The sequence below is a fragment of the Pogoniulus pusillus genome, chromosome 5, assembly GCF_015220805.1.
Source record: "Pogoniulus pusillus isolate bPogPus1 chromosome 5, bPogPus1.pri, whole genome shotgun sequence".
NCBI lineage: Eukaryota > Metazoa > Chordata > Aves > Piciformes > Lybiidae > Pogoniulus > Pogoniulus pusillus.
The window spans coordinates 40738612-41297572 of NC_087268.1; the positions used below are offsets into that span (position 1 = coordinate 40738612).

Sequence of the window (558961 nt, forward strand, 5' to 3'; positions counted from 1 at the left end):
GGCTGGGTGCTAGGTTGGACTGGCTGATCTTGGAGGTCTCTTCCACCCTGGTTGATTCTGCGATTCTATCTCACTCAAAAATCTCCTGTCTTCATAACCACACACACACACAAAATGTAATAGGTAATATTTTATTGAAGAAATTTGTTGTTATTATTATACAAAAGTTTGTTACTGCAGGTGAAAAGTAGAAAATCTCTCTTGCAGGGAATCAAGAAACTGGATTTGGTAAGGAACAGATGGATTTTGGCAGCTGTGCTCTTTCACTAAGTAGTTGCCTCAGGGGAGCAGTTTATGGTTTTACATTATTGTGCTAGTTTGAAGCTAGCTAGAATGTTTTGGTGAGAAAGATTAGATCACAGGCTGTGAAAGAGAAACAAAGGTGATGTCTACTTCACTCATAGGCTTGCTGAGTTGCATAAGAACAAGAGTATAAACATAGGTAAGGTATTTGACTTCAGGCACTGCCTGAGCTCTGGGCTGCATTTTTTTTTCTCTCTAACCTCAGCTGCCATTTCTCTGATTAATCCACTTGCTTGCTAACCCCCCTGGCTGACCTCCATTCTTCCTTGGGGCACAAGGCAACGTCTGGAGTAAGGCAGGGGAGTGGGAGAAGGTGGAAGGGTGGTTGGGAGCCCCTCCTGGGGACTCAGGTTTCTGGGAGGGGAGTTGTGTTTCTGTATTACCTTTTACCTTGTCTATTTCTGTCTATAACTGTATCTACTGTAAATATCTGCTTGTATATTGTGCTAGCTGTAAATAATAAGCTTCATTCAATTTCCAGAGCTGGCTGAGTCTAGTCTGGGTGATTTCCAAAGTGTGTGTGTGTGTGGAGGGGGAGGTAACACCCAAACCACCACAATTTTATACAAATTTTCCCTTTTCTTGCATGAACTAAAGATGCTGGAATATAGAGAGATGACCTTTATTCTGGGACCCTCTTACTTAATCACTTTGGAGGGCTTTGGAGAAATTGAAAGCTGTTCCATTGGTTTAGCAAAGCTTAAACCACACTGCTAGCTTCAACTGCACAGTAAGTCCTCCTCATTGCTTTCTTTCTGAGCTCCATGAAATGAATTGTCTCTCAAGCACAAGTTTCCATCCTAAACCTTTCTGCTCCCAGGAAGATGACATAGATGTCCTGGAGGTACTAGGGGGTGAAATGCCATTCAAAGCAACTTCCAAACAAGACTTTCAAAGGAACAGTAAACTATATCACTGCTGAACTCCTCTTCCTCCTGTTATTTGCATAGCCCTTTCTGATACACAACGTACTGACAGCATTTCTGATTCTCAGAGAATAATGAAGGGGGGTGGGGGGATTGGGGTCACCAGCAGAACTGCTGCCTTGGACTTCTGGAGGGCATATTTTGTCCTATTTAGAAGGCTGGTTGACAGATATGCTCCTGAAGGGCAAAGGAATGGAGGAAGGCTGGGTGCCCTTCAAGAAGGAAACTCTGGAAGTTGCAGGAGCAAGCTGTCCTAGACTGACCTGGCTGAACAGAGTGCTTTGCCTGGAATTCAGGGGGGAAAAAAGAGTTTATGAACGTTGGAAGAAGGAGAAACTCAGAAAGACTACAACGATGTTGTAGGATGTTGTGAGGTTATGCAGGAAGAAAATCAGAAGGGCCAAAGCCCAGATAGAACTTAATCTGACTACTGCCATGAGAGACAATAACAATGGATTATATAAATACATTAGGGGGTAAAAAAGGGGCTAAGGAGAATCTCCATCCTCTATTGGATGTGGGGGAAACAATGACAAAGGCTGAGGAAAAGGCTGAGGTACTTAATGCCCTCTTTACCTCAGTCTTTAGTAGTAAGACTAGTTGTTCTCGAGATCTCCAACCCCTGAGCTGGAAGGCAGAGATGGGGAGCAGAATGAAGCCTTCATAATTGAAGGGGAAATGGTTACTGACCTGCTGTACCACTTAGACACACACAAATCTGTGGGGCTAAATGAGATCCCTCTAAGGATACTGTGGGAGCTGGCTCAATAAGTCACTTTCCATCATCTCTCAGCAATCCTGCCTAACTGGGGAGGTACCAGTGGACTGATCACAGCTAGTAAATGTGATGCCCGACTACAAGAAGGGTGAGAATGAGAATCTAGGGAACTACAGGTCTGTCAGCCTGACTCTGGTACTGGAAAAGGTTATGAAGCAGATCATCTTGAGTATCATCACACAGTGCATACAGGACAACCAGCTGATCAGGCCCAGACAGCATTGACTGTTTTGATCTCCTTCTATCACAAGGTCACCAGCTTGATGAGGCATAGTCTGCATATGATGCTTACACTTTAGCCAAAACAACCCCAAGCAGCTCTACAGGCTGGGGACAGAGTGGCTGGAGAGCAGCCAGGAAGAAAGAGACCTGGGGGTACTGGTAGATAGCAGCTGAAGATGAGCCAGCAGTGTGCCCAGGTGGCCAAGAGAGCCAATGGCATCCTGGCCTGTATCAGGAACAGTGTGGCCAGTAGGACAAGGGAGGTTATTCTGCCCCTGTACTCAGCACTGGTCAGGGCACCATCACGATGGTCCAGCATAATCCACCTCCTTGGGATGGGATATTTTTTTCCTTTAAAACACTTTGGAGTGGGACATGTGAGACATCAAACTTGGTATTTTGCTTTCTCAGATTTTGCACAAATCCTCCAGGCACAGATAATACTGATGGCATTTTTAGGAGAGAAGGGCAAGGCCCAGCTTCAGGTTATTTAGGATGACAAAATTTTCCATACAATCCAGATTATGCAGTGAGCTCACCCTTACTATATTACAGTATCACAGTATCACAAAGTATCATCAGGGTTGGAAGAGACCTCACAGATCATCAAGTCCAACCCTTTACCACAGAGCTCAAGGCCAGACCATGGCACCAAGTGCCACGTCCAATCCTGCCTTGAACAGCTCCAGGGACAGCGACTCCACCACCTCCCCGAGCAGCCCATTCCAGTGTCCAATGACTCTCTCAGTGAAGAACTTTCTCCTCACCTCCAGCCTAAATCTCCCCTGGCGTAGCTTGAGGCTGTGTCCTCTTGTTCTGGTGCTGGCCACCTGAGAGAAGAGAGCAACCTCCTCCTGGCTACAACCACCCCTCAGGTAGGTGTAGACAGCAATAAGGTCACCCCTGAGCCTCCTCTTCTCCAGGCTAACCAATCCCAGCTCCCTCAGCCTCTCCTCGTAGGGCTGTGCTCAAGGCCTCTCCCCAGCCTCGTCGTCCTTCTCTGGACATGCTCAAGCATCTCAACGTCCCTTCTAAACTGGGGGGCCCAGAACTGAACACAATATTCACTAGTGCATTGGGCAATGGGCTAGAAAGCATACCCTCTAAGCATGCAGATGACGAGTGAGAGGAGTTCTGGCATGCTGGCAGACAGCATCAGATTCAAGGCAATTTATAGGAATTGGAGAAATGGTCTGAAAAACAAAAAAGAAGGCAGGATGCAATACAATGAGCACAAATGCAAAATTTATGCTTGGAGGGAAGTAGCCAAAGCTGCACAATTCGGAACTCTCTGCTTAGGCAGCAGCACCGCAGTAAAAGAATCGAAGGGCTGTGCAGGTCACCAGCCAAACATCAGTCAAATGCATTGTGCTGTTGTGAAAAGGGCAAACAGCAGAACGGGACGTAGAAAGCAGAGCACAGACTGCCAGGCAGCATGAGTAACCCTTCTGCTTTAGCAATGTGTCTCCTGGGGTGGCATGTCTGGTCTGACACTGCGCTTCAAGAAGGAAGGCGACATACTGGACAGGGAGCAGAGCAGGGGTTCAATAAAAAAGGCAAAATCAGAGAAGATAGGTTTCTGGGAGTAACTTGTTCATTCTAGGAGAATCATAGAATCAAGCAGGTTGGAAGAGGCCTCCAAGATCATCCAGTCCAACCTAGCACCCAGCCCTATCCAGTCAACTAGACCATGGCACTAAGTGCCTCAGCCAGGCTTTTCTTGAACACCTCCAGGGATGGTGACTCCACCTCCTCTCTGGGCAGCCCATTCCAATGCCAATCACTCTCTTGAGAAGCATCACTGAAAAAGAAAGAATATGGCAACTTTCACACATGCTGACTTACACTCAAAAAAGCAGAATGACCATGGCTGTGACTGGATTGGAAAGATGTCAGACTTGAGTCTATGCCTACTGTGAGCACAGGAAAAGAGAAAAGTAGTTTGGTAGACAGAAGATTTTAGAAGACGTTGGAAAAGTGTCTGCTGGGACTGCCAAGGTTATGGCCCTCTCTAGGGCTGCAGATGGACTGCATATTCTGAGGAGTTTCCTTCTACTCACCTCTTGCAATGCTGTGGACAAACCCCCTTTAAATGGGGACAGAGGATTTCAGGAGAGACAAGCATCATGTGCACCGAGATAATCTTCAGAGAGGCATTATTGCACTTCGATTGTTACAGAGGCTCTACCACAAAAAACAATGTATTAGTACTCTGCTGTGTCCAGTCCTGGGTTCCTCAATTCAAGAGAGATGTTGAGGTGCTGGAACGTGTCCAGAGAAGGGCAACAAAGCTGGTGAGGGGCCTGGAACACAAACCCTATGAGGAGAGGCTGAGGGAGCTGGGGGTGTTTAGCCTGGAGAAGAGGAGGCTCAGGGGTGACCTCATTGCTATCTACAACTACCTGAAGGGAGGCTGTAGCCAGGTGGGAATTGGCCTCTTCTCCCAGGCAGCCAGCAACAGAACAAGGGGACACAGTCTCAAGTTGTGCCAGGGGAGGTCTAGGCTGGATGTTAGGAGGAAGTTCTTGCCAGAGAGAGTGATTGGAATGGGCTGCCCAGGGAGGTGGTGGAGTCACCGTCCCTGGAGGTGTTCAAGCAAAGCCTGGCTGAGGCACTTAGTGCCATGGTCTAGTTGACTGGCTAGGGCTGGGTGCTAGGTTGGACTGGATGATCTTGGAGGTCTTTTCCAACCTGGTTGATTCTATGATTAACTTGGCTCCAAATCCAGTGGAAATGCACCAGTTTATGCCTCCTTAAATAAGATGTACAAGATCTGGAGCAAATGCCTGGTTAGCAATTGCCTCCTCAGTTTCCAGTAGACCATCAATTACACCAGTTTGCAGTAGGAGATTCATAGGTTGACAAAATGCACAGTAGTAATTAAAATAGCTTGACCCCAAACAGCTTGAAGATGCAGGGCATTGTATTTTCTATATCCTTTCACCTAGTGTCTTATTTAGTTTTATCACCAACTTTTAAACTCTTCCCTTATTAAAAACCCCAAAAGCCAGGATCAAGCACACAGAACTTCTTCTAACTCTCTTTTCATGATGAATGTAATCTCCTGTCCCAAGGAGATGTGATTTCTTCCCTGTTTCCTACTTCTGTAAGCTTTGACAAATACTACTATTCTATTTAGAATAGGCAGTGCCAGCTCTCCTCTACTACTGGGTTTACAGAGCATTTGCTTGGGAAGGTAGCCAAGTTAACTGCTTTCTTCTAGCTCTCTGCTTGGGTAGAAAGGGCAAAAGGCACAATGTTAGTCTCTGCAGTATGTGTCTCTCATTCTCCAATAGTCCACAGTTTTTGCTTTTGGATTATTCAAACTATATCACTGCACTGCTCTGCCTCCAGACTGGCAGAATAACACTAATTTAACTAACTGTTCCCTGAAAGCAGATTGGAGCAAGGAGAGGGCAGCCTCCTCTCCCTGGTGGCAAGCAACAGGACTAGAGGCAATGGATGCAAGCTCTGTCAGAGGAGGTTTAGGCTGAGTATTAGGAAATGTATTAGGTGATCAATCTACTCAGGGCAGTGGTGGAGTCACCATCCCTGGAGGTGTTTAAATGGTGTGTGGACATGGCTCAGTGTCAGACCTACAGTGCTGAGTCAAAGCTTAGAGTAGATGATCTTGAAGGACTCTTCCAACCAAATATATTCTGCAATTCTGTTTTTGCTGGAGCTTGTGCCCTTATGGAGGCAAACATGATATATCAGCTTAGAGCCTGATACTGTGGTAGTTCAAATCCTGCAAAGCTTAGAGGGTGATCTGACCGCAGCCCAGGAGTGGCCCTGAAGCTCTTGCTGCATAGAAGGGCAACACAAAAGAAAGCTTCTGCAGATAAAAGCATCTCCCTTTCATATTATTGGTTTAGATGAGTACAAAACAGCCAGAAGAAAAAGGTTAATTAGAAAAAAAACACCGAAGTATGAATTCCACAGGCTCAGTTTGCATGAATTATCTCTTTGAAAGCTATTCCAACAATCTGTGTCTCCACCCTGTCTGAATAGTTGGAGAGCTATTTAATTGCCTGAGGATAATAATACTCAGCATTTAAGCATCATTTAAAGAGCATGAGACTTCCAAATGCAGGGAAGCTGCATGAATCTGGGAGCGAGGCCAGCAGAGCAAGCAGGGGAGCAGAGGAAGCAGCCTTCACACTCCCAGGCAGGTAGAGAGATTTCTCTGTGTGGAGAGATGGAATAGGAAGGGTTTGGGACAGGGAGCTTGAATGTCTTCTCTATTTGCACAGTTCCTCTGCATGAGAGTAAGGGAGAGTGCTCTGAAAAATACAAGATGCTTGACAATTTGCAGAGCCTCTCGTTTTCAGCTTTCAGTTCTATTTGTCAATGTGGTCAAGCAACCTCCTAATTTCATTTTGAGAATTATTTCTGCTTATTGCTTTATAATAGTAAAATTCCACTTCATACTTACCTTCCCTTATCAGAAATGATCATTGATAATGCAAACAACATGTCTTACTTTAGTGATTGTGTGGAGGAAAGAACTAAAAGATATAAGCTTGGGAGGGAAATGATGCTTTTAAGGTATAAAGCCTATCCTACACATCTCATCTCCCTTCCTTGTGCTCCTCGTGGCACTGGTCCCACTGGGAAAGGAACATTTCCAAAACACAGGAGGAATTTTAGCAGGTGGGAGCTGGGCCCAGAAGAAAGCCAGTGTTTATCCAGAAACCTTAGAATCATAGAGTCAACCAGGTTGGAAGAGACCTCCAAGAGCAGCCAGTCCAACCTGTCACTCAGCCCTTTCCAATCAACTAGACTATGGCACTAAGTGCCTCAGCCAGGCTTTGCTTGAACACCTCCAGGGATGGTGACTCCACCACCTCTCTGGGCAGCCCATTCCAATGCCAATCGCTCTCTCTGTGAAGAACTTCCTCCTAATATCAAGCATATAAGTCCTATGTGAATTATTCTGAGTGCAAATCAGCAGAAGCAAATGCTTCTACCTCTCATTTTACCATGACTATAATAATGCAGCTGTAGTAGACCTCTGTTCAGCATTGTATCATTTCACTCTCTCTGGGAAGAACTTCCTCCTAACATCCAGCCTAGACCTCCCCTGCCACAACTTCAGACTGTGTCCCCTAGTAATGAAGTCATGTAGTAATGAAGCAACCCAGAGTCCCTCTGCCAAGAGCCAGGCGTTAGCTAAAGGCTTGTGTTAGCTGAGGGAATGTATCTGGCCAATAGAAAGCTCATCTTTGTCTGTGTGTATTAAACGCGTGCGTGGACGGCTGTGATGGTACAAGTCACTTCCTAAAGACAAAGCTTTATTAAAGTGGCCTAAGGCAAAGGGCAGATTTTCCTTCTTGTGCTGCAGCATCCTGCAAACAAATTACAAGAGCAGCAGCACCAAGACATATTTTCAATGACTAAAAACTATATGTTAGAGGCCACATTAACAGCAGCCTATATATGTCTACGTATGTTAGGGGGAAATTCTTCCCAAAGAGATTGCCATTGGAATGGGCTGCCCAGGGAGGTGGTGGAGTCGCTGTCCCTGGAGGTGTTCAGGAAGAGACTGGATGAGGCACTTAGTGCCATGGTCTAGTTGACTGGATAGGGCTGGGTGCTAGGTTGGACTGGATGATCTTGGAGGTCACTTCCAACCTGGTTGATTCTGTGGTTCTATGATTGTTTAATCCTGTGCTGATGCATTACTGGAAGCTAAGGATGTAAATCTCACCTCACAGGCGTTTAGAGGCTGCACTGGTTAGACCACACCTTGAGTCCTGTGTTCAGTTCTGGGCCTCCCAGTTTAGGAGGGACATTGAGATGCTTGAGCATGTCCAGAGAAGGGCGACGAGGCTGGTGAGAGGCCTTGAGCACAGCCCTACGAGGAGAGGCTGAGGGAGCTGGGGTTGGTTAGCCTGGAGAAGAGGAGGCTCAGGGGTGACCTTATTGCTGTCTACAACTACCTGAGGGGTGGTTGTGGCCGGGGGGGGTTGCTCTCTTCTCTCAGGTGGCCAGCACCAGAACGAGAGGACACAGCCTCAGGCTGCGCCAGGGGAGATTTAGGCTTGAGGTGAGGAGAAAGTTCTTCACTGAGAGAGTCATTGGACACTGGAATGGGCTGCCCGGGGAGGTGGTGGAGTCGCCGTCCCTGGAGCTGTTCAAGGCAGGATTGGAGGTGGCACTTGGTGCCATGGTCTGGCCTTGAGCTCTGTGGTAAAGGATTGGACTTGATGATCTATGAGGTCTCTTCCAACCTTGGTGATACTGTGATACTGTGAATTTAGGAAAACCCAATATAACAAGGCAGCAAACTGGTCCTCTCCATTTTCAGACTGACTAAGCTGGGTCATTCTCAGGAAATGCCCCATTACCTGAAACAATTACAACTGTTGTCACATCTCCAATGAGGTTAGTTTGGCTTTTAGTGTCTGCCGGGAAAACTTTTAACTGCCACAGCTGCTGCATTTAAGGCCACTTCATAGCTGGGTAATCCTGCAGTGGTTTTTTATTCATCAGCTTATGGTCTTGCCTGTGCTATACCAAGGTACCTGAGAACACACTGGCTCTCAGCAGGCAAACTGCCCCATTGTCTTTCCTCTGCCCTCTCCCCATGGGGCAGCTCACCTTCTACAAGTTCAGTGATCATCTAAGGGCTGCAGTGGATTTTATCTTCTATGGCCTGTAGTTGATGAGCACCAGTTCACTTCGAGGATTATTACTGCCATAAAATAGTGCCTCAGATCCACACAGACCTATTTTTGGAACTGAATCGAACTACTTCTGCTCAGCTGAGGTAGCAGCAGCACTGCTTATATTCCAGATTATGTATGCAATTTTCCTAAAGTGAAATATTCTTTTCCAGAAGTTTTCATTAACAGTCTCTATTACCTACATAGCTGTATGGCAGCATTTAACTGTGATCAATTTAAAGCTACTGTGCATTTAGGGACTTAAAACCCGCTGCCCTTACCAGTCTGTCTCAGGGGAGAAATACGAAGGGAGAGCTGGAGCTGATTTCTTTACGTGATGAAGACACAAGCTATCATTCTCACCAGAACGGAGCATCTCCTGACGGTGGCCTGATAACAACTGTAATTAGGTATTTAATCACACCCAGGGTAAGATCAGCCAGACAAATGTATGTCTGCTAAGGGAAATAGCCCATGGAAAGATTATGTGTTTGCTGAACCAAAAGTAAAATGTATAATGAAAGCTCTTAACGCTTTGGAGCCTAGCCCTTGCCCAACAAACTGCCTGGGTTTTCTGCATCATTGTTGATCAGAGCTAACTTTGCCATTTCTGCTGCACCACACTGGGTGCTGTCATAGCCAGAGGGCTGACTTTGAAAGGAGTCTTTCATTCAAACTCATCAAGTTTGTGGATGACACCAAGATGTGTGGCACAGTTGACTTGCTAGAGGGCAGGAATGGCATTCAGAGGGACCTGGACAGGCTGGAGTGGTGTGCCCAGACCTTCCTTATGAAATTCAACAAGGCCAAGTGCAAGGTCCTGCACCTGGGTCGGTGCAATTCCAAGCACAAATACAGGTTGGGTGGGGAATGGCTGAGAGCAGCCCTGAGGAAAAGGACCTGGGAGTCTGGGTTGATGAAAAGCTCAACATAAGCTGGCAGTGTGCACATGTAGCCCAGACAGCAACCATGTCCTGGGCTGCATCAAGAGAAGTGTGGCCAGCAGGGCAAAGGAGAGGATTCAGGGGTGACCTTATTGCTGTCTATAACTACCTGAGGGGTGGTTGTGGCCAGGAGGAGGTTGCTCTCTTCTCTCAGGTGGCCAGCACCAGAACAAGAGGACACAGCCTCAGGCTGCACCAGGGGAAATTTAGGCTGGAGGTGAGGAGAAAGTTCTTCACTGAGAGAGTCATTGGACACTGGAATGGGCTGCCCAGGGAGGTGGTGGAGTCGCCATCCCTGGAGCTGTTCAAGGCAGGATTGGACGTGGCACTTGGTGCCATGGTCTAGCCTTGAGCCCTGTGGTAAAGGGTTGGACTTGATGATCTGTGAGGTCTCTTCCAACCCTGATGATACTGTGATACTGTGATTCTCCCCCTTTACTCTGATCCTGTGAGATCCCACCTGGAGTACTGTGTACAGTTCTGGAGCCCCCAACGCAAGAAGGACATCAAATTGGAGTGAGTCTAGAAGAGGGCCATGAAGATAATCAGAGGGCTGGAGCACCTCTGCTATGAGGATAGGCTATGAGAGTTGGGGCTCTTCAGCTTGGAGAAGACAAGGCTTTGAGGAAATCTTGTAGTAGCCTTCCAGTATCTGAAGGAGGCCTACAGGAGGTTTGGGGAGGGACTATTTACAAGGTCTTATAATGACAGGATGAGGGGTAATAGGTTTAAACTGGCAGAGGGGAGTTTTAAACCAGATGTTAGGAGTAAGTTCTTTACAGTGAGGGTGGCAAAACACTGGAATAGGTTGCCCAGGGAGGTTGTGGATGCTCCCTCCCTGGTGGTATTCAAGGCCAGGTTAGATGAGGCCTTGAGCAACTGTAATGGAGGGGTAATAAATTGATGGGAGATATTATTTTCAAAAATTAATATTGTTTATTAATTTTCAATATTCAGAACTCTTGCCACCCCAACCACTGTTTTTTCATAATAATGAGGTTATTCTGCAATGGTCATGCAAACATTATACATATATCCATGTATCAGTTGGGATCTAGGACAAATAACTAGCAATAATATAGCATTAACTGAACTGGAAGAGAAGGTTCTTGCAGTCAATACACCGCTTGCCGTTAATTGTACTGCTTGTCCACTAGATGGACTCAAAGAGCTTCTTTCTGCTTATGGCAGAAGGCAATGGTGAATTACAAGAGGCTTTAATTAGTTACTCACAAAAATTATCTCCCAATTCACGGGGCTAATTACAGCTTCAAACTACCCAAACACTTGCAGAGGGTTCTGTTGGTGTCTTAGCTGCTGAGGCTTCATAGAATCAATCAGGTTGGAAGAGACCTCCAAAATCATCCAGTCCAATGCTGAGAAAAGGAGGCAGACTATCCCTGATCTGGTCCTGGTTTCTCTGGATGATCTGTGTATCTCCAGGACTTCCCATCTTGGCAGGGGACTGTCAAGTGTAGGCAGGATGTCTCGCCATGTGCAGTCTTAGCACAGTGTCACGCTGGTTATGCAGGCTGATTGAGTGGAGGCATTTAAAACCTGTTCCTGGTAAACTTGAGGCAGTGTAGTTTGCAGGCAAATAAACCTCAACTATCAGGGTTTGTTACTTTGTGGCAGAGCTCGCTTATAGCTTAGCAAAGCATAATGCTGCAGCAGGCAATGGCAGAATCAGTGCCAGAAGCAGAGAGCAATAGCAGCAGGCAGTGACAGGCATGCAAGCATGAATTCAATGGCAGAGCACACTGTGTTACCTGCTCATCTCTTTTTACCAATACAGCCTGAGACTAATGGCCCTTTGGACACGGAATAGCCAATCAGAATGGCAGTTAGCTGAGCTTGACCACATTAAGCTTGCTTTACCCAAATTTGGGAAAAATGTAGACCTTGCATGAGGTGGGCACCAGCCAAGTGTATGTACCTTGTTCACCACAGGATGTAAACAGGAGCAAAACAAGTCTGGGTGAGCCAGAGTCCTTAGACTCAGTGGCTTCAGGTTCTATGTCTTCTCTCCCACAGTTGTTTCTCCCCATAGCAGAAGGAGGCAGAGCAGAAAAACAAGCCAGGACATGTATAAGCCTATTTTGGCCTATTTAGGCCTACCATGATGGCTACCTGTTCTGGTGGGAGGTGTCCCTGCCTATGGTGGGGGGTTGGAACTAGATGATGTTTGAGGTTCCTTCCAACCTAAACCATCCTATGATTCTATGATTCATGCCCATAGGTTTTAGATGAGCTTTCATGAGATGAGAATGGCCTTTACACCTCAGAAGCAGAGGAGTTTATGTGCCCTCATGCCTAAGAGTCCAATGGGATGGTGTCCAACAGCTCCAAGTGCAGGGTGCTGCACTTTGGCCACAACAACCCCATGCAGAGATACAGGCTGGGGTCGGAGTGGCTGGAGAGCAGCCAAACAGAGAGGGATCTGGGAGTGCTGATTGATACCTGCCTGAACATGAGCCAGCAGTGTGCCCAGGTGGCCAAGAGAGCCAGTGGCATCCTGGCCTGCATCAGGAATGGTGTGGCCAGCAGGAGCAGGGAGGTCATTCTGCCCCTGTACTCTGCACTGGTTAGACCACAACTTGAGTCCTGTGTTCAGTTCTGGGACCCCCAGTTTAGGAAGGACATTGAGATGCTTGAGCGTGTCCAGAGAAGGGCAACGAGGCTGGGGAGAGGCCTTGAGCACAGCCCTACGAGGAGAGGCTGAGGGAGCTGGGATTGGTTAGCCTGGAGAAGAGGAGGCTCAGGGGTGACCTTGTTGCTGTCTACAACTACCTGAGGGGTGGTTGTGGCCAGGAGGAGGTTGCTCTCTTCTCTCAGGTGGCCAGCACCAGAACGAGAGGACACAGCCTCAGGCTGCACCAGGGGAAATTTAGGCTGGAGGTGAGGAGAAAGTTCTTCACTGAGAGAGTCATTGGACACTGGAATGGGCTGCCCGGGGAGGTGGTGGAGTCGCCGTCCCTGGAGCAGTTCAAGGCAGGACTGGACATGGCACTTGGTGCCATGGTCTGGGCTTGAGCTCTGTGGTAAAGGGTTGGACTTGATGATCTGTGAGGTCTCTTCCAATCCTAATAATACTGTGATACTGTGACACTGTAATTACAGTCAGATTCAGCTGCGGTGCTGTGATGCTGAGACTCCACAAACAGCCCTGCTATGACCTTTTCTGCTCCATTGCCCAAAAAGCTAACTGCCAGCCCCTTCAGAGGAGAGACATTGTTTGCCAACAGCCACAAAGTGAAATACAAACACTGGGCTTTGCTCTCCACTTCTGTATGTTAGACTTAAACGGACATGAGGTGGAGAAATTAGTGGTAAAAAGAAAGGGCTCACAGAGTGAAAAGCTTAAAGTCACAGTGCAAGGTAAGCTTTCATTCACAGAGAACCTACATGTGCCGGGGAGAGTATAGGCTGGATGTTAGGAGGAATTTCTTCACAGAGAGAGTGATTGGCATTGGAATGGGCTGCCCAGGGAGGTGGTGGAGGCACCGTCCCTGGGGGTGTTCAAGAAAAGACTGGATGAGACACTTAGTGCCATGGTCTAGTTGACAGGCTAGGGCTGGCTGCTAGGTTGGACTGGCTGCTCTTGTAGGTCTCTTCCAACCTGGTTGACTCTATGATTCTATGCCAGGGAAGCAATTTGAATCAAACATTCACAACTGGCCCTTGTTAGTGTAGCCATAAATTCCCCAAATCCCTGAGCAAGTTGGCAACCAACGCCAACTTTTCTGGAGGTCCTTGTGCAGTGAGGAGTTGCTGAAGCCCAGATGATGTGTGCACAGAGGGTGGAAGGTCACAGGAGCCACATGGTCTTGACAGCTGATGATGAGACAAGATTTGGGTAAGCTAAAGAGCATAGCTTGGCCTCCATGCAGAACAGCTCTGCATGAACAACCTCCTTTTAGTCACGCTTTCTTGAAACGGGTCTGAAACTGGGTAGTTTATTTTCTTCTCCTGCCTAGAGTTTGATACTCAGGGATGACCCCTGTGCTTTCTCAAGACCCCAGTGCCCCAAATCCTGGGCAGTTCTGGGTCGTGGTGCTGGGAAAGCCCATCTCTGCTTTACATAGGACTGCCACTGCCAAGGAAGGATAAATACTAGGCACTGCAGCACAGGTTTTCTGTTCTTGCTGATATAATGGATTAAGTAGTGGATGCATTAAATGATCCCTAACTATAATTAGCTCCCCTTGTGCTTATAACACTACAGCCTCATACAAATGGTTTCTAATGACACATGCAGTGTCTGGGAGCAGGGTAATAGCTCTCTGAACAGTTGCTGAGCCCTGAGCTGGCACACGACAGCATATTTTACAATTATTGAGAAACTTCAGGCATTTTTTCAAAGGGCTGTGGGCATTGACCTGGAGAAAAGTTTGGTCAGATGAGAACAGAGATGATGCCCTTCCCTTAATGGTAACAGATAGATAATGTTGTAATTATCAGACATTACTGCTGCCCTAGTCTTGATTTTACCCTTTACCACTCGTTCCCTGCAGTATGATTAGCAAAACAGCCTTCTCCCAACTCATGCCTGTGGTACAGGCACTCAAGGAGAGTCAAGACAGGCTACCAAAATATATTCCTGTCTGTGTGGTTCTCAGTAACTACACTAACAGACCTAACATTCAGAAATGCAGTCTTGGATGAATTCATTTAATACTGGATCATAAGCCTCAGCAGCAAGTAGAGCCTATAAACTGTACCAAGGCCAAAAGGCTACCAGCCACACAGGGCAGCTGTGGCCTCTTTGCATGGACTAGGTTACAGTCTCAGGCTTTGAAGCCTGCAGTTTGAAAATTCAAGCTGCTATGACTTATTTTCTTTTAAAACAATAATCTCTTTTGATCTTGCTCCTCGAGCTAAAGATGATAATGAGATTTTTATTCAAGAGCAGTCTTTTGGTTCAGGAAGCATGGAAAATTGCAGCTCTCGTGAATCACGAAGCCCAAAAGCAAAGGCTCAGAAGAAAACAAGTTTGCACCTTCAGCTACCCCAGTAATAACCAGCCAACACTAATTGCAGACACTTCTGTCACCCAAAATAAGCACAGAGGTATGCCACAGCTCTGAAAATCACAGTGTGCCAAAAGAAAAATGACATTGTCTTTTTACAGGAGATGAAAATTGTACTTCATTTGAAACTTGGCCTTAAGGAAGACAGCATGACAGTAGGGCAAGGGAGGTTATTCTGCCCCTGTACTCAATGCTGGTCAGGTCACACCTTGAGACCTGTGTCAAGTTCTGGGCTCCTCAATTCAAGAGAGATGTTGAGGTGCTGGAAAGTGTCCAGAGAAAGGCAACAAAGCTGGTGAGGGGCCTGGAACACAAACCCTGTGAGGAGAGGCTGAGGGAGCTGGGGGTGTGCAGCCTGGAGAAGAGGAGGCTCAGGGGGGACCTCATTGCTGTCTACAAATACCTGAAGGGAGATTGTAGCCAGGTGGGGGTTGGTCTCTTCTCCCAGGCAACCAGCAACAGAACAAGGGGACACAGTCTCAAGTTGTGCCAGGGAAAGTATAGGCTGGATGTTAGGAGGAAGTTGTTGGCAGAGAGAGTGATTGGCATTGGAATGGGCTGCCCAGGGAGGTGGTGGAGTCACAATGCCTGGAGGTGTTGAAGAAAAGCCTGTCTGAGGCACTTAGTGCCATAGTCTAGTTGAGTGGCTAGGGCTGGGTGCTAGGTTGGACTGGCTGATCTTGGAGGTCTCTTCCAACCTGGTTGATTCTATGATTCTATGACATAACATTTTTCACCTGACCTTGAGACACTTTATTCACCTTGCTGATCAGGTTTCACTTCTGGGGAAGTGGAGAATGAGTTTAATTTTCTCTTTCATGAAGACATGCGTGCGCGCACACACGCTAATTTAAATGGGATCTGCTGCAATTTGAATGCTAGAAGTCTGCCTTGGCACACAGCAAAGCACAGTCTGCCCACTGAATACAAGACAGCGTGACAGAGGGCAGGGAAGATCTCATCCAGCCACCCAGGTCTGAGAGCAGATACCTGAGGCAGTGACCGAGGTTTTTTAACCAAACTGATTTATGACCACGTGGAGTTGCGGTCTGCCAGGCAGTGAATATAGATGTTCACCAAGCCAAACTAAAGTCTGCTTCACTCTAAGGAAGACATAAATACATTTCATTTGCAGTGCTCTTTGCTCAAAGCAATATTGGAGGGAGAAGCAGAATTGCAAGTTTTCAGGTAAGCACAATTTCTCCATTTTCAATTTGGAGGGTTCAAGATTGCAGTGAAGAACTGATCGGCAGTGCAGGAAAACTAAACTGAGGATGAACCAAATATTCTGTAGAACTGTATACAACTTTACTTAAGATATACCAGTGAGAGGCATGAATGCAGGTGACAGTGGTATCACTGAGCAGCAGAAAAGAAAGGAAACTTGTATATCTCTAGGCTTTTTTTTCTCAACCGTAGAATCAGTCAGGGTTGGAAGGGACCACAAGGATTTAGAGAAGGGCAATGAAGCTGGTAAGGGGCCTGGAACACAAACCATATGAGGAGAGACTGAGGGATCTGGGGGTGTGCAGCCTGGAGAAGAGGAGGCTCAGGGGGACCTCATTGCTGCCTACAACTACCTGAAGGGAGGCTGTAGCCAGGTGGGGGTTGGCCTCTTCTCCCAGGCAACCAGCAATAGAACAAGAGGACACAGTCTCAAGTTGTGTCGGGGAAAGTATAGGCTGGATGTTAGGAGGAAGTTGTTGGCAGAGAGAGTGATTGGCATTGGAATGGGCTGCCCAGGGAGGTGGTGGAGTCACCATCCTTGGAGGTGTTCAAGATAAGCCTGGATGAGGCACTTAGTGCCATGGGGAGGTGGTGGAGTCGCCGTCCCTGGGGCACTTTAAGGCAAGGTTGGACGTGGCACTTGGTGCCATGGTCTAGCCTTGAGCTCTGTGGTGGAGGGTTGGACTCGATGATCTGTGAGGTCTCTTCCAACCCTGATGATACTATGATACTATGATGGTCTGGTTGGTTGGCTAGGGCTGGGTGCTAGGTTGGACTGGCTGATCTTGGAGGTCACTTCCAGCCTGGTTGATTCTATGATCCAGTTCCAACCCCCCTGCTCCTAGATCAGGCTGGCCAGAGCCTCATCCAGCCTGGCCTTAAACACCTGGATATATCTGGATTTGTTTAAAACAAGCTTCATAGCCCTTACCTAATGCATCTTCAACTGCAAAGCTGTTATATCAGAGCTACCATTCATGTGGAAAAGCATTAGAAGCATTAGCCTTTTAACTAAATTATGGGGAGACTGCTCAAATTTCTCTCTGATGGTGCTCCTGAGTAGAAAAGTGATAGCCATCTTTCTGACTGCCTGTGATTAAATAATTCCTTTTGTGTCCCAGCTTTAATGACTAGCTTTGTCATAGAAAATTTGAAATATTCTACCAGTTATTGAGATAATGCAGAAACATCCATGCAAGGTAACATGCCAAATCCTGAATCCCATAAAAACCTACTTCTTTAGGTAAAATTTCCAAAACTCCAATAATATACAATAACTTCATCCGGGATGTTCAGTGTAACACTGATGTAGTTTAAAGACTGTTTCTGGAGCAAGAGAGAGAAATCTGAGCTTTCATTTATTAAGTCACTTATGAATAATTTTTCAGGTGGACTAAGTTAGGATATGGTGGAGTGGTGCTCCCCTGAAATGCTGAAAACCCAGAGCGGTATCACAGAATCACAGAATCAGTCAGGGTTGGAAGGAACCACAAGGAGCAGCCAGTTGCAACTCCCCTTGCCATGGGCAGGGACACCCTACCCTAGATCAGGCTGGTTACAGCCTCATCCAGCCTGCCCTTAAACACCTCCAGGCATGGGGCCTCAACCACCTCCCTGGACAACCCATTCCAGCCTCTCACCACTCTCATACTCAACAACTTCCTCCTCACGTCCAGCCTGAACCTCCCCACCTCCAGCTTTGCTCCATTCCCCCTAGTCCTGTCACTCCCTGATATGCTGAAAAGTCCCTCCTCAGCTTATTTGTAGGCCCCCTTCAGATGCTGGAAGGCCACAAGAAGGTCACCTGGGAGCCTCTTCTGCAGACTGAACAGCCTTGACTCTTTCAGTCTGTCCTCATAGCAGAGCTGCTCCAGCCCTCTGAGCATCCTCATGGCCCTTCTCTGGACACACTCCAGCATCTCCACATCTCTTTTGTGACCTCTTCAAATTAGATATCCAGGTCTGAACTAGTCACCTTAGTCTGCCTTTGCCATCAATGGAAAGAAATAGGTACACCAAAAGAGTAAATAATTTACCTTATAAACCTCACTTATAGGAAGATATATTATGCTGTGGAGGAACCTACATCCCTCCCTTGATGATAAAAGGGGACTTAGAAAAAGTGGCTTCACTTTAAGCACCTAATTGTCTGATACCAGACATTAGATGAGATGATTTTTATCCTGGGTTACCATTCTTTTGGTATCAACAAAGGTTATGTCTTGAACTCACTGTGTAAAGATCAACATTTCCTCTAGCAGACAAGAAACCATTTCAGACACCAGCCTGCCTAGCTCCAATTCACACAAAATGAGAAGCAAGATCAGTGCCTCCACTCAATAATCTGTGCTCTCCATCTTACCTCTGCACTTTGAGAAACAGCCTTTAATAACTTAAATTAGTTTTATGCCACTGTGAACCTCAATTAAAAAAAAAAAGGCATTTATACTAGTTTTACACTTTGATGACTCCAATAGAATCATACCAGGAAAAAAGCCATGATTGTAAGATCATGGAAACATTAGGCCCTGAGATCTCTATCTGAGCTTCACATCTTTAGGTTCTCATGAAACCAGAGCAGCATCTTTGGTTTCGTGAGCACAAAACACTGATTAGCTCACGTCATGCACGTAAGATATGGGTGTGGTTCTATTTTCTGAAAGGGTAATGCTAGCCCACAGTGTTGCAAAATCTAAGTGCAGATTCTTTCTGTGTGCTTCCTAATCCTGAAGCAGACAAGAGTGATATTAATCATTATAAAAGTTAACCATAGAGAAAGGTGAAAGGTGAAATTAAACATAAAGAAAGGGAAAGGTGAAAACAGATATTTGAGTAGGGTTACAAACTGGGTAGCAGTTAGCAAATCCCTATTCCCTGCCTCAGCTCTGTTTGAGTCCTGTGTCCAGTTCTGGGTCCCTCAACTCAAGAGAGACGTTGAGGTGCTGGAACGTGTCCAGAGAAGGGCAACAAAGCTGGTGAGGGGCCTGGAACACAAACCCTATGAGGAGAGGCTGAGGGAGCTGGGGGTGTTTAGCCTGGAGAAGAGGAGGCTCAGGGGGACCTCATTGCTGTCTACAACTAACTGAAGGGAGGTTGTAGCCAGGTGGGGTTGGTCTCTTCTCCCAGACAACCAGCAATAGAACAAGGGGGGACAGTCTCAAGTTGTGCCAGGGCAGGTCTAGGCTGGATGTTAGGAGGAAGTTGTTGGCAGAGAGAGTGATTGGCATTGGAATGGGCTGTCCAGGGAGGTGGTGGAGGCACTGTCCCTGGAGGTGTTCAAGAAAAGCCTGGCTGAGGCACTTAGTGCCATGGTCTAGTTGAGTGGACAGGGCTGGGTGCTAGGTTGGACTGGCTGATCTTGGAGGTCTCTTCTGACCTGGTTGATTCCATGATTCTGTGCCTTGCCAAACATACAACATTTGCTCCAGTGACAAAAACAAATGCAACTGAATGCCTTTTCCCCAACATATAAATTAAAACTAAACATCTCTTTTTTTTTTTTCTTTTTTAAAGCCTTAAGAAGATTTCTGCAACCATGGCATCTGAATGCACCAGCAATTTTACTACTCTGCCAGGCTGTGCAGACCCATTGACAAAATGCAAAGCTAAAGATTTCTTACAGGTGCAACTGTATTCCTCTGTCCTTTACGGCCTCATCTTCCTGCTGTGCTTCCCAGGGAACATAGTGACAATTTTCGTTTACTTTGTCAAGATGAGGCCCTGGAAAAGCAGCACCATAATTATGTTAAACCTGTCTGTCACTGACCTGTTATATGTAGCCACCCTCCCTTTCTTTATACACTACTCTGCCAATGGAAATAACTGGGTTTTTGGAGACTTCATGTGCAAGTTCATTCACTTCTGTTTCTACTTCAACATGTACAGCGGCATTATCTTTCTCAGCTGCTTCAGCATCTTCCGCTTCTTCGTAGTGGTCTACCCAATTAAATTCCTCTTCTTTCAAAAGCGGACATGGGTAGTGGTGACTTGCGTGGTAGTTTGGGCCATTTCCCTGGTGGCCATCAGTCCCTTGGCCATCTTGATTGCCACCAAGCATAAGCAGAACAGGACAATCTGCCTGGATCTGGCTTCTGCTGATGACCTTGTCACCAGTCGCTGGTACAACTGGCTGCTGACTGTCTTGGCCTTCTTCTTGCCCTTGCTGACAGTGACTCTGTGCTATGTGCTCATTATTCACACCTTGGCCACGGGGCCCCACACACAGGCTTGCTACAAACAAAAGGCTCGCAGACTCGCTCTTGTCCTCTTGGTGGTCTTCTATGTGTGCTTCCTTCCCTTCCACATCTTGCGAGGGATGTTCTTGGAGTTCCGGGCACGGGCGGTTAGCTGCCAGGTGAGGAACACAACCCGTTTGCTGTTGATCATAGCGAAACCTTTAGCAGCACTCAATACTTTTGGAAACTTACTGCTCTACGTAGTGACAGGAGACAACTTCCAGCAGGCAATCCTCTCACTCCTCAAGCTTCAGACAAATAAGAACTTGCAGTAGAAGAGGTTGGTGACATCACAGAATTACAGAGGAAAGGGTCCAAACTTGTTGCCAATCAGTCAGGCACACTCTCCCTAATAGCAATACTCAGGTTAATCTTGCCAATGCCATAGGAGAGTGTCTGTGTTTTGGAGTTACTAACATTGAAAGAGAAAACGTAGAATTTAAAAGAAAAAGCTTTAAATAAAATCATGTTTAAAATCGATGTGAAAATTCTCAGATATGTTTTCTGTATTTACTTCCTGAATTCTTGATACCTCTTTTGGAGAATGATCTAGCATCTAGAAAAAAATTAGTTGCTTATTAGTGGCATATATAGATTCAGGATGGAGCAGTTCACTACACCTGTCTTAGACCTGTAGGAGTTCATTTTTTCTCCCTGGAGACATTAACAATGTATGTGTATGCATATATGCTAATCTCTCTGTCCTTCCTTTATAATTCCCTATTATTATAGAGAGAAATAAGCAGTTCTAGAGTGTGATTAACCCAGTTATTCATTTGGACATGATGAATCATGACCTAGAAGTGCCTGTTTATGTTCACTAGTCATAAAAGCTAAGTAGATCAGACATAGACCCAAATGTTCATGCTTGCTGTTATACAGCCAAGGCCCAGTTCTAGCACAGAATGGAACATATCACTCTCCAGAAGTGGCTAAGAAGGAGGCTTACACAATAAGGCCCTGTTCAGTGACTTCCTAAGGATTAATGGTGAAATAATGCAAGACCACTCCTGCAAGGATTTTACATACTGCTAACTGTGATTTCTGTATTATAGTCAAGAAGTGAGAAGTTAATAAATGCATAAGGGTGCCAGATCCATAGAATGATTTGAGTTGGAAGGGACTTTTAAAGGTCCTGCCTCACACTGCAATTGTCAGGGGCATCAACTGGACCAGGTTTCTCAGAGTCCTGTCCTAACCTTGAATATTTCCAGCATCTACCATCACTCCTGTCACTTGTGATGGTTTGGGTGTTCCCTGCCAGCCCACACTTTAGAAATACCCAGACTAGTCTCAGCCAGCTCTGGGAATAGAAATGAACCTATTTATTTACAGCTAGCACAATGTACAAGCAGATATTTACAGCATATGCAGTTATAGACAGAAATAGACAAGGTAAAAGGTAATACAGAAACACAACTCCCTTCCCAGAAACCTGAGTCCCCAGGAGGGGCTCTCAACCACCCCTGCACCTTCCCCCTGCCCCTCTCAACCTTACCCCAGTCCCAAGGAAGAATGGAGGTTCAGCCAAGAGGTTATGAAGCAAAGGTGGGTTAGGCCAAATGGAAGGTGAGGTGAGGGAGTAAGATGTTGCTCAGCCAGCAGCCAGAGCAAGAGTGAGTGAAAATGGCGAGAGTGTTATCTAATGTTTTCATTTCTTCTTCCCGAACTCCTTTGCGAGGCTCTGAGGGAAGCAGACATCACCATTGTTGTCCTTTCACAGCCTGTAATCTAGTTCTTCTCACCAAAACATTCTAGCTAGCTTCTAGCACAGCACTGTATTCCAATATTTCACCATCATTGTGAAAAATGTCTTGTATCTACTCCAAAGGCACTTTCTTCCCTACTTTTATGGCCCTATTAAAAGGCATCTTTTTAATAAGCCGCTTTTAAGTATTGAAAGAACACAAATAGGTCTCCCCAATAACTCCTCCAGACTAAACAACTCTAACTCTCTCAGCTTTTCCTCATAGGTGAGGTCTTCCATCCCCCTGGAGGATTAACCCTCCCTGGGGGAGTGATCTTAAACCTGACCAGGTGGTCTTGACTCCTCCCCAAGGGTGTGTCTGAGCACTAGCAGGTGATGGTGGTTAGCCCACTCTCCCTTCCTGTCTAAGAGCCATAAAAGCAGGGGGAGTTCCTGTTTGTTTTCTCTCTCCCTGCCTCTCCTGCTTGCCAGCAATGCGCCACCATCCTGTTTCCTGCTGCTCTGTTGCTTCACCACGTGGCCATCACCCACGAGGCGGATAGAATCGACTGCCATCAAATCTGGTTGTATGTTTACATGTTTTGTATCTTGTTTTCCCTTCTCTATATTTTCATAACTTCCCTATCTCACAGACCTTTTATTTATTGTGGAACTTTTCTTCTTTTAACTTCCAAATTGCAGTGAGATTATTTATTTGGGTCTGTATGCCTTTCCTCTCTCTCCACCTAATTCTTTTTCTTTTGGGAAAGGAGGGGGAAGAGGGAAGGGCATCCTATAAATTGTTATTGGTTCTGTCAACTATATTTGAGTCTCTGGGAAATTTAAATTAGAACCAAGATAATTAATTTGGAAGTCCCCTTGCTTTTATGGGTCTTAGACAGGAAAGGGGAGTGGGCTAACCACCATCACCTGGTGGTGTCCAGACCCACCACTGGGGAGGGGTCAAGACCACCTGGGATCAGGTTCATGATCACTCCCCCAGGAGGGTTAACCCCATACAGATATTTTTTTGTGGCCCTCCTGAGACTTGGTCCAACAGGTCAACATCTTCCTGTCCTGAGAACTCCAGAGCTGAATATGGTACTCTAGGTGGGGTCTCACCAAAGTGGAGTAGAGGGACAGAATCACCTCTCTTGACCTGCTGGTCACACTTTTTTTATGCAGCCCAGGAGATGAATTACTTTCTGGGCTGCTAGAGTTCATGTTGCTGTCTTATGTCAGTTACTCATTCATTGGTACAATAAGTCATTCTCTGCAATCCATAGAAGTAATTTTGCCCATTTCTTTATTCATGGAAGCTTTGTTTGGTCACAGTAGGTGAGGAACAGCCTTGACAGATAATATGGAATGTCACACAAGAGGAAAAAAAAATCCCACAGGAAAATGTGACCCTAGTACTTGCAGATTCCATCTAGAGAAGTCCCAGGACCAGCTGAGGTACTGCAGCTGAGACAAAAGTACTAGCAACACAACATTCAGAGCCTGAAAGTACGACTACAGAGTGGATCCTCTAATGCATTCTTTTTGTAACAGCCTTATTCCATGTTTCATTACTCTTGCTCTCCACTCCAGAACTTCCATTAACCATTGGCAACACATGCTCCTGCAAGGTTTTCATGCAGCCCTTCCCCTTGATTAAATCTCTCTATGCATGGCTTAGTCTTCTAGTGACCACCAGACCACCGTTCCCATGAAGCACATGTCTGAGTAACCAGCAGATAGTGAGTCCTCAGTGAATGGGCTTTCCAGGACACAGCCTCTCTGAGGCCCAGCTTGTGGAAAGCAGCAAGCAACAGGCATCTGGAAGGAATGAAAAGACATAAAACCCCATCCCACTCATAGAAAGGAGCAAAAGAAGGAAAAGAACAGCATTTGCTGTGAATTACAGAATCACAGAATCATAGAACTTTAGAGGTTGAAAGGAACCTCCAGACATCATCAAGTCCAACTCCCCTGCCAAGGCAAGATCACCCATGGTAGTTTGCACAGGAATGCATCCAGGTGGGTTTTGAAAGTCTCCAGAGAAGGAGACTCCATAACCTCTCTGGGCAGCCTGTTCCACTTCTTTCTCACCCTCACTGTAAAGAAGTTTCTCCTTATGTTGAAGTGAAACCTTCCGAGTTCCAATTTGTAGCCATTGCTCCTTGTCTTGTTGTTGCTGACCAGAAAAAACAGATTGGCCCCAGCCTCTTGACACTCACCCCTCAGATATTTGTACACAATGATCAGATCTCCTCTCAGTCTTCTCTTCTCCAGACTAAACAGACCCAGGTTTCTCAGTCTCTCTTTGTAGGGAAGATGCTCAAGTGAAGGGAAACCTCTGGCAGAGATCAGAGGAGAAAGACATTTTCCTACAGAAAAAGCCAATCTGATTTTCATCCACCCTTAAGTATTCATCAAGGAAACTTTAAAAACTTAGGTAGAATGCAGCATGATCTCCCTTGTGACTGCTATTCATCCTTGCATTGTGGATGAGCTCTGCAGGTGATGAGAGAAGCTCTCCTAGTGCAGTCCTAGTGGAGAGATATTGCATGTTGCCATTGGAATGGGCTGCCCAGGGAGGTGGTGGGGTCACTGTCCCTGGGGGTCTTCAAGAAAAGCCTGGATGAGGCACTTAGTGCCATGGTCTAGTTGACTGGATAGGGCTGGGTGCTAGGTTGGACTGGATGAGCTTGGAGGTCTCTTCCAACCTGGTTGATTCTATGATTCTATACATAGTTTGGATGGAAGAACAAATGGGTGTGCTGAGTAATGTATCCAGACAATGTCAAGTAGAGCTGAAAGAGGATTAACATAGAGCTTTATTTAAAGTTGAAAGCAAACCCAGCTCCTATACTGTTTGAAACCAGAGGCAATTCCTTTTCTATCTCAACCACCAGAAGGGCCAGACTCCACAATATAGATATTAAAGCACAATCACTCTTTCTGTACTCCTTTTGAAATGCAAGATGTCTGGAACATCTTCTGTATAGCATCATTGCCTGGAATAATATGGGCAGATATGGCAGACCAAAACTTCTCAACCATTGAAACGGAAGATTTAAAACTCGAAGCCATAGTTTGAGGGTCAAGCCACTCAGGGACAGGAAAGGCAAGGCTCACTGGTCCACAAACAAAGCCCTTAACCAATGAAACATCTCAGTCAAGAGAAGTGGGACGGGGAGAAGTTAGTCTGGTGCTGGGGATTGAGCAGAACTGAACAGTCTGAAAAATAAGGAGAATAGGCAGGGTAAGGCTAAGGTCACTCTGATGAGAAGCACAGCTGGAGGGAGGTGGCCTTGGGGAGGCTAGAAGAGAAGCTGAGCTGTGTGAGGGGGGCAGGCTGGTCAGCCCTGGGAACAAGCAAAATATTTTTGTAAGAGAGCTTACCAAGATTACATACATATGTTCCAAATCCACTCTGTAAGCATCACTCTTAGCTTCAATAAATGGATTGACCACCTATGTATTGCATTGGTATCAGCTTGCGTCTTTCCAGTCTCCTGCATGGCCTTTGAGCAACCCAGCAGTCTGGAGGAGGCTCAGGAACACAGGACACAGCAAAGTGTAATATTGTTATTCAATCCCATAATTCTGCTATCTCTTTATAAGGTAAGGGTGACGAAGCTGGTGAGAGGCCTGGAACACAGCCCTATGAGGAGAGGCTGAGGGAGCTGGGGGTGTGCAGCCTGGAGAAGAGGAGGCTCAGGGAGGGACCTCATTGCTGTCTACAACTACCTGAAGTGAGGCTGGAACCAGGTGGGGGTTGTTCTCTTCTGCCGGGCAACCAGCAACAGAACAAGGGGACACAGTCTCAAACTGTGCTGGGGGAGGTCTAGGCTGGATGTTAGGAGGAAATTCTTGCCAGAGAGGGTGATTTGCAATTGGAGTGAGCTGCCCAGGGAGGTGGTGGAGTTGTCATTCCTGGAGGTGTTGACATAAAACCTGTCTGAGGCACTTAGTGACATGGTCTGGTTGCTTGGCCAGGGCTGGGTGCTGGTTGGATTGGACGATCTTGGAGGTCTCTTCCAACGTGATTCTATGATTGTCAGTGCTCTCTACAACTGCCTGAAAGGAGATTGTAGTTAGGCAGGGGCTATTGGAGAGGAAATGGCCTGAAATTGTGCCAGGGGAAGTTTAGATGGGATATTAGAAAAAATATTTAATGAAAGTGTGGTCAGGTGTTGGAATAAATTGCCCAGTGACATGGTGGAGACACCATCCATGGAGGTGTTCAAGAAACGTGGAAATGTCACTTCAGGACACAGTTTAATGGCCATGGTGGTATTACATTGACATTTGGACTCACTGATCTTAGAGGTCTTTTTAAACTGAGTCAGTTCTATGATTCTGAGCTTCCAGACCAATGGGCCATCTAAGATCACAGATCAGATTCGACTAGGGTATAAATGGAGCCCTTTGTGCCAGTTCTTCTCAGAGCAGTAGACCTGCAGTCAGGCACTCTCCCCTTGGGCTAGGAAAAAATGATAAAACCTTTTACACAAACAGTGGCAGATTATCAGGCATTGCCTGTTAGTGACTTGGAACTAGAACTTGGGGACTTAGCAAATGTGCCAGTGAAGAGGGGAATGAGGCTAGTTTTGCCAGGTGTGCAACATATACACTTGATTTGATCTCCTCTAAAAAGACAGGACTATCTATTTCTAGAAGGTTAAGGACCTTAGCAGATAGTCCAATCCTATCTAAACAAATAGCCTGAACTTGCTATGGACCTGTATGTCTGCCATGAGTGGGAGTGCCTAAGGGACAAATGGGGAAGGGAGGAAAACCCATCTCAACTTTGATGATACTCTTATCTTCTCTGAATGAATATGACACAGCCTACATACACATACTCCACCACATTTTGCTTGTTTAATATTGTGGGTTTTTTTTCTTTCTGGCAACCTCTGCTCTAGCACTCCTCTGCAGATCCCACAAAGAGCAGGATATGGGTCCACATGCCCAGCACAACGGTGGGAAGGGAAGGCACTGCACACAAAACCAAGTCAGCTGCTTACATTTGGTTTGGGAAGTGTAGCTACACTAAGATGGACATACAAAATGCTCTTTGGTCTTGCAGCAGCAGTGGAGAAGCATCATCTGACAATTTATCAACTGTGTCCATTCCCAAGGGTTAAACCTGAACCTCAGTTAAACATACCATTATTTAAGCACTGTATTTAACAAGTATGACTGCCAGTAACCTTTCTTTTTGAATATGTAAAAATCCAATGCAAACAGCCATCTATAATTTCCCCACAGATCCATCAGCAGATTTTCACTTTATAAAACCACCTACCTAAACATTAACTTCAGTGGCTGCTCATGGGTTTGCATATGTAAACCTTGAGGAAAGGAGACAAGGGTGGCTTAACTTGCAAAAAAGCACTAGGCTGAGAGCATGAAACAGGGGGGTAGAGGGGTGGCATTAGCCAAAAATATGTTCAAATTTTGAATGTGTTCCAGGGAGGTGGTGGAGTTGCCATCCCTGGAGGTGTTGAAGAAATGCCTGGCTGAGGCATTTAGTGATATGGTCTAGTTGACTGGCTAGGGCTGGGTGCTAGGTTGGATTGGATGATCTTGGAGGTCTCTTCCAACCTGGTTGATTCTATGCCTTTTCAAACTCCTGTGGCATCTTGGGCCAACATCACAGGGATAGTGGCAACACCAAAATAAATCATGGGTATGTGCAATAGGAGGAAATTAGGATTTTTAGGGGTTTCTGCATTTTATGTGCATTCATCAGTGGAGGTACAGTGGACAATCACATCACTGTGCAGCTTTTATTGTCATTGTCCTTCACAGAGAGAGTGATTTGCCATTGGAATGGGCTGCCCAGGGAGGGGGTGGAGTCACCGTCCCTGGAGGTGTTCAAGAAAAGGCTGGCTGAGGCACTTAGTGCCATGGTCTAGTTGATTGGATAGGGCTGGGGGATAGGTTGGACTGGCTGCTCTTGGAGGTCTCTTCCAACCTGGTTGATTCTATGATTATACTATAACTACCACAAAAGGCATAGTTCCTACTGCTCTTCAAAGGTGACTTGAGGAGGCTTAAGGAAGCAGTCCATTTAACTTTCTCTCCTGGTCAGTTGGGCAACTCCTCACCAGAGATACTGAAACTTGGGAGTAACAGAAAAGGTATTTGTTTTTTATCTCCACTATGCACAGAGGTACTGAAGTGAGCACATCAGCAGTGGTGGTCTGGCTCATCCCAAAACCAGTAGAAAAATTCTGCACGATTCATCAGTGCAAGCAAAGCCTCCTTGTCCTTAGCAAAAGCATGTGTCTGATTTTCAGTCTAGCACCTAGAGCACCTTAGCTTCCGAGAGGGCTGAGGGTTTAGAGCTATCCCTGTGCCTCCCATTTCATGTCACCTCCATCCAATTCTCAAAATGATCTTTCTTCCCTTGGCCAATTATGGTAACATGTTGGAGGTGAAGGCTTGGACTTAAGGCACAGAGATACTTGCATTTTGAGAAAGTGTTGCAGAAGGTTGACACTCAGAGCTGGGAGAGATGGCACATGATGTTTCCAAGGAGCCCTTACTGTAGCAGTCCAGTATCTGAAAGGGGCCTACAAGAGAGCTGGTGAGGGGCTCTTTAGGCTGTTGGGTAGTGGTAGGACTAGGGAGAACAGATCCAAGCTAGAGGAGGGTACATTTAGATTAGATGTTGGAAGAAGTTCTTCACCGTAATGGTGGTGCGACACTGGAACACACTGCCCAAAGAGATGGTAGAAGCCCCATCCCTGGAAGTTTTTAAGGCCAGGCTGGATGGGGCTCTGATCAATGTGATCTAGCAGAAAGCATCCCTGCCCATGGCAGGAAGGTTGGAAGTAGATGATCCTTAAGATCCCTACCGGCCCTGACAATTTATGTGCCAGACCTCATCACTCCTTGGATGTTTCCAGTAGGCGACAGTGTCCCCATGGGGACAGACTTAGGGGTTTGAGATCTTTGTACCTGCCCTTCCCTTTGTATGTGATTGAGAAACAAGCCTGTAGCAGGGAAACATCTTCTTTCCCCCTCCTGCCTCAAAAAGAAGTCTGACAACAGCAAATCTTTGCCTTACTTGACTCTTGGGTAGAATTCCTAGCAAGAATGCATGCAGACAACCAGTGCTGATTTATGCCATGGAGGGGTCTTCTCTAGGAGGAGATCACTGTGCAGCTCAACCAACTACCTGAAGGGTGGTTGTGGCCAGGAGGAGGTTGCTCTCTTCTCTCAGGTGGCCAGCACCAGAACAAGAGGACACAGCCTCAGGCTGCACCAGGGGAAATTTAGGCTGGAGGTGAGGAGAAAGTTCTTCACTGAGAGAGTCATTGGACACTGGAATGGGCTGCTCGGGGAGGTGGTGGAGTCGCCGTCCCTGGAGCTGTTCAAGGCAAGGTTGGATGTGGCACTTGGTGCCATGGTCTAGCCTTGAGCTCTGTGGTAAAGGGTTGGACTTGATGATCTATGAGGTCTCTTCCAACCTTGGTGATACTGTGACATTCTGCCACCCACCAGCACAAAAGGAATGGATAATTTGGCTGTGAGCCCAGTATAAAGCTGGATTGGTGCTGGTGATTCACCAATAAATCAATGTACTGGGCAAGCACAAATGCTTGTTCTGGTCCTGGAACTGACTGACCCTCCTATCAAACCAGAGTCTCTCTATCTCCACCTAATTAATTCCTCTGCCACATTTTATCCGCTTAGTGTTACAAGCTCTTTGGGGCAGATGTCTTAGCGAGTATTTGCACAGCAGGACCTGAATCCTGAGTGGATCCTCCTGGCATTATGAAAATCCAATCAAGGGCTTCAGCCATAAAAATGTAAATGATGTGGCTACTTATCATCTGTGCATATAAGAGAGACAGATAAACACTTGTATGCAGACCCACATCCATGGGGAAGCAGCACCCAATGCAAAGAGAGAACTCTTTAAAAATAACACTGCTATGTTGTATTTAAGGCTCTTCCTTTGGAGATGTGTGTGTGTATATATATATATATTTCACTTGTTCATTTTCTTTCCTGTAGATAAAAATAGTCTGACACTGGGGACAGAAGCTGGCTGCACAGAAATCTTTTTTCAAGACAGAAAAGCAATTGCTACAAAAGTGATTGCAGCAGTGTGCAAAGCTCCTGAAGCCACTTTCAAAAGCCTACCATAGAATCAACCAGGTTGGAAGAGACCTCCAAGGTCATCCAGTCCAACCTAGCACCCAGCCCTATCCAGTCAACTAGACCATGGCACTAAGTGCCTCAACCAGGCTTTTCTTGAACACCTCCAGGGAGGGTGACTCCACCACCTCCCTGGGCAGCCCATTCCAATGCCAATCACTCTCTCTGGGAAGAACTTCCTCCTAACATCCAGCCTAGACCTCCCCCGGCACAACTTGAGACTGTGTCCCCTTGTTCTGTTGCTGCTTGCCTGGCAGAAGAGACCAACCCCCATTTGACTCCAGCCTCCCTTCAGGTAGTTGTAGACAGCAATGAGGTCTGCCCTTGAGACTCCTCTTCTCCAGGCTGCACACCCCCAGCTCCCTCAGCCTCTCCTCACAGGGCTGTGCTCCAGGCCTCTCACCAGCTTCATCACCCTTCTCTGAACACATCCCAGTATCTCAACAAGCCTGGTATTGCTCAGATGTAATTTTCTGCTATATATAAACGAATAAGGTTTTACTCCTGATTTCAAGACCATTATCTAAGCATGCTGCTCTATTCATACCTAATCTCAGTAGCACCTGACTACTCAGTGTCTTTTTCTCTTTTTGTGTGCCGTGGAAACAAGCTGTTATTTGCTTGTTTGAGAAGTGATAATATCCTGTACTAAAGTGGATTTTGGATGTTTATTCAAGGATGGGCTATTCAAGTCTAGCACATTTGCTTGTGTAAATTTTGATGTAAATTCTGCTGTGAAGATGTTGATATTTCAAGACAATCATGTGGCTCACTTCTGCAGAGCAAAATTGAATGTGTCTCACTGTCCCAGAGTTTATGGTTACTCACATACTTAGAATACAAAGAACACTCTGCTCTGACCTATTTTAAATAGGTTTCCTATGATTGCATTGAGCTGTATCATCCTCTTAAGGTGATTATTTTTGCCCCATGTACTATAAAAGAAATGATGTGGAGTTTTTTTTTAATCTTTGGAAAAAAAAAAACCCAAACCAAAACCAGAAGTGCCTTTCTGCCACCTCTTTTTGTTTAATTTCAATATTTTTTTTCCTTAGCAATCATACTGAGTAAAATTTCCTCAGCAGCTTCAGGTAACATATAGGCCTAGCTCAGAGATACATATCTAGAGTGTTTTTATAGTTAGCAGGGAGAAAAGGGAACTTAGAGGGTCAAATTATTCCCCCCCCCCCAGGTGGGTCAGATGAACTGATGTGCATTCACCAGTGGAGGTACAGTGGACAATCACACCACTGTGCAGCTTTTATTGTCATTGTTCTTGCCAGAGAGAGTGATTGGCATTGGAATGGGCTGCCCAGGGAGGTGGTGGAGGCACCGTCCCTGGAGGTGTTCAAGCAAAGCCTGGCTGAGGCACTTAGTGCCATGGTCTAGTTGATTGGACAGGGCTGGGTGCTTGGTTGGTCTGGCTGATCTTGAAGGTCTCTTCCAACCTGGTTGATTCTATGAACTGTGCCTTAGAAATGCTTGTAGAGGTATTCGATGGCATCTGCACTTTTTACTTGCATGCCAAGGCTTTGGCATGATGGATCTGGCACACTGTATCCCACCTGTAGATTGCTGTTTCTGTATGAAACCTTTGGGGGGGTGGAAAAAAAAAGGGAGGTGTTAATTTTGATATTATGACAATTGTAAAAATTGTATCTGCAAGGCACCTCTGTGGATTTTTAGAGTGTCCTCCAGATTGTCATTATCTTCAGGCACCTTAGTTTAAGAAGTCTGGATTATAGTCATGTGCCTTGCTAAATGAGAGGCTATGTATGCCTGTAGAATATCCTGTATGTCTCCTCTATGTGTATTCTACATGTTGCAAGTATCTACAAAAGTACAGATAAGAGAAGACATGGAACTATGAAGGAATAAAAATAACTGTAGAACTCTTTAAGGATAAGACCTACCCAGATGAAATGTATGGAACATGAGATTGAGGTGCCCCAAGCTCTGCCCTCTCCCATCCTCAATCTTCAGGGTGCATCCTGCTTTCCTTGTACAAACCCACAAGTGGAATACACTCCATTTAAAGGGTTGATTCACTTGTGCAAGCCAGTTGCTGAAGTTCTGAATACTGGGAGCAGTGCAGGTCAAGCCATGGTAGCAGACTGTGCTATAATGTGGCTTTGGGCATCAGAAAGTAGCAAGAACCTGGAACACAAGGCTTGTGAGGAGAGGCTGAGGGAGCTGGGGGTGTGCAGCCTGGAGAAGAGGAGGCTCGGGGGGGACCTCATTGCTGTCTATAACTACCTGAAGGGAGGCTGTAGCCAGGTGGGGATTGGTCTCTCCTCCCAGACAACCAGCAACAGAACAAGGGGACACAGTGTTAAGTTGTGCCGGGGGAGGTCTAGGCTGGATGTTAGGAGGAAGTTGTTGGCAGAGAGAGTGATTGGCATTGGAATGGGCTGCCCAGGGAGGTGGTGGAGTCTCCATCCCTGGAGGTATTGAAGCAAAGCCTGGCTGAGGCACTTAGTGCCATGGTCTAGTTGATTGGGCAGGGCTGGGTGCTAGGTTGGACTGGATGATCTTGGAGGTCTCTTCCATTCTTGCTGATCTATGATTTTAAGGAAAATGTGAAGGATGATAGAAACCCTCTCTAGAGCTAAAAAGAAAGAATCAGGTGAACTATAAGAAAAAATGAATTCAATAAAATAAATTAGCTTTCACTATTTGAAGAAAAATATGAAAAGTTATGAGCAATAAGTAAAAAAAAACAGGTAGGGAGACACAAGAAGGGAAAAAGAGAAAGACTCCAGTGTGCCAACACAGGTGCATGCATACACATGGACACACAGGGCAGAGAGCTCTGAGGTGACCTTTTGTGGCCTTCCAGCATCTGAAGAGGGCCTACAAAAAAGCTGGGGAGGGACTTTTCAGGCTATCAGGGAGTGACAGGACTAGGGGGAATGGAGCAAAGCTGGAGGTGGGGAGGTTCTGGCTGGACGTGAGGAGGAAGTTGTTGAGCATGAGAGTGGTGAGAGGCTGGAATGGGTTGCCCAGGGAGGTGGTTGAGGCTCCATTGCTGGAGGTGTTTAAGGGCAGGCTGGATGAGGCTCTGGCCTACCTGGTCTGGTGTAGGGTGTCTCTGTCCATGGCAGGGATCTGGAACTGGCTGCTCCTTGTGGTCCCTTCCAACCCTGACTGATTCTGTGATTCCATGATTAAAAAGCTGTTCAGGGGAATTGATCATGCCCAAGTCCTGTTAGCACGCATTTGAAGTGTCACTTCTGTGTACCTCTCCAAACTTTCTGAGTTTGCTGGAAAACTTTTCTGAATGGCTCTCAGAGGAGCTTGTCCAAAAAAGGATTTCTCATTAGACCCCTTTAATTCACCATAGCTCTGAGATGGGACATGCTGTGACCGACCTAGAAGTGAGGTGTTGAAAAACGTTAAGGAAATCCAGAAGTATGATTTATGGGAGATTCCTCCCTCTTACATAGCAAAACTATTCCATTTCTTCACGAAACTTCTGAAGCACATCATTTTCAGCAGCAAAATTGAGGGACTGCCAAATGCCTGAGAAATATAGGTGGCAGCGAGATTAAAGTGAGTGGCAGCTCACAAGACGACAGCAGCTGAAGGGATATCTTCACCACCTCCTGAATCAACAGGCATTAATGCTCATTTCTAATAGTAAGTAATTTCTAAGCTAGATGTGCAACTAAAAACTGATGTGGCTTAAAATTTGTCTCAGGCAATGGCCACATCAAAGGCTACAATACAAAGATACCCCCCACTTTGCACAAGGATAGTGCAATGTAATGTCTTAAACACTGCAAGATGAACAGAGAGGAGAGAGCTGTAGAGGCATATATGTGATGTACTCCTCATGTCATGAAGTGTTTACCATGTCTTGTTGATCCAGCTGTTTTTACCCTGTCCATTCAGCACTGCCTCTGCCCTTTAACATTTACAGGGACGTACCTGCCAACCAATGCAACGAATTAGGAGGAGGTTAGAGAGACCTTTCTGCCCTCACAAGATCAGTTTTCAAATAGCTCTTTGTAATATAACTTTATTCACAGAATTACAGAATCATTGAGGCTGGACAAGACCTCTGAGGTCATCAAGTCCAGTCTATAACCTAACACCACAACATCAGCTAAACCATGACACCAAATGCAACAGCCAATCTTTTCTTAAAGACCTCCAGGGATGGTGACTCCACCACCTCCCTGGGCAGCCCATTCCAGTGCCTAGCCACCTTTTCTGTGAAGAAGTGCTTCCTTATATCCAACCCAATCCTCCCCTGGCACAGCTTCAGACTATGCCCTCTTGTTCTGTCACCAGCTGCCTGGGAGAAGAACCCAACCCCCCACCTTACTACAACTTCCTTTTAGGTCACCATAGAGAGGGATAAGGTCCCCTCTAAGTCTTCTCTTCTCCAAGCTGAACAGCCCCAGCTCTCTCAGCCTCTCCTCATCAGACTCTCCCTCCAGCCCCTTCACCAGTTGTTGCTCTCCTCTGGACCTCAATATCCTTCTTGCAATGAGGGTCCCAGCACTGCACACAGTTCTTGAGGTGAGGCCTCACCAGTGCTGAGTACAGGGGCAGAATTACGTCCCTAGTCCTGCTGGCCACACTGTTCTTGACACAGGCCAAGATGCCATTGGCCTTCTGTTCCATCTGGCTCATTTTCAGCTGCCACCCAGCACTCCCAGGTCCCTCTCTGCCTGGCTGCTCTCCAGCCACTCAACTCCCAGTCTGTATCACTGCATGGAGCTATTGTGGCCAAAGTGTAGGACACTGCTCTTGGTCCTGTTGAATCTCATACCACTGGCCTCAGCCCATTGACCCAGCCTGTTAGGGTCCCTCTGCAGCATCTTCTTACCCTCCAGGAGATTGGTTTTCTCTTCCAGCTTGGTGGCATCCACAAATTTACTGACAGTAGACCTGATCCCCCTCATCCAGCTCATCAGTGAAGATGTTGAATAGGTCTGGGCCCAGTACTGATCCCTGGGGGACACCAACTAGTGTCACAAACACTTTCTATGCCTGCTCATCCAACCTAATGGGCTCACAAGCCCATTGGTTAGCCTGGAGAAGAGGAGGCTCAGGGGTGATCTTATTGCTGTCTACAACTACCTGAGGGGTGGTTGTGGCCAGGAGGAGGTTGCTCTCTTCTCTGGCTGGCTCTGGCCAGCACCAGAACAAGAGGACACAGCCTCAAGCTACACAAGGGCAAATTTAGGCTGGAGGTGAGGAGAAAGTTCTTCAGTGAGAGAGTCATTGGACACTGGAATGGGCTGCCCGGGGAGGTGGTGGAGTCGCCATCCCTGGAGCTGTTCAAGGCAGGATTGGACGTGGCACTTGGTGCCATGGTCTGGCCTTGAGCTCTGTGGTAAAGGGTTGGACTTGATGATCTGTGAGGTCTCTTCCAACCTTGGTGATACTGTGATACAAGTACAGGTCATTCTGATGAATTTTCCCATCTTACTTTCAGTCTTGTCTCCTTAAGAGAATTGTGTTTTCCTCCACTCTAGGGACTCCTGTGCAGACCCCTCTGCAATTCAGCCACTCAGACGGTCTTGAACTCAGCCCATCAGATGGGATTGCAGCGAACCCTGCAGGGTTCATTGCAATCACACACAGAAATCCATTTCTTCAGGGTAGAACATAATGTGGGCCTACAGCTCAGAGGGGGGGAAATCAGTGGCCAAAATGTTAATTCCCCCTAGGTTCCTTTGAATGTTGGAGGAGGACAGGTCCTATCTTTATCCATCCACAACTTTGACCCATGGTCTGAGCTCAGCTGTTGGGTCTTGCCTACAGTTATAGGAGGCAGCAAGCATATCCAAAAGGATTTGCTTCCTCCTAAGCCAGCTAGTTTGAATCACCCATGGAATCTCATTTCCAGGCACCTGGGCATCCACAGGTTACACATTGGCACACTGATAACACCAGGGACTCACAGAATGGTTTGAGTAGGAAGGCACCTTCAAAGATGAATTCGCCTAACAGCTTTCAACAGATCAGCTTGATCAAAACCCTACACGAGCTGGCTTTGAACACTTCCAGGGAGAGGGCATCCACAACTTCTCTGGGCAACCAGTTCCAGTGTATTATGCACGTAGGGCAGCTACGCTGCAGGTGGCTGCATCACCCTCAAAAAACACACTGAAAAACCCAGACCTTGGGTTCAGTCTGATGAGACCAAGGGCATTTCAGCTGCAGTATCCCTCCTAACTTATCTGGCTCACAGTTCATGCAAGGAGACAAGGTCTGCAATGTCATCCTGCCATTCCCAGCTCCTGTGAACCAGCCAGCTCCCTGTCAGCTTCCTCATCTCCCCTTTTCCTCCCAAAAACTGTCTACCAGAAACCTCTTATTTTTCCCTGGATTACCTTATTTTCAGGTTTGCCTTCATTGTTCACTTGTGATCTATTTTACTTCTATCTTAAGATGAAGATTTACTTATTATTCAGCTTTCATTTCTGAAGCAGTGGTCATTTGTCACCAGCTATGTCTCTCTATAAATATTACTGTGTGATTGTCACACTCACTTGCCCAGTAGAGGATTTTCTGGCACAGACTGATGACACTGAGGCTGTCTAGTGCCACTGCTGACAGCTCTTGCCTCACTACTTAGACAGCATTTTTGAGTATAACTACTGACTCAGTGGCAAGGTCAATGGAAAAGGGACTAGTGCAGTGGTGAATACCAATCCAGGACAGCTCCCAGCTTGGAGCAAACATCTTCTTTCATCCCTTTAAACAGCTTCACCAACAACTTGTTCCTCGTACATGCTTTGCAATTGCCTGCAGCACTGGTTATCAGCAAATGTGCTTCTCAGGTGTGTGTGGAAAGTACCATGCAAAAAGCACTCCTCAGAGCAAGAGAGTTTATTTACTGTATTCTAGGCAAAGAAATGTTTGGTTAAATCTGTCTGCAGCTGTCACAGGATAAGTCATATACATATCTTCTATCCATGACTATTATTTGAATGAGCACCTGTGTTTGCCTCTAAGATTGCACATCAGTTATATAGATTTGTTATCAAGAAGTGAAATGAATCCTGTCTTCAAATTCATGACTCATATGCTGCCCTAGAAAACCAAAATGCTGAGTTTAATTAGGTCCTGAATTAATTGTTTAGTTCTGCTATTTAAAAAAATAATACAACCTCTAAGCCATTCCTAGGTGAGCATTCAGGTGACTGCTTCTCATCTGTAAGGTACTAATGAGCAGCCAGCAAAAGATGGAAGTCCACAGCAGGTCTGGTGTCTGAGCATACAGCCTCCCTCCTGCACAGCTCTAAAGGACCATGACCTCACACTCACTTCAATGGGCAGATCAGCTCTTACTGTGTCCAGTTCTGGGCTCCTCAATTCAAGAGAGATGTTGAGATACTGGAACGTGCCCAGAGAAGGGCAGCAAAGATGGTGAGGGGCCTGGAACACAAACCCTATGAGGAGAGGCTGAGGGAGCTGGGGGTGTGCAGCCTGGAGAAGAGGAGGTTCAGGGGTGACCTCATTGCTGTCTACAGCTACCTGAAGGGAGGCTGTAGCCAGGTGGGGGTTGGTCTCTTCTGCCAGGCAACCAGCAACAGAACAAGGGGACACAGTCTCAAGTTGTGCTGGGGGAAGTCTAGGCTGGATGTTAGGAGGAAGTTGTTGGCAGAGAGAGTGATTGGCATTGGAATGGGCTGCCCAGGGAGGTGGTGGAGTCGCCACCCCTGGAGGTGTTCAAGACGGGATGTGGCATTACTGCCATGGTCTAGTTGACTGACTAGGGCTGGGTGCTAGGTTGGACTGGATGATCTTGGAGGTCTTTTCCAACCTGGTTGATTCTGTGATTCAATACAGTTTTGGTAAGCATCTGAACTTGGAGGCTGGCCAGAAGAATCACAGTAAACATAACAGGAGAAACTGATACTGGGTTCATTGGTATGGACTCAAACACTCTGCTAAGTGTGAGTGAGCAGCACAATACTGCCCAAACAAGAAAATCTATGGTGTAAAGAGAGGCTACAGCTACACTGGTGGAAATATGGAAGACAGCTCATTTTTAAACCTGGGTTTAGTCTCACTGTCAGAGATATTCATTTAATCATTTGACAGGATTGGGATTTAGGTGAATACCTCTATGTATATTCCATAGGTGTGAATTTTAACATAGAACTTTTTCAGTCTGTAGTGCTTTTCATATTGATAATTCTGATAAAAAGAAACTATTAAATAATGACTGACAGTACATTTGTTGAATGCTTTCTCATATCAGTCCTAACAGGAGCAGAGAGCTGTCAGGGCTTAGTAAGCCTGAACATTCAAGCAGTCGGAAGAAAGAGGGAGACCAGAATCATGCCTTCAGTGATTAATATCTAAGTGTACTGCAAGAGGTCATATTTATCTGTTTTTAAAAAGAAAAAATAATATTTAATTAGTAATTCACAGAATCACAGATTTGCAGAATTGCTTAGATTGGAAAAGATATTCAGGATCACTGAGTCAAATCATTAGTTTCACTGACAAGTCCTTGACTAAACCAAATCCCTCAGCACAACATCTCATCACTATGAATCTTTATGGTTAGAAAGGACCACCAGGATCATCCAGTCCAATCTTCATCCCAGCATCCTTCATCACTAGACCATAGCCTCGAGTGCCACATCCATTCTCCTTTTAAACACCTCCAGGGATGATGACTCCACCACCTCCCTGGGCAGCCTGTTCCAGTGCCTGACCACCTGCTCAGTAAAGAACATCCAACCTAAACATCCCCCGATGCAACTCCCCCTCTTGTCTTATCATTAGTAATTCGGGAGAAGAGACCAGCTCCAGCCTCATTACAACCTCCTTTTAGCTAGTTTAATATTCTGCATACTCATTAAATGGAGTCTTAATCACTACAGGTCCTCCACATAGTTTTACCCTTCAGGCTTGAACCTTTGGACTGAAACTTGTGCTGTGTCTCCCCCTGCAGTGGCTAGAGGGCAACTTCCCCCAACCTCTCAAAATTCACCTGACTCCAGGAGCTGGGGCTGAGAAGCTACCAGCTAACCTTTGGTTCCCACCTGTGCAAAGTTTAAGGTAATCTACTGTTGATTGACTTAATCCAGACTAGTTCCTATTGGTCTCACATAAGCGTTGCCAGCAGAGATGCACAAAGCCTCAGAGCAAGACAGGAAGCATAAGCAGTCTCAGGAGCATATTTCTTGCAGCCTGTAACATACATTAACATCAAGGGCAGTCAGTGAATTCATGTATCTACTGGAAAAGCCTGCTCTCACACTTAGCTTGCTTTACTGGGAGCACCTTTTGTCAGGTAATAAACATCCCTCTGATTAAAGGCTGTGGTCCCAGTCCTGAGCTGCACCTTGTGCACCCCAACACTGCTGAGGGCTGCAAATTTCAGCTTGCACATGTAACCACCAGGTAGGTGTTTATTTGCTGTATAGTCATACAACCTGCACATTGCTATCAAAACTCTAGCATTTAAAACAGGAAAATTATTTCAAGGTCCCCTTCCAAAGCAAGCAGGACCACAAAGCAAAGCAGAGGAAAATACAAGCAGAGCTAGACTGTGCTACTCAGTGTGCAAGGAATACTGAATTTACACAAGGTGAGTTGGAGCATTTTTATCCTTGGGGTGTTCAGCTACAGAATGGGCTCTGCCAGTTGAGAATAGTCTTTACCTCTCAGCTCTTTGGGCCTCTGGAAATTACTTAGCCTCTAACCTAGTGTCATGGGTTTTTAGCTGGAGGTGAAATCTTTGTCTGAAAGATGAGGAATATCCCCTGGAAATTACTGGAACAGTGAAGAAGTAAACAACAAAATACCCCCTGCCCCAGCTCCTTCTGCTAGTCAGAACAGTGTGGCCAGTAGGACAAGGGAGGTTATTCTGCCCCTGTACTCAGCATTGGTCAGACCACACCTTGAGTGCTGTGTCCAGTTCTGGGCCCCTCAATTCAAGAAGGATGTTGAGGTGCTGGAACATGTCCAGAGAAGGGCAACAAAGCTGGTGAGGGGCCTGGAGCACAAATCCTATGAGGAGAGGTTGAGGGAGCTGGGGGTGTGCAGCCTGGAGAAGAGGAGGCTCAGAGGGGACCTTATTACTGTCTACAACTACCTGAAGGGACATTGTAGCCAGGTGGGGGGTGGCCTCTTCTCCCAGGTAACCAGCAATAGAACAAGGGGACAGTCTCAAGTTGTGCCAGGGTAGGTATAGGCTGGATATTAGGAGGAAGTTCTTCACAGAGAGAGTGATTGGCATTGGAATGGGCTGCCCAGGGAGGTGGTGGAGGCACCGTCCCTGGGGGTCTTCAAGAAAAGCCTGGCTGAGGCACTTAGTGCCATGGTCTGGTTGATTGGATATGGTTGGGTGGTAGGTTGGACTGGATGATCTTGGAGGTCTCTTCCAACCTGGTTGATTCTATGATTCTATGATTCTATTCCTTGCTGTTGTTCCCATTCTTTCTCTGTGCTCTTTTGTCTCTTGTCACAAATACTTTGAACATTTATTTAGCCCAAATACCGAGGAAATGGAGCATAACAACATAAGCAGAAACACCACTATTTTTCTGGTCACTAATTCAATTCTTTGGATCAGTAGGATAAACTACACAGCCTTGGAGAGTATTCATTCCCTTGGGAATTGGATTACAGCCTCATATAACAGCACAGTGCTCCTATTATCACCTAAATAAAGCTGCCGTCATTCTGGAACAAATAGGTGGAAGTAGTCAGTCACTGTTGAAAAGAAGAATGATAAACTGACACACAGTTCTTATGGAATTCTTCACAAGGAGGCAGAATTAGTGCCCTGAAAGCTGGGCTTTTACACATACAAAAACATACACTCATCTTTTTTATCACTGCCTTATCTGAGGAGTCTCTACAGACAGGGTCCAGGTGCAATGCTTTCTGAATAGATGATGATGACAACACATCCACCATCTTATTCTCCCTCACAAGAGGATGCCAGAGAAGCTTCTTAGCATTTATAAGCTAGAAAATGAGCTGGGTTTGTTGCAGCTGCCCAAGATGGTTCAATACAGAATCCTGGCTGATTTAAAAAACATCTCACTGCAGATTTGTGCAGCTTGTGGTGGAAAAAACAGCTGGTGAAAGGAAAGTTCTTTCAGTGGCTGCTGGACCCTCTTCTGCCTTCACTGCTGAGCCACTGAACAAATTAGTTTAGCTTCTTTGTGTGTGTATGGAAGGAGACAGGCTCGTCTTTGCAAACTATTTTGTGGCAAGTTCCTGTAGAGAGTGAGTTATAAGTGTGATGCACTGTCACTGCTTTTCCTTCTGTGGGTATGGGAATGAAACTGTGCACCGTGTATTTGCCATGTGGGATGAGATGCATTTGCAAAATAAGGATGCATGGCCCATTTGAAAGGGCTTTTGATGAAAGACTGACTCCTTTTCTTTTCTAGCAGCCCTCACACAGCTGTTTCACAAGGATTGTCAAGTAAGACCTATCTTCATGACAATATCACTGTGGAAAAATCATATCAATTGAGGTTTAGCATCCCTGCTCACAAGCTCACATCTCCAGCACATAAGAGCTTGGGAAGAGGCAGACTTCACAGTATCACAGTATCACCAAGGTTGGAAGAGACCTCATGGATCATCACGTCCAATCCTTTACCACAGAGCTCAAGGCCAGACCATGGCACCAAGTGCCACGTCCAGTCCTGCCTTGAACAGCCCCAGGGATGGTGACTCCACCACCTCCCCGGGCAGCCCATTCCAGTGTCCAATGACTCTCTCAGTGAAGAACTTTCTCCTCACCTCAAGCCTAGTTCTTGCTGCAGCTGATTTGAAGCCTTTTATGCAAAATTGTCATCTTCTCCCCTTGCAAGTGCTCTCACCAGGCAGCCTTCCTGAAGAAGCACAGCAAGAACTAGATTGTTCAGGTGTACAACAAATTGGGAGAAAATGGAGTAGGAGCGTGGAAGCGTTTCTTGCTGACAGAGGACATGATTTGATGAACATGAGCAACCTGTGCTGCAAGGAGTGTCTTGAGCCCACCGCAGAGGCAGGAGCTAAGGTGATGAAACCAACAGGATCTGCTGGCTGCAGGAGGCTGACCCTGCAATTGTTTTCTTTAAGCCTTAACCTATCTGTGCCTTACATGTAGCCTTAAACCTATCTATGCCTTCCATATGTATCACAGTATCACCAAGGCTGGAAGAGACCTCACAGATCATCAAGTCCAACCCTTTACCACAGTGCCCAAGGCTAGACCATGGCACCAAGTGCCACGTCCAGTCCTGCCTTGAACAGCTCCAGGGACGGCGACTCCACCACCTCCCCGGGCAGCCCATTCCAGTGTCCAATGACTCTCTCAGTGAAGAACTTTCTCCTCACCTCCAGCCTAAATTTCCCCTGGCATAGCTTGAGGCTGTGTCCTCTCGTTCTGGTGCTGGCCACCTGAGAGAAGAGAGCAACCTCCTCCTGGCCACAACCACCCCTCAGGTAGTTGTAGACAGCAATAAGGTCTCCCCTGAGCCTCCTCTTCTCCAGGCTAACCAATCCCAGCTCCCTCAGCCTCTCCTCGTAGGGCTGTGCTCAAGGCCTCTCCCCAGCCTCGTCGCCCTTCTCTGGACACGCTCAAGCATCTCAATGTCCCTCCTAAACTGGGGGGCCCAGAACTGAACACAGGACTCAAGGTGTGGTCTAACCAGTGCAGAGTACAGGGGCAGAATGACCTCCCTGCTCCTGCTGACCACACCATTGCTGATGCAGGCCAGGATGCCACTGGCTCTCTTGGCCACCTGGGCACACTGCTGGCTCATGTTCAGGCGGGTATCAATCAGCACCCCCAGATCCCTTTCTGTTTGGCTGCTCTCCAGCCACTCCGACCCCAGCCTAATTAGCTGAATATGTCTCTTCTAAGTCTGGCATGAAAGATGCTGTATCACCACAATAAAGGGAGCACAACTTTAACCACGTTGGTGTCTGCATCAAGACTCTGGCCATGATTTTTCACCAGCATAGGAGCAACAGGCAGCTGCTCTCCATCTCACATCAGACTAAGGACCTGGCTTTCAAGGAGGCTAAAAAAGCTTTTTCCTGGAACTGACATAATAATTCTGGAGTCACATCAGCCTTAGCATATGGTCTTTGGCTTTTACATGCATTTCATTACAGGACAGATACTGGTGGTTGATGTCATTTTACAAAGGACTGGAAAAGAACCCGAAGGTAAAGCTTTCATTTTAAACAGAAGTCCTTCATTTTGGTGCAAAGCCCTCTGTGGTAGTCTAGTTGGACTATGGAGTCTAGTTGGAGGCCTCTGCCCCGTGGAGTCCTTCAGAGTTCAGTACTGGGACCAGTGCTGTTCAATGTATTCATCAATGATCTGAATGAAGGCACAGATGCACTGTCAGCAGGTTTGCTGATGCCACCAAGCTGAGAGCAGCAGCTGAGACGCCAGAAGGCTGTGCTGCAATTCGGTCAGACTGAGACAGGCTGAGAGATGAGCGTTGAGCAGGGAGAAATTGAATGAAATCCAACAAGGGCAAGTGTAGAGTCTTGCACCTGGGAAAGGGAAACCCCATGGATCAGCACAGGTTGGGGACTGACCTGTTGGAAGGCAGTGAAGGGGAAAAGGACCTGGGAGTCCTAGTGGGTAGGAGGTTGACCATGAACCAGAAATGTGCTCTTGTGGCCAGAGGGGACAGTGCCATTCTGGGGTGTACTAAAATAGCTGTGGATAGTAGGTAGAGAGAGGTTCTCCTGCCCTTCTACTCTGCCCTAGTGAGGCTGCATCTGGAGTACTGTGTCCAGTTCTGAGCCCCCCAGTTCAAGAGGGACATAGAACTGCTTGAGAGAGTCCAGCACAGAGCCACAAAGATGATTAAGGGAATGGAACATCTCTCTTATGAGGAGAGACTGAGGGAGCTGGGGCTCTCTAGCTTGGAGAAGAGGAGACTGAGAGGTGACCTCATCAGTGTCTGTAAGTATGTAAAGAGTGAGTGCCAGGAGGATGGAGCCAGGCTCTGCTGGGTGATGCCCGATGACAGGACAAGAAGCAGTGGGTGGAAGTTGAGGCATAGGGAGTTCCATGTAAACATGAGGAGGATTTTTTTCCCTGTGAGGGTGACAGAACACTGGAACAGGCTGCCCAGGGAGTTTGTGGAGTCTCCCTCTCTGGAGATATTAAAAACCTGTCTGGATGTGTTCCTGTGTAATCTGGTTTAGGGGATCCTGCTCTGTCAGGGAGGTTGGGCTGGATGATCCTTCAAAGCCCCTTCCAGCCTCTGACATTCTGTGACTCTGCGAATCTTTCTGTTTGGGTGCCCCTGGCTGCAGGAGATTGTGATGCTCCACGAGCAGCTCTTGATGCCTCTGTCTCAGCAGCAGGCACCTCTGACAAGCCAGAAGACAAAGTGAATTGTCAAGGGGTGGGTACAGCTTCTGCCATCTGATTTAATCTGCAATTACAGAACTGTCAGCTGCTAATCTCAATTTAGGCAGACCAACTCCCACCTTTAATAGGAGGAGGTGAGGAAGGACTTCTTAAACCACCTCTCATCTATGACTGGCTATGAGCACTTTTAGCCCATTTTAGCACTGAAAAGTGAGATATTGATGGTGATTTATGCTAACATCTTGGATATTGCACGGAGAAAGCCCAGGATCAGTGGTTAGGTGGCTACCACAGAAAGATGGATGGTTTAAGAGGCTGTCCCAGTTCAGGTGTGAAACTCCTTCTCCCATCAGTGTTCCCTTCTATTTCAGCACAACAACAACAAAACTTGTTCATTTAAACTCCGTGAGTGTGGCCAACAGAGGAGCCTTTGCACAATTAGACATGGCTCAGAGAAGGTTTAAGTACTTTAGTGCCTCTTTGCCATTAGTGGCTGTCTCCCAGCTGAGATACGGGGTCTGACTGCCTGTTAATTTGGATACAGCAATTAGAGGCTGAGAGCTCTGTTGGGCCACATCCCAGCCCTGATGTGTGATGTAGACAAAGCTGTGGGTGTGTGTTTCTGGCATTTGTGGATAAAAAAAAAAGGGGACATTTTCCACTGAGAACACCAGGTTAAATTTTATACACTTTATTTCTGTCAAGACTCTTGGTAATGGATAACATTTGCCCAGATGAGAGTGCTTGGTGCTCCTCCAAATCTGAGGAGACCTGCATTTGAGATGAAATTAAAAGCTAGTGACTGTAATGGTTGGGTCATTTCTGAAATAGCATTAAAAGAGAAAAAAAAAGAGAGTCAGTGTCAGGAGAACTGTGAGAACAACTTGGGAGAACAAGTCATGGAATAAAAGGTACATTATGATACTTACAATGCCAGCCAGGTCAACTTAAATGAGGGCATGATTTGGGGCTTAGTCTGCTCACCATCATAGAATCAGTCAGGGTTGGAAGGAACCACAAGGATCATCTAGTTCCAACCTCCCCTGCCATGGGCAGGGACACCCTACCCTAGGTCAAGCTAGCTGCACATTGGTTGGGTGTGGGCACAAATCTGAATTCCAGGAGGGGGAGTGAAAAGGAGGAAGGCTCATGATGCCGTTTTGCTTGGCATAAATCTGTGGGCAAGGCACTGAGTGTTGCAGGGCCCAGCAACAATACAGTGCTTGGGTAGGCAGGGGACTGGGGAGCAGGGACCTTTAAGCCCTCCTCCCCCTAGCTGGGCAGTGAGTGGCTGGAGAGCAGCCCTGAGGAGAGGGACTTGGTGGTGCTGGTGGACGAGAATCTCAACATGAGCCAGCAGTGTGCACTTGCAGCCTGGAGGGCCAACCAGAGCCTGGGCTGCATCAGGAGAAGTGAGGCCAGCAGGGCGAGGGAGGTGATTCTCCCCCTCTATTCTGCTCTGCTGAGACCCCACCTGGAGTACTGCATCCAGCTCTGGAGCCCCCATTACAAGAAGAATGTGGAGGTGCTGCAGCACATCCAGAGAAGGGCCACTGGGATGCTCAGAGGGCTGGAGCAGCTCTCCTATGAGGACAGACTGAAAGAGTTGGGGCTGTTCAGTCTGGAGAAGAGGAGGCTCCCAGGTGACCTTCTTGTGGCCTTCCAGGATCTGAAGGGGGCCTACAAAAAAGCTGGGGAGGGACTTCTTAGAATATCAGGGAGCGACAGGACTAGGGGGAATGGGTAGGTTCAGGCTGGACATGAGGAGGAAGTTGTTGAGCATGAGAGTGGTGAGAGCCTGGACTGGGTTACCCAGGGAGGTGGTTGAGGCCCCGTCCCTGGAGGTGTCTAAAGCCAGGCAGCATGAGGTTGTGGCCAGCCTGGTCTAGGGTAGGGTTTCTCTGTGCATGGCAGGGGTCTGGAACTAGATGATCCTTGTGGTCCCTTCCAACTCTGACTGATTCTATGATGTCTCACCCCTTCACCCACCAGCTGCATGTGACTTTTCCCTTTCCAGCTTCTAGCCAGCCCCCCCCTAAGGATATAAGGGCTTGTTGTTCCTTCCTTCCTTCCTTCCTTCCTTCCTTCCTTCCTTCCTTCCTTCCTTCCTTCCTTCCTTCCTTCCTTCCTTCCTTCCTTCCTTCCTTCCTTCCTTCCTTCCTTCCTTCCTTCCTTCCTTCCTTCCTTCCTTCCTTCCTTCCTTCCTTCCTTCCTTCCTTCCTTCCTTCCTTCCTTCCTTCCTTCCTTCTTTTTTTTTCCATTTAACCCAGCTATTGCTAAGAAGAGGTATCTGAGGCATGCATACACTGTTCTTTAATCCTTTACCTCCCACACTTCCCTCTTTTCTCAAACCAAGCTGTTAATAAGAATACAGATTACTGTACCCAGAGTTTATAGCAATATTTTATTGCATCCAAATACATTTTTTTAAAGTGTCAGCAGCATGATCAAACAACAGCTCTGCCCTTAAACCTTTCTACAGCACATAGTTCCTACAGTTTGCCTATCACAGCTTACAGCCACAGACAGTTTCAACTGTCCAGTTCTGGGCTCCTCAATTCAAGAGAGATGTTGGGATACTGGAAGGTGTCCAGAGAAGGGCAAAGAAGTTGGTGAGAGGTCTGGAGCACAGCCCTGTGAGGAGAGACTGAGGGAGCTGGGGGTGTTTAGCCTGGAGAAGAGGAGGCTCAGGGGTGACCTCATTGCTGTCTATAACTACCTGAAGGGAGGCTGTAGCCAGGTGGGGGTTGGTCTCTTCTGCCAGGCAACCAGCAACAGAACAAGGGGACACAGTCTCAAGTTGTGGTGGGGGAGGTCTGAGCTGGATGTTAGGAGGAAGTTGTTGTCAGAGAGAGTGATTGGCATTGGAATGGGCTGCCCAGGGAGGTGGTGGAGTGGCTGTCCCTGGAGGTGTTCAAGCAAAGCTTGGCTGAGGCCTTAAGTGCCATGGTCTAGTTGATTGTCTAGGGCTGGGTGCTAGGTTGGCCTGGCTGATCTCGGAGGTCTCTTCCAACCTGGTTGACTCTATGATTCTATGAACTGTAAATGAGTTGGCCCATATTTAAGAATTTCCTGTGTTACAGCCATGAGTGACAGCTTTTTATATCTCACTGTCTTTACCTCAGCAGCAGCTGTGAGGTTGCAATGTGATTATCACATGGAAATGGCAAGGAAAGGGGGAAAAAAAAAAAGAAAGAAAGGTGAGTCACCTCATGAGTCCTTCTGAAAAAGGAGAATGCAAGCCCCCTACAGCTGCAGTACTGGGGGAGGAATTGAGCAACCAGATGCAAGCCCCCTACAGCTGCAGTACTGGGGGAGGAATTGAGCAACCAGATGCAAGCCCCCTACAGCTGCAGTATTGGGGGAGGAATTGAGCAACCAGATGCAAGCCCCCTACAGCTGCAGTATTGGGGGAGGAATTGAGCAACCAGATGCAAGCCCCCTACAGCTGCAGTATTGGGGGAGGAATTGAGCAACCAGATGCAAGCCCCCTACAGCTGCAGTATTGGGGGAGGAATTGAGCAACCAGATGCTCCCCCCACCTAAGATGGCAAGCACAAAACAGAAAGGCAGAAAAAGTACCTTCATCAAGACAAAAAATTTTGATCCAAGTTTGAAGGGCACATTCTGATTGCCCCTGCTTGCCTTGTAGGGTCACAGCACCCTAGCTTCTTGCTGTGGTCGTAGGCTGGGATGCCAGGGAGCAGCAAGCTGCCTAAGAAGCAGAAGGACAGAAACGGGGTCAGCTTTGTGTGTGCATACAGTAGAGGCACCAAGCACTGCAGACAGCATGAGCCCACATCATCTTTAGGACATGAGGTTAGCATCAGGGCTGCTAACCTCATAAAGTGTGTAAACGTAAGGTGATTTGATTGAGACCTTACTGCTTGGTAGGAGAGGGCTGATCAGTCCTTTTCCTGGTCAAGCTGATCCTCATGGAAAGGAATGGCCATGTTTTTCCTGCCATTTTGGAGACATATCTGACTGGTGCACCACTTTGCTAGTGCTTAATGCACACTCTTGGAGAGCTAAGAGAGGGATCTCTGAAATGGTACTGAAGTGAGGGAGCCACATACTGAACACAGACTTTGAAATGGCAGCTTGCGTGTGAGAAAACCTTTCTCTTTGGGCTGGATAATTTATGGTAACTTGAAAGCAAACTAAGATTAAAAGATCTCTGTAGCAGAAAAGAAGATGAGGTCAGAAGCAAAGACACTCTCCACTGAAGAGGACAATCTAAATAAATGCACAGACCTCAGCTAACCACTCTCACTAGGAAACACAGGTACTCAACCATCTTTGTTGAGATGAGCATCTAAGAGTTTATGATCTTCTTTACAGACTCACAGCTCAGCTGAGCTAGGTGGGGGTTGATCTCTTCTCCCAGGCAACCAGCAACAGTGCAAGAGGACACAGTCTCAAGTTGTGCTGAAGGAGGTCTAGGCTGGATGTTAGGAGGAAGTTCTTCCCAGAGAGAGTGATTGGCATTGGAATGGGCTGCCCAGGGGTTGGTGGAGTTGCTGTCCCTGGAAGTGTTCAAGCAAAGCCTGGATGAGGCCCTTAGAAAAGCCTGTCTGAGGCACTTAGTGCCATGGTGTAGTTGATTGGACAGGGCTGGGTGCTAGGTTGGACTGGATGATCTTGGAGGTCTCTTCCAACCTGGTTGATTCTATGATTCTATGAAACGGACCTAAGGACTTGCCAAGCTTGCAGACTTGTGGGCATGAACTATGCCAGAGTGGGACTGCAAGAACAGGGGACTGTCCAAAAGTGGGGATGGTGCAGTACAGGAGCTGTGCAAAGGTGGGAGCCATCCAAAGGCAGGGATTGTCCAAAATGGGAACTCTCCAAGTGGGAACTCTGTAAAGGTAGGAACTCTGTCAAGGAAGGATTTCCACACTTTTTCCCTCGCTCTATTAATGCTTTTCTAGACAAAGTGGGCACTTGCCATTTATACTGGGTGCAAAGAATCCAGCCAACCACCAGGCAATTCCTGTGCAGGCTTCCACACAAGTCAGCACCCATGTGGAAAAGATGCCTTTTGCTGTTCCCTCCTTCAGGCCCACTGCAGGGTAGGGAAGCAGTTTTTTTGTGTCTTCTTATTCCCCTTTCCAAACTTCCAGAGACAGAAGAGTGGGGGGAAGAAGGAAGTGACCCACAGCACTGCATTTATACATTTTAATCTCAATTCCTTCTCCTGTCACACTTGTAAAGAAGAGAGGTACAGGTCAATCAGATGCACGAGCACCTGTTCGGCACCAGAGAACAGTGAGTGATGCACCCCAGTTTGGAAGAGAGGTCTCATTTGGGCTAGGTAGATGCTGGATGCTAAGGCACAGGAAAGGCAGAGGCTTTCCTGAGAGATGCTGCTCTCTCTTTGGCTTTTCAGACTGATTCTTTCAGGGCTTAATGTGATGGGTCCCACTGGAACCCTCTGTGCACCCCACCAACCCCTAACTTGGAGCTGTAAGTGCCACTGCAGGAGCAGTGGCAACTTCTAGGCATGTCAGTGTGAGCATCACAGAACCTGGTGTGTCAGTGGCTGGAAGTTGCAGAAATAGTCTGCATTTGATGTGATGTACTGCCTTGGCATTGGCTCTTCCATCAGTGGTCTATTCCTCTGTGTTTAGGGTACAAAAGTCTACAGAGACACCAGTGACTCATCTCACAGCCACACAACCATGGCCATTAAGACTCCTACAAGAGAAATACTGATTTTAATCTCATTTACAGCTGAGTTTTTATTCAAAAACAAAAGGCAGAAGAAAGACTAAAGAATCCTGTGAAGCTTATTGCAAATGAAGACATCTTGCAAATGCTTTCATCTTGCTTCATTTGTCACACAATCCAGAAGTAGGACTTACCATCCCTAGGAGGATGTATCCATCTCTCAGAAGCATGAGAAGGAATAACCAGGGTGATTTCTCTTGAGCCTACTGTCAGTAAAAGTCTGGAGGACTTAGAGGAACCAAGCAGCCTCTGGCTGCTCACAGCTGGCACTGCCATCACCTGCACAGCAGACATCCAGTTGTCAGCAGCCACACTGGGAGGGATCTGCCAGGGGTTACAGCAGTCCTTGTGGTCCTCTCTCTGCTCTTCCCTGCAAAAAAAAAAAAAGGAAATTCTTCTGATGCTATGAGTTTTCTCATAACCTTTTGTTGATGTGGTCATGATGACACCCAGGCAGCTTTCTCTGTGCCAGGTTAATTTGCCTTCCGTGCGAGATATTGAGCCAGTGAGCCACCCAAACCACTCTCAACTGTTCATAAGGGGATGATATCCCATAGAATCAACCAGGTTGGAAGAGACCTCCAAGATCATCCAGTCCAACCTAGCACCCAGCCCTATCCAATCAACTAGACCATGGCACTAAGTGCCTCATCCAGTCTTTTCTTGAAGACCCTCAGGGACGGTGCCTCCACCACCTCCCTGGGCAGCCCATTCCAATGGGAAATCACTCTCTCTGTGAAGAACTTCTTCCTAATATCCAGCCTGTACCTACCCTGGCACAACTTGAGACTGTGTCCCCTTGTTCTGTTGCTGCTTGTCTGGGAGAAGAGGCCACCCCCCACCTGGCTACAATGCCCCTTCAGGTAGTTGTAGACAGTAATAAGATCACCATGTGCAGTGTCTCACTAGATCATGGCATGGCAAAGGGGCTGTTGATGGCTAAGTCTCCTCTGCCTACACAGCTACAAAATACTCAAACAGAAATGATAAACTGTGTAAGTTTGCCAAAGGCTTTAACAATTAATAAGCTAAATTTCTTTCCCTCCTCACTGAGATCCTCGTGTTGTCAGAAGGGCTTCAAGGATTTCTCTTTGTTTATTGGAATTAATTTACTTCTTCCCCCAAATGACAGCTGCAGCTTGGTTAAAGCAGTCAGTCTCACACTAATTTATTTGTTCAGTGAGTACCATTCAGCTCCCCATAGAAGATATCAAATTAAAAAATGTCAGTTTCTGCAATGGCCTGATCTTTTCAAGCTGAAAAAGTTCAGAGTCTGGCCCGCTGGGTCTGAAAGGAAAGCTGCCAAGAGTAGCTACCCACACTGGAGCATCAAAGTAAATGTTCCAACAGGTAAATAATCACCTGGAGAGCCTGAGAAAATATCTTGCAAGTTGAGAAAGAAGACAAGGTGTCATGTGTAGAGTAAATTAAAAAGGACATAGGGCTTTAGTGATGCATCCTAGGGAAAAGACAGAGCTCATGTATCTGCCTCATCCAACCCAAACACTGGAATTTAATACATTTCCATATCCTGAATTGAAAAAAAGGGGAATAACCTAAACTCCAAGCTTGCTTGAACAGAGGCTATTAACCCTCTCTTGCCTGCTTTTCCTTCTTAATCAGTGTTCTTATTCACCAATTATCTTCAGCAAACTTAGGCTTCAGTAACATTCAGCGCATTTGCAGCACTGTCAACACAAATGCACCCTTGGATACCAGCAAGGTTTGTGCTTGCTGCAGTCTCACTACAAGATACTGCTGGAAGAGATACCCCCAACCTTCCCTCACCCCTTGTTTCCTGGTTTCAGGCACTGCAGAGGGCGTAGGGGTTAGTTTGAGTCCCTTCTCTAGGTCTTCCCGTGTTTGCCATCTGCTTGGTGGCCACATGATTGCAGCTTCGATGTGAGAGAGGTCAGGGTGTGCAAGCAGGGGAGAGCAAACTTGGCCTCTTCTTTGTTAGAGAATCATAGAATCCTAGAATCAACCAGGTTGGAGGAGACCTCCAAGAGCAGCCAGTCCAACCTGTCACCCAGCCCCATACAATCAACTAGACCATGGCACTGAGTGCCTCATGCAGTCTTCTCTTGAACACCACCAGGGACGGCGACTCCACCACCTCCCTGGGCAGCCCATTCCAATGCCAATCACTCTCTCTGCCAACAACTTCCTCCTGACATCCAGCCTAGACCTCCCCCGGCACAGCTTGAGACTGTGTCCCCTTGTTCTGTTGCTGATTGCCTGGGAGAAGAGACCAACCCCACCTGGCTACAGCCTCCCTTCAGGTAGTTGTAGACAGCAATGAGTGGATCAAGCGTAATATAAAGACATACCTTTGTGCTTCAGTCCTGTTCCACCTTTCCCAGTGCTAGAGCTAGGTCATGCAGCTGCTTGTGAGTCAGGCAAGATTAAGGATGGGGTTTTAGCTAAGCACAGATGCAGTAAATTAATGCAGGGAAGGACAGGGAGCAGATAAAGCAGTGTGTTAGGATGCAGACCTTGGAGTGTTTGCTGTCACTTGCTGTAATGTGGATTTGCTGGAAGGGTCTGAGATTTTGTTTTTCTGTTTGTTTGCAATCCTTGGAAGCACCAAGTGGGACTCCTGCAACTCCCACAAACAGATGACTTCTGATGTAAATTTACTGACACACTGCAGTGTATAATTTGTTAATGGTCTTCCCACTAATGATGCAGATTAAAAACAACAGCTGACAAATCTTTGTCCAGAGAAAAGATTATGCCCTGCCAGCTTGTGAGAGCTGTAAAGAGCAAATCTGAGGGAGGAATTCACGCAACGTTTGTGTTTCCCGTTTAGCTGCAGCAGTGATGGGGTTAATGCACACAGCTCCTTGGGATTTATCTCACATCTTTGATGAGCTGAGAGAAAGAGGTGGCATCTCTCTTGCCTGTTTAAGTCCCTGATAAGTTTCTCAGGGACTAAAGATTTTCTTCTGGCCTTCCTGGCATGAAAGTTACCACAGAGTTTAAATAGCAGTTGCTCCATGGGATGCTCTCTGCATTGACAGAGCAGCTTTGGTCCCTTGGGTTTTGCTTTTTAATCAGAGATTTAGTCGTTTCACTAATAGCTAGAACAAAAAGTTGAAAGCTACATGACCACAAGCTCTAATTATACCATTTCTGGTAACAATAGGGGTCTTTACAGGTTTAAGTATTTGAACAAAGATTTTGGGAGGGGTTAACAATTTTTGCTAGAAAAGGGAGGGTGCTGAGAAGAGAGGATCAGCAGAGAGCTTACTAGCTAATTGCAGCCTAGAAAACGCTATTTGTGGTCCCTGAGATTACTCTGTTTTGATTACTGCACTTCAAGACCACATCACTGGCTCTACAGACCTCTTTAAAGACATTTTTGCAGTAGAATTAAAAAGTCAATAATTGATATCACCAGGCCTCCAGCAACTCCTGCTGCCTACCTGGTTTTAGTCTTGGAAGCTCTGAGCTTATTTAGCTTTTGCTTGCTGTGACTGCTTTCTTCATGCCAGTGGCATCCTGGTCTGAATCAGGAGCAGTGTGGCCAGTAGGACAAGGGAGGTTATTCTGTCCCTGTACTCAGCACTGGTCAGGCCACACCTTGAGTACTGTGTCCAGTTCTGGGCCCCTCAATTCAAGAGAGATGTTGAGGTGCTGGAATGTGTCCAGAGAAGGACAACAAAGCTGGTGAGGGGCCTGGAACACAAACCCTGTGAGGAGAGGCTGAGGGAGCTGGGGTTGTTTAGCCTGGAGAAGAGGAGACTCAGGGGTGACCTCATTGCTGTCTACAACTACCTGAAGGGAGGCTGTAGCCAGGTGGGGGTTGGCCTCTTCTCCCAGGCAACCAGCAAGAGAACAAGGGGACACAGTCTCAAGTTGTGCCAGGGTAGGTACAGGCTGGATGTTAGGAGGAAGTTGTTGTCAGAGAGAGTGATTGGCATTGGAATGGGCTGCCCAGGGAGGTGGTGGAGTCACCGTCCCTGGAGGTGTTCAAGCAAAGCCTGGCTGAGGCACTTAGTGCCATGGTCTAGTTGAGTGGATAGAGCTTGGTGCTAGGTTGGACTGGATGATCTTGGAGGTCTCTTCCAACCTGCTTGATTCTATGATTCTATGATTCTCTGATTTTGCCTGCCTCCTACATATCTGCAGATGTCCCACAAGCCCCTCTCAGCTTTCCTCTTCTCTGCTATGTGTGATTGCATCTCCCTCCTGAAGAATGGGTCCAGAACCCTTCTTCCCCTTCACTGCAATTGGTCCAGAACCCTTCCTTCCCCTTCACTGTGATGAACTGTAAAGTCAAACTAGAAAGTAGATGACTGTCAAGGAGGTCCATTGCAATTTTGTGCCTAAAGAAGTTTCTATCATGCAGAAAAGACAGAAAGTCATCCCCTGAAGCCTTTCTCTGCACCAATAAAGCTACATGAGGGTAGATGTTGACTGAGGTGGTCTCAGGAAGGTTTTTCAGTGATACATTGGATTATACTTCAAAAATCTCAAAGGGACTCCCTTGATGGGTGGTCCATAGGCACAATATCTGTCGTTTTTTGATGCTGATCCTTCACCTGCTGCACTGAGACCTCCCCATCATAGAATCAACCAGCTTGGAAGAGACCTCCAAGATCATCCAGTCCAACCTGGCACCTAGCCTTAGCCAATCAACTAGACCATGGCACTGCCTCGTCGAGAAGGTGCTCGAGGTTTCAGGCAGGTTGTCTTGCACAGCGCTAATTAAGAGTCATGAATTAACTCTCCACTGAGAAGCTAAGTCAGACCTGTCTTTGCAGGCCTTAAAACATCTGCCAGTTTGAGGAGCCTTATGTGGGGTTTTCATAAGAGACAACGCAGCACACTAGATACAAGAAGCAACCAGAACTCAAACTCTCCACTGGGCAGACTCCTGACCCTCCAACTCCATTCCAGAGTCACCCCATGCCCATGGGCAGGCACTTTTCCTTCCCTCTTTAAGAGAGAGTGTATCAATATTCACTACATATTTACAGCCTTGGCCTAGAAATGCATCTCCTGCATTATTTATAGGCTGGGCTAAACACTGGGATATTGAAGTGAGGCTAGGAGACATTCTCAGTTTCAGAAGCAGCTCATAAATAAGAAGTTAAGTCTTATATTTTAAGAAGAAATGTTAAAATTCTTGTCCTTGAGCCTTGCAGGGGAAAAACTGAAAAAAAAGAGGCACTCCACAATGCTGCCAAAATCTATTAACCTGATTCTTCCCCAGCTCAGTTCTGCTATAAACCAGCTTGATCCTGGGGCTGTCCTGCCAGCACAGGGGAACCAGATGGCTGCTGCCTCTGCAGTGATAAGGGCAAAGCAGGAGGGATGGTTTTGCTCCAGTCATCTCCTGTTCACTCTCCAGTGACTGGCCATGAGGACAAAAATGGCCACCTCATTTTCAGCTGCTTCTTTTCTCCCTCTAGTCTGGGATTTCTGTGGATTGGGCCTTTGAAACTGGCTTTTGCTCTCAATGAAGGTTGGCTTACTTCCAACAAGTAAGGAATTGGGGTTATTTGCCTCAGCACCTTTGGGCTTTGAGGATGAGGGAGGTTATTCCGCCCCTGTACTCAACACTGGTCAGGCCATACCTTGAGTGCTGTGTCCAGTTCTGGGCTCCTCAATTCAAGAGAGAGGTTGAGGTGCTGGAACGTGTCCAGAGAAGGGCAACAAAGCTGGTGAGGGGCCTGGAACACAAACCCTATGAGGAGAGGCTGAGGGAGCTGGGGGTGTGCAGCCTGGAGAAGAGGAGGCTCAGGGGGGACCTCATTGCTGTCTGCAACTAGCTGAAGGGAGGCTGGAGCCAGGTGGGGGTTGGTCTCTTCTCCCAGGCAACCAGCAATAGAACAAGGGGACACAGTCTCAAGTTGTGCCAGGGGAGATCTAGACTGGATGTTAGGAGGAAGTTGTTGGCAGAGAGAGTGACTGGCATTGGAATGGGCTGCCCAGGGAGGTGGTGGAGTCGATGTCCCTAGAGATGTTAAAGAAAAGCCTGGATGAGGCACTTAGTGCCATGGTCTAGTTGAGTGGACAGGGCTGGGTGCTAGGTTGGACTGGATGACCTTGGAGGTCTCTTCCAAGCTATTTGATCTGATTCTATTCTATTCTATTCTATTCTATTCTATTCTATTCTATTCTATTCTATTCTATTCTATTCTATTCTAATTTCTAAATGCAGTTGGAGCAAAGGAAATGAGAGGAGGAAGGTTACAGCACTTCACATTTTTCCATGTACGGTTTCATGCTGTGCTATACACAGTGTTGATCACATTCCCCCATACCTTATTTGCTGTGAGATATCTGAAATTCTTTGTCCCATCTGATCTAGGATTTAAGGTTCTGACCTTTCCAGCTTTCTGTAATTTCCCTGCCAGCTCCACCAGTGTGCCTTCAGTTATATCCTTACAGCAGAGGGACCAAGAGAAGAGGAGAATCTGCCGATGGGCTGGACAGAAAGAAATTTCTGTTTGATGAAATTTCCCTGTGAAAGAGGGAATCAGCAATGTAATTTCAAACGATTTTAAAGAGCCTGGCAGCACAGATGAGAAAGGAGCTTAAACACCTGCCCGTACGACTTCCTCCTAAAGGAAGGAACCAAAAAAGCAATAACTTTCTGTTAATGGTAACCTGTGTGAAAAGCAATTTCAACACTAATAAAAGCAGGATTTTCAGCTGCATGGTGAGAGCAGCAGAATGGCAGCATACATCTCAGTGCTCTCATCAGAATGCCTGAAAAGGCAAATGAAGCCCTTTATATCTGCTACTGGGATGTTATGTCAGCTTGCTTCAAGTTCTGCTTCCCCACTGCCTGTGGGAGGTTGCAGAATGAGCTCTGGGGACACTAATCTGTGCTGGAGAATTGCTGCTAAATTATTCAGGGTACTAAAGACAAGGGCTGAGTGTACACTGCAGAAGACCCTGATGTCAGAGCGTGATGGCAAAAAAAAATGACAGATGTAATTCAGCTCTACACAAATGTAAAGTGAGGCATATGGGGGGGATAAAACCCAATTTTAACACTGTGCTGAGTTCTGAGTTGCCTGTTACTGCTTGGAAATGAGATCTTGCCATTAGAATAGATAATTTTATGGAAACGTCAGATTTGTGCTCAGAACTGGTCCAAAAAATCCAAACCTGAATGCTAGGAAAGGGGGAACTTCTTTACTGTAAGGGTCACAGGGCACTGGAACAGGCTCCCCAGAGAGGTTGTGGAGTCTCCTTCTCTGGAGACTTTCAAGGCCTGTGGATGTGTTCCTCTGTGATCTGTGCTAGATTGTATTGTCCTGCTCTGGTTGGGGTGGGGGGGGTTGGACTCGATGATCTCCTTGGGTCCCTTCCAGCCCCTAACATCCTGTGAGCCTGTGACACGTTATGAAAGCAACAGGAAATCACATGGGAAACAGCACTCGTATTCACCACACAAATCTTGGTGTGCATTTGGCACTCCAGGCAGCCCTTGCCCTCCCAGCTCCAAAGAAATGTCTAGCAGCATAAGAAATGATGAAGGCAAGGTCAACCAGGATAATCAAAGACATGGATGCTTACTGAATAGTCTTACACTCTTCTCTTTGATACAGACACATAGGAGAGAATCATAGAATCAACCAGGTTGGAAGAGACCTCCAAGATCACCCAGTCCTATCCAATCAACTAGACCATGGCACTAAGTGCCTCATCCAGTCTTTTCTTGAACACCCCCAGGGATGGTGCCTCCACCACCTCCCCAGGCAGCCCATTCCAATGCCAATCACTCTCTCTGCTAACAACTTCCTCCTAACATCCAGCCTAGACTTCCCCCAGCACAACTTGAGACTGTGTCTCCTTGTTCTGTTGCTGGCTGCCTGGCAGAAGAGACCAACCCCCACCTGGCTACAGCCTCCCTTCAGGTAGTTGTAGACAGCAATGAGGTCACCCCTGAGCCTCCTCTTCTCCAGGCTAAACACCCCCAGCTCCCTCAGCTTCTCCTCAGAGGGCTGTGCTCCAGGCCCCTCACCAGCCTTGTTGCCCTTCTCTGGACATGTTCCAGCACCTCAACATCTCTCTTGAATTGAGGAGCCCAGAACTGGGCACAGGACTCAAGGTGTGGCCTGACCAGTGCTGAGTACAGGGGCAGAATAACCTCCCTTGTCCTACTGGCCACACTGTTCCTGATGCAGCCCAGGATACCATTGGCTCTCTTGGCCACCTGGGCACACTGCTGGCTCATCTTCAGCTACTGTCTACCAGTACCCCCAGGACCTTTTCTTCCTGGCTGCTCTGCAACCATTCTCTCCCCAGCCTGTAGCATTGCTTGGGGTTGTTGTGGCCAAAGTGCAGAACCCTGCACTTGGCCTTGTTAAATCTCATCCCATTGGCCTCTGCCCACTTATCCAGCCTGTCTAGGTCCCTTTCAGGGCTCTCCTACCTTCCAACAGATCAACACCTGCTCCTAGCTTGGTGTCATCTGCACCAAGAGAGGTAAAAACCATAGAGAACCATGAAGAGAAGCAGGGATTTGTTGTCCAGTATCTGTTCCAATGTATGAACTAGGCATGATTAAATGAAACTAAAAGGTGTCCAACTTGACACAAGCAAAAAGACGTAGTTTCCTGACGTGTTTGTAGGTTCTAGGGGTAATATTTAAGTTCAAGAAGTAACTGGGTAGATTCAAAGAAGGAAGAAAACCTCACAAAAAGCCCTGCTCAGTTCAGAGATGCTACATTCAGTCAAGAAGTCCTTGACTTGAAAATGATTGGCAGCCAGGAGACAACTGATCATATGCATATACTTTCCTGCTCTTAGAAGCTACTTGGTCCACTATCAGAGAGAGGATGCAGGTCAGTTTGCCCTACTTTAGCACTTTCAAAAAGCTATTTTTAATGGCATTTTTATAGAACAGTTTTACCAGAGGAGGACAAGCCAGGGAGATTTCTCATGCCCAAAAACTGTGGGCATGGCATCACAGCAGATCAATTCCAGCTCACACATAAAATTAATCTGCTTTGAATTACTTCAGTTCATCTCCCTTTGTAGTAAAAGGGAAAGGCAGATTAGTAAAGAAAAAGGCAGATTGAGAAAGAAAAAGGCAGATTAACATGTCCTAATTTAGGTAGGTGTTTCAGGAGGTGAATCATGCTCTACTAGCACCTACATTTCCCAAGCCCAGGACCCTTATGACTCAACAAGAGGGCTTATTTTGCCCAGGAGCACTAGAAATATGTATTTCTTACAGATTCATTCCTTTGGATACTTATTCCATTCTTTTATTTAAACAGCTTTAAATGTGGTGTAAACAATATTGACTGATAAATCCTGCTTGGGGTTTATAAAGAAAGATCATAGAATCAGTCAGGGTTGGAAGGGAGTATGGAGGAGCATGGATAGACCTCAGTAAAAGAGGAAATAATGACCTCTTACAGAGTAACTAAAGTGCTCCATTAGGTCTGCTTCTTCAAAGAGTAGTCCAGGCTCCTGTTCCATGACTATTTAACCTGACCAAAACTTTCTATCATTTCTTGATTTTTCCCCAAAACAAGCCTTGAAGATATCTCATGTCATACTCCTCCATACTCCTACCCCTGTCTTGGTTCACTGTATTAATGCACTTCTATGAAACAGTATGGTTGAATAAGCAGTCAGCTCCTCCCAATGTCCACACACCCTTAGAAGACATAAGGACATGTGTATGAGGTGAACAGAGCAGCAACACACTGCAGCTTCTCATCCTTCTCCAAAGCAGCTCATGAGATTACACCCATAGTTTGGACTTCTCTTTTGTGTTACTGGAGTTAGGAATGAAGTCCCATGAAGTCGCTACCACTATTTGCATACTCAAGTCTTAATTCAATCCAAGTATGGAAATTCTAGCACTGGAGTCACTTGAATTAGTGCTGGTGACTGTTCAAGCCTCGACTGTCCTGTCTTAATTAATGCTGAGATAAATCCCACCAAAGTCAATTGGAATCAAAGGATTTAGTATCATCCCCTACATAATTCAATACTAAGTTCTATCAACCTGCTTTTTCTCTATGTACATTCTGTTTCAAAAATGTCTATATAGTCACAGTGGATCTTTACTAATGCTTGGAGCTGGCCTGAGAGAAGCATTTTTAGCCCTTCTGTATGGCTGTGCAAGTAAGATGGAGCCTTTAGTGTTTCAAAAACGCAAACAATGTTTATTTGTTGCTCATAAGTAATTCATGGACCCAACAATATTCCATAAACCTTCCTCATTTTCAACAGGTTTCTTAATGAGTAGCATTTTACAGAAAACCACCAACAAATATGTGAAAACAGCTGCTTTTGACATCACAGTGGAGTAACACATTAAATAATTCATTAAGTTGTGCTTTACATCAATGGAAATCCCTAGGTCTACAAACTATCTTGTAAATAGGAATAAAATTAGACATGGTTACTCACAATACAATCTCTTAGTAGCAGAGTTCACACACATTATTGCACATAAACAGAAGGAAAATTCCTAAGGAATAAAGTAATTTACAGCCTATTAATTAATCCTTCCATCTTAAATACAGCAACTGATGAGAACTCTTATTTTCTTTTCACTTCCAACATTTATTTGAAATCACAGAGCTAGTGACATGGCCAAAAAAGAAAGCCAAGGACATTGCAGGTTATGGAAACCATTTCCCTCCACAAAATGTCAGCACAGAAAGTATCAGAAAGAAGTGTTTCAGTGCAACCTGGGTACCTTTTCTGAGTATGCCTTGGCCACCTGTAGGGAGGATACAGCAATCTGCTGCAGTAGAAGGAATCTATTGTACTTGTTCAGATTGTACAGGGTAGTCTCCACCAGCTTGGATATAAGATATCCCTTATGCAGATCAAGAAAAAAAGAGTAATTGCACATGTATCAGGGGAACAACAATGGAGAGGGGAAAAGTGTCAGCAAAAGAAGTCTTATAACATAAGTGCTCATAACTGATGCAAGAGGGCAGGTGGGAAACAAGAACCCACTAGTGCAGAAGGAAGCATGTGTTGACGAGAAGCCAGGCTGAGAAGACTCCCTGTTTAGCAGGGGACAACAAATCTGAGATGCAAAGGTGATACAACCTGACATTTGGTTTGGTTGAACAGATACCTTGCAGTTAGGAAGCCTGGCTCTGGATCTGACTTACAGCACTTTGATGTGCTGTGCTTTTGCTTTCAGTGAACTGCAAGTAACTACTGCATGCACGGTAGAGTAGCTAGCAAGGATCACAGTATCACCAAGGTTGGAAGAGACCTCATAGATCATCAAGTCCAACCCTTTACCACAGAGCTCAATATTGCAGTCTCGCTATTAACAAAACTCCAGTAAAGAATGCCCAATTTCAGAAATGGGTTTTGGTTTCCACATGGTGAAAGTTCTCTGTTGTTGGCACTGAGGAGCAGGGAAGAAAGGACAAATTTTCATTCCTCAATAAAGTAGGGCCCATAGGCAAAAGGCTAAGTTCTTACACTAGACATCAAATTACCAGGAACAACTTTTAATGACCCAGGATGTTTCTCTGCTCTCAGCCTACAGTGAACTATCACTGGAAAAGGCAGCTAGTGCTGAGGATGTGATGGGAGAGATTAGCAAGTACATCTCCATCACAAAAGAATGAGATTTGTTTCAGCACCGCAGTAGCAGAAGCCAAATTGTCTTGTTTAAGCAACAAAATAATACTAGGAAGATGGACAGGAATCCTATAGCGCTGTTGCTCACAAAGGTTTTGAAAGAAACATGCTGTGCTCTGATCTTACATGAGCCAGTGTAATTACAGTGAAGCCCGTGCTGTCAGAGCAGTGAAAACCTGGAACAACAGAGATACGAACCAGAGCCTTCATTTTGCTTTTGTGTTACATTGGTTTGGGCGCAGTGCCCAAAAGGGAAAAAGCTCCAAGCCTGTGTCTTAGAAGTTAACCTGAAACTGCTTCCAAATTGCTTTATTTGCCATGTGCCAGGAAATTCAGCTAAGAAAAAAACGTATTGTGGATGCAGTGAGTTTACTGCTGCAGCTTGAGAAGGAGGTGCAGAGTCCTTCAGCCCCAGGGGCTATGGGGAAGATCTTAGTGGCAGCTACTGCTGCACAACCATGGCTGTCTGCTACTCGACCTCCAGGGGAAAAAACCCAAACAACAGACCAACTTCAACTTTAACTAAACCCAAAGTGTTAAGGCAAATCCCTTTACCACGGATGCTACAGCACATTAACTGCTCCTCAGGACCCTAATCTTGTCTCCTGGGAAAGGACTGACAAAAAGGTTAGGCATTGCATGAAGGTATTGCCAAACTAATAAAAGCTAATGTAAACTGCCCAAAGACTGCTTTGATTTTCCTCGTTAGGCTCTGCTTTGTGTCAGGCAGAAGAGAAATAGTCTGGAGAACGGTTGGTGTGCTTAGACAGCCGAAACTGATACTTACAGTCACTGCTGAGGCTCCAGGGAACAATTTCTTAGTTCTGCCTCCTCTCCCCCAAAAAGATAACACTTCATTTCCTACATGAAAAATGAGGCCCCCTTTGCCATGAGTGGCATGAAGACGTGGCCTGCTGGGGAAAAGGCAGGGATGTGACAAAGGAGACTTGTTTTTGTACTTAGGAAGAAAAAGAAGAGATGCTTTACTACAAAAGATGGACTGGGACTGACTCTACTTCCTTGCTTATCCTCTTTAATGTGAATTTGGCCTTGCATCTTTCCTGCAACCTACCTGTCTTCTCTCCTGTGCAATTCTGCCAAGCCTCTGCACCCTGCCTACCACCTTTGCCTCTCCCATCGCTCATCAGTGATGAGACCTGCCTCACTGCTCACCTTGCCTCTGCTAGGGAGCCCTTTGTGGTTCCCACAGCACCCCTAGCCATCTGTGTTCATGGAAACAAGGAACAGACTTGCAAATCCTAGACATAAAGAATCAGATGCCAAAGGCATCCTTCTTTTCTGTTCTTGCAAGGTCTGAAACAAGATGCAGCAACAGGCCAAGGATCGAGAAGATGCCACAGCTCCCTGCCCTCCCTGCATCAGCAACCAGAAAACTCCTTCCCTCCAGAGGACTAGGGCCAGCCCAGCCTGAAAGCCCAGTGCCAGTGGGTAGGCATCAGATCACAGAACTTTAGAGGCTGGAAGGGACCTCTAGAGATCAAGTCCAACCTCCCTGCCAAAGCAGGATCCCCTAGGGTAGTTTGCACAGGAACATATCCAGGAGAGTTCTGAAAGTCTTCAGAGAAGGTGACTCCACAACCTCTCAGGGCAGCCTGTTCCAGTGCTCTGTCACTCTTACTATAGAGAAGTTTCTGCTCATGTTGAGGTGAAACCTTCTGTGTTCTGGTTTGTAGCCATTGCTCCTTCTCTCATTGCCATTGACCACCGAAAAGAGATTAGCCCCAGCCACTTGACACCCACCCCTCAGATATTTGTATACATTGATCAGATCCCATCTCAGTCTTCTCTTCTCTAGACTAAACAGCCCCAGGTTTCTCAATCTCTCTTCATAAGGGATATGTTCAAATCCCCCAGTCATCCTCATGGCTCTCCACTGGACTCTCTCCAGCAGGTTCCTGTCTCACTTAAACTGGGGAGTCCAAAACCGGACACAGTATTCCAGGTGTGTTCTCACCAAGGGAGAGTAGAGGGGGAGAAGAACCTCCCTAGACTTGCTGGCCACACTTTTCCTGATGCACTCCAGAATGGCATTGGCTTTCTTGGCCACAAGGGCACATTGCTGTCCCATGCAGAACTTGTTGTCCACCAGCACACCAAGGTCTTTCTCCACGGAGCTGCTTTCCAGCAGGGCAGCCCCCAACCTGTACTGTGAGTTACCTGCAGCATGCTAAAGATGCAATAATACCAGTCAGGCTTAGCTCTTTGTGACCTTACCATCCTGCAGCAAAGACATCAAAAGTGATCTTCAGTCCTAGACCATCAACATTTCAATTTAAACCTCTGGAGGCAGGCAGCTATACAGGATCAAGGTGTCTGAACATCTCTTCCAGGAAATCCATTAAGTTCTGTCCAGGGAGTCTAGAGAGCATCTCACTCTTCTCTAAGGCAGGCAGGAGAACAACAATCTGCAGTCCTGTGTTTTCCCTTTTGAACACAGAGATGGGAGGAGGAGATACACATGATTCTTCAGTGGAACAGGTATTAGAGCCCAAACCCCACTGCTCTGCACTCCAAAAGTAGCACACTGACCAACAGTCATAAAGCAGCATACTGCTAGTAAACTAGACTAGTAATGAAGCATGGCCCCAGTAACCCTCTTCACTTCTTCACAGCTGCTAAGATATTCCAAGTTTAATGTATTGTTGTATGCATTAACTGTCAACAGGGTCATCAGATCCCACACCTGATATGGCACATAAGAAAGCAGAATAAAAGAAGGTGCTGTATGCACTTAAAAAGAAAAAATCATCAACAACTTGGAAATGAAAGGACAACTTTTCAAATTTGGCCAGTTTTTTTCTTCCCTGTAGCATTATTTTTATGGCTGCCTGGGAATCTTGGTGAACAACAGGATGACCATGAGTCAGCAATCTGCCCTTGCAGTCTCTCTCTCTCTCTACTCTGCCCTGGTTGGGGTCTTACCTTGAGTGCTGTGTTCAAGTCTGAGCTCCCTGGTTCGAGAAAGACAGGGAACTTCTTAAGAGGGTAGAACAAAGGGCTACAGAGATGATTAGGGACCTAGCACTTCTCTCTTCTAAAGAATGGCTGAGGGCCTTGGAGAATTTTAGCCTTGAGAAAGGAAGACTTAAGCATATAAATACTTCAAGGGTGTGTGTCAGGAGGATGGGGCTGTTTTTTTTTAGTGGTGTCCAGTAACAGGGCAAGAGGTAACGGGCACAAACTTGACCACAGGAAATTGCATCTAAACATGAGGAGAAACTTGCTTGCTTTGAGGATAGTGGAGCACTGGAAGAGGCTGCCCACGAGATGGTGAAGTCTCCAACCCTTCCAGACACAGTCCTGTGCAACTTGCTCCAGGTAAATCTGCTATGGTGGGGGCACTGTCAGGAGGAGGTTGCTCTCTTCTCTCATGTGGCCAGCACCAGAATGAGGGGACACAGCCTCAAGCTACACCAGGGGAAATTTAGGCTTGAGGTGAGGGGAAAGTTCTTCACTGAGAGAGTCATTGGACACTGGAATGGGCTGCCCGGGGAGGTGGTGGAGTCGCCATCCCTGGGGCTGTTCAAGGCAGGATTGGACGTGGCACTTGGTGCCATGGTCTAGCCTTGAGCTCTGTGGTAAAGGGTTGGACTTGATGATCTGTGAGGTCTCTTCCAACCCTGATGATACTGTGATGATTCTGTGATTATGGATAAAAACTTCAAAATTTGAAAACAAATGAGAAATGTGCATCCACATCAGGTACTCCAATATTTCTAATTAGCAAATCTGTAAGGTAAAAGCCATTCATGCATGCAAGAATATACTTTCAGCATCTCGATTTAGCAGCCACATTGAGGCACTTAGAGAAATCTCCTCCTAATGCTTTACATTTATGCTAGAAAGGGAAAAAAACTCTCTCTCAAAAGATCGATGGTGCATGGGCTCTCTTTTTAAAATTACACTATTACAAATGGAACAACATAAAATCTTGGGATAAATAGAATGCAGTTTAGCCACAAGAATGTAATGGTGGAAGAACCCACCGAATGTTTTTCTAGACAAGGAAGAAAAGCAGATACAGGTATCTCATCATGAAAGCAATAAATTTACAAATCATCTTCATACAGAGTAATAAATATCAAGAGTTTCCACATATCCATTTCGTATCCTATAAAAATGAAAGCTGACTTTTTTTCCCTACCCACTACTGTAGTTGAAGAGAAAACCAATTTAAATTGTATTCACTTGCATCAATGTATTTTAACAGACAGTATCATAAACCTGCCTACCTTCACAGACAATGTTATCTCCTCCAGGCTTTCACAGCAAATCTGGAAAATGTCACACTAACATTTAAGCTCTTCCTGCTCTCTCTTTCCTCGGTCCTGTAGTTTGCTTGGTCCCTCTTCACCTTTTGTGAAAGCTAAGGCCAATTCCAGTGCCTCCAGCCAGGTAATCTCTGTGACGTGTGCCCAGCTGCCACATGGACCTCATTTTTCAAGCCTGACTAGCTTTGGTACTCTCTGCATCTATGGAGAAAGAAGCTAACCCCTCCATCACTTCAGTTATAAATCATCTCTGATTGCTTGCTAACAGAACAGAACAAGCAATGCCTCAATCCCACATTTTCCTAGGTTTTAAAATCACCTCAGCAAATTCTTCCCTTAATCAAAACATGGCATATAGAAGTTAGAAGGGCAACGCAGTTTCCTCCATTGCATTCACTAGAAAGCTGTGCACTACAGCTGCAAGGGACAGCAGAAGTAAACTGGCTTTCATGTCATAGAGGGACCAAACTATGTTTATTGTCAGTACAAGTTTTGGCAGCTCACATTGTCTAGGGCACACCTGTTAACAGAAAGGCTATAGTTCTCTCTTCAACACATCCTCATAGCTCAGGGCTTTGAAGGAAGTCTTTCTGGAGAGGAATCTATTTGACTGCCATTTAAAAACATTACTCAATGCCTATTGGGAAAACAAAAAGTCTCCTCATTGGCAGAAACCAAGAAAGATTGAGACAAGGAGGGGTAGCTGTCAAGTTACAGTCTCATTTACCAAAGCAGTAGGCCTTCCTTGGCTAATTCCCAGGTAGCCAAGTTGCACAAACTCTCTGATCTTCTCACTGCTTGGTCAAGGTGGACGAGCATCACCACCTTGCGACCTGACTATTATAATCTTCAGTAACAGCTACTTCTACTGCCTCTTCCCTCGGCCATTGGTGGGCTCTCTGCTCTCGCAGCAGCCGTCGCTCCTCTCGCCTCTTTAGCCGGTTTTGTTGATGCTCCTCTTGCTTGGAGTACTGGAAGCGCTGCAGGAACAGATCCTTTGCGTATTCGTACAGCTGCACGTCCAAGAAATTTAGCTCCTCTATCCGCTGCCGCACGTCCTCGCCGATGTCCACGTTGGAAGCTCGTGTAACGTTGAACTGGGTGAAAGGGGCAATGAATTTCAGGCTGAATGTCCTCTCAAAGAGATACTGCGTTTTCCTCTGAAACTCCGTGAGCCCAAAGAAGGCCATGTTTTTCAGATTGTTCTTGGCGCTTTGGAGAAGAATCGCGTTTCTTTCGCTCTCATTCATAAAAGTCAAGTTGTAGCATCCCACCAGGCTGAGGTCTGCCAGCATGCGCACCTGGCGGTTGTTGGCCAAGTTGTAGCTGCAGTCCATGAAGTCCTGTAAGCTGACTCCAGACCAGTCGTCGCCTTCGTAACAGGTAGGCAGCTCGTCTGGCGTTGGGCTTCTTCCGTCGCACATGTGAAGGGAAGTTTTCCACGTTGCACCCCTCTGGACGTGCTTCCATTCACTCAAGTAGCGCGAGACTGGATCCCTCAGCATCGTGATGTAATAGAAGTTCCTGAAACATAGCGTTAAACACAGTGTTGAGATTTGGTGGATTGCACTTTGCAAATCTCCAGTAAAATGATTATTGGCCACTGCCACCACCACGCTCACTTTTTCCAGGAGGCACTTTAAGGGGCTACTTCTGAGACAGTAAAAAGCTTAACGTTTCATACATACCGTGAATAAAATACAAGGTAAATTGGGAGAAAGAGAGAGTACCATAGAATCAACCAGGTTGGAAGAGACCTCCAAGATCATCCAGTCCAACCTAGCACCCAGCCCTATCCAGTCAACTAGACCATGGCACTAAGTGCCTCTGCCGCTCTTTTCTTGAACATCTCCAGAGATGGTGACTCCACCACCTCCCTGGGGAGCCCATTCCAATGGCAAATCACCCTCTCTGAGAAGAACTTCCTACTAACATCCAGAGATAGGAACAAAAAAATAAGAAAGGAAACTTTGCAATTAGAGAAATGGAAATGCTTTGGCCTGTCAGCTGTTCAGTGGTAGTTACTCAGGTAGAAGCTGTTCAGTGGTAGTTACTCATGTAGAAGCCAGCCAATTAATTGTAGTGTACTCCCCTCTACTTCAAAATGTCAACTCTCAATAATATCAGAACAAGGTTGCTCTCTTCTCTCAGGTGGCCAGCACCAGAACAAGAGGACACAGCCTCAAGCTACACCAGGGGAAATTTAGGCTTGAGGCGAGGAAAAAGTTCTTCACTGAGAGAGTCATTGGACACTGGAATGGGCTGCCTGGGGAGGTGGTGGAGTCGCCGTCCCTGGAGCTGTTCAAGGCAGGATTGGATGTGGCACTTGGTGCCATGGTCTAGCCTTGAGCTCTGTGGTAAAGGGTTGGACTTGATGATCTATGAGGTCTCTTCTAACCTTGGTGATACTGTGAGAAAAAGAGATTTATATAAACTTGCCATTTCTCTTCTGGTCTGAGACTTGCATGTATCATAGTATCATAGTACACAAGAAGCACAGGATGAGAATCCATATAGTGTTTGGTCAGAATATAAGAGAAGTATGAGCAATTTTACGTGGGTGTTGCAAGTGCTAAAAATAACACTATGTGGAAGACTGGCATGAGCCAACTACTTAAGAAGAACCCCATTATTAAATGGGTTGGTGGGAAGATAATGAGACACCCCAAATCCATTCACCTGACTTAATTTTAGACCAGTGCTTGATTGAAATTAGTTACACCCATGCAGTACAAAAGCATTTGTTGATACAAAAATTATAATTCTTCAGCCTCACCTGTCAAGAATACAAAAGAGGCAGCAAAAATGACTGATTTTAAATGGAGCAAATAACTCCAGAATGCACATTGTCAGCTCATCCTTTAGCTCGTGAACTCGGTTTGTACATCTATTTACAGCAATCTGAAATGGACTGCAACTGAGGACTCCTCAAGTAGAATTTCACAGGTTGAGTTTTCTTACTGAGACATGGTTTATTGAATAACGACTCACCTGAATTGCAGAGTGATAGCATAAAGACAATGGAAAATCAACATAGTTATATATTTCTGACAGCTAGAATAAGCAGCAGAAGATGCATGACTAAAATTAACACACGGCCTGGTATAAAAATAGGCTTGTGAGTTTGCATGACTCATCTGACTGCAGACAATGCATTAATAAATCATGAGTCATAAGATTTTTTAATAAAAGTCTGCTCTCAGTCCTCTTTCTTCAGCCTAGAGAAAGATGAAGCAAGTAAACAGGAGGCAAGCTTGCTGAAAACAAGTTACTCTGTAAACAAATCAACACTTTGTGAGGCCCAGCTCCTACAAGAACTAACTCCAGTTAAATGAAAAAGCTCAGAATTGGGAACAATCTCCAACACAATTACCTTTATTTTCCAGATAAGACTCATTTTCAGCTCCTAAAGATTCCCCATAACTTCTCCATAAACCTCATGTTGTTGCAAAAATAGGTCTTTCTCCACATATTCCTAAAAGCATGGATGCCATCCTCAGCGCAGACAAAGCAAAAGGAAAGAGGGCTGAATGCTTCATCCTTACTCAGTCCGAGTTCCTCACCTACAGGATCTATAACATATTTCCTGGAATAAGGTTATGAGGTGAAAGTACACACTATGTTCTCCTGGCAGGGTCAGTTCTTGAACTGATGTAATCAGCTGTTTCAAGAATTCTTTCACAGCAGAAAGGTTACAGATAGAAGGGTATAAAATAGGATGCATCATGATGCATTTTCATTATTCATAGAATCAACCAGTTTGGAAGAGACCTCCAAGAGCAGCCAGGCCAACCTATCCCCCAGCCCTATCCAGTCAACTAGACCATGGCACTAAGTGCCTCAGCCAGGCTTTTCTTGAACACCTCCAGGGACGGTGCCTCCACCACCTCCCTGGGCAGCCCATTCCAATGGGAAATCACTCTCTCTGGGAACTTCTTCCTAACTTGCATTGGAAGCCGTGATTTCTGTTAGAATGAGATGACACTTGAAAGGATGATATTTCTGAAACCATTTGGCACTTGGGTATTCTGGCTGCTGCCAGATGATCAAACTGCTTTACAGCTACTTTGATCCACTTCAGTTACTTACACTGGAATGGGCTGCCCGGAGAGGTGGTGGAGTCGCCGTCCCTGGAGCTGTTCAAGGCAGGATTGGACGTGGCACTTGGTGCCATGGTCTAGCCTTGAGCTCTGTGGTAAAGGGTTGGACTTGATGATCTGTGAGGTCTCTTCCAACCTTGGTGATACTGTGATACTGTGATTGCGCAACCATCTATAGATAGATCTTTCTAAAATCCTTCTTTGCTAATCCTGGAGAGCAGGAAGGACCAGAAATCCTCCTGTGTGCTCTGCAGCACACCTCCACTGTGAAATGCACTGTCTTTAAGCACAGCCTTCTCAGACTTGACATTCATCTCCTCTTAGCTCTACCCTGCATGTATGAGAGCATATTAAGAACTGCATTCCAACTAACAGGATGAAAAGTGGACACCTTTCACTAATGTCATGCAGATAAAGCAGCCCAAGCTCTCACTCATTAGTTCTGAGTGTTAACATACTGTTCTTGCAGCATCCAGCAGGCACTGATGGTTTGTGACAGAAAAAAATGATTGAAGTTCCAAGGAAGGGGAAATCAAAATAAACAAAGATTCAAAGGCAGTTACCAACATTTACATTGACAGAGCTGCGGTACTGACTTAGTCCTTGTATTGCTGCGCCTCCCCTCTTTGGATAACTTTGGATGTTGATATGTGGTAACAGATAGGTTTGAAAGTTGCTCTTGACAATTATTGATATGTCTAATAACAGTTCTGTCTTCCCTCACCCACTTCTAGCAGTGCCAGTCAGCTATGACTCACAGCAACAACAATTAATAAAAACACCTCCTTTGCATCAATCATTTCCGCTCCATGCCTGGCTCTGTAAATGTGTTTGATGTGCAATAAGCAGGAGTGTGAAGCAAACGCAGGGAGATGAGAACAGCACATCTCTGCACAACATCTGCAGCTTCCCTTATGCAGACTGGGGGAGAAACTTTCTGCCACTCTGTTGCTGCTCCTCCATGTGACTTCTGCATCTGTTTCCATTATCCTGATTAATTTGCTTCTGGTTTGTGCATCTTTCAGAGCGTCGCTTTCCTGCGTTATCCACTGAATGGCTTCTTCATCTGGCAGACAACCTTTAGCAGCAGCCTGATACACATTTAGTTCCTGAGACACTAAGAACTAAGAGCTCAACCATCCCCGCTGTGCCCACAATTTACAACCTCCTGTTTAAACTTCTGTGCATGACTCTCCATCTCCCTTTTAACTAGTCTGGCTTTGGAAGACCTTAAGCTTTCTTCCATTTGATTCTGGGCATTGTGCAAACGACACTGTTACAACACTACACAGGGGACTGGGGGATGCTGCACAGCAGTCGTGGCACAAATTATTCTCTGAGGGAAAAGAATGTCATGTCTCTAGAATAATAATCTTGGTGAAAATCCATTTGTTTCAGCTGGAAAATATTAAAAGTATTGTTTTCAGATGTTGACATTTATGGATTAAACACAGTAGCACTTTAGAGCTCTCAGTGCCTAACACATGGTGTTCAATCACACTATGAATGGTTGAGGAGTCAGCTCATAATAAGACAAGAAGCAGTTCATAAAAATATAAAGTTGGGGGTGGCCTTCAGTGTTCCTTTCCTTCACTGTTCAGTAAAAGAGTATTAGGATGGCTCTATATTGAACATGCCTGAGCCACTCTGAGAGCGGGCATGCACTTGTTCTTGTCCATGTAAATGACACCCTTGTGTCACTCATGCATGTGCTTACATGGCTACGTTAAACTCCCTTGCTACCCACTGTGGGGAATAGTCAGTAAGGAATTAAGTAATAGCTTCTGTTACCCTGTCTGACAAAGCAAACTCATCACAGACTTATTGGTTTCATTTCAATGGACTCCCATCATCGATTACTCAAACTGCTGTCACAGACAATCTCGGTGCTTAAAGGCTAGCCAAGCAGAATACACTGGTATGGCAGTGAGGAGATGTTTTACACAAAACATTCCAAACCAATAAAAAACATACCAATTAGATCTAATCTGTATCTATACCCAAATCACTATCATCTGTGTCTATAGCAGCATGCATGTGTACAAGTTTACACTGTAATCTGTAGTTGCCAGTGAAAGAAAAATCATAGCAAAAGCATGGTGTGTATTTGCCAATGTATCTTGTGACTCTCCATACAAACTCACAGGCATGTACAAACACTTTAGACTACATTTCAAACACCAGCCTACTGGTCATGGTATTAGCTCCTCCTGAAAGGAAAATTCATGCAACTTCCCCAGAATAACAACCAAATTCCAAGGGTGCTCAGAGTAAGGGCTTGGGATGGCTCATGCTGAACTCTACACTATCATCTCGTCTCCATCATCATCGAGGATGTGTAGGGGGCTGGAGGGCATGGCTTGAGGAGAGGCTGAGAGACTTGGGACTTTGTAGTCTGGAAAAAAGAAGACTTAGAGGACATTTGATAAACGTTTGTAAGTATCTGAGGGCTGGCCAAGAGTGGGAGACAGGCTCTGCTCACTTGCTCCCTGGGATAGGATAAGGAGCAACGGGTGTAAGTCGCAGCACAAGAGGTTCCATCTCAACACAAGGGGGAACTTTTTTACTGTAAGGGTCACAGAGCACTGAAAGAGGCTCCCCAGAGAGGTTGTGGAGTCTCTTTCCCTGGAGACTTTCAAGGCCTGTCTGGATGTGTTCCTCTGTGATCTGTGTTAGATAGTATTGTCTTGCTCTGGCAAGGGGGACTGGACTCAATGATCTCCTTGGGGCCCTTTCAACCCCCAAGATTCTGTGATGCTATGATTGAATAATCTTTTGAACATAATGCACTGATATTAATGGGTTACTGAAGTTGCCATTATGGGACAGATGATCTTTTGGACAGATACTAAGTGCTCTGATGGTCAGGACTAGGGTCTGATGATTTATGAAAGGGCCCAGACAAACAGCACTGTGAAGTGTAGGCTGCACACTACTGTTAACAGTAGAATTACAAAGCACTTGTGAATTCAGAAGGCTCTACCCCCACTCACATGCAGTCCTGTCTCTTCATATACATTAGGCAAAGAAAAGCCTTAATTAATAGAAAGCTAAAATGAGCTTGTGGTTATAACCTATGAACATGTATTTATTTCACATTACAAGGTATTTTAATATAAATACTCTAATCTTATGTTAATCCTTCAGTAGCATTGCTCTGCTTTAGAAATTAATTTGAGAGGAGCAGACTGCGCTGTTAGCAGAGGAGATCCCAAACCAGGGTATTCTGCCTCCTCTATCACCATGGAACAGATACCCCAACTGAGGCAGAGTTAGCAGAGGAGATCCCAAACCAGGGTATTCTGCCTCCTCTATCACCATGGAACAGATACCCCAACTGAGGCAGAGTTAGCAGAGGTGATCCCTAACCAGGGTATTCTGCCTCTTCTATCACCATGGAACAGATACCCCAACTGAGGCAGAGTTAGCAGAGGAGATCCCAAACCAGGGTATTCTGCCTCCTCTATCACCATGGAACAGATACCCCAACTGAGGCAGAGTTAGCAGAGGTGATCCCTAACCAGGGTATTCTGCCTCTTCTATCACCATGGAACAGATACCCCAACTGAGGCAGAGTTAGCAGAGGTGATCCCTAACCAGGGTATTCTGCCTCTTCTATCACCATGGAACAGATACCCCAACTGAGGCAGTTTTACTAAATATGCAAAGGATAACTGTACATCAGGAACAAAAACTGTAGGGCCTCCTGGGCCAGAAGGATGAATGGCAGCTTTTCTGTTGCTCCCATTCTCATACAGAGAGCTCACTGCAGCACTCAGAAGGTCAGAGAGGAGGAAAAATAAGCTATTGCCTCTTCCTTCAAAACATTAGGCAGGACCTTATGTGCAGAGAGAGATGAGCTTCATAAAAAGGAGAGCAGCGCACTCAGAGAAGCTGATGCAAAGATGGAAGAATATTTGAGGTGGAGAAGAATCACTGCAGAATATTTTGGAAGACACTAATAGGCAGAGGAAAGAAGAACCAAAACAACTGACAAAGCCAGGGGTATCATAAGCCCATCCACATTCTGGTTCTTCCTGGCAGCAGGGAAGACAAAAGCCCTGGTTGAGTTTATGATTTAAGTTGAGACAAGAAGTTAGCAGCTTTGATCCTGGAAGTGAGCATGCTCCTGAGGAAAGGTCTGAAATACCAAGTAAAAGAAAGATGGGCAGCACACTTCTGCAAACAACAGAGGCTGTGGAAAGACAAAAGCTAGGAAGGATCTGCATTACATGAACTGAAGCCTTATGCTTCCCAGTTCTATCCTGAAGTCCAAGCTTTCAGAGGCAGTAACAGCATGAGAGTGCACCGAGCTGAGTGATGCAGTTGAGACACCTGAGGGCTGGGATGCCATCTGGAGGAAAATGGATAAGCTTGAGAAGTGGACCTGTGTGAGACTCCTGAGGTTTAACAAGGTCAAGTGCAAGCTCCTGCATCTGGGTTGGGGCAGCCCTGGTATCAATACAGGCTGGAGGAATGAAGAGATTGGGAGCAATCCTGCAGAGAAGGAATCGGAGGCACACAGTTGGTCAGGGAGTCAGCTAGGCAAGGCACCCTGCTGGACCTGCTCTTTGCGAACAGAGGACTTGTGAGTGATTCAACAGTTGAGACCTATCTTGGGCACAGAGATCACAAAATGATAGATTCTCAGTTGTTGGAGGAGTGAAGAAAAGGGTCAGCACAACTGCCACCTTGGACTTCTGTCAGGTGGACTTTAATCTGTTTTGGAGACTGGTCAGCAGAGTCCCTTGGGAGGCAGTCCTGAAGGCCTAGGAAGTCCAAGAAGGTTGGACACTAAGGAGGAAGCCTTAAGGGTGCAGGGCTTTTGGAGTTAGAACCTGTGATTTTGTACTCTTAAAATACAATTACTAACTGTTAAAACAATAATCACATTTTCTATCTATCACCTATTCACATGCCCTTCAAAGTCATTAGTGAGCCTCATGACCTACTGCTGCAGAAGGAATCTAGGAGCACTGAGACTTCTTCTCTTGGCATAGGAGAACATTAACGTGTGAGGATGTAGATTTTAAGGAATAATTTCCAATATCTAAGATGTTAGGTGGGGATTAAGGAGCAATGGGTCAGTGAGGCAATGGTTTAGTGAATTAGAAGGAATAGGTGATAGGTTGGACTCGATGATCCTAGAGGTCATTTCCAACCTGGCATATTCTGTGAAAAGATATTTCCAGGTATTCAAAATGATTTAAAATTTAGAAGTAACAGAGAGATCCCCCCTGCCCCAGATGACCAAGAGGGGCTAACAGCCACTTCCTTCTCCCAGCAGAGAGAAAACCAGGCTCCAGCTGTTGTCTACTGAGCCAAGGTTAGCGTAGCCATGCAAGATCAGCCAACATGGGGACAAGAAGAGGAGGAGGCAGGAAGCGGCAGAGGAAGAAGAACAGTTAGTGCCACAGATCAAATGCTAGACCAGCAAATGAATGAAATTATAGAGACTTATCTATTGCTTTTCTTCTATAACCAATCCTCTATTTTATTTAATTCCTATTAAAAAAAAACACCCAGAAAGTTCCTATTTCTTTTTTACAATTCAGGATGCTTAGAGTGTTAGCTCTAAACTACCACGCCTCCAGAATGAGCTGTTTCATCTCCTTCCCAGGGTTGGAGGTGAGGCTGACTGGCCCATGATTTCCTGGGGCCTCCTGCTTGCCTTTCTGAAGACTGGAGTAACATTGGCTTTCATCTGATCAGACACCACTCCTGTTCTCCATCAGCTTTCAACAACTGCCCATCCTTGGAGGTTTTTGAAAACTCAACAGAGCCTTGAGCAATCCCATCTGTGCTTAGTGGTGACCCTGCTCTGAGCAGGGACTTGGTCTAGAGACCTCCCGAGGTCCCTAAAGCCTCAGAGGCTCTGTGATTCTGCATGACAGTGCACAGTCTGTCATCACCAATTCACAGAACACATCTGGTTAGAAGAGACCTCCAAGATCATCCAGTCCAACCCTCAACCCAGCACTGAAGGATCGACACTAAACCATGTCCCCAAGTGCCAGGTCCACAGGCTGATTAAACACCTCCAGGGATGTTTACTCCAGCACTGCTCTGGGCAGACCATCCCAACATTTGGTAACCCTCTCTGTGAAGAAATGTTTCTTAATATCCAGCCTAAGCCTCCCTTGGCACAGCTTGAAAACATTTCCTCTAGTCCTGTAGCTTGACACCAAAGAATCATAGAATCAACCATGTTGGGAAAGACCTCCAAGATTATCCAGTCCAACCTAGCACCCAGCCCTATCCAATCAAAGGGAAAAGGATGCTCCCCTCCTTGCTCCAACCTCCCTTCAGGTAATTATAGAGAGTGATGAGGTCTCCCCTCAGCCTCCTCCTCTCCAGACTGATCCACCTCAGCTTCTTCCGATGCTCTTCACAGCCCATGTGCTCCAGGCTCATCACAAGCCTTGTTGCACTTCTCTGGACACGTTCCAGCACTTCAATGTCCTTCTTGTAGTGAGGTGCCCAGAACTGAACACAGTATTCGAGGTTAGGTATGGCCTCACCAGTGCTGAGTACAGAGGCACGATCACCTCTCTACAAATCTACATTCCTTTGCCAAAACAGATCAAACCAGAGCCAGCTGGCCAATGAGACCATCTCTCTTCTCCCTTGTTCTTTCCTGGCTGCCCTCAGGCATTGTACAGGGAATGTGCTTTGCCTGTCATGAGACTGGGGTCTTTTGTACATAATTTTAACTGGGGCTATAACACTCTGAATTAGCACACCCTGAATTATTGAGCAACCTCATGAATATTTATTTCAGTGCTACTTTATTCAATATACTCTCTAGAAATTGGAGAGGACAGTGCAGGAACTACATGTCCCTGAAGAAATTAATTCTATTCACAGGTACCAAGTCTAGATCTTGAACAGCTACTAGGCCAATGAAAGGCTGTAGCCATCCATGGTTTTAATCCCAGTATTTTAGGAAATGGACACAAGTGGCATATGAATATGTGTGTGCTTTTAGAGCTGAAGTTTGTTTCTCCCATTTGTTGCATTTCAGATTTAGGCAAAACTTTTCAAACATGGGCATTTAATCTCATATTTAAGCCTATAGACAAACTCAGACTCAATGCCAGTGAAGAAAATAAATAGTAGTGGGAGTTAAGGATGCTTGGCTATCCAGAAAACACTGTGTGATGATTTATTTAACAAAAGGAGGCTCTCAGAGCCTTGAAAGTGCTCTTCCCTGCCAGCATAGAAAACAGCACTCTATTAAGCCCTTCATAAAGCAGCCTACATAGCCCCTTCTGAAATATCCTTCTCATAGAATCAACCAGATTGGAAGAGACCTCCAAGATCATCCAGTCCAAACTAGCACCCAGCCCTATCCAGTCAACTAGACCATGGCACTGAGTGCCTCAGCCAGGCTTTGCTTGAACACCTCCAGGCTCAGTGACTCCACCACCTCCCTGGGCAGCCCATTCTTATGCTACTGCTCCGTTGGAAAGAGTTTGTGAAGGTTGCTTCTTATGGTTAAGAACATGGGCTGCAGTCCCAGAATAAACCTGTTCCTGGTGTACTTACACCCAGCTGTTCTGAAGTTAAGCACTGCAAATACATCCAGAGGATTTATAAATGGAACATCAGACAAGAAGAAATGGCACATAAGTCAGAGATCACTCACACTGGCTTTCATTTTACACAGCTGAGCTAGTGGCTACTGTCTTTTCTGATAAGACAAGCCAGAAGCAACCATGCTGCAGCTCCCCAACCCCTTTTGGCCATGCTTAGATCACTTTACTAAGAACCACACCGAGTCTTCCAACAGCTGCTAACTTTTGATAGGAGTCTCACTGAGACATGCTGAAGGCTGCTGAGATTGGTTCTGGTATTTCACTATCCAAGTAGTCCTTCCTGGCATTTGAGCTTGCACAACCTCACATTGCACTGTATGTGATTAGAACTGGGCAAATTTCATATGGGGCCCCACAAGTGCCCTGTACTTCCTGATGTCTGCTGGCAGGGCAAGTTCTGGCATAGCCTCACATCACATTCCTTTTTCAACGGGGCTGTGCAACTCTGGAAACTCATATTCACTGTATTACTGGCAAATAGGTAGAGGCCTTTCTGCTCCTGCTTCAGCTGACAAGCATTCAGCTGATAGAGGACATCTGTTTCTGCAGGCCTCCAATGCTTGATCTTGCACTCTGCACTACCAAACTTCATTCCACGTCTTCTACTGAAATCCTCAAGGTCGTGAAGCAAATTCCATTAACATACTTCAGCTTTCTGTGCCAACATCACTAATGAAAATGTGAAATAGAATCAGAGCTAAGACCAGTCCTGAGGAAATACATTAATAAGTTTGGAGGGTTGACCCTGGCTGGATGCCAGGTACCCACCAAAGCTGCTCTGTCACTCCCCTTCTCAGCTGGACAGGAGAGAAAAAAAAGTCACAAAGAATAGCTCGTGGGTTGAGGTAAGGGCAGGCAGAGATCACTCAGCAATTAACATCATGGGTAAACCAGATCTGACTTGGGGAAATTAGTTTAATATATTACCAATCAAATCAGATTAGGATAATGAGAAATAAAATAAGATCTTGAAACACCTTCATCCCACCCCTCCCTCTCTCTCAGGCTTAATTTTACTCCTAAATTCTCTACCTCATCCCTGCAAGCAGCACAGGGGAATGGAGGTTGAGGTCAAACCAGGGCTCCTCTCTCTCCATGGGTCCACAGATCCAGCCTGGATCCTGCTCCAGTGCAGGCTTCCATAGGGTCACAGCCTTCTTTGGGTTTATCTGCTTGCTCTGGCATGGGGTCCTTGGGCTCACCATGCCTCATTATGTTCTTCACCATCAGGTGCAGGGCAATCTCTCTGGTGCTCGGAGCACTGCCTCCCACTCCTTCACTGACCTTGGTCTCAGCAGGGTTTTCTTTCACGTATTTTCAATTCTCTCTCCAGCTGAAGTTTCCATTGTGCCTTTGTTCCCATTCTTCTTAAATACGTTACCATGGAGGCACATCATCACCAGGCATGGGCTCAGCCTTCACCAGCCATGCATTCATCTTGGAGTCAGCTGATATTGACTCAGGGTAAGCTTCCAGTGGCTTCTCACAGAAGCCACCTCTGTAGCCCTCCTGCTACCAAAACCCTGCCATGCAAACTCTTCCCTTGGAATGAAATTTCTCTTTCAGCATATCCCATTTTTGTACCAGCTTCTTGTTCACCAGATAATTCTTATGCTGAGCCTCATGTTTTCTGCCCTGGGTAACTTTGCAGATGCTACTACATAAAATACTTTATTGAAGGTGAATTCCCCTTCTCCTACCAGAGGCAGATGTTGTGTATATACATATCTCAGCCTAAAGGCTGACAACAGTGGCCCCAGCTTTGTCATGTGTGAGAACCCAGGGAACAGCTGAGATGGGGAAATGACAATTTATCTGAGAGCAAAGAGGTCTGGAATAGAAATGTTCAGATTCAGAGATCTGATAGAAAAATCAAATCTGCCACTTTCCATCAGACAACCTGGATAAAAAATTTTAAATCATTTATTGATGAAACACAAATCTAAAAGTTCCCTCCAGAGGCTTCTGTTTCTTGCCTAAATTACATCAAACTCAGTTGTTCTAAATGGTCTTTAAATTGCTGAAAGGAGTGAAGTAGCAAGAGCCTTGCTGAAAGAAATCTAAATAAAACCTGCAATAATAAATCAAAGAATAAGAATTTGCTCGTCCTGTCAAGCACACACATGATGAAAACATTGCACCGTGTCATGAATGGTGTGTGAACATGCATTGGTGCTTATTGCCTGGACAACTGAGCACTCCTCCAACTCTCATGCAAAGAGATGGGGATGCACAACTCCTGCCTATTCAGTAAGCTGAGCAACATAAGGCCTTTGTCATGGTTACAAAGAAAAAACCCTACATGCTGTCATGCAGAATTCTGAGAGGTCTGTTATCACCAGAGCCCTGGATGCCTGTAAGAATACACCTGATTGAAGTGGAACTTTACCCATCAAAGGGTCCTTAACAGACAAATAAAAGGTAGCCAGACTCTTAAATCTTCTGACATTTATATTTCTTTAGTCAGATTTTACTAGGTCTGAAACAGAGCAAAAATACTTATGCTAAATTCAGCTGCAATGTTTATTTCATTGTTTTTGAAGGAGCTGTTGCTATTCTCTTTGATGCTCTGTCTAGGTAAGGCAAGCAGTATAGGCATCAGCAGTGCTCTTCAACAGCTGGCTTCTCTGGAAACCAGTTTGTCCCACAAGTGGTTTGTCCCAAGGTTCCCTCCCTAACCAAGCTGTCTCTGATTTCCAGTAGCTCATCTGCAGACACACTCTTCCAAATTTTGGATGAACCTTCTATGGGCTTCTTCACTGCAATGCAGTTTGAATCAGTACAGTAATTCCTCTCAATTAATAAAGTAATTAACAATAAAAAGGCCCAGTAATTGAAATCCCTTTGAAAGCACATCAATTTACTCTCTCTGAGCTTTGCCTCAAGTCTTTATTAATTCTGACATCAAGCATAATGGCCATAAATTATAAATGATCATCACAAAACCTAGGCGGCGCAACCATTCTCTTGTCCTGCATGCTGAGTTCCCAAGGCACCTAGCTTTGCTCTTAACTTTTGAGATCTGCCTCCTGTAAGGTAAGCAATATGGTAATATGGATATCACAGGATCACAGGATGTCAGGGCTTGGAAGGGACCCAAGGACATCATCCAGTCCAACCCCCCTGCCAGAGCAGGACAATGCTATCTAACACAGATCACAGAGGAACACATCCAGACAGGCCTTGAAAGTCTCCAGAGAAGGAAACTCCACAACCTCTCTGGGGAGCCTGTGCCAGTACCCTGTGACCCTTACAGTAAAGAAGTTCCCCCTTGTGTTGAGGCAGAACCTCCTGTGCTGCAACTTACACTCATTGCTCCTTGTCCTATCCCAGGGAGCAAGTGAGAAGAAGAATTTCAGGTGATTCCACTAACAAAAACATTGTAAGAGTGGTCCTCCCTATTTATTCCTTGGAACACTTCACAAAAGCTAAGGAAAATGGGCTGACCAGGGAGGTGGTTGAGACCCCACCCCTGGAGGTATTTAAGGCCAGGCTGGATGAAGCTCTGACTAGCTTGATCTAAGTTAGGGTGTCCCTGCCCGTGGCAGGGGGGTTGGAACTAGATGATCCTCGTGGTCCCTTCCAACTCTGATTGATTCTGTGATTCTATGAAACTGTTCAGCTGTAAGAAAAAAAATGCTAACTTTGTTTCTCCAAACATTCTTCCTCTTGTGAAGTAACCATACAGTTTTTCCTATAAGACATTAAGTAGCAGATGATGGGATATTTCAGTTGTATCACAGAACCGTTTCAGCTGAAGGAGACCTCTAAGGTCATTCAGTTCAGCCAACAACCTATGACCATCACAGCCATGAAACCACATCCCTAAGTGCCACGTCCACACATTTGTTGACCACCTCCAGGGACAGTGACTCCATCATCTTTCTGAGCAGCCTGTTCCAACGCTTGACCACTCTTTCAGTAAAGAATTTTTTTCCCCAATATCCAATTTAAACCTCCCCTGAATACCTCTAAGACAGATGACTGACTTCCCACTTTACACTGCACATTTCATTTCCACTAAAATTCTTGACAGGATCTCAGCAAGCCCTGAAATCTTTGCTATGTGAATAATAAAGTCAAAGGTACAAGCAAAATTGCTGACTGCCCTGTCTACTGACCCAATATTTCTTTCCATGTCCATTTAGAATACACATGTGAATATATTCTCCTTCCCCTCTACTCTGCCCTGGTGAGGCCATATATTTTTTTTGTGCAAAAATAAAAACATGATTCTTATTAAGGCTTCTTAAAGGCAAATCATATATAAATCACTTTTATATAAATCATATATAAAAAATGTTTTATTTTGGTTATTATATATGGAATACTGTGTTCAGTTCTGGGCCTTTCAGTTCAAGAAGGACAGGAAATTGCTTGAAAGAGTTCAGTGCACAGCCACAAAGATGATCAAGGGAGTGGAACATCTCCTTTATAAGGACAAGCTGAGGGAGCTGGGACTCTTTAACCTGGAGAAGAGGAGGCTCTGCTGGCTACAATTACCTGTAGGGAGGCTGTAGCCAGGTGGGGGCTGGTCTCTTCTGCCAGGCAACCGCATCATCCCTGGAGGTGTTCAAGAAAAGACTGGATAAGGCACTCGGTGCCATGGTCTAGTTGACTGGATAGGTCTGGGTGATAGGTTGGACTGGATGATCTTGGAGGTCTCTTCCAACCTGGTTGATTCTATGATTCTATGGGGACACAGTCTCAAGTTGTGCCAGGGGAGGTCTAGGCTGGATGTTAGGAGGAAGTTCTTCCCAGAGAGAGTGATTGGCATTGGAATGGGCTGCCCAGGGAGGTGATGGAGTCACTGTCCTTGGAGGTGTTCAAGAAAAGCCTGGCTGAGGCACTTAGTGCCATGGTCTAGTTGACTGGCTAGGGCTGGGTGATATTTTGGACTGGCTGATCTTGGAGGTCTCTTCCAACCTGGTTGATTCTATAGATTGAAGGCAACTGAAGGGTGACCTCATTAATGTTATATAAATATGTGAGGAGCAAATGTCAGGAGGATGGAGCCAGGCTCTTTGCAGCGATGCCCAAAGATAGGAAAAGGGGCAATGAGTACAAGCTGGAGCATGGGCAGTTCCATCTAAACATTAGGAAAAAAACTTTTCCACTGTGAGGCTGAAAGGGCACTGGAACAGGTTGCCCTGAGAGGTTGTGGAGTCTTCATCTCTGGACATATTCAAAACCCACCTGGATGTGTTTCTGTATGACCTACTCTAGGCGATGCTGCTCAGGCGGGGGAGGTTGGACTAGGTGATCTTTCGAGGTGCCTTCCAACCCCTAACATTCAGTAATACTGTGACATTATCTATATATAAACATAACCTCCACAAGGGGGCCCTCTTATCCTCCTCAAATCTTACGAAAGCTTAATGAGCTTCCCAAAAGTCTGTTGTAAAGTTTTCGGTGTCAGACACCATGGTGCTTTAGGAAAAAAAAAAAAGTTGTTTGCCTTCTAGAATTTATTTTATGATAGAATTTTGTACAAGGAAACCTGTAATTTGAAAGGGATTTTTTTTTTTTTTTTAAAAAAGTCTAATTTCCATTACATAGGTGGACAGGGCTGGGTGCTAGGTTGGACTGGATGATCTTGGAGGTCTCTTCCAACCTGCGCGATTCTATGATTCTATGTCTGGCACACAGAGGACTTGGATAGATGTTCCCCCTCCCCCAAGTTTATGTACTTGCAACAACCAGACAAAATGAGATCTTTTACACACAGAGAGAGATCTCAGTATCACAGTATCACCAAGGTTGGAAGAGACCTCACAGATCATCAAGTCCAACCCTTTACCACAGAGCTCAAGGCTAGACCATGGCACCAAGTGCCATGTCCAATCCTGCCTTGAACAGCTCCAGGGACGGCGACTCCACCACCTCCCCGGGCAGCCCATTCCAGTGTCCAATGACTCTCTCAGTGAAGAACTTTCTCCTCACCTCCAGCCTAAATCTCCCCTGGTGCAGCCTGAGGCTGTGTCCTCTCGTTCTGGTGCTGGCCACCTGAGAGAAGAGAGCAACCTCCTCCTGGCCACAACCACCCCTCAGGTAGTTGTAGACAGCAATAAGGTCACCCCTGAGCCTCCTCTTCTCCAGGCTAACCAATCCCAGCTCCCTCAGCCTCTCCTCGTAGGGCTGTGCTCAAGGCCTCTCCCCAGCCTCGTTGCCCTTCTCTGGACACGCTCAAGCATCTCAATGTCCCTCCTAAACTGGGGGGCCCAGAACTGAACACAGTACTCAAGGTGTGGTCTAACCAGTGCAGAGTACAGGGGCAGAATGACCTCCCTGCTCCTGCTGGCCACACCATTCCTGATGCAGGCCAGGATGCCACTGGCTCTCTTGGCCACCTGGGCACACTGCTGGCTCATGTTCAGGTGGGTATCAATCAGCACCCCCAGATCCCTCTCTGTTTGGCTGCTCTCCAGCCACTCTGACCCCAGCCTGTATCTCTGCATGGGGTTGTTGTGGCCAAAGTGCAGCACCTGGCACTTGGAGCTATTACTTCTAATTGACTAAATCATGGCACTAAGTGCCTCACCCAGCCTCCTTTTAAACACCTCCAGGAATGATGGCTCCACCACCTCCCCAGGCAGCCTATTCCAATGGCAATCACTCTTTCCATGAAGAATTTCTCTCTAATGTCCAGCCTAAACCTGCCCTGGTGCAGTCTGAGATTGTGTCTTCTTGTTCTGTCACTGGGTGTCTGGCTACAACCTCCTTTCAGGTAGTTGTAGAGAGCAAGAAGGTCTTGTCTGAGCCTCCTCTTCTCCAGACTGAACACCCCCAGCTCCCTCAGCCTCTCCTCATAGGGTTTGTGTTCCAGCCCCCTCACCAGTTTCATCACCTTTCTCTGGATACATTCCAGTACCTCAACATCTCTCTTGATCTGAGGGGTCCAGATCTAGTCTGTTATTTACCATCCTTTTGATCTTGGAATACCTGACACAAGTTGGACCATCTTCTTCTGATCTCAAACCTTAATGAAGCAAGTCTGTGTTGCACATGCTAGTTTCTACACTGCACTGTACCAGTGTCAGCTGTAGATGCTGTTCTCTGAGAAAGAAGGCAGTAAGTTGAAATAAGAAGCCTAGGCTTCTAGGCTCCAGCTTTTATGAGGGATTCTTCACCTTTCTGGAAAAAGCAAGTGATTATGTGAATTCAGCTTTGCTGATTCAGCACAACCCCACCAATCTGCTACCTCATTCCAGCAAGTCTCTGCACCTTGATCTGCAGTGCAAACTTTAAGCAAAGTTTTCATGATCACTCAGCATGGCTGCCAGGTGATGTGGTCATGTTTACCTGATGTCAGGTAAAATAAAATGTCCAAGGTGCTGATGGGACTCTGTACAAATTACTGGCTGCAGTGAGTCACAGAATCATAGAATCGGTCAAGGTTGGAAGGGACCACAAGGATCAGCTATTTCCAACCCCCCTGCCATGGGCAGGGACACCCTACCCTAGAGCAGGCTGCCCACAGCCTCATCCAGCCTGGTCTTAAACACCTCCAGGGATGGGGCCTCAACCACCTCCCTGGGCAACCCATTCCAGCCTCTCACCACTCTCATGCTGAACAACTTCCTCCTCATGTCCAGTCTGAACCTCCCCACCTCCAGCTTTGCTCCATTCCCCCCAGTCCTGTCATTCCCTGATGGCCTAAAAAGTCCCTCCCCAGCTTTTTTGCAGGCCCCCTTCAGATACTGGAAAGCCACAATAAGGTCAGCTCAGAGCCTCCTCTTCTCCATTGGGAACGCCTTTGGCTCTGCAACCCTCCTCCAGAATGCACAAATCCTAATCAATGAAGCATATCTGTAACAGTAGAGGAAAACCACTTTCCAATCCCTTCAGGCTATGAACTGACTACTTGAAGCATGACATTTGATTAGCCTTATTATCTCAACTCATTTATATATAAATGCTGTTAGGGGCCACGAAGCCATCCAGCCCTTATTAAAACCTAGCCACAGACTCTGAGCTGATGGATCCTCTTTTCTTCCTTTTTTTCCTCCCTTGCAAAATCAAGAAGAATTTCTCTTATTGAATTCCAGGCTATCACTGCTGCACTTTTATTATTGCAAAACAACCTTTCTGCTCTTAGCTTCGTGCAGCTGCCTGCTGCCGCACACCCTCACATACGCAAACAGGTCAAGCTTTCCAGTCTTTCCCCACAGAGCTATTTGACATTGAGACTCGACATGATCTAGCATCTTTCTGAACTAAAGGCCAGGGGAACAGTGTGCAGGATACATTTTCAAATGCACCTCTCATGGAAACTAACAAACACCTGTGCAGACACTGAACGGGAACTCAAGCAGCAGAGACAAAACCCCTCTGAAAATGAGCCTGAGCTCTAGGGAAAGCAGCAAGAAACTTTGTCTTTGCAAGTGTGATGGTTTAGGTGTTCCCTGCCCCCCCACTTTAGAAATCAGCCAGACTAGGCTCAGCCAGCTCTGGGAATATAAATGAAGCTATTTACTTACAGCTAGCACAATATACAAGCAGATATTTACACTATATACAGTAATATACAAGGTAAAAGGTAATACAGAAACCCAACAGCACTCCCAGAAACCTGAGTCCCCAGGAGGGGCTCTCAACCACACTTCCACCTTCTTCCCACCTCTCTACCTTACCCCAGACTTTGCCTTACGTTCAAGGTGAGTTTGGAGGATTGGCCAGGGGGGTTAGGAAGCAGATGGATTAGCCAGGTAGACTGCCCCTCTCAACCTTACCCCAGCCCTAAGGAAGAATAGAGGTTCAGCCAAGAGGTTAAGAAGAAAAGGTGAGCAGAGGGTGTGTTAGAGAGGTGCAGCTCAGTCAGCAGCCCAGCCAGAGAGTGAGAGAAAATGGCAAGAGTGTTATCTAAAGTTTTCATTTCTTGTTCAGCAAGACTCTGAGGGACAGTAGACACCACCATTGCATTCCTTTCACAGCCTATGATCTAGTTCTTCTCACCAAAACATTCTAGCTAGCCTCAAACTAGCACAGCAAGCTGAGGTTTCTTCCTTTCCTTTCAAAGAGCACTTTCCAGGTCACAAAGTTATCTCACTCTACAGGAAATGGGATGATAACAGTGCTGCAGAAGATATTTCTGCATTAACAAGGAGCAAAGTTGCTGATGTGTATCCTAAGCAACACAAACATTTGAATAAGAAACATTCATCAAGGTTCCTGTGTAGACTCTACAAATAGCTGTCATTTTCAAACAGAATATTACTGTCAACACAATCCAGCAGTGATGCAAGCAGGAAAGCAAAATAAAGGTTAAAGTGTCATTTCATTAACATTTTTTCTATGTATTCCAATGTCTTGGACTAAGTTCTAATTTAAATTTCCCAGAGACTCATATTTAGTTGATAGAACCAATAACAATTTATAGGATGCCCTTCCCCCTTCTTTCCCCAAAGAAAAATAATTAGATGGAGAGAAAGGAAAGGCATGCAGACCCAAATAAGTGATCTCACTGCGATTTGGACGTTAAAAGAAGAGAAGATTAACAATAAAAACAAGGTATACAAGGTAGGGAAGTTGTAAAAAAATAGGGAAGGGAAAAAACAAGGTACAAAATATGTAAACATACAACCAGATTTGATGGCAAGGGGATTTCATCCACCTCGTGGGGATGATGGCCACATGGAAAGACAAAGAGCAGCAGAAAAACAGGAATAGTGATTCTGGCAGGCAGGGAAAGCACCAAACAGCAATTTCCCCCTGCTTTTATGGCTCTTAGACAGGAAGGGGGAATGGGCTAAACCACCATCACCTGGTAGTGCTCAGACCCACCCCTGGGGAGGGGTAAAGACCACCTGAGTTGAGGTTCAAGATCACTCCCCTCAGGAGGGTTAACCCTGTGCAGTCTTCTATCTAATGGAGTAAACTCCTTGGTCTGGGTTAACCTTTTTGATACATGCACTGAATAGTGCAGAATTTTACATAAGTTAATACCTGGGAATTAAAAAAAGAAATCTTATCCTAACTGTCTGAGCAACTGAAGATGAGATCACGCTGAGTGGTGCTGGCAATACACCAGAGAGACAAGCTGGAGAGGTGGGCCCAGGTGAACCTCATGAGATTCAACAAGAGTTAAGAGCAGGATTCTGCAGCTGGGCCAGAACAATCCTCACCATCAATGCAGACTGGGGGATGAGATGACAGAAAGCAGTCCTGTGGAAAAGGACTTGAGGGCACTGATGGATGTGAAGCTGGACATGAGCAGACAGTGTGTGCTTGCAGCCCAGAAGGCAAAGCACATCCTGGGCTGCATTAAAAGATGTGTGACCAGCAGATCCAGAGAAGTGATTCTGCCACTTTGCTCTGGTGAGGCCTCATCTGGAGTACTGTGTACAGCTGTGGAACCCTCATTATAGGAAGGACATAGACATGATGGAGAGGGTCCAGAGGAGGGCCACAAAAATGATTGGGGGTTGGAGTACCTCTGCTACAGGGACAGGCTGAAGGAGCTGGGGTTGTTCAGCCTGGAGAAGAGAAGGCTCCAGGGAGACCTAACAGCAGTCTTCTGGTACCTGAAGGGGGCCTACAAGAAGGATGCAGGGAGACTATTCACAAAGGCCTGTGGTGATAGGATGAGAGTAAATGGCTACAAACTTGAGAAGGGCAGATTTAGATTGGATGTTATGAACAAATTCTTTACTATGAGGTTGGTAGAACACTGGAACAAGTTGCCTAGGGAGGTGGCTGGGCCCCCATCCCTAGAGACATTCAAAGGCTTGACAAGGCTTTGGACAGCCTGATCTGATTGAGGATGTCCCTGCTTACTGCAGAGGCAGTTGGATTAGATGACCTTTGGAAGTCTCTTCCAACCCAGACCATTTTATGATTCTATGTGCTACCTGCCTAGTAAAAACAGCCACCAAAAAATATGGAAAGATGCAAACTAATCTGTTCCTGCATTTTGCTTTGAAGATGTTTCTTTTAACTGGGCTTTCTCTAGGGCAATGCTTTTGTTTATAAGTGCAACTTTTTCCATACACTACAAAATTATATATCCCAATAGTCTCACCAAGAGCTGTTTGGCACTTGAATCTTCACTCTCCATCTTGAGACAGCATCTGCTGATGGTCAGGCTAAAACTACAGCTCTGCCTAGATGGAATGGAAGATTTCACACACATAGACCTTTAGAACCATAGAGTCAACCAGGTTGAAAGAGACTTCCAAGATTATCCAGTCCAACCTAGCACCCAGACCTGTCCAATCAACTAGACCATGGCACTAAGTGCCTCAGCCAGGCTTTTCTTGAACACTTCCAGGAATGGTGACTCCACCACCTCCCTGAGCAGCCCATTCCAATGCCAATCACTCTCTCTGGCAACAACTTCCTCCTAACATCCAGCCTATACTTCCCCCAGCACAACTTGAGACTGTGTCCCCTTGTTCTGTTGCTGGTTGCCTGGCAGAAGAGACCAACCTCCACCTGGCTACAGCCTCCCTTCAGGTAGTTGTAGACAGCAATGAGGTCACCCCTGAGCCTCCTCTTCTCCAGGCTAAACACCCCCAGTTCCCTCAGACTCTCCTCACAGGGCTGTGTTCCAGGCCCCTCACCAGCTTTGTTGCCCTTCTCTGCACATGTTCCAGGATCTCAACATCTCTCTTGAACTGAAGAGCCCAGAACTGGACACAGGACTTGAGGTGTGGCCTGACCAGTGTTGAGTATAAGGGAAGAATAACCTCCCTTGTCCTACTGGCCACACAGTTCCTGAAACAGACCAGGATGCCATTGTTACTTGCAAGACTTTAATTTGCTCCATGGCCTTAACAAATACACCAGCATGAAACATTCTCATGCAAACCATAGCTCTGAAAATGACTCACTTCAGACTTTCAGATGTTGTTCCACATTGTTTCCAGCAGCACCACTCTCACTGCTAGGAACAGCGACTAGCACAGGCAGAAATCTATTACCAAAAAATCACACTCAGAAAAGCAGCAGGGATCCTCAGAGGTTTTGCAGGGGACTAGCCAAAGGGTCACATTACTATTCCCTAAACACTAATAGATAAAGCTAAGCAGTGCAGCTGGGCCACTGCAGGCAGAGGGGTAAGCTGGCATGGACAACTTTCCTCATTCATAGAATCAACCAGGTTGGAAGAGACCTCCAAGAGCATCCAGTCCAACCTATCCCCCAGCCCTGTCCAATCAACTAGACCATGGCACATGCCTCAGCCAGGCTTTTCTTCAACACCTCCAGGGACGGTGCCTCCACCATAGTCCCAGCATCCAACAGCACAGCCTGTAGGTGAGGGCTGGTGGCAGTGTCCACCAAGCTGCACAGTGCCCCCAGAGTCCCCTGGCGATTTGTTGCTCAGAGACCAGAAATCCACTTCCCCAGGTCCAGCATTCCTCCCCAGACCAAAGTCTTCACTGACAAACACCCCAGTCTGCCTTACTGTGGAGCTGGTAGGTACAGGCTCTCCTTCTCCTTAACTTCATAAAGACAGTCATAACTCCGCCCTAAGTGAATTGCTTGAATGTGTCCCAATATTCTTGAGAGAGCAGGAAATGCTGTGCTGCCAGTAACAAACAAGGCAATGAGAAAATGCACAGGTTTCTCAACAGAGTTTTTCACTCTTAAATGCAAGCCTCCTATGTGATCCCAAACCACACCTGCATTTATTGTCAAAAGGCTGCTAAGCTGAATACAAACCAGCAGCACACAAACACACACAACCCTGAGACTCAACCTTGAATTAAAAAAAACCCTGAATGCATTATTTTAATGAAAACTCCAAGCCAAATGCCTTGAGGCAAAGGGTCTGGGGATAAAATTCTTAAGATTGGTGAGCCTTGAGCACAATCTCAAAGCTGAAATTGGGAAGACAATGTTGTGATTCATCAGAGCTATGAGAACTGCTGTGTTTCTCACTTACTGCATGTGCATTTTCCATCCACCTTCTCTCTCGTTCTTTGGCACCATGTTTATTTTGTTCATTCTCATCTCTATTTCTTTCCTTCTTTTTCCAGTCATTATTTGTGTTCTCACAGAGCAGTAGCATAACTTTGTGCATTAGCATAACTTTATGCTTGGAGGAGCTGCAGAAGGAACAGAGCCTTTTCATGTGCAAGGGACTGTTAGACTGATAGGGAAGAAAACTAACTTTATCCTAGCCAGGGTTAAGTCCACTTGCTCCTGCACCATGTTTCTCTGCACATTGAGCTGGCTGCAGAGGAAAACTGAGTGGGAGTGGGATGGTGTCACTCAAAACCCTTGCCAGCTGCAGAGCTGTGCCTGTCACTTGTTAGGCCTGCAGATGGGTCTGTGCAGTTGACTTACGAATATAGGCTGAGGATGGGCAGGTGGAGGGCACCTCCCACTCAGAGATGCATTGATTTAGGTACGTGACTGCTTTCCCACAGGCTATTTTTAGAGTGCTGCCCTCATTTGTGCTATTCCCTGTGACAGTTTGAGCCTAGCTGGGATATTTTAGTGAGAGGAATTGGATTATAAGCTGTGAAAAGGAAACAGTGGTGATGTCTACTGCATTCACAGGCTTGCTGAGATGTATAAAAACAAGAACATAAACATAGATAACAGAGTTGCTCTCTCTGACTCTGGCTGCCTCCCTTCTCTCTCTAACCTGCTGTGTGACTAATTTTTCTGCTTCCTAACCTCCCATGCCAATTCTCCCAACTCACCTTGAACATAAAGCAAAGTCTGGGATAAGATAGAGGGGTAGAAAGACGGTGGAAGGGTGGTTGGAAGCCCCTCCTGGGGACTCCGGTTTCTGGGAGGGGAGTTGTGTTTCTGTATTACCTTTTCCCTTGTATATTTGTCTCTAGCTGTATATATTGTAAACACCTGCTTGTATGTTGTGCTAAACTGTAAATATAAAGCTTCATTCTAATTTCCAGCTCTGCTGAGTCTAGTCTGGATGATTTCTTAAGTGTGGGGGGCAGGCAACACCCAAACCATCACACTCCCTTGGCAAGCTACTGGGCTAAGGACTTCTGTTTAAGCAGGATTTTTTAATCCTTGAAACTGGATCAGTTCCATTTTTACATCCCAGAGACACGGACACTAAAACAGCTCAGTTTAGATTAGGTACATTACTGTCAGTTTAGGCTTTCTTAACAAATCTGAGAGGCAGAAATGATTTTTGAAAATCCCAGTGTAACTTTCAATGCTGGACATTATAGCAGTTACAACACTAAAGCATTGCTATTGGATTTTGTTCTGTTAAACCCAGTCAAAAAGGCTTTAGAAGGATTAAAAATGTTGTATTTAAAAGGAGCTCAAGAAGCTACTCAACCGGTTTGTGGAAGAGAAACCCACCAAGAGCTATTAAATAGAGAGGTATCTCCACTAAGACAGAATTTTCAAGCCTTGAATTTTTTGACCAAGTGAGTATATTGCTAGGTTGGATGAGGCCTTGAGTGACCTGTTCGGGTGGGAGGCGTCCCTACCTACGGTGGAGGCATTGGAAATAGATGATCTTTGAATCATAGAATCAACCAGGTTGGAAGAGACCTCCAAGATCATCCAGTTCAACCTATCCCCCAGCCCTATCCAGTCAACCAGACCACGGCACTAAGTGTCTCATCCAGGCTTTTCTTCAACACCTCCAGAGATGGTGACTCCACCACCTCCCTGGGCAGCCCTTCCAACCTAAACCATTCTATGAGTCTATGCTCAGGAGTATCCCATTACATGTTTGCCTTGTTCTTGTCCTCCCTGAACACCTCCACTGCTGAAGACAAGGAATTAGGCTAGAAGGACCTTTGGTCTGACTCATTTTAGCCATCTGTGTGCTACTTTAATCCATCCACATCCTCATACTTCTTTTCCTTAACATTGATGAGAGATGCTGCTTAGTTAAACAAGTAAACAAACAAACCAGAAAAACCCAAGAAGAACAACAACCAAAACCCAACAACAGCAAAGCAACAAAAAGCCACCAAAAAGGACAAAAGATCTCTACAGTTTGAGTCTTAAGTGTAAAGAAGAACTTGGACACCATGCTTGTCATAGAAAATGTTCCCTCAACTTCAGTAAGAAATCTGTGTTCTGTTTTCTTTAAAGTGGATCTTGCAGCATGGGTGTTACAAACAGCAGTTCTTTCTCTTCTGCTCATATAAATGAACATCTTCTATTAATTTACAAAAGGACTAGCAGAAAATATATTATTACCAGCGGTTGGTAGGAGGCAACATCAAACAGCAGGTCAGCTATGAAAGAGAAATGAACCATGGAAAGAGACTAAAAGCAGCAACCAACTGCCGAGGACCATCATGCAGGAGAGGAGCATCCCATAGAGCCCATGACGCAGAGAAAGCAGCTCAGGAGATCTTCAGGTAGGCTGAAAAATGGCTCATCGCCTCCTGACAGCTCCACTGCCATTCATTACCAGGTCTGCAAGGGGTTAGGTGGCCTGGCAACGCAAATATGACTCATGGCAAACATTGGCAACACAAATTAGCTAGGGTACATGATATGGTGCCTGTGAGGGTTTTAACTGTTCACATGTGCCAGAAGTGAGAGGGAAGATGATATCAGATGGGGCACAAAGCGATGCCAAGCAAACCCACGTATTCCGGCACCAAGTCTTGTGGAAAAACCCAGTTTACTGATTCCTGAACAGATTGAATAGGCACAGGGAGAATATGCCAGAGTAGCAATTTGTATCATTTGCTCACCCAGCTTTTGTGAAAGTACTAGGAGATCTAATGCAAGTACTAGGAGATCTAAAGCCTAAAGATCAGGCTCTTCTCACTTGCTCCCTGTTATATGACAAGGAGCAAGAGGTGCAAGTTACAGCACAAGAGGCTCCACCTTAACACAAGGGGGAACTTCTTTACTGTAAGGGTCACAGAGCACTGGAACAGGCTCCCCAGAGAGGTAGTGGAGTCTCCTTCCCTGGAGACTTTCAAGGCCTGTCTGGATGTATTCCTCTGTGATCTGTGTTAGATTGTGTGTTCCTGCTCCGGCAGGAGGGTTGGACTCGATGATCTCCTTGGTCCCTTCCAACCCCTAACACCCTGTGATCCTGTGTAAAGCCACTTGGACTGTATTATCAAACTACATTCTTGGTGCCTAAGCTGTTACAAATCCAAAGTACCTCCTACAGAGTTACTGGTACACAGTCACACAATCATAGAATCAACCAGGATGGAAGAGACCTCCAAGATCATCCAGACCAACCTATCACCCAGCCCTGTTCAATCAACTAGACCATGGCACTAAGAGCCTCAGCCAGGCTTTTCCTGAACACCTCCAGGGACGGCAACTCCACCACCTCCCTGGGCAGCCCTGACATCACTGGAAATCAAGCCACTCCTTTTCAATTCCTGCTGGAATCCTGAACTTGAGCAACAGGATTTTAAAATATCAGCATCTTGAAGACTTAGTAATTTATCTGCCCTAGAGTTGCGCTGTCTGTATTGACCGCCAGCACACATGGCACATGGTTAGTGCTATGAAACCACAACCTATTCTGTCTCTCACTTTTTGTTTGGAAGTGGCTGTCTCTTATATTTCATTGCATCATTCAGGCAGCACAAATCTTAATAAAGAAGTGACTGACATTCATAAGGCAGCAATGTGTTTTTGGAGCCACCACTTAGTGGCAGACACCAGGAATAACTAAGACTCAAGTAATGTATAATTAAAAGAAAGATGTTCACACCACATGGTTTATTTTTGTCCATCTATTTTTCATCAGGAAACAAATTTCTTGAGTGCAAGAACTATCTCAAATTAGTTGATAGGGGGAAAAAGAAATCTAATCACAGAATCAGTCAGGGTTGGAGGGGACCACAAAGATCATTTAGTTCCAAACCCCCTGCTATGGGCAGGGACACCCTACTCTAGAGCAGGCTGGCCAGAGCCACAGTAAAAGAAAAGGAATATCTGATACACCCATAGATAATGCAAACCTTCCTACATTTTTTAATCCAAAGGACATTGCTGTCTACAACTACCTGAAGGGAGGTTGTAGGCAGGTGGGGGTTGGTCTCTTCTCCCAGACAAGCAGCAACAAAACGAGGGGACACAGTCTCAAGTTGTGCTGGGGGAAGTATAGGCTGGATGTTAGGAGGAAGTTGTTGGCAGGGAGAGTAATTTGCCATTGGAATGGGCTGCCCCGGGAGGTGGTGGAGTTGCTGTCCCTGGAGGTGTTCAAGCAAAGGCCCTTAGTGCCATGGTCTAGTTGATTGGACAGGGCTGGGTGCTAGGTTGGACTGGATGATCTTGGAGTCCTCTTCCAACCTGGCTGATTCTATGACATATGGGTGCAGTATGTTGTCAGCCAATCAATGAGCAACATTAACATTCCTTAAAAAGAGGTATATCTGGGCTACATAGAAAAAGTGATTTTAAAACCAGCTTCCTACTTTATACTTGGAGGCAAATAACAGCTCGATGCGAAGCTACAGGGGGCCAGCTGGCTATCTCGTTGCCATTATTACCTTGTGCAAAGTTAAAGAAGGGCCTGTGCACTTTGCTGAATAAAGACAGGCTTTAAGCACCTTGCTGAACCAGGACTTCAATTATTTGTGGACATTACAAAAGTTATTATCTAATTCATTATGCAGAGAGACAGTTGTGAGCACAGTAAATTAACTGGATGATGAGTGGACTGTACATGCTCTGAATTAAAGTAATCACAGCTTTATTTTCCCTGACAGGGGATTTATTCAGTCAAAGAGCAAATAAATAATGTAAGTATGGCTAAGCAAATAATTAATGTAATATTTCCTCATTTCTGGAGATGTTTTGAACTCATTTGTGTTTGAAACATGAGTGCTTGAGATCTTGAGAGTCTGTGAGAATGAGACACCAGAGCTGACAGGACTAGAGAAGCAAAGGCTATATGGGAGCCAGGTAGGGGGGTGGCCTCTTCTGCCAGGCAACCAGCAATAGAACAAGGGGACACAGTCTCGAGTTGTGCCAGGGTAGGTCTAGGCTGGATGTTAGGAGGAAATTGTTGCCAGAGAGAGTGATTGGCATTGGAATGGGCTGCCCAGGGAGGTGGTGGAGTCACTGTCCCTGGGGGTGTTGAAGAAAAGCCTGGCTGAGGCACTTAGTGCCATGTTCTAGTTGACTGGATAGGGCTGGGTGATAGGTTGGACTGGATGATCTTGGAGGTCTCTTCCAACCTGGTTGATTCTATGATTCTATCCAAAGAGCTGCAAGAGCCCAGGTTGAAATGCAGAGATGAAAGGCTGGGTAAACTCAAGGAGAATCTGTGCCCTTGACTTCTCAAGCAACACCACCATGCAAGGGTAAGCCAGGAGAGGGGAAAGTGGCATGCTTCAAAGTAGAATCTTTCAGTTATTTTTTCAGATAAAATGCATATTTCCTATCTTTGAAATATTGAAATATACCCAAAATACAATCATGTAATTCTGTGGAATATAAGAACAATGATTATGAATGAGACCTTGTAGTGGCCTTCCAGTATCTGAGGGGACCTAGAGGAGGGCTGAGGAGGGACTATTTATAAGATCTTGTAGTGACAGGACAAGGGGTAATGGGTTTAACCTGGAAGAGGGGAGATTCAGACTAGATGTTAGTAAGAGGTTCTTTACAGTGAGGGTGGTGAGACACTGGCGCAGGTTACCCAGGGAGGTTGTGGATGCTCTCTCCCTGGAGGTGTTCAAGGCCAGGTTGGATGAGGCCTTGAGAAACCTGTTCTAGTGGGAGGTGTCCCTGCCTATCGCAGGGGGTTGGAACTAGATAACAGAATCATAGAATCAACCAGGTTGGAAGAGACCTCCAAGATCAGCCAGGCCAATCCAGCCCTATCCAGTCAACTAGACCATGGCACTAAGTGCCTCATCCAGGCTCTTCTTGAACACCTCCAGGGACGGTGCCTCCACCACTTCCCTGGGCAGCCCATTCCAATGCCAATCACTCTCTCTGGCAAGAACTTCCTCCTAACATCCAGCCTAGACCTCCTCAGGCACAACTTGGTCTTTGAGGTCCCTTCCAACCTAAACCATTCTATGATTCCATGATTATATCTGATGGTTGATTTCTGCTTTTACAATGACTGGAGATAACAGTCAGAGCTTTGGAGATTCTTTGGAGACAGTAATTCTGTAAAATCTTTTCTTTCTAATATTTTATGTGGTCTTTGAAACCTGTAGGACACTACTGAACTCTTGAATCTCTCTCTCTTTTTTTTTTCTTTTTTTTCATTGAAATTGGATTAGAAGCTCATTGCTTCAATCTGTAGACTCTGATGGTCAAATTTACTCTCACTCTTCCCATTTGTGATCTCAGAACTGCTGTGTGTGTGCGTTCTGTTGGGAAGCACTGAAATAATTGGTCTCTGTAAATTGGTTTTGGCTTAATTGTCCTCACCCTGTGTGGTGGAGGGCCACACAGGCCCAAATAGGCTTGTTTACAAGCCTGTGCTTGCCTGGACATGTTTCCCCACCGAAAGGTGTTTTTCTGTCTAAACCAGGGTGTGATGGTTTAGGCTCTTACCTGCCCCCCCACACTTTTGTAATTGCCCCAGCTAACTCAGAAGGGACTCCAGGAATATAAATGAAGCTATTAATTTTACAGCAGCAAATATACAAGCAGCTATTTACAGTATATACAGTTATACACAGAAGTATACAAAGGATAAACAATACAGAAGCACAACTCCCCTCCCAGAAACCTGAGTCCCCAGGAGGGGATCTCAAACCACCCCTGCACCTTCCCCGGCCCCTCTCAACCTTACCCCAGTTCCCAGGAAGAAGAGAGGTGCAGCCAAGAGGTTAAGAAGGAAGGTTAGTGGCAGTGGGGTTAAGGAGATGTGGCTAGGTCTGAAGACAAAGGCAGAATGAAAAGACAAAATGGAGAATGTTATCAAATGTTTTCTTTCTTCTTCCCAGAACTCTCAGTGTGACTGTGAGAGGAGTAGACACAACCATGTTTACCTTTAATAGCCTATTATCTAGTTCTCCTTACCAAAACATTCTAGCTTGCTTCAAACTAGCACACAGGGGAAAACAAATGAAGCAGACAAAGGAGCACAACAAGCCTGGCATCTCCAAGTCTGGCCTGCCCTGGTTATATAAGGTTGATGCCAACAGGCTGCATAAGCTCACGTGCTTAGTGTGTGGCCCACCTGTGCCCTCCTCCATGTTTGGGGGTACAGGACCTGTGGACTCTACCTTATTTGGCATGTTTTGGCCTGCTGCCATAGAACTATAGAATCATAGAATCAACCAGGTTGGAAGAGACCTCCAAGATCATCCAGTCCAACCTAGCACCCAGCCCTAACCAATCAACTAGACCATGGCAGTAAGTGCCTCATCCAGTCTTTTCCTGAAGACAGACGCTCATTGGACAGCATTGTGGCCAAGGGAGCATCAATCATCTCATAAATAGGGCAGTTCAGTGTTCTTGCCACCCTCCTCCGCCCACCTCTCCTAGCCTCTTTGTCGCCTGGGCCACTACTGCTGTTTATGACCCCATCCCATGGTACATGGCACAGATCCAGTGGGCTATCAACCAAGGTGCTCCTGGCCGGCCGCCACTCCCAGCCCAACACTGCTCCAGCTCACCGCTGCTCCCAGCCCAATCGTGCCCGTGGAGCCTCCTCAGGCAGCGCACCCCAATATCCAAACTGAACTACTCAGCTCCACCAGGACCAGCAGCGTGGCTTTCGCTATGCATATTTGGGGCCACAGAGACTGTGACTGCAATCAGTGAGTAACTGAACAATCTTGATTTGAGCAGCTACGAATTCCAGTGACTTCACCCATGGCACTTCATGCCACGAGACTCTATCCAAAACCTTTCCAAACCTCTACCAAATTCCTGAATCCTGCTGTAAATAGACACTCTGTGAAATGATTTCACAACCGCATACAAAGAACTTGTGTGGGTCAACTGTAAATAAGTTTGGGAGGGGGAAATTCTCTTTGTATATATTATTAAACTATTTAAAACCTTTCAAAATTCAGCCTCATATCTTACCCCAAAATGCAGACAAAACCCCTTCACAACACTCTGAAGCCTTGGGATTGCACTCTGCCAGTTCCCCATAGAGCAGCACAGATTTCCATGGTTTGAGAACAGCTGTACCTGGTCTTCCTCAGCCTTTTGACATTTTATTTTAATTTAATTATGTGGATAAAAACCTTCCCCTGGAGGGTTTGGCACTGGGAATGGGAACATCTATCCAAGCGAGAAAATACATAACTTACAGGTGTTTCAAGCGCAGATTTTCTTCTGAGCTACCTCTTAAATGCTAGCCTCTCCCATCTAGCTTTTTGGATGAAAAAGTTTAGTGTAAGCACATTCAAAGTATCACAGTATCACCAAGGTTGGAAGAGACCTCACAGATCATCAAGTCCAACCCTTTACCACAGAGCTCAAGGCCAGACCATGGCACCAAGTGCCACGTCCAATCCTGCCTTGAACAGCTCCAGGGACGGCGACTCCACCACCTCCCCGGGCAGCCCATTCCAGTGTCCAATGACTCTCTCAGTGAAGAACTTTCTCCTCACCTCCAGCCTAAATCTCCCCTGGTGCAGCTTGAGGCTGTGTCCTCTTGTTCTGGTGCTGGCCACCTGAGAGAAGAGAGCAACCTCCTCCTGGCCACAACCACCCCTCAGGTAGTTGTAGACAGCAATAAGGTCACCCCTGAGCCTCCTCTTCTCCAGGCTAACCAATCCCAGCTCCCTCAGCCTCTCCTCGTAGGGCTGTGCTCGAGACCTCTCCCCAGCCTCGTCGCCCTTCTCTGGACATGCTCAAGCATCTCAGTGTCCTTCCTAAACTGGGGGGCCCAGAACTGAACACAGTACTCAAGGTGTGGTCTAACCAGTTTAACACAGTACCTTTTGACTTCTGATATGTGCTTTTAGGGTTAAGACCTTATGTCACCTGCTGTCACCTAATGTTAAATGCCTAGTCTCAGTTAGACCTTTTGGTTCCATCTGCAGCCAGGAGAAGAAGGTGTGTACCTCCACAGATTATTTATCCCCTCCTAAGTGCTGTCTGCAAGGCATGGAATGAGTTTCGCTCTGAAGGTGTGCTCGAGCTGAGCTCTACACTGTTGTATTCACTTTCGCTGTGCAACAGCCACCATCAGCCCATTCTTGATGGCAATGAGGTTAGACCAAATAAAACTCAATGACACTCAGTACTTAATTATTAGTAAATGCTCCTTTCTTTTTAGCAACTGGTGAGCAACTTAGCAATCAGTGATGATCTTTGATGACCAGCTATCAGAGACATTTCCCCCCAGTTATGTGCATTACATTACTGGAAAAAAAAAATCACTCCTTGCACAAAACACTGACTTTTAAAAGACTTAAATGCCAAAAGAGGATAACAGAAGTTGCTACTCATCCCCTTTCACTGTTGTGCTGAGTTCTCCAGCTTTCTAAGTGTGGCTGCTCAGTGATCCATTGAGTCATTGGTTTACTGCCATATCATTCAAAATAAATGATGGCCCAATTAATTTCTTAAATTTCTCTCGTGTCAGAGCCTTTGCCAAAGACCCATTCACTGCTGTCACCTGGCAGAGGAAATTAGGATGTTGTTTGGTGCATGCATGGTAAGTGTGGGGTTATTCTGTCCCTTCTGCTTCTGATAAGAAACAAAACCATTGAGGAATTCCAGTGAGGGATGCGGTGGTTGGTTGCCTGAGCCAAGAGCTTGGTAAGTGACATCAATTTTGCCCATAAATTGTACACTCAGACACCAACAGTTTTAGGAACAAGGGATAAAAATTAAGCTTCTGAACCTGCATCTATATTCAAGTACAAGAAGATTTCAATCAGCACAGTTCAGGTATTGCAGGAGTGCAATCAGTGTCCACGGAAGAACCAAAAACATTGAGGAATTCCAGCGAGGGATGCAGTGGTTGGTTGCCTGAGCCAAGAGCTTGGTAAATGACATCAATTTTGCCCATAAATTGTACACTCAGACACCAACAGTTTTAGAAACAAGGGGTGAAAATTAAGCTGCTGAACATGCATCTAGATTCAAGTGCAAGAAGATTTCAATCAGCACAGTTCAGGTATTACAGGAGTGCAATCAATGTCCATGAATCATAGAATCATAGAATCAAGCAGGTTGGAAGAGACCTCCAAGATCAGCCAGGCCAACCTAGCACCCAGCCCTATCCAGTCAACCAGACTATGGCACTAAGTGCCTCATGCAGGCTTTGCTTGAACACCTCCAGGGACGGTGCCTCCACCACCTCCCTGGGCAGCTCATTCCAATGCCAATCACTCTCTCTGGGAACAACTTCCTCCTAACATCCAGCCTAGACCTATCCTGGCACAACTTGAGACTGTGTCCCCTTGTTCTGTTGCTGGTTGTCTGGGAGAAGAGGCCACCCCCCACCTGGCTACAGCCTCCCTTCAGGTAGTTGTAGACAATAAGATCACCCCTGAGCCTCCTCTTCTCCAGGCTAAACAACCCCAGCTCCCTCAGCCTCTCCTCACAGGATTTGTGTTCCAGGCCCCTCACCAGCTTTGTTGCCCTTCTCTGGACATGCTCCAGCACCTCAGCATCTTTATTGGATTGAGGAGCCCAGAACTGGGCACAGGACTCAAGGTGTGGCCTGACCAGTGCTGAGTACAGGGGAAGAATAACCTCCCTTGTCCTACTGGCCACACTGTTCCTGATGCAGGCCAGGATGCCATTGGCTCTCTTGGCCACCTGGGCACACTGCTGGCTCATCTTCAGCTTACTATCTATCAGTACCCCCAGGTCCCATTCCTCCTGGCTGCTCTCCAGTCACTCAGTCCACAGCCTGTAGTGCTGCTTGGAGTTGTTGTGGCCAAAGTGCAGAATCCTGCACTTGGCCTTGTTAAATCTCATCCCATTGGCCTCTGCCCACCCATCCAGCCTGTCCAGGTCCCTCTGCAGGGCTCTCCTACCTTCCAACAGATCAACAGATGAACTGCTGCAAAATTCAATATTGTCTTATAAATGTATGAAAAAAATTGCTATCTTTCCTCAGCTGCTGACAGAGTCCTATAGGCTGGTAATTAAGTGATGGGGAATTAAAAGAAATTAATGTCAAGCCTAGAAATACTGCAAGGAGGAACTTATAATGGGTGCTACTTTGATCAGTGTTAATGAATGAAATGTTATCTAGTGTAATATACTATAATCATGTTAGAAGAAAATATATCAAGTGCACTAATTAATTGTAACAGTGACGTTCACTTGGAAGGTGTCATAGAATCAACCAAGATCATCCAGTCCAACCCAGCACCCAGGCCTGTCCAATCAACTAGACCATGGCACTAAGTGCCTCAGCCAGTCTTCTCTTCAACACCTCCAGGGAGAGTGACTCCACCACCTCCCTGGGCAGCCCATTCCAATGCCAATCACTCTCTCTGGCAACAACTTCCTCCTAACATCCAGCCTAGACTTTCCCCGCCACAACCTCAGACTGTGTCCCCTTGTTCTGTTGCTGGTTGTCTGGCAGAAGAGACCAACTCCCACCTGGCTACAACCTCCCTTCAGGTAACTGTAGACAGCAATGAGGTCACCCCTAAGCCTCTTCTTCTCCATGCTAAACAACCTGTTAAGATAGGTACACGTGGAAAGCACAGATAGGCTTAAGGCTATGTACAAGGTACAGATAGGTTAAACTTACATAAACAATTTGTAGGGTCAGCCTCCTGCAGCCAGCAGAGCCTGCCTCCTGCAGCTGGGCGTGGAGCTTAGTTCCTGCCTCCAGGATGGACTCACGGACACTCTGCAGCACGGGTTGCTCATGGTTATCCATTCATGTCCTCTGTTAGCAAGAAATCCATCCACAGTGTAGGCACCATTTCCCCTGATAACTGATGCCAAGTGTACTTGCTTAAGCTACTTGGGAGCTGTATTAAGAGTATCCAGAGCTAAGCACCGGAAACAAACACTGGCAGTGGCAGAGGGAAAAACAACGTTGGAAAGTGCAATACATCTCCTCTGTTTTTAACTTCCAGGAACATGTGTTGTTTCTTTTCTGAATGCTAGCAGATGTCAGTGCCCTGCAGACTGGTTTCTCAGGGGAGGAAAAATCAGAGCAGATATACTCTAAAGGCAAATTGAGTAATTTACATTTAGACTCTCATCCTGGAGCAGAGATTGTCATAAATAACACGCAGGCGATCCTTCTTTCAAAGACACTTCAGCCAAACCCCAATGCCCTGTTCCCAGGGAGCAACTTTAATCAAAGATATCGGTCGAAAGCAAACTCTCTGGCCTCTCACACAGCGATGGCCTCATCAGAAAGGTGTATTAAAATGTCAGCAGGAAAGAGATGCCAATCTCGAAGTTTCCTAGCGCACAATGACATTTGGAAAGCAGTGCCACCTGGTGACACCTGCCAAACAACACTCGGCTGCTCAGCAGAGCGTACACTGCCTCCGTAATGCCTCAGAGTTGGATACAGAATTGAGTGAAACCACACACACACACAAAAAGAAAATAAAAGAAAAAGATTAAAAAGTGGATTTCCCCCCACCCTGTATTTCCTTTTATTATTCCTTGCCAAATCTGCACGTGCAAAATTATTTGTTCCTGTGTTTTGGGTTATTTTTTTAATCCCTGGATAGTGATGAGAGCAGGTGATGAGTTTAACCACTGGCATCAGTTCCTGGCTGCTGGCATTATAACTTATCTCAGCAGAGTGCAACCCTCCCCTATGATGAGCTTGCTGTGATACCAGGCAGTATGAATCCTTTTGCCAGCAGTGAGGCTGACCCATAACCGACAGCACCAAGCTAGTACAAAGCAGGTTTCAAAGCACAGTTAACCTGATGCAGGAGTGATCACACAACTTTCCATTGCTGCAAGCACCCAAACACTGCCTGAAGCAGTCTTGTGATGCTGGCCACTGCAATAGTGAGGCTTCTGCATCAGGAACAGACCCTAGACAAACCTGCACATTGGGGAAGAGCAGGTCAGCACTCTTCTGATTCAGATGCTACTCTGTCTGAGGAAATCTCACCCTCATTCATTAGCATTCATCACTCTTCCTAAAACAGTTTTCTTTTTTCCCCATTCAGTTTCACATCAAACTATAAACTGTAAGTATAAGGAAGCCAACAACCTGCAGGCTGAGAGGCAAGCCAAAGCAATACCTTCTCCATGAGCATTTAAAACCTGGCAAGGCTGTTACAGAAAGCAAAAAGCTATTGCTTTAAACTGCCATATCCTTCAGCTGCTGTAAAAGTGATCTTTTATCCATCCCCTGGATCTATTTTTACCTGCCTACTCACAAGTATCAACATTCAGCCAGCAGAGAGAAATCTGCTGCTGCTGAAGTTCTGTGCAACTGGAATTCCCCTTAGGCCCCATAGAGGCCACCCTCTCTGTCCCCTGAATGACTGACATTAATTACTTCAATCACAGCATGGACACTAGCTCTGATGAAAGGGAAAGGGATTAAAGCAGGAGCACATAGAGGAAACTGTCTTTGAGGGGATGCAACACCTCCAGACTGAACAGCAGCTTCTGCTGGGGCACTGTATGCTGCTAAAATTGATAATCATGTTAGACCTATCTGGACATCTGTATGCATCCTGCCACCACACTATTTCAAGCCCAAGGAATGGATATATTATCTTATCCAAGAAGGAGTACATTATCACCCTTGCCTTTTGATAGAGAGAGATTGAGCAATCTCAAAATCACACAAAGAGCCTGTGGGAGAGAGAAAAAACTGCATCCAGCTTCCCTATGTCTCTGGTCACTCCTGATCCATCAATGCATCCTTCTAATGCCAAAGCATCAACTACCCACAGACAGAAAAGCCACTTTAACTTCATAACATCCAGACTAAAGAGGAGACAGTAGATGACAAGGGAGGTTATTCTTCCCCTGTACTCAACACTGGTCAAGCCACACCTCGAGTGCTGTGTCCAGTTCTGGGCTTCTCAGTTCAAGACAGATGTTGAGATACTGGAACATGTCCAGAGAAGGGCAATGAAGCTGGTGAGAGGCCTGGAGCACAGCCCTGTGAGAAGCTGAGGGAGCTGGGGGTGTTTAGCCTGGAGAAGAGGAGGCTCAGGGGCAACCTCATTGCTGTCTACAACTACCTGAAGGGAGGCTGTAGCCAGGTGGGGTTGGTCTCCTCTCCCAGACAACCAGCAACAGAACAAGGGGACACAGTCTCAAGTTGTGCCAGGGGAGGTCTAGGCTGGATGTTAGGAGGAAATTCTTCATAGAGAGAGTGACTCTTATCTCCAGTCATTGTAAAAGCAGAAATCAACCATCAGATATAATCATGGAATCATAGAATGGTTTAAGTTGGAAGGGACCTCAAAGATCAAGTTGTGCCTGAGGAGGTCTAGGCTGGATGTTAGGAGGAAGTTCTTCACAGAGAGAGTGATTGGCATTGGAATGGGCTGCCCAGGGAGGTGGTGGAGGCACCGTCCCTGGAGGTGTTCAAGAGAAGACTGGCTGAGGCACTTAGTGCCATGGTCTAGTTGACTGGACAGGGCTGGGTGCTAGGCTGGACTGACTGATCTTGGAGGTCTCTTCCAACCTGGTTGGTTCTATGAAAAAGCAAGCATTAACACTGAAAATATCTGGATATGTAATATTCCACCACGAGTGTCTGGCAAATCACTGAGTTCATCACCATTTACCCTGCGAGATAATTAAGTTGAAAAGTCACACCAGATGTAAAACAAGACATAAAGAAAGAGTCCAAAAGCTACACGCTCACATTTTCTTTGCACTGTTTTCTGAATCACCTTCTTGCAATTTGTCACTTATGCAGCCATAGTGAGATGATTTGAAAAATGTAAAGAGAAAAATCAAACACATTAACTTTTAATAATATTTTATGAGACTCGTAATTCTTTGGGATATAATAACCTCTTATCCTGATGCAATTAGTCACTTGGATCCATCATCTTGGTCCCCTGGTACTTGAGACAATCTAAATTGTGAGTAACACTGGAAAAAGTAATAGAGATGCAAAATTAACGAAGCCCTTTGTGCTTGTAATGTTATCCATAATGAAAGCTTTAAAAAAAAAAGATATCTATATATATATAAAAATTTACAACTGAGCAAGTGAGCAAATTGTGAAGAGTCAGAAGAGGACATAATTTGCCCGAGACTACACTGTGATGGGACCCTGGTACAAGGATTTAATTATTATCTGGACTAATCACCCTTCTAATGATGGCTGCCTGACACAACGCTAGGCAGTCAAACTCCCTACTGTCAAAGCCAGCAGCAAGAAGCAGGAAGACAGCAAATCCCCATTCAACTTGACAGAGTGCAGGGAAATCTCATGTTCATATTAGGAGCCCATAGCTCACCAAACTCACCATGATAGGCTGTGGGTGTATCTCTCAGACACAGACTGCATTCTTCTCGTCGACACTGTTTGGAGTCATCTTTATCAGTTTAATACCTTGCCTAATTTGACCCCAGAATAACATATGTCTACATAAATCTATTCTCTGTGGCAAAACAGCTAAGGCTTGAGTGTTTCCAATGTTACCCTATTAATGGGAGACAGGATTGTGAGAACAGACGTCCTATAGAAAATTACCTCACTCTCCAATCGCTTCTGTTAGTCCTACTTGTCACTAAGTGGTGATTAACACCCTGCTGGCTGCAGCTGTACTTCTCAATATAGCTTCTCTGAGTAGGAGGATGCACAGAGAGTACCTCATTACTATGTCTTTAAAGCTGTAAAGCAAGGAATAATGTAAAATAAACCCTTTAAACTAAAGGTCACAGACCAGAATATGTCAGCACAAACACCTGCTCACATTTTTTTCCCTGATAAAATCACAAAGGTAAGTGATTTATCTGCTTTTATTCCATTCCCTTTGATTGCAGGTATGCAGAGGCCACACAACTGGATGTCAATAATTCTCAGCCATAGCAGTATGTTCTCATGCAATGCCAGAAGAAAAGCTCAGGACCTCAGCTAACAGGCTGCTTCACTGGCTCAGCTATTTCCCCTCCTTGCCCCAAGCTTTTTGTTCACCACACTCGGGGGGAACCAACCAATCATCTCCTTCCTTCCATGCTTTTGACACTGAAAGGTTTGCTCCAATCCAAGTCCTTTTTTGGTGTGCACATTCAATCCATAAACTGACAGGTGAAACCTGTCTGTATTGCTAAGCTATAAAACCCAATAACCATGGAATTACACGACAGAAAATTACTGCCCGACAATGCAAAGAAGTTCACACGGTCACCACTTCAATAGATTCTGCTCTCCCTGTGGATAATGCTTCTCACCACAGAGGAAGCTGGTGGCTAGCCTCAATTTCTACCTCTTGTGGTCTCTCACACAAGCTCAGAAGCTGTGTGGTTTTATAGACAAGGGCTGACAACAACACTGCACAGCAGCACTCTGGTGTGGTCCTATCAGCTCCCTGTCCAGCTGCAGAGAAACCATTTGCCTTTTGCCAGGTTCAGTGCTATCTCTGCTAGTTTGAGCCTAGCTGGGATATTTTAGTGCGAAGAATTAGATTATAGGCTGTGAAAAGGAAACAATGGTGATGTCTGCTTCACTCATAGGCTTGCTGAGATGTGTAAAAAACAAGAACACAAATATAGATAACAGAGTTGCTCTTTAGCTTTGGCTGCCTTCCTTTTCTCTCCCTAACCTGCTGTGTGTGTGACTAATCTTTCTGCTTCCTAACCCCCCATGCTGATTCTCCAAACTCACCTTGAATGTAAGGCAAAGTCTGGGACAAGGTAGAGAGGTGGAAAGGAGGTGGAAGGGTGGTTGGGAGCTCCTCCTGGGAACTCTGGTTTCTGGGAGGGCTGCTGTGTTTCTGTATTACCTTTTAAACTTGTATCTAGCTGTATGTATTGTAAATACCTGCTTGTACATTGTGCTAAGTTGTAAATATAAAGCTTTGTTCTAATTTCCAGCTCAGCTGAGTCTAGTTAGGGTGATTTCTTAAGTGTGTGGGGGCAGGTAACACCCAAATCATCACACTACCCTACAGCCCTGGGCACTGCTGGGTGCTGCAGAAATCCAGCCTCAGCATGAGGGGTGACATAGCCAGTAAGAGAGCAGGCACTCGCTTCTTTTCCAAAGCACCCAGCACCCTCTGGAAAATGTAGTCCCACAGAGGAGCAGTGAAGGTATCTAAAAGTACACCCAGAAATGAGCAAGGCACAGTCTTCTTGTCCTAGCTCCTGCTGCAGACACATTGGAATAGATGCAACTTCCACCACTCCATCTGCCACAGAGGTGGAAGACAGTCAGCCTTGGGAAGCCACTGACAAATAACAGCAAAAAAGAAAACCTGACTGTTGTTGATGAAAGCAGTAGACTCTGATATAGAAGTACTTGGACAGGAAAGATTTTTACTCAACTGAGCCACTGTGAGCAAAGCAAAGTGGTCACATCTCCTGCTGCTACAGGAACTGAGCACAGCATCCCTTGTCCGACTGACACGCAGACTGAGCTGCCGTCAGAAGACATCACCTCTCCCTGCACAGAATTACCCTTCCCGGTGCAGAAATCACCTGTGTCCAGCCTGGCTGAGCATCCTGCTGAGAAATCTGTCAGAAGGAGAATCAGGAAAACATCCACGTTTTGGTGACTGAAAGAAAGAGCACAAAGGAAACAGAGCAACAGCTCTGAGAGTTCTGTAGATCTGTGAGGTGATGTTTTAAGTCCTGGCTGGAGCATTGCAACATTTAGGGCAGACTTCCTGCAGTTCCTTGCTCACCTTGCTGCTCAAGCAAACACATGTGAATGATATTAGTCCCAATAAGTTCTGTGACCAGCCACTACCTACCTTCTACCATAAACTACTTTGTAGCATTGTAATTACTTCAGAAATTAATATGCTTCTGTAAAACTGAACATGTAACTTGTGCCTTCTGCTTCTGAAAGGGTTTGTTCCAAAAGCAGGTGCAGGGGGTCCTGCTTGGGGCTAGGGATTATTCTTTGTCAGCTCTCAGGCTGAAAACTTTCACTGAAATGAAAGATCTTCTCTCCACAGCAAAGGAAAATAAAGGAAAACACATTCTGCTGGACTTCTGAAAGAGTGGCTTCTGCGGTGTCCCACAGTGGTCTCTGTTGGTGCTGCCTGAAGAACAGCTAACAAAAGCCAAATTAGAGTAGAATTGAAGTATAGACTAAATAAAAATAGGCATTGCTCTCAAGAATTCAAAACTCTGTGGAGGTTTGAGGCCACACGGAAGGAACTGCTCCTTAATTTATTTACTGGCAGGCCCTGGGACCCTCAAGAAACTGCAGAAGTTAAGCATATGGAATATCACTGGAGAGTGACAGGCAGCCCTCCTTGCCTATGCTACCTCTAGGCCACGTCAGCATGAGTCTTCTGTAGGTAAGAAGCTCTGCTTTCCCCTCACCTGAAACTGGGCAGCCTGGAGTAGACACGAGATGAAAATGTTCAGAGATGATAGAATCATAGAACCAACCAGGTTGGAAGAGACCACCAATATCGTTCAACCCAACCTAGCACTCAGCCCTAACCAATCAACCAGACCATGGCACTAAGTGCCTCAGCCAGGCTTTGCTTCAACACCTCCAGGGACGGTGCCTCCACCACCTCCCTGGGCAGCCCATTCCAATGCCAATCACTCTCTCTGCCAACAACTTCCTCCTAACATCCAGCCTAGACCTCCTCTGGCACAACTTGAGACTGTGTCCCTTGTTCTGTTGCTGGTTGCCTGGGGGAAGAGACCAACCCCACCTGGCTACAATCTCCACTTAGGCATGTATTCTGCCCCAGCAAGCCATTCAGTGTGTAGCGTGATGCAGCTTCTTGAGCTGATACTTCAGATTTGCATATCCCTGCAATGCACATGGGATTATGCCTGGATACCTGACAAGTCATCTCACACACCACAATCACATCTGCCCATTGCAATAATTAAACTCCCACCTAATGGGGGGAAGCTTATGAATGCAGAGGACAAACCTGAAGTAAAAGCCAAATCAGGAGTACTGAACATTTTATTTATCTACTTACTTTTTACTTCTTACTTCTTCCCATGGCAGGGGGGCTGGAACTAGATGATCCTTGTGGTCCCTTCCAGCCCTGACTGATTCTATGATTTTTGTCAGAGTTAAAAATAGTCACAAAGCACATGTGATAAACTGTGAAAATACAGCACACCTTTTCCTCAACCTGCCATCTACAGGGCAATGAAGCTGGTGAGAGACTTGGAACACAGCCCTGTGAGGAGAGGCTGAGGGAGTTTGGGGTATGTAGCCTGGAGAAGAGGAGGCTCAGGACAGACCTCATTGCTGTCTACAACTACCTGAAGGGAGGCTGTAGCCAGGTGGGGGTTGGTCTCTTCTCCCAGACAAGCAGCAACAGAAGAAGGGGACACAGTCTCAAGTTGTACCAGGGAAGGTCTAGGCTGGATGTTAGGAGGAAGTTCTTGCCAGAGAGAGTGACTGGCATTGGAATGGGCTGCCCAGGGAGGTGATGGAGTTGCTGTCTCTGGAGGCGTTCAAGCAAAGCCTGGCTGAGGCACTTAGTGCCATGGTCTAGTTGTTTGGCTAGGGCTGGGTGATAGGCTGGACTGGATGATCTTGGAGGTCTCTTCCAACCTGGCTGAGTCTATGACTATTTGTTTATCCATGCTACCGAAACACAAAACCTGCCCTAATAAAAGGAATGCACTGTTCAGACATAATTATGGCTTGCAAAGTTTAAAACATTCTTTAATCTGATTTTATTTCAATGCATTAACATTTTAAATGGATGCTTGCAATCTCTTTGACAAATCTTGTGTAGTACTGGATGCCATTCTTGCTCAGGATTGCCTTCAGGAACAGACCTGCTACCTTTTCATCATGAAAAGAGGGGACCAGCATGACATAGAGAATCAGGCCTGATCAATCCAGGTACAGCTGTAATCCTAAAGCTTGTTTCACAGTATGTCCTTTGTGAGAACCAGTATAAACAGAAGTCATCATTTCCAAGCAATTTAATTATGTAAGAGGGGCAATTTGCTTTCTACTACTTTCTGACTAAATTCCAGCAGCTTTACTCAGTCACTCCAGCAGATTAATCAGTCCTGCAAGAGATGTAAGAAAACAAAGGAAGTTGTGTAAAAGCAAAGTTCAGCAGAAGCCTGCTGCTGGGCCAGTGCAGCAAGCAGGCTTTTGGTGAAGAACCTGAAGGAAGAGGGAAGCACTCAGTAGCAGCTTGGTGCTGTGCAATTTATCACTGTACAGCCATGGGCTACGACGTCTGGTGCTCTCAGTGAAGCACCTGAAGGCAGCTTGGTAAGGCTCTATGAAGATGAATGATGCACCAAAGAATACCATTAAAAGACACATTCATCTTCCCCTAATCAATATACAGCCTTAAAATGATCTCCGTGACACACTACTCTTACAAGTGTTGCTGCTGGGCTTCTTCAGCTCGCTTGTCATCCTCTGGCTCAGGTCTTATTACTGGCAACTACTTCACAACTCTCCTTAGTGGAGGAATTTGGCTTCCCCTGAAACTTAATAGACAGAACAAGGAAATATAAAAGTGACATCAAGTTCAATGAAGATACTGAAGTGTGTCCAATCCCTTCAATAACCTCTGATTCAAACAGTGCACGTGGCAAGTGGGTTTTTTGGTCTCTCTTATGAGACCAAAACAGTCTACTCTTACATCCTGTTCACAGATTTCAGCAAGGGGACTCAGAACTAATGAAAGCATCTTCAGATCAGAACAAAAAGCAATTAAAGAGAAAGAAGCAGCAGACCAAAAATGTAAAGCTCAATTTATCTTTTTTGCATGGGTGAAGCATTTCCTCTATTCACATGGATTCTTGCCCTCCTGGAATGAACTTTATCCTCCTTGTGGACTGTCATGGGATGGTCCTGATGCAGGGATGCATTGAAACAGCATCTCGAGGTTGACAAGAGTCCTATATGTTTCTTCTTCAGCCTGGCTTATGTCCAGCCTCCTGCGTGAATGAGAACTCCTAGTGGCCTGTGTCCTTGCATGTCTGCTGTTGTCAGGATTCTTGCTAGTGAGCACCCTACAACATCCTGGACTGCGACATGAAAGGTCTATCCTGCGGTGAGGGGAGCACAGAGACTGCCAGTACCTGCTGTCAGACCTTCACTTTTTGGGAAGGTCAACAGGCAATTTCTTCTTCCACACACTGATATCACTGCAGCAGGTCAGATGACTGGTTCCTCAACCCAGGAACCTCTGATCAGGTGTGATGGTTTGGGTGTTCCCCATCCCCCCACACTTTGGAAATCACCCAGACTAGACTCAGCCAGCTCTGGAAATTTGGATGAAGCTTATATTGACAGCTTAGCTCAGTATACAAGCAGATAGTTACAGTATATATACAGTTATATGCAGAAATAGACAAGGTAAAAGGTAATACAGAAGCACAACAGCCCTCCCAGAAACCTGAGTCCCCAGGGGGGGCTCTCAACCACCCTTCCACCTTCTCCCACCCCTCTCTACCTTACCCCAGACGTTGCCTTGTGCCTGAGGAAGACTGGAAGGTTGGCCAGGGAGATTTGGAAGCAGGTGGATTAGTCAAAGACAGCAGGTTAGGTTAGAGAGAGAGAAATGCAGCTCAAAGCCCAGGCAGTGACCAAATGTCTTATCTATATTTACATTCTTATTCTTATACATGTCAGCAAGCCTATGAGTGAAGTAGACATCACCCTTGTTTCTCTTTCACAGCCTGTAATCTAGTTCTCACCAAAACATTTTAGCTAGCTTCAAACTAACACACCAGGAAATGATCTTTCCATGCAAATCAGTGTTCATCCCTTGAAAAAAACACAAATACTATGGTTTTACTTTGGCTGAGATGAAAGCAAGACACTGCTCTTGGCAGAGGCAAGGAGGCTGAGACATGATCTGTGAGGTCTCTTCCAACCCTGATGATACTATGATACTATGAGTTAACACATTCTAGATCAAGCCCTTTTATTGGTGTTGATCTTTCCCATTGGCTTAACCAAACTGCTAAATCAAGTATCTTGAGCACTTATGTCAGAGTGACATTGTTCATCTGTCTTGTGATTGGTGAACATTGTTGAGCAGAATGTACCATTACAATATTAAGGGCAGAAAGTCAGAAGCCATATAGAAAAGGCCTCTCACAGCCAACATCTACCAGTAACTTTAAGAAACCTCCTGCACCTATGACCCAATTGTCCCTCAGCTCACCACAACTGATTTATTGATCTTCAGTGAACATGAATAGAAAATCCTTTGCTTTACTACCTAGCTGGAGTTCAGTTCTGCTTCATTAAAAACTTCACTCTAGCTAAATGAATGAGATTTTATTAGGATCCCCACAGACACTCATTTGGTAGGGGTCATAATCACAGTATTACTACATAACTGTTTTTCCTGCACCTAAAACACAGTTGCACCCAAGGTACAAAGGTTCAGATCTGAACCCATTGTGATAGAAAATTCAAAACCTAAGCATATATTTCAATTCAGAATTATGCTTGAGAAGCATACTGAATGGACTCAGCTGAGAGGCTACACCTCTAGAGCATCCAAAATTAGTAGCTTTGCAACAGAGCCTGTCATAGAATCAGTCAGGGTTGGAAGGGACCACAAGGACCATCTAGTTCCAACCCCCTTGCCATAGGCAGGGACACCCTACCCTAGGTCAGGCTGGCCAGAGCCTTTGCCTGAGATGATTCTTCCACCTGACACTGAAGCTTGCAACTGTGAAAAGGGTTTTATATATATATATGTAAGAAACAATTAGAGCTAGTGATGCAGAAATTATCCCCACGCCAAAATTATGTCAGAGATTAGGAGAAAACATAATTCAATTTTGATTATAACTAGGTTTCCTGTGGCTAGTTAAATGTTTTCTCATTTACCCTATCATTCTACCACCCTAAGCAGTCACCTGGTTCTTTATGAACTATGCATCATGGTGGACAGGCAAAACTGGCTGGAGACAGTCTCAGGACCAGCTTCTGCAAATGAGATGCCCCAGGCAGCAAATAGGCATGGGGCAAACAGATATTAAAAAAAAAATAAAAGGAAAAAAAAAAAAAAAAAGTAGTAATTAAAGTGCAAAGCTTAGCTCCACTTTATTGCTTAACAGTAATGCAATTATTATACTGAGCAACAGGACTTCTAGTTTCTAATTACTGTATTTGTGCTAGTTTGAAGCTAGCTAGAATGTTTTGGTGAGAAGGATTAGACCACAGGCTGTGAAACAGTGCTGATGTCTACTTCACTCATAGGCTTGCTGAGATGGATAAGAACAAGAACCCAAACATACATAAGGTACTTCTTCTTGGGACATTGCCTGAGCTGCTCTTCTCCCTCTAGCCTTTCTGCTGTCTCTCTGATTAATCCATTTGCTCCCTAACCCGCTGGCCGAACCTCCATTCTTCCTTGGGACTGGGGTAAGGTTGAGAGGGGTAGGGGGAAGGTGGAAGGGCAGTTGGAAGCCCCTCCTGGAGACTCAGGTTTCAGGGAGGGGAGTTGTGTTTCTGTATTACCTTTTACCTTGTATAAAGGGTTGGACTTGATGATCTGTGAGGTCTCTTCCAACCCTGATGATACTGTGATACTGTAAATATCTGCTTGTATGTTGTGCTAAGCTGTAAATATAAGCTTCATTCAATTTCCAGAGCCAGCTGAGTCTAGTCTGGGTGATTTCTAAAATGTGGGGGGGGGCAACACTCAAACCACTACAGTGTCTATTTTTCCTGAACAGATTTCAAAGTTGGTGTAAGAAGCTGGATAACTTGTTTCAAATGAGTGATTAAATACTAAGACTAAAAAAATAATATTCATTGGATAATTATGTTTAACTATGTAATCATTTAGGGAAAAAAATTAATAGTTTACATCTTCGAGCAGGTGAGAAAGAAATAATTGTTGGAATTTCTTATTAGAAGCAGAAGGATTTTGCATACCATGGAAAATTCAGACTTGAACTAGTTTCAGAAACCTTCTTGCAAACCAGATCCTTATTTGCAACAAATATAAACACTCTAAAGAACATTTTTCCTGCTTAAACTAGTTTTGAGTATAAGATTCCTTGGTGAGATTCCTTGGTTCTGGGCCTGGAGCACAGCCCTGTGAGGAGAAGCTGAGGGAGCTGGGGGTGTGCAGCCTGCAGCAGAGGAGGCTCAGGACAGAGCTCATTGCTGTCTACAACTCTCTAAAGGGAGGCTGTAGCCAGGTGGGGGTTGGTCTCTTCTCACAGACAACCAGCAACAGAACAAGGGGACACAGTCTCAAGTTGTGCCAGGGGAAGTATAGGCTGGATGTTAGGAGGAAGTTGTTGGCAGAGAGAGTGATTGGCATTGGAATGGGCTGCCCAGGGAGGTGGTGGAGTCGCCGTCTCTGGAGATGTCCAAGCAAAGCCTGGCTGAGGCACTTAGTGCCATGGTCTGGTTGACTGGCTAGGGCTGGGTGCTAGGTTGGACTGTATAAGCTTGGAGGTCTCTTCCAACCTGGTTGATTCTATGTTCTATGATTTTATGTTCCTTTAAAGTGAAAGGCAAATTGGCAAGGGAAGCTGACACAACTTCTCCAAATCTTTCTGCATTTGGTTCCATTCCATTGCAGCTTCTCTACTTTGCAGGACATTGCAATAAAATATGTTTACATCTTTAAAGCAACACAAAATAATGGAGTAATTCCAGCAAGTATCCCATTTCCTACCAGCAGGTATATTGAGTCATTGGAGTATGTGTTTTGTGTAGGCTCTCAATGAAGCTCAGCAGCAGCTCATTAACACTGCTCTAATTTCAAAACTCCTATCTGCATAGAATGGTTTAGGTTGGAAGTGACCTCAAAGATCATCTAGTTCCAACCCCCCACCATAGGCAGGAACACTTCCCACTATAACAGGTTGCTCAAGGCCTCATCCAACCTGGCCTTGAATATCTCCAGGGAGGGAACATCCACAACATCCCTGGGCAACCTGTGCCAGTGTCTCACCATCCTCACTGTAAATAACTTCTTCCTAACATCTAGTCTAAATCTCCCCTCTTCCAGTCTAAACCCATTACTCCTTGTCCTGTCACTACAAGACCTTGTCAATAGTCCCTCCCCAGCCTTCCTGTAGGCCCCCTTCAGATACTGGTCTCTTTGAAGTCTTCTCTTCTCCAGGCTGAAGAGACACAACTGTTGTAACCTGTCCTTGTAGGAGACATGTTCCATCCCTCTGATCATCTTCGTGACCCTCCTCTGGACTTGCTCCAACAGTTCCATGTCCTTCTTGTGTTGGGGGCTCTGGAACTATACACACTTGTACTGCAGACATGTGGCTTGGGCTGTTGTGGGGTTGTTTTTTTTCCTACAAGTTGTTGCAAAGATTTGGATTTCATGTGAGCAATTAAATATTAAGACTAAGTACACTATATTCATTGGATAATTACCTTGAACTATGTAATTATTTAGGGAAATAAAAAATTAATCAGTGTGGGTGGGAGTGCATCTACTCTCTACTGCTGTTGTGGTTAACATTTTCCAGTGCAGCTTTAAGCACTTATGCTGTTCATTACTTTGAGCACCCCAATAGCATTTTAACCTGAAGCATTTGCTTGATCAAGACATTGCTCTTTCATTGTGTCTTAGCCTTTTGAGACTGCAAACAACTGAAACCTTCTTTTTAACCTTTACTTGTTAGCTGGCATGAAGGCAGCAGCATAAAGTCATGCCAACGACTCCCCAGATAGCTCTGTATATTTGAGCATCCACATGTGTTCATTTCAATATATTATCAGTATTAACCAGGTGTTCTCTTTACTAAGTACAGGGAATACAAACTAACCTCCAAATGTTGATGTTGTCACATCTAATTGCCCCATACAAATCTGACAATCTTATAGAGACAGGCACTGCAGGTATCACTACCTATGCTCACTGAGGGATGTCCAGAATTGCTTAGATTGGAAAAGGTCTTCAAAATCATCGAGTCCAATCATGAGTTTCACACTGACAAGTCCTTGACTAAGCCAAATCCCTCAGCATATCTAATCACTACGAATCGCTATGGTTGGAAAGCACCACCAGGATCATCCAGTCCAACCTTCATCCCAGCATCCTTCATCACTAGACCAGAGCCTCAAGTGCCACATCCACTCTCCTTTTAAACACCCCCATGGATGGCAACTCCATCACCTTCCTGGGCAGCCTGTTCCAGTGCCTGACCACACGTTCAGTAAAGAACTTCCTCTGAACATCCAACCTAAACCTCCCCGACGCAATTTGAGGCCATTTCCTCTTGTTCTATTGTTAGTAATTCAGGAGAAGAGACCAGCTCCAGCCTCACTACAACTTCCTTTTAGGTAGTTGTAGAGGGCAATAAGGTCCTCTCTCAGCCTCCTCTTCTCCAGACTAAACAACCCCAGTTCCCTCAGCCACTCCTCATAGGCCATGCTTGCCAGACCTCTCCTCAGCCTCATCGCCCTTCTCTGCACCCGCTCCAGCACCTCAGTGTCCCTCCTATACTGTGGTGACCAAAACTGGACACAGTACTCAAGGTGTGGTTTCACGAGTGCTGAGTACAGTGGCATGAGCAAGTCCCTACTCCTGCAGGTCACACCATTTCGGTGTGATGCTGTTGGCCTTCTTGGCCACCTGAGCACACTGCTGGCTCATGTTCAGCCTGCTGTCCACCAACACCCCAGGAAATAGTCAAATATAGTCAAAACAGCTTAGAATACCACAGTTTCCACCCAGGCTTTAAATACTGCAGACTGTATCAAAACTGCTGATTGCAAAAGCTTCAGCCTTACAGACACTCCTCTCTCTTGGCTGTGCGTGGAGTTGTGGCTCCTTATGAGCACAGCTGAGCCACTGGCCTGGTATCTGCAATTATGCTTCATGAGTTAAAAAAAAGCAGTATCTTATAGGAAGAGAAAATTTTATCTAGGAAGCATACATGACTGTGCTAGTTTGAAGCAGGGTAGAATGTTTTGGTGAGAAGAACTAGATCACAGGCTGTGAAAGGGAAGCAATGGTGATGACAGCTCCCCTCAGAGTCTTGCTGAAGGAGAAATGAAAACATTAGATAACACTCTCACCATTTTGTCTCACTCTCTGGCTGGGCTCTGGCTGAGCTGCATCTCCCTAACCTCACCTTCCACTCACCTTTGCTTCTTAACCTCTTGGCTGAACCTCTATTCTTCTTTAGGACTGGGGTAAAGTTGAGAGGGGCAGGGGGAAGGTGCAGGGGTGGTTGAGAGCCCCTCCTGGGGACTCAGGTTTCTGGGAGGGCTGTTGTGTTTCTGTATTACCTTTTACCTTGTCTATTTCTGTCTATTACTGTATATACTGTAAATATCTGCTTGTATATTGTGCCAGCTGTAAATAAATAGCTTCATTTATATTCCCAGAGCTGACTGAGACTAGTCTGGGTGATTTCTGAAGTGTGTGTGTGGGGGGTGGGAATCACCCAAACCATCACAATGACAAAGCCACTCATCCTCTAGAAATTCAGACTTGCTTTACAACTAACTGTTTAGCCTGGAGGAGGCTCAGGGGTGATCTCATTGCTATGTACAACTACTTGAAGGGACATTGTAGCCAGGTGGGGGTTGGTCTCTTCTCCCAGGCAACCAGCAACAGAACAAGTGAACACAGTCTCAAGTTGTGCCAGGGGAAGTATAGGCTGGATGTTAGGAGGAAGTTCTTCACAGAGAGAGTGATTGGCATTGGAATGGGCTGCCCAGGGAGGTGGTGGAGTCACCATCCCTGGATATGTTCAAGAAAAGACTGGCTGAGGCACTTAGTGCCATGGTCTAGTTGACTGGATAGGACTGGATGATCTTGGGGGTCTCTTCCAACCTGGTTGATTCTATGCTTCTGGGGAAAGGAAGCAAATTTCAGAGCTAGAAACCTATGAGCACCAACAGCCCCAGACAGTTTATAATTCTGTACCATAAATAGCTGGCCCATAATTCAATGATGGAGAGATAATGAGAATATTTGTAACTAATACCCATCAGAAAGATAAAGGATGGTATAATGTGGTTTATACTTTCCTACAATACATTTCAAGGACAGCAGGGAAAGCTCCCTGACAGCAAAAAACAACAAGAAATATTGCACTGACCTACCAATTTCCTACATTCCCATCAAAGTAATCCATGTGTAGAGACATTAAAGAACAATTTGTCCCAACTGACAGTTTCCAAATAACTGGATGCCTTTTAATTGCTGGCATCATTAACCTTAATAGTATAATTGTGTAGCTCCAAATAATAATAATAGTTATATAATTTCCCCTCACTTCCAAATCATTCAGCAAAACTAGGCATAAAAAAAGAAGTTACACTCAGAGTAAATTCTAAGAAGGAAGAGAAATGGGGGAAAGTTCCTTACAGATAAGAACAGGAATTTTATCAGTTTTACCTGCTGCAGCTCGCAACCTTTAAGGAGTAAGCTCCTGCATGTAAACTCCTTTAGATAAGTAATAAATATTAATAATTGCCAACTACCTGTAGGTTTAAGTGACCTTTTCAAACTACATGTCAGCTCTCAACGTTCTGAGGACATACTGTGTGAAACAAGCCCTGTGAGGAGGGGCTGAGGGAGCTGGGGGTGTTTAGCCTGGAGAAGAGGATGCTCAGGGGGGACCTCATTGCTGTCTACAACTACCTGAAGGGAGGTTGTAGCCAGGTGGGGGTTGGTCTCTTCTCCCAGGCAACCAGGAACAGAACAAGGGGACACAGTCTCAAGTTGTGCTGGGGGAGGTCTAGGCTGGATGTTAGGAGGAAGTTCTTGCCAGAGAGAGTGATTGGCATTGGAATGGGCTGCCCAGGGAGGTGGTGGAGTCACTGTCCCTGGAGGTGTTCAAGAAAAGCCTGGCTGAGGCACTTAGTGCCATGATGTAGTTGATTGGAACAGGGCTGGGTGCTAGGTTGGACTGGATGATCTTGGAGGTCTCTTCCAACCTGGTTGATTCTGTGACATTGTATAAAACCAACATTATCGTGAATGATTCATTTCTGTGCATGTCCAGGGTTCAGTGATGCTACTTGCTAGAGTAACCTCTACTGAAGACACGTTGGCAATACTCTTTTACTGATAAGTGTAACCACACATACACTAAAAAGGAGGTATGTTCCCTCTCACCGAATGGCCAAAAACACCTTTCCCACCTAGTCTGGAGTTCCTGAGACACACAAGGTTGGGTACTGGTCAACACAAGTTGCCTCTGCGCTCAAGAGGGAAAGAAAGTAATCTCTAAAAGGCAATTTAGATGCAATGATCAATGATCTGGCTTAGTCTGTACCCAGTTCATTATGAAACGCATTTGGATTAGAAACCTCTACCTTCTTTTAAACAGAATAGCATACGTGAAGGGAAAGGCAATATCTGACTCAATAATTGCCATTGGTATAAATAACCAAACTATTGTTCTGTTACAGACCACCCAACCAGGAAGAAGAGGTTGATTTATTACTCTTTAAGCAACTGGAGGCTGCCTCAAGATCACCTGCCCTTGTTCTGGTGGGCGACTTTAACCTACCAGACATCTGCTGGGACTTAAACACTGCAGAGAAGAAGCAGTCTAGAAGGTTTCTGCAATGTGTGGAAGACAACTTCCTATCCCAGCTGTTACGTGAGCCTACCAGGGGGGCAGCCCTGCTTGACCTGCTGCTCACAAATAGAGAGGGGCTGGTAGGGGATGTGGTGGTTGGAGGCTGCCTGGGGTCCAGTGACCATGAAATTATAGAGTTTTCAATACGTGGAGAAACCAGGAGGGGCATCAACAGAACCTCCACACTGGACTTCCGAAGGGCAGACTTCAGCCTATTTAAGGAACTAATTCAGAAAGTTCCTTGGGAAATAGCCCTTAGAAACAAAGGGGTCCAGGAAGGTTGGACCTGCTTCAAGAAAGAACTCCTGAAGGCACAGGAGCAGGCAGTGCCACTGAGCCGGAAGATGAGCCGACGAGGGAGGCAGCCAGGCTGGATGGGCAGGGAGCTGCTGAAGGAATTAAAGATTAAAAAGAGAGTGTATCACCTTTGGAAAAGAGGGGAGGTGTCCCAGGAGAAGTTCAAGGAGGTTGCTAGGTCTTGTAGAGGAAAAACTAGAGAGGCAAAAGCCCACTTGGAGCTCAGGCTGGCCACAGCTGCCAAGGAAAATAAAAAGTGTTTCTTTAAATATATGAATAGCAAGAGAAGGGCCAAGGACAACCTCCAGTCCTTGTTAGATAGAGAGGGGAATAGAGTGACAAAGGATGAGGAAAAGGCAGAGGTGCTTAACACCTTCTTTGCCTCAATCTTCACTAGTGGGACAGGTTGTCTCCAGGACAGCTGGACTCCTGAAGTGGTGGATGGAGTCAGGGACCAGTACAGTCCCCCTCTAATCCATGAGGAAGCAGTAAGGGATCTGCTAAGTCACTTGGATCCTCACAAGTCCATGGGACCGGATGGGATCCACCCTAGGGTGCTGAGAGAGCTGGCAGCTGAGCTGGCCAAGCCACTCTCCATCATTTATCAGCAGTCCTGGCTCACTGGAGAGGTCCCTGAAGACTGGAAGCTGGCCAATGTGATTCCCATACACAAGAAGGGTCATAAGGAGGAGCCAGAAAACTACAGACCTGTGAGCCTGACCTCAGTGCCAGGCAAGGTCATGGAACAGGTCATCTTGGGTGCCATCACAAAGCACCTACAGGATAGCCAAGGGATCAGGCCCAGCCAGCATGGGTTTAGGAAGGGCAGGTCCTGCCTCACCAACCTGATCTCCTTTTATGATCAGGTTACCCGCCTGGTGAATGTGGGGAAGGCTGTGGATGTAGTCTACTTGGACTTCAGCAAAGCCTTTGACACTGTCTGCCACAAGAAGCTCCTAGCCAAGCTGGCAGCTCATGGTTTGGACAGATTCACTCTGTGCTGGATCAAGAACTGGCTGGATGGCAGAGCTCAGAGAGTGGTGGTGAATGGTGCCACGTCCAGTTGGCAGCCAGTCACAAGTGGTGTTCCCCAAGGATCAGTGCTGGGCCCAGTCCTGTTCAATATCTTTATTGATGATCTGGACGAGGGCATTGAGTCCAGCATCAGTAAGTTTGCAGATGACACCAAGCTAGGAGCAGGTGTTGATCTGTTGGAAGGTAGGAGAGCCCTGCAGAGGGACCTGGACAGGCTGGATGGGTGGGCAGAGGCCAATGAGATGAGATTTAACAAGGCCAAGTGCAGGGTTCTGCACTTTGGCCACAATAACCCCAAGCAGCGCTATAGGCTGGGGACTGAGTGGCTGGAGAGCAGCCAGGAGGAAAGGGACCTGGGGGTACTGATAGATAGTAGCTGAAGATGAGCCAGCAGTGTGCCCAGGTGGCCAAGAGAGCCAATGGCATCCTGGCCTGCATCAGGAACAGTGTGGCCAGCAGGACAAGGGAGGTTATTCTTCCCCTGTACTCAGCACTGGTCAGGCCACACCTTGAGTACTGTGTCCAGTTCTGGGCCCCTCAATTCAAGAAAGATGTTGAGGTACTGGAACATGTCCAGAGAAGGGCAACAAAGCTGGTGAGGGGGCTGGAACACAAATCCTATGAGGAGAGGTTGAGAGAACTGGGCCTGTTTAGCCTGGAGAAGAGGAGGCTCAGGGGTGATCTTATTACTGTCTACAACTACCTGAAGGGACATTGTAGCCAGGTGGGGGTTGGCCTCTTCTCCCAGTTAACCAGCAATAGAACAAGGGGACACAGTCTCAAGTTGTGCCAGGGTAGGTATAGGCTGGATGTTAGGAAGAAGTTTTTCACAGAGAGAGTGATTTCCCATTGGAATGGGCTGCCTAGGGAGGTGGTGGAGGCACCGTCCCTGGGGGTCTTCAAGAAAAGACTGGATGAGGCACTCAGTGCCATGGTCTAGTTGACTGGCTAGGGCTGGGTGATAGGTTGGACTGGATGATCTTTGAGGTCTCTTCCAACCTGGTTGATTCTATGATTCTATGATTCTATGATTCTATGATTGTAGTGGTTTTGCCAGAGTCATCCTCATGGAAAAAGTCAATTGATCATTTTCTTTGCACTAGAAAGTATAATGCAGCAAATGTTTGATTCAGTCTGTAAACATCTGGGCAAAGATGAGTGGCCTTCAGGGACCCAGTTGCCCAAGGTTTAAATACATGCCTAAGTGCTGTATTAAATATAAAAGTCAAGCTATGCAGTCAGTGAAAAACACAGAACTAAACAATACAACCTGAATATTGATCTTCTGGAGAAAAGCTTATTAGAAAACAATAACTGAGGAAGAATGGCCTCTTGGATAATGCACAAGGCTGAACTTCAGCTCTATTCCTATTTTGGCCATTGTTATACTCTTCCAGTTGTCCTTTACCAGTCTATTCATTATTTCTTGACTCTTTGCTCACTGAAAATCCAGAGCTAATGATTCTTAGCTCTTTTAGGTAGTGCTTTGAGAGCCACTAGTAAAAAGCTAATCACCACAATGAAGTTTTCTACAGTAGCTGTAATTGCAATTGTCCTGAAAGGCAGAGGATAGTCCTTAAGCTCTGAACTGTAAAATATGCTTCTCAAAAATAATTATTTAATGCAAATATATTTTCTTAAATGCTAAAAATCCAAAACAGGAAGCCTGCACAATCTCTGATTTACATGCCTCCTATCATTCATCTTTTAATGAGAAGTCCCATCCAGCAGCAGTGAATATCTTCTTATCATAGAATCAACCAGGTTGGAAGAGATCTCCAAGATCATCCAGTCCAACCTAGCACCCAGCCCTATCCAGTCAACTAGACCATGGCACTAAGTGCCTCATTCATTTTTTTCTTGAACACCTCCAGGGGTGGTGACTCCACCATCTCCCTGGGCAGCCCATTCTTCTGAAACTATTCTTTGATGAGCTATACTCTTCCCTCTACCTCTCTTTCCAGTGAAGACTCCAAGTTTATTTTGCTTGAAGCTCTCTTTGACACCTATAATATCCTTACATGGCTGGTTTTTTAGTTTGGTTTGGCCCATGCTGTGGCTTCTGCATCTACCCCATTCTGCTAACTACAACAGGCAATAGCTACTCTCCACAAACCTCTCCTCTCTGAATCAGAGGATCACAGTCACAGCAGGCTATAATGTGAGCAGGGAGAACTAAAGACACACTGGCGCACCTTCCTGTGTGCTATTCTAATTCTTGAGACAAGGGCACTAAGGTTCCAAGTTAGTCACAGACATGCTTAATGCCCTGCTTGGAAAGTTACACCTGGTATAGAATCATAGAATCAACCAGGTTGGAAGAGACCTCCAAGATCATTCAGTCCAACCTAGCACCCAGCCCTATCCACTCAACTAGACCATGGCACTAAGTGCCTCATCCAGGCTTTGCTTGAACACCTCCAGGGACGGTGCCTCCACCACCTCCCTGGGCAGCCCATTCCAATGCCAATCACTCTCTCTGACAAGAACTTCCTCCTAACATCCAGACTATACTTCCCCTGGCACAACTTGAGACTGTATCCCCTTGTTCTGTTCCTGGTTGCCTGGGAGAAGAGACCAACCCCCACCTGGCTACAGCCTCCCTTCAGGTAGTTGTAGACAGCAATGAGGTCCCCCCTGAGCATCCTCTTCTCCAGGCTAAACAACCCCAGCTCCCTCAGCCTCTCCTCACAGGATTTGTGTTCCAGGCCTCTCACCAGCTTTGTTGCCCTTCTCTTGACACATTCCAGCACCTCAACATCTCTCTTGAATTGAGGAGCCCAGAACTGGACACAGGACTCAAGGTGTGACCAGACCAGTGCTGAGTACAGGGACAGAATAACCTCCCTTGTCCTACTGGCCACACTGCTCCTGATGCAGGCCAGGATGCCATTGGCTCTCTTGGCCACCTGGGCACACTGCTGGCTCATCTTCAGCTACTATCTATCAGTACCCCCAGGTCCTTTTCTTTCTGGCTGCTCTCCAGCCACTCTGTGCCCAGCCTGTAGCACTGCTTGAGGTTGTTGTGGCTGAAGTGCAGAACCCTGCACTTGGCCCTGTTAAAACTCATGGCATTTGACTGTGCCCATCTGTCCAGCCTGTCCAGGTCCCTCTGCAGGGCTCTCCTACCCTCCAACAGATCCACACCTGCTCCTAGCTTGGTGTCATCTGCAAACTTACTGATGCTGGACTGGAAGCAGAGAGCATGTTTACCAACGCTGTTCAAGTTCTTGAGCAATGTAAGGCTGATATTGCACCACTGATGGCTTCCCTTATTGGTGTGCCTTTCTGCCTGAATTCAGTGATGCAGTAGAATTGCAATATGGTTTGAATAAGGCTTGATTTTGGCCATGAAACCTGAGCCTGTGTGAAGACAGCACTTTTACTGAATATCACATTTTCCTCCCCCCTCTCTGTACTCAGAGCTGATGCTCACAGAGGTTTATCAGAGTGCAGGACAGATTTGTCAAAGACCAAACATTGTTTTGTTTCTTTGCCACGGTATATAAATACTTTGGTTTTTAAATTAAACCAACCCAGCCCAAAAGTTAAGCAACAGATGTTTCTGTAAAGACTCATCTCTAGTGATCTGCAGTGCACCATGAATATTCTTGTTAAAAGAGACATTTAAACACAATACCTCTCTAGGTAGCAGTGGTGCTATGCATAGAATTCCCAGCAGAAAAGTTGACAGCTTGAGACATCTCATGGACAACTGGTAGCAGCCACATCATCAATCATCTCCAAATTTTATCCAATAAGCTCTCATAAACTGTTACTTAATATGGCTTTGCCTGGAGAGAGCTCCTAGGAGAACTGCTTCTTCTGAACAAGAGAAGAAAAAAAACCTGATCTGTTGTTAAACTGTCAACACTAAGAAAACAAGGTTGAACTAACAAAATACAATTAGTAAATCTCTTCAGTGCAGTGAAATCCAGCCAAGGCTGCTGCTTTAAAACTTTCTGTGATGGGTTAGTGTTCTGGCAGGCTAATAGGCCTATTAGATGTCCTGGCTTGCCCCACACTTCTGCTGATGGGGGGAAGCAAGAGTGGGAGGAAAACAAAGGCTTGGGCCATTATGTCCCCTCCCAAAGTGATAAAACAGGTACCCACAGGTGTTCTTGGTGTCTTGCCCAAATAAGGGTGAGCAAGCCCTGGGGTCACCTAATATGGCCAGTTTTGCAAATGCCATTTTGATTGGTGAATCTCTGTGGCCAAAGGAGCCACTGCACTCAGGCAAGTAATACACACTGAGCTAACCTGCAAGCAGTTGAGCTGCTTCTGCCTTGGTGCCTCTCCCTCACTGCTCTTGAACAATGTGTTCTGCTCTGCCTCATGCTTCAGACCAGATTAGCCCTGTTATTTTAGGCTTGAACTACCTGAAAACTTAGGTGCCTCAAGTTTCCCAGGAGAAGGCATTTAAGTGCCTCATGACATGGCAAGAAGCACCACCAACACGGTGCTCTCTGCACATCTGCAAGAGATCCTGCCTGTGCCTCTGCAAACCTCCATGCCAAGAGGAACCAGGACCAGGTCAGAGATCATCTGTCTCTTTCCCAGCACCCTGGGAAGATCTGGAAGCCTCTCAACAGCTGAGCAGTTCCAACACTGCCACAAAGGAGCCAGGGACTATCTTGAAATTTCAACTCCACTGCAGTGAGCAGCACAAACCTTCCCTAGGGCTCCAGGCTGCCTATGTGTGAGTGAGGCAAAGCCATTTTGTGGCTAAACATCTCTGATTCTTCTAACTGAATGAATTGCCCATAAGCATCCTCGTGAAGATTTTCCTGACCAAATTAGAACCCAAATGTAACTAATTAGTATGCAGTTGTGGGGGGAGCTTTCCAGAAATAAAATTAACTACATATTTTATAATTCCTGCCTCATTAATTGCCACAACTAAATCAGTTAGGAACTTTTCTTCCCCCCACCTGCACTATTGAAACTCACCAGACTATCTCAGGTGGCTTGGAAGTAAGATGAAGCTATATCTACAGCAAAGCTAAATTTACAAGCACACATACACAATATATTTACAGTTATTTACAATTACATACAAATTAGACACTATACAGAAATCCAAACTCCCTCCCAGACAAAGAAACTGCCCAGAAGGGGCTCAAAGCTACCCCTTCTTTCTCCCTGTACTTTCACAGACAGGCAAACAACAACCAGTGAAGCTTATGCTGTTATTTGTTAGTGGAGAGATTAGAGAGGGGTGAAGGAGAAGCGAATAGGAGCAGCATGGCAGAACAGAGTGGGACAAACTGCTTTCTTTTTGGCTTTTTACCCCTCTCAGCAAAGCAATGAATGATATAGACTTGTTCATTGTTTTCTTTTTACAACCAATGATCTAATTTCTCTCATTAAAATATTCCAGTTAGCCTCAAACCAGCACACCTTCCGCATTTCCATTAAGGGAATTTTTGTCTTTCTCTTGCATTTGTGTAAATTCCAAATTGGAGTTTTTTTTGCTACATAGTTTAGGTATTCCACTAGGCTAACTGGACAAAGGCATGCAGATGTACCTCTGTGAAACCCCCTGGAAAGGCAAGGCAGATTGCATATTTGCCTTGCCAAGAAAAACCTCTTTGTCTTAATCTTCTCTGCAGACACCCTTAGGGCTACAATAAGAAAATCATCAAAAAGAAACATGCAAGTTGTCTTTTATAAAATGCTGACATCAGCAGAGCACAGCCTCCCTGTACATGGAGGTGATATTTTCATCCACTAATACTGCAAGTGAGTATAATTGCTTTTTGTCACCTATAAAAGTTCTGTCTCGTTTTTAGGCTGCAGACGACAAGTTATGTATTGGGAGGTAGCTGTATTCACTGTGTGTGCTGCATGCTGCATAGCAAACGAGTTGGCTTTTCTTGGGAACAAGTCACCACAGCCACAGAGCTCTTTATTACATTTGATATTCAGGGACACTGTTCATTAGATTGTGACAGCTGTTGCCAAGGTTTGCTTCAGAATGCACCATAAGAACAGCAAGATCAAAGGTAAGCCTTATTAAAAAATAACTGCTGTAGAAGATTTTGAAGGGGACAAAGTCTGGGTACTGAAAAATCACATAAGACTCCAGGACCAGATAATTGAGCCTCATCTTAAACAAGCTCATCTCCCCCAAATGAAAATGGATTGGACTTTTTGGGACCTCTCGAGTTAAAAAGATTCTTAGCACTGTGCACGATCACAAAAAAGAAACAAATCTGCAGGGATAATTCACAGATTGCATTGGGCTGGAAGGGAGTCTCAAAGTTCATCTTGTCCACCCTCCCTGCACTGAGCAGGGACACATCCAAATAGATCAAGCTGCCCAAGGCAACATCAAGTCTGATTCTGCATGTCTGTGGAGATGGAGACTCAACCACATTCCTGGGCATCAGTTTCAGTATTTCACCTCTCTCATTGTAAAGAACTTGTTCCTTTCCTCCAACCTAAATCTATCCTGCTCCAGTTTAAAACAACTGCCTCTCATTCTGAAGAACTTGCTCCTTTCCTCCAACCTAAATCTATCCTGCTCCAGTTTAAAACAACTGCCTCTCATTCTAAAGAACTTGTTCCTTTCCTCCAACCTAAATCTATCCTGCTCCAGTTTAAAACAACTGCCTCTCATTCTAAAGAACTTGTTCCTTATGTCCAACCTAAATCTATCCTGCTCCAGTTTAAAACAGCTGCCCCTTGGCCTATTGCTGCAAGCACTTCTAAACAGTCCTTCCATAACCTTCCTGCAGGTCCCCTTCAGATATTGATATGTAGTTATAGGGTCTCATCAGAGCCTTCCCTTCTCCAGGCCAAACATTCTTAATTCTTTCAGTCTGTCATCAAAGAAGAGGTGCTCCAGCCCCCTGATCATCTTGGTGGCCCTCCCATGGACTCGCTCCAGCACATCCATGTCTCTCTTGTCTTGGGGGTCCCCGAGTTGGACACAGTACACCAGATAAGGTGTCACCAGAGCAGTGTAAACTAGCAGAATCACTTCTCTCAACCTGTTGGCCATGCTTCTTTTGATACAGCCCAGGATGGGATTTGCCTTCTGCAGTGCAAGTGCACGTTGTGGGCTCATGTCCAGCTTCTTGTCCACCAGTAACCCCAAGTCCTTTTCTGTAGGTTTACTCTCAATTTCATTATCAGTCTGTATTGATATTGAGAGCCACCCTGACCTAGGTGCAGGACCTTGCACTTTGCCTTATTGAACCGCGTGAGATTCTCCTTGGCCCACCTCTCCAGCCTTTCCAGGTCTCTCTGGATGTTATCCTATCCTCCAGTCTTACCAACTGCACCACTTAGCTTGATATCACCTGCAAATTTGCTGAGGGTGCACTCAATCTTACTGTCTATATCACTGATGAAGACATCGAACAGTACTTGTCCCAGCACAGACCCCTGAGGGACACCACTTGTCACCCATCTCCATTTGGACCTCAAACCATTGACTGCTACCCTTTGTATGCGATCATCCAACCAGTTCCTTATCCACTGGACAGCCCACCCATCAAATCCATATCTCTCCACCTTAGAGAGAAGGATACTGTTTGGGATGGTGTCATAAACATGACCAAAGGTACATGCTCTGTGTAAAACACATATTTCTGACAGTTACTATGAATTTTAACAATGTGCTTGAAGAAGCTACTAAGAGTAAGCTTTTAAAAGGGAGGTTACACACAGGATTAAAGATCTAGAAAAAAAACCCAACTCTGCACTCCAAGGAGTTCTTGCTTAATGGATAACAGCTCAAGAGCAGTTTCTCTCCTAACCATAACAACAGACGATTTGATTAGGGCAAGAGAAATCCTGAGGGTCATATCTCCTGCCTTTGGGCCTTCTGTTTGCTTATCAAAGCTAGGAAGGGTTATTCCACATAACTCTTCAGGCAGGCCTAAAGAATCCTGTCTTTCTATAAAGCTCTTTATCAGGAAACAACTGCAATTCATGAGACTGAGTCACATATAGTAGTTCAATTGGTGTGTTATTGACTGACACTTTTCTTGACTTTGGTTTCCCAAAAGACAGATTAACCAGTTGTGTTCAGCTTACTGTAATCAGCTAAAAGCTTATTATATTTGGCTCACAGGCTCCTTTCCCCTCTTTCAACAAAACATGACTACTTCCCCTAAGGTGTTTCAAACCCAACAAGCTCTTTGCAACAAAAAAACCTCAATATTGCTTCAAACCCAGCCCCATCAAAACCAGTCAGCTCTCAGAATCATTCACGGTGAATCAAATGCAATTAACACCAAGGAATCTATGAGTTCCTCAGCGATGCTATGCAAGGTCTCTTCTAAGAAGCAGCAGGTCACAAGCATAACAAATTCTAGTGCTGAACAAGAATTAATTGCACTGGAAACTGTCTCAAGGAGCAGCCAGGTTCCTTAATTAAAACTTAAACAGCATGTGTGAAATGCTGTCTGTCCAACACACAAAGGTTTCCCATAAAGAGATCTGCCAGCCTTTGGACCTTGGATCATACAGAGAAAGTAAGGAGAATTAAGTGAACCTCTTCTTTGAAAATTTACTTTACACACTCTGATCTTCTGCTCCTTCTGCCATGTTTTCAGCTAGGAACTATATCTGAGCCACAAGGGAAGAATTCAACTGTTAGGGGCCAGTGCGATCCAGTCTGGTTTAAGAGACTCTAATCTGTGAAAGGCACAGCAACAAAACACACACAGTGTGGTTCCTGTTTACTTAATGCACCATTTCCCCTGGAATCCTGGTACTGTCATAAATATCATTTCTTGCTGTTATTGCTTCAGAGATGTTTCCCTTTTTCAATAATTCTAATAGAACTATATTGTTTATATAAATTTTGCCTCCTTTCCACTAACGTTCCCAATCAAGCCAATACAATAGGAAGCAGCACCAATGCTTTTATGAGTATTGTTCCTCTTATAACTCAGCACAGGCAGCACTTTGGTCTTTTGAAATAGGCAAAAATATTAGACTGCACAGGGAAGAAATAGCTAGCACTTATGAATACCAGGCACAAACACTTTTCCTTTTTATGGCTTCTGTCAGCCTAGTGAATGGAGCTGAGGGCCAGCCACCTCCTGTGCAACTCTTCACACTGTGGGGGTCCGTAGGATCCCCTTGCCACCAAACTGCAGTGGAGGGAAAGGGGCTTGCTTAAGATGCACAGATCATAGAAACACAGAATCAACCAGGTTGGAAGAGACCTCCAAGATCAGCCAGTCCAACCTAGCACCCAGCCCTAGCCAATCAACTAGACCATGGCACTAAGTGCCTCAGCCAGGCTTTTCCTGAACACCTCCAGGGACGGTGCCTCCACCACCTCCCTGGGCAGCCCATTCCAATGCCAATCACTCTCTCTGGGAAGAACTTCCTCCTAACATCCAGCCTATACTTTCCCCGCACAACTTGAGACTGTGTCCCCTTGTTCTATTGGTGATTGCCTGAGAGAAGAGACGAACCCCCACCTGGCTACAGCCTCCCTTCAGGTTGATGAGACAGTGCAGGGGTTTTGGAAGCCAAACCTCTTTCTGAGATCTATTGCTCTCTGTGAAGCTAACTCTCCATCTGGTCTTCTGTTAGATGTGAATCCTGGATTACCTTGTCCACTGCCTTTTTGGAGGTAACCTTGTCTCAGGTAGTCCAAGACATGACCACAAATGTCGACCTATACCTTAAGTCTCCAGTAGAGTCTTGAAATTTGATCCTTCTGACCATTCAATGAGAAAGGAACAAGGCCTAGCTTTTCCCTTGGGTCAAGCACATCAACTCAATTAAGTTCAGCTATGCAAGGAAATGCCTATTTCAATAGTGCATACCAGGATGTTACAGCTTGGCAGCAGCTGCTACATAAATGCTCCCACCACCACAAAGGAATAAAGGAAGGGTGACCAGCTGTAGCATATGAATGATGGCTTAGCACCACTGAGGAACTGCATCAAAACTACTGGGATGAAATCCAGGTACACCTAACAGAAATTTAGTAAGCATCACAAGACTACAGTTCTTTCTTCATTTGGAGAGCAAAGAAGACAGCAAGAAACTTCTTAGGAGGAAGTTCTTCACAGAGAGAGTGATTTCCCACTGGAATGGGCTGACCAGGAAGGTGGTGGAGTCACCGTCCCTGGAGGCGTTCAAGAAAAGCCTGGCTGAGGCACTTAGTGCCATGGTCTAGTTGACTGGATAGGGCTGGGGGATAGTTTGGACTGGATGATCTTGGAGGTCCCTTCCAACCTGGTTGCTTCTATGATTCTATGAAATAACAATCACAGAGTGACTTTTTCCATCTGTCCAGAAGTCACATTCGCTGCTCCTAACTTTTAGACAAAGCATTGCATCATGTCTGAGATCTGCATGAGAGTTCCTGTTTACTGTGATGAAAATCTGAAAAAAGAAACTCTTATTGAATGATAATGGCATTTTTTAGTCACCTTTCTCTAGGCAGAAAAACAGTTAATGTTTCTTCAAGATACTTATACAGCTTTCCATATTCCTATCATTTCTACATTCCTATCATGTATCAGTGTGTTCACATCTAGGCATAATTAAGGTTACTCTACAGCTATGTGGTGGTTTGGGTGTTACCTGCCTTCCCCCCTCCCCCTACTCTTATGAAATCACCCAGACTAGAGTCAGCTGAGCTGGAAATTAAGGAATGAAGCTATATTTACAGCTTAGCACAATATACAGGCATATATACATAAATATATACAGTTATATACAAAAATAGACAAGTTAAAAAACTAATATAGAAACACAACAGCCCTCCCAGAAACCTGAGTCCCCAGGAGGGGCTCCCAACCACCCTTCCACCTCCTTTCCACCCCTCTACTTATCCCAGACTTTGCCTTACGTTCAAGTTGAGTTTGGAGAATCAGCCACGAGGGTTAGAATGCAGAAGGATTAGCCACAGAGACAGCAGTTAGGGAGAAAAGTGCAGGCAGCTAGAGACACACAACTGTTATCTGTGTTTGCGTTCTTGTTCTTATACATCTCAGCAAGCCTATGAGTGAAGCAGACATCACCATTGTTTCCTTTTCACAGCCTATCGTCTAATTCTTCTCACCAAAATATTCCAGCTAGCTTCAAACTAGCACAAGCTATATGGTGTCTTACATAAGTTGTTTGCTCCTAAGTATTAGATACACTTCTTACAACAGGTAGAAGTTCTTAAGGCTTTACTCACTCCATAACATTTTTAGTAGCACTTCAGAAACTTGTTCTCATTGATTTCATCACCACAGACTTGTGGTTTTTTTTTCTGACTTCCTTATTTCCAAAAAAAAATATGGGAATTAACATCCTACTTTGGATGGGGCAGAAGAGGACTGGAGACAAAAAAGGTTCCTCCAAAAAGAGTTTAATGGCCCCAAAGAGCGCACAAGGAGAAATGGCTTTTCCTCCAGCTCACAGGTTGAAATACTACCACCAAAGCTGTGTGAACACAGAGCTTGAAATTCTCATTTAGTTCCCTACATGAAGTCTCCTTATCCTTGACTTGAGAAGAGCAAGATTAATTTCACTGATGGAGAATTTCAGGACAGTGCTTGATGCATACTGGCTTTGTAATTAAAAATATACAACTGAAGAAACGGTGGTCATAAAATGTTGCCTGAGGCTCTATCTAATACATGATGTTGTTTTAGTTTCCTGCTTACATTATATTTTTATCAGCAACCCAGGGAGTTCATTAAATCTGTAAAACTGTTGGAAGTTATCTGACAGAGGATTGTATTACTAGAGAGAACTATTGATCCAGGCCACTCCATCGCATTACAACACAATTCCATACCGCTTGCAAGTGTCTGTTGCTTCTCCACTGACTATAGTTATTTCTCATGGATGGAATAATGAAATGCTTTCTGATGTATAATCATGACAGATTTTATGTGGAATGAGCAAAACAAGTAAAAGTCAGCCATAAAATATGGCATGGCTGGAATCAGAGGAAGCAAACTCCTCTGCTCTTCCATCAGCTTGACAAATAACCAACGCATCGTGCGGCTCCTTGTAGATGACATTAAATCTCAATCAGTTCTTTTCCTACTGTGAGATTAAAATTGAATTATTTATCTGGAATATCAAAAAGGGCACAGCATTGTGAACTCTAAACTTCTTGTTTTGATACAGTATCTTTCCCAATGAAGACTAAACAACATCAGATGGACTCTCTCATCACTGCAGATGCAACATAAGAAACAGTCACCAGGGTAGAAAAGTACCACTGGAATCTTAAGATCAATTTCCCTATTAAACAGGGCTTATGTAATACATAATTCATATAACTGTGTGCCAGTTTCATAGAAACAACCAGGTTGGAAGAGACCTCCAAGATCATCCAGTCCAACCTAGCACCCAGCCCCGTCCAATCAACTACACCATGGCACTAAGTGCCTCATGCAGTCTTTTCTTGAACACCTCTAGGGATGGTGATCCCACCACCTCCCTGGGCAGCCCACTCCAGTGGCAAATCTGAGGCTAATTGGAATATTTTGATGAGAGAAACTAGATCATTGGTTGTGAAAAGAAAATAATGAAGTCTATATCATTCATTGGTTTGCTGAGAGGCATAAAAAGCAAAAATGCCAACAATTTCTCCCACACTGGTCTACAATGCTGCTCCCTTTTGCTTCTCCGTTGATCTGCCCTAATATCTCTCCTCTAATCTTGGCTAACACATGACAAAGCAAGCTTTGGTGGTTGTCTTGTTTGTCTGTTTGGGAAAGTAGAAGGAAAACAAGCCCTACGAGGAGAGGCTGAGGGAGCTGGGATTGTTTAGCCTGGAGAAGAGGAGGCTCAGGGGAGACCTTATTGCTGTCTACAACTACCTGAGGGGTGGTTGTGGCCAGGAGGAGGTTGCTCTCTTCTCTCAGGTGGCCAGCACCAGAACGAGAGGACACAGCCTCAAGCTACACCAGGGGAAATTTAGGCTGGAGGTGAGGAGAAAGTTCTTCACTGAGAGAGTCATTGGACACTGGAATGGGCTGCCCGGGGAGGTGGTGGAGTCGCCGTCCCTGGAGCTGTTCAAGGCAGGACTGGACGTGGCACTTGGTGCCATGGTCTGGCCTTGAGCTCTGTGGTAAAGGGTTGGACTTGATGATCTGTGAGGTCTCTTCCAACCCTGATGATACTGTGAAAAGAGGAGGTAGCTTTGAGCCTTCTATGGGCAGTTCCCTTTGTCTGGGAGAGAGTTTGGGTTTCTGTATTACTTGTAATTTGCATATAACTGTATCTACTAGTAAATATATTGTGTGTATATGCTTGCAAATTTAGATTTGCTGTAAATATAGCTTCATCTTACTTCCAAGCTGTCTGAGCTAGTCTGGTAAATTTCAATAGTCTGTCAGTGGGAAGCTTCCAACCCACTGCAAACTGGAATTCACTGGCCTGAAATTCATAAGGAACTCAACTCACTCTAAGCTGTAACACAAAGGATTGTGATGGAGGGTATTAATGATGCAAGATAAGATTTTAAGTGTTTCAAAATTAATATTGCTTATTAATTTTGATATTCAAGACTCTCACCACCCACTCAATTTTTTTTTAAATAATAATTGGTTCTTTGCACAGTCATGAAAACATTATACAAAGGAATAAGACCATCTAGAACACTTAAGAAATAACTAGCAATAATACAACGTTAAACCATTAGAGCTGGAAAGAGGTTCTTGTGGTTGGTTATAAACCTTGCCCACTAGAGGGACTCGAGAAGATCCTTTCTGCTTTAGGCAGAGGCACTTGCACTCAGAGCTTTACAGAGTTTTGCTGAAGAGGGTTTTGAGCATTCACTCACAAAAATTGTCTCCAGACTCCCAGGACTAACTACAGTTCCCAGACAGTACCCAAACACTCGCAGGGAGTTCTGCTGGTGTCTTAGCTGTTGAGGCTTCTAATTCTTCTCAGGCTCTTAACAGGGGTGCTGGGAGAGAAGCAGATGATATCTGACCTGATCCTAGTTCCTGGACTTCAGATTTGGCACAGAGCTTTGCAGAGGGGCAGGCAGGATGTCTTGCAGATGCGGAGATGGGCACAATGTCACATTGGCTAAGCAATCCCATCATGTGAAGGCACTTAATGCCTAATCCCCTGGTAAACTGAGACAGTTTCCAGGTAGACAATCCCAAAGCATCAGGGCTTGCTACTATGTAGCAGAAGTGGCTTATATTTTAGCAGACATAATACTGCAGAGCATGGCAGGATGCAACAGCAGGAAGGCAGAGCAGTGGCAGAGTACTGCCAGAAACAGAGAGCACATTACAGCAAAAGCAATGGCAGAACCATAATGTCTTTACCTGCTCATTTCTTTTTATCAATACGTCCTGAGACTAATGGCCCTTTGGCCACAAATCAGCCAGTCAGAATGGCACTTTGTCAAGCTTAACCGTATCAGGTAAAGTCAGGGCTAACTTTTACCTTTTTAGGGCAGAACACAAACGAATGTATAAACACATGCAGGTACCCTGTAAACAAGTTTGAAGAGACGTGGTGGCACCAGGCCCTTTGCCTTCGTTTCTTGCAGTTGTTTCCCTCAACAGCAGAAGGAGGGTGAGCAGAAAAAACATGTCTGGGCAAGCCAGGATGTGCTTAGGTCTAATTTAGCTTATTTTGTCCTTCCACAACAGGGACTCAGTGGGACTCTTTCAGCAGGTTTTACATAATACAATACCAAATTATATGTACCAGTTTACGTTGCTATACTGACAGCTGGCAGAATTATATCCTATTAAAGCAGAGATATACTTTCATATGATAATTTCAGTACTCACAATTTAATCAAATTTTAATATTTGAGCCTGAGATTTTCAAACACTACTACATGCAGAAAGTTTTCTTCTCCTTGAACAGTCAGCATTAGAGGGGAAAAAAATGAAAATAATTAAAACAAAAATCTCTTCTCCCTACTATCCAATTCATGTATAAGAATTTATAATTCATTTTATAGAAATGATGATGCTTTGGAGAAACAGCACACACTCAGATGCTACCCTAGTATGAGGGGCACAGTGTGATAGTTTGAGCCTAGATGGGATATTCTAGTGAGAGGAATTAGATTATAGGCTGTGAAAAGGAAACAATGGTGATGTCTACTGCACTCATAGGCTTGCTGAGAGGTATAAAAACAAGAACATAAATATAGATAACACAGTTTGCTCTCTGGCTCTGAGCTGCACTTCTTTCTCTCTAACCTGCTGTCCATGTGACTAATCCTTCTGCTTCCTAACTCTCCTGGACAATTCTCCAAACTCACGTTGCATGTAAGGCAAAGTCTGGGATAAGGTAGAGGGGTGGAAAGGAGGTGGAAGGGTGGTTGGGAGCCCCTCCTGGGGACTCAGGTTTCTAGGCGAGGTGTTGTGTTTCTGTATTACTTTTTAGCTTGTATATTTCTGTATATAGCTGTATGTACTGTAAATATCTGCTTGTATATTGTGCTAAGCTGTGAGTATAGCTTCATTCTTTAATTTCCAGCTCAGCTGAGTCTAGTCTGGGTGATAAGTGGGGGGAGCGGGTAACACCGAAACCATCACACATGCATGTTGAAGTGTTACCCAAATTTGGCCATGCTATACCTCTTCTGTAAAACAGTTCATGTATTTGGATACACACAGGCTTTGGGGAAGAGCAGCGGCAGAAAAAGGACAAGGAAAGACTGAGAGCACAATTCCAAACAGAATTTAAAAGTCTGGGACTTCTCAGAAATTCTCAGCTGGCAGGTAGGAGATTCAGGTACAAGGGAACCTCACAGTTCTTCAGTCTGGCCACTGGGCTACTTGTTAGCAAAGTTGTTTGCTGCTTCATGAACTGAGAAGGTCTGGTTCCTCTTGCGGATGCAAAGGCATCTTCAGCACTTGATTTGCATGAGAGACCTGCATCAGGTGCTGTAATTTGGCACCTTGTCCCACCTTCTCCCTGCATTAAAAACACTAAGATGGCACAGTACAACTAGTGAATGAAGAATTCTTTATGCAAGAGGTCATCTACTTCAACTCAGACTTGGTCCTTGTGCATTATTTCATTATAATCACAAAAGAAGGTCAAGCCAAGGTGAATATACATAGTAAGCACCTGTCAGTAACATGTGGATTATAAATCATAGACATGAAAAAAAAATAAAACAAACCAGCATGAAACAGTCTTGCTTTTAGCATTTTTTGACTTCCATATGCTTTATCTGACATTGGAACACTCTTCAGAAAGCCTTCTTTGTTTCTGCATGCATGTATGTTGCACTAGTTTGAGCCTAGCTGGAATATCTTAGTGAGAGGAATTAGATCATAGGCTGTGAAAAGGAAATAATGGTGATGTCTGCTGCACTCATAGGCTTGCTGAGATGGATAAAAACAAGAACACAAATATAGATAACAGAGTTGCTCTCTGGCTCTGGCTGCATTCCTTCTCTGTCTAACCTGCCGTCTGTGCAACTAATCTTCCTAAGCCCCTGGCCAACTCTCCAAACTCACCTTGATCATAAAGCAAAGTCTGTGATAAGGTAGAGGTGTGGAAAGGAGGTGAAAGGGTGGTTGGGAGCCCCTCCTGGGGACTCTGGGTTCTGGGAGGGCTGTTGTGTTTCTGTATTACTTTTTAACTTGTATATTTCTGTCCATAGCTGTATGTATTGTAAATACCTGCTTGTATATTGTGCTAAGTTGTCACTATAAATCTTGATTTCCAGATCGTCTGAATCTAGTCTGGGTGATTTTCTTAAGTGCAGGGGAGCAGGTAACACCCAAACCATCACACATGTCTACCTCTTACAAAGCAAAACGAACTTTTATTGCATCCTATAAGGATCTGGTTAGTATTGCAGAACTGCTTAGAAAGGAGCATGACAGAATGTCATTCAATTCAGGAAAGGAGGCCTTGTAGGTGTGTATTGTACGAAAGGAATCAAAATGCATCAGAAGATGCCCCATATGAGCTTGTGGAATCAACAAGCACAAACAGAAGTTGTGCATCTGGGCAACGGCTTGAGCTCCAGTTGCATCCATTTCTCGTGTTTGGAACACGGAAAACCTTTCCCCTGGGTGTTTGCAGAGGGAGCCCACGGTTCTTTATGAAACACATACACATGATAATCACAGAATATATATGATCATAGAATCATAGAATCAACCAGGTTGGAAGAGACCTCCAAGATCATCCAGTCCAACCTAGCACCCAGCCCTAACCAATCAACCAGACCATGGCACTGAGTGCCTCATCCAGTCTTTTCTTGAAGACCCCCAGGGACGGTGCCTCCACCACCTCCCTGGGCAGCCCATTCCAATGCCAATCACTCTCTCTGTGAAGAACTTCTTCCTAACATCCAGCCTAGACCTACCCTGGCACAACTTGAGACTGTGTCCCCTTGTTCTATTGCTGGTTGCCTGGGAGAAGAGGCCACCCCCCACCTGGCTACAATGTCCCTTCAGGTAGTTGTAGACAGTAATAAGATCACCCCTGAGCCTCCTCTTCTCCAGGCTAAACAGGCCCAGCTCCCTCAACCTCTCCTCATAGGATTTGTGCTCCAGGCCCCTCACCAGCTTTGTTGCCCTTCTCTGGACATGCTCCAGCACCTCAGCATCTTTCTTGAATTGAGGGGCCCAGAACTGGACACAGTACTCAAGGTGTGGCAACCTTTTCATCCTTATAAAAATTTCCCAGCAGACTGAGGAAAACCACACAAACACAGCACAATCCTCCAACCTGGAAACAGCTTTGATAAAGTGCTGTTGAGAGCTGAACAGACCAGAACTAGCAAACAGTAACCCAAATGCTACAATTCGACAAGCAAAAGACAAGCACATTTGACACAACGGACAACTGGCTGCAGAGAGCTCACACATGGCCTGTTCTATAATTAGAGAAGCATAAAAACCTCCCCAGGTGTTACCAAATCGTTTCACAAATGGCTTCTTGACGCTTTTGCACAGGGTGCTTTCAGAGACCACTATATCAGTGATCACTATATCAAAGCTTTATTTCTGAAACTTGACCACAAGCTCAGTGGCTGCTCCCCACTGGGCTTAAGAATTAGCTGAAGATGAAGCAGAAATAATTCTAGCAGGTCTCCTACTGGCAATAAAGCAAAAGCACACAACACAGCACATCTTTTCTTGCCATTAGAAGTGCCCATTCTGCTGTAATCTCTGCACTGCCATGTTACGTTTTCATTTTCTTCTTTGGAATGTAGTTTCTTTGTGTCTTAGAGACTAAAAGAGAGGAAAGAAAAGAGGAACTCTCCCCTTCCCTAACAGTTGGTAGTGTGGTGTCTCTTTTCCCTCAAAAATTGGCAATAAAGTTGGACTGAGTGAAAATGTATCATAGTAGTAGTATAGTATCACAGTATCATCAGGGTTGGAAGAGACCTCACAGATCATCAAGTCCAACCCTTTACCACAGAGCTCAAGGCCAGACCATGGCACCAAGTGCCACGTCCAATCCTGCCTTGAACAGCTCCAGGGAGGGCGACTCCACCACCTCCCCGGGCAGCCCATTCCAGTGTCCAATGACTCTCTCAGTGAAGAACTTTCTCCTCACCTCCAGCCTAAATCTCCCCTGGCACAGCCTGAGGCTGTGTCCTCTCGTTCTGGTGCTGGCCACCTGAGAGAAGAGAGCAACCTCCTCCTGGCCACAACCACCCCTCAGGTAGTTGTAGACAGCAATGCAGACAATGCAGCAAAGATAGGAAATGTAACTCTGGGATGGGAAAATGGAGCAACAATTAGGAGATAGATAAGTTTACCTCTAAATAGTAAATTAATGGGAGCAATAATCAGAATATCACACAGAATTACAGAGTCAGCCAGGTTGGAAGAGACCTCCAAGATCATCCAGCCCAACCTAGCCCCCAGCCCTAGCCAGTCAACTAGACCATGGCACCAAGTGCCTCGTCCAATCATGTAGCATTCTGTCATTTTCCTTTTAAAGGAATAAAACACTGGAGAACCTATGTAACCTATGGAAAAGTGCTTATAGAGAGGGCTCAAAGAAGTTACAACTGTTTAGCTTTTCAAAGGGAGGCCAAGAAGGGATTTGATTACAGCAAAGCTGTACCTTTTTGGGGAGAAAATGCCAATATTAAAGGCCCATTTAACCTAACGAGAAATGACATAACAAGAACCAATGACTAGAAGCTGCAGCTAGATAAATTTAAATGAGAATTAATGTCTCTGCTTCTAGCAGAGAGGGTGATTAACCTTTGAAACAAACCAGCAAAGGAAGTGCTAGATACTCCACTTATTGAAATTTCAGATAAAGACTGTGTGACTTTCTGGAAAATATCCTTTAGTCAAACACTTCAGTGGAGTTGGAAGAGACCTCCAAGATCATCCAGGCCAACCTAGCACCCAGCCCTATCCAGTCAACTAGACCATGGCACTAAGTGCCTCAGCCAGGCTTTGCTTGAGCACCTCCAGGGATGGTGACTCCACCACCTCCCTGGGCAGCCCATTCCAATGCCAATCACTCTCTCTGGCAGGAATTTCCTCCTAACATCCAGCCCACATGCTACGTTTTTCTGTGACTTCCTTAAGGGTGGAGTCAAATTCACTTCTTGAATGACAGCACTACAGCCTTACACACTGATACCTTCATTGTTATAAAGCATCATCTCCCTCCAGAGTAAGGGAAGTTTCAGTAGGTTTTACAAAGAACCCAAGACTAAATTGCTCTTCCTTTCTCTCTCCATACTGAAAGCTCAGTATTTTCATTTGGAGGGGACACTGTTGGACTCTCAACAAAACGAGCTTGTGTACTTGGTGGTGAGCTGGGAGGCTTGATGGGGCAAATATGGCCTTCTCCATGCCCAGACATGTTCCCCTGCCTCCCCCTACTTCTGTGCTGGGGAGGAGGCCTCAAAAAGTGTGCTCTCCTCCACAGGTGAAGGGCTGCCAGTGTTTCAGGAATAACAGCTATGACGCTGGTGCAACACCTCACTCCTCCAACCTGCCACAAGGGCCAGAGCAGCAGCTCAGTCCTATGTTTATAAAAGTGTTTCATTTAACAAGGTGCAGAGGATTTCAGTCTTGATTTAGCACTGTATCATATGGCGTGAAATTGTAATAAATTTATGCACATTTCTTCAAGGATGATTTGGTTTTCTCTATTAGAAAACGGTGGCATCTTAATTTAGGTGCAAATTATATCACACTGCCATCATGGCATCAATGAGAATAATGCCTCTACATTTTATCAGGTAATGCATATGCAAACAAGGTACAAAATGTGGCAGTCACCCCACTGGGAATTGCAGCACCTTTCCATCTGACCCATCCTGATCTTTTTACTTCTGTCTTCCAATGTTCCAGAGTACAGAAAAGCTTTTCCCACTTCTTTCTTCTGCTCTTTACCACCCTAGAGTCACCTTGTCCACACCTACAGAAGTTTGCTCTCTGAAGAAGTTCATGTGCTGGATGACACAGTGTTGGCTGTCCTTGCAATCTGCTGGTTCTAACTCTAGTTTCCTCAGTCATTCTGCACTAAGACCTGTGCTCTAGACCCTTCACCAGCTTCACTGCTCTTCTTTTGACATGCTCCAGTCTTGAACTAAAGGCCCCAAAATGAACACACTACTCTAGATGTGGCCTCACCAGTGCAGAGTACAGGGGCATGATCACTTTTCTGGCTCTGTTAGCCATACTATTTCTGATATTGGCCAGGATGCTGCTGGCCTTCTTGGACACCTGAGCACACTGCTGGCTCGTGTTCAGATAGCTGTCAACCAGCACCCTCAGGTCATTCTCTGCATAGCAGCTTTCCAGCCACTCTGCCCTCAGCATTGCATGGGGCTGTTGTGACCTAAGTGCAGCCATGTTGAAATTCTCATAAGAGTGTCTAGAGATAGGGCAAGAGGAAATGGTTTATGCCGAGGGAGAGTAGTTTTACCCTAGATCTTAGGAAGAAGTCCTTCAGTATCAGGGTGATGAAATTCTAGAATAGGTTGCACAGGGTGGCTGTGGATGCCTCCTTCCTGAAGGTGCTCAAGGCCAGGTTGGATAAGATGCTGAGAAACTGAGACTAATTGAGACATGTCCCTGCCCATGGCAGGGAGGTTGGAGCAGATGATCTCTAAGGTCCCTTCCAACCCAAGCCATTCTATGATTCCAATATCATTTGTCTTGGGCCATTCTTCCAACCTATCCAGATCCCTCTGCAGAACCTGCCTACCCCTGAGCAGATGAAAACACCCTCCTAAGTTGATGTCTTCTGCAAACTTACTAAGGGTGCACCCAATTCCCTTGTTCAGATTATCAATAAAGAAGTTAAATAGAACTGGCCCCAATACTGAGCCCTGAGGAGCACCTCTTGTGACCAGCTGCCAAACTGGATTTAGCTCCATCAACACAACACTTTGGGTCTGCTCATTCAGTTAATTTTATACCCAGTGAAAAGTGGAGCTGTTCAAGCCACGAGCAGCAGGAAATGGTTTCAAAAGCTTTACCACAGTCTAGGATGACAACATCCACAGCCTTTTTCCTCATCCACTACAGAAGTCACCTTGCCACAGTAAGAGTCATAAAATCAACCAGGTTGGAAGAGACCTCCAAGATCATCCAGTCCAACCTGGCACCCAGCCCCATCCAGTCAACTAGAACATGGCACTATGTGCCTCAGCCAGGCTTTGCTTGAACACCTCCAGAGAAAGTGACTCCACCACCTCCCTGGGCAGCCCATTCCAATGCCAATCACTCTCTCTGCCAACAACTTCCTCCTAACATCCAGCCTGAACCTCCCCTGGCACAACTTGAGACTGTGTCCCCTTGTTCTGTTGCTGGTTGCCTGGCAGAAGCGACCAACTCCTGCCTGACTACAGCCTCCTTTCAGGCAGTTGTAGACAGCAATGAGGTCACCCCTGAGCCTCCTCTTCTCCAGGTTAAACACCCCCAGCTCCCTCAGCCTCTCCTCACAGGGCTGTGTTCCAGGCCCCTCATCAGCTTTGTTGCCCTTCTCTGGACACATTCCAGCATCTCAACATCTCTCTTGAATTGAGGAGCCCAGAACTGGGCACAGGACTCAAGATGTGGCCTGACCAGTGCTGAGTACAGGGGCAGAATAACCTCCCTCATCCTTTGTCAGTACAAAAGCACCTCCTAGGAACAAAACCCATCACGACTTAGAGGAAGCACGGATAAATAAATCGTAACCTGGCACTACCATTTTTAGGCTGCATGGTTCTTTTATTAAAATCAGCCTCCCAGCACTAAAATGAGAAATCTCAGGGAATGAGACCTTTGTTTCTGCTGCACTGCAATGGCTCTGGGAAGGCAGAGCGCTCGCTAATGTACAGCGCTGACATTGCCAATTCCACCAACTGATGACTACCTACAGGCTCTGCCGCTGGTTGGAAATGGCGCTGAACTCCAGCCAGCGCAGGGGTTTGATTATGGAGGCAATCTCTTCTTGTCCTATCCATTATGCTGATAAAACAGCAGCTAGCACTTCACATTAGGCACAACTCCTGCTTTAATTACAGCACTTTCACTAAAGCCTGTCTTTTTGGTGACACTTCAGGAAATGTGGAGCCTGCACATGTAACATAAAAACAACTAATTGATTCTGTATCACTGCTGCTTGCATTAGATGATGGTTCCTGGTATTTCAGCACTCTGTATGAAGAAAGGCCTGTTGCTGGATGGCAAAGCAAGCAGAGAATCAAGTTCTTTTCACTTTATCAATTTTGTATTCAATATACAGAAGTTTGATTTGAAGAATATTTAGAAAAGTGTTTTTCTACAGATGATGGCAGATTAGTCAAGACTGAAAATGGAGTCAAATGTTGAATTTAATCAATAAATTATCACGGTGGCAGTCGGATTCATAAACATCATTAAGTACAAACTTGGTAGGAATAAATCATAGAATCAGTCAGGGTTGGAAGGGACCACAAGGATCACAGAATCATAAAATCAACCAGGTTGGAAGAGACCTCCAAGATCATCCAGTCCAACCTAGCACTCAGCCCTATCCAGTCAACTAGACCATGGCACTAAGTGCCTCAGCCAGGCTTTGCTTCAACACCTCCAGGGACGGTGCCTCCACCACCTCCCTGGGCAGCCCATTCCAATGCCAATCACTCTCTCTGCCAACAACTTCCTCCTAACATTCAGCCTGTACTTCCCCTGGCACAACTTGAGACTGTGTCCCCTTCTTCTGTTGCTGGTTGCCTGGGAGAGAGAGCAATCCTCACCTGGCTGCAGCCTCCCTTCAGGTAGTTGTAGACAGCAATGAGGTCTGCCCTGAGCCTCCTCTTCTCCAGGCTGCACACCCCCAGCTCCCTCAGCCTCTCCTCACAGGGTTTATGTTCCAGGCCCCTCACCAGCTTTGTTGTCCTTCTCTGGACACTTTCCATCATTTCAACATCTATCTTGAATTGAGGGGCCCAGAACTGGGCACAGTACTCAAGGGTCATCTATTTCCAACCCCCCTGCCATGGGCAGAGACATCCTATCCTAGATCAACCTGGCCAGAGCCTCATCCAGCCTGGCCTTAAACACCTCCAGCCATGGGGCCTCAACCACCTCCCTGGGCAACCCATTCCAGGCTCTCACCACTCTCATGATGAACAACTTCCTCCTCACATCCAGCCAGAACCTCCCCACCTCCAGCTTTGCTCCATTGCCCCTAGTCCTGTCACTCTCTAATATTCTAAAAAGTCCCTCCCCAACTTTTTTGTAGGGCCTCTTCAGATAGTGGACCACAATAAGGACACCTAACTGGGAACAAGTGGTACCTCACATGAGTGCTGAGGTACCCAATATTTCTAGTAGGAAAAACCAGTCTGTTCCAGAAAATTACTAAGCATACTTTCTCTACATTAACAGTTCTGTTTCTATAAGTGACCTGCTAGCCAAAACTTAAATGCAGATACTGAATGCCCTGATGCCAACAGCAACTCTCAGCACTAGCCTATAAATAAATGAGGTCCAATACAATCTTGCTGCAGAAGCATGGCCCAGGTCTGCCCAGCTGCCACCAAGAACAAAGCTGCAGTTTTCCATGATGTTTTATGCAGAATGGCTTGTTTGTAGAGGGGATAGTAAGTGTCCAAGGAAGAAGAAAGGAAGAAGAAAGGAAGAAGAAAGGAAGAAGAAAGGAAGAAGAAAGGAAGAAGAAAGGAAGAAGAAAGGAAGAAGAAAGGAAGAAGAAAGGAAGAAGAAAGGAAGAAGAAAGGAAGAAGAAAGGAAGAAGAAAGGAAGAAGAAAGGAAGAAGAAAGGAAGAAGAAAGGAAGAAGAAAGGAAGAAGAAAGGAAGAAGAAAGGAAGAAGAAAGGAAGAAGAAAGGAAGAAGAAAGGAAGAAGAAAGGAAGAAGAAAGGAAGAAGAAAGGAAGAAGAAAGGAAGAAGAAAGGAAGAAGAAAGGAAGAAGAAAGGAAGAAGAAAGGAAGAAGAAAGGAAGAAGAAAGGAAGAAGAAAGGAAGAAGAAAGGAAGAAGAAAGGAAGAAGAAAGGAAGAAGAAAGGAAGAAGAAAGGAAGAAGAAAGGAAGAAGAAAGGAAGAAGAAAGGAAGAAGAAAGGAAGAAGAAAGGAAGAAGAAAGGAAGAAGAAAGGAAGAAGAAAGGAAGAAGAAAGGAAGAAGAAAGGAAGAAGAAAGGAAGAAGAAAGGAAGAAGAAAGGAAGAAGAAAGGAAGAAGAAAGGAAGAAGAAAGGAAGAAGAAAGGAAGAAAAAAAATCTTCCTTTTTTTTGGCAACCTTTTCTTCATGAATAGAATCAAAAGGTGAAAGACTACATACAGACTTAAGAGCAGCACATAACCTTCCCTTACTAAGCAACCCCCCGGCTTGTCCCATGCTTCAGTGGGCCCAGTGGTGGCTGCTGCATCACCAGCATGCTGCATGCTGGATCATCACTTGAATATGACTTGAGTGGGAGCCAGCCAGCCATGGCAAGGATAGACTCATGGGCACTAAACAGCAAAACAAAAGTCAATTTGGAGGTAATTACGTGTTGAGTGTCCTTCTTAACCTGCAGCTGTTGGGGGCATTCAGCACATATGGCTAAGGCTGATGAAATTTTTGAAGTCAGTGAAATTTATAAGGTTACCTTGGCAGGTCACTCGACTTGTCTGTTGGAGTGTTTTTCTTGCAAGTGCACAGAAACAGCCGAGAGCAAAACTACACTGTTTGCTGACTGCAAATGGGGAGTGCAGTCGTGCTGCATCAGGAACTGCTCAAGGACCAAAACCGAATCAAACCTTCTCAGGTGCTCCAGGGCAAATGACTGAGGGAGAATGAGAAGACAGACAGGAACAATTATCGTCTCCTTTACAGCCCTGCACCACTGTCCTGGCTCTATCCACCCCTTTCTCTCAGCTTGAAAAGAGACAGAAGCATTTGTAAAGATACTGCTTCCCCCTCCAGATGCTTCATGCCCTTGGACGTAGGTAGCTCCTGCAGTGAGGAGGGAAACTCCTTGTGGCCCTCAGACTAGTTTTTTTTAGTTCATTAAAGAGTTTTGACCATTTTCTTGGATGGGAAATTTCTTGAGAAAGATGACTTTTCTTTCTTTTATTTTTCAAAGAAACACATAGATGGGAAGGTTTTCACTCTCAGACTCTTGACCACTCGCTGTTCCCCTTAGATGCCTGTCACAGTATCACAGTATTATCAGGGTTGGAAGAGACCTCATAGATCATCAAGTCCAACCCTTTACCACAGAGCTCAAGGCCAGACCATGGCACCAAGTGCCACGTCCAATCCTGCCTTGAACAGCCCCAGGGACGGCGACTCCACCACCTCCCCGGGCAGCCCATTCCAGTGTCCAATGACTCTCTCAGTGAAGAACTTTCTCCTCACCTCCAGCCTAAATCTCCCCTGGCGCAGCCTGAGGCTGTGTCCTCTTGTTCTGGTGCTGGCCACCTGAGAGAAGAGAGCAACCTCCTCCTGGCCACAACCACCCCTCAGGTAGTTGCAGACAGCAATAAGATCACCCCTGAGCCTCCTCTTCTCCAGGCTAAACAATCCCAGCTCCCTCAGCCTCTCCTCGTAGGGCTGTGCTCAAGGCCTCTCACCAGCCTCATCGCCCTTCTCTGGACACACTCAAGCATCTCAATGTCCCTCCTAAACTGGGGGGCCCAGAACTGGACACACCGCGTGACACCAGGTGTGTGGCTTCAGCTATAGCTGAAATGAGTATCTTTGATAAAGACATTATTACCTAAAACAAACCCAATTCAGTCAGGGTTCTTATTTCTAGTCAGCTCTTTGTGCTATGCCCACCACCACAGAGCTGAACACTTGACTGTAAGAGAAGCCAATTGCTGAAGAGCTGTCAAAATCCAGTAAGCCTTAGTGGTCTTGATGGTGCCAAAATTCCCTTCCCTTACTTACCCATCCCTTTTCTGCTCCCCTCTGACAACTGAGGGGCCTCAACCATAGCCTGCAATGAAAGCAGCCATGACCCTGCTCTCTAAAGAGAAAATAAGTCCTACCAATTATTTTGCTTTTTCTTTCTAAGTTGTTAAAACAGTGCCTGTTCTGTGCCTATAAACAGGTCTTACAAAGAGACCAACAGTAGCTGCACTGTGAGTAAAGCACAAAGTGAGAAGTCATCTGACTCAGAGGACCTGAAATGATCTTCCCCAAAATGATGTGGCCCCTTTGCATTCATCACTCTGTAGGAAGGCTGCAGCGTTCAGCCCTGAACAACACAAGTTCAGTGCTATTACAGAGCATTTCCATGCAAGTCATGGTGGAATTGTGTCAGCAGTTTCAGAGAACTAATCATGATAAGTGTGTTGCAAGCTTCTTTACAGTTTCTTAATCAGTAAAAGTGTAGAGCTGAGTGATTTATAGAAGATGCAAGTTTTGGATGTACAGAGGTCATATTACAAGAAAGCAGTAGGGCTACCTTTCTGAGTCCTTGTCATTTCATAGAATCAGTCAGGGATGGAAGGGACCACAAGGATCATCTACTTCCAACCCCCTTGCCATAGGCAGGGACACCCTACCCTAGATTAGGCTGCCCACAGCCTCATCCAGCCTGGCCTTAAACAGCTCCAGCCATGGGGCCTCAACCACCTCCCTTGGCAACCCAGTCCAGGCTCTCACCACTCTCATGCTTAAAAACTTCCTCCGCACCTCCAGGCTGAATCTGCCTGCTTCAGCTTTGCTCCACTCCCCCTAGTCCTGTCACTCCCTGACAGCCTAAAAAGTCCCTCCCCAGCTTTTTGGCAGGCCCCCTTCAGATACTGGAAGGCCACAAGAAGGTCACCTGGGAGCCTCCTCTTCTCCAAGACTGAACAGCCTCAACTCTTTCAGTCTGTCCTCATAGCAGAGCTGCTCCAGCCCTCTGAGCATCCTCATGGCCCTTCTCTGGACATGCTCCAGCATCTCCACATCCCTCTTGTAATAGGGGCTCCAGAACTGATGCAGTACTCCAGGTGGGGTGTCAGCAGAGCAGAGTAGAGGGGGAGAGTTACTTCCACTGACCTGCTGGCCACACTTCTACTGGTGCAGCCCAGGCTCTGGTTGGCTTTCTGGGCTGCAAGTGCACACTGCTGGCTCATGCTGAGCTTCTTGTCCAGCAGCACCCCCAAGTCCCTCTTCTCAGGGCTGCTCTCCAGCCACTCACTGCCCAGCCTGGATTTGTGCTTGGGTTTGCCTCAACCCAGATGCAGGATCTTGTGCTTGGTCTTGTTGAACCTCATGAGGTTTAGTTGTGCCCACCTCTCCAGCCTGTCCAGGTCCCTCTGGAGGGCATCTCTGCCCTTCAGTGTGTCTGCTGCACCACACAGCTTGGTGTCATCAGCAAACCTGCTAGGGTGCACTTAATGCCACTGTCCATGGCACCAACAAAGATATTGAACAAGACTGGTCCCAGGACTAATCCCTGATCCCATGATCCACATGATGTGGTACAAGAAGACATAAATAGGTGTGCTCTATGGAAATCTTACCCATTTTGTATTGAAATCAGCTGCAAATCCTTCATTAGGTACACTCATGAGGTACAGTGGTGAAAACAGTAAGTTACAAGCAGTCTACACTTACAAAATCTGTCAAAGTACATAAAAACGTTAACTAAAAGCCACTATTGTTGAAAGGGTTCAAGGTAAAAGGAGACTATGCACATGGATAGCACTGATATTGAGGAGTACTTACAGAAGACTTAAATTAATCTTTACACACAGCTGGTCACATTGCACAGTTTCATGTCGTTGCAGACACTTAAATAGTCACACGCTGGTTAGATGATTGGTGAAAGCAGGTGAGTAAAGTACAATTAAATTGATAGGTATGCTCTGAGTTGCTCAATAGGCTGTGCAGGAGATGGGAAAGATGCAAGCTTATACCAATATGATACACAGAAGGTCTATCTGTTTATTGAAGCTAAGAATCATAGAATTAACCAGGTTAGAAGAGACCTCCAAGATCATCTAGTCCAACCTAGCACCCAGCCCCATCCAGTCAACTAGACCATGGCACTAAGTGCCTCAGCCAGTCTCTTCTTGAACACCTCCAGGGACGACGACTCCACCACCTCCCTGGGCAGCCCATTCCAATGCCAATCACTCTCTCTGGGAACAACTTCCTCCTAACATCCAGCCTGTACTTTCCCTGGCACAACTTGAGTCTGTGTCCCCTTGTTCTATTGCTGGTTGTCTGGGAGAAGAGACCAACCCCTACCTGGCCACAGCCTCCCTTCAGGTAGTTGTAGCCAGCAATAGCAGATCAGATACACACACATGTAATCCTGACATGTTTCGTTAGCCATAACATTCACTTGTTCCCAGGGCTGACCAGCCTGCCCCCCTACAAGGGCCCCTCACCCAGCTCAGTTTACAGACAGCAGTTAGACTTTCCCAACTTCTACCCAAGGCCACTTCCCTGCAGCTGCACTTTTTATCAGTTCTCAGACTGTTCACTTAGCCCTGTTCAAACCCCCAGCAGTACGCACACTGTCATCTCAACAACCTGTGTATGTTGACATAACATAGCACCTGAAAGAATTAAGTGAAGCTCTAAACACAGCAAGTGAAAAACTACCAACGTAAGCATCCCTTTTGGAAAACCAAACTAACCTGTAGCGCTAATGAGTCTTGCAGTAGAGGAAGACCAAAAGCCAGCAATAATAGGTAAAGGCAGTCAAGCATCTCAGCCACCCGAAAGGTGGTAAAAAGATCTCCAGCCTTAGGAGCTGAGTTACTAATTCCACATACAGAAAACTTCATGTTAAGTGTAGGCAATATGCATGGGATAACGAGTTACTAAGTATTACACAGAAAGTGTGACTAAGTATTAACCAGAATGATCTTATGTTACTTCACATATAACTACTATCAGAAGCCATTCATTCCATACTCAGACTGTGGGAATTGATATGGTTGAACTCTTGTTGCTTCTGTTCCACAGAGACAGACAACTGATAAAGAGGACAAAGAGCAGATTGTGAGCAATGGACCAAGGCAGTAGAAAGTCACTCAATTAGGGAGGATTTGTTCCTTATCACCTTAGTGTTTGCTCTAACATGGCTCCAGCCTCGTGGAGAGGAATGTCAGCTATCTCTTAGATTGAGGGAGGATACTTTCTGTTTATGCCAATTATAACTCTAAAGCTGTCTCTATTTTCCCATCTACATGCTGTGCAGGGCCAGCCCCCTGCTGTGCATGCTGGTGGGGTGAGGCATTGGGAAAGGGGGCCCAACTGGTGCCTTTGCTATGCTGGCATCTTTCTCTGGGGACTACCTTCATATACACTCTTTTATTTATGTATATGAACTGCTGTCTCAGGCAATAAAGCTGATTTTGCCACTAAGCCACAGGGTCTGTGACTTCAATGCCACAAGTTAAAAACTCCACATAAGGAAAACTTTATGATAAGTGCAGGTAAACTGCACGGGATAACAAAGCACTAAGCTTTAACCAGAAAGTGAATGGGAATCATCTTATGTTACTTCTGTCCCTGCAGGGTAGAAATCCTGCCAGACTGGTTTTGGCCACTGCTCTTTCCCCCCCATGTCAGGGTCCAGGAGTCAAGTTGATGAACAGACTAAACAATGGGGACTGGCTCCAGCAAAGCCACCCTGAGAGCTAGCAGCCAGCACCACGTGTCAGGTGTCTTGTGCAGCCCCTCCACATGCCAGTGTAGTCACACGAGGCACAAACTTTGAATTCTTTGGCCAAAACAAGTGATGCATCACCAGTTTGATTTTCAAAAGGCATATTTAACTGGGGAGACACGATTTGTGTTTGACTTTCCCACTGCACCTGTCCAGCCCTGCTGAGCCCCATTAGTGGATCGTTTAACTGGGTCCTGCCTGCAGAACGCATTGTTGCCAGTGACCACATGTTTGCAGCTTGCAGCAACTCAGTTCTTCTTTTCTTCCCTCTGCCTGGAATATATTTTGTATTTTTACCCTTGGGATCATAATTGCAGTTTGTCAAAGCAGCTTTGTACAGGAAACTTACTCAGGGATCAATGTGTTGTGAGTACATACACTAAGGCTCCATAAGCATAGTTAGAACTCTCCTGTTTTCATGTTCTGACTGTTTAAATTGTTTAATTCCATGTCTATAAATACCCTGTGTGCAACTACTCATTGTCAACTGAAAATCCAGACGAATCTAACAGGATTTTCCTGATTATTAATATTAATAATACTTTTATATTCATACACAAATCTGATATTCATAATTAATATGCAATGTTCATTTTGTAACAACTCACCAATTACATATTATTAGAAGCCACTCATTCCATACCCAGACTATTTAAGAAAGCAGTGATTTTGAAAAGGAAGGCAAATTCCAGGTGTATAAACTGACTGATGGAAGTTAGCCACTCTGCTTATTCTGCTGTAGAGAACTTTATTGCAGGTCTGTACCCTCAGAAAGAAGAGTGCAGAAAGCCACTATGTGAGACAAGGTCACAGATTGGCTTAAAAAAACCCTTCTGTCCTGATAGGGCATAAATCCTGTCAGGCTGATTTAACCCTTGCTCTCCTCCTACTGCTGTGGGCTCTGGGAGTGAGTCAGATGAACAAACAATAACAGTTCGGCCCCAGCAAAGCCTTGAGAATCAGGGGGCTTAGCACCACGTGTCAGGTGTCTTGTGCTGCCCTCCTCCTTAGTCAAAAGGAGGCATGAAGCTGTGAATTCCTTGGCCAGAACAATGGTGCTAGTGCCCATTGGCCAGTTTGCTTTTCAAACTGAAGTATTTAAAGGGGGATGATTTAGAAAGCACACCTTTCTGCATCCAGCCTTCCTGCCTCTCATTGTTTGCAGCTTGTTAAAGGCAGCCACATCTATGCAGCTCATACCCACCAGTTTAGCAGCTCAGCAGCATCTCCTTCCTCTGCCTGGGATCATTATTGCGAGTTTGAAAGTGTCTTTGATACAGGAGACTTACTCAGGGACCAAAAGCATCATGAGAACATCTGCTGGAGTGAATGCTCAGACTCCATAAGAATAGTTACAGTTTTTCCTCTTTTCACATTACTGTTTTCCAAGTTCTGATTGTTTAAACTGTTTAATTCATAGAATCATAGAATCAACCAGGTTGGAAGAGACCTCCAACATCATCCAGTCCAACCTAGCACCCAGCCTTAGCCAGTCAACTAGACCATAGCATTAAATGCCTCATCCAGGCTTTTCTCCAACACCTCCCGGGACGGTGACTCCACCACCTCCCTGGGCAGCCCAATCCAATGGCAAATCACTCTCTGTGTAAAGAACTTCCTCCTAACATCCAGCCTATACTTCCCCTGGCACAATTCCGTGCAATTACTTCCTGCTGACCAAAAATCCAAAGCACCTCAGGGAATTTTCCTGTTTTTTAAAATATTAATAGTAAAAAAATTCTATTCATACAGAAATTAATATTCCTAATTCATAACAATTATTAATTTCCAATACACCTTCCAAGGTAAAGCTCTCTTAAAGAACTTTCTTCCACAAGAGCTTGAAGAGTTGACTATATTACTACACAAGAACAGTGACAATATTCACCAGCCATATCCTGATTCACAATGAGACACAAATCAGAGTGTACAACACGAACAGTCCATCGGAGGCTGTGGGAAATAGAGAGCAGAGTACTGACTACTGATGTCTCATCACTACTGCGTATGACTACCAGCACTCCAAAATTCAACCAACTATACTGACAAGTGTTCTGGTTTAGAGCTTCCCAGAGACTCAAAGCCCCCAGAACCAAATTAAAACATAGGATGCTTCCCCTCTCCCCACGTTAAGGAAAAATATATTAGGTAGAGAGAGTGAAAAGGGGTAAAACACCCCAAGAAAACAGTCTAGCACGGATTTTGGCAGTTCAAACGAAAAGACTTTCACAGTACCACCGTATTATTAGGATTGGAAGAGACCTCACAGATCATCAAGTCCAACCCTTTACCACAGAGCTCAAGGCCAGACCATGGCACCAAGTGCCACCTCCAATCCTGCCTTGAACAGCTCCAGGGACGGCGACTCCACCACCTCCCCGGGCAGCCCATTCCAGTGTCCAATGACTCTCTCAGTGAAGAACTTTCTCCTCACCTCCAGCCTAAATTTCCCCTGGTGCAGCCTGAGGCTGTGTCCTCTCATTCTGGTGCTGGCCACCTGAGAGAAGAGAGCAACCTCCTCCTGACCACAACCACCCCTCAGGTAGTTGTAGACAGCAATAAGGTCACCCCTGAGCCTCCTCTTCTCCAGGCTAACCAATCCCAGCTCCCTCAGCCTCTCCTCGTAGGGCTGTGCTCAAGGCCTCTCCCCAGCCTCGTCGCCCTTCTCTGGACACGCTCAAGCATCTCAATGTCCCTCCTAAACTGGGGGGCCCAGAACTGAACACAGTACTCAAGATGTGGTCTAACCAGTGCAGAGTACAGGGGCAGAATGACCTCCCTGCTCCTGCTGACCACACCATTCCTGATGCAGGCCAGGATGCCACTGGCTCTCTTGGCCACCTGGGCACACTGCTGGCTCATGTTCAGGCGGGTATCAATCAGCACCCCCAGATCCCTCTCTGTCTGGCTGCTCTCCAGCCACTCCGACCCCAGCCTGTATCTCTGCAGCTAAAGAGTATTTCAGGTAAGGGAATTTACAGAGGTATAAAAGAAGGAAAGGCAGATACAAAAGTACATACAGAACCAGACTGAGAACAATGGATTGCCTGGATGGAGGTGGATGCAGGATGCACTTGGCTGGTCAGCCAAGTGGTTAGCTGGCCATGTGGTGCAGCTGGAGCAGCGAGGGTGTCGCTCCTCAGGTGAGACAGGCGGCAGAGAGAGGAAGAACAGAAAGTTCATTCACCTCTTACAGGGTTGCAGACTGTGTGAGTGGGGTCACCTTTTACCTGGAGAGACCTCCTACTAGGAAGGGCCAGGAGCACCTGGGGTCAGGTTCCAGACCATCCCCCAGTCCCCTAGAAGGTTAATCTGTAGCAACAAGCTTCATGCAGGAAAAATCACAGATTTCTTAACTCAAATGCTACAAATAATTCTGAGGGACCTGTTCCAGTACCTGAAGCTAATGCAGGTCTCCTGACTGGAGGAGGTAGTAGACAGTCTTGTTGCTCCAAACTCTGAGAGTGGATTTGAGATTTATGTTGCTATGACTTGCTGACCCAACAGATGGGAAGAAAATGAGCCTTTCCTACTCTGTAACCTCCAGGACAGCACTTACTTTATTGTAGCATGCCTTACAGTATCTCTGATTTTGGAGGGGAAAAAGGAGCTGAGCTGAACTGAAGAGCCCTCTCCGCTCTCCTGACTATCTGTGGCTGAAAGCAACATGTCCATGAAGAGAAAAAGTTAATATGGGTAGGTTAGCATGAATGATCAAGGGCAACAAAGCTGGTGAGGGGCCTGGAGCACAAATCCTATGAGGAGAGGTTGAGGGAGCTGGGTCTGTTTAGCCTGGAGAAGAGGAGGCTCAGGGGTGATCTTATCACTGTCTACAACTACCTGAAGGGGCATTGTAGCCAGATGGGGGGTGGCCTCTTCTCCCAGGTAACCAGCAATAGAACAAGGGGACACAGTCTCAAGTTGTGCCAGGGGAGGTATAGGCTGGATATTAGGAAGAAGTTCTTCACAGAGAGAGTGATTGGCATTGGAATGGGCTGCCCAGGGAGGTGGTGGAGGCACCGTCCCTGGAGGTCCTCAAGAAAAGGCAGGATGAGGCACTTAGTGCCATGGTCTAGTTGACTGGTTAGGGCTGGGTGCTAGGTTGGACTGGATGATCTTGGAGGTCTCTTCCAACCTGGTTGATACTATGATCTTCCCCTGAAAAAATGAACCATTTTGTGAGTGCCAGAAGATTGGAGAATTCCTCCCAAGTCAGTCTGGAAACTGGAGGGAGCATTTACCAGAAAGCCTTGCTGGAAAAGGGAGATGATGATGTTATCAGTGAGTAATGCAGCGGGTTTGGAAGTAGCTAGCCAACGATTCTGTCTAAAAAAGGATCACCTCAAGAGGATCAAAGACAGAATTGGTAGAAACTGGGATGTCAAGAGTAAGCTTTGTGTGTAAAGCCTGTGTGACTTCTGTAGTGCCAACACTCAAGATACTGCGCCCTTTTGTCCCAAATGCTCTGTTCAATATTCAGCATCCTCCTGATCCACAGAAAAATCAGACTGCAGTGAGTACTGATTTCTGCAAAGGAAACAGTTAACAGTAAAGCACAACTAGTTTTAGTTAAAGTTCCCCTGCTATCTACAGGAGCTAATGGCAATCACAGAACTTCCTTTTCCAAGGCGCTAGCAATAGGTAATGGAAACATTTGTCATAATTATCCTTTCTGAAGAAGCGTAAATCATATAAAATCACCACAACACTGGCTGTCCTGAAAAGGTATCAAGATGATCTGTTTATAAATGTTGTGATATAGCTGGAGATGAAGATGAAGTATTGCTGGTGCTCACAATATAGTCCTGTTCACTAATCACACCAGGACATCACAGGATCACAGGATGCTAGGAGTTAGAAGGGACCCAAGGAGATCACGGAGTCCAACCCCCCTGCCAGAGCAGGACCATACTATCTAACACAGATCACAGAAGAACACATCCACACAGGCCTTGAAAGTCTCCAGAGAAGGAGACTCCACAATCTCTCTGGGGAGCCTGTTCCAGTGCTCCTTACAGTAAAGAAGTTCCCCCTTGTATTGAGGCAGAACCTCTTTTGCTGCAACTTACACCCATTGCTCCTTGTCCTATCACAGGGAGCAAGTGAGAAGAACTTTGAAGAACTGGGCAGAAGGGAAAAAAAACCCCAGACTAAAAGGAAGGCTTTTCTGGAACACCCTCCCCGTGGTGATCTCATGAAGGAAGGCTATATTTATGTCCTGTGTGAGGTGGAAAATCTCTATGTTGTTCCTATTCCTTTAAATGTCCTTTAAGTGTTTTGACTCTATTGCTAATGTGGGAAGCGTGTGAGGGACACACACTATTTCCAGTAATGATGCAAATGAATGACATCCTATTCTAACAGCTTAGACAGCAGTGGTGAAAACAAAAGATCACACTAGAAAAGAAAGGAGAGTGTTGGGTGTAGCATGTATGTCAAAAAATTACCTGTAGCTTGAATGATGGAGGAATAATTTAAAAGGTGCTACTAAAGCAGCAGAATTCAAATGAATGTCAGGCAAGTTTGAGGATAACATGTTCATAATTCCTTTGATCACAATGTTTCAGAGTATTTAGCATGCGATGGAGAGCTTTCACTTATTTATGGTATGAAAAGTAGGGTACAAATTATTAATAACTCCTCTCATTCAGCAAGTGCTAAATGGTAGCAGGAGGTAGTGCAATGGTGGCTCCAGGGTGATCTCATTGCTGTCTACAACTACCTGAAGGGAGGCTGTAGCCAGGTGGGGTTGGTCTCTTCTGCCAGGCAAGCAGCAACAGAACAAGGGGACACAGTCTCAAGTTATGCCAGGGGAGGTCTAGGCTGGATGTGAAGAGGAAGTTGTTGCCAGAGAGAGTGATTGGCATTGGAATGGGCTGCCCAGGGAGGTGGTGGAGTTGACATCCCTGGAGGTGGTGAAGAAAAGCCTGGCTGAGACATTTAGTGCCATGGTCTGGTTGATTGGCTAGGGCTGAGTGCTAGGTTGGACTGGATGATCTTGGAGGTCTCTTCCAACTTGGTTGATTCTATGAAAGCTCTCCTGCTTAGGAGGTTTTAAAGGCAGATCACATACAGCCCAATTTGCTAAAACGCTTTTAAAAGACAATACAAATTAGTGATGCTAATTCAGGGCATTCTCCTAGAAATCATCCAGTGATGCAGAAAGAACAAGGCCAGCATCCCAGCCAGTGCTCTTCCATTTCACTGCTTGTCAGTAGCACCCCAGATCTCCAATACAACACAAATAATCTCTCCAATTTGACTCCCAGAGTAAACCAATCAGAAGAATGATCTGCTTTTGCTGGACTAGACCAAAAACTAGCAGAGATGTGAGGCTGACAGAAATAAGAAACCAACTGGGAAATAAAGCCAAACCAACCAAACAAAACAACTGAGGAAAACCAACCAAGTCCAAACAAAACCACAACAAGGTAAAACTTGCTGTATCCTATGAGTTCCCTGGGAAGCCTAAACATTGGACTAGAAAATGACAACTATTTCCTTTGCAGCTGTCTCAAATCCCATGATTCTAAGTCTCTAGAATCAGATCGACACCATCCACCTGTTTGCTGTCTGAGGTGCTGATTAGAGAGCCTGTTAGGAATTGGTTAGAATTGGATGCGAGTTCTGGTGGAGATACCTTAGTCATTCACTGCATCCTTGCATACTTACACTACCCCTGACAGATATCTGTCCAACCTACATCCTACAAAGCTCTACAAGCTCTATCGATTTCTTCATTATCCCTAGTGTTGCTAAGTTTGCCTAACAGAACCTGCACCTGGCACAAAATACCAATTCTTTCCCCTGAACAGAGTCAAAACCTGTTGAAAAACTCCACAGGTGCACTTGGATATCTGTGTTTAGTTGTACTTTTAGAAGCATGCCTACTGCTAGGTGTGTACAAACTAAAATATGCAATAAGCTAACCATGACTTAGATTTGAAGACTCTAAATAACAATTGTGCTAGTTTGGAGCAGGCTAGAATGTTTTGGTGAGAAGAACTAGACTACAGGCTGTGAAAGGAAAACAATGGTGATGTCTGCTTCACTCACAGGCTTGCTGAGATGTATAGGAACAAGAAATAAAAACATCTGATAATCACTCTCGCTTGAGCTGCTGGCTGAGCTGCATCTCTCTAACCTAAAACCTCCATTTTGGGCTAACCCACTTTGCTTCTTTACCTCTGGCCAAACCTCCATTCTTCCTTGGGACTGGGGTAAGGTTGAGAGGGGTAGGGGGAAGGTGCAGGGGTGGTTGGGAGCCCCCCCTGGGGACTCAGGTTTCTGGGAGGGGAGTTGTGTTTCTGTATTACCTTTTACCTTATATACTTCTGTATATAACTGTAAATACCTGTTTCTATATTGTGCTAGCTGTAAATATAAGCTTCATGCATATTTCCAGACCCATCTGAGTCTAGTCTGGGTGATTTCTAAAGTGGGGGGGAGAGGGGGGGAACACCCAAACTATCACAACAATTCAGAGTGCCAAAGAACCTCAACTTGCACTTGAACTAATGATACAGAAAAATCACTTCATCTACAAGCAATAAGAAGACACCACTAAGGTAAAGCACACCATCTGCTTAACAGAACTCCATGACACTACACAACAGGTTATGATAAAAGTGAGGTGCCAAGAGGAAAGCAAACTGACTTAAAAAAAAAATCTGTACCTATTACTCAACAGTTCCCTGTGTGTAATTCTAGTAACATCTGCTTTCCTCAGTGTATAGCATCTACTTTTTCCTCCTTGTAGCTCTGCCTAACCAAGAGAATTATGGCAGTGAAAGCACCAGCCCTGGCCAGCACATCATCAACACTACTGTTAATTAAATTCCAAGGTCAAATTGCAACCTTGCTGTTGCAGTATAATGAAACACATAACCTTTGGAACGTGACAAAACTGAGATGAAAGCAATGGAAGCATAAAATAACTCTTTTTATATCTCCCTCTTTTTTTAGTGGATGAAAATGATCTTGTGAAATCTGTGCTACAGCCTCAGTTTCAGAAGAATTTAAGTTTGGGCAATGGAGGCTGCAATTTTCAGCAGAAACATGCAGACCAACATATAGAATCATAGAATCAACCAGGTTGGAAGAGACCTCCAAGACCAACCTAGCACCCAGCCCTATCCAGTCAACCAGACCATGGCACTAAGTGCCCCATCCAGGCTTTTCTTCAACACCTCCAGAGAAAGTGACTCCACCACCTCCCTGGGCAGCCCATTCCAATGCCAATCACTCTCTCTGGCAACAACTTCCTCCTGAGATCCATCTTAGACCTCCCCCAGCACAACTCAAGACTGTGTCCCCTTGTTCTGTTTCTGGTTGCCTGGCAGAAGAGACCAACCCCCACCTGGCTACAGCCTCCCTTCAGGTAGTTATAGACAGCAATGAGGTCACCCCTGAGTCTCCTCTTCTCTAGGCTGCACACCCCCAGCTCCCTCAGCCTCTCCTCATAGGCTTTGTGTTGCATGAATTTGTATGAGAGGCCTCAGTAATCTGTTTTGGGAAGCTGAACCAAACCAGCTTTAGTTTGATCAAAGTTGTATCAGTAAAACACACTTTGTATGGATACTCCTCTGTCCACATCCAGCCTTTTCTTGAAGAATGAAAAACAAACTGTGCAAGCTAGTTTTGTAGAAACTAGCCATCATATTCTAAATCCATACTGACTCAAACATAGCCATACATGAAATAGCTATATTGATACAAAAATGTCTCCTTATACTCTGATGTGTAAGAAGATGCTTTTTTTTCAGCCCCCCACACCACTGACACTTTGTAATTCTTAGAAATCAGCACAGTTCTAGCACAGAAGATTGAGAAAAAGCCATGAATCAATTCTACAGTACTCTGGACTTTGCAAGGGTCTCATTCATAGTATAGGACATAGCCTAAGCCTTCTCCATTATGTTTACACTGCTATCATTCTAAGCTAGATCAACAAGCCCTCCCAGCTTGAGCTGTACTAATTTGTGAGACCAGCTGAGAGCTTGTACATGCAGGAAGGGGATTAATCTTTAGACAAAGAGATTGTTCATCTAGCACTTGCAAGAATCAAGCTGCTACATCAAAGAGTTTACTGTGCACTGAAAGAGCTTCATCATGGAAAGAAGTGCTCTGGGACAGGCAGTGGGCTGGGGACTTAGATACTCTCCTGCCATGTGGAAGAAGATCTGACTAATGAATTCATGCACTTACCCAATGAGGGCATTAGGGATGATGTTATTGCACACACCATGGATTTTCTCTCCTCTTTTGATCTAAACTGTCTTAGTAAGTTTTTACTGGAACTGCTATTTTCACTTAAAAACACTCCTTTTTCTGTGAGTGAGTATTTTATGACAAGACATTTCCCAGCATATTCTGGGTCTTGTTTTAGATGGATAAGATCATGTTCAGAACAGCCATTAAGCTTCCCAAACACTTTCAGATACTTGCCCATCTAAATGCTAACTAGAGGTGACAATGCCTACTTAGAAAAGTCAAATGAAGTCATAGTCCACATTGCTATAACAGCAATAAAAGGGTGAGAAAATGAGGAGCTGTGCTATTAACTATGATGAAAACAATAAATGTTTTAGAGCTTGCAAATGGCTGAGATTTAACAAGGCCAAGTGCAGGGTTCTGCACTTTGCCCACAACAACCCCAAGCAGCACTACAGGCTGGGGACAGAGTGGCTGGAGAGCATCCAGGCAAAAAGGGACCTGGGGGTACTGGTAGACAGTAGGCTGAAGATGAGGCAGCAGTGTGCCCAGGTGGCCAAGAGAGCCAATGGCATCCTGGTCTGAATCAGGAACAGTGTGGCCTGTAGGACAAGGGAGGTTATTCTGTCCCTGTACTCAGCACTGGTCAGGCCACACCTTGAGTCCTGTGTCCAGTTCTGGGATCCTCAAGAGAGATGCTGAGATACTGGAAGGGTGATGAAGCTGATGAGGGGCCTGGAACACAAACCCTATGAGGAGAGGCTAAGGGAGCTGGGGGTGTACAGCCTTGAGAAGAGGAGGCTCAGGACAGAGCTCATTGCTGTCTACAACTACCTGAAGGGAGGCTGTAGCCAGGTGCGGATTGGTCTCTTCTGCCAGGCAACCAGCAACAGAACAAGGGGACACAGTCTCAAGTTGTGCCAGGGGAGGTCTAGGCTGGATGTTAGGAGGAAGTTGTTGGCAGAGAGAGTGATTTGCCATTGGAATGGGCTGCCCAGGGAGGTGGTGGAGGCACCGTCCCTGGAGGCGTGCAAGCAAAGCCTGGCTGAGGCACTTAGTGCCATGGTGTAGTTGACTGGATAGGGCTGGGGAATAGGTTGGACTGGCTGCTCTTGGAGGTCTCTTCCAATCTGGTTGTTTCCATGATTCTATGAACTTTTAAAAAATAAATGTTAAAACTTGCTTTTTTTCCTTCTTGGGAATTTGTACCTCTTTTTCTAAAAGCGAGAAGAAGGAAATCCCCTCAGTTTTAATACTGACCTTGCTTAGGTACATCCTTGCAGCTTAGATTTACCTTCTCACAACAGAGTGCTAACTGGTGCCAGGTTTATCAAGTATTGTTTACATCCTGGCCTTGCTGTGAGTTACACTGAGCTAATCCACTTAGTGCACAGCTATCCATCTGCTGGCCTCAACCTGCCCCTTCATCTTTTCCTCAAAAGAGGAGATGCAAACTCATTACACTTACTCAGGCTAATCCAACATTAATCATGGGGGCTTTGGTAGGTTGGATGTTACTTTCTTCCTTACACCTTAAAAATGTGCAATGATACAAATGGGAAATAATGAGTTCCTGAAGGTGAGCAGATATAACTCTTCTCTGATAACAGTCTCAGACTTTCACAGTAGGGACCAGTATCACAGTATCGTCAGGGTTGGAAGAGACCTCACAGATCATCAAGTCCAACCCTTTACCACAGAGCTCAAGGCCAGACCATGGCACCAAGTGCCACGTCCAATCCTGCCTTGAACAGCTCCAGGGACGGCGACTCCACCACCTCCCCGGGCAGCCCATTCCAGTAGCCAATGACTCTCTCAGTGAAGAACTTTCTCCTCACCTCCAGCCTAAATTTATCCTGGCACAGCCTGAGGCTGTGTCCTCTTGTTCTGGTGCTGGCCACCTGAGAGAAGACAGCAACCTCCCCCTGGCCACAACCACCCTTCAGGTAGTTGTAGACAGCAATAAGGTCACCCCTGACCCTCCTCTTCTCCAGGTCCAAGGACCACACCTTGAGCAGATGAAATACCTCCTGCAGAGGCAGTTCATTCCTTGGCTGGAGGAAAAGACCATCCAAGACGCAAAATAAAGGCCACATTTTTATCCATTTAAGTAACATGGAAAAGAAAAAACTCCATCTGCTGAGCTGCAATGGTACAAGCTTTTATGCAGACAAGCCTCAACACTGTTATGGTCAACAGAGGAGAGGAGGAGCCACCTACACTGAAAATAACCATTAGCTGCTCTCTCCAGTTTTCCTGTTACTTTGAACTAATTCACTCAGGAACCAAAGTCATCCATCTTGTCATGGCAGACTTTAAATTAGCTTACACATATACAGCCACTTGAATATTTCAGTGTAGACAAGCAATGCAGCCAAGATAAAGCCAACCGATGCAAGCCACTGGATTTTCTTCAGAAGCAAGCCAAAGGCTGTGATACACTCCAGGAAGACCCACAAATGAACACAGCCCACAGCGCTCAGGAGTGCAGCACTCATCACTGACACTGCCCTCAGCAGCAGGCACACAAAGCTGCAGCAGACTGAATTATTAAAGAAAACCAATCCACAGCAGGCTTTGGTTTTTTTCCTCCAAGAAAGGGATGGTGGGAAAAGTAAGATACAGACAGCTCAGCACACCCTGGGAAATAGCAAGGTACTGCAATTCAGATGCCATACCTTTGAAACACTGGAACTTTAGCAAAGGAAAAGACAACTCAGTTTGTACAGCACTTTCCTTTTAATTTACCCTTCATGCAATGGCTACTTTATTCTAGAGTTGTGATTTTATGATTATAGCTTCAAATCTGGCTTCCCAGTCTTCACTCCCTTCTAACACATACACACTCCCTGTTTTTCTGTCAGCTACATCAGCTTTCAAGAAAAACTACATTGCTTCCTACTAACACAACTGGTTTATTTCTTCTTCCATGAATTTGATGACCAGTGTCTTTACAGTCATTCTCCCCACAGTCATTCACATTAATGGAGTCTGTCTTCACTCCCCACTCCTCTTAACATCATTCTTACCTCCTGGATCGTGTTCGCTTTTCAGTTCCCACAACTCTGCTTTCGTATTGAAAGTTTAAATGCTTGGTGCTGTGCTAGTTTGAATCAAGCTAGAATGTTTTGGTGAGAAGAGCTAGATCACAGGCTGTGAAAGGAAAACAATGGTGATGTCTGCTGCCCTCAGAAGCCTCACTGAGAAGTTTGGGAAGAAGAAATGTAAACGTTAGATAACACTCTTGCCATTTTCTCTCACTCTCGCTTGGGCTGCTGGCTGAGCTGCATCTCTCTAACACACCCTCCACTCACCTTTGCTTCTTAACCTCTTGCCTGAACCTCCATTCTTCCTTAAGACTGGGGTAAGGTTGAGAGGGGCAGGGGGAAGGTGCAGGGGTGGTTGAGAGCCCCTCCTGGGGACTCAGGTTTCTGGGAGAGGAGTTGTGTTTCTGTATTACCTTTTACCTTGTCTATTTCTGTCTATAACTGTATATGCTGTAAATATCTGCTTGTATATTGTGCCAGCTGTAAATAAATAGCTTCATTTATATTCCCAGAGCCAGCTGAGTCTAGTCTGGGTGATTTCTAAAGTGGGGGGGGGGGGGGGGCGGGGAACACCCAAACCATCACAGGTGCAAAACCAAAATACTTTCTTTTGTTGTTGAAGACAACAGAAGCCCTTCTTTTGGCTTTCTGCAGAGGTAAGGCTGAGTGGGTAGATGCTCTGAAGCAGTGTGTTTCGAGACCACAGAGCTTTGCACGTTGTCGCTCTGAAATTTAACAGCCATCTTGCCTCGTGGCATCTTTGGACCTCTTCACCTCAACCTCTTCACTTATTTTAACTGAAAGAAGCTTCACTTCCTATTAGCTTTGATCCACTTCATAACAAATCAGAATTAACGTAGGCTAAGGAAGCCAGAAGAAATCAGAAATGAATTTCCAGCATCCCGACATGTAGCCTCTAGGGAATTATTAGGCTTGGTCTCCAGTACCAAGCTGCTAAGATTTCAGTGGACAAAACTGTTGTGACCGTAACTAAAAGGAAACAACTGCAAGCACGTGAACACTCTGCTGTGATTTAGGTTTAAACAAGGACATCAACATTAGGAAAGGATTTGATTTGTGGCAAACACCAAAAGAAATAAAGCCAAGTATGTGTGTTGCTATTTCACAACCCACTGTGCAAACATTGCTGCAGGCACTCTGGGTTTTATTGCTCATTAGTAAATAATCAAGTTAAAAATAAGATGGTTGGGAAGCTGCTGATTGATGAGGGTGAAAATAATATGACACAAACATCTGTCTCCCAGTCTAATATGTGTTAGTAGAAGACATTGCTAAGGCACTTGAATGCTCAATGCACTGATGTGATAGCGATTACACTGGGAACAGTGTAAAGCAACTACAGCTGTCATTCCCTTTCCCACAAGGGGAACATTACAGAAATGCAGGTCCTCATTGTTTACTTCCATAATGCCTTTAATCACCAAAGACTTCCACATGAAACAAACTTTCTTTCCACAGAAAACTGCTTCAAAACTCCAGAGCTCTCAAGCTCTTGCTTTCAGAATGAAAGCCCTCCTTTACTGGCAAGAACTTCCCCAGCTACAGGCAGCTATAGCCAGCTCTACTGGCTTTCATTCTGGCTATCCAGATCTACTTTGTCAGACACACAGACAGACCTGAGTAACAAGGAGCTTGCAAAGCTTCAGCATTAAGATATCTGACACAGGTATCTGTACTTCACTAAGATACTTCCCTGGTAGAGAAAAACACACAAGCTTTTCCCTTAAGGCACCTCATTCAGTGGTTTCCTCTGCTGAGCTCCACCCCTAGAGAATTAAAATCACCACAAATGTTACTACTGAACCCAGCAGCTCACTCATTCTTCCCCTGTACTCAGGGGGAAGCCACACCTTGACTGCTATGTCCAGTTCTGGGCCCCTCAATCCAATAGAGATGCTGAGATACTGGAACGTGTCCAGAGAAGGGCAACAAAGCAGGTGAGAGTGCTGGAACACAAATCCTATGGGGAGAGGCTGAGGGAGCTGGGGGTGTGCAGCCTGGAGAAGAGGAGGCTCAGGGGTGACCTCATTGCTGTCTACAACTACCTGAAGGGAGGCTGTAGCCAGGTGGGGGGTGGTCTCTTCTCTCAGACAACCAGCAACAGAACAAGGGGACACAGTCTCGAGTTGTGCTGGGAGAGGTCTAGGCTGGATGTTAGGAGGAAGTTGTTGGCAGAGAGAGTGATTGGCATTGGAATGGGCTGCCCAGGGAGGTGGTGGAGTCCCTTTCTCTGGAGGTGGTGAAGAAAAGCCTGGATGGGCACTTAGAGACAAGTCTAGTTGACTGGACAGGGCTGGGTGACAGGTTGGAGTGGATGGTCTTGGAGGTCTCTTCCAACCTGATTGATTCTATGATACTGAAGTGAATTCCTCCAAAGACAACACAAATACTATCCCTCCCAGATGCCAACTGCACCTTGCTGCTTTGGCCTATCTTCACATAAAGAAGAAAGGCTACCTTCACAATGACCATCTCTCTGTATTATTAAAAACATAACAATCGCATGCAAATATAAAACAACCTCACTCTCTTCCCCAGCTTAAGATCAAACACTGAGCCAGTATCCAGCATTGCCAAACTGCCTGCCTTCTGTGTTCACACAACGGTCTGTTTGCCATACTTCAAGAAATAGATATGAATTAAACTGAAAAAAAAAAAAATCCATCCTGTAGCAGACACCAAAAAAAGGTAAGATATTAGCATTTACCTCAGATTACAATAAATATATTCAGACCTTTAACAAGTTGATTGTAGACAGAGTTAGGAGAAGATACTTTCATATTTAAAGTATCCACACCATTAAAAAGGAAAGGATTGATGCAAGAGATCAAGAAAGGATGTTAGTTACTAGCAGAAATACTAAAACTTGGCTGAAAAACAAGAACCTTGATTTGATAGAGAAGCAGTAAGGGAATGGAAGAGGCAGTATCTTCACTATTTAGTCAGAGTATAACACCATAGAATCATAGAATCAACCAGGTTGGAAGAGAAACCTCCATCTGAAACATGAATGTACACACAGTGAAATTCTTTTAAAAGAATATAAATGCACATTGCTAACAGTCAAGTGAAACCAGTAAGAAACCAGGGCAAATAGATTCCAGAATGGTACTGACATCTTGGATTTATGCAGCACCCTCACAACTTCAAACCAACAAACAATATACTTAATTTCTAATTTGTCATATTCAGCTGCAAGTAGGAAGCAGCTAGACTGGGGAAGTTAAAAGAACAGGCAGAAAACAATACCAAGGCACAAGAGACAAACCCTATGAGGAGAGGCTGAGGGAGCTGGGGTTGTTTAGCCTGGAGAAGAGGATGCTCAGGGGGGACCTCATTGCTGTCTACAGCTACCTGAAGGGACATTGTAGCCAGGTGGGGGGTGGCCTCTTCTGCCAGGCAACCAGCAATAGAACAAGGGGACACAGTCTCAAGTTGTGCTGGGCAAAGTATAGGCTGGATGTTAGGAGGAAGTTGTTGCCAGAGAGAGTGATTGGCATTGGAATGGGCTGCCCAGGGAGGTGGTGGAGGCACTGTCCCTGGAGGTCTTCAAGAGGAGACTGGATGAGGCACTTAGTGCCATGGTCTAAGTTGACTGGATAGGGCTGGGTGATAGCTTGGACCTAGCCTTATTAACCAGTTCTACCTTTTTTCTCCTTCATACCTACCAGATTTTACCCTTCCAAACTGAACTGCTGTTCTCACAGCCCTGTAAATCTCCTTTTTTAATTCCACCATCTCCCATCATCTCATTGCAGATAACTAAAATTTAATATTCTCCTGACCTTCCCTTGCTTTCCCATGAGCTGAATGCACCAAGACTGATGAACCATCAAGTAGCCTCTGTGAGCAGTAGCTGTACCTTAAGATACAAGGTGGGAAGTGTATTCCCTTGGTTCCATTCAGTCCACTCCTGAACACACAGCAGTATTCACAGCCTTCAGCTGGGGACCAGACAGTACTACACAGTGCATCCCACACATGTATGAGGAGTACACAGACCTGTGCTGAATGCTGCTGCAGACACTGCTCTTTGCTATTCCACTTTGGCCTGATTTTCTACTCTACAGAGAAGTTGTGAAGCTCCAGAAGACATCTAAGAATTAAAACAGATTAGGTAACACAGGCATCCACTCATGCCTTGAGCAATTCTACACTACTTTCCCGTCACACTGGGCAACTATTAACTTGAAAGTGTTGGGAACTGAGAAGACTTCATAAGGTAGACATCCCAGTACACTAGTAACAACTCCCCAAAGGTCACACAGAGGAGGCAGGGACAGAGCACTAATCCTCCTGAGCAGACTCTGAAAAATGGTCCCCTCACCTACATGGTTTCCATGCACTAGTAGTCATCTCATGTTCCAGAATGCAGTGATAGAGTCCAAACAGTTCCAGCTCACTGCCAGGCCCAGAGCCTTGGCTGTCTGTGGAAAACACAAACACATTGGCAAGGACTGGCAGAAACACTGTCTTGAAAAACAGCAAGATTGAGACAGCATCATTTTGATCAAAGGGTTCCTTCAAGCACACCTGCTGCAGGTGTAAGGTTTTGTCACTACAGTGTCTTGCAGTGCATGCGTGGAAGTGATGAGTTTGGTCAAGCAAGTACCATGATATAATTGAGAAACAAAATGAGATGTAATGAAGGCTTTAGGTCCATGGCCATATGTGAGCAATAGTGGCACAAGAATTGCCAGAAGCACTTCATCATGCTCGGGTCATCAGCATTAGACAGACAAAAGGGCTTGGTGGTTTGTCTCAGGGAGGGTCAAAGGGCTTCACAGAACAGTCCTTCCTCAGAAGGCTCTCTACTACACTTGTAGTGGAGATGTCCATCCAAACAGATCAAACTATACTTAAAGTAACCTCCCCAAAGATATATAATGAAGGTAGGATAAGTAATATGTTAACACAGTTGATGAAAACACCATCAACTACATCATTTAAATGACTTAAGTATATTTGCTGGGAAGGAATGTTGCATAAAGAGGGAAACTGAAGTGATGATCCAAAAAGTTTCTTTGCCAGTTCTTGCCAGTCAATAGACAAAGCATTTCACAAGCTGACTGAGACCTCTGCTGCAGCTAAGCAATTCTGGAGGGAAAATACATATCAGTACATCCAAGCAGCTAAAATCTATAGGGTATTCAACTAAAAGACATGTTAATGATACCTTCTCTGTACAACCTGCTGGCTCAAGATGGAATCTACTCAGCAACACCTCAGGAATCTATTGTAACTTGAGAGTTACAAGACCTCAAAGTCTTCAAGAGCCACAGATGGGAGATGTTTTTCTGCTCCCACTGCAACCATGGAAGTTCTTCTCTCAGCTTTCCCACTAGTAAGTTTCTACACCTTTTAACTTTTCTTATAGGTATGAAGAAGCTTTGCCCACATTTACCAAAAGGTGCTATATTTTGTGGAGTCAAAAGATGTAAAGGCATCCTGGTTGTACTACGTAGGGTCTTGCAATGGTACTCTTTCATGATTCACTACTTCTGCACTTTGCATTACTGCATTTTGTTGTTACAGTTGACACTGTTCAACTTTCTGATGTGCTGAGAATTAGATTGCTTTTTCTCCCATTGCACACTGTACCATACAAAGGAAATCTATTGCTGCCTATATTGAGATTATCTTCTCAAGGTCAGTTTTCCCAGCTTCTCCTGTTGTCAGTCAGCCTGGGACACACTTATGTGCAATACTTAAAGCTAAGCATAATAATCACCCCACTGCACAGTAATTTCCATAATGAACTCAGAGCAAAAACTCTCTCACCAGCTGCCTCAAAATTAAGATATGTGGAAGTTTTCAAGTCAACTGCCCAAGTTCATACATTCATTACTATTCTCTTTAAAAGTCTGTATTTACTGAAGCAAAATTACTGCAGTCTTTGGAACCCTGTTGTTGGCATCCTTTCCTTCTGAGGTTGTGTGCTAGTTTGAAGCTAGCTAGAATGTTTTGTGGAGAAGGAATAACAGTGATGATGTCTACTTCACTCATAGGCTTGCTGAGAGGTATAAGAACAAGAATCCAAACATAGATAAGGGAGTTGTTCTTCTGCATGGATGCTCTGAGCTGCACTTCTCTCTAGCCTGTCTGCCATCTCTCTGATTAATCCACTTTGCTTCCCAACCCCCTGGCCAAACCTCCATTCTTCCTTGGCACTTGGGTAAGGTTGAGAGGGGTGGGAGAAGGTGTGAGGGTGGTTGGGAGCCCCTCATGGGGACTCAGGTTTCTGGGAAGGCTGTTGTGTTTCTGTATTACCTTTTACCTTGTCTATTTCTGTATATACTGTAAATATCTGCTTGTATATTTTGCTAAGCTGTAAATATAAGCTTAATTTCCATTTTCCAGAGCCATTTGAGTCTAGTCTGGGCGATTTCCAAAGTATGTGGGGGCAAGCAACACCCAAACCATCACAGGTTGTTGTTTCCCTCTAGTGAATGAAGTCAAACCACCAGAAACTGAACAGAGTTGTACACATACTTCACATTAATAGAATCAGTTGCCCCAAGGAATTAGCCATCTATATTCATGAACTAAATGAAAAAGCAGTTGTTGAGGAGTTAATGACAGCAGAGCTGCAGAACAGGTCAGTTCTTGTATTTAGGAAAATGTCTTTGCTTTCTGTTACAAATGAACAATATTCTCTACGGGTTCGATACTGTTCTACCCAACCCTTTTCTCCATTCACCAGTGACTTAGTCATCTTCTCAGCATAACTGAGACTTCAGCATCACTAGATTGAAGTATGTCTCTTGATGATACAAAAAAGTATCATCAAGAAACATTTAGGAAACACGCATGAGTCACTAGCAAAGCAAAACGCAAATATCAGGTAGCTTTTGAAGATATATTAGATGCCTTTCATATCTTAAATCTCATCTTCATGCTGTCTATAACTACCTGAAGGGAGGTTGTAGCCAGGTGAGGATTGGTCTCTTCTCCCAGGCAACCAGCAACAGAACAAGGGGACACAGTCTCAAGTTGTGCCAGGGGAGGTCTAGGCTGGATGTTAGGAGGAAGTTGTTGCCGGAGAGAGTGATTTGCATTGGAATGGGCTGCCCAGGGAGGTGGTGGAGTCACCATCCCTGGAGGTGTTCAAGCAAAGCCTGGATGAGGCACTTATTGCCATGGTCTAGTTGACTGGATAGGGCTGGGTGATAGGTTGGACTGGATGACCTTGGAGGTTTCTTCCAACCTGGTTGATTCTATGATTCTTTGGTCTAGTTGACTGGCCAGGGCTGGGTGATAGGTTGGACTGGATGATGTTGGAGGTCTCTTCCAACCTGGTTGATTCTATGATTCAAGCCAGCCTACTGTACCATGATTACATTGTCAACACACAGTTCAGCAGTTGTTGGCCTCTATGATACAAGTTTCAATGCCCATTTGTGTATCACTTTGAATACAGTGAAGAGATAAACAACAGTGGATGTATACAGAAATGATCAGGGAGAACAAAGGAAGCAAAATAGGGTCAGATGTTAAGTGCAGTTTTTAGTTAGGTGTTAACACCCACTTTTACCTTTGCACTATACTTTTCTCCCTTTTAATGACTTGACTGTGACACATGGTTAAGAGCTTCTAGTGTGAAAGGGATTCAAAAGTTACCTTCACTTTATTCTGCACACTCACTTCAGGAGGAAAACCTCATGAGAAATTGGAGACCAAAGGCACAAGAAGAACAGATCTTTCACTTCCAGTATGCAGACATACAGTCATCAGATGTCACAGTCACGTATGCAGCCTTGACAGATGCACTTCATCTGAATGTATTCATGTAGCAGTTTGCTGTGCCAGTGGGCTCAGGAGATTTCTTTGGTCTGGATAAGCTCTAGGATTTTGTCTTCCTCTGCTTCCTCTGCTTTACCTCTTGGGAGCAGGCTCCCATTATATGATTACTCTGCAAGAAAACGAATCCATGCCATACCCAGTCTGCACCTTCAGCACTCAGTCTGTTCTCCTTTGCCTTCTTACCCACAATTCTGATAAGCACACTTCTCTCCTTGAAGGTGAACATCTTTGTCTCTCACGATTAACAGTGTAATGCCTGCAGTGCTCTACGAAATTCACTGTCAGCACAGACTTGTGGCATATATCACTCTCATACTTCCCTTACCATTTGGGAGCATTTCACCAACAGATGGGAGCTCCTCCTCCAAGTCATGAATCATAGAATCAACCAGGTTGGAAGAGACCTCCAAGATCAGCCAGGCCAACCTAGCACCCAGCCCTATCCAGTCAACTAGACCATGGCACTAAATGCCACATCCAGAATGGTCCCACCTTTTGGTCAGGATATCACCCTCTTCTATATCCCTTCTCCTCAAAGCTGCCCAGGGAAAACACACTCATGGTCAAATCTTCTATGAGTTCTCTGCAAATCTTTTGGGGTTGTATTCCCAGAGCAGCATCTCTCCTCTTGTTCTGCAACTAGACACTTGCACTTTTCCCAGTGCCCTTCTTTGATAATGCTCTTGCTGCTTAGTCATCATTAACATCATTAAGCTTAACATCTCATCAATATTCTTCATCTGCTAGTACATGCAGAAGAACTGGCAGGCAATTCACATAGATCAAGGTACTCTGTGAAAAAAGCAATTTCCAGGATTTGAGTATTTTCTACAGCTGGTATCTCACTGGTCACGGTTGTGAATGCACAGAGGGTACAACATGATACAAAATATCTGTGCCATTACTTCAAGAAATACCAAAGCCATCTCTGGCCCTTCAGCCCACAGAGACAGTTTGTTCTAGTTCCACATCACACTGTTTACTATTTCTCTGAAGACAATTAACTTTCTCTCTTTTCTTTGTTTCTTCCTTCCTCCCTCTCTTCCACTCTCCTTCCCTTCCTCCCTCTCTTCCCCTCTTCTTCCCTTCCTCCCTCTCTCTCCCTCTTCTTCCCTTCCTCCCTCCCTCCCTCTCTTCCTCCCTCCCTCCCTCTCTTCCCCTCTTCCTCCCTCCCTCCCTCTTACAGGGTATCAGCCCAGCACCATACACACACTAACAGAGAAATTAAACATTTGCTGAGTAGTTTCATGTCAGTTTATAAAACAGGAAAATTAAGTAAGCAAGCTTATCTCCAGAAAATTACTCTTAGGATCTTTTCAACCTTAGCACTAACATTTTAAGATAAATAGAGTACAATGAAATCCTCTGGCAGGGACTGTGCCTGCCAGGTAGTTATGCAACCTAGCAGGAGAGAGACTGTTTATAAAGGCCTGCAGTGATAGGGCAAGGGGTAATGGCTTCCAACTAGAGAAGAGTAGATGTAGATTGGATATTAGGAACAGGTTCTTTACTATGAGGGTGGTAGAACTCTGGAACAGGTAGCACAGGGAAGTGGTTGAGGCTCCATTCCTGGAGATACTCAACATGAGGCTCAACAGGGCTCTGGGCAACCTGATCTAGTTGAGAATGTCCTTACTGACTGCAGAGGAGGGTGGACTAGGTGACCTTCAGAGGTTCTTTCCAACCCAGACCATTCTATGATTCTTTTCACCCAAGATCCAACTAACTTCACTGTGCTAGTTTGAAGCAGGCTAGAATGTTTTGGTGAGAAGAACTAGATCACAGGCTGTGGAAAGAAAACAATGGTGATGTCTATTTCCCTCATAGGCTTGCTGAGATGCATAGGGATAAGAAATAAAAACATTAGATAACCACTCTCACTTGGGCTGCTGGCTGAGCTGCTTCTTACTCTCTAACCTCACCCTCCAATTTGGACTAATCCACTTTGCTTCCTAACCCCCTGGCCAAAACTCCATTCTTGGGAGTCCCTTACCCCATTGGGACTGGGGGAAGGTTGAGAGGGGCAGGGGGAAGGTGCAGGGGTGGTTGAGAGCCCCTCCTGGGAACTCAGGTTTCTGGGAGGGGAGTTGTGTTTCTGTATTACCTTTTACCTTGTATATTTCTGTATCTAGATGTATATACTGTAAATATCTGCTTGTATATTGTGCTAGCTGTAAATAAATAGCTTCATTCACATTTCCAGAGCCAGCTGAGTCTAGTCTGGGTGATTTCTAAAGTGTGGGGGGGGTGGGGAACACCCAACCATCACACTTCACTCTCATTTAAAGTTTCTCATTTGATACTTGGAGAACTTGACAACATTATTCATTATTAAGGCTGGATCCAAACCAGTAACCTTAAGATAAGATGTTATATACCCCATTTGTTACTCAGCTCTCTAGATAAGCACTTCTGCCTCAAAATCGTGCATCAGTTCTGAACATGACAACAGGGAGAAACTGCTCATTGAAGTGTTGCTGATGCACTCCTGAGTGACTAATTACAGACAATCAACTGATTCTCTAACATCAGGATGCTGAATGTTGCCTTAAATCACTTGTACTTGATGGGAAACTTTCCATCGCCTGAAGAGGTGAAAACAGTCGAGGTAGTAATGAAAATCAGATCCAACATTTTGAGAGCAATCTCTTGAAGGGCAGCTACAAAGAAATGAAGGCCTTTAACACTGTTCCCATCCTGTCACTGAGAAAATAACCTCAAGTAGTGGTTTTTCTTTTCAATAAAACAACAACCAAACCCAACCAAATGAAGATATTAAAACTAAGTGTGTGCAGTAAGAGTAGAGAAAAAAACTCTTACACAGCTACATTTGTAGAGCAGTACACTGTCTAGAAAAGAGTGTTTCTGCTTGTTTCTTGGAGGAACACAATTCCACACAAAACTCCATGTGCTACAGAACAGAATCAGCCTTCTGCAGATAATCCACTAGGACCACAACCTAAAAATCAGCTGTTATGTACACTCCAGATTCAACTAATTTTGCTTTTATTTAGAGTTCCCTGTTTGATATCTGAATTAGCTACAATACTGTTGGTCAAGACACCTTGAAATGCCAGCCACAGCTAACAGAGCACTCTGGTACAGGAAGACTGCTTCAGGGTTTGGAAAGTGCCACAGATCACAGTATCACAGTATCATCAAGGCTGGAAGAGACCTCATAGATCATCATAGAATCAACCAGGTTGGAGGAGATCTCCAAGATCATCCAATCCAACCTAGTACCCAGCCCTAGCCAGTCAACTAGACCATGGCACCAAGTGCCTCAACCAGGCTTTTCTGCAACACCTCCAGGGACGGTGCCTCCACCACCTCCCTGGGCAGCCCATTCCAGTGCCAATCACTCTCTCTGCCAACAACTTCCTCCTAACATCCAGCCTATACCTACCCTGGCACAACTTGAGACTGTGTCCCCCTGTTCTGTTGCTGGTTGCCTGGCAGAAGAGACCAACCCCCACCTGGCTACAGCCTCCCTTCAGGTAGTTGTAGACAGCAATGAGGTCACCCCTGAACCTCCTCTTCTCCAGGCTAAACAAGTCCAACCCTTTACCACAGAGCTCAAGGCTAGACCATGGCACCAAGTGCCATGTCCAACAGCTCCAGGGACGGTGACTCCACCACCTCCCCGGGCAGCCCATCCCAGTAGCCAATGACTCTCTCAGTGAAGAACAATAGATACAGAAATGTCACAATGAAAAGGCTGAAGAGTACAGTAGCTGATAGACTTAAGATTGATTGATACCATGCTTCCTAAAACAGACTGCACTATCAACTCCACTTCATCTTACAGGCTGAAAGTAAAACTGTAGGCATTACAAGCCTACATAACTAGCAAGTTAACCTGTATTTGTCTTTACAGTCTCCCAATGTCTAATGTGAAAAAAACATGGAAAAGGGAAACATACACAGCATGTGAATTCCTCCCTCAATGTCCTAAAATACCCAAACCATATCAGTGCACTCCCTGGCTCTGCTATCAAGACTCCTGGTTGTACTCCCTGGTGTAAGCCTCATAAAAGGATTTAGACATCTATAATGGCACTTTCAAGTAGGTCACAGTAAGGCAATGACCTCAGTTAAGGAACTTACATGCTGCAGTTCAGGCTGAGTCAGGTCCTCAAAACACCCATGTCTTCATGTTCTGTGCTGTCAATCCAAAACACCCTGCTTGAATTCTGGCATCATACCCCAGAATTCTACTCTGTTTTTCAGAGTTACGACTATGTGGCCAGTAGGACAAGGGAGGTTATTCTTCCCCTGTACTCAGCACTGCTCAGGCCACACCTTGAGTGCTGTGTCCAGTTCTGGGCCCCTCAATTCAAGAGAGATGTTGAGGTGCTGGAACATGTCCAGAGAAGGTCAACAAGGCTGGTGGAAGGCCTGGAGCACAAATCCTATGAGGAGAGGCTGAGGGAGCTGGGGGTGTTTAGCCTGGAGAAGAGAAGGCTCAGGGGGGACCTCATTGCTGTCTGCAACTACCTGAAGGGAGGTTGTAGCCAGCTGGGGGTTGGTCTCTTCTGCCAGGCAACCAGCAACGGAACAGGGGGACACAGTCTCAAGTTGTGCCAGGGGAAGTACAGGCTGGATGTTAGGAGGCAGTTGTTGCCAGAGAGAGTGATTGGCATTGGAATGGGCTGCCCAGGGAGGTGGTGGAGTCACTATCCCTGGAGGTGCTCAAGAAAAGACTGGATGAGGCACTTAGTGCCATGGTCTAGTTGACTGGACAGGTCTGGGTGCTATGCTGGACTGGATGCTCTTGGAGGTCTCTTCCAACCTGGTTGATTCTATGATTCACTCATTTGTGCTCAACATCTCTATTTAGCAACATTCTTATATAGCAATATCCCTATTTATACATCCTTATTTAGCAACACTTCACTTAATAATCCAAGTAAGTAAAGAGAATAATGAACCCTTAAAGCCAGACATGCCAATTCCCCATCACTTTGGGCTAAATTCAAGACTGTACCATTTATCTGTTCACAAAGAACATTACCAGTACTTCTGGAGGATCTTTCAATGACTCAAAGCTGGCAATTGAGTCCAGAAAGGGTCTGAATTCAAGACACAGCCTGAACTGCAGCATGTAAGTTCTTAACTTAGGGCATTGCCTTACGTTGTGGATGTCTTCTGCATGGAATTCTCCCAACATCTCATGAAATGTTGGGCAGCAAGGTACTGATGGTATTCTCAGGGCCTGGAAATACTGAGCATCACCCAGAACAAATGCTTCACAGGTACAATGCACATGGCATCATCCATCCATTGATAGATGGATGGATTGAGGGAGGTGGTGGAGTCTCCATCCTTGGAGGTGTTCAAGAAAAGCCTGGCTGAGGCACTCAGTGCCATGGTCTGGTTGATTGGACAGGGTTGGGTGATAGGTTGGACTGGATGATCTCGGAGTTCTCTTCCAACCTGGTTGATTCTATGGTAAAAGCAGCAAAAAGGCTCCCCAGACATCTACTGACAGGCTGTCACCTCAGTTGAAGGGAGAAGTAAGTAAACCTAAATCAGCCCTAGAAGATAAAACTTGTTAATGGTAGCTCTGCATTGCTCTAAATGAAAATTCATCAACATCTCTGCATTTTAAAAGCCAAATCTTTCACTTTATTTGTTCTCTCCTTTTCCCTTTTCCTTCTTTTTTTCTCCAAATTAACATTTGAAACACTTGAGAATGCTAATTGAGTTTCACTTCATTCAGATAGGAAATAATGACCTCAAGCTAATAAGACAAGTTAATAGTCCCCTGCAGGTAAATTAACACAAGAACAAATGCTTGAAGACCTTGAGGATCACAACTGTTAAACTTAAGTATGCATTCAAAGCAACTCTGAGCATCTAACAAAGCAGGTCACAGACCACAAATCCGAGCTATTGAAAAAAAAAAACCAACAACTCTTCAAAAAACCCAAAGGAACTGCAGAACACATGAAGTTAACTTTCTTTCACCTACAATAACAGCCAACTGAAAGAGGGTTTTAAGTAAATAAAAGATCCACACCTGAATACTCAATGTGTATAGAAAGGAGAGTTCAATGAAGATACTAACTCGTTCAAAAAACCAAACAGCTATGTTTCAGTACAACATCTATCAGAGACAGCTGCCTTTCCATTGCAACAAGACTGCACTTTCTTCTTGTAACCACTTTATAGGCTTCAAAATACAGATTTGATTATATTATACCCACGAAGACAAAATGCTTACAGAAAACACAGTGCTGTTTAAAGTCACAAACCAAACACTGCACAGGCTGCAAACTGAAAAGTGCTGTTAATAAAAATCATAGAATTGTAGAATCAACCAGGTTGGAAGAGACCTCCAAGATCAGCCAGTGTAATCTATTACCCAGCCCTATCCAGTCAACTAGACCATGGCACTAAGTGCCTCAGCCAGGCTTTGCTTCAACACCTCCAGGGACGGTGACTCCACCACCTCCCTGGCCAGCCCATTCCAATGCCAATCACTCTCTCTAGCAACAACTTCCTCCTAACATCCAGCCTAGACCTCCCCCGGCACAACTTGAGTCTGTGTCCCCTTCTTATGTTGCTGCTTGCCTGGCAAAAGAGACCAAACCCCATCTGGCTACAACCTCCCTTCAGGTAGTTGTAGACAGCAATGAGGTCCCCCCTGAGCCTCCTCTTCTCCAGGCTAAACACCCCCAGCTACCTCAGCCTCTCCTAATAGGGTTTGTGCTCCAGGCCTTTCACCAGCCTCTCAACACATCCCAGCACCTCAACATCTCTCTTGAATTGAGGAGTCCAGAACTGGACACAGTACTCAAGGTGTGGCCTGACCAGTGTTGAGTACATGGGAAGAATAACCTCCCTTGTCCTACTGGCCACACTGTTCCTGATGCAAGCCAGGAGGCAATTGGCTCTCTTGGACACCTGGGCACACTGCTGCCTCATCTTCAGCTACTATCTACCCAAAGCATAACAGTCACTCTGCTAATCACCCTCATGTTGGGATGGACAAAAATGTATGACCTAAAAAAACCTCATAGAAAAATACCCTCTCTCCTTGAGACATAGATGCTGGTAAATGCATGGATAATTCTGACAAACTCTTCAAGTTTAAACTCACAGCCCTCTGTTAAAGTAATTCAAATGTGTTTTAAATGTTAACATACATTGTTGAATCATGTACAAATTAATAAATCATACAATTACGAGGAATACAAAGTTTGGGTGTTCAGTAAAGTTTCACACATATCACTGCATCTTATACTCTCATTTAATGTGCTAAATTAACTTAGTGTTTAGAATGAAGAAAAGCTCTTATTTACAATTTCCTAGTTTTTATTTGAAGCTTTTTCCTTTATTACTTTCACTTTCAGCACAAGCTGCAGGTGTCAAGAGCTTATTTTCTTTGATTGCACAAGTTCATCACAAGTTAAGGCACCAACTCTGAATTGAAAGACTGAAAAGCTTGTTTTTCTCTCTCAGCACCTGAATACAAATGACATCATAAGAAGGGAGACCTTGTAAACACAAAAAACCCAAAAGGACATGTACAAGTATTTGTGAGTCTGCAGTGGTACAGGTAGGCAACTGGGAGATAGACCTTTCAGATGTATCTCAAAGGGCTCCGAGTTGTAAAGCAATGCTCTGGTTTGCTTGGTGCTTCCTAGCAGGACAGGCTCAAGAGAACAGAGCTTGAGAAGGCTGTTGCAGGAAGAGGCTGAACTCTGTCTTCTAACCAGTTTTATTAGCCCTCCTGATAACAGTAACATCATGAGAACATCAGCACATTGGAGGGTCATGAGCATAACCTTGACATTTCACTGGCTGGGACACTGTCCCAGGTTAGGGTGGATGGCTCCTCCAGTAGAATAAACTCACCACAACACAGATTTTTTTGGAAAGCCAGGGAGAAATGAAATTGTATTTCTTGTAGTTTAAATATAACAGTATAAGGAGAAAATAAACTACTAGAGAAATATAATAACCTTAATGAGGATGGGAAAGGAGTCAAGTGGTAGTGAAGCAACAAAAGCAGCAGCAGCCAAAAAAGCAGTGGAGGAAGATAGCAGCAGGTGCAGCTGAGGCAGCAGAAGCAGCAAGGGGAAAGTCCAAGCTGTGCTTCTAGACATAAAGCTCTTGATGCTCCAATGAAATGATATTAACTTAGCCATTGTTGCCATGATAGAATCAGTTAGGGTTGGAAGGGACCACAAGCATCATCTAGTTCCAACCCCCCTGCCATGCCCAGGGACACCTACCCTAGAGCAGGCTGCCCACAGCCTCATCCAGCCTGGCCTTAAACACCTCCAGCCATGGGGCCCCAACCACCTCCCTGGGCAACCCAGTCCAGGCTCTCGCCACTCTCATGCTCAACAACTTCCTCCTCACAGCCAGTCTGAATCTCCCCACCTCCAGCTTTGCTCCATTCCCCCTAGTCCTGTCACTCCCTGACAGCCTAAAAAGTCCCTCCCCAGCTTTTTTGTAGCCCCTCTTCAGATACTGGAAGGCCACAAGAAGGTCACCTCGCAGCCTCCTCCTCTGCAGACTGAACAGCCCCAACTCTTTCAGTCTGTCCTCATAGCAGAGCTGCTGCAGCCCTCTGAGCATCCCAGTGGCCTTCTCTGGACACACTCCAGCATCTCCACATCCCTCTTGTAATAGAGGCTCCAGAACTGGATGCAGTACTCCAGGTAGGGTCTCAGCAGAATGGAGTAGAGGGGGAGAATCACCTCCACTGACCTGCTGGCCACACTTCTCCTGATGCAGCCCAGGATCTGGTTGGCCCTCCAGGCTATCCCTAGAATGTTCACCTCTCCCCTCAGAGCTTTTACTTCTAAGTTTTTCTGTTCTGAAGATTCTTCTGTCTGAGCCAGAAATCTAGCTCAAACAGCCACAGACACGCTGTTGAAATGTCTACACTGACAGCAGCAGAGACATCCAGAAAACTCAGCCCAACAGCCACTAGAAACAGTGCTGAATCTGAGTAAATTTGTCCCCTCGAAGTGAAAACCAGACATTTTCAGAACCACAGTAAAAAAGATGTAAAAAATGTCATCACTAAAAATGTTATTTAAAATTCTGTTGTTGTTTTTAAGAACACATTTCCATCCGAATGGGAAGGGCATAAACCATGATTGAAATAATAAGCAAGTATGAAATATATCAAGCATTGGTTTTCTGCATAATAAAAATTAAATAGAATCATTTGCTTTGAGCTTGCTAATGATTAAACTGCCTGAATTAATGTTCTGCATAAACAGTACTCTGGGCTTGCAAAGAGAGAACTCAAAATTGGGTGTGAAAATTTGTTTCTGTTAGAAAGAACTAGATATGAGTGATTACAGATTGCCCTGTTCTTTGCTCTCCTGGAAATAAAGAGAAGAGAAAAACAAACTACTTATAAGATACTTGCTTATTTCATCATTGTTATTACATTACAATATGTAAAGGGTTAACTCTCCTGGCAGAGTGATTTGACCCTGACCCCAGGTCCTCCTGACTCCTCACTGGGGGTGGGTTCAAGCCTTACTGCAGGTGTAGTGGTTAGCCCACTGCCTGTCCAGCTCCCTATAAAAACAGAGGAACTTCTTGTTTTGTGCTCTCTTGCCCTGCCTCCCTGCCTACCAGAATCACCTTCCTGCTCCTCTTTGTTTTACCACATGGCCACCAGTCCACGAGGGTGGACAAAATCCACTGACATCAATCTAGTTGCACATACATATATATATACACACAGTACCTTGTTTTCCCTTCCCTATATCATAGAATCAATCAGGTTGGAAGAGACCTCCAAGATCATCCAGTCCAACCTAGCACCCAGCCCTATCCAGTCAACTAGACCATGGCACTTAATGCCTCATCCAGTCCTTTCTTGACCACTTCCCTGGGCAGCCCATTCCAATGGGAAATCACTATACCTCTTTGTAACTCCCCTACCTCAAAACCCATTTTATTTATTGTTAAAGTTCTCTCTTTTAACTTCCAAATTGAAGTGAGGCTATTTTTTTGTGTGTGTTTTACCTTTTCCTCTCTACAGCTGATTCCTCTTCTTTGAAAAAAAGGGGAAGAGGGAAAGATATCCTATAAATTGTTATTAGTTCTACTGACTACATTTGAGTCTCTGGGAAATTTAAACTGGAACTGAGACAAACTATCACTGAAGACTTAAAATCTTTTCTGTTTAAGTCAGCTCACTTCTCTCATTTCTGTGCTGTTTCCTGCATGGCTCAGTTCTGTTTTGCAATGATTTCAGTTTGGGTCCCTTCTGAACACTATGAAAATCACCTGCTGCAGAAGGTTAGACAGTGTTCAGTCTGTAGTGTTTACATAGGTTGTAGCAGTACTTTCCAACAAGAAGTGCTGATATCATTATCTGCACAAAGCTTTTCAATCAAAGGGCAGCATCAGGTTTCTGAGGAACCCGAAATGGTTTTCCAAAGGCTTCATGTAAATACTTATGAGTCACAGTTACAGTGACTGGCTGAAAGTAATGCCATGGTCTAGTTGACTGGATAGGGCTGGGTGCTAGGCTGGACTGGATGACCTTGGAGGTCTCTTCCAACCTGGCTGATTCTATGAAAAAGGTGCTCTGGAAAAGATCTAATACTCATCCTAAGATTTTGCTGACTGAACATAAGAAAACACCCAAAATGCACTCCACAACACTGGAGTGCACTGGTCCATCCATCATTCCAACTCCAAATAGGTAACTTGCCTTCTCCTCCATCATTTCATTCTCATTTTCCATAAAAATAGTTCCCCAGAGTCCTGTTCAGTATCTCACTGATCTGTTGCTTTGAAACCAATTACAGGAGAGATGTGGAGATACTGGAGCATGCCAAGAGAAGGGCCACGAGGATGCTCAGAGGGCTGCAGCAGCTCTGCTATGAGGGCAGACTGAAAGAGTTGGGGCTGTTGAGTGTGGAGAAGAGGAGGCTCCCAGGTGACCTTCTTGTGGCCTTCCAGTATCTGAAGGGGGCCTGTAAAAAAGCTGGGGAGGGACTTTTTAGGCTCTCAGGGAGTGACAGGACTAGGGGGAATGGAGTAAAGCTGGAGATAGGGAGATTCAGACCGGATGCGAGGAGGAAGTTGTTGAGCATGAGATTGGTGAGAGGCTGGACTGGGTTGCCACCCAGGGAGGCCCCATCCCTGGAGGTGTTTATGGCCAGGCTGATCCAGAGTAGGGCGTCCCTGCCTACAGCAGGGGGGGTGGAACTAGATGATGCTTGTGGTCCCTTCCAACCCTGACTGATTCTATAATGATTTCAGAAATTTCACAAGAAGTACTGACACTAGTTTTTAGTACCAGCAGGTGTGAAAGTCCATGCTGGCCTAAGGACAATAAAGCATTTGGACCATTTTAGTAATGATACAGAGCACCCTAATTAGTTCTTTTTTCTATCAAACCAAATAGATACACCCATTACCTTTCAATTGCATTAATAAAGTTATTTTAGTACTTAGAGTGGGTCTCACTCTCCTCACAAAAGAAAGGCCAGCATCATCCCTAAATCCTTACCAAAATAGTCTGGAAAGTGCAAGGCTACTTAACACCACCTTGTTCCCTGAAGCTGAATGACAGAAAAGATCTGTGCAGTATTTATCATGTTGATTCTATGTTATGCTGTCAGACACAGCACACTTTGTTCATAAATGGAGCACACCAGAAAACCTCAGTTTCATTAGTACGCAATTCAGTTTCAGATGTGGCATTCAAATGAGTCTTACTTATTTTCACCCTGAGGTATCACAGCCAGAGTTGTTCTGATATACTGATTTGTGGCAAGGAAGCACAGGTGCTGCAGTTCCTTGTTTAAGGGAGAGAGAAGAGAAAACAGCCTGGCATTTCTATATGAAGTTCTGAAGGAATTATGCATGACTCAACTGAAATTTAATACAGGCTCATATTGTCCTCCTTTAGATGCACATATGTAGGAGCCCAGTTTAGTCATATCAGAGATCTGCTTACAGAATCTCAAGGCTCAATGGGCTCAGTCATATTTAAAAAGTCATAAAGCTGTGGGAAAATATTAGGCACTGTTACAACTGAAATCTTACATGACAATGACTGAAATGAGGTAGTGGAAAAGACAGTTAATTTTAGTATTTCTTCATACAGTTTGTCAGCTCATCTTTCACTGTTATAAATATTCACAGGAAAGCACAACAACAACAAGAAGGTAAAAGGATTTTGCTTGCTAAATAAAAGAAAAAACAATCTGACTGTTCTTCTTACTTTGAGCTTTCACTCTATGATTCTATTCCTACTACTGGCAGCTTTGGCTATGCATTTACAAGCTTCTTTTTTAAGCCTTCTGCTGACTTGTCTTTATTCTTCTTTGGCTTGGGGAGAACTCAGTGGCAGCAAGACTTAGGCTGGAGGGCTGGGCAAGCAGAAATTAAACCAAATTCAACAAGGGCAAGTGTAGAGTCTTGCATCTGGGAAAGAAGAGTATCAGTATAGGTTAGGGGCTGACCTGTTGGAAGGCAGCAAAGGGGAAAAGGATCTGGGGGTCCTAGTGGATGGAAGGTTGGCCATGAGCCAGCAATGTCATCTTGTGGCCAGGAGAGCCAATGCCATTCTGGGGTGTATCAAAAGGGTTGTGGTTAGTAGGTCAAGAGAGGTTCTCCTGACCCTGTACTGTGCCTTGGTGAGGCTGCATCTGGAGTAGTGGTCCAGTTTTGGGCCCCCCATTTCAAGAGGGACATAGAACTGCTTGAGAGGGTCCAGCACAGAGCCACAAAGATGACTAAGGGAGTGGAATATTTTCCTTACAAGGAGAGACTGAAGGGAGCTTGGGCTCTTTAGCTTGGGAAGAGGAGACTGAAGAGTGATGTCATCAATGTTTGTAAATATGTAAAGGGTGAGTGCCAGCAGGATGGAGCCCAATGACAGGACAAGGGGCAATGGGTGGAAGTCGAGGCATAGGAAGTTCCATTTAAATATGAGGAGGAATTTTTTTCCCTGCTAGGGTGACAGAACACTGGAACAGGCTGCCCGGGGGGGTGTGGAGAATCATAGAATCAACCAGGTTGGAAGAGACCTCCAAGATCATCCAGTCCAACCCAGCACCCAGCCCTATCCAGTCAACTAGACCATGGCATTCAGCCTGGCCTCACCCAGTCTTTTCTTCAACACCTCCAGGGATGGTGCCTCCACCACCTCCCTGGGCAGCCCATTCCAATGGCAATCACTCTCTCTGTGAAGAACTTCCTCCTAACATCCAGCCTAGAGGTCTCCTGTCTGGAGACTCCTTCTCTGGAGATATTCAGAACCCACCTGGATGTGTTCCTGTGTGATCTGGTATAGGAGATCCTGCTCTGGCAGAGGGGGTTGGACTGGATGATTTTTTGAGGTCTCTTCCAGCCCCTGATGTTCTGCTATTCTGTGAAATTACAAGCTACAACTTTCTTTCAGTTCTTTCTTTAACAGCAGTCTTATCATGCACATAGATTACTATATATGACTACTTTGACCTTAAATTTATCATAATTGACTCCAGTATTTAAGTGTCTGTGCCTCTACCTGCATTCTGTCCTTTTATTCATCTGTTGCCTGGTCATAAGTGTCTGAACTTGATCTGGTTTGTACATTGCTTTACAGTGTATGCCTGACTGAAGCCTCTCCTAACAGGGCTTGTGTTCCAGGCCTCTCACCAGTTCATCATCCTTCTCTGGACACCTTCCAGCATCTTAACATCTCTCCTGAACTGAGGAGCCCAAATTGGACACAGTACTCAAGATGTGGCCTGACCAGTGTTGAGTATAAGGGAAGAATAACCTTGTCCTACTGGCCACCTGAACAATTGCTTGAAGACTTGAACTTTCTGCACGTACTGAAAGCACATTTAATCTGTATTTTTATATCAGTTTTTGCATCCACTGTCTTCCAGCTTTAGAAAGCAAACAAAAACCCAACCCAATATTCTTTTAAGAAACAGAAGGGCTAAATCCAACTCACAATAGTTCTGTGCCTAACTCGCTCGTGTGGACCACAGCAGGGGAGCAGGGAGAATCTTGTCTGCCCATCGTGCTTACACTTCTGCTCTTGGGCAAAGAAGATTCTCAAAGTCCACATAATTGGAGCAACTTCTTGCCTCTACCAAACTTAACAACTTGTCCAGTTCTAGACAGAGTCTACACTTGCAAAAAAATATGCATCTCTTTCCTTCAGTGAGAGAACAAGGTACCACCTGAAAATAGAAGAACCCTTCAGTCAATTGGATCCCAGACTGGATTTGTTTTTTATCAGTAATGGTGCAATTTGCAACCATATGCTGGGGATCCTCGAGATGAGAAGATCAGTTCAGCATCCTCCTTACCCATTAAACCAGCTTGCTTCTTACCTGAATTCTTCCCAGGCTCAGTTTCCACAGCACAGAAAGTGAAAGCTCTTGTTGAGGACAGCTCAAGACCTATTAACCTGGACGGTTCCCTTTCTAAGAGGTTAGGTTGTCCTTCTCCAGGTTGATCAGCAACCATTACCTGTGTTCCACACCCTTCAGCTGACAGCTCGAACCACAAGCAAACATGTAAAACTGCCTGCTGTCCAAATCCATTTCAGACCTGCCCATACCTTATGAGCCCAGCATCTCTTGAAGATTTATGCACCACTTTCCTAAATTTATCTGATACTATCTACAAAGCCTGACTCTTCCAAAGCCACTGAACTCAAGCATTTTGGAACAATAATAAAAAGGGGGTTCAAGAATGCAATATGGCAGCCTTGAAAGTCAGCAGACTGGGTTTGAACTCTAAATATCAAAGTCTTAACAAAGCAGGATTTAGGAGTCTAATCTCATACTCATCCATGGCCATCTACAAATCACAGGAGCTGCATCATAAACACCTCATGATCCAGGCCTCAGCTGAATTTCCACAAAAGCAGAAATTATCTGAAATCTATGGCTTTGAACTGCCTCTGTAGCCCTGAACTACCTGTATATGTATCACATGTGGTGAATAAAATCAGTAAGTTACTCTAAAGGTCACCTAGTCCTGAGAATGCATAAAAGCCTTCCTGACAGACACTCTTAAAAACCTTCAGCACTGCCTATGGAAATTGTGGTGTCACCTTGGGCACTCCAGTTGTTTCCTGCTACTTAAGAGACATCCCTAATGTCTGACCTCATTTATTTTTTTCTTGGTAATGAAGTTTGTAATTTTGCTGCCCTGTCTCTTCCTCTATACAGCAGCACTATGAAGAGATTATAAAGGCCACAATATAGTAATAGCAACATCTTTAATTCCCCAAACATCTCTTCTTGATTTTCCCATCTTTAATTCCCCAAACATCTCTTCTTGATTTTCCCAACTATCGCTGACACTAAAATTATAAATATATCATAGAATCAACCAGGTTGGAAGAGACCTCCAAGATCATCCAGTCCAACCTATCCCCCAGCCCCATCCAGTCAACTAGACCATGGCACTAAGTGCCTCATCCAGGCTTTTCTTGAACACCTCCAGGGACGGCGACTCCACCACCTCCCCAGGCAGCCCATTCCAGTGTCCAATGACTCTCTCAGTGAAGAACTTTCTCCTCACCTCGAGTCTAAATTTCCCCTGGCGTAGCTTGAGGCTGTGTCCTCTTGTTCTGGCCACCTGAGAGAAGAGAGCAACCTCCCCCTGGCCACAACCACCCCTCAGGTAGTTGAAGACAGCAATGAGGTCCCTGAGCCTCCTCTTCTCCAGGCTAAACAATCCCAGCTCCTTCAGCCTCTCTTCGTAAGGTTTGTGTTCCAGGCCCCTCATCAGCTTTGTTGCCCTTCTCTGGTAACGTTCCAGCACCTCAACATCTCTCTTGAATTGAGGAGCCCAGAACTGGACACAGGACTCAAGGTGTGGCCTGACCAGTGCTGAGTACAGGGGCAGAATAACCTCCCTTGTCCTACTGGCCACACTGTTCCTGATGCAGGCCAGGATGCCATTGGCTCTCTTGGCCACCTGGGCACACTGCTGCCTCATCTTCAGCTACTATTACCAGCACCCCCTGGTCACTTTCTGCCTGGCTGCTCTCCAGCCACTCTGTCCCCAGCCTGTAGCACCGCTTGGGGTTGTTGTGACCAAAGTGTAGAACCCTGCACTTTGCCTTGTTAAATCTCATCCCATTGGCTTCTGTCCACCCAGCCTGTCCAGGTCCCTCTGCAGGGCTCTCCTACCCTCCAAATGGCCTTGTAGGTCCAGAGAACTTCAAGGATGATCACACTCTTGGAAGAGTAGATTCATCATCTTTGGTAGACCCAGGTCATCACAAACAAGCAGCAAACTGGAGAGAAACACTGAGATTTGTCATTAAAAAAAAAATATACAAAGCTACAGGCTATTTTTTTTCTTACAAAGAAAATATCAGCTAGTGAAATAAAGTCTGTTGCACAACATTGTAAAGAAACCCAAAACATTCAAAGAAATTACAAAAAATGAGAAGGTGAAATACTTCCTCATCAGTATTCTTCAGTGTTTTGTTCTCTGAAATGCTCTTTTCAAAACACTTCTATCAGTCATCAGAGATTATACTCTTTAGGGGAGAACAGAATTAATGTGACATTTGCCTTACCTCTCTTCAAACTAACTCATGCTAGCACAGTTAGAATCATAGAATCAGTCAGGGTTGGAAGGGACCACAAGGATCATCTAGGTCCAACCCCCCCTGTCTAGGGACACCCTACCCTAGATCAGGCTGCCCACAGCCTCATCCAGTTTGGCCTTAAACACCTCCAGGCATGGGGCCTCAACCACCCCCCCATGGGCAACCCATTCCAGCCTCTCACCACTCTCATGCTCAACAGCTTCCTCCCCACCTCCAGCTTTGCTCCATTCCCCCTAGTCCTGTCACTACCTGATAGCCTAAAAAGTCCCTGATGTCCTCTCTGTAAACTTGGTACCAGAAGAAAATAGTAGCAGCGTCTACACAGTTAATTTTTTTTGGGGGGGTGAGGATGTGGCACAGTGTGTTTTAGGAACTAGTATTTAACCAAACCTGTAAAAGGGTTGGGATTTCCAGAACAGGCCAGCTTCTTGCATGACTCAAGCCAGAATAAAAGATTACTCAGTGTTTAAGTGCTCAGGAAAAAAAATCCATTAGTTTATGGCTCCATTCATATTATTCAGCATTATTTTGGTAGAAGAGTGCATAGACCAGCTTCCTATTTCCAGCATTGCCATCACAATCACAGAATCAACCACGCTGGAACAGACCTCTAAGGTCAACCAGTCCAACCTATCACCCAGACCTGATTTCATGAACATGGCCTTCACCTTTTCCCATTTGAAACAGACAAAATATTAAACCTCACATAGGAGGGATTACCTTGAAAAGTCCATATCACCCATAATAAATGACTAAAATTAAGTGTTGCAAATCAAGAACTGACTGTGTAACCATCTAAGGGAGATCCTTCCCTAGTAAGATTTTGTGCATCTCTTCAGGAAACCTCTGCTAGTTTGAAGCAGGGTAGAATGTTTTGGTGAGGAGAACTAGATCATAGGCTGTGAAAGGAAAACAATGGTGATGTCTGCTCCCCTCAGAGTCTTGCTGAAGAAGAAATGAAAACATTAGATAACACTCACCATTTTGTCTCACTCTGCCTTGGGCTGCTGACTGAGCTGCATCTCCCTAACCTCACCTTCCATTTGGCCTGACCCACCTTTGCTTCCTAACATCTTGGCTGAAGCTCCATTCTTCCTTAGGACTGGGGTAAGGTTGAGAGGGGCAGGGGGAAGGTGCAGGGGTGGTTGAGAGCCCCTCCTGGGGACTCAGGTTTCTGGGAGGGGAGTTGTGTTTCTGTATTACCTTTTACCTTGTCTATTTCTGTCTCTAACTGTATATACTGTAACTATCTGCTTGTATATTGTGCCAGCTGTAAATAAATAGCTTCATTTATATTCCCAGAGCCATCTGAGACTAGTCTGGGTGATTTCTAAAGTGTGGGGGGGCAGGGAACACCCAAACTGTCACAAAACCTCTGCAGCTTGGACTGCACATTGGGGTCAGACTAGCTTCTTACTTCCAGAATTGCCATCATTATATTCAGCATTTTTTTGGCAGAAGAGTGTAGACCAACTTCTTATCTCCAGAATTGCCACCTCCCTCAGAATGTATGTATAACTGAAACTAATTAATAGCTGAGATGTCCACGCACCTCATTTGCCCTGTACAGCAGCACCATTTCAGAACATGAAGAAACAAGAGAGCAGTTTGAAGATAGTCATATTAACTACAGTAGCCTTCTACTGCCTGTCTGTATGTGCTAGTTTGAAGCAGGCTAGAATGTTTTGGTGAGAAGAACTAGATTACAGGCAGTGGAAAGAAAACAATGGTGATGTCTGCTTCCCTCATAGGCCTGCTGGGATGTATAAAAACATAAAGCAAAACATAGATAAGACACTCAGCACCACTCTTGCTCGGGCTGCTGGCTGAGTTGCACCTCTCTAACCTCACCCTCCTCTTTGGGCTAACCCACTTTGCTTCCTAACCTCTGGCCAAGCCTCCATTCTTCCTTGGCATTGGGGTAAGGTTGAGAGGCGTAGGGGGAAGGTGAAGGGGTGGTTGAGAGCCCCTCCTGGGGACTCAGGTTTCTCGGAGGTGAGTTGTGTTTCTGTATTACCTTTTACCTTGTCTATTTCTGTCTATAACTGTATATACTGTAAATATCTGCTTGTATATTTTGCCAGCTGTAAATATAAGCTTCATTCATGTTCCCAGAGCTGGCTGAGTCTAGTCTGGGTGATTTCTAAAAGTGTTGGGGGGCGGGGGGGAAACACCCAAACCTTCACACTGTACTAGGGAAGAGGTTGCTGTGTCTTTAGGAAAAACAGTTTGCAAGACGAGTCAAGGACTTGGAGAAGGCAACTTCATTCAGGGGAGAGATGGGATGTTTTACTTTAAATTGGATGGCCATTCCAAACATACCTGTAAGTCCCAAACAGTCTGTTTTCCATTCATATATGTTTCAGATGCAGTGATTTCAAAGACATTTGCCTGTGTGGTGCTTATTTCACGAAGCAAGCACCAACAGATAATTATCTCCCATAACCATTTAAAATTTCTTTATCTAAATTGCATTACTGTGCAACTGGAACCATTACAAATATCACATTGTTTAATTAGCCAGATTCTCCTAATTTCTCCTACAGCTCAGATTTTTAATTAACATTTCATTGCTCTTAAACAGAGTATAATTACTAACAGCTCACACAAAATCCAACCTAAAGCTGAATCTCTTAATAGAATCAGTCAGGGTTAGAAGGGACCACAAGAATCATACAGTTCCAGTCCCCCTGCCATGGGCAGGGACATCCTACCCTAGATCAAGTTGACCAGTCTCATCTAGCCTGGCCTTAACCACCTCCAGGGATGGGATCTCAACTACCTCCCTGGCTACCTGCCATTCCAGGCTCTTACCACTCTCATGGTGAAATTAATAAACTTAAATAGGAAATAATAAAAATAATTTTAATACATAAAACTATTTAATAAAATTAACTTTTAATAAACTGCTGCCTAGGGAGGTGGTGGAGTCATCGCCCCTGGAGGTGTTGAATAAAAGCCTGGATGAGATACTTAATGCCATGGTCTAGTTGACTGCATAGGGCTGGGGGATAGGTTGGACTGGATGATCTTGGAGGAAATTTCCAACCTGGCTGATTCTATGATTCTACTATTCTGGAAACCAAAAGGGAACACAATGTTTTATTACAAAGCATTTCTTGGCTAGAAACCTTATCTATCCCAAATGAAGAAATAGTTTCACCATCCAACAGCTTCACCTTTCTACACACAACAAGGAAACAAAGCTGAAGTAAAGAGCTCAAACGTACAACAGTTCAGATTTCAGATACTACGTTATCTGTATAGGGGGAAAAAAAGGGAATGTTGCATCCTATGTTAAAAAAATAATTAGTGGGAGGATGGGAGCAGAAGAAGAGGGCAAGAAAAAAAGGGGAAGAGAGGGAGGGGGGAGTACAAAACAAAAAAAAGGCAAGAACTTTTTTACTTTCAGCTTCTGGAAGAGATGGTAAGCAGATTTTTGACTTGGTTGGAAAAAAGATCATGAAGAACATGGCTAAAGTCATGGCAGGGAGCTACCACTTCAGGAGAAGGCAAGGGCATGATTTATACCATCAGGGGAAGTGCTTAGGGGACTATTCAGGTTCAGGGAGGTACATTAGGAGACTGTTCCTAAAGATACAGGAAGCTACCAGAAGTAAATATTTTAGATTTTATAGCTACTAATGAGAAACAATTGGGAAAACTAAATGAAAGTGAGGTCAGTGAAGCTGTCAATAAAGCAAAAGAACCTACTACTATAAGGAAAGAAATCAGTGAAAAGAGAAGGACAACTGTCCTGAAAAGCTGAATTCAGTCCACCCAGGGAATACACTGAGAGGGTCTTCTGGCAGAAAAGCATAAGGGACACTGGAGAGCTAAAAGAGTCTTATAAAATACAACAGCAACAAACTTTGCTACTGCAGAGGGAGGGTACAGAGAACAGCAATAAAACAATATGACTGCATTTAAGAGCTCTTCTGAGTGACCTCAGAATAAAAACAACCAACCCACCCAGTCAGTACAGAAAGCTTAAATAAGGACACCTATCTAAGGATAAGAACAGAGGAACAGCACTGGCATGTGGGAGTAACACTAGAAAGGTTATGGCACAACTTACAATTTGTAAGGGATGTAAGAGGCAACAAAAAAAAAGGTTAACAGAAAAAAATAGATGGAGAAACAAAGTTTATTTCTGTAATGGGAAAAGAGAGCACATAGAACAGATGATGCAAGGAAGTTTTAAGCATTCAAAGCCCACATTCTTTCAGTCATCTTCCCCCACTCCAAATAATTTAACCCACCTTTAACAGGATTTTGACAGAAACAGGATTGAACAGCATTTTAAAGAAACCAACTGAGAAAGCCAAGACAGCAAAACAGAAAGAAAAATAGTCTCTAATTTAGGTGATTAATTTGCAGCCATGTGGGCTCTAGTCCTCATCCCAGTGACCATTCTCTTATCCAAAGTGGAAGCATGTTGGTAGGAAAGGTGACAGATGAGCTGAGGTCTTTAGGTGTATTTTAGATTTGGAAAATTTGGGTCTGTGCCCTGGAGGTAGAAAGAGGAACTCAATATGGTTCTCCCACATGGAGGGTGAATGCCCTAATCACCAAATTAGTTATGGGATTAACAAAGAGAAAACTTCTAATTAAGCTTTGGATTTTCTCCAGCCACAATTATTTGATACACTCAAATGCTTCTGAGACTTTAAATCACACTGTGATTTAAACACTAAGTTTGCTGTTTCTCAGTAAATATAAACACACTCACACAGCCCTAATGATTATTGCCTGAAGGTGAACAGAGAAGGAATGGAAAGTTATAATTAGTTGAGTCAGGATACATCTTGGAGACAAAGTATTCAGCTGGCAGTTACAACCTTCATCCCTGCCATTCCACATCGCTCTGGCTTCTTCTAGTGGATGCTCTCTCCCAGTACTGCCAGCTGGGAAACCTTCCCACATGGCATGGAACAGAAGCAGTACAGCAGCAGCTACTTGATCATAATGCCATTTACATTCCATAAATATGGAAAATTAGCCTATTTTTTGTAAACCATGCTTTTAAGCTCCATATGTTGCTACCACTGCTCTCTCAGAGTTCTCACTTGCTTGTCCCCCTTCTCATCTTCAACTCCACAAAAATAACAGCAAGTTGTTACTCAGTTGTTCTTACATAAGGCCTATGTAGAGCATTAAATGGCAGCAAAAGGTGAGATCAGCATATTAGATAATGCTTGAGAATATTTCTCCTTCATGCATCCATTATCTTGCTTTGATCAGAATTGGCAGTTTTGGTCAGGCTGCTGTTCCAGGAGCAATGCAATATTCAGGTGAGAACAGCACCACCCACATTATCTTTGTATTTAATGCACAGTGAGGAGAGGGAGGAAGCCAGATTTAACCCTGAGAAAAGGTCTGGGGAAAGCAGTGTGGCTGCTCATTGGATTTTGATTGCTTCATCATGCCTCCTGACTGCAAACCACAAACACATTAAAGGGGATTGAAGTCAACCATATTCAAGCAGTGGCAGTCTGCTGGCCTTTTTTTTCTGTGGCTGCAAAACATGTAATCAAAGCCATTTCCATATATGTTGCTTAAGAAGAATGGGAATTGATAGATTTTGATTGAGTTAGCTTATCTTCACCTTTCTCACAGCTTTGCATGTGGAAATTGTTATCAAGCTACGATTTTAAGCTGCTAAATTTATGCTGTGCCAACATTTTTCTATTTTCTCTTTATGTTTAAAGCAAATCATCTGAGATGTTCCTGCTCTTTTGTGCTTGAAAGGGAAACTGAAATTACCAAATCTCTTCTTTTCCAGCATAAAATAAATCCATTGCGCAAGTTTGAAGCTAGCTGGAATGTTTTGGTGAGAAGAATTAGATGATAGGCTGTGAGAAGGAAACAATGGTGATGTCTACTGCACTCACAGGCTTGCTGAGATGGGTAAGAACAAGAATACAGATAACAGAGTTGTTTGCTCTCTGTCTTTGGGCTGCACTTCTCTCTAACATGACCTGCTGTCTGTGTGACTAACCCACCTGATTTCTAACTCTCTTGGCAGACTCTCCAAACTACCTTAAACACAAGGCAAAGTCTGGGGTAAGGTAGAGGGGTGGGGGGTGGTTGTGAGCCCCTCCTGGGGACTCTGGTTTCTGGGAGGGGTGTTGTGGTTTTGTATTACCTTTTCACTGGTATATTTCTCTTTATAGCTGTATATATTGTAAATACCTGCTTGCATATTTTGCTAAGCTGTAAATATAAAGCTTCATTCAATTTCCAGATCGACTGATCCTAGTCTGGGTGACTTCCCTAAGTGTACGGGGCAGATAACACCCAAACCATCACATCCATGTTGCTGGTAAGAGAAATAAAGCTCCTTGAGCAGCTAAGGGTTTAAGTCCTTACCTGTCATCTTGGCTAAGTGTGCCCTAAAGAGTAGCCCTGCTATCCTTCAGGCCCTGAATGGCCTTTCCCCAGAAGGAAAACACTGGCATAGCAAAGCACAAGCTATGCCATTCGCTTCCAGTTCAAACATTATGTGATGCACTGTTCTGAAAAGTCACCTTTGACACTCAAAGCCATGTGATGAGTCTTCCAAACATGGAAGTATTTGTGCTAGGGACACAGGAATAAGGAATATATGACTGGGCTCCTCAATTCAAGAGAGATGTTGAGGTGCTGGAACGTGTCCACAGAAGGGCGACAAAGCTGGTGAGGGGCCTGGAACACAAACCCTATGAGGAGAGGCTGAGGGTGCTGGGGGTGTGCAGCCTGGAGAAGAGGAGGCTCAGGGGGGACCTCATTGCTGTCTACAACTACCTGAAGGGAGGCTGTAGCCAGGTGGGGGTTGGTCTCTTCTCCCACACAACCAGCAACAGAACAGGGGAACACAGTCTCAAGTGTGCCAGGAGAGGTCTAGGCTGGATGTTAGGAAGTTCTTGCCAGAGAGAGTGATTAGCATTGGAATGGGCTGCCCAGGGAGGTGGTGGATTTGCTGTCCCTGGAGGTGTTCAGGGAAAGCCTGGCTGAGGCACTTAGTGCCATGGTCTAGTTGATTGGATAGGGCTGGGTGCTAGGTTGGCCTGGCTGATCTTGGAGGTCTCTTCCAACCTGGTTGATTCTATGACTATATGAACCTATGTGACCCCCCTCCTAGTCCTGTAAGCCAAAGAATCAAGTAAAACCTGAGGGGCACAAGTGTCAATTCATGAAGTAGCTCAAATCCATGCCAAACATGTGCTGCTGGTAGCTCAATGTCATACAGCATGTGCCAGAAAAAGGAATTCAGACAGGAAAAGCAAACATCTGCTCCTAAGTGGAATAAGATGATTAATATTCACGTAGGAAGAGTTGTATTTAAAACTTCCTTATGGAATTTTAATCTAGTTTAATTGTATTTGTTCAGGATAAGCAGCAGCAGATTACAGGCACTCCATGATTAATATCACCTACAGAAAATGAATAATGTGATGCCAGCTTTAATGCCTGTTAATACAACAGAGACAACAATTCGCTTCAATGAGAGCTGCTCTCAGCTTTCAAGCACTATGAGAAGGCAGAAAAAAACCAAACCAACTCTCAACACCCATACTGCCACACCTGCAAACTTTATTTTAGGTGCCTTAAAAAAAAAAAAAGGCACTCCTCAAAGCAGTGGGAAAGAGGCAGGTATCTCTGAATGCTTCCAGAAGGAAAAGCTCTCTGTCATTCTTTAAACCTTTTTATTACCAGTCACATTTGCCTAACTTTTATTTTAAAAGACTCAGTTCTAATCCCAGGAGTCAATGCCGATTTATTAAATACTTCACTTGAATGACAAAAAAAAAAGTTCTTGGCAGTCTTTCATGCTTTCATGATGGATGCAAACTCCCTTCCAGGCCCCTCTCACTAAAAATTAGAGGCTTGATTTCAGAAGTTGGTAGATGTTAGACTATTGGAGAGCTTCTGCACAGGAAAGGACATACTACCAATAACCAAAATAAAAATACTTAAGTCACGCATAGAAAGGTTGTAAGGGAAACAAATGAACCACAGAATCAACCAGGTTGGAAGAGACCTCCAAGATCAGCCAGTCCAACCTAGCACCCAGCCCTATCCAGTCAACTAGACCATAGCACTAAGAGCCTCAGCCAGGCTTTGCTTGAACACCTCCATGGACAGCAAATCCACCACCTCCCTGGGCAGCCCATTCCAATGCCAATCACTCTCTCTGCCAACAACTTCTTCCTAAAAGCCAGCCTAGACCTCTCCTGGCACACCTGAGACTGTGTCCCCTTGTTCTCTTGCTGGTTGCATGGCAGAAGAGACTAACCCCCACCTGGCTACAGCCTCCCTTCAGGTAGTTGTAGACAGCAATGAGGTCACCCCTGAGCCTCCTCTTCTCCAGGCAAAACACCTCCAGCTCCCTCAGCCTCTCCTCACAGGTCTGTGTTCCAGGCCCCTCACCATCTTTGTTGCCCTTCTGTGGACACATTCCAGCACCTCAACATCTCTCTTGAATTGAGGAGCCCAGAACTGGACACAGTACTCAAGCTGCAGCCTGACTCAATATGCTGGAGAAAAAAAGAAGTTAATTCAGTGTGTATGCTTTTCTCTTATTTTATCATAGACTTGTAGAGCTGTTTTGGTTGGAAAATACCTCTAAGATCAAGTCCAACTACCAATGCAAGACCACCAGGACAATTAAACCCTGTCCTGAAGGGCCATGCCCATACTTTCTTTTTTTTAAACACATCTAGGGGCAGTGACTCCACCACCTTCCTGGGCAAACCAAAGCCTGACCAGCTTACCACAGAAACATTCAGACTGGAAAACACCCTTGGGATCACCAAGTCCAACTGATAACCCTACTTTACAAGGTTCAACCCTAAACCAGATCCCTAAGCACCACATCCAAAAGACTTTAAAGCACATTCAAGGCTGGTGACTCAACCACCTCCCTGAGCAGCCCATTCCGATGCTTGACCACTCTTTCTGTGAAAAAAGATTTTCTAATGTTCAGTCTAAACCTTCACAGTCACAGCTTGAGGCTATTCGCTTTTGTTCTATCATTAATGACCCCCAAGAGGAGAGCAGCAGCAACCTCTCCACAATGTCCTTTCAGGTAGCTGTAGACAGCAATGAAGTCTCCCCTCAGACTCCTCTTTTTCAAACTAAACAGCCCCAGCTCCTCTCAGTTGCTCTTCATAAGTGTTGTTACCCTCCTTTGTACTTGCTCCAGCACCTCAACATCCCACTTGTATTCAGGTGCCCCAAACTGAACACAATGCTCGAGGTGTGGCCTCACCAGTACCGAGTCCAAGGGGACAATCACCTCCCTACTTCTGCTCAAGTGTGTACCTACAGAATATCTCAATCAAGGAACACTTCCTAACGCTGGGAGAAACAGAAAAATTAAACATTCCCACCTAGCTTCACAGAAAAACGAATTTTTAACTTCATCTGGGCACAGAAAGAAAATCAGGTTAATCTGTGCTGTTCCTGAAGTTCTTCCAAACCAAAAAGCTGTGTTAGAGTTTGTATGATTTATAACAAACTCAGAAACTTGTTGCAATACAGACTGCAATCACTAAAAACTACAGACCAGAAATCACAGTAAAAATGTAATAATGAGGCAGTTTATCCACCTGCAGCACTAATGAGCTGCTCCATGCTCCTGCTAATAACTTCAACCTCCACCTGCCCAGTCTGTTTTAGTTCCTTGATCCCATTGCCATGAGATCTTCATTTAACCTGCAGCCATGGTTTATCTTCTGTATTCACAGGAGTTCATTCACCTCAACCACATCCACTGCTTCTTTCTGAGAAGCTTCTGTTGCTCCACTATCCCTTTCAAGGCACCAGCAGTGCTCCTCCTCGCTCTTCCTTCCTTACATTTTCTATACGACTTATAGTATCTTAGGTCTGACGACCATTTAGTAGAATTCAGGTGGTTGTCATGCCTCTTCAGTGACAAAGATGCTGAATGTTCATCTTTCAATCCTCTCTCTTTTTCTATTACATAGCCCATTGCCTGGATCATTCCAATATTTGCTTCCTCGCTGCCCGCTTTTACTGTACAAGACACTTTCAGTATATGCTACAAAGAACCCATAATGACATTCACCATCACCGATTCATCCACTGTTCCTGCATCTCAGCCATCCTCTGCTTCCTATTTATGCTTTCATTTTAGCCTAAGTGACTGTGTCAGAGAATTTTCTGATGTCCAGGATTCGTTCCTCAAAATCCCAGAGCACTTGTCTCTACTTCTCTCACCACACAGCAACTTTCTGTTTCATTGGAAAAATACTAAATGAAAAATTTTGGCCACTCTCTTCCTTTCAGTCCTACTTTCCATGGAGAGAAATTAGTCAGCCTGGCTCTGCCATGATCCCCATCTCTCCTCCTATAAAACTTTTGCTTCCCATCTGTCTCATCAGCTGGGACTCATCCCTCCTCACTCTAGACACACCTGCAGTGTATAAGTCTACACTGCAGCCATTTAGACTCAGCTGGTCATTTCTTTGCCTTTTCATCACAGAGAACTATGTCCTCTTAGGACACAATTCACCTTCCCCAAATTAAAGAGAAAAAGATGAGTTGGGCCCCCAAAATGTGTGCTTCTCTGTATAATCTATAATGGGAATCTCAACAACTAACTCAGCCAGCTGTAGCTCACTAAAGACACCAAACACCCTCCACCTTCCAGCAGCATACATTTTCAACATGACCACACATGCAGGTCATGCCCCTTTTCTTGCTTGTGCCAATAACCACCACAACATACAGCTTGGACCTACAACTTCAACATCAGAATTAACTCTAACTTCTCTTCACTAAAATTATTTATTCAGGGAAATCACTATGCCCTGCACATGCTTCCAATTTAATGCAAAACTGCTTTTCAAATCTCCTCCCATGGTCCTCCACTGACCCCAACTTCAAGAAGTACTCTGAGCTTGTGCAAAGGCTGTTGTTAATTGTATTTACCATTTGAGTACTGGCTGACATATGGCATTACAATAGTAACTGAGGCAATGCTCACTAATTCTCAGGGGCAGAAATTCCTGTTCTGCATTTATCCAGAGCTTCTTGCAACAGAGTACTGTATCATGACTATGCCTTTGAGGTATGGTAAATACACATAAATAACAAACACATGAACACAATTACATCTTGGGTTTGCTTACAGCTATGCAATTTGGCTTGGACATTAAGCAAAAGAAAAATTAGACCTAACATATGTAAATGCTTCTGTGAGACTCTCCTAAATTATTATATTTCCTTATATTAAAAATGCCACATAACAAATAAGAGTAAGAGAAAGACATTAGCAGACTTACAAAAGCACCAAACGGCACAGATATAATTAGATCTACTTTATAGCTGATTTGTAGAGCTCAGAACACTTTGGCACATTTCCTTTCTTGTCTTTTCTCAAATCTGTTTTATTTTCCTCCTTTTGCAGCAGCTCACACAATTGATGGCCTTGAGAACAGCAGAAAAATAAGGCAAGGCTATAGTTCAGAAATGCATTCAGCTCTGGGAAGAAGTACTAGAAGAATACCCTACTTATTTCAATATTCTGTAACTGCAAACATATCCATCTTCACTTACCCTGTATCTGGGGCCAAAGCTTCACCCGATGACCTCTCCTCAGCAGAGAAGGAGAATCAGGAAAAGGCAGCTCGCAGGTTGAGATGAAAACAGATTTAATACACAGCCAGATTAATACTAATGCCCATACAGTGTCTAAGGGCATAGTCAGTCCAGCAAAAGCACAGCAGCCACACCAAACAGCAAGCTAGTCCTCAAGAGCAACAGAATGAAAAACTCAGCCAAAAACCTTTACTCTGATCAGCAAACTTCCCCCTTTATAGAGAATGCGGTGCTCATGGTATGTAATACACCTGTGAGCCAACTCAAGTCAGCTGTCCTAGCTGACTCTGAACTGCTGATAGCCTGCAGCCCACAGCTGGCCTGGGATTCTGTCCTAGCAAAACCAGAACACACCAAGAACCTTTTAAAAGAGGTATATCATTATTCCCAGCTGCCAGTTAAAAATCAGAAACTGCCTTCTGGGATTAAAGGCAAAAAGATTAAGCAAAATCATGACTGTAACCTGGAGTCTTCAGAGATCTCTTGTGCTGTTTTACAGTTCTGCTTATCATGTATCCTAAAGCAACAGGATTTTTTTCCCTCTCAAAATGCAATAATTATCTGAATGTTGAGGAAGAATAAAGACATGAATGGAGCACAAAACTTCTCAGTACTTAGACTGTGCATTACCATATTTTATTATATAACTACTGTATTTTATATCTATCTATCTATACACAAATACATGCACACACATACAAGCAGGGCCAGAGCTCATTTTCAGGGCTTTAATTTGGTGGGTTTTTTTCTCTTTTTTTAACTGCTGTTGATTGAGATCAGTTGCCTAAGCTTTGCCTGTTGATTACTGCATGTGACTAAGGCAACCAGTGATAGCAATTTTTTTTAGCAGCACAATAAAATCACACAAACCAAGGCTTTCCAGTTCTTCACTTACATATGTAACATAAAATGCAGCTGGGAATTCACTTAGATTCCAGCAATGTAGCACATATGCAGATGATAGCCAGTCACAAAGGACTAAAGCTTTAACACATCCTGCCCAAGACAGAAGAGAATCCTGTCTTGGTTATATGATGTAAGGGTAGTTATTTTTTAAGTTGTCCAACTTTCTACTTCTGTGTATGAATGTTTCAAAAGAAGGACCAAACATGTTTTATGAACCATAGAAACTGAGTAGAATTACCATCTAGTTACTTACTGTGCTAGTTTGAGCCTAGCTGGGATGTTTTAGTGAGAGAAATTAGATTACAGACTGTGAAAAGAAACAGTGGTGATGTCTACTTCACTCATAGGCTTGCTGAGATGTGTAAAAAACAAGAACAAAAACAGGTAACACAGTGGCTGTGCATCTCTGGCTGCCTGTACTTTTCTCCCTAACCTGCTGTCTGTGTAAGTAATCCTTTTGCTTTCTAACTTCCCTGGCTGATCCTCCAAACTCACCTTGAACGTAAGGCAAAGTCTGGGATAAGGTAGAGTGGTGTAAAGGAGGTGGAAGGGTGGTTGAGAGCCCCTCCTGGGGACTCTGGTTTCTGGGAGGGCTGTTGTGTTTCTGTATTACTTTTTAACTTGTATATTAATGCATCTAGCTGTATATAAATATTGTAACTACCTGCTCGTGCATTGTGCTAAGCTGTAAATATAAAGCTTTATTCTTAATTCCCAGCTTGACTGAGTCTAGTCTGGGTGATTTCATGAGAGTGGGGGGTGGGGGGGACGGGTAACACCCAAACCATCACACTTAACCTATTAACAAAGAATTATCCCTATCCCAAGTCAGGCATGGCTGGTACAAAAAGAGATCAGGATAAACAAAAAGCTTTGATTTTGCTGTTGATGCTATGTATGCATAAGTATTGCTATTCCTACAAATACATCATCTGTAGCCTGATAAGGAAATGAATATTTAGTACATCAAAATTCTATACTAGTAAAAATAATTTCAGTTATGCACACATTACAAATGCTACCCAATCACATGCAACTTGCAAATATTAGGAGAGTATAATCAGGAATTTTGCAGAACAATCCACTTTTGACAATTATCTGTTATATGGAAACAAACTCTTCTTGGAATAAGGAAAAGCCAACAACCATTGGGACTTTTTCTACATGTGCCCTGTGCAGGATTGAGCCACACTTTCCAGAGATTAACATAACAACTAAGGAAAACCAAATCTATTCCATTGTGGTTACTGATCATACAGCTTTGCTTTGGGGTGGGCCATTCCTTACTCAATGCTTTTTCCTCATTGAAGCCATTTCTTTCTGTATGCATAGAAAAATACCTGACCCTGAACACTTCTGCAGTGGTACTTCCATCTCGACCATCAGCCTTCCTGAAGCTCCCTCATAGGCTTACTGCCATGAACTTGCACATTCTTTCATAGAATAGAATCATAGAATCAACCAGGTTGGAAAAGAACTCCAAAATCATCCAGTCCAACCTAGCACCCAGCCCTGTCCAATCAACTACACCATGGCACTAAGTGCCTCAGTCCTTTTTTGAACACCACCAGGGATGGTGACTCCACCACCTCCCTGGGCAGCCCATTCCAATGCCAATCACTCTCTCTGCCAACAACTTCCTCCTAACATCCAGCCTAGACCTCTCCTGGCACACTTGAGACTGTGTCCCCTTGTTCTGTTGCTGGTTGCCTGGCAGAAGAGACCAACCCCCACCTGGCTACAGCCTCCCTTCAGGTAGTTGTAGACAGCAATGAGGTCACCCCTGAGCCTCCTCTTCTCCAGGCTGAACACCCCCAGCTCCCTCAGCCTCTCCTCACAGGGCTGTGTTCCAGGCCCCTCAGCAGCTTTGTTGCCCTTCTCTGGACACAATCCAGTATTTCAACATCTCTCTTGAAATGAGGAGCCCAGAACTGGACACAGTACTCAAGGTGTGGCCTGACCAGTGTTGAGTACAGGGGAAGAATAACCACCCTCTTCCTAACATCTAGTCTAACCTATATGGTGTTTATAGATCCTGACTGGGCCATTGATCACTCTCACATAAAACCTGAAGAGTACTTCACAGGCCTAGTCTGAGTTTGAGATCTACAACTTAGAGCTCTGTTGAACTTGCATGATCCATATGGTGGGACAAGATCTGCACACTGGCACAGCACACTGTTGCCTGTTTCACAGTGGAAGGACAACAGCACTAGTATTTCACAGCTAGACAGATATATCAAGAGGCCACATGCCAGCGGGATCCAGAAGATTTTAATCTGTTTAATGTGTCTGTAATTCTTTTCAGTACAAATGGGATTTCTTTTAATACAAAAGAAAACCCAACAATCAATAGCAGCTCTGCCTTTGCACCTTGCTTCTGAGGGCTAAACGCCCTTTTAGCCTGTTAATCCATAAATGACCTGGTCTTCCATTCTTTCCTGTTTCTCCTTTCATACCTTTGCTGCTCTCAAAAATCTGTTTCCTCCAGGCACTTATGTCTGGGATTAATTTGGATATTTCACACTTTGCTGTGTGTGGAAGTCAAGTTTACTTACAATCGTAAATGAACTGGGCTATAAATAAAGTAATCACTGCACAGTCTAATTCACAGAGCTCCTTTGCTTTCCAGGCTTTTTATACAGCCAAAGCATCTGTATTAGAAGCTGTGCATCCCTATTGAAAGAGGATAAAGAGGTACAAATAGCTAATTTCATCATGTGTGGTTATTTGTCTACAGACAAAGTGAATATCATATCATCATAGAATCAGTCAGGGTTGGAAGGGACCACAAGAATCATCTAGTTCCAACCCCCCTGCTGAGCCCCCCTAGATCAGGCTGGCCAGAGCCTCATCCAGACTGGCCTTAAATACCTCCAGGGATGGAGCCTCAACCACCTTCCTGGGCAACCCAGTCCAGGCTCTCGCCACTCTCATGCTCAACAACTTCCTCCTCATGGTCAGTCTGAATCTCCCCACCTCCAGTTTTGCTCCATCCCCCCCTAGTCCTGTCACTCCCTGATAGCTGAAAAAGTCCCTCCCCAGCTTTTCTGTAGGCCCCCTTCAGATACTGGAAGGCCACAAGAAGGTCACCTGGGAGCCTCCTCTTCTCCAAGACTGAGCAGCCCCAACTCTTTCAGTCTGTTCTCACAGCAGAGCTGCTGCAGCCCTCTGAGCATCCTCATGGCCTTTCTCTGGACACACTCCAGCATCTCCACATCCCTCTTGTAATAGGGGCTCCCCAACTGGATGCAGTACTCCAGGTGGGGTCTCAGCAGAGCAGAGTAGAGGGGCAGAATCACCTCCCTCGCCCTGGATGCAGCCCAGGATCTGGTTGTCCCTCCGGGCTGCAAGTGCACACTGCTGGTTCATGTTGAGCTTCTCATCCACCAGCATCCCCAAGTCCCTCTCCTCAGGGCTGCTCTCCAGCCAGTCACTGAATATATAAACCCACATCTCTTTTGTTAAAAAATCACTGTGAAGCTTTTGCACCCACAAATTTAGAGCACCCCACTTTCCAGCTACAGCTTCACTTCTTCACTTTTTAATGAAGTGGTCATTATATTTTTCTTTTAATAGAGTCACATAAAATAATGCAAATTCTTAAATTCATCTATTGACTGATTTAAAAACTAAACAATCACAAATGCTGGGATCAGTACAAACATCCCTGGAGGTGGTCAAGAAAAGACTGAATGAGGCCCTTAGTGCCATGGTCTAGCTGATTAGACAGGGCTGGGTACTAGGTTGGACTGGATGATCTTGGAGGTCTCTTCCAACATGGCTGATTCTATGATTCTTTAAAAGCAAGTGCAAGTTTCTGGCAGTAAGCCTACGAGGGAGCTTCAGGAAGGCTGATGGTTGAGATGGTAGTACCATTGCAGAAGTGTTCAGGGTCAGGTATGACTCTATGATCTCTCAGACTTTGTTCCAATCCTAGAGAAATAACTAAAAAAAAAATGCATGCTCACTCCTGTTTTGCCAAGGTTCATTCAGAATCTCACAACGTGTTTCAGACAACTGCAGAGTAGCAAAGCATCCCAAATTGTTTGTAGAGGATGAAGCACTCTGGCAATAGACTGCTGCCTGCTAATCCTGCATAAAAGCAGCACAAGTGAGAAAAGTCATGCAATAATTTGATAGAAGCTAAGTATTGAGATGGTTTTCAGAAGTTTATCCTTTATTTTCTTTTTTTTTCTTTCCTTTCCATCTGTCAGGTGAGCTAATAAAAGACATCATCTCCCTCTGAAAATCAAAGCTCAAAAACCACAGGAAAAAGTACTCAGATGTGAAATGAAGGCTACAGAAAAATGTAGTGGGAGGAAGAAATGAGGAGAAAATTATGTTCTGCTGCCATCACATACAAAATTAATTTTATGTATTTGATTAATAGACAGGTTTGTGTAAAACTCTCATCAGAAAGCAGAAAATTAATAATATAACTGATAGCCTCTACATACTTGTCAGATGGGGGTCATTTTTCATTATTATTTTCTTTTTTGCCAGCAATGATAAAAGATGATAGAGGTAGCAGTGGGAAGAGATTACAATCTCTTCATAGGTTCATCTTCAGAGTGGCTTCAGAAAGCAGGAAGAATTGGTGGCATATCCCAACTTTCCCTAGCACAAATCAATGGCATGACCTAAGCTTGTGTGCGGGTTTCAGCCTAGCTGGGTTATTTTGGTGAGAAGAATTAGAATAAAAGAAGTGTGAATCAAGAGTTCTGTGCTGACCATGTTAAGCATGAGAAGCAGAACAAAATTCAGACAGTTTACCATAATCCTGATACTTCCAAGGTTTTGGCTGCTGACTTGTGGCTTAATGTGATTTTTAGGAGGTGCAATATTATGTGGTATTGTCACTTGCATTGCTGTGCTAGTTTGAAGCTATTTGGAATGTTTTGGTGAGAAGAATTAGATGACAGGCTGTGAAAAGGAAACAATGGTGATGTCTGCTTCACTCATAGGCTTGCTGAGATGTATAAAGACAAGAACACAAGGATAGATAACAGAGTTGCTCTCTGGGCTTTGGCTGCCTCCCTTCTCTCCCTAACCTGCTGTCTGTGTAACTAATCCATATACTTCACTCATAGGCTTGCTGAGATGTATAAAAACAAGAACAAAAACAGGTAACACAGCGGCTGTGTGTCTCTGGCTGCCTGTACTTTTCTCCCTAACCTGCTGTCTGTGTAAGTAATCCTTTTGCTTTCTAACTCCCCTGGCTGATTCTCCAAACTCACCTTGAATGTAAGGCAAAGTCTGGGAGAAGGTAGAGTGGTGCAAAGGAGGTGGAAGGGTGGTTGGGAGCACCTCCTGGGGACTCTGGTTTCTGGGAAAGGTGTTGTGTTTCTGTATTACCCTTTTAACTTGTATATTTCTGCATATAGCTGTAGATATTGTAAATGTCTGCTTATATATTGTGCTAAGCTGTAAATATAAAGCTTCATTCTTAATTCCCATCTTGGCTGAGTCTAGTCTGGGTGATTTCATGAGAGTGGGAGGAGGGGGACAGGTAACACCCAAACTGTCACAGTTTGCTCTGTGCAGGTAAAGTATTATCATCTGTCTTCAGCAAGTGCAATGCTGTTAGAAGTTAAAGAGCTGAAGAAACTTTTTGTAAGGGAAGGAAAATTAAAAGCATGCTCATTACAGGAAAAAAAAATCCAGGAATCTGATTTAGAAAGCGTAGGTGGGAAAGAAGGAAACTGCAGGGAAAAAAGTAAGAAAGCAGAAATGTTTCTATATCAGGTGGGAAAGAAGGAAACTGCAGGGGAAAAAAAAGAAAACAGAAATATTTCTATATCAGAGAAAAAAAAAGAAATTAACAAAATTAAAAAGATCCTTTAGATTAACCTTCTTCTGTAAAGTGTCAAGATATCTTCACTAAAATGAATAACAAAAGTTCCCCATCCCCTCTGGAAACTCCCCACAGCTATAAGTTTAAAAATAGGTGAAGCTAGGTTACTGTAGACTTGGCTCCATCTTGCCATACCGGACTTGACTTTCCATAATTAATTATGACAGATGCCAAGAGCACTCTAGGAAATATTTTTTTAAAACTAATTTTAAAGTACCTTTAGAGAAAAAAAAAATATTCATCTCAAATTAACAATTTTCTTATAATGTAGCTCCCACATGTATGTTCCTTTGGGGGTGGGATAAGGGGGTGTGGTTATAGGCTTGACAGAACAAACATGGGCTTATCCTTGCCCAGATATGTTCCCCTGCCCTCCCTCCTTCTGTGCTGGGAGAAGCAAGCGTGGGAGGGTAGAGCAAAAGCCCTGGCTTTGCCTAATACTGTGAAGCCTGGCAAAGTGCCATTCTGATTGGCTAATCTAAGTCAAATGCCCCATTAGCCTTGGGCTGGATATGGATAAAAGGGATAAGCAGGCAGCACGGGGGCAGCTGCTGCCTCATTTTGCATCCTGAATTTGCCTGGAGAGCTTACCAGGAACAGGCTCTAAATGCCTGCACGTGATCAGCCTGCATAGCCAGCATGACATTGTGCCGAGGCTGCACATTGCATCGCATCCTGCTGCACCCGAAAGCCTCCTGCTAAGACAAGAAGTCCTGGAGATACACAGATCATCCAGAGGAGCCAGGAGACAAGGTCAGAGATTGTCTGCCTCCTTTCCCCAGAAGCCTGGGAAGAATCAAGTCTCAGCGGCTGACAAGACAGAGATCCACATGTTTTGGGTGCTGTCTGATTTATACTTTGTGAGTAAATACTTAAAAGCCTCTTCCAGTATAATATTTGTGTTTGCCACTTTAAGAAATAGGTGCTCTAGTTTTGCCTGTGCCCTGCATGTATAAATTTCCAGCCTGTGCATTTTTGAACCTGTGAATAAGTTTTCTGGTGAGTTTTAATGTTAATAAACAGTTTTCACAGTTATGAACAATTATCGCCTGGGTATCAAAATTAATACAGATTATTAATTTTGCATCATCCATCATGGTGGAGGGTGCTGTTGGAGTTGTTTTTTCTTCAAAGAACAGTCTTCCAATCTCAAGCTTTGATATATAAAAAAAATAATGGATGTTTATAATTGTGCCTGAAAATAACAGAATTGCTTAGACTGGAAAAGACCTTCAAGATCATTGAGTCCAATCATGAGTTTCACACTGACAAGTCCTTGACTAAACCAAAGCCCTCAGCACAACATCTCATCACTAGGAATCACTATGGTTGGAAAGCACCACCAGGATCATCCAGTCAAACTTCATCCCAGCAGCCTTCATCACTAGACCATAGCCTCAAGTGCCACATCCACTCTCCTTTTAAACACCTCCAGGGATGGCAACTCCACCACCTCCCTGGGCAGCCTGTTCCAGTGCCTGACCACCTGCTCAGTAAAGAACTTCCCCTGAACATCCAACCTAAACCTTTCCTGATGCAACTTGAGGCCATTTACTCTTGTCCTATCATTAGTAATTTGGGAAAAGAGACCAGCTCCAGCCTCACTACAACCTCCTCTTAGGTAGCTGTAGAGGGCAATAAGGTCCCCTCTCAGCCTCCTCTTCTCCAGACTAAACAACCCCAGTTCCCTCAGCCACCCCTCACAGGTCATGTTTTCCAGACCTCTCACCAGTCTCATCACTCTTCTCTGCACGAGCTCCAGCATCTCCAGCACCTAACATTCCATGTTAGGTCAGGCTCAAAGACACTGAAAAGTAATTCAAATACTCTTGTGTCAACCTAGCAACATCCATGAGACTGAACAGCTTCCACTGCCAGTGGTAAAATACCTACAGCCACTTAGCTCAGTGTGGAATCTGTAAAAATAAAGAAATAAATACTTGTGGTCTACTAGCAAATCCTGTGATGATTTTTCTCAGAGCTTTTAATGATAATTTTTTAAATTGCAATAGCTCATGGCACTGCTCACAGAGTTTGGTCCAACACAGGAGCTTGGTCATCAATCTGATTTGACGTGAGCCAGCAGTGGCAAAAGGGAACTAAATCTGGGCACAGATTTTACACAATGAACTGTCCAATCATATCCTATCTAGTAAAAAAAGTGAAGAAACAGAAAGAAGAGCTGGAGAAGGTATAATTTTTCTTTAGTTCCACTCAGAATTTCTCACTGATGTCTACTATCTTCTACTTCATGTTTCTTCTAACTAGAGAGGAATCAGAGACAGAAGGTCAGTAGATAAACATGTGCTTGTGCTGCTTCAGTCAAGGCAATCAGACAATACCGGAGAACAATGCTTTGGAGACCTTCTTTATCCAGCAAGGTTCTTCCAAGGAAGAAGGAAGGATTCAAGCATTTAAGAGGCAACCACTGTAATGCTACTGCTACTGAGCAGACTGCATTCTGTAACTGTTTCTAGCTTCTTAGCATTCAGATACCAGGCATTAAACTAAAAATATAGGCCTCAAAAGAATAATGTAATCTCTTGAGCCTTTGCACTAAGGTGCCCTAGTCACAGAATCACAGAAGATTAGAGGTTGGAAGGGACGTCTAGGGATCATTGAGTCCAACCTCCTTGACAAAGCAGAATCCCCTAGGGTAGTTTGCACAGGAATGCATCCAGGTGGGTTCTGAAATTGTCCAGAGAAAAAGACTCCACAATCTCTCTGGCCAGCCTGTTCCAGTGCTCCATCACCCTCATAAGGAAGTTTCTCCTCATGCTGAGGTGAATCCTTCTATGTTCTGTTTTGTAGCCATTGCTCCTCCTCTTATTGCTGCTGACCACAGAAAAGAGATTAGCCTCAGCCACTCGACACTCATCCCTCAGATATTTGTACGCATTGATAAGGTCTCCTCTCAGTCTTCTCTTCTCCAGACTAAACAGCCCCAGGTTTCTCAGTCTCTCTTTGTAGGAGAGATGCTCATGTACCTCAGTCATCTTTGTGGCTGTCTCCTGAACTCTTTCAAGCAGGTCCCTGTCTCTCCTGAACTGGGGAGTCCAAAACTGGACACAGTATTCCAGATGTGGTTTCACCAGGGCAGAGTAGAGGGGGAGAAGAACCTCCCTAGACTTGCTGGCCACACTTTTCCTGATGCACCCCAGGATGACATTGTCTCTCTTGGCCACAAGGGCACACTGCTGTCCCATGCAGAACTTGTTGTCCACCAGCACACCAAGGTCTTTCTCCACGGAGCTGCTTTCCAGCAGGGCAGCCCCCAACCTGTACTGGTGTCTGTTGTTACTCCTCCCCGGATGCAGGACCCTGCACTTGTCCTTACTGAACTTCATGTGGTTAGTCATGAATATGCAATTGGTAAAAAGAAATTTTAAAGGCAAGCAACTGTCCTAGGACAGAATGAAAGCAGAAGAAAGCCACAGAAGTAATAAGCTAATATTTTAAAATTATGTAAGACAATGACTGTAATTATTTTTCATATTGTTCCAAAAGGGCATTTATTTTTTCTCATTAGCAGAGCAAATTAAGTCATGTGTTTTGATAACCACAGAGGATGGTTTTCTGTTTGCTTGGTTTTGGCTTTTCATAAGTTTATGCAAAATTTCAAAACAATCAAATGTCATTTATTTGAAACTAACGATTTGGGAAGTTTATTATAGCTCTGTTGTTTATGCTGGTTCTTTGAACAAATCTGCTTTGAGTACACTGATGATAAATAAACTACTGCCATCGTGTTTTAATCTCTGCAGTGGCATTCCCATAACACTGAACGTGCTCACCTTAATCTTTTTGCACTGACATGAGCTAAAGATTGCTCAAAACACTTACATGACACACTGAGGTCAGCATGTTGGTGCTTAGTAGAAACCTCCCACTTCGCTCCATTCCAGGGCTTTGGGAGCTCATCAGGTTCACCAACACTTGTCATTTTCTGTTCCTTAAAGCACAAATAGCTTTCTACACAGGAGACTCACAGCAGAGCAAAGCAAATACACAAAACCAACCAAGCAAACAGTCCTATTTGGTAACAGGCTATCTGTTGGGCTGAGGAAGAATTTGCTCTCAAATTCGTTTTTCTTTACTTTTAGGAGAGGAAAAGCAGAAGCCAGGCACAAGGAAGCAAGCAGGAAAACTGCCCACAGACCTTGCAGAAACATCACAGGAAGCTCTCCTAACTTATGTCACAAAACTTAGCACAAGGAATAGCCTTCTTAAAATCCAGATTCTACAGGCAAATAGAGAATCAGTTCCTGTTTTTACACACACACACACACACACTGATCGATATTCTACAGGCAAATAGAGAATCAGTCACTGCTTTTACACACACACACACCCTGATCAATATTCTACAGGCAAATAGAGAATCAGTCCCTGTTTTTACACACACACCCTGATCAATATTCAACAGGCAAATAGAGCATCAGTCCCTGTTTTTGTACACACACACACACACACTCACACCCTGATCAATATTCTACAAGCAAACAGAGCATCAGTCCCTGTTTTTACACACACACACTCACACCCTGATCAATATTCTACAAGCAAATAGAGCATCAGTCCCTGTTTTTACACACACACACACGCACTGATTGATATTCTACAGGCAAATAGAACATCAGTCCCTGCTTTTACACACACACACACACACACACACACCCTGATCAATATTCTACAGGCAAACAGAGCATCAGTCCCTGCTTTTACACACACACACACTGATCAATATTCTACAGGCAAACAGAGCATCAGTCCCTGTTTTTACACACACACACACGCACTGATTGATATTCTACAGGCAAATAGAACATCAGTCCCTGCTTTTACACACACACACACACACACACACACACACAATTGATATTCTACAGGCAAACAGAGAATCAGTCCCTGCTTTTACACACACACACACTGATCAATATTCTACAGGCAAACAGATCATCAGTCCCTGTTTTTACACACACACACACACACACTGATCAACATTCTACAGGCAAATAGAGCATCAGTCCCTGTTTTCACACACACACACACACACACACCCTGATCGATATTCTACAGGCAAACAGAGAATCAGTCCCTGTTTTTACACACACACACACACTGATCGATATTCTACAGGCAAATAGAGCATCAGTCCCTGCTTTTACACACACACACACACCCTGATCAATATTCTACAGGCAAACAGAGAATCAGTCCCTGCTTTTACACACATATCAGTCCCTGTTTTTAGACACACACACACACCCTGATCAATATTCTACAGGCAAACAGAGCATCAGTCCCTGCTTTTACACACACACACACACACACACACACACCCTGATCAATGTTCTACAGGCAAACAGAGCATCAGTCCCTGCTTTTACACACACACACACACACACACACACCCTGATCAATGTTCTACAGGCAAACAGAGCATCAGTCCCTGTTTTTACACACACACACATACACACCCTGATCGATATTTGCTTCCAGCTTTCACTAAGATCAAAGTTGTGTGACCACAGCAAAAGAAGAAATGTACAGTCACTGGTGACCAGGCAGAAGTAATTTGTGCTTGAGGGTAAACAACAGCCACATAATCCTGTGACAAGTGAGTTTTGCACCTACCACAGCTGGATTATTGGGCAGGAAAGCAGATGCTTTATATGCTGCTGTCACTCCTGTAAATCAGACCCAGAACAGTCCTTATTTTTTTTTCCTCGGTTTCTTCTTTTATATTGCTTCCCCCTTAGACTTAGAAGTGTTTGGGATGATCCCAGTTGCCACACACCAAGAAGAAGATGCCACAGAGCTGTAACAGCACAGGTTTTCAAAAGCCTCCTGTAATTAACCAGGTTGGAAAAGATTGCTAGGATCATCAAGTCCAACCTATCACCTAGCCCTTCTAATTGACTAAACCATCCACTAAGTGCCTCATCCGGCTGTCTTTTAAACACTTCCCGGGATGGCAACTCCACCACCTCCCCAGGCAGCCCATTCCAGTGGCTGATCACTCTTTCTGTGTAGAACTTCCCTCTAACATTCAGCCTAATCCTGCCCTGGTGCAGTTTGAGTCTGTCCTCTTGTTCTGTTGCTGGGTGCCTGGAGATGAGACCAATCCCCACCTGGCTACAAACTCCTTTCAGGTAGTTGTAGACAGCAATGAGGTCCTCCCTGAGCCTCCTTTTCTCCAGGCTGAACAACTCCAGCTCCCTCAGCCTCTTCTCATAGGGCTTGTGCTCCAGTCCCCCTCACCAGCCTTGTTGCCTTTCTCTAGACACACTGAAGCACCTCAACATCTTTCTTACATTGAGGGGCTCAGAACTGGACACAGTGCTCAAGGTGTGGCCTAACCAGTGCTGAGTACGCAATGGATCTGTTGCCTGTATTCTCTCTTTGTTCTATTTTTTAGGCTAGCAGTGGGAGTATAATGACCTGTGAGTTTTGCAGAGCAGTGAGCAAGATCAGATGTAAAGTCTTAAAAAAACATGATGATAATGAGGGCATGGAGTCAGTCATCAGCAAGTTTGCAGATGACACCAAGCTGGGGGCAGATGTGACTGAGTTGGAGGGCAGAAGGGCTCTGCAGCGGGACCTTGACCGCCTGGACAGATGGGCAGAGGCCAATGGGATGGGGTTCAATAGCTCCAAGTGCAGGGTGCTGCACTTTGGCCACAGCAACCCCATGCAGAGATACAGGCTGGGGTCAGAGTGGCTGGAGAGCAGCCAGACAGAGAGGGATCTGGGGGTACTGATTGATACCCACCTGAACATGAGCCAGCAGTGTGCCCAGGTGGCCAAGAGAGCCAGTGGCATCCTGGCCTGCATCAGGAATGGTGTGGTCAGCAGGAGCAGGGAGGTCATTCTGCCCCTGTACTCTGCACTGGTTAGAACACACCTCGAGTACTGTGTTCAGTTCTGGGCCCCCCAGTTTAGGAGGGACATTGAGATGCTTGAGCATGTCCAGAGAAGGGCGACGAGGCTGGGGAGAGGCCTTGAGCACAGCCCTATGAGGAGAGGCTGAGGGAGCTGGGATTGGTTAGCCTGGAGAAGAGGAGGCTCAGGGGAGACCTTATTGCTGTCTACAACTACCTGAGGGGTGGTTGTGGCCAGGAGGAGGTTGCTCTCTTCTCTCAGGTGGCCAGCACCAGAACGAGAGGACACAGCCTCAGGCTGCGCCAGGGGAGATTTAGGCTGGAGGTGAGGAGAAAGTTCTTCACTGAGAGAGTCATTGGACACTGGAATGGGCTGCCCGGGGAGGTGGTGGAGTCGCCGTCCCTGGAGCTGTTCAAGGCAGGATTGGACGTGGCACTTGGTGCCATGGTCTGGCCTTGAGCTCTGTGGTAAAGGGTTGGACTTGATGATCTGTGAGGTCTCTTCCAACCCTGATGATACTGTGATACTGTGATACTGTGATAATAACAACAATTGCTACAAACCACTGAGTAATACACTTAACGTTGGAGCTGCCAGCACACAAGCTCACCTCACGCTTTAACGTCTCCCTAATAAATCTGTTTATGAAAAGTAAAAACAACCTCTGCAACAAAAAAAACAGACATCAAAACCCAGCCACACCTGTCGTGGAGGGCCTGTAGGCACAAAAGCAGGCTTACATATGCCTGCTCTGCCTGGACATGTCTCCGCCTGCACCAGGGGTGAACGAGCACAAAGGGACACCTGACTGTGTACGTCCCCACACGCCCGGCTCGGGCCTGCCTGCTGCTGGGCCCATGTGATTCCCGCACCTGGAGTCCAGGCCTGTGGGCTTTACCCAGTGTGGCAGGGTTGGGCTGGCTGCCAGCCTGACTGGTTCACTCGAGTGGCCAATGAGCCCATCGACTCTCAGCCCACAGTTGGTAATAGGGGTGCAGGGCCCCACGTGCAGCCTGCCCCACACTGCTTGCGGCTCCGCCTCATGCCTGCCTGCCTTTGTACGAGTGCCTGGTGTGCACACTGCCGTGGGCTGCCGGGAGCAGACCCACTTGTCTGCGTTCCATCGGCCTGAGGAGCACGCTCAGACTGAGGGATCCGTGCTCAGACTGCACAGAATCCTGCCTGGGTACCTGGGGATCCTGCCTGGGTACCCCCGGAGAGAGCAGCCAGCAGGATCCAGCAGCAGCAAGGAGCAGAGCCTGCCATTTCCCCTGATGCCAGAGGGTTCCAGCCTAGAAGTCCACAGGCAGAGACCCTGAAGAATTGGACACTTGCAATAGGCTGACGCGGCCCCAGAGGGTGATCAACAATTGATAAGAATCGTGAGGAGATGCCTCTGTAATCTCTATTTCCTCTGCCACAAAGCAGAGAGCAGTCTTCAGCTCAGCTTTGCTGGGCAAACAGTACAAGACCTCAGGCGGCATTGAGCCACGGGGAAACTCTCTCTCTCTCTGTTAAGTTTGAATGTTTGCTAGTTATTAATAAGTTCTGTAGATATATATCACAGTATCACACAGTATCATCAGGGTTGGAAGAGACCTCACAGATCATCAAGTCCAACCCTTTACCACAGAGCTCAAGGCTAGACCATGGCACCAAGTGCCACGTCCAATCCTGCCTTGAACAGCCCCAGGGACAGCGACTCCACCACCTCCCCAGGCAGCCCATTCCAGTGTCCAATGACTCTCTCAGTGAATATCCTAGAATGCCTCCACAACAGCGTAAAGAACCCTGTCATATTAAAGTTCAGTGGTTGGGGGTGGCGAGAGTTGAAATATTGGGAGTTAATAAAATACTTATATTTTCATAAATATCCTCTTGCAGTCATTTCTCCCCCCCGCCAAATCGGCGTAGGCACTTGTGCTAGTTTGAAGCAGGCTAGAATGTTTTGGTGAGAAAAAGTAGATAATTTAGCTGTGAAAAGGAAAACAATGGTGATGTCAACTTCCCTCACAGCCTCGCTGAGATGTATGGGAACAAGAAGGGAGAACATTAGATAACTTTTTCGCCATTTTGTTTTCACTCTCGGACTGGGCTTTGGCTGAGCTGCATCTCCCTAACATCTCCTGCCACTCACCTTTGCTTCTTAACCTCTTGGCTGAGCCTCCATTCTTCCTTGGGACTGGGGGAAGGTTGACAGGGGCAGGGGGAAGGTGCAGGGGTGGTTGAGAGCCCCTCCTGGGGACTCAGGTTTCTGGGAGGGGAGTTGTGCTTCTGTATTACCTTTTACCTTGTCTATTTCTGTCTATAATTGTATATACTGTAAATATCTGCTTGTATATTGTGCTGCTGTAAATAAATAGCTTCATTTATATTCCCAGAGCCCATCTGAGTTAGCTGGGGTACCTTCTAAAGTGTGGGGGGGCAGGTAACACCCAAACCACCACAGCACTGAGAAACCCATCCACAACAAAACCAAACCCCCAATAACCTGAAACAGACAAGCAAAAAAAATCCCAGAACCCCACAAACAAACAAAAAAACCCACCACAACAAGGAAACTCAGGAATGCGACTTGAGAGGTTCTTTAGAGTGAGTCATGGACTAGCTGAAAAAAAAATGATCACTGTTGGTATCAATATACTTAGAGAATCTTCAAGCTTCTTTTTGGCCATACTTTTTTTCAGGCTTTTTCTCACAGAGTAAAACTTCCTGTGGATCTCACAAAAGGCATCTGAATCACACGTTTATTTAATCAGTTAATTGTCAGGAGCACAGGCACATTAGGAGATTTGGCCTACCTAGTGTCTGGGTGTTTTGGCAAGGGCAGTCAGCTGTGCTCCCCTCTACTGACTGCCTCCTGAAAAGCTGGGCTGCCAAGATCATCCAGGTTTTCAAGTCCAAGTCTGGTCCTTGTTTAAATAATTCACCATCAATGTCCTCAGGGATCTGACCTCCAAGAGCTCACAGGCTCACAGGATGTCAGGGGTTGGAAGGGTCCCAAGGAGATCATCCAGTCCGACCCCCCTGCCAGGGCAGGACAATACCAACACAAATCACAGAGGAACACATCCAGACAGGCCTTGAAAGGCTCCAGAGAAGGAGGCTCCACAACCTCTCTGGGGAGCCTGTTCCAGTGCTCTGTGACCCTTACAGTAAAGAAGTTCCCCCTTGTGTTGAGGTGGAACCTCTTTTGCTGCAACTTACACCCATTTCTCCTCCACTTATACATTGAATCCACTGGGTATTAGTTGTTTCCACCAGACTGCAAAGCAGAGTGGTTACTTTAAGCACATTGTTCTGAATTCTTGCAGGAATATGGGTTAATAACTCTCCAATAATTTACAAACCAATTGACTGTTTAAAGTAAGTGGCCTCTGAAAGATTCTTCGAACTAAGTGAATCTATAGAAGAACCACATTTAATGCATAGATGGTCCTAATAACAATATGACAATTTAGCTATCCAACAGTAAGCTACCTCTCCTCTTAACTGGGAGTAAAGAACAGTACAGCATCTGTGTCTTTGGCTAGCTCTGCTTAGTAAATAAAGTGGGAAATACTCATCAAAGCTGCAGCTTCAGTTTAGTTTGCTGGTCAAAAATGATGTGAGAACTGGACAGAAATCTCTTTCATTGGAAATGTCACTAGGGTTTTTTTTTTTTTCCTTGGAAGAAGATTCACTGAAATGGAAATGACTCAAACAAAATTCTGAGTGGAGATACGAAGGCAGAAACTCAACTGGATTTCTGCCAACTTATCTGATGAGACTCTGAAAACCTCAGACTTCCTGGCAGTGCAACTTTGCCTTGGTATTCAAAGTCCTGGGGTCTTTTGGCTCCTTGCAAGACAGTGAGGATACAGGAGGATTCTTTTCAGTGGGGATCTTAATAGCTCTGGAAGCACAGCCAGTACCAGGATTTGCCAGGAACTCAAGCACAAGGAGAAGCTAGGGCTCTGGTAAACTAAAAGTACATTGCTTTGTTACCCTTCTTTCTACAAGTTTCCTTCAAAGAAAATTTTCAACTCTACACCTAGAAAAGGGAAAGGGAAAAAGCCTAATTGAAATACACTGACCTACTATGAAACTTGAATGTTAACAAAACTGTAAGCAAATGCATTAGATTGTATTTGTGTACATTCTCTATAGAATCATAGAATGGTTTAGCTTGGAAGGGACCTCAAAGATCATCCAGTTCCAACCCCCCTGACATAGGCAGGGACACAGATCACTCAAGGCCTCACTTAACCTAGTCTTGAACACCTCTACCTCCCTTGCCCTGCAGGCCACACTGCTCTTGCTGCATCCCAGCACAAAGTTGCTCTATAAACAACCTAAATCACCTTTTCTGTTTCTTAGGGCCCAGTATCCAGTGACCTGGATCTTGAGAAGTTGAGATTTCCAAAGCCACTCAGAAAAACACAAACTAAAAGAAATAAATTTGCTCAGCTTCTGCATATACCTGCCACCCATCTCTGCTGCAGAAAAGATACTGAAAATACTATCAAGATTACCTACACTAACAGTGGGATAATTTGAAATGCAAAAGAGGGGGACACAGTCTCAAGTTGTGCCGGGGTAGGTATAGGCTGGATGTTAGGAGGAAGTTCATCCCAGAGAGTGATTGGCATTGGAATGGGCTGCCCTGGGAGGTGGTGGAGTCACCATCCTTGGAGGTCTTCAAGAAAAGACTGGATAAGGCACTTGGTGCCATGGTCTAGTTGACTGGATAGGGCTGGGTGCTAGGTTGGACTGGATGATCTTGGAGGTCTCTAAGAGAAGAAGGATTCTAAGAGAAGAAAGTATCAATGTCTGGGACACAGGAAGTCTGCTTCCTTTGTCTGCCTTTTTGAGTTTCTACCTGTCGACGCTGTATTAACAAAACCTTTAGAGCTAAGTTGACCTGCAAAGTAAAATATCCTAGGGAACCAGATGTCATTTTGTTCCTCAAAGCATTTCACATTAATTTTGCATTATGCATGCCACTCCACATTTTCCCATTTACTAGACACACAGTAAACTCTAACTGAAGTCAATAACACACATTAATAGCCACCAACTGTATGTTTACTAAGGTATTCTTGAACACTCCATGCATAGCATGAACATTTCACAAACCATTTCATCTCAATGTGAGGATGTGTGTATTTTCTGGATAGCATAAAGATGAGCCTACAATACTAACATCTAACACACATTCATAGGACATTCTTTCCTTTCTATATCCTGTCAGCACTCGTATGCTGGAAGGCATTCTGAGATTCACTGGATCATAATCTTCTGAAACTTCACCACCAAATGCCAGAAAAAGTGATGTTCCTGGTTTGGGTCTTTTTACCTTTTATTTTTTGGTAGAAAGGCAAAGCTCCCCTGTTAAGCAACATTTGCTAGAGACTAAGTCACTGGAAAATTGCTTCTGTAGTGCTAGCTGCTTTTCCCCCTGAATTGCATCTGATTGTTTCCACTGCCAGATTATCCCAGAGAGAGTGATTGGCATTGGAATGGGCTGCCCAGGGAGATGGTGGAGTCACTGTCCCTGGAGGTGTTCAAGAAAAGCCTGGATGAAGCACTTAGTGCCATGGTCTAGTTGAGTGGATAGGGCTGGGTGCTAGGTTGGACTGGATGATCTTGGAGGTCTCTTCCAACCTGGTTGATTCTGTGATTCTATTCTGTCACACAAACGTAACAGGCATGGCCAAGGATTACTTTAACTTTTCTCATTTAAAATTACATATATTGAGAACTATTCTGTATAGCTCTTTTAAATATTTGAAGTGTTTGTTTGTAGTTCTTTTTCCTGGGTTTTTATTTGTTTGTAAGTTTTCTTTTTTTCAGTATTGTAACTATCCCAAATCACTATTAAGAATGTAAATCTTGTCAATGCTTATTTTCTCCCAGCTTGATTAGGATTCTCTAAGGTTTTTAATGCAGTCACAATCACTGAAATAAAAGAGCTTCACATAAAGAAGACAAAAACTGAATGGAAAAAAAGTCCTTTCACTTACTCTGGAGAGCAGAGTACTCTTACCAGCTGGAGAGCAGCCAAACAGAGAGGGACCTAGGGGAACTAGTAGATAGTAGCTGAAGATGAGCCAGCAGTGTGCCCAGGTGGCCAGGAGAGCCAATGGCATCCTGGCCTGCATCAGGAACAGAATGGCCAGTAGGACAAGGGAGGTTATTCTGCCCCTGTACTCAACACTGGTCAGACCACACTTTGAGTCCTGTGTCCAGTTCTGGGCTCCTCAATTCAAGAGAGATGTTGAGGTGCTGGAACGTGTCCAGAGAAGGGCAACAAAGCTGGTGAGAGGCCTGGAACACAGCCCTGTGAGGAGAGGCTGAGGGAGCTGGAGGTGTTTAGGGTGGAGGAGGAGGCTCAGAGCAGACCTCATTGCTGTCTACAACTACCTGAAGGGAGGCTGTAGCCAGGTGGGGGTTGGTCTCTTCTGCCAGGCAACCAGCAATAGAACAAGGGGACACAGTCTGAGGTTGTGGTGGGGAAGGTCTAGGTTGGATGTTAGGAGGAAGTTGTTGCCAGGGAGAGTGATTGGCATTGGAATGGGCTGCCCAGGGAGGTAGTGGAGGCACCTGCCCCTGGAGGTGGTGTTCAAAAAAGGACTGTCTGAGGCACTTAGTGCCATGGTCCAGTTGATTGGCTAGGGCTGGGTGCTAGGTTGGACTGGTTGATCTTGGAGGTCTCTTCCAACGTGGTTGATTCTATGATTCTCTACAAAGAAATGAGCATTTTATTTGGATGGATAGAGGTGAGTAGATCTCAGGTAACAGGAAAATCTTTCTCAAATAATAACCAAATTAGCAGCTTTCCTCAGTATCCCAAGAAATTTTCTACTCAACTGTGTATCAGTATGCCACAAATCTTGCTATGAATGAGGCAAGAGTTTTGTGGGAGTGCCTCATCAAGTTACAGACAACACATCACTGAAATCATCAGTGTTACCGCTCGACAGCATCTCAAGTCTAAACTGACATGGAAATAGATGACCTTTTCCTAACAAGAAACCAGACTTCTGCATCCCCTATCACATTTGTACACATTTTTCTGTCACCTAAGTAACACAGAGAAGAAACTTTGCAATAGTGGTAAAGCCTATTGTTTAGTCAAACAACTTATAAGAGAACTGACTACAAGACTGTGTACAATGCACTTTGAACAAAACAACTCTTAAATAACAAGGAAGCATCTAAATAAGAGCAGCTTCATCAGAGTCACTTAAATTTATTTCAGTGACAGAATTAGAATTATTATTGGGACTTTTTTAAAGTTCTTTTAGTGCAACTGATGTTGTGCTGTCTCTTTCCATGAAATTTTCATTTGCCAGTCATTATAATCTTGGTGGAAGACTAAATTATTTGCTGCTTGTCAGTGAGGGGCTGAGTGTAGAAGAAATGTAAGAAAGTTGTCAACTTAGATGATAGAAATGAATAAAATTTATGATCTTATGAACCTAATGGCAAGTAATTATCTCTGAACTAGCAGTGCAAATGTGCTTTTTCATCATGAATACCTGACGTGTATTAGAAATTTCCAGAAGACATATTATTTATACAGTAAAGCAACAGAGTGGAAAACTTGTTAAATATATGGCTTCTGCATCCAGCATTTAATAGAAAAGTTTAATTGACTGGTGAACCTTTTAGAAGTTTCTTATGCCATGTTAAAAGGCAGATGCTAAAAAACAAACCACGAGCCACCATCAAAAAACATATCCCCCTGAGCCAACATGGTAACTTTTTTCCCCTTATTTTCTTTTTAACATTAACCTGGATCCTTGCTTCGGCTGCATCATCTGTTCTGGTAACTGAGGCCAGCATTAACAAAGCTGGTTATAACAGGACGTGTAGGCATGTGTTTGTGTGTGTATGTAACTGTGATGACTTGGGTGTTATCTGCTCCCCCACTTAGAATCATAGAATCAAGCAGGCTGGAAGAGACCTCCAAGAGCATACAGTCCAACCTATCCCCCCAGCCCTGTCCAGTCAACTAGACCATGGGACTAAGTGCCTCAGCCAGGCTTTTCTTGAACACCTCCAGGGACGGTGCCTCCACCACCTCCCTGGGCAGCCCATTCCAATGGCAAATCACTCTCTCTGGCAACAACTTCCTCCTAACATCAATGGAAAGTGAAGAAGGATGTGGGAACGGAGTAATAAGAGGCAGATGCTGACCTTGGTTCCCACCAGCTGCTGGCTAACTTATCTCAGAAGGGATAGATAATGGACACCTCATTAATGAGGAAAACAAGGTGTGGTTTATGCTGATGGAGTGGGTTGTCCTTGACTAATTATGCTAATGTGTAGGCATGTGCCTTGTGGCCCTGAGGGATATATTGAGAGCTGAAATGATCCATAAAGGCCTCTGGCTTAATTCACATTGAATTGTCTGGAGTCCATGTGGCCTTGCCTTTGGTCACATTGGTCTATGGGGCCTTGACCATGTTTTCCGTGGCAAGCTAATCAGGGTTCTGCAACACCTGAGCTAAAACAGGTATTCTACAACACCCACTCTTATGAAATCACCCAGAGTAGTCTGGGAATTAAGAATGAAGCTTTATATTTACAGCTTAGCACAATACACAAGCAGGTATTTACAATACATACAGCTAGAGACAGAAATATACAAGTTTAAAAAAAAGTAATACAGAAACACAGCAACCCTTCCAGAAACCAGAGTCCCCAGGAGGGGCTCCCAACCACCCTTCCACCTCCTTTTCCACCTCTCTGCCTTATCCCAGACTTTTTACATTCAGGTTGAGTTGGAGAATCAGCCAGGGGGGTTAGGAAGCAGAAGGATTAGTTACACAGACAGCAGGTTAGGGAGAGAAGTGCAGGCAGAGAGAGACACACAGCAACTCTGTTATCTATGTTTGTGTTCTTGTTTTTATGCACCTCAGCAAGCCTATGAGTGAAGCAGACATCACCATTGTTTCCTTTTCACAGCCTATCATCTAATTCTTCTCACCAAAACATTCCAGCTAGCTTCAAACTAGCACAGCAATGCAAGTGACAATACCACATAATATTGCACCTCCTAAAAATCACATTAAGCCACAAGTCAGCAGCCAAAACCTTGGAGGTATCAGGGTTATGGTAAACTGCCCGAATTTTGTTCTGCTTCTCATGCTTATGGGCACTTAACATGGTCAGCACAGAAGTCTTGATTCACACTTCTTTTTTCTCTTTTTCTAAGACAGGAGCTCTGCCTCATTTGGATGCAGAGCTCTGTTCAGCATATTGTGTATCACCCTGTACCTCATTTAGTAAACAATATTCAGCTCCTGCTAGAAAGACAGAATGCTTAATTTCCTTGTAGACTTTACAACATTATTCATCCCTTAAGTACTTAAGTGCTTCACTAATAATTTATCCTCACAATATCCCTGCAAGATGAACAGCTGGTATTATCCAAATTTACAGATGAGATAACAAAACAGAGAAATCAAGGTCAAACATACCTATTAAATGTAGGTGCTATCATGGAGTGTGTCCAGAGAAGGACAACAAAGCTGGTGAGGGGCCTGGAACACAAACCCTATGAGGAGAGGCTGAGGGAGCTGGGGGTGTGCAGCCTGCAGAAGAAGAGGATCAGGGGAGACCTCACTGCTGTCTACAACTACCTGAAGGGAGGCCGTAGCCAGGTAGGGGGTGGCCTCTTCTGCCAGGCAACCAGCAACAGAACAAGGGGACACAGTCTCAAGTTGTGCCAGGGGAAGTATAGTCTGGATGTTAGGAGGAAGTTGTTGCCAGAGAGAGTGATTGGCATTGGAATGGGCTGCCCAGGGAGGTGGTGGAGTCACCATCTCTGGAGCTGTTCAAGATAAGACTGGATGAGGTACTTGGTGCCATGGTCTGGTTGACTGGATAGGGCTGGGTGCTAGGTTGGACTGGCTGATCTTGGAGGTCTCTTCCAACCTGATTGATTCTATGATTCTATGATTCTATTTTATTGCAGTAGATGCAGCACAGCATCTCCACAGCTTCAAATGTTCAACAGTACCTGGAAGAAGTCACCAGAGGAAGGCTCAGTGAGCTTTTCCTGCTCTGAGCTGAACCATGGTTGGGCACCCCCAGTGACAACCCGAGTCCAGTTTCTCCAAGACACTGTCAAAGAGCTGTAGATAGAATGCTGCAACTATGGGAGATTCATGTCCTTCTCTAGTGGCAGCTGAAGGTCAGGCAGGGTACACTACAGTGACTCAATGGCACTAGATGGGGGCAATCACATTGTGCCCATGGGTTGTTTGAAGCAGAGCTTTCCCTAGAAGATGAAGAAGATGGAAGAGGATGAAGAAGCAGAAAGAGAAGGAGAAGCAGAAGCAGAAGAAGCAGAAGGAGGAAAAGAAGGGAAAGAAGCGGAAGAAGCAGAAAAAGGGAAAGAAGGAAAAGAAGGAAAAGAAGCAGAAGAAGCAGAGCAGCAGAAGCAGTAGAAGAAGAGAAAAAAAATCTGTGCATTAGTCTACTCAGAAATTAAATGTGTGTGTCTTGAGGGTTTTAAGCAGCAAATCAGGCCTACCCACTATATTTGGTTTCAAAGCACTTCTGCATGAGCTAAGTATTTTGAAGTTATGTAGGAGTACCAAAAGCTCAACCTGTGTGAAAATTATCTCAAAGAACATCTTCCATACAAACAGGCAGAAACTGCCAACTGATTTTTGGAGTCAGTGCATTCAAAAGTGACTAAGTAACTATGTCTGATACTTTGGTAGTGTTATTTTTGTATAATAACATTTCTTAAAATTCCCTGATCACTGCCTTGCAACAGAACACTGCAGAACAGGACAGACAGTTCTCCACAGAGCTGGCAACTCCAAATGGACATAAAAAGCTACACCAGCCAGATTGCCTTGGGCTCTTCAGCTAAATAGTACCAAGTTCTTGTTCTTCAAGCGGAAAGAGGTAGGTGTGACTGAAGAAAACAGTGCTTTCAAAGGACAACAACTACTCCAATATGCACCACCTCTTTGTTCCTCCTTTCCCCAGAAGAAGTTCCTCTCATGAGCCAACAGGACACTGCTGCCATTCTACAGAAATAAGAAGAATTTTGAAGAATTAACCATCCAAAGTGAACACCTGATCGAGCTGCTAAACTGAACCCACCAGCAGCCTTCCAAGAAAATGAAAGCTCATTTCTGGCCCACATCAGAATCAGCTGTCAAGAGCAAAGGAAGGAAATGCTCTTTAGTATTGCTACACTGCATGAAAACAGAGATTTTCAGAGAAAACAAAGGTAAAAGCATTTTGTGTTCAGCCAAAGTGTGCTTTGGTACCACAGAACTTAAGCACCAGAGATAAATCTCGTTACTGTTTGAGAATTTCATACAAGGATGTACACAGAAGTTGGACAAAAATATTGTTCCTTTTACTGACTGTAAAGCAACACTGGAGATGATGCAAATTATTTACAGTCTTAATTATTTGAAAGACTGTATGTCCAAAGTCTTTAGAGTCTCCCATCCTAGAGGCTAAGGAGAAAGTACAGCCCATGTGGATTTTCCCACGTTTTAAGAAAGCCCCTATGACAGCTAACATTAGTCTCAGGACACAGCAGCAACCTATTATTTTGTTAGCACCACAGTGAGCTGTGCTAGTTTGAAGCTAGCTGGAATAGTTAGGTGAGAAGAATTAGATGATAGGCTGTGAAAAGGAAACAACGGTGATGTCTACTTCACTCATAGGCTTGCTGAGATGTATAAAAGCAAGAACACAAGCATAGATAGCAGAGTTGCTCTCTGGATTTGGCTGTCTGCACTTTTCTCCCTAACCTGCTGTCTAATCCTTCTGCTTCCTAACCCCCCTGGCCGATTCTCCAAACTCACCTTGAACGTAAGGCAAAGTCTGGGATAAGGTAGAGGGGTGGAAAGGAGGTGGAAGAGTGGTTGGGAGCTCCTCCTGGGGACTCAGGTTTCTGGGAGGGCTGTTGTGTTTCTGTATTACCTTTTAACTTGCATATTTCTGTCTCTAACTGTATTGTAAATTGCTTGTATATTGTGCTAAGCTGTAAATATAAAGCTTCATTCTTAATTCCCAGCTCAGCTGAGTCTAGACTGGGTGATTTTCTTAAATGTGGGGGGGCAGGTAACACCCAAACCATCACACAAGTTAAAAAACCAAAACAATCAAGCAAACAAAAAAAAACCACCCAAAACACTGAAAGAACTCAGTTAAGTGAAAATAAAGGTCACTACAATTAAAATTTTTCAGTCATCAAAGAAGGAAATTAATGTTGCCATCACAATGGTCTTTACTTCTTATTCCATTACCAAAAATTGCTGAATACTACTTGAGAATATAAAACCACAGCAGTACAGCAGTACCAACAACTTCAATGCTGGAAAAAAAGGGATCTCAGTCTCAAAAAGCAGAACCCCCCACCGACAGCTTCCTACCCAGGGCTAGTACTCCAGAATGAAGAATCTATTTTAGTGAGTGAGAAACACACTTCCTTCAGCAAAATTATTTTCACTGTATTATTTCATGGTACAGAAAATGTATTTTATTGACAACAAAACTACAATATTTATGTCTTTAACACATATAAGACTGCATGCTGCTATCTCAAGCTCAATAATTTACTGAGAAACATAGAATCATAGAATCAGTCAGGGTTGGAAGGGACCACAAGGATCATCTAGTTCCAAACCCCCTGCCATGCCCAGGGACACCCTACCCTAGAGCAGGCTGCCCACAGCCTCATCCAGCCTGCCCTTAAACACCTCCAGGGATGGGGCCTCAACCACCTCCCTGGGAAACCCATTCCAGACTTTCACCACGCTCATGACCAAAAACTTCCTCCTCACATCCAGTCTGAACTCCGCACCTCCAGCTTTGCTCCATTCCTCCTAGTCCTGTCACTCCCTAAGAGCCTAAAAAGTTCCTCCCCAGCTTTTTTGTAGCCCCCCTTCAGATACTGAAAGGCCACAAGAAGGTCACCTCGCAGCCTCCTCTTCTCCAGACTGAACAGCCCCAACTCTTTCAGTCTGTCCTCCTAGTAGAGGTGCTCCAGCCCTCTGATCATCCTTTTGGCCCTTCTCTGAACACCCTCCAGCATCTCCACATCCCTCTTGCAATAGGGGCTCCAGAAGTGGATGCAGTACTCCAGGTGGGAGTCATCTATTTCATAGTACATGTGTGTGACAGTGGGGCAATATCAGTGAAGAGCCACAGGACAACAGCATTAGTGCACATGCATGGCCTTCTGTGAACAGAAAAGTTAAATAGAATGCATCTCCTAGCAAAACCTAGGCTGCACCCACCACACAAGCTAGACTGCAGGTTATTTTCTGGGTTTAGTATATATGTGTATTTTCCCACCAGCAGAAGGAGCTCTTTATTAAAGGAAAATTGTGCTTAGTTTGTTGGAAGTTGTACTGGGATTGCATGGCAAGGTTCTGGTAGACTACAAGAGTGGCTTCTGTCAGAATATGCTAAAGCTTTCCCTATGTCCAAAAGAACCAATGACAGCTGGCTCCAGGACTGACCCGCCATGGGCCAAGGCTGAGCTAACCAGTGGCTCTGATAACATATTGCAGAATGAGGAAAAAGCCCTTTGAATTAGAAACTGCAGCCAGAGAGAGGAGTGAGGGTGTATGAGAGAACCAACCCTGCAAATACCAAGGTCAGCAAAGCAGAGGGAGGAGATGCTCCCAGTGTCAGAGGAGAGGTTCCTCTGCAGCCCATGGTGAAGGCCACAATGAGACAGGCTGTCCCCTTGCATCTCATTAGTGGCACAGATACCCACCTGCAGCCTGTGCAGGACCCCATGCCAGAGCAGTTGGATGCTGAAAGGAAGCTGTGAAACCATGGGAAGACCATGATAGAGGAGATTCCTGGCAGGACCTGTGGAGAGGAGGCCACACTACAGCAGGTTTGCTGGCAGAATTTGACTCCCTAGAATGGACACACACTGGAACAGTTAATAAAGGACTGCAGCCCGTAGAGGGATTCATGACGGAGAAGCTGACTGAGCACTCCAAGAGAAGTGTGTGAGGAGTCCTCTGCCTGAGGAGGAACGAGCATGAGAGCCAATGGGATGAACAGTTCAAGGCAGGATTGGACGTGGCACTTGGTGCCATGGTCTAGCCTTGAGCTCTGTGGTAAAGGGATGGACTTGATGATCTGTGAGGTCTCTTCCAACCCTGATGATACTGTGATACTGTGTGATACTGTGATCACAGCCTCCATTCCACATCCCACTGCACTGATAGGGGCAGAAGATAGAGAAGACTTGGAGTAAAGATGAAAGATGTAGGGGTAAGGTGTTTTTGAGATTTGGGGTTATTTCCCATTACCCTTCTCTGATTTGATCGGTAATAAATCAAGATAACCTCCTCAAGCTGAGTCTGGTTTGCCTGTGACAGTGATTGCTGAGTGATCTCTGCCTGTCCTTATCTTGACCCACAAGCCTTTCATTATATTTTCTCTCCCCTGTCCAGCTGAGGAGAAGGACTGATGGGCATCTGACATCAAGAAAGGGTTGACTCACTACAGAGTTTTACAGCCTCCCACACAGAGAACAACGGACAAAAGTTCTTTCATGTGTAGTTGATCTGGGGGAAGGGAAGGGAAGGGAAGGGAAGGGAAGGGGAAGGGAAGGGGAAGGGAAAGGGAAGGGAAAGGGAAGGGAAAGGGAAGGGAAAGGGAAGGGAAAGGGAAGGGAAGGGGAAGGGAGGGAAGGGGAAGGAAGGGAAGGGGAGGGAAGGGAAGGGAAGGGAAGGGAAGGGAAGGGAAGGGAAGGGAAGGGAAGGGAAGGGAAGGGAAGGGAAGGGAAGGGAAGGGAAGGGAAGGGAAGGGAAGGGAAGGGAAGGGAAGGGAAGGGAAGGGAAGGGAAGGGAAGGGAAGGGAAGGGAAGGGAAGGGAAGGGAAGGGAAGGGAAGGGAAGGGAAGGGAAGGGAAGGGAAGGGAAGGGAAGGGAAGGGAAGGGAAGGGAAGGGAAGGGAAGGGAAGGGAAGGGAAGGGAAGGGAAGGGAAGGGAAGGGAAGGGAAGGGAAGGGAAGGGAAGGGAAGGGAAGGGAAGGGAAGGGAAGGGAAGGGAAGGGAAGGGAAGGGAAGGGAAGGGAAGGGAAGGGAAGGGAAGGGAAGGGAAGGGAAGGGAAGGGAAGGGAAGGGAAGGGAAGGGAAGGGAAGGGAAGGGAAGGGAAGGGAAGGGAAGGGAAGGGAAGGGAAGGGAAGGGAAGGGAAGGGAAGGGAAGGGAAGGGAAGGGAAGGGAAGGGAAGGGAAGGGAAGGGAAGGGAAGGGAAGGGAAGGGAAGGGAAGGGAAGGGAAGGGAAGGGAAGGGAAGGGAAGGGAAGGGAAGGGAAGGGAAGGGAAGGGAAGGGAAGGGAAGGGAAGGGAAGGTGGTGAGAGGCTGGAATGGGTTGCCCATGGAGGTGTTTGAGGCCCCATGGCTGGAGGTGTTTAAGGCCAGGCTGGATGAGGCTGTGGGCAGCCTGCTCTAGGGTAGGGTGTCCCTGGGCATGGCAGAGGGGTTTGGAACTAGAGAATCTTTGTGGTCCCTTCCAACCCTGACTGATTCTATGACTATGTATTTCAAAGTACAAAGCAGCCAGGGGGGGTTGGTCTCCTCTCCCAGGCAATCAGCAACAGAACAAGGGGACACAGTCTCAAGTTGTGCCAGAGGAGGTCTAGGCTGGATGTCAGGAGGAAGTTGTTGCCAGAGAGAGTGATTGGCATTGGAATGGGCTGCCCAGGGAGGTGGTGGAGGCACTGTCCCTGGAGGTATTGAAGCAAAGCCTGGCTGAGGCACTTATTGCCATGGTCTAGTTGACTGGACAGGGCTGGGTGCTAGGTTGGACTGGATGATCTTGGAGGTCTCTTCCAATCTGATTGAGTCTATTATTCTGTGATTCCTGCCATTTCTCTCTGGAGCACCTTTTGCCTAGCTGACTCTTGTGCAGGGAAGGAAAGTGCAATCAGACTTTAAAAGGCATCTCCATTATCCTTCAAACTCATGAAAATGTATCTTCTGCAGTTTGCTGCAAAACACCACACCCTTGCACTAATGAGGCCACTGGTAACTCACAGCTACGGATTTAAATCTGCAGTCCTTTCCCCATCCCCTCTAAACAAGCCATTCCCTTGCTGCCACGCTTCCCAAAGCCACTAAGCACATGTATTTTACCCACATGTTGAATCCATAATCCTAAACCTCAAGCTTTGTTTGTTTGGAGTTTTCTTTAGATTTTATTATCACATAGAGTGTAGAGGTTTGTGTAAACCTCTATCCAATAGCTACTGCCAGGCACATTATTAGAACGAGCCACTGCAGCCTGCTGCTACTGGGCCATAAAACTAATTTAGTTTTAAAGAAAAAATTACAGTATCTCTCAGTCCTCCTGATAAACACAGAGGACTTAGGAGAGATTGAGAGTATTTTGTTTAAAGTGTTAGCAGCAGCCATGCCTAGTAGAGCCACCTCCTCTGAGGATTTGCCTGCAACTTCAGTAATTCTTTTAAAAACTCCTTTTGGACTTAAAATCATCTGCAGCAATTTTCTTTTCAGATGAAACAAAGAGCTAAGCACCAATTTAGCTCTCTAAAGCTTAACCATTAAGTTAAGGTGACTAATTTAGCCCTTTAACTACCTCCAAAGTGTCTTTCACATCTCAGTTACCTAATCCTGAAGGGGCCTATCTTCCTCTGTTGACTGTAAGAAAAGCATAAGCAATTGCATCACTAATGCAGGTACCTTGGTGAAGTATAGAAAAGCAAATATGCTGTCTATATGCCTTATGGCTGTGGTGAGAAGCTTGGAACACCAAAGTCTGTCTGATAAGTGACTGTATTACAACAAAACTAAAATTAACAATTAAAATCTCAGAATTTGTTTGGTTTTTTTTGTTGTACTTTGTTTGTTTTGTTTAGTCTTTTCATTTTAAAGACATAGAATCATAGAATCAACCAGGTTGGAAGAGACCTCCAAGAGCATCCAGTCCAACCTAGCACCCAGCCCTAACCAATCAACTAGACCATGGCACTAAGTGCCTCAGCCAGGCTTTTCTTGAAGACCCCCAGGGACGGTGCCTCCACCACCTCCCTGGGCAGCCCATTCCAATGCCAATCACTCTCTCTGGGAAGAACTTCTTCCTAACATCCAGCCTATACCTACCCTGGCACAACTTGAGACTGTGTCCCCTTGTTCTGTTGCTGGTTGCCTGGGAGAAGAGGCCACCCCCCACCTGGCTACAATGTCCCTTCAGGTAGTTGTAGACAGTAATAAGATCACCCCTGAGCCTCCTCTTCTCCAGGCTAAACAGGCCCAGCTCCCTCAGCCTCTCCTCATAGGGTTTGTGCTCCAGGCCCCTCACCAGCTTTGTTGCCCTTCTCTGGACATGTTCCAGCACCTCAACATCTTTCTTGAAATGAGGGGCCCAGAACTGGACACATAGTACTGGTTTCAGATCCTACAAAGAATCACAGAATGTTAGGGATCAGAAGGGACCTCAGAAGATCATTGAGTCCAACCCCCACCTGCCAGAGCAGGATCAACTAGAGCAGGTCACACAGCAATGTTTCCAGGAGGATCTTTAATGCCTCGGGAGAAGAAGTTCCACAACCACTCAGGGCAGCCTGTTCCAGGACTCTGTCACCTTCACAGTGAAGAAAAATTTCCTTACATTTACATGCTCCAGCTTGCACCCATCGCCCCTTGTCCTGTCACTGGTCATCACTGAGAAGAGCCTGGTACCATCCACCTGACATTTGCTCTTCGTGTCATATATTAATGCCCTCATGACATTAATGAGGTCACCTCTTAAGCTCCTCTTCTTCAAGTTAAAGAGCCCCAGATCCCTCAGCTTTCCTCCTAAGGGCGATGTCCCACTTTGTGGCTCTGCGCTGGACTCTTTCACAGGATCACAGGACATTAGGGGTTGGAAGGGACTCAAGGAGATCACTGAGTTCAACCCCCATGCCTGAGCAGGAGCACACAATCTAGCCCAGATCACAGAGGAACACATCCAGACAGGCCTTGAAAGTCTCCAGGGAAGAAGACTCCACAACCTTTCAAGCAATTCCAAGTCCTTATCAAACTGAGGGCCCAAGAACTGGACACAATATCCTTGACCCACTAGGGCAGAGTACATGGGGAGGAGAACCTCTCTTGACCTACTAATCACACTCCTTCCAATGCACCCCAGGACTCCACTGGCCTTCTTGGCCACAAGGATACATTGCTGGCTCATGGTCATCCTGTTGTCCACCAGAACTCCCAGTTCCCTTTCCCTAGACCTGCTCTCAAACAGATCAGCCCCAACCTATACTGGTCCATGCAGTTGTTCTTTCCCAGAGACAAGACTCTACACTTGTCCTTGTTGTAGCTCACTGCATTTCTTCCTGCCCAATAGCAGCATAGCCTTCAGGTGTGGTTATCAACCTACCATATTCTGAAGGAAAATGGTAAGGCACAATGCTTTTGCAGGAAAGTCTGATGAGATAATTTCACTCTAAGGAGATATGTTGAACACATACTCCTTCTCCACGTTAGCTGAGCAAAACCCACTTTAGCTGGTTAAAGCAGATGAAGAATGGAAGCTGGGAGAGTTCTTGTTTCCAGTGTGAAATAGCTTAATGAGACATGCCTGAAAAGTCCCAATCCCTAAGCAGAATTCTAGCCTGGGCTTGTTATTTCTTTACATTGCACAAGACTGTAAGTATTACCATCAAATGAGCCCTTTGGCCTTTTCTGTTGTCTGTGTACTTTATTTTATCCCCCACACAGAATAGTCACTGAACTCATTTGGCTTACATTTTCCTCTCAGCTGACTTTGAAGAAAAACTGTAACACATTAATAAGCAAATTTACTAGAATTTACCCAAGCATTCCAAAATGTAAAAGCTCACACTTCTCTGTCCTGGCATGCATGGAAGCCAGAGAAACACACACAACAGAAAGGGCACAATCCAGTCATACAGCCAGCAATGGGAAACCTGCCACACCATTTGTTCAGTGCTTCTGAACTTTGGCAAGGCTGGTGAGAGGCTTGGAACACAGCCCTGTGAGGAGAGGCTGAGGGAGCTGGGGGTGTGCAGCCTGCAGAAGAGGAGGCTCAGGGGTGACCTCATTGCTGTCTACAACTACCTGAAGGGAGGCTGTAGCCAGGTGGGGGTTGGCCTCTTCTCACAGGCAGCCAACAAAAGAAAAAGGAGATACAGTCTCAAGTTAAGGGTTGGACTTGATGATCTGTGAGGTCTCTTCCAACCCTGATGATACTGTGATACTGTGAAGTTGTGCCAGGGGAGGTCTAGGCTGGATGTTAGGAGGAAGTTGTTGCCAGAGAGAGTGATTGGCATTGTAATGGGCTGCCCAGGGAGGTGGTGGAGGCACCGTCCCTGGAGGTGTTGAAGAAAAGCCTGGATGAGGCACTTAGTGCCATGGTCTAGTTGACTGGATAGGGCTGAGTGCTAGGTTGGACTGGATGATCTTGGAGGTCTCTTCCAACCTGGTTGATTCTATGAATTTCCATCACAGCACACAGCATTAAGAGGAGCGTGGTCAGCATGTCAAGGGAGGCTCTCCTCCCCTTCTACTATGTCTTCATTAAGACTGCAGCTGCAGTATTGTGTCCAGTTTTGGACTCTCCAGTTCAAGAGGAACACTCTAGAGAGTGTCCAATGGAGGGCTATGAGGATGATTAAGGGACTGGGTGCTAGGTTGGACTGGATGATCTTGCAGGTCTCTTCCAACCTAGCTGATTCTATCCTATGATTCTATGAACCACCCTAGGTGATCCTGCTTTGGCTGAGGGGTTGGACTTCATGATCTCTAGATGTCCCTTCCAACCTCTACCATTCTATGATTCTATGATTTACATATTCTGACCCCTGGAAAACTGTTCATTTGCCTTAATGCTTACTTAGCATCCACAACCACTTAAAGAGGCAATTTTTGCCCACGTGAGTAGCTAGTTTGATTATGCCCACTCTTCCTCTGCAACTGGCAAATAACTAATTTGATAAAGACTGTCAATATTCTAACACATGATCAAATTTTACATGTGAAGGAGTATTCAGTACTATTTTATATTTCTATTTTTTCAGAAACAAGAGAAAGAAGGAACCTGAAAGATAAGAAAGGAGAAAGTGCTGAATCTGTTAGTTCAACACCAGTGTTTCTATTTTGGGGATTCTGCCTTATATGACTGAGGATTTGAGGAAGTTCCTTTTTCATCTTTTCTTGTGCACTGTCAATGGTGATGAAAGAATGAAGTTGGAGAGCGTGGAGAAAGGTTACCTTGCACTCTTGAGCACCATGTTGAGTTAACAGGAGAAAAAGGAAGAACTGTCAACTAAAATTGGGTGTCCTGCTCAGAAGAGAAGCCTCTGATCTGTGCCACCCTGCAGAATCACAGCATAGATCTACTCAAATACTCTGCAGAGCATCACTCATTAAAACTAGCTGTCTCCAAACAGATGGAGAAAGAACAGGCAGAAAGAACAGGCAGGGTGGCTCAGGCAACAACAACAACAACAAAATTCAACTTCTGTGACTTGCAAAACAGAGATTTCTTCTCCCCCACCTCCCTTAAATTCATAATTTTAGAGGATGAGAAAAGAACAAATTGGATAAAGGAGAAAACAGAACAGTGAGCTAACGGATGAGAACTAAGAAGTCATGATGCAAAAAGTATGAGCTGAAGAACTGTGCTGGATCAGGCATTTGTGTGCCTGGGTGAGCTGATTTTTGGAGGGGCCAGAGTGCCACATTGGGGTGCTTTTCAGCCAGCTCATGTCCCTAACCAAGATGACTGTGTGGGCTGAAAAGAGTTCATGCTATGTTGTGGTAGGCTTGATAGGCCCACAATAGACTTATCCATGTCCTGCCTTGCCTAGGCATGTTTTCCTGCTCCACCAGAGAGGCAAGTGTGGGAAACAGACACAAAAGAACCTGGAGCCAGAGTCTGGCCTGCCCAGTGTCCTGTGGTGTAAGGTGCACACACTCAGCTTGTGCCTGCCTAGTGCAAGGCCTGTGCTCTTCCCAAATTAGGGAAAAGTGAGCCTATGGCTTGGCCTAATCTGGTAAAGTTTGGCTAACTGCCACCCTGATTGGCTGTTCTGTGTCCAAAGGGCAATTAATCTCGGCCCACAGTGATAAAAGGAGATAGGCAGGTGAACAACCTGCTTTTGCTTCCCTGCTCTTTGCCTGCTCTCTCTGCTGTGCCCAGCCCTGCTGCTATTGCACACTGCCTTATTGCTGCCTGCTCAACTCCACTGCCGCCAGTTACCAGGAGCAGACCCTGGATGCCTGCACGCAATTGGCCTGTGTGGCCAGCGTGACATCGTGCTGAGGCTGCACCACATCTGCCTCTGCACCTGAAGGTCCTGCCTAGAATTCCTGGACATATACACAGATCATCCAGAAGAAGCCAGGAGATAAGGTCAGAGATTGTCTGCATCCTTTCCCCAGAAGCCAGGAAGATTCAAGCCTTAACGTCCAACAAGACAGAGTCCCCTGAAAGCGTCTGGGCACTGGCTGGACTGTGTCTAGCCCCCATGAGTGGATAATAATTTGTGAGTAAATGCTTAATATTCCTCTTTGTAATTCTCCATTGCCTTCTGCCACTGAGCAGAAAGAGCTTGAGCTCAGCTACTGGGCAAGTGGCATTTGACTGCAAGTGGCATTTGACCGTGGAACCTTCTCTTCCAGTTCAATTAATGTTTACATATTTTGCTGGTTGTTACTAGATGTAGATATTATCCACAGAATGTTTCCATGACCATGTAAGAACCCAAATATTATTAAAGTTAGTGGTTGGGGGTGGTGAGAGTTCTGAATAGCAAAATAAATAAACAATACTGATTCTGGAAAATACCATCTCGCATCAGTTAATTTCCCCTCTGCAACATGCTAACATAGCACAGGGTTCTGAAAGAGCAGAAACTACTCTTTTTTTTTTTGGTAGAGCTGGCTGAAACAGTACTGTACTCCTTCTGGAAAATGTTCTCCTCCTGCAGCTGGCAGCAGCAAATTCAGGCAAAGAAACAGAGAAGATGTGGGAGCTAATGACAGGTTATTTGTCCTGCAGACACCAAGTTAAGCCATTCTTAGCACAGCAGTTTTAACATCAGCTGTTTAACATCATTGCTAACACCTTCAAAAACTGCATGCTTCAAAATCTGCTATTTTTTTAACCAGCCACACTTTCAAATCAAGATGCATTGAGTGTTCTGAAACACTTCCCTAATGACCGCATTGACAGCTCATCAGCTCATCTGTTTGTCGCTCTGCAGCACACCTGTAGATGTCACGCAACCCCAGTTTTATTTAGAGACCCCCCACCACCACTCCACTTGTATTTCTAAATCAGAGCATATGCTCCTCATGCATTAACCAGACACTAATGCTGTCTTTTACATCTTTTTGCTTCACTTGCTTCACATGGCTGGTCAGCTGTAATGATGCATGGGAACCTGAAGCAGGGAAGAGGCTGTGGGATTGTGTAGCACTGCAAATTGGGTGCTTCCTGGAAGGTCCCAATATAGAATCATAGAATCAACCAGGTTGGAAGAGACCTCCAAGATCATCCAGTGCAACCTATCCCCCAAGCCTATCCAGTCAACTAGACCATGGCACCGAGTGTCTCATCCAGTCTTTTCTTGAAGACCTCCTTTCTAGAAGCACAAGCTCGTGCTATAACCTTGTACCTACAGCTTTTTACCACCTGGCTGTCTCTGGTTCTCAAGGCATGGACTGGCCCAGTGCAGCTTCATGTTGGCTGAAGGCCAACAGCATCCTGGCCTGTATCAAAAATAATGTGGCAAGCAGGACTAGGGAAATAATTCATGTCCCCATACTCAGTAAGGCTGCACCTCAAATACTGTACACAGTTTTGGGCTCCTCACTGTGTTTCTATACATTGTATTTCTATGCACTGAGGTGCTGGAGCATTTCCAAAGAAATGGTGGTGAAGAATGAAGCTGGCAAAGGGTCTAGAGAGCAAGTCTTATGAGGAATGATCAAACAAATTGAGGTTGTTTAGTTTGGAGAAAAGGAGGCTGAGGGGAGACCTTATCACTCTCTACAACTACCTGAAAAGAGGTTGTAGTGAGCTGCAGATCAGTGCTGTCTCAAGCAGCAAGTGATAATATGAGACTAAATGGTCTCAAGTTGCACCAGAGAAGGTTTAGGTTGGATATCAGGAAAACTTTCTTTACTCAAATGGTTGTAGACCACTGGAAGAGGCTCTACAGGCTACCCAGGGAAGTATTTGAGTCACCATCCCTGGAGGTATTTAAAAGATATGTAGATGTGGTTCTGAGTGGCATGGTTTAGTGGTGGCCTGGCAGTCAACAACAACCATAAAACCCTCCAAAACCTATCCTAGATAAACCCAGGACAAATGGCATGCCTAATCCATTGCACCACCTGACAAGGAATGCCCAGGAAAGTATTCAAGCCAGTTCTGAAAGCACAGAAAGAACAGCATGGTGCTACATCCCATGCAGTTAACCTGAAATAGGGTTTGCTGAGGTCACTTACATTTTTCTATTGATTTGGTTTTGTTTGTATGTTCTCTTAAACTGCCAAATCATTGATTTCTTCATGACCAGCAGTACCAGAGTGCATGTCAGTGTTCATATGGAAGGGAAACTAAATAGCAGTGGTGAAACAAGAACAGTTTTCCATCAGGACTTGAAGTCCTTCACTTACCCATCCAATATTACGCTCAGCGCATTTCTCACCCATCTTCCTCCAGTGCAAGACAACACCTTACACTTGCTGCTTTTCATGTCACCCAAAGTACCAGGGACATCTCCTGTTTCATTCTTGAATCAGGGAAATAAATTTACTGCCTGATTTGAACTTCATCAGCTCAGATACTAGGTCAGACTGAAACCTGCAGTGGCATGAAGATCACCTAAACTTACATTTGAAACAGCATGACTTGAATCAAGGGCATAATTATGAGCGAACCCCACGATGGCATGGACAGCAGCTGCTTGCAAATTGACCACAGGTCTGTGGATCAATCAGACATTTTAATTATCTTGTATTTTGCACGAAATCATTATGTCTCCTATAATCACCACCTGTAAAATTACTGTAGAGATAGGGACCTTTATAATCATCTCTAAGGCGGTCAGGCATTTTATTCTGCCTCCTTGGTATCATTCATGTCTTACACTCCTATTAAGCAGCCAGGTCTGACACCTGTCTCTTTAACCCACTCCCACAGACAACCACATACGTCTGCATGTAAATTATTAACACTCCCTTCTTGTGAAGCCACACATCTTTGCGCTTCAGTGACAATAACTGCTTAAACTACTGCAACTAATAAAATATGCCACTCAGCCCTTGTAATAAAAGCTTAAAATCCAGTGTGAGGCGATGAGGGTGTAAGCCAACATGAGCAATTTGGACTCAAAGGCAGTTTAACACTCTTCATGTCATCAAAGATGAATAAATTGGCTCTCTGGCTTCCTATACCCTACCACCATACTTGTAACCAGACCTGTAGCAAGAACAACCTATTACATACTACTCCAAGCCCTACAGTGATCATTCCTCTTTGTCTCCTCTCTTAATTCTGGTGTTTGAATTACACCAGCTTTGGTTGACAAGGGAAAATACAAAGCTGCTGTGTAGAATGGTGTAAACAAACCCACCTAACAAAAAACTTTACCTCTTCAGTCGTCTTTACCAATGAGCACATGTAACCTCACGAAGCAATAAACCAGAAGACATTTACCACTCTTCTACAACTGCAGTGTATTTGTAATTCCATCTTTAACACAGGGAAGGTTTCTAGCAGCCTCTGCCATAGATTTACAGCTCTAAATAACTGAGCTCCAGAGGTGTGTGTTTATCCTACCATGAGATACTAACACAGGCAACAAATAAACACAGAGGAAGTGTAGCAAATGTTTTAAATTGGTTTGGTATTATTTAGTCATAAACCAGGTTTTATTCCCATTTCTTCACTCTCCTAGGATAGTATGATTTGTTTCTGGTTTTAAAAACCTATTCATAGAATCATGATGCATGACCTTCCTTCCTTCCACTAGAATAATGTGTTCCTAAGCAGAGCCCACAGTGTATTTCACACTTCACAACTGCTGGTGGAAGTAGGTTTGCTTTTTTCCCCAGGATCAAGCAAACCTCCACAATAGACAATGCTTAAATGTGCAAAAAAAAAAAAAAAAAAAAAAAATCAGAGCTCCTGCCCTCAAAGTGTTCCTAATCCTGCATGCACAGAATCACAGAATTTCTTAGCTTGGAAAAAGACCTTCAAGATGATCGAGTCCAATCATTAGTTTCACACTGACATGTCCTTGACTAAACCAAATCCCTCAGCACAACATCTAATCAGTATGAATCGCTATGGTTGGAAAGAACCATAGAATCATAGAATCAACCAGGCTGGAAGAGACCTCCAAGATCAGGCAGTCCAACCTAGCACCCAGCCCTATCTACTCAACTAGACCATGGCACTAAGTGCCTCAGCCAGGCTTTGCTTGAACACCTCCAGGGACGGTGACTCCATCACCTCCCTGGGAAGCCCATTCCAATGGCAAATCACTCTCTCAAGGACCACCAGGATGCAGTGGTAGTGACATCCAGTTAACTTTGTGATGCCATTTTTCCAGAAGAGAGCTACAGGAATAAAATCACATTGGTAAATCTACTGCAATAATGCAAGGGACATTCAGAAAGATAGGCAAGTACACCAGTACAGGGAAGAAGTGCTGTACCAAAGCACAGAATCACAGAATCATAGAATCAATCAGGTTGGAAGAGACCTCCAAGATCATCCAGGCCAAGCTAGCACCCAGCCCTGTCCTATCAACTAGACCATGGCACTAAGTGCCTCAGCCAGGCTTTTCCTGAACACCTCCAGGGACAGTGACCCCACTGCCTCCCTGGGCAGCCCATTCCAATGTCAATCACTCTCTATGTGAAGAACTTCCTCCTAACATCCAGCCTATACTTCCCCTGGCACAACCTGAGACTGTATCCCCTTGTTCTGTTGCTGGTTGCCTGGGAGAAGAGACCAACCCTTACCTGGCTACAACATCCCTTCAGATAGCATGTCAAGTCCCACACAGCTACTATTTGCACATACCTTTTTGTGAATATAGTCCCATCAGCTGTAATTTATCAGCCTTGCCCAACCTACCCAAAAGGTGATCTAAGGGCTCATATGCCATTTCCATGGGAGATGGGACATTAAAATAAAATATATTCCAGCTCTTTGATTCCCATTGATTTTGTGGGTAATACAATAACCAGAATGAGATAGCTGAAACCAATAAAAAATTATTTATAGCATTAAAGGCATTCTTTATAGCACTTATTTATGGTACATTACATCTGAAATCCAATTTCACAGGCTGCTGTTTGAAACTTTCTGTTCAATCATAAATACACTACACACAGCATAGCTTGGTGCCACGGAGTCAGATTATACAAATGCCTATGTTCCCAGAAGGAACTGCACTTCTACTGCAATTGTGGTAAATGAGTTTGACAGTAATTTTTCCCAAACAACTTCCCACCAAAAAGTTCCAGTCAGCACTCAATAAATTCAGGATGTATGGTTACTCCTTTAATCATAATAAACATCTATTTATTCGCATACCTCAGTCATTGAAAAGGCATTAACAGAAATCGTGGAAAACAAACCTGGCATATGTTAGGTGATAAACTACTAAGTACATTAAAGCATACAGAGATACAGGCTGGGGTCGGAGTGGCTGGAGAGCAGCCAAACAGAAAGGGATCTGGGGGTGCTGATTGATACCTGCCTGAACATGAGCCAGCAGTGTGCCCAGGTGGCCAAGAGAGCCAGTGGCATCCTGGCCTGCATCAGGAATGGTGTGGCCAGCAGGAGCAGGGAGGTCATTCTGCCCCTGTACTCTGCACTGGTTAGACCACACCTTGAGTCCTGTGTTCAGTTCTGGGCCCCCCAGTTTAGGAGGGACATTGAGATGCTTGAGCGTGTCCAGAGAAGGGCGACGAGGCTGGGGAGAGGCCTCGAGCACAGCCCTACGAGGAGAGGCTGAGGGAGCTGGGATTGGTTAGCCTGGAGAAGAGGAGGCTCAGGGGAGACCTTATTGCTGTCTACAACTACCTGAGGGGTGGTTGTGGCCAGGAGGAGGTTGCTCTCTTCTCTCAGGTGGCCAGCACCAGAACAAGAGGACACAGCCGCAAGCTGCACCAGGGGAGATTTAGGCTGGAGGTGAGGAGAAAGTTCTTCACTGAGAGAGTCATTGGACACTGGAATGGGCTGCCCGGGGAGGTGGTGGAGTCGCCGTCCCTGGAGCTGTTCAAGGCAGGATTGGACGTGGCACTTGGTGCCATGGTCTGGCCCTGAGCCCTGTGGTAAAGGGTTGGACTTGATGAGCTGTGAGGTCTCTTCCAACCTTGCTGATACTGTGATATTGTAGTACTGTTTGAAAAGCGCACACACAAGCAGGCATGTGGACAGCTCCTGGTTATGGGAATGTTACCAGTTTAATTTTCAAGAGGTGAGAAGAAGGAGCCTCCTCAGTCATTCTGAACGCTGCTCACTTCAGAGCAACAGACTGTATTCAGGTCACTTACTATAACCATTGTCAAGGAAAGGGCAAAAAATCAGATCTGACTTTTGTAGAAGCACTGTCATCTGAATCTGCAGCAAGTTCTTATTTATTTGAATAGGCTTTTCCCTGAAAGTAAAATCACTGCAAACTGTGTTTGTCAGGCTTTACACAAATCTAAGTTGAAAGATGCTTTCTCCTTGTCTGTGATATGAAGGCAGACTTTGTCTTCGTGTGATATTTCCCTTCTTGGTTACAAGAGATTAAGGATGTAAATACATTGACGTGTTACAAAAGAGAGAACCTGCAGTGTTGTTACTTGAAGAACTAATAATGGAAGAAAATTCCCATTGTGGCATGTCACATTTCATTCCTCTAGAGGCAATACTCCATGGAGAAATAAAGTGAAATAAAATTAACCCACCAAACATATGGGAACACTCTTAGCCTTTTGGTTCCTCATTTAAAAAGCCACAGAGTCTTTTGGGAAAAAGAAATGATAATCAATATTGTGAAAGCAGATAGAGGCTGGAGACTGACTGAGAATAATGAAAAATGTCATGAAATCATAGAATCAACATCATCGGAAGAGACCTCCAAGATCATCCAGTCCAACTTATCACCCAGACCTGTCCCATCAACTAGACCATGGCACTAAGTGCCTCAGACAGGCTTTTCTTCAACACCTCCAGGGATGTCAACTCCATCACCTCCCTGGGCAGCCCATTCCAACGCCAATCACTCTCTCTGCCAACAACTTTCTCCTAACACCCAGACTAGACCTCCCCTGGCACAACTTGAGACTGTGTCCCCTTCTTCTGTTGCTGGTTGCTGGAAGAAGAGACCAACCCCCACCTGGCTACAACCTCTCTTCAGGTGGTTGTAGACAGCAATGAGGTCACCTCTGAGTGTCCTCTTCTCCAGGATAAACAACCCCAGCTCCCTCAGCCTCTCCTCATAGGCTTTGTGTTCCAGGCCCCTCACCAGCTTTGTCACCCTTCTCTGGACACCTTCCAGTATCTCAACATCTCTCCTGAACTGAGGAGCCCAGAACTGGACTCAGGACTCAAGGTGCGGCCTGACCAGTGCTGAGTACAGGGGCAGAATAACCTCCCTTGTCCTACTGGCCACACTGTTCCTGATACAGGCCAGGATGCCATTGGCTCTCTTGGCCACCTGGGCACACTGCTGGCTCATCTCCAGCTACTCTCTACCAGTACCCCCAGGACCCTCTCTGCTTGGCTGCTCTCCAGCCTGTAACAATGCTTGGGGTTGTTGTGGCCAAAGTGCTGATTCAGTATACATTTGGGAGGAAGGAGGGAAGAACAGGAAAAGGGAACGTAAATCCCAGATTGCCAGCTGAGGACAGACCTGATGTGTCAGATGTATGTTATTCAAACCTCTGCAGGAAGCAGGGGGGAGGGAAGCATAGTTTCGGTGAGGAAACTTGAGACTGCACTAATAATTTAATATCTAGGCTTTTATCTCCAACACGCCAATTCAAATACAACTTATGACATCAATGACCCAAACTTATTAACTGGCCTGCATGTGGAAATTACATGATAGACTTAATTGGTTTCTAGTGTACATGAGACAAAGCTGTCCAAGCCCTTTGATATTCACAGACAACTACACCAGGTTGAAGACAATAGATGAGAAACACTCCTGGATGAGAAATGCTCCCTCAGAACAGATTTCCCCCTCTGGTGCAAGTTAGTCCTTGCTATGAAGACCTATTTATTGTAGCAAAACCATTCCAAGTGTTTTAAAAACACACAAAATTAATATTGACAAGCTAGGTGTGGTTTAGATGGGACTAGCCTAAAAGAAAATGGAGCTACTAGGGAAGTGAATAAGCAGATGTTGGCACTCATATTGTAGTGCAGAAAAGACTTCAAACATCTATGAGATCAGGTGGGATTCTAGGCAGTGCACTCTGAGATTTGTGTGCCATTTGGACACTGGAATGGGCTGCCCGGGGATGTGGTGGAGTCGCCGTCCCTGGGGCACTTCAAGTCAAGGTTGGACGTGGCACTTGGTGCCATGGTCTAGCCTTGAGCTCTGTGGTAAAGGGTTGGACTTGATGATCTGTGAGGTCTCTTCCCACCCTGATGATACTGTGATACTGTGATCCCTTGGTGTAAATCATATCACACACCTCCTTCCTTCTGTCTATGAACCTGAATTCTCTTTTCAGAGAGACATACTGGGGTCAGAGTGGCTGGAGAGCAGCCAGACAGAGAGGGATCTGGGGGTGCTGATTGATACCCGCCTGAACATGAGCCAGCAGTGTGCCCAGGTGGCATCCTGGCCTGCATCAGGAATGGTGTGGCCAGCAGGAGCAGGGAGGTCATTCTGCCCCTGTACTCTGCACTGGTTAGACCACACCTTGAGTCCTGTGTTCAGTTCTGGGCCCCCCAGTTTAGGAGGGACATTGAGATGCTTGAGCGTGTCCAGAGAAGGGCGACGAGGCTGGGGAGAGGCCTTGAGCACAGCCCTACGAGGAGAGGCTGAGGGAGCTGGGATTGGTTAGCCTGGAGAAGAGGAGGCTCAGGGGTGACCTTATTGCTGTCTACAACTACCTGAGGGGTGGTTGTGGCCAGGAGGAGGTTGCTCTCTTCTCTCAGGTGGCCAGCACCAGAACAAGAGGACACAGCCTCAGGCTACACCAGGGGAGATTTAGGCTGGAGGTGAGGAGAAAGTTCTTCCCTGAGAGAGTCATTGGACACTGGAATGGGCTGCCCGGGGAGGTGGTGGAGTCGCCGTCCCTGGAGCTGTTCAAGGCAGGATTGGACGTGGCACTTGGTGCCATGGTCTAGCCTTGAGCTCTGTGGTAAAGGATTGGACTTGATGACCTGTGAGGTCTCTTCCAACCTTGCTGATACTGTGACATATGGCATATCTTTAAGGTCTGTCCTAGGTTGCATAGCCATTGCATGTGTAATCACTCTTTTAGCTGTTTTTTAAATGTAGCTTAATCCATTTATGGAAGGGGAGTCACAGGAGAAGTAGCTGTTATTCAGTGAAACTGAATTTGAGACTGCAAAGTATCCTCTCCAGGCCTATATTTCTATTTCTGTTTTCCTTCTGCCCTTCAGTAAGCTTTCTGAAGTAGAATAACAATGAACACAACACATAAACAGGAAAAACACTTCTGGTTTTAATCGCTGTGATGTTGGAGGCTAAGGATTTGCTGAAGTGGTTTAGCGTATCTTGTTGTCCACTTTTCGGTCCACCTTGTTGGCAGTAGAGTTTGAATTCCTCCTGCAGCTGAATCCTTTTTGTGATTGTGTTTTGCTTTTTTTCTGTTAGCCAGACTGAGCTGGATTTCATGAGGTGTTTAAGGCCAGGCTGGATGAGGCTGTGGCCAGCCTGATCTAGGGTATGGCCATGGCAGGGAGGTTGGAACTAGATGATCCTTGTGATATCTTCCAACCCTGACTGATTCTGTGATTCTGTGAGGTGTTTAGTGTCCATTTGACTATTAATTTCCTGCTTAGGTATTCAGACAAAAGCTGTGTGTCCATTACACTTGCATAAGCATTATATTTTTCAGATTTAAGGAGTTATATACCTCATTTAAAAGAAAAAAGGCAAGGATATTGGGGTAATTTGGGGATGTTTTTATAATAGCACTAACACTGGGTTGTATTTTTGTGCTTTTAGCAGCTTGTCTTACAGTTTGCTGTGGGCATGTGTTACTTTTTTAAAGTCCTTTAATCGGATTTAAATCTATCAGCTTTGACTTTGATCTTCACAGTATCATCAGGGTTGGAAGAGACCTCACAGATCATCAAGTCCAACCCTTTACCACAGAGCTCAAGGCCAGACCATGGCACCAAGTGCCACGTCCAATCCTGCCTTGAACAGCTCCAGGGACGGCGACTCCACCACCTCCCCGGGCAGCCCATTCCAGTGTCCAATGACTCTCTCAGTGAAGAACTTTCTCCTCACCTCCAGCCTAAATTTCCCCTGGTGCAGCCTGAGGCTGTGTCCTCTCATTCTGGTGCTGGCCACCTGAGAGAAGAGAGCAACCTCCTCCTGGCCACAACCACCCCTCAGGTAGTTGCAGACAACAATAAGGTCTCCCCTGAGCCTCCTCTTCTCCAGGCTAACCAATCCCAGCTCCCTCAGCCTCTCCTCGTAGGGCTGTGCTCAAGGCCTCTCACCAGCCTCGTTGCCCTTCTCTGGACACGCTCAAGCATCTCAATGTCCCTCCTAAACTGGGGGGCCCAGAACTGAACACAGTACTCAAGGTGTGGTCTAACCAGTGCAGAGTCCAGGGGCAGAATGACCTCCCTGCTCCTGTCTTTTAGGAAGAAATTGCAAATATAAGCATAGTTTGTGGTCTTAGTAATTTACCTACTTAAAGAGATATTCTCACATTTTTTACTCACCATATTTTTTTGATCTCTCTGACATCTATATATTCTTTTTCAAAGAGTGTACTTTATTGGAACTGAACAAAATCATTCAGTGCATATTTGCAATTGTAATGGTTTAAAACAAAAAATCATCAGATGAAACTGGATCAGTGGGTTAAGCTGTCTATTTTCCCAGTACAGAAGTGAGGAGAAAAAAATAGCACACAAAAAAACCCTCTGCATTGAGACAAAGAAAGTGAGATATGAGTTTACTGAGCAAATCAGGACACAAATGCACAATTACTTTAGTCTTTTGCAGAAAATGCATAGTGGAAAACAGAAGCAAGCAGAATCCAGGGACCTAAAAGCCCAAGCCAGAGAGTTACTGCTCCATCCCTCCTTGTCCCACCACCATCCCATCAGAATCATAGAATCAGTGAGAGTTGGAAGGGACCACAGGGATCACCTACTTCCAACCCCCCTGCCATGGGCAAGGACACCCTACCCCAGATCAGGAAGAGAGGCAACACTCAAAACCCCAGAACCTGAAAGCAGCAACCGTAAACTGGGAACCTCCCACTTTACAATCTGAACTTCAAGCTCCATAATACTTTGGTCCAGCCCACACTTTCATCTTTGAAAGTGGCATGGGGCAGGATGGTATGAATAGCAGCAGAACAAAACTCAACCTAGGAGAGCAATTGGCAGGGGGTTTGGAACTAGACGATCCTTGTGGTCCCTTCCAACCCTGACTGATTCTATGACTCTAACCTCCTGTGTTGTTACTGCCTAAGTGTTAATTTCAGTAGAAGTGTGGAATGTTTTGTGATCACCTAGTCCAACCTCTACACCGTGGTCAGGGACATCTTCCACTAGATTAGGTTGCTCAGGGCCCTGGCTTTGAACACTTTGTATAGCTTCTAGGCTGCTCTGACCCTTCTCTTTGTCAAGCTTAATGAAGCTGACAGGCTGGGTAGCATGAAGCTTGTCCAAAATAGTTTTCATTTCTTTCTTTCTGTTTTGCCTATTTCATGCCAAATAGACAATGAAAGGGAGGGGGGGCAATGGCAATGGAGGGTGTATGTTTGCCTATGTGCTCTGGACCTCAGTTTTATTCTTTGCTGAAACAGCAATGACAATGTGTCATTGTCAATGTGTGGGGAGTTGGACTAGATGATCTCACAGTATCACAGTATCACAGTATCATCAAGGTTGGAAGAGACCTCACAGATCATCAAGTTCAACCCTTTACCACCAACCCCTAACATCCTGTGATCCTGTGACTTTGTTTTGTCAGGTATTTCTATGGAGTGCTGTTTTAAGCAACAGGAATTCCTGGAAATTTAGATCTAATGCAGCAAATATATATTTATCTGTCACAGATACTATTTCTGCACTAGGGAAAGCCTTTTCCATGAAGGGTAAGTCCTGGGGAAGGGTACAGTTGTAGAAAAGAAGAATGTTGAGTGTTGTGGTGTTGTTTTTAAGCTAGGAAGATGGCTGAAGAACAATATACTGTGCTACTATTCTAATGTAATAAACTGCACAGTGGATGTTTATCTCCATGGGCCTGACAGTATTTCAGGCATTCCAGTGTGATTGTGGTAACGGTGCAAAAGCACACAGCAAATCACAGCCCAAGCCTTGGAACCTGATGCTGGCAACAGAAATGCGTTGCAGAAAGGTAGCTTGTATACATTGCTCAAAAGAGAAAGACATCTGGTTCAGCTGACCTATCAACCATGGAGTACACAGAGATGATCATCCCAGAGCTAATGTTTTCATAAAAATTCCTTTTACCTCACAGACTCATTCCAGAGTGGAAGCAGCCTATTAAGATCTCGTTGCTAGGCTGAATGCGTGGTCCAGGTTACTCTTTTGCCCATGTGCATCACATTTGTTTACACTGAATTTCACTTGCCATTTTATTGGCTTATCACCTGGTTTCCTGAGGTTTCTCTGCAGTTCTCTTCCCTCACAGCATAAATTGCAGGCTCCACAGTGCTTCTGCCTAGGGCCAGACTGCTTGGTTATCTGTGCTCAAATACCTTGTCATCTGACTCATGTGTTTCTGAAATAAGACCTTATCCTTTGGTACCTTCTCTGAGTTTAGTTGGTTTTCCAGGTACTTGAGCTCTTGAATTTTCTCTCTCATATAGGAGAAGAGGATATTTAAAAATTCAGGTGCTGAAATACTTCTTCCCAAATTCCCTGCTCTGTGTGATAGCATTTCCCTTTCAGGGAAGCAGATTTAGCTTTCATTTTAACTTAGAAATTGTATTTTCTTGTTGCTGAACAACTTCCTCCTCATGTCCATGAGAGTGGTGAGAGCCTGGAATGGGTTGCCCAGGGAGGTGGTTCAGACCCCATCCCTGGAGGTGTTTAAAGTCAGGCTGGATGAGGCTGTGGCCAGCCTGATCTAGGGTAGGGTGTCCCTGCTCATGGCAGGGGTGTTGGAACTAGATGATCCTTGTGGTCCTTTCCAACCCTGACTGATTCTATGATTCCATGATTCTAAGGTACTTTCATGGTTGGAAAAATTTAATGAGTAGATGGAACAGGAAGCCATTATCCATTAAAATATTGCAGTGGGTTAATCCAGCAAATAAAAACGGAGAACAAAGCAGATGGTCATTTATAGTTCTCTTCGTTTCTTTAAATATTCTTTCCCAGGGCACAGCCATTCTTGTATTTAACATGAACCACACAGTTCTCACCATGTGCACATTATGCACCCATTGATAGAGCCTCATAAACATTACATCTTCCAGAGCAATTATTTTTTATGCCTTTTCTTTTTTTTTTTTCCAAAGGAAAAGCTGTACCATTTCATGGCAAATTATTCCCAGACCTCAAATATCTTGAAATAATTTGAAGTAGCTACCAACAGCAAATGATATATCCACCAAATGCAGATATTTGTCCAAGATACAGTTTGGGTGTATCTTATTTTTCTGGTATCAAGAAATAGGGTTTTCAGTTGTATCTTCTTTTTCTGGTTTCAAGAAAAAAAAAGCACTTTGGCATGGGGTTTAGGTACAATATTTCAAGTATTTAGCATTTTGTCAAACACATATACCAGGACATGCTGGAGCGTGGCCAGAGAAGGGCCACTGCGTTGATCAGAGGGCTGGAGCAGCTCTGCTGTGAGCACAGACTGAAAGAGTTGGGGCTGTTCAGTCTGCAGAAGAGGAGGCTGCGAGGTGACCTTCTTGTGGCCTTCCAGGATCTAAAGGTGGACTACAAAAAAGCTGGGGAGGGATTTTAAAGGATATCAGGGAGTGACAGGACAAGGGGGAATGGAGCAAAGCTGAAGGTGGGTAGGTTCAGACTGGCTGCGAGGAGGAAGTTGCTGAGCATGAGGGTGGTGAGAGGCTGGGATGGGTTGCCCAGGGAGGTGGTTGAGGCCCCATCCCTGGAGGTGTTTAAGGCCAGGCTGGGTGAGGCTGTGGCCAGCCTGCTCTAGGGTAGGGTGTCCCTGCCTGTGGCAGGGGAGCTGGAACTAGATGATGCTTGTGGTCCCTTCCAACCCTGACTGATTGTATGATTCTATGATCTGAACTCCTCTCTCTCTGTGTGATAAACTGGAAATAGCTGCTTCATTAAAGTGATTACAGTTCCTACTGAAATAGCAACTGAGTACAGGCGACTGCCACTTTGGATTTCATAAAAACCATATTCTCTGTCTTTCAAACAAAAGAAGCAAATATAAAAACCATTGATTTTCTTTTAGTTGTCTGTATACATGACAACCCAGTTCAATCCATGTCCACGTTCCTTGCAAAAAGCTCTCTGTATAAATAGCTTGAAACCCTCCATTTCCTCTATTCTGAGACCCACACAGCTAACAACTCCTAAAAATATTTTCTGTCACTAAGATGCACTAAGACATTAGCACCCCAAGTGCAATTAATAGACTGTAAATTAAATCTGCTGCACACAAAAATAAGCTAATACGAGTCTAACACATCAACTAATCTCAATTATACTGAGGAGTAAAGTGGCTCTTACATACATATTTTGCAATGGGGCACTGCCTACAAAGTAAAACACAGTGTAGACATCATCAAGTTAGACACTTTTGTTTCTCTTTTTGTTTTCTAATTACTACTTTGGCACCCAAGAGAGGACAGAAGTGACCAGACAGGGCCCAAAAAACCTCTATGGAGAAGATGCTGGAATAGGCAAGGAATAGGCTGGTGAAATAGGCCAGTGAAACAGGCTAGAGAAACATGGGTTTGATGGGTGGACCATCAGATGTATTAAGAACTGGCCTGATGGTCGCACCCAAAGAGTGGCTGTCAGTGGGTCCATGTCCAAGTGGAAGCCAGAGACAAGTCAGGGATCAGTCCTGGGACCAGTCTTGTTCAACATCTTTGTTGGTGACATGACAGAGGCATTGAGTGCAGCCTCAGCAAGTTTGCTGACAGCACCAAGCTGTGTGGTGCAGCAGACACACTGGAGGGCAGGGATGCCATCCACGGGGCCTGGACAGGCTGGAGAGGTGGGCACAAGCCAACCTCATGAGGTTCAACAAGACCAAGTGCAAGGTCCTGCATCTGTGTTGAGGCAATCCAAGGCACAAATCCAGGCTGGGCAGTGAGTGGCTGGAGAGCAGCCCTGAGGAGATGGACTTGGGGGTGCTGGTGGACAAGAAGCTCAACATGAGCCAGCAGTGTACACTTGCAGCCCAGATCCTGGGCTGCATCAGGAGAAGTGTGGCCAGCAGATTGAGGGAGGTGATTCTCCCCCTCTACTCTGCTCTGCTGAGACCCCACTGAATTAGTACATCCAGTTCTGGAGCCCCTATTACAAGAGGGATATGGAGATGCTGGAGCATGTCCAGAGAAGGGCCATGAGGATGCTCAGAGGGCTGCAGCAGCTCTTCTATGAGGACAGACTGAAAGAGTTGGGGCTGTGCAGTCTGGAGAAGAGGAGGCTGTGAGGTGACCTTCTTGTGTCCCTCCAGTATCTGAGGGGGGTTACAAAAAAGCTGGGGAGGGACTTTTTAGGCTCTCAGGGAGTGACAGGACTGGGGGGATGAAGCAAAGCTGGAGGTGGGGAGATTCAGAGTGGATGTGAGGAGGAAGTTGTTGAGCATGAGCGTGGTGAGAGCTTGGAATGGGTTGCCCAGGGAGGTGGTTGAGGCCCCATGGCTGGAGGTGTTTAAGGCCAGGCTGGATGAGGCTGTGGCCAGCTTGACCTAGGGTAGGGTGTCCCTGGGCATGGCAGAGGGGTTTGGAACTAGATGATCCTTGTGGTCCCTTCCAACCCTGATTGACTCTGTGATTCCTTGATATTAATTTTCCTCATCCTTTAGCAGTGCATCAGGCAAAACTCCATTCTCTAAGGCACTGACAACAAACACACATTTGTGAGGCAAATAAATCTTATGATGACCAAAAGAAGTTTATGCTCACACAGTCAAGTTTAAAAAAAAATTATTAGTAAAGTAAGATGCAGAGGATAGGCAGAACAAAATGGTCTGGTTGACTGGCTAGGGCTGGGTGCTAGGTTGGACTGGATGATCTTGGAGGTCTCTTCCAACCTGGTTGATTCTATGATTCTTTGAAAAATATTATAGCAAGTTATTATGTTCAAGGGAATGAGATACAATCTCCTGAAAGAGCAAGGATGAGATTCTGTATGAAAAACAATAAGAGATTGTTTCAATGAAGACTATGTCACAGGTATAAAATTTAAGTTTGTGTGCTGCTTTTGCAAGCTTGTTATGGACTTTTAGCCATTTCTGTATTTGCAACACATCTGCATTAATATTTCATGCTGCACTGAAATAAGATGCATTTGAACTGAAAATAATTGGTCTTCTGCTGCATTTATAATCAGTAGTTTATATTTGGGTTTGTATTTCAGATATTTAATTTGCATTTATTTTGGATAATATAAAATATTTAAAATTAGTATTACAAAGTGAAAGATACTCTTACAGCCTGAGATTCCCAGACAAAATATTTGTCAGTTTAAAATTGGAACCAGCATAACTGAATAATGAGTAGAAATTGGAACCATCTAAAAGAATTACAATTAGAGCCAAGACAAAGATGACAAATTTAACCATTTAGAGCGATGAGCATGAAAATGGCAAATGTGAGTTGTCATGCTTTAATTAAAAAGGAGTGGAAATGGCATGAAAGCATTCATTGTTAAAATGTTCTTAGCACTGTAATCATTTTTATTGATTAAAGTGATTATTAATTCATGAACAGGCTCTAAAATGTTGATAGTGTACTTCATGCAATGAAGAAAGGAATATGCCACCTCACTTATTCATGAGACTCTTTGATCTCACAGGATCACAGGACCTTAGGGGTTGGAAGGGACTCAAGGAGATCATTGAGTCCAACAACCTGCCAGAGCAGGACAATACTAACACGAATCACAGAGGAACACATCCAGACAGGTCTTGCAAGTTTCCAGAGAAGGAGACTCCAACCTCTCTGGGAAGCCTGTTCCAGTGCTCTGTAACCCTTACAGTGAAGAAGCTCCCTCTTGTGTTGAGGCAGAACTTCTTTTGCTGCAACTTACACCCATTGCTCCTTGTCCTGTTACAGGGAGCAAATATCTATTTCCATAAATATATCTTTGCAAATGCAGGATAGCTAAAAAAAAGACCTACCCCTACCTGGGACAAACTTCTGAAAACATTTGAGCTTTCATAGTGCAGTGCCTCACTCAGAAATTTGCTCCTTGCTGTTTGCAATGATGTTAAGCCCATTTTTAAACCACACCATTGCTCATCTGCTCACTGCATTCAAACAGCTGTCTGATGAACTGCTTTCAATGTATTCAATGTCAGCCCTCCCCACCTCTGTTTTTCCTTCCATGATGCCACGTGGTGGGGAGGATAGGATGTGATGATGCCACAGAGGAGGAGGTGAATGAGGGATGGGGGCAGCCTCCCTTGCAACCTCGAATGTTTGAAAAGCTTGAAAATCCTTAGATGGAATTAAAACCATTAAAACTGTTTAGTATTGGTGTGAAGTGTCCCAATAGAAAAGGGTTGTGTTAATTTCTGTGTAAAAAAGTCTTTGTAATGACCTTCCCTGTATCTCCTTTATGATCCATAAAGGATTCTAGAATATGAAGACTGGATGGGGCACTTAATGCCATGGTCTAGTTGACTGGCTAGGGCTGGGTGCTAGGTTGGACTGGATGATCTTGGAGGTCTCTTCCAACCTGGTTGATTCTATGATTCTCCCCAGTGTGGTAGACAAGATCTAGCAGTGACTTGGCAAGCTTACCAATCCTTGGTACTAATAACAAACATCAAGAGTTATCACTGCTAGCAGCAGACACCGTTTGTGAAAACACGACAACAACTTCAGAAAGTGCAGCTACTTAGAAGAGATTGAGCTGAAAAATCAAAATCACTGAACACAATTAGTCCTGTTCTAACTCAAACCAGGACAGTAAGTCACACAAACAGACACAAACTATCAGGGAAGAAAAAGAAATCTTCAGATGAAACGCTTACGTACCGCTAACCTCTCTGAAAGTGCTGACAGCTATTTGAGTTTGCATTTAGGATAAACACTTGATTGCCTACAGTTTCTGAATAGAGAATAACAACATTAAGGAAGTGCAGTTTTCTATTTTGAATTGAATTGCCCCACAAACAGACATTATTCTGTTTGTTCTCTGCCCAACATGTCATTTTTGCAGACTTCTGCTTTAGTTGGAGCTATAATCTCCCACAATATTTATACTACGGATTTTAAAGACAGTTACCTTCCAGGCTTTGAATATCCTCAATGAAAACAGGAGGTAAATAATTTCAGAGAGTCTTTAAAACTCCATTTACTAACTTCTCATTGTCAAACCAAAAAACCATAGGTGAATAAAATATTCATCAAGGAAATGGGTAGGCTGTTACATTGAACACATCCTAAATCACTTCCTCAATCATACCTTGCAGTGTGTATCGCTTGCAGTTCCATGACACACACACTAAATAGAGATGGTTAACTACTTCTAAAAACATTCTCACTTTGCACAGCACAAGAAAGGAAAAGGACATCAGTAAAGTCTCACTCTCAGTAAGTTTGCAGATGGCATTAAGATGGGAGAGAGTGTTTATCTGCTGGAGGGTAGAAATGCTCTATAGAGGGACCTCGACAGGCTGAATCATTGGGCCAAGACCAATGGTATGATGTTCAACAAGGCCAAGTTCCAGGTCCTGCACCTGGGTCACAACTACCTGAAAGGAGGCTTTAGACAGGTGGGGGTTGGTCTCTTCTGCCAGGCAACCAGCAACAGAAGGAGTGGACACAGTCCCAAGTTGTGTCAGGGGAGGTCTAGGCTGAATATAGGAGGAAGTTCTTTGCAGAGAGAGTGATTGGCATTGGAATGGGCTGCCCAGGGAGGTGGTGGAGTTGCTGTCCCTGGAGGTGTTCAAAAAAGGACTGCATGAGGCATTTAGTGCCACAGTCTAGATGACTGGATGGGGTGGGTGTTAGGTTGGACTGGCTGATCTTGGAGGTCTCTTCCAACCTGGTTGATTCTGTGATTCTATGATTCTACAATTCTCTGCTCAGCACCCAGTGGCAGCCTTTAGCAACAACTAATGCATCTTCCTCCTAGATGGTAGTTTCCTACTACAAGGTAACACAAGAGTAGCTGAGATCTTGTCAAACAACGTTGCCTCCACTACTGAAAAAAGTACTTGCCCTTCTTGCATTGCTGCCACAAAATAGAGAGAAATCACACTTACCAAAAGCACATGTGGAGTGTGTATTACAAAGGGGGGGTGGGGGGGTGGGGGGAGGAAAGCAAGCACATTCTGGATCCTGAAACTGCTGAACTCCATATGTGCCTTCACTCACTTCCCAACACACACACCAGATGGAAAATAAGTCTCACTGGAAACATGTTCTTAAGGACTGCAACACATGGATGTGCAAAAGGAGGGAGCAGTAAAGTGAAGCAGAGAACCCTCTCTTTCCATTTACAGCTTTTAGTGTTTTTCATCATGGCACTGTATGCTTACTGCTATGTTTTCTATGCATTTCAAGCAGAAAAATGAAATAAATTTTTTAAAAAGACATTCCAAAATTTATCAGACAGTGCAGATACCTCCACTACAGAAGCATCCCACAGATGAAGGAAAATTCTTCATTTTGTGTTCATTTTTTTCTGTCTGGAGACTAACAAATGGAACAAACCAGCAAAATACTCCCCCAGTTTTCTGAGTCAGGCACATTTCATTTAGAAGAACAGCCAGAGCTTTCCCCATGAACTGTCTTGTTCAAAAGTATATAATTATGGAAAGATGCTTAAAAGCACAAAATCAGTGTGGGAACTCAAGAGAATGATTTTTCAATTCCATTCATTTTTTAATGCAAATGTAATTCAAATGTCAAAAGCTGACCACATGCTTTCAGAACCATCTTGAGCAGCTGCTGAATCCCACTTTTGCTTGCTCTCTAGGAAACACAACACAACCAGATTGCTATCTTAGGTAACTCACGAGCTCACAGTACATTGGAAAGCCAATGAACAGCTCATGGGAAAAGCTCATGAAAAGGTAGGTGAGCTTAGGTAATTCAGGAGCTCACAGTAAGCTGGAAAACCTATGAACAGCTCATGGGGAAAGCTCATGAAAAGGTAGGTGAGCTTAAGTAGCTCACGAGCTCACAGTAAATTGGAAAGCCAATGAACAGCTCATAGAAAAAGCTCATGAAAAGGTAGGTGAGCTTAGGTATCTCATGAGCCCACAGTAAATTGGAAAACCAATGAACAGCTCATGGGAAAAGCTCATGAAAATGTAGGTGAGCTTAGGTAGATCACAAGCTCACAGTAAATTGGAAAGCCAATGAACAGCCCATGGGAAAAGCTCATGAAAAGGTAAGTGAGCTTAGGTAGCTCATGAGCCCACAGTAAACTGGAAAACCAATGAACAGCTCATGGGAAAAGCTCATGAAAAGGTAGGTGAGCTTAGGCAGCTCACAAGCTCACAGTAAGTTGGAAAAGCAATGAACAGCTCATGAAAAAAAAGAAGAAAAAGCCCATGAAAATAAACCAAGAAATGTTTCTTTTTCTCTGACAGTTACTGCTGAGGGAATATTCCAAATTCATACTTGGACAGGTTAACAGAGCAGGTAAATTACTCTCAAAATATATTTGAGACTGAAAGAATGCTTACATAGGTCTCACCTGTAGATTGCACTAAAGCCCTCACTGAAGTCAACAGGCTCTGCTGAGGTCAAAGCTAAGCATACAGAACCATTCATGCATTTTTGTAGCCCTTGCCTACCCTATACTAGTCTGACATTTTTGTCATGTATTATCCAGGCCTACCAAGTGGAGACAAGTAATTTTTATGAAATTTCTTCAGCAAGTGTAGAGAATACATCAGTAAAATCCTACAGCAAAAATTCCATCTTCATACAATTTGTTATTCCCAGGTTTGCAGAGGTTATGAAAACCATAGAATCATAGTATCAACCAGGTTGGAAGAGACCTCCAAGATCAGCCAGTCCAACCTAGCACCCAGCCCTGTCCACTCAACTAGACCATGGCACTGAGTGCCTCAGCCAGGCTTTTCTTGAACACCTCCAGGGATGGTGACTCCACCACCTCCCTGGGCAGCCCATTCCAATGCCAATCACTCTCTCTGCCAACAACTTCCTCCTAAGCCTAGACCTCCCCCAGCACAACTTGAGACTGTGTCCCCTTGTTCTATTGCTGGTTGCCTGGCAGAAGAGACCAACCCCCACCTGGCTACAGCCTCCCTTCAGGTAGTTGTAGACAGCAATGAGGTCACCCCTGAGCCTCCTCTTCTCCAGCCTAAACACCCCCAGCTCCCTCAGCCTCACCTCACAGGGCTGTGTTCCAGGCCCCTCACCAGCTTTGTTGCCCTTCTCTGGACGCCTTCCATTATCTCAACATCTCTCTTGAATTGAGGAGTCCAGAACTGGAGCTCCTCAATGGTGCATGACATACTCTATATACCTTCAGTAACTCAGGAAAAAAAAAAAAAGGTATTTAATTACTTCCATCCTCCATAAAGAAGTTCTCTCTTTACCTTTGTGGTCCTTAATCTTAATTTCATGCATTGTAACATTCTGCAAAATTTGCTATTTTGGTATACTTCATCTAGGAGTCTCTTTTGACTTCATAAAGAAGTATCAACTAAGAGCCCATTCCATTAAAAAAAATTTGATTAATGAACAGATGCTTAGTTCCTAATGATATTTCTGAGGTTAGTCTACTGAAATGAAGCATACTTAGGTTAGCTGATTTTCACTCTCTAAAGAATCATCCTAAATAAAGGTCAATCAACAACTCACTGTGCAATTAATAAAGATTCAACTAGTAATTCTTTGATCCAATATTAGTATTTTTGATTGCTCCCAGAAGAAATATAATTTTTTATGTAAACCTGGCACACAAATCAGAGCCACAGCTGCTGCCTGATATAATCAGTGTACAGTATTCTAATCCCATGAACTCCAGCTCAGCAAGCATCTGCCTTCCAAATGAAGTTTATCAGACATCTTTCTTTTCCAGAACTAATTTTGTCGGCTGAGGTTTAAAAGGAGACAAATTCTAAAACCTTTCACAGAAGCACTTTGAAGTCAATCACTGCAATTCCACTTCTTTCCAGAAGACCTTCCCTAGGAATTCCAAAGGTTATGACTATGACTTAGATGCTAATTAGTAAAGAGAGAACTGTTAAGTTTTGTTTTACTGATGTTTAATATAAGCTGTGGTTAGAGGAGCTGCTGAATACATAAGGTTTGATGGACAAGTTTTAAATAGTAGTGGTTATTATAGAACTAGTTCCCTGGCTATAGGAACTAAAGTAAATTGATAACATCTGCACTTGAATCATAGGATCAACCAGGTTGGAAGAGACCTCCAAGATCATCCAGTCCAACCTAGCACCCAGCCCTAGCCAGTCAACTAGACCATGGCACTAAGTGCCTCATCCAGGCTTTTCTTGAACACCTCCAGGGATGGTGCCTCCACCACCTCTCTGGGCCACCCATCCCAATGCCAATCACTCTCTCTGGCAAGAACTTCCTCCTAACATCCAGACTATACTTCCCCTGGCACAACTTGAGACTGTGTCCCCTTGTTCTATTGCTGGTTGCCTGGCAGAAGAGGCCACCCCCCACCTGGCTACAGCCTCCCTTCAGGTAGTTGTAGACAACAATGAGGTCACCCCTGAGCCTCCTCTTCTCCAGGATAAACACCCTCAGCTCCCTCAGGCTCTCCTCACAGGGCTGTGTTCCAGGCCTCTCACCAGCTTTGTTGCCCTTCTCTGGACATGTTCCAACATTTCAATATCTCTCTTGAATTGAGACCAATTGAGAACACTTAAGTCCACACAATGATTATCAGTCTGCTTCTAAGCAAACACAGGCACAAACTGTGGAGAGAGCCCAGGATCTGAGACAACAGCTACCATTCTCTCCTGCTATCTTGCATTCAAAAATCACAATATTGTGACTGCAGATTTCCCATACAGTCTCCAATTACCCCACACAGACTGAGACCTTTCCTATCACCGAAAGAAAAAAAAACAGCTGTAAGTTCATTCAGAAATGAGCAATATTAACACCAAAACACGTGGGGACATTTCAGGTTAGGGATAATGCAATTTTTTCCCATCTTTTTGCATGAATGCCTCCTTAGCTGTGATCACTGGGACTGCAAACAAGCAGCAAGAGCTGGAAACAAGGCCACCACAGTAAAGCCTTCCTCTAAAGAGGAAGAACAACAAAAAAATCTAGGACCACATAATCAAGCCTTCCACTCAAACTAGGGCTGCCACTAACTTTGTACCATTAGGTTACACATAGCTTTATCTAGTCAAGTCTTGAACACCTTCAGGAATGGAGATTTTGTCATCTATTTGGGTGATCTACACCAGTGCTGCATGACCTACTGAGAGCAAGAACACTCTAAACTCTCAACTATATAGAGAAATCACAAGCCCATGAAATGGGATAAATATATCTCTTTTAGAGACGTATATCCCAGAGAAGGGCAGCAAGGCTGGGGAGGACCCTGGAGCACAGCCCTGTGAGGAGCGGCTGAGGGAGCTGGGGGTGTGCAGCCTGCAGAAGAGGAGGCTCAGGGCAGACCTCACTGCTGTCTGCAGCTGCCTGCAGGGATGCTGTAGCCAAGTGGGGTTGGACTCTGCTGCCAGGCACCCAGGGACAGAAGAAGGGGACACAGCCACAAGCTGTGCCAGGGCAGGTTCAGGCTGGATGTTAGGAAGAAGTTCTTCACAGCAAGAGAGACTGGCTTTGGAATGGGCTGCCCAGGGAGGTGGTGGAGTGCCCATCCCTGGAGGTGTTTAAGAGGAGGCTGCATGAGGCACTTGGTGCCAGGGGTTAGTGAATCAGAAGGTGTTAGGTGATAGGTTGGACTCGATGATCTCAGAGGTCTTTTCCAACCTGGTTAAATCTGTGACTGTCAGACTGTGACTCTGCTGAATTCTCTGGAAGACTTTTACTAACAATTAAGATACTAATCTTAAACTTTAAAACCTTGTGGTGGTAGGCTGGATGGGGGAAACATGGGCTTGCCCAGACATGTTCCCATGCTTCCCCTATTTCTGTGCTGGGGGAAGTAAGCGTGGGAGGGTAGAGCAAAAGCCCTGGCTTTGCCTAATACTGTGAAGCCTGGGAAAGTGCCATTCTGATTGGCTAATCTAAGTCAAATGCCCCATTAGCCTTGGGCTGGATATGGATAAAAGGGATAAGCAGGCAGCACAGGGGCAGCTGCTGCCTCATTTTGCATCCTGAATTTGCCTGGAGAGCTTACCAGGAACAGGCTCTAAATGCCTGCACGCGATCAGCCTGCATAGCCAGCATGACATTGTGCCGAGGCTGCACATTGCATCGCATCCTGCTGCACCTGAAAGCCTCCTGCTAAGACAAGAAGTCCTGGAGATACAGAGGAGCCAGGAGACAAGATCAGAGATTGTCTGCCTCCTTTCCCCAGAAGCCTGGGAAGAATCAAGTCTCAGCGGCTGACAAGACAGAGTTCCACATGCTTTGGGTGCTGTCTGATTTATACTCTGTAAATACTTAAAAGCCTCTTCCAGTATAATATTTGTGTTTGCCACTTTAAGAAATAAGTGCTCTAGTTTTGCCTGTGCCCTGCATGTATAAATTTCCAGCCTGTGCATTTTTGAACCTGTGAGTAAGATTTCTGGTGAGTTTTAATGTTTAATAAACAGTTTTCATAGTTATCAACAACCATTGCCTGGGTATCAAAATTAATACAGATAATTAATTTTGCATAGTTCATCACACACCCATCTACCAAAGTTCTTTTTCTTAACATCCAGCCTCAACCTCCTCATACGTGCTCTGCCATTACTGCTTGTTATGTTCTCAGGCACTACTTAGAAGACATTGTCACATCTATAAATGCATTTGAAGGTTGTTACTAGTCCTCGCAGCCAGCTTTTCACAACTGGAAAAGCACAGTGCCTTCAACATTACTCACATAGCAGCAGTCCTCTGTAACACCTTTCCAGTTTCTCAACACCCTTACATTACAACACTGCAGAACGCCAACCAGAGTGTTCCAAGTGCAGAGTCGGTGCTGGAACATGTCCAGAGAAGGGCAACGAAGCTGGTGAGGGGCCTGGAGCACAAATCCTATGAGGAGAGGTTGAGGGAGCTGGGCCTGTTTAGCCTGCAGAAGAGAAGGCTCAGGGGTGATCTTATTACTGTCTACAACTAACTGAAAGGGCATTGCAGCCAGGTGGGGGGTGGCCTCTTCTGCCAGGCAACCAGCAACAGAACAAGGGAACACAGTCTCAAGTTGTGCCGGGGTAGGTATAGGCTGGATGTTAGGAGGAAGTTCTTCACAGAGAGAGTGATTGGCATTGGAATGGGCTGCCCAGGGAGGTGGTGGAGGCACTGTTCCTGGGGGTCTTCAAGAAAAGCCTGGCTGAGGCACTCAGTGCCATGGTCTAGTTGATTGGATAGGGCTGGGTGATAGGTTGGACTGGCTGATCTTGGAGGTCTCTTCCAACCTGGTTGATTCTATGATTCTATGACTCACAGAGCAACACTGAAATGAAGCACAGAAACGTCCAGGTTGGAAAAGACCCCCAGGATCACCAAGTCCAACCTATAACCTTATTCCACAAGATTCAACTTAAACCACATCCCTAAGCACCACATCCAAATGACTTTTAAGCATATCCAGGGTGGGTGACTCAACCACCTCCCTGGGCAGCTCATTGCAGTGCCTGACCACTCTCTGTGAAAAACTTCTTCCTAACATCCAATCTAAACCTACCCAGCCTCAGCTTGAGGCCATTCCTCCTTGTTCTGTCTGCAATTACCTGTGAGAAGAGCACAGCACCAACCCCTCCACAGCTTCCCTTCAGGTAGCTGTAGACAGCAATGAGGTCTCCCCTCAGCCTTCTCTTTTTCAAGCTAAACAGCCCCAACTCCCTCAGTCAGTCTTCATAAGATTTATTCTCTAGGCCCTTCACCAGCTTCATTGCCCTTCTCTGGACCCCCTCCAGCACCTCCACATCTCTCTTGTATTGTGGTGGCCAAAACTGAACACAATACTTGAGGTGTGGCCTCACTAAAGTCAAGTACAAGGGGACAATCACCTCCCTACACCTGCTGGACACAGCATTTTTAATACAAGCCAAGATGCTATTACCCTTCTTGGCCACCTGGGCATACTGCTGGCTCATATTCAGCTGCCTGTCTATTACAACCTCCAGAACTCTTTCTACCAGGCAGCTCTCCAGCCACACTGCCCCAAGCCTGTAGCATGGCTTGAGGTTGTTGTAACCCAAGTACAGGACCTGGCATTTGGCCTTGTTGAAACTACATGGGGGTTGGTCTCTTCTGACAGGCAAGCAGCAATAGAACAAGGGGACACAGTCTCAAGTTGTGCTGGGTGAGGTCTAGGCTGGATGTTAGGAGGAAGTTGTTGCCAGAGAGAGTGATTGGCATTGGAATGGGCTGCCCAGGGAGGTGGTGGAGTCACCATCCCTGGGGGTGTTCAAGAAAAGCCTGGATGAGACACTTGGTGCCATGGTCTAACCTGATTGAGTCTATGATTCTATGATGAACTATTCATCTGGGGTGGAGACATACAGCAAAACACTTTGCAATCTTCTGTTTTTTCCCCCTAAACCAGCAGAAGCACCTCTTTAAAAGCATGTTATATTATACCCTTGTAGTTATTGACAAGTTTGAAGAAACTCTAGCATAAAATAAAACACTTTATAGACTAATTATTGCTGTTAGTGGTTAAAATATTGTTCTCTACCCACTGTATTTTTATATTAGGAACATTCCTTAAGCATTCAATCAATATGGATTCATAAAAAATAACTGCCACATTGAGATTACAGAGGCAGTCTGTAAAAGAAAGAAAATCACACACACCAACCCCACAACAAAACAAACAAAAACTACTCCATCCTTTTCCAAGTGTCACACAACTAAATTAAAGATCTATCTCTGTACTTAGATCACAGTATCACCAAGGTTGGAAGAGACCTCACAGATCATCAAGTCCAACCCTTTACCACAGAGCTCAAGGCCAGACCATGGCACCAAGTGCCACGTCCAATCCTGCCTTGAACTGCCCCAGGGACGGCGACTCCACCACCTCCCCAGGCAGCCCATTCCAGTGTCCAATGACTCTCTCAGTGAAGAACTTTCTCCTCACCTCCAGCCTAAATCTCCCCTGGCACAGCCTGAGGCTGTGTCCTCTCATTCTGGTGCTGGCCACCTGAGAGAAGAGAGCAACCTCCTCCTGGCCACAACCACCCCTCAGGTAGTTGCAGACAGCAATAAGGTCTCCCCTGAGCCTCCTCTTCTCCAGGCTAACCAATCCCAGCTCCCTCAGCCTCTCCTCGTAGGGCTGTGCTCAAGGCCTCTCCCCAGCCTCGTCGCCCTTCTCTGGACACGCTCAAGCATCTCAATGTCCCTCCTAAACTGGGGGGCACAGAACTGAACACAGCACTCAAGGTGTGGTCTAACCAGTGCAGAGTACAGGGGCAGAATGACCTCCCTGCTCCTGCTGACCACACCATTCCTGATGCAGGCCAGGATGCCACTGGCTCTCTTGGCCACCTGGGCACACTGCTGGCTCATGTTCAGGCGGGTATCAATCAGTACCCCCAGATCCCTCTCTGTTTGGTTGCTCTCCAGCCACTCCGACCCCAGCCTGTATCTCTGCATGGGGTTGTTGTGGCCAAAGTGCAGCACCCTGCACTTGGAGCTATTGAACCCCATCCCATTGGACTCTGCCCATCTGTCCAGGTGGTCAAGGTCCCGCTGCAGAGCCCTTCTGCCCTCCAACCCAGCCACATCTGCCCCCAGCTTGGTGTCATCTGCAAACTTGCAGATGTAAGATCTATCATAAGAAACTATAATTAAGGTTACAGCATAGTAAGCACTATTCCTTATTATTTCTAACCATTGCTAATAAGTTCAGAGGAATAAGTTTTCTGTACCAGTTGAATACTAAAATATGATGATCTAGCACAAAATAAACCAGTTCTTTACAGTGGAGAAAGGCTTCACAGAATTCTGGTGTGGAGCCATGGGATGAGAAAGTTCACAGTCTCCATACTAATTCTTTTAGCACATTCAAGTAATGTATTTTCATTTTCAAAAAGCTACTTGTACAGGCAAAATTTGATACTTTTATTAAAGCTTGTGTTCAGCTCATCATTATATGCTGTATTCATTTTGCTGATTCTAGTCTACATTATTATTTTTAATCTCCTCTACGCCCAAAAGCTTCTGCTGTTCTGCAACTGCTAATGACAAGTGAGTAGCTGTACTTTCAGGGCTCACTGAGCTAGATCCAACGAGCAGGTCACACTCCAGGTCATGCCATTATCCTCACTGAGGGCTTAAGTCGACTAGCTAGAGGGCAGGGATGCCATCCAGAGGGACCTGGACAGGTCTGGACAGCCAACCTCATGACATTCAACAAGGCCAAGTGTAAGGTTCTGTACCTGAGTCAGCACAATCCCAGGCACAGATACAGGCTGGGTGGGGAATGGCTGAGAGCAGCCCTGAGGAAAAGGACCTGGGGGTCTGGGTTGATGAAAAGCTCAACACGAGCCAGCAGTGTGCACATGGAGCCCAGACAGCAACCCTGTGCTGGGCTGCATCAAGAGCAGTGTGGCCAGCAGGGCAAGGGAGGGGATTCTCCCCCTTCACTCTGCTCTTGTCAGACCCCATCTGGGGTCCTGTGTGCAGTTCTGGAGCCCCAACACAACAGGGATATGGAACTGTTGGAGCGAGTCCAGGGGAGGGTCATGAAGATGCTCAGAGGGCTGCAGCAGCTCTGCTATGAGGACAGGCTATGAGAGTTGGGGCTCTTCAGTCAGAGAAGAGAAGGATTCAAGGAGGTCTTACAGTGGCCTTCCAGCATCTGAAGGGAGCCTACAGGAAGGCTGGGGAGAGACTATTTACAAGGTCTTGTAATGACAGGATGAAGGGTAATGGGTTTAAACTGGGAGAGGGAAGATTTAGACTAGATGTTAGGAAAGGGTTCTTTCCAGTGAGGGTGGTGAGACACTGACACAGGTTGCCCAGCGAGGCTGTGGCTGCTTCCTCCCTGGAGGTGTTCACAGACAGGTTGAATGAGGCCTTGATCAACCTGTTCTAGTGGGAGGTGTCCCTGCCTATGGTGGGGGGTTGGAGCTTGGATGATCCTTGAGGTCCCTTCCAACCTAGACCGTTCTATGATTCTATGATTCTGTGAAGTATAGAATCATAGAATCAAGCAGGTTGGAAGAGACCTCCAACATCATCCAGTCCAACCTAGCACCCAGCCCTATCCAGTCAACCAGACCATGGCACTAAGTGCCTCATCCAGTCTTTTCTTGAACACCTCCAGGGATGGTGACTCCACCACCTCCCTGGGCAGCCCATTCCAATGCCAATCACTCTCTCTGGGAAGAACTTCCTCCTAACATCCAGCCTGTACTTCCCCTGACACAATTTGGGACTTACACAAGTTCAAGAGGCATAGGTATGAATATTATGGAAGTCTGCATATATGGCACTCTTGGAATGGCAAAGGGAAAGGGAACATCACCGCAGGGTTCCCAAAACACTGAGTCCATGGGCTACAGAAGGTACAGTTGCAAAACAAGCCTTGAAAATCCTTAGTCCTCCTTCAGCCTAAGCAGTCTGAAATAGCAGGTGGTATGGGGGCCAATGCAAATGCCCTTGAGATGCCTGCTCCAGCATGTGGCCCTAAAATAACAGAGAAGATGCAGATACAGTGGAGAAAAGTCTCCAAGGAGTATATGGGCTACAAAAGATGAGGGAAGCAAGATTCCTCTGGCTATCAGAGGAATAAGGAGAAGAACAAACCAGAGGCAGAATGGGTAGAAAGGGAAGCATAATAACAATACAGGAGAACCAAGAAGAACATAAAAATGATAAAGAATAACCATATGCTGACAGGGAAGAAAAGTAAATGGGGAATCACAAGGAGGAGGGGAGTGGGTAGGTGGGTGAGAAACTGAAGAAAACAACAGAGAAATCCAGGAAACAGAAAGCAGCACTGAAGTCACAACATATGATTTCTTTCAGATTGTGCGCTTCTATATTCATCTGTAGAGGGTGAGATTCCTTTTGAACCATCAATCATTGTTGCAAGGTGTGACAAGTAGTTTTTCATCGAGACTCCCTTTTCCCACTTCTTTTTCTTGCCTTTTCAAAGACCGACAGATCACTTCACTAAGCTATCTATCACCAGCACTGTATGGCAAGGCAGCGATTTTGGGTGCACAGGCAAATACACACACTCTTCCTTAACGATGCAACTGGGCTGCAGGTTCCAACTGCAGGTACCTGCTGCTCTGTGCAAATACCAATTCTGTACATGGTTTTAGCCCGACTCTTACTCTTTCATAGAATCACAGAATCAACCAGGTTGGAAGAGACCTCCAAGATCAGCCAGTCCAACCTAGCACCCAGCCCTGTCCAGTCAACCAGACCATGGCATGAAGTGCCTCATCCAGTCTCTTCTTGAACACCTCCAGGGATGGTGCCTCTACCACCTCCCTGGGCAGCCCATTCCAATGCCAATCACTCTCCCTGCCAACAACTTCCTCCTAACATCCAGCCTAGACCTACCCTGGCACAACTTGAGACTGTGTCCCCTTGTTCTGTTGCTGGTTGCCTGAGAGAAGAGGCCACCCCCCACCTGGCTACAATGTGTTAAGCCTGTGTGTTAAGCCTGTCTCTTACTCTTTCATGTGTGCATGGTGCACAGGCTTAACTTTTGAGTCCAGGAGTGTCTGTCTATAAAACACTGTCATGGAGGCAGGGAATTAATGTGGCTGAGAAAGGAAATACAAAAAATAAATGTATTTTTATTTTCCTGGAATCCTGTCCCCAAAACTATATACAAAGTTAGTTTAGTTTATGAGCAGGTTCAGTTCGATCAGGAGTATCTTACAAAAGGGTCTTAAAGATAAATTTGATATTTAGAAGTCAGGAAATGGAAAAGGCTAAGCTGTAAACACAGCTTTACCACACTATCAATTAGGCTGCTCAGGGAGGTGGTGGAGTCACCATCCCTGGAGGTGTTCAAGAAAAGCCTGGCTGAGGCACTCAGTGCCATGGTCTAATTGATTGGACAGGGCTGGGTGCTAGGTTGCACTGGATGAGCTTGGAAGTCTCTTCCAAACTGTCTGATTCTATGATTCTATGACTTTGTCCTCCCAGGGTAAAACTGCATGGTTTAAGTGACACTAAGGGTATTCAGACAACCTGCAGCTATGGTGAATAACAAACTTCAGGAAAATGAGGACTATCCCAACCAAACTGAAAGCCTATAGGGTTAATATCTGGCAGTAATTTAGACACCATCTCTCTATAATACTGCCTCAGAACACTCAGAAAGAAATACTGGCATGACATCTGTATCCTACAAGAGATGACGCACACGACAAAGATGTCTCTGCAAGGAAATTGTTACCAGATTATATGATGTCCCCTGTAATCTAGTAGGACAAATTTTGACACCTAAAAATACACAGTTTCCAGTAATAGGCAGTAGTCTTCTCATGGCAGAAGTGGATTTTACCCATTCATGAATGGGGATGAAAGCTTGATGTTGTGATGCTGTAAAGAGTATATATTTAATGAAGTGTATTTGACTTTGCATGGAAGTAGTAGTTCAGGATATTTTGTGTTCTCACAAGAAGGTACCTGTGGATATCTATGACAGTTAAAAAACTCTTTCTATATAATCAACCACATGATCTTGGTGGGTCCTTGTCTGCAATTCAGTGGCATACCCTGAACTGCCAAAATCTTTGTGGACAAATCAGATATTCTGGAAGGACCAGAATAAAGAACCTGGCTCAAACACAGACATATGAGATCCCTCAGGCAGGTTCATAATCCTTTTACAGACAGCATGACAAGGTAGAAGAGTTTCAGCATTTCATCTGTCTGAGGCTATGAAAAAATTCTGACACTGCTTTCCTTGGGTATAAACTTAATTTTGGTATAAGGAGAAGTACAGGAAAAGCATATGTTAGACCTTAATGGGAAGGCTCAAATACATGTGTACACTTGCTTACATCTTTGTACAAGCACATGTAGCTTGTCATGGTCCTTCAAAAGGAAAAAAGAAACTACTAAGGCAGAAGGAAAGAGATTAACTCCCCTTTCTTCTGGGGAAATACTGAGCACAGCGAGAAGGACCTACCTTCCCAGAGACTGCAGTGCCTGCCAGGACAAAAGGCAGCCAGCTCAGGCTGGGGATGCTGCAGCTTGAGTAGAGAATGCCCAGAGCCAGAAACAAACACCCAGACCTCAGAGATAGCTAAGTAGCAAATTTCTCAGTATCAGAGGAGTCAGTGCAGCATGTGCTGCTATTTAGAGCCGTTGAACTGTCCGGAAGCAAAAACTTTTTGAGCAGCAGTAGGCAGCAGACCTTTTAAATCAACAAAAAATGCTGCATACCATTCTCATTTCATCTTGTCTAGATACTCTGGGTTTTCTAGATTTCAGAAGTTACCTATTCTAGCTTTGACTCAGATAAAATCTGGCTTCAGTTTAAAATGTTTTTATCTTCGTTGGGTAAATGATTACAGGAGGAAGATTTGTGAGCACCTACCTCAAAGGTCTGGCTCAAGGCTTTATACACAATGTGTAAATAAAGAAACCAAGACAAGCCTTCATCTGGAGGAGACTTTGTTTTGCCATGATGAGATTCACTTCTGGTATCTCTGGAAATTAACTCACCACCTTGTGGCCTTTCCAGAGCATGGTTCTTGAAGGACAAGAGAGCTAGAAATTGACCTCACTTCAACTCAGAAATTCCTAGTAGACTTGCTGACCTGTACAGAATACACTGAAACTGTGCAATGCAATTCAGCTTCCCTAGAAACAAAAATAGTTTCCAACAGCTATGCCGGGAAAAGAGGGCTCAAGCCCACGTAAATGACCGTCCTCAAATAGAGCAGATACTGGCTGTAATAGGCAAGAAATGAGAACAGCTGAAATAAGAGGGGTGAGACCCCACCTGGAGTGCTGCATCCAGTTCTGGAGCCCCCATTGCAAGAAGGATGTGGAGATGCTGGAGCATGTCCAGAGAAGGGCCACAAAGATACTCAGAGGGCTGGAGCAGCTCTGATATGAGGACAGACTAAAAGAGTTGGGGCTGTGCAGTCTGGAGAGGAGGAGGCTCCCAGGTGACCTTCTTGTGGCCTTCCAGGATCTGAAGGGGGACTACAAAAAAGCTGGGGAGGGACTTTTTAGGCTCTCAGGGAGTGACAGGACTAGGGGGGAATGGAGCAAAGCTGAAGGTGGGTAGGTTCAGACTGGACGTGAGGAGGAAGCTGTTGAGCATGAGAGTGGTGAGAGCCTGGAATGGGTTGCCCAGGGAGGTGGTTGAGGCCCCATCCCTGGAGGTGTTTAAGGCCAGGCTGGATGAGGCTGTGGCCAGCCTGCTCTAGGGTAGGGTGTCCCTGCTCATGGCAGGGGGGTTGGAACTAGATGATCCTTGTGGTTCCTGTCAACCCTGACTGATTCTATGTGATTTGGACCTCCTCAGGCAATTCAGAGCCTACTAGGTCTGACTAGGTTGATAGTTACTGATGAGGTGTTGCCTTAGAGAGCTTACAGAAGAGACTGAATGCATACGGACTCAGTATGGAGGATGTTAAAGGAACCACTGTGAATTCCTGTGTTTAGAAAAAGGGAAAAAAATAAAACCAAGTCTGAATGATAGGCTGTAGCTGAGGAGAAACTGTAGATATGAACTTAGATAGGAAGTACAGAAACAACTACAAGGCAGAGGCAGAATACTACCTGCAGCAGCAGTTATCACAAACAAGTTTTTGGAAACAGAGTGAGGTCCAGTACCTTCCCTTCAAATTAAATTACTCAAGAGGAATGAATGAGTTGGAAGCTGATTTTGATTCAATTCACCTGCCAACTCACAGGGCATGTACCTTGGTGATGAAGACTTCTTTACCTCCCCTCTGGAGTTCCCTGAAATGCCTCCAATACAATAGAGTATGACTCCAAAATGAAGACCATACACTTAGGAATCACTCACACACAAGCCAACAACCAAACCCCAGACTTCTGAACTGCAAGGGTCTGTAATTGCCAAAACAAAAGTTGAAGAGAGATTGCTTTTCCTTTTTAGAGACAGACAGTAATGCAGGTCATGCTACAATGAGGTCACTACTTAGAGTAAAAGTCTTGGTACTTTCTTCTACAGGAGATGTGTGCTTTCATTAAGGCTTTCCACTTTTGTCCCCTGTGTTGTAAAAAACCCAAAACCCACAACAAAAGAAGATTAAATTGACATAGAGAGCAACATCTTGCTTTCTTATAAACACAGGCTTCCATGAGCAACCAAGCAGCTATTTCCAGTCCCAATTCTTCTCCCTTCTAGGTTCCTTAGTCATCTTTTCTTCCAGAACTAGGTGGTCTAAATCGTATCTGCTGCAGTTATGAGATTGTCACTGGAGAAAACCAGGACGGCCTGGTCTTTAAAATGTATTTAGCCAAGTGATAATTGAGAAGAATTGCCTTGGAAATGTTTACTACTGATTCATGTATTACTCCTCCCTTGTTAAACTGCTGTAAAGAGACTGCATCTAATTTAAAACCTGATGGATGTATGCATACAAGAACATGATGCATAAGAAACTGCTACAATGCTGCTGAGATGATTGAGATGATGTGATTAGAGAAAGCTTCAGAAAATGCTGAAAAGCCTTGGGATTTAGCAGAGTGGAACAGTATTCTGAACAAGGTCCCAACATTATCAGTGACTGGCTTGAGAGCAGCCCTGAAGAAGAGGACCTGGGAGTAAAGGACTGGTGGACGAGAAGCTCAAGATGAGCCAGCAGTGCGCAGTTGCAGCCCAGAAAGCCAACTTTATCCTGGGCTGTATCAAGAGAAGTGTGGCCAGCAGGTCGAGGGAGGGAAGCTCCCCATCTGCTTCACTCTGGTGAAACCCCCACCTGGAGTACTGCATCCAGTTCTGGAGTGCCTCGTACAGGAAAGATACAGACATGCTTGAACATGTCCAGAGAAGGACGATCATCAGAGGGCTGGAGCAACTCCCCTATAGAGACAGTCTGAGAGAGTTGGGGTCGTTCAGTATGGAGAAGAGAAGGCTCCAAAGAGACTTTATTGTGGCCTTTCAGGACCTTATGGGGCCCTACAGCAAAGCTGGTGAGGGACTTTTTAGGATGTCAGGCAGTGATAGGACTATGGGTAATGGAGCAAAACTAGAAGTGGGTAGATTCAGATTGGCTGTTAGGAAAAACTTCATCATGAGGGTGATGAGACACTGGAGCAGGTTGCCCAGGGAGGTGGCCCAAGTCCCATCCCTGGAAGGTTTTAAGGCCAGGCTGGATGGGGCTCTGAGCAATCTGATCTAGTGTGAGGTGTCCCTGCCCATGGCAAGGGGGTTGGAACTGGATGACCTCCGCAGTCCATTCCAACCCTGACAATTCTGTGGCCATGTTGTTCAGCTGGATACAAGTTTCTTTACTGAATAAAAACACATACAGGAAAGAGTAATTCTCACTATGTACAAAACACCAAGGTAAGCCTATTTCTCTCTTTTGCACACTGCATAGCAACTTCTATTTCTTTTACTCAGTTATATTAGTAAAACACATGAAACCCTGGAGTTCCATGAAATTAATATTTTAGGGACACTGCAATATCAAAAATAGTCTGGAAATTTTGCAGTAAAAAATTAAGAAAATGCTATTTGGTTTAAAATAAGCCAGAAAATAAAGTTGTTTATCAATTAAGAAAAAAAAATTGTTTATCAATACAGTTCATTGGAATGGGCTGCCCAGGGAGGTGGTGGAGGCACCGTCCCTGGAGGTGTTCAAGAAAAGCCTGGCTGAGGCACTCAGTGCCATGGTCTAATTGATTGGACAGGGCTGGGTGCTAGGTTGGACTGGATGAGCTTGGAAGTCTCTTCCAAACTCCCTAATTCTATGACTTTGTCCTCCCAGGGTAAAACTGCATGGTTTAAGTGACACTAAGGGTATTCAGACAACCTGCAGCTATGGTGAATAACAAACTTCAGGAAAATGAGGAGTATCCCAACTAAACTGAAAGCCTATAGGGTTAATATCTGGCAGTAATTTAGACACCATCTCTCTATAATATTGCCTCAGAACACTCAGAAAGAAATACTGGCATGACATCTGTATCCTACAAGAGATGACGCACACGACAAAGATGTCTCTGCAAGGAAACCGTTACCAGATTATATGATGTCCCCTGTAATCTAGTAGGACAAATTTTGACACCTAAAAATACAGTTTCCAGTAATAGGCAGTAGTCTTCCCATGGCAGAAGTGGATTTTACCCATTCATGAATGGGGATGAAAGCTTGATGTTGTCATGTTGTAAAGAGTATATATTTGATGAAGTGCGTTTGATAAAGACTTTGCATGGATTAGAAGTTCAGGATGTTTTGTATTCTCACAAGAAGGTACATGTGGCTGTCTATGATAGTTAAAAAACCTCTCTCTATTAAATAGAAATAACAAATTGAGGAATGGGCTGCCCAGGGTGGTGGTGGAGTCACCATCCCTGGAGATGTTAAAAAACAGACTGGCTGAGGCACTTAGTGCCATGGTCTAGTTGACCGGACAGGGCTGGGTGCTAGGTTGGACTGGCTGATCTTGGAGGTCTCTTCCAACCTGGCTGATTCTATGATCTATATTATCATTAATTTACCACATTATTAAAAAAACATGTGAGGCAGCACTAATACTCCTTCGCTAGAGTGGATGGCTACAATCAAAATTAATTTTCTGCCTCATTTTATTATTCCAGACATTTCTAATTAGGCTGTTGCCAGGAATACAAATGAGTCAAGAATGCAACCCAAAACATGCTTTCCTCTTAAATAAAAAAAAAACCAACCAATAAACATATATGGTGTAACTAAACACAGTATGCCAGGCAAGGCAGCAATTCTGAGCACACATGTCCATTACCATTCCAGACAATTCAGAGATACTGTTGCTCAGATGGAAGTCCTTAGACTCTGTATTAAAAAGTCATTTCAGCATCCCAGACCAGCCTTTTACTGAAAAATCAAGTGAACCCACTCTGCTAGCACGAAGCAAGCCAATATATAAACTAGGCAGCTTCTCCTCAGAATTCACTCCCAAAGCAGCAGTCTAACACTCATTTCAAGCATATGCAGACAGACAATGAATTTTCATGTTGGGCAAGATCAGGATGCACAAAAACTAGTGTGGGAATGCAATGTGAGAAGGATAATAACAAGTAAACTTCGACCTTCATTCCCACAGCTGCATGCCACCTATCTGGGAAATGACAGAGAAGTGGATAGCTCATTAATGAGAAAAACAAGGCGTGGTGTATGTAAAAGACTGGGTTGTTCCTGCCTAATTATGCTAACGTGTTGGTGTGTGCTATATGCTCAGGGCTATATGATCAGAGCCAAAGCGATCAATAAAGGTCTCCAGTATAATTCACATTGAATGGTCTGGAATCACAGTATCAGCAAGGTTGGAAGAGACCTCATAGATCATCAAGTCCAACCCTTTACCACAGAGCTCAAGGCTAGACCATGGCACCAAGTGCCACGTCCAACCTTGCCTTGAACAGCTCCAGGGACGGCGACTCCACCACCTCCCCGGGCAGCCCATTCCAGTGTCCAATGACTCTCTCAGTGAAGAACTTTCTCCTCACCTCCAGCCTAAATCTCCCCTGGCGCAGCCTGAGGCTGTGTCCTCTTGTTCTGGTGCTGGCCACCTGAGAGAAGAGAGCAGCCTCCTCCTGGCCACAACCACCCCTCAGGTAGTTGTAGACAGCAATAAGGTCTCCCCTGAGCCTCCTCTTCTCCAGGCTAACCAATCCCAGCTCCCTCAGCCTCTCCTCGTAGGGCTGTGCTCAAGGCCTCTCCCCAGCCTCGTCGCCCTTCTCTGGACACGCTCAAGCATCTCAATGTCCCTCCTAAACTGAGGGGCCCAGAACTGAACACAGGACTCAAGGTGTGGTCTAACCAGTGCAGAGTACAGGAGCAGAATGACCTCCCTGCTCCTGCTGACCACACCATTCCTGATGCAGGCCTGCAGGTGTTTTAGCAGTATGCAGACCTGGTGCTTAGGGACATGGTTTAGTGTTGACCCTTCGGTGCTGAGTTGAAGATTGGACAAGATGATCTTTGACGTCTCTCCCAACTGGATGTTTTCTGTCTCAATCCATACTTCACCTGTGTCCCAGGTTGAGGACTATAGGGATAAAAAAAAAAACCTCTTCTGGGGACTAGGAGACTGTTACTCAATCCCATAATTCTGCTTAAATGCAGGGCAAGGCCAGCTCCTTCTCCTGTCCTCCCCCTCCTGCCCTGTGTCAAGCGGGAGCCACTTTATGGGACAGACATATAAGCAGCAGACCTGTTTTGGGGCCTCCAGAGCCTTGTGTTTAGGCATATAGATGGCGAAGGCATTGATGGGGGGAAGGATTGGAGCACTGGAGATTATAGATTTAGTTTTGGGCGGGGGAAAGTTCAAGGAGGTTTGCCATGACTGTTGTATCTCCAAATGTAATTCTGTGTTTTTAATCCAATTTGAGAGCTTTATTTCTGTTGGCTCTCTTTAAAAACCACAACAACCTGTTACTTATGGCCAGCCACCACAGCTAATCATGATCTTAGCTGATTTAGATGTCTACAGTTCAGGCCTCTAAAAGCTGTTATCATCCTGAGTGTACCTTTAGGTTATAAGACCTACACAGAAGAAAGTGGGTCAAGAAGCAAGACCTGTTGCCTGGTGGATGCATATCAATCCACTCAGATAGCAGTCAGGCCCAGTGACAAGTAATTATGGATTGCACTGACTATTAACAGGAGAGACTCTGGTTTGAAAAGGACGATCTGATAGCTACTGTATGCAGAGGCTCATCATAAATCATGCACACTGGCAAATCAGACGGCAGAAAAAGTCATAAATCTTCAACATCTCTCAGCCTTTGGGAAGAAATACGTTTTAGTGTTCAGAGGTAAGGCATACTTCATCAGCTTCATATTTTTCCTAAGGAAAACAGAAATAAGCCAATTTGACAGAGACAAAACCATTGCACTCTTAGAGATTGATTAGTTCCTGTGTGTATCCAACTGTCACTCTGCACCAATGTCCCCAGTATAGATGTCCAAGTGCAAATAATGGAAAATTCCAGGATCACATTACTACCTTGGGAGAGCAAGGGATAAGTTATGGTGCATGAGACTTCAAATGCACGTTTCACGTTTGCAGCACTCTTGTAACATCAGTACAAAGTGCACAATGAGCATCACCTGCAGCTTCTTACAGCTTTCCCAAAAGTAGGTGTGCAATACAGCTGTAGTGCCCCAGCAGCTGCAGCATTAGATCTGTACTGTACTTGTGTAACTAAGAGGTAACACTTCACAGGATCACAGGATGTTAGGGGTTAGAAGGGACCCAAGGAGATCATGGAGTCCAACCCCCCTGCCAGAGCAGGACAATACTATCTAACATAGATCACAGAGGAACACATCCAGACAGGCCTCAAAAGTCTCCAGGAAAGGAGACTCCACAACCTCTCTGGGGAGCCTGTTCCAGTGCTCTCTGACCCTTACAGTAAAGAAGTTCCCCTTGTGTTGAGGTGGAACCTCTTGTGCTGCAACTTACACCCATAAAGCATTTGTTTGGCTTGTTTTCTTCCCAAAGCCTGCTTACCACTTAATACTCTGAGGTGTAACACCACTCATCCCAGGCACATTTTACAGTCAAGAGAAAAGAACACCTCAAGAAGGTGACTTATCTGGTCTCTTTTAGATGCCTGCCTTAAAAGGGTGAATTGTCTCCTTGACTACATTTTTCTCCTTGACTACAAATAAGTGGATAGCCTCAGATAAACTGGCCAACTACTTCAGACTGACATGTCAGCCTGGACTTCTAAGATACATGGAACAAGGATGGCCATATGTTTTAATTAAGATGCTGCTTTGCAGCCATGGAGAAAAGGTCACTTGAATCAGCATACACGGGTTATTCACTATGCACCTATAGGAACTTTTTAGTGGAGGGAAGATAAAGGAGTCAGTTTGTTTCAATTAAAGAGGCAAAAACACATATATTGAGACATATGATTCAAAATATTGACACCACTAAGAGTAACACTGCAAGTGAAAAGATGACTGCTAATGCTTGAGAAAACAGAAACTGGAAACATTTTTGAACTCCATAGGCAAGATATTTCTGAGCAGTACTGTAATGCAGAACTGCAAATGTGAAACCATATTCAGAAGACCTATTAGACTATGGGATGAGATTTAACAAGGCCAAGTGCAGGGTTCTGCACTTTGGCCACAACAACCCCAAGCAGCACTACAGGCTGGAGACAGAGTGGCTGGAGAGCAGCCAGGAGGAGAGGGACCTGGGGGTACTGGTAGATAGTAGGCTGAAGATGAGGCAGCAGTGTGCCCAGGTGGACAAGAGAGCCAATGGCATCCTGGCCTGCATCAGGAACAGTGTGGCCAGCAGGACAAGGGAGGTTATTCTGCCCCTGTACTCAGCACTGGTCAGGCCACACCTTGAGTCCTGTGTCCAGTTCTGGGCTCCTCAGTTCAAGAGAGATGTTGAGGTGCTGGAATGTGTCCAGAGTAAGGGCGGCAAAGCTGATGAGGGGCCTGGAACACAAAGCCTATGAGGAGAGGCTGAGGGAGCTGGGGGTGTTTAGCCTGGAGAAGAGGAGGCTTAGGGGTGACCTCATTGCTGTCTACAACTCCCTGAAGGGACATTGTAGCCAAGTGGGGGGTGGCCTCTTCTCCCAGGCAAGCAGCAATAGAACAAGGGGACACAGTCTCAAGTTGTGGCGGGGTGGGTATAGGCTGGATGTTAGGAGGAAGTTCTTCCCAGAGAGAGTGATTGGCATTGGAATGGGCTGCCCAGGGAGGTGCTGGAGTCACCGTGCCTGAAGGTGTTGAAGTAAAGCCTGGATGAGGCACTTAGTGCCATGGTCTAGTTAACTGGATAGGGCTGGGTGCTAGGTTGGACTGGATGATCTTGGAGGTCTCTTCCAACCTGGTTGAATCTATAATTCTATGATTCTATTCTGTAACTAATACTTGCAAAGATGAAAACTTTAAGTCAAAATTGGTGTAAAGTATTGGTGTAACTAATACTTGCAATCCTTTTCAACATCTGATGTAAACAGAATGCTTAAAATGCTCTCGACCATTCTTGAGGCACGCACAAAGCAAGCTGGTTGCATCTTTACATGTCTGCTGCATTGTTCAACTCGTTACTTTGAAATTTCTTACAACATTATTTGCTACCCAGATCTCCCTGATAGTTAACATAAAACTTCAGAGGAAAACAGAGTGTAAATTGCAGCATGCAGCAGAGCAGGTCAATAAAATGCAGGTATAAACAGGCAGCCAGGCGGATCTGAGATTTCAAACCGAAAGCGGTGTCTAATCTGCAAAGGCAACATCCACAGGCCTATCTCACATCAGGAGGACTGACTCAGAGCCAAATGGAGCAAGACCTTGTTTCTAGATACAAAGCTACTGGGGATTACTTTAATAGAGAACACTTAAGTAATCATGTTTGATGGGTGAGACTCCATCATTTATCAAAAATCTATGGTAAAATTTAATTTTCCATCTGAGTCAAAGACAGCAGTGGCAGCACTGCTTGTTGTTGCTGATCTGTGCCCGTTGATGCCTTCTGAAGTGGAAATGATGGATGCCACATGTTCCGGCTGTGATTAAATTTGCTTTGACAAAGCAGCATGGAAATCTGATTTTCAATAGACCTTTGCATTCCACCCAGTGCTGAGTAAACAGATACACACCATAATGCTATATGGGTGTCAAGCTGATGGCTAATTCATTTTGCCAGCCCAATCAATCTATCCATTAAAATATTACCTGTCAATATCAAGCAGGTTCAGCTCTTGAATTGCATGGAAACAGGAAGTTAGTTGTTTAGAAACAGATGCTGCCAAAGCCAAACATCTCATAGCATTGTCCCCCCAACACCTTCAGTTACAAGGCTGGCAGATTTTTGCTTCAACACGCATGATGGTTCTCAAACTTGTCACCAGCCAATGAAGGTACAATGCATCAAAAACCTTTTGTACCTGCATTAGTGCTTGAAGAAAGCAGAATTTCACATTAAAAATACAGCTTATCTAGATGCTACAGTTCCAGTACTTGAAGAATACTGTACCTACACTGCCTTCAGAAAGAGATATCCTTCATACCTTGACTGATAGGGAATAGGAGTTGTCAAAACACAGTGAAAAGATATCCTTGACTGCACTGAGCTAAGGCACCCTTAGATAACCTTTATAGTTTCCCCCTTCATTGGAGGAAATTAGGGTACTGCCTGCTAATCTTTATCGGCAGCAGTTCTGTGGACATTCCTGCCCTCTCCACAGTGCCTGAGCTCTCCTGTCAGCTGTCATAACCACACATGTGTGATGCTCCCAATGTTATCTCTGCTTTCAGTGTTCAGCTCCTCACCACACAGCAAATCACCATGGCAAGTGGTTTGAGTATCCACTAAGTAGATTCCAGGGGGGAAAAAAATGCATTCTAAAGCACCAGTGCAATGATTCCTTCTTCTTAACTTCTTACTTTAAAAATAAATAAGCAATCAAGTGAAGAAATAAATAACCACAAAATCCACACCCCCCCCCAAAAACAACAAAAGTACTCTAGAATCAAAGTATGTTTGCTAAATTTCAAACAACCCCCAGCCCTCTGACATAGCTGAACTGAGCAGTAATAAGAGAGGAGGGTTCTTTTAAGCTTAACTGAATCACGATGAAAAGGGCACACCTGCTAATGAGCACTAGCAACCACTTCCTATTATTTCTGTCCCTCCACTACTCAGGTTTTCAGAACTTGAACAAAAGAATCTGACATAACACAATCTCTTTCCTAAGAGAGAGAAGATTCAATTCGAATTGCACCATGAGAAAATGGAATGCGTTTGGCTCATGGTCACATATGGTAACAGGAGTGGCATCCACTGCTTTGCTTTGGCATAAAACCATAATGGAATGGGGTTTTTATTTACAGAAAATAAAAAGATACTCCAAGTTTTTATGTATTTATGCACAGACTTATGTTGTCAACAAAAGACAGAGACTGCTGTCACTCTTGCCAATACTACTCTGCAGCTCAGAACATGACTATATCAGTCTCCACTGGAACGTCTCCAGAGAAGGGCAACAAAGTTGGTGAGGGGCCTGGAACACAGTCCTGTAAGGAGAAGCTGAGGGAGCTGGGGGTGTGCAGCCTGAAGAAGAGGCTCAGGAGGGATCTCATTGCTGTCTACAACTACCTGAAGGGAGGCTGTAGCCAGGTGTGAGTTGGTCTCTTCTGCCAGGCAACCAGCAACAGAACAAGGGGACACAGTCTCAAGTTGTGCCAAGGAAGGTCTAGGCTGGATGTTAGGAGGAAGTTGTTGCCAGAGGGAGTGATTGGCATTGGAATGGGCTGCCCAGGGAGGTGGTGGAGGCACCATCCCTGGAGGTGATCAAGACAAGACTGTCTGAGGCACTTAGTGCCATGGTCTAGTTGACTGAATAGGGCTGGGCGCTAGGTTGGACTGGATGCTCTTGGAGGTCTCTTCCAACCTGGCTGATTCTATGATTAATGAACTGAAAGATCAAACAGGGATGAGTGGCTAACACCTGAAGGCTGTGCTGCTGTTCTGCAAGACCTGAGCAGGCTGTAGAGGAGGGTGGGGTGAAATCTAATGAAATACAAGGACAAGTGTAGAGTCTTGCCTCTGGGAAAGAACAATTCCATAGACCAGTGTAAGCTGGGGGATGATCTGTTGGAAAGCAGCTCTGGGGAAAGGGACCTAGAAGCCCTGGTGGACAACAGAATGACAAGCCAGCAATGTGCCCTTGTGGCCAAGAAGGCAAATGTCATCCTGGGGTGCATCAGAAGGAGGTTTGGGTTCTCTTCCCCATGTATTCTGCTCTGGTGAGGCCCTGACTGAAATATTGTGTCCAGTTCTGGGCCCCCCAATTCAAGAATGACAGGGAACTGCTTGAAAGAGTCCAGCACAGAGCCACAAAGATGATGAGGGAGAAGGACATCTCTCTTAGGAGGAAAGCTGAGGGATCTGGGACTCTTAAGCTTAGATTAAGAGGAGACTGAGTGGTGACCTCATTAATGTTTATAAATACATGAAGAGCAAGTGCCAGGACAGAGCCAGGCTCTTCTCAGTGATGTCCAGTGATAGGACAAGGGGCAAAGGGTGCAAGCTGGAGCACAGAAGGTTCCATGTAGATGTGAGGAAAAACTTTTTCCCTGTGAAGGTGACAGAGCCCTGGAACAAGCCTGCCCTGAGAAGTTGTGGAGTCTTCTTCTCGGGAGACATTCAAAACCCTCCTGGATGTGTTGCTGTGTGACCTGCTCTAGTTGATCCTGCTCAGGCAGAGGAGTTGGATTTGATGACCTTTTGAGGTCCCTTCCAACCCCTAATATTCACTGATTCTCTGCAATGCACCAAGGAACACTGGAAAATTGTACCAACTGAACAGAAACATAGTCAGTACCTCAAATTCCACCAAGATCAAAACTCTGCCAGCCTGCTGATATGGTATCATTCACACGTAACAAAACAACCAGGTCTTAAACTCGACTCTGTCCTTGGGCCCTTGAGAAAACTACTTCAAGGTTGACATATGATCACTTCAGCATCTTTGTGAGCATATCTGCATCATTTTGAAACATCTGTTTTCTTGTTTTCCTTGTGGTTTGACTGGTGTCATGCTACTTGGAGCTGAAACACGAAACTGCGTGCTAGACAACACACAGTATCCATCTACTCAAAAGGTCTCCAACAAGGACAATGCAGGAGAAAAACAGTAATACATATTTTACAGGGAAAAAAAAGATCATATTTTCTCTGAAGTAGGATTAATCTTGACATGAAAGCTGACTTTCAGGGCTTAGTGTGCAGATTCAGAAATATGTACAGATAAGAGAGCCAGTGGCATCCTGGCCTGCATCAGGAATGGTGTGGTCAGCAGGGGCAGGGAGGTCATTCTGCCCGTGCTCTGCACTGGTTAGACCACACCTTGAGTGCTGTGTTCAGTTCTGGGCCCCCCAGTTTAGGAGGGACATTGAGATGCTTGAGCGTGTCCAGAGAAGGGCGACGAGGCTGGGGAGAGGCCTTGAGCACAGCCCTACGAGGAGAGGCTGAGGGAGCTGGGATTGGTTAGCCTGGAGAAGAGGAGGCTCAGGGGAGACCTTATTGCTGTCTACAACTACCTGAGGGGAGGTTGTGGCCAGGAGGAGGTTGCTCTCTTCTCTCAGGTGGCCAGCACCAGAACGAGAGGACACAGCCTCAAGCTGTGCCAGGGGAGATTTAGGCTGGAGGTGAGGAGAAAGTTCTTCACTGAGAGAGTCATTGGACACTGGAATGGGCTGCCCAGGGAGGTGGTGGAGTCGCCGTCCCTGGAGCTGTTCAAGGCAAGGTTGGACGTGGCACTTGGTGCCATGGTCTGGCCTTGAGCTCTGTGGTAAAGGGTTGGACTCGATGATCTATGAGGTCTCTTCCAACCTTGGTGATACTGTGATACTGTGACTCAGACTTAAGTCCAAGATTTAAGTCAAAACCCAGAAAGATTGTTCTAAATACCCCTATTTGCAGAGAAAAGGAAAAAAACAAACCCCCAAAACACTAACAAAAAGAAAAAAACTCTAACCACCCAAAACAAAACTAAATGATCCTAAGCTATTACATTTTAAGTTTGCTGATTGTGTTTTGTGATTTGTTGACAAAAACAGCTGTATTTATAGACTTTATGTCAAATTTGTCTAAAGCTGCTGAAGGCACATCCACAGCAAGTAACGAATTACAGGATGCAGATGCTGAAGGCAGCTCTGATCCACTTTGAAGAACGAGCTGAATAAGCATGGCTCTTGACATTCTGTAAATTTTCTGAGTCTTTTGATTAGGAAACTTGCTTTGTTTTCAGCTAGTTCTGTTGAAATCTCTCTTTATTAAAAGTAGGCTGAGATTAAACCCAAGCATTGATTTACCATACCCAAAGCAGTTGATGCAGCTACAGATAGCTGTAAGAAACAAAAGGACGTGACAGAAAAAGTATGTAGCCTACCTAAACCAAGATCAAACCTGCAAGCTTTCTCTCCCTTTTTGTCCTGATGACTTCAATACAAACTATGAGACTGTCTGCATGCCGTGTCCTAAGAGACAGCTTTAAATACAGAGAGTCTATTCCTAGGAGCATGCCCTCATTTTGCAGCTAATGGTCCCCATAGCAGGCCAGACAAAAGAAAGTTTCCACTCTTGAAATGCATGTACTACTTCTCTTCCCACACCTCATAACTGAATTACTACTAATTTATTCAGGATACAGTCTTTCCACTCCTTGAAAATAACTTCTTCTTGCTTCCTCAGATATGGAAAGTTCCATATTAGATGAGGTGTCATCTAACAAGTAGGTAAGCAACAGCTTTCCATTTCATAGAATCATAGAATCAACCAGGTTGGAAGAGACCTCCAAGATCATCCAGTCCAACCTCCAAGATCACCCAGCCCTGTCCAATCAGAGCTCCTCTCTTCCAGCCTCTATCACAGGGGTGAGACTGTGTTGAGAAGCTTACGGAAGAGCTTCTGCTTCTCAGGAAATCAAGGCCAATGTATCATGTACATCACTCATTCTCTCACTTGTATACAGAGTGATCTGTACACACTTCAAAGGCTCTTCAGAGAGCAGCAGATTAAAAAATATTCAAATCTGTGCATGATCTGCCATTGGAATGGGCTGCCCAGGGAGGGGGTGGAGTTGCTATCCCTGGAGGTGTTGAAGCAAAGCCTGGCTGAGGCACTTAGTGCCATGGTCTAGTTGACTGGATAGGGCTGGGTGATAAATTGGACTAGATGATCTTGGAGGTCTCTTCCAACCCTGGCTTCTGGCTGGGGACTCTGGTTTCTGGGAGGGCTGTTGTGTTTCTGTATTACTTTTTAACTTGTATATTTCTATCTCTAGCTGTATATATTGTAAACACCTGCTTGTATATTGTGCTAAGCTGTAAATATAAAGCTGCATTCTTATTTTCCAGCTCAGCTGAGTCTAGTCTGGGTAATTTTCTTAACCGGGGCGGGGGGGGGGGCAGGTAACACCCAAACCACCACACTGGTGTAGTCTAGCACAGCACTACATGGAAGAGACAAAGCATGTTCAAAGATCACAGTATCACAGTATCATCAGGGTTGGAAGAGACCTCATAGATCATCAAGTCCAACCCTTTACCACAGAGCTCAAGGCTAGACCATGGCACCAAGTGCCACGTCCAACCTTGCCTTGAACAGCTCCAGGGACGGCGACTCCACCACCTCCCCGGGCAGCCCATTCCAGTGTCCAATGACTCTCTCAGTGAAGAACTTTCTCCTCACCTCCAGCCTAAATCTCCCCTGGCAGAGCTTGAGGCTGTGTCCTCTCATTCTGGTGCTGGCCACCTGAGAGAAGAGAGCAACCTCCTGCTGGCCACAGCCACCCCTCAGGTAGTTGCAGACAGCAATAAGGTCTCCCCTGAGCCTCCTCTTCTCCAGGCTAACCAATCCCAGCTCCCTCAGCCTCTCCTCGTAGATGTAAAATCAGAAGTCCTGGAGCAGTTGAATGCCTTGCCCAGGTTTCATGGGATACAAGACAGAAACTTCTCGTTATCAGATAGATCATACTTACAAATCTAATAAACAGAAACAAATGGCATGAGACAATGTGGTACAGACAAGGATCTCTAACTGGCAGGAAAGGCATAGTTTGAACAGTGTGTCACTGTTTCATATTAGACTGGGTCCATCTTGCTTTATATTGCACACACAAAAAAAAGGTTCCAAGATTTTGGCCCAATAAATTAGCACTGAAACCTCAGACCCCTTCATCACCTGCTCTTACACAATGATAAACTATACAATTTAAAATTCTAATGAAAAGCTTCTCTCTAAAATGCTTCCAAAATAGTTTTTAAACTCTTCTGTCATAAATTTTGTTAAGTTTCAGGAATACTTTCATAATTAACTGCCTCACCTGCCTAAATTTCAAGTTGAAATTATTGAGGGATTTTTCTTTTAAGAACCAAACCCACTGGTAGAGTACAGAAAAACCTCAATCTTAAGCACTGTGCAAATACATAACAAACAGGAAAAATATTAATTTGGGTGTCAAAATAAGCTCTGGACAGAAAAAATGAAGAATCATGGAATACTGTTAATCATGTCTTAACCAGATTAGCATGAAAACTAAGAGATAAATTAACCAAAAGACATGAAGCAGTAGCATTTCTCTCCACACCAACACAAACAGAGCTGGCAAATTTATCTTTGACAAAACAGGAACACCTCCTGTAATTAAAGGAATAACAGGGTAATATTTAATGAAAACAGAACAAAACACTATCACCAGTTGCAGATGGAAGGGGAGAAGGAGGCAAAGTACAGAAAGAAGAAAACCACTATGTGAAAAAGAAAACAAACTACTGATAAAACAAAAACTTAGAAGTAAGAAAAAAATCCAAACATGTTGTAGAATCATAGAATGCAACAGGTTGGAAGGCACCCTCGAAGGTCACAGAATCACAGAATCAGTCAGGGTTGGAAAGGACCACAAGCATCGTCTAGTTCCAACTCCCCTGCCTTGGGCAGGGACACCCTAGCCTAGATCAGGCTGGCCAGAGCCTCATCCAGCCTGACCTTGTCATCTTGTCCAACATCCTTACATCCCCCTTCAGTGAGCAGAGACATCTCCAACTAGGGCCCCACGAAGTTTCACCTTGAATGACTCCAGGGATGGTGCTGCTACCACATCTGAAGGCAACCTATTTCTGTATTTCACTACCTTCCTTGTGAAGAACTTCCTGCTAACATCCAACCTAAATCTACCCTGCTCTGGTTGTCAGCCCAAACCGTTTTCCTTAAGGCAAATTTATAGGAATAGACCAAATAGAAGTAGACCTCTGAATAACAGAGATAAGAAAAAAAAAAGAGAAAGAGATTTTGAGCAAAGATGAAATATTTTGTTGGCTATGAAAATGTATACAGTGATGGTGCCAACAGCATCTGCCATAACAGGTGATCACTGTTTGCACCAGTAATTTCTACTTAAGTTTTCTTTCACTGCTTCTTCCTGCTCCTCTGCACTTCCCATGACTTCCTCCACAGGTCACAGACTCTTTGAGTCTCTTCATGCACCAGTGTGGCTTCTCCACATGCTGCAGTTTCTTCACAGATGTAACTCCTCTAATGTAGGTCCTCCACAGACAGCAATCCCTTTTAGGGGTGTACCTACTGCAGCATGGGTCTTACCTAAGCTGCAATCCTTTCAAGGGCATACTTCTGATGCATGGGTCCTTATTTGCAGTTTTCTGGTTCCAGCACTGGTTGCCTGCAGGCCATAGTGCTACTGAGAGTGTTCCTCCTATACCACAGAATATCTTTTTCCAAGGGGACATCTCCAACAATGTCCTTTTCCACACCTCTCCTTCATTCCTCCTCCCCATTCTCCCAACGCACCTCTCCCCAAATGTCCTCACATATCTCCTCCTTTGCTTCCTTCTCATAGCAATTCAGCACTGCTATGGACTCTGAAACGTGTCTAAGCACAGGCACCATATGCTCTCCTAGTTGGATAAAGTTTGGGCACACCATGGGGTGTTTCACAGTTAGCTTGAACTGCTTGTCTCACACAGGACAGTTCATTGCCTCCTCCACAAGGACACCTTAGGTTGGGTTTTATCTGCTGCTATTCATATCATCCTGCCTCATGCCAGCTGCAAAATGAAAGTGCTGTCTGGAGCTGAGTATAATGGAGCCTGAAGTTCAGGCTGCAACATGTGAAGCTTCCTCTTCCAACTGCTGCTTTTGGATTCTGGGGTTTTGGGGGTGTCATAGTTTTAAAGACCCACACCACCAAAGGGAGTTGGCTGTTTTCTGCTGGGATGGCAGAGGGACAGGGAGGGATGAGGGGAGCAGCTCCCTGGGATTGGGGTTTTTTTTTTCTCTCTGGCTTTCTGGTTGCTGCTGCTTTCTGCTATGCTTTCATCTGCAAATAGGCTAAGGTAATTGTGCATTATGTTATCTCTTTTATACTAAACTCTTTATATCTATCTCAACTCTTTATCTCAATCCAGAGGTTTTGGTGAGTTTGTTACTTTTTCCTTACTTCCTTGTTGTAGGGAAAAGACTGTGTTAAACTAGCACAAAGGAGTACCCCTGGCAGCACAGGAAGCCTGCCTTTTTACACCTCATACACTAGAATTTCATAGAATCATAGAATCAACCAGGTTGGAAGAGACCTCCAAGATCAGCCAGTCCAACCTAGCACCCAGCCCTGTCCAGTCATCTAGACCACAACACTAAGTACCTCATCCTGTCTTTTCTTGAACACCTCCAGGGTTAGTGACTCCACCACCTCCCTGGGCAGCCCATTCCAGTAAGGAACAAAACGTTCCAGATTTTCCCCTTAACAGAAACATGGCAAAGTTGCACCCAGTGCCTACAAATGCATCAAACACCAGAAGACAGAAAAAGGCATTTTTCTAACACCTAACATCAACTTTATGATCAATACTTGAGGGTAATGACAGTCTGCTAGGAGAACACCAGAAAGAGAAGTACTGAAAGAGCCAAGGGTGACTTGGCAAAACGTTCCCCAGTTTGGATGTGCACTCAGAGAGTGAACATTGCTTCTGGTTTTTAATACTTTATTTTCTTTTTTTTTCCCACTTTTAAGACACTAATTTTCATTTTTAGAGTTTCATAGCAAAAGATGCTCCTAAACAAATAAGAGTTAGCACACAGACAACACCACAGAACACCCAGTACATACATTTTTCATTGCAAAGTATGCATGATTTATCACCAATCCATATCTCACTGTTTCTAATTGATTAGCCGACACTTTAGAAAGCCAGAAACAAAGTAGCTTGGGAGTTGAATTTCAGGAGGTAGAGAAGTGGCAAACAGGCCATTCAATTATTTTATCTTAGGGGAAAAAAAATCAGTATAAAATTTCAAACAACCATCTTTATAGAGTTTCTATGCTCCTTTTCAACACAGATCTACTTCCACCGTTAGCTGACCTTATCCTTGCAGCAGTGCATAACATTAAGGTGTTGAACAGTACAATAGATGAGGGGTGAGCAACTGATGTCATTTACCTGGACCTGAGCAAGGCCTTTGACACTGTCCTGCACCACATCCTGATCTCCAAGCTGGTGACACATGGGTGGACCACAAGATGGATAAAGAACTGGCTTGATGGCTGCACTCAAAGAGTGGCTGTCAACAGGTACATGTCCCAGCAGAGGCCAGTGACAAGCAGAGTCCCTCAGGGATCAGTTCTGGGACCAGTCTTGTTCAACATCTTTGTCACTGACATGGACAGAGGCATTGAGTGCAGCCTCAGCAAGTTTGCTGATGACTCCAAGCTGTGTGGTGCAGCACACATGCTGGAGGGCAGGGAAGCCATCCAGAGGGACCTGGACAGGCTGGAGAGGTGGGCACAAGCCAACCTCATGAGATTCAATATGACCAAGTGCAAGGTCCTGCATCTGGGTTGAGGCAATCCAAGGCACAAATCCAGGCTGGGCAGTGAGTGGCTGGAGAGCAGCCCTGAGGAGATGGAATTAGGGATGTTGCTGGATGAGAAGCTCAACATGAGCCAGCAGTGTGCACTTGCAGCCCAGAAAGCAAACCAGTTCCTGGGCTGCATCAGGAGAATTGTGGCCAACAGGTTGAGGGAGGTGATTCTCCCCCTTTACTCTACTTGGTAAGACCCCACCTGGAGTGCTGCATCCAGTTCTGGAGCCCCTATTACAAGAGGGATGTGGAGATGCTGGAGTGTGTCCAGAGAAGGGCCACAGGGATGCTCAGAGGGCTGCAGCAGCTCTGCTATGAGGACAGACTAAAAGAGTTGGGGCTGTGCAGGCTGGAGCAGAGGAGGCTCCAAGGTGACCTTCTTGTGGCCTTCCAGTATTTGAAGGGGGCCTCCAAAAAAGCTGGGGAGGGACTTTTTAGGCTCTCAGGGAGTGACAGGACTAGGGGGAATGGAGCAAAACTGGAGGTGGGTAGGTTCAGACTGGATGTGAGGAGGAAGTTGTTGAGCATGAGAGTGGTGAGAGCCTGGAATGGGTTGCCCAGGGAGATGGTTGAGGCCCCATCCCTGGAGGTGTTTAAGGCCAGGCTGGCTGAGGCTGTGGGCAGCCTGCTCTAGGGTAGGGTATCCCTGCCCATGGCAGGGGGGTTGGAATTAGATGATCCTTGTGATCCCTTCCAACCCTGACTGGCTCTGTGATTCTGTGAAATTTATCTTGGTTCTAGAGAGCATCACATGCTTCTCTAGGATAGTAACAGCCTTACCTGCACTGCACACTATGCTTGCTTTCCTTCCATTTTTTGACTCTCTAAGCAACCTGTCTGCTCAGTTGAGATGGATACGTACAGTTTACCAGTGCAATTAATTTCCCATGTCAAAACCAGACTGCAAATTTAAACTGCTTTTGTCACAATGCAGTGGAAAAAGAAAGTTCTGAAACAGTAAGTAAATTCAGAAGGCAGTTTTCCAGCCATTTAAAGAAACACAAACAACTGGCTTCAGAAAGCATGCAGGTCCCCTCCCACAATGACTAATTTGATTCTAGATTACAGAAGCCTGGAGAAAAAGTGGGGGGTGAAAAAGGAAACAAAACAAAACAAACACCACCACAGCAGCAACGACAACAACAAAAAACCCCAACCAACCAAAAAACCAACACAAATCAAAACAATTTATCGATGAGCAACAGACTACAAAGGAGGATAAGCCAATGTTAATGCATTACCAGTGATAAGGAAGCATAGGAAACACTTTATGCCATTCACTGAGATAACAAAATAGAGTAACTTTTATATCAATTTTTGCTTTGACCCATTGCATTTTGATGGATGGCATTGATTAATAGATCAGTTGTAGCTCTGAGTTTTCATCTGACCACCCAAAACCAGCAGGAATTTTATTGTTATTCAACTACAGTCAGGCAAAAAAAACCATTGGTAAATATAAATCATAATGTTATCAAAAGCCCACAGCAGTGAGAGCCTGAATAAAAAAAAACCCAAAGTTTTGTGCTAGAACAGTTTATCAGTGATAAATAAGCAACATGCCACTGCAGTGTGCTACATAAATCAGGAAAGAACTGGCTAAGACAATGTTAGGTCTGACTAATACTGTAGTGAGCAGTCCACATCAGAAACCACATTTCACCTCCAGTGTTCATAACTAAATATTTAGCCTTTCTGCTTTGCAAGCCCCTGCCAAGGTCAGGCCAGCTCCCCTGGCCACTTAAGAGCACCAGAGGCAGAAGGCACCCGGAATGAGGGAACTGAAGTTGTGCCAGAGGAAGTACAGGCTGGATATCAGGGGGAAGTTATTCACAGAGAGAGTGATTGGCATTGGAATGGGCTGCCCAGGGAGGTGGTGGAGGCACCGTCCCTGGGGGTCTTCAAGAAAAGACTGGATGAGGCACTTAGTGCCATGGTCTGGTTGATTGGTTAGGGCTGGGTGCTAGGTTGGACTGGATGATCTTGGAGGTCTCTTCCAACCTGGTTGATTCTATGATTACCAGCTCCTGTATGATCTGGCTCGTAACACACATCATAATTTTCTACATTAAAAATGTAGGCAGGTTAAACAATATACTGCATAAAGCATAACCACCACACTGACACAGTAACGCATTCAGGTGTTAGACACAGTCTGATAACTCGTGGTTGCTATCGTTAGGCAAGCTCTGACAAATTCTATCATCAGGTACTTTGCGTGCACAGTTTCAGATTACAATGAATTAACAGCAGGATTTTTATCAGCAGATAAAACTAATTTATTTGTTGTCAAATATTAGCTCTTTCATCTTTAAATTCATGTACAAAACACTGAGGACACAAACAAGACTTTCAGCTGTAACAAGTGTATGTTAATTCTATCAGACATTATTTACAGAATCATAGATTCAACCAGGTTGGAAGAGACCTCCAAGATCATCCAGGCCAACCTAGCACCCAGCCCTAGCCAGTCAACCAGACCATGGCACTAAGTGCCCCAGCCAGGCTTAGCTTCAACACCTCCAGGGATGGCGACTCCAGCACCTCCCTGGGCAGCCCATTCCAATGCCAATCACTCTCTCTGACAACAACTTCCTCCTAACATCCAGCCTAGACCTCCCCCAGCACAACTTGAGACTGTGTTCCCTTGTTCTATTGCTGGTTGCCTGGGAGAAGAGACCAACCCCACCTGGCTACAGCCTGCCTTCAGGTAGTTGTAGACAGCAATGAGGTCACCCCTGAGCCTTCAAACCAAAACCCAGCTTTCTTGCCCAGTGTTGTGGAAGCAGGGAATTAATGTGGCCTAGTCAGGAATTATAAAAAATATAATTATTGTATTTTCCTGGAACCCCACCCCCAAAACTATACACAAAATTAGTTTAGTTTATTAACAGATTCAGTTTGATTGGGAATATTTTCTAAAAAAAAAAAAAAAAAGAGGATAGTATAGACAAATTTAGATATTTAGGAAGTCAGGAAATGGAAAAGGCTAAGCTACAAACACAGCCTTACCCCACTAGCAACCAGGCTGAGCAGAAAAGTAAGGGAAAAGCTTACTCACAGCGGTGAGATAGACATTCAGCAGTGACCCCCTTACTAGGTTGCTCTGCAGGAGCAGCCTTCTGGCATTGCAGGCAATATCCAGTAGCAGAGATCCATGCCACAGAAGCCCTTAGGCAAGTGGCAGAGCTGCCAAACTCGGAAATGTCTCAAGCGCTTCCTCCCAGGTGTCCCCCAGTTTAGGAGGGACATTGAGATGCTTGAGCGTGTCCAGAGAAGGGCAACGAGGCTGGGGAGAGGCCTTGAGCACAGCCCTATGAGGAGAGGCTGAGGGAGCTGGGATTGGTTAGCCTGGAGAAGAGGAGGCTCAGGGGAGACCTTATTGCTGTCTACAACTACCTGAGGGGTGGTTGTGGCCAGGAGGAGGTTGCTCTCTTCTCTCAGGTGGCCAGCACCAGAACAAGAGGACACAGCCTCAGGCTGTGCCAGGGGAGATTTAGGCCGGAGGTGAGGAGAAAGTTCTTCCCTGAGAGAGTCATTGGACACTGGAATGGGCTGCCCGGGGAGGTGGTGGAGTCGCCATCCCTGGGGCTGTTCAAGGCAGGATTGGATGTGGCACTTGGTGCCATGGTCTAGCCTTGAGCCCTGTGGTAAAGGGTTGGACTTGATGATCTGTGAGGTCTCTTCCAATCCTAATAATACTGTGATGGTCACGGAACGATGCTGCCTTCACAGCGGCAGGGGAGAGCAAAACTGCTAGCGTCCCCACGCTGGGAGGCAGCCAGGAAGTTGGCTACTGATAGGGTCTGAGATGGTGGTCCAGATGCTGCCGTCTCTCTCTCAAAGGACCCCAGGCTTGCCAAGCCTGCAGCTTTGCACAAAAGGGTGTAAAGCTGGGGAGAACTGTCCCAAAGCTGGGACGGGATAAAACCAAGAGCTGTACAAAAGGTAGGAGCCACCCGAAAGTGGAGGCAGTCCAGTCACAGCAGAAATCTACCCTGTCTGGGCACTCTGTTAAGGCAGAAGCTCTTTCAAGACAGGAACTATCAACCTGGAAATCTTGCTCTATTTACCCTTTGTTCTAGATAAAGTGCCCACTTACCATTTATACTGGGCACAAAAACAGCCAGTCACCAGCCCAGTTCCAGGGTGGGCTTCGGCACAGGTCAGCCCCCGTGCAGAAAAGACATCTTTTGCTATCCCACTTCATGCCTGCAGGGCAGGAGAGGGGGAAGCAGAGTTTCATGCCTTTCTTCTCCCATTCAAATCCATGGAGTGAGAGGAAGAAGAGAAGAATTTGGGGTACCCCTGGACATTCAGATACTTGTGCACTTGACACTCAAACTCGAATCCCCATGAAACAAGTATTTGGCTTTAAAGTTCTTCAGTTAAAGCAGATCAAAGTCTCTGATTTTAAACATAAACGAGCACACTTAGGTTCGTCTCAATTTTTAAGTGAATTAAAATAAATCAAATTAAGGTCACTGCAATCCTGAACCAGAAAGGTTAAACAAGGATTTGATCTAATTTAACTAACTTAAATTTGGCCATGTAGTGAATTTGAAGAGATGGAACTTAATTTAATGAATCTACTTTAAAAATCAATTTGGATTAGTTTTCCTGAACAACCTTGTGTAGACAAACCTCCATTCTCCTAACATAGATAAAAGTATTGCTGTGCTAGCCTGAACATCGATAAGAGATGATTACTTCTTAGGCAATAAAGTGCTGAATCAGCTAACAAATATCTCATCCCACAACAAAGTTATTTATGTCTGTGAGTCTAACCAAATTGCTATGAATTACTATTAGTGAAAGCATGCAGAGAAGCAAAAGCTTCCTATGGACTCTGCGAGCTCACTGTCCTGCAATCATTTTGCTTTTCTGCTGATGATTGGTACTGAAACAGCAAGGAAGCAAGATGGAACAGCTGACAGTGGCCAAGCATGCTCCATGGTCACTGAAGCTATGGTCAGCATCAGTGACAGCTTTCATGAGAGTTGCACAAATCACTCAGGTAGGGCAATGTGAAGGGCAACCTTATCCTGTCATCCTCATGTCCTGCATGCCCTATCCTGAAGTAAATCAGCTAGCGAGAAATACTGGGAAGAAGGACATATGGAAGTGTATGCTGCTGTAGCCTGGCATCTGCCTTGTGGTATACACTGAGGTTTCACTGAAGGACAGACTCACAGTTTGTACCCACGTGCACACAGCTTTATCTGTTGTAGTTCAGAGAGATGAGACTTTCTCACACATTTTTAGCAATAGCCTGTATTGACTGGAATAGTTCTCCAGTTTATTGTCTGCTCTTACCAACTTAGGAGAATGGTGATCCCAAATTTTCAAGTAGAATAGGTATTTTAATGCTTTCTGTTAAAACTGTGGCATTGAGCTGGAAAATGGGTTCTGGGTCATCAAGCAGAGGGAAGTGGCACGCTGCAATAGGCAGGAACAAGGACATAGCCCTTTCTGATGAATGTCCAACCATCGGGCTTCAGAGCCAAGCTCCATTCTGAATGCTCACTGCAGTCACAACAATCTCAACCTACTTTTTAGGCTATCAGGGAGTGGCAGGATTCAGGGGAATGGAGCAAAGCTGGAGGTGGGCAGGTTCAGACTGGATGTGAGGAGGAAGTTGTTGAGCATGAGAGTGGTGAGAGCCTGGAATGGGTTGCCCAGGGAGGTGGTTGAGGCCCCATGGCTGGAGGTGTTTAAGGCCAGGCTGGATGAGGCTGTGGGCAGCCTGTTCTAAGACAGGGTGTCCCTGCCCAAAGTGCGGGGGTTGGAACTAGATGATCCTTGTGGTCCCTTCCAACCCTGATTCTATGATTCTGGTCTATCAGCATCAGAAGTAAAAGCATTCCAGCTGCAGAGGTGCATTCTTATTTGGCTTTGGTTATCATCAGCATCCCACCTGTCATGTTACCGCCACAAAGCACCTAGGTCCTTTTCATGACTTACAGGATGAATGCCCACAACTCCAGATTGTTAATTCTGTCCAGTGGGTCAAATGTGTAAAGCTTAATCACCACAGTGTTGAATCACATTAATTCCAGTTCTTGTAGTCATCAAGGGTATAGATTAGAGAAGCTCCCCTAAGGCTGAAATTATCCTGTCAGACGCTGAGAAAAATCAAAAGAACTGCTCCACACTTCTTGATGGCCTTAGCAGAACTGCAGAAAGACAAAATCTAACTGACAATCAGACACTGCAATAAAATCTAGGTCCAGAAAAAAATTACAGAAAACAGGTTTCCTAGTGTGGAGACAACTGACTTCACATTTCAGTATCTCTGCCCCTCCTAGGGAGCCAGTGTACACCTGTTTATTTGCTCTAGATTGCCATTGCCTCCTATTACACAGATTTTATATCCAGGAGTTTCAGGACTAGCAAAACTTTATAGAAATAACAACCTGTTTTGACATCTGTGAGGAAGGCTTTTGTAGTTCCCAAAAGTGTTACTGATTCAGCTGCAACCAATTACCTAAAACTACAAAATTAGCTGCCTTCAATTTGACAGAAGAAGCTGCAAGACTACCAGATATTTTCACTGCACCAGTCCTCCACAGCTCTATTCTTCTGAGTCACTGCATGGTGCACAGAAAGGAGCACAAGACTGTCTATATTTAGCTACAAAAATATCTAACCACTGTTGATTCATCATACTGAAAAGAATCAAGCACAAAACCTTTCACATAAGTGCACTCAAACCCAAACAACGCTACAAAAGAATGGGGGGGGAGAGGTAGGTGGGGCTGGTGGGAGGTAGGGTGTAGGGGTTTGTGAGGATGGCACAGGCCTGTTTGAGAAGATGCTTTTGGTGAGACAGTTCCCAGGGAGTCAGAGGCTTCTTGCATTTTAACTGAGATACCTTCAAACACACCTGCGTTGTTTACTGCCTTTCCAAAATACGTGACTACTACCATGTTTCACTATTTATATCCAAACTTCATTGTTTTGGCAGCTTCTTAAACAGCTGGTAAGGATTCTACTCCAGAATGCAGCTTCATTGCTCTACTTCAGTGTTTTCTTGGTATTCTCCTCTCAAAACTACTAGAGGTTGTTAAATTTCAATTGCCTTTCTCTCCTTGTCACACATTTGCTTTAATGCTTCAAAAGTTCACCAGAGAGATCACAGTATCAGCAAGGTTGGAAGAGACCTCACAGATCATCAAGTCCAACCCTTTACCACAGAGCTCAAGGCTAGACCATGGCACCAAGTGCCACGTCCAATCTTGCCTTGAACAGCTCCAGGGACGGCGACTCCACCACCTCCCCGGGCAGCCCATTCCAGTGTCCAATGACTCTCTCAGTGAAGAACTTTCTCCTCACCTCAAGCCTAAATTTCCCCTGGCGTAGCTTGAGGCTGTGTCCTCTCGTTCTGGTGCTGGCCACCTGAGAGAAGAGAGCAACCTCCACCTTGCACAAGCCCTATTAGGAGAGGCTGAGGGAGCTGGGATTGGTTAGCCTGGAGAAGAGGAGGCTCAGGGGTGACCTTATTGCTGTCTACAACTACCTGAGGTTGTATGACAGATCTAATGTCAAAAGGAATGCAGGGACAAATGCAGAGTCACATGGAAGCACCTACACCAAATGGTGCTGAAAGAATGTTGAGAAGATTGTGAAGGTAAAGAGCTAAAGTCTCCTTCACGCCTACTCCCCATTTGGTACTGCCTAAAAAAAATACTGTATTTGAATTCAATGCAACTCTTCTGTAACATCCTAAGAGTAAAATGAATAAAAGGGGAGTGGGGGGGAAGTCATTTTTATATGCATTATCTTATAGACTGAAACTACTGATCAAATACATACCTCAATTCTTTTGCTTCCTGACTTGCAGGTTCAGTACATTAACCAAATAATAAAATTGAGGAAAATCCATTTTCTTGTTGGAGAAGTAAATACATTATTTAGTGAATCGAGTCACATTTGTCTTTCTCCCAAAATTTGTTTTCAAATGCTTTTCTTAGAATAATATAGATGGGAGGCAAGGGGAAAAAATAATCAAGAAATGATGGGTTTTAAGGTATCCTTAAAAAATCCAGAGTTTAATTTGGGGTCCATACTGTCGTATAATGACCTACAGCCTGAGCAATCCAGCACTCTTGTGACTAGGCACAAAGCAGAGTTTTAAAATCTGTGACTTGTGTGACATGAACACCAGTGGCTTTTCACCTTTCTTTTAAAACCTGTATCATTTCAGGTCTAGATGACTGGATAGGGTTGGGTGCTAGGTTGGACTGGATGATCTTGGAGGTCTTTTCCAACCTGTTTGATTCTATGAGTTCTCACATCATCTCATGACTCTCTAAGGTTTGTACACTACAATAAGCACTTTCAAATAGGTGAAGTCATACTTCTTACCAAACAATATTCAGCAAAGAATCAAAGGAATGAACTGAGGAAAGAAAATACCTGAATAGTCAGTCTTCATAGTGCCAGTGTAGAATCATAGAATCAACCAGGTTGGAAGAGACCTCCAAGTCCAAGCTATCACCCAGTCCTATCCAATCAACTAGACCATGTCACTAAGTGCCTCAGCCAGGCTTATATTCAACACCTCCAGGGATGGCAACTCTACCACCTTCCTGGGCACCCCATTCCAATGCCAATCACTCTCTCTGGGAAGAACTTCCTCCCTAACATCCAGCCTAGACCTTCCCTGGCATTGGAATGGGCTGCCCAGGGAGGTGGTGGAGGCACAGTCCCTGGAGATGTTCAAGAAGAGACTGGCTGAGGCACTTAGTGCCATGGTCTAGTTGACTGGCTAGGGCTGGGTGCTAGGTTGGACTGGCTGATCTTGGAGGTCTCTTCCAACCTGGTTGATTCTATGATTCATTAACCAGATTCTTTCACACCTCTTCGAATACCATAATGACAGTCACCAATTCTGGCAGCACATGATTCATAGCCAACTACACTAAACTAATTAACATGTCCTGCACAGCATAAGATGAAAATATTGTCAGCTACTTTAGGTAATGTATAGGTGAACTTTATGCTGCAGAAATATTTACAAGTTTCTTCCCTGTTAGAATTAAACACATAAAGTAAATGTCAGTGTTCCCAGTGTTCACACAGAAGACAGATTTGTCAGTCAGAATAACCAGATGAAAACAATGTGAAATCAAAGCAGAAGTTTATAATCAGAAATACCACTTACAGTTCCACATAGTATTTTGCCTCAGTAAATATAAAAGCACTTGAGTCTACCTACTAAAAGCTAACAACCTATTTCAGAGTATAATTTAACCAAGAGGTTTTACACAAACTTTCTAAGCTAAAAATGTTTGCTGACTTCTAATGAGACCAGTGAAAGTAAATTTAGACTTTTATCATCACTATATAGAAAAATGAGGGGAAGAGCATTCAAGATACTGATAACAATGAATCTTCCTCTCATTCTGTACCTTTAACGTCTAGTTGAAGGATTCATTTCTCTTTGACACAGCAAGTTACTACTACCTGTCCTTTGAAAGGTATTGCTTGATGCAATCAGCAGGAGTCATGGCCAAAGGCAATTGGCAGAACTTCCTTGCTTTGTGTCTTGGAGAAACAGGGAGACAGGCATAAAAGCAGTATGAACAGTAAACTTTTTTCCTAGCAGAAATGGTCAATCAAGCATGCAATTAAGACAGAAAAAGGTGTGCACCATGTCAGAATTGTACTATATGTGGCACCTTGAGTACTGTGTCCAGTTCTGGGCTCTTCAATTCAAGACAGATGTTGAGATACTGGAAGGTGTCCAGAGAAGGGCAGCAAAGCTGGTGAGGGGCCTGGAACACAGCCCTGTGAGGAGAGGCTGAAGGAGCTGGGGGTGTTTAGCCTGCAGAAGAGGAGACTCAGGGCAGACCTCATTGCTGTCTACTACTACCTGAAGGGAGGCTGTAGCCAGGTGGGGTTGGTCTCTTCTGCCAGGCAACCAGCAACAGAACAAGAGAACACAGTCTCAAGTCGTACTGGGAGAGGTCTAGGCTGGATGTCAGGAGGAAGTTCTTGCCAGAGAGAGTGATTAGCATTGGAATGGGCTGCCCAGGGAGGTGGGGGAGTCACCATCCCTGGAGGTGTTGAAGAAAAGCCTGGGTGAGGCACTTAGTGCCATGGTCTAGTTGATTGGACAGGGCTGGGTGCTAGGTTGGACTGGATAATCTTGGAGGTCTCTTCCAACCTGCTTGATTCTATGATCTCAAAAGGCAACAGCAAGCAGTATGTAAAAATCAGAATGAGCAACAAAAAAAGAGAGAGGTATTTAAGGTAACTGAAAAGGAAAAGAAAACTGAGACAAGAAGGGCAGAAGAAAGCCATGCAGGGTGCATAAAAATCCCATGCAGAGATAATGCACTGACTGGTTTATATTTCTATAATCTCAGAAGAACAAGGTAATAAAGAATTAAACTGAAAGGTAAAGGTAATGTATTTAAAATTAATAAAGATCTCATTTTAACATCTCATTTCTAATAAATCAATAAAGTTGGTCTTACTTCTAAACCATGCATAATTAACCAGGGAAGCTGTTCTATGCACAAACATATGGAAAGGATATTGACATATGTGTATCTGTTATCCAAAAAGCTTAGAGGGATTTGAAATGAGATTACATTCGCATAAAATGACAGGAGTAAAAAATTACAACAGATCTGATAAAAGGAGCATAATAAATCCCTGCAGTGCTGTACAGAATAAGCCTTGACAGATGCTCATTGTGCAGCACCACCAGATGTGGAATATTAGAAAGAAGATGTTATTGGCTTGCTCTGACACAGCCATTCCTGATTTTCTTCACTGATACTGCTGAAAGGCAGCAAATGGGCAAGTATGCTTGCTCTTCCATTTCACAGAATCACAGAATGGCAGAGGGTGGGAGGAAACTGAACATGAGCCAACAGTGTGCCCAGGTGGCCAAGAGAGCCAGTGGCATCCTGGCCTGCATCAGGAATGGTGTGGCCAGCAGGAGCAGGGAGGTCATTCTGCCCCTGTACTCTGCACTGGTTAGACCACACCTTGAGTGCTGTGTTCAGTTCTGGGCCCCCCAGTTTAGGAGGGACATTGAGATGCTTGAGCGTGTCCAGAGAAGGGCGACGAGGCTGGGGAGAGGCCTTGAGCACAGCCCTACGAGGAGAGGCTGAGGGAGCTGGGATTGGTTAGCCTGGAGAAGAGGAGGCTCAGGGGTGACCTTATTGCTGTCTACAACTACCTGAAGGGTGGTTGTGGCCAGGAGGAGGTTGCTCTCTTCTCTCAGGTGGCCAGCGCCAGAACGAGAGGACACAGCCTCAGGCTGCACCAGGGGAAATTTAGGCTTGAGGTGAGGAGAAAGTTCTTCACTGAGAGAGTCATTGGACACTGGAATGGGCTGCCTGGGGAGGTGGAGGAGTCGCCGTCCTTGGGGTTGTTCAAGGCAGGATTGGACGTGGCACTTGGTGCCATGGTCTAGCCTTGAGCTCTGTGATAAAGGGTTGGACTTGATGATCTATGAGGTCTCTTCCAACCTTGGTGATACTGTGAACTCTGAAGATCATCTAGTTCAACCCCTCCTGCTAGAGCAGAATCATCTAGACTAAATCACACAGGAACACAACCCATTGGCTGTTGAATACGTCCAGAGATGGGGGGTCCGCAACCTCTCCAGGCAGTTTGAACTTGCTGGCTTTAATTCAGTATGAGAAAAGCACAGGTGTGTGGCTTTTTGGCCATTTTTGTTTAGATGGCCCCATATTCTCAGAAATTCTCATTCCCAGTTCTCCATCAACAGTTTACTGCCCCAAGCATGGATCACTTCTTTTCCTGTGTGAAATGGAGATGGGAAACCTGACCTGTTCAGGGAATATCCAAAAGCTGAAGAAGGTTTTGAAAGAAATGAATGCAGGAAAAGAGAATACTCTGTTGAAGCATCCAAATAAAAGCTTTTTTAAGGCATTAAGAAGATGCACAAAGAAGAAATTATTTAGTATTGCAATAATCAACTTCAGAGCTGTAGGGAAAAAATACACTAGCTCACACGACTGCTAGAAATGTTTGAGGATCACACACAGAAAGCTTTTGAACCAGTTATTTACAATTTAAAATCTGTTAATTAATGGAAAGCCTGAAGGGATAAGAAGGGATTGATGGTAGCTCACTGAAGGCTCAAAGGCAAGGAATGTCTCAAGGAAGACATTTTTAGAGATGTCAGCAGCAAAGCCGTCCAACATTACCCCCTCCCCTATATTCCCAATGCTGTTATAAGTCAGGCCAGCATCACCACTCCTAGAATCCTGCCTGCTTCCAAAGTAGATAGGTGAACAGAGCTTAAAGACACAGAAGACAAGGGGAGGCCATTTGTGTGAGGAAGGGACCAAGTCAGAATCCTAAAAAACCCACTTTCACTTTTGAGTCACGGATTCCTGCCACATCAGGAAGTTGACTTGCAGAAAGCATGTCTTGAGTTGTGAAGAAAAACCAGGATGGTGGAGAAACTGGATTTTAATTTCATTGTTTTCCCCCCCAGAAGCTCACTGAAAAGGAAATGCAGCTGGTGCTCCCATCCCAAGCCTCCACAGATGAGTGAAGATGCATGTTCTCCCCTGCAGCACTGCCTGCCTCTGCTGTTCAGTCAGGAGAACGCCAACTAGCACTCACTGGGATCCCGCAGGCCACCCAGAGGAGCCTGATGACACCATGGTTGCGTGAAATTACAACCTTTAACAGCAGGGTTTTTTTCCTTCCAGAATGGAATGATGGTCCTCAGAGAAGAGATCTTCCATCTGTGTGCATGAGAGCTAAAAAGCAAACACTTGAGCTTGGAGTCAGCTGTAAATCACTCCGTCCCCCTTCGCCGCAAACTCGTGCCACCGTTGCACATCCGCTGTTCAGTAAGTCACTTAGCAGGGGCAAGGCACAGCTTGTCACACAAGCCAGTGCAGGCAAATTTAATGTCTTCTTTGGGAACCAAACATATGCTACCTTTTAGCACTGAAATACACCTTCAGTCTCTGAAACCTAGAGCACGCACAGCAAATGTCTCCACTTTGCTGTGGTCCCTCTAACACCGTCTGTACAAGCCCCTGCTACACTTCATAGAATATCATATCATAGAATCAACCAGGTTGGAAGAGACCTCCAAGATCATCCAGTCCAACCTAGCACCCAGCCCTAACCAATCAACCAGACCATGGCACTAAGTGCCTCATCCAGTCTTTTCTTGAAGACCCCCAGGGACGGTGCCTCCACCACCTCCCTGGGCAGCCCATTCCAATGCCAATCACTCTCTCTGTGAAGAACTTCTTCCTAATATCCAGCCTAGACCTACCCTGGCACAACTTGAGACTCTGTCCCCTTGTTCTATTGCTGGTTACCTGGGAGAAGAGGCCACCCCCCACCTGGCTACAATGTCCCTTCAGGTAGTTGTAGACAGTAATAAGATCACCCCTGAGCCTCCTCTTCTCCAGGCTAAACACCCCCAGCTCCCTCAACCTCTCCTCATAGGATTTGTGCTCCAGGCCCCTCACCAGCTTTGTTGCCCTTCTCTGGACATGTTCCAGCACCTCAACATCTTCCTTGAATTGAGGGGCCCAGAACTTCAGCTGTAACGAAATTGTCTGCTTGCAACTATGTCACGTCCATACCACAGCTCTCCAGCTTTGCAACTCTCAGACAACCATGAAGTCTGCAACACTGCCAGTCCCTCACATCTCCTTTTATTCCTCCTTTTTATTAATGTACAAATCAGAATTGCATTCTTGTTTCTGAACTCGTTTTACTGATGTGTGGCAACCGACCTCAGCTTGTGTTGCCCTTTAGATCAACTCTATTCTTCACTTCGCATTGACCATCGAAGATGCAGCAAGCATGAAAGGTCACATCAGCAGGATTCCTTATCTTGAATCAGACTTCCCTTTGCTTTAATCACTTTCCATCTCATTTCAGATCTTAGCAGACTTTCTTCCCTCCCCTTACACTTGTTGAAATCTTCCTCTCTCCTGAGATAAAAACCTTGTCTGCACACACACACACACACCCCTTCTATTACTTATTCCTAGAGCTATGTTACTTCAGCCTGCACTGTTTTCAGAGTGTAAAATCCTTGTAGGGGGAAATAAATGTAAATAAATACCTAAACACCAAGGCTAATATACTCTACAAGCTTTACATTATTGAGGACAGAGAAAAGAAGCTTAGACTCAGTTCTGGTAATGAGCAAAAGAGAAGCAGCAGGCAACAGGACTCTGGCCAAGAATCCTTGAAGGGCTGCTGCGCTGTAAAGATTTGTTCAGATGCCTGTTACAACAGAATGAAGCTACTGCACTGCTCTTTTGAACTTTAGCCTCCCACACACAGTGAAGGAAATGGAAGAACATTCTTACTAAGTCAAACCAAAGAGTCTTTGTGCTCAGGCCCTTCAGCCAACAGACAAAGTGACCGCACAGGGATATGCTCTCAGTCACATGCAGACTAGCACTGTCCGGAGTCACAGCCACTGCACCTGTGTGCTTTAACAGATTTCTGTGCTTTCTAACACATTTTTATTCCATTTTACTCAATTTCATCTTGATTTCTGAACCCATGTAAACATCTGGAACACACAATATCCTTGAGCAAGCAACACATTGAAGCTTAGAATAAGCTCCCCTTATTCTAAACCTGCCATCTGTTAGCTTCATTTGTTGCCTCTCAGATCTGGCAGGAGACAAATATCCTCAACGAGAACCAATTGCTCTTTACTTTTCCAGTGTCTGCTTATTCTTCCCATTGCCCAATCCAGTAATTCCAAGGATGATAATTTACTTGTGCAGAAGCTCTTCCATACTTTTTTTTCTTTACTACTTTGCATTGTACCTTCTGCAGTTCTCTTCATTCCTTTTCAAGACATGGGCTCAAAACCATGACTCATATGTAGTTTTCTGCAGGGTTGCCTGCTTTGCTCTTCATTCTCCATGTAATCATGCCCAATATTCTAGTCCTTTGACCAGTGTTGAGCATAGAGATAATATATGGAATGAATCTGTTATCATGTCAAGCACCTTTTTTTTTTCTTCAATGGAAATAGAAACTTCAAATCTCAGTTCCACATACAAAGTTAGGATAAGTCCTCCTCTCTCACTTGACCATTTCATACAAGAACTGAACTTCACCTGCCACCTAGTCACTTAAAAATGTATCTCAAATTAGTCTGAAGTTGAATAAACATCCTTCTTACAGGTGTTCAAGAAAAGACTAGATGAGGCATTTAGTGCCATGGTCTAGTTGACTGGATAGGGCTGGGTGATAGTTTGGAGTGGATGATCTTGGAGGCCTCTTCCAACCTGGTTGATTCTACATGTTAGTGTTCACTTAGTGAGCCTGTGTATGTTAAGTTATGTTAAGCAAGAAGAAAACTCTTCAAAACAAATAAGAAATACTTGATAGCTCATTTAGTGTTGCTCCCCTTCCAGTCTAAGTTTACTCAGCTGATTTATTACTCACAGTCTGATGTTACACAGCAGTGTAACACCTTAGTGCATTTCATTCTGCCTGGGTGCAGTCCAGGTAGATTTGTCTTTCTTCCCTCCATGTTCATTTGTTCATATAGGCTCAAACCAACACTAACACCTTACTGTTTTTACATTACCCAGGAAAGCTAACAAACATACACAGGGAAGAACTCAAATACTCATAGAAGCTTCATTTTCTCTGTGATCAGCCAAGTCTAGCTCTCTGTCTGCAATATGCAGCAGCTGACACACCAGAAGATACAGCAAAGAAGGTGATCAATATGTATAGGTAAGAAAATAGATTTAGTGAGAAAGTAGGTGAGCTGAGTTAATAATGATCTAAAAATAATCTCTCCTCAATATAGAAAAATTTTTAAAAACCCCATCTGTTACTGTACTAGAATCATTAATGTTATATTTGTGGAATTTAAATCTTTGCAGTTTTTTGCTGTCCCAAAGGCTGGGGGACATAGGGTTTTATTTACTTATCCATGTCCTTTCTTCACAACTGGAAATTTCTGGGAATAATCACACTGAGCTTAGAACCATGCCTGAGATATCAGCATCACAAGGCCAAAGTCTCCAAGGTATCAGCCACTGGAACTCAAGACAGACAAGCTAGGTCATGTGCCACAGCATCATGGTGGGGTGCAGGAGTAGCCAAGCATCTGGCAGAACACTCTCACTGGGTAGCTCTTGCCACTGTCTGAAGAAGCACCTTAAATGCTGCCCTGCTCCCCAGCTTACAACTTCAATACTGTAGCGACACACACATTCCTTGGTCACTGTTCCTCATATGGAGTGGCAACTCTTCTTCAGTTGGAAAGAGTTGAACGGAGAGCCCATTCATTCTTGGGCTATTTGACCCCACTGCCCCTTGTGCCATGGTCTAGTTGACTGGATAGGGCTGGGTGATAGGTTGGACTGGATGATCTTGGAGATCTCTTCCAATCTGGTTGGTTGATTCTATGATTGGGTGGGGAGAAAAGCAAGGGCCACAAACTCCAGAAACCAGTGAGTTTTTGAGAGAAGGCAGAGCAACTACTGATGATACTTCTTTGTTTTTTTTCTCACAGGATAGTTGGGAAAAACACTTGAAACCTAATCTGCAAGGCCAGGAATCTAAGGACAGTTAGACCTGCAGAGCTGCCCAGGCAAATGGAAAAGTGAAAACAAGAAACCACTGAATACTAAGGTCTGAATAGGTTTGGAAAGATGGTTAATTTGAACCGAGTGAAAAACTAAGTCAGGAGGCAGAGAACTGATTTACATGTAGAATTGATATTCAAACAGCAAGTCAAAGCCCCAACAAATTAATCCATACTTCTTGTTCCTGGATGCACAAACCAGGTGCTCTGCAGCTGTAGCAAAGCATTTAGGATGTCAAGCCTGCACATTCACAGGTAGACACACCTGACATCTCTAGAAGAGGTTTCAGGAATGTGCAGCCACAGAAGCCAAGCCTGTCCAGGTAGAAGACACAGAAAACAAACACAGGGCACCATCATTCTTTGCCACTCCTACACTCACCACTGCAGTACATGTGACAGGCAGAGATGTCTAGAAAGCAGAACTCCACAGGCAGCACCTGCCTAGCACTCAGCCAGCTGTTTGGCCTGATGTGCACATCTTTTAAAGGAACTGATGAGTATTTAAAAAACACATTCTGGGCTCCTCAATTCAAGAGAGATGTTGAGATACTGGAAGGTGTCCAGAGAAGGGCAACGAAGCTGGTGAGGGGCCTGGAACACAGCCCTGTGAGGAGAGGCTGAGGGAGCTGGAGTAACGTAGCCTGCAGAAGAGGAGACTCAGAGGTGACCTCATTGCTGTCTACAACTGCCTGAAGGGAGGCTGTAGCCAGGTGGGAGTTGGTCTCTTCTGCCAGGCAACCAGCAACAGAACAAGGGGACACAGTCTCAAGTGTGCCAGGGGAGGTCTAGGCTGGATGTTAGGAGGAAGTTGTTGCAGGGAGAGTGATTGGCATTGGAATGGGCTGCTCAGGGAGGTGGTGGAGTCATCATCCCTGGAGGTGTTCAAGAAAAGCCTGGCTGAGGCACTTAGTGCCATGGTCTGGTTGACTGGATAGGGCTGGATGCTAGGTTGGCCTGGATGCTCTTGGAGGTCTCTCCCAACTTGCTAATTCTATGATTCTGTATTTTTTTTTCTAATTGTGTATTCATGCATCATGTCACTTGTCAGCTGCTAGACAGCAGCCAAACTCTCCTGCCACTAACAGGCTGTCCTAAAATGGAAATCTATTTCATAAATTATTGAAGCATTAAATCATGCAGTATGCATGCTGCTCAAAATATTTAAGTGTAGGGAAACTGTAAGGAATCTTTAAATTCAAGTTAAGATAAAGATTGTCAAACCTAAGGAACAAGTTTAGATCTACCACATCAGCCTTCTCTTAATTCCTGAATATGGACTCTCCAGCACTACACTGGATCATGAAACAGGTTGAGCTTGCTGCACATGGTCCAGATTTGACAGTGAGGAAAGATTAAGTGAGCTTCCAGAAACATGCCATGGGGCAATAACATCTTGTGAAGATCTCTTCCAGAAATGCCTATGGGTGAAGTAGACATCAGCATTGTTTTCTTTTCACAGCCTATATTCTAACTCTTCTCACCAAAACATCCCAGCTGGGCTCAAACTAGCACAACTCACAACACAGGCAATGGTTCTAAGCAGACAATAAGCTCAGGTGAAAACTAAACATCCAAATCATAGAGGCATTCAGGTCACAAAATACCTTTGAGTCCAACCATTAATCTAGCATAGCCAAACCCACCACTAAATCATGCTCTACCACATGAGGCTAGTATCTGTTTGTCACTAACAGCATTTTGATTTACAGTGTTTATTTTTATATCAATTTACATTCCTGTTCCTCAAAGCTATTATCAGGTAAAGCTTTAAAACTAGCAAAGGGAATAAAATGAGCTACCTGAAGGCGACAAAGCTGGTGAGAGGCCTGGAACACAGCCCTGTGAGGAGAGGCTGAGGGAGCTGGGGGTGTGCAGCCTGCAGAAGAGGAGGCTCAGAGGTGACCTCATTGCTGTCTACAACTACCTGAAGGGAGGTTGTAGCCAGGTGGGGGTTGGCCTCTTCTCCCAGGCAACCAGCAACAGAACAAGGGGACACAGTCTCAAGTTGTGCCGGGGTAGGTCTAGGCTGGATGTTAGGAGGAAGTTGTTGGCAGAGAGAGTGATTGGCATTGGAATGGGCTGCCCAGGGAGGTAGTGGAGTTGCCGTCCTTGGAGGTGTTCAAGAAGAGACTGGCTGAGGCACTTAGTGCCATGGTCTAGTTGACTGGATAGGGCTGGGTGCTAGGTTGGACTGGATGATCTTGGATGTCTCTTCCAACCTGGTTGATTCTATGATTCTATGAATAAACAAACAAACACACACTCTAACATGAAAAAACAATGCCATGGGCTTCAATGCCACAGGCATCAGAAGAGACAGGGTGACACTTAATGTAAGCAAGTTCAATCCAATCTGTTTACTGCATTCCAAACATGTGTTTTTACACCTTTCATCAGAAGGCTACAAATTGCATGAAACTATAATTGGTTACATGTGTTAGAATCACATACTAATTAGCATGGGCATCCATCATATTCTCTCAGGAACACCTACATTGTGTCTAAGCAATCTAAGTCAGCAGAGATAGGCAAAAACCACAGAGTCCAGCCTTACACTTGTTTATATTTGTTACACCATTCTCTAAGGTCATTCCAACCTTCCACTTTATCTCAACTCAGCACTTACTGAGCTCATGCACTCTAGCCTGTCTATGGCTTACATTCCAGTGTATAATATTCAGATGATTTTATAGAATCACTACATTTAATATTACTATTCCCAACAAAACAACAAATCAAACATTAATGGGATAGGGATACTGAAATATTAGTAAGCCAAACTGTCTGCTCAGACCTATTTATTTCCTCTAAGTGCTTCATTTAACCCTTCTCAAAAAGACCCCCCAACCAGAAACTGCTTCCATTCTCTAGTGGCTAAGGTTTGAAGAGGCAGGCAATATTCTACCACTCTATGATTTTGCAAGGTGTTCACTAGAGAGGAAAATCCAGGGATTGAAGCTTAAAATCAAGCCAAGAGGTGAATAGCAGTGCAAGAGGACAGCCTGAAGTGCCTTCTGCCGCTCTGCACGTAAGAGATTGAAATTCTCTTCTTTGCTCTTCCTCCAGTTAATAAATATGTAAATACAACCTGGTGGCAGAAGTATAGTGTGTGAATTAAGTAAGACTCATGGTGAGAGCTGGAGAAGTCAGTTACACAGCAGCCAGGCTACTCTTAATAATAAGCTCTGCTCTCAATGGGTATGGTCTACTGCAGAACATATTTTGAGAGAAAGTAACTAAAACAGTATGTGCAGCTATGGCTTCACTCCTAATGTCCCAGCATAGATCAAAAAGAAGGATTCAACTAAGCCAATGATGGAGAAAAACTAATTTCATGGTAAAATAATCCTAAAATATATTTAAGGTACATTGGCAAAGCTACTTTAAAGGGAATCTGCATTATAAAACACGTAAGAGAACTGAGGACTAGATTCTGATGTTCTCCAGCTGCTAAAAAAATAGTTATTCTTTATCACTTTCTGACTACAGTACTTTATGTAAACAATTTTTCTGAGAAGAATATTTATTCCTGCATTCATTGTATGGCTTTGGGGCTTATTTTTAAGAAGAACAGAAAGACTTGCTGCTTTCGATCCCTCCCAGCCCCTGACATCCTGTGATCCTGTGACTGTTCTGCACCGATTCCTGCAGCAAAACATTCACAAGAGCTGCAGCTTAATAGCAGACAAAAGCAGAACAGTTCTGCTTTCAAATCTGTGCTTCTCCACCAGTAACACATTAGATGTTAGAACAATAGCTGCCCTGAAATACAGACATTAACTTTTGACTAGAAAATACTGCTAGACATTGTCAACTGTTACTGTATTCACAACCAGGTTAAATTATTAGTCCATGAATATTTTTTCCGGACCACACCTCCGGTACTGTGTCCAGTTCTGGCTTCTCAATTCAAGAGAGATGCTAAGATACTGGAACGTGTCCAGAGAGGGGTGACAAAGCTGGTGAGGGGCATGGAACACAGCGCTGGGAGGAGAGGCTGAGGGAGCTGGGGGTGTGCAGCCTGCAGAAGAGGAGGCTAAGGGGGGACCTCATTGCTGTCCACAACTACCTGAAGGGAGGTTGTAGCCAGGTGGGGTTGGTCTCTTCTGCCAGGCAACCAGCAAGGGAACAAGGGAACACAGTCTCAAGTTGTGCCGAGGTAGGTCTAGGCTGGGTTAGGAGGGAGTTGTTGCCAGAGAGAGTGATTGGCATTGGAATGGGCTGCCCAGGGAGGTGGTGGAGGCACCGTCCCTGGAGGTGTTCAGGAAAAGATTGGATGGGGCACTTAGTGTCATGGTCTAGTTGATTGGTTAGGGCTGGGTGCTAGGTTGGACTGGATGATCTTGGGAGATCTTTCCCAACCTGGGTGATTCTATGATTCTATTTTAAACAGAAGAGTAGCATCATTTAATTACCTTTTTCCCCCCAAAAAAAAGCAGAATTATAAGGGAGAAGAGTGCTAAGACCAACAGAAAAGTAAATGCATTTAACCAATGGCTCAATTAAAGCATGTGCTGCCATTCAAAATACAAATTACTGGTTAATGCTCATTTATGTTTGCAGTGCCAAACTTCATTACAAAAATTATGTCTAAAATAGCATTTTTAAACATAGTATTTTTCTCTCATTTATACATCTTCTAATCAAAGTAACAAGTCTTTTGACCAAAGAAAGATAACTGAAAATCACATTTCAATTCCAAAACATTCCTCTAATTATAAGGTCTTTTGCTTATTAAATGTGATGCTACTGGATGCAGTTCAAGTCAGATGTAATGCTGAAATTTGTAGACCAGAGCCAAAAAGGAGTATTAATTTAATTTCCATAGTTTAAGAAAAAAAAAGTCACACATAGAAATAAATGACTTCATTTCCATTTCATGCATAGTTTGAAATTAAATGGTCAAAAAAAAGAAAGATGAGCACAATATGACACCACTCAATTATAATTTCCTTAACAGCTCCTAGCGGCATGCAAGATAGTTTGATGTATGAATCTCAACATTATTTACAAGCCCCATGGCCAGGCAGTGTACAAAAATAATAGAATCAACCAGGTTGGAAGAGACCTCCAAGAGCATCCAGGCCAATCTAGCACCCAGCCCTATCCAATCAACTAGACCATGGCACTGAGTGCCTCAGACAGGCTTTGCTTGAACACCTCCAGGGATGGCAACTCTACCACCTCCCTGGGCAGCCCATCCCAATGCCAATCACTTGCTCTGGAAAGAACTTCCTCCTAACATCCAGCCAAAACCTCCCCTGACACAATTTGAGACTGTGTCCCCTTGTTCTGTTGCTGCTTCCCTGGCAGAAGAGACCACCCCCACCTGGCTACAGCCTCGCTTCAGGTAGTTGTAGACTACAATGAGGTCACCCCTGAGCCTCCTCTTCTCCAGGCTAAACACCCCCAGCTCCCTCAGCCTCTCCCCATAGGGATTGTGTTCCAGGCTCCTCACCAGCTTTGTTGCCCTTCTCTGGACATGCTCCAGCACCTCAGCATCTCTCTTGAATTGAGGGGCCCAGAACTGGACACAGCACTCAAGGTGTGGCCTGACCAGTGCTGAGTACAGGGGAAGAATAACCTCCCTTGTCCTACTGGCCACACTGTTCCTGATGCAGGCCAGGATGCCATTGGCTCTCTTGGCCACCTGGGCACACTGCAGGCTCATCTTCAGCTACTATCTACCAGTACCCCCAGGTTTCTCTCTGCCTGGCTGCTCTCCAGCCATTCTGTCCCAGCCTGTAGCACTGCTTGGGGTTGTTGTGACCAAAGTGTAGAACCCTGCACTGGGCCTTGTTAAATCTCATCCCACTGGCCTCTGCCCATTCATCCAGCCTGTCTAGGTCCCTCTGCAGGGCTCTCCTACTCTCCAACAGGTCAACACCTGGAAGACAGAAATAAAAGAAGGGAGTATTTTTCTTTCCTTCTTTTAAAAAGTCAATTTTATTCTACCATTCTCTTTTACAGACACAGCCTATAACAAAACGTATCCTGCTGCCTTCTGTATATCCTTCCTCATCACATCAGATGCTGGAAACAGCTATGAAAGAAGTGTCATAAATGCCAACCTGTACTGCATCTTGACACGAGTGGTAAGATCTGCTCTGCAGCCAAATCAACCTCCATTTGATTCTTGACACTGAGCCATGTCACTTGTCTAAGGAACTCTACCACACATTACAGCAAAATACAATCATCTCTGCTTGTGACGTCCCCCACCTAGCCACAGATCTTTTTTCTGCCATGTTCTTATTTCTTGGAAGAAAATGTAAAGATTAAGGATTTTTTTTAATGCTTATAATTACTAGCTCACTGGTTTTTGTCACCTCTAAGAGATTTTCACTCAAGCAGCATGTTAACCTGCACATTGCAGTGCAGTCTTTCCTGCTTCTGCCTATGCTCTGCATTCATTTCACCAGCTCCCACCCTGGTCTCTGTTTGTTTTGCTAATGGACTTGCTGCCACAGCATACATACAAGTAATAGTAATACAATCAGGGAATTTCAAGTCCCCAAAATACCCTGTCAAATGTTTTGCTTTCTATCCTGTGTTCTCAGTAGAGCAAATAAAATAGTTCAGAGATGACAAAATGCCAAGACCAAAGAAGCCCAAAAGCCAGCACTGGACATTGCAGATTGAACATCAGATGTACCTATATGAGAATCCTTCTGTCCAGTTCTTGGCTTGTCAACTCAAGAGGAATACTGAGATACTGGAAGGTGTCCAGAGAAGGGCAACAAAGCTGGTGAGAGGCCTGGAACACAGCCCTGTGAGGAGAGGCTGAGGGAGCTGGGGGTGTGCAGCCTGCAGAAGAGGAGGCTCAGGACAGACCTCATTGCTGTCTACAACTACCTGAAGGGAGGCTGTAGCCAGGTGGGGGTTGGTCTCTTCTGCCAGGCAACCAGCAACAGAACAAGGGGACATAGTCTTAAGTTGTGCCAGGGGAGGTCTAGGCTGGATGTTAGGAGGAAGTTCTTGCCAAAGAGTGATTTGCCATTGGAATGGGCTGCCCAGGGATCTGGTGGAGTTGGCATTCCTCAAGGTGTTCAGGAAAAGCCTGGCTGAGGCACTTAGTGTCGTGGTCTAGATGATTGAACAGGGCTGGGTGCTAGGTTGGTCTGGATGATCTTGGAGGTCTCTTCCAACCTGGCTGATTCTATGATTCTACAGAATCTGTGAGTAACATTGGTAAATATGCTGAAGTTGAAATTTTGCATCAAAGGTTTCTGAACCCCAGATGCAGCGTTAGAACATCACATCTGTTTCCAGTCCTCCCTATAATATTGGAGGGATGATACATGGCTCTTGTTAAAAAACAAACATTTTAAAGGGGAGCATCACTACACACAGCTAAGGAAGATGGATAAAAGTTGCTGAAGTTAGTGTTATGAAAAATCTATACCCCCTTAGAAAATAAACAAGGAGAGTAAGAGATTTGGATACACTTGTATATATTTAACCAAAACTTGTTTTCCATTCTACCTCAGAGGCACACGATGATGACATTTCCAGAGCTAAATTAACATGGCCAACATTCTGCAATGTAAATAGTCTCCTATTGATTAAATTAAGCATGGGGTGAACTTAAGCTGTTTTATCTGACCATCAGTGAATGGTTTGCTGGCTGGCAGTGTCCCCAAAGAGAAACAGAAGTGCTTGCAATCAATACTGTCCAAACCAATTTTTTTTCCTCACTGTTATCAAGGACAGCCCTGTAATTAAGAAGCAATTCCCTTAAACTGTCCACCATAGCACACAAGAATGAGAGTCTAAGACAGCTTCTCAGACACCATGCCTGGTGGGTTTGAGTAATGTTATCACCCATGCAGACTCTAAGTGCATATAGAAGTCATCACTGCAACCAAGTTTTATTTGCCGATGCAAAGAAAAATGCCTTTCATATTTACCTTACTTTAGACACCACCCTGGAGAACTCAGAACTTAGCTAAACCATGTAAAGTCAAATTAGTGTAGTTTTCAGTTTTGTAATAGCCCTGCTGCCTAGGAAAGCCTAGCTACATTACAGAACTATAGGAAGTTTACTCTAATACACAGAGCTAACACTGCTTATTGATCTGCTTAATAACCGCTACGGTGTTCGACAGAAGAGGTTGTGTCTCACACACTCCAAAAGCGCATTCAGGAGCTTCATTACAGCAGTAGCTGTGACATCCGTGCAGTGCCCCTGCTATGTAAACATAATCATAGACTCATCCAGGTTGGAAGAGACCTCCAAGATCATCCAGTCCAACCTAGCACCCAGCCCTATACAATCAATTAGACCATGGCACTAAGTGCCTCATCCAGGCTTTGCTTGAACACCTCCAGCGATGGCAACTCCATCACCTCCCTGGGCAGCCCATTCCAATGCCAATCACTCTCTCTGTGAAGAACTTCCTCCTAACTTCCAGCCTATACCATACCTGGCATAACTTGAGACTGTGTCCCCTTGTTCTGTTGCTGGTTGCCTGGGACTTCTTATTATGGTACTTCTTATTGTGGTACTTACTATGGTACTTCTTTGCCAAGGCAAATATTGCAGGGCAAAAGGAGCAATCCAAATACACCATAGACATCCCTCTGGAGATAGAAGATTTGCAGAACAGTGTATGATGGTCTTAGCTTTGTGCCTACTGAATCTCTCTGTATATATTTTTGACGTGGGAAAGTTTTCCCTCCACCTTGCATAAGGTTTCATAAAGGAAAACCTCATGAAATTCAAAGTACAATAAGAGAGAGAAATGGTTACTGATCAAAACAGATATCTGAAAATTTACCTTAATAAATGAATTTGAGTTCAACAGCCTTAGCACAGGCTTTTCTTGGGTTTTGGTTTTTTGTTGTGGTGGGGTCTTTTTTAATGTAGTTTAGCCAATGAAATGGGTAAAATGAAACAGGAACAGCTTTATATATAATTTCTAACATAGAATCATAGAATCAACCAGGTTGGAAGAGACCTCGAAGATCATCCAGTCCACATGGCAGAATCTGGAGTTACAAGCCATTTCATTAGAAATAAGCATTAAGGTAGAGGGACAGTGAAGCTAGTTTGAAGTTTTGGTGAGAACTAGATTGGGAAAGGGAAACAATGGTGATGTCTACTTCACTCACAGGCTTGCTGAGCTGTATAAGAACAAGAAAACAAACATAGGTAAGGCAGATGCTCTCTGTCCGGGCTGTGGGATGCATTTTCTTTCTCTAACCTAACCTGCCGTCTCTCTGATTAATCCACCTGCTTCCTAACTCCCCTGGCCGACCTTCCAATCTTCCTTGGGCACAAGGCAACGTCTGGAGCAAGGTATAGAGGGGCAGGGGGAAGATGGAAGGGTGGTTGGGAGCCCCTCCTGGGGACTTAGGTTTCTGGGAGGGGAGTTGTGTTTCTGTATTACCTTTTACCTTGTCTATTTCTGTCTATAACTGTATATACTGTAAATATCTGCTTGTATATTGTGCTAGCTGTAAATATAAGCTTCATTCAATTTCCAGAGTCGGCTGAGTCTAGTCTGGGTGATTTCTTAAGAGTAGGGGGGCAGGGAACACCTAAACCATCACAGACAGAAATAAGGCAAAGTGATGTTCAGCTTCCAGTACAGTATTCAAAACCAACTGTATGACAAATGTTTGACTCAAATGATCTTGTTCACATGAGCTATTTATTAGAACTACCACCTGTCTTGGCAAAAACTACTGATTATTTAATAACTCCTGTGATGGAGCTGTTCAAACACAGTAACTGGCAAATTATTTTTGTCACATGCATTCCTTGTTGAGAAGCTGCTTTCATATTATTAAATACATATATATAAGGATAAATTTGCCCTATAAAATCCATGCATTTTCACTGTGTATCTTAGAACCTGGCAAGACAGACAAGACTTCTCGGAACGAGTAATAAAGTGCAGCCGCTTAGAAGAAATGAACCACTGTGATTTCCCCTTTTTATTCCTTAATACTTCATTGCCTTGCAGACTTGATTCTTCTCACCAAGCATTTGAATAATGTGAGGTTCCTGAAGTCCTACAGCTCCTTCAAGGAGCATCATCAACTTTATAAAAAGGAAAGGGGGGGTTGGGTAAAAAGTGATTGCTCAAGTGAAACGGTGCTTCAGAAGTTATTTCAGCTGCAAGGCAGAAAGGGGAAGCTACGGAAAAGTTCTTTAAGAGAGGAAAGTGAACATGATGAGATTACGTAAGACCCATGTGATTGAGATGTTTTCCATTTGTCAGGCAGGAAAAACAAAGCAAAGGAAACATTAGCTATAGATCAGAAGACAAAGCTCCTCTAAGAACAGAAAACATTTACGTGACTGTTCTTCTGTACCAGTATTCAGTCAGTTGCAGGGTAGGTCCCTAGCAAAGGGAGTGTAAAGAAAAGCAGCAGTTAGAAACAAATAAGCTTAAATCAGTATTTATTGTTAATACCAGGCCAAATGTTAATGTAACACTATGATTTAGCTAGGAATTAATCCAAGTTAACTAAGGGAATGTAACAGTTCTTCTTACTCATTGTAAGGAGCTTACTCACCGTGAAACACAGCAATAGTTTTTAAGGCCAAGAATGCACACTGCTGTGATTTCAGGATGGTATCAAAGTCATAGATCTTACCCAAAAAAATTCTTTTTCCTTTAATATTTGCTTTAAGTAAATTCAGGATCAGAAACTCAGGGAAAGATTAGATTAGCTCTAACTATGTGCATGTTAATGTGCACGCAGAGATGAAACTTCCCCTACCAAAGATGCTTTAACAGAGGACCAACAGCATTCTATCTCCAAAACACATACACAGATTTCCTACTAAAAAACCCAAGGTATGCACAGGCAGAGGGGAAGACTTAAAACCCAGAAGTGTAAGATTAGGGAACAGCACTTGATAGGAATCACAGAATGCTTTGGGTTGGAAGGAGCCTTCAAAGGTCATCTAGTTTGACCATGCTGCAATGAGTAGGGACATCTTCAACTACATCAGGTTGCTAAGAGTCCCATCCAACCTTGCCTTGAATGCTTTCAGAGATTAGGCTTCTACCACCTTTCAGAGCAGCATGTGTCAGTTATTCTCTCAATTTCATTGTAAAAAGTGTTTTCCTTATAGTCTAAGTCTAAACCCCTCATTTAGTTTAAAACCATTACTCTTCGTCCTGCTATAAAGATTGTTTCTGGCTTTCTTGTAGGCACCCCCTTAAGCACTTGAAGGCCACAAAAAAGGTCTCCTTGGAGCCTTCTCATCTCCAAGATGGACAGTCCCAACTCTCTTGGCTTTTCTTCACAGGACAGGTGTTCCAGCCTTTTTGATCATTTTTGTGGCCCTACTATAGACTGACTCTAACAGATCCACATCTTTCTTATGCTGAGCCCAGAGCTGGACACAGTATTCCAGGTGGGGTCTCACTAGAGCAGAGTAGATGTGCCAGTCTGAGAAGTGAAGGAAGTTCTTGCTCCTTAACTGCCCTGCCTGATTTATCACCCAATGGCTACCTTACCAGGGAATGGTTATGCGTGGGTTCTGACCAGGAAATGTTCAACTGCTCCCTCTTGTTTTACTTCAGAAGCTTTGGGAGTGAAACTGTGTTGAGATGCTTATGGAAGAGCTTCTGCTTCTCAGGAAATCAAGGCCAATGTATCATGTACATCACTCATTCTCTCACTTGTATACAGAGTGATCTGTACACACTTCAAAGGCTCTTCAGAGAGCAGCAGATTAAAAAATATTCAAATCTGTGCATGATCTGCCATTGGAATGGGCTGCCCAGGGAGGTGGTGGAGTTGCTATCCCTGGAGATGTTGAAGCAAAGCCTGGCTGAGGCACTTAGTGCCATGGTCTAGTTGATTGGACAGGGCTGGGTGCTAGGGTGGACTGGATGATCTTGGAGGTCTCTTCCAACCTGGCTGATTATATGATGTACAGACTTCTCTGCTAAAACTGCTTGCACTGCTAAGTGTGCACAAGCAGGCTTTTAGGCACTGTTTAACTAGAGTTACATTAGCTAAAAGTGTTTATGGATTTGGGGCTTGATGGCAATTTGGCAAAGATTAGGATGACACAATTAGCCTGACACTTAAATTCCTGCCAGGCCCTACTTCACATCTATCAGCCATGCTCAGACTGAACTCTTAGTTCTTTAAAGAGTAAAGCAGAATCAACTTAAAAGTAGGTTACAATTAAAAACCAGTGGCTATATATGGAAGAAGAGGAAACTCTTATTGCAAGCTTAGCAAGATAGCTGGGAGTGAAAGAGAACTCTTTACATAGGAAGATGCTATTGAGCTCTGTGGAGGTCATGAACTACTTGTATCAAGAAAGGGAAGTATTTTTAGAGTAACCCAGTAGACCCTAACATCATGTAGAAACGGATAAAGGTAGCAAAGAACAAATAAGAAACATCCTTAGAACAAGGTGAAATTGGGCTGCTTCAACTTTAAACTCTCTATTTGAAATAAAAGGAAACTGAAATAGCAACTATGTGAGGCAGAAGCAAGGACTCCACACTGGGGATGTTTCATGTGCAACTTTCAATACAGAGGCTGGGGGGAAATAAATCAGTAAATGGATGTGAAAAATCCAAGTAAATAATTAGCAACAATAACGCTGCCTAACCCTTTCTCTTCTGAAATGTAATGTAGCTATCATTCAACTAAACAAAGATGCTCTGTAAGACCAAATGTTTTCACTCTGCTATCCTGTTTCTGACAGTGCCCACTAATAGAATCCTAAGAGATCACAAAATAGGCCAAAGCCTGTAACGTTAGCATGTTTCCAATTTCAGTGGACATTTTAGCTCAAAGATTTCCTGAACCAGAGATGGTATCTTTTGTGTTTAATAGCCCTCAGCTGACTTTTCTTGCACCAACTTGTCTTTTTTCAACACAGTAAGACTTTAAGCATGTAGAAGCATCCTCTGGTGAAAAAAAAACTCTCTATTTTAGGAATTCATGTGGAAAACTATCTGCTTGTGTTGAACCTGTCACCTGCTGACATTTAACAACTCATTGTTCTTATATTACAAAAGGTAACAACAATCATTCCATATTCAGCTAGAATATGGTTTTGCCTCAGAAGATCCCTTTTTCTTGAAGCAAGCCTGAAAGACAAGTAACAGTAGAAATACCTTTTAAGTATATTGAGTTTCTCCTTACCCTAGTTGTGATGGTTTGGGTGTTACCCGCCCTCCCCACACTTAAGAAAATCACCCAGACTAGACTTAGCCACAGAAAATTAAAGAATGAAGCTTTATATTCACAGCTTAGCACAATATACTAGCAGATGCTTACAATATATACAGAATATATTTACAATATATGCAGAAATATACCATAGAATCAAACAGGTTGGAAGAGACCTGCAAGATCATCCAAGTGCAACCTATCCCCCAGCCCTATCCAGTCAGCTAGACCATGGCACTAAGTGCCTCAGCCAGGCTTTGCTTGAACACCTCCAGGGACGGTGCCTCCACCTCCCTGGGCAGCCCATTCCAATGCCAATCACTCTCTCCCCAACAACTTCCTCCTGACATCCAGCTCAGACCTCCCCTGGCACAACTTGAGACTCTCTTTGTTCTACTGCTGGTTGCCTGGGAGAAGAGACCAACCCCCACCTGGCTACAGCCTCCCTTCAGCTAGTTGTAGACAGCAATGAGGTCACCCCTGAGCCTCCTTCTCTCACCAGCTTTGTCACACTTCTGTGGACACGTTTGAAAACCTCAACATCACTCAGGAATTGAGGGGCCCAGAACTGAACACAGGACTCAAGGTGTGGCCTGACCAGTGCTGAGTACAAGGGAAGATATGCAAATCTGGGAGCTGGGGTTGTTTAGCCTGGAGAAGAGGAGCCTCAGGGGTGACCTCATTGCTCTCCTCTCTGGCATTATTGCCCAGTCACTGAGTATCATGAGATTCTTTTCTAATTGTTCAGGTTTAATGTAATGTTTTATTATTTGATGAGAGAAAATTATGTTCTTCTCCCTATTCCTCCCCTTGGCAGCTTCAGGAATATGCTGAACAGTACATACAAGAGATGTCTGTTAGATTCAAAGCATAATTCCCTGACAGGTTTGTAGAATATTCCCCCACAAAGAAATAGGATGTTAAATTCTTACACTGTCTTATATTATTCCCCAGTTGAGCTTGCTTTACAAAACTCAGCTCTGCACACTCGTGCTCAACAAAATAATGATGCTATCTCCAAGATCCCAAAGCCTCAAAGAAATTAATGACTTGAAAAATGGAATTCATGATCCCTGAAAGAAGACAAGGAAAGATGAGGGATGAGCGAATTCCAGCGACTGCTGCGACTGCTCAGAGCTTTTTAACTGATCCTCCTGCTTCCTCAAACAGGACTTCAGACAGCACCAATACAAATGACTGGATATTGGGTTTAGAAAGCATCAGTCTTCACAGAAATGCCTTGGTTAGACTGGTCTAGACTACAGCAGCAATGCCACAACTAACAGCTAACACAGCAGCTCACTACTCCAAGAGCAACAATTTTCCTCCTCCTCAACTCATGTAATCTTTTGGCATCAGCTCTTCTATTTTTGCGTGACCTACTTCAGCTCCCTAACCAGGAAGAAAACTATTTTGGTAGTTAGGTTCTAGCCAAGGCAGTTGTGCTAGTTTGAAGCTAGCTAGAATAGTTTGGTGAGAAGAACTGAATTACAGGCTGTGAAAGGAAAACAATGGTGATGGCTACTTCCCTCATAGGCTTGCTGAGATGTATAAGAATAAAAGCAAAACATGGATAAGGGAGTCTTCTCCTCTGTTGCTGGTGAGCTCTGAGCTGGATCTCACTCTCTAACCTCACCCTCCATTTTCTTCTCTAATTCACTTTGCTTCCTAACTCCCTGGCTGAATCTCCATTCTTCCTTGGGACTGCGGTAAGGTCGAGAGGGGCAGGGGGAAGGTGCAGGGGTGGTTGAGAGCCCCTCCTGGGGACTCAGGTTTCTGGGAGGGAAGTTGTGTTTCTGTATTACTTTTACCTTGTCTATTTCTGTCTATAACTGTATATGCTGTAAATATCTGCTTGTATATTGTGCTAGCTGTAAGTAAATAGCTTCATTTATATTCCCAGAGCCAACTGAGTCTAGTCTGGGTGATTTCTAAAGTGTGGGGGGGGCGGGGAACACCCAAACCTTCACAGTAGTGAGTTTAACTGTTAGACAAAGGTGTTTGATAATAGACACTGAGCTGAGCTCCTCCCATTTCACACAGCCCCACATCACCAGGAGCAGGGGAGAAAACAAATTTCAACAGCAAGGTTGTCTCTTCCCCTGCCACAACATACGAGCTTTAACCTCTAACTCAAGGGACAAATATACTCACTTGAGACTATAAATTTCATGCTTAAGCTAAGTCTTCACTAGATTAGCAGACAACAAATGAGAAACATTAAAAAAAGACTACAAATGAATTTCAAAGCCATATGTAGAATTACTATATCACATTGGTCATCCTCAAATTATCATTTATTCCCCAAGGAAATATGGAGATTAATTGCCTGTACATTCCCAAAGACACTGAACACTATAATATCACTATTAATGTGTATTTTCTTTAATTAAACTGTAACCAAGCCTCTGGTCTTGAGACTTAGATGTCCATTCAGTGTTCCAAGGAAGCTGCTAGCAGGTGTCATGTTCAGAATCTTTTTTTCCTATCACTATTACAAAAATTATCCCTGCACCTCAAAGTGAATTCACACTCATAGTACAATCTATCATGGTAAGATTCAGAGGGAGGCAAGCTTTGCAGTGATTCAGGTTGCTGTTAAAATCATAGAATCATAGAATCAACCAGGTTGGAAGAGACCTCCAAGATCATCCAGTCCAACCTAGCACCCAGCCCTATCCAGTCAACTAGACCATGGCACTAAGTGCCTCAGCCAGGCTTTTCTTGAAGACCCCCAGGGACGGTGCCTCCACCACCTCCCTGGGCAGCCCATTCCAATGCCAATCACTCTCTCTGCCAACAACTTCCTCCTAACATCCAGCCTATACTTTCCCCAGCACAACTTGAGACTGTGTCCCCTGGTTCTATTTCTGGTTGCCTTGGAGAAGAGGCCAACCCCCACCTGGCTACAATGTCCCTTCAGGGAGTTGTAGACAGCAATGAGGTCTGCCCTGAGCCTCCTCTTCTCCAGGCTAAACACCCCCAGCTCCCTCAGCCTCTCCTCATAGGCTTTGTGCTCCAGGCCCCTCACCAGCTTTGTTGCCCTTCTCTGGACGTGTTCCAGCACCTCAACAACCAAACAAAAAAGGTCTTTCTTTTCTTCATGTAAATGAATGAATTCAATATCCAATTCCACAACAGAACCATGACCTGATACCTACTGGCTAAATCTATGACCCAAATTTAACCACATCTTTATTAAACAGGACACACAAATCTGCTCATAGAATCAACCAGGTTGGAAGAGACCTCCAAGATCATCCAGCCCAACCTAGCACCCAGCCCTATACAATCAACCAGACCATGGCACTAAGTGCCTCAGCCAGGCTTTTCTTGAAGACCCCCAGGGACGGTGCCTCCACCACCTCCCTGGGCAGCCCATTCCAATGCCAATCACTCTCTCTGTGAAGAACTTCTTCCTAATATCCAGCCTATACCTACCCTGGCACAACTTGAGACTGTGTCCCCTTGTTCTATTGCTGGTTGCCTGGCAGAAGAGGCCACCCCCCACCTGGCTACAATGCCCTGTCAGGGAGTTGTAGACAGTAATAAGATCACCCCTGAGCCTCCTCTTCTCCAGGCTAAACAGGCCCAGCTCCCTCAGCCTCTCCTCATAGGATTTGTGCTCCAGGCCCCTCACCAGCTTTGTTGCCCTTCTCTGGACACCTTCCAGCACCTCAACATCCTTCTTGAATTGAGGGGCCCAGAACTGGACACAGCACTCAAGGTGTGGCCTGACCAGTGCTGAGTACAGGGGAAGAATAACCTCCCTTGTCCTACTGGCCACACTGTTCCTGAGAGCCACAATGACTGTACTTCCAAGTTTCTAGACCAAGCTACTCCATGACATTGTATGAGTCACATTCAATGGCTGATGCTGCTTCAAGTTATGCCAGTAACTAATTCATCCTACTCATAGCAACCAGGCTTTAATGCAGCTAAATCTCCCAGAAACGTGCAATCAATTGTTATTAGATTATTACTAAAGCCTCCCTGACCTTTGCTGTCTTGAAATTAAGCTGCTCAGGGAGTGACATAAGCATGTCATTTAGGTGCACAGTAGTGATCTCATCTTAAAGTATAATCTCTGGAAGCCATTTTTAAGTATTTCCTAAGGTATCTGAAACTGGTACTTAGAGGTTGACATTTCCAAATTACACACCTCCTGAGCTATTCCATATGTGGTAAAATGGCACTTAATTCATCTTCTCATGCTCTTAGCTACACGGAACTTACTTTGCTTTATACTGCAAAACATTGTGCACACATTAATTGATCCACCTTCAGGGGGCCTTGTTAAATGTTCTCCTTAAATGCCTACCACTGTTTCACACATAGCAAGCAAAGTGTTCAAAACAATAATGTGCTGCAGCAGTTAAATCAAGTTGTCTCTCACCTTTGCATATGTACATTTGCTGCAAGAAGGAACTGTTCACTATATCTACTCTCTATATTTTATAGTAGGTAGCTTTTAGCACCCTGATGCATCTGGTCACCAAGGGTTTATGACTCATTTAGTCTGGACTGAACACTTGGTGCCCTGTATCATGTCCACCTATGCAAGCAAGTGCGTGTCAAAGAAGGGAGTTTCTCTGACTCTTCTACATTTCAATGAATTTCCATAGAAATAATGAAATAAATTTCCAATTCCCAGCAACAGAAATTAGGGGAAATGTGAAAATGCCAAAACACTGTTAACCACATTTGTAAAACTCTACAAACTACAGAAAGTATGGAAGAGTGACTACCTGTGGGTTTACCTGGCAGAACAACTCCAGCAAAGGAATGATGATGCAATTTTCCACAAATATGAGAGAGCTGAGCTGTAAGACAGATGGGATGGGAAAACAGATAGAAAGGAGCAGATGCCTAAATTTACACATGATAGAATCAACCCAAATTCCTACCAGTCATGGCCTTTTGGACCTATTAATTTCAGATATAAGTGTCCTGGAAGGCAGATAGGCTTATTAGATGTCCTGGCAGGCTGATAGGCCTATTACATGTCCTGGTTTTCCCCAGCCTTCTGCTAACAGGGGAAGCAAGGGTGGGAGAAAAACAAAGGCTTGTCCCCTCCCAAAGTGATAAACAAGGGTGTTTAGGTACTTGTTGGTGTCTTGCCCAAATAAGGGTGAGCAAGCCCTGGGGTCACCTAATATGGCCAGTTTTGCAAATGCCATTTTGATTGGTGAATCTCTGTGGCCAAAGGAGCCACTGCACTCAGGCAAGTAATACACACTGAGCTAACCTGCAAGCAGTTGAGCTGCTTCTGCCTTACAGAGCTGCCTCTGCCTCACTGCTCTTGAACAACATGTTCTGCTCTGCCTCGTGCTTCAGACCAGCTAAGCCCTGATATTTTAGGCTTGAACTACCTGGAAACTTAGGTGCCTCAAGTTTCCCAAGAGAAGGCATTTAAGCACCTCACGACGCGTCAAGAAGTGCCACTGACATTGTGCTCTCTGCACATCTGCAAGAGATCCTGCCTGTGCCTCTGCAAACCTCCATGCCAAGAGGAACCAGGATCATATCTGAGATCGTCTGTCTCTTTCCCAGCACCCTGGGAAGATCTGGAAGCCTCTCAATGGCTGAGCAGTTCCAACACTGCCACAAAGGAGCCAGGGACTATCCTGAAATTTCTACTCCACTGCAGTGAGCAGCACAGACCTTCCCTAGGGCTCCAGGCTGCCTATGTGTGAGTGAGGCAAAGCCATTTTGTGGCTAAACATTTCCAGTTCTTCTGATTCTCCTAACTGAATGAATTGTCCACAAGCATCCTTGTGAAGATTTTCCTGACCGAATTAGAACCCAAATGTAACTAATTAGGATATAGCTGTGGGTGAGGCTTTCCAGAAATAAAAAAAAAACCCTACATATTTTATAATCCCTGCCTCATTAATTGCCCCAACTAAATCAATAAGCTTAGACTAATGTTATTCTAACTTCAGCTAAAAGATAGACACAAGCTGTTATAAATTTTGCAGTGTTTCTGAATACATCTAATTATGTATTCAGGGTAATAAAGCAAGCTCAGAGAGAATCTCATCTTTCACAACCAAGACTAAGGAAAAAAAAACTATGACTGAGAACTTTTTCTTTTCAGTTTCGTTGAAGAAATTTGGATTTTTTTTTTTTTTTAAGTAGTTAGGCACAGAATGCAATAGAGCTTTGTAGAATAAAGCTGACATGACTTTGGGCACCCCAAAAGCTTTACTGATTTGATAGTTGCTCTGAGTATCCTAGACTTTTGCAAAGATGCTATAGACAGACACTAATGTTGTAAAAGAATCTGCAAGTAAGAAGTTCCCTAAGCTGCTGATGTTTCTTTAGAAGATGTTTCTACATCCCCATGTGTAACTGTCAGGTTTCACCTACTGAAGTATTCAATACTCAAAATAAATAAAAAGAATAGAAAGTTGTGAACAGAAAGCATCAGTCTCTTAGAGAAAAAGAAAGATCTTGAATAATAATGCTGGAACGTGACCAAAGAAGGGTGACAAAGCTGCTGAGGGGCATGGAACACAAACCCTATGAGGAAAGGCTGAGGGAGCTGGGGGTGTGCAGCCTGCAGAAGAGGAGGCTCAGGGCAGAGCTCATTGCTGTCTACAGTTACCTGAAGGGAGGCTGTAGCCAGGTGGGGGTTGGTCTCTTCTCCCAGGCAACCAGCAACAGAACAAGGGTACACAGTCCCAAGTTGTGCCAGGGGAAGTCTAGGCTGAATGTTAGGAGGAAGTTCTTGCCAGAGAGAGTGATTGGCATTGGAATGGGCTGCCCAGGGGGGTGGAGGAGTCACCGTCCCTGGAGGTGTTCAAGAAAAGCCTGGATGAGGCACTTAGTGCCATGGTCTAGTTGATTGGATAGGGCTGGGTGCTAGGTTGGACTGGCTGATCTTGGAGGTCTCTTCCAAACTGGATGATTCCACGACTGATTCTATGATTGAATGACTTAAACACTCATTGTTTGTTATACAGCCAAAGGTGGACAATCCAGTGCAGAAGTGAAAAAAACCTGGTGAAGCCTAAAACTGAATGGACAAACTTGATAACCTTCCCTACCTGAAGGGATGATCTTTCAGAGTCAAAAGTCAGGATTCAGAAGTGTACTCTACATGCTGCAGCACACCAAAGAAGACTTGCGTTATGTCCTCCTTGACTTAGTCTGCAATTTTGAACTTTCAAAATAGTCACTACACTTACACTACTCTCTTCAAAATAGAAAGAGCCTACAGAATGATGCAGCATCTTAGGAATTACTTCATCACCCTAGCTGTGCTGTCTACTTAGCCTGCTTTTAATCCATCAGGAAACAGAAACTGTGCTTTGGGACTGAGGACAGGAATAGATGGTCATCCCAGGGAGATCTTGTGTGATGTTTATCACCTGCTGCTGATCTATAGCAAGATTTCAAACTAATTCTCATTACACTTGCAAATCTTACAGAACAAGTGCAAACTATTGTCAACATCATAAGCTTTCAGAACAGGAATGACACAACACAGACTTACAGAAGAACAGCAGATAAGACACAGTTAGCTGGACTCTGCCAGTAACAGACTCTGTCTCCCATTTCTCTTGCATAGGGGAACACATAGAGGATGTTTTTCTGATATATTCAAGTCTTCTAGTGTGATGGTTTGGGTGTTACCTGCCCCCCACCCCCCCCATTATGAAATCACCCAGACTATAATCACAGTATCATCAGGGTTGGAAGAGACCTCACAGATCATCAAGTCCAACCCTTTACCACAGAGCTCAAGGCTAGACCATGGCACCAAGTGCCATGTCCAACCTTGCCTTGAACAGCTCCAGGGACGGCGACTCCACCACCTCCCCGGGCAGCCCATTCCAGTGTCCAATGACTCTCTCAGTGAAGAACTTTCTCCTCACCTCCAGCCTAAATTTCCCCTGGCGCAGCCTGAGGCTGTGTCCTCTTGTTCTGCCAAGATGGGGATTAAGAATGAAGCTCTATTTACAGCTTAGCACAATATACAAGCAGACATACACAAATACACACAGTTATATACAAATTAAAAGTAACATAGAAACACAAACTTCTCCCAGAAACAGAGTCCCCAGGAGGGCTTCCAATCCAAACCCCCTTCCCCCTCCCTTTTTCCCTCCCTTCAGAAATAACCAGATCAACCCATGTATCCCTCACATGATAAATCTGGAGATCTGAGATGTTATAAAAAAGAGATGGCGAGGAGGTTAGAGGAAAAAAAAAAGAGTTAGGTGGATTAGAGAGTTAAAGGCAGAGTTAACCACAGAGACCAGACCACCACAAAGAAGGCACAGCCTGAAGTGAGAGGTAAGAAGTGTGTGAGAAGTGCCTGTCTTATCTGTGTTTTGACTGACTGTATTTCTCAGCAGAAAACCAAGGGATAAAAATTACTGTTGGTCTTTTTCTTTCTTCTCACAGCTAAGGATTTAATTTCTCTCAGTAAAAATGAGCCTCAAACCAGCACATCCAGTTATCTGGTTCAGCCTTTAACAGCTATTGCCAAACCTAAGCTTCACTGAGAGACCCCAATTTTCTTTACCACTCATAGCAGCCTGAGATGCTGGTAACTCATAATGTGTAGAGGAGCTACTAATTGCTATAAGCAGGAGTTGACAGTAACAACATGATCAAGTTTACCGTTTGACAAACACATAGTTCTTGAAGTTCTGCAGCAGAAATAGCAACCCAATATAGCAAAAGAGTGGGAAAAAAGGTTGGTTTTTTTAAATAGGACAAAACTGAAACCTACAGAGATGCTATTTGAAGAAACATAAGGAAGGAAAACAAGAGTTTAGTTAGTTGCTGTCTACAACTGCCCGAAAGAGGCTGTAGCCAGGTGGGGGGTGGCCTCTTCTCCCAGGCAATGAGCAACAGAACAAGGGGACACAGTCTCAAGTTGTGCCAGGGGAGGTATAGGCTGGATGTCAGGAGAAGTTCTTGCCAAAGAGAGTGATTGGCATTGGAATGGGCTGCCCAGGGAGGTGGTGGAGGCACCGTCCCTGGAGATGTTCATGAAAAGCATGGATGAGGCACTTAGTGCCATGGTCTAGTTAATAGGACAGAGTGGGTGCTAGGTTGGACTGGCTGATCTTGGAGGTCACTTCCAACCTGGTTGATTCTATGATTCTATTGAAAGCAAGAAGAACAAGTGTTATGTGTAGGTGCTGCCTACCCTCTACCAGAAACAACTGCCACAAGGAAAAAAAATTAAAACTGTAAATTTCAATTGCCTTGCTGCCTCATCCTAAAGATCTTGGGTCTGGGTTTGATGGGGTGATTTGAACAGCAGAGTGATTTTAATGCCTGGACTTATGTGAACTAAGTCTGTCCCATCCAGATTGAAACAGGAACAGAAATTCCACCCAGCCATCTGTACCCTCCACACAGTTGCAATGAACTATAAACACACAAATGCAACATCCTGTTGTTCATATTAGCAAGATAAGAAAGTAATTTTCCTTGTGAGTCCAGACTGGAAAAGATCAAGCTGCTCTTTTACTTTTGTAACTCACTGGTCAGTGACTGGAAGAATCGACTGTAAAACTGGCAGGAGTAGATGGGCAAAGGTTTCAACAGACTTGGCAGAAGGCCAACACACATGTGGTGGTGCTATCAAAGGACAGAGTGCAGGAAGGAAAAATAAATCAAGGGGATTAGTGGACATGAGCTTTGGAATATCAGTTAGAGAGCAGAAGCAGGTCATCTTTTCCTGGCATGCTTTCTAATTAAGATTTAGAAGTATGCACAACACGTGGGTGATCAAATATACATGAATTAACAAAGATGCTGCCTCCCATCTAAAGTAGTACTAGAGCATCTGTCCATCTGTCCTACCCCCTGCCTGCGGCTCGAGACTGACCTAGAACCAAAGCACACACTGGAATGAAGAGGAAAACTATGCTGGAATGAGGAGGAAAACTCATCTCTACAGTTGGCTTGGCAGACACTCCAAGCATGTCTCTTGTTGGTAGATCAGTAAAATGTACTTGACATAAATAACTAAACATTTCTCCCTGAAGCCTATGAAGTGTAACTGCAATGCAAAGAGCCTAACAAACAGATGCTGCAATAACCAAATGGTAACAAGTGGCAGTGGTGGTTAGGTAAGTGAGTGTTCATTAATGCTCCCATACTCAACTACAGTGAAATATAAAAAGCCATCAACTACTCATGTCCAACTCATCTAAATGAATCCCCATAACCAAAACAGCTTATGAAGTCTGCAAAGACAGTGATGTTGCTAAAGTTCAAAGCTGTTTCCCTGTAACCCAGACATACTTTTTCATGATCACTAAATCAGCAGCATCCAGTTAAATTTAGTGAACTGCTGAAAGGGGAAAAAAAATAAAAACCAGAAATCAAAACTTAAATTTTACATAAAACAGAATCATAGAATCATTTAGACTGGAAAAGACACTTAAGATACTGGAATGTGTACAGAGAAGGGCAACAAAGCTGGTGAGGGGCCTGGAACACAAACCTCATGAGGAGATGCTGAGGGAGCTGGGGGTGTGCAGCCTGGAGAAGAGGAGGCTCAGGGAGGGACCTCATTGCTGTTGACAACTATCTGAAGGGAGGCTGTAGCCAGGTGGGGGTTGGTCTCTTCTGCCAGGCAACCAGCAACAGAACAAGGGGACACAGTCTCAAGTTGTGCCAGGGGAGGTCTAGGCTGGATGTTAGGAGGAAGTTGTTGCCAGAGAGAGTGATTGGCATTGGAATGGGCTGCCCAGGGAGGTGGTGGAGGCACCGTTCCTGGAGGCGTTGAAGAGAAGACTGGATGAGGCACTTAGTGCCATGGTCTAGTTGATTGGACAGGGCTGGACGATAGGTAGCCTGGATGATCTGGTTGTATTTACATATTTGACATCTTGTTTTCCCTTCCCTATACCTTTTATAACTTCCCTACCTCAAACACCATTTATTTACTGTTAAAATTTTCTTCTTTTAACTTCCAAATCGCAGAGAGATTATTTATTTGGGTGTGCTTACCTTTCCTCTCTCTGCATCTAATTCTTTTTGTTTGGGAAAGAAGGGGGAAGAGGGAAAGGCATCCTATAAATTGCTATTGGGTCTGTTAACTGTATTTGAGTCTCTGGGAAATTTGAACTAGAACCTAGATAGTAACCATCCCTCCACACTGGGAATCCTATACTTTATTACCTTCATTAGAGCTGCCACTGATGTGTTATAAGCAGATTCTTAATTTGTTTGTTTGTTTTTCTGCCCTTTTTTTTCATTTTCATTTCTTCTGGTGAAGGCAACACCTCAAGTTACTGTGATTTTAAGGATGGGCATGTGTTACACAGCCAAAATACAGATCCCAGACTCTGTATAATAGCACATAAAGTAATCTATACAAGAACAGGACATGCTGTACCTCTGACACTGGTCTACTTACAGAACTCAGATTCTAGGCTTCTAACACATTTATGATTTCAAAATCTAATGCAGAACTATAGCATGGTTATTCTGAGTTGCCTTCTTGGCATAGTTGGCCAGGTTATGTTGATTGGACAAAATACTAGCAAATTTTTGTTTATTTGTTTGTTTCTTGGCTTTGTTATTGTTAATATAATTTCTTTTAACCTATAGCTGGAGACCTTCAAGATGGGAGTCTTGGGAGAACCATAAAAGACCTCAGCAAGCAGTATTGCCTTGGCAGTTTTTTCCTCTCAAAAGCAGTTATGCTAGTTTGAAGCTAGCTAGAATGTTTTGGTGAGAAGAACTAGATTCCAGGCTGTGAAAGAGAAACAAGGGTGATGTCTGCTTCACTCATAGGCTTGCTAAAATGGATAAGAACAAGAATATAAATATAGATAAGGACTTCAGCATTGGGGCACAGCCTGGGCTTTGAGCTGCATTTCTCTCTAACATCATCTTCCACCTCTCTGATAATCCACTTGCTTTCTAACCCCCCTGGCTGACCCTCTATTCTTCCTTGGGGGACGAGGCAATGTCTGGAGTAAGGTTGAGGGGTGGGAGAAGGTGGATGGGTGGTTGGGAGCCCCTCCTGGGGACTCGGGTTTCTGGGAGGGCTGTTGTGTTTCTGCATTACCTTTTACCTTGTCTATTTCTGTCTATAACTGTATATACTGTAAATATCTGCTTATACATTTTGCTAAGCTGTAAATATAAGCTTCATTCAAATTTCCAGAGCCAGCTGAGTCTAGTCTGGGTGATTTCCAGAGTGTGTGTGCAGGGGGTACCACCCAAACCACCACAGCAGTGAAGTTATTAAGGACAGCTAAGATACTAAGACACAATTTTTGAGTTATTAAAAGCCTTTTCATCAGTCCTATAAGTGACTGCAGTATTTTTCTGTGGGTTTCCTTTGTTCCAGCAAAGGTGCAAGTGTAACAGCAGCTCTTGTACCATAAGTCTACGCCATTTATCATCACTGTCCTTTGTTATAAAAGATCTGAAAGATGAAGAATTTCTGCAATCTCCCTGGAACATCTGTGGTGCACTATATAGAAAGACATTTTGTTATTGTTCTTGCTCTTTTACCCTTAAATTAACATTGAGATTTTTCCACCTTTTTCTAATCATCAGCCTACAACACTGCACTAATCCCTTTGATCTGAATGAGAAGAAGAAAAAAAACCTGTTTCCCTCTGTTTCCCACCTGCATTTTCCTTGGTGCCCTTCTCCTACTCTTTCTAAAGGAATTCCAAGTTGTCCTCTTCACAGATCATTTCAAAAGCAGTTTTCCTCAGTTCTGGGAAATTAGCCCCTTTGATGCAAATTTCTTACTTCACTTGTCCTCTCTTTGCCTATACTAAATATAATCAGGTCAGGATCAGCTGTCCCTAGGCAACCATCAGCTTCTAGTCCAATGGTTAGTTCATCTTTATCCATCAAAATAAAGCCCAGAACTGACTTATATATTCAATGCAGTCTTTTTTTTTGCTTTAGCAGATTATCTTCTATTTTCTTGCAACAATAGCTGGTTTTATGTCCAACTGAACACACCTTCCACTAAATGTCTCTTAAACTGAACTTGCCCCATAACACCACCATTTTATTAACTGTGAATTACAAAGGTACTGAAAGTAACTCTTCTATTCTGTAGTATCATTTGATGGTTGATGGCTGATCCAGCTGAAGGCTGTGCGGCCATCCAGAGAGACCTGGACAGACTGAGAGCTGTGCACAGAGGAACAGATGAAGTTCAACAAGGACAAGTGCAGAGTCCTGCATCTGGGAAGGAATAATAAACTGCACCAGTACAGGTTGGGAGGTGATCTGCTGGAGAGCAGCCCTGTGGAGAGGGACCTGGGGGTCCTGGTGGCTAACAAATTAACCATGGCACAGCAATGCGCCCTTATGGCCAACAAGACCAATGGGATCCTGGAGTGTATTAGGAGGAGTGTTCCAGCAGAACAAGGGAGGTTCTCCTCTCCCTCTACTCTGCCCTGGTGAGACCTCATCTTGAATGTTGTGATCAGTTTTGGGCTCCCCAGTTGAAGAGGGACAGGGATCTGCTGGAGAGGGTCCAGCAAATGGCTAAAAGGATGATTAGGGGACAGGAGGGCATGGCTTATGAGGAGAGGCTGAGGAACCTGGGGCTTTTTAGTCTGGAGAAGACTGAGAGGGGATTTGATAAATGTTTATATATATCTGAGAGCTGTCCAGGAGTGGGAAGACAGGCTCTTCTCACTTGTTCCCTGTGATTAGACAAAGAGCAATGGGTGTATGTTGCAGCAAAAGAGGTCCTGCCTCAGCACAAGGGGAAATTTCCTTATTGCAAGGGTCTCAGAGCAGTGGAACAGGCTCCCCAGAGAGGCTGTGGAGTTTCCTTCTCTGGAGACTTTCCAGGCCTGTCTGGATGTGTTCCTCTGTGATGTGTGTTAGATAGTATTGTCCTGCTCTGGCAGGGGGGGTTGGACTGGATGATCTCCATGGGTCCCTTCCAACCCCTAACAGCCTGTGAATCCCCCTGGTGACATATGGATCCATACACGTTCAAAAACCCACGGTTACACTCTCAGCAACTCTACAAAAAGTAATGAAGCCTTTAAAACACAGAGTGCTACCACACTCACTACTCTCTCTCTGTCCTGTATACCACATTTCTAATTCAGTTCAAACAATTCTATCAGTTAAAACACAACTTCTCATCATGCCTTTTGTTTGTTATCTAGGCCATTATAGAAAAACACAACAAAAAAAAATTATCCATATCATATAAAAACACAGAAGCAACCAGGTTGGAAGAGACCTCCAAGATAGGGAGCTTCACTGCAATTCTAGGTGCACCAAGCTGCAGTCTACATGTACTTGCCTTCCCTACCAACTTCTTATGAAAGCAGTCTAATTTAAAACCCACCTGGATTTTTGTATGAAGTTCTCATCCAAGATAATTAACGTTTTTCCTACAACAGGCAGAACACCACTTTTGTCTGGCTTCCCTCACTGCAGATGCAAAAATAGGGCAGTGCAGAAAAAGGACTTCCAAAGTAACACCTGCTTAACCTCCAGCACTCCAAGTCACAGAAGAAGGAATGTATCACACAGTATCACCAAGGTTGGAAGAGACCTCATAGATCATCAAGTCCAACCCTTTACCACAGAGCTCAAGGCTAGACCATGGCACCAAGTGCCACGTCCAATCCTGCCTTGAACAGCTCCAGGGACGGCGACTCCACCACCTCCCCGGGCAGCCCATTCCAGTGTCCAATGACTCTCTCAGGGAAGAACTTTCTCCTCACCTCCAGCCTAAATCTCCCCTGGCGCAGCCTGAGGCTGTGTCCTCTCGTTCTGGTGCTGGCCACCTGAGAGAAGAGAGCAACCTCCTGCTGGCCACAACCACCCCTCAGGTAGTTGTAGACAGCAATAAGGTCACCCCTGAGCCTCCTCTTCTCCAGGCTAACCAATCCCAGCTCCCTCAGCCTCTCCTCGTAGGGCTGTGCTCAAGGCCTCTCCCCAGCCTCGTTGCCCTTCTCTGGACACGCTCAAGCATCTCAATGTCCCTCCTAAACTGGGGGGCCCAGAACTGAACACAGTACTCAAGGTGTGGTCTAACCAGTGCAGACTACAGATCTCAGAGTGGATCAAAATCACCCTGTGAGTTTTGGATACATTTCTTCTCTTTTCTTAATATAAAGCATACATCTGTCCTCCCAGGACATCCCCTTTAGTAATTGTTAAGAGCATGAGGGGTACACAGTTTTGACTTTACGATCAGTGACAGATGGGTAACTCTCCTTTTTCCTAATTCAAGCAGATTAGGCTCATGTAAAAAGACAGATAGTTTGAAATCAAGTGATAATGCAGAAATCCAGCAAAAGGCATAGGTTTTCTGCTTACATACTACAAATGAGGAAAAATCTGATTTATTGGAATGTGACAGCAAGAACAAATAAATCCTGTCTTCTATACTGAACTATGTTACATGGTCTTATTTAAAACTTAAACTTAAATCCTGCTTAATACCATTATTTTTCATCTTAATTCTTGTAAACTAGCATTACAGGTTTTTTTATATGTCCAAAGGTACAGAGGTATGCCCCCCAATTTTGATAGGAAAATATCTAACTTAACATTCAGCTCTTATCTCCTTGACTTTGTTGTTCCCCAAAAGAAAGCTGGCTACTGTCCAGCTTAACTCATTTAACATCTTGTTGCTTATGTTTAACGTAATTGCAAGCATGACATGCATTCATAATTAAGCCTAAAGGGTAAGCCTAGAGCCTGAGACATGCTGGGAAATGCTAAAATAAGAGTGGCTAATCCCTTCAAGAGCAAAATGTGGAAATTAAAGTGCTAATGCAAAGAAAACAATAAAAATATCTATCATAGTCCAAGCATGCTGTGACACCATCACCCATGACATTGAAAAGTACCTAGCAACATCACCAGTGAAATAAAATTATACTGGTTGTATCAGACAGGAGTCTGCTCAGCCTGCTTAATAAGTCTGCAAATCTAATCAGAGGAACCTGTAGTAGTCTGCTCCTGTCTGGACAGATATGAAAAGCTGGAAAGGTTTTGATATTACACAGCAGTAAATCTTAAAAATCTTGCAAAACTACTTCTAATACCTGCCCCTTCCTCTTCCTTCACCCAGTCTGCTAAAAATGTAATATCCTACATTACTCTGTGAAGCCTTTCCAAAAAAAAAAAAACCCAAACACTTGAATAGTTATGGATACATCAAGATAGATGCCTCTGACACAGACCAAATGCAAGGTCCTGCATCTGGGTCGAGGCAATCCCAAGCACAAGTCCAGGCTGGGCAGTGAGTGGCTGGAGAGCAGCCCTGAGGAGAGGGACTTGGTGGTGCTGGTGGACAAGAAGCTCAACATGAGCCAGCAGTGTGCACTTGCAGCCTGGAGGGCCAACCAGAGCCTGGGCTGCATCAGGAGAAGTGTGGCCAGCAGGTGGAGGGAGGTGATTCTCCTCCTCTACTCTGCTCTGCTGAGACCCCACCTGGAGTACTGCATCCAGTTCTGGAGCCCCCATTACAAGAGGGATGTGGAGATGTTGGAGCATGTCCAGAGAAGGGCCACTGGGATGCTCAGAGGGCTGCAGCAGCTCTGCTGTGAGGACAGACTGAGAGAGTTGGGGCTGTTCAGCCTGCAGAAGAGGAGGCTCCCAGGTGACCTTCTTGTGGCCTTCCAGCATCTGAAGGGGGCTTACAGGATATCAGGGAGTGACAGGACTAGGGGGAACGGAGCAAAGCTGGAGGTGGGGAGGTTCAGGCTGGACATGAGGAGGAAGTTGTTGAGCATGAGAGTGGTGAGAGGCTGGAATAGGTTGCCCAGGGAGGTGGTTGAGGCCCCATCCCTGGAGGTGTTCCAGGCCAGGCTGGATGAGGCTGTGGGCAGCCTGCTCTAGGGTAGGGTGTCCCTGGTCATGGCAGGGGGGTTGGAACTAGATGATTCTTCTTGTCCCTTCCAACCCTGACTGATTCTATGACACTATGACCTTGATAGAGACAAGGCTTTATACCTCCCAGCAGTAAGCAAAAAGAAACAGACTTCTAGTGACTGATGGAAGGAGAACAAATGTTTGCCTGGAGATTACTGACAGCAGCATCCCAGAAGTAACATGAAGAAATAACCCTAATGACCAGTACCCAAAACTAAAATTCAGGACTAATTAACAAGAATAGATGCAACATGATATCATTCAAAGTACTATTAGATTCAGAGATTCATTTAACACTCAGGTGAAGAGACTGTCAACATCATCTGTCATAATAAGGCTTTTTTGGCAAGGGAGAGGGGAAAGATCTTTTGAAGACCTCAAGAATATCAGCCAACAAGATCAACAACTCTTCAGAAGCACTGGAGCCTTTTTCTTACCACTGGATCTGAGACAAAACTATGTTGGTCCCTGATCTAGATCACGGGCAGCACAACCCTGTGCTGATCAGTGGTCAGAACCCAACACAGACAGCCTCCCTCAGCCAAGCATTGGGATGGATAAGCAGAGGCAAGACCTCTTCTGGGTATCACAGAATGGTTCAGGTTGAAAGGGAAGATCACCCAGTTCCAACCCCCCACCATAGGCAGGGACACCTCCCACTAGAACAGGTTGCTCAAGGCCTCATCCAACCTGGCTGTGAACACTTCCAGGGAGGGAGCAGCCACAGCCTCCCTGGGCAGCACATTCCAGTGTCTCACCACCCTCACTGTAAAGAACCCTTTCCTAACATCTAGTTTGAATCTCCCCTCTGCCAGTTTAAACCCATTACCCCTTGTCCTGTCATTACAAGACTTTGTAAATAGTCCCTCCTCAGCCTTCCTGCAGTCCCCCTTCAGATACTGGAAGGCCACTCTAAGGTCTCCTCAAAGCCTTCTCTTCTCCAGGCTGAAGAGCCCCAGCTCTTGTAGCCTGTCCCCATAGCAGAGCTGCTGCAGCCCTCAGAGCTAGTCCAGAGGAGGGCCACGAAGATGCTCAAACAGTTCCATGTCTCTCTTGTGTTGGGGACTCCAGAACTGCACACAGTACTCCAGGTGAGTAGAGTAAAGGGGGAGACAGCAAAGAAGGCAACTAGCAGTCATGGGAAGTGCCATTTATTATTGTTTTATGTTACTCCTTCTTTGCTTTTATTGTTTTACTAAGTTAAGGTCCTTAAACCAGTTAATAACACAAGCACTTCAATTCAGCATTTGATTAAGGATTTCAGTAACAGAATTTCCACAGAGCCACACACATGTCAGTTGGCTGTCACAGCCTTGCTATGACAAAACTCAGTGCACAGCATGCAGGCAGGAGGCACTGTGAAGGTCTTGAAAACCAGAGATTGATCCCTGTGCTCCAGTGGCATGGCTACTCTCTGACAAAGTGGGAAAGCATATGGGCAGCGTGAGGCTGGCCCTGCAAAAAACATCCCCATTACTGACTCGGTAGAAAGCAACTTCTGGGTAATTCCCCAGCTCTGCACTAGAGACCTGTGTGTTTATATTACAAAGACAACATGACACTTGCACAGACACTAACAGCTGGTTTTAGAATGCTGAGTCTTATTTTCTTCTCAGAGGTCATAAATAAAAGAAATTGTGTTAACAGGCAATAACAATTACTACTAAGAAGAACAGAGTACAAAACAAAACCCCATGGCACATCTTTATAGGTGGCCAACTGAAGGTAAAAAAAATTCTATCACTTAAAACCCCACAGAAGACAATTCTTGAATTGGATGTCAGGGAGCTTAGTTTTGGGCTTCCCAGTTGAAGAGGGACAGGGATCTGCTGGAGAGGGTCCAGCGGAGGGCTACAAGGATGATTAGGGGACTGGAGGGCATGGCTTATGGGGAGAGGCTGAGGGACCTGGGGCTGCTTAGCCTGGAGAAAAGAAGACTGAGAGGGGATTTGATAAATGTTTCTAAGTATATGAAGGCTGCCCAGGATGGGGGGAACAGGCTCTGCTCACTTGCTCCCTGGGATAGAACAAGGAGAAGTGGGGGTAAGTTGCAGCACAAGAGTTTCCACCTGAACACAAGGGGGAACTTCTTTACTGTAAGGGTCACAGAGCACTGGAACAGGCTCCCCAGTGAGGTTGTGGGGTCTCCTTCTCTGGAGACTTTCAAAGCCTGTCTGGATGTGTTCCTCTGTGATCTGTGTTAGATAGTATTGTCCTGCTCTGGCAGGGGGGTTGGACTCAATGATCTCCTTGGGTCCCTTCCCAAGAGGCAGAACCTCTTGCAACTTACATCTGTTGCCCCTTCTCCTATCCCAGGGAGCAAGTGAGCAGAGCCTGTCCCCCCACTCCTGGGCAGCCTTCAGATACTTAGAAACATTTATCAAATCCCCTCTCAGTCTTCTCTTCTCCAGGCTAAGCAGCCCCAGGTCCCTCAGCCTCTCCTCATTAGCCATGTCCTCCAGTCCCCTAAACATCCTCACAGCCCTCTGCTGGACCCTCTCCAGCAGATCCCCGTCCCTCTTAAACCAGTGTTTGAGGTGTTTAAGGCCAGGCTGGATGAGGTGTCCCTGGCCACAGCAGGAGGGTTGGACCTAGATGATCCCTGTGGTCCCTTCCCACCTTCACTGATTCTATCACTCTAAAAATTGAGAGGAAAAGACCCCATAAAGCTAAAACTGCTAGGTGCAGGAGAGAGAGAGAGCAGCCACAGGGCTGATAAGACAGGGACTGTGTTAACTTAAGGAAAGCTAGTGTTTAAGATCAACATGAACTATAACAAAGCCTACAGCCTACTTGGGGCACCTAACCCCCATAGCACAAAGAAAGATCAGAAAAAAACTCTTGTAGAGTAATATTCCAATGTCACTGCTGCAGACTTCTGCACAGTGCACTTAGGGAACATGATGTCCTTAGCATTTGCTGAACTCTGTGTGTGTGAATATAGAACTCAGCATTAGCCACTAGCAAGCAGGAGGACCAACCTTTGTATTCTGGGAACACAGTGAGAAGTCTCATCCTTCTGTCCTGGTAGGGCAGAAATCCTGCCAGGCCGCTTTGATTCTTGCTCTCCTCCTCCTATCGTGGGTCCAGGAGTGGAGTTAGATGAGCAAACAAGGAGGGTTCAGCCCCAGCAAAGCCTTGAGGGCCAGGGGGCTCCGCACCACGTGGCAGGTGTCTTGTGCTGCCCTCACCGTGCCCGCGTGGTCAAAGGAGGCACGAAGCTCTGCATCCACTGGCCAGATCAGCGGTGCTAGTGCCCATCGCCCAGCTTGGTTTTCAAACTGAAGTATTTAAAGGGGGATGACTTAAAACCCTGCCTTTCTCCATCAGCCTTTCTGTACAGAGCCTTCCTGCCTCTCATCGCTTGTGGCTTGTTAAAGGCAGCCACAGTATCACACACATAGTATCATCAGGGTTGGAAGAGACCTCACAGATCATCAAGAGTGAGGAAACAAAATGGAGAATGTTTACTACTTCTTCCCAAAGTTCTCAGCGTAACTGTGAGAGAAGGAGACAATTGTTTTTCATTCCACTGCCTGTTATCAAGTTCTTCTACCAAAACATTCCAGCTTGCTTCTAACTAGCACACCTAGTTTCAGCAAGAAAAGCATCAAAGGTACTATCAAACGTGCAGTCCACTGCAGTCTCTATGCTGTGCCTGCTTACCATTGTAAAAATCAGCAGACTTCCCATTTTAAGAACCTGTTAACATGAATAACCATAAGATGACCACATGACTACAACTGTAAAAAGGCAACTGGAAAGGCAAGTATGACAGGGAGGTTGGACTCGATCTCTAGAGGTCCCTTCCAACCTCCAAGGTTCTGTGACAACTCTGTGCATCTTCCTCCCCAGCAACAGTGCCAGGCAATAGCTGTGGGCTTTCAGACAAGAAACATGACAGCCAGCAAAAACAGAAATCACACCATTTCACAGAAGTATCATTTGCCTCCTCACCTTCCTAATAGACAATTGAAAGCTATGTGAAAAAGAGCAAAGCTGTAAGCCTGTTTCTATAATCTCTTTCCAAAGTGTAGAGAATGAGCACACTAAACAATTCTGTCAGTACAAAAGTATCAAATCAATTAGAAGATTATGTGTTATGCAAATATAAATATCAAAGCATTTCTCATTCATATTTCAAACTAAGGATTAAGAGTGCAACCCAATTACTCACTCAATCTGCCCATTTAAGAATCTATCAACTAAAGAGATTAACATCCCTTATAGTTCTGGAACATGAGACAGCTTTGTCCTGTATCTTGCATTAGTCCTACTAACAAATTAATTTTCAGCCTATATTAACATTTCTTAGCTGTCACCTATGCAATGACCCTGAGTCTGAGGTAATCAAAGTACTCAACTTCCACTTCTTCCTTGTACTTGTTCTATACAGTAACTACAGGAAGGAAAGCCAACTCAGGTAATGTATTTTTAGCAACCTAATCATTGCAAAAAAAAAGTTTCCTTTTTCTTTAGGAACTCAATTAAAATAAGTGAGGAAAAACTGAAGTCACACTATTTAAAATGTAACTCAAGTTTACAGTCTCAAGTTGTGCCAGGGTAGGTATAGGCTGGATGTTAGGAAGAAGTTCTTCCCAGAGAGAGTGATTGGCATTGGAATGGGCTGCCCAGGGAGGTGGTGGAGGCACCGTCCCTGGGGGTCTTCAAGAAAAGACTGGCTGAGGCACTTAGTGCCATGGTCTAGTTGATTGGATAGGGCTGGGTGCTAGGTTGGACTGGATGATCTTGGAGGTCTCTTCCAACCTGGTTGATTCTATGATTCTATTGCACAATTACAAGTGATTAGAAGAATAAAAGGATAGTAATAGCTGCCTCACCTAAAACCTCCATACCCTCACATAGCAATCAAATAGGCTTTTTCATTCACTTGAAACACTAACAAGCATTAGGAAACTGACATGTGATGTAATATCCCATACTACAGTACATCCAGCAATGAACTGGGGAAGAAAATACAACCCTGCTATTGCCACCTCCCTTTCCATCCAAAAGCCCTGCTGGCTACTGCTCCCAAGCTGGAGAAAGGCTGGACAGAGGCATTATTAGCACTTGCTCTTTGACAAGAGGAAAACATGTGCATGCCAAACTCATCAGTTAGAGCACACTGTTCAAACAGCACTGCTATCTCCTTTGCTTTAGCATCTCTTTCAACCACACGGAACCATGGCATTACTTTGAGGGAGCACCACCATGCTTGGCCAGAACCACTACCCTCCAGATAGCTGAAGAAAGAGATGTTGTAGAAAGAGAAGTTAAAGCAACACTTGAGAGTCAATCCAAATTGCTCCTTCTTGGACACATCACCTTATGTATAAATTATGTTCATAAATCCTATGCTATTTAGGTGAATCTATATAAAACAGTGCTCTACACATCTCAGTAACTGTTGTGTTACTTCACTGTTAATTCACAAGGATAAATGGCAAATACGAATCTCAGATTCAACACAACTTCTTACTGCTTATGATAAACCAGAAGGTTCAATCTAGATCATGTTATAAGAGAAATGTAATCCAAATTCCACCTTTTCTCCCCACTTGGTGTACAGAGTGGTAATTATGAGGATAACAAAGTACATGAGGGGTCAGAAAAGCAGTCAGGTATCTTGGCTGTAATAGCCTGCAGTATTGGCAAAACAATTAGGACACAAGAAAGTTTCATCTTCAAAACCAACTTCAAAGAACAAGCATGTTAGAAGAAATGGGAGTCTGAAATAGCCACAGCAAATTCTGTATCAACGAGACCTGAAGAGAGATACTGTTGCAAAGTGCATCTGCAGGAAAATGCTCCTTTAAAAAAAATAATGTATAGAGAAAAACATTCTACTGATTTCATGTCTACAATGATGCTATGCAACAAAGACAATCCAATTTTCACAGCATTCTTTACATCCTAAAATCAGATTCTTTGCTCCAGGTTTGCCTATTTTGATGTTCTATCATAACAGCCTCTGACACAGCACCACAACAGCACAAATCCTCACAATAGGATCATGCTTCAGGCATTTTATTTCCAAAGATTATTTGCTAAAGCTATACTCAGGCCTGCATTCCTTTTCTGTACAAGTAGAATATATAAGCAGTGTAACTGCATTTCAACAAGATAAACATCTGATCTACAGACTTCAGCACAGGCTGTCTTGGTTCTGAATAAGCACACCAAGTACATCAACTACAAGGCTCAGCAACCATAGCTTGTAAGGTTTTATGCAGCCAGCTAAACCAGAGGAACAATAATGCATGCATTCTGTGTGTCTCTGGCCATACAGTGGATCCAGACACTGCAGATTTGTGGAGAAGGCTTGTCTTCACAGCATCTAGAAACTGTCAGGCTTTTCCTTTTTCTCTAAAAATACAGCAATGTATTTTTCTCCTTGACCTCCCCTCTCCTCATCAAAGGGCTATTAGCTACAGAGGATAAGTCTTGAACACTCCAACTAATTTTCACTGTTGTTCCTTGCCTTCTTGTTTGGGTGCACCCAAACTAGTTGCTGAAACTGCTGAGCTTTTTAGTTACTGACACATTTACAGGAATGTCATCTTAAAGGCTTGAGCCAGGGTAAATAGAAGGACTGCTTTCCACACACAGTCTGCGTGACAATCACATCCAAGCCTCTGCTTTCACAGCAGGAGGACTGGAGAAAAGCAAATGCAGATGAATGCTGTGAGTCAGAGAGAAAACAAACCAAACAAACAAGTCAGGCACAACACCAGGCATAGATTGAAGATGAAAAAATTACTGTGAGAGCTTAGTCCTTGTGGTATGCGAGCAGAGCACAAGGAAAGAGACAAATCTCTGTCTTCTGGTAGAGGTGATAACCACCAGGAAGACCCCTTTCCTAATTTCAATCCAGAAAAGAATTTTCCAAGAGAATCTGCCAAAATGTTTGCCAGGTCCAAGACATGGAGCAAAACCAACTCTCACAAACATGCATTATTACACTTCCAGAAATCAAATCTCTTGAGATGAATGAAGGGATCTTGCACCCCTGTGTCAGCTGATGGAAAACTGAATTCATGGAAAATGGCAATCAAGCTCCAGAGTGTCCTGAGCTTTGATGTAGTCACTATTTCTGAAGGACCACCTCTTAATGGAAAAGCTGTCATAGTCAGCATGGGAAGGCGAGAACAGCATGGCTAGGCAAAGAGTGGATTGCCCTTACAGTATCTGTGAGAAAGATCAGGTTGATCTCAGAAATTTGAAAGTTACAGTCTGAAAGCATCTCCTGTTTCCTTAGGACAGGATAATATGACATGAAGGCAAAGCCAATAACTGAGTTCCATACAGGTGCAGGGCTGTCTCTTCCAAAGCTGGAAGGCAGGTCCCAAAAACCACAAGATGAGCACTCATAGCTAAGAAACCCTCTTGTAACAAAGATTTTGTCACAACAAACTCCATCATGTACAGAAATATAATTATCATTGTATGTTCATAATATTGCCTGGAAGGCATTTGAAACCTCCTTAGATAAACCTGCCCTTTATACCAAAACAGTGATACAGGACTAATCCCACCCAGCTGTTAGGTCTCAGAGGGAGGGTGGTGCCACACAGGGCTCATAATTCAAAGCCTTATGTGCTTTGTGTCATCTACATGTAGTCTGGTCTTTCTCCCTTTCAAACAGCAGTGCTTATATATATATATATGCACACATATATACACACAAGGAGCTCCTACATATTTCTCTTTAACTCAGATTTCATAATTTCATCTTGTCCACGAGCAAGTCACCTTCAGCCTATACTTCCATTCATGAAAACCATGTAAACATACTGCTCAACTTGAAGTTGTATTTGGTTGTGTTGAAGAAAAGCCTGGCTGAGGCACTTAGTGCCATGGTCTAGTTGACTGGATAGGGCTGGGTGCTAGGTTGGACTGGCTGATCTTGGAGGTCTCTTCCAACCTGGTTGATTCTATGATCTCCAGGACCTGCTCAGAAAAGAACATTTCACACAGGGCAAGACCTGGACACGCAGTGGTCTCTCGCACAGGCCGATTTCCATGACCCCACTGGCACCCATAATCACCATGAGAACAGTGACACCACACAAACAAATGTTAAGTCCTGTCACTAGGGCATCTGAAGCCCAATATGCATAGACTTAAAAACGTGCAGAGGTCACATACAAAATCATATTTTGCACAATCACTCCCTAATACCTCTGGCAAATTTATAAAGCCAATCCAGACAAACCGTTAGTAAGTCTGTGTTGCCAACATCAACAAAGTCACAGAAACTTAAGGCAGTGGAAGATCAGACAAGTACATATCATCCTTCTCAGGAATTGTACACTGTGATCTCTGTGAAAGAAATAATCCTTGCATTCCTCTAAGTATCTAAACCGTTTGCTTTCTCTTTACTGCACACTAGATGACAACGGAAATCACACATCACAGATGCTTAGGCAGGAAGACAGACCCTCCAGGGTCTGTATTTGATCCTCACTCCAAGCGTTAAATGCTTAACCAAGCCTGTCAAAAACCCTTGTTGCCTTGTAATCTACACACATAACACCTGGGCACGTAAAGATTTCCACCCACTACTTTTGCCACTGATCAAAGAATGAGGTGATTAAAGAAGCTTTTCAAAGGTTTTAGTTCCATTTGGATAAAACAGACATGAACAGTTTGAACTCTTGGCCAAAGCTTCTTTGAACATTAAGGAGTACATCTGGCAAGGAATCTGAGAGTTAAACTTCACACTGAAGCCTACCTTGTGCTTTTCCTATTAAAACCCAGAAGCTCATCTATTCTTAGACTGGTTAAAAACACAACACAATCAAAATAGAGGATGCTTTATGGATACTTGATACATGCCAATACATGCCTCTGAAAAGGCAAAAGATACTCACAGGGCCAGAAGGGACAGCAAAGGCACAAAAACTACCATGAAAACTGAAAAAGGCCTTCATTCTCTATGGCTTGACCCACATTTGGTCACAGAAAGTTATAAACACATGGTGCTTAGAACTGGTCAAACAACTGAGCCCATCAGCTTCATTATTTTTTCTTTTCATATACCACACTGAGGCTGGCTTGCTCTTCACTGTCAGCTGGGTACCCCAACTAGCCCCTTGTTTTGTGACCATGACCTTCCTGGATGACTGTTCACATTCTCAGTTTAGGGAGGGATTTTTTTTTGTTTCCTTTAACAAAAGCTTTCTCTTCCCCACTGTCACATTTATTTCAGAATGCTCAGTAAAAGGCACTCTGCTAAAAAGCAGGAGTGGATGAGCAGAACAAATCCTGACTTCACTTCAAATTAATACTTTTTTTAAAGTCTAAGTAAAAATAGTCTTGCCTTATAAAACATCTACTCCCTGTTCCACACAAAGCATGATTCAGTTCCAGGTAGAGATATCAAAGCTGTTAAGCATCTGCATTTCTCTTCTCAGCAGAGGTCTAGTTGCTACAGCCAGTGAATTCCAGGGAGCACCTCAGCTCTTCTGCAGCAGATTGCTATGGCTGCTCAGCGACATCACTATTACACTCCATCACTATACTGATTTTATCTCCTTTGATTAGAATGGCATGCTCACAGACAGACAACTCAATTACAGGTGTTTTCATACAGTCTTTCATTTAGTACAGAGAGTAGGACTTTAACAGCCAAAACTACGCAGCTGATTCTCTGGCGCATGTGCTGGTTTCAGGCTAACTGGAATACTCTAATGGGAGAAATTAGATTGTTGGTTACACAAGAATAATAAAGTCTGTCTTTCATTGGTTTGCATAACAGGATAAAAAGCCAAAATGTAAGCAATTTGTTCCTCTTTGCTCTGGCATGCCTCTTTGCTTCTCCTTTGTTCTGTTCTAGTATCTTCCACTAACAGATAACAATTAGATTTTGCTGATTGTTTTGTCTATCTGAGAGAGAGGATGACTTTGAGCCCTGTGCAAGTTTGAAGCTAGCTGGGATGTTTTAGTGAGAGGAATTAGATGATAGGCTGTGAAAAGGAAGCAATGGTGATGTCTACTGCACTCATAGGCTTGCTGAGATGTATAAAAGCAAGAACACAACCATGGATAGCAGAGTTGCTCTCTGGATTTGGCTGCATGCACTTCTCTCTCTAACCTGCTGTTTGTGCAACTAATCTGTCTGTTTCCTAACCCACTTGGCCAGTTCTCAAAACTCACCTTGCATGTAAGGCAAAGTCTGGGATAAGGTAGAGGGTTGGAAAGGAGGTGGAAGGGTGGTTGAGAGCCCCTCCTGGGGACTCTGTTTTTTGGGAGGGGTCTTGTGTTTCCATATTACTTTTTAACTTGCATACTACTGTATCTAGCTGTATATATAGTAAATATCTGCTTGTATATTGTACTAAGATGTAAATATAATGCTCCATTCTTTAATTTCCAGCTCAACTGAGTCTAGTCTGAGTGATTTCTTAAGAGTGGGGGGGCAGGTAACACCCAAACCATCACAAGCCCCTTCTGGGTAGTTTATTTGTCCAGGAGGGAGTTTGGATTTCTGCATTGTTTATTTCTAAATTGTATATTATTGTAAATGCTTGTAAATATACTGTGTCTGTATGCTTGTAAATTTAGCTTTGCTGTAAATATAGCTTCATCTTACTTCCAAGCCATCTGAGCTGGTCTGGTAAATTCTAATAGTGGGGGTGGAGTTTCTCAATCCACCATAGTGCAATACCTCTCCAGAAGAAACCAGGCATGTTCATGTTAGTTAGTAGAAAAGCCAAAATGAAGGTGTTAGACCAAACCAATCTCTGCCTGTACTGGCTCACTTGTGAGATGAGCCACTTCAAACAGATCACGTCAGACAGTATTTACTAACAAAATGTGTCTGAAATGGTGATGTTACTAAACCTGTGCAATGTAAAGGTAGATAATAACCTCGTTCTCTGAGGTTTTAGTTGTACAACCACCTCAAAATTGGATGAACTTGAAAGCCTTAGTCCAGAATATTTTTAAAGAATAAACCAAGCTTTTGGAAAAAGAAAAAAAAAAAAAAAGTGAGAGTTCTCCATGCAATATTCTGTTCTGATTATTATAACTATTGGTTGCTGACAAGCACAGACACTTTTATTTTTACAGTACCCTCTGCTCAACATTGGAAAAATCTTTCCAGTTTTCTGAAAATTATACTAACTAAAACCAAGTTGTACAGATTTTTTACAGAAAAAAGTTTTAAAAGCTCACAAATTAACACAATGGCTTTGCCACTGGTCTTGCTGAAGACACATTCTATACTGAAACCACAGTAAATCTAAACCTCTGCCTCTCTAACAACCTCACAGGATGATCACTACTTCCTCTGCAGAGCCAGCATTGAGTAATTTCACAGGTAATAACTGTTAGAAAAACAAGTTTTGTCTGTGGCAGAAACCAAAATGTGTCCCCCAACCTAGGCTTGAGTGGTGGTTTGGGTGCTATGCACCCCCACACACATTGGAAAATCACCTAGACTAGACTCAGTCAGCTCTGGAAATTTGAATGAAGCTTCTATTCACAGCTTAGCTCAATATACAATCAGATATTTACAGTATATACAGCTATAGACAGAAATATACAAGATAAAAGGTAATACAGAAACACAACAGCCCTCCCAGAAACCTGAGTCCCCAGGAGGGGCTCCCAACCACCCTTCCACATTCTCCCACTCCTTTACCTTACTCCAGACGTTGCCTTGTCCCCCAAGGAAGAATAGAGGGTCGGCCAGGGGGGTTAGGAAACAAATGGATTAATCAGAGAGATGGAAGGTGAGGTTAGAGAGAAAAATGCAGCCCAGAGTGCAGGCAGTGCCCAAATTTCTTATCTGTGTTTGGATTCGTGCTCTTACACCTCTCCTCAAGTAGACATCACCACTGTTTCTCTTTCACAGCCTGTAATCTAGTTCTCACCAAAACATTCTAGCTAGCTTCAAACTAGTACAGCTTGGCAGCAGCAACAGTGGTTCAAATTGACTGAGGATTCCCCCAGCACAATGCAGGTGGCAAAATCACAGCCACTGTGTCAGCACATCCACACCGGATGATAACCTTGCCTGTCCCTAGAGCCAGTTCTGCCTCTGAACCTCAATGCAAATAATCATATTTTTATCCAGTTATGTCAATCTGATGCCAGGTAACAACACTATTGTAAGCTCTCTTCATACTGTTCCCCATAATGATGTTAAAAGTAGCAACAAAATTTAATGGCCTCCAGCATTTACTCAAGGCAAACTCTTTGTAACTTCCAACTGACAGGTCTTTTATTGCTGCTCTGTTACACCCAAAGCATGGAAATGCCAAGCATTTTGATACCACAACTATAAACTAATACTAATAATGTTGCTTTCACACTTAAAGGTTATGGAAGTAGCCAAGTAGCACATTAAAGCCTGATGAAGCAACCTTCCATTTCAGTACATTCTTATACATTAAAAGGATGTTGATGTTTTCCACTGACACTCAAAAGTGAAATTATTCCATCTCTATAACAAGCAATTAGAAGTCTCCATCCCTGGAGATGTTGAAGAAACCTGACACCATGGCACTTGGGGACATGGCTTAGTGGCCATTGTGGGGTTGGGTTGCTGGTTGGACTGGATGACCTTAGAGGGCTTTTCCAACCTTAATGATACTATGATGTGCCAGGAGGATGGAGCTAGCCTTTTCTCAGTGATGCCCAATGACAGGACAAGGGCAATGGGTGGAAGCTGAGGCATAAGAAGTTCCACGTGAACATGAGGAGGAATTTTTTTTCACTGTGAGGGTGACAGCTGCCTGGAACAGGCTGCCCAGGGAGGTTGTGAAGTCTTCCTCTCTGGAGATATTCAAGAACCATCTGTGTGCATCCCAGTGTGATCTGCTCTGGGTGATCCTGCTCTGTCAGGCGGGCTGGACTAGATGATTTTTTAAGGTCCCTTTCAGCCTTTGATATTCTATGATTCTATGAAATAGCCTAAAGTAAACTACTAAACCACTTGAAGGCCCACAAGAAATACAGGTGACATGTAAGATGACTAAATGAAGATGGTAGCGGTGTCCTCTATCTGTTATCTACAGCTGAGGGTTAAAATTTGTGGCAGTAACAATGGCACACTCAACTTTTCTCTCTTTCTCAAAGCAGTACAGATGCTGTAGGACTCAACCAAAATCCCTCTGCTCCAATTTACTCAGCGCTCCATCATACCCCATAAATAAAACACAGCATAAGTAGGCTCAAAAATACACAACAAAATGTTTTGTTGTATCTTATCTTCATTAAACTGCATAAAACAATAGGCACTTACCCAATATGCCTACTTCTTCCCATTAACTACTCTGTGATGATCAGAGTTTGAAAACACCTCGTATTCAGTAATATTGCTGTTAAATATAGTTATTTAAGGCAAAGATGTAATCACACAAGATACCAAAGTTTATTTTTCAATTTTCTAAGCCCATGCATTATTGTATCACCATCAACCAACTGGGACATCGTTGAAGCATGTGTACAAATCAATCACATGTCACTTAGACTCTTTAATTGTTACATAAAGTCTTTCACATGTCATTTTATCTCCAACTGCTCAAACAAGTGTAGTCACACATAGAATCAAGCAGGTAGGAAGAGACCTCCAAGAATATCCAGTCCAAACTAGCACCCAGCCCTGCCTGATCAACCAGACCACGGCACTAAGTGCCTCAGCCAGGCTTTGCTTGACCACCTCCAGGGACAGTGACTCCACCACCTCCCTGGGCAGCCCATTCCAATGCCAATCACTCTCTCTGCCAACAACTTCCTCCTAACATCCAGCCTAGACTTCCCCTGGCACAACTTGACACTGTGTCCCCTTGTTCTGTTGCTGGTTGCCTGGGAGAAAAGACCAACACACACCTGGATACAATGCCCCTTCATGCAGTTGCAGACAGCAATGAGGTCTGCCCTGAGCCTCCTCTTCTGCAGGCTGCACACCCCCAGCTCCCTCAGCCTCTCCACACAGGGCTGTGTTCCAGGCCTTTCACCAGCTCTATCACCCTCCTCTAGACACATTCCAGTATCTTAACTTCTCTCTTGAATGGAGGAGCTACCTTAGCTTGCAACTTAGCTTGTTACTAACATTTTTATTTATACTAAATACAACGTATGTTTCACACTCCACATACCACATATGCACACGTTAATCACAGGACAGTTCTCAGAAGATTGATGTATTTTTTTCCAGTCACATCACCTTGTTCAGGAGATAGAATTCCCTCCTTGAAAGCCTTGTTTTCTCCAGGGTATTAATAGTTCTTAAAAACTTGAAATCAAAGACCCAATTTGATAGGCTGTTTGCTGTTAGCAAATAGCTAAGTCCAGTTGATGGACACATAAATACATGGCAGTGCTGATACCATTTGGAGATCAAAATTATCCTTGCTAACCAGTCTACTGTCTTGAAACATTTACAGCTGAACATACCTTATATGGTGTCTGCATATTCTGGAACTCCACCTGCTTAATAGATGGGGTATAACAGTTTGAAACGTAAAACTAACTGCAGGTTATTTCCATTTAAAACCAGTCTGGATTTCTACTCAGTGAGATTACACATGTTGTTCTTAGTCCTAAATAATGAAGAAAAAATAACTAGAAGCTGTTTTCAGGCACAGCTTTCAGACTCTGAAAGCCTAGTTCTACATTTTCCACTTTTGAAGGGACTTGGTGATCCTCTTGTACCCCTTCCATTTCATTCTTATTCAAGTACAAGAAAGCAACATGAAATCACTTTGCAAAAATGTCAAAACCTCTCCATTCTCCTTTTTTTTTCCTTTGCTTTGCTGCTACAGAGAGGACAGAAGCCACAGCAAGGAGCTAAGAAATAGGCAAGTAGGACTAGAAGGGGCACAGACTAGAAAACAAAACCATCGATATTTTTTTCATTGTCATTCCCAGAAAAGTCTTCAAACCCTCAAGACTGGAATATATTTGTTTTTGGGAAAAGCTCTAGAGACCAATTCTGTGCCCATCACAATGAGACTGACTTCAGTAGTCAGCGAGTGCAGAGATAAATGTGACTTGCAGCAACAATAGAGCAGCAGCTGTTGAAAGTACTCCAACAATGTGGCCATTTAAATAAGTATACTTTCTGCTCAACTCTGCAGAAGACTAGGAATAAAAAAAGGCAACCTATTGACTTGCATCTTGGTTTCACTCCCAAAAGCTTGATAACCTTAATTTACATAGTTCACCACCAACAAATCTGATGGGAGAAGAGATGGTCACCGTGGGACGTTTTAAGGTCCAGCACTGATGCTTTCTGTATCTGTCATCTTTTCTAATTTTCAAACAAAAAAAAACAATCACTCAACTGCAGGGATTTACCACAGCTAAAATAATAAGCATCTATAAAGATCTTTCCTAACCTACTGCCAAAGTGTGCTAATTTGAAGCAAGCTAGAATGTGTTGGTGAAAAGAACTAGATAATGGGCAGTGAAAAGGTAAACATGGTTGTGTCTCTTCTCTCATAGTCTCACTGAGAACTCTGGGAAGAAGTAGTAAACATTTGATAACATTCTCCATTTTGTCTTTCATTCTGTCTTTGTCTTCAGACCAAGCCACATCTCCTTAACCCCACTGCCACTAACCTTCCTTCTTAACCTCTTGGCTGCACCTCTATTCTTCCTGGGAACTGGGGTAAGGTTGAGAGGGGCAGGGGAAGGTGTTGGGGTGGTTTGAGAGCCCCTCATAGGGACTCAGGTTTCTGGGAGGGGAGTTATGCTTCTGTATTGTTTATCCTTTGTGTATTTCTGTATATAACTGTGTATATTGTAAATAGCTGCTTGTATATTGTGCTGCTTGTAAATAAATAGCTTCATTTATATTCCCAGAGGCCATCTGAGTCAGCTGGGGCAATACCAAAAGTGGGGGGGGGGCAGGTAAGAGCCCAAACCATCACACAAAGAAAATAAATTAGCCAACATCTGTATTCCAAAAACTCCTATAACCTCTGGGTGCAATCTACTGCATTATTTGTGCACGGTGAAAAACTCTGGAACAAGCACATAGACTGCTGCAGCAATATTTAAAGCCTAAGACAGTTATGAAGCTGCAGATCCAGAATGCCTGATCAAATGCTCCAGTGACCACCTGCCATTCTGTAGATCCAAGTTCTCTCACACAGACAGAATACAGTAAGTGCTCATCTCAATGCCTAACTGAACAGGACAGAGAAACTACAGGCTACAAGCCAGCTTTTAGATTGGAGGAGAAGGGTCATTTGGATTATCTTTCACTAGTGAGAGCAATGTTCTTCTATCTAGCATCACTGTGTATCTACTTCTCAAAGTTCTTGCATTATATGGATGTTTTACTCAGGCAGCTCAGCAGTACAATTTCTTACAAGGGAATCCAGCTTGCCATACTGAGTTTTATCACAGTCAAAGTTGGGTTTCTGGCTGCACCCACTTCTCACAACAACATGATTTTTTACTTTAATGCCAAGCTTCTCTGCCCCGTTTGAGAAGAGTGGAGACTGATAAGTTTTACTTAAAGCTTCCCAGAGCCCAGTTAACCAGCAGAGAAAGGTCAGCTGAAGCAACACCCAGCAGTTTAGCTTTCCTGACTGGTTCACAGGCAAACCTAACAGAGGTATTTACAATCAATTATTTCAGTCTCAAGTTGTGCCAGGCAACATCTAGGCTGGATGTTAGGAGGAAGTTCTTCACAGAGAGAGTAATTGGCATTGGAATGGGCTGCCCAGGGAGGTGGTGGAGGCACCGTCCCTGGAGGTGCTCAAGAACAGCCTGGCTGAAGCACTTAGTGCCATGGTCTAGTTGATTGGACAGGGATGGGTGATAGGTTGGACTGGATGATTTTGGAGGGCTCTTCCAACCTGGCTGATTCTATGATTTAAGAGGAGAATAGTGCTATCAAAACAAAACAAAAACACACTGAAATAATCAACCAGCCAAACAAACACACAAAAAAGCAACTAATAAAAAGAACACATTAACCAGAAGTTCCAGTTTCCCCTCCCTCATCTGAGATCACCTCTCCATAAAACAGGAATAGCACAAACATATGCCTGCCTGTGTATAATTACCCACTGAAACAAACTTAAGTGGGCAACAAGCTGACAACAGCTGATATTTTGGTCAGCTTAGATGAATCTCCTCTGTCTGAGCAAGTGGCCTGCAGCACTGTACATGCCCCATGGCCTAAGGGAAAAAAATAATCTCTGGTCCTAGCTAGCAGCACTCCGAGATCTACCAGCACATGGACAAAATTCTCAGCACACATCCCAGTAAATGCTGAGACACACCAGAGTTAGGAAAATTCTGTCCCTAAGTTTGAATAATTTTGGCCTTAGAATTCTTGCAAACTTAGTTTCCAACATTTTGGCAATACAGCACCTTAGTCATCAAAACTGATTATCTGCCTTCAACTTACAGGCACTGTACTATGGTGATTATTTTAACTATATAACTAAAAAAACAACACTTAGAATAGCTACATAAACGGATCCTGCATATCGTGACAAAGAAAATCCCACAATGAAAAAGTATATTTTACATCTGCTTCAGGACTGCAATATGAAACACTTTATGCACTTAAACAGCTGTTTACTCATGGTTATGAAACATAAACCTTATTGCTGTCTACAACTACCTTATTGCTGTCTACAACTACCTGAGGGGTGGTTGTGGCCAGGAGGAGGTTGCTCTCTTCTCTCAGGTGGCCAGCTCCAGAACAAGAGGACACAGCCTCAGGCTGCGCCAGGGGAAATTTCGGCTCGAGGTGAGGAGAAAGTTCTTCACTGAGAGAGTCATTAGGCACTGGAATGGGCTGCCTGGGGAGGTGGTGGAGTCGTCGTCCCTGGGGCAGTTCAAGGCAAGGTTGGATGTGGCACTTGGTGCCATGGTCTAGCCTTGGGCACTGTGGTAAAGGGTTGGACTTGATGATCTGTGAGGTCTCTTCCAACCTTGGTGATACTGTGATACTGTGATACTGTGATAAACCCACTTGTATTCTAAGACTTTGTTTTTCTGACAGCTCGAGAACAAAACAGTTGAAGCTTTAAAAGTATTTTAGGGCATAAGTTTGTTACAGATGATTATTTCCCCATCCTAACTGAACATGCATCTTAATACTGAAAAAAATAGATAACAAATGTTTATCAAGAAAAAAGCAAAGCAAGCATCACATGAGATTTAGGTATTAATGGTAAAAGTGCAGGCATAACAAATACATTCTGGAGCATCATACTAGTAATCAATCAACATATAGAAAAAATGCTACAAGGAAAGAGAAAGAAAAGGGCTTAGTCATACTAGGAATCACTGTCATGATCTGGAGTTTGACTTTGAGCTTCCTTGTTACCACTTTGTGTTGTATCTGCACTCAATGTTTTAAAGTCCTACTTGCTAAAAAGAATGTAGAGAATAATAAACATAAAAAGAATCAGAGAGCCACGAGGATGCTCAGAGGGCTGGAGCACCTCTCCTATGAGGACAGACTGGAAGAGTTGGGGCTGCTCAGTCTGACAATGAGAAGGCTCCAAGGTGATCTTCTTGTAGTCTTCCAGTATCTGAAGGGGGACTACAAAAAAAGCTGGGGAGGAACTTTGTAGGTTGTCAGGGAGTGACAGGACATGGGGGAATGGAGCAAAGCTGGAGATGGGTAGGTTCAGGGTGGACTTGAGGAGAAAGTTGTTCCCCATGAGAGTGGCAAGAGGCTGGAATGGGTTGCCCAGGGAGGTGGTTGAGGCCCCATGGCTGGAGGTGTTTAAGGCCAGGCTAGATGAGGCTGAGGCCAGCCTGATCTGGGGTAGAGTGTCCCTACCCTTGGCAGGGGTGTTGGAACTAGATGATCCTTGTGGTCCCTTCCAACCCTGACTGATTCTATATGCTAACAGAGTAGCAAGCCTTGCACCCTTTTTAAATCTTGAACTTTGAGTATATAAAACTGCTCTTAATTGCAGAGGAATTGTTTAGAATCTTTGAGCAGCAGGGTCTATGGCAAAGAGAGGTTTTATCTACAGTTTGGCTTTTTACATTTTACAGGACAAAGTGTCAACAACCAGCTTTTTACACAGATGCCCACAAAGTCAGAGTTGCAATACATAAGAGAGGAAGGGACACTTAGGGAGACTTCATACACTGCAGCTTAAGCTGGATATGGTCACTTCATGGGAATATCATGGAAAAAAATAACACACATTTTATGGCACAAGAAGGTCCCAGAATGGTAGTCATGAAAAATATAAATGGAGGAGAAAAAAAAAAAAATCAAAACCAAACAAAAGTAGTGTCAAAAAATCACCTGAGATGGCTTGTTGTGATTTGCATTGTCTTCTCCCTTCAGACAGAAGTTGTAGAACCATTGCCTAAACAAGTCGAATTTGGGCATTGCTAAGCACTCAGATCTTTAGTCATGCAAATGTAAAACATTTTCAGCTCACTGCCTCGACCTCACTGAAGATGTGTTTCAGGGACAACATACTAAGTTGAACACTGAATCGCAGAACGGTGGTGGTTGGAAGGGACATCTGAAGATCATCTAAGTCCAACCCTGCGGCTAAAGCAGGTCGCACAGGAATGCATCCGGGTGGGTTTTAAAGTAGCATCAGAGACTCCACAACCATTCTGGGCAAAGTAAAGCAGTTTTATCTCATGTTCAGATAGAACTTCCCGTTTTACAGTTTGCATCTCTTGCCCTATTGCTGGGCACCACTAGGAGGAGTCTGCCTCCATCCCCTTAACACCGACTCCTTAGATATTTAAAGCATCAGAAAAATCCCCTCTCAGTCTTCTCCAGGCCCGAAGTTTCTTAGCCTCTCCTCATAAGGGAGAAAAAAGCATAAATGGGCAAATTAAACTTAAATTGTGGTTACATAAAATTAACAGAGGCACCAGCAACTCCTGCAACACAAACATCATTAGTAAGGCTCAAGTGTAACAACACAGAAGAACGAAGACTAAATACTGCATACTGGTCCTACGAGATCTGTAAATCTAAACTGGAAAAGTATTGCTCATTGAAAATTAAGAATATATGGCTTAACTGCAATGGCCATTGTGAAAACATACAGATATAATCACAGTATCACCAAGGTTGGAAGAGACCTCATAGATCATCAAGTCCAACCCTTTAGCACAGAGCTCAAGGTTAGACCATGGCACCAAGTGCCACGTCCAATACTGCCTTGAACAGCTCCAGGGACCGTGACTCCACCACCTCCCCAGGCAGCCCATTCCAGTAGCCAATCCAGTAGCTAATCATCTTACAGAGAGGAATTGGCAGCATGCTGTCTTAAAAATAAAAGGGGGAGTTTTTGCTTTGATTTGTTCTCCAGACAGAAGCTGGAATTTCAACAGTGTTTTCAGAGAAAGATAATAAGAAACAGGAGGCAGCAGAAAAGCAACCCTGGAAGCAGCACTGAGGACTTATTTACCTGGGAGGTACAAAGCTATTGATAAAAACTCAGTGATTGCTCTCATCTGGCTGTGCCAAACTGTAATGTAGCTGCTCCTAATGAGATAATTGTGACTGCTAAAGCTCTCAGTCACATCACAAGACTGAAGTGTAGTATAGAAGAAATTACTTATACTTAAAACACACCATGGGAATGAGACCCAAAGTCATTCCACTGCCATTCAGAAGCAAGACTTACTAACGAGGTGTGCTACCCTCACATTGCAGGAGTGCATTGCTGGACGGGTCTGCCACTTTTCCATTTATAGTCCTGTCACACTGTAACCTGAAGGTAATTTCAGCAGAAAATATGAACCTCTCTCTTTGTACTTGCAGTCAGACCTCATCTTCACTCAACAAGAAGCAACTCCCCACCGCGAGCTCACTATTTACACCTGGAGGCACAGCATTTCCAACTGAGAGCCACCAAATGATCTGATAGTTTTCTTAGATACAAACAAGTGTAAGTTGTTCTGAGGTTCACTGTGAAGATGGTATTTCAATCATACCACATGCATCACTTCACAACACTAGATGACCTTGAGTAAGGACAGAAAAGGAGAGACAGAAGAGCTATGTTTGCTTAGGATGGTGTTGTGGAGGCAAGGAATTAAACGTGGCTGAGTCAGGAATATATATACAAATAGAACTATCTTACTTTCCTGAAACCTCACCCCCAAAACCATATACAGAAATTAATTTAGTTTAATTAGCAGACTCAGTTTGACTGAGAAGATCTTAGAAGGATACCATAGATAACTTTGACTATTTTAGAAGTCAGGCTAAGCTATAAACACAGCTTTCCCAGTATCTCAGGCTGAGCAGAAAGTTCACTACCCACAGGTGAGTTAGGCTGTCTGGGAGAAAGGGCAATCCAGATGCTTGTCAGCTCTCACTCTCTTTTTCAAAAGACATCCCAGGCTTGTTATGCCTATTAAGCTTGCACAAAGAGTGCTCACAGTGGGAAGGCATCCAAAGCAGAGACGGTCCTGTCCCTCAGGAGCTTGTCCTTCACAGGTGAGAGTGGTCAGAGCCTGGAATGGCTTGTCCAGGTTGGTAGTTGAGGCCCCATCACTGGAGGTGTTTAAGGCCAGGCTGGATGAGGCTGTGGGCAGCCTGCTCTAGGGTAGAGTGTCCCTGCCCATGGCGTGGGGGTCGGAGCTAGATGATCCTTGTGATCCCTTCCAACTCTGACTGATTCTATGATTTAGATTTGTTCTTCATTTCACCAAAATACAACCTGAAGCACCTTAGTATGTAATTTCTAAAAAAAAAAAAGTTCCTATGAGACAATTATTCAGGAGCATAGCAATGCTGCAAAGTTTGAAACTGTAAACCAAATGCCTGACAACAGGCCACTTTTCAGTGCAATTGCTTTTTATCTTATTTAATATGCAGTCACAGTCTCTTGCACTTACGATCGCCTCCTAAAATCTTTCCATCTTTTCATACAGTTCCAGTATAAACTAACCAAACAGAAGCTAAAAAGCAAGGCAAAATACAAAGGCAAATCACAAAAGCTGAAGACTTCAGCACCAAGTCGGAACAGCAGTTAATGCTATTGATGTCTAAGAGTGAGCCTTGCCCACACGGTGATAATGTGAACAGAAAAGACTGGAATTACTTCCAAAGCTGCAAATAAATCCCAGCACAAACTGACTAACATGACATTGCAGATAACATTTAAATTTAAAAGGCACAGCAAATAATCTTTTCAAGGAAGTTGGACATGGCATTTTATTGCTGACTGACATGGCCTTCACATTTGACACTACTTATGCTACTTGGAAAGCTAATTATCCCACCTAGTCATTCTAAGCAAGCCTGAATGCAACTGGTAGATCAAAACTTCACCTCATTTTCAGTTCAGTGATTAAGTCATATAACTGTACATTTCTTCAGATTGTATCTGGAAAATAAAGAAGCATATCAATAAAGAGTATTGCAAGCACCAAAGAATAATGCAAGTAAAGGGCTTGAAACTGTTCCAGGGGAGGTTTGGGTTGGAGGAAAAAATTCTTTACTGAAAGAGTGGTCAGGCATTGGAGAAGGCTGCCCAGGGAGGTGGTGGAGCCACTGTTCCTGAAGGTGTTCAAGAAATGTGTGGACCTGGCACGCTGGAACATGGTTTAATGGCCATGTGATCTTAAGTTGATGGTTGGGCTGAACGCTCTTGGAGGTCTTTTCCAACCAAAACAGTTCTATGGTAGTGTGAAGTAATTGTACATTTTTTAAAAAGACAATTAACCTCCTCTCAAACACCTGAGCATTCTGGTAAGTGGAGCTTTGGGAAGAGCAGGGACGCAGCAGGGGCAGTGCTGGGTGTGCAGGTGATTTAAACGAGAAGCAGCAGCGGCACAAGACTCAGCTTTGGGAAGGGGGCAGCTTTCTCCGCTGAACTCAGGCATCAGTGCATGCCCGGGAAACAGACAAAAAACAAGGTCAGCTCTTTGAAAGAATTGCACCATGGTTAACACTTGGTCAAGGGATGTTTGTAAAACTTGGGGTTCCCAAACAGAGCCCTCATATGAGTATGCAGGCCTCCAGGCAACTGGCCGCAATGAGTGTTGGAGGCTGGTGCTCAAAGTTGAGGGTGGCAGAGACAATGCCTGCATTAGATGTGAGCAGATCAATGATCTGCTTAACCCAGTGGCTGAACTGAAGGATGAAGTACAGAAGCACAGATACAGTCAGGGTTGGAAGGATCATCTAGTTCCAACCCCCTGCCATGGGCAGGGACACCCTACCCTAGCTCAGGCTGGTCAGAGGCTCAGATGCAGAGAACAGTATAAGGGACCAAAAGAGAATGAGAATTAAGATAGCTGAGGCTTTTTTTTTACCAAGAAGGAAGCCTAAGTATACTAGGTAGAATACCCAAACAAGTTGGAGTGGATCTTGAGTGTGTAGGAAGCCAGAACAGACACATTGGGTTTTGCTGACAGCCTGCAGTGCACATCTACGAGATCCACACATTTCAGTCATGGAAATACACACAATGAGGAAGAATTTAGCTTTAAACAGCTAAACAAGCTGATGCAAAAGAACAAGGCAGCCCCTTTCTTTGTAAGCAAGAACCCAGAAAGCCTCCAAAATTAAAATACCCAAGAAGCTTGCAGACATTTGGATTGAAATTATGGTATTAATTCTGAAAGGCAACGCCACTTTCTTTTAAAGCCAAAAAAAGATTAGAAGACAGTGTTTCAACACAATTGGTGCTGTTACTTGGTTAGTACTAGAGAAGGACACTCATACTCTAAGCAAGAGGTTAAGTACACAACTGTGAGCATCAAGGAACTTTTACAAGTGCCAAGAGGAAAAAAGATGATGACAAAAGCTGAGAAAACACATTGCAAGACAGCTGTGAGCAGAAAACAGACTTCATACTGAGACTGTGCCTCACAAACATCAGTTGGACAAACCTAATTATGTTCAGAAACCATTAAGAAAGAAAACTGTTATAGACCAACAAAAAAACAGCTGTTCTAAAATGTTAAAATCATCAAAACAAAAAAAATTACTTTCTCTTCCCCCTTTCTTGCAGAATAATTTCTTTTATTTATATTAGGTGCAGAGAAAATAGCAATAAGCTTATTGCAGGGTCATAGCAGTGATTTAGAGGTTAAGATGAAAAGAAAGTATGTACTACACAGTGGTGGTATTGCGAAGTGAGTTTTATCCAATTTTCACTGATCCTCATATAAAGCTGTATTTATAATATCAACATCAGTATCAGTTAAATTTTTTCACAACTCTTTTACATTAAATCAGTCTGCTTCATCTCAGTAATTGGTGGAAGGTGATGCCAATTCAAACGAAGCAATTGTGTCACAGAATTACAGAATATTAGAGGTTGGAAGGGACCTCCAGAGATTGAGTCCAGCTGCCCTGCCAAAGTGGGATCCTCTAGGGTAGCTTGCAAGGGAATGCACCCAGGCAGGTTTTAAAAGTCTCCAGAGAAGGAGAGTCCACAACCCCTCTGGGCAGCTTCTTCCAGTCCTCCACCACCCTCACTGTAAGGAAGTTTCTCCTCATGTTGAGGTGAAGCCTTCTATGTTCCAGCTTGTAGCTGCTGCTCCTTGTCTTATTGCTGACCACTGAAGAGATTGACTCCATCTTCTTGACAGTCACCCCCCTCAGATATTTATAGACATGGATGAGATCTCCTCTCAGTTTTATCTTCTCCAGACTAAACAGCCCTAGGTATCTCAATCTCTCATCTAAAGGGAGATAGTCAAGTCTCCCAGTCATTCTCATGGTTCTCTGCTGGATTCTATCCAGCAGGTCCCTGAAATGTCAGAAATAAGTCAAAACAGTATTCTTTTTATTCACTATAACTGTCTTTAAGTGTAATCAATCAAATCAACCTTCTCTCTTCAAACAGAGCTATAATTGCCAAGTATAAGGCATATTATATAAGACATATGATACTTAACTTGAAGACAATTTTTTATTTAGTCATACTTCCTTAAATGAGTTTAAAGATATCCACTGAATATATCTTAACATTGTCACACAACCTAAGGAAAAAGGATTAACTATATATACACACACCCCAAACTCAATTGCTTGGCTAAAAAGACTAACAGTAAAAACATCTTAACAAAAACAAATAGTAGTCACAGATCCTGCCATGCAGATTTAAATGAAGTAGCAGATAATTCTACATCATAAAAAAACCCAAAGCAAAACACCCTAAAGCTCTGATATCAACCATAACTTTCAGCACAATGGCCCTTAACAAAGATCAAGCAGACTCACATTCTCTACTAGAGTAAGCCAATACAACTTCCCTGGTTTTAATAGTTGTTGATAGTCTGTTAAATCTGTTGCTATCACTGCAAAATCTAAGCAAACAGGGGTAAGGAAAATACCCCAGTAAGACATTTAAAGGATGACAGTTGTTATTTGATACCCCAAGTTTAATTTTACCTTCTTAATATTTCATCTGCCAATGACCACAGCAGTGCTATCTCACACAAACAAATACAATTCTCTGTTTGATGAGCTGTTTGATTCAGGAGTTATGGAATAGAATAAAGAGGTAGAATGTGGTGAGTTGCCCCTTAAGAAGGCCACAGAGCTGAGTGCTTCAGGAGGACCAGAAAGTTCCAGGAAGTGGACCCTGGAAATTAATTTAAAGAGCAGAAAGAAGTTGTTCTGTCAAATCAGTTTCTTCTCTCCCTTCCTTCACCGGATCAACCAGGTTGGAAGAGATCTCCAAGATCAGGCAGACCAATCTATCACCCATCTCTGTCTAATCAACTAGACCATGGCACTAAGTGCCTCAGCCAGGCTTTTCTTCAACACCACCTCCGTGGGCAGCCCATTCCAATGCCAATCACTCTCTCTGGCAAGAACTTCCTCCTAACATCCAGCCTATACCCCCCCTGGCACAACTTGAGACTGTGTCCCTTTGTTCTATTGCTGGTTGCCTGGGAGAAAAGACCAACCTCCACCTGGCTATAGCCTCCACCTTCAGGTAGTTGTAGACAGCAATGAAATCACCCCTGAGCCACCTGTTCTCCAGATTCATGTATTCTGTCTTTTCCTGTTTATCTTTATATACAATTTCTGCACTCCTCTCCAGTTCCATGATACCACTTTTATTTCCTTCAGGAATAAAATCTGGTTTTGTCCACTCTTTAAACTAAGGCACAACGACCAGATCAAGGCTTTCTAATGCAATCAAATAACAAATTTCTGTCCTATTATGTAACTGTGAACTTTTTTAATAAACAAAACATAGAAAAGGACATTTTAAAACCCTACACAATGTGATATGGGATATTGTTTCTGTAGGTTTTGTTACTTACAAAAATATGATGTCCAAAACCACTTCAGTTCAAAAAGCTAAAGAAAAAAAAATTTAAATGGACATTTGGGGTAATTGTTGAGGTGCTGGAAGGTGTCCAGAAGAAGGCTGGATGTTAGGAGGAAGTTCTTGCCAGAGAGAGTGATTTGCCATTGGAATGGGCTGCCCAGGGAGGTGGTGGAGTCACCGTCCCTGGAGGTGTTGAAGAAAAGCCTGGCTGAGGCACTTAGTGCCATGGTCTAGTTGACTGGATAGGGCTGGGGGATAGGCTGGACTGGCTGATCTTGGAGGTCTCTTCCAACCTGGCTGATTCTATGATAATTTGATGATAGTAAAATAATCTCTCTTCAGTGCTGAACAGTCAAAACAACACATGAAAGGATGTAAAATCAGAGTGAGTCATTCACAGGACAAAACACTGTCCTAAAAAGCAACCTCTCACAGATCAAATTTGCCCCATCACCAAAAGACTTTGTTTAGGTAATAGGGCATCTAATAACATAGGAATTACTAACATATGTATGACTGAGGAAACTTAAGTCTATATTTTTTTATATTAAAGACATCTATTCACTGTCTTGTGTTTTCAGGCCTCTTAAAAAACTCTTACCTTAAACAACAACACTTTCACACACAAAAAATGTGTTGTCTAAGAAAACACAGTATTTTCCATGCAATTCACATGATAAGCCATTCATTTGGTATGTAAGCACAAAAGTAAGGTAATTCAGGCATAAGCTTGCCAAACATCAAGATGATTTCAAGGCTGTAAATCCTTCCAATTGAACACAAATAAAAGCAGAATGCAGAGGGTTTTCAATATCTAAAATCAATCCTGTAAAGACTCTAAGTATAACTTAAGTAACAATGGCACAAGCAACAAGAGAACTTAGTCTCCAGACAATGTGTCATCTTTATCCCATGAAGTCTGCAGCTCAGCCCTTAAGTCAGCTTTCCTCTCCCACAGGCTAGGACGTATCCACTAAGCAGTATGTTATGAATACCACATATCATGTAAGGGATCCAGCAGGTGTACGACAACCAGACAGCTGGCTGCCACTGTATGGAACAGGATACAGGCTGTTTCCTCTTCAATAGGGACAAAGTGCTGGATTACCTCTGGACAGAGATACTGTTAATCTCTGCTCCTCCGGATCTTGACAGTTCCTACTGTCACCAGTCACAGAATGGAAAAAACATCTCACACCTAGGAGAATCCTGTTTTTTTTTCCATCTGACAACGGGCCAACAGCTGCAGAAATTTTCAGGACAAGTGTAGTAGTTTGAGACTAGCTGAGATATTTTGGTGAGAACAATTATAGGCTGTGAAAAAGAAACAATGGTGATGGCTGCTTCACTCATAGGCTTGCTGAGATAGATAAAAAGAGAAAAATAAAATGTAGATAATGCAGTGCTGGCTCTCAGTTGCAGCTGGGGCCTGTACTTTTCTCCCTACCCTGCTTTCTGTGTAACTAATCCTTCTGCTTTCTAACCTCTATGCCAATTCTCCAAACTCACCTTGCACTTAAGGCAGAGTCTGGGATAAGGCAGAGGGGTGGAAAGGAGGTGAAAGGGTGGTTGGGAGCCCCTCTTAGGAACTTGGGTTTCTGGGAGGGGTATTATGTTTCTTTATTACCATTGTGTTGCCATGGTTACTACATTGCTATGGTTACCAAGTTTGCCATAGTTACAATGTTGCTGTGGTTACAACGGCAAAAAAGGTTGCCATGTCACCATAGTTACCATGTTGCTATGGTTACAATGGTCACTGTGGTGCCACAGCTACAATGGTTACAATTGCTACAATGCTGCCACAATTACAATGATCACCATGGTTACAATGGTACCATGGTTACCACATCACCATGATTGCAAGAGTTACAATGATTACTATATAGCCATGGTTACAATGGCAACTGTGTTGCTATGGGTACAATGGTTGCCATGGTTACAAGGTTAACAACATTATGTTGCCATGGTTACAATGACGCCAGCATTACAATAGCCACTATAGCTGCAATGGTTGCCATGGTTGCAATGGCTACAATGGTAGCCATAATGCCATGGTTACAGCATTGCCATGGTTACTATGGTTGTCATGGAAATGATGGTCACCACAGTTGCAATGTGGCCACGGTTGCAGTAGTTACTATGTTGCTGTGGTTCCAATGGTTGCCATTGGAATGGGCTGCCCAGGGAGGTGGTGGAGTCACCGTCCCTGGAGGTGTTCAAGAAAAGCCTGGAGGGGGCACTTAGTGTCATGGTCTAATTGACTGGATAGGGGCTGGGTGACAGGTTAGGCTGGATGAGCTTGGAGGTCTCTTCCAACCTGGTTGATTCTATGATATCTGTCTATAGCTGTATATATTGTAAATATCTACTTGTATATTGTGCTGAGATGTGAATATAAAACTTTATTCCTTAATTTCCAGATGGCTGAGTCTAGTCTGGGTGCTTTCATGAGAGTTAGGAGGCGACTAACACCCAAACTATTACAGAAACAGAGATGTATTTCACAACTCCACTGACAGAGCAAATCTTTGACCTCCACCTCATCATATCAGAAATCTAGGATAACATGTCCTGGATTATGTCCATCCAAGTGTGAATTTGTTCTATTCAATTCTCATTTTTCATATCTAAGCACAATATTTCCTGCAGGATAAATAGATCCAAACTACTGATAATAAAGAACAATGTAGGGATGCTAAAGGTAGATTTTGAGAAGGTTTGAGGATAATTCTGGGAATGAGAGTTCAATATGAACTTATATATTCCACTAAGAGATACTTAAGCTAGCCTGGTACCTGAAAGCTTAACTCTTCTTTAAGCTTAACTCTAGGGACACCCAAGTCATAATAACCACACTCCTCCCTTCCCCCCCCCGCTATTTGCCAAACTGCATTTCTAATTGTGTATCACTGTTTTAAAGTAGTCACAAAGCAGAAACAGGTTTATGACCTATTTCTGCCCATGCTACCTTGTCATTACACATACTTCAAATGGCCAATTCATCTCAGTTGCACTCACCGGGTATGGGCAGCAGGGTACAAGGAAGGGGAAGAGAAAGACAAAAAAAGGAAGAGAGGGAAAATAAAAAGGTGCAGCTAACCAAGTAGTTTAAGAGATAGGACAAGTGTGGCCAGCAGGTCAAGGAAGGTGATTCTCCTCCTCAACTCTACTCTGCTGAGACCCCACCTGGAGTACTGCATCCAGTTCTGGAGCCCCTGTTACAAAAAGGATGTGGATGTGCTGAAGCATGTCCAGAGAATGGCCACAAGGATGATCAGAGGGCTGGAGCAACTCTGCTATGAGGGCTGCTCAGTCTGAAGAGGAGGCTCCAAAGTGACCTTCTTGTGGCCTTCCAGTGTCTGAAGGGGGCCTACAAAAAAGCTGGAGAGGGAGTTTTTAGGCCATCAGAGAGTGACAGAACTAGGGGGAATGGAGTGAAGCTGGAGGTGGGGAGGTTCAGGCTGGACATGAGGAGGAAGTTCTTCAGCATGAGAGCAGTGAGAGCCTGCAATGGGTTGCCCAGGGAGGTGGTTGAGGCCCCATCCCTGGAGGTGTTTAAGGCCAGGCTGGATGAGCTGTGGCCAGCCTGCTCTAGGGTAGGGTGTCCCTGCCTATGGCAGGGAAGTTGGAATTAGATGATCCTTGTGGTCCCTTCCAACCCTGACTGATTCTGTGATTCTATGATCAGTGTCCAAAGCACATGGAGGGGTTGCTGTCAGAGTTTTCCAGACTGCCTTCTCAGGAAGCTGGGAGTCTATAGCATAGTCTCTGACCTGATCCTCTGGATGATCTGTGTATCTCCAGGACTTCCCATTTTGGCAGGAGACTCACAGAGAGGCAGGCAGGATGCAATGTAATGTGCAGTCTCAGTATAACATCATGCTGGCTATGCAGGCTGCTTACGTGCAGGCATCTAGAGCCTGTTCCTGGTAAGCTCTCCAGGCTAATTCAGGATGCAAATGAGGCAGCAACAACCTGCTTATCCCTTTTATCAATACCCAGCTTGAGACTAATGGGGCACTGGACATAGATTAGCCAATCAGAATGGCACTTTGCCAAGCTCCACCATATTAGGTGAAGCCAGGGCTTTTGCCCTCCCCTCCCACAGTTGCTTCCCCCAGCACAGAAGAGAGGGGAGCAGGGGAACATGTCTGAGCCAGCCAGGGCATGGATAAGTCCAGGTTTGCCCCATCAGGCCTACCACTATGATGTGCTCTCAAGAAATCGAATCTGACAGGAAACACTCTCACTGATATCAGCAAACTGTTAAACAGGCTAAACCAGAACTAAGGACCAAAAATGACAAAAGGAACCCAGTACATTTCATTTAAATACAGAGACTCTTGTGGCAGCGGGAAAGAACTCTCACATGGGCCATGAGATTGAGCAAACACACTCTTGTTGGAGAATTCTTGTTAGCAGAGCACACAAAATTGATAAACATGAGCAACCCGTGCTGGGAAGACCTTGAATCCATCCTGGGAGCTTAGATAGCAGGCACAGGGTGGCTTCCCCCCACATGCAGCTGCAGGTGGGCAGAGTTTAGCCAGCCCCAGAGGCTGACCCTTAGAATGTTATATTAACCTATCATAGCATCAAGCACGCATTACAAGTAACCCTGGACCCTCTGACTGTAACCAATCTTGGTGGAGCACGCCTCTTGCTAGAATATAAGTCACTGTGTCACGGAAATAAAGGGGGATTTCACCATCTAACCGTATTGGTGAACAAAGAGTCATTTACCCAAGGTGCTCCACCGGTTTAAACGCCAACACACTCTTTTAACAGATCACTAATCTTTGAGAAAGGAGTGTTTTAACAATTTCCAGGGCAGGCTTCACACGCACTGCTTTCATCACTGGGAAGGAATAACTCCACTCACACAATGCACATGAAACGCACATTAGAGCAACTCCACTCATGAGATGCATTCTTTAGAGCACGCTCCAGTCCTTCACTTACCAGCACAGCTATGGAGCTTCATGCTACATTAGTTTGGGAATACAAAAAGAAGCCAAAAATACAGATATTTTTAACCCGGACAATCTATGGCTCCAAGGAAATAAAGCTTAAGCAGTCCCACATCTGTCTGCTTGTCACATTTAACATCTACATTTGCTGCACTGTTTCAACTGTTTAAAAGGGATGTTGAGATGCTTGAGCGTGTTCAGAGAAGGGCGATGAGGCTGGGGAGAGGCCTTGAGCACAGCCCTATGAGGAGAGGCTGAGGGAGCTGGGATTGGTTAGCCTGGAGAAGAGGAGGCTCAGGGGTGACCTTATTGCTGTCTACAACTACCTGAGGGGAGGTTGTGGCCAGGAGGAGGTTGCTCTCTTCTCTCAGGTGGCCAGCACCAGAACAAGAGGACACAGCCTCAAGCTATGCCAGGGGAAATTTAGGCTGGAGGTGAGGAGAAAGTTCTTCACTGAGAGAGTCATTGGACACTGGAATGGGCTGCCCGGGGAGGTGGTGGAGTCGCCGTCCCTGGAGCTGTTCAAGGCAGGATTGGATGTGGCACTTGGTGCCATGGTCTAGCCTTGAGCTCTGTGGTAAAGGGTTGGACTTGATGACCTGTGAGGTCTCTTCCAACCCTGATGATACTGTGATACTGTAACTGACCTGGATAAAAAGTTTGGAGACTCCAAAAATACTTAAGTTTCTGCAAATTCTACAAAAAAACCAAGCTGAGTACCAAGGACACCTACATACTGCTCTTACTGAAGGCAAAAGAGATTTGCCTAATCTGTCATCCACCACCTAATGAAATGGTCACACTGTGTTAAAACACATATCACAGGATCATATTACATTAGGGGTGGGGAGGGACCCCAGGCGATCATTGAGTCTAACCCCTCTGCCAGAGCAGGATCATAATCCAGTGCAGGTTGCACAGGAATGCATCCAGATGGGCTTTGAAAGTCTCCAGAGAAGGAGACTCCACAACCTCCCTGGGAAGCCGGTTTCAATGCTTTGTGAACCTCACAGTAAAGAAGCTCTTCCTCGTGTTGAGGTGGAACTTCCTGTGCTGTAGTTTATACGCATTGCCCCTTGTCCTATCACAGGGTACAACTGAGAAGAGTTTGTCCCTTCTCTCTTGACACCCAGCCCTCGTATATTTCTTGGCTGCAAGGCCAAGAAACACCATCAATAGCAAACAGCAAGACGTCAGAGGGGGAGAACACCTTGCTGGGACACAGTGCCTAGGGAATTGTGACAGAGATCAAATTTGGAGAAGCAAATCTTTATTGGCATGGATCAGCACACCCACCAGGTTAATAAGACTGCTGAAGAGCTACACTGACACAACATAGATTCATTACCCCTGCAGAAACAAAAGTAAAAACTGCATGACTAAGCAAAAGAACAGCATAAGCTATCACAAACAAATAAGTGTATTTTCTTCCATAGGACTGCTGAAATATTTCTTTACTTTCTGGCCTGTCTGAATTAGAGACAAAAAAGTCCCACATGCCCAGAAAGACACAAAACCTAATAAGGCCATTTCTCAAATAAAACTCCTTTCACAGTAAAAGACTGACCAACAGGAGACTGATTTCTGAGATGATCTGTCTAAATACAAAGCAGTAAGCCTTATATATTACACCAAAGTGGGAGGAACTAATCTGGAAAAGAGTATTAATGTCTACACAGACAAACAGAGTGTACTGCAAAAGACTTAAGCTTTAGTAAAGCTCATGATTGAGAAACCTTAAAAGAAAGTTCTGCATGCAAGGAAAGTAGAATCATGGAATCAACCAGGTTGGAAGAGACCTCCAAGATCATCCAGTCCAACCTGGCACCCAGCCCTATCCAGTCAACTAGACCATCTGAGTGCCTCATCCACACTTTTCTTCAACACCTCCAGGGACAGTGCCTCCACCACCTCCCTGGGCAGCCCATTCCAGTGCCAATCACTCTATCTGGCAAGAACTTCCTCCTAACATCCAGCCTATACCTACCCTGGCACAACTTGAGACTGTGTCCCCTTGTTCTATTGCTGGTTGCCTGGGAGAAGAGACCAACCCCACCTGGCTACAGCCTCCCTTCAGGTAGTTGTTGACAGCAATGAGGTAACCCCTGAGCCTCCTCTTCTCCAGGCTAAACAACTCCAGCTCCCTCAGCCTCTCCTCATAGTATAAATCCCATCAGGCACTATTAACCCCAACCACATCTTGCAGCATCCTTCACAAAAAGCTCTTAAAGACACAAAGTTGCCATTGCACAAAAGGAAGATCCTTGCTTGAATGGGTAACTTGATGAAAGACATAAAAACAAACAGAAAACAACCAAAAATCAAACCAAAGAAAAACTAAACAAAAAGAAAAACCACCTAAGAAAAACTAAACAGGCTGTGTTCACCCTGGAAAGAGATTGCCCAGTAATGGCAATGAGCTCAGATCCACGGCACCCTATCTATAAGAAGGCTAACCATTTGGCAGCAGGAGCAGACAACATCATGATGTGGAATAAATTCATGGAGCAACTACATCTGCAATACTCTGGGCACTTCTAATTCTTCTTATCACAGGATGTTAGGGGTTGGAAGGGACCCAAGGAGATCAGGTCCAACCCCCCTGCCAGAGCAGGACAATACTATCTAACACAGATCACAGAGGAACACATCCAGACAGGCCTTGAAAGTCTCCAGAGAAGGAGACTCCACAACCTCTCTGGGGAGCCTGTGCCAGTGCTCTGTGACCCTTACAGTAAAGGAGTTCCCTCTTGAGGTTCCACCTCAACACTTGTGCTGCAATTTACACCCATTGCTCCTTGTCTGATCACAGGGAGCAAGTGAGAAGAGCCTGTCCCCCGCTCCTGGCCAGCCTCATCACACAATGGATGTAAACAGGAGAGCTGCCGAGAAGGACAGCAAGCACATTCAAATACATGGAACACATGAGTCTGGGGAACCATTAAAACACTTGGACTCCTCAGTCCAGAACATGAAATAACTCAGATATGACAGTAATTTATAAGGTAATGAAGAGTATGAAAATGGAGACAGCAAAACCATTCAATGCATGTTCACATTTAACATCCAAGGAACATTAAGCTAAGATAATATGTGGCAAGTTCACAGAGGGCACTCCTCACTACTTTTTATTCTATGAATTTTCTTGCTCAAGTACCTGCAAGTCTCAAGTTGTGCCAGGGTAGGTCTAGGCTGGATGTTAGGAGGAAGTTCTTGACCGAGAGAGTGATTTGCCATTGGAATGGGCTGCCCAGGGAGGTGGTGGAGTCACTGTCCCTGGAGGTCTTCAAGAACAGACTGGATGAGGCACTTGGTGCCATGGTCTAGTTGACTGGATAGGGCTGAGTGCCAGGTTGGACTGGATGATCTTGGAGGTCTCTTCCAACCTGGTTGATTCTATAATAAGACATCTGAGAAGTTTCATATACGTAAAAAGCAACTGGACATATTCAGGGGCTAAAACTCCTCCAAGATATAGAAAACAAAAACCACCACAGGCTCAGAGAATAATGGTCACTGGGCAGTCCCTGAAATAATGCCATCATGCTTTGGTTTAAGTCAGTGCAATTGTTTATTCAATGGCACATTCGAAGTAAAAAGCATTGGGATAATGACCATTTTCAGACACTCTGACACTTTCAATTCTGCTGTTCTAGGATGAAGTTCTTCCCAAAGAAAGTGATTTGCCATTGGATTGGGCTGCCCAGGGAGGTGGTGGAGTCACTGTCCCTGGAAGTGTTGAAGAAAAGACTGGATGAGGTATTTAGTACCATGGTTTAGCTGGCTGGATAGAGCTGGGTGATAGGTTGGACTGGATGATATTGGAGGTCTCTTCCAACCTGCTTGATTCTATGGTTCTCAGCACTCTATTCACCACATTCAAAACAAGACAAAGAGATGTGCGGCCAACAAGCAAAGAAAACTTAGCTTTCATCTCTGACTATTTCAGAAGACAGACATACTGGTGATTATTTATACCATGTCAGATTCCCATGAAAATCTGTACATTACAGGAAGTCTTTATAATAAGCCGCTATTACATAACCAAGCTGTGCAATCAAATTTAGAAGGCATCAAGAGAATTAATCTCAGCTCTTTATATGCAAAGCAATGCCTTAATTATATTTCTTGGCTTTAACTTCCAGGCTAAGCAGGGAAGAGTCAAAGCAGTAATTTATGTGCAGTGTCCCAAGTTTGCACCTTTACCTATAATATATGCAGTGTAGACAATACCACTGAAAAAAAACCACTTTAAAACATCCATACATTCTACATTAACAAAGCAAGGCAGTTAAATGAAATTCCAATGGAGTATATGTAGCTGGAGGCACAAAGAGGAGAGGGGAGCAGGGGGGAAGCAAGACATGACAGTATTTTATGTCCTCAATGCAAACAAATTATTGTGTTTGCACTTAATCTTACTACACCCTCCTTCTCAAGCTCTGAATTTAAATTTATCACTGCATGTTGGCAAGCTGTCTGATGCATAGTCCCTTTCATACTCTTGTGCAAAAACAAAAATGTGATTCTTATTAAGGCTCCTTGAAGGAAAACCAAATATATATATATTACTGGTTTGCTTTGGTAATTTTTTCCAACTAGAAAGCAAATATGTTCCACAGAAACAGGAAGCTTAAAGTTTCCCTTAGGGCAGGAGGGGGAGTGTTGCTAAAATGGAAATCAAGTGGTTGGTTTGCAACTTGTCATAGCAGGTTAACAAAGGTTTCAGCTGTGAAATGTTGACATAATCATGTTTTACAAAATGAGAGAACAAATGTAAAGGATTCAGAATTAGCTTTGAATGAGATCTATTTTGCTATTTTTAAAGAGTTTTTCCCCCCCAATTCAGTGTGAGATATCTACACAATCATTTAATTGTTTCAGTTGGAAAAGACCTCTAAGATCATCGAGTCCAACTGTCAGCCAAAAACCACCATGGCTGTTCAACCATGGCCAAAGCTCCATGCCCATGCATTTCCTGAGCACCTCCAGGGATAGTGACTCCACCACCTCCTTGGGCAACTTACTCCAATGTCTGGCCACTCTTTCAGTGGAGAAATTCTCTCCTATCTAATCTTAACCTCCCCTGGCACAATTTCAGGCCAGATCATCTCCCCTCATTCTACCCCCCAATACCAGAGAGAAGAGACTGACATACACCCCACTACAACCTCCTTTCAGGTACTTGTAGAGAGCAATAAAGCCTCCCCTCAGCCTCCTCTTCTCCAGATTAAACAATTCCAGTTCCCTCAGCCACTCCGCAGACTTGCTCAGGAGACTCTTCACCAGGTTCATTGTCCTTCTATGGAAAAGCTCCAGCAACTCAAGGTATTTCTTGTAGTGAGGGGCCCAAAACCAAACACAGTACTTGAGGTGCAGTCTCATCAGTGCCAAGCACACAATCACCTCCCTATTCCTGCTGGTCATGCTATTTCCGAGGCAGGCCAGGGTGCTGCTGGCTTTCTTGGCCACCTTGGCACACTGCTGGCTCATGCTCAGACAGTCATCAACCAGCATCTGCAGAGCCTTTTCTGACATGCAACTTTCCATCAACTGTATCCCAAGCCTGCAGCATTGCATGGGGTTGCTGTGACCCAAATGCAGGATGTGGGATTTGGTTCATACAATTGACCTCAGCCCACTGATGCAGCCTGTCCAGCCCTTTGCAGAGCCTTCTTACCCTCCAGCAGACCAACACTCCCTGCCAACTTAGCGTCACCTGCAAACTTCCCGAGGGCACACTCAGTTCTCTCATTCAGATCAGTAGGAAAGATAACAAAGAACTGGTCCCAGTACTGAGCCCTGGGGAACACCACTACTGACTGGCCACCAACTGGATTGAACTCTCTTCACTGCCACTCTCTGGCCCCAGCCATCCAGCCAACTCTCTATTCAGCAAAGTGTCCACACGTGCAAACCTTAAGCAGCCAGCTTCTCCAGGCAGATCCTGAGGGAAGCTGCATCAAAAGCTTTGCTGAAGTCCAGATAAACAACATCCACAGCCTCTCCTTCATCTGCTAAGCAGGTCACCCTGCCACAGAAGGGATAATTTAGTAGTTTACATTGTGTACATTCAAACATTTCATTAGCAGGCAGAAGTTGTGTATTCAACCTACTGTATGTGCAGACTGTCCCAGAGTCCTGGATACCCCAAAGTTCCTCTCCCACTGTGGTTTGAATAGGAGAGGAAAAGGCGGGAAAAGCCTGTTCCCCCCTGCCCTGCAGGCGTGAAGGGGGGGCCCAAAGGGCCCTTCCGGCACGAGGGGTGCCCTGTGCAGTGCCTGCGCTGGGATTGGCTGTGGTCTTCGCGCCTGGGCAGTGCTAACTCTGCCCTTTGTCTAGGAGGGGTATAAATATTGGGGGACTGCCCGTCTTGGGGTGCCCACCTGGATAGTTCCTGCAGAAAGAGTCCCCTGGCTCTCCGAAGGACAAGCTCCTGAGGGACAGGACCGTCCCTGCTTTGAAAGGTTTCCCACCATAAGCACTGCCTTTATGCAGCTTGATAGGCCTTAACGAGCCTTGGGGGTCTTGTGAAAGAGAGCGAGGGGACAGCACCCGGAGCGCCCTCTCGCCGCGCCCGGAGCGCCCTCTCGCCGCGCCCGGAGCGCCCTCTCGCCGGGGCAGCCTGACTCACCTGTGAGTACACTTTTGCCTCAGCCTGATTAATAGTGGGGAATGCTATGTTCAGTAGCTTAGCCTTTTCCAACTCCTGACTTCCAAAATAGTCAAATTTATCTATGGAATCCCTGTAAGATCTTCTCAATTAAACTGAACCTGCTCATTAAACCTAAATTAATTTCTGTATATAGTTCTGGGGGAAGCTTTTCAGGAAAATAATTCTATTTTTATAAGTATTCCTGACAGCCACATTAATTCCCTGCCTCCACAACACAGACATACAAATGCATAGAGATAACCAAATGACAGCTTTCAAGCACATGATGAATTTGCATGTTATCACAGAATCAACCAGGTTGGGAGAGACCTCCAAGATCAGCCAGTCCAGCCTAGCACCCAGCCCTGTCCAGTCAACTAGACCATGGCACTAAGTGCCTCATTCAGGCTTTGCTTGAACACCTCCAGGGATGGTGACTCCACCACCTCCCTGGGCAGCCCATTCCAATGCCAATCACTCTCTCTGCCAACAACTTCCTCCTAACATCCAGCCTATACTTCCCCTGGCACAACTTGAGACTGTGTCCCCTTGTTCTATTGCTGGTTGCCAGGAAGAAGAGGCCAACCCCCACCTGGCTACAACCTCCCTTCAGGTAGTTGTAGACAGTAATGAGGTCCCCCCTGAGCCTCCTCTTCTCCAGGCTAAACACCCCCAGCTCCCTCAGCCTCTCCTCACAGGGCTGTGTTCCAGGCCTCTCACCAGCTTTGTTGCCCTTCTCTGGACACCTTCCAGCACCTCAACATCTCTCCTGAATTGAGTAGCCAGAACTGGACACAGGACTCAAGGTGTGGCCTGAGCAGTGCTGAGCACAGGAGAAGAATAACCTCCCTTGAACAACTAAAGCAGCACGATAATTCTGTGGGGGGTGGAGGAAAATCAGGAACAATAAAAATAAGGAAAGATGAAGCATCATTTTACAAAGAACATCTATGCAGAAAGTTTAGACAAAGAAAGCAATGAAAAAAACCCATTTTTTTTGTGATATCAGTTTTTACTGACCTCATTCTCTTCAGAATATACTGCCTTAAAAGGTAGCTTATAGCATGCTCAGTTCTTTCTTCTTATCTAATAATACACACAAGCAACAGCCTTTTGGAACTTCTACAGAAACATTGCCAGGTACTTATTTCCTACTGAAGGCAAAACTATTGAAGCATACAAAAGCAAACCAGCATGACGTAAGTTATATACATCTTAACTTTCAAGGATAACAAAAAGGCAGGAATAAATAGCTACAGTAAAGAGGAAGTAGCACAAAAGGATGGTCGCCAGCAAAGAGATCCTACCAAGCACAAAAGGATACAAGGCACACTTGACAACAGTTCAAATGAAGCAATAAAGCTGTTGGGTGCATTTGAAATGCTGGTTGAGGTGGAGTTTTGGGGAGGGTTTGTCTATTACAAGCAATATATAATCTCCCACAGAATTTCATTAACACCCAACACAGAAGTAATAACTTCCTACTGGAAAATACACATGAAAAAGCTCCAGCACAGGTAACTTTACCTACATTTAAATATTTCATTAATGGTATGGAATGTTCTAGAAACACTTACAGCATGATCAGTTACCTGTTTTTGTTTAAAGAAATTCCTTTAAATAAATGTGCTAGTTTGAAGCTAGCTAGAATGTTTTGGTGAGAAGAATTAAATTACAGGCTGTGCAAATCACAGTATCAGCAAGGTTGGAAGAGACCTCACAGATCATCAAGTCCAACCCTTTACCACAGAGCTCAAGGCTAGACCATGGCACCAAGTGCCACGTCCAATCCTGCCTTGAACAGCTCCAGGGACGGCAACTCCACCACCTCCCCGGGCAGCCCATTCCAGTGTCCAATGACTCTCTCAGTGAAGAACTTTCTCCTCACCTCAAGCCTAAATTTCCCCTGGCACAGCCTGAGGCTGTGTCCTCTTGTTCTGGTGCTGGCCACCTGAGAGAAGAGAGCAACCTCCTGCTGGCCACAACCACCCCTCAGGTAGTTGTAGACAGCAATAAGGTCTCCCCTGAGCCTCCTCTTCTCCAGGCTAACCAATCCCAGCTCCCTCAGCCTCTCCTCGTAGGGCTGTGCTCAAGGCCTCTCACCAGCCTCGTCGCCCTTCTCTGGACACGCTCAAGCATCTCAATGTCCCTCCTAAACTGGGGGGCCCAGAACTGAACACAGTCCTCAAGGTGTGGTCTAACCACTGCAGAGTACAGAGGCAGAATGACCTCCCTGCTCCTGCTGACCACACTAGCAGGAGCAACAGTTATGTCTACTTCACCCATGGGCTTGATGAGATCTATAAGAACAAGAACATAAATACAAATAACACAGTCACTCTGTCTCTCTGGGGCTCAACCACTCTAATCTAACCTGCTGTCTGTGTGACTAATCCACAGTATCTCATTATGAAGAGCTGAACAACTGGTGTGAAAATAGAGACTTTGGCTGCTATTATTCAGTTAGGGTGAAATTACATCTTAAAATATAAGCCACTGTCTTGGAAAAAAAAAAAAAGAGTCAAATAGGGTATCTATTGCCATTTTCACTGTTAAGCTAACCCCTGAATAAAACATGGAAACATAATTTCTCATTGTTAAAGTACTTCTAATAAAAAACAGGATTTCTGCCTTTGTCACTTGCTGCTTAAAACATCACAGTATCACAGTATCACCAGGGTTGGAAAAGACCTCACAGATCATCAAGTCCAACCCTTCACCACAGAGCTCAAGGCCAGACCATGGCACCAAGTGCCACATCCAACCTTGCCTTGAACAGCTCCAGGGACAGCGACTCCACCACCTCCCCAGGCAGCCCATTCCAGTGTCCAAACATGTAGCTGTAATGACAGAAAGGGGAAGCCACACAACCAGCAGATCTTCAGAACACATCAACACTTCCTAGAGAAGAGTTCCTGGACAACAGAAAGCATCATTTGTCCTCAAAATTATATGCACAGAAGAGTTGTAATTTTAAAAGTACTCTCCACTCCCAATTTATTGCAAAAATCATAGCTGAGAACAATTTGGAAGTGTCTCCATCTGTTATGTGAAGTCAAAAAAACAGCTGTCTAAAAACCAGCTTATGCACTAAGCACTCAAACCAAGATAAGAGTCACCACAACAACCATGGTGGTGTAAAGTTACATTGCAAAAGTGATCCACTTCACTACCCTTAGACTTCAGTCTCCCTCAACCTTTCCATGCAGAAGTAAACAGGTGAGTGAAGTACAACCTTTTGCATAAAGACTGTGCTTTGGAACAAAATGCAAACAGCACATCCCAAATCAAGAATACACACCAAAAAAAATTCTAGAGGCCTTTATGTACATCCAGAATCCCCCAAAATTATAGCAAGTCACTCTCTAACACTTAGTTTCTACTGTCTCTTTGTTCCACAACACTGTCCCCTGGCTGTTTCCCACAATGACCAAGGCTGTAGGCAGCCCAGCAGCAGTCATTAGAAACACCATTGGTTTGAGATTCATAAATCCTTTGTGTTTTCCTACTATAATTACCATGTTAGTTTATTTTGGATCCCTTCTATTTAAGTGGCATTTCTCCAAAACAAATACAGAAAGGGAAGATGTTTGGTAGAAAATTAGACAACTTATAGCTACTCCTGCTGCTGCTTCCTCCCAACTTGCACGTATCAGTAAACAAAGTCAGTCAAAGGGAAACAGCAGCAAAAATCATTCCCTGCTTCAGCACTGCATCACCTCTGGTTGCACCTCACTGCACTGGAGAAGTGTGTCCCACCACAATTCCATGAAAAGCCAACCCAAGCTTCCTCAAGTAACAGCTGTCAACAGCTCAGTTACAAATGCTGTATTGACCAACTACTTGGCAGACAGACCACTCTTACTCTTCCACAAATACCCCCCTTCCCAAGCCAGGAAGAAAACCAAATGAAAGCAATACCACAAGGTATCAGAGTTATTCCCTGAAACAGCACCTTCAATATACATGAGGTGGCAAAAGGAGTATCTTCTTGTACAGACCCTCCACCTCTAAAAGCAAACAAAAAATTACAAGCAAGTAAAAGTAATAAATTTCTGAGGCACACAGACCATCAATAAAAAGAAAACAATCCCCAAATTCCAAAACATGGACCTTAGCTTGGTGAGAAGGAAAAAACCCTCATCTTCCACTTCATTGCACAAGATGCTGTAGTATCTGCAAAGTGCAACTCAAACCTGTTCCATCTAGAGTATCCATCTGAATACTGTTGGAGTTACTCAAAACTAATTCAGCTCATCCAACACCAAAACCTGCTGCAAGCACAGCTCATCACTGTGGTAATTTAGGTACATATCCCCTGCCTCTGCAGGATCTCTTTTTCTCCCCACTATGAATATCATGTTTTAATTAAGTTCTAGATGCCAGACATTTAGGAGGAAACATCATTGCATTTTGACAACTATGTCTACTCTGATAAGCCCTTTTGAATTTGAAAGTTGCTCTGAGATCTACCAAATTGCTCGATTCATCAGTTCAAAAATGACAATAAATATGATAACTGTAGATAAAAATTAGAAATGCATGGAATGTGGTAAGCCCTAAATGTCAACATTTTAGTTGTGAAATCCTGCTTTGTCTACAGTGGCTTACAACTCCTAACTTGACTAAATAGAGGATTCTGTATAAATATTTAGCCTCTCTGAGCTGTTTGCTTCCCCCTATTTAAAAGGAAAGGCACAGCTGAAATTATTTAGTGTCTATATACTTCAGACATTATCCAAAACTAAGCAGTCATTTTTCTGCGAGGGAGGGATATGACACTCATGTGCAAGCATACCTAAAAATCTGCTCTTTTGAACATTTGTTTGTTGCTGCAGGGTCCAAAATCCCCAAATAATTATCAGAAAGGCCCACTGCCATCTAGTTGTATAAACACAAATAAGCCTAAAGATAACACCCCAAGCACCAAGAGTAATGACAGAGGTGGAAGAGATAGTTTAGTCAGGCATGAAATTGATTTTATAATAGCAAAATATCTGTTGCCTTCCATGTGCTAAGTAAATAACTCTGAAGAAGAGAGTAAAGATAATAAAAACAAAATCATTAACTGTTTCTACTAAATCAAATAAAAGAGAGAAACCTGTTCTCACATTGACCCTGAAACCTGTTTAATAGCTAATTAAAGCAATTACTCCAAGCATGACAAAGTTCTTAATCATCAACACCTTCAGATGCAGATGAGATTGTTTTTTAAGGCTTTCTTCAAATATATTAGTGCTTCCTTTAAATGAGAATCATAGAATCAGCCAGGTTGGCAGAGACCTCCAAGATCATCCAGTCCAACCTATCACCCAGCCCTAACCAATCAACTAGATCATGGCACTAAGTGCCTCATCCAGTCTTTTCTTGAAGACCCCCAGAGACAGTGCCTCCACCACCTCCCTGGGCAGCCCATTCCAATGGGAAATCAGAATTTTCATCAGCTAGTCACTGCACTGCTAACCACAGCCCCCAAACTTTGACTAGTCCAGCTAACAGAAAATATTCTGCACAGACTCCAACAAATTAGAATATTCAGCAAAAGGAATATTACAGTATTCAATGATTTCAGTGCTGTCATAAAAAGGTTTATCTGAAACCCTTGAGGGTAGCTATAAAAATCAACTTTTTGCTCACATTCAGAAAAAAACAGCAACTTCACAGCCAGCAAAAATCCAGGGTTATTCAGCAAGGCAACTACAAAAGCAACTCTGGACCCCCTCATCCACCTCCCTACCGTGCAGAATCCTGCACTCCTTTAAACTGCTGATTCTTTTAAGCTTCCTCAGATGCTTTTGGCTTCCTCCATTTCTAATTTCCAGACACAAACAATATTTTTTTAATGCTCTATACTTAGTAACTTTTCAGAGCCTTTTAATAACGCCTAGTTATTATGTAGCACAAATCCTAATGCTCTGCTGGAGCAGAGTTTTGAACACCATTCATTTTCCAGTTACTAAGTATTTCGGTGCTGTAACACAGAATATCCTGAACTAATGGCTTGACCATTATGAAATGTTCAGCTTCACACTTTACCCACTCATAGATTAGCCAAATAAAAAGTTAACAAAAAAAAAAAAAATCAAAGGGAATTTTATTAAACTTTACCTTCAACTTTGCTATTTTTCTAAATGTCAGCTCCCAGGCAAAGTATTCCTGTGCACATCATAAACAGATATACTAAAACAGTATCAAAAATTAAAAGAAAACTCAGTCCTTATTCCCACCAAACCTGAAAATGCATTTAACTAAGATAGCAAAGCACCCTGCCTTTAACCAACCATCTCCCAACTACTTACTAAGCTTTACTGGCTCCATATAGAATTTTCTTCTGACAGTGGACAGGATTTTAAATGACACTATTTGTGTGGGACTTTCGATTCAAACCTGAAAATGCATTTAACTAAGATAGCAAAGCACCCTGCCTTGAACCAACCATCTTCCAACTACTTTCTAAGCTTTACTGGCTCCATATAGAATTTTCTTCTGACAGTGCACAGGATTTTAAATGATACTATTTGTGTGGGACTTTTGATTCAAACCTGAAAATGCATTTAACTAAGATAGCAAAGCACCCTGCCTTTAACCAACCATCTCCCAACTACTTACTAAGCTTTACTGGTTCCATATAGAATTTTCTTCTGACAGTGGACAAGATTTTAAATGATACTATTTGTGTGGGACTTTTGATTCATGCCTGTGAATTTGCATGGAAGTATTCAGATAGGCTGGCAACACATCAGCCCCACTCACCCACTGAGTTCACTCATCTCCTACCATTCTGACAGTTCTGCTGCTGTGCTGCAAATCCTTCAACAGGAACCTACAACTAAATCAATTCTCCCTTGCCTATGACAAGCCTCACAGACCAAGGCTAAATGTGCTGAGAATAAACTTTGAAACCCATTTGTCTTACCAGTAAGTGTTGTGTTAAATCCAGCTGGTGGCCAGTCGCAAGTGGTGTCCCCCAGGGCTCAATCTCGGAACCAATTCTGCTTAACATCTTTATTGATGACCTTGATGAAGACAGAGTGTGTCATCAGTAAGCTTGCAGATGACACCAAGTAGGGTGGCAGTGGTATCTGCAGGAGGGTAGGAAGGCTCTACAGAGGGACTTGGATAGGTTGGATTGATGGGGCAATGTTAACAGAATGAGCTTCGACAAGGCCAAATGCCAGGTCTTGCACTTGAGCCACAATGACCCCAAGCAACACTACAGGCTTGAGGAAGTGTGGCTGGAAACCTGTCTGGCAGAAAGGGACCTGGGGGCTCTAATAGACATCTGAATATGAGCCAGCAGTGTGCCCAGGCAGCAAAGAAAGCCAATGGCATCCTAGCTTGTATTAGAAATGCTGTGTCATGCAGGAGCAGGGAGGTGATTGTCCCCCTGTGCCTGGCTCTGGTGAGGCTGTGTTCAGTTTTAGGGACCTCACTGCAAGAAGAATGTGGAGGTGCTAAAGCAAGTGCAGAAGAGGGCAACAAAGCTGATGAAGGGACTGGAGAGCAAGTCTTACGAAGAGCAACTGAGGGAGCTGGGGCTGTTTATCTTGAAAAAGAGGAGGCGGAGGGGAGACCTCACTGCTGTCTACAGCTACCCAAAAGGATGTTGTGGAGAGGTTGGTACTGGTCTCTTCTCACAGGTAATTAGTGATAGAACAAGAGAAAATGGCCTAAAGCTGCAACTGGGTAGGTTTAGACTGGATATTAGGAAAAAAATTCCACAGAAAGAGTGGTCAGGCATTGGAATGGGCTGCCCAGGGAGGTGGTTGAGTCACCAACCCTGAATATGCTTAAAAGTCATTTGAATGTGGTGCTTGGGGATATGGTTTAGGGTGAACCTTGTAGAGTAGGGTTAGCAGTTGGACTTGGTGATCCTGAGGGTCTTCTCCAACCTGGACATTTCTGTGATTCTGTAGTGAAGAGCTCAACAAAAGCAGAACACTAAACCAAGCCCTAGGTTCCCTTTTTTATAGCCCAAAATGAATAACTTGTTTTCTGAGCCATCTAGGCATGTCCTCCACAAAGCCACACCTATTAACTAGAGTAACAGCAAAAAGCCACCTTAGTTTCAAAAACTGACATTTTCTACAGTTGGATACCTGTAAGTGTCAAGCAAACATCTGACAAACTTTAAATGAAGCTTTACAGCACCATACAAATACACCTTAAGCATAATTTTTCACATCAACCTTTTCAGAACTTGCAGGAAGCCCCAGACATCACTACTGAGCCCAGATGTCTTCCTTTTCTTCTGCCCACACTAGGAGGGGACATGCAGGGTACAAGGTCAGTTGCCATACAGGATTCCCATGGTAATTTCTCCTGGACATACACTGCCAGGAGATATCACAGACCTTCCTAAACACATACAGATGTTCTCTACAAACACCAAATCCAGCTAGAACCTAACACTTTCAGTTAACACATCTCAGAAACTGCAGATCAGAAATAGTCTTGTAATACACTGATAGCTGAGGGGCAAGCCACTGATGTCATTTACCTGGACCTGAGCAAGGCCTTTGACACTGTCCTGCACCACATTCTGGTCTCATCATTTACCTGGACCTGAGCAAGGTCTTTGACACTGTCCTGCACCATATCCTGGTCTCATCATTTACCTGGACCTGAGCAAGGCCTTTGACACTGTCCTGCACCACATCCTGGTCTCCAAGCTGGTGAAACATGGGTTTGATGGGTGGACCATTAGATGGATAAAGAACTGGCTTGATGGCTGCACTCATTTTGAAACACTGAGTGGTCATGCAAACAGAACTCCTTGCCAATAGCACTTGTCCCAAAAGGTAGCACACTACTCAGATGTTAAGGGAGCAAAGATAACCTGGCATCACTTTGCAATCAAAGAGAAAGGGAATATAATTTCATTTGCTATTTCATTTAATAGGTACATTTTGTCCTGGTAATGCATAAATCCTGCCAGGCCAGTTTAATCCTTGCTCTCCTCCTTCCGTTGTGGGTCCAAGAGTAAGTTAGATGAGCAAACAACAAGGGATGTTTGGATTTGGAGGAGAAGAAAGATACATTTCCTTTGAAGTAAGTCTTAACTACAGCCTGATGCTATTCATAGCCATCAAATGGAAGTTCATCACTTGAAAGAAGCAGCAAGGACACAAAAATTACAGCATTTCATTCTCAGTCAGTTACCTCTGTGAAAAAAACAACTATCCAAAGACAATTCCTGAAGGTTTCTTGGATATATTCTATACCATGCTCTAAAAAAGCACAGATTTCACAAGGACACTGAGAGGGAAGACTGGTGATGCAATACAAATACTCCTTTATCGTTAGGCTGTACTTCACTCCTGGTGAAAATTCCTGTCACTGCTGCCTTGACTTGCAGGGAAAATGAGAACATTTGGTGGGGTTGGGGTTTGTTGTGGACTTATTTGCTCTCAAAGCAACCGTATGGTTGAGTCTCCATCCCTGGAGATGTTTAAGGCCAGGTTGGAAGAGGCTCTGGCCAGCCTGATCTAGGGTGGGGTGTTCCTGCCCATAGCAGGGGAGTTGGAACCAGATGATCCTTGTGGTCCCTTCCAACCCCGACTGAGTCTATGATAATAAACGCAGTGTTAAGCACAAAGAGTTAAAGCTGCCATCAGACTAACCTAAAGAAGTCAGGGAAGCACAAGCACCAGCCTCAAGTCTGGACCTGACCAGAGCTGTCTAGTAAAGGAAAGAGACAGAGAGACTCTCCTCTAGACTTCACAGAAGCTCAGCCTACAGGTTCAGCTAGGGAGGAAATTCAGAGCAGCTCCACGAAGTGATAAGCAGCCCTCCAACTAATAGCCTCAGAAGTTAATGTTACTGCTGTACCAAGTTACAGACTTTTTTCCCCTGTTCCCTCTTGGCCTCACCTTCCTCTCCAGACATAGAATCACAGAATCATTTAGGTTGGAAAAGACCTCAGAGGTCCTAGAGTCCAACTATTAACCAAGCACTGCCAAATCATTTCATCATTAAGCCATGTCCCAAAACACCACATCTGCAGGTCTTTTAATGGCCCCCAGGGATGGCAACTCAAGCACTCCTCTGGGGAGCCTGTTCCAGTACTCAACCATCCTTTCAGCAAAAGAATGTTTCCTAATATCCAACTTAAACTTCCCCTGGAACAGCTTCAGGTTATTTCCTTCTGTCCTATCACTTACTACTAGAGAAAACTGACACATGCCTCGCTGCCACCTCCTGTCAAGCAGCTGCAGAGAGTGAGAAAGTCTCCTCTTAGTCTCCTTTGCTCCAGATGAAACAATCCCAGATTCCTCAGATGTTCCTCATAGGATCCCTCTAGATTATTCACTGACTTCATTGCTCTTTGGACACATTCCAGCACCAAATGGTCCTTCTTGACCTGAAGAGCCCAGAACTGAACACAGCACTTGAGGTGTGGCTTACCCAGTGCTGAGTACAGGAGTATGATCCCTTCCCTGGTCCTGCTCATCCCAGTATTTGGGTTACAAGTCAGGTCCTTTATCATGGGGCACCTTTCCAGCCACTCTTCCCCAGGCTTGTAGCACTGCATGGAGCTGCTGTGAGTGAAGTACAGGAACTGGCACTTGGCCCTGTTGAACTTCATACCATCGTCCCCAGACCATAGCTCCAGTCCATCCAGACTCCTCTGCAGAGCCTTTCTCTCCTTCTCAAGCAGATCAATATTTCCACCCAATGTGTTGTCATCTGCAAACTTACTGAGGGCACACTCAATCCCCTCATCCATAAAGCAGTGTACTCCTGTGGCCAAGCAAGCCAATGCCATTCTGGGGTGTATTAGAAAGGTTGCAGCTGGTAGATTGAGAGAGGTACTCCTGCCCCTCTACTCTGCCCTGGCGAGGCCACATTTGGAATATTGTGTCCAGTTCTGGCCCCCTCAGATCAAGAAGGACAAGGAACTGCTTGAAAAAGAGTTTAACAGAGCCACAGTAATTAAGGGAGTGGAACATCTTACTTAGAATGAGAGAAAGAGGGAGCTGGGGCTCATTTGTTTGGAGAGGAGCAGTCTGAGGAGTGACCTCACTAATGTTTATAAGTATGTAAAGTGTGAGCACCAAGAAGACAAAGTCAGGCTCTGCCCAGTGATGCCCAATGACAGGACAAGGGGCAATGAGTGGAAGTTGAGGCACAGGAAGTTCCACACAAACATTAGCAAAAATTATTTCAGTGTGAGGGTGATTGCTGCCCAGGGGGGTAGTGCAGGCTCCCCCTCTGGAGATATTCAAGACCAGCCTGGACACATTCCTGTGATAGATGATCCTGCTCTGCCAGGGAGTTGGATTGGATAATCTTTTGATGTCCCTTCCAGTCCCTAACATTCTGTCATATTACACAGAAATATCACCAATACTGAGCACTCAGGAATACCACTCACCACAGAATCAACCAGAAGAGACCTCCAAGATCAGCCAGCCCAGCCTATCACCCAGACCTGTCCAATCAACTAGACCATGGTGCTGCCTCAGCCAGGCTTTTCCTGAACACCTCCAGGGATGGTGACTCCACCACCTCCCTGGGCAGCCCATTCCAATGCCAATCACTCTCTCTGGCAACAACTTCCTCCTAACATCCAGACTAGACCTCCCCCACCACAACCTCAGACTGTGTCCCCTTGTTCTCTTGCTGCTTGCCTGAGAGAAGAGACCAACCCCCACCTGCCTACAACCTCCCTTCACATAGTTGTAGACTGCAATGAGGTCACCCCTGAGATGCTTCTTCTCCAGGCTAAACACCCCCAGCTCCCTCAGCCTCTCCTCATAGGATTTGTGTTCCAGACCCCTCACCAGCTTTGTTGCCCTTCTCTGGACATGTTCCAGCACCTCAACATCTCTCTTGAATTGAGGAGCCCAGAACTGGACACAGCACTGCAGGCATGGCCTGACCAGTGCTGAGTACAGGGGCAGAATAACCTCCCTTGTCCTACTGGCCACACTGTTCCTGATGCAGGCCAGGATGCCATTGGCTCTCTTGGCCACACCACTGGCTCATGTTCAGCTACAATTTACCAGTACCTCCACATCCCTTTCTTCCTGGCTGCTCTCCATCTCTCATGAAAGCTCTATCAGGTACTTAATTCCTGCAACAATCTAAAGAGACAATTTAACTAATCACTTGAACAAATGTAATTACTCAAAGTAATAAATCTGTTACTTTAAGCAAACACACAAACACAGATGAGTTAAAAAAATGAACAAACCTGTGAAGACCTTGAATTTTGGTGGTTGTGTTGGGGTGGATTTGTTGTTTGGCTTTTTCTGGGAGGAGGGTAGGTGGTTTGCTGGGTGGGGTTTTTTTTTGGAGGGGTTTTTGTGGATTAGTTGGTTTGGGGTTGTTAGGGTTTTTTTGGTGTGTTTTTTAAGCTTTTTTATGTAGTGAATGCCTGATTAGATTTAGATGCCCAGGCAACTCATTTCTAAAATTATTCCTCAACAGCATCTTTTGATGTACCAGAGAATGACAGACTCAAACCAATTACACCACCTCTTAGGAACCTGTGCCAGCTCAGTTCTGCTTTGCAACTTTATTTTTATAGGAGTCACAATAAAATCACCCTAAGAGCTCAAAAACAGCCCAAAGCACACATAAAGCTACACCACTTTCAAAGCTGATTTTAAGGTCACAGATTACATGCCCAGTGGGAGATAGCAGCAGATTTGAGCTGGACAGGCATGCTTCCAAAAAAACATGGGATATTCACCTTTCCTCAAGCTAGCTTGGTATCTCTTACTTTAAATTGTTAAGAGCAAAGATAGTCTTATTCTTCTGTCATAGTTTGAGCAGTGCCAGGTTCCCCTAAGAAAACTACAGAGGCCAAGATGGGCCCCAGGGGACAGATCTGGGTGTCCCAGGATGTTGTAATATTGTTACTCCACTCTGTTTTCTGTTATCACAGGTGATAAGCCAGTACCTGTCTGATAGTGCTCTCTATCCCTTCTCTTCTGCCTTCACATTTCTCTCTGAGAAGGGTGCATGCTCCCTCTTGTCTCTTGGTTTGTGGAAGAGATGGCTACTAGCTGGCAGGGAATTTGGAGCAGCATCCCACAGAGTGCTGAGGGGGCTGGGGAGGAGAGGGGCAGTTCTGGTCTACTCTCAGGCCTGCCAAAGGTGGAACATGTGGAGGATTCTAGATGGTTTTAGTCCAGTAGACATGGCCTAGCTTGTGGATGCATCCATTCTACCCAATTGCCTCTTGTATATATGCACTAGTAAACAGAATCTCCCTTTAAACTCCCAATCAGTGTGCCCTATTTTCATTTTTACTCTCTGAAAGGAGTCAAAGTCACTTGTGTCATCCAGTCCTGAGTAGCTTGTGGCCTCAAACTACATCATCTTCCAACCCAGTTTCTTCTAGTGAAGAGACTGTAGATAAATCTAAAACAATAGGCCCATGGTTCCTACACATTATTCCCATATTAGAGTCCATTCAAAACCAAGCTTTTATCTTTCTGTTTCAATAAGGTGATATCTAAGTATCATCTGCATAAAATCCCAGTAAGCATTGCTTCATAGCAGTAATGGATATCATCATAGCTACTTTGCTACTCCATGAGTATCACTGATTTTTTAGTACAGCCATTACACTCACAAGAAGTGAATTATCCCAGTCTTTATAGTTTCAGGCATGACAGCTTTAGTTACCTTACAAATGGCTTCATGGGAGATTACAGTAGACATGTGCTGATAGAATTGCTTTTACAGGATGTTCTTGATGTAACTAAATTGTTTATCAAATTGATTTCAAATCTAGCATTCTATGACTTCATCTCCTCTCACACAAAGCAACACCTGGCTGGCAGAGGTCATTGCCAGACCACACTCCATCAGAGAATCAACCAGGTTGGAAGGGACCACCAAGATCACCCAGTGCAACCTATCACCTTTGAAGTCATGGCAGACAGGAGAGATGCCTGGGGACTGGAGGAAGGCAAATACCACTCCAACCTTCAAAAAGGGTAAGAAGGAGGACCCAGATAACTACAGACCAGTCAGCCTCACTTCCATCCATGGAAAGGTAATGGAGCAACTTATCCTTGGTGCAGTTTGAGAACCAGGACAAAGAAATAGCATTCCATAAGTCCCCTACAGTAATCCATTCCACTGAAAATTTACTTCATAGAATCACAGAATCAACCAGGTTGGAAGAGACCTCCAAGATCATCCAGTCCAACCTATCACCCTGCCCTATCCAATCAACTAGACCATGACACTAAGTGCCTCATCCAGTCTTTTCTTGAAGAACATGCATGTTCTTCAAGTTCTGGAAACCAGGAAACTACTTAGGGGTTAACAGTTGAAACATACTTGAACTGCAAACCAACACTATCTTTTCTTGCAAGTGTTATGGCTTTTGGATAAACATCAGGGTTAATGCTGTGAAATAAATTACTACATCTTAGGTGTTTGTAGATTCTGTCCTGTTTATGAAGTAAATACCCCTAATAGGGACTCACAATCTTCTTCAGATATTAGTCTCATGGTAATGTGACAACAGCCTAGCCTTGAACCCAAATCTTGAAAATAGAGACTATACTGCCCATGTTTCAGCCACTCTGTTCTCTCAGGCATATAATTTAAAGTCTCTGGTGTTGCTGGATTCTGCATTCTGGTGAACTCCAACAAAAGTCAAGTGGATGTGCATCACACACTGGGCTTCTACCAGTAGTCATACAGCCACTGAAAGGATTCAAACCAGGGCAGTTGCAAGTGGTCAGCCCAGGGATCTTTTCAAACTGCCAACCCATGTTGCTCAGGAAATAGGAGTTAAGAGTGCTAATTCTCACACTGAAGAATGTGAGCCTAGAGGCACAGACTGGAAAAGACTTTTAAGATCATAGTCTAATGATAAACTGAGCACTACCAAGTCCACCACTAAACCATGTCCCTAACCATTGCATCTACACATCTTTTAAATGCCTTCAAGGATGATGGCTCAAAGAGTTTCCTGAGGACCCTGTTCAGGCATTAGACCCAAAATTCCTTCAAATTGTACTGCAGAAGATTAGGTATTACCATTGAAGTCCATTTCCTCTTGTCCTATTACATGTTTCTTGGGAGAAGAGACTGACACTACAACCTCCTTTCAGGCAGCTATAGAGACCATTACATTCTCCCTCTGAGCCTCCTTTTCTCCAGGCTGACTCACCACAGTTTCCCCAGCTGCCCTTCATGGAACTGATTCTCCAGACCTTTCACTGACTTGATTTGCCCTTCTTTGGACACACTCCAGCCAATGGATATGGAGGACACTTTAGACACTGGACACACAAAAAGCCATACAAAGAAACCACTACATTCCTCTGCAATAAGGCAAAAAGAGTAGGGAATCAAGATATTAGTGCAGAAAAACGTAGCAACAGGGCAATTCAGTAAGTGATGAGAGAGCAATAGAAAAGTCTCATTCTGACAGATTTGATGCAGATTCATGGATGGAACAGAACCAAAAGAGAAGCACAGACATTGCTTCTTTTAACAGTTTACGAAGGTGAAGTGGTATTTTGCTAGAGGCAAAGAGAATTGAAGAGAAACAATTAAAAATAAATAGGCCAGAACAAAGCATATTTTCAATTTCAGTTGCAAAAGCAGCACAGCAACATTTTCCTCTTCCTTCAGCACAAAAAAGAATGCTGGCAAATTGCAATGTCACCAATATAAAACGAAGACTGAACATCAAAGTTTTGGGTGCTCTATTATTTTAAGAGGACACTATTTGAGCTTCTATTGAAATAAAGCAAATTTATCTTTAGAATCATAGAATCAAGCAGGTTGGAAGAGACCTCCAAGAGCATCCAGGCCAACCTAGCACCCAGCCCTATCCAATCAACTAGACCATGGCACTAAGTGCCTCAGCCAGGCTTTTCTTGAACAGCTCTAGGGACAGTGCCTCCACCACCTCCCTGGGCAGCCCATTCCAATCTGAGCACTTAAAGAGATCTCAAAAAACCACAGCTCACAGTTACTTCATTTGGTTGCAGTGTCTAGTATTTTATTCACAGGTGGTTTAGTGCTTATTCCCAAGTGACTGTTGTGATGGTTTGGGTGTTACCTCCCCCCCACCACACACACTTAAGAAAGTCACCCAGACTGGACTCAGCAGCTGGGAATTAGAGAATGCAGCTTTATATTGACAGCTTAGCACAATATGCAAGCAGGCATTTATAACATATACAGCTAGAGACAGAAATACACAAGTTTAAAAAGTAATACAGAAACACAGCAGCCCTCCCAGAAACCTGAGTTTTCAAAAGGGGCTCCCAACTACCCTTCCACCTCCTTTCCACCCCTCTACCTTATCCCAGACTTTGCCTTACACTCAAGGCGAGTTTGGAGAATCAGACAGAGAGGTTAGAAAGCAGAAGGATTAGTTACACAGACAGCAGGTTAGGGAGAGAGGAGGAAGGCAGCCAGAGAGCAACTCTGTTATCTATGTTTGTGTTCTTGTTTTTATACATCTCAGCAAGCCTACGAGTGAAGCAGACATCACCATTGTTTCCTTTTCAGCCTATAATCTGATTTCTCTCACTACAATATCCCAGCTAGCTTCAAACTAGCACAGAGTGTACATCAGCCCCCAAGAGCAGCAATTCAGGTTATAAAATTCAAAGATCAGACAAATTTGGAAGCAACCTTAAGCTATTTATCATAACACACACATATTCTATTTTGTTCCTGAATACCTCAGACACTGGAAACAAATATCTAGGCAAAACATTCCAAGGGTTCATTTGTACTGCTGTTACACACTGATCCTTAAGAGAAAGAACAAAGTTTTAGTGCTATTTATTGTTATTACTTCTTGTCAGGTCTATTAGAGATAAATGGAGTTCTTTCCTCTCTACACTTCAATATTATTCACACATTGCTCCTAAGTTGTAGTTTTATAGGTTAGGATAAACTTCTTCTACCACTTTGCTCCTCTGGAAGTCACATACTTTTTCTCTTAATAAAGCAATGTTTCACCTTTAAAGATGAGGAGTGTAGCAATGGGAAGTAACCTGACTTACCCTTACCAAATTTTGGTGACAGCATGAAAAGAAACAATATAAGTCATCCACATGTCCTCCACAAGAGCTGTGTAAGCTCTTGGAAGGAGACATTTGCCAGACAGGCATCAAAGAAAGGGCTTAGAGAAAACAAAAGTATTTAAAAGTATAAGCATATATATACATTTTAATGGGTTAGGATAAATCATTTGCACTCTTCAGTTCTCCTGTGATTTGTGTACTCCAGACCAAGTTTTCTTACTCCTCTTTTCTGCACCATGCTTAACTGGTAGTTTTCCTCTCTTAAAACAGAGTGCCCAAAATGATGCAAAACAATACAGAAGGTTTACCAGTGTTGAACAGAGCAGCAAATTTGTGCACTGTGCCTGCTCTTCAGCATGCTCCTCTTCATACAGCCCAATATAATGTGCCTCCCAGCAGCAGAGCTTGACATGAACGATGTTCAATCTGTAGTCAGCTACAGCTTCGTTACTTCTCCTGCAGAACTGAAAAGTAACCAAGTTCTTCCCATGTCTCAGCTGTGGGGCTCATGCCAGAAGCTCAGACAGGGAATAGTGCAGAACCAGTCCTCAACTCTGTCACTTGCTTACTTCAGAGCACTTCTCCAAACTATCAAGCTCCCTTGAAACTTCTGAAACCATCCCTTTGGCATCCCAGGAGATGATCTCAACTGTCACAAACATCCATATTATTACACTATTTCTGACTTACAACAGATGAGCCTCAGGACTATGCAGCAGTTCCCTGGGAAAGTGAAATGCTGAAAACTCTGCTGGACACAGTTTGCAAACCAATTTTGAACCTGACTCGCATTTCTCTCCTCTAAGCTAATCTTCCTATGTTTGCCTTATGAATATCCCACTACAAAATTTTAGTAGAGGTGGAGGTCATCATGTTTCTTTTCACATCTTCACCAAAATGCAGAAAGCCTAAGTCAGGACATGCAAATCTCACCTCTGAAAGAGTCCATCCCACTACTGAGCTACTCATCTTTAATGAGGGAACACTACCCTACTCAGAACAGCAATAATCCATTTTCTCTGTTACCTGGGGGTTTATTAAATCTAGCTAAGCACTCAGAACCCCCCAGCAATCCTACCTACCTTTTATAGTCCAAATTCTGACTTGCCAAGGGAACTGGAAGGCTGAGAGAATCACTGACTTCATAATCTTAAGCACACAATCCTAAAGACATCCACGTTAGGTCACAGGCAGTGTTCAGACACTACTACTGAAGAGGTTTTGAGCAGATTGCACAGGACATTAGCACACCTAAGAGGATCCAAAAGGGTTTCATGTAAAGGAAGACAGCTACTAAGTGCAGCCTTCATTCATGCTCTGGAAAAGTACTGCTGCAACACCAGCATTTTGGCTGTTTAAAAGTTAAAATGGTTGTGTTGGTTGAGTAGTTCTTTCTCTTAAGTACTCAAAGTAAACATTAAGTACTTAGTTTGACTTCTGTTGATCCTTTAGTCACTTAAATCCTGAATCTTGAAAGATAGATACTTAACTCCTAGTCTTATCAAAAGCCATTAAGGCGATTAGACACATCTGGAAGTCTGAGCCTTGATCTCTGATTCTCAAGTCCCCCATCTGCTAAACAGTGACAATCTTTCCCTGCTCTTTCCAATCACACGAGGGAAAAATAGTCAGATAAGAGGATCACAGAGACTGAGCAACTGCAGCTGGTTAATTTTTTGTGGTTTCTCACAGAGTTTAACATTTTAAGTGTTTGAGTTTGCTCTAGCAGCCTGTTTCCACGCGATGGAAGATACATATTTACACACATTTGTTTCCCAAAGTATTGCTCTTAATGCTGGCACCAGTGCAGCAGAAACAACAGTAATCAATTTGATTTGGCCTTATGAAACAAGTGTCATTTTGATAAATGATCCTAATTAAGTTGATATTTCAGGTAGAAAGCATATTGAATTAATGCGCTGGCACCTCTCTAGTTAGAGTCAGACAAGTACAGATGTTGCAATAAAGTAGCAGCAGTACATTATTAACTTTGCAAGTCACTCGGTTTGCATTCACAGGGTTTGATCAAAGCCACACAACTCAGCAAGCAAAAGAAAGCCCTGATTTTCAGTTTTAATTATTCAGAAACATACACAAGTAGTAGCTGCAGGAAGTTTCAAAGCTATAGGTCGTTCCTTGGCGATACCTCTCCAGCATGGAAATGATTAATTAGTCTAGCAGCAGCGCAGTACTTAGGGCAGGGAGTCACATTTGTTTAGAAAACTGTGCTCAAACAGCAAAAAGACCAAACCTGTGTTTCTTCTCTTTTACATAAATCTAATTACAGAACATCCTGTTAAGGCTAAAAGACACCACAGATTTACTTAAAACTAATTACCAGGTGTCCCATTAAGGCTAAAGGACATCATAGAATCAACCAGCTGGGAAGAGACCTCCAAGAGCATCCAGTCCAACCTAGCACCCAGCCCTGTCCAGTCAACTAGACCATGGCACCGAGTGCCTCATCCAGGCTTTACTTGAAGACCTCCAGGGACAGCGACTCCACCACCTCCCTGGGCAGCCCATTCCAATGCCAATCACTCTCTCTGGCAACAACTTCCTCCTAACATCCAGCCTATACTTCCCCCAGCACAACTTCAGACTGTGTCCCCTTGTACTGTTGCTGGTTGCCTGGCAGAAGAGACCAACCCACCTGGCTACAGCCTCCCTTCAGGTAGTTGTAGACAGCAATGAGGTCACCCCTGAGCCTCCTCTTCTCCAGGATAAACAACCCCAGCTCCCTCAGCCTCTCCTCATAGGGTTTGTGTTCCAGGCCCCTCACCAGCTTTGTTGTCCTTCTCTGGACATGTTCCAGCACCTCAACATCTCTCTTGAATTGAGGAGCCCAGAACTGGACACAGGACTCAAGGTGTGGCCTGACCAGTGCTGAGTACAGGGGCAGAATAACCTCCCTTGTCCTACTGGCCACACTGTTCCTGATACAGGCCAGGATGCCATTGGCTCTCTTGGCCACCTGGGCACACTGCTGGCTCATCTTCAGCTACTATCTACCAGTACTCCCAGGTCCCTTTCCTCCTGGCTGCTCTCAGCCATTCTGTGCCCAGCCTGTAGTGCTGCTTGGGGTTGTTGTGGCCAAAGTGCAGAACCCTGCACTTGGACTTGTTAAATCTCATCCCATTGGCCTCTGCCCACCCATCCAGCCTGTCCAGGTCTCTGCAGGGCTCTCCTACCTTCCAACAGCTCCACACCTGCTCCTAGCTTGGTGTCATCTGCAAACTTACTGATGCTGGACTCAATCCTCTTGTCCAGATCATCCATAAAGATATTGAACAGGACTGGTTCATAGGAAAACTTCCCTCTGGCGTATACAAAGATCTCGTTCTTCATATCTACCTGTCAGAAAACAGCACCTTCTCCACTAGGTGTCTACCCCACAGAAAAATTATTGACATTAGAGGAGTTGACTCTCACAGTGTAGACTATGAGGCAGGAAACAGTCACCATAGTTTTAACATCTTTCAGGCTGACACATCAACCAAACCAGTCTAGAAATGGATGTACCAGGGGCATGACAGCAGAATTTACTTCAAGTATCCATGGTTTGGTCAGATTCAAATAGCACAACACAAAAAAACCTCTCAACACCCCAAACACCATGAAAACTTGTCAGACAAATGCATACTTACTTCTGTACTGTAATGAAGACAGGGAAAAAAACCACCAATAAATGTACTTGAATGTGACAGTAAAATACTTCTCTCTGATCATGATGTAATGGAATATGGAGGCATCATTCTGTAAGAGAGGACAAATTATAACAGCTTCAGCGAAGAAATAGGCCACACCCTGAGTCCAGCTCTGGAACCCTCAATTCAAGAGAGATGTTGAGATACTGGAACACATCCAGAGAAGGGTGGCAAAGCTGGTGAGAGGTCTGGAGCACAGCCCTGTGAGGAGAGGCTGAGGGAGCTGGGGGTGTGCAGCCTGCAGAAGAGGAGGCTCAGGGCAGACCTCATTGTTGTCTACAACTACCTGAAGGGAGGCTGTAGCCAGGTGGGGTTGGTCTTTTCTTCCAGACAACCAGCAACAGAAGGAGAGGATGCAGCCTCCAGTTCTGGCAAGGGAGGTCTAGGCTGGATGTTAGGAGGAAGCTCTTGCCAGAGAGAGTGATTTGGCATTGGAATGGGCTGCCCAGGGAGGTGGTGGAGGCACTGTCCCTGGAGGTGTACAAGAAAAGCCTGGCTGAGGCACTTAGTGCCATGGTCTGGTTTACTGGACAAAACTGGGTGCTAGGTTGGAATGGATGATCTTGGAGGTCTCTTCCAATCTGGTTGATTCTACGATAATTAGTAGTGTTGTGGGTCTTAAAAATGTATATCCATAAAGTAAGCAAAAGAACACTAAAAAAAAGTCACTTTTAAGTAGTCATGTGAGAACAGAATTTGGTCAATTTTCCCCATAACTGTGTGTTCTAAGAAACTTCCAACATAAAAAGAGTAATGCCAGGTGGGGGTTGGCCTCTTCTCCCAAACAACCAGCAACAGAACAAGGGGACACAGTCTCAAGTTGTGCCAGGGGAGGTCTAGGCTGGATGTTAGGAGGAAGTTCTTCACAGAGAGAGTGATTGGCATTGGAATGGGCTGCCCAGGGAGGTGCTGGAGGCACCGTCCCTGGGGGTCTTCAAGAAAAGCCTGGCTGAGGCACTTAGTGCCATGGTCTAGTTGACTGGCTAGGGCTGGGTGCTAGGTTGGACTGGATGATCTTGGAGGTCTCTTCCAACCTGGTTGATTCTATGATTCTAGAGCAATCAGGAAGTGAGCAAAGAAGAAAAAAACCCAGAACACATACTCCCACATTGAACACAAGGTAAGACATGTCAACAGTGTGGGATGTATTGAAAATTAAAAGTTGCAGAAATAGAGAAAGAAAGCAACCAGGTTTATCCACTCAGTGCAGAACTTAAAGGTATCCTTCAACGATGAAGCATCTTCCTAGCAGATATTAGTATCTGATTAATCTGCTTAGGCTTGAAAGTCTCTTATCAGAATGTCAACAACAGAAACAAATCAAATTGAAAACGCACAACTCTGTACTGTTTTGACTTATCATTTTGCAGCTACCCCTGAATTTCCCTGTTTTCACTGAGAAGGTCCCAGACAGACTCAATCCAACAAAGACAATGCTTTCAAGGAAGAACAGGCAGGTTTCCATAGCTATCTGAGGTAGAATAGTGTCTAAGAGGCTGGAGGCATTGATGTGATCTGATACTTTCCTTTGGTGACAACTTGGCCAAAATGTTTTGAGTGTTTTTTTATAGAGAGAGAAAGGGAACACATCTTCTGCTCTAAAAGAAAACATAAATGTTAATACAAAAGATAGAAGGAAAAAGAGGGATCCCTCACAATATTCTGGCAGTAAAGCTACTGGGGACAAGAAATCCCCAAGACCCTGCAAGCAAGACACATTTGTCCTCAGGCAGTACTGCAAGAGGGCACCCCTACATGTCAGTCAGGCTCAGAATTAGCTCTTTTGTTTCCACTCATGTACATATTAATTTATTATAAAGGGCAAACCATAAGGGAAACACATAGCAAAGAACTGCTTCATTCATTACAAAAAGTATAAGTCACTGAGGCCATAACAGATAAAGGAATAGAGTTAAAAACTTGGAATCCAGAAGGAAAAAAAAGCTCCTGTACCACAATGACTTCTGCCTGAATCACAGATAACTCTATTTTAAGTAGTCCATCTGACACACTGCATCAGTAAAAGGGAGAGTTCAGTACCAGTAACATTCAATGCTGAACAAGTCACTAATTAGTAATTTTGCTCTTCTATTTAATCACTTTTTCAATGGAAAAAGCATCTCTGCACTCAGACCAGTTTCTAAAAATTAACTCTCCCCAGACCTAATCTTTTAAAAGTTCTAATATTCCTGCATTAGCAATTTGGATGCAAGAATACATAGAGTTGCAATTCATTTTACTGCACCATCTTGTGGTTAATAGCAGCAGCCACAGCAAGAATGATCCACAACAGGTTGCCAGGTGGTGGTGAGAACTGCACAGTGCCCCATGCTTTTGAGGTTAAAATGGGTTCTTCAAAAGCATGCCATGAAAAGCTGTCAGTCTAATAGCCACAGAAGGGTTCCTACAGAATGCAGAGTAACAGACTTTTTCCAGTTAGGAGGTATTTAGTTCTTTAGGCAGCAAGTTAGAGGCATCCACTACCATCCAGATTTTCCATCTTGCTTCCTTAGCTCTGCACTTCACCCTAGATGTAGTGGTTTGGGTGTTCCCCACCCCTCCCCACTTTAGAAATCACCCAGACTAGACTCAGCTGGCTCTGGAAACTTGAATGAAGCTTATATTTACAGCTGGCACAATATACAAGCAGATATTTACAGTATATACAGTTACAGACAGAAATAGACAAGGTAAAAGGTAACACAGAAACACAACTCCCCTCCCAGAAACCTGAGTCCCCAGGAGGGGCTCTCAACCACCCCTGCACCTTCCCCCTGCCCCTCTCAACCTTACCCCAGTCCAAAGGAAGAATGGAGGTTTGGCCAGGGGGTTAGGAAGCAAAGTGGATTAACCAGAGAGATGGCAAAGAGGCTAGAGAGAAAACTGCAGCTCAGCCAGTGCCCCAAGAAGTAGTACTTCATCTATGTTTGGATTCTTGTTCTTACACCTCTCAACAAGCCAATGAGCGAGGTGGACACCACTCTTATTTTCCTTTCACAGCCTGTAACCTAGCTCTTCTCACCAAAACATTCTAGCTAGCTCCAAACTAGCACACTGGCCTTGACCATTTCTCATTCCCTATAGATGGCTGTACATAACAAATGCCACAATCTCATCCTTGACCAAGGTCAGGCATACATCATGACAATCTTGTGGCATCAGAAAAGGTTGCACCACTTCACACAGGAACTCAGGTCTGAGGTGTCAAAGCAGGTGTGCTGGTCTGTGGTGGTTTAGGTGTTCCCTGCCCCCCCACACTTTAGAAGCACCCCACTAGACTCAGCCGGCTCTGGGAATATAAATGAAGCTATTTATTTACAGCTGGCACAATATACAAGCAGATATTTACAGTATATACAGTTATAGACAGAAATAGACAAGGTAAAAGGTAATACAGAAATACAACAGCCCTCCCAGAAACCTGAGTCCCCAGGAGGGGCTCTCAACCACCCCTGCACCTTCCCCCTGCCCCTCTCAACCTTACCCCAGTCCTAAGGAAGAACAGAGGTTCAGCCAAGAGGTTAAGAAGCAAAGGTTAGTGGCAGATGAGGTCAGGGAGATGCAGCTCAGCCAGAGCCCAGCCAGGGAGTGCAGACAAAATGGCAAAAAAGTTATCTAATGTTTACCCTTCTTGTTTCCATACATCTCAGCAAGACTCTGAGGGGAGCAGACATCACCATTGTTTTCCTTTCACAGCCTATCATCTAGTTTTTCTCACCAAAACATTCTAGCCTGCTTCAAACTAGCACATGGTCTAAGTAACTTAACACACAACAGCTTCTTGAACATTCATTCACAGAGTAAACCACAAGATGTCTGCAAATAGCCACAGACCCCAACTAACACTGACTTCACTGACTTTTTCCTCCTGGAAACTCTTAGGCCTGTAAGGGAGGCAAGGAAATTTTTCATACACACATCATCAGGATGAACACATCTTTTAGAAACAACATTTGAGCTTTTTGTTTTCCAATATTCTCAGGTCAGACTGCTAGCTGCTTGGCTTACTTCCAGTCTCACTGCTGCACTTCTAAAATGGCTCAATGCTATTCTAGAGATTACATGGATTTGCTGAAGTGAACACCACTACTGTACTGTATCAGGAGCAGGGTGGCCAGTAGGACAAGGGAGGTTATACCTCCCCTGTAATCAGCACTGGTCAGGACACACCTGCAGTGCTGTGTCTGGTTCTCAACTCCTCAATTCAAGAGGGATACTGAGATACTAGAACGTGTCCAGAGAAGGGCGACAAAGCTGGTGAGGGGCCTGGAGCACAGCCCTGTGAGGAGAGGCTGAGGGAGCTGGGGGTGTGCAGCCTGGAGAAGAGGAGGCTCAGGGGTGACCTCATTTCTGTCTACAACTACCTGAAGGGAGGCTGTAGCCAGGTGGGGGTTGGTCTCTTCTGCCTGGCAACCAGCAACAGAACAAGGGGACACAGTCTCAAGTTGTGCTGGCAGAGGTCTAGACTGGATGTCAGGAAGAAGTTCTTCCCAGAGAGAGTGATTGGCATTGGAATGGGCTGCCCAGGGAGGTGGTGGAGGCACCATCCCTGGAGGTTTAAAGCAAAGCCTGGCTGAGGCAGTTAGTGCCATGGTCTAATTGACTGGCCAGGGCTGGGTGCTAGGTTGGACTGCCTGATCTGGAGGTCTCTTCCAACCTGGTTGATTCTATGATCCTTCTTGTAATGGGGGCCCCAGAACTGGATACAGTACACTGGGTGAGGCCTCACCAGAGCAGAGTAGAGAACCTGAACTTCAGCAGTTATTCTACAATGTAGCCAAAAAAGTGCCACTGTCCTGACCAACTTCTGACCCTGCCTAAACGGGGGGAGCCACCAAGCCCCCCAGCCCTTGTCCCACTCCCATTCACCCAATGTGCACCACGAGGACTCACCAGTGACAACAGCAGGAAGATCCTCTGCCCAGTCGGACACAAGTTGGAGCTGCTGCCTCTCCTGGGGCCAATTAAAAAGGGGAGTGGGCAGGGAGGGCAAAGTGGTCACACCTGGGGTGGGAGGAGACTCCAACAGAACCCAGGTGCTCTGGGTTTGGGAAACGAAAGGGGGAAATGCAGTGTGGGGTGGGAAAGAGGCAGATATGGTGGAAAAGGAGAGGTGGTGCTGAAGAGACGGAGATGGAGGAGGAAAAGGATGGAGATGAAAAGAGGAAAATGGGAGAAAAGGAAGGGCATGGAGAGAAAAAGAGAAAGATGGAGCAGGGGGCGGGGGGAAGAGAAAGAGGAAAGTGGCCTGTAGTGTTTGCATTGAAACCAGCCTTTCCATGGCCAGCTCTGTGTCATTTCTGCTTGGAGCAGTAACCAGGCATATTCACTGTCTCACTATGGTGGCTAAAGAAATGCAAATCACACCTACCTAAGGAGAAAAATGAGGAAATGGAAAGGAAAAGTAAGAAATAAAAATTAAAAAGGAAAACAAAAAGAAATGAAAAATATATATTATATATACATTTATATACACATATAATATATATGTATATTATATGTATATAATATATGTATATATAAAATAGCTATTCTTTTTTTAGTATATATACAAATATATACAGTATATACTTGTATATATACTAAAAAAAGAAGAGATATTTATATATTGGATAGGGCTGAGGGATAGGTTGGACTGGATGCTCTTGGAGGTCTCTTCCAACCTGGTTGATTCTATGATTCTAAAGTGTGAGGTCTTTCATCAAGTTCTCCATGGGATGTTTTCCTATGTAACCTGAGCTACATTTTATGGCTCTGCTCTGGCAGAGAGGTTGGATTCAGTGATCTATGGAAGCCCCTTCCAACCCCTAACATCTTTAAAAGTAGTTAAATGCATTTAACCTCAAATCAGCTTTCCAGAACCATGAAACCAGGTGAAAGCATTTTCAAACATAGGGAAAAAAGATCTGAAATGCATTTTCCTTGCACCAAGTAAGTAGCAATATTATGTCCCTTCCTGGTTTGTTCTTCTCAACTGTTTGTAAATAATCTTTAAACAATTTGCTTCATTGTTCCAGGATCTGGACTAGGATAAAAAATATGTCCAAACACCTTTGGAGATGTAAGGGGTTGGGGAGGAAGTAGAACCAGACATCTAAAATAAGTCATCAGAATTACTTCGCTGCCCTTCCAGTCAGGACCTGCACTGGGTTGGATTTATTAGATTTATTATATTTGCCTTTTAAAAATAAATACTGTATTCTATTTTTGGTACTCCCAAGTCCTACTTAAGCAAAATCCCTTGACAAGACTGAAAAGATGAATGTTCAAGACTGCTGAATACAATGTAAGTTCAGAGTAACTTTGATAAAAGTAAGTCTGTGGATTCTTATTACCACATATAGGTGCACAAACTTATGTTACTGTCACTTTTGATCCTCCCTACTGCCTCTTTCCTACAGTGATTAGCATATCTGGAAAGGAATGAGGCATATATGTGGGAGGAAGACAGTCTAGATTCCCAGTAGTAGCTATACTGAATTAAAACTCAAACTACTTCAGGATTTATGACAAACAGTTTTCATTTCCAAGGAATCAGATGTGGATCTCTGTTTTGTTATGAATCTCATGGTTTTGCTTTCTTCAATATGGATTGCTTCTCTATACACAGGGCACACAATGAAAGTCCACAACAAACACATGGCAATGCCTGTGGGAGAGCTCTGTCCAGGAAACACTTATGAAAATAGAAGATGTGCACACCAGAATCAGAATTATTATCAATCTTAACAGTCTCTAGAAAGCAACTACCAAGACAAATGGCATTCAAATGGACAAGACATTCACAGAATCACAGAATTTATCAGGCTGAAAAAGACCTTCGAGATCATCGAGTCCAACCTATTACCCATACCCTCTAGTCAACTAAACCACGGCACTAAGTGCCCCAGCCAGTCTCCTCTTAAACACTTCCAGGGGCAGTGACCCCACCACCTCCCTGGGCAGCCCATTCCAATGGCAAACACCCTTTCTGTGAAGACTTTTTCCCTAATATCCAGCCTAAACCTCCCCTGGCACAGTTTGAGACTGTGTCCCTTCATTCTGTCACTGGTTGCTTGGAAGAAGAGCCCAATCCCCACCTTAATGCAACTTCCCTTCAGGTAGTCCTAAAGTGTGGGAAGGTCCCCCCTGAGCCTCCTCTTCTCTAAGCTAAACAATCTTAGCTCCTAATCCTTTATTCTTTCTGATCGTGCTGAAGGCTCCTTGGAGTGAAAATTTAAGCTTTTTATGGCCTTTCAAAGATTATAAATTAAGTTCTCAAACAAGGAGAGGAAGTTAAATTCCAATATGAATAGCTCAATAAAATTGAAAGTGCAATTGCTGTTTAAAACAAACTTGATCTAAGCAAACAAAAACAAAAGACTGGAGAATAACAGGGGATGCACATAAACCATTATGTAATTCATCAGTGCAGCTTCCTTTTTAATACCACATACCATAGATCTCTAAAAATACTGACATCAGAGTGTACACAAAGGCCACACAACAGATCTAATACAGCCCACAAATAATTAGAAAGGTTTCCACAGAACAGCAATAAGGGCAACAAGAACCATCAACTACCTTGTTAAAAAGTTGTAAGCCTCTGTGGCACATGTGTGAATAGTTACTAGATGCCTATCTGTCCTCCAAGCAAAACAATCATAGAACCAACCAGGTTGGAAGAGACCTCCAAGATCATCCAGGCCAACCTAGCACCCAGCCCTAGCCAGTCAACCAGACCATGGCACTAATTGCCTCAGCCAGGCTTTGCTTCAACACCTCCAGGGATGGCGACTCCACCACCTCCCTGGGCAGCCCATTCCAATGCCAATCACTCTCTCTGTGAAGAACTTCCTCCTAACATCCAGCCTAGACCTGCCCTGGCACATCTCCTTTTGTACCACTTGCCATTCTGAGCTTTGCAAGTGTGTGGAAAGGAAAGAGAGAAAGAGAGAAAGAGAGAATAACGGAGTTTAATTTTTAGGAGTTTGAACAAAGTGTTGCCTTTTCCTTTCCACGTTACCAGTACCCTGAACTTAGGATAAGAATAGGCTGAGTGTTTTTCCTGCATGCTCTGTCATCACCATAGGTGACCACAAATGAGAAGGGAGTTAACAGGTACAGTTACACTGACATTCTAGTGGGAGGTGTCCCTGCCTATATAGCAGAGGGTTGGAAGTAGATGATCTTTGAGGTCCCTTCCAACCTAAACCATTGTATGATTCCCATGGCTTGGATGGTAACACTCTGTGCTGGGTTAGGAACTGGCTGGAGGGCTGGACCCAGAGAGTGGTGGTGAATGGTGCCACATCCAGCTGGCAGCTGTCACTAGTGGTGTCCCTCAGGGATCTGTGCTGGGCCCCATCCTCTTTAACATCTTCATAGATGATCTGGATGAGGGCACGGAGTCAGTCATCAGCAAGTTTGCAGATGACACCAAGCTGGGGGCAGATGTGACTGAGCTGGAGGGCAGAAGGGCTCTGCAGCGGGACCTTGACCGCCTGGACAGATGGGCAGAGTCCAATGGGATGGGGTTCAATAGCTCCAAGTGCAGGGTGCTGCACTTTGGCCACAACAACCCCATGGAGAGATACAGGCTGGGGTCGGAGTGGCTGGAGAGCAGCCAGACAGAGAGGGATCTGGGGGTACTGATTGATACCTGCCTGAACATGAGCCAGCAGTGTGCCCAGGTGGCCAAGAGAGCCAGTGGCATCCTGGCCTGCATCAGGAATGGTGTGGCCAGCAGGAGCAGGGAGGTCATTCTGCCCCTGTACTCTGCACTGGTTAGACCACACCTTGAGTACTGTGTTCAGTTCTGGGCCCCCCAGTTTAGGAGGGACATTGAGATGCTTGAGCGTGTTCAGAGAAGGGCGACAAGGCTGGGGAGAGGCCTTGAGCACAGCCCTACGAGGAGAGGCTGAGGGAGCTGGGATTGGTTAGCCTGGAGAAGAGAAGGCTCAGGGGTGACCTTATTGCTGTCTGCAACTACCTGAGGGGAGGTTGTGGCCAGGAGGAGGTTGCTCTCTTCTCTCAGGTGGCCAGCACCAGAACGAGAGGACACAGCCTCAGGCTGTGCCAGGGGAGATTTAGGCTGGAGGTGAGGAGAAAGTTCTTCACTGAGAGAGTCATTGGACACTGGAATGGGCTGCCCGGGGAGGTGGTGGAGTCGCTGTCCCTGGAGCTGTTCAAGGCAGGATTGGATGTGGCACTTGGTGCCATGGTCTAGCCTTGAGCTCTGTGGTAAAGGGTTGGACTTGATGATCTGTGAGGTCTCTTCCAACCCTGATGATACTGTGATACTGTGATTCTATGATTTACTGCACTGGGGAACCAATCCACCAAAATTTATTACCCTGCTTCAAACTAGCACAACCAAATAAAGCAAGAGCACAGGAACAGTTTTTATTTCATCTAGCATCCCAATATATGAAAACAGTGCAGGATCAAAATAGAAAAGCTTCTCCTGTGATGGGTATGTTATTATAGAAGTGGTCAAAACATGAGACCTTCTCAAAGACTCCTGTAACAGCATCCTTAACTTTTCAAGCATCTGAATGGTGTAAACCTTGTGGAACTAAAGAACTAATTAGGCAACAGTTCAAGAGATGTCAGCTACTATAATAAATTGATGTAGGCGTGAAGGGCTTTGATTAATTTTACTCTCCATATGCTTACACATAAAATTAATTTATGATACCCTTAGAAAAAAAAAAAGGCAACTTGACACATTTCAATAATCAAATAATTCATGTCAATAATTTGTAGATGGTGGTGTCTTTCCCTTTTTCTTTCCAGAAGTTATCCATGGCTGATTCAGAACAGATGTTAATACATTTTATTACAAAAAAAAAAAACAAACCCTTTACCATTTTGCTGTTCAAGTTGATAACTTTTCTTTCACAAGGAATCCTTATTATATGATTCAAAGGAATCTTTGATTTTCTAAAATGTACTTGTTTGACTACTGACTCTAGCTTACAAAAACAGTACTGAAATCTACACCCAAACCCTCCTCTCCCCCCCCCCCCCCCCCTTTTTTTTATTAGCTTGGGGGTAGGGTTAATGTTTTCTTATCTGTTGTCCTGGCAGGCTAATAAGCCTGAGATGTCCTGCCTTGCCCCACACTTCTGCTGATGGGGGGAAGCAAGGGTGGGAGGAAAACAAAGGCTTGGGCCATTATGTCCCCTCCCAAAGTGATAAAACAGGTACCCACAGGTGTTCTTGGTGTCTTGCCCAAATAAGGGTGAGCAAGCCCTGGGGTCACCTAATATGGCCAGTCCTGCAAATGCCATTTTGATTGGTGAATCTCTGTGGCCAAAGGAGCCACTGCACTCAGGCAAGTAATACACACTGAGCTAACCTGCAAGCAGCTTCTGCCTCACGGAGCTGCCTCTGCCTCACTGCTCTTGGACAATGTGTCCTGCTCTGCCTTACACTTCAGACCAGCTTAGCCCTGATATTTTGGCCTTGAACTACCTGGAAACTTAGGTGCCTCAAGTTTCCCAGGAGAAGGCATTTAAGTGCCTCACAAGGTGGCAAGGAGCACCACCGACACTATGTGCTCTGCACATCTGCAAGAGATGCTGCCTGCACCTCTGCAAACCTCCATGCCAAGAGGAACCAGGATCAGGTCAGAGAACATCTGCCTCTTTCCCAGCACCCTGGGAAGATCTGAAAGCCTCTCAATGGCCAAGCAATTCCAACAGTGCCACAAAGGAGCCAGACACTATCTAGAAACTTCTACTCCACTGCAGTGAGCAGCACAGACCTTCCCTAGGGCTCCAGGCTGCCTATGGGTGAGTGAGGCAAAGCCATTTTGTGGCTAAACTTTTCTGCTTCTCCTAACTGAATGAATTGCCCATAAGCATCCTTGTGAAGATTTTCCCAACCAAATTAGAACCCAAATGTAACTTATTAGGATATAGCTGTGGGCAGGGCCTCCTGGAAATAAAATCAACTGCATCTTTTATAATTCCTGCCTCATTAACTGCCACAACCAATCCATTAACAGTCAGGAGGATTTTAGCTCATTTGGCTGAGGAGCAGTGTTTACCTTACTTTAAGTGGGTCAGTTAGCCTTCCTTGTTGCCAGCAGTGTGCCCAGGTGGCCAAGAGAGCCAATGGCATCCTGGCCTGCATCAGGAACAGTGTGGCCAGTAGGACAAGGGAGGTTATTCTGCCCCTGTACTCAGCACTGGTCAGGCCACACCTTGAGTGCTGTGTCCAGTTCTGGGCCCCTCAATTCAAGAGAGATGTTGAGATGCTGGAACATGTCCAGAGAAGGGCAACAAAGCTGGTGAGGGGCCTGGAGCACAAATCCTATGAGGAGAGGCTGAGGGAGCTGGGGGTGTTTAACCTGGAGAAGAGGAGGCTCAGGGGTGACCTCATTGCTGTCTACAACTACCTGAAGGGGCATTGTAGCCAGGTGGGTGGTGGCCTCTTCTGCCAGGCAACCAGCAATAGAACAAGGGGACACAGTCTTAAGTTGTGCCAGGGTAGGTATAGGCTGGATGTTAGGAATAAGTTCTTCACAGAGAGAGTGATTGGCATTGGAATGGGCTGCCCAGGGAGGTGCTGGAGTCACCATCCTTGGAGGTGTTCAAGAAAAGCCTGGCTGAGGCACTTAGTGCCATGGTCTAGTTGACTGGCTAGGGCTTGGTGCTAGGTTGGACTGGATGATGCTGGAGGTCTCTTCCAACCTGGTTGATTCTATGATTCTATGGCAGCTTTGTACAGCTCTGGATGAGTTTTCTTTTCATGACTTTAGTCACTTTTTAGAGGCTAGTTTCGAAAGGAGCAAAGCCTAAGGTGCCTAACTAAGTTACTCCTTTGATCTTAGTCATGCCACAAAAAGCAAAGTCATTTGCAAAGCTACAAAAGCATAGTAAGAATACTGAAACAGGCATTATCTTCTTTTTAAATTACACTGAACTCTTCATGCAAACTCCATGGAAGTTCACAGCTGGAGAACTTGTTTAAAGAAGCTAAGGGTTACTTCTTTGTCAGATTTACTTGTAGAGACTGAAAGCTTACCTCTTGCCTGAATTGTTGTGGTGGCACTAAAACCATTTTCTGCAAGGCATATCTGAAAATATTTTTACCTAATGATAAGCCTTTCCATAATAACTTGATGATGAGACCCTCATAGGAATAATAAAATGTTATAAATACAAGGTACCTTGATGTTGTGATTACTAACAGTTCTAACAGGCACAAAATAAACGGTGTGCTCTTATTCATGCAACTCCTAATCACACAAAGATAAGAATCTCTTAAGAACTGTCAAAAGGAAAACACTCTTGCTGTATAAAACTAAGAAATACAACCTACATCTCTAAAATGCAAAAGAGCTGGGAGATGAAGGCTTTCTGTTAATTAAATATGGCAACTTGGTATCATTCAAGCACTGCCAATCCCTCCAAAGAGACACACCTTTCAGCTTTCCAAAAGACTGAGGAGAGTGTACTGGTTTTTGCACTTTCCCCCAGTCTTACAAACAGCACACTCCTTCTACATCTGTTTGCATCAGGACAGGCAACAAAGCTGGTCAGGGGTCTGGAACACAGCCCTGTGAGGAGAGGCTCAGGGAGCTGGGGGTGTGCAGCCTGCAGAAGAGGAGGCTCAGGGGGGACCTCATTGCTGTCTACAACTACCTGAAGTGCCATCTCCCCAGGCAGCCCAATCCAATGGCCAATCACTCCTTCTGGGAAGAACTTCTTCCTAATGTCCAGCCTAAACCTGCCCTGGTGCAGTTTGAGGCTGTGTCCTCTTGATCTGTCACTGGGTGCCTGGGAGGAGAGATCAACCCTGCCTGACTACAACCTCCTTTCAAATAGCTGTAGACAGCAATAAGGTCCTCCCCAAGCCTTCTCTTCTCTAGGCTGCACACTCCCAGCTCCCTCAGCCTCTCCTCACAGGGCTGTGCTCCAGCCCCCTCACCAGCTTTGTCACCCTTCTCTGGGCACGTTCAAGCACCTCAACATCTTTCTTAAACTGAAGGACCCAGAACTGGACACAGCACTCAAGGTGTGACCTAACCAGTGTTGAGTACAGTGGCAGAATGGTCTCCCTGATCCTGCTGGCCACAGGAACTGGCAGAAGTGCTCATGAAACCACCATCCACCATTTACCAGCAGTCCTGGCTAATCAAGGAGGTCCCAGCTCACTGGAGCTTGGCAAGCATGATGCCCATTTACAAAAAGGGCTAGAAGGTGGACCCAGGGAACTACAAACCCATCAGTCTTACCACAGTGCAAGGGAGGTCATGAAATTGATCATCCTGAGTGCCATTATGCAGCATGTGCAGGGCAGACAGGTGATCAGGCCCAGCCAGCTGGGGTTCATGAAGGGCAGATCCTACCTGATGAACCTGATCTCCTTCTACAAGGCTGATGGTCAAGTGAGAGAACGAGAGGAAACAGCCTGAAATTGTTCCAAGGGAGGTTTTGCTTGGATATTAGGAAAAAAACAATTTACTGGAAGAATGGTCAGGCATTGGAATATGCTGCCCAGGGAGGTGGTAGGATCACTGTCCCTGAAGATGTCAAAACAATGGGCAGACCTGGCACTCTGGGACTTGGTTTAATGGCCAGGGTGGTGTTATACTGATGGTTGGACTTGTTGGTCTCGGTCTTTTCCAACCAAAGCAATTCTGTTCTGTGATGCTAAGTTTGAAAAGCTGAACCTGATGGATGGTAACCGTCCCCTAAGGCAGCCAGAATTTAGCAAGGCCTTCAGATATTGTCAATCAAACCAAAATTGTATTGAAACAAAGCACCTGTGATTACACTCTGGCTTGCCAAGGTTCTTTGGGTTTGGTGGCTGGCACATCAGCTCCCTCTGCTGAGCATGCTGCCCCAACTACCAGAGAAACAACTACTTAGAGTTCTGGACTTAGAACCAACTCTTCTTCTGTCTCAACTACAAAGTCACTGAGCTTGATCTATTACACTTTTTCACCCTACTGATATCAGAGTGGAGTGTCAACACATAATTCCTCACATCTTTTCTTGCTGTTACTGCTGCTCTCAGCTCCACAGAGGCCAAAGCTAGCTCACACACTGTGCTGCTCACAACTTTCTACCAGCTGCAAGCTGATCTGATTAGGGATAAAATCTGGACAATGGAAGTTTGCTAAAATGTAGAATTAATGAGAAGCTTTATTTAAGGTTTCTAATATCCAAGTTCTGCCAGTAAGATATCTTTTGTATGCCTAGACATGACTCTTTGTGCACTTACACTCTAGGAACATTGTCTATCATCTTCAGAGAAACCTTGCCTTGGCCTCTGATTAGGAAATATCCACCCTATGGATAAACTGGAGTTGAACAAGGGCAGAGGTCCTGAACATGAAATGTAATGCTTTTTATTTCTCTTGCCCCCCTCATCATAATCTCCTTTCCTTAGCCACCTTTTCTTCTTTTATCTTTCTGTCTGTGGTTTAACTGGAGTCTTCTTCAGGCAAGACTAAATCTATTCCTCTGAGTCTGTAACAGAGGCAATCAAAACCAGCATCTTCAAAAGCCAGATGCTGTGGGAAGTTTGACATGTCTCCAAATGTCTAAAACTGTGTTCTGTGCTAACCTAGGGGATAAGCTGAAAGGTAAAGGGCCAATCACTAAAACACAGTATTCTTCCTTCTAATCTGTTGTATTGGATTGAGAACAGCCCTACAGAGGACTTGGGGACCACTGGTAGATGAAAAATTGAACATAAGCCAGCAATGTGTGGTGGCAGCCAAGAAAGACAATTGTGTCTTGGGCTGCATACATAGAAGGGTGGCTTGCATGTCAAAGGAGATGATTCTCTCTCCCTTCCCAGTCTCCAGCATAAGACATGGACTTACTAGAATAGGTCCACAGGACCTGGAACACCTCTCCTGTAAAGACTGAGACAGTTGAGGTTGTTCAGCCTAGAGAAGAGATGGCTCTGGGGAGATCTTATTGTGGCATTTCAGTATTCAAAAGGAGGCTTATAAGAAAGATGGAGAGAGAGGTTTTAGCACCAATGATGACACAGTTGTCACACTGTGCTGATAGAATAAGGGGCAACAGCTTTAAAGAGGGTAGATTAAAACTGGAGATAAAGAAGTGAAGCTGAAGAGGCACCACAAGAGTCACAAAAGAACAGGCTGCCCACAGAAGCTGTGGATGCTCAATCACTAAAATACTGAAGGTCAGGTTGGGTGGGACTTTGAGTAACGCAATCTAGTTAAAGATATCCCTGCCCATGGCAAAAGGGTTGGACCAAATGATCCATGAAGGTCCCTTCCAACCCAACCCATTTTATGACTCTCTGATTCTGTATCAGAATCATGGAATCGAATGGTTTAAGTTGGAAGGGACCTCAAAGATCACCCAGTTCCAACCCCCTGCCATAGGCAGGGACACCTCCCACTAGAGCAGGACACTCAAGGCCTCATCCAAACTGGCTGTGAACACTTCCAGGGAGAGAGCATCCACAGCCTCCCTGGGAAACCTGTGCCAGTGTCTCACCACCCTCACTGTAAAGAACCCTTTCCTAACATCTAGTTTGAATCTCCCCTCTGCCAGTCTAAACCCATTACCCCTTGTCCTGTCATTACAAGACCTTGCAAATAGTCCTTCCCCAGCCTTCCTGTAGGCCCCCTTCAGATACTGGAAGGCCACTATAAGGTCTCCTTGAAGCCTTCTCTTCTCCAGACTGAAGAGTCCCAGCTCTTGTAGCCTGTCCTCACAGCAGAGGTGCTGCAGCCCTCTGAGCATCTTCGCAGCCCTCTGCTGGACTCACTCCAAGAGCTGGATGTCCTTCTTGTGTTGGGGGCTCCAGAACTGCACACAGTACTCCAGGTGGGGTCTGATGAGAGCAGAGTAAAGGGGGAGAATCCCCTCATTTTTGTGCTTTCCAGATCATCCATGACTTTGAAAGGGTGTTGAAATTTGTGAGGTCCTCAAATGTTACAGCAATGAGCACCACAGAGAAGTCCACACAGAAATTAAGAGCTGGGGCTTGAGGTGCACATTGAATGACCAGACTAAGATTGATGAGTATCTTAGGGAGTGTCACCTGTCCACTGAGTGAGACAGGACTGTGGGGAGAAAGAAATGCAGAAGTGGTTATGCAACTAGAGGCTAGCTCATGCTGCTCATGCACAAGCATAAAGTGTAACAAGCACACAATCACCACCTTCATTATGGCATTTCTTAGGTGTTTAATGTCAGTTTAATACCATCTGTTCTTGTAACCAGCACTGCTGCCTTTCTACTATGGGAGTGTATTGTTACTTTAGAAGCTTCCTTAATCACCTCGAATCATTCATTATATTACTGTGCAGGGAGGTGGGAGGCATCAAAATACTGAACGTTGCATTGTTCCACTCTATTTTTATTGATGTTTTAACCTTCAGTTGTAAAAAGGCTCAGATGTAACCTATCAAAAATAAAAACCAAACCCACCCCACATTTTATTAGAGTTCTTGTTTGAACACATTAGATTTCAAGTCATTTTTATGTGCAAACATTCACACTATCATAATGATAAAGCATTAAAGGTTAACAAGCATTTTGCCTGAGGAACATTTATGTACTTGCAGATGTGCATGAAACTAAACCAAATGTGCCTGCGCTTCTCCACAGAGACAGATGCAGCCTCCACTAGCGAGGCACTTAGACTATAAAGAGAGACAGCAGATTTCAAAACATTGAAACACTCAGTGTTGCCTCTTAGGCAGTTTCTTTCCTTCTGGCCAAATTTCAGATTTCTCAAAATACATAAAAGAAATTTAAGTTATTTAGATACAAAAAAAAAAAGGAATAGAATCATAGAATCAACCAGGTTGGAAGAGACCTCCAAGATCATCCAGTCCAACTTAGCACTCATCCCTGCCCAATCAACTAGACCACAGAATCATAGAATCAATCAGGTTGGAAGAGACCTCCAAGCTCATCTAGTCCAACCTAGCACTCAGCCCTGCCCAATCAACTAGACCATAGAATCATAGAATCAACCAGGTAGGAAGAGACCTTCAAGCTCATCCAGTCCAACCTAGCACCCAGCCCTGCCCAATCAACTAGACCATAGAATCACAGAATCAGCCAGGTTGGAAGAGACCTCCAAGCTCATCCAGTCCAATCTAGCACCCAGCCCTGTCCAATCAACTGGACCATATAATTATAGAATCAACCAGGTTGGAAGAAACCTCCAAGCTCATCCAGTCCACCATGGCACTAAGTGCCTCAGCCAGGCTTTTCTTGAACACCTCCAGGGATGGTGACTCCACCACCTCCCTGGGCAGCCCATCCCAATGAAAAATCACTCTCTCTGGGAAGAAATATGTAATACAAAAACCAAAGGGCTAAACATTTCACAAACTGAGCAAATCAGAACTGAATTTTAAGGGCTGTAACTATTCACTTTCACTTCCAATCTTTAAAAAAAAAATCACCTTCCTGACCTGGGTGCAAATGTGGAGGTGACTACTCATTTCTCAAAACATTTGTACTGAAAATGATTAGCTCTTAAAACTCTAATGCTTTTCTTCGTGGTCAAAAGAGTAGATAGATTATCATGAACAGTAGTTTGCTCTGAATAGCCCTGCCCAATAATTTGCTTTGTATAACCTTTAAAATTACAGAAAAGCTAGTCATTAGCTAGGATCTCAGCACTGATTTATTTCCTCCTCTACTCCATAAATAACATCCAGCAACAGAGAACAGATAAAAAGTTCTCTGATTGCTACTTTACAAAATAGATAAATATGTTTTCTACAATTTTCTCTAACAGGAAAATAACTACTGCTGCTGCAAATCAACTAGAATTTTGAGCAGTAGCAATCAAACCTTCCTCAGGAAAATCAGTGATTCACATCAAAAGCTATAAAAATCTTGTGGCCAAGAAGGCCAATGGGATCCTGGAGTGTATTAGGAGCAGTGTGTCCAGCAGATCAAGGGAGGTTCTACTCAACCTCCACTCTGCCCTGGTGAGACTTCATCTTGAATACTGTGTTCCGTTTTGGGCTCCCCAGCTTAAGAGGGACAGGGATCTGCTGGAGAGGGTCCAGCAGAGGGCTGTGAGGATGATTAGGGGACTGGAGGTCATGGCTTATGAGAGGCTGAGGCACCTGGGGCTTTTTAGTCTGGAGAAGAGAAGACTTAGAGGGCATTTGATAAATGTCTGTAAACTCCTGGAGTCTCTTAACGAGACAACCAGATATTTCCAAATCCTTCCCAGATGTGCAAAGTAACTATGCTAAGATAGTGATGGTAAAATACCTTAGCAACTGGTAGTCATTCATAGAATAGAATAGAATAGAATAGAATAGAATAGAATAGAATAGAATAGAATAGAATAGAATAGAATAGAATAGAATAGAATAGAATAGAATCGAATCAACCAGGTTGGAAGAGACCTCCAAGAGCATCCAGGCCAACCTAGCACCCAGATCTGTCCAGTCAACTAGACCATGGCACTAAGTGCCTCAGCCAGGCTTTGCTTCAACACCTCCAGGGACAGTAAATCCACCACCTCCCTGGGCAGCCCATTCCAATGCCAATCACTCTCTCTGGCAACAACTTCCTCCTAACATCCAGCCTAGACCTCCCCTGGCACAACTTGAGACTGTGTCCCCTTGTTCTGTTGCTGGTTGCCTGGGAGAAGAGAGCCATCTCCACCTGGCTACAGCCTCCCTTCAGGTAGTTGTAGACAGCAATGAGGTCCCCCCTGAGCCTCCTCTTCTCCAGGCTAAACACCCCCAGCTCCCTCAACCTCTCCTCATAGGGTTTGTGCTCCAGGCCCCTCACGAACTTTGTTGCACTTCTCTGGACACCTTCCAGCACCTCAACATCCTTCTTGAATTGAGGAGCCCAGAACTGGACACAGTACTCAAGGTATGGCCTGACCAGTGCTGAGTACAGGGGCAGAATAACCTCCCTTGTCCTACTGGCCACACTGTTCCTGATGCAGGCCAGGACGCATCTTCTACCAGGATGATGCCTAACTATGTCTTCAAAACAGACCATCAAATAACAGAACAACCCTAATCTGTGAGTTTAAGCAAAATGAAGTCTCAAATCCCACAACATAGTGTGTGTGTGATTTTTGCATAAGGTATGTCAACATCGTTATGTTTATACCCACTATGCTTATCAGTTAATTGAATATTTCAAGAAACTCCTCAAGAAATTTAGGAGCAGATAAATTGTTGCAATCAGTGGAAGCATTACACAGCCATACCATCAACTGCAGGTACAAAGTTTGCTTCCATTAATGTCAAATAAAAAGGCTTTATGGTGTCATTACACCATTGCTGTTTATACCCAAAACAACCATTAATGCTGGCAGTACATATGTTGCAGGGAAGCAAAGGAAATAAAGCAAGAGATTTCTCACCTACATTCCTAGGAGAGACAAAGGAGTCTTCTAATACCACTCCAGCTCTGGAGCTGCTTGCCCACTCACACCTCTTTGGCTGTTTTCACTCCAAGCAATTTCCTTTAAGAGAGTTACACAGTACTACATGGCATTAAGGAGAGCTGTGTCTGGGAAACAGCAGCAGAGAAGTATCATAGAATCATAGAATCAACCAGGTTGGAAGAGACCTCCAAGAGCATCCAGTCCAACCTAGCACCCAGATCTGTCCAGTCAACCAGACCTTGGCACTAAGTGCCTCATCCAGGCTCTTCTTGAACACCTCCAGGGACAGCGACTCCACCACCTCCCTGGGCAGCCCATTCCGATGCCAATCACTCCCTCTGGCAACAACTTCCTCCTAACATCCAGCCTAGACCTCCCCCGGCACAACTTCAGACCTTTCTCTCCATGCCTGCCTTTACCCCAGTCAGCCACTCTCATGCAAGAAAATAATAATCTACTCTTTTTAACAGGGCCAAATATGATTTTATCAACAGAAAAAAGATTGCTGCATCATTAACCTAGAATTTCTTCCTATGCATCTGAAAATAAAGAGCACTTCTTCTGTAACTATTTCTTCTCCACAACACACTTCTTGCCTGTTCTCTACAAAATACAGACACAGACATAAGAAGGACCTAAGAGGTGTAAATGAATACATTACGAAGTCACACAGCAGTGACTGATTTCACTACTCCTTAATTTCACAATTAGTGCACAAATTTCCTGTGTGTAACCTATGTAAATCATTGTGCATAATCATCTGTGGGTAAGCACACAAGAGAACAAGAGCATGCTAAACCCACACCTAATGTTATGTTAAAAATATATAAACTCATGGTGATGTTTTACAGAATTCCATGGAACCACAGAATCAAGCAGGTTGAAGAGACCTCCAGCATCATCCAGTCCAACCTAGCACCAAGCCCTAGCCAGTCAACTAGACCATGGCACTAAGTGCCTCAGCCAGGCTTTTCTTGAACACCTCCAAGGATGGTGACTCCAGCACCTCCCTGGGCAGCCCATTCCAATGGCAAATCACTCTCTCTGTGAAGAACTTCCTCCTAACATCTCTTCTTCACGAGATTATGTTTTACAGAACACCACAAAACTCTATGCAATTCATCTCATGTGACAAAGAAAGACTCAACCACAGATTCAGGGAATGAGTTGGTGGAGAAGAAAGGCGACTAGGGAGGAAAGACTTCTTCCCTAAACACCCAGCACTCTTTGCCATTAAAACTGCAGAAAAGAAGAACACAAGTGACAGAAAGGGAGAGAAGGCAAGTAGGGAAAAGACAGAGCAGCTAAGACTGACAGTGTTCGTGACAGCTTCAGAAAGCAGAACTACGATTAAGCCTCTAAGTATGATAGAACAAGGAGGGACCTGGAGTATTGGTTGACAGCTGACTAAACATGCATGAGCAGAGTGCCCAAGTGGCCAAGAAAGCCAGTGGCATGCTGGCTTGTATATGAAACACTGCGGCCAGCAGGAATAGGGAGGTGATCATAGAATCAACCAAGTTGGAAAAGACCTCCAAGATCATCCAGTCCAATCTAGCACCCAGCCCTGTCCAATCAACTAGACCATGGCACTAAGTGCCTCAGCCATTTTTTTCTTGAACACCTCCAAGGATGGTGACTCCACCACCTCCATCATCCCCCTGTACTCAGGACTGGTGCAGCCACACCTTGAGTACTGTGTTCAGTTCTGGGACCTTCACTACAGGTAGAAAATTGAGGTTCTGGAGTATGTCCAGAGAAGGGCGACAAGGCTGGTGAAGGGCCTGGAACTCATGGCCTGCAAGGAGCATCAAAGGGAGACAGGGTTGTTCAGTCTGGAGAGGAGGAGGCTGAAGGAAGACCTCATCACTCTCTACAACTACCTGAAGGGAGGTGGAGCAAGGAGGGGGTCATCCTCTTCTCCTTGTTGGCAAGTGACAGGAGTAGAATAAATAATTTTAAGCTGCGCCAGGGGAGGTTTAGGCTGCATGTTAAGAAATACTTTTTTCACTTGAAAGGGTTATCAAACATTGGAATGGTCTGCTGAGGGAGGTGGTGGACTTACCTTCCCCAGGCGTGTTCAAGCACCGTGTGGATCTGGTGCTTAGGAACATGGGTTAGTGCTGGGTTGAGGGTTGGACTGGATGATCTTTGAGGTGTCTTCCAACCAGATGCATATATTCTGTAATACATATTCTGTGATTTGCTCAGGGACTCTGAGCGTGGTGGTTCGGGTGTTCCACATCCCCCACACACTTTGGAAATCACCCAGACTAGACTCAGCTGGCTCTGGAAATTGAATGAAGCTTATATTTACAGCTTAGCAGAATATACAAGCAGATATTTACAGTATATACCATTATATACAGAAATATACAAGGTAAAAGGTAATACAGAAACACAACAGCCCTCCCAGAAACCTGAGTCCCAAGGAGGGGCTCCCAACCACCCTTCCACCCCTCTATTTTACCCCAGACGTTGCCTCATGCCCCAAGGAAGAATGGAGCTTCAGCCAGGGGATTAGGAAGCAAGTGGATTGATAAGAGATGGAGGGTGAGATTAGAGAGAAATGCAGCTCAAAGCATTTGGCAGTGCCCGAATGCCTTATCTATGTTTCTACTCTTGCTCTTACACATCTCAGCAAGCCTACGAGCGAAGTAGACATCACCACTGCTTCTCTTTCACAGCCTGTGATCTAATCCTTCTCACCAAAACATTCTAGCTAGCTTCAAACTAGCACACTGAGGAAAAAATCTCAGGATGGAAAATGCAGATTGTATCAAGCTGGAATCTCTGGGAATGGGAAGAATGAACAAGGTTTGAAAGAAGAGCTATGGAAAGTCCACACATTTGAATGATGTGCACAGCAAGTGGTAATTTGGTTTCCAGTGTTACAACTAATCTTTCTCATCATGAGGTCTTCCTGTTTTTATCCTGGTCATATATGTTGTGTTTCAGCAAAGTTTTTAGTTTCAGGGATTTAAAAGTTTAGCCTCTTTTGGCACGCTCAGTATAAAACCGGAGATGAGGATGCAGAGAGGACCTAATTCCACCTAAATAGGCTGATTGATTCAGGGTCCTAAGAGACTGCACCACATTTCTGACAAAGACCAAAAAAAAAAAAGAGAAAGCCTTGTAGTTGAAGATTTAAAATTACAGTTTCAAGAGCCAGCACAGCTTATCTTAAAAGTGCCAAATGAAGGTAAAGAATTTCTTTGCTTTATACAAATTTAAGAACTCCGAGGTAGTACTTCTAAGCATTGCTACCATGTGTACCTATGCTAACAGCTGTACCAGTGAACAAAAAGAAGCTGTCAGAGTCTGCAGATTCAGAACTTCAGCTGAATGGGATTTACTACAGCAGATGTATCTAAGCCCATCACTTGACGTGCAAGTGCTTTTCATAGCGACATCTCCTAAAGCCACAAATGCCTTTTCACTATGGAAAGGATTAGAAGTGCATATACATGCAGCTCGGAGAAATTTCACACAAAGCTTACTGTATTCCAGGATGATTATTTTGATTCAAGGGATTCTGAGTGCTATACCGGCAGCCATGGCCAAGAAACTCAAAACTGAGCTCACAAACCAAGTACTTGTGAGGCATGAAAGAATTAAGGCATGAAGAAACTTCTTGTGTCCAGTTCTGGGCCCCTCAATTCAGGAGAGATGTTGAGGTGCTGGAAGGTGTCCAGAGAAGGGCGACAAAGCTGGTGAGGGGCCTGGAACACAAAGCCTATGAGGAGAGGCTGAGGGAGCTGGGGGTGTGCAGCCTGCAGAAGAGGAGGCTCAGGGGGGACCTCATTGCTGTCTACAACTCCCTGAAGGGAGGCTGTAGCCAGGTGGGGGTTGGTCTCTTCTGCCAGGCAACCAGCAACAGAACAAGGGGACACAGTCTCAAGTTGTGCTGGGGAAAGTATAGGCTGGATGTTAGGAGGAAGTTGTTGCCAGAGAGAGTGATTGGCATTGGAATGGGCTGCCCAGGGAGGTGGTAGAGGCACCATCCGTGGAGGTCTTCAAGCAAAGCCTGGCTGAGGCACTTAGTGCCATGGTCTAGTTGACTGGCTAGGGCTGGGTGCTAGTTGTCCTGAGTGATCTTGGAGGTCTCTTCCAACCTGGTTGATTCTATGATTCTATGATTCTAAAAAGTCTGCTTTTCTTTTTCCTGAAAAGTTACAAGGATTTCACTGCTGTTATTTATAAACTGTTTCTCTATCAATGAGTCCAAAAATGAGCACTGTTCTAAAAGGACTCTTAATATTTAAGCTTTGGATAGGCAACTGCTGGTAGTTCAAGGATTTCAGTTATTTTTTAACACAGTTGGAATACATTAGTCTTCAATGCTGAAAATAACAGTAGGCTTTTACCCTACCTCTGCATTCTACAGATAGTAGTTCAATTTGGATTGAATTGCCTGTTCAAATAAATACATAAAAGTGTAGTCAGATTTCAAAACTCCTCTTTGTCCTTTCTTGAGCTAGAACAGAACTAATTCTGTTCAATGATTTTACTTTTCAACTAAGTTTCTTCGAAGTAAATGCACATTCTGAAGTTAAAAGCAGATGGTGTCTGCTTTTCTTAGTGGTAACTCTCAATGTTTATAGTTAGCACTGGTATGCAAAGGCACTGCTAAATCTTGTGTACCGTGTTGAGGGTGCAGAAAGTAAAAGACCTCACCTGCAAACAGAAGCATACCATTTGGATGACCCTAAAAGGACTACTGAGGTATTCTGTTCCATATACATCACATTCAGTATAAAGACAAGGGATCACAAGGGTCAAGAGCGCTTCCTCAATGGCCAACATCCAAGGAGGACTCTGTTTTGCCTTTGATCCCAGTTCATGCATTCTCAAATCCAATTCCCATCTGCCACTGAGAGTAGTATAGGACCACCCCAGTGCCTACCTACAGCATCAGTGGTGATGGACCTGACATCAGGAAGGCTGGGTTCCATACTAGTTTGGTATATGCTTGCATATGTTTCTTTTTATTGTTATTGATTTCATTAAAGCTGGTTAATTTTTCTTTTCCAATTCACAAGCCTCTCTCCCTTATTCTTTTTCTCCTTTGGTGTGACAGTTTGGGTGTTCCCCACCCCCTCACACTTGGGAAAATCACCCAGACTAGACTCAGTGGCTCTGGAAATTGAATGAAGCTTTATATTTACAGCCTAGCACAATACACAAGCAGGTGTTTACAATACATACAGCTAGAGACAGAAGTATACAAGTTAAAAAGTAACACAACAGCCCTCCTAGAAACCTGAATCTCCAGGAGGGGCTCACAACCACCCTTCCACCTTCCTCTCACCCCTCTCCCTTACCCCAGACTTTGCCTTACCCTCAAGGTAGTCTGGAGGGTCAGCATGGGGGGTTAGGAAGCAGATGGATTAGTCACACAGATGGCAGGTTAGAGACAGAAGTTCAGCCCAAAGCCCAGACAGAGAGCGACTCTGTTATCTGTGTTTGTTTTCTTGTTCTTATACATCTCAGCAAGCCTATGAGTGAAGTAGACATCACCACTGTTTCCTTTCCACAGCATATAATCTAATTCTTCTCACCAAAACATTCTAGCTAGCTTCAAACTAGCACATTTGGGAATAAGGGAGAGGAGTTAATATGGAGTGTCATTCATCTAGCAGCCACCACAGCCTAAATCCTTGACACTCTTAATACCTCCAGCAGTCTCAGTTCAACTTCACCGCTGAGATACATATACCCTTTCACTCCTCCTCCCCACTGTTTCAGTTCTGAAAGGCCCTAGTCTCTCAGCAACAGCCACAGTCCCATCTCCATCTGCTCTGATTCCACCACTGCAATCCACTTATGCTTACAATGCAGCCAGTGCATCTCATGTCCTTCGTTTTTCTCTACTGCTCTTCCCTCACACATTCCTGAAACAAGGACCTCCTAGCCATTCTGCACTTAAGCAAAGCCAGGAATTTGTCAACTTTAAGAGCTTCCTCTGCCTGTTTAGTTATACCTCTGGCCACATAAAACATCTAGACCACACTCTCAATAAGCCAGTAAGTAACAAATGACTGTATTACATGGTAGCAATGTCATGGCCCTCTATATTTCACAGAATCAACCAGGTTGGAAGAGACTTCCAAGATCATCCAGTCCAACCTAGCACCCAGACCTGTCCAATCAACCAGACCATGGCACTAAGTGCCTCAGCCAGGCTTTTCTTGAACGCCTCCACCACCTCCCTGGGCAGCCCATTCCAATGCCAATCACACTCTCTGACAACAACTTCCTCCTAACATCCAGCCTAGACCTTCCCCAACACAACTTGAGACTGTGTCCCCTTGTTCTGTCACTGGGTGCCTGGCAGAAGAGACCAACCCCCACCTGGCTACAGCCTCCCTTCAGGTAGCTGTAGACAGCAATGAGGTCCCCCCTGAGCCTCCTCTTCTCCAGGCTAAACACCCCCAGCTCCCTCAGCCACTCCTCACAGGGCTGTGTTCCAGGCCCCTCACCAGCTTTGTCACCCTTCTCTGGACACATTCCAGTAACTCAACATCTCTCTTGAACTGAGGAGCCCAGAAGTGGACACAAGTCATCTTTACAGCTATAACAAATCAGAGTTTTTTTAAAGGGTTGTGGGTTTTTTGGGAGGCCTTTTGTTATTGCTGTTGTTGTTTGAATTTTACTTGAGAGGCACTTGAAAATTTTTTAGGAAAGGAGCACATAATTTCCTTCAATGTAGACCATCAACACTGGATCCAGTCTCTATGAGAAAATTGTGTTATTTTATATCAGCTAAATTCTACATTTATATCCCTTCCTTCACATCAAGCACAAGTTGTCACAGGGTAGGGAATTTGGTATTGATACTGCAGAATTGCTGCAGCCAAGAAGTAAGCTTCCTCGTTCATGGTGCCTAGAAAATCTGCTTCTACTTTCATTCCAAATGGGAAAGAAGAAAACACAACAGTGTATATTAAAAATCTATTATTCATTCACCCATTTAAATAGTCACACATCCTTCTCAGCCATTTCCTAAACTTCATCTCATGTGTGTTCAGAAAATCAACTTTGGATACACTGACTACTCTCTATCAGCTCTTTATGCCTTCCAAGTCCTTCAGCCCCCATATCAAAATCATCATTTTTGTCTTGGGAAGTTTTACATAATCCCACCCCTACATTACCTAACTGCTTTTGTCCCCAGCTTCTTTTAAACCAGGTATTTTTCTGATGATCACCTTCTCACAACTAAATTTGTCACCTCTTTCCACACTTCGCTCTGTCTTCTAAATCACAAGGAATAAACAAAGAAGTGAACAAATCAACCAGTAGATGAAATGTTCTGCTTTATAGGAATGGGTGGGTTGTCTCATGGGGGTTTTTTTTTGAAGGAAGCACGGTGAAACTGCCAATTTGTCATCCTAATTTGTCAGTTCTGTAAAACTGAATTTCAGCCAGGTTTTGGACTAGCAAGTCTAACATCCTGGGTTTAGCATACAATACATTTAATTAAAACAAAACTACATCAGCAGCAACACGAAACAAAGCAAAACCCAAACAGCACCACCACAACAACAATATAATTTTGGAAGTTAAAGGTACAACAGCAGGAAAAACTGTTAACAGTCAGCTCAGAGAAGATATTTTAATCTACAACCAGCATAAGTACAACACTGCAAAGCTCCATCAAGACCTTCAGTTTGCCACCACTGGTACATAAGCAGCAGATAATGAAGCTAGCTGAGTGTACAATACAGCACAAACTCCTGCACAACTTACAGTTACATTTTCACAATGCAGTGTGACAGTTTGGGTGTTTGCTCCCTCCCCCCTTATGAAATCACCCAGACTAGACTCAGCCAAGCTGGGGATTAAGAATTAAGCTTTATATTTACATCTTAGTAAAATATACAAGCAGGTATTTACACAAATATATACAGAAATATACAAGGTAAAGGTAATACAGAAACACAACAGCCCTCCCAGAAACCTGAGCCCCCAGGAGGGGCTCTCAACCACCCCTCCACCTCATTTCCACCCCTCTACCTTATCCCAGACTTTGCATTACATTCAAGGTGAGTTTGCAGGATTGGCCAGAGTTAGAAAGTAGAAGGATTAGTCACATAGACAGCAGGTTAGGGAGAAAAATGCAGGCAGACAGAGACACACAGCAACTGTGTTATCCATGTTTATGTTCTTGTTTTTATATATCTCAGCAATCCCATGACTGAAGCAGACAACACCATTGTTTCCCTTTCACAACCTATAATCTAATTCTTCTCACCAAAACATTCCAGCTAGCTCAAACTAGCACATGCAGTCAGAGAATTATCAACAATATCCGAGAGCATCACATTGTTGGAAAAGTGGGTACACCATTAATCTGTTATGAATCAAACAGAAGAAAAAAGTTAAGCTCACTCTAACAATTTTTCAGTAAAAAGATACAGATGCTGAACTTCTCGTTGAGGAGATTTCCTCTCACATCAGTGGTTCAGCTCTAGAAGCCAAACTTCAGGGAGCTACTGATTAAGAAAAGCTGTACTATAAGCTCAAAGAATATATTTTTCACAGTATCACAGTATCATCAGGGTTGGAAGAGACCTCACAGATCATCAAGTCCAACCCTTTACCACAGAGCTCAAGGCTAGACCATGGCACCAAGTGCCACGTCCAATCCTGCCTTGAACAGCTCCAGGGACGGCGACTCCACCACCTCCCCGGGCAGCCCATTCCAGTGTCCAATGACTCTCTCAGTGAAGAACTTTCTCCTCACCTCCAGCCTAAATTTCCCCTGGCGCAGCCTGAGGCTGTGTCCTCTTGTTCTGTTGAGCTCTGTGGTAAAGGGTTGGACTTGATGATCTGTGAGGTCTCTTCCAACCTTGATGATACTGTGATAATAGTCAAAAGTCAACATTTGCCGCCAAAAAAACATCTTCACTTAGAACTATACTGCAGTCTGTCTCCCATGTGTTGTTACAAATGGTGACCCCGATGTGACGCTTGAAGAGATTCACTGAGGGGTCTGGAGTGCGTGGAAGAAGAGGGGCCAGTAGTGAGCCCAGCTTAAAGAAGATAGAGCAGGCTGAAAGCCACGCGTCCAGCTAAAATTTAGGACACCTCTGAAGCTCAGTAATAGAAGTGAGCAGCTGGGGAATAACATTTATTTTGGGCACTATGGGTCAAAAAATTACTACAGCAAAGAACTCTGTAGTAGGAGTTTTTACCCAAATCTTGAAGAAGAGAGGCATTATGTATGATGAAAAAAAACTTTGTTCGTTATTTGCCTGGCTTAGAGAACATGCGGAGGGCTGTGCCATACAGACTGCTTTTGAACTAGCAACCCTGGAGGAGGAGGGAAGAGGTGTTAATAGATGCTGCCACGAGAGGAGATAAGACTGCAATGTCATGTCTTATCACATGATGGCTTATCAGGGATTCTTTGGGAGAGTTGAGGGATGAAGGAGAAGCGGCTTCTGCAGCAGCTGCTGCCACTTCCCTTGGCATTACCATCTGAATGGCTGCCCATAGTCTCTTTGCCTCCACCTGATGACTCTACTATGGACTTTCCACCACTGCCCTTTGTACCCTCCGCCTCCATTTACTCTCTAACACCTCCAATCACTCATTTATGCCTAAGGCTATGCCGATGTTATCAGGGCCATCTCACAACCAGGTGGAAACTAGGAGAAAAATCAGACAGCAAGCAATGGAAGAAGGAGGAGGGAACTGACTGGCTTTTCCTGTCCTTACTAAACACGAGGCAGTCCAGTGTATGAACCAATGGTGTGGCCCTGGCTGAGAGATGTGAGAAAGACAGCTGCAGAATGGGATGTCAGGTCACCCTATACTGACAGAGAGGCTGACACAACTATTGTATCAGCAAAGGACTGGCCAACTTCATGGCCTTTAGTGAACACTTCTAATGCACTTGCAGAAATTGAGACAGAAGTGGCACAGCAAAGCACAATGTATACACAAGTTGTGAATCCTGAAGGACAGACAGCCACCACTTGCCTCTGTTTCCATAGTACCTATTAAATTGTGGGGAAGGGATGTTCTGTCAAGCTGGAACTGCCTCTCCTTTTTCATAGGGGCCACTGAAGGGCATGTCTCCCCTGTGACTGCATCTAAGCTCACTTGGCTTACAGAAACACCAGTGTGGGTCCTCTTACTGAAGAAAAGACCTTTGCCTTAAAGGAACTTGTACAGGATCAGCTTCACCAAGGGCACACTGTCCCCACAACCAGTCCTTGGAACACCTGTCTTTGTGGTAAAGAAATAAAATGGAACCTGGTGAATGACACAGGATCTTTGGAAGATAAACAAAGTCATGGAAGATATGGGACTTTTACAACCAGGAATGCCCTCACCTACCATGATATCCAGAAACTGGGATATTATAATCATCAAGGATTAGGTTTTCTACCACTTTTCTTGATCCAGCAGATAAGACACCAATTTGCCTTTTCTGTCTCCTCTATCAATCAGGCAGAACCCTTAGAGAGATTTCAATGGACAGTGTTGCCTCAGGGGATGAAAAATAGCCCTACCATATGTCAGCAATTTGTGTCTGAATCTCCCTGTGAAATAAGGAAATTGTTTCCTGACGCTTTTTGTTACCATTACATGGATGACATACTTGTTGCAGCCTCAGACAGGTATCAGTTCCAAGCAATATCAGTGCAAACACAAAAAGCCTTGCAAAAAAGGAGGCTTAAAATCGCCTCAGATAAAGTCCAGACGATGTCTCCCTGGAAATATCTGGGCTGGAAAATTTTAGATCAAACCACTGAACCACAAAATGTTCAATTAAACATAAATGCAAAAACTTTGAGTGATTTGCAAAAGCTGTTAGGGACAATAAACTGGGTATGTCCCTATTTGGGGATTACTAACGCTGAACTTAGCCCACTTTTTGACTTGTTAAAGGCTGATATGACTCTGCTATCCCCATGACAGTTAACTCCAGCAGCAGAGCAAGCTGTTTGTAAAACTGCAAAGGCTTTGACACAAAGAAAAGCTTATAGGCAACATATAGGTCATCCCAATTTTTAATCTATTTTTGTGATATTCTGCCAAGCCTGTGGACTTCTGGATCAATGGATACCATCTCTCAGTAACCCCCTGGTTATTTTAGAACACATCTTCTTATATCAGCCAAAAAAGACCATCTATATCCAGATTCAAATGATAGTAGGTGTTATTACAAAAGGCTAGAAGAGAATTTTGCAAATCTCTGGACAAGATCTATCCATAATCTATGTTCCTATAACTTCTGACTATTTGGATTAGTGTCAAGCTAACAGTCTACCTTTACTGGTTGCCTTGGAAGGCTTTACTGGGCAACTTGACATACATTTTCCAGCACATAAACTAATGAGTTATTGTAAATACATAGTAGTGGTGTCCAAACCATTGTGTCAGTTAAGACCAGTAGAAGGCCCTACAGTATTTACTGATAGTTAAATCTGGAAAGACTGTTAGAGTTTGGCAAGAAAATTGGGAATGGAAACAGGATGTTTTTTTTTCAGTTCATGGCTCACCACAAATTGTAGAGCTATAAGCCATGATTCAGGCCTTTCTGAAATGGGAAAATTGCCCCTTAAATGTGATTACTGACTCACAGTATGTTGTCAGTGTAATGCCTACACTAATCTTGGCTTAAGTGCATTGCTGTTCTGGTAGGACATAAAAGTAGAGAGAAGAGGAGGTTTCAAGGTGACCTTACTGTGGCCTTTCAGTATCTGAAGGGGGCCTACAAAAAAGCTGGGAAAAGACCTTTCAGGATATCAGGGAGTGACAAGACTAGGGGGAATGGAGTGAAGATAGAGAAGGGTAGGTTCAGGCTGGATGTGAGGAAGAAGTCCTTCAGCATGAGAGTGGTGAGAGCCTGGAATGGGTTACCCAGGGAGGTGGTTGAGGCCCCGTCCCTGGAAATGTTTAAGGCCAGGCTGGATGAGGCTGTGGCAGCCTGCTCTAGGGTAGGGTGTCCCTGGGCATGGCAGTCAGTTGGAACTAGACGATCCTAGTGGTGCCTTCCAACCCTGACTGATTCTATGATTCTAAATCCTGCCAGGCCAGTTTAACCCTCCTCCCTAGGGTTCCAGACTGCCTCTTAAAGCAGGGCAAAGCTATTTTGTGGTTTACCATCTTCCATTTTCCCAATTTTCCTAAATTAGTAAAATTGCCCATAAGCACTGTTGTGAATATTTCCCAACTGAATCAGAACCCAAAATTAACTAGTTTGTATACAGTTTGGGGGCAGGGCTTTTCAGAAAATAAAACTAACTGCATTTTTGTAATTCCTGCCTCGTTAACTGCCCCAACTAACTCAAAAGGCAGTGCGGAGTATGCGAGGTTCCATGTCTCAACCTCAGAACCAGAGTCAAGGACATTTTGTGGTCAGGTAAGAGATGACTGCAGAACAACAGGTGCAGTATGCATGTGTGGGACAATTGAGTTAAAAAGTCCAACCACGAGGAAGACAATTTACTTCACTCATTGGTCAGCAAAGACTCTTGCCTGGACACGTGCAGGAAAGAACTGAGGCTACATGAGTCAGCGTGGAGCAGGACTTCATTGTTGTGGGGTGGGGTTTTCCTCTTAGATCCAACCAGGCTGTTGCAGGATGGGGTTTATGTAACCAGAGTGTTATAAAAAGCCCCAGTTGGGCATGTAAGGTGTGCATGCCGGCTCTGTTAGGCTGCTGAGAGCAATGCAAATAACATCCACTTCCTTTGTCTGCACTGTCCTCTCATCAAGGAAGTTAATCATGTTGGTCAGGTACAGTTCGCTCTTCGCAGCTTTGTGCTGGCTGCTTCCAGTCCCCTGCAGATTCTTCATGTGGTGGAAACGGCTTCCAGGAAAATGGAATCACCTTCCCAGAGATGGAGGTGAAGCCACCCAGCCTGTAGCATCTTGGATCCTCCTTGTTGCACCTCTTTAAGAGAAGAATATAATGTCAATTTAGAGCCTATACTGTGCAAGTGAAACTAGGATGGCTTGTACGCATCACTATACCTTCAGCAACAAAGCGAGCCAACTGTCAATTGAGCACTTACCTAATAAATTGCTCCTGCAAGTCCTCACAGTTGGATCTTTCTTCATAATTCACAGTACCATTATCTCAGTATTCAGCTTCTTTCCAGATGATATCCTTTTACCTTTATTTGTCAGCATTTTAGAAAATATAAAAAAAGAAATATCAACATATTAAAAATAAAACCAAGGAAGAATATTTCTGCACCCATGGCACGACCTCTCTTCTCATTTCATAACAGCTTAGGTTGCTAAAGACCTTTTGATGGAAAGCCTTGTTGAACGCCCTTGGCAACCCAACCAAATTACAGCCACCAGATGTCCCTTGTGAACATGTTTTTTGACCACTGTCCAGATTACTCAGTCGTGATTTCCTACAGCAAAAGCCACATGGATTTTCCACTGTATTATGCAACTATCCACTTACTCTATTCCATGTAACAGTTTTCTCCTAGTTTTCCCATTGTAGATGTTAAGCAGTATAGGTCATCTTAAAATTTACTTTCAAAATTTTCAAAGACTAAGTTTTAAGTAAGAGGTCACATCCACATTTATCAGTTGAGTTGCTTAATTCCTGAGCTCCTTTAAATACCATCTCATTCTGGCAAATAACACCTTTAAAAATCATCTGATTTATGCCTTGGAGTTGTTTTTTTTTAAATGCCTTTAAAAACTAAACAAAAAACATCCAACTTGTTCCATATTTTTTTTTATACCAACACTTTCACTTGATGAGAGACTGATACATCCTTCACAATGAAAGGTTCTCAATCTAATCTTCTTCAAAGGCGAACACAGATGCAGGAGGCAAAATGAAAGCTTCTTTTTCAGTAGAGCCTTATTTGCAGAGGACAGGAGGAGAGATCATGTACTAGACTTATGCATTCTCTAACATGCTTCTCATTTCCAGCTTGTTTCAAAGAGCATTAGTTTCATACCTTCTGCAAATTGTTTCTCAGTTATCCTCCTTAGCTATACTGCATTTTTCCCCTACCCTGACAGAATTTATAAACCTCCATACTTTGCTCTTACAAACAAAACCTTTAAAAAAAAAAAAAAGGTTAAAACTTCTTTGTGTAACTACCTTTTACATTGATGTTTAGCTATGCCATGACAGTTTCTCTGTGGACTATCTTCAATAGGTGCATGCATTTTCTCCAAGACTCCTACTTGGCATCTTTAAGTAGTTCCCATACCACTTGCAAGGATTTTACTTCTATAAAATGCATTCAAAATGCTTTTTCATTTTAAGTAGCCTTCTCTAAAAAAAAAAAAACAAACCCCCCCAAATCAGGGGATTTTGAGAAGCACTGGATCCTGAAAGAGATTTAAATACATTTTATAGAACAACTGTATGACAGTAATACTTTGAATCAGATCCTGCACACAATGGTCAGAGCCACATAAAAAACTTGTTTCTCCGTCTTCAGGTTTGCAGACTAACTTGCTCCATGAAATACTCACTAACTGTGTCTAGCAATCTAGTCTCCACATCAATCACTGCTGCAGCCACTGTCACTATCATGCAGGCACCAGGCTGACCAGGGAGCAATACAACTAAGAGACCATAACAGCATGAACAGGCTCCAAACAGAAAGAAAGAGAACAACCACATAATAGAGTCAGCTTCTGTATTTATACACCACATTGCTCATGGGGCTTCAGGTCCTGGAATCAGATATTTGTAATTTTTCTTTAGCCACAGTTTCTGATTATTTCTAACCCATGACTGCAGAGGGAAAACAAACAAACACGAACACCAAGAATTCATGTATTAGATGTGAATTCAAGATGCAGAAAGCAAATAAACCTCTATTAAAAGAGAACAAAAATGTGTAAGCTAACTGCTTGAAATTAGCGCTCAAAAATTTTGAGGAAATCAACTTGAGACTGAACAAGCTACTGCAGAGCCAAAACTTCCACTGTAAATTCACTTGACAGAGCCCAGTCTATCCCTGTGCTTTAATGCAAACATATGTTCTATTTGATCTCCTTGCTTATCACTTCTTTCACAAAAGCAGTTTTCCCTTTGTGTACCTGAGGGGTGTACTTGTACCTAAATTCTCCTATTTATACCTTTATAATCCCACCAAACCATCACCTTTCCCTCCCAGGTTTCAGAAGCATTAGCAATCTTCCTCCTTTCCCACTGTGTGGCAGGGGGACAAACGCAGGACTCATCTCCCTTCCTTCACCTGCAGGGTAGGACTCTTCTCCTTGCCTCAGGACAAAACTGGTGGCTCACGCTGTAGAGCTGGGTTTCAGTACTGCTGACCGACAGCACAATGCTTTTATGCCAACTTTACCAACACTACTCCTAAACATCTTCTACAAAACATTATAAAAGCAGAAGACTGAGGCATGTGCTACAGAGACAACTTGCAATTAATTTAATATTATATCCCAGGAAAAAGTGAATACAAATCAAAGGCAAGGAATTATAAAAGCCCTCCAAGACCAGATGGAAAAACAGAGCTGTTACACAGAAATGCATCTTTTCTGTCCCCTATCTTTTGAGGTAAGGGGAAGAGAACAGTTATTTTCTGAAACAGTTTTTATGTACTGCTAGGATTAAAGAGAACAAAAACACCCAAAGAATTTAGGACAGATTAAAACTTCTTAATGCTGTTAGCCCTTCAAAGGCCAAATAGATAAAAATCCAAAAGCCTCTTTGAACCTCAGCACCACAGGCAAGCTCAACAGAGCTGCAGCTTTCCAAACAAGCCAAGCAGAGATGAGCACTACTCCAGGCAGCTCATTCTGTACACAAAGCAAGTAGGTACAATGCAAAAGGCACGCAAGTCACCCAAGAAACAGAAGCAAAAGAGCTGGCAAGATCAGAAGGACAGTAATGTGGGACACTGGGCAACATCAGGCTGATGTGAAGGTAAATCAAAAGTATAAGATGTTGCCTGGATAACACAAGAAATAGGAGGGATCGTTCCTGCGGTGGGTTAGGAACTTTCCCACACACACTATTGAAATTAACCAGACCAGCTCAGACAGCTTGGAAGTAAGATAAAGCTGTATTTACAGCAAAGCTAGATTTACAAGCATGTATACAAAATATTTACAAGTATTTACAACTATATACAAATCAGAAATAATGTAGAAATCCAAACTCCCTCCTGGACAGAGAAACTGTCCAGAAGGGATGAAAGCCTCTTTCTCTCCCTCTTCCTTCCCAGACAGACAAACAAAACAACCAGCAAAATGTATGTTGTTTTCTGTTAGTCAAGATTGGTGGAAGATATTAGAGTGGAGCAAAGGAGATGTGAAAGGGAGAACCATGCCAGAGCAAAGTGGGATGAACTGTTTACTTTTTATTGCTTTTGCAAACTAACAAATGATACAGACATCATTATTTTCTTTTCACAACCAATGATCTAATTTCTCTCATTAAAATATCCCAATTAGCCTCAAACCAGCACAATTACAGAAAACATGATCATAGAAGAGAATTCTTTCATTTGCTCACATAGCCTTTTACACTCCTGTTAGCTATATATACATAGTACAATGTGAAAATGCACTACTCATACAGTACCAAATTTACATGAGACACAGCTTGCAATTTTCTTTACAATATCAATGCAATTACAATTAGCTTCTTGCTATGAAGACTTTCTAATTCTCTTGAGTTTCATGTTTTGTTTGCATTAACGTTTTCTTTGGAACTACCTGACAGTAGACTGAAATACAAGTAGAGTGAATGAAACAAGAATGATAAACATCTACCATTCCTAATCTCCTTTCAAAGCTGCAGTTGTGTGGCCACACTTTAGCTGCCCAGTCAATATGCTAGTCACATCAGTTTTACTATTAGATGCCTGCTCCTGGTCAATATAGGATTCTTTATCCCAGTGTCAGGTATCTGCCCACCTAATCAAAACAAAAAGGAATATATACTATTATAAAACAATCTGAACAATCTGTGTAAGCCTGAAGCAGTGCTGCAAAATCCAACATACTCCCTAGTTAACAACAGGATGAGAGGGAATTGCCAGCAGCTGCACCAGGAGAGGTTTAGATTGGTCTTCAGACACAGGAATAGGCTCCTCAGGGAAGTGGTTGAATCATCAACTCTAGGGGTGTTTAAAAGACACACAGATGTGGTGCTAAGGAACACGGTTTAGCATCAGACTTGGTAGACTTAGATACTAGTTGAACTCAATGATCTTAAGGGTCTTTTCCAACCAAAATGGTTCTGTAATTCTATGATGCTATTCTACTCTCACTGCAAGCTCTAGTCAGTGGATGCAGGAGACTGGAGATCAAAGCAAAGACTTTGCTGAAGCAGGTAACGTGTTACAGAGGACCTGGACTTGTCAGGAAAAGCCACTTTGGTTTAGGCAGATACATATGATGTGAACTTTGCTGAAAAGAATCTTACCTATATTGAAAACTCAGTTCAGTAACTCAACTTTGGAATAAGAAAATGGAAGGCAAAACAGATATGTTTTTTAATTTTAACCTTGAGTACTTATTTCAGGTTAACTCACAACATTTACAGTTTTATAGTATAAATTAACTGTGAACAGTGTAATAAAGGAAGTTATCACTGTAGATGGAAGTTAAAGGGCTCTGATAAACAGTCTACAATGCGACTACAGAAAACTATAAAAGTGGGAATAACAAAAAAAAATGAATAGAAATTCTTGACACAACATACCCTAAAACTCTATAATCACAGGAGTGCATGTAGTAACATGACAAATATGTGACCACCTCTTACCTCCTGAATTGTTATTCAAGTTCTATTTTAGATACTAAGCCCAGCTTAATAACAAAAAGGAGACACTCTCTGTCATCAGAGAAGCATACCATCCCAGTCTTGAAGATAAATCATAGAATCAACCAGGTTGGAAGAGACCTCCAAGATCATCCAGTCCAACCTATGACCCAGCCCTATCCAGTCAACTAGACCATGGCACTAAGTGCCTCATCCAGTCTTTTCTTGAACACCTCCAGGGACGGTGCCTCCACCACCTCCCTGGGCAGCCCATTCCAATGGGAAATCAGAACACATAGTTGAGGCCAGCTTTAGACTGGATGTCATGGGACACAAAACAACACATTAAAAAAAAATATTGCTGCTAGTAAGATGTTGTGGTGGTTTAGGTGTTATCTGCCCCCCCACACTTTAGAAGGTACCCCAGCTAACTCAGACGGGCTCTGGGAATATAAATGAAGCTATTTATTTACAGCTAGCACAATATACAAGCAGATATTTACAGTATATACAGTTATAGACAGAGATATACAAAGTAAAAATAATATAGAAACACAACTCCCCTCCCAGAAATCTGAGTCCCCAGGAGGGGCTCTCAACCACCCCTGCACCTTCCCCCTGCCCCTCTCAACCCTACCCCAGTCCTGAGAAAGAATAGAGGTTCAGCCAAGAGGTTAGGAAGCAAGGTTAGTGGCAGTGAGCTTAGGGAGATGTAGCTCAGTCTGAAGCCAAAAGCAGAGTGAGAAAATGGCAAAAAGTGTTACCTAATGTTTACTTTCTTGTTCCCATGCCTCTCAGCGAGACTGTGAGGGAAGGAGACATAACCATTGTTTTCATTTCACAGCCTATTATCTACTTTCTCTCACCAAAGCATTCTAGCCTGCTTCAAACTAGCACAGATGTTTCTTTTTAACAAAATAATGCTCACAGAAAAAAATCATTGCACATACCCTTCTTTTATTTGATAACTATGGTTTCTGATCTTAATTCTTAAGGAATTCTTAAATTGAGGAATGTAAAGTAGTTACAATATCTAGACAAGCGTGACACAGCATCTTCTCCACTGTAACTTTTCTTCCCTTTGTCCATAAACAAAAAGCAAACCTCACACTTGCCTTCAAGAGAGAGGATTCAAGAAGCTAAAGACTGCTCAGTGTCACCTCCATCCCTGGAAAGGTGACTGAACAAGTACCCCCAGAGCAGTGGATGCTGTCTGCATTGCCCTCAACAAGGTGCTTTACCATGCTCTCCCACAAAGTTATTTGAGGCATACTTGTAAGACATGAACTGGATGGTAGGGTGCTACAATGAGCTGCCTACTGGATTGCAAGTGGGGGCGAGTGGTGCTTCAAAATCCAGCAAGTGGCTGATTACTTGTAGTGTCACACAAGAGCTCAAAGTGAGGCCAATGCTTCAGAGAGCAGTGCTCTATTCAGAGCAACCTCAAGAAGCAAGAGAACTGTGTTGATGAGAGCTAGATAAATGGCAAGTGGTTTACTGACGGTGTTGAGACACTGTAACAGGTTACCCAAAGAAGCTGTGGATGGGGTGAGCCTTCCCTGGAAATGCTAAAGGCCAGGCTGGATGAGGCTTTGAGCAATCCGAAGTAGTGGAAGGTGTTCCTGTGCATAGCAGTGGGGTTTTAACTAGATGATCTGTAAGGTTCCTTCCAGCCTAGATCATTATGTGATTCTATGACATAAGAACTTGCTGAGCACTGAGTGAGTAGGATAAAGCTTTGTAGAAAAGGATCAGGGGTTCCTGGAGGACACTTGCCCTTGGCAAATGAAGCAGGCTAGCCACAAATCAGGCTCTGTTAGCAGGAGCTAGCCACCAGACTGGGGGAAAGCAATTTCCCCTTGCTCCCCCATTTACCACTGGTGAGACAGCATCTGAAATGACATATCCAATCTTGGACTCATCAGTGAAACACAGCCTTTGTATAATGGTGACTATTAGCAGAGGACTGAAAAGATAACCAAGGAGCTAGGAATATGACACAAGAGGAGTGGCTGAGCGAGCTAGATTTGTTCAGCCTGAGGAACAGGCAGTAAGCAGGCAAACCTTATTACTCTGTTCAATTTTCCTTTGGGAGTGCATAGAAGAGTCATAATCAGACTTTTTCTGGGTGCACACAGAGATAAACCAGGGAGAAATTAACACAATTTGGAAAATAGCAAATTTCAGCTAAGTGAAAAGAAAAGCTCTCTTCCCATGAAGGTCATCAAACACTGAAAGAGGTTGATTAGAGACACCAGGGTTTCTCCATCCTTGGAGTTCAAATTTCTGGACAAAGCTCAGAGCAACCTGCTCCAGTTAGACTAACTTTTGAGCAGGGCTTTGAACTAAATGACTGCCAGGGCTCCCTTCCTACCAACATGATTCTATATGAAATATTTTATGTTCATCTCAGATTTGTTAAAGCAACTCTTCTCATCTAAACCTTAAGTCAGCAACAGAAAAGATACAGCTTTAGCCTGGCAGAAGCTTGTCTGATGGGAAACAAAGGTTTTGCAGTTACAGAAGTTATTCATCACTCATATTTGAAGCTTCTTGGAAAATAATGGTCCTACTCCCATCACTAAAAATTAAGGTTGAGTTAAAGGATGGAAATACCACATGGCAACTGTGCTACTGTGATTGATAATGTAGGAGATGAAGATGCTTGATTCAACATTTGGGTCTCTTATTATCTGACTTAAGAAACCAATGAGATCTATGTAGGATAAGAGCCCAAACTATCTAGTACTTTATGTTTCTCACTTTGTCCACATTTTTCTCTCCCAGCAAGTATAATAGAACACATGGAGAGCTTTAAACCCTAAATCAAGGGTGTTTTGAGGAAAAAAATGCAAACTTTCAAATTGTTGATTTTGATCCTTCCTTCACCTTGCAAGTCTGTAGCTTTTTCTGCTCCCTTTCTCTCTTCTGCTGTCTTTCAGACTTCACTCTCACCTTGGGCTCACGGTTTACTCCTATGTCGGTTCTTTTCTTTCCCCTCTTACTCTAAGGGAAAGCAAACACCAGCAGTTGCTATTCCACCAAACTTGACATTCTCAGTCACATCCTGTGTGTAAAGACACAGGAAAATAAAGAAAAAAAATTGCAAGTACTTACTCTGGAGTGTGAAAATACACACAGATACAAATGCATTTGCTACCTGAACAAAAACCAGGTCAAAAAGCCAAAGAAAGAGTCAGAAACAGGCCACTTGGTTAAAGAAAAAAAAAAAAGTATTTTTTCCTACATTGCTCCAAAATGTTATTTAACATACAGGTAGAATGTGCCCCATCTTACAAATGGAAATCAGTGAGTCTGCAATTTTTTTCCACTGTAATTAGACTGTAGATGAAAATGTGTAACAAAATGATGCTAGAAATTAGTATTTTGTGCTCCTGATTACGTTCACCTTATTTTCAGGTTCACTTGTTTGCACAAAATATCTGGTCTCAGAGAGCTTTGCTGCCCACATACTCTGACATTCTGAAGCAGCAATTTCCTTCTAGTATCAAACAGCATTAGAAACCACAAGGCCAGCCTTCTCACCAACCTTAAGTTACTTCTCAGGACTATGAAGTGCACTCTTGAGTCAACTATGACTACTATGGTTTCTTCCATCAGTGCTTCATTATTTTGCCTAGTCATTGCTTCCTCACCCCAACAGTATTCTTCAGATGGTACTAAAAGTTTCCCAACTACCAAGTCAGCATGTGCAGCATCTTTGTCAGTGCAGACACACACTTCAGCCTACATCATTGCACATGCAAAACTGATGCTGCATCAATGCTATGTCTGAAATCCATTTTACACCAACCGTTTTCTAATAGGTTACTGATTTTTAAAGAAAAGAAAGAGTTTAATACATTAAGTTTAAATCATTAATTAAAAGCCAATCCCCCTTGCTTTTTTCTAAGATGGCTTTAATCTATGAGCCAAACTCCATAGATTTTTGTAGAGGCATACACATGAGGCCACCTAACAGTAAGCTTCACAACAGAACCAAACTCCTCAAAGCTTGAAGATAAAAGGCCTTATCCTTACAAGAACCCTCTTTATACTTTTAAACCTTTTTTCAGTCTATACATACTGAGATCTCAAGCATTGATCATGTAACAAAACACAAGTACTTGAAGAATTGATCTTACCACTCCAGAATCCATGCCATAGGAACAAAATTCCCAAATGGTTCTGCTATTTTTGCCCCTAAATTAGTAGTAGTTTCAAGGCTGAATAAATTCACCATTACTGCAGTCCAAATTAGTCCTTAATTTATACAATCAGCCTCCTGTGCCGTTTTAAAACCCTGTTCAGCAGTATCAGAAGTTTGAAGGAACTTCAAGTTGCCTTCTAAGGCAGCCAGGAACATTAAGACAATCAGTATATTTAACACTAGAAGTCTGGGTTATAAATACTTCCAGGGAATAGGCAGCAAGTTGAATTCAATACTAAATACATCAAGGAATACAGGTTCTCTTGCTAGGTCTCATTCTGCAGAGAGGGCAGCAAAGTCTAGCTCAATTCACTACCATGGCTACATCAAGCTCTGGGAGGAAATGCTTTACTCTTGCTGACTTAGAAGGCAACACGTGAGAACTGCCAAAACACCTGAAGGGATAAATAATTCAGTTCCATCAGCTCTCTACACTTTCCATTGAGCTTCTCTGTGATCACTAGATCTGGGCTGACAGATTTTTTTTTCCTCTCCACAAAGGGTTCTTTTAAAAAAAGTCAAGAGTAGCTCACCATTTTATCCCTATTTCTATCACTGAATGGGTCTACAGATTTAATCTTTATCAGTGTAAAGGCATTACACAGCAACTCTTCCCAGTCACACAGTAATTCTCCCCATTCTACCTCCAACTAATTCATACCCAAAACCATGTAAGAATTTAAGCCATATCTTAAGAGGATTGGAAATCACTCTAAATTAGGCAGCTAGTTAACAGAAATTAAAAAGCATCTTAATAACACCAAGAGAGTTACAATAGATGCTATTTCTTACTGTATTGTACAGCCTCAGGGGATGCTACTGACACTTGCAACTCTTTTTTCTCCTTCAAGGTTTCTTTGCTTGGCTTCTGCACAAAGGGAATCCCTCCTTTGTTTTAAAGAAAATCTTATTAGAGTACCTATTTTTCAGAATGAAATACCAAAAGAAGCCAAAACCCCATTCCTACCTAATACATTAAACTGGATTAAAAAGGAAGCAGCAAGATCTGCATGAAAGAAGGGGAAATAGTTTACTTGGGTAAACCACTACGTTATCCTCCAGACAACTACAACAAATTATCATTTCCTTAACAAACACATCTGTCTCAAAACTTACTAAGTTTCAGTTACCTGCAAATGACAATTATGGGTGAATAAAAACAATCAATTCCCCGCTGAATTAGTACTGGCTGCTATTTTATGAACAGTAAATATGAGTTCCAGCAACTTTTGCAGGGAACTTGCTGAAGTTTATTGCAGGAGCTTTGCAAGTCTTCAGACAACTTATTGGTTCAGAAGTTTCCCAGAGCAGGTAGGACTGTATAAAGTTCTGTTCCCATCAATCACTTGTCTGCTAGGGGACACAAATCTCACAGGAGACAAGTACAGCTCAAAATGTAGCTAAGGGGAGTTGCTATTTATTGTCAAAAGTTGTAAGGTAAGTTATAGATTAGCAGACAGCATTACTACCTCAATCAAGTTGGACCAAATCAGGCTAATTTCCCTCAAAAATGCAATAGTTGATTTTGAACAGGAACAGTAGGAAGGAAATTATTTTTTACTTCAGACAACATTTCCTATTTGCATTATAAGCTGGGGAAAAAAAAAAAAAAAAACAAAACCACAATCTAGAAAAAAAAAAACTGTGGCAAGGGCAGAACTCCTTAGAGAATGATTCTGAGAGTTACATAAAAGGTGCATTACAAAGGGACTTTATTCTACTAAATATTTGCACCAGCACCATGGATGTTGAATACAAAACACATTTATTAAGTATGCCAGTGGTGAAAAGCTAGAAAGGACAAAAATTTAAATTTAAATACATTTTACAAATTAAAACAAGAGACAGAAGAGGAATGAAATCCACTGGGGACGAGCACAAAACTTGTATTTCCCATTGTCACTTTATTCATGTAGTAGTCTTTAAGAATAGGGTATAAATTCCAAGATATACAGTAAGGCAGCTGCAAAATAGACATATGTCACCAAAGTGTACATCTGCAAGCACAGCTTTTAGAATAAGCAAAGTACTACTTAAATATTGCACCTGTAACAAAGCATTGTATTTCCAGAAAACAACTGAGAAATCCAGAAAAGAGGAAGGCTAAGAATGGCCTACAATAAATACAGAATTAGTTTGATTTTGTTCTTTTTTAAACAGGAAAGGCTGAACAACAACTTCCAAAGAATCAAAGTACCTAGTGGTCTACTGCACAGAAAAGGGGATCTGTTTGTTTTCAGTTTCTCAGAAGACAGAATTAGTAATAGCTTTAAAAATGGAAGTTAAGAAGATTCACACTAAGCACTGGGAGGAGGAAACATCCCCTCCTCAATTCAAGAGAGATGTTGACGTCCTAGAACATGTCCAGAGGAGAGCAATAAAGCTGGTGAGAGGCCTGGAACACAGCCCTGTGAGGAGAGGCTGAGAGAGCTGGGGTGGTTTAGCCTGGAGAAGAGAAGGCTCAGGGGGGACCTCATTGCTGTCTACAGCTACCTGAAAGGAGGCTGTAGCCATGTGGAGGTTGGTCTCTTCTGCCATGGCAACCAGCAATAGAACAAGGGGACACAGTCTCAAGTTGTGCCAGGGGAGGTCTAGGCTGGATGTCAGGAGGAAGTTCTTGCCAGAGAGAGTGATTGGCATTGGAATGGGCTGCCCAGGGAGGTGGTGGAGTCACCGTGCCTGGAGGTGTTCAAGAGAAGACTGGCTGAGGCACTTAGTACCATGGTTTAGTTGACTGGATAGGGCTGGGGGATAGGTTGAACTGGATGATCTTGGAGGTCTCTTCCAACCTGCTTGATTCTGTGACTCTTTCCCATACCAAGGACAATGAAACCCTTGAGAAGCTGACCAAGTTTCTTTCAAAGCATCCAACACTGGAGATGGTTAAAGGAGAAAAAAAATCTCACACTGTCTATAGCAGGACCTCAGGAAATTGTTTAGATGTTGAAAGAGAGCTTACTGAATCCACCATTAACTTCAGAAGAATACACAGCGGTATGGCAGAAAATCTCTGCTTTATCCAGTTTAAGCATTTTCAACTTTTTAGTTTCTCCTAGTCTGTACTCTAATTTTCAATTAAGACTCTTATATTTTTATGATGATCTTAGTTACCATAGCTGCAAAGAGCCGAGTCCTTTGTATAATACTGCTCAGTTATTGCTTTAAGAACACTCAGTAGTCAAATAAAGGACTGCATAAGTACAGAAAAGTATTCCTACTAATAGTTTCTATTCACCTCTCTCAACTCCCTGGCTCATGGGTTTACTGCTGATTTATATTTACATAGAATAATAGAGCACACAGTAAGTTAAACAGACATGAGGAAATGGAGAGTATAATGGAAGCAAATTAATGAAAATCAATAGTTTCAAAGACTAAACTGCACCGATAATAAAGCTCATGGGGTTTAGAGAATTAGACTGGTTTCACTGCTTTATACAAGAAAATTAGACAACATTTTCAATGCAGTGTTCTTTCACGTGTGCAGTTTGAAAGATTACCTTCCTAGTTTAATCAAACTTCTAATAAAAAATAATGAAGAATTATTAATTATATTGCAGGCACACCAGCAAGGGATAAAATGGACCTTGATTAGGATTTCCAAGGTCCCCTCTCAATCCTCAATCTCTCGTAGATAAAATAAAAAGGGGAAGGCAAGCCCTAACATAAGCTTTACCTGGTAACCTAACAGGTAGAGCATCAGTTTGTACAACATCTCTGCAACATTAGATGTGGAATTCTTCTTGTCTGTTTTAGGCATCAAGTCCCACTTTGTTACTACAGTCTTTTTTTGTCATCAGTGAAAGAACTGCCCTCCCAGAAGACAATTCAGCTGGTTTCAGGCATGTCTCAGACTCTCTAAAGGACTGCCTCTGTTACTCAGTTTATCCCCACTGCCTACAGAGGCAGCCTGACATCATACACTCAAATTTGAGATTGACTCTTTCCTGGCATCCCAGGTTAGACATTTAACAGCATTTCTCTTTTCTTTCTTCCCTCAAGCATTGTTACCTAATGCTCCATAGTCTGCTTCTGGGCACCTTTGAAGGAAAAACAAGTTTCAGTGGTGAGGCTAAACACAAGCACCATTGACTTCAACTATTTACAGAGAGGGCAAAGCAAATACACAAGAAACCTTTCCTTAAAACAAGGGTTCCACACCAATCTGTTCTTTTAACGAGCATTTCTGTAAAGCAGAGGAAATAACACAAGTTGAAGACACAATGCACAGCAATAACTCTTCTGCTTAAGTGTTTAGGAAGCTATACTACAGATTCAAGAACTTCCATGTGAACCTAACCAAATTTTCAGGGGAAAAATCCATACATTCCCAATGGTCTAATATTACTAATCCTTGGCAACATTGAGGTGAAAGCCATGAGCTGAACTGCATCAGCTGCATACCCTTCTCAACACCCTCACTATCCATGCAGCAACTTTTACAGTGAAAGGTATACATTAGTATGAAAATCTGGTTCTGGAAACACTTCAGCAGAACATCTGGCATCCTGAATATTAAAACATAGGCAAACGTTTGAATAAAAAAAATCTAAAGTTGTTCAGTGTTTTCTGTGTTTCTTTTCTTTGTTGGTGGTGGATGCTGTTTTGGGTTTTTTTAAAGTAATATCACTCAAAAGACTAAGTTTGATTCTCAAACAATGTTTTCTTTTAATAAAAAAGTTCTATAAATTCATAATAGCATTCAATACATTTACAACAAAAAACTTTTCACACTCCAACTTTTCACACTCAAGTATCTATGCTGGGACAAAAGCACAGGACTCTTCCTATCACTAAGTCACACAGAGGTAAAGGTTCAATGACAGCAAAATCAGAGCTGGCATTTGGACTTGGCAAAGTTCAAATTGCTGGAGTACAGCAGTAATTTCCACCCTGTGTTCTTTCTTAGACCCTGAAATGTCAAAACACCATTAGAAAGAGGAAAAGCTGAGATAACATCTCTTCAAAGCCATGACTGGATTTCAGAAGTGAAACATCTTTAAACACACTGCCATGAAAGAGGAGGAACCCTATGCTGAGGTGAGGTATTGCTTCACACACCTTCTAAAATCCTTAGGACAGGGTTCCACTGCCTCCTTTCCTTACCACTTAGCCCCTTGCCCCATGAATTCCAGTTAGCTTGTGAACTCTTCTAAAAAATCTGTATTAAAAGCTATGACTTAAGTCTACCTTACCCAGAATAGCAAAAATTTACTCGTAACAGACAAGAATCACTTGTTTAATTTTCACTTGCATTACATTATTACCAGCCCTCTAAGAAATAGTTTGTCAGAATATGGAGACTTACTCTCTAAACCCCTTATTGCCTCTATGTAATGAAAGACAGACTACACACATTGAAATCTGAAAGAACCATTAGACTGAGACACTTCTAAGAGGAGAAAAGGAAACAAAAACTTAACTCTGAAATGCACATCTATCTCTTACGTCACATACATGGTACAAAAGATCATTCACCTTGGAACCAAATTCATAGTATGCTTCTTCTTGCTGCCCTCCTAGCTACAAAGAGTATTATCAGATACTTAACCAATTTAGACTGATTTTCTGACCCCATAGCTGGAAGACAGAAAAGCAGAGCTACTCAAAGACGCCTAATGATTCAAATACGTGCAGAAGCTTTAAAGGATGATTTTAAAAAATCAGTATGCTTTATGTTAGACTCATCTGCTAGTTTCCTGCCTATTTTAAGCATGCAGTCTCCTCATTCTCAGTTCTCTCTTCAAACATCAGAAGACACTTAAATGCCTGCCTCTCATAGTAGAGTCTTCCCGTGAAGCATTTTCAGCTTCATTCCAGATTTATCAGGAGCAAAGACATTCACAGCAGAGACAATCCCTACTTCAGGGTTATCTGATTAATTTTACAACTCCTTGAAATCAAGCTACACGATTTAAAGAAAAAAAACAAGGAAAAATTGCAAAGGTGTCTGCACAACACAGGACATATTAGAAGAAGGGGCGAGTATTAGAACGATGAGACAAATAATTATTCAGAGCACTTTCCTCACTTACACAAAAATGAATTAAGAGGTATAATGTCACACTAACCAAATCATTCACTCACCAAACAACACAATTTACAAAACTAGTATTCAGCTATAAAGGTGAAATGTCACCACATGTTTTTCTTCAAAGTAATGAATAATTATTCACTAAGTAGCTACGATCTGCTTTGCAATTCTACTCAAATTTAATTGATTTAACTGTGGTTTTATTTAAAAGTACTGAAGCCAATTCTCTGTTTTCACTTTTACCTACAAATATTCATCACGAGAGAGGAAACAAAAACTTCAGTGGCAGTGTTTTTCAGACATTTCTACCAATATTATCTATCCTTCTCCTCTCTCTGTTTTACAATTTTACTGAACATTCCTTAAGGCTGCATGGTTACCACCAAGTTAATTCGTCCTTGAAGCCATTCAGAGCATTTCTCCTCCAGCAGCAGACAAACACATGATACTTCATGTTCAACCAAACATTTTTCACAAAATATTATTTCTCTCAACAATATTCTCCAAGTATACTCCAAGTCCACAACCATCAGCACTAACATCAAATTATCATGACTGGAGTCGTGCCAAACGTGGTTAGCTTTTCAGTATAGGAGGGCCTTTGATGTTCACATCAAATAATCTTCAAGTTGTTCAACAACAACAATAATCAGCTCTGCTGCCTTGATGAATAGGCCCTGTGAAAAGGAGTCCACCTATGTCACAGACTGTACGTGGCTGCAACTGACAAGAAACACAACACAATTAATGGTCTTACTGAAGTTAGCAGAGACATCGAAATAGTATGGATAATAACAAGGAAGAACGTATGTTATCTTCAGAACTATGTAGCTTTTAAAAACGGTGAGGTTTTCTGTGTCTTTCAGAGATGCTGAAGCTACAATCATTACACTGCAAAAGTTTAGGAGAATTCAGATCTTAACTCCACTCTACACGTCCAAAGGCTATCATAGAAATAAAGAAGGAATTTAATATTAGCCTGAAAATCTGATGTAATGGTAAACATATCAGAACAAAGCCCCAAGCTTACTGAATCTACTCATCTGACAATTTTTCCATTAAAAAAAACAAACAGACAAGACCCAGCGAAAGCTCAATACGAGGTAACACGCAGAGAGTCAGCAAGCACAGGTAAGGTCTAAGTTTTCCACTGTTAACAGATCACCAAGAGAACGTTAGGTGAGATTTCTTCAGGTACCGAGCTCTCTGCAAAGAGCCCGACACGCAGCCTCTCCTGATTTTCACCTCGCAAACAGGGAGAACACGACGGGTAGCAAAGGACCTAGCCTATCTGCCAACAACATAAAGGGGGTTTCTGGATACCTCAAACTCGACACCACTGAACAGCTGCAGCGATCCGTTAGATTTTTGCAGAGGTCCCCCTTTTTATGCTGAAGAAGGTAATGTTTTGTTAAAAACACGTTTCGGAAAGGCAAATAAATAGGAGAGACTTGCATAAAACCAAGTACAAAACAGAGCCGCACACGTGCTACGTGGAACCAGCACAAATTTGAGGCAAAGCATGACAGGCAGCGAATAGAATGGGGGAGGAAACAGCTCCAACTACAACCTCCTCTGAAAGATCAGCCTTTTTTCCCCTGTCTGTTTCCTAATGTTGACGGCAACGGCCAGTTCTTGTCAAACTGCCGGAGAGCAGGACCTGCTTACCAAGAGGTAGCCTTTCCAGCGCCCCGGGAAAGGCGCCATCAGATTTCGAGAGGGTGCAAATCAAGCCCCACAGCGAGGCATTCGAGCACGCGTGGGCCGCCGCTCGCCGCCGCGCTGCTGCCACCCCGGGCGGGCTTCCCCTCCGCCTCGCCTCTCCCTCAGAGGCGGGCGACAGGCAAGCCGCCTCTTTCCCCCGCGGCCGGCACTGACCTGAGGGTGCGGTTGCCGGTACAGCCGCGGCGCTCCATAGCGGCGGGCACGCAGCTAGTGAGTTCGGTCCAGTCCGCGTGCAGCCCGCAGCTCCAGCCGGTGGAGAAGCGTGAGAAGAGCCAGGTGTCCTTGTCGCCGCCCGGACGGTGGCATGCACACTTCTTCTGCCCGGCCCGACAGTAGCAGGGCTGCTCCAGGCGGATGTTGCGCACCAGGTGTCGCCCGAACGTGGTGCCGCCCGTCTTCTGGATGTGGAGGAAGACGATCACGTCGCGGCCCCGCATGTCGAACCGCACCCGCCGACACAGCTCCCCCCGTGCGAACGGGAACTTGGCCACCAGCCGCGGCAGCACCGCCGCCACCTCCTCCTCCTCCGCGGCGTTCGCCGCTGCCTCTTCCTCCTCTCCCTCCGCCGCCCCCTCCCCGCGGCGGGCAGCTGAGGCCGGCGAGCGGCGGGGGCAGGCGGCGCCGGGGCAAGCGGGCGACACGTACTGGTAGACGATGAGCAAGAAGAGCAGTGCCAGCAGCGGCGGCAGCAGCCACCTGTTGAAGCGCTCGTCCATGGCGATGTACGGGGGCAGCGCGGCGCGGGTTTAGGCGCTGCCGGGCGCTGCCAGTGAAGCCGGTCCGGTCGGATCCCGCAGTTGAGGGGCGTCGGGCTCCCTCTCCGACAGCATGGTGCTCGCAGGCGGCCGCGGCTCACTCCGCTCAGCTCCGCTCAGCCCAGCTCAGCCCAGCGCGCCGCGCATCACCCCGCCTGAGGCGACCCATCCCGCGTCCAGCCCCCGCGGCTGAGGCGAGGGGGAGCGCTCCTGCGGAGCGGGAGGCGCCCTGGCGGGAGCGCCTCGCGCCAACGCCGGCACGCGCTGCTGAGCGGCAGCAGCAGAAGCAGCCACAGCAGCAGCTCCCAAGTCCGCTCCGCCGACAACTCTCCAGCCCAAACACACCGCTCGGCCCCCTGAGGGGCGGCCACCGCCAGCAAGCCAATCGGGGCAAAGTCGGCCTCCTTGGCAGCCAATGAGAGGCCAAAGCACACCGGCTCCACCACCAATGAGAGTGGGTAGCGAATAAACGGGAGCGATGGGAGCCTTTTAAGGCTCCCCTCCAGGTATCGGACGGAGAGCGATCACATGCGGGTGGGGAGGGAGTGGGGCAGAGCAACCAATAAGGCGTCGGGGGGCGGAGCGGGAGGTAGCCAATGAGATTGACCGAGGATCCCTACCAGGTCAGTAGGGCTACGGCGGCCGGCGGCGCAGTGAGCGGAGTTGCTCGGCTGCTTCCAGGATGCGCCCGCTGATCCGCACCCCGCCACCTCTCCGCTGGTGGCATAGCACCGCTGCCAGCATCGCTGGCACCGGAGGAGCACCCGAGGAGCGAGGCGTGAATAAATAGCAGTTATTTTTTCCTTCGGAACTCCTGAATGTCCCTTTATTTGCGCACGGGGATAATGGGATGTAGGTGTCTTGTTCCGTTTGCGGCTTCAAGCCTGAGTTAATAACCGCAGCGTTTTAAGTATTTCATATAGTTGTGTCTGACTACACAGATTAACTAATTAAATGTAGATTAAATGATCCCGCAGCGCTGTTTCCTCCTGTGGTCCTCAAGGCACAAGGTCCCAAATGACCTGACTGTGGAAAAGTTTCACCTCCCTGAAACAGTAACATGGATTCCCCAACAGCTAATTAAAATTTCAAAAGCTGACTTTTAAAGCCCTTTTCACATATTTACAACACTTCTCAGGCTGAGATGGTGTCGTTTTCCTTACTGAAAAATACTTTTAAAATAGGTATTCAAATCTTTGGTTTCAGGTCACTCTAAGCTGACTTTTGCCAAAAAAAAAAAAAGCCTCTCACTATTTTGTCTGCAATGAATTCTTGATATTTCAAGAAGCCTGTTACAAGTGTTTCATATCAATACAAGCCATGTACAGCTCCTGGATTATAGCATATTAATATGCAAAGCACTTAATGTTAGAACTGATTGCACATCTCAGTTATTTAATTACAGAATGTCTTTATTTACTGAAGGATTAATTAGATAGCTGACAGTGTTAATGCAACTTTCTTGCTTAACTCTAAAGACAACTTCACTTCTCAGAGGCTGAAAAGAGAGTAGAGCTTTCCCGTGGAGTTATTTAAAACTTTGAAATTAAACCAAAGTATTTTAGGCTGAAAACTTCAGTATCTGAAATAAGGCTATTTGGACTCTTGGAGTGTCTGCTTCCATTTAAGCTTGACAGAAACAACAGAAATTACCACAAAACAGTCTAAACAAAACCAGCTCAAACACTGTGAAATGTTCCAGATGTTTCTACCACAGGAACAGCAGTATATACCAGCTGGCTTAAGATGCATTTCCAGGGATATCACAGCACTGTTAATTTATTATGTTGGTAAGAGACTGAGAGTAGCAAATCCTTGGGTATTGCCAAGATATCAAAAGAGATGCATTTCTATCTTCAGTGAAATTTCATAAGGAGAACCTGCTGAAACTCACCCTTCACAAATCCACATCCACACCTCATGATACTACAAGCCCAGCCCCTCAATCCTCTGGCAGAATAAAATACAGAGTATGGTATCAAACAAACCTATTCAGTCTTCTTCCTGTAGTAACAAAAGGTGTGCAATCTTACCAAAGTGAAGAACAGCATTTTTGTCTTGGAAAATCACAATGTTCTTTTCCATCAAGAGAACAAGGGGACACAGTCTCAAGTTGTGCCAGGGGAAGTATAAGCTGGATATTAGGAGGAAGTTCTTGCCAGAGAGAGTGATTGGCATTGGAATGGGCTGCCCAGGGAGGCGGTGGAGTCACCGTCCCTGGGGGTGTTCAAGAAGAGCCTGGCTGAGGCAATTAGTGCCATGGTCTAGTTGACTGGCTAGGGCTGGGTGCTAGGTTGGACTGGATGATCTTGGAGATCTCTTCCAATCTGGTTGATTCTATGATTCTAAAGAGAGTATGCATTTTCACAGGATCACAGGATGTCAGGGATTGGAAGGGACCCAAGGAAATCATCGAGTCCAACCCCCCTGCCAGAGCAGGACAATACTATCTAACACAGATCACAGAGGAACACATCCAGACAGGATGTGTTTCTCTCTAGGGAGACCTGACTCTCTTCTCTGCTGTGCGCACCACCATGCTCCCCCTTCAGACTCTCTGTGCTTGCCAAGTGCAAACTTAACAAAGTTGCCTTTAAATTTCTTTTACTAGGTAATAGGAAGCCTATTCCAGAGAAATGTAAATATTTCTAAATTTAAGATAAAGAAGTATTTTGTTCTCACCTCAACCTGTTCATTACCTAACAATCATAGAATCAACCAGATTGGAGAAGACCTCCAAGATCATCCAGTCCAATCTATCACCCAGACCTGTCCAATCAACTAGAGCATGGCACTAAGTGCCTCAGCCAGGCTTTTCTTCAGCACCTCCAAGGACGGTGACTCTACCACCTCCCTGGGCAGCCCATTCCAATGCCAATCACTCTCTCTAGCAAGAACTTCCTCCTAACACCCAGCCTAGACTTTCCCCAGCACAACTTGAGACTGCGTCCCCTTGTTCTATTGCTGGTTGCCTGGCAGAAGAGACTAACCCCCACCTGGCTACAGCCTCCCTTCAGGTAGTTATAGACAGCAATGAGATCAGTCATAAAATTACTTGTAAAAGCAACACTAAATATAGCCTTGTTTCAGAAACAGAACAGCACTACTAAGACTTGTATTGGTAAATTTGTACTTGGAACAGAGCACTGCTAAAAGGGTTTAGACTGAAGTATCTCTCATAGTGCTTTTAGTAAGATACAGAAATGCCATTATAATTCAAGATTTTCTCATTAAGTACCAGATTGTTGACACTGCATCTTCATCTCCATGAAAAGTTCAGAACTAAATATGCTACACAAAGAAGCTGTGAATTCCAGTTAAAATTCTTTTCCATTTCAACTTACTCAAGACAGTTGCTGATTTGTGAAGACTGGCAAAAATATTTTTTTTCCTGGACAGAAAGGATGGATGAGGGAAAGAAAAATATTTATAATTAGGTTTAGATTAAAAACTTGACTTTTAAAAGGCTATCCTTTTCCCAGAACTAGCAGAAAGTGCTTGCAGGCCCACAGGAATTAATGTGTACATGCAGCTTTCAAAGAAAGGGTTTTACTTATGAATTTTAATATTCTTAATGACAATTCATGGACCTTTCTTTATGTGCAGTCACAAATCGTGGCACTTCTAACCACCACCCAGTTCTTCCCAATTGCATGCAAGATGTGCAGTTACATCCCAAATTGCACTGAAGGTGGCCCTAGTCTCAGCAGCAGTCGGGTTCTCCAGAGTGACCCTCAGTCTTGTGATACTCATCTGAGGCTAAGTATGCCTACACTGAGAATGTAAGATGTGGATGGATTTCTTGCTAAACAGAGGACATGAATTAATAACCATGAGCAACCCGTGCTGCAGAGTGTCCTTGAGTCCATCCCAGAGGCAGGAACTAAGACGGTGAAACAAACCCCCACATGCAGCTGCAGGAGGCAGGCTCTGCTGGCCGCAGGAGGCTGACCCTACAAGTTGTTTATATAAGTTTATCCTATCTGTACCTTGTACACAACCTTAAGCCTATCTGTACCTTCCATATGTACCAATCTTAACTCAGCTAGCTATGCATGCCTCTTCCAAGTTAGCATATGAGCTGTTGTATCACTGCAATAGACGGGAGAACAATGATCTAACCATATTGGTTTAACAACCTGTTACTCTGGGGTGTGATCGCTGGCAGTAAGAGTTTTCATTTGGTAGCACTTCATGTTCCATTTTTAGAGGTCAACATTACTATGTAAGGCCCTATGGGATTATTAAGCTTTAATAAAATCAGTTAGTTTCTGTAGAAGTCAATGGCTATAACTCATTCGCATCGATGAAGTGATGATAAGGGCCATCATAGAATCATAGAATCAACCAGGTTGGAAGAGACCTCCAACATCATCCAGTCCAACCTAGCACCCAGCCCTATCCAGTCAACTAGATCATGGCACTAAGTGCCTCAGCCAGGCCTTTCTTCAACACTTCCAGGACAGCGACTCCACCACCTCCCTGGGCAGCCCATTCCAATGCCAATCACTCTCTCTGGCAACAACTTCCTCCTAACATCCAGCCTATGCTTCCCCCAGCACAACTTGAGACTGTGTCCCCTTGTTCTGTTGATGGTTGCCTGGGAGAAGAGACCAACCCCACCTGGCTACAACCTCCCTTCAGGTAGTTGTAGACAGCAATGAAGTCCCCCCTGAGCCTCCTCTTCTCCAGGCTAAACAACCCCAGCTCCCTCAGCCTCTCCTCACAGGGCTGTGTTCCAGGCCTTCCACCAGCTTTATTGCCCTCCTCTGGACATGTTCCAGCACCTCAACATCTCTCTTGAATTGAGGGGCTCAGAACTGGACACAGTACTCAAGGTGTGGCCTGACCAGTGCTGAGTACAGGGGAAGAATAACCTCCCTTGTCCTGCTGGCCACACTGTTCCTGATGCATCGATTTAATAGGAATGTGAGTTTGTTCAAAAGGAAGCCCTAAAAACTGCAAACACTGATCAATCCCAACATTTTCCTTTTCAAATATAACTCTTCCATAAATGCCCAATGAGAATTTAACTACAAGGGAAATGCAAAGTCAGTTACAGACTGGTTCTGAGATGCTCTCACAAATTCTCCAAGATCCCATGCTGTCAACATATTGCTCAGAATTCACCGAGCATTCAGATAGAATAATCCTGAAATGACCTATTCCTCATAACAATTTCAGGCAGCACACCTTGACTAGTTAAAATTTACATGCCAGATTTCCTGGCTTTTCTACCAGAGAGGTACTGACATGTGGAAACGTGCACGCAAAGGTACTTTTCAATTCCAACACAGTATGTCTCTTCTCTTTGCCAATTCCAAGGTAACACTCAACACATTTTCCAGGTTGCTAAAAATAAAGCCTGGCAAACTTACCATTTATTTTAAAGGTCAGTACAATATTTGCTAGTTGGAAGCAATGGGCATGTGAAAGAGTGTCAGCAACAGCGTCAAGGGTTGTATGAAATGCAGGAGTAAGCAAATTATATTATGAAGCAAAGGTACAAAACCTATTATTTCATTTAGCAGTTATCTGTCTGACAAGGTTAACATCTAATAGACCTGTTGATGAAAAATTAAAGTGACATCTACTTCATGCTGGTTTCTTTAAATTATTTGTCACTGCTTGGCCTAAGCTGTTCCAATATTTGCAGCCAGTTGAGATTTCCAATAAACCAATTTTTCATTGTGCAGCAAGTCCCAGGTGTCTCCCTTGTCACGAGGGTAGGAACCATTAAATTAACTCATGCCAACTGCAGTCATCTCTCTGGGATTAATTTGTTCCTAGGTTTACAGCATAAACCTCTTAGATTAACTTTTAGCATGCTGAAGCTTCTCTTTCAACAGCATATTGTGTGCTATTCTTCCTTCTAAAACAATTGATGCATTATACTCTCACAAGTCCATCTTCTTATAAAGTTGCAGTTCATTATAAAGCTTGTAAATTTTCACTTCTCCTGCTTGCCATTCTTTTTTCTGGATGTAATACTTTTGTTCAAGATATGACCCTCTCTTATTCCCTTTAGTCAGAAAGCAGACAATATAGCAGCAGTGTTTTCAGTCAGTTTCATATGTGCCAGTCTATACCGGTGGTTCCTGCAAGTCATTCCTCACACATTGCTGCATGTTTTCCTTGTGATGAAAAGGATCAACTATATTCTGCTTTAAATATTCATAATTCCACCTGTGTAAGAGGCTGACCTAAGACAATTGGAACATCTTAAATCACTTCCAGCATTCTAGTAATTTTTATTTTGTTTATAACCATGTAACTGCTCATTAAAATATTACAATATCTTGGGTTTAGTTACAGTTGTTACCTAGAAAATTAACACTTGTGAAATCTTTGAGCTAGTTTTTTTAGATCAAAGCCAAAACTGGAGGCTTATAGGTGTATCTTCTTTCTACCACACAAACTTGGTCATCTTTTGCTCTTGCACCAGGGATCATTCCGAGGTTTTGCATCATGGGTATCTGGTAGAGTAAGCAGTGAGAAAATGCTCTGAACAGGTTTGGGTATGTGCCAACCTGCACCCTCCCTAACAACACCTAGACATAGTTTTGATGTGAAACCATTCCAGAAGTCATTTCCAACCAGCACTCAGTGATCAGGATCAGAGCTTTAATGTAGGACAGACTACATCACACTATTTGCTCTCAGTTCCTAAGAAGTGCCTGAACCTTTTTAATTTATCAATGTAGGTAACACCACTAAACATTCACAGGTTTTAATTTAAGGAAGAAAACATCTTATCTCTTCTTTGTGGCATAGCCAAGTTACATTACGAAACTTAGGCTGAAGTTACAGTATGTTGGCTAGCAAAGAAAGTCTCTGGCATGTAAGAGCACATACATGGCTTACTTGAGTCCACTGCCTAGAGAATGGGTTGAAATTAGGGGCAAGCAGTGGTGAACTTTGCTGAGATCAAGCTATAATCAGAACTGTTGCAAGGATGAGGCACAGCATGACTAGTGCCTGCAAATTAGCCAGAGAGCCTCTGGCTGCTGTTGCCATTCAAAAGATGTGTGCAGCTTCACTATATGGCCAGAGCTTGTAAGTGGGAAGATAATTCAAGTGGAGTTACAAATATTCTGATTATTGGAAGATGCAGCATCAAATGACCAACAGCAAATGCTGGTCCTGCACCAAAGGAAGACAACAGAGTATGAAATGCAGGGTAGCTTCTGTAATCCCCCAAACCCTAAACATAGTTGTTTGTATATGTGCTCAACAACACAAAGACAGCCTGAGGAAAACATTGATGTGTTCAAGAAAAGACTGGATGAGGCACTTAGTCCCATGGTCTGGTTGACTGGATAGGGCTGGGGGATGGGCTGCCCAGGGAGGTGGTGGAGGCACCGTCCCTGGGGGTCTTCAAGAAAAGACTGGATGAGGCACTTAGTGCCATGGTCTAGTTGATTGGATAGGGCTGGGTGATAGGTTGGACTGGATGATCTTGGAGGTCTCTTCCAACCTGGTTGATTCTATGATTCTATGATTCTATGACAGATAAGGCAAATTGCTCTCCCATATCTGTTCTGTGCACAGAAGAACTGAGACACACTTACATGCATTGCTTCCAGCCCTCAGCCTTCTGAATGCTGCAATATCTATGATGGACATTCTAGAGTGAAGAGCAGCTTTTGTGGACTTACTCACAGTCAAGTCATCTGTACAATGTCTACATTTATTTTTCCAGACTCTGGTACAAGCAGAAATACTACAGACTCAGTCACTGTCAATCATGTGCTGCTACTGCATTTGTCTATTGTCTTTTGTTTTCCCCAGCACAGAACAGCCACAGCAGCATGCAAAAAAATCCCTTATTTCAACATCAAGCTGTTGAAGGCAGTGTCCAAGTTTCCATACAGGAACTTCCTCCCGAGAACTGAATCTGGCCAGAACAATGTAGGGAGAGCTGCCTTTTCTGAAACTGCTACATGCTTCCTTCTGCTTAGCAATGACTAATATTTGTATCTCTGTACCTATTCCTCTCAAGACCCAAAAACTTCTCATGCAGTTAACTTGCAAGAGTTCCAAGACTGTGTAACACTGCCACCTGGTGATACACATCACAGCAATATTTGGTTCCTCACAACGACACGAAAATGTTTTTCTTCCTTTCAGGTGGTCTTTGGCTGCAAGTCCCCATCAAACACAACTTACTCCACTAGCTGTTTCTCTCAAGCACATTTGCTTGTGTCTAGAAGTCAAATTGCTAAGGCTGTCAACGTTGTTGAGGCTGTATCTTACCTTGTCCTACAGATCTGACTTTTAGACATGCCATGGATAGACATGTTCTAAGTTGATTCAAATCCCTGTCACATTCTGAGAAACAGAACTCTTGTAATATTATAAATGATCCATTAGGTCTCATCTCCTTCCTTTTTATTGTTCGTCTTCTCAGGTTTTCAGATGTGATTAAAAACAAATCAGAAACAACAAACTAAACCAAAACCATCAAACAAAAGCCAATCAAAACCAGAAAGCCCCAATAGCTACAACAGCAAATCTTCCAAGAAGTTTCCCTCTCCCAGATGGAAAAAAATCCACCCTGTAGTATTTGATCTCAGACTGTTTCATCTCTTTCATCTGATCTCTGTGGGATACAGGAGGAACACGGAGAAAGGCATTGCAAATGATAGCTCAGGCTCAACTTCCAGCACCCCTATCTGGCTTTCACAGCTGTCTGTAAGTTTGAACCTTTGTTTTATAACTGACCTCAAATTCCTTACTGAACAATCACAGCAAATTCAGAACCATTATCACTTTCTAGGTTGCCAGTATTTCTTACTAGACCTTTCTTGGATTCATTTCAGCAAGCCAACCTGGTTACTTTGAAGTCTGATTTCAAAAACTGCACTTTTTTTTCCTTATGTGCTGTTACAGGAGGTTTCAAAACAATTAATCCCCTTCTGAGAAGGACTCCAACTCTTCTTTGGGGATTTTTCTTTACTCTTTCTTATTTACCTGTCACTCTGTAGGTACTTGAAGACGTATAATCAGTGATTCTTATTCTAACATGTAGCCATAGCTCCAATAGGAGCCCTATTACAAGAGGGATGTGGAGATGCTGGAGCGTGTCCAGAGAAGGACCACGAGGATGCTCAGAGGGCTGCAGCAGCTCTGCTATGAGGACAGACTGGAAGAGTTGGGGCTGTTCAGTCTGCAGAAGAGGAGGCTCCCAGGTGACTTTGTGTCCTTCCAGTATCTGAAGGGGGCCTACAAAAAAAGCTGGGGAGGGGCTTGTTAAGCTATCAGGTAAGTGACAGGACTGGGGGGAATGGAGCAAAGCTGGAGCTGGGGAGGTTCAGACTGGCCGTGTGGAGGAAGTTGTTGAGCATGAGAGTGGTGAGATCCTGGACTGGTTTGTCCAGGGAGGTGGTTGAGGCCCCATCCCTGGAGGTGTTGAAGGCCAGGCTGGATGAGGCTGTGGCCAGCCTGATGTAGGGTAAGGTGTCCCTGGCCATGGCAGGGCAGTTGGAACTGGCTGATCCTTGTGGTCCCTTCCAACCCTGACTGATTCTATGATTCTATGAAACGTTTTCTTTTTGTGTATTCACAGAAAGTACAAATGGTGATGTTTATTCTCTAAATTATGCTACCAAACCCAGTGAAATACTGGTCCTGTCATCAGTTCAAGTTCAGCTGGACTTCTGGAAAATGCTGAGAGGTATCTGGTTTTAATTACAACGGACTGAAAGTTATTTCACAGCTGGGGCTACAGTGGAATCACTCAGATTACCTCAAATCTGGCCAACCTGCAAAAGTCACAGTGCAGAAAATCACAAATACTGTAGGTGACAGGTTAGATACCCTTACTCAGTTTGAAGCCCTGGTTTGAGACATGTGCCCCCAGCACTAATTTATCTTATGGTCTTGGATTAAAGCATGCTACGAACTGTAATTACCAGAAGAACTGGGAATTTTAACCTATAACAGCAAACTGTGGCAGCAAATGTTAAGGTAAGAATAGTTCCCCTAACGCTCAGCTGAGGGTAGGATCTGTTGGCCTTGCAGGCTGTCTGCAACAAACCAATGACTAGGAAAGAAATATGAGAGGGAAGAAAAATTCTTCCACTCTGTGACAGGTCTGAGATGAACAAACTATAAATTCAAAAAGAGAGTTGAGGCAAAGATTGCTTGAATGTTTGTTCAGATTAAGAACTGGCCAGAAAATGAGGAAATAATTCTCTGGCTAGCAGCAAAGGAGATCAAAATACTGGCTGGTTGAAGCAGCTTGTTTGACCACAGGGTCTAAGGGCACATTAAGTTGAAGTAATTCAGGGAGAAGAAGCATGTACCTACAAACTATCAATGTTGTAGATCATTTTGTAGCAAAAAAAAAAAAAAAAAAAGCTAAAATAAAGTAAGAATTGCACTGCTAAGAGAAGACAGAGGCCCAGAGCAGTGGGCTTGTTGACCACTAATTGTGAGCAAAACCTCAGAATTCAATCTGTTAAATAATTACCAGTCCTGCACATTCATCCATAGCTATGTGAAGCATAACTGGGAATTAACAAGCATTAAAATGCTTTTATTGAGGTTTGTAACATGGAATTTCATATGCTGTAAAGCTATTTTATTTAAATATAGCTGTTACTAACATAATTACACTTCCCTCTCTCACCTGCCAAGAAATAGTAGGATACAAGTTGTACAGAGATGTTATAATTGCATTCCTTTAATAAAGTGTTTGAGAACCTCAAGTGTATAGCAGAAATGTGGAGAAAATGGGAGCTTAGACTTTCTTTTGGAAGTAAGATTCTTAGAAAGACTCTTCTGGAAAAGTTTGCTGGGGCCTCCAGCAGGCAAGATCTCACTTTTCATTCTTTAGTATGATAAAGTGGACCAATTGTTTTATACTAATCCTTTCAGAAGGCCTATGTGTATCAGTCTACTATAATACACTAAATTGTTTCTGATAACTGTCAAAGAGTTATCGACATTAGAGTATGAATGGCAGTTTGCAAATGTGAATAGCCAGTACAGGCAGCATGTTTCTGATCTAATTTCACTTAATCTGGGAAGTCCTGGTCAAAGAGTAATGGAAAACAAAAAAATAAAGGTGAGGTTTCCAGTTGGAAACCTAGCTTTATTACAAATTAACAGATAAATATCATTTTCTTCTGCTATAAGATGAGGCATTAGTTGTATCTGATTAACATATATACCTCTGTATAATCTTGGAAGCTTGCTAAGTATCTGTCTAGATGCATGGCCACTTTATTTTAGTGACAGAGATATGCAAAAGAGTATGCATCAAGATAACATGCTTCTAGCATTAATCCTGTTGCCTTCTTTTATTTCCTTCCTGCATCTTCAGTGTCCCATAGCCTAGAACTGCACACAGTCTCAAGTTGAGCCAGGGGAAGTATAGGCTGGATGTTAGGAGGAAGTTCTTCTCAGAGAGAGTGATTTGCAATTGGAATGGGCTGCCCAGGGAGGTGGTGGAGTCACTGTCCCTGGAAGTGTTCAAGAAAGGACTGCATGAGACACTTAGTGCCATGATCTAGTTGACTGACTAGGGCTGGGTGCTAGGTTGGACTGGATGATGTTGGATATCTCTTCCAACCTGGTTGATTCTATGATTCTATGATCACAGCTTCAGTAGCATTAACAGAAGCAAGCACATTTGGGGTTAAACAATTTGCATTTTGTTAATAACACTTCATTTTTGCTCTCAAAGTTTATCTACATTAAAATATTCTAAATGTAGTGTGTTTCTGTAAGTCTAATTATATGCGGTTATGTGAAAACATATTTGATAATCACATTGCTAATTATGTGCAATCACTTCAATACACAGGTGCAAAGCTCCAGAAATAAGCACATTTGAATCTTCATACATAGATATAACCCACAACTTTGCAGTTACTGAAGTGTTCAGTAGCCACTTATTGCTTTGGGACAGTACATCCTTGGGTGTTTGAGTGGGTAGTGCCACTGGAACCAAAGAAATGTGCTAGGCTACTACAAAGCTAGGGCTGTATGTGGCAGTACTGAAAGTCTGTAACTCCTGTCTTTTCCAGGGTCTATGAACATTTTAAAGTACACATTCCCTAATTTATTGACAGATACATCATGCCAACTCCAGAGATGTGTGAATCATAATTTTTAATTGTCTTTTGGGAGCTTTAATTCTCACAGTGTTCCTTTAGTATATATTTGCTTGGAACAGCATATATATGTGCATGGTGTCTTTTCCAGTTTGGATTAAACTTAAGGGACCTTTTTAATGTTTTAATAATGGAAGGTAATAAAAGACTTGAGCAATAAATCCATTTTCATTATGTGTGTAATAGCTTGTGGGTGCACTTTTTGCTTCTCTTTCATTTATGTGCAACTGTTATTTTTTACATTGATTTTTAAAGCTGTCTTCACAATGGATTGTAATTAGCCTTGTGTATAAATCATACAAATTGAAAATTTTATATACTCAGATTAACTGAAAAGGACATAAAACATTAATTTGCATAATTCAAAAGTAATACTTTTATGTTCCCTCTAAAGATATTCGGCATAAATTATTAGAGGGAATAGCTTTAGATGACTTGTCCATAAGTATTCTTTTTCACATTTAGGAAGTGAGCTGAAATGAGCCCTGACAGGCAGGAAACCTATCTACTAGTTTGCTACAAACATTACCAAAATGATGGATGGATGAGAAGGGACAAATCTGAAAAGCAGCATGGGAAATTGTTCCACTGGAAACAGATCCATTGTGTTTCACACAACACAGCAGCACGGTTTGTTCTGTTTCGCTCTAGCTACACAAAGCTGCAACTAAAACAAGTTACATTTAAGAGTCACGGGATAGTTCAGCTTGGAAGTGTGTTGGAGGTCATCCTGTTCTACTTGTGCATAAAGGAGGACCAACCAACTTCAAAGCTACCTCAGGCTGCTCAGTGCTTTGGAGTTGCAGCTACCAGTGCAACCACACTGTCCTGTTGGTAGAGGAGAGGCATTTCCTACAAACTTGGTCAGGTATACGCAAAGGAAGTTGCATTCCCCATTAGAGCCACGTTCTATAGTTCTCCACCATGCAACACAGACCATGCCCAGAGATGCCAGTCTGTTGACCTGGCCCAGAAAGTGTATTTTTTTTAGGTTTCTGAGGTAGATCATTTTAAAGTATAAGGGTGTAATAACAGAAACATCCAGGTTGGACAAGACCTTCACAATCACTAAGTCCAACCTATAACCTTATTTTACAAGATTCAGCTTAAACCACATCTTTAAGCACCACATCCAAACGACATTTAAACACAACCAGGGTGGGTGACTCAACCACCTCCCCGAGCAGCTCATTCTAGTGCCTGATCACTCTCTCCATGAAAAACTTTTGCCTAATGTTCAATCTAAACCTACCCAGCCTCAGCATGAGGCCATTCCTCCTTGTTCTGTCTGCAATTACCTGTGAGAAGAGCACAGCACCAACCCTTCCACGACTTCCCTTCAGGTAGCTGTAGACAGCAATGAAGTCCCCCCTCAGCCTCATCTTACTCAAACTAAACAGCCTCAGCTCCCTCAGTCACTCCTCGCAAGATTTATTCTCTAGGCCCTTCACCAGCTTTGTTGCCCTTCTCTGGACCAGCTCCAGCACCTCCACATCTCTCTTGTATTTTGGTGCCCAAAACTGAATACAGTGCTCAAGGTGTGACTTCACCAGAGCCACGTACAAGGGGACAATCACCTCCCTACTCCTGCTGGACACAGCATTTTTAATACAAGCCAGGACGCCACTGGCCTTCTTGGCCACCTGGGCACACTGCTGGCTTATATTCAGCTGCCTGTCTATTACAACCCCCATATCCCTTTTTGCCAGGCAGCTCTCCAGACGCATTGCCCCAAGCCTATTTCTATGTTTATTTTACAAAGCAAAGTGTTTATGCTGTTTCTTTTCTTTTTGAACAAAAGTTGGACAGAAACATACTGGCAGAGAGCCATTTACTGTCACTGCAGCTGCATGTGTAGGCAGAGCAAAGCAGCCTAAATTCTGATTGCCAGAAAGTTGCACTAAGTGGCTTCTGCAGGTTGTTGAAACCAGACGTAAGTTACTTCTGCACTGATTTTTCTTTCACCTGTTTGTCCCTGGAACTCCAAATGAAGAGCTAAAAGACTAAAAAACATAATTGTTTTGTATTCTTTATTACATAATACCACTCCACTGAGACATGCCAATCAAATAACCCAAAATGCTCTTTATTCTCAATGGAATGGACAAAAAGCAATGCAGTACAGCATCCTTAATCTCTCCAGGGAAACACCCCAAATGCCTGACACAGGAGTGACATTGACAGGTTCTGAAGAGATCAGCCTCCAATCTCACAGCAAGACAAAAGGATGCCGGCAGTTACTGCTCAGGAGGCTGTCAATGAATAACCTGATAACAAGTGTAACTTTTGACTAGAGTTTGACTTTCACATTACCTCCAAGTTAGGGTGAAAGGGGATCTTTCAGTTCAAAAATTGTTTTCAGTCTGTTAAAAAAATTAAGTTTTACTTTCAGCTAACTGAATATGCTGATGAAGCTCAACTTATTTTCATTTACTGTTTTTATGAAATACATAGGTCACTGCAACTTATGCTATAAAACATTTGCACCTTACTGGGAAGCATTCATTAATCACTTCCTCTATTCACACTGGAGCTGCTATGATAATAAATTCTACTTTGCACAGCTGTGATATGATTTTTTTTTTAATTCTGCTGTAACTTCTTCAGTTCTGTTTAAAAAAGGTTTAGAGAAGAACTAAGGTGTTATCTCACATATGTGTATATACAAGTATGGCCAAATTTTGTTTAGAATACTTCATTACATAAAATTCTGCTGTAGAAATGAAAATTAAGCCTGCTATAGGTTTGCACACTGCTTTTTGTGGCTAGGACATAATTAAGGCACCAAAGCAAAGGGAAGATGGAAAAACATGCCAAAGCTTTTATAAGGTGTGATGGTTTGGGAGTTACTTGCCCTCTCGCTCTTATGAAATCACCCAGACTAGACTCAGCTGTCTGGAAGTTATGGAATGAAGCTATATTTACAGCTTAGCACAATTTACAGTTACATACAAGTTAAAAGTAATACAGAAACACAATGCCCCTCCCAGAAATCAGATTGCCAGGAGGCTTCCAACCCAAATCTCCTCCCCCTTCTTTCCCTCCCTTCAGAAATAACCAGATCAGTCCCTGTATATGTCACATGATAAATCTGGAGAGATCTGAGGTCAGATGTCAAAAAGATGACAAGAAGGTTAGAGGAAAAAGGGTTAGGTCAGATTAAAGAGTTAAGGCAGAGGCAATACAGATCGCCAGAGAGAAGGAAGAGAACTGTTTAGTTCACACTCCATTCCAGCTATCTCAGATGTAGGTAATTCAAAAGCTCAGAAAACAGCAAACGGTTTGTCTCCTCACAGATGAGAAGAGGGACTCCCAGGTGACACTGGGTTCGTGCTCACGTACTGTAGATTCTCTCATAGATTCTTTCATTGGATGCCAACGGTACCTAGAGCAGAAAAGTCCTAACAGCCTGTATTATACACTCTGAATTTAAACTCTCCCAGCTAAAGTTAGATTTCTCTGTGGAATACACTGGATTTCACCATTCTCCTGCATTACCCAGTAGGTATGACCAGGACCTTCAGCAGCCACTACCCCTCAGACAGGTTTCCCTTCGCACAAAGGCGTGTGTGTGTCTACATGCCACACTTTCACTGGAGTTCTCTCCAGCCGTGCATCAATGTCCTGCCATAGATCAGCACACCAAATAGGCTTTCCTTTCCTCTGCCAACCATTCTTCTTCCAGTCCTTTAGCCAACCCCATAGAGCATTGGCTACCATCCACGAGTCGGTGTAGAGGTAAAGGATAGGCCAATTCTCACGTTCAGCCACATCAAGAGCAAGTTGAACAGCTTTTACCTCAGCGAACTGACTGGATTCTCCTTCGCCATCTTTCGTTTCGGTAACTCTCCTGGTTGGACTCCAAACCGCTGACTTCCATATTCGCTTGTTCCCAACAAGACGACAGGAACCATCTGTGAACAAAGCATAGTTCTTTTCCTGATCAGAGAGATCACCATAGGGAGGAGCTTCCTCAGCACGAGTTATTTTCTCCTCTGGAGGTTTGGAACAGTCTGTGCCTTCCGGCCAGTTGGTGATCACCTCCACCAGACCAGGTCGGTCAAGATTACCCATTCGTGCTCGCTGGGTTATCAAAGCCATCCATTTAGACCAGGTTGCATCTGTGGCATGATGTGGTGATGAACCTTTGCCTTTGAACATCCAGTTAAGAACTGGCAGTCTAGGAGCTAAAAGCAATTGTGACTCAGTTCCAATCACTTCAGAAGCTGCTTTAATTCCTTCATAAGCTGCTAGTATCTCTTTCTCTGTTGGGGTGTAATTTGCCTCTGAACCTCTGTAGCCACAACCCCAGAAACCAAGTGGACGACCACGTGTCTCATTTGGAGCTCTCTGCCAAAGGCTCCAAGTTGGACCATTATCACTGGCAGCCATGTACAGAATGTTCTTAATGTCTGGACCAGATCTCACAGGTCCCAAGCCCACTGCATGGACTACTTCTCGCTTGATTTGATCAAAGGCTGCTTGTTGTTCAGGTCCCCACTCGAAATTGTTTCTCTTACGAGTCACATCATGCAGAGGTTTGACAATTTGACTGAAACCAGGAATGTGTAGTCTCCAAAATCTCACCGCACCTAAGAAACATAGAGTGTCCTTCTTGTTTGTGGGAACTGCCATGGTGGAGACTTTGTTGATCACATCCTGAGGAATGTAACGGCGACCATCCTGCCACCGCACTCCCAGAAACTGAATTTCTTTGGCAGGTCCTTTGACCTTGTCTCTCTTAATGGCAAAACCTGCTTGCAACAGAATGTCAATGATTTTGTTACCTTTCTTGAAGGCTAGCACACAGGGTAAAACAAATACATTCATCATTCCAAATACGTAGTATCCCATGGAGTTATGAAAAATGCACGGTAAATAGATATATATGGGGAGCATGCTTAGCAGTTTTCAGGTTTTAAGACACAACAAAAAGGAACCCATCAGTAATTTCTTTAACTATAAAGGATTGTTGGGTTTGTACGTTGCTCAATATTATACAATCAGACTAATCTGTGCAGAAGTGCAGTGTGAGCTCCAACTAAGTCCATCAAAGGCATTTTGAGCTTGGCTAGGAAGCCCGCACATCAACCACCTCCCTAGGCAGCCAAATTCCAATGCCTGACTACTTTTTCAGTGAGTTTGGTTGGGATGTTTTTCCTTAATGCCTAGCTGCTCTCCTGGCCTCAGGATTACACTGCCCTGCCTGCTTCTCCTCAGCTGCGAGCAGTCACCACCACTGTAATCCACTGCGCCTGCCTAACAGAGCGCATCCACCAGGAAAGGACAGCGAACCCTTACAAGAGAACTCTCAAGATATTCCACGCAAACCCCCACGCTTAAAAATAACACGAGAAACAAGAAGAAACAACGGCAGCAGCCCGGCCGAGGCCAGCGGCGCGGACAGCCCTTCCCGCGCTTGCGCGGAGGCGGCAGACGGGCGAGCGGGCTCCACCCGTAGCGCCGCGTGTCAGGGCGGCCGCCAGCTCGGCCGGCCCCGCTATTTATTTGGCGTTAGCCGCTGATTGGTCTCTGCCCTGACCAATAGACCGCCAGTGAGGGGACAGCACAGCCAGTAGCAGCAAGGCAGGGGCTGCGGGGGGCGGGCCTGCGCACGCTGAGGCTGACCCGCGCTCGGGCGCGCCTGCTGCTGCTGCTGCTCACTGCCCCGTGTCGCTCATGGCGTGCCGGCCGTCACTGCTGCCCGCGCTCCTCCTTGCCCTCCTGTGTGCCCAGCCGTGCCCCTGCGGCAGGGCTCCAGCCTCCTCCAAGGCCGTGACGGCCCGGCTGGCGGCGAAGTGGCCGGCGACCCCGTTGCTGCTGGAGGCGAGGTGCGTGCAGCCTCCTGCCGCTGCCGTGTGGGGCGGTTAGGCCGGGGCCGGGGAGCCGCAGTGGTACCTCCGCTCTTGCCTGGCTCTCGGAGGGCGGGGGCGCCACGCTGAGGGGGCAGGACGGGGGAGCGGCCCCTCTCTGCGCTCCGGGGGCTGAGCGCGAAGGTGGGCTGTCAGAGGGGGATGGCTGCGTTTGTTTTTTGCCAAGTGGTGTGGCGGATGCGTCTTCCTCTGTCGGAAGGTGTTTTAAACTACTTCGATAGAAGGCATAACTTCTTCCTCTGTAAAATGTGACGGATCGCGTTGATAGGCTTTACCGCCTTGCAAGTGTTAGCTGTTTTAACTGCTTTCTATCTACCTAACACGTTTGGCAGTGTAGGTTGAGGAGATGGCAGTCTACACAGTCTCTGCTTCCCAGTTACCACTTCATCCCCCCTTATTTGCATTCACACATGGACGGAATAATGCATATCAAAGTACTAGCGAAGATGTGATGCTGTAGTAGCAAAACGTGTGTTATTTTCAAAAGGTATTGTTAACTTGTAATCATAGCTTCAAAATAGGAGATGAAGATGCTTTCCAGTATTACGTGCTTGGTGCCCCTCTGCCCGTTTGATGTTATAAAGAACTTATCTTGCTGTTTTGTTTTTAAAGTCATTTTGCTGCTCTTTGGAGAATTCCCATTAGAGGGAGGATTGCAGGCTTCTGTAATCAAAGGAGTGGCAAACTTCCAAAGTAAAGATTAAGAGAACAATACACTCATGCTAGCAATTGTGCCTTTTTGGTTGATGCAAGGGTGGGAAAAGCAACTGATGTACCCTTTCATAAAACCACAAAACCCAAACAAACAATAACAAAAAGGGGTGGGGGAGGGAGGAGAAGCCAACACAACTGCTGGAAAGTGTAAGCAGTAAGTGCAGCACTTGATATGTGGAATAAATCAACCTTGACTTTTTCTGGTTTGTAAAAATTCATCCATCCAGAGATAGGGGAGCTCCCCTGCCTAGCTTGGTAGACACTTTTATCAATAGAACCCTGTAATTTCATTAAAAATTCTTACCTGATGGAGGCTGTGTTCTTACTTGTGTATTTAGACGCTATTAAACAAAATCCATGTGCTGAATTGATTTTTTTATTTATGACTATATTGAAATACCTGTTGAAAAAGTGATGTATTGGAGAATAGTGTGCTTGCTTTCAGTGCTGATTGTTGAGTTCAGGTCAGTAGCAGTTTGCTCAAGATTTCTTTAAAGGAGACTTTTACAGTGGTACACTTTTGGACAAAATCTATAGACAATTAATTTTTGTTTTTAAACAGTGAATTTATTGCAGAAGATGGTAATGAGAAGTTTTGGCAGTTCTTGGAAACTGTACGAGAACTAACAGTTTATAAGCAAGGAGGTAAGTTGAATGGCATGCTAGTTTTAACATTTTGTCTTGCCCTGTATTTAACTTTCAATCATAAAGCTAGCATATTAACAACTCCCAGGCAAGTAAGGCCTCACTCTTTCACTATTGCTTACTATCCTATTTTCAGAACACTGTAGTGTTCTTGAGAGCTCTGTCTGTAGATCTAAAAGCAAGGAAGAGATGGACTGAACTGGAATTAACAGTGTGGAACAGAAGTATAAAGGTAAACCTTGTTGCATTACTCAGCAAGAGCTTAGGGGGTATTCAGACTTAATGTTTTGTGTAAGATGGATCCCTATAAAGAGAGAAAAATGAGGGGGAATTACAAAAAACCAAAAAGGTTACATACTTGGAGATGGCACAGAAATTGTTTCCTAGCAGCAGGTGTTTTAGAATAAATGTTTATGACTGTCAAGATTAGAAAAAGCTTACCTGATTAGATAGAAGAATATTAAATTGTTAGAAGTTTGAAGAGAAAAACAAATCCAGCAAATTAACCATAAAAATGAGCCACCCCAGAAGGTACCATGGAGAGAAATTTAGTAGAAACGACTCTGATAACAAAAATCTTCAGACCTACCAGGCTTTGTAACATGTTGGTGAGTATTAGGTCTATGTGGTAATTCAATAGGTCAACAAAATGAAAAAAGCTTCAGAACAAGGTAAGGCCATTTCATTTTGCCATTTTTTTCAGAATGGTACAGCTCTTCAGGTGTGTGAGAACCTAGCACTACCACTAGAAGGGACCTCAGGTAAATTGAATGTTAAATTGGTCGTTAAGAGCCAACAAACTGTAGAAACATCATGCAGGAAGTGGCAGTGGGATGACAGAAATTAATCCTTGGTACCTGAAAAATGCTGTCTATGGGGCATGCTTCAATAGTTGTGGCTCAATGTCAAGCTTGAGAACCGGGCTCCTGTGAACCTCATTAGGTTTGATCGGGTCAAGTGTGGTGTCCTGCACATGGGTTGAGACAGTCCTTGATATCTATACAGACTGGGGAATGCAGAGATTGAGTGCAGCCCTATAGAGAAGGATTTGGGGGTACCGGTGGATGAAAACCTGGACTTGAGCTGACAATGTGCACTCACAGCTCAGCAAACCAACTGTATTCTGGGCTGCATAAAAAGAAGCAAGGCCAGCTGGCTGAGGGATGTGATTCTGCCCATCTGCTTTGGTTAGACCATTCCTGAAGTATGTGTTCAGCTCTAGAGACCTCAGCACAAGAAGGAGCAGGTGCAGAGGAGAGCCAGCAAAACGATAAACGATTCAGAGGACTGGAGCATGTCTCTTATGAAGAAAGGCTGAGAGATTTGGGGTTGTTCAACTTGATGAAAGCTCCAAGGAGAGCTTACTGTGGTCTTCTGGTGCTTAAAGGGGAACTATAAGAAAAATGGACAACATTTTTAGCAGGGTCTGTTATGACAGGAGAAGGGGTGTAATGGTTTTAAACTGAAAGAGGGTAGATTTAAACTAGATACAAGGAAGAATTTTTTTACAATGAGTGTGGTGAAACACTGGAACTGGTTGCCTTGAGAGGTGGTCAGTGTTCTGTCCCAGCAAACATTCATTACAGGCTAGAGCAGTTTGATGCAGTAAAGACGTCCATGCTCACTGTAGGGGTGTTGAACTAGATTAAAGATTCCTTTCAACCCAAACTGTTCTGAGATTCAGTGTTTAAGGACAGACCATGTATCTTCAGCTTCCTAGGAAGTTGCAGAGAAGATGGAAACAGACTTTCCCTGGGGGTACTCAGTAATGAGAACCCCAATGGGCACAAACTGGAACATGGCAATTTTTTGTTAGCAAAAAATTCCACCAAGGTTGGGTAAACAGTGTAACAGGCTGTTCTGTGAGATTGTGTCGTCTTTATTCTTGCATTGAGCCCTGAGAAGCCTAATCTGGCATAGAGAAATTAGTTTTCATGTAACTGAAAGATTGAATGAAGTGGCCTCTTGAAGTCACCTTTGGCTTGAATTGTTACTAATTCTTTTTTTCTACAAATGGTTTAGATAAGCTGGTATTGCCTTGAGACAAGACTGATGTATTAGGTGATTTGTCAGGGGTTTTTACCACCTATCTCATTTGCTTGCTTGGACCAGCTTTCCAAGTAATTTAAAGCTTCAGTGACACAGATGTCTGTTGAAATGAGCTGTTAGACACATATTTTACCTACTACACGTGGATAAACTCTGCGATGAAGAATAAATAAATTATCAATAGGATCTGCATGGTCTATCTTGCTAGTGAAGGATTAGATGCTGGTAGTGAAGGACCCTTTTAGAGTGTACTAAAATGTTACTGTAATTATACTTAATATTCAGCCTTAGCAAATTAGGTCTAGTAAGTCTGAGCTATTTTTATATATATATTTAATGGATCTGGTAGGAACACTGAACATGGCACTTAGTCTGGTGGTGTATTTGGTGGTTGTACCATTTTCTTCAATATGGCCATCATTGAGATTATGTACTATGAGGAACATAAAGTTGATGATGGGATACCCTATAGTAAATGAGAGTGGGGTTTTCAGATAGCACAGACAATATTGTGTATGTCTGCTTAATATGCAGCGTACTTGCCACCAGGCTTCTAGAAGGTAGGAAAGTGCAGATGATGCTGTTCTGCTTTGCATGTATGTTATGAAGAAATCAAAGCTGTAAACATTTTGTACTAAACCCAGGACAGTTATGAAACACTGAAGATTGCATTTTAAACCTGCTGCTGCTTTTATATCTCAAAAGATTAATTTAGGAGCACAGAATAAAAGTAAGTATCAAGTTCCCTGCCGACTAATTATGACTTGAGTGTTTGCTGTCTTCCTGAGTAGTTCTGTTTGTATACTGAATTTTCAGAAGCCTCTTAAATATATATCTTGGGGGAAAAGCCCACACAAACATATTAATAGGGAAACTATTTTCTCTGAAAAAAAACCCAAACATATAAACAACAATAATGTAAATTACTTTTTGTAATCTAGAAGACTGCACTTTATTCACAACTAAATTAAATGGATATTTTTATGTACATATCAACCTTAAAGATTCAAGAGAGGTCAGTTTCACAAGCATAGCACTTATGTAGTAATCATGTAGTAAAATACAGTATCTCTCTACTGGCATCTTTCTTGAATGTCTTAGGGATTTGATTGACCAGTGATTGCTAAAACTGCCATTACTTGGAATTCTCTAGCTGATTTGTAGATACAGATACACACCTCTGCGTGGTTGGAACAATCCCCATGCTCTCATCCCTCAAAATAGTGGTCCCATCACTCTGTCCTCTTCTGGCTGATGTCCCATATGTTTGCTCTCTCTCCTTCCTCTGTCTCAGTAGTTTGAATTCTCTCAGTAGCGTATATTCAGACTAATTTTGTAGTGCATGTGCATGAGATCTTAGGAGCTGTGATATAGACCTTTCCTTTTTTATCTGTCCTGCATGTCTCCCTTTATTTTTGATCAGCCTGTGGTGCAAAATGCTGCTGTAGATTGTGGATAGGAAATGTTGATTTTTAAGTAAGAGTCTGCTTAGCTAGTTGTTCAATGCTTGTAGTTGCCTTATGGGAAATGAGACCTCGCAACATGCAAAGTGTCATTAGGTAAGACATGTTTAATCAGCACTGGGTGACAAGGGGAGGTCCTCCTCCAAAGCCCTTGCACAATTTCACTTTATTCAGGTAAAACATTGATGCTACAAAATCATACATATTCAGTACAGGGGTAGGGTTATTACAATTAGTTCTGGGAATAGGTGGAGTTACTACAGTCAGTTCCTGGGACTCATTTCCATGATGTCCACCTCTTTATGCATGCTTATTGCCACCTGGTGGTCACCTTTTAGGTTCTTTGGGAGGAGGGTCAACATCTTCCTCAGTCTGTCCTCCCTTTCATCCATCTTGCATCAATTGTGGGTCACATTCTCGGCTGGAGTCTCCAATGTTCTCGTCTTTGAATACAGTATTATTCTTCTCCATGAGAGTGTTTCAAGACCCTCTCAGGCTTAACCCACCTACTTTATGTTTATCTGATTGATGATGCTTTATATCAGTGCTCACATAGAGTGTAGAAACCTAGTTAAATCATTAACTATGTCCTCTACCTCTTTTCCCATATCATGGTCAATCTTATTTTGACTATGGGAGTTAACATGTATTCAGCTGACAAATGCAGGCATCTTTGCAGTGCACTAAATAGCTTTTCAGGTTTTGCTGGCTGCTAGGCTCTGTCTCTCTGCACTAGAGATCTGTAGTTCATACACATGCCTTCAGATACCTGAAATCCAGAGCTGTATCCTGTTCATGTTCTCATTTGTTTTTTAACAACTTTAATGGATTCAGTGGTAATATGTTATCATGCAGCATTTTATGACCAGAAACATTTGTTTCTTTGTGTTTCTCTTTAATATCCTAAGAAATTTATTATGACTTTGGCTTACAGGGCAAAGTTAAAATGTGTCTGAAGGGCAGGTAGTTATCAAGTTTCAAGGAGCAAATATTGTGTGAAAATAATGTGAAAAACTGAAACTATAGGCTTTCATGTAATAAACTTTAAAAATTGTTTGCATTAGGCAGATGGTATCTTGTTTGGTGTGGATTAATGTAGTTTGCTTAAGTTTCAAGTACATTTATAGTCTGAATGAAGCCAGCAGTGTTAATTTAAGTTGAAGTACTAGAAGTGGTTGCATGATTTGATAAATCTAACCATGTCAGTATGTTGTACATTCACTTTTGAAGACATGACAAATGATCTTTTTTCTTTCTTCTTAAAATCATCATTTTCTTAACCATCTTTCAGAGCAAAAATGTCAGTTGTTTTATATACAGCAGCAGCAAATGCACAGCTGGAATTTGCAAGCCAAAGAATTTAAAGACTTCCGGTAAATAAACAAATGATGCGTGAGATGACATCTTTAGAATTGTTCATTAAATACCCTTCACTGTATTCAACGGGATATTATTTTAGGATGAGTGGAGAGGCAGAAATTTCAGATGGAATTTTTATTTCTGTGGAGATAATTTGAAGAAAATTTGAAGGTACAGCTATTGAAAAAATGTCCCAATCTGCAAGTGTTTGCCACTTCCAATTTTTTTACATTCAGTGTTTGGAATATGTGAAGCTAAATTTCTTTCATTTGAGTTCTCCCAGGGCTATGTGTAGGTTTAGAAAAATACGGAATCATAGAATCAACCAGATTGGAAGAGACCTCCAAGATCATCCAGTCCAACCTAGCACCCAGTCCTGTCCAATCAACCAGACCATGACACTAAGTGCCTCATCCAATCTTTTCTTCAACACCTCCAGGGACGGAACTCCATCACCTCCCTTGGCAGCCTGTTCCAATGCCAATCACTCTCTCTGTGAAGAACTTCCTCCTAACATCCAGCCTATCCTTCCTGCAGCGCAGCTTGAGACTGTGTCCCCTTGTTCTGCTTCTGGTTGCCTGGGAGAAGAGACCAACCCCCACCTGACTACATCCTCCCTTCAGGTAGTTGTAGACAGCAATGAGGTTCCCCCTGAGCCTCCTCCAGGCTAAACAACCCCAGCTCCCTCAGCCTCTCCTCACAGGGCTGTGCTCCGGGCCTCTCACCAGCTTTGTTGTCCTTCTCTGGACATGTTCCAGCACCTCAACATCTGTCTTGAATTGAGGAGCCCAGAACTGGACACAGCACTCAAGGTGTGGCCTGAGCAGTGTTGAGTACAGGGGAAGAATAACCTCCCCTGTCCTGCTTGCCACACTGTTCCTGATATAGAAGAGATGGGGTTTTCATCTGTTGGGTTGATTGTTAGAATGCAATAATATCAAACAGTTTATGAGAGGCAGTGTTCTGGAAATGCAGATTTGCAATCCTGGGGAGTAGGTTGGTTTGTTTGTTGTTTTTTTCCTATGTTGATTACAGCAAACTCAACCCTTTTTTAAATAAAGCGGAAAATACAAAGAAGATGCCAGAGACTTTAAGAGCAAAAGGATGTTAGGAATTGTAAGAGGAAAGTGAGAGTGTAGGAAGTGCTTGCTTGTAGAATCGTATACTGAACTTGCTGGGAAGAGTTAATGGGTATTTCCAAAACTATGGCCTGTAGGGCTATGGTACGTGGTCTAGTGTTCTGCTGGAACCTAAGCCATGGTGAGGGAATAGCACTTTTATTGTTGCACTCACCCTTCAATACTTATGATTCCGAGACCTGCTGCAGCTGAGTCAGGAGTATCTGACAGGTTAAATCCTGTAAGTTGATTTTCCCACTATGTAACAATTGGGTACCTTTTTGTACCCCTAAAGGGATTTCTTACTGTGATGATTATTCCACTTCCACAGCAGGAGCACCTTTAAAATAAGGTATTGACTTAAGAACACAAATATATTTAACTGGGCCACTAAAATGGTTCCTCCCAACAAATCACTTTCCCTTTGCTGCAACTTTTCACCTTTATAAGAGAATATTAGAATTACACATTAAAAAGATCTTGGATCTAGAATTGCTACAGTTTCCTTTTATGAAGGGGAAATTAGTGCAAGATGGTATTTTTCCAAAGTTAATATTGTTTATTAATTTTGATATGCAGAACTCTTGCCACCCTTGACCACTGATTTTGATAATAATCAAGTTCTTACATGGAAATATTCTATGGATAATATCTAGATGCAGTAATAACCAGCAAAATAATATAAACACTAATTAAACTGGAAGAGAAGATTCCTGCGGTCCAATGCCACTTGCAGTCACTATACTGCTTACCCAGTAGATGGACTCGAGGAACTCTTTCTGCTTATGGCAGAAGGCAATGGAGAATTATAATGAGGCTTTTAAGTATTTACTCACAAAATTACTATTACTCGACTTGTGGGGCCTAGCTACAGACCCAGACGGTGCCCATATGCTTTCAGACAACTCTGTCTTGGTGGCTGCTGAGACTTGATTCTTCCGAGGCTTCTGGGGAAAGGAGGCAGACAATCTCTGACCTTGTCTCCTGGCTCCTCTGGATGATCTCTGCATCTCCAGGACTTCTCGTGTTGGCAGGAGACTTTCAGGTGCAGGCAGGATGTCTTGTGATGTGCAGTCTCAGCACAATGTCAGTCTGGCTATGCAGGCTGATTGTGTGGAGGCACTGAGAGTCTGTTCCTGGTAAACTCGCAACAGCGGAGTTTCCAGGCAAACAAGAAGGCAGTGTGCAATAGCAGCAGGCTCAAATAGAACGACGGAGCACGGCAGAGCATGTTTTTCACCTGGGTATCTCTTTTTTTGTGGGCTGAGATTAATGGGCCTTTGGACACAGAGTAGCCAATCAGAATGGCAGTTAGCCAAACCTTACCATATTAGGCAAAGCCATAGGCTTGCTTTGCCCAAATTTGGGAAAAGCGTAGGTCTTGTACAAGGCAGGCACAAGCTAAGTGTGTGTACCTTGTTTACCACAGGACCAAGACAAGTCTGAGCAGGCCAGAGGCCTTAGACTTAGTGGCTCCAGGTTCTTTTGTCTTCTTTCCTGTGCTTGCTTCTCTGGTGGACCACAAAAACATGCCTGGGCAAGCTAAGACATGTATTAAGCCAATTTTGAGCCTGTCAGGACTACCATGACATTTCCAGGTACTATCCATCCATGTAAGTAAAATACATGCTAGCTACATAGATCAGGGACATCATAAATTGGCATTTCTGGAGTGCTTCATGTGTGTTTCAGCAGCTTTGGTGGAAGAGCACCATATGAAAAATGAATGGTACACAGTGTTTGGTATGGTCAAAGCTTTGGTGCTCTGACTGATTTGTTTGTGTTCAAGAACATGCTATAGTAGAGTGTATGCAGCCTGCATTTTAAATGGTTTAAATAATGCTCAGCAGAAGTAACAATGAGCATTATTCCAGTTGTGGGTTTGGTTGAGATAGAGTCAGTTTTCTTCTTAGTAGCTGTTACAGTGTTGTATTTTGGATTTAGTATGAGAATAACGCTGATAATGCATTGGTGCTTTAGTTGTTGCTAAGCAGCACTTGGAAAATTGGGATTTTTGGCTTTCCCATACTCTGCTAGAGAGGAGGTGCACAAGAAGCTGTAAGAAGTATAGCCAGGACAGCTGACCTGAACCACCTGAAAGGATAGTCCATCATGCTCATATAAACTGAGTGGAGTTGGCTTGGGGAAGTGGATCACAGCTTGGGAATTATCTGGTCATAGGGTCTCGTGCATCACTTGTTTTAACTTGGGTTTTATTTCTCTCTCTCTTTATTGTGTTCCTTGTTTACAATAATATTAATTTTCAATACTGTCATTATATTTTAACAACAGAAACCCTATGAGGAGAGGCTGAGGGAGCTGGGGTTGTTTAGCATGGAGAACAAGAGGCTCAGGGGTGACCTCATTATTGTCTACAACTACCTGAAGGGAGGCTGTAGCCAGGTGGGGTTGGTCTCTTCTGCCAGGCAACCAGCAACAGAACAAAGGGACACAGTCTCAGGTTGTGCTGGGGAAGGTCTATGCTGGATGTTAGGAGGAAGTTCTTGCCAGAGAGAGTGATTGGCATCGGAATGGGCTGCCCAGGGAGGTGATGGAGTTGCCATCCCTGGAGGTGTTGAAGAAAAGACTGGATGGGGCACTTAGTGCCATGGTCTGGTTGATTGGACAGGGCTGGGTTCTAGGTTGGACTGGATGATCTTGGAGGTCTCTTCCAATCTGGTTGATTCTGTGAATTATTAAACTGCTCTTACCTCAACCCACAGATTACTTTTTTTTCCAATTCTCCTTCCCATCCCACCAAGGGAGATGTGAGTGAGAAGCTGTATGCTGCTTTGTTGCTGGCTGGGGTTAAACCACAATTCTATAAACATATGTGAATGTTTTTCACAACTTGATAAAACAGCATTACAACCTCTTTCTAATTATGCTGCTTAGCCGAACAGCATGACAATACTCACTTCAGTATGCCTGCAGAAGAAGAAACAAAGGTTAATTTCCAACAAATGTTCTTTCTTACACTTCTATCATTCTCAGACAACATCACCTTTCTTCTTACTTGGAGTCCTAATTTTGACCTTGAGGAGGCAAGATATGCAGAGAGAGGGGAAGTAATTTCATGTGTTGCATCCATTCTTGTAGTCTGGTTTATCATGTGTCTTTAGAGAAGAAATAGGATCTGTGGGAGTAGGCCAAAGAATGTGCTCTTCAGAAGATTTTTCATCATTGAACTGTTCCAAGGCTGTGAAGAAATAATTTGTAAAATAATACTAATTGAAAGTAAAAAACTTCAAATTTTGTGTAAAAAGGCTACCATAAACTTCACAAATAGATATAATTGTATGTGCTCTAATTAAGACTTTCCCTGTGGATCTGCAGGAAGACAGGATTGTCTGCAGTGGGTTTTTATACTGTTAGAAATGATTTACTAGTTAACTAGTGCTGTTGCACTCCCTTTTGTTGCATTAGGCCTTTAGAATTGGTAGTATTTTTTTTACCCTAATTTATTACATGGACAGCATTCAGGACTTCTGTACTGCCAAGCCTGTATTTGCCTATTCTGTAGCACAGGTAGATGTGCCACATCATTTATGCCTAAATACTGAAATAATGTAATTTTCTCTTTTTTTTCTTTTTTTAACAGATTCTGAGCATTCCTATTACAATTTAATCTTGAAGAAGGCAGGACAATTTCTATCTAATTTACAAATCAATCTATTGAAGTTTGCACTTTCCATACGGGCATATTCTCCAACTGTGCAGATGTTTCAGCAGGTGACTGTATTATCTGATATGATTTTGTGTGGTATGTGGGCTGCAGAGAAAAGAATGTTCATTATCACTTATGTGCTGAAATGATTTGGAATCACATGTAATCCATGTATAAAGGTGATGGTTTGTAAGCTGGTTATGTTGACAGGAACAAGTATCCATATTTAACTGTATGGATAGCATAATTTTCAGAGTATAATTTCTGAAATTATCCATTTTTAGAACTTGGATTGTGGGTTTTTTTTGCATTGCTTTGAATAATCCTATGGGAAATTTCCAGACATTCCCAGAGCAGGAAATTTCCTGTAGCTTCAAGTCTTCTATATTGGTTATTTAGTGGATTTCTCATCTCTCATTACTGTAGCATTTGAAAACCTGAAAGATAGAATAGACTGATGCCTGCTTTGTCAATGAAAATATAGGAGGGCATAAATGCACTGTGCCATGAGCCTAAAACTGCTCCTCCTCCCTTTAGCAATGTCATCTCCAAGATAAATTGAGAAATTCATATTTCTGAAAGGTAATCAACTGTAATAAAGTTAGGGAGGATTGCAGGTATTCTCTGGGGGAATGTCATCATCTCAAAATCATATCCTTTAATTTTGGTCTTGAAGCTTTGTGAATCCAGTCATTGACATGCAGTCATATGATTCCTACTTTACATGCAAATGGCTGAATAGAGTTTAAAAAAAGAAAAAGGGAGTGGGGGGTGCTGGGAAGGAGAGAAGCCCAAAAATTGGCATTAATTTTTGGGATATATTGGTTAGCAGTCAAATCTTTGCACGTAATATGATCAGTGACTAAAATTGCTTTAAGAGGACTGACTGTGACTTCCTCTTATGCAAAAGGTTTCTCAGCCCTGCCTTTGCAGAACATAATTGGAGTTGCATTTTTCTAGACTATAACTGAGTTTGATAGACTACATCTCACAAAGGTTATAAGGTCTTGATCTTCTAATTTTTTCCATTGCTTTTTTTTTGCACGTACCCAATTTCAAATGGGCTTAATTAGAAACACAACTCAATGACAGCTGTTGTGTCATTTTAATCAAGGGGAGGTGAGTTTAAGTTGAAGTGCAATCAAAGCATTCTGGTTGAGTATAATTGTTGAATTATTAGATTGCAGCTGATGAACCTCCACCAGAAGGCTGCAGTGCATTTGTGGTTATCCATGAGAAGCACACCTGTAAGACTAATGAAATAAAAAAGCTGCTGAAAAAGGCTACTAAGAGGTAAATGTAATGATCTGTTGTCGGAGGATTTACTGTTATGAGAATTCATCAATTACAAATCAAAGTAGAATCTGTGAATAAGTTGTGTAGAACCTATCAAAATAACAACAAAATAATTAAAGCAAAATGTTTCTTTTAAAACAAAGTGGTAATTAATTTGTATTCTTTCATGACTTGCATGTAATGTTTGGTTGGGTGGGCTTTTTTTTCCTGCAATAGTCAAGGTCACTGTAACATACATTACTGTGTGTGCCCTCAGCTGCTTCATGGAGGTGTGTAAACCTGCAAGATGATTTGTTAGGGCATATTTGTTGGAGTTTGCTTTCTATCAAATACAAGTATGGGAAAAGAAGTCCCACTGAAAATCTGTAAATTTGTCTCTTCCCAGATGGTTAATTCTGAAAACAATTTTGTGTTCCACATGTGTGATTTATGGTATTTTCTAAGTCACTTGATGCAACTAAAACATACTAAACTGTTATCTTTTACTTATTCAATAGTCAAGGATTTTGCAAAGCCACTTCACTGCCTAGTTCATAACACTCCGTTGTTAACTATTGCATTCTGCCTAAGGAATGTGTCTTACTTAAAGTAAATTATTTGTAGTGTATTTTGGGTTTTAAAATTATGTTGAGTTCTTCTGGTCATATATTAAGAGATCATGAGACCTTAAAACTTCATCACAATGTCTGGGTATACTCTTCTAAAGCAGTTAAGTGAATTCAGCATGTTCTTTTTGGGGATACTATCCCCAAGTTTAGAAGAATCTGGAAAATTATGATGCTAAACAATAGAATCGTGAAGCATTCAGGATTGATAGACTCTTAGAAATCATTCACTTTAAGACATCATAACAAAATGAAAGTATTTACTGTTAAATGTGTCTTGTGTTTTGGATAGTTTTGTGTCCACCAGCCATATTACAACCTTCATCCTGTCTTGGTGTCTCAGTTCTAGTTTAAATTTCCCAGAGACTCAAATATAATTAATAGAACCAATAACAATTTATAGGATGCCTTTCCCTCTTCTCCCTTTTTTTCCAAAGAAAAGGAATTAGATGTAGAGAGGAAGAGGTAAAACACACCCAAATAACTAGTCTCAGTTTGATTTGGAAGTTGAAAGATAAAAAAACTTTTAACAATAAAGAAAAAGTATTTGAGGTAGAAGAGTTACAAAGGTATAGGGAAGGGAAAACAAGATACAATATATATATATATATATATATATATACAACCAGTTAGATAGCAATGAGTTTGTCTGCCTCGTGGCTTGATGGCCATGTGGTAAAACAAAGAACAGCAGGAAACAGGAGGGTGATGCTGTCAAGCAGGGAGGCAGGGCAAGAGAGAACAAAACCAGGAATTCCTCTGTTTTTATAGGGGGGCTAGACAGGAACTGAGAGTGGGCTAAACACCACACCTGGAGTAAGGGTCAGACCCACCCCTGGGGAGGAGTCAGGAGGACCTGAGGTCAGGGTCAAGACCACTCCTCCAGGAGGATTAAGCCTTTACACTTGGCAACTATCTGGGCAAGCATATCATGGCTTGTACTACCATAGTAAGTGCTTAGTGAGTGATGAGCTCTGCATACTCCTTAAATATTTTGTTTGGGCTTTTTTGTGGTGGTTTGGGTGTTACTTGCCCCCCCCACACACTTTGGAAATCACCAAGACTAGACTCAGCCAGCTCTAGAAATTCTGAATGAAGCTTATATTTACAGCTTAGCTCAATATGCAAGCAGATATTTACAGTATATACAGTTATAGACAGAAATAGACAAGGCAGAAGGTAATACAGAAACACAACAGCCCTCCCAGAAACCTGAGTCCCCAGGAGGGCTCCCAGCTGCCTTCCCACTTTCTCCCACCCCTCTCAACCTTACCCCAGTCCTAAGAAAGAATGGAGGTTCAGCCAGGGGATTAGGATGCAAAGTGGATTAATAAGAGAAAAGGCAGAGAGGCTAGAGAGAAGTGCAGCTTAGGCAATGCCCCAAGAAGAAGTGCCTTATCTACGTTTGGATTCTAGTTCTTATACCTCTCAGCAAGCCTATGAGTGAAGTAGACATCACCCTTGTTTTCTCTTTCACAGCCTGTGGTCTAATCCTTCTCACCAAAGCATTCTAGCTAGCTTCAAACTAGCACACCTCTTTTTTTGTCTACCCAACTGCTCTTCATTCCCTTTCAGGCTGCCTTCTCCTGAGAATCTCTTACAGCAGGAAATTAATTAGCTTTCAGCTCTAAGAGCAAGGGAATCAATTCCTTCTCTCTACTATTCAGTGTTGAAGAGAAACAGAGAACGAAGTCTTATCTTGAATTTACAGGGGATGAATGCTTAAATTCTCTGAACCAAGGTCGTTATGGTAGTCCTACGCAGTGTTATTTCACTGCAGCACAGTTTTTTGCTGCAATGTGTTCATTATGGTATAAAATGCTTCCTTTGAGACATTTCAGCGTTCAGGAAAGTCATTGCAGCACTTGGTACCCGCCGTTGGAGAACAGGAGTCATTCTTTTGCTATAACTAGATGACTAGCTAAGAGAAGCTCCCTCTATTTGACTTTTTAGCTCTCTATGAATGGCTGAGGCAGTTCTTGCTTCTCTGCATATGAAGCATCACAAATCACATCCCATACATGCGCTTCTGCTGGAACACCTCTGGATCTGATCTTGAACAGAGCTTACTCATTCAAGAGTTGTTTCAGACTCTCTGACACCTACTTTGTCTTGTCCTGTGATGACAGTGGGAAGGAAGGCTTACTTGATATTTCTATGACACACAGCTGAATGCATCCAAGTTACTCCTCTAACCAGGCCCCACGTTTTGTTTCTGCCTTGGAAGAGTGGTCTTTGATTGCATACCTACCAAGCCTCCACAGGATGTTAATGTTAGGACCCTGAGTAACACAATACAAACTGGCCTTGCTTTGAGTGAGGTTTTATAGCAGATGCCCTCCAAAGATCCTTTACAGTGTAAATTATCCTGTGATTTTATATGGAAGATATATCCTAAGCTTTGCATCAGAGAAGCTGTGGCATGTAAAATTCTGCTGACACCTTTCCCATGATGACTTTTCAATGAGCATATGCTACTCACATTTCAGTAGTGCATGTTGGATTAGAGTTTCTGAATTTGTGTTGGAGAGGTTTGGAGGAAGTTTACTGGTCTTTCAAGTATGACTGTGCAAAGACAACTTTGAAAGAGAAGGGTACTCATAAATAATTATTAGCACTTTGAGTGTAATGCTCAGTCATATCCTCTTTTACTTTTCCATCTTTCCCAGGTTTTATTCAGAAGATATTTGCAGTCATCTAAGAATTCATTGTAGGTATAGAAAGTGTAAGGTTTATAGACATGGTTGTCTGTGAGGAGGGTGGGAATACAGTCCAAATATGCAGAACTAGTTCAGTTAATTGTGCTTGATGGTATTGAAGAAGTACATTGCCTGTTAGTTTTCATGTATCTTAGCAGCTTTCTTAAACTTCAATAAGTATCCCCCTGCTACTCTTTACTGATTGCTCTGTACATCTCTAATAGAAAAAATGCATTATTTAAATCAAAAGCTTAAATTAAAAGCTTTAAGCTGTCAATAATGCACAAAATCTCAAAGTGCTGTGCTTTTAATTTGCTTTATGCTGTGCTTTTCATTTGCTTTGTGTTGTTCCTTAATGGGATATTTGAACATTATTTGTAGTTGATGCTGATTTTTCAGACTTTAATTAGAAAATTTGGTGTTCCAAGTTTGCCTGTAAGCAATCATGGTTATTTTGTGATAATCTTAACGTGGTTTAATATATTATTAGCATATAAGCTTTAACTAGTTTGGGATTTCTTTAATTATGAAGTAAAAAGCTTCCAGTCTTTAATTTCCTTTCTCCGTATGTGCTATCACAATTGTTTCTTTTTAAATCCAGGCCAAGACCGTATCTTTTTAAGGGAGATCATAAATTCCCAAGTCTCAAAGATGATGGCCCAGTGGTTGTTCTTTATGCAGAAATGGGTACGAAAGACTTTGTCAAATTCCACAAGATTTTATCAGAGAAGGCGCAAAAGGAGGAAATAGTTTATGTTCTCCGGCATTACGTTCAGGTATGCAGTCCAAGTTAACATTGGTTCAGTAAGCTGTTAGTATTCTGTCTTTATTTTCATGTTTTCTTGACAAAACACATTTTCTACATTTATTTTTACATTGGCCTTAATCACGTGCAGTATGTACTTTAAAACTTCCTAGATGAAGTGATTCACCTCGCACAGACTTTGAAGCTGGGAAAGCATGGTAATGTTGTCTAATCCTATGTGCAAGCACTGTTCACATCACCAGTCTTTGAATGTATCTTTATTTTTGAGCTGTATGTCTGGGGTTTGCACTGTGAGCAGAGATCTTGAGTGAATCTGTTGGAAGGTAAGAGAGGCCTGCAGAGGGACCTAGTCAGGCTGGATGGGTGGGCAGAGGGCAGTGGGATGAGGTTGAACAAGGCCAAGTGCAGGGTTCTGCGCTTTGGCCACAACAACCCCAAGCAGTGTTACAGGCTGGGGGCAGAGTGGCTGGAGAGCAGCCAGGCAGAAAGGGACCTGGGAGTACTGGTAGAGAGTAGCTGAAGATGAGGCAGCAGTGTGCCCACGTGGCCAGAAGAGCCAATGGCATCCTGGCCTGCATCAGGAACAGTGTGGCCAGTAGGACAAGGGAGGTTATTCTTCCCCTGTACTCAGCACTGGTCAGGCCACACCTTGAGTGCTGTGTCCAGTTCTGGGCCCCTCAATTCAAGAGAGATGTTGAGGTGCTGGAATGTGTCCAGAGAATGGCAACAAAGCTGGTGAAGGGCCTGGAACACAAACCCTATGAGGAGAGGCTGAGGGAGCTGGGGGTGTTTAGGGTGGAGAAGAGGAGGCTCAGGGGGGACCTCATTGCTGTCCACTATTACCTGAAGGGAGGCTGTAGCCAGGTGGGGGTTGGTCTATTCTCCCAGGCAACCAGGAAGAGAACAAGGGGACACAGTCTGAGGTTGTGCCAGAGGAGGTCTAGGCTGGATGTTAGGAGGAAGTTCTTCCCAGAGAGAGTGATTTGCCATTGGAATGGGCTGCCCAAGGAGGTGGTGGAGTCACCATCCCTGGAGGTGTTCAAGCAAAGCCTGTCTGAGGCACTTAGTGCCATGATCTAATTGACTGGATAGGGCTGGGTGCTAGGTTGGACTGGCTGATCTTGGAGGTCTCTTCCAACCTGGTTGATTCTATGGTTCTATGAATGTTGGTGCAGCAGACTGAATCAGTAACAAGAATCAGAAAAAAAATGAAGTGGAATAGAAAGTCAAATTGAAAAATATTCACATGTATTTACAATCTTGTGTTCATTGTAGTACAGCAGCATGGGATATCCCAGTCAGCATAATGCACCAGTTTTACAATGTTTGTACTCTTCCAGTGTCAGTATTTGAAACAAAACATTTCTAGATGCTTTTAACTTCCTCTTCTCCCTGAAACAAGAGAAATACATAGAACTGTGTCACAGAATCATAATATTGTGCCCAGTTTTGATTATGGAAAGGGTTTTGTAATTTGTATTCAAAGTACAGCTCTTAAATAGTGTAGCTAATACAAGAATAATCTGATGGAGTGCGAAGTTGCTGTGATTGTGTAGATTAGGTAGATGAGATCCACAGTTTGCAGATGACTTTGAGTTGTTTGCTCACAGTAATAGAGATTTTGAGGAAAGCAGTCTTAAGTTCCAAGTTGTGTGGGATATGGCTTTTGCTGAACTTACTATTTTGCTATGCACTCACATACATAGAGTCTCCTTGCTTTGTCCAAGTTCTGCATCATGGTCCCTCCAAATGTATATTGCACTCCTTCATGCACTCTTTCTCTCTTCCCTTCTCTTCCTCATAACCTCCATTTTTATTCTTTGGCTGCCATTGAGAGAGATTCCTCTTCCTTTTTAACATGAAATACCAGAAGGGGAAGCATTGAGAGCAGAAGAGTTACAATCTTCCTGCTCTAATGTCTTTTTTGCCAGTTTCACCAAGACTGCTTAGAGTGCAGTGCTGTCTCTCTGCTCTGAGATTAGAGGGCCAGCAGAGAAAACCCCTGGCCCTCCTGGGTATTTTCAGTTGTGGGCCTGAGGATTTTCAGTAATGAATTATTCTTGGAAATTGCAGGCTCAATCTGAAAGGCTTTCAAGAAACTGATGCTGTGCATGTGCAAACTGCATTTTGGAAAGGGGATTTTCATGCATTTTGGGCAAATTAGAGCTGATTTTAAGAAATAAGTGCACTCTGAGTGCACTTATTGAATGTCAAACTTCCACTCCACGGTTAGAAGTACTTCTTGTTTCTTTTTACTATGTGGCAATCTGGTTTAGCCAGTAATGCTTTAAACATATGTGATGATTTGGGTGTTACCTGCCCCCCCAACACTTAAGAAAATCAGCCAGACTAGACTCAGTTGATCTGGAAATTGAATGAAGCTTTATATTTGCAGCTGTAAACAAGCAGGTGTTTACAATAGATACAGCTACAGACAGATATATACAAGTTAAAAAGTAATACAGAAACACAACAGCCCTCCCTGAAACCTGAGTGCCCAGGAGGGGTTCCCAAACACACTTCTGCCTTCTCCCCACTCCTCTACCTTATCCCAGACTTTGCCTTGCACTTAAGGTGAATTGGAGGGTTGGCCAGGGGAGTTAGGAAGCAGATGGATTAGGCAGGTTAGAGAGAGAAGTGCAGCCCAAAAAGCCCAGAGAGAGACTCTTAACTGCCTTATCAAGGTTTATATTCTTGTTCTTATACATCTCAGCAAGCCTATGAGTGAAGTAGACGCCACCATTGTTTCCTTTTCACAGCCTATAGTCTAATTCTTCTCACCAGAATATCCCAGCTAGGCTCAAACTAGCACAACACATTTTCTTAGTCTTCTGTGCAGGAAGTGATTAACTCCTTCCTCAACACTTTTAGAAAGAATCATTGAGGTAGAAATAGAGAATTTCTTCCTACCATGCTTCAAATCTGTCAAAAAATTACAAAGAAATGAGTAACAGATTAAAATGTGAATTGTAAGGCATCAGTGTAGAATGCTATCAGTGTGTGTTCTAGTTGTTCTTTGAATGTTATGTGAATAGGTAACAGCCTTTCTGTGGTCTACAGGATGTGAAGGAAGTCCTTGCTTTCTGTTACACACCTTCTTAAAGGACTGTCAGTATGCCTTAGATATTGTAATTTGATGTAGCATTTGACACTTTAAATCATAAATTGAAAGATTACTTTTAAGTTGTGACCATCATAATGTTCTAAGGTTACAATGTTAGCTATTGTTTATCTCCTATAAATACACTTTTTTCAAGTTATGTTTTTTATTCTATTAATATCACTGAACAGAAACCAAGTTCCAGGAAAATGTATTTATCTGGATATGGTGTAGAACTTGCAATAAAGAGCACAGAATATAAAGCTGTGGATGATGCACAGGCTAAAGGTATGTGACTTTTGATTATTTGGTTTTGTTTGATGGGAGGTAGTGGCTGTTTGGTTTTGATTTTGTCTTTTTGTTTTGTTATTTATTACCAGAGGTACTATTGAAATGTGTTAGAATCTTCAGTTACAAAGACCAGTGTGTCAAAAGTTACATTTACTTTCTTTCTAGAGAGGGAAGTCTCAGGCATTGCAGTTGAACTGTAATCACAGAATCAACCAGGTTGGAAGAGACCTCCAAGATCAGCCAGTCCAACCTAGCAACCAGCCCTATCCAGTCAACTGGACCATGGCACTAAGTACCTCAGCCAGGCTTACCTCCACCACCTCCCTGGGCAGCCCATTCCAATGCCAATCACTCTCTATGGCAACAACTTCCTCCTAACATCCAACCTATACCTACACCGGCACAACTTGAGATTGTGTCCCCTTGTTCTGTTGCTGGTTGCCTGAGAGAAGAAGCCACCCCCCACCTGGCTACAATGTCCCTTTAGGTAGTTGTAGACAGCAATGAGGTCACCCCTGAGCCTCCTCTTCTCCAGGCTAAACACCCCCAGCTCCCTCAGCCTCTCCTCACAGGGTTTGTGTTCCAGGCCCTTCACCAGCTTTGTTGCCTTTCTCTGGATACATTCCAGCACCTCTTAAAGGCCTTTTCCAGTCTTAGTGATTATATGAACTAAACCGTCAAAATACCATATAAGTAAATAGCTGTGCTTAAGATATAGCTCACTGCTAACTGATTGTTCTTTTCTGTGACTCTTCAAAACATAACCTGTTCTTCAAGATTGCTCAAGCTCTTTTCTTCATTTATGTTATCTATTGACATCTCGAGTATGCTGATTATGGCAGTATCTCCACATTAATGTTTCAGCTGTAAGGGATGTCCTTTTCCTCAATTTACCTGGAAATACTTTCACAGTCTTCTGTTGGAAAGATGTGCTGTATCACAGAATTTGGTACCAGTGTATGTTACTACATGTTGGACTGGATATGATCTTGGAGGTCTCTTCCAACCTGGTTGATTCTATGATTCTATGTTGTTGTGAGACATCTAATGCAGAAAGCAGTAGCTACAACATTCTAACGCAGAGGAATTACATTATGTTGACATTTAGAAGATAAAAAGTTAATTAATGCTCTTTGGTACAACTAAGGTTTAATAGCTTTTGAGTCAGGTTAAAAATAGTTTAATTTCTTTAAGGGAAAGAGGTCAATCTCTGACTTAGAAATGCTAGCTGGAAGTTGAAGTGCTCTGAAGTTATCATGTTTTTCAAGCATAGATTTGTTAGTTGGCTGTAAAGAGATACCTTACCACTTAAACTGAGAAATAACTATTTTGGGAAGTGAAGTATTAAACCACATCATTTTATATTAAAAAATGTAACCATTGGATGAATTTGATTTTTAAAATTAATGTGAATGTCAACAAAGTTTCTGAACTGGTGAGAGGCCTGGAACAGAGCCCTGTGAGGAGAGGCTGAGGGAGCTGGGGGTGTTTAGCCTGCAGAAGAGGAGGTTCGGGGGTGACCTCATTGTTGTCTACAACTGCCTGAAGGGAGGTCGTAGCCAGGTGGGGGTTGGTCTCTTCTGCCAGGGAACCAGCAATAGAACAAGGGGACACAGTCTCAAGTTGTGCTGGGGGAAGGCATAGGCTGGATGTTAGGAGGAAGTTCTTCCCAGAGAGAGTGATTGACATTGGAATGGGCTGCCCAGGGAAGTGGTGAAGTTGCCATCCCTGGAGGTGTTGAAGAAAAGCCTGGCTGAGGTACTTAGTGCCATGGTCTAGTTGATTGGCCAGCTCTGGGTGCTAGGTTGGACTGAATGATCTTGGAGGTCTCTTCCAACCTGGCTGCTTCTGTGATTCTGTGATCTAATTGAAATGACATCTGAGAATGACAACTTTCTGATTGTATGTTTCCATTAACCATTTTGTAACTCAGAAGAATATAATGCATCACTCACTTGGTTTATATCATCTAAATATCCTATGTGTTCAGGAGCAAATGAGACAAAAGAAGAGGAGGAGGAGGAGGAGGAAGAAAGTGATGTCCAAGGATTTCTCTTTGGCAAATTGAAGTGAGTCAATATAAATTATTATTAATTTTTTCCATTGTTCCTGGAACCTGAACCAACTTTATTTTTTTTCATTGAGGTGAGCTTTATGTTGGAAATTACTTTATTTGCCACTGGAGAAAGTTCTGACTATTTTTTGCTGTGTATGTCATGTGTAAGTAGGGATGCAACAGTTGTTTATTCTGTTCATTAAATTCATTGCTTTTCATTTTCTCTTAGAATATAGTAATAAATACAGTAAACTGATTTTAAAGTAAAAAAATTCCTTTAGGCAACTGACACAAAAACTTAGAATGTTATGTTTTCATATTTCTATCTACCGTAATTTGTTGCTGCTACTTCTATTTTCAGATAATTAGAATTGAAGTGTTGGTTTTCCATGTGCAAATAGTAGCACAACAAATCTAAACCTATGAGTTGTAGCTGCATAAGGATACAGGATGATGGGTAGTCATTAATTTCTTAGAGTTAAGGTGTGGTCTCTCTTGAAAGATACTCTCATTATATATCTTAATTTTGAGCTTATGAATGTGTTCTGTTGTAGCAGTCTTTTAGATGAATTTGGATGCTACCATATTGAGAACTTCTATTCCTTTCTTGATTGATTCATTTCATGATTGCAGTCATCAAAAGTGCTTTCCTGTAGTAGATCTGTGCAGTGAATCAAACCCTGTTTTCTCTTTGACAAGAAACTCAATACTATGGGTCTTCTCTAGTGTCATTCTCTCTCTAAAGCAAAAAGTAAACTGGTTTTGTAGATACTCTCACCAAACTGTAAGTCTTCTCAGGAGTTAGGACCTACTAATGCTGTCTAAATTCTTGAGAACCCATCCCCTTTCTGCCTTTTTGCAAGTTAAGAAGTGCATTGAGATAGACGTGCACCCAAATCTGCAGGCTTCCTTCATATTTCACCTACATATTAGAGACCTTCCTCAGCAGGTAATATCAAATACTTACATCATATCTTTGAGCTTTTTTTCGTCTTGGATTGTGATAGGTTTAGCTATACTCAGATTCTTGATGTTGTACTACGCCCTTTGGACATTGTTTCTAGACTAATTGGCTTCTCCTTTTCATACTGAAAACGAATGTTTCAGTAATCTGTAAACTCTCTCAGTTATAGCCACATCAAAGGTTATATTTTTCTCAGCTGTGAAATAATTACTAATGTAAGCAGAAAACTTAGAGATTTTAGAACTACAGTTATTTGTGCAAATTACCATAATTCAATCCCACATGATGATAGATATAAAGAGAAGGTTATCTTTTTTTTTCAGTTGGCTTTGTGTGTTCAATTTTGTGCCTACCTCGCCCACAGAGTAAGTGAAGAATAGAAATGAGGGACCAAGCATCACTAACGTTATCTTGATTGTGGCCCGGGCTAGACCTTATTTGTCAGTTGTCTTTAGTGCACAGCACTGAAGCAGTGGGGAAAAAAATCAATGTACGTTAACAAGAAGGAAATAAACTCAACAATTAAAGAGCTCAAATCTAGTTAGGAGTTTACTACTTCACAGAAGGATTTAAAATAATATAAGCTATGGTTGTCATTTTTAGGTCTAGGTTGCAACTACCCAAAAAATGAATTTTCTCTATGCTTCTCTTTTCAGCTGACTATGCTTTCTTTGAGGAACCTGGACTATACTTTAATTCTAGAATAACAATCTCTATTTGTGTTCTTTTTCTGTAAAGAACAAAATATCATCCAACAGCTAAAAAATTTTAGGAGGGAGAGGATTCCTTGTGAAGCTTTTTCATATCTAGAATAAAATATGAAATATTGTAGAACGTAGTCAATGCTTTGGATGTCTGAGTTTTAACTACTTTTTACTTCTTGTTTAATACTTCTAGTAGAAGAATCTTTAGAAATCTAATAGAGATTGTTTGACATTAGAGGATGTCACAGTATCACAGTATCACCAAGGTTGGAAGAGACCTCACAGATCATCCCTCAAAATCTATTTGCACAATTATATTTTTAAAGGAAAAAAAGGGGAAAAAAGCCAAGCTTTTGGACATCATGGCCTTCTTCAGGTCTGACTGTTGCTTTGTGTGCTTAGCAGCTAGATTTTTGTCAGTGATGTTAGTTTATAAAAGATGTTCTCAACATTGTCTTGCTTGTTATCTTCTGTAAGTGATACAACAAAGCGTACAGCCAGAGTTAATCTATAGCAGAGTGTACAGTTAGGTATAAATTGTGCTAAGGCAAACCAAATCTACAATTACTTGTGTGTTAATACTATTTAATCTTTGAGTCCATTTATTCCATCAAAATGTATTTGGCAGGGTTTGAGACAGATCACTACAGAACATGAAACTCCTTGTGTTTAACTGGTTTTCAGTCTTCAGAATTCACCTCTTCTCACTCTATATATCCTCATATTTCCTTTAAGAATTAACATTTCCAGTTTTGCTTGTTGCTCTGTGTTGCAGAATTAGCTGCTTGCTTGCTTGCTTGCCCACAGGAAACATGGTCGAGGCCCCACATAGATCAGTGTGATCAAAGGCTAATAGCACATGAACTCCAGACAATTCAATGTGAATTATGCCAGAGACCTTTATTGATCAATTGGTTCTCAATAAATACCCTCAGGGTATTTATTAGCATGATTAGTCAAGGACAACCCACTCCATCAGCATAAACCACGCCTTATTTTCTTCCTTAACGAGGTGTCCATTATCTATCCCTTCTGAGATAAGGTAGCCAGCAGCTGGTGGGAACCAAGGTCAGCATCTGCCTGTTACTGTCCTTCTTCACTCCGTTCTCACATCCTTCTTCACTTTGCATTCCCACAGCTCTAAAGGTGCAGTATTAGCTGTGAATAGAGCCATGGATAAGTGCAGATATTGATGGATGTAATTAATTTGCCTTTTAAAAACAAAACAAACCCCAACATGTTTTATTGTAGGCAGATGCATCCTGATCTGAAAAACAACCTGAATGAGTTTAAAAAGCATCTAATTGAAACCTCTGACAACATGGAACCACTGAAGGTTTGGGAGCTACAGGGTATGTATTGCTTTGTTTTCTGAATTAACACAGTACTCTCATTAAGTTTCCTTTGTTATGTTGATACAGCAACATCATGTTAAAAAGCTTCTTTTGAAAACAGACTGTTTTGGAGGGGTTTTGTCTGCATTTGGGGTGAGATGTGAGGCTGGTTTGAAAGGTTTTAAATAATTTAATAATATATACAAAGAGAATTTTCCCCAAACTTAATGTACAGCTGACCCACACAAATTCTTTGGACACGGTTAGTGAAACTATTGTACAGAATGTCTATTTACAGCAGGATGAAGCAATTGGGTAGGGGTTTTGGAAATGTTCTGGTCAGAGAGTCTTGTGGCATAAAGTGCCACGGGTAAAGTCAATGAAATTCTTTAGCTACTCAAATCGAGAGAGTTCAGATACTCACTAATTGGAAGTCTCAGTATCTGCAGTCCAAATATATGTATAGCAAATGGAGGTAGTGGCCCCAGGCTGGGCTGGGAGAGGTGAGCAGAGGAGGTGGCAAGAGGCACTTCGTTTACCTGAATTGCCCTATTTATCAGAGGTGGGCTGTGATTGATGGTCCTTTGGCCACAATATTGTCCAATAAGCATCTGGCAGCAGGCCAAAACACACCAAATAAGGAAGGGTCCATAAGTGTGGTACCCCCAATATGGGAAGAGCATGGGTGGGCCACACGCTAAGCACGTGGGCTCATGCAACTTGTGTACATCCGCCTTATATAACCAGTGCAGGCCAGACTTTATGGCACCAGGGCTTATTGTGCTCCTTTTGTCTGTTTAAAGTGTTTACCTCTGGTTTGAGCAGAAAACACATTCCAGCAGGAAAACATGTCCAGGCAAGCATAGGCATATATATAAGCCTATTTGGGCCTATGTGATCCTCCACTACACAGACACATGGTTCCATTAAATGTCTTTAGAAGAATGTGTTTGTATTTTGGTTTAGTATCGGGTGCTAGCTTGCTTAGTGTCTGCTATATTTATATCATAGAATCAACCAGATTGGAAGAGACCTCGAAGATCATCCAATCCAACCTATCCCTCAGCCCTATCCAGTCAACTAGACCATGGCACTAAGTGCCTCAGCCAGGCTTTGCTTGAAGACCTCCAGGGACGGTGGCTCCACCACCTCCCTGGGCAGCCCATTCCAATGCCAATCACTCTCTCTGGCATGAACTTGCTCCTAACATCCAGCCTATACCTACCCTGGCACAACTTGAGACTGTGTCCCCTTGTTCTATTGGTGGTTGCCTGGGAGAAGATTAACCTGATAGCTTTCATATGATAACATAACGAGGTGGATAGATGATGGCAGAGCAGCAGTTTATCTTGATTTCAGTAAAGCATTTGACACTGTCTCCCACAGCATCCTTATGGCTAAACAGAGACAGTTTGTTTTGAATGTTCAGGTAGTGAGGTGCATTGGGAACTGGTTGAAGGAAAGAAGTCAGAGAGTTGTGGTCAGTGGAACAGAGTCTAGTTGGAGGCCTGTATCTAGTGGTGTCCCTCAGTAGTCAGTACTAGGACCGGTACTAGTTGTCATATTCATCAATGACCTGGATGAGGGCACAGAGTGCACTGTCGGCATTTTTGCTGATGACACCAAACTGAGTGACACACTGGAGGGTTGTGCTGCCATTCATCAAGGCTTACACAGGCTGGAGAGCTGGGCAGGGAGAAATTTAATGGAGGTCAACAAGGGCAAGTGTAGAATTTTGCACCTGGGACAGAACAACTCCAGGTATCAGTATAGGCTGTGGACTGACCTGCTGGAGGCAGCAACTCTGGGGGACTAGTGGATTGCAGGTTGCCTGTGAGCCAGCAATGTGCCCTTGTGCCAAGAAGGCCAATGCCATTCTGGAGCGTATTAGAAGGGCTGTGGCTAGTAGGTTGGGAGAGGTTCTCCTCCCCCTCTGCTCTGCCCTGGTGAAGCTGCTTCTGGAGTACTTTGTCCAGTTCTGGGCCACTCAGTTCAAGAAGGACAGGGTACTGCTTGAAAGAATCCAATGCAGGTGACACAAAGACGATTACAGGAATGGAACGTCTTCCTTACAAAGAGAGACTGAGGGGTCTGTGTCTCTTTAGTTTGGAGAGAAGGAGACTGAAGGGTGACCTAATTAATGTTCATTAATATGTGAAGGGTGAGTGCCAGGAGGATGGAGCCAGGCTCTTCTTGGTGAGGCTCAATGACAGGACAAGGGGCAGTGAGCACAAGTTGAGGCATAGGAAGTTCCATGTAAACACAAGGAAGCATTTTTTTGATGTGAGGCTGACAGAACACTGGAACAGGCTGCCTAGAGTGGGTTGTAGAGTCTCCTTTGGAGATATGCAAGACCCACCTGGATGCTGTCCTGTCTGATTTGTTATAGGTGATCCTGCTCTGTCAGGGCTGTTGGACTAGATGATCTTTCAAGGTCCCTTCCAACCTCTAACATTTAGAGATTCTGTAATACTCAGGGCCTTTTCAGACAGGGGACCTTCACCCTCCTTTTTGTGTGGTGCAGTTACTCTGATACTCTTGGCATGGCTGGGTGCTTTCTGTAGTTAATTCTTAATGACTAATTATAGTGGCTGAGTTAATGGCTCAGCTGCTCTCTGATTTTCTTTAATTAGCTTCCAAGTGAAAATTTAACTAAATTCAACCAAAATTCCTTTGGCTACAGAGCATACTTCTATTTATAAAAGAGCCTAAACACCATTCAAGAGCTGTCTTTCAAGAGCTTTTATGTTTTAGATAAGCAATTAGGTTTACTGTTCATGGTGAAAGATTGTATGAACAGCCTCTCAATCTCTAGTGCTTCATTAGCTTTCAAAGCATACTTTGAGATCTGCTTTAAGCTCAAGATCATCTTTTCCCCAAGGTGCCTTGCAGTGCTCTCTCAGCTGTGCTAGCGTGCCACAAAGGGAGGTCTGTAAGTGACAGTCCCTAAGCAGAGATAACCAGGAAGGTAAAAAGACCTGTCATTTTTCCTCAGTGGGATTTGAATATTCATATTCTAGCTGTTGAGCAGAAAATGGAAATTAATAACAATTTTTGAAGGATTTAAAGTGTATGCCCTAAGTGCACATAAGGCATCACTATCTGTAGTAACAGCAGCAGCAGCAATCGGGTACTGCTTTACCTGATCACACCTTCTGCAGCTGTTGAAATGGATCTGAAATATTCTTTTTGGAAACAGTGATCACTCTCAAGGAAGCTGAGCAGAATTTTTCAGGAGGGCCTGAATTTGGAATTTCAAACTTTTAAATGCCTGTCTTTTCAATCCTATCAACGTTACTTGGCTTTTCAACCCTAATAATGTTACTTCATAATGTTTTGCAATGCATAATCAAACCAAAAAATTTTAATAGAGATTTTATGTAGCACAGTTTTCTGGTTGTAAAGCAGTATTCATGGGAAGTGATATTTCTGGTTTCCTCTTGTGTTGGTTTTTTTCTTCCAGATCTTAGTTTTCAAGCAGCTGCTCGAATTAAGTCTGCTCCTGTTTATGATACCTTAAAGATAATGAAGGACATAGCTCAGAACTTCCCAATAAGAGCCAGGTATGATGCTTAAGCTTGTTTTTTAAAGAGTGCATTTGTTTGCATTTGAATTTAATTACAGTAATACAGCTTTATATCCAAATCCTGCAGGATGGAATCTAGGAAATCTCATTGAGTAGAAAATAATTCCTAGGAAGGCTGATGATTGCTCTCTTGAATCTTTGGTATCTGGATGCAGGAAATACCACGAAGGCATCCTAATCCTTCAGACACTTAGGACTGGATGCCTGGTTCTGAGTTTTACTGGAATGATACTTACCTAGGTGGAAAATTCTGTTAATAGCAGATCTACTCACAGAAGGTAGAGGCAAAATTCTATTAATAAATTTGTTAAGGTATCCACCCACAGCAGTTCTAAACACAGCATTGCTGGCAAGATTGGGACCTAGCTACTGAATGTTAGCTAGGTCTCACTGGGGAGGATCTCACTCTCATGACAAACTACTTAATAAAAGATCAAGATAAATATTAAATAAACTAATAACACTTTCCTCAGTACCAGTATTAAAAGTTTGTAAACTGTTTGTCTTGCAATTGAGAATTGCTTTTCTTTATGTTTAATAAGTTCTTCATGTAATCCTATCAGCAATATTTACTCGAACTACTGAATTAAATATGATGCTAAATAGGATTCTTAACTCAGTGTGCTTTTGTGTTTTACAATTCTTGGCTAATTGTTTCAGTGTTTTCATGTCTGATTTTCTGTTAGAGAGAATCTACACTGTAGTGGAAAAAAATACCTTTGTAACCTGTTATTTCAAGGAAGGAAAACCACTTCAAATACCTGAAACATCCTTATTATGAAATAGTAAGGTACAAGATTACATCTAGTTTAGCAATCAGAAAATGGAGCTTTCCATTACAAGAGTGGAAATGAACATACATAGTGAGGCTCTTCCCAGAGAGAGTGATTTGCCATTGGAATGGGCTGCCCAGGGAGGTGGTGGAGTCACCATCCCTGGAGGTGTTCAAGAAAAGCCTGGCTGAGGCACTTAAGTGCCATGCTCTAGTTGATTGGACAGGGCTGGATGCTAGTTGGCCTGGGTGATCTCAGATGTCTCTTCCAACCTGGTTGATTCTATGATTTTATTTTTTTTAAGGCCAGTTCTGTACTTGAAAGGACAGTAAAAAGTCAGTTTGAAGTATGCTAGGTGTCATTCAATTGTTGATTTTTAAGAGTCATTAAATTTTTATATCCTACTCTGACTCCCGCTGTGTATTTGTCACTTTAGAGCACAATTTGCCTACTCTTCAAACATTTTGTGGGTGAAAGTATAAGAAGATTTTAGAATTATTAAAAGGGAAACTGCAATTCCTGTCCTGTATGATTTATTCTAATGTGCTAATCTAGCATGTTATCATAAATATTTTTAACATGAGAGATTACAAATACTTAAATAATTTCAAGTAGTAGGTCTGCACTGACAGCAAACTCAAATCAAAGGGTCATTGGGTAAAAACAGTGCACAAAATAGATTTCCTTAATAACCTACTAATGCTTAACCTGCTGAGTCAAACCCCCCCACTAGAATAAACAGGAAAAGATACTGCTTAATCACTTCAGATAGATAACTGATTATTATAATAACAGTATTTTTACGTTGTTTAAAATGCCACACAGTTTAGATAGGAAGACAGCCATTTAAAAATCATTCATATTTGGCATTGAAAAGGCTGCATAAAGAGTTTAGAACAATAGCTGTGAAAATCAATACTGTCTGTTCCTTAAAAAATCAGGGATTTCTTTAAGACCATAAAAAGTGAATATACCATTCCTCTGAAAGTTTCGTTCACCTTTTAATTTATACTGTTGTAGTGGTTTGGGTGTTCCCTGCCCCCCCACACTTGGAAATCACCCAGACTAGGCTCAGCCAGCTCTGGAAATGTTGAATGAAGCTTCTATTTCCATCTTAACTCAATATACAAGCAGATATTTACAGTATATACAGTTATAGACAGAAATAGACAAGGTAAAAGGTAATACAGAAACACAACTCCCCTCCCAGGTACCTGAGTCCCCAGGAGGGGCTCCCAACCACCCCTTCACCTTCTCCCTACCCCTCAGCCTTACCCTAGTCCCAAGGAAGAATGAAGGTTCAGACAGGGGATTAGGAAGCAAAGTGGATTAGCCAGAGAAACCGGCAGAGAGGCTAGAGGGAGAAATGCAGCTCCAAGCTCCCTAGCAGAAGTGAGCTATCTATGCTTGGATTCTTGTATCTCTCAGCAAGCCTTTTGAGTGAGGTAGACATCATTCTATTTTCCTTTTCACAGCCTGTAATCTAGTTCTTCTCACCAAAACATGCTAGCTAGCTTCAAACTAGCACAACATTAAAGAAAGAAAGAAACAAAACAAGAGGTAGATTGAGAGTAGTAAAAACCACACAGATATTATTACTTCAGCAACACCTAGCTTAAATTTTGAAACCTAGGTTTAGTAGAGTAACACAGAACAAAATACTTGTTTTGAACATAAAACATTTATGACACTGAATTAGTCTTGTTTATAAGTCTTCAATTTTAGTTTTTTTCGTTTTCAATTAGAGTGCATTGGATATGGCATTAAAGAATGGTCTAGTTGACTGGATAGGGCTGGGGGAATATGTTGGACTGGATGATCTTCGAGGTCTCTTCCAACCTGGTTGATTCTATGATTCTATGAATATATATTTGCATTTTTTAATGTATTTTTTAAAACACAGTGGCTGAGTAATGCCAATATTATATTTTTGCAGATCACTGACCAGAGTGCTGGTAGACAAGAAAATGCGAAGTGAAATAGAAGAAAATCAAAAGGTTTGTTCTTTCTTCAGGTGGACATTTGAGTTACTGGCATATTGCTACCTTTGGAGCTTTTTTTTTATTAGTATAGCAACTTTCCAATGTTTTCTATCAGAGAAAAAGGACTAATTGTTCTAAACATCTTTTACTAAAAAAATAATGTTGAAATAATTCAAGTTTTTCCACTTTCTACTCTTCTTGGTATTTCCCCCCCCCCCCATACCTCTTCTGATTTTACAGAATTAGGAAAGGACAAACAGTTTTCATGGTGTATTATGTTCAGTTGTCAGTTGTGCTGTAAGATCAAAATAGATATTGGCTAATTTTTCTAGAGCTTTGATGCTGAATTTAAGCCTGGTTGTATTGTGGCCAGCACATGCTAGCTTTGAGCTTTGCACACCCAGAATTATGTGTGCAACTTCTGCAAAGTATTTTGATCATCCTCTGTGGTAGGCAGTGGTTTTCTTTTCATCCTTGGCATGCTCCATCTTCTCTGTCTTGTATCACATGACATTTTTTTTGGTGTCATTTTGAGTTGTAGACAGCAATGAGGTCACCCCTGAGCCTTCCCTTCTGCAGGCTAAACATCCCCAGCTCCCTCAGCCTCTCCTCACAGGGCTGTGTTCCAGGCCCCTCACCAGCTTTGTCGCCCTTCTCTGGATGCATTCCAGTATCTCAACACCTGTGACTCTGTGACTGATGTGAGATGTATGATTGCAAGACTTCAGCATCTCTTCTATGAGGAAAGAATGAAAGACTTAGGGCTGGTTAGTCTTAAGAAGACTGAGATGGGTCTTTATAAAGTCTGTAAATATCTGAGGGGTGGGTGTCTGTGATAGTTTGGGTGTTCCCCACCCCTCCCCACTTTGGAAATCACCCAGACTAGACTCAGCTGGCTCTGGAAATTTGAATGAAGCTTATATTTACAGCTTAGCTCAATATACAAGCAGATATTTACAGTATATACAGCTATATACAAAAATAGACAAGGTAAAAGGTAATACAGAAACACAACAGCCCTCCCAGAAACCTGAGTCCCCAGGAGGGGCTCCCAACCACCCTTCCACCTTCTCCCACCCCTCTACCTTACTCCAGACATTGCCTTATGCCCCAAGGAAGAATGGAGGACCAGCCAGGGGGGTTAGGAAGCAAGTGGATTAATCAGAGAGATGGCAGCTGAAGTTAGAGAGAGAAAACACAGCCCAGAGCTCAGGCAGAGAGCGACTCCATTATCTATGTTTGGATTCTTGTTCTTATACATCTCAGCAAGCCTATGAGTGAAGTAGACATCACCTTTGTTTCCTCTTCACAGCCTGTAATCTAGTTCTTCTCACCAAAACATTCTAGCTAGCTTCAAACTAGCACAGTGTCAAGATGAGGGTGCCAGTCTCTTTTTGGTGGTGCCCAAGGAACAGTGGCTGTAACACAGGAGGTTCCACCTCAATATAAGGAGACACGTTTTTGCGGTGAGGGTCATGGAACAGTTTGCTCAGGGAGCTTGTGGAGTCTCCTTCTCTGAAGACTTTCAGAACCTGCCTGTATTTATTCCTGCACAGCCTGCCCTGGGTGATCCTGCTTTGTGGGGGGAGTTGAACTTGATCTCTGGAGATCCCTTTGAACCCCTAACATTCTGTGATTCACTGAATCCACTGTAATCCAAGAAGCCGCTTTGCGTTTGTCAAGTTGATGACATCTGTCTCAGTTCAGAATTTAGATTTTTGTCTTTCAAGCTGAGTGCTTCTAGAACTGGTCATATGCAGTGACAACCATAGCAGTGTCCTTATTCTTGATCTTCAGATCTTGTGTTTTCATATAGTGTTAAGACAAGAAAAGACTGGATGAGGAACTTGGTGCCATGGTCTAGTTGACTGGATAGGGCTGGGTGATAGGTTGGACTGAATGACCTTGGAGGTCTCTTCCAACCTGGGTGATTCTATGATTCTAAGACTGACCAACCACCATAATGAAGGGGATGTATTTCTTATTTATGGCACTCCTCTACTTTTGCAGTATTGCTATGTATCATTTTGCTTTACATCATTTACTTTTACATCCAGGCCTTGCCAAGACTAATATTTGAAGGGAATGTCTTTCCAATTTCTTCCACCTTCCAAAACATTGAAAGCAAACAATCTCCCTTCTTGTACTTGATGCAACATAAAGAGTTTGTCATAGAATCATAGAATCAACCAGGTTGTCATCTCCTTTGTAGCAAAGATTTCGCATGAGTGTGTTGGAACTCTCCAGCATCCTAAATTAGTGTAAGGCTCTTGAGTATTTTGTGCCCCAGTAGTGGCAACCTCAAGTGTTAATGTCCCTGAAAACAACTCTGGAAACAATTGCATAGGGCTTTACTTGTCTTTAGGTGATTGCATGTGGGACTGGTGTATTGACAATGTGTCTCCCATATTCTAGCAGTTCACTTTCCTGAGCTCTTCAGCTGTCTTGAGTCCAGAGGGCATGCTTGATTCTTGAGTTTTCACAGAGATGTTAGGATGGACTCAACCATTTTACAGGCCTCTTGTTTCTTTCATTAGTGAGAGCTGTCATAGTTTTTGCTCAAGGAAGCAAATCAGTATCTGCACCCTATGTCACTGCTTTTTGTGTACAGTTGATAGATGGATTTTCCTTTGTTGTTAGAGTTACAGTCTGGATGAAGCAAAATGATTATAGTTTTTCCAGAGCACGATGTTGTCAAGACATTTCTTCTTTCTTCATGAAGTCAGAGAATCACAGAATCAACCAGGTTGGAAGAGACCTCCAAGATCATCCAGTCCAACCTAGCACCCAGCCCTAGCCACTCAACCAGACCATGGCACTAAGTGCGACTGGAGAAAGAGACACTGTAAAGACTTCATCTCTTCTTTCTTGATGAAGTCTTTACAATGTCTGTTTATGCAGTTGCAGCTCTGTTAATACAAAAAAAAAGAAAAACTGCTTAATCAAAACCTACTCCAGAATGGGGAGGTGGGTGGAGTGTGTGGGAATGTAAGATCAGGAATTAAAATGGCTATTATTACTAAATATAAGGATTAGGAAATTTAAGATTTGGTTTGAAAATAGCAATATCTGCATTTAGATGTATTTATATTGGTACCTATGCTCCTGTTGTAGTGATGTAGTCAATGGACATCAGAAGTAGTTTAACTCACTCAGTGATTGTTTTGTGAGACATGGCTGAGTTGCCTAAACATGGATTTCTGACATCCTGTGATATACTCTGGGCTGTCCAAGCTAGCCTCACAGCCACAGGTCTGGTGAGTGACTGCTAGGACATGTATTCCTTTCTGATTGACCTACACTTTCCAGTCCAAGAGTTCTTACCTTGCAGTCTTAAATTGGATATCAGCTGGATTGCTCCTATGAGTCCTTAGACTTTGTAAATACATTAAATGCAAAAGGAACTTGGACACTTACTACACTATTTTGTTCTACTTCCTAACTGAGTTTACAGGCCCTTTAGTTGAAGACTAAAATGTGTTGAATGAAAGTAGGGAAACTTGCTGAATACTGCTGCTAGAGCACAGTAAAGTAGCATGTGCATTCTTGAGTTGCAGTACATCCATCTAGCAGCAGGAAAGATACAATCTCACACTGTGTTTAACTGGATGATTCCTTCTCAAGATAATGAAAGCTGAATAGGAAATAGAGCAGGAAGAAATAAAGGTATTAAAAGTTGATAGGAATGTGATGATTTAGGTATAATGAATTGATACCTGACTAAGAGATTGTCCTAATTTTGACTGGGATAGAGTCATTTTTCTTCTTAGTGGCTGGTACAGTGCTGTGTTCTGGATGTAGTATGAGAGTAATATTGGTAACACACTAACAATTTAGTTGCTGCTGTGTAGCACTTAGGGAATTTTCAGTTTCCTGTGCCTGGCCAGTAAGGAGATGCACCAGAAGCTTGCGGGGAGCACAGCAGGGACAGCTGACTGAAACTAAGCAAAGGGATGTTCCATACCATAGGACATTGTGTGGTCCTGCTCTGGCAGGGAGGTTGGACTAGATCTCCTTGGGTCCCTTCCAACCCCTAATATCCTGTGATCCTACTCACATCATGGTCACTGTGTAAGCTGGGGGGAGTTGGCTGGGAGGGCCAGATACTGCTCCGGAACTGTCTGCAGCAGTCAGTGGGTGGTGAGTAATTGCATTGGGCATCACCTGTCTTTTTTTTTTAATTATCTTTTCTTGCTCTGTTTTGTGGTGGGGTAGATGTTTGGGATTTGTTTGGGTTCATTTCAATTATTAAACTGTTCTTACCTCACTCCATGAGTTTTACTTGCTTTTTCTTGATTCTCCTCCCCATCCCACTGAGGTGCACAGTGAGCAAACAGTCATTGTGGTGCTTAGTTGCTAGCTGGGATGAAATCATGACAGAAATAGGCAAAAGCCTGCTATGGGTTAAAAAAAAAATCTCATTAAATACAACTCAACTTCAGTGCAGTAATTTGATGACAGTTAAGAAGAAAATACTATGTGAGTAGTGTCAGGGTTAAATTCTGATCTTGGATTCCTAAATACTCCTTTGAGCCAAGTTATTATGGCAAATGGATGGTCTTACCAACAAGTAAATGCCTAGCATCAAAATTAATTAGTCTAAGTTCTGATTCAGCTCAGTTCTTAGGGCTCTATTGAAGGATTTGAAAAACTTCTAGACTCCCATCTCAGTACTCAGTGACTGATTTTTGTTTTTTCATCGTTCTTGCATTAATTTTTGTTAGTGTTGAGATTTTTGTGACCTGCACCAGCCAGTTGCAGTCTTTCTCATTATCTGTGTTTACATGAGTATCTGGGCTTATAGGAATGACCAGTAAGCTTTCAGGTGTGGTAAGAAATCTCTTATCCTAAGTGCTGATTTCAGACCTTCAAAAAGAGGACCTGTTCTAGCTGTTACACAAGAACCATGAAAGGTTCTGGTAAGGTGTCTAAGACTGTAAATCTCTCTATATTTCTTCTTCTCTTCTTGAGTCCAGTAATATTAAAGGCAGTTTTCTGCAGTCAAGTACTCTGTGGCACAGTGCTGCTATTAAAACCATAATCCAAGTCGATTGCTATTGGGCCAGAGTAATTCAAAGCAACAGCTAGGTATAAAGAAGACAGAAGTTCATCCTATTCTATACCAAGTTTTTGGAGATATCACAAAACTTTTCTGTGATTCTATAAGATTGAGAATAAAAGGAAGTGTATAATTACAAAAGTAATTAAGTTATCTTTCTTTCCTTGTCTGACTGTGGGAAACTTACTGCCATGCATTTATGATCCTTATTTTTGAAACTCAGGAAGCTGGTAGAATGTAGGCTCAAGATGAGCCAGCAGTGTGCCCAGGTGGCCAAGAGCATCAATGGCATCCTGGCCTGGATCAGGAACAGTGTGGCCAGTAGGACAAGGGAGGTTATTCTGCCCCTGTACTCTGCACTGGTCAGGCCACACCTTGAGTCCTGTGTCCAGTTCTGGGCCCCTCAATTCAAGAGGGATGTTGAGATACTGGAACATGTCCAGAGAAGGGTGACAAAGCTGGAACACAGCCCTGTGAAGAGAGGCTGAGGGAGCTGGGGTTGTTTAGCCAGGTGAAGAGGAGGCTCAGAGGTGCCCTCATTGCTGTCTACAGCTACCTGAAGGGAGGCTTTCTCTTCATCTGTTGGGAACTAAGAGGTTGTTTGCGGTGGAGGAATTTTTAGCTGTTTTCACGTGTATTTGTGCATTGAAAGTACAAATAAAAGTGTGTTGACAATATTTTTATCAACAGCACTCAGTTAAAAGGATAAATTACGTGGATGTGATGGCTTGGGTGTTACCTACCGTCCCACTCTTATGAAATCACTCAGACTACACTCAGCCAAGCTGGGAATTAGAATGAAGCTTTATATTAGCACAATATACAAGCAGGTATTTACAATATATACTGTAGTATACAAATTAAAAAGTAATACAGAAACACAACAGTCCTCCCAGAAACCAGAGTCCCCAGGAGGGGCTTTCAACCACCGCTTCCAGCTCTCTTCCATCCCTCTACCTTATTGCAGACTTTGCCTTACGTTCAAAGTGAGTTTGGAGGATTGGCCAGGGGAGTTAGGAAGTAGACAGATTAGTCACACGAACAGCGGGTTAGGGAGAGAAGTGCATGCAGCCAGAGACAGAGAGCAACTCTGTTATCTGTGTTTGTGTTCTTGTTTTTATACATCTCAGCAATCCTAGGAGTAAAGTAGACATCACCATTGCTTCCTTTTCACAGCCTATCATCTATTTCTTCTCACCAGAATATTCCTGTTATCTTCAAACTAGCACGGTGGAAGAGATTTGATGTGTCTGTTCTTCAGAATTAAATAGTTTTACTTACATATATCAATGTATGTGTTTTAGTGTTGACATAGACCTAAATATGTTAGCAGTGTTTTTTACCTTTATAGCATTTACATAAAACACTTGGAATCCAACCTGGAGAAGCACGTTTATTTCTAAATGGCCTTCAGATTGACCTGGATTTCCATGATCCTTTTAGGTAAGACAGGACATTTTGTTTGAAGATTAATACTAAAGCTAGAGAAGTTGTGCTCATGGTAATGAATAACCTCATCTGTTACATTTTGGAGTGCTCCAGTAGAGGGAATACTGGTTTACAGCATCTTTGCTTTGAATATGAACATTACAGAAGTAGTTTTAAACAGCTTATCCTCTTGGCATGTGTTTTCTCATTTGCTGACGATTTTGTAACTCACCATGTAAAATTAATTTGGAAATGGAAGGAATCCAACATGTTTGTATACAAAGGGGTGAAGAGCACTTGATAAGAAGCAAATGAAATGCTTTCATGTCCCTGTCTCCTCAAAGTTACAGGAAGTGTGCAGGCATTAAATTCAAATGCATAACACTTCAGGTTTATTTTTTTACTTGCTTGTGGGTGTCTGTCCACCTTTTAAGGCTAAGTTCTGTTAATGCAGAGCTTAAAGCATTTTGCTGTAAGAAATCTTTTTCTAATGTGTGTCATTAATTTTTTTTTTTTGGATGTGACTTGGCTTTCTTATGCTCACAGGCATAAGCTAAACATTCCTCCCTTGCGTTCTTCTGTATGTTGCCAACAGCAGGACAGACATGACTACTTCAAAATCATCTTTGGAGGCCTGCATCTTTTAGTAGACAGAGTGATGCTAAGGCTGGGTTGGGGTTTTATTTAACATTTCTATAATGTGACAGAGTCTACAATTTTTTGTGTCCATTTTTAGCTCAAAATGTCTTCTTTTCTCCTCTGTGGAGACTCATCAACTCTCTTGGGTTTAGCATTTATACTCATATTTTTTTACTTATTTTTTTTCTCAGTCAAGTTTCAAGTTTTGAGATGGAGTCACTTGTATCTTTCTTGGAACTGATGCAAATATTTATAGCAGTTTTTAATACTAGTGCTAGATAAAAACTCAATACATTTTTTGGGAGGGGAAAAAACTCAACTGTCACAATAGAGAAAACTCAGAGTGAAACAAGATAGAAATAAAGGCATTTGTGAAGTCCAGTGTACAACTACCTGAGGGGTGGTTGTGGCCAGGAGGAGGTTGCTCTCTTCTCTCAGGTGGCCAGTGCCAGAACGAGAGGACACAGCCTCATGCTGCGCCAGGGGAGATTTAGGCTGGAGGTGAGGAGAAAGTTCTTCACTGAGAGAGTCATTGGACACTGGAATGGGCTGCCCGGGGAGGTGGTGGAGTCGCTGTCCCTGAAGCTGTTCAAGGCAGGATTGGACGTGGCACTTGGTGCCATGGTCTAGCCTTGAGCTCTGTGGTAAAGGGTTGGACTTGATGATCTGTGAGGTCTCTTCCAACCCTGATAATACTGTGATGCTGTGATACTGTATTCTGCTAATCAATACTTTGGGTTTATTTCCATCCTCCTATGTAGTTTTCAGAATGTTGTGTCTTCTGGTAAGCTTTCCTTTAGAGATGTATCTATGAATTCCTTCCATAATTCAGACTTGGTGCTAGCTCACTGTGTCTTTATCACTTTCTCTCTGCTTCTCTACACACTTGCAAAGCTTCTCTTTAACCTACCCTCCTTCTGCCTCAGCTGGTAGAATTTAGCTTTAGAGATGTATCTATGAGTTCCCTCCATAATTCAGACTTGGTGCTAGCTCACTGTGTCTTCATCACTTTCTCTCTGCTTCTCTACACACTTGCAAAGCTTCTCTTTAACCTACCCTCCTTCTGCCTCAGCTGGTACAATGCAGCAAGCAACTTTCCACTCTGCTATCCTACTGGATTTTACGAAAGATGAAGGAAATTCCTTGATATAAAATAAACATGAGTAACAGAAGAGCTGTGTAATTTCTTTTTAAAGTAAGCTGGAGATATATAGTGTTACCAACTGGTTTTGTTTTAAACATTTCACTGCAGGGGAATGTTAAAAAAATTAATATAATACAAGAATAGTAATCCCCACATGAATGGTCTTTAAACTAGAACTCTTCTTAGGACATAAGAATGAAAAATATGTAAACACTATGCATTTTGTCTTCCTGAAAAAGTATCTTAGAGACTCTTAAACTGGAAGGAAAAGTGATGCATGGCCTTCATGAACTTGGAATCAAAGAGGGGCTCCTCAGTAAGTTCATGAGATTGCATATCCATCCTGCAGACGACAGTTATGCACTTGATATCCGCCACTCTTCAATAACAGTACGTAAATCAACAGTTCTTTGTTTAAATACTGTTTTATAGTGCTATGTATGAGACGTTCTGGAGTGGGTTGGTTTGTTTGTTGTGTAATTGAAATCCCATATATTGATAAGCAGTTTAAAGTACTGGCCTGGGTTAACATAGCCTGCTCTGACAAGTCTCCCTTTTTCCACACTGTGATGGTCTGGGTGTTCCCCGCTCACCACCCCCCCCCCCAACTTTGGAAGTCACCCAGACTAGACTCAGCCAGCTCTGGAAATTGAATGAAGCTTATTATTTACAGCTTAGCACAATATACAAGCAGATATTTAAAATCTGTACAGTTGTATACAGAAATATACAAGGTAAAAGGTAATACAGAAGCACAACAGCCCTCTCAGAAATCTGAGTCCCCAGGAGGAGCTTCCAGTCGCCCTTCCACCTTCCCTCTACCCCTCTCAACCTTACCACAGTCCTAAGGAAGAATGGAGGTTCGGCCAGGGGATTAGGAAGCAAAATGGATCAGTCAGAGAAACTGAGGGTGAGGTTAGAGAGATGCAGCTCAGATCTCTCCAGCAGGAGAAGTGCCTTATCTATGTTTTGATTCTTATTCTTGTACATCTCAGCAAGCCTATGAGCAAAGTAGACACCATATTGTTTTCCTTTCACGGCCTGTAATCTAGTCCTTCTCACCAAAACATTCTAGCTAGCTTCATACTAGCACACAGACAGGAGAGAAAGTACCACACAAAAGCCTAGATAGAGATAAAAAATTTACTGAGATAATACAGTGCACAACTAACCTTTAGCCTGTTTGCAGGAAATGTTCAGCAAAATGCAGAAGCCAGCAATAAAAATAGTTCTCCCTACCCAAGCCCCTGCAGCCTGCCTAGCAGAAAAGGCCAACACCCCAAAACCCAAAGGCAGCAACCAGACCAGGAAGCTTCTGATGTTGCAATCTGAACTTCAGGCCCTGTGACACTTTGCTCCAATTAGCACTTTTGTTTTGAAGCTGCCGTCATGGCATCATGGCATTGGATATCATCAGCAGATTCAAATCAACACATGACAAACATTTTAGAGAATTATATCCTTTCAATTACTTCAGGAGTCATTTTCTGTAGCCTATACCTTGACTAAACTTTTAAAATATAGAATGTTTAAAAGAAGAATGTATTTAAGAGTCGTTGCACATTCATAGGTATAGAATTTGACCGTAGAGCAAGTCATCTGGCTCTATAATACTCTAATGTTAGGCTCTTGTATTATGCAAGACTACAGACAAGTATACTGTGGACAGCTTAAGTATGCTGTGAATAGCTTAAGTACCTTGTTTCTAACTGTCCAATGACTCAGACTTTTTTCCTGCTTGAAACTGTCTACAGTTTGCATTACAAAGTATCACAGTATCACCAAGGTTGGAAGAGACCTCATAGATCATCAAGTCCAACCCTTTACCACAGAGCTCAAGGCTAGACCATGGCAGTAAGTGCCACGTCCAATCTTGCCTTGAACAGCTCCAGGGATGGCGACTCCACCACCTCCCCGGGGCAGCCCATTTCAGTATCCAAAAAGGTTATATTCCAGTGGAAAGAAACCCTAATTTTCTTCACCTGTGTTAATCCTATTTCACTGTTTTGTTTGCCAAATAGACAAGCACTTGCAAAAAAAAAAGTAGAGGAATAAATTTGCCATATATTAATTATATTTTATATATTTTTATATATATAAAATTATATTTTATATATAAAGTGGTTCTTTGGGTTATAGGTAAATGTTAGATTTGTCTAACAAGATGGTTATGCAGTGTTACCTGCATCTCTATGTTTTTATGACATTGGTATTGTGAAAGCAGGTTCTACACTTGACAAAATGGTTTTACTCACATCCTGATACAACAGTTTGTACTCTGTGTTTTTTCCTTTCCCATCTATTATTAGATTTATTATATACCACAAATAAAAATCCCAATTTGATTGAAAAGAAAAAAAACACCCTAATAATTCTAGAAGTTATTTTCTGTTACTTTTCCACCAAAAAGCAATGATTTTACTTTTTGCAGGCTTTCAGTGTCTTTGAAAATATCTTTCTTTGTACCTAGGTGTTTTACTTTAATGTGTGTTTTTTTCAAAAGGCTTCCTGTTTTGTTTCAGTGGATTAACGACATAGAACAAGATGACAGCTATAGGACATGGCCTGCAAGCTATCAGGAACTGCTAAAACCTTCATTTCCTGGAGTTATACAGCAAATTAGACGCAATTTATTTAATTTGGTAAGTTTGGAGAACTTAATTTTTTTTATGTTCTGTATGTGTCAATATGTGGACAGACAGTTCATTGCAAAATACATACACTGTGGGCACTGCTAAAGTAGGTTAGAATTTCATATTTCCTGTGTGGTATTTTGTGATGTTGTGGGTCATGTCCCATAGAATCAACCAGGTTGGAAGAGACCTCCAAGATCTTTCACTCCAACCTAGCACCCAGCCCTAGCCAGTTAACTAGACCATGGCACTAAATGCCTCAGCCAGGCTTTTCCTGAACACCTCCGGGGACAATGACTCCACCACCTCCCTGGGCAGCCCATTCCAATGGCAAATCACTCTCTATGGCAACAACTTCCTCCTAACATCCAGCCTAGACCTCCCCCAACACAACTTCTGTGTCCTCTTGTTCTATTGCTGGTTGTCTTGGAGAAGAGACCAACATACACCCAGCTACAACCTCCCTTCAGGTAGCTGTAGACAGCAGTGAGGTCCCCCCTGAGCCTCCTCTTCTGCAGGCTAAACACCCCCAGCTCCCTCAGCCTCTCCTCACAGGGCTGTGTGGACACATTCCAGTTTTAGAGCCTGCATATTCTTAAAAGACCTGATTTTGCACTTCAAGATACAGTAAGTGAAATGGTGAATACAAACACCTATGAGCAAAGAGGAAAGGATTCTTTCCCAGTGCTCCTTTTTTTAATTAAAACTGTAGCTCAATATATTCTCTTTATTTAGTTTTGTTTGGTTTTCACAACAGAGGAGAGTTTGAAAGAATAGGAAAATCAGCATTAGATCCTTTTTGGTAATTAAAAAAATAATTAAGATAATTAATAAAAACAAATTATTGACACAATCATGCAGAGGAGAGTGGTGACATCTGTTACAGAGAGGAAATTAATTGACGTGAGATGATATTTTCAAAATCAATATTGTTTATTAATTTTGATACTCGGAACTCTCCCCATCCCCAACCACTAACTTTAATAATATTTGGGTTCTTACCTGGTCGTGGAAACATTCTGTGGATAATATCTACATCTAGTAACAACCAGCAAAATATGTAAACATTAATTGAACTGGAAGAGAAGGTTCCATGGTCAAATGCTGCTTGCAGTCAAATGCCACTTGCCCAGTAGCTGGGCTCAAGCTCTTTCTGCTCAGTGGCAGAAGGCAATGAAGAATTACAAAGAGGCATTTAAGCATTTACTCACAAATTATTAGCCACTCATGGGGTTTAGCACAGTCCAGACAGTCTCCAAACGCTTTCAGGGGACTCTGTCTTGTTGGATGTTGAGGCTTGAATCTTCCTGGCTTCTGGGGAAAGGACGCAGACAATCTCTGACCTTGTCTTCCTGGCTTCTTCTGGATGATCTTTGTATATGTCCAGGGATTCTAGACAGGACCTTCAGGTGCAGAGGCAGATGTTGTGTGGTGTCAGCACGATGTCAGCTGGCCACACAGGCTGATCATGTGCAGACATCCAGGGTCTGCTCCTGGTAACTTGCAGCAGTAGAGTTCACCGGGCAAGCAGTAAGGCAGTGTGCAATAGCAGCAGGGCTGGGCACAGCAGAGAGAGCAGGCAAAGAGCAGGGAAGCAAAAGCAGGTTGTTCACCTGCCTATCTCCTTTTATCACTGTGGGCCGAGATTAATTGCCCTTTGGACACAGAACAGCCAATCAGGATGGCAGTTAGCCAAACCTTACCAGATTAGGCAAAGCCATAGGCTCACTTTTCTCTAATTTGGGAAAAGCACAGGCCTTGCACTAGACAGGCACAAGCTAAGTGTGTGCACCTTGCAACACAGGACACTGGACAGGCCAAGCTCTATGGCTCCAGGTTTTGTCTCCATTTCCTGCACTTGCCTCCCTGGTGGAGCAGAAAATCATGCCTAGGCAAGGCAGGACATGGATAAGTCTGTTTTGGGCCTATCAGACCTACCACAACAATGTCACTTGCTTTGAAGTTAAATAAACAGTTAAATTCTATTTTCCCTATTTGCTCCAAATTCATTAATTCTGAAGTTATTTTCATTTATATTCTTAACGTTTTCTTGCAATGAATGCTCTGGGAAATTGAAAACAGTTGGGGTGCACAGCTCCTGTGGAAATTTCTGTTCTTATCTGAGATTTTATGTCTGGAAAAAGAAAACCCAAACCTCCAGTCATTGAGAATAAGTAAGTGTTGGCTGTATAATGTGTTTTCTTCCTAGGTACTTTTTGTTGATCCTGTCCAAGAAGATACAGCTGATTATATGAAACTGGCAGAATTATTCTATCATCATAACGTGCCACTTAGGTAAGTTTGAAGAGTTAAGGTGAGGGCTAACCTGCCTGCTCCTCCAGCACAGAAGTGAGGAAAGACTAACACACAAAAACTTGGAGTTGAGACAAAAAAGGTGAGATAAGAATAGAGTTTACTGAGCAAAATCAGATCATCATAATACAAAATGCATAATTACCTTAACCTGTTCGCAGAAAAAGCACAGTGCAAGCAGAAGCAGCAAGCAGAAGCAGGAGAGCTTCAGGCTACATAACACTTCTCTCAAGCCAGTACTTTACTTTTTGAAGCTGGCATGACTGCAGCATGGCAGCAGATTCAGTTCAACATTTGAATTTAAGTGAAATCCAAGGCAACAACATTCTAAGACACTTTTAGTTACCCACTTACATTAAGCTTACTCAGATAGTAAGTCCTCCTCAGCAAATAGTTTACAAGGGTGTGTGTATATATGAGTATGTAGAAAATGAACTGTGAAATTCTGACAAAGATATTTCCTTCTCAGTCCCACTAGATGCTCACATGAAGTTGCCATCTGGGCAAAATATTTTATAGGTAAAAGATGATATAAAGGTATTTAAAAAAATATTTCTGTTAATTGTGGTTGCTTTACATCATTTCATTTTTATACAAATATTTAAAGACCAAAGTGAGATTTTTCCTGGACAGGTTTTGCATTTGTGAAAATTGTCTGAGTCTGAACTAGTTGTTACTTGAGAGTAAGAGAAACTTCTGAGGAGGAATCTAGTTCATCTTAGCTGCCTACTTTAAGAGAAAATTAGCTGCTTTCAGAAGTGCCTGTTCATTTTTAGCTTACACTAGAAGAGAGGGGTGTTAAAACTAGATCCAACGTTCAGCAAGATGAATTCAATGTTAAATATTTAAAATCCTCCTGTGAAATGACTTTTTGTTTCCTCACTAAATTACAGAGTTTGATTTTACTTTAAAATGTTGCTAGTTCTGATAAATGATTTGCTTTTCTTTGGATTTTATTGTTCAATGACACAAAAAAAAAAGTGATGGAAGACTTGGCCTCTTTTCCTGGCCTTCTCCAGACCCTGATACAGTTTCCAAATGTTTAGCAACCCTTAAGGTGTTTCTCTTCAATAAACTTTCCCAGTTTCCCTTTGAATTCATAGTTTTGTCACCCACAGTATCCTTTTCCAGGAGTTTTCATAGTTGAGCTGTGTGTTGTATGAGGAACTGTCTCATTTGTTTTGAGCCAGACTTTAAATAGCTTCATTTACTGATCTCTGAAGCTGTTACAATTGGGAGACTAAGCAGTCTCTATTTGACCAGAGTAATTTCTTTCTCTAGGTCAATGGTTATTGCTTGCCTGGAAGCTGTTCCAAAGCTTGGTTTGTGTTCTGAGTTGTCCTTCTCTGAGCTTTTTTTAGTTTTAATATAACTTACCTGAGGTAGGAGCAACAGCCATCTATGCTGTATTCAATATGTGGGCAAGCCGTGAAGTTTATAGTGTTGTGTATGCTTTTCCAACGGCTCCTGTAACACCCAGGTGGCACAAGAGTTCAGGAGAAGCTATTTACAATAATGAAAGCTGTGAAAAAATGAGGGAAGCAATGAATTGTAGAACAGGATGAGTCATTCTACATTAATCATTTTTTATCTCTTTAGCAAACTTGCTGTGTTTCTCTTTCTTCTCTGTTTTTGATCTGATGCACATTTGATTATGTACTGATCATCTAAATTGCATTGACAATAGCTAATGTCAAGTGGCTAGCCAAATGAGAAGCTAACTTCCTAAGTCAACTGCCTGAACTATTGCTAGTAAATATGAGGTTCTGCTGAAATGTGAGCTCAGCATTGCAAATTGTCTGTTGTTGTAGTAGCTCTCATTTATCATGAGATGGAGAAGTGCCTTATGTTCTTGTACTGGCTATGATGGAGATGTACACCTTGTGGAAATATTTGCAAGGTGCAGAGTCTTTTGTGTAGCAGAACCCAGCTTTGATTCACAGAATCACAGGGCATTAGAGGTTGGAAGGGACCTTAAAAGATCATCAAGTCCAACCTCCCCTGCCAGAGCAAGATCACCTAGAGCAGGTCAGAGAGGATTGCATCCAGATGGGTTTTTAATGTCTCCAGAGGAGGAGACTCCACAACCATTCTGTGCAGCCTGTTCCAGTGTTCTTTTGCCTTCTGAAGTGAAAAAGTTTTTCCTTATGTTCATGTGAACCTCCTGTGCTCCAGCTTGCACCCATTGCCCTTGTCCTATCCTTGGATATCACTGAGAAGAGCCTGGTTCTGTCCTCCTGACACTTGCCCTTCACGTGGTTATAAACATTGATAAGGTTACCTCTCAGTCTCCTCCTCTGCAAGCTAGAGAGACCCAGTCCCTCAGTGTTTCCTGAAAAGGGAGGTGTTCCACTCCCATAATCATCACTCTCTGTGATACTCCTTTAGAAAGACTGTGATTCCCTTGTTCCATCTTACAGCTCATTCTTTCTGATAGCTGACATGATTTTCCATCTTTCAGCACAATCCAATGCTTTCATAGGTGTAATCAGGAACCCACAGCAGTTATGCAGTTGTATTTCTTAGATGGCTGTGATTGCGCTGGCCAGTTAGCACACTGTTAAGTGGGTTTGGTTGCAGTTTGGCAGCTGGAGATCCCTGGCATCCCTGGTTTGCTGAAAAGTAAATCTAGAGGAGAAAATTAATAGCTGCTTCCATAGGGATTTGTCATGGAGCAATTTTTAATGCACTGTCAGGTTTGTCTTGGGAGACTTGGCAGCTAATGGTACCAGTATTTCCTACAGATCTGATATGAGTAGCATAAGCCTCAGATAATCAGAATGATTCAAGGAGTGTTCTGGAAAACTGCATGAAGTTGATCCTTGAACTTAAAATCTCCATTTCTGATTGGATGAGGCACTTAGTGCCATGGTCTAGTTGACTGGATAGGGCTGGGGCATAGGTTGGACTGGGTGATCTTGGAGGTCTCTTCCAACCTGGTTGATTCTGTGATTGTATGATCTGGGTTTGGCCATCTTCTTCCATTCTTCTCTCCCATTCTACAAGCAGGCTTGATGTTAACATGCAGGAGGGTGGAGGGAAGGGTATCTATTCTAAGAAAATGTATTGATACTAGGCTCTTAGAAGACTTGGAAATCCTTAAACTGGTTCTGATGGCTTTGCACTCACAAAATTATGGGTGACTGTCAGGATTCACCTTCCTGGACTTCATCTCTAAATGCAAGCATATATTTCTTCTGTTGGGATCCTGTGCGTTCTAGCTATGCATGTACACATGCTCAGTCTCTTGAGACTCAGTTAAAGGGTCTTTCTTGGTCTTTTCCTCTGCTAGCTAAGATGTAGAACTGACTGTAATGATCAAAAGTCCTCTCCAGTGGTGTAGTAGAGACAAGACTCATCCTTGTGTGTTCACAGCAGGGGAAATACTTTAAATATCTTCAGTTTTGGCTCTCCTTAGTCTTCAACCTCCAAAGCACTTTGTGCTTTAGTCATTGTGTCACTATTTGCAGTCTGTTCAACCAGATTCTCTCATTGCTCAAAGCCTTTGGTCCCTGAAGAAAGGGAACACATCAGTATCTTGAACTTCTGGGCTGTCTGGAGTATGTACCAAAACGTTCAGTGACATCTCTGTGAGATATATGCAAATTATGATGCTCAATTTGATTGAAAAAAAAATTACAGACAGCTGTTAATTTCTTCTGCTGTTGTAGAATACCAAATCTGTAGTACACTTTGCACTGTGAAGATGGCATGACCTGGTCAATCCAGGTTTCTTTTCAGGAAAAACAGTGTTGAATTACCACCTTGAGTGAGAGTTTTCTGGTTGATCTCTTCTGCCAGGCAACCAGCAACAGAACAAGGGGATACAGTCTCAAGTTGTGCCAGGGGAGGCCTAGGCTGGATGTTAGGAGGAAGTTCTTCCCAGAGAGAGTGATTTGCCATTGGGATGGCCTGCCCAGGGAGGTGGTGGAGTCACTGTCCCTTGAAGTGTTCAAGAGAAGACTGGCTGAGGCACTTAGTGCCCTTGTCTAGTTGACTGGATAAGACTGGGTGATAGATTGGCCTGGATGATCTTGGAGATCTTTTCCAACCTGGTTGATTCTATGATTCTATCAAGCCTTGTACTTCTAGAATAAGAGAAAGGTTAATAAAAATAGCATATATTAATGAGAGGGCTTCAAGACTCCAGTATATCTACATTTAATGTATCAAGACATTCAGGAAAAATAAAAGATACTCAGACTAAAACAAAAACTGAGGCTGTTCAGAGCTTGTCATAGCCTCTAGACAGGTAAGAAGAGAAAGGTCTGTAAGTAAATCATAATGGCTCATGGAAATCTTAATTGATGTTAGCTTAAATGGTAGAAAAGGCATATCCAAAATCAGTACACAGTTAGTAACCTAGGCCTAATTCTAGGTGATCATATGGAGATTTCATAGCTGGTATGCTCAGTCATGGCAAGGCCATTGAGGTGTTTTCATCCTTCCGTGCTGAATAGATTACTCTAACACAAATGTCTTATTCTTTCTGTCAGTATTAGAATTTGAGTGAAGTTGATTTTGGTTTAAAATGTATGACTCTTTTTTTTTCCTTTTTTTTAGAATTGGATTTGTTTTCATTTTAAGTACAAAAGAAGAAGTTGATGGAAATGAAGATGCTGGAATAGCTCTTTGGAGAACTTTTAATTACATTGCAGAGGAATCTGACATTTCTCAAGCCTTTACCTCAATAATTAATGTTAGTTCTTTCACATGAAATCACTTTTTTTCCCTCTTCTTTTCACATTACTTTTCTATGTAGTTAGAAGTCTGCTACCTTGTGACAACATAATGCTTTTGCACTTACTTTACATAGAAGGAAAGCATTAAAACCCTGTATAGCATTAACATGCTATAGAACAATTTGCAGAAATACTTTTCCTCCCCTGGAAACCACCTTGCTCTTGTCATTTCACCTATCTGCAAGCTTTCTTCAAGAATGTAAAAAGGTAGATGCATTCCTTACAGCTTTTAATATTTTCTTGTAGAAAAAATGATTCAGTATTATTTGTGTTACTGTGATGTGCCCAGCTTTGTGTTCTGTATCTCTTGGAATACAGACATTCTAAATAGCACTTTGACAGTCTTTTAAGCTTTGAAAAAAATGTGGTTGTTCTCTAGTGTAGAAAGTGAAACAGAGTGAGGTAAGTTCTTTTCTTTTGATCATGCTGGAACTAGCTGTTCATGGGTGTAGAAAACAGAAACATTCCAGCCTTGCAACTTTTATGAGTGAGGCATGTTTTCTGTGTGAAAGAATGCAGGCTCCTGTAAAGACAGGGATTTCAGAGATGAGAGATAAAAGGAGGGAAATGAAGTGAGCAGTCTGTGTGAAGTCTGTGCAGGCAAAATTGTACTGCAGAATATGGTAATAATAATTTTTCTTTTCTATTCTGTTCAGTGTCTAGAAACTAATACCATGGGTAAATTTGGAGACCATAAAAGAATTGAACTACTTAGGAATACCTTGGAAGAGAAATAAAAACCTACAAGTGTTAGGAGCTGGCAAGCATGTGTGACTGTTATCCATGACCAGATCACAAAATATCAGTTTAGTTTGTTTTTTAGAATGTATTCCTCTATTTACTTTGTTTCACCAAAACAAAACCCCACCAGAAGCAATAAATGTTATATAGAGAAATGTAATCTCATTTGAAAAGAAATTGATTGAATAATTTTCACTTCAAATTTCTCTTGTGTATTTGATGAAAGTAATAAAATTTTATGCTGTGAAATAAACCAGCATTGATAAGGAAAAATATATCACTGTAGGGAAAAAGTATCACTAATTCAGGCTTGGATTTATCCCCATATAGATTCAGTTAACTACCCATGGTTGCATAGCTTATAGTAAGAATTTAGATTCTTTTTCTAATCAGTGGAGAGAAATTATCTTTCACATTCAACTCACATAAGTGTATTTCCTTTGCCACTTCAGATTTACACTAAAGGTATAATAATAGAATGATCAGAACAGTGTACTGTTGTGGTTCAGGAGTTTCCCTCCCATACTCTGAATTCACTAGACTAGCTCCATCAGCTCTAAGTTAGGCTAAAGCTATGTATTTACAGCACATACTTACAAGCATATATGTGTAGGTATTTACAAGTTAAAAGTAATGCAGAAATGCAGAGTCCCTCCTGAACAGTAGAACTGCCTAGAAGGGCTCTAAGCTAATCCCCTCTTCCTGTCCACCCTTCTCTTATCTCAGAAGGCTTATGTGCAAGGGTGAGATGCCAGATAAGGCGCTAAAAGGAGAATGATTACATTGAGTTATACAGGTCCAGGCAGAGGAGTTAATGAAGCAAGCTGCAACCAGACACAGACTGAGCAACTTTGTTATTGTTTCTTATTTTTATATCTCTCAGCAATCCAATATGTAATACAGACATCACTACGATTTTCTCTTCACAACCCATGATCTAATTTCTCTGAATAAAATATTCCAGCTAGCCTCAAACCAGCACATGTGCTGATAACAAATGGTGCATATCCCTGGAGGTGTTCAAGAAAAGACTGGACAAGGCACTTGGTGCCATGGTCTAGTGGGCTGGGCAGGGCTGGGTAATAGGTTGGACTGGGTGATCTTGGAGATCTCTTCCAACCTGCTTAATTCTATGATTCTATATGTGTGGTGGTGATTCTAGGAGCCTCACACATTGGCAAAAGAAACTGTCTCCTAGGTCGTTTCCTTTTAAACCCCCACATTTTGACTTCTGTTGCTGTTCAGACCAGTACAAAAGCTGTTTAGAAAATGCACCCCTTCCCCTTATAAGTCCAGCCAGGAATGGCCTAGGCTGGAATAGCATGCACCATTCTACTGCAGTATTCATTCTAAAGCAATATAAAAATTGCAACATAGTAAGAAAAGAAATATGAGAGTATACTGGTATTAAATATACTAGAGCATTAAAACATGCATCTTCGCTTTAGTGAAAGTAAATAAACCATAATTTTATTAAATTATGAAGGACAAATTCTTGTTTGTGTTTTTTTTTTCCCTCTTGTAATTTTTACAGATGTTCCATGAAGTGAAAGATGGAAATGTTCTAACGGTCAATCATGTGAAAAATGTTCTGAGAAGGGAGTATCCATACGCTGATGTTCAGAATATATTGAATGTTCATTCTGAATACGATGAAGGGAGGAAGGTACGTTGGAAGTAAGCTGGTATGGAGTACCTACAGTAGGCAACTGATTGCATTTGCTAAGCTAAAAGATTGCTAAATGTTAAAGCAAGTAAATACAGCATCTTTGAGTCCATTTTTTTCTTTAACCAGAATTCAGTCTTTACTACTCTCAGTACTTAAATTTACTACTGCCTGCTGCATTCAGAAGCACAATTTTCTTTTCTTGTAAGCATCTCAAGGTGTCTCTCACTGCAGAAATTGTTTCCCTGTGACTTCTGGTTAAATCAAGGGATGAGATTTAACAAGGCCAAGTGCAGGGTTCTGCATTTTGGCCACAACAACCTCAAGCAGCACTACAGGCTGGGGACAGAGTGGCTGGAGAGCAGCCAGGAAGAAGGGACCTCGGAGGACTGGTAGATAGTAGCTGAAGATGAGCCAGCAGTGTGCCCAGGTGGCCAAGAGAGCCAATGGCATCCTGGCCTGGATCAGGAACTGTGTGGCCAGTAGGATGAGGGAGGTTATTGTTCCCCTGTACTCAACACTGGTCAGGCCACACCTTGAGTGCTGTGTCCAGTTCTGGGCTCCTCAATTCAAGAGAGATGTTGAGGTGCTGGAACATGTCTAGAGAAGGACAACAAAGCTGGTGAGAGGCCTGGAACACAGCTCTGTGAGGAGAGGCTGAGGGAGCTGGGGGTGTGCAGCCTGGAGAAGAGGAGGCTTGGGGGGACCTCACTGCTGTCTACTACTACCGAAGGGAGGTTGTAGCCAGGTGTGTTGGCCTCTTCTCCCAGGCAACCAGCAACAGAACAAGGGAACACAGTCTCAAGTTGTGCTGGGAGAAGTCTAGGCTGGATGTTAAGAGGAAGAAGTTCTTGCCAGAGAGAGTGATTGGCATTGGAATGGGCTGCCCAGGGAGGTGGTGGAGTCGCCATCCCTGGAGGTGTTGAAGAAAAGCCTGGCTGAGGCACTTAGTGCCATGGTCTAGTTGACTGGCTTGGGCTGGGTGCTAGGTTGGACTGGATGATTTTGGAAGTCTCTTCCAGCCTAGTTGATTCTATGACCTGAAGTCTGTCTTCTAGCCAAATCATTATTTCCTTTAAATGTGCTGTCTGGTTATAATTTCCTTTGGGAAAGACAGCTACAATTTTTTGAGCAAAGGTTATAAAGAAGACATAATTTTATATGTAATTGATTATGTATATTATTTTACCAGAAAATTATCTGTAAATACCCTTTGTTTGTGTCTTCAGCAATGCCAATCTTGTGCTTCTGACACATACTATCCATTTTTTTTATTTCCTTTTTAAATTTGTTACATAATATGTGTTAAGTTCCTTTAAAAAGATTCATCTGAAAAGCCAGATGGAAAAAGGTGCTGGTTGCTTTATGCTGCTTGTTCCTCATTGAATTCCATGGAAGCTTCCTCTATAAGGGCAGTTTGAAACTGCCCTGTAAACAACTGGGTATGCTTAATGGAGGAAAGCTTCCCACAGAGATGATTAAAGGAAGAAAGACAGCCACCAGGCAGAAGTTCCCCTGTACAAGCAGGGACAATGAGACTGTGATTAAAATCAGGGCAGAGACAGTGGCATGACAGAAAGGTGGATGTGGTGGATACTGCCTCAGAGTTTGTAGCCATCCAGAAAGCGACACTGAAAGAAAACAAGAAGGGAGAATGACTTACAGTACAATTTTGTTTTCACTTGTCCCACTGAATTTTCTCTGTTTGAAGTAAATTCATCTTGTTCTACTTTTTTTTTTAATCAAGTAAGAGTTGGCTTCTGAACACAAAAGCCTTCTGAGTCTTCTGGGAGTGCTGTCTTTGGGGATAAGGTCTAGGTTGATCCATCTGAAACTACAACTGTCTTAAGGTCTCTCTCCAGTTTCACTTAATGTTTTTTTGCTAGAATGTTAAGCAAAATAAAATAACATCTCCTCCAGATGACAATGAAAAGTTCTTAAACTCCATGCATAAGTCTTTCATTTTTTTGTCTTGTTCTGTCTGACAAATGAGTCCCATATGTCCTGTTTGGTTTTCAAATGTTTCCTGCTTTGTCCCAGCCTCTCACAGAAAGGTGAGACAGCGAATAGCACTTGGAGATTAGAGTTCATTGTCTCTTAGTATTAGTTTCATATTTTGCTACAGTTAGATGCAGTCTGTTTAATCTTGTGATATTTCTGATATGTTCAGGCAGGAGCAATCTTTTATAAGAAGACTGGCCTGGGTCCGTTGCCTCAAGCTCTGTTTAATGGCGTGCCCTTTAACAGAGAAGAGATGGATGCTGCAGAGTTAGAGACAGTTATTCTTCAGAGGATTATTGATGCCACTGGCTTCTTCCAGAGGGCAGTGTTCATGGTGTGTTTAACATTTCTGAATGAATCCACAATGAAATATTTGGTAGTGAACTAAGTCATGTTTATATATATATATATGTATATACTTTTTTATTAATGAGATGGCTTGAAAGTAATAATAATGCAATTGAAATTACACCACTACATTAATTTGCTGTCATGGTTTTGAAACAGTTTATTTAGACTATACAAGACTGCAGGATAAACTAAGCATATACTATGATTTTTTTCAGCCAGAGAGTGACAATATACTGCAGTTAGTAACAGAAAATTGTGTGCCTGATACTTTGAAATACCATCTGTGTGCTTCTTGGATGTTTTTGACTTGACATTGTCCATAACTGTATATAGAAGCTTTAACTGAAAACCACATACTTGGTTTTTGTCTTGAATATATAAAAGTACAGATTTAATTTTCTTTTTTACTACAGGGATTGTTAAATGATCATATGAATGCAGTGGATTTTCTGATGGATCGGCACAACGTAGTTTCCCGTATAAACCCCACTGTTCTTGGAGCAGAAAGAAGATACATACATTTCAGAGCCACATCTGGTAAATAACTTCAGCTGGATTGGTTGTCATTGTGATTATCAGTTTAAGTCTAACATGCTGTGATTTATGTTTGCAGTCCCATTTGATGTGGAAGACTTCTCTACTTTCTCCTTTTTGGACTCGCAAGATAAAAGTGCTGTAATTTCAGACAACATGAAGTATATGACCAGAAAAGGTATATTCAGTTTCTGTATGGGCTATATATTGTGCTAGTTTGAAGGTAGCTGGGATATTCTAGTGAGAGGAATTAGATTATAGGCTGTGAAAAGGAAACCTTGGTGATGTCTGCTTCACTCATAGGCTTGCTGAGATGTATAAGAACAAGAGTAGAAACATAGATAAGGCATTCGGGCACTGCCTGGGCTTTGAGCTGCATTTCTCTCTAACCTCACCCTCCAAATCTCTGCTTAATCCACTTGCTTCCTAACCCACCTGGCAGACCCTCCATAGACATAGACAACAGAGTTGCTTTCTGGCTCTGGCTATCTCCCTTCTCTCCCTAACTTGTTGTCTGTGTAACTAATCCCTCCACTTCCTAACCCCCCTGGCTGATTCTCCAAACTCACTTGGAATATAAGGCAAAGTCTGGGGCAAGGTAGAGGGGTAGAAGGGAGGTGGAAGGGTGCTTGGGAACCCCTCCTGGGGACTCTGGTTTCTGGGAGAGCTGTTCTGTTTCTGTATTACTTTTTTAACTTGTATATTACTGTATGTAGCTGTATATACTGCAAATACCTGCTTGTATATTGTGCTAAGCTGTAAATATAAAGCTCCATTATAAAGATCCATTCTAATTTCCAACTCAGATGGGTCTAGTCTGGGTGATTTTCTTAAGGGGGTGGGGGGTGGGGGCAAGTAACACCCAAACTATCACATAGATATATATGGGGGAGAGCTTTTTAATATAATTATATATATAAAATATATAACAGATTGCTGAAATTTACCAGTAAAACATCCAAAGTATCACAAGGATCTCATGTAAAATAGTTAGTTTCTCAATATTCCAGCATATTCTTTCAGGACTAGCTCATATCCTAATATAATAACCTATAAATAACAGGACAGTTACTTTCAGTTTAGTAGTTCTGAAATTGGATGGATGTCATGGGTATATGCTGCTTTTTACTGACATGAAGCTTAAAAGCTTTGCAAGACTTCTGCAGCTTCAGAATCAGTTTTTACACTAATATGGTTTTGCTTGAGGATATTAAGGAGAGAATATTCCATTTTCAAGCAGCTCTTAGTTGCAGCATGTGAAGAATGTTTGTTCTGTGTAGTATCTATCAAAACCAGGCATTTCTGCAATTTAAGTAATAACTGATTTTATTATGTATTAGCATTCAGTATCTCTTTATTTTTTCCTTTACTTAGATTGTTTAGTTTTTATATCCAAAGCTTTTATCTTTATGTAGAAAAAAAAATGCATGTATTCTGATGGATTATCATTCATTTATATATTTTTATCTTGCTAAAACTCTCACTTTTTATGTACATTTGAAATGCTTTTAATGTAAAATACCCTTATTGCATATGCAAGTGCCTTCTCTTGGAGTTAGAAGAAATGACAGTTACCACAGCAGGGGTCATAATAACACATGGAAATTTGCAGTAAGTCTGTACCTTGTTAAGGTTTAGGAGAAGACATTTAACAACTGCTCATTCACATCAATCCATGAAGAAACAGAACAATGCTGTTACCAAAATCATGCTGCTGTTATAGTAATATTTCTGCTGTAGTAAGAGTTTTCACTTGTTCCATTATCAGAAAGAAGTGACATAAACTTATTTCTTTAGAATAAAATTATTTAGCTCCATTTGATTCTCTATTCTACAGCCACAGGGATGTTCCAGCTAGTTGTCCAATGATGACTGGCTTTCAAGATGTGAGCTTATTTCTACAATTCAGATCTCTTGTGTAAAGCCTTTAAGGTGGAATCTGTGTTTCAAATCTCTGTCCCCAGGGTCCAGACTGCAACAACATTTAATAAAAACAACCTCTTCCCAGAATCTTGTCAGCATCTTGTAAAGTTCTCATCTATATTTATTAACTTTTAGGGGTTATATGATGGCCTTGAGTAGACTGATAATATTCTTCTTCTACAGATAATTTTGCATAATTTTTCATATACCATTGCCCCTCTATGAGCAGTGAAGAACAGAAGGCTGTAGGCCAGGAGAATGGAAACTGACTGTGTACACACCTATGCAGTTGTTTACTTTCTTTTGGACTGTGTCTGACATATTCCTGTTCATGCACAGAAGTGCTAATTTTTGTCCTGCTTTTGGCCAAAGGACTATGCCTTTGCTGCTAGGGGAAGTGAATGGCTGAACTCATGCATTTTTTTAACTACTTTATCCTTTTAATTTCTGGCTGTATGATGAGCTTTCATCAAGTGTTCACAAGATCTGGTAAAGCAGATCTGGTTAATGTGAGCTAGCTTATTATTTAGGGTCATCTTGTTTCAGTGGCAGAACAATAGATTGGCTAGTTGTGATGGTTTGGGTGTTCCCTGCCCCCCACACACTTTGGAAATCACCCAGAATAGACTCGGCCAGCTCTGGAAATTGAATGAAGCTTATTATTTACAGCTTAGCACAATATACAAGCAGATATTTACAGTATATACAGTTATATACAGAAATATACAAGGTAAAAGGTAATACAGAAACACGACAGCCCTCCCAGAAACCTGAGTCCCCAGGAGGGGCTTCCAACCTTCCCCCTACCCTTCTCAACCTTACCCCAGTCCCAAGGCAGAATGGAGGTTCGTCTGGGGGGGTTAGGAAGCAAAGTGGATTTTTCAGAGAAATGGAGGGTGAGGTCAGAGAGATGCAGCTCTGAGCTCCCCAGCAGGAGAAGTGCTTTGTGCTTTTTATCTACGTTTTGATTCTTCTTCTTGTGTCTCTCAGTAAGCCTATGAGGGAAGTAAGTATCAGCCTTGTTTTCCTTTCACAGCCTGTAATCTAGTTCTTCTCACCAAAATATTCTAACTACCTTCAAACTAGCACACTAGTCTAGTGACTTGCTGATATTATCATGATGAAGTAACTCCTAAGAATTTTATTTCAATTTGGAGGGCAAAAGATTCTGTTGGGGCAAACATTAGTCTGGTAGCTAAAGTCAGCAGTCAAACAGATGCATGAACTTCAAATCTCAGGCAGAAATAATTCATTATTCATTTCTCCTCAGAAGTTTATCCAGAATGTAAAACAAGGTAATGTTTAATTTTCAGATGAAGATGCATTGTATGCTGTTACTATCTGGATTATTGCTGATTTTGATAAGCCAGCTGGGAGACGATTGCTCTCTAAGGCCTTGAAACACCTGGTGAGTTTCTAGCAGTCTTTATTAAAATAATAACTATTAACATGTTCATAACAACACCCTGCATATTCAAAAATTAGACCCTCAAGTAAAGGTGTAACCATACTTTCCTTGTGGGTCTGGTGCAGACATAAGAGGCTGTGCTTTCATTTGGCTCTACTGTCCTGCAGCACTGGCATCTTGCAGGCCTGTAAATGATCATTTGATTCATGGACTCCTAACACAGGAGACAAACTATGATGCTGTGTGTTAAAATGGTGAATTTCTTCCTAAAATTAACAGACTTTTTCCCATGAATGTTACTTGAGTGAGGGAAATTAGCAACGGTGTAGCCAGTAGGACAAGAGAGGTTGTTCTGCCCCTGTACTCAACACTGCTCAGGCCACATCATGAGTACTGTGTCCAGTTCTGGGCTCTTCAATTCAAGAGAGATGTTGAGATACTGGAACGTGTCCAGAGAAGGACAGCAAGGATGGTGAGAGGCCTGGAGCACAGCCCTGTGAGGAGAGGCTGAGGGAGCTGGGGTTGTTTAGCCTGGAGAAGAGGAGGCTCAGGGGTGACCTCCTTGCTGTCTACAGCTACCTGAAGGGAGGCTGTAACCAGGTGTGTGTCAGTCTCTTCTCCCAGGCAACCAGCAACAGAACAAGGGGACACAGCCTCAAGTTGTGCTGGGAGAGGTCAGGCTGGATGTTAGGAGAAAGTTGTTGCCAGAGAGAGTGATTTGGCATTGGAATGGGCTGCCCAGGGAGGTGGTGGAGTTGCTGTCCCTGGAGGTGTTCAAGCAAAGCCTGTATGAGGTACTTAGTGCCATGGTCTAGTTGATTGGATAGGGCTGGGTGCTAGGTTGGACTGGATGATCTTGGAGGTCTCTTCCAACCTGGCTGATTCTGTTAGGCGAATCATTGTATGGTGCTCTCCTGTAATGTAGGACATAGTTGTGGCCATGAAGTGACCTGGTTTTCCACATAGTGTTCTGAGACAGATTTATTTGTGTGTGTGTATTTTAATATGCTAAGAGGATCAAGCACATTATGAGTTAGCTGATTTTTAAGTTCCTTAGTACTAATAATAAGAATTAAACATAGGAATATATGTTACTTAAATATACATGACAAAAAAAAAGCCTCAGTTCTAAAGAGAGTAGAAGACTAACTAGACTGAAATTGGGAAGAGCTCTAGATTTACTAATAAAAAATGAAACATGAACCACTCTAAGGGAATTATCTAAGTGGTATATTGCAAGGAGTGTGTGATACTAAATGTATCTTTAAAAAACTGCAAGAGGAATACACAGTGCAGCTTCTTGTTACAGAAAAGCATTTCATTTGCTTGATCTGTAACTTAAGCTTGACAGATGTATTCCCTCTGTAATTCTTTCAATCCACTTCAATGGGGAGTATGTGCCATAGCTCCCAACTAACAAGTGAGAGCTGTCTGGTCAAGTCCCTGTGTATTACTGAGAGGAATCTAGGAAAAACATTAGAAAAAGCTGTTCTGAGTAAGGTTTATTGGATCTTCTATGCAGCATCAGGTTCATTGGTTATTTTCATTCTAATTCATAGCCTTGATTTACATAAACCTCACATACTGCTTGGTCTAGTGATTTCTGATTTTCATGATACAAAAAATGAAAGCACAGCTTTTATTTCTAAAGCTCATTAATTTGTGTGGAGATTCTCCACTCCTTTCCAGTCCTTTTTGTCTGTGTTGGATCAGACTCTAGCAGAATTTCTGGAATTCACCTAGCTCAGCCTTCCACTCAAAGAAGGATTGTTGCTATCATTAGGTCATATCAGCTGTAGTTTTGTCTGAAGGAGTCCTGAAAATCTCCAAGGAGGTGACTCCATGCCCTCTCTTTGCAATCTGCTCTGGTCTTGTGCTGCCCTCCTACATAGTTTTTCCTTCCAGGACAAAATTTGTGACTGTTACCCCTTGTTACATTCTTTGCTGCTGACAAGAAGAGTTTGCCTCTGTCATGTTTTTCATTCTCCCTTCATCAGTTGTTAGTTACTATTCAGATTCTTCATAGCTTTTTCTTTGCCAGGCTGAGCAAGCCCAGCTTTTGCAAAGGCTTCTCATGGACCTCTGACAGCCTTGGTAGATCTTTGCTGAGGCATCTCTGTCATCTCAACATCCTTACTGCACTGATGGAACCAAAACAGTTTAACACAGTCTCAAGTTGTGCTGGGGAAGGCATAGACTGGATGTTAGGAGGAAGTTCTTCACAGAGAGAGAGATTTGCCATTGGAATGGGCTGCCCAGGGAGGTGGTGGAGTCACCGTCCCTGGAGGTGGTCAGGAAAACCCTGGCTGAGGCACTTAGTGCCATGGTCTAGCTGATTGGACAGGACTGGGTGCTAGGTTGGACTGGATGGAATTGGAGGTCTCCTCCATCCTGGTTGATTCTATGAAAACCACAGTCCAGGTGCAGCCTCAAAAGTGCCAAGTAATAGAAAGGAGGAACTTTCTTTGATTGGCTTGCTGTATGTCTCCCCACGTAGCCTAGTATGCCTCCTGTCCTCTTCTCAGTGAGAGCATGCTTCTCAGGGGAACAAAAGTACACATTTTCAAGCTTTACAAGTAAGTGCTTTAACAAAACTTTTCTTAAGGGCTGCAATTTAAAGTCTGCAATTTCAGTGTGTTGATTATCAGCGATTTCATTCCTTATTTCTGTATTCTTTACTGCAATAGAGTCTGTTTACCTTGCCTTCCATTAGTGTTGCTATTTGATCCTACTTTAGGGTCACCACCCCCTCTAGTCAAATTTAAATGGCTTCACTGATTTTTTAACAAATGAAAGATTTTTCTGCTGATTAACATTTTGTACTTTTGAAAAACAGGGAAAAAACCTCTACAAAACCAGTTCTAAAGTCTGTAAATGAACATTTTTTGTGTGCCTTCTGTTAAAAGTACAGTTCTGCAGAAGGCTCAAAGGCAATTGTTCTGTTAAAAAAAATCTTTTCTTTAGAATTTGTGTTACAAACAGGTAAATCCTTCCTAATAACATTTTTACTCCTAGTTGGAATTCTGTATTATGAATTAATGTAGGTTTTCTAAAGACAAATAACTGCAAAATAAAAAAAAGAAGGACATTTCATGGAGTTGTAATAGATATGAATACATTAGGTAACAGGAGAAGGAACTGTAAAATGAGGTATTATTCTGTATTTTTCTTTGCAGAAAACAAGCAGTCATGCACGTGTTGGGATTTTGAACAATCCTTCATCAAAAATAAAGGAAGATAACACAGCTATTGCAAGAGGAATCTTGACTGCTTTTCTCACCCAAACCAACAACAACTTAAAAAGCTTCCTGAGTAAACTTAGTAAGGAAGAGACGGCAAAATCCCTTGCTGCTGGAACTAAAATTGCTAAACTCCTCATCCCAGTGAGTGTAAATTAAATTGGACTATTTTCTTTCTCATTTTACGTCATACATATTATTGTAAAGAGATGTTGTTAAAAGTGTTTGGCCAAATGCTGTGGAGCTTGTAACCCTTACATAGTTTCTAGTCTAGTAAATTTGGATTTCTGGCAACTTTGATTTGATGGGAGAGTAAATAATTTTTTTTAAGGAAGGAAATGCCTGGTGGGCCAACCAGATGCATCAGGAGAAGTGTGGCCAGCAGGGCAAGGAATGTGATTCTCCCCCTCTACTCCACTCTGATGATGCCCCACCTGGAGTACTGCGTCCAGTTCTGCGGCCCCCCATTAAAAGAAGAATGTGCAGATGCTGGAGTATGTCCAGAGAAGGGCCACTGGAATGATCAGGAGGCTGGACCAGCTCTGCTATGAGGACAGACTGAAAGAGTTGGGGCTGCTCAGTTTGGAGAAGAGGATGCTCCCAGGTGACCTTCTTGTGGCCTTCCAGTATCTGAAGGGGGCCTACAAAGAAGCTGGGGAGGGACTTCTTAGGCTCTCAGGGAGTGACAGGACTAGGGGGAATGGAGCAAAGGTGGACGTGGGTAGCTTCAGAGTGAACATGAGGAGAAAGTTGTTGAGCATGAGAGTGGTGAGAGGCTGGACTGGGTTGCCCAGGGAGGTGGTTGAGGCCCCATCCCTGGAGGTGTTTCAGGCCAGTCTGGCTGAGGCTGTGGGCAGCCTGCTCTAGGGTAGGGTGTTGCTGCCCATGGCAGAGGAGTTGAAACTAGATGATCCTTGTGGTCCCTTCTAACCCTGACTCTGTGATTCTAAATGGGAGCACTGAGGATTACTGGGATACAGATACAATATTGCTGAGACAGAAACAATTTAGTTTTTAATTGTTGATTTTTAATAGTGCTTTCCTAACGTTACTGTGTTGATGTTTGTCGGGAATTCAAACTTCAGAAGTAACTAGGTTTACTTTGCTGTTGTGGTTGTTGAGCATTAATAGGCACAGACTGAAGTGGTTGAAGTTAATGAGCACTGTATGCTTCAGCCAACATTTTCTGGTGTGTTTCCATAAAAATTCACTGGTTTGAAATACAGACATTTCTAATGTCAAAGTTCGTAGGTAGCGTGGAGCTGAGTTATTCAACAGCAGCTGCCAGCTATAATTTTTCTTCCAGAGAGAGATGTAAATGGTAATATTTTTAAATAGAAATATTTGGAATACTGTGGCACCATATTGGAAAATTAATTAGCTGATTTGGGTCATGCATCTGCTAATAAATTTTGGAAGACATAAAAGTAGCTATTCAAAAAGTGTATGCATGTTACTAACTAATTCAGTTAAATTCATTAGATACAATTAGTATATTTTCTTGATCCTTATATTTCTAATGATAAAACACTTAACAGTAGAGTTTAATATAGCAGGATAATTTTGACAGGTTAATCACAGTCCTCTTGTAAGCATAGCACAGTCTCCAGCATTTCTTTCCCACTTTGAGCACTGATTTTTCTGCATGTCTTACTGGATTAGATTGGCTTCTCCAAAACATGTTTAAGCTGTATTTGATGACCACATTAAAACAAGTATTAGAGTTTTAGAGTATTATGGATGCATTGAGAGTACAGTTTGGTTGTTAGCAGAGAAGGTTGTATCTGTGCAGCTGGATCTTAGAAAAAGTGCTCAGCTTTTCTCTTGTGGGTATTCAAAGTTGCCCAAGGGTAAAAGTTGCACACTAGCTCATTGGGTGACCATGGCTAGACACACACAGCCATGTGCTTACACTGAAGCTGAGGTTGTTGTTTTGATCTCTGGTAACCTCATAACTGGAAGAAAATGTTTGATTACTTCAGCTATTACAAGATTTACTTTTTGTTAATTCCACCATGTCATGCTTTACCTTTGCTTTAGGGAATGGATGATGATACTTTTGAGAAGAAGTACAACACTCTAGGATTGGATTTAATTAAAACTCACCAGATGTTCTGCCAGGAGGTTCTTAAGCTGCTTCCTGGGGAAATGGCTGTTGTGAGCAATGGCAGAGTAAGTAAGAAATTCAGTTACCTTGTTCTTGCTTATTTTTTACTTCTTGAAACTTCAGTTTCAAACTAATAAAAGGGCATAATTTTGATTTCCCACTTATTCAGCCTCTTGTTAGAGAAAGTTATGAATATTCATCTTGTTTTTCATTTTGGGTTACCTATAACTTGTTTATTGCCTTTCATCCACTGAAGCTACTGTGTACATTTGTCATTCCCACACCTATTTAAGGTAATCTGACAAAATTCTCTGAATAGGTTAATATTTGATGTTTAATTTAAGAATATTTTTGATCCTGAAATACAATATATTTATATACAATATACACAATGTATATATATACAATATTTACATACAATATAAATGTATTAAATGTATATATATAAATTAATTACATTGACTAGGCTAGTATTTCAAGCTCTAGAGCATCAAATTGCTTAGAAATATCCAATTGTTCTATAGTCTTAAGTCTTAATTATCCAATAAAAAATAGTTGTGTTTTGTTTCAACTTCCTGCATGTCTATCCTGAAATCAGTAGCCTTTGTTGCAGTGTCACTATAGATTTTGATTAAAAATAACAGTATTTGGTTCAGTTTTTAGTACATATAAGGTACTGACTGTCATTAACATTACAATTTACACAATCTGCTGTTGGAGTTAATCCTTTTCTCTTATCTATTTATTATTCCATTATTAGAAAAAAATATAGGAATACTGCCTGTATTGGCAGTTCGTAGATGACACCAAACTAGGAGCAGGTGTGGATCTGTTGGAGGGTAGGAGAGCCCTGCAGAGGGACCTTGGCAGAGGCCAATGGGATGACATTTAACAAGGCCAAGTGCAGGGTCTTACACTTTCACCACAGCAACCCCAAGCAGCACTACAGGCTGAGGACAGAGTGGCTGGAGAGCAGCCAGGAAGAAAGGGACCTGGGGATACTGGTAGATAATAGCTGAAGATGAGCCAGCAGTGTGCGCAGGTGGCCAAGAGAGCCAATGGCATCCTGGCCTGCATCAGGAACAGTGTGGCCAGTAGGACAAGGGAGGTTATTCTGCCCCTGTACTCAGCACTGGTCAGGCCACACCTTGAGTGCTGTGTCCAGTTCTGGGCCCCTCAATTCAAGAGAGATGTTGAGGTGCTGGAACATGTCCAGAGAAGGACAACAAAGCTGGTGAGAGGCCTTGAACACAGCCCTGTGAGGAGAGGCTGAGGGAGCTGGGGGTGTTTAGCCTGGAGAAGAGGAGGCTCAGGCAGGACCTCACTGCTGTCGACTACTACCTGAAGGGAGGTTGTAGCCAGGTGGGGGTTGGTCTCTTCTCCCAGCCAATCAACCAGACCATGGCACCAAGTGCCTCAGCCAGGCTTTTCTTGAACGCTTCCAGGGACAAAGTCAATAATATTGAGGAAGGTAGGGGTGGAGATGGGAACATTGTGCATTAATATACAATTATTAGTATTTTTTTGCTTACTCATTGGGACATTCTACACTTAGCCTTTTTTTCCTTCTGTCTAAGGTACTAGGTCCTTTAAATGAAAGTGAATTTTATGCAGAAGACTTCCATTTGTTGGAAAAAATAACATACAGCACCTCAGCAGAGAAGATTAAAGCTGTTGTCAAAGAAATGGGAAACAGTAGCAAAAGGTAAAATTATTTTGCATTTTGAGGCTTTGTGATATACTGTCTTGTTTATTGCCTGTGACAAATTAATAGTCCTTTTGCATGAGAAGTAGGAACAAAGAATCAAATACGTAGTCATAGTGTTTTTCCTGTTACATAGTTGGATGTTGTCTACACTCAAGGTGTTTGTTTGCATGCTATATGCTTGCTGTCCTCATACTTAGCATCTGAGTACTTCTAAAAGACAGCTTTAACTCTCATTTCCTTTTGAGTATTTCCCTGTCAGACTTAGTATACATACCTACTCAAACCCTTGCCCTATTTTCTGGAATAAATGGTACATCTGCTAAATTTTATGTCACTTTTGGCTATTTATGTCATCTCACATAGATTTGTACTGCATATATATAATGTATATGTTGGATTTAAACTGTATGTTTCATTTGTGCTGCTCCTGATGGCCTCCTGACAACCTCTTTCCAACACAGAGCAGGGAAAAAAGTCATGCCATGCTAGTGAAGAGTTATGAACCCTGTTACCTTTGGTCATATGAGTAATGAGGTTCAGGCATAAGAGGTCCAAAGAATCTCATCCTCTCCAACTTGCCTCCATAACATGTGGAGTTCTGCTAAATTATTCACAGTATCACAGTATCATCAGGGTTGGAAGAGACCTCACAGATCATCAAGTCCAACCCTTTACCACAGAGCTCATCCAAAGACTTTATCTGCTTTCACTGTGCTTGCAACCAAGATATGAGTACAGCTTACTGGAAACAATTTGCACTATGTTTTGTTTATTTAAGAGTAATTATAAACAGTAATAAACAGCTTGATAGAATCCAGTGCGTTTTAAAACCACAGTAATATCTGAGTGTTGATATTTGAGGTAAGAAAGTGTGTTGTCTTTGAGAATTGTTAGAAAAGGAGCCTGTAGAGTTGTGGTGAGATATGGTGCTCTAACACCCTGCTAGACAACGTTCCTACACCTGTGAACTGAAGACATGCAAAGATGAGTTCTTGTCAGCTTCTGATCTAAGGTTCCATGGGTTTTGTATAAAGAGTAATATAATAATTTTTTTTACAAATCAGTTGACTTTGTGTCTGAGTATCATTTCTCTTATCTGAAAAGGCTCTCACAACTTGGAAGAACTGCTGCCAGAAAAACAAACATCAAGAGGTAGAACTATCAGGGAGATGAGTAGTGAGGCACAAAACATATGTAATGAAATATTAAGACCTAGCGACACTGAAATAGGACTACTAAGATTTCAAAGGAAGTTCCAGTAACAAATACCAAAACAATTGGAAGATGTGGCCAACTAAATTGTTGATTACAGAATGTGTAGATGTGGGACTTTGAGACATGGTTTGGTGGCCATGGTGTGTTGATGGTTGGACTTCGTGATCTTAGAGGTCTTCTCCAACCTTAATGATTCTGTGATGTGTGCCTCTGTTGTGGTTTGGGAGTTTCCCCCACTCCACTAGATTAACCAGAATAACTCAGCCATCTGAAAGTTAAGGAAGTGCACAAATATACAAGCATATATACAGATGTTTACAAGTTAAAACTGTAAAGTTAAAAGTAATACAGAAATTCAAAATCCCTCCTGAACAGCCATACTGCCAAAGAAGGCTCCCGACCAGCCCCTCTCCTTTCACCTCCTCACTCCCAATCTCAGAAAGAGCCAGATAAATCACCATAGAGCTCACCTGATAAATCTGCAGAGATCTGAGAAGAGAGGCAAAAGCTGACAAGGAGTTCAGAAGAAATGGTTAGATTGGGTTACATAGGTTTCATGCAAAGGAGTTAAGGCAAGATGCAACCAGACACACAAACCAATGGAGAAGTGAGGAGTGAGTGCTTTATCTTATATTTTGACTACTTGTGTCTCTCAGCAGAAAAAATGAGTATTGTAGGCATCACTATTATTTTTTTTTCCTTTTCACAGCCAATGGTCTATTTTCTCTCATTAAAATAATCCAATTAGCCTCAAACCAGTGCAGCCTCTTTGATGTTTGCATGAGGAAAAATTGCAAGAGAGAGGAATAAGGAGCTATAAATTTCACCAAATTGTGCCATGCAGACTGTGAGGTTGAATGACAATCCTGCTGAACCTACATCAGTTAATTTTAAGAACCATAGGTTTTGCAAGAGCTAAGGCAGTAGTGGTTCTTGGGTATTGTTATGCTAAAGGTTTTACTCAAAGCTTAAGGTGATAAGTCATTTAAAGAATCCAGATTTGGAATATGAGATTTTAAAATACACAGGCATGCATTAAAATGAGAATGTTTTACTCCTTTTCTAATGAAAAATAAATCAGATGTGCTTTATTTAATACAGTGGCAGTGATATGATTATGAAAATAGATGCCCTGCTGTCATCCTTACCTAAAACAGAGATGAGACAAAGTGCTGAATTACTGAAAGAAGAGCACAGGTAAGTTTTGTCTGTCATAATCATGCAGTTATTGCACTTACATACTAAAATTAGAATGCATTGCTGACTGCACGAGGTCTTTGGAAACGTGTAAGTATTCCAGTAATAAAAGAAGTTGGTGTGACTGTATCATAGAATTATAGAATCAAGCAGGTTGGAAGAGACCTCTAAGATCATCCAGGCCAACCTATCACCCAGTCCTGTCCAATCAACTAGACCATGGCACTAAGTGCCTCAGCCAGGCTTTCTTTGAAGAACCTGTTCTATGAAGAACTTGTTCATCTGCCTTAGTGTCAAGTATCTTAACCTCTTTCTTAACAAATTGATTAGTGGTACCATATGATTTTCCAGCCTTACTCTTTGCTAAAAAGAGTAAATTGTTGTAATAGCAGTGATAATCTAGAGTTAGAAATCTTAGAGTCAATAAACTTACTAATTGTTAGAAGCAGTTTCACAGAGTGGGACTAAAAAGAAGACTCCATTAATTCATTAATGTGGAAAACTCTAGCACAATTTTTGCTAAACCACAAACTGTTATATACAGAAGTGCCATAGTTGACCACAGCTAACACTACCAGATTACATTCAAATGCAAATTAATAGGGCTCACTGGCATCTAATTACATAGGGAAAACTGATCACACTATCAGCTAACAAGTTTACACTTACCAAGTTTGTATTAGCGTGCTTCTGCTGTGCCTCCTGATCTTTCTGATCCTAGATTTAGAATGTGACTGTACCCGAAGTGTTGTCTTGTGTTATTATTAATAAATGAGACCTACAATACCTAGCAAGATGTCCATCTGTGAATCCTGCCTGCTCTGTGATGGAATGCTAGCACTAGCTGGTTTTAATTTGAGCTTAGCTGGGGCTAAGAAGACAGGTGCAACTTCTAAAGGAGATACTAAAACACAAGAATGATGATCAAACCAAAAAAATTGTAACCACAAATCCCTACTCGTTTTTATTGGTAGAAGTGCTCTAGTCTGCTGTGCCAGTGGGCTGGCATGTTATTGAAAATACAAGCAGTAAAATCGGGAGTAGCCTGTTACAAGTGGGTAACCTTTTCAAATACTATACCAGTAACAGTCATTAGTCATCACTACATAAACCATCACCACATCTAGTTCTGGAGCCCCTATTACAAGAGGGATGTGGACATGCTGGAGGATGTCCAGAGAAGGGCCATGAGGATGATCAGAGGGCTGGAGCACCTCTGCTATGAGGACAGACTGAAAGAGTTGGGGCTGTTCAGTCTGCAGAAGAGGAGGCTGTGAGGTGACCTTCTTGTGGCCTTCCAGTGTCTGAAGGGGCCCTACAAAAAAGCTGGGGAGGGACTTTTTAGGCTATCAGGGAGTGACAGGAGTAGGGGGAATGGAGCAAAGCTGGAGGTGGGGAGATTCAGGCTGGGCATGAGGAGAAAGTTGTTGAGCATGAGAGTGGTGAGAGCCTGGAATGGGTTGCCCAGAGAGGTGGTTGAGGCCCCATGCCTGGTGGTGTTTAAGGCCAGGCTGATCTTGGGTAGGGTGTCCCTGTCCATGGCAGGGGTGTTGGGACTAGATGATGCTTGTGGTCCCTTCCAACCCTGACTGATTCTATGATTACTATGCTACTACCAAACTGGAGGCAATTTGACTCACTAATGGTGCTCAGATTTCTAGGTATATTTTTTTGTGAGGAAAAGAAAATTAATTCAGTGAATCCATATTGTGTATTTACAGTACCTGATTTCTTTTTATTGGTGCTTACACTTAGCTTACTTAGTGACATCACAAAAAGCAATAATGATTCCTGCTTGAAAGGAGGGAATCTTCTTCCTGAGCAGTAAAACTTAAATTGTCTCCTGTATTACAGATTTGTGCCTAAAAGTGTTTATTTTCACAAATTCAGTTTACAGATTTCATGTCTCTTTTTTTTTAACTTATTGTTTTGTTGGGTTTTTTTTACAGTGTAATAAAAATTGATCCTCAACAAAATGAACCATTCTGTGATGTTGTTGCTATTGTGGATCCATTGACAAGAGAAGCACAAAAGATGGCTCATTTATTGATTGTAAGATGGTGGTTATTTTCTTTCATTTCCATATTTCTAGTCTAGTTTTTACTAACATTTTTCTTCTTTACAGTGTAGTAAAGGGGGAAACAAAATTTCAGGTATTTGAAACTATAGAATCATAGAATAGAATCAACCAGATTGGAAGAGACTTCCAAGATCATCCAGTCCAACCTAGCACCCAGCCCTATCCAGTCAACTACACCATATTTAAAAGCTAGGGATGATCTAATTCATCATTGGAGTACCTTATTTGCAATTAAAATTCAGATGCCCTATGAACCAGTCCTCTAAAAAGTGAGTCCATAAATGGTCTTCATAGTCAATAGAAGGGAGAGAAGGAGATTGTCTGTGTAACATAAGGGAAAGGATGTCCCATCTCAAAATCTTAAGAGGCAAATACTTCTTTCCATTAAACCAAATCACCTTAGTTTTCCAAGGTACCTAAATGAGGTGGTCTAAATCTGACCTGTAAGATCAACATAAGAAGATTGAACTACAAACCTTTCAGCTCTTGGAAGAGTATTTCTCAGCTGATGAATGCTACCAAGTATATCTAAAAGTCTTCTGTTGTGTGTACCTATTGATCAACTAAAGAGAAACTGCCCTAAAACATAGTTCCCAACATGATATTCTTTTTTCACGGGCTGCAGAATATCATTTTACCTCAGGTACCTTTATAGTTTCCCATTAAAATGTAAATTTTTGTCTTTTCTTTATGGTCTGTTACAATTTTGAAGCCTGTAACTTGACTTTTGCCGCATCCTTTTTTATCTTTTTCGCTGCAGTAATTAGGAAAGTTCCATAAATTCTTGCATTGCTTTTCTCTCCTCCCCTTTCCATGCCCCTTTATGCCTTTTGTATCAAAGGCCGAAGGGATCCACTCACTCTTCATGTATAATAGTGAAACATTTTAAATTCATGAAAATGCTGAAATAGTAGGCTTTCTCTAGAACCAGGCCTTTTGATTCATCCTTCTCAGTTAAAATGAAAGGTTGATACTACCAAATTAAATTGTCTGCAATCTCCTACCATTCAGCCAGCAGTTCATATCATGGTATATTCCATAGCTCCCTAGTGAGCAGTATCTTCCCTCTAATGCATACCTAGGCAAATGATTCCCTTGGTGACCAAGCTATTCAGCCATAGGATCTTGGAATCAACCAGGCTAGAAGAGACCTCCAAGAGCATTCAGTCCAACCTGGCACCCAGCCCTGTCCAATCAACCAGACCATGGCACTAAGTGCCTCAGCCAGGCTTTTCTTCAACACCTCCAGGGACGATTCCCTGGGCAGCCCATTCCAATGCCAATCACTCTCTCTAGCAAGAACTTCCTCCTAACATCCAGCCTACACCTCCCCTGGCACAACTTGAGACTGTGTCCCCTTGTTCTGTTGCTGGTTGTCTGGGAGAAGAGACCAACCCCCACCTGGCTACAGCCTCCCTTCAGGTAATAGTGGACAGCAATGAGGTCACCCCTGAGCCTCCTCTTCTCCAGGATAAACACCCCCAGCTCCCTCAGCCTCTCCTCATAGGGTTTGTGTTCAAGGCCCCTCACCAGCTTTGTTGCCCTTCTCTGGACACCTTCCAGTATCTCAGCATCTCTCTTGAATTGAGGAGCCCAGAACTGATCACAGCACTCAAGGTGTGGCCTGACCAGTGTTGAGTACAGGGGCAGAATAACCTCCCTTGTCCTACTGGCCACACTGTTCCTGATGCAGGCCAGGATGCCATTGGCTCTCTTGGCCACCTGGGCACACTGCTGGCTTATCTTCAGCCTACTATCTACCAGTACCCCCAGGTCCCTTTCTTCTGGCTGCTCTCCAGCCACTCAGTCCCCAGCCTATAGCACTGCTTGGGGTTGTTGTGGCCAAAGTGCAGAACCCTGCACTTGGCCTTGTTAATTCTCATCCCATTGGCCTCTGCCCATCTGTCCAGCCTGTCAAGGTCCCTCTGCAGGGCTCTCCTACCTTCCAACAGATCAACACCTGCTCCTAGCTTGGTGTCATCTGCAAACTCACTGATGCTGGACTCAATCCCCTCATCCATATCATCAGTGGAGATATTTAATGATTGCAGTGTTCTTGTCTTTTCCCCAATGTTCTTATCATTTTAGTAATTTTTAGATTTTTCTCCTTCTCAATATTTTACTTCATTTTCTCCTTACAGATATTTTAACTTAGATTTAACATCTTGGTTGTTTTTCTCATAGTAATGTTAAAGGCAGATGCAGCTGTTTTATGCATTCAAATAAACGCTTCAGGTCAGAAACCATGGAAATGCAGATAACTTGGTAAGGGTTTTTTATGAGAGCTTCAGAGGAATAAATAACTTTGTTAAACAAAATAGATTGTGCTAATATTATGGTTCCTATAAAACAGCATCCAGAAAATTAGCATTTTAAAAATTAATAAACTGAGAAAGAAATGATTCTTCTCAGGGAGAATGATTTGCCTTTGGAATGGGCTGCCCAGGGAGGTGGTGGAGTCACCATCCCTGGAGGTGTTCAAGAAAAGACTGGATGAGGCACTTAGTGCTATGATCTAGTTGATTGGACAGGGCTGGGTGCTAGGTTGAACTGGCTGATCTTGGAGGTCTCTTTCAACCTGCTTGATTCTATGGTTCTATGCTCCTAGTTTGTAAATATCTGTTGAGTATGTGTTTGGGTGACTAGGAGTTGTAATTAAGGTCTCAGGGGCTTCAGTTATCTGAAGTTGTGTTCAGTTGTGTTCAAGCAAAGACTGGATGAGGCACTTGGTGACATGGTTTAGTTGGCTGGATAGGGTTGGGTGCTAGGTTGGACTGGATGATCTTGGAGGTCTCTTCCAACCTGGCTGATTGTATGTTTTGAAGTTAATGGAATAGTTTAACACACCTGACATTTTTGTGTATGACAGTTTTAATAGATGCAAAAGACATTGTTTTAAGATTAGTTATTGAATGAAAGGCACATATTGTACTTAAAGTTTTCAAGTACCATATAAGAAAAATTATAGTCTACTCAAGTGTTGGAAAATGGGAATAGGTGGTCTTTAAAAAACAAACGTATCACTGGGGGAAATGACATTTTCACTCTGCAGAATATCGTGTGCTAAATCATGCAGCTTTAGAAAAGGTCAGATCTTTATTTGGAATATCTGACAGCATCCCTTAATATGCAGATATATTTAGAGTTGTAAAATGTTTGAGATTTCAACAGAAGCCTGAGGTATGTGCCCTTGTGGCCAAGAAGGCCAATGGGATCCTGGGGTGTATTAGGAGCAGTGTGTCCAGCAGATCAAGGGAGGTTCTCCTCCCCCTGAACTCTGCCCTGGTGAGACCTCCTCTTGAATACTGTGTTCAGTTTTGGGCTCCCCAGTTTAAGAGGGACAGGGATCTGCTGGAGAGGGTCCAGCGGAGGGCTATGAGGATAATTAGGGGACTGGAGGGCATGGTTTATGAGGAGAGGCTGAGGGACCTGGGGCTTTTTAGTCTGGAGAAGAGAAGACTTAGAGGGGATTTGATAAATGTTTATAAATACCTGAAGGCTGGCCAGTAGAGAGGGGACAGGTTCTGCTCACTTGCTCCCTGGGATAGGACAAGGAGCAATGGGTGTAAATTGCAGCACAAAGGGGAACTTCTTTACTGTAAAGGTCACAGAGCACTGGAACAGGCTCCCCAGAGAGATTGTGGAGTTTCCTTCTCTGGAGACTTTCAAGACCTGTCTGGATGTGTTCCTCTGTGATCTCTGTTAGACAATACTGTCCTGCTCTGGCAGGGGGTTTGGACTCGATCTGCTTGGTCCCTTCCACACCCTAACATCCTGTGAGCCTGTGAAATGACAGGGTTTTGCAAGGATAACTAGCTTTTTTCCAACATTTGATTAACAGGAACAGTTTTTTATAGTACAACATTTTTTTTGTGTGCTTTTTTCTCCTGTAGGTACTGAAAGACATTATCAATGTGAAACTCAGGCTGTTTTTGAACTGCAGACCCAAGTTGTCAGAAGTGCCATTGACAAGGTAAGTAGTTTGTAGCTTTTCATGTAAATATATGATCCAGTTTGGAAAAAGCATCCTTAGCACCATATGTTCCCTTAAAAAGTAAACAGTGCTTTGTGGGTTTGGATTCTTTTGTGGCATTAGTTATTTTCTTTGACTGTAAGTTGAATGCTATCAAAGATATTTGTATTTGTCAGGAGAAAAAATTCTGATTCTAAGGTGGTAAGCATGGGATGACAGGGAAGTGTTCCTGTCCATCAAATGCATCTCTTATAAACAAACCTTGGGCAAAACCCCCATGGCAAGAGGGCTGGAGCTAGATGATGCTTGTGGTCCCTTCCAACCCTGACTGATTCTATGATTCCAAATCAGTGGAGAGTCTTTCACACCTGTGGGAACTTGCAGAGGAAGATTGTCTGCTTAACTTGGTTACTTCCTACAGCTTCTGTAGTGGATTTTATAGATTAAGTTCACTGAAATTCATCTGAGTGAGTGTACAATTTGCATTTGAGACCTCATTATAATTGATAAAGAAAGTATCTGCCTTCAGGTCTGTTTTAACTGTCTGTGAGGAGCAGGGTTCACTAATTTGGTTTTAGATATTTACCCAGAAGCCAGCTCCCCAGAGAGGGTTACTTTCCCTCTAAGAGAAGGAGAAAGGTTTAAGCATGGCCATTCCTTTGGCAGGCATTGTATCCATAATCATTATGAGAGAGAGGTGTTAGCCTGGGTTTTGCAGGTGTTCTTGGTTCTCAGTCCCTGTTCTTGGGAAAGGTGAGAGGAAGTAGTTTTCTGGCATCATTTAGAGAAACTGTGGATGTCAAATGTCAGGTTGCTGGGGTTTTGAGCAGCCTGATCTAGTGGATGATGTCTGTGCCTATGTTAGGAGTGGACTCTAAAGGATCAACCCAAACCATTCTATGATCTGTCCTGTGTACAGGTCATGTTTTTCTTGTAGCAGTGGTTTCATATGAAACGCATTGATATACTGGCCCAAATACTTTGTAGGAGTTGTGTTCCTCACAACAGCTGCAGAAGAAGAAGGAAGAAAATTGTCATTATTTTCTTGTTACAAGGATCTTTTACCTGTGAAATAAGTGGAGTAAGAGTTGAAAAGACTTGAAAAGAGTTGAAAAGTTGAAAGACTTCTTTGCTCTGCTTTCTCTTTGCTGCTGCTTCTGTTGGGAGCTGTTCCCAAAGGAGCAGTCCAGCAGAGATTGGTCCTTCTGCCTAGTTTAGTCATGCAGATTCATAGAATTCAAGGCAGTTTACAGTCAGGATGTTTAGATGCATCTCTTGGGTATTCAACTTCCCAGTCTTTGGGAATGTTAATGGAAACTGCACATTTTCATATATATTAAAAACAAAACAAAACAAAACAACAAAACCCATCAACAATAAAACCCCAAATCAACAAAAGATGATAGATCTGTGTTCATTTACCAGCCCATTTGAGATGCTGTAGGTACTGCCTGACAGTATGCCAAAATAACAGGGGGGCTGCACTGTCTCCAAACATCATTAATTTGGTAAAAATTCAACGAAGCTGGTGAAAGGCCTGGAACACAAACCCTGTGAAGAGAGGCTGAGGGGGCTGGGGGTGTTTAGCTTGGAGAAGAGGAGGCTCAGGGGTGACCTCATTGCTGTGTACATCTACCTGAAGGGAGAGCATAGCCAGGTGGGGGTTGGTCTCTTCTGCCAGGCAACCAGTAACAGAACAAGGGGACACAGTCTCAAGTTGTGCTGGGGAAAGTCTAGGCTGGATGTTAGGAGGAATCTGTTGCCAGAGAGAGTGATTGGCATTGGAATGGGCTGCCCAGGGAGGTGGTGGAGTCACTGTCCCTGGAGCTGTTGAAGAAAAGCCTGGCTGAGGCACTTAGTGCCATGGTCTGGTTGGTTGGACAGGGCTGGGGGATAGGTTGGCCTGGATGATCTTGGAGGTCTCTTCCAACCTGCTTGATTCTATGATTCTATATATTTTTAAAGTATTTAGGGATAACTTTATTTTGGGAGCTTTGTGCTTCAGTAAGTGTTTGCTGGATCTCTTTTTACTCTTTCTTTTTCAACAGCTTCTATCGTTTTGTCCTGGAACCAGAATTAACTTACGGGATCAACAAGCTCCTTCCTTCTGAACCTGTGGCAAGATTCCTAGAATTGCCAGAATCACTCCTTTTGACTCTGAACATGATCACTCCTGAAAGCTGGCTGGTTGAAGCAGTCAACAGTTCCTGTGATCTTGATAATATTCATTTACAGGATGTAAGTAATAGTTTGTAAACGCTGTAAAACTTGCGTTGGACCATCTGCTTCAAGAGGGTAATGGAAATCCTGTGAGACTTTTGTTTCCCAGAAATACTTTGTGATAGTTGATTATTTGATCAGTATTTTACCTCATCTTTTTTCTCATTTTTACTTTTACTTGAAAACAAACAAAAACACCAAGCCTTAAAAGAAATCAGTGAAAGGGAAAAAAAAAACCCACACTGCATAATACAAGTAAAAGCAATTTTTTTTCCTATATTGAGCTTTGTAGTATGTGTTGAAATAGTCTTTTAAGGTAAAATTAAAGCAATTAATGGATACTGTGTACTAGATTTCTGTTTCTCTTTATTATTACCAAAACCACTTACAAAGTAGGTTTAACCTAGGTGAACCTTGAAATAAACAGCAATATATTAGGATTTATTAATATAGATATAAAATAGATTTGGCTCCTTTTCAGTTCATTTTTTTCCATCCTATTTTGAATTCCTGAGCTTCAAAAATCACTATAGATTTGGTTCAGTTACTAAACCTATGCAAAATATTGATGGGGTTTGGTCCACCAAAGCTGTGTAATGTGGTGTATTGTGACATTACAGGCTGGGATTTGCTTTACTGAAGTTGAGAAGCCTCAGGTTTCTCCACTGTCAGTAGAGAGAATGTCCTTTCAGACAAGGATTAATCCTCTTTACCATTGATGCTTGTTTTAAATTTGCATGGAGTTTCTCTGGGAAGTGCTTTTCTCTCTATATATTTTTTGTGGGTTTTTTTGACAGTTGAATTTAAGTGAGGTAAATCCCACACATTTTCCATTTTAATATGTTGCTTTTCCCACATGGTTAAATGACATAATTTACAGAATCAATCAGGGTTGGAAAGGACCACAAGGATCATCTAGTTCCAACCCCCCTGCCATGGGCAGGGACAGTCTACTTTAGATTAGCCTGGCCAGAGCCTCATTCAGCCTGGCTTTAAACATCTCCAGGCATGGGGCCTCAACCACCTCTCTGGGCAACCCATTCCAGGCTCTCACCACTTTCATGCTCAACAACTTCCTTGTCACGTCCAGCATAAATCTCCCAAACTCCAGCTTTGCTCCATTCTCCCTAGTCCTGTCACTCCCTGAGAGCCTCAAAAGTCCCTCCCCATGTTCTTTTTAGGCCCCCTTCAGATACTGAAAGGCCACATCCTATGATGCAGTACTAAGCAAACAATCCAATTCCTATCATACCTTCCATCTACCTCATGATGCCAGCACTTCTGCTTAGCATGATCACATCAGCTTTTTCTTGAAGTTTTCCATCCATATCATTGGTCACTAAAGAGTACTTTCGTTTAGTTACTGCCTTTGGTGTTTGTGGGGCTTTGTAGACAGTAGAGGTCATACTCCACTCAGTTAATGAGAATGATTACTGATGAATAATTTCTTCCACAGATAAAAGGGACAGTTACAGCAGAATATGAACTAGAATACATATTGCTTGAAGGACATTGCTTTGATGTGACAACTGGACAGCCTCCTCGAGGGTTACAGTTCACTCTGGGCACAAAGAATAATCCTGTCATAGTTGATACTATTGTAATGGCCAACCTGGTAAGGATTAAGTACAGAAATAGTCAGTAAAATTGCACATTTTCCACAAGAACTCTTTATGAGATTTTTAGTCTTCAGATTCCTTTCTCTGTGTTGCAAGCTTAGTAATGCTAAAAGTAACATGAATATCCCAGAGCTGAAACCATCTATAAAAGATGTTAATTTCTAATTTGCTGAACTTTCCATCTTGCCTTTTCTGAATGCCTAAACTGGGTGTCTTAAGTAGATGGTAGGAGGTAGTTATATTCAGATAGAGATTCCTCCAACAAATGTAAGGTGTGAATCATGTTCAGATTATAATAATCACTTTTGTTGCATAATGATCCAGGCAAAAGAAGATTCCTAGTCTAGATGCTTTGGTTAACTGCTTAAAGACTCTGTGGGAGAAATCCCTACCTAAGAATTCCTCTGGTCATCCAAAGTAATGATGTTTGGTTTTATCAGGCTTCAGAGCAGAAGATATTGTGATTTCTTTTCTATTGGGTAAGGTAATTTGATAGGAAAAGATTAATTTTGATGTACAAGCAATAAAATGCTTAATAAACTATGAGTCTTTTGATTTTTACTCAACAGTAAAACAGTTCAACTTGTGGGTACTTTTAAGGATTCCTCACATTCCAAAGCTTTCTTTGTCTGGCTGTATGTTGACTGGATAGAGCTGGATGGTAGGTTGGACTGGATGATCTTGGAGGTCTCTTCCAACCTGGTTGGTTCTATCTTTGTCTGGCATACAGTGATAGCTGTATGCCGAGTTCCTAAACTGGGAAGCAGCTCTATCGACTTTTAAAGGTGTTCCAGACAAAACTTTAAGTTTCAAGGAGGCTTTACAATTTCAGGTCAATTTAATAATTTCCTTACTGCCCAAGGTGGAGATCTTATGTCAAACTCAAATCCAGCTAGAAATAAAAGGAGCTCTGAGAGGCATTAATGTGGACATCCAGTAAAGACGGTACTTGGTTGCATCACTGCTATGTTGTTTACAGGGCTAGTCTGACAGTAGCTTGTTTCCTAACCTTGGAAGTACCATATGATGGACAATTGATGTTTGTATTTGTATGTAGTTGATGATAAAAAGCAACTTTCTTTCCTCTTTCTTTTTTTTTTTAGGGCTATTTTCAGCTGAAAGCAAATCCAGGTGCCTGGACACTGCGATTGCGTAAAGGAAAATCCGAAGACATTTATCAGGTTTTTTCGTAAGTGTTAGTCTGTCTTTTGGAAACAAAACTTAGAGGTGCAACATATTTTGAGGGGATCAGACAGTTCTGAAAGCAAATAGAAATGACATAAAAAAATATAACAATAACCAAAGGATGCTTTAAAATTGTTTAAGTACCCCCCTATTTCCTGATAGTATAAGTTGCTGTTAAGACAGCTCGCTGGCATTTGGAGATGTTAATGCATGATAAGTCTTAAAATGCTCAGCCAGGCCTGATGCTAGCCAATTATCTTACTGTACAGTCTCTTCTGCCAGGCAACCAGCAATAGAACAAGGGGACACAGTCTCAAGTTGTGCCAGGGGAGGTCTAGGCTGGATGTTAGGAAGAAGTTCTTCACAGAGAGAGTGATTTGCCATTGGAATGGGCTGCCCAGGGAGGTGGTGGAGTCACTGTCCCTGGAGGTGTTCAAGAAAAGCCTGGATAAGGCACTTAGTGCCTTGGTCTGGTTGACTGGCTAGGGCAGGGTGTTAGGTTGGACTGGATGATCTTGGAGGTCTCTTCCAACCTGCTTGATTCTATGATCTTAGTCTGTAAATATCCATTGAGTGTGTGTTTGGGTGACTAGGAGTTTAACTACTCAGGAAAAGAAGTTCCTGTTGCATAATAGTAGGAAATACATGAAGACATGAGTGGAGAAACAGACAAATTGGCTCTTGAGACCCATGTGAAGTGTCCATGGCAACTGGGAGTATTCATATGGGAACAGGAATTAATCACACTGAGTGCTATGGAGAGTAAAGCAGTTGGCACTTGGTAAAGATGGAGCCAATGGTGAGGGGCCCACAGAAGAGATTTAGGGAGGAGCTGTTATTACATTTAGAGCCTAACCAAACACTTTGAGAATATTGCAAAGACTGGAAGATTATCTTCACTTTTTGAGCTGCAGAGCTAGCCACAGAATTCATAAGAGATTTTAAGATAGCTGAGTAACAGAAAATCATGATTGAGTAAAACTTGAGGGCAAAAATGGAAACACTGTGTTGGCTGCCACCATTTCTGATCTCAGTAGCTTGTTTGGCATTGGTTTTACTATTTTAGAGCTTTTTAGTGACACACTTGATTTAAAAAGGGGGTCTGTGCAGTTTTATATTGCATTCTGCACATTCCTGTGATTTACCAAAAAAGAACAATCAAGCCTAGGAGGTAGAAGATTACTTTCTTAAGGTGTTTTGGGATTTTTTGGTATGCATAGCCTTAGCAAGAGGAGACTGCATAATGCTATCAAAAGACAGGATTGAAGGGAAAGGATGTTGGCTGTTGAGATATAAAAGCTCTACAGTCTGAGAATGATGTTTTTGTACTGTATCACAGAGTAGCAGCTGCATTTCTCCTACTTGTTACTCATTGGACTGCAGTAGAGTTTTAAGATGTCTGGATGGCTTTAGACTGGTCAGCAGGTGTGCTAGTTTGAAGCAGGCTAGAATGTTTTGGTGAGAAGAACTAGATCACAGGCTGTGAAAGGAAAACAATGGTGATGTCTACTTTGCTCACAGGTTTGCTGAGAAGTATAGGAACAAGAAATAAAAGCATTAGATAACATCTCTCATTTGAGCTGCTGGCTGAGCTGCATCTCTCTAACCTCACCCTCCATTTTGGGCTAATCCCCTTTGCTTCTTAACCTCTGGCTGAACCTCCATTCTTCCTTGGGACTGGGGTAAGGTTGAGAGGGGTAGGGGGAAGGTGAAGGGGTTGTTGAGAGCCCCTCCTGGGGACTCAGGTTTCTGGGAGGACTGTTGTGTTTCTGTATTATCTTTTACCTTGTCTATTTCTGTCTGTTACTGTATATACTGTAAATATCTGCTTGTATATTGTGCCAGCTGTAAATATAAGCTGCATCCATATTTCCAGAGCCAGCTGAGTCTAGTCTGTGTGATTTCCAAAGTGTGGGGGGGGCGGGGAACACCCAAACCATCACAGCAGGGCAGATGTTGATGTGGTGCCCTTGCAAAGCTTTGTCTTTAGGGGTCTGATTACTAAAGCAAATCAGTTGAAAGCCAATCATTATTATCTCATCACTTTGACAAAGTTTTCCCTGGACTATTTTGCCCCCCCCTCCATGTGAAGCACTCTGCTGGCTGGTTTTGCTCTCTCCATCTTCAGTGCTATTCCTTCCTCATTGTTTGCATTTTGTTGAGTGTATTAGTGTGTGTTTAAATGAGCCAGTACACTTAACGTGTTTGTTGTTGTTTGTTTTTCTCTTTACAGCCACGAAGGAACAGATTCTGTAGCTGACCTGACAGATGTTATCGTGGTATTAAACAACTTCAAAAGCAAAATTATCAAAGTACAAGTATGTAAACAGATCCCTTTGTTGTCTGCAGTATTTCTTTATATGCAATATGGCTAAAGCTCATGTGTCTTAGGCTGTATTTAATTGACAGTTGAGTACTGAAATATGTCATGTAGGTTTTGTATAATTAAACAGTGTGGAAATCAATTTAGTTACTTTAATCCAATCAGGTTATACTAAAATTGCATGGAATATTGTTAAAGAGCTGTGAAACATAGGATTTATCTCATCTAGCTTCTGAGAGTATAGTCTAGGTATCTTAAAATCCTTCTTCACTTAGTAGGTAGGTCCAAAGGACTGTTCATCCTATCTTATCTGTGTTTCAAAACGAGGGGGTTGACCACCTTTTAAGACATTAATTTGCTTCCTGTGACTGGGGTGGGACTTTACTTGAAGTCTGGATACCAGAGTGGAAGTTAAAATTAGCTATGTTGAATTCTACTTTGAGCTACCAAACCTGTGTAAATGGAACTGCATCACTTCTCCTTTTTGAAGGTGTATCAAAAAGAGATAAGGAAACATGATTTATATTAAGGAGAACATACTTCACAGTGTTCTAGATTTTCCACTGTTTTGTAAATAACATTTGGTGTAGGTGTCCTTGTTACATTGTATTGTCATTGTAGACGTTGAGGAGGAGAGAGAACAAAGCCAATGGAAGTACAAAAGGAATTTTTAAAACCTCATCTATGAGTGTCTTCCCTAGTCCATTAATGAAAGCTTCCAGAACCTGAAGGAAATGTGTAACTCTCTGGAGTGTGATAAGCCTGCATTTAAACCACAGAGAAAGAATAAATAATGCCATTTGGGTCAAAATAGGAAAGTTATTCCATGCCAAAGGTGGTATGTGTTCAGGTTATAGTGAGAGTATGTAAGCTGTGATGGTTTGGGTGTTACCCACCCACACACACTTTAGAAGTTATCCAGACTAGACTCAGCCAGCTCTGGGAATATAAATGAAGCTATTTATTTACAGCTAGCACAATATACAAGCAGATATTTACAGTATAAACAGTTACAGACAGAAATAGACAAGGTAAAAGTAATACAGAAACACAACTCCCCTCCCAGAAACCTGAGTCCCTAGGAGGGGCTCTCAACCACCCCTGCACCTTACCCCTGCCCCTCTCAACCTTACCACAGTCTAAGGAAGAATAGAGGTTCAGCCAAGAGGTTAAGAAGCAAAGGTGAGTGGAAGGTGAGGTTAGGGAGCTGCAGCTCAGTCAGAAGCCCAGCCAGAAAGTGAGACAAAATGGTGAGAGTGTTATCTAATGTTTTCATTTCTTCTTCAGCAAGACTCTGAGGGGAGTAGACATCACCATTGTTTCCCTTTCACAGCCTATGATCTAGTTCTTCTCACCAAAACTTTCTAGCCTGCTTCAAACTAGCACATAAGCTTATAACTAGAATATGTAAGCTCTATCATTCACCTGAATTACAGTTCATGTCAACAGAACTAGATGTGGCTGCAGAAGCATTAGCTAAAGAGACACATGACTGAATGTGAGCAGAAGTTTGTGAGGCTTAGCCTAAACTTAGCGAGAGTAACATGGTTGGAACTGAACATGTTCAAACACAAAGTGTTTTAGAAGCTATGTTTCAAAACCAGTTAAGTTTCTTTTTAATCAAGGAAATCAAGGTCAGCAAACAAAATTATTTTAGTGCTTTTATTAAGCATCTGGGCAAGATAGAATCATAGAATCAAGCAGGTTGGAAGAGACCTCCAAGATCATCCAGGCCAACCTAGCGCCCAGCCCTGTCCAATCAACTAGACCATGGTCCCATCCAGGCTTTTCTTGAACACCTCCAGGAATGGTAACTCCACCACCTCCCTGGGCAGCTCTCTCCAATGCCAACTGCTTGCAACTTAGCTCCATTTATATTACTTGCCCAAGTGTAATGGCTCCTTTGGCCACAGAGATTCACCAATCAGAATGGCACTTTGCCAAACTGACCATATTTGGTGAAACTAAGGCTTGCTTACACTTACTTGGGCAAGACACTCACAAATGCATAAATACCTGTGGGTACCTCTTTATCACTTTGGGAGGGGACATAATGGCCCAAGCCTTTGTTTTCCTCCCACCCTCCTTCCCTCATCAGTAGAAGGGTGGTGCAAGCCAGGACATGTTTTAGGCCTATTAGCCTTCCATGACAAGGGTGTAACACCCTGTTACTCCTATTCTGCTGGCTAATGGGTGGTTCAAAATCTCAGGAGGGAGGTAAGGAGTGATGATTCCCCACACTTTTCATTGCTGTTTGCCTAAAGAAGTGGAGAGGGTTTGAACATGCTGTTTGAATTACTATTCACTGTTCAATGTTTCATAATTGATTATTTTCCTACTACAGTAAGCTCTGTATATAGTTTAAAAGTATGAAATGGCATTTTTTACTGTTTAATGTGGTTCAGTATTGTACTGAAACTGGTAAGACATTGGTCCAGAATACCAGAGTTAGATACAAGTTGTGCTAGGGAAGGTCTAGGCTGGATGTTAGGAGGAAGTTCTTGCCAGAGAGAGTGATTGGCATTGGAATGGGCTGCCCAGGGAGGTGGTGGAGTCGCCGTACCTGGAGGTGTTCAAGCAAAGCCTGGCTGAGGCACTTAGTGCCATGGTCTAGTTGATTGGACAGGGCTGGGTGCTAGGTTGGACTGGCTGATCTTGGAGGTCTCTTCCAACCTGGTTGAATCTATGATATCACAATCCAAGTAGTACTACTTATCAATTAACTACACAAATTTCATAGATATGTTTGTATTTAATAAATAGGTACAGAAGAAGCCTGATAAAATGAATGAAGATCTCCTTACCGATGGAACAACAGGAAAGAAAGGAAATGAGGAATCAGTTACAAGGTAGTGCATGATTTGCTTACATTTTAACAATGCCAGGACACATTTATTGTTTCTCACACCATGTAAGTGTTTCTTAATTGATAGTGATATGAATATATCAAAAGGCTCCCAAAGGGACTTATGATATAAATAAAAAGGGACTTATGATATAAATAAAAGGGGAGAAAGACTAAATGTAATGCCTTGAACACCTCATGTTTTTTGTTTTAAAATTTTTGCACTTCTAATTCCTGATAATTTTCTCCACTGGAGTTATTTTTATTTCCTTGTGTCAGGGAATGAATCTCAGTGTGAAAGTCTCAGCCTGTAACGTGGTACTCAGGTGAACCAAACTGAACATCAAAAAAGCAGGCTATGATGCAGCTTGTCTGCTGCAAGACATAATTCATGAATGCTCAGAGAGTGGTGTTTTATTTTGTCAATAAAACACTTTCAAAGTGTGAGCTCTGTAAATAATTGTGCCAAGATTCAAGCTTTACATTTCAAGCATTGAATTAATATTTCCAGTTTGCCATATACCACTGTAAAATTTTGGTTTCAGTTACTCACAGTATTGGTCATGATTGTTAGCTGTGGATGGTGTGTGATTCAGGCTGATCTTTTTTCAGTTGAATTTGGATTTATTCATAAGGTACAAATGCCTGTGAAATTGTTACATTGTTTTTGAGAATGAGGTAAATGAAATGTTTCATTCTTGCTTACAAAAGTAATTTTCTTTGGTTTGTTTGATTTGGTTGTTTTTCTTTTTTTAATAGAGAAGTATAAGTGTGCTGTGGATCAGAACATGGGATGTTTTATCAGTTTTGAAGTCATATTCATTGTCCTTTCAAGAGCATTTAAATCAGGTGACCTTTGAGGTCAAAACAATCAATATCTGAATGAGTATCTAGAGGGGACCTACAAGAACGCTGGGGAGGGACATTTTAGGCTATCAGGGAGTGACAGGACTAGGGGGAATGGAGCAAAGCTGGAGATGGGGAGATGCTGAATGTGAGGAGGAAGTTGTTCATCATGAGAGTGGTGAGAGGCTGGAATGGGTTGCCCAGGGAGGTGTTTGAGGCCACATCCCTGGATGTGCTTAAGGCCAGGCTGAATGAAGCTGTGGGCAGCCTGCTCTAGGGTAGGGTGTCCCTGCCCATGTCAGAGGGGTTGGAACTGGATGATCCTTGTGGTCCCTTCCAACCCTGACTGATTCTGTGGTTCTAATTCTCAAAGTTTTTTGGCTAGGTGTATTTCTGATTTTTGCTTTGGTAAGAGATAGAATTATGTTTGATTGAAAATAGCAGAGACTGTAGCATTGTTTGTCTTGAGTGTCTGGGTACGAAGTGCTGCCCTCAAAAGATTTTGGTATCATAGACCTACATGCTGGGAGTAGAATTTAAGTGTATTAAGTTAGTTGGATGAGTCTTTCATCTGTTTTCCTGCTTTTGGTTCTTTATGGGCTTAATGTTAATGTGATACTATTTTCTCTCTGCTGAAGGTATATTTTATGCAGTAATTCTGGGTGTTCCTTTTTAGATTTTCAGAAGAGATTTCAATAGAAGAGAAGGAAAATAAAAGTGATATTCTTAACATTTTTTCAGTTGCTTCAGGTCATTTATATGAACGCTTTTTGAGGTAAGGAAAGGGAAAAAAGCAAATAATTTCATAGGGATACTGTAAAAATTCATCCTGAAATTAAGTGCCTTAATGAAACTGATTTGTTTTTACCAAGGTACAAAGAATGAATTGTCAGTACATAGAAAAGATCTATACAGTGAGGATGGAATTCATGTTTGAGAACAAAGTGATCCAACATACAGATATTCTTTGAAGAACAAAAAAATATTGTCCAGGTCTTTCATGAGTGCAGCAAAGTATAAACATAAGGGATGAAGTTCAGCCTCTCCTTACGATCATAGAATGGTTTGGGTTGGAAGGGATCTCCAAAGGTCATCTAGTCCCAACCCCCCAGCAGTCAACAGGGATATGATTCTATGCCATCCTCCATTAGACCAGGTTGCCCAGAGCTTTGTTGAGCTTGACCTTGAATACCTCCCAAGAATATGGACCTCAACCACCTCCCTGGGCAATCTGTTTGAGTGTTCCACTACCCTCATAGTAAAGAACTTGTTCCTAACATCCAATCTAAATCTGCTCTTCTCTAGTTTGAAGCTGTTGCCTCTCATCCTATCACCACAGGCCTTTGTAAACAGGCCCTCTCCAACCTTCCTGCAGGCCCCTTTCAGGTAAGGAAGGCCACTATTAGGTCTCCCCAGAGTCTTCTCCAGGATGAAAAATCCCAGCTGCTTCAGCTGTTCTTTGTAGCAGAGGTGTTCCAGCCCTCTGGACCCGCTCTATCAGGTCCATATCCTTCTTATATTGAAGGCAGCAGGTGAGGTCTTACCAGAGCAAAGTGCCAGGATCACCTTCAGTACTGGGTCAAAGGTTGGACTGGATGATCTTTGAGGTTTCTTCCAACTAGATGTCTTCACTCGGTCTATTTCTATAATAAGTTGTCTCAGTAGCCAAGTTAATACAAGTAATTATTTGTTATTCTGCCAGGCACTTCTCTTGGAATAAAGCTTGTTAACAGATCCACTTGTGAGATTGTTCCAGTATTGATTACCCAAGCTATATCAAATAAATCCACTTCAAAGTGATTTGGAGTTCATGCTCTTGAAATCTTATTAGAAGTAGACAGAAGTTTCTGCTTAGTCTGGATTAAAGAAAATTAACACTTAGAGAGTTTTAGGTGCAGCTGAAATGCAATGACCTGTGTGTATTTGTTTGTTTATTATAGACTTATATTTCCACAGAATTATGATGCTTTCTGTCCTACGTCACACAAAAACACCAGTTAAATTTTGGTTCCTGAAAAATTACCTCTCCCCAACATTTAAGGTAGGAGAAGCATGTTTCTTTATTTAAAAGTTTAAGTAGTTTGTTGGGGTTTAAAATTTGTTGAACAAAAATTACAATAGAGTAGGTAAAATTAAGTTTCCACAGTAGGCAGTGGTTTCTGAGTGCATTAAATACCATTAGGTTTAGGTCTAAAGGTTGTCAAACATTGAAATGGTCTGCCCAGGGCAGTGGTGGAGTGGGGCATTCAAGCACCCTGTGATGGGACATGGTTAGTGTTGGCCTTCCAGTTCTGGGCTCCTCAATTCAAGAGAGATGTTGAGGTACTGGAATGTGTCCAGAGAAGGGTGACAAAGCTGGTGAGAGGCCTGGAACACAAACACTATGAGGAGAGGCTGAGGGAGATGGGGGTGTTTAACCTGGAGAAGAGGAGGCTCAGGGGTGACCTCATTGCTGTCTACAACTACCTGAAGGGAGGCTGTAGCCAGGTGGGGGGTTGGTCTCTTCTTCCAGGCAACCAGCAACAGAACAAGGGGACACAGTCTCAAGTTGTGGTGGGGGAGGTCTAGGCTGGATGTTAGGAGGAAGTTCTTCACAGAGAGAGTGATTTGGCATTGGAATGGACTGCCCAGGGAGGTGGTGGAGTCACCATCCCTAGAGGTGTTGAAGAAAAGCTTGGCTGAGGCCATGGTCTAGTTGATTGGATTGGGTTAGGTGATAGATTTGGCTAGATGATCTTGGAGGTCTCTTCCAATCTGATTGATTCTATGACTGGATCATTTTTGAGGTCTCTTCTAACCAGATATACTCTGTGATGTTCTTATTTTTTTAAGGCCCACTTATGATTTATTCTGGTAGCCTCTATAAGCTTGGCAGAAATGCCTTTTGGATTTACATAGCTACTACTAGAGCTAAAGAAATGTTTTAAAACAATAATTTCTGTAGTCTGTAAGGCTGATGTGGCTGCAACTTTGGCTCCACATTCCTTCTTTTTCCTTCTGAGTGTCACAGGCATGTCCAACTAACCAGTTTGTGATTCTTCTTCTAGGATGTCATTCCTCACATGGCTAAAAAGTATGGTTTTAAGTACGAGTTAGTACAGTATAAGTGGCCCCGCTGGCTTTATCAACAGACAGAAAAACAAAGAATTATTTGGGGCTACAAAATTCTTTTTTTGGATGTCCTTTTTCCTTTGGCTGTGGATAAAATAATATTTGTTGATGCTGACCAGGTAAGAAAAATTAACCCTGACTGATTCCATGATTCTAAAATGTACTTATAACCTAGTTTTAAAACTACATGCCTGCATTCATTTCGGAGTGCCCAAGTTAATGTCACAAACAGGACATTTTAGAGGGGAGATCCTCAATAGATGTTGAAAGTTTTACTTCTGTATGAAAGAATGTAATATCAGACAACCAGGAACAGTGGTCCATAAATGAAAAAATACTTTTCATTCTTTATTTGGTGTCCTTATTATCTGTGTGGCCACAGAACAAACATATACCTTTTTTTCCTTGAATAATAATTTAGTGGACATCATGGAATGGGCTGCCCAGGGAGGTGGTGGAGGCACCGTCCCTTGAGGTCTTCAAGAAAAGACTGGATGAGGCACTCGGTGCCATGGTCTAGTTGACTGGATAGGGCTGGGGGATAGGTTGGACTGAATGATCTTGGAGGTCTCTTCCAACCTGGCTGATTCTATGACTCTATGATTCCAGTTGAGTACTTTAGTTGTAATCCATTGCTGTAGCATCTCAGTTTTGGTTCGGTTTGTTTCTTACTGAAAATTAAACTTTGGGAAGGTTGCTGCAATAACTGTCCTCACATGCACAGCTTAAAAACACTATTAAATTACAAACTTACATATATCTTTATTTAGATTGTGAGAAGTGACCTAAAAGAGCTGAGAGATCTAGATCTGAATGGAGCTCCCTACGGATACACACCCTTCTGTGACAGCCGTAAGGAAATGGATGGGTACCGCTTCTGGAAAACGGGTTACTGGGCATCACATCTTGGGAAAAGGAAATACCATATTAGGTAAGGATCAATCCTTACAGCTTTTTATGCACTTTGTGAGTTAGATTAAAAGCTGGGTCTTGCTACTGATCACCGAGGCATTCAAAAGCAATTGTCCTACAGTCATCCTCAGTAAGAGATGAGTAAGGCAGGAATGCTGATGACATGTTGATTTCATCACAGAATGTCAGGAGCTGGAAGGGACCTCAAAAGATCATCCAGTCCAACCACCCCTGCCAAAGCAGGATCACCTCTACCAGATCACACAGGAATGCGTCCAGGAGGGTTTGAGTATCTCCAGAGAGGGAGACTACACAACTCCCCTGGGCAGCCTGTTCCAGTGTTCTGTCACCCTCACAGTGAAAAAAGTCCTCCTCGTGTTTAAAGGGAACTTCCTATGCCTCAACTTCCACCCATCGGGCATCACCAAGCAGAGCCTGGCTCCATCCTCTGTGTTGGGGATCTCATTGCTGTCTACAACTACCTGAAGGGAGGTTGCAGCCAGGTGGGGGTTGGTCTCTTCTGTCAGGCAAGCAGCAACAGAACAAGACACAGTCTCAAATTGTGCCAGGGGAAGTGTAGGCTGGATGTTAGGAGGAAGTTGTTGCCAGAGAGAGTGATTGGCATTGGAATGGGCTGCCCAGGGAGGTGGTGGAGTCACTGTGCCTGGAGGTGTTCAAGAAAAGCCTGGCTGAGGCACTTAGTGCCATGGTCTGGTTGATTGGACAGGGCTGGGTGCTAGGTTGGACTGGATGATCTTGGAGGTCTCTTCCAACCTGGTTGATTCTATGATTCCTGGCACTCACCCTTTACATATTTATAAACATTGATGAAATCATGTCTCAGTCTCCCTTTCTCCAGGCTAGAGAGCCCCAGCTCCCTCAGTCTCTCCTTGTAAGAGAAATGTTCCATTCCCTTCCTCATCTTTGTGGCTCTGCACTGGACTCTCTCAAGTTCTATGTGCTTCTTGAACTAGGAGGGGCCAGGACTGGACCCAGCAGTCCAGATGCAGTCAGATATTGATTTTTATTGTTGCTTCAGCTACTTAAAAAAAATCCTTTAGAACTGGATCAGTTTTTGCTTTCTTGTTACTTTTATTAATGTTATGAAAAAAGGTGAAACTCCACAGATGTTCTTTTTATTTGTTTGTTTTAATCTTTCAGTGCCTTATATGTTGTTGATCTTAAGAAGTTCAGAAAGATTGCAGCTGGAGATAGGCTTCGGGGCCAGTACCAAGCTCTTAGTCAAGATCCAAACAGTCTGTCAAATCTGGATCAGGTATTTGTGGCATTCAGCAGTTTGGGGTTTTTTTGTCTTTATCTTTCTCAATATGCATGGAATTATTTTGTTTTATTTCACTATGTATGACAGATAACTCTGAAACTCTTTGTCCTTTACTATTATTCTAGCACATTTTCAGGTGTGCATATGAGCACAATTCAGAGAACTGAACAGTAACTGAGGAGGACTTGAAAAAAAGAGGGGAAAAACAACCTAGAGGACCTGCCACATTTGTAATTGTTCTATGCATTTCTAGTTTTCTAACAACACATTCTGATAGCCTAGAGAAGAGGAGGCTCAGGGGTGATCTCATTGCTGTCTACAACTACCTGAAGGGACATTGTAGCCAGGTGGGGTTGGTCTCTTCTCCCAGGCAACCAGCAACAGAACAAGGGGACACAGTCTCAAGTTGTGCTGGGGGAGGCCTAGGCTGGATGGTAGGAGGAAGTTCTTCTCAGAGAGAGTGATTGGCATTGGAATGGGCTGCCCAGGGAGGTGGTGGAGTCACCATCCCTGGAGGGGTTGAAGCAAAGTCTGGCTGAGGCACTTAGTGTCATGGTCTAGTTGATTGGACAGGGCTGGGTTCTAGGTTGGCCTGGCTGATCTTGGAGGTCTCTTCCAACCTGGCTGATTGTATGAAATTGAAAGCTGCTTCCGTGTCAGCCAGCCCTCCCTCGGAATGTCAGTGCTGAGAGCAGATTTGAAGGCAGCTAAATCTTAGCAGAGTGGAATTGAAATTACTTTGGAAAGAGAAATATTTCTAAGTGATATGCTCTCAGTAATCTGCTTTCTGACTGTTATAAATAGGAGTCACTTTCTGTCTTTATTGCTGCTACTGGCACCAAATAGAGCATAATTTCTGCAAATACAAACCACTGTGCAATGTATTTTACAAGAGTCCTGGAGAGCTTTTATCCACTGCTAAGGATGCATTATGATAAATGTCAGTATTTTTGTTTTAAATGCCTGACTGGAGTGCTCACAGCCCTTCTGAAAGAAGCAGTTTCAGCTCTGTGCTAGTCTGCCAGCACTGCTGCCTTCATGGGTGGTGGTTAACACTGATATGAACTAAAAACTAGAATTAAAGCTGGGGGGGAGGGGAGAAAGTGCTGTTAAATGCCAAAAATAGTAAGTATAGAAATCCTAAGGAGAAAAATTGCAACCTAGACTGCCAGTACAGCATGTTTAATTGTTATTTTTAAAGAGAAGTATGGAAATGTCTGTATAAAGATGACAAAATGAATACTTGACAGGTTCTTACACTAATTCATTAAATATAGACAATTTACTGTCTTCTTCTGAATTTAAAGAATGCAAATCAGTGGAAAGGAATATAAGAGGAGAACCTTTTGTTAAGGGAAAATGGTTTTGCATGTTTAAGTTTAGGATTTGTTTTCATAGAATCAACCAGGTTGGAAGAGACCTCCAAGATCATCCAGTCCAACCTAGCACCCAGCCCTATCCAATCAACTAGACCATGGCACTAAGTGCCTCATCCAGGCTTTTCTTCAACACCTCCAGGGTTGGTACCTCCACCACCTCCCTGGGCAGCCCATTCCAATGCCAATCACTCTCTCTGGCAACAACTTCCTCCTAACATCCAGCCTAGACCTCCCCTGGCACACCTTGTGACTGTGTCCCCTTGTTCTGCTGCTGGTTGCCTGGCAGAAGAGACCAACCCCCACCTGGCTACAGCCTCCCTTCAGGTAGCTGTAGACAGCAGTGAGGTCACCCCTGAGCCTCCTCCACCCTAAACACCCCCAGCTCCCTCAGTCTCTCCTCATAGGCTTTGTGCTGAGGCCTCTCACCAGCTTTGTAGCCCTTCTCTGGACACATTCCAGCATCTCTCCTGACTTGAGGAGCCCAGAATTGGACACAGTACTCAAGGTGTGGCCTGACCAGTGCTGAGTACAGTGGAAGAATAACCTCCCTCATCCTGCTGGCCACACTGTTCCTGATCCAGGTCAGGATGCCATTGGCTCTCTAGGCCACCTGGGCACACTGCTGCCTCAGGTTCAGCTACTATCTACCAGTACCCCCAGGTCCCTTTCTGCCTGGCTGCTCTCAGCCACTCTGTCCCCAGCCTGTATCACTGCTTGGGGTTGTTGTGGGCAAAGTGCAGAACCCTGCACTTGGCCTTGTTCAATCTCATCCCATTGGCCTCTGCCCACCCATCCAGCCTGTCTAGGTCCCTCTGCAGGGCTCTCCTACCCTCCAACAGCTCCACACCTGCTCCTAGCTTGGTGTCATCTGCAAACTTACTGATGCTGGACTCAGTCCCCTGGCCCAGATCAACAATAAAGATATTCAGCAGGACTGGACCCAGCACTGAGAGGGATTCTAATACAGATGCTGCTATACAGGAATCTCCCTTTAAAGTTTTGAATATACTTGAAAAAAGAAGAGGTAAGCACTCAGGGAGGGAAACAGAGGACCAATATGCAGAAATGGTAATGGTCTGAGTTGCTTTGCTTGTAAGCAGTTGTCTGTTAACCAGTTACATTCAGTTCAATGCTAATTTATGATTTTACAAAACTTATACAGGATCTTCCCAATAATATGATTCATCAAGTGGCTATTAAGTCACTCCCTCAGGAATGGCTTTGGTGTGAAACCTGGTGTGATGATGAATCCAAGAAAAAGGCTAAAACTATAGATTTGGTGAGTCGATTTTCAGTTTAATTACTTTTATAGATTAAAAACTCTGCTGTAGTTTCTGTGGCTTTTGAGATATGCATATGAGATGTCATGGGGGCAGCCTTGCTGGAAGGCACCTGAACACTCAATCATGGAATAGAATCAGGCAGGGTTGGAAGGGACCACAAGCATCATCTAGTTCCAACCCTACCCTAGAGCAGGCTGTGCCTCATCCAGCCTGGCCTTAAACACCTCCAGGAATGGGGCCTCCCTGGGCAACCCATTCCAGCCTCTCACCACTCTCATGCTCAACAACTTTCTCCTCATGCCCAGCCTGAATCTCCCCACCTCCAGCTTTGCTCCATTCCCCCTACTCCTGTCACTCCCTGATAGCCAAAAAAGCTGGGGAGGGACTTTTTAGTAGGGCCCCTTCAGACACTGGAAGGCCACAAGAAGGTCACCTGGGAGCCTCCTCTTCTGCAGGCTGAACAGCCCCAACTCTTTCAGTCTGTCCTCACAGCAGAGCTGCTCCAGCCTGCCAATCACCCTCATGGCCCTTCTCTGGACACACTCCAGCATCTCCACCTCCCTTTTGTAATAGGGGCTCCAGAACTGGATGTGGTGATGGTACTGCAAGGCCAGCAGAAGGTCAGCTCGGAGCCTCCTCTTCTCCAGCCTGAAATATGAAAATTTAGTTTCAATATGTCTAAATCTGAGAAGCCTTATGCTAGCTGTCTCTGCTAGCCATCTCAGCAGCATGTGTTAAATCAGAAGCATTTAATAGCAGTTATTTAAACAAGGTTTATTTACATTTTTAGGGGGATTATTGTTGGCTTTTTGCTTCATTAACATGAAGGTAGCTGACCTTTCCCATCGGCCTTCAACAAAACTCTAAATGCTGACAAAATTACTTTAGGTTAAATCCCTTGGAAAGGAGATATTTTCACATTTGGTTTGTTTACATCTGGTGTGTTTTGAACTTTCAGTGCAACAATCCTCAAACCAAAGAACCAAAGTTAAAGGCTGCTGCCCGGATAGTTCCTGAATGGGTTGATTACGACTCTGAAATACGGAACTTAATACAGCAACTTGAAAAGGAGAAGAAAAAACTGACATCATTCTTCCAACAAGGTAATCTACATGCATATTCAGCTCTTAGCTTTTGTGAAATTAATATTAATGCAGTTGAAATTAAGATTAGGAGCAGTAGGCACAAATGCTCTGTGTAATTTTCCCTGCTCTGAGAGAAATTTGTGTGGGTTTTAAGAGTCGTGTGATGATTCTTTAAATAAGATTTACACTAAAAGGATAAAAAAAACCAACTTTGTTTCATGCCAGAATCTAAGAGAAAAATGTGTCCTATTGTTGGAGTGCAAAGGAAACCAACTCTTCCACAGCATTTGAGCCACAAATGGGGACAGAGCGGCTGGAAAGCAGACAGGCAGAAAGGGACCTGGGGTTACTGGGAGATGGTAGCTGAACCTGAGCCAGCAGTGTGCCCAGGTGGCCAAGAGAGCCAATGGCATCCTGGCCTGCATCAGGAACAGTGTGGCCAGTAGGACAAGGGAGGTTGTTCTGCCCCTGTACTCTGCACTGGTCAGGCCACACCTTGAGTGCTGTGTCCAGTTCTGGGCTCCTCAATTCAAGAGAGATGTTGAGGTGCTGGAATGTGTCCAGAGAAGGACAACAAAGCTGGTGAGGGGCCTCAGCACAAAGCTGGGGGTGTTTATCCTGGAGAAGAGGAGGCTCAGGGGGGACCTCATTGCTGTCCACTATTACCTGAAAGAAGGCTGTAGCCAGGTGGGGGTTGGTCTCTTCTGCCAGGCAACCAGCAACAGAACAAGGGACACAGTCTCAAGTTGTGCCAGGGGAGGTCTAGGCAGGATATTAGGAGGAAGTTGTTGGCAGAGAGAGTGATTGGCATTGGAATGGGCTGCCCAGGGAGGTGGTGGAGTCACCATCCCTGGAGGTGTTGAAGCAAAGCCTGGCTGAGGCACTTAGTGCCATGGTCTGGTTGATTGGCCAGGGCTGGGTGCTAGGTTGGCCTGGATGATCTTGGAGGTCTCTTCCAACCTGGCTGATTCTATGAACTAGTAAAGAAAACATGTCAGCTTAGAGCTGAAGAAAACCTAAAGCTAAGATCTATTTTGTAGAAGGTAACTCGAGTCTCCATTCATTTGCCTTCACACCTCTCACTCCGTGCTTATGTATGCAGGGCCTTTTAGCACCAGCCTAAAGGGTGTTCTGTTTACACACAGACTTTGTAAATGAAGAGCTGGGTCTCTTTAGCTTGGAGAAGACAAGACAGAGGGGTGGCCTCAGTAATCTTTATAAATATGTTAAGGGTAAGTGTCAGGAGGACACAGCAAGGACTTCTCAGCGATGTCCTGTGACAGGACAAGGGACAGTGGGTGCAAACTGGAGCATAGGAGGTACCACATGAACATAAGGGAAAATTCTCTCACTGGGAGGGTGACAGAGCACTGGCACAGGCTGCCCAGAGAGGTTGTGGAGACTTTCAAAAACCCATCTGGATGTGTTCCTTTATGATCTACTGTAGGTGATCCTGTGCAGCCAGGGCAGTTTGGACTAGATGATCTTTTGAGGTGCATTCCAAGCCCTAATGCTCTGTGATTCTGCATTTTAAATGGGGTTAAATGGCACAATGGTGTAAAAAACCAAGACTCTTATAGGTCTTCCAGTAAGACTTGACTGCTTGAGCTCATGTGAGACTAAAAAAAAGTGATTTCAGCTCTCAAAGTTGAACAAAAACTCAGCAGATTAAAGGATTTTAAAGACTTAAGTAGGAGAACAAATTCACTTTTTGTTATAAAGAACTATTCATAGTTTTTGTTCTTTGTGGAAACTTAGAGTCTGAGCTCTAAAAATGGACTGCTGAATCATAGAATCAACCAGGTTGGAAGAGATCTCCAAGATCATCCAGTCCAACCTAGCACCCAGCTCTATCCAGTCATCTAGACCATGGCACTAAGTGCCTCAGCCAGACTTTGCTTGAACACCTCCAGGGATGGTGACTCCACCCCCTCCCTGGGCAGCCCATTCCAATGCCAATCACTCTCTCTGGGAAGAGTTGTGAACAGCAAGTAAGGGGCTTTTCCCCACACTTCACAAAACAAGCCATCAAGTCTTCATGAAGCTGGGTTTTACAGTTCTCTCTTTCCTTTGGTTACAGGCCTTAAGCACGATGAACTTTAGCAAGCCTGTAAGCAACAAGGGTGAGAGCTCTGCCAAAGACTGATTGGGAGCTACAGAGGTTACGCTGGCACTGCTTGAAAACATTCTTCAGAGTGAAGCTAAATATTTTATCATTTCAAGTGTTATCTAAAAGGCTTTCAATGAAGTGCAAAACCAGAAGAGAAATCTACAGGTACCTGATTGTTTTTGTTGGTGTGGGTTGGTTTTCAAACCGATGTAGAGTAGCTTTTGTTTCCTTGGTTTTCTTTTCCCTCACTGAAAAGACAGCTTGGCCCAGAGGGTTTTAGAACACTAAGAACTGTGTTCAGCATTTCCAAGACACATAGTGTCAGTCTGGGGGAGGACAGGCATGCATTCAATATGCAGATGGAAGCTGGTTTGTGCATGATACATGCATTAAGCAAACAAATATAAACAGAATTTTAGTTACACATCTGTAGTTTAGTCCCTGGAGGAATGCTGTGGTCACAAGGAATGAAACAAAGCCAAAAGCAAGTCAGTGCAGCAAAAATAACACCAAGGAATAATGTCTGTCATTTGGACCACACAAAGTTAAGTTGACATGGGAGGTTACTAGAGCAAAGAATGTCATTTTTCATTTGTTATGCAGGACTGCTGGACTCTTATGGAAAAAAAAGTAATACTTAGGCCCTTTTTGGTCACCTAATGGAATTTTATGACATATTACTTACTTTTTTGGGGGTTAAAATCATTTTCCAGCCAGGATACATAGCATCAGAAGGTCAGTGCCTGAAAGCTGCTTCCACTCAGTTTTGATTATCATGATCCTGTTTAAAATTGAAAATAAAACAATAAAACACCTGCCTCATTTTGACCATCAATGGGGGCTCCTCTAACTTTATAACCACATATAAAGCAGGTCAAGGGAGGTGATTCTCCCCCTCTGCTCTGCTGAGATCTCACCTGGAGTACTGTATCTAGTTCTGGAGCCTCTATTACAAGAGGGATGTGGAGATGCTGGAGAGTGTCCAGAGAAGGGCCATGAGGGTGGAGGGCTGCAGCAGCTCTGCTATGAGGACAGAATGAAAGAGTTGGGGCTGTTCAGTATGCAGAAGAGGAGGCTCCCAGGTGACCTTCTTGTGGCCTTCCAGTGTCTGAAGGAGGCCTTCAGAAAAGCTGGGGAGGGACTTTTTAGGCCATCAGGGAGTGACAGGACTAGGGGGAATGGAGCAAAGCTGGAGCTGAGGAGATTCATGCTTGCGTTGAGGATGAAGTTGTTGAGCATGAGAGTGGTGAGAGCCTGGAATGGGTTGCCCAGGGAGGCAGTTGAGGCCCCATTCCTGGAGGTGTTTAAGGCCAGGCTGGATGAGGCTGTGGCCAGCCTGACCTAGGGTAGGGTGTCCCTGGCCATGGCAGGGGAGTTGGAACTAGATGATCCTTGTGGTTCCTTCCAACCCTGACTGATTCTATGATTCTCTATTCACTAAACCATGGCTTTACTGGGCAGCTGACTTTTTGATGCCACAAAAAACTGCCAAGTGAAAAGTTCTTGCAGTGCACATACTTGGAAACAGGGAGTTTAATTCTTGAACTGGATTCTAGTGCCTTAAATGCAGCTTCTGCTTCTTCAGGCAAATAGTGACCAAAAAAATCCTTCTAGAAGCAGCATCTTTCAGTCTAAATGCTTGAAATGATAACAGATGAAGTAATTTGCACTAGGTGGGTGAATGCATGATGACTTGCATAATATTTCCATACCAGCAAATAACTGATTAAATCTTAAGAAATATGAAGCCTGTTTAGTACCAACATTGTCCTCAGGCCTTGGTTGTTTAAAATCTCTTTGTTATTACAATCCAGAATTCTAAAATCATTTTTCAAGTCTTGCTAACATGAGACATGCAAATAATATTTATAGCTTTTCTATATGTATTTCTTCTTGTACTACCTTTATACACTTTGCAAGGTTTTAACATTTCACACATGGATTTCAAAAGGTGCCTTGTGGCCATTTGCTTTGTGTGAAGCACCCAGCCAGGTACTTCCCTGTAACCCAGGGGTGAGCCAGCAACTCCTCATGGCAGTTTTAGAATCATAGAATCAACCAGGTTGGAAGAGACCTCCAAGATCATCCAGTCCAACCTAGCACCCAGCCCTAGCCAGTCAACTAGACCATGGCACTAAGTGCCTCAGCCAGGCTTTGCTTGAACACCCCCAGGGACGGTGACTCCACCACCTCCCTGGGCAGCCCATTCCAATGCCAACCACTCTCTCTGGGGAGAACTTCCTCCTAACATCCAGCCTATACTTTCTGCAGCACAACTTGAGGCTGTGTCCCCTTGTTCTATTGCTGGTTGCCTGGCAGAAGAGACCAACCCCCACCTGGCTACAACCTCTCTTCAGGTAGTTGTAGACAGCAATGAGGTCCCCCCTGAGCCTCCTGTTCTCCAGGCTAAACAACCCCAGCCTCTCCTCATAGGCTTTGTGCTGAAGCCTCTCACCAGCTTTGTCGCCCTTCTCTGGACACTTTTGTATCAGAAATTAATGATCATTGTTCAAGCAAAGCCTGGCTGAGGCACTTAGTGCCATGGTCTAGATGACTGGACAGGGCTGGGTGCTAGGTTGGCCTGGATGATCTTGGAGGTCTCTTCCTACCTGGTTGATTCTATGATTATGATTCATTAATATTAATTTCTGTGTGAATATTGTTATTAATATTTTAAAATAAGGGAAATTCCTTAAGATTCTTTGGCTTTTAAGTCGACAGGAAGCAATTGCACAGAATTAAACAGATTAATCAATCAGAACTTGGAGGTGGAGGAGTTGCCATCCCTGGAGGTGTTCAAGCAAAGCCTGGCTCAGTGCCATGATCTAGTTGACTGGATAGGGCTGGTGATAGGTTGGACTGGATGATCTTGGAGGTCTCTTCCAACCTGGTTGATTCTATGATTCTACATTGGAAAACTTTTTAAAGCCAGAATGAACAGGTTCTTTAAAAGACCTTAGTTCTATTTAATTATAATTACCTGTGTGGGAAATTTCTGCTCTGCAGTGTAACAAGTGGGTAATTTATGCACTGATTCCTTGTTCATTTTAGATGTAGAATTCTGTTCTTTTAAAAATTGAATGACTTCCACAGGCTTTAAAAACAGAAAGAGCTCTTTAAATACTATTTCCTTGAGATTACTTAAACCATTAGAATAATCATTTTTAGAAATGTAATTTGCTGGAGATGTTTTGGAGATTTAAAAGGTTTCATGCCATTTTCTTAGGTTTTACATATATATATTTATGAAAGACATTTTACAGCATTTCTTTTTCATGCATAGTATCTTCATGGAAAGGTCTTTTTTTTTTGAGGTTTATATGGGCTTATAAAACTGGGGCAGGGGGCATGTGCTCAGCAAATAGTCACTGCTTTTGAAAGATCTATTTAAAGCAGCACCTTGAATCATTAGTAGTATGTCATAGTATTTTTCATACCAAACCACTGGGCTGCATGAATCTTGTACAAAATCAGCCAGGGTGGAAAAGACCTCCAAGATCATCCAGGCCAACCTAGCACCCAGCCCTAGCCAGTCAACTAGACCATGGCACTAAGGGCCTCAGCCAGGCTTTTCTTCAACACCTCCAGGGACAGTGACTCCACCACCTCCCTGGGCAGCCCATTCCAATGCCAATCACTCTCTCTGCCAACAACTTCCTCCTAACATCCAGCCTAGACCTCCCCCACCACACCTTGCAACTGTGTCCCCTTGTTCTCTTGCTGCTTGCCAGGCAGAAGAGACCAACCCCCACCTGGCTACAGCCTCCCTTCAGGTAGTTGTAGACAGCAATGAGGTCCCCCCTGAGCCTCCTCCTCTCCAGACTAAACACCCCCAGTTCCCTCAGCCTCTCCTCACA

The 558961-nt window shown here is 43.9% G+C and overlaps 3 protein-coding genes across 5 annotated transcripts; 2 read left to right on the forward strand and 1 right to left on the reverse strand.

Moving 5' to 3' along the window:
* Window positions 1-16013: 16013 nt before the first annotated feature.
* OXGR1 (oxoglutarate receptor 1) lies at window positions 16014-20796 on the forward strand. Its single transcript, XM_064144041.1, has 2 exons — window positions 16014-16059; window positions 19612-20796. Exon 2 carries the CDS (start codon window positions 19634-19636, stop codon window positions 20606-20608), a length of 975 nt encoding a protein of 324 aa, XP_064000111.1. The 5' UTR covers window positions 16014-16059; window positions 19612-19633; the 3' UTR covers window positions 20609-20796.
* A 44940-nt stretch (window positions 20797-65736) lies between these two features.
* HS6ST3 (heparan sulfate 6-O-sulfotransferase 3) lies at window positions 65737-442105 on the reverse strand. The gene is made up of 2 exons (XM_064143878.1): window positions 441036-442105; window positions 65737-67659 (listed from the first exon to the last, which is right to left on the reverse strand). The coding sequence occupies exons 1-2, from the start codon at window positions 441596-441598 to the stop codon at window positions 66954-66956; spliced, it is 1269 nt and encodes a 422-aa protein (XP_063999948.1). The 5' UTR covers window positions 441599-442105; the 3' UTR covers window positions 65737-66953.
* A 17217-nt stretch (window positions 442106-459322) lies between these two features.
* UGGT2 (UDP-glucose glycoprotein glucosyltransferase 2) lies at window positions 459323-555939 on the forward strand. 3 transcript variants are annotated; one of them, XM_064143879.1, is made up of 39 exons: window positions 459323-459590; window positions 460909-460991; window positions 470582-470712; window positions 471828-471940; window positions 475849-476023; window positions 479305-479401; window positions 481395-481473; window positions 484380-484480; window positions 487926-488025; window positions 490758-490818; window positions 497214-497305; window positions 499313-499463; window positions 501596-501715; window positions 503916-504001; window positions 508583-508718; window positions 511037-511168; window positions 513339-513503; window positions 513934-514057; window positions 514134-514232; window positions 517291-517385; window positions 520562-520768; window positions 522665-522796; window positions 524309-524436; window positions 526756-526851; window positions 528801-528903; window positions 532825-532904; window positions 534953-535142; window positions 536581-536739; window positions 537847-537932; window positions 540162-540246; window positions 543015-543100; window positions 544619-544717; window positions 545899-545983; window positions 546990-547172; window positions 547824-547984; window positions 549127-549241; window positions 551789-551905; window positions 552868-553012; window positions 555075-555939. In XM_064143879.1, the coding sequence occupies exons 1-39, from the start codon at window positions 459439-459441 to the stop codon at window positions 555095-555097; spliced, it is 4572 nt and encodes a 1523-aa protein (XP_063999949.1). In that variant the 5' UTR covers window positions 459323-459438; the 3' UTR covers window positions 555098-555939. The 3 variants fall into 3 exon arrangements, with proteins under 3 accessions (XP_063999949.1, XP_063999951.1, XP_063999950.1); XM_064143880.1 differs by lacking the exons at window positions 459323-459590; window positions 460909-460991; window positions 470582-470712; window positions 471828-471940 and adding an exon at window positions 473468-473497; XM_064143881.1 differs by lacking the exons at window positions 547824-547984; window positions 549127-549241; window positions 551789-551905; window positions 552868-553012; window positions 555075-555939 and having other exon boundaries at window positions 545883-545983; window positions 546990-547077.
* The last annotated feature ends 3022 nt before the right edge of the window (window positions 555940-558961 follow it).

Coding starts and splice junctions, on each gene's coding strand:
- OXGR1 (XM_064144041.1), top strand. CDS start 19,634: ATGGCATCTGAATGCACCAGCAATTTTACTACTCTGCCAGGCTGTGCA.
- HS6ST3 (XM_064143878.1), bottom strand. CDS start 441,598: ATGGACGAGCGCTTCAACAGGTGGCTGCTGCCGCCGCTGCTGGCACTG. Junction 67,660..441,035: donor ACCGGCAACCGCACCCTCAG/GTCAGTGCCGGC, acceptor GCTATGTTTCAG/GAACTTCTATTACATCACGA.
- UGGT2 (XM_064143879.1), top strand. CDS start 459,439: ATGGCGTGCCGGCCGTCACTGCTGCCCGCGCTCCTCCTTGCCCTCCTG. Junction 532,905..534,952: donor TCAGAAGTGCCATTGACAAG/GTAAGTAGTTTG, acceptor CTTTTTCAACAG/CTTCTATCGTTTTGTCCTGG. Junction 547,985..549,126: donor AAAAGGAAATACCATATTAG/GTAAGGATCAAT, acceptor TTAATCTTTCAG/TGCCTTATATGTTGTTGATC.